The sequence below is a fragment of the Somniosus microcephalus genome, chromosome 4, assembly GCF_052327205.1.
Source record: "Somniosus microcephalus isolate GS21.2 chromosome 4, FLI_Smic_1.0, whole genome shotgun sequence".
Classification (NCBI taxonomy): Eukaryota; Metazoa; Chordata; class Chondrichthyes; order Squaliformes; family Somniosidae; genus Somniosus; species Somniosus microcephalus.
The window spans coordinates 292,401,241-292,977,956 of NC_140990.1; the positions used below are offsets into that span (position 1 = coordinate 292,401,241).

General features: G+C 47.3%; 2 protein-coding genes and 1 pseudogene across 3 annotated transcripts; 2 read left to right on the forward strand and 1 right to left on the reverse strand.

Annotated features, from left to right (window-relative positions):
• Positions 1 to 26,099: 26,099 nt before the first annotated feature.
• Positions 26,100 to 435,338, reverse strand: LOC147120546 (histamine N-methyltransferase-like). 2 transcript variants are annotated; one of them, XM_085986646.1, is made up of 6 exons: positions 435,172 to 435,338; positions 395,207 to 395,262; positions 44,068 to 44,175; positions 36,187 to 36,317; positions 33,784 to 33,877; positions 26,100 to 26,440 (listed from the first exon to the last, which is right to left on the reverse strand). In XM_085986646.1, exons 1-6 carry the CDS (start codon positions 435,306 to 435,308, stop codon positions 26,100 to 26,102), a joined length of 867 nt encoding a protein of 288 aa, XP_085842772.1. In that variant the 5' UTR covers positions 435,309 to 435,338. The 2 variants fall into 2 exon arrangements, with proteins under 2 accessions (XP_085842772.1, XP_085842771.1); XM_085986645.1 differs by lacking the exons at positions 36,187 to 36,317; positions 44,068 to 44,175 and adding exons at positions 360,844 to 360,974; positions 384,489 to 384,596 and having other exon boundaries at positions 435,172 to 435,318.
• hnmt (histamine N-methyltransferase) lies at positions 124,272 to 142,060 on the forward strand. The gene is made up of 6 exons (XM_085983861.1): positions 124,272 to 124,438; positions 127,269 to 127,324; positions 131,143 to 131,250; positions 132,935 to 133,065; positions 135,223 to 135,320; positions 141,724 to 142,060. The coding sequence occupies exons 1-6, from the start codon at positions 124,302 to 124,304 to the stop codon at positions 142,058 to 142,060; spliced, it is 867 nt and encodes a 288-aa protein (XP_085839987.1). The 5' UTR covers positions 124,272 to 124,301.
• Positions 236,286 to 270,870, forward strand: LOC147120548 (histamine N-methyltransferase-like; annotated as a pseudogene).
• Positions 435,339 to 576,716: the final 141,378 nt, after the last annotated feature.

Sequence of the window (576,716 nt, forward strand, 5' to 3'; positions counted from 1 at the left end):
GAAAATTAAAAGCAATTGTGATTTAACACAAACATCTAGGGCTAGAAATTCGGTTGAGTAGCGCTTGTTGTTTGGGCACTACTGGTGCTGAATTGGGACTAAAATGATATCCAAGCAGCGTGTGTGCACTTCTGGTGCGGGCTGCGCCGGACGCTATCTTGGTAACAGTGGTAGGGTGGCCATTAGGAGTGTGCGCTGGAATTTTGGTAAGTAGGCAGATCGTGACGTCAATCAGCGTGCATCGCTGATTTGATGCCAGCGTTGCCATTTTCATCGTCACCACTGGAGCTAACACTTCTCTTACACGTGTTCAGCAGCAGGAAGGACCCCCGACCAGTGTTATTTAAAGGGATCATCACCAACGTTCAGGAGGCTTGTAAGAAAGGTACAGCAATAATCATGGGCGATTTTAATCTTCATATTGATTGGACAAATCAAATTGGCCAAGGTAGCCTCAAGGAAGAGTTCATAGAATGTATCCGGGATGGTTTCCTAGAACAATATTTTGTGGAACCAACCAGGGAGCAGGCTATCTTAGATCTGGTACTGTGTAATGAGACAGGATTAATAAATTATCTCATAGTAAAGGATCCTCGAGGAAAGAGTGATCATAACATGGTTGAATTTCAAATTCAATTGGAGGGTGAGAAATTTGAATCTCAAACCAGTATCCTGATCTTAAATAAAGGCAATTCCAAAGGTATGAAGGCAGAGTTGGCTAAAGTGGACTGGGAAACTAGATTAAAGGGTAAGACGGTTGATAAGCAATGGCAGACATTTAAGGAGATATTTCATAATCCTCAACAAAAATATATTTCAGTGAGAAGGAAAGACTTTAAGAGAAGGGAGAACCATCCATGGTTAAGAAAGGAAGTAAAGGATGGTACCAAATTGAAAACAAAGGCATACAATGTTGACAAGATTAGTGGGAGGCCAGTGGATTGGAAATTTTTTAAAAAACAGCAAAGGACAACTAAAAAAACAATAAAGAGAGAGAAGATGGATTATGAGAGTAAACTAGCAAGAAATATGAAAACAGATAGTAAGAGCTTCTATAGGTATATAAAAACGAAGAGAGTAGCTAAAGTAAACATTGGTCCATTAGAAGATGAAACTGGGGAGTTAATAATGGGGAACAAGGAAATGATTGAGACTTTGAATAAATATTTTGTATCAATCTTCATGGTAGAAGACACTAAAACCATTCCAATAATACATAATCAAGGGGCTGTAGGGAGGGGGGAACTTAAAACAATCACTATCACTAAAGAAAAAGTACTCGGTAAAATAATGGGACTAAAGGTGGACAAGCCCCCTGGACCTGATGGTCTGCATCCTAGGGTTTTAAAAGAAGTGGCTGCAGAGATAGTGGATGCATTGGTTGCAATCTAACAAAATTCCTTGGATTCTGGAGAGGTCCTAGCGGATTGTAAAACCGCAAATGTAATGCCCCTATTTAAGAGGGGAGGGAGAGAGAAAGCAGGAAACTATAGACCAGTTAGCCTAACATCTGTCATTGGGAAAATGCTGGAGTCCATTATTAAGGAAGCAGTAGCAGGACATTTAGAAAATTATAATACAGTCAAGCAGAGTCAGCATGGTTTTATGAAAGGGAAATCATGTTTAACAAATTTGCTGGAGTTCTTTGAGGATGTAACGAGCAGGGTGGATAAAGGGGAACCAGTGGATGTGGTGTAGTTGGATTTCCAGAAGGCACTCGATAAGGTGCCACATAAAAGGTTCTTGCACAAGGTAAGAGCTCACGGGGTTGGGGGTAATATATTAGCATGGATAGAGGATTGGCTAACTAACAGAAAACAGAATTGGGATAAATGGGTCATTTTCCGGTTGCAAACGATAACTAGTGGGGTGCCACAGGGATCAGTGCTGGGGCCTCAACTATTTACAATCTACATTAATGACTTGGCTGAAAGGACTGAGTGCAATGTAGCCAAATTTGCAGATGATACAAAGATAGGTGGAAAAGCAAGTTGTGAAGTGGACACAAAGAATCTGCAAAGGGATATAGACAGGCTAAGTGGGGTGGACAAACATTTGGCAGATGGAGTATAATGTGGGAAAGTGTGAGGTTATCCACTTTGGTAAGAAAAATAAAAAAGCAAATTATTATTTAAATGGAGAGAGATTACAAAATGCTGCAGTACAGAGGGACCTGGGGATCCTTGTGCATGAAACACAAAAAGTTAGCATGCAGGTACAGCAAGTAAACAGGAAGGCAAATGGAATGTTGGCCTTTATTGCAAGGGGGTTGGAGTATAAGAACATAAGAACATAAGAAATAGGAGCAGGAGTAGACCAATCGGCCCCTCGAGCCTGCTCCACCATTCAATAAGATCATGGCTGATCTGATCCTAACCGCCAATCTACTATCACAGAACCATCTCCTGAATCTAACAGAATTAGACACACAAAATGGGAGGAGGATCAGGCTACACGGCCCCTGGGCCCGCTCCGCTACCCACAGGGCCATGTCCGATCCAAACCTAGACTCATGTCCAAATTCCTGCCCGCTCCCCGTAACCCTTAATTCCCTTTACTTCTAGGAAACTGTCTATTTCTGTTTTAAATTTATGTAATGATGTAGCTTCTACAGCTTTTTGGGGCAACATATCCCATGGACCTACCACCCTCTGAGTGAAGTAGTTCCTCCTCATCTCAGTTTTGAAAGAGCAGCCCCTTATTCTAAGACTATGCCCCCTAGTTCTAGTTTCAACCATCATCGGGAACACCCTCCCCGCATCCACCCGATCCAACGCCTTCACAATCTTATATGTTTCAATAAGATCGCCTCTCATTCTTCTGAACTCCAATGAGTAGAGTCCCAAACTACTCAACCTCTCCTCATATGTCCATCCCCTCATCCCCGGGATTAACCGAGTGAACCTTCTTTGTACTGACTCGAGAGCAAGTATGTCTTTTCTTAAGTATGGACATCAAAACTGTATGCAGTATTCCAGGTGCGGTCTCACCAATACCTTGTACAACTGAAGCAATACCTCCCTATTTTTATATTCTATCCCCCTAGCAATGAAAGCCAACATTCCATTGGCCTTCTTAATCACTTGCTGCACCTGCATACTAACCTTTTGAGTTTCGTGCACCAGGACACCCAGATCCCTTTGTACTTCAGTACTTTCCAGTTTCTTGCCATTAAGATAATAACTTGCTCTATGATTTTTCCTGCCAAAGTGCATAACCTCACACTTTCCAGTATTGTATTCCATCTGCCAAATCTCTGCCCACTTACTTAGCCTGTCTATGTCCCCTTGCAGGTTTTTTATGTCCTGCTCACTCACTACTTTCCCTCTCATCTTAGTCTCATCTGCAAACTTTGATATGTTACACTCGGTCCCCTCCTCCAAATCGTTAATATAGATTGTAAAGAGTTGGGGACCCAGCACTGACCCCTGCGGAACACCACTAGTTACTGATTGCCAGTCTGAGAATGAACCATTTATCCCAACTCTCTGCCTTCTGTTAGATAGCCAATCCTCTATCCATGCCAGAATATTACCCCCAATTAGGGTTGCAAAGGGGTGGAAAGTTTCCGGTAAATTTCTGGAAATTTTCCACGGGAAGTTTAGCTTGGGAATTTTGCCCAAAAAAGCACATGCTAGCATAATATTTTTTTTTTGTATTTCTTTCTTTTTTTTCCACAGGTCCTCTCTTAAAATTACTAACAGAGATGGAATCTTAATTATTAAGGAATTTCTCAATCAATATATGTTTATCTTCTTACTTGGCTTGTTTTAATAATTACAAGTTTTGTGTGTGACTGTGAACAAATGTGTCCTGATTGGTTGGATGAGTGGATGAGCGATTAGCTCCCTCTATTTTTAATATTTGCATATCGAATTGTGATTGGCCTGCAGGCATCTGTAAGACTGCTATAGTTTTTTTAAGATCCAGGTTAGGGGTCCTGAGGGAAGTCACTTTGTTTTCTGCTGATGTTGTGATGATGCAGTAAGTAAATCCGACTTTATAACAAATAAACCAGTTACTTGTTGAACTCTGTTGTCCTTCAATTTAAAATATACAAAATAATACACTATTGGTGATGTAGCATCGTGTGTGTACAGGTCATGCTTCCATCACATGGAGCATCAGCAAAAATGTACTCACCCTGTTGCAATCGTGCTGATCGACTGCAGTTCGACACAGAGATGAATGCCCTTCATTTCTCTGCATAGAACAATGCCACGTTTACCATCGGATGTGTGGAAGCATTTTACCCCAGGCATTAAAGATGGAAAGACTGTGCACATGTGCAAACACTGTAGAAAGCCATATGTAAAGAATGCCACAAAGATGCAGCAGCATTTATCCAAATGCAACAACTTCACTCAAAGCTCACAGCAGTCAGCCCAGAGTTCCTCTGCTTCCATTCAAGAAGATGATGGTTCTCATTCAGCATCAGGCTCCTTATCATCAGCAACTCCTGGCCCACTTGGAAGGTTCTTTGATACAATGGATAACCATAGCCAGAAGAATGCAGATGAGTGCCTTGCTCGAGCTGTATATGCAACAGGCTCACCCCTCATGCTCACAGCCAATGTGTACTGGAAGAGATTTTTCAATGTTATTCGCCCTGCATACTGTCCTCCCACCAGACATGCTTTGTCCACTTATTTGCTGGAGGCTGAGTATAACAGAGTCCAAGGAAAGCTCAAAGAAACGATAGCGATGGCAGACTGTGGTGCAGTTATCTCAGATGGGTGGTCAAATGTACGAGGGGAGGGCATCATAAACTACATCGTCTCCACTCCTCTCCCAGTGTTCTTCAAGAGCACAGACACGAAGGACAACAGACACACAGGCACATACATTGCTGATGAGCTGAAAGCGGTTATCAACGATCTTGGATCACAAAAGGTCTTTGCAGTAGTTACTGACAATGCTGCGAATATGAAGGCTGCTTGGGTTCAAGTGGAGGAGGCCTACCCTCATATTACGTCTATTGGGTGCGCAGCTCATGGGCTTAACCTGCTCCTCAAGGACATCATGGGTTTGAGAACCATGGAAGCACTGTACAAGAGAGCCAAGCAAGTTGTTAAGTATGTCAGGGGAAAACAGGTAGTTGCAGCAACCTACAACTCCAAGCAAATGACAAAGAACAAGAACACCACACTGAAGCTGCCCAACAACACTAGATGGGGTGGTGTTGTCATAATGTACAACAGCCTTCTGGAGGGTAAGGAGTCGCTGCAAGAAATGGCAATATCCCAGTCTGGGGATATGGAAACCACCATCAAGAAAATACTGCTGGATGATGTGTTTTGGGAGAGAGTGGTTAGCAGCCTTAAACTACTCTCACCAGTAGCATCTGCAATTGCTCAGATTGAAGGAGATGACGCTGTCTTGTCAGATGTTCTCAGGCTTTTTACTGATTTAAAAGAACAAATCAGCATTGCCCTACCCACATCCCTGCTGCTCAAAGCAGAGGAGAAGGCAATTGTTCAATTCATACAGATGCGTCAAGAATTTTGTGTCAAGCCGATTCATGCTGCAGCATACATGCTGGACCCAAAGCATGTTGGGAGACCAATACTTTCCGGAGAACAGATCAACAGCGCTTACAGTGTGATTTCTACCCTCTCACACCATCTCAATCTGGATGTGGGCAAAGTTCTGGGAAGTCTGGCAAAGTTCTGTACCAAGCAAGGTCTTTGGAATGGGGATGGGATATGGGAATCATGCAAGCATATCAGTGCACATACCTGGTGGAAGGGACTTTGTGCATCTGAGGCCCTGTCACCTATTGCATCGGTGATACTCCAAATCCCACCTTCAACAGCGGCCTCTGAACGAAACTGGTCACTTTTTGGGAATACGCATACAAAGGTGCGCAACAGGCTGACTAACAAGAGAGTGGAGAAACTGGTGGCTATCCGGGCGAACCTACAACTTATTGAGCCAGATACAGAAGTGTCCACCACACAGCTAGACACAGAGGAGGAAATGGACATGTCAGAGCCAGAGTCAGAGAATCAGGAGGAGCAATGAGGAGTAGAAGACTCAGAAGACTCATGAGTAGAAGACTCAAAGGGACAAAATAAGGACAAATTACAGGCTAAATAAGCTGACGCTCTTTTTATTTTATTTTAGATGGGTCTTTTTTGTGGGGGTTCAATAAAGTTCAAAATTATAACCTAAATAAAGTTTTGAAAGCCTGTTTTTATTTGTAGGGACCAGTAAGTCTATTTTGACGACAAAGATAATATAAGGGTCACAGACAAAAACCATCAGTGTGCAAAAAAACTCAAAATTCCCATAAATTCCCGAAAATTCCCATGGAAAGTTTCCTCTTTTAAAAATTTCCAGAATTTTGCAACCCTACCCCCAATCCCGTGATTTTTTATCTTAAGCAATAATCTTTTGTGTGGCGCCTTGTCAAATGCCTTTTGGAAGTCTAAATACACTACGTCCACTGGTTCCCCTTTATCCACCCTATATGTTACTTCCTCAAAGAACTCCAGCAAATTTGTCAAACATGACTTCCCCTTCATAAAACCATGCTGACTTTGTCCTATTAAATTATGATTATCCAAATGTCCTGTTACTGTCTCCTTAATAATGGACTCCAAAATTTTACCTACCACAGATGTTAGGCTAACCGGTCTATAGTTTCCAGCCTTCAGTCTACTGCCCTTTTTAAATAAGGGTGTTACATTAGCAGTTTTCCAGTCAGCCGGGACCTTTGCTGAGTCCAGGGATTTTTGGAAAATTATTACTAATGCATCCACAATCCCTACCGCCACTTCCCTCAAGACCCTAGGATGTAAGCCATCAGGTCCAGGTGATTTATCCGCCTTGAGTCCCATTATTTTACCGAGTACCACTTCCTTAGTGATTTTGATCATGTTTAGCTCCTCCCCCCCTATAGCCCCCTGTTTGTCCAGTGTTGGGAAATTCTTAGTGTCCTCTACTCTAAAGACTGATACAAAATATTCATTGAGTGTTTTTGCCATCTCCATATTTCCCACCATTAATTTCCCGGTCTCATCCTCTAAGGGACCAACATTTACTTTAGCCACCCTTTTTCTTTTTATATAGCTTTAAAAACTCTTACTATCTGTTTTTATATTTTTTGCTAATTTACTTTCATAATCTATCTTCCCTTTCTTAATCAATCTTTTTGTTATTTTTTGCTGTTTTTAAAGTTTTCCCAATCCTCTATCCTCCCACTAGATTTGGCTACCTTATATGCCCTTGTTTTTAGTCGAATACTATCCTTAATTTCTTTACTTAGCCACAGATGGCTGTCTTTTCTTTTACACCCTTTTCTTCTCAGTGGAATATATTTTTTTGGAAGTTGTAAAATAACTCCTTAAATGTACACCACTGATCATGTATTGTCTTACCCTTTAATCTATTTTCCCAATCCACTCTACTCAATTCCGCTCTCATACCTTCATAGTCTCCTTTATTCAAACTTAGCACGCTTGTTTGAGATCCAACCTTCTCACCCTCTAATTGAATATGGAATTCAACCATGTTATGGTCACTCATTCCAAGGGGATCCTTTACTAGGCCATTTTTAATTAATCCTGTCTCGTTACACAGGACCAGATCTAAGGTTGCTTGCCCCCTGGTCGGTTCAGTTACATACTGCTCAAGAAACCCATCCCTAATACACTCAATGAACTCATCCTCAAGGCAGCCCTGCCCAATTTGATTTGTCCAATTAATATGATAGTTAAAATCCCCCATAATTATAGATGTTCCCTTATTACAAACTGTTTCATTATCCTGATCTTTTGACCCAATATCATTTCTCTGTATTACAGTGATGCCTTCCTTTATTAACATAGCCACCCCACCTCCCCTTCCTTCCTGCCTGTCCTTCCTGATCGTTAAATAACCTGGTATGTTTAATTCCCAGGCATTGTCACCCTGCAGCCATGTTTCTGTAATGGCCACAAGATCATACCCATATGTAGTTATTTGTGCCATTAACTCATCTATTTTGTTACGAATGCTACGTGCATTCAGATAGAGAACTTTCAAATATGTTTTGTGACACTTAGTTCCTGCTTTTGCCCTTTTTATTACTTTACCTTTTACTCCATACCTTCTGCCCCTTCATGACAAGCTCTGGTTTTTAATTTCCCCACTGCTACCTAAGTCTATGACCTTCTCTGTTGTCATTTTTATTATTTGCTCACTAGGAACCTCCCCCCCACTAGTTAGTTTAAAGCCCTCTCTAAAGCCCTAGTTATATGATCCGCCAGGACTCTAGTTCCAGCACTGGCCAAGTGAAGCCCGTCCCAACGGAACAGCTCCCTACTGCCCCAGTACTGGTGCCAGTGTCCCAGGAAGCAAAACCCATTTCTCCCACACCAGTCTTTGAGCCACGCATTTAACTCTCTAATTTTATTTGTCCTAGCCAAATTCGCTTGTGGCTCAGGTAATAATCCAGAGATTATTACCCTTGAGGTTCTGTTTTTTAATTTGACCCCTAGCTGCTCATACTCCTTTAACAGAACCGGCTTCCTAGTCCTATCTACATCGTTTGTACCAACATGGACCACGACAACTGGATCCACCCCCTCCCACTGCAAGTTTCTTTCCAGCCCAGAGGAGATGTCCTTAACCCTGGCACCGGGTAGGCAACACAGCCTTCGGGACTCTCGCTCTCGGCTGCAGAGAACTCTATCTATCCCCCTAATAATACTATCCCCTACCACTACAACATTTCTATTTGCTCCCCCCTCTTGAATGGCCCCCCATTCCACGGTGTTGTGGCCAGGTTGCTCATCCTCCCTGCAGTCCCTGCTCCTGTCCCCACAGGGAGTAAGAACCTCGAACCTGTTGGACAAGAGCAAGGGCTGTGGCTCCTCCAACTCTACCTCCTGGATCCCCGTACCTGCCTCACTCGTAGTCACACCGTCCTGTCCCTGGCCATGGGCTACATCTGAATTAATTAACTTCATAGGTGTGACCACCTCCTGATACACAGAGTCCAGGTACTTCTCCCCCTCCCTGATGTGTCGCAGTGTCTGAAGCTCAGACTCCAGCTCATCAACACAGAGCTGGAGTTCCTGTAGCAGCAGACACTTGTCACTGACGTAATCACCGTGAGCCTCAATGGGGTTCACCGGCTCCCACATCTCGCAACAGTAACACATCACCTGCTCCATTCTATGTAATTAATTAAATTTTTTATTGTTAGTTATGGACACCCTCTGCCCGATTTTAGATACTAGTATCCCCTTTAATTAATTGGATTTAAATTAAATCAATCCCTCTAGTTAAACCAGTTAAATGGTTTACCAACAGTCACTCTGCACCAGAAAGGCCTTATTAACTACAACCCACAGAGTTAAAGTTTGAAAAGAGCACCTAACACCCCACTTACCTAACTCACACTTACCCAAACTCACAGCACTCTTTGATGACTCACACTCAGTGCTTGCTCACACTAGGACTAGTCTTTTTATACTGTTTGTTTGTTTACAGCCAAATGAGTCACCCCTGCTGATTGGTTAGAAAACTGTTTTCCACTGCCTGCTGTGCCAATTTACTCCTACTGCAGTGTAACCTTGTTTTACTCTTCTTAAACCAACAGAATCCCAAATATTTAACTTTTACCCTTTACTTAAACTGCTTAAGTAATCTTATCAAGAATGATTTAAAGAGAAATAACAATTTAAGAACTCTCACACTTACCCAAACTCACAGCACTCTTTGATGACTCGCACTCAGTGCTTGCTCGCACTAGGACTGGTCTTTTTATACTGTTTGTTTGTTTGCAGCCAAATGAGTCACCCCTGCTGATTGGTTAGAAAACTGGTTTCCACTGCCTGCTGTGCCAATTTACTCCTACTGCAGTGTAACCTTGTTTTACTCTTCTTAAACCAACAGAATCCCAAATATTTAACTTTTCCCCTTTACTTAAACTGCTTAAGTAACCTTATCAAGAATGATTTAAAGAGAAATAACAATTAAAGAACTCTCACACTTACCCAAACTCACAGCACTCTTTGATGACTCGCATGGAAGTTCTGCTACAAATCTACAGGGTATTAGTGAGACCACACCTTGAGTACTACGTACAGTTTTGGTTTCCTTATTTAAGGAGGGATATACTTGCATTGGAGGCAGTTCAGAGAAGGTTCTCGAGGTTGATTCCTGAGATGAAGGGGTTATCTTATGAAGAAAGGTTGAGCAGGTTGGGCCTATACTCATTGGAGTTTAGAAGAATGAGAGGTGATTTTATTGAAACAAGTAAGATACTGAGGGGGCTCGACAAGGTAGATGCAGAGAAGGCGCTTCCCCTCATGGTGGAATCTAGAACTCGGGGCATAGTTTCAGAATAACGGGTCACCCATTTAAAACTGAGATGAGGAGGAATTTCTTCTCTCAGAGGGTCATAAATCTGTGGAATTCTCTGCCACAGAGAGCTGTGCAGGCTGGGTCATTGAATATATTCAAGGTGGAGATAGACAGATTTTTGAACAATAAGGTTGTGATGGGTTATGGGGAGCGGGCAGGGAAATGGAGCTGAGCCCAAGATCAGATCAGCCATGATCTCATTAAATGGCGGATCAGGCTCGAGGAGCCATATGGCCTACTCCTGCTCCTATTTCTTATGTTCTTATGTAACATGCTTTTGGATTTCTACTGGCTCTGTGTATGTTTGTGGAAGTATCTGCAGCTTGTTGAGCAAGGAGAAGTACTGCAAAAGGAGAAGGCCTTGTTTCTGACGTCAGACCATTTGTTCCCAGTCATGGGTGCCCTAGTTGCCATCCGCCTTGGCCTGCAGCATGACAGGGAGATGGAGCAGAGGCAGCAAAGAAGAGCACAAGCTGCTCGCAGAGGGAGGAGGAGGGGGAGAAGGGCTCTCAGCAGGAGGTCTTACCCACCTAGGGTCTTCCAAGAGCAATTCTCTTACCTCAACCTGAGCCAGGAGCATTGTCTGAGGCATTTGCGCTTCATGAAGGAGGTGCACAGAACTCTGCCACATTTTGCAACCAGACCTGCAGCCTCACTCCAGGGCAATGACAGCGCTGCCAATGGCTGTGAAGGTTACCGTGGCCCTGAATTTCTTTGCGTCGGGATCCTGTCAGGCTGGAGGATGTGACATCTGTAACATCTCACAGTTCGCCATCCACTGCTGCATAAGAGAGGTGACAGACGCTCTTTATGCCAGAAAAGGGGACTTCATTGTCTTCTTGCTGACCAGAGAGAAGCAGGCAAAGTGTGCCAGTGTTGCCGGCTTTGCCGATTTCCTCATGTTGCTGGGCGCCAATGCCTGTATGCACGTGGCTTTGCGGGTGCCGCTTCTAAATGCTGAGATGTACCGCAACTGCAAAGATTTCCACTTGCTGAATGCTGGTGTGCGACCATGCTCAGCACATCATGATGGTGAATGCCCGGTATCCAGGCAGCAGTCATGATGCTTTTATTCTGCGCCAGTCCACTTCCTTCAGTTTTTGAGCCATCAAGACAAAACAGAGGGTGGCTTCTGGATGAAACGGGCTATCCCTTGACCACCTAGCTCATGACTCCAATCTGCAACCCAACCACACATGGCCAGCATGTGTACAACAAGAACCATGCTGCCACATGAAAGATCATAGTGCAGATCATTGGGGTGCTGAAGCAACGGTTCCTCTGCCTGGACCACTCTGGATGAGCCTTCTAATACTCACAGAAGCATGTGTCCCTATTCATGCTGGTCTGCTGTATCCTCCACAACCTGGCCATCATGAGGGATGGCCACCAGGGATATGGCCACCAGTTCAGGAGCAGGAGGAGGAGGAAGAGGAGGACGTGGAAGAGGAGGAAGTGGAAGGAAGGAGGCAACCCAGACAGTCTCTTCCAGAGCTTAGGGCCTTGGCAGCTGAAGGCACTGCCACCAATGGTGGTGCGATTAAAATGCCAGAATTGGAAGAGCGCAGATGTCTCAGAGGGTTATAGGGCTGGAGGAGATTACAAAAATAGCGAAGGATTAGAATTTTAACATCGAGGCATAGCTTAACCGGGAGCCAAAGTAGGTCAGCGAGCACAGGGGTGAACGGGACTTGGTGCGGGTTAGGAGACAGGCAGCAGAGTTTTTGATGACCTCAAGTTTATGGAGGGTAGAATGTGGGAGGCCAGCCAGGAGTGCGTTGCAATAGTCAAGTCTAGAGGTAAAAAGGCATGAGTTTCAGCAGCGGATGAGCTGAGGCAGGGTGGAGTCTGGCGATGTTACAGAGATGGAAATAGGTGGTCTTAGTGATGGCGCGTTTGAACTCACATCTCTGGATCATTATTCCAGGCCTCTGGATCACTAGTCCAGTAAAATGACCACTATGATACCATACCTGTAACTGAGCAGAGAGAACTATTAACAATATCAGCTAACATGGGAGCCAGGAAAGGAAGTTGGGTGGTCAGAAGTTTCGTGGGAATAGCATTGAGGGAGAAGGAGGTGGGTCTCATGGACAAGATGAGCTCGGAGAGGGCATGAAGGGATATAGCCAAGAAACTAGGAAAAGATACAAGTTCAGGGCTAGGGAAGGTGGATACCTTAGAGGAAGTTTGGCCCAGTGGGCAAGGGGAAGGGAGGGAAGTGGCAGAGGTAGCTGACCGGATGGTCTCAATCTTAGTGACAAAGCAGCCCATGAGCTCCTCGCACTTGTTGTTGGAGGTGAGGGTGGTGGAGGCAGGGGGAGGGGTTTAAAAAGATGGTTTGCAGTAGAGAAATGAAGCCAAGGGTTATCATTGCACTCCAGGATAATTCTGGAATAGTGAGCAGTTTTGGCAGACGAGCAGGACACATAAGTGTTTTATGTGGTCCAGCCAGATCTGATGGTGAATGGCTAAACCAGTTGCCAGCCATATACATTTAAGTCTGCGTCCCTTGGACTTAAGGGAGTGGAGATGAGGGCCGTGCCAGGGGAATGGCTAGGCTGAGAGAAAGTAATAGTTGTTACCTGGGCTAGAGCGCTTCAGCTATGAAGAGAGACTGGACAGGCTGGGGTTGTTTTCCTTAGAGCAGAGAAGGCTGAGGGGGGACCTGATTGAGGTGTACAAAATTATGAGGGGCATAGATAGTGTAATGTATCTACCTTTAAGGGAGAGAACTACTTTTTACAGCTCCTGCATACTGTAGTACCGGCAGTGACCACACCTGTATATAAACCCTGAGTAGTGATCTGTACAGTTAGTTCTAGAGTAACCCTCATTCAGTAAACACCTGTTGAATCGTTCCCTGCAGTCTCTTGTCTGATTATTGAAGGACACAACATTAAGATACACGGATCTAACAGTGGCGACGAGCAAGTTCAAACCTACCTGCAACTCTGCATCTCCTCCCAGGGATTCGCTCCTGGAGAACAGTGGAAGAAGGTCGAGTCCAGAAGCACGGGCGTCGACCATGGGCAACCGCCCAGTCATCCAGCGGAGATTTGAGCATCGCAGGGGAGGCTGTCGAGAGCCAGGCTTGGCTTTCCAGTCACGGTGGTCCAGCAAAACGGGCTGGCAACAGGTACTGCGCAGACCCTTCCCGGACAGCGACGGGCTAGAGTCCGACCGAGCGGCACAGAAAAAGGCCGAGCAGCGTTGACGGGGGAGAGAGAGAGGGCAGAGCGCACAGGGCGCAGCTGGTGTTCAGGACCGAGCGGCTTCAACGGGGGAGAGAGGCGAGAGAGAGCAGAGCGCAGCTGGTGTTCAAGGGCCAAGCAGCGTCAACGGGGGAGAGAGGCGTGCAGGAAAACACGAGGCGCTGCCATTGCCACGAGGACTGCAGAGAGCGGCGTTGGCAGTAGCACAGGAGCAGCACACAAAACCCACAGGGCATCGCCATTTGCCACGAGGACCGCCAAGAGCGGCGTTGGCAGCAGCACGGGAGATGCCATTTTAAGCCGCAGCGGGGAAGAAAGGAAAGCGCGGGAGACGCCATTTTAAGCCAGTCTAACCACACCCAAAAATGCCGAAGAGTGGCAGTATCACAGTGTTCGACAATGAAGTCGAAGATTGGACGACATATGTCGAACGCATAGAAATATACTGCAAGGCGAATGAAGTGCCAGATGACAAGAAAGCGCTGGTATTGTTGAATTCAATGGGTGCAAAAACGTATGGCTTACTACGAAACCTAGTAACCCCAGAGAAGCCAGTAGAAAAGGATTTTGAAAACATAGTGTCAATCCTACAGGACCACTTAAACCCCACACCGCTGCTGATAGCAGAAAGATTTAAGTTTCACAAAAGGAACCAGCATAAAGATGAAAGTAATGCTGAGTATTTAACGGAACTGCGCAAGCTATCGAAACACTGCCAGTTTGGAACGGGACTAGCAGATACTTTAAGGGACAAGTTTGTGTGTGGGCTTCAAAGTGAAGGAACCCAGAAACGGCTTCTATCAGAAAAGGATCTTACGCTGGACAAGGCTTTCAGCATTGCAGTATCACACGAAGCAGCAGCACGGGGCGCTGCAGAGATACAACAGAGACTGCAAGAATATGGCACAAATGAAATGTCATACGGAACAGTGAAGTGCTATCGCTGCAGCAGAACACACGACCATAATGATTGTTGGTTCAAGGACAAAGTGTGCAGACAGGGTGGAAAAGTAGGACACATAGCAAGAGTCTGCAGGTCGGGAAAGAAAACCAGCAGCAAGAAATCTCCACAGGAGAAGTACAAGAAGGTACAAGAAGGTAAATAAGGTGACGGAGAGTAGTTCAAACGAACAGAAGAGTGATACAGACTCCGGAAGCAAGGAGGTGGGTTGTCTGAAACTACATAATGTGATCAAAATGGAGGAAGCACCAGCAGTGGATCCTGTCGAAATATTTCATTCGACTATAATTGAATGCTTGCCAGTAACTAACGCTGGTATAGAGAAGGAGACCCGAAATGACCCAACACTGTCTCGGGTATATGATTTGACGGTGAAGGGATGGCCAGCACATGGCGACTCACTGTTGCCAGCATTCTCATCCAGAAGAGAACAGCTGTCAGTATGCCAGGGGATGTTGATGTGTGGATCCCGAGTGGTAATTCCACCCAAGTTAAGGGAGAGAGTGCTCAATAAGCTTCACGAAGGTCATCTGGGAGGGGTGAAAATGAAAAGCCTTGCTAGGGCTTATGTGTGGTGGCCGGGCATCGATCAGCAAATCGAGGACCTGACAAAGAGCTGCTCAGGATGCCAGAAGGTCCAAAATGCACCACCATATGCCCCTCTACACCCATGGGAGTGGCCCTCCTCTCCATGGCAACGGGTGCATATTGATTTTGCTGGTCCATTCATGGACTCAATGTTTTTAGTAGCCGTGGATGCGCACTCGAAATGGCCTGAGGTCATCAAAATGTCCTCCACCACCACGCAGAAAACTATTGCAGTCCTACGGACCATTTTTGCCAGGAATGGCTTGCCAGAACAGATTTGCTCCGACAACGGACCACAGTTTGTGTCCGAAGAGTTCCGGAGGTTCTTGAAAAAGAATGGGGTAAGGCATTACACATCCGCCCCGTATCATCCAGCCACAAATGGATTGGCTGAGAGGTTCGTACAAACCTTTAAGAAGGCAATAAAGGCTATGTACAATGACAACATTCCGCTGCAGCACAAGGTGGACAATTTCCTGTTCGCCTACCGGAATGCGACACATGCAGTCACCAACCAGGCCCCAACCACGGTGTTCTTTAACCGAAGGTTAAGATCTCGCCTGGATTTGCTCAGACCAAACATACGAAGAGATGTTGAGAGTAAGCAATTCCAGCACATCCATGAGAAGCCAACAAGGAGCTTCAATGTAGGGCAACCAGTCTTGGCCCGCGACTACCGAACAGAAAAATGGCAGCCAGGAATGATATGCACACGGCAGGGCCCACTAATGTACACAGTGGACGTTGGGGAGAGCATCGTGAGACACCATGTTGACCAGATCCTAGAGTCACAGGAACAAGTCAACCCCATGCCTCGCCCATACGTACCTGGTGATGAACCCGATGTACAGGTCGCATCTACCCCAGAAACAGTAGCATCGGAAGCTGATGATCCAACCGACGACAGGGGGCCAGAATCGCCTCCGCACCAAGAGCAAGACACTCGGGAAAGGCGCTATCCAGAAAGGATCAGGAAGCCTCCCCAAAGACTGAATTTATAAATAGACTATTTTCAGCTAATGTTGCATGTTAAAAGTGTTAATTGTAATTAGTTTGATATTTAATTGTTAAATGAGTGTTATGGTACTGTTAATCTAAAAGGGGAGGAATTGTAATGTATGTACCTTTAAGGGAGAGAACTACTTTTTACAGCTCCTGTATACTGTAGTACCGGCAGTGACCACACCTGTATATAAACCCTGAGTAGTGATCTGTACAGTTAGTTCTAGAGTAACCCTCATTCAGTTAACACCTGTTGAATCGTTCCCTGCAGTCTGTTGTCTGATTATTGAAGGACACAACATTAAGATACACGGCAGTGCGGAGTGCAGGCAGCGAAAGAGTGCTTATCTAGAGTTTGGTAAGTGTGAGAGTCCGGGCAAGTGGGGAGTGAGGGGCTGTTTTTGTCTTTCTTTTTTAAAACCTTTATAAGTTGGTAAGTTCTTTTAAATAGAGGTGTGATCTTCACGTAGAATAGGGGCAGAGGGTCTTCTTAAATAATATTAATAAATTTAATTAATTACATAGAATGGGAGAGCAGGTGATGTGTTACTACTGCAAAATGTGGGAGCTGGTGGACACCATTGATGCTCACAGTGATTACATTTGCGGTAAGTGTTTGCTGCTAGAGGAACTCCGGCTCCGTGTTGATGAGCTTGAGACCAAGCTTCAGACACTGCAACACATCAGGGAGGGGGAGAGTTACCTGGACTCTGTGTTTCAGGAGGTAGTCACACCAATTAGATTAATTAATTCAGATGTAGTCCGTGGTCAGGGACAGGATGGTGTGACTAAATGTGAGGCAGGTACGGGGATCCAGGAGGTAGTGTTGGAGGAGCCGCAGCCCTTGCTCTTGTCCAACAGGTTTGAGGCTCTTACTCCCTGTGAGGATGGGAACGGGGACTGCAGGGAGGATGAGCAACCTGGCCACAGCACCGTGGAGTGGGGGGCCATTCAAGTGGGGGGAGTTAAAAGAAATGTTGTAGTGGTGGGGGATTGTATCGTTAGGGGGATAGATAGGGTTCTTTGCAGCCGAGAGCGAGAGTCCCGAAGGCTGTGTTGCCTGCCCGGTGCCAGGGTTAAGGACATCTCCTCTGGGCTGGAGAGAAACTTGGAGTGGGAGGGGGAGGATCCAGTTGTCGTGGTCCATGTTGGTACCAACGACATAGATAGGACAAGGAAAGAGGTTCTGCTGAGGGAGTTTGAGCAGCTAGGGGCCAAATTAAAAGCAGAACCACAAGGGTAATAATCTCTGGATTACTACCTGAGCCACGTGCAAATTTGGCTAAGGTAAATAAAATTAGAGAGTTAAATGCGTGGCTCAAAGACTGGTGTGGAAGAAATGGGTTTTGCTTCTTGGGACACTGGCATCAGTACTGGGACAGGAGGGAGCTGTTCTGTTGGGACGGACTTCACTTGGCCAGTGCTGGGCCTAGAATCCTGGCGAATCGAATAACTAGGGCTGTAGAGAGGGCTTTAAGCTAATTAGGGGGGGGGAGGTTTTAAGAGAGCGAAAAATAAAAATGACAGCGGAAAAGGCAATAGAGCAAGGTAGCAGTGGAGGAATTAAAAACCAGAGCATGTCAGGAAGGGACAGAATGTATAATGATAAAGGTAAAGTAGTAAAAGGGGTAAAAGCAGGAATAAATTGTCAGAAAACATATTTGAAAGTTCTTTCTCTGAATGCGCGCAGCATTCATAACAAAATAGACGAGTTGACGGTTCAAATAACTACACATGCTTATGATCTGGTGGCCATTACGGAAACATGGCTGCAAGATGATCATGACTGGGAACTAAACATACAAGGGTATTTGACAATTAGGAAGGACAGACAGGAAGGAAAGGGAGGTGGGGTTGCTATGTTAATCAAGGGTGGAATCACTGCAATAGTCAGAAATGATATTGGGTCAAAGGATCAGGATAGTGAAACAGTTTGGGTGGAGATAAGGAATAATAAGGGGAAAAAGTCACTGGTGGGCGTAGTCTATAGGCCTCCTAACAGTTGCAACTCTGTTGGTCGGAGTATAAATCAGGAAATAGTTGGGGCTTGTAATAAGGGAACAGCTATAATCATGGGGGATTTTAACTTTCATATTGACTGGACTAATCAAGTTGGGCATGGCAGCCTTGAGGAGGAGTTCGTAGAGTGTATTGGGGACGTGCTCCTTGAGCAGTATGTAACTGAACCAACCAGGGGGCAGGCAATCTTAGATCTGGTCCTGTGTAATGAGACAGGATTAATAAAAAATGTCCTAGTAAAGAGTGACCATAATATGGTTGAATTCCAAATTCAGTTTGAGGGTGAGAGAGTTGGATCTCAAACCAACGTACTGAGCTTAAATAAAGGAGACTATGAAGGTATGAGGGTTGAATTGACTAAAGTGGACTGGGAAAACAGATTAAAGTGTAAGACGGTACAAGAGCAGTGGTCTACATTCAAGGAGATATTTCACATCTTTCAGGAAAAATATATTCCACTGAGGAAAAAGGGGAGTAAAAGAAAAGACAGCCATCCGTGGCTAAGTAAAGAAATTAAGGATAGTATTTGACTAAAAACAGGGGCATATAAGGTAGCCAAATCTAGTGGGAGGATAGAGGATTGGGAAAACTTTAAAAGACAGCAAAAAATAACAAAAAGATTGATTAAGAAAGGGAAGATAGATTATGAAAGTAAATTAGCAAAAAATATAAAAACAGATAGTAAGAGTTTTTATAGTTATATAAAAAGAAAAAGGGTGGCTAAAGTAAATGTTGGTCCCTTAGAGGATGAGACCGGGAAATTAATGGTGGGAAATATGGAGAAGGCAAAAACACTGAATGAATATTTTGTATCAGTCTTTACAGTAGAAGACACTAAGAATATTCCAACACTGGACAAACAGGGGGCTATAGGGGGGGAGGAGCTAAACACGATCAAAATCACGAAGGAAGTGGTACTCGGTAAAATAATGGGACTTAAGGCGGATAAATCCCCCGGACCTGATGGCTTACATCCTAGGGTCTTGAGGGAAGTGGCGGTAGGGATTGTGGATGCATTGGTAATAATTTTCCAAAACTCCCTGGACTCAGCAAAGGTCCCGGCAGACTGGAAAACTGCTAATGTAACGCCCTTATTTAAAAAGGGCAGTAGACAGAAGGCTGGAAACTATAGACTGGTTAGCCTAACATCTGTGGTAGGTAAAATATTGGAGTCCATTATTAAAGAAACAGTAACAGAGTATTTGGATAAACATAATTTAATAGGACAGAGTCAGCATGGTTTTATGAAGGGGAAGTCTTGTTTGACAAATTTGCTCGAATTCTTTGAGGACGTAACATACAGGGTGGATAAAGGGGAACGAGTGGATGTAGTGTATTTGGACTTCCAAAAGGCATTTGACAAGGCGCCACACAAAAGATTACTGATCAAGATAAAAAATCACGGGATTGGGGGTAATATACTGGCACGGGTGGAAGATTGGCTATGTAACAGAAAACAAAGAGTTGGGATAAATGGTTCATTCTCGGGCTGGCAATCAGTAACTTGTGGTGTTCTGCAAGGGTCTGTGCTGGGACCCCAACTCTTTACAATCTATATTAACGATTTGGAGGAGGGGACCGAGTGTAACATATCAAAGTTTGCAGATGATACTAAGATGGGAGGGAAAGTAGTGAATGAGGAGGACATAAAAAACCTGCAAGGGGACATAGACAGGCTAAGTAAGTGGGCAGAGATTTTGCAGATGGAATACAATACTGGAAAGTGTGAGGTTATGCGCTTTGGCAGGAAAAATCGTAGAGCAAGTTATTATCTTAATGGCAAGAAACTGGAAAGTACTGAAGTACAAAGGGATCTGGGGGTCCTGGTGCACAAAACTCAAAAGGTTAGTATGCAGGTGCAGCAAGTGATTAAGAAGGCCAATGGAATGTTGGCTTTCATTGCTAGGGGGATAGAATATATAAATAGGGAGGTATTGCTTCAGTTGTACAAGGTATTGGTGAGACCGCACCTGGAATACTGCGTACAGTTTTGGTGTCCATACTTAAGAAAGGACATACTTGCTCTCGAGTCAGTACAAAGAAGGTTCACTCGGTTAATCCCGGGGATGAGGGAATGGACATATGAGGAGAGGTTGAGTAGATTGGGACTCTACTCATTGGAGTTCAGAAGAATGAGAGGCGATCTTATTGAAACATATAAGATTGTGAAGGGGTTGGATCGGGTGGATGCGGGGAAGATGTTCCCGATGATGGGTGAAACTAGAACTAGGGGGCATAGTCTTAGAATAAGGGGCTGCTCTTTCAAAACTGAGATGAGGAGGAACTATTTCACTCAGAGGGTGGTAGGTCCATGGAATATGCTGCCCCAAAAAGCTGTAGAAGCTACATCATTACATAAATTTAAAACAGAAATAGACAGTTTCCTAGAAGTAAAGGTAATTAAGGGTTATGGGGAGCGGGCAGGAATTTGGACATGAGCCTAGGTTCGGATCGGTCATGGCCCTGTGGGTAGCGGAGCGGGCCCGGGGCCGTGTAGCCTGATCCTGCTCCTATTTCGTGTGTCTAATTGTGTTAGATTCAGGAGATGGTTCTGTGATAGTGGATTGGCGGTTTGGATCAGATCAGCCATGATCTTATTGAATGGCGGAGCAGGCTCGAGGGGCCGATTAGCCTACTCCTGCTCCTATTTCTTATGCTGTTATATTAATGATTTGGAGGAAGGGACCGAGTGCAACATATCCAAGTTTGCCGACGATACAAATATGGGAGGGAAAGCAGTGAGTGAGGAGGACATAAAAAACCTGCAAAAGGACATAGACAGGCTAAGTGGGTGGGCAGAGATTTGGCAGATGGAATATAATATAGGAAAATGTGAGGTTACGCACTTTGGCAGAAAAAATCAAAGAGCAAGTTATTATCTAAATGGAGAGAAACTGCAAAGTGCTACAGTACAAAGGGATCTGGGGGTCCTGGTGCATGAAACACAAAAGGTTAGTATGCAGGTGCAGCAGGTGATCAGGAAGGCCAATGGAATCTTGGCTTTTATTGCAAGGGTGATGGAGTATAAAAACAGGGAAGTCTTGCTGCAGTTATACAGGGTATTGGTGAGGCCACACCTGGAATACTGCGTGCAGTTTTGTTTTCCATATTTAAGAAAAGATATACTTGCTCTCGAGGAAGCTCAGAGAAGGTTCACTCGGTTGATTCTGGAGATGAGGGGGTTGACTTATGAGGAAAGGTTGAGTAGTCTGGGCCTCTACTCATTGGAGTTCAGAAGAATGAGAGGCGATCTTATCGAAACATATAAGATTGTGAGGGGGATTGATCGGGTGGATGCGGTGAGGATGTTTCCACTGATGGTTGAGACTAGAACTAGGGGGCATAATCTTAGAATAAGGGGCTGCCCTTTCAAAACTGAGATGAGGAGAAACTTCTTCACTCAGAGGGTAGTAAATCTATGGAATTTGCTACCCCAGAGAGCTGTGGAAGCTGCAACATTAAATAGATTTAAAACGGAGATAGACAGTTTCCTAGCAGATAAGGGAATTAGGGGTTACGGGGAGAGGGCAGGGAAGTGGACGTGAGTCTAGGTTTGGATCAGCCATGATCCTATTGAATGGTGGAGCAGGCCCGAGGGGCCGTATGGCCTACTCCTGCTCCTACTTCTTATGTTCTTATGGGAGCCATGCTGCCACCAGGAACATCATTGAGCAGACCATCTGCCTACTGAAATAAAGGGCTCGATTTTCATTGGGCTGTGGAGTCGGGATTGGAGGCATGTGGGGATTTAAAATCCCAAAATCAGTGGTCCCGCCCCCATCCCACCCCCAACCCGCCTCCATGCCAGTTTGAAAGGAGCCAGGTACCCGCCCCACACTGGGACCCGCCTCCCTGAGGCGGGAAGGGGATTAGTGCCAATTAACTTCCTGTTAACAGGTAGTTAACAGGCAGTTTTTAGCCTAATCCCTATTTTTATTTTTGAAATGTGGGATGAAGGGCTTGGCGGGTTCGAGATGTCTGGTGATCAGGTGAGTGATGGGTGCATGAGTGCATGAATGCAGAGGTAAGTGCGTTTGGTCTGTGTAAAGTGTTTAAAGAAATTCTACTACCCTTTACTTACCTTTACAGCCTTCCTTCCTTCAGGTCTCGGGAGTCCCTCATCTCACCAGCACAGAAAGCAGAATGGCCGCCAGCCATCAAAATCTGCAGCCTCTGCTTTCTGTTCCGGGGAGATCTCTAAATCATCCTGAGAGGAAGGAATTAACCTGGAGTACAGATTGTCAGTGTTTGACAGCTTCAAACAGCTGTGAAACGCTGATATTTCATCTGTCAAAAGGTCTTGACAGATGAAATATCAATCTGTGACATCACCTGTTGCCGGGTGGCCCTTAATTGGCCTGCTGAGCCTGCTGGGCGGGCTCAGCAAGGTCCCTCAAGTCAAAATCATGTGGGTTGGCTAGAGCTCGATGGAGGTGGGACTACAACCCCAAAAGTTGTAGTCCCGCCTCCTACCTGACTTCTCAATGAAAATCCAGCCCAATGGTTCCGCTGCCTTGACCACACGGGAGGAGCGCTTCAGTACTCGCCAAAGCAGGTGTCCCATTTCGTGGTGGTCTGCTGCATGCTCCACAACTTGGGCCCAACCCTTGCCATTAGGGATTGCCGGACCACCTCAGGAGGAGGACGAGGGAGTGGAGGAGGGAGAGGAACTGGTGGGAGGTAGGAGGTAGCCAGACAATTGGCCTTCCGGACAGGCTGTCCGTGACCGCTTGTCAGACTCTGATTCGCATGAATGCAAACCCAGATCCCTTTTGCTCACCACATCTCCATCATACAATCCCTGTTGCAGGCCACATCACAACATTCTCCTGGGCGCAAAACTGAAATGAGAGACACCACACAACATTCCAAACACAATTAATACATTTATCTATACACATATTACATCAACACTATTAACTAATCACCCTTGTGCAATCCCTTAGTGCATGTCGTTCGTGTGCCTTTTCCTCCTCTCATGCTCCTAAGCAGTGCACCCCCAGTGGCTACAGCACGGCTGGTTGAAGGCTGCTGAGTTTCCCCATGCGTGAGACTTCAGATGGCCTTGCAGGATGACCTCGACCAGCTCTGCACCTAGAAGGCCCGGCTGCAGACTGCACCACCTTGGCATGTGTGGTAGCAGTCTGGGCTGGCTGGATGACAGGCAGCGACAAGGGCAATGGCGGAGTGGCAGTGGTGGGAGCAGGAATGCTCTCATCCCGAGAGACGACAGCAGGTTCCTGCTCCACAGACCCACTGCCACTCCCCAGGGGCAGCACCCTGGGAGTAGGAATGAACATACCTTTGTTGTCCCCAAGGGGGTCAACGTCGCTGGTGGCCACAGTGCCCATGACCTGGCGCCCAATGATCTGCAGCACGTGACTCTCCAACTGGCTCAACTGTTCAATGTGGGCTTGGCCCCCGCCTATTTGCTCCTGCTCCCTCTGGTTGTGAGCCACTTTGGCTTGCAAGAGAAAGGAAAGTGTGTGAGTGAGTGTGATGCAATGTGTTTGGGTGATCTGCCCGCCATAGTTGAATAGCTGACATTGTGTGCAAGGTGTGAGGTGTGAGTGTGAGTGTTGCTAGGTAGAGATTGTTGGTGGGTGAGTGCTGGGGGTGTGGTGCTTTGAGCAGTGTGTGAAGCTTGTGGTACAGATGGTGGTATGTAGCATTTGTTGAAGCCTTCACTCACCCTGACCACCTGTATGAGGTCGTTAAACTACTTCTTGCTTTGGGCGTGGGCCCTGGGGACCACAGTGCTGCCCATGACGTGGTTGGCTATCTCCCTGCACATAGTGAGGCAGAGTTGTGGAGAGGGCCTCCTGCTATTTGGCGGGTACCCTTTGTCCACTGCGAAAACCAATGCTTCAAAAGCTTCCACTGAGAGCCATCTCAGGTCTGCCATGGTTCTTACGGATGTCTTCTAACTAGTGTTTGGTTTGCTTTTGGGGCAGCTGCACAGCCAACAATCCTGAGAATGAGGTGCTGCAGCATCAATTAACCTCCCTTTTAAGCAGTGGAAAAGCCTGTGGCAATCATGTCCAGAAATTAGACTGCCCCCGATATTGGTCCAGTTTTTCAGTGTCACGCCAATAAGCTTGAGTTTTTAGGCTAGAATCATGACTGCAATCATTTTAATGAGGAGCGAGCACGAATTTTGGATGCATTCTAGACAATTTTCAGGTGGCGTTACTTAACCATTTTTAGTCTAAACATTGCCCATTCTTGGCTATAACGAATTTCTAGGCCAATATTTACAAAGGCAATCTTCCCCAACTATACCAAGTGAACTGCAACACCTGTCTTGATTATTAGATTATTAAAAAATCACTAAACACATTAATATAAAAAGAAAATAATATTAAATTAGATGCAATTACCCATCAGATACTCTTTGGTATTTTGCTGATGTGACTTCAGCCAGCTCTATAAGGAAGAGAGAGTAATCATTTATTTCGGTACTTTTAGGAAAATAATTTATTTCCAGCACCAGAAGAGCACCAATAAACCTTGTATATAGCAGTGGGGCTACTTGGAAATGGTGACATACAAGTTACAGGATGAATGAAGTATTTTGCAAATCAGTGAGGTGCCAATACAAAAGATTTACACTAATAGGGGTATTTGAGCTGGAATGAACACAAGCAGGAGACAGTCTTTTATAACCTCTCCTAACAAACCCACAAAGGTTCTGTATCCACTCCTTTTCTTCCTCTGTGACGTGCCTTGAGACATTTATCCACATTAAAGACATGCTATATAAATGGAAGTGTTTGATATTTTTTAAACAATAAATACAAATTCGAATTGAAGACTAGGTCACTATGGAGCAAATTGTGATGTGTGCCTCAAAAGAATTACAATTACAAAAGCTTATTTCTTGCACTTTTATTGACAGTAATAAAACATTTTGATTACTGACCATATTTGAGATTCAGCAATGTTACTACAGCTCTTGTTAACATCAGAGGATGTGTTATTACTGAAACACATACTGTTACAATCACGTATTAACAAACTTTTACTGCAGATATCATCATGCTTTGCCAAAAGCTGGTGTTTGCCACATAGATCAAGAGTTCAAAGCATTTTTATAGACATGGGCCTAGACAAGACAACCAACATATAGTTACATACGTTTATCCTGAAGCCATGGTAATATGTTTGCCAAGACTTTTATAGAGTTAAATGACACAAAGTCATCCTGCTAGCCAGTAAAAATATTCCCTATCTGGCTATTAAACCTCAAGCAAGAGCACAAAGATAGGCCAGAATAATGTTCCTACTGATTCCTGGAAATGTTTCAAAACTATCTGGAGTTTGGTGACCTCTGCTAGTTTACAATAAAACCAGTATTTATCAAATAAGATTAAATGATACAAAGTAATTCTGTGAGCCAGCAAAAGTATTCTCTACCTACATATAGAACCTTATGCAAAGTGCACAAAGCTAGTCCGTGGTATTATATATTTCAGTTCTTCATCCTTGTATCAGAAATATCGCCGAGTAAATTAGCCTTTATCTTAGAATGCAACTGGTAATAGGTGTAAAGATGTCAGAGGTAAAAAGAGAGCAAATAAACTCATTCTGCCACAACAAAAACGCTGCTGCCAATTCTTAGATGAACCAAAATGAGCTTTCCACAAGGTGATTGTGGCATAGACACCAGGGAAAATGGAGTAACTAGTGGTTAAGTATAAGATTCATCAAAATGATTCAGTTGCAAGAAGATATTTTAAAAGCTCCAGCACGTGATCCATGAATTTTATATTTTTAATCTGACGAGGAATTATTCTATAAATTAGAGAGCAGTTTAGTGGATTAATTCAAAACATTGGTGCAAGCACAATCTAATAATTACTTGATCTTAACATCAACAAGTCTTGAGAAGGATTTGTAGCTATTAAGAAAATAATAAGTGAAGTTAGCTGGATAATGGCTGCTTGACAGAAATCAAATCAATAGTCAACCACCATTGCTTGCAAATTATTGTTGAAAATAATTTTCCCATTTTCCTCTCTTGAGCACCGAGGCTGGCGTAGGTACTGAAGAACTTCAGCCTTCAGATCCACAGGGGCAGTTTTCCCGAAATGGATTATATGTGTGAGGATATCCAATAGGAGCTCCCCATTTTCATTTCCTTCGATGAAACACTCTGTGATATCCAGGTCAGAGGAAAACTCATAGATCTGATAATTCAATCTCATTTCATCAAGTGTTTTGCAGACATCAGGGAAAAGAGAACTGCTAATAAAACGGGATCCAAATATTTGCCAAAGTGAATGACATCCACTGCCATCTGTTGGTAGTAATATTTGAAATATATTTGTAAATATTTATTTGATTCAAATGCTGATAGTGCCAAAATTAGTTATAAGTAGGATTCCTCTGTAAATTATTTCTTTATATCTTGATAGTATTTATGAATTATTTCTGCTCTCTGCAAATGATAATACCCTGCTGTAACATATGTACGCTATGCTACCCAAAGAGACTTTTTGCATATATACCTTTAATGGTGAGCAGACATTAGGAAAGGATTTGGCAATTGGTGTATCGATTAAATGGCCCGTAATTTGTGGTCAGCGGTGAAGCAAAGGCATTCATCGCTGTCCCCGAAGTAAGCTTCACACAAACACTTTGCGATCTCTCTGGCGAGAATTTTGGGTTTTCCAACGCATAATTTAAATCAACATAAGTTCATGGGGATTCCCAGCGAAAGAGCTGCTGTAATGTCAACAAGCTGTCTAAGCAGCAATCAAAATGCATAATTCTCACAGACAGTGAAACAGGAAGTGGGTCAGCTGCTTTGATTCTAGGGGGAGAAATTCACTATCGCCCCATTTGAGGCGTTAATTTTTAAAAGTTTGAAAAGTTAGCGCCAGGCGCTAACGATTTCAAACTTTTGAAAAATTCGGCGTTAGTGCTCCAAGAAGGAAGTGGAGCGCTAAATCAAGCACTCCGCTTCCTTCTTGACAGCAGGCGGGGCTGAGACTTCAGCAGCGTTGCACACTGGGCCATGCAGCGCTGTCATATTTAAAGTCTCCTTCCCTCCCTTAAAGGGAAGGGTCATCGCTGGAGGCTCTGCAATATAAAAGGTACCTACCTGGACCACCAAGCCAGCCGCGATCCCACGCGATCAGCCCGGCACTCAAGCAGAGGTGCAAAGGCACCCAATTTCGCTTCCTAATTTTGTAAAAGTGTTGAGAGAGCAAAACAAATATTGGGGCTCTCACATGGCAAAAGGCAAAACTGAAATAAACATAGAAATATAGAATATAGGAGCAGGAGTAGGCCATTCGGCCCCTCGAGCCTACTCCGCCATTCAATGAGATCATGGCTGATCATCCAAACTCAGTACCCTGTCCCTGCCTTCTCCCCATATCCCTTGATCCCCTTAGCCTTAAGAAATATATCTAACTCCTTCTTGAATATATTTAATGAATTGGCCTCAACTGCCTTCTGTGGTAGAGAATTCCACAGGTTCACCACTCTCTGGGTGAAGAAATTCCTCCTCATCTCTGTCCTAAATGGCTTACCCCTTATCATTTGACTGTGACCCCAGGTTCTGGACTCCCATCGGGAACATCCTTCCGGCATCTAGTCTGTCTAGTCCTGTTAGAATTTTATAAGTTTCAATGAGATCCCCTCTCATTCTTCTAAATTCCAGCGAGTGTAAGCCCAATCGAGCCAATCTCCCCTCATATGTCATTCCTGCCATCCCAGGTATCAGTCTGGTGAATCTTCGCTGCACTCCCTCCATGGCAAGAACATCCTTCATCAGATAAGCCAACCGAAACTGCACACAATTCTCAAGGTGTGGTCTCACCAAGGCCCTATACAACTGCAGCAAGACATCCTTGTTCCTGTACTCGAACCCTCTCGCTACGAAGGCCAACATACATTTGCCTTCTTAACCGCCTGCTGCACCTGCATGCTTACCTTCAGCATCTGGTGCACAAGGACACCCAGGTGTCATTGCATTTCCCTTCTCCCAATCTATTGCCGTTCAGATAATAATCTGCCTTCCTGTTTTTGCCATCAAAGTGGATAACCTCGCATTTATCCACATTATACTGCATCTGCCATGCATCTGCCCAATTACCCAACCTGTCCAAATCATACTGGAGTTTCTCGGCATCCTCCTCACAGCACACACGCCCACCCAGCTTTGTGTCGTCTGCAAACTTGGAGATATTACATCTAGTTCCCTCGTCTATATCATTAATATATATTGTGAATAGCTGGGGTCCTAGGACCGATCCCTGCGGTACCCCACTAGTCACTGCCTGCCAATTGGAAAAAGACCCATTTATTCCAACTCTTTGCTTCCTGTCTGCCAACGAGTTCTCTATCCAAGTCAGTATCTTGCCCCCAATCCCATGTGCCTTAATTTTACATGCTAATCTCTTATGCGGGACCTTAACGAAAGTCTTCTGAAAGTCCAAATACACCACATCCACTGGTTCTCCCTTATCTATTCTACCAGTTACATCCTCAAAAAATTCCAGTAGATTAGTCAAGCACGATTTACCTTTTGTAAATCCATGTTGACTTTGTCCGATCCTGTCACTGTTTTCCAAGTGCTCTGCTATTACGTCTTTTATAATGGACTCTAACATTTTCCCCACTACCGGTGTCAGGCTTACTGGTCTATAATTCCCCGTTTTCTTTCTACCACCTTTTTTGAATGGTGGGATAACATTAGCTACCCTCCAATCCATGGGAACTGTTCCAGAGTCTATAGAATTTGGAAGATGACCAGCAATGCATTTACTATTTCTAGTGCCACTTCCTTAAGTACCCTAGGATGTAGATTATCAGGCCCTGGGGATTTATCGGCCTTGAATCCTGTCAATTTCCCTAACACCATTTCCCTGCAAATACTGATTTCATTCAGTTCCTCCCTCTCATTAGACCCTATGTCCCCTAACATGTCTGGGAGGTTATTTGTGTCCTCCTTTGTGAAGATGAACAAACTTTTTAAAAAATAATAATTTTAAAGTTTCTTAAAAATGTTAATCTTTATAAAATGAATAAATTTGACACTTCACAAAATTAAAATTAGTTTTCCAGGGCCATAACATTTGTTTGGCAGTCAATATGCTTTTAAAACCCCAGTTACACCTAATCCAAAGGGTCTTACTGTTAATGGGATATTTAACAGCAGTATTACCGCGGAAGAGCCAAGTTTTTGTCAGTTTCCATGATTTTGTAGGAGTCTCTGCACTCCTAACAAAGAATCTATAACTTACTGGAAGTTAACAAACTGAATTTATTGTCTAAGAACTTTACAAAACAAGAAACTACAGGAGAAGCTCAAAACAGGTCTTTTCTCTTTCAATCCACACGAGGACTGGCTGGTCCCACCCTGTACCTCTGACGTCATGACGTTTCCCGCCGAAGGGGACGTCATGTGACCCACGTGATGATGTCATCGCATCAGATCGCGATGTTGTCGACCTAGCTCTGTTTAACCAGAGCCAACTTGAAAGGTAATAACATTGGTTACAGGCAATTAATGCTAGAGGTAATAACATTGGTTACAGACAATTATGTAAGTCACTTAGTGGTTTTGCCACATACGCCCCCTCAGAATTGTCTTTAATGAAAAGAGTCAATCGCTGAGGAGGTCGGACAAGTCTGTTGGACCGACTCCGAAATTCCCGGAAGCACCGATCGCCATCGCGGCAGCGGGGGAAGTACTGGGACCGGTGTGCATGACTCGCGGCAGTCTATTCGATGGTCTGGTAACGAAAGTGCACGGCGAGCGGCAGCAGCGGGCCTTCGGGCTGAAACGAGCGTGGTAGTAGCAGAAACCGGTCGTCGGAGGCGCCTTTGTCGGAGCCGGGGCCGGGCTCTTCGTGGCGGGGCATTGCGCGAGGGCGCAGTATTGTTGCCGGACCGCGTAACTCTTATCCGCCTCTTCGGCGAGCGCGACGCAGTCTGCGGTTTCTGCTCGGGCAAGGGACGCCTGTACTTGCTCAGGAAGTTGAGTAAGGAACAGTTCGCAAAACAGAAAGCACTGGGGCTCGGACCCCAGGAGAGTCAGCATATGACTCATCATTTCCGAGGGTTTGGAGTCTCCTAACCCTGGTAGAGTCAGTAAACGGCGAGCGCGCTCCGCTTTGGTGAGACCAAATACCTGCAGCAATCATGTCTTGATGGCGACATACTTGTCAGCAGTCGGAGGACTCTCCAGCAGGCTGATGATTCTCGACGCCGTCGAGCTCTCGAGGGCGGAGACCACGTGGAGATATCTGGTCTGATCCTGAACGATGTTGCGGAGCTCAAATTGCGTCTCGGCTTGCACAAACCAAGAGGCTGCCTGTTGTTCCCAGAATTGGGGGAGCTTCAAGGCCACTGCGTTGGCCTCCATCACTGGTCTGTGTTCGGCGTTCACCGCGAAAAACGATCGCAAGGAATCGGGGTCACCAATGTAGGAGTCTCTGCACTCCTAACAAAGAATCTATAACTTACTGGAAGTTAACAAACTGAATTTATTGTCTAAGAACTTTACAAAACAAGAAACTACAGGAGAAGCTCAAAACAGGTCTTTTCCCTTTCAATCCACACGAGGACTGGCTGGTCCCGCCCTCTACCTCTGACGTCATGACGTCATGACGTTTCCCGCCGAAGGGGACGTCACGTGACCCACGTGATGACGTCATCGCGTCAGATCGCGATGTTGTCGATCTAGCTCTGTTTAACCAGAGACAACTTGAAAGGTAATAACATTGGTTACAGACAATTAATGCTAGAGGTAATAACATTGGTTACAGACAATTATGTAAGTCACTTAGTGGTTTTGTCACAATTTGACAGATTACACAGATTGCTGGCTTGGGGTGCGGTGTGGGGAGGTACACAGTGCAGCCAGTGTTGGTGCAGTGACTGACAGACTGCAACTTCAGGATTTCCACTGGCAGTTCACCATCATCAGGACAGCAAATTCCGGGCCTATATCGTTCATTTTGATTTGCTGAGTTAAAAAGAAATGCACTGTTTCTCAGTTTCTCCAATTTCAAATAATAGAGAACCTTTGAAAGTTGCAGCACAGAAAAAAGGTCTTTCAACCCGTCAGGTGTTTCTCCCCGCAACTAATTCCATTCCGGCTCATTCCCTTTACACTTTAACATCCTCCTTTTTCAAGCATTTAATTCCCTTTTGGAAGTATTTATTGACTCTACTTCAACCATGCTTTGTAGCAGAGAATTTCACATTCTGTATGAAGCAATTTTTTCTAACCTTTAATTTTTTGTGATTATCTTAAATATGTGTCCTTTTTTGGTGTTGGACGCTTGCAAGGCCTCGAATGGTAAAGGAAGGTCTTTGAGAAGACAGAAAATGCTGCAAATACTCAGCAGGTCAGGCAACAACCATGGAGAGAGGGACAGAGTTCATGGCTCAGGTTGAGATGCTGCTTGACCAGCTGAGTATTTCCAGGGTTTTATGCTGTCATTTCAGATTTACAGCATCCGCTCGCAGAGGGAAGAGGAAGACATAGAAGAGGAAGAAGCCAAAGAGGAGGAAGCATGCTACCCAGACAGCCCCTTTCTGGCAGGATATCCGGGATGGAATGATTCACCTGCGGTACCAGTGACCTTAAATCCAATTCCACTTTTCACATTGTCCCACACCTTACCTTCCCTCTGTTACTGACCATCAAAGCATTCTCTTGGTCACAATGCTGAAATAAAAGCCACCACAAAGCAAACTTTCCAATCCAACATTATACATCTATCCATGAAATAGGACATCAAGAAATCAACTCATCACCCTTATGCATTCTCTTAGTGAATGTCTTGTGTGTATATTTGCCTATCCTACTGATGTCACGCAGTGCTACCCCAGTGGCTGCAACATGACTGGTGGAAGGCTGCTGACTTTCAGTGGGGGGGCGCTGCAAATGGCTTTGCAGGTCGACCCTGAGCTGGTGGCTGGGAGTCTCAAATCGAGTGATGGTGTTTCTTCTTCATCTTCACTCTCCTCTCCCTCTTCGTGATCAACCATTGGCTGGGCAGGCTGCATTTCTTGGGTGTGTGAAATGAGGAAGGCACAAGGGTGGAGTTGTGGTGAGGGGAGGGCGGGAAAGCAAGTGGTGCATGCCAGAAGGAGGATAATGTATGAGGATTCCAGCATCTTGTATACTTTCTGCTCCACCGCTGGCCAAGGGCTCAGCCATGACCCTGCCAAGAATGGCCTGCACTGTCTCCTCCAAGGGAATGAGGTGAAGCTAGGAATGGGAGATGTGCCTCGTGACTGGTGCAGATTGTTGGTAGGTGAGGGATTGGGGGTGGGGGTTGTGCATTGAGCAGTGTGTGAGGCTAGTGGTGCCATTGGTAGGAGACGGATTTTGAAGATGCACTAACTGACCTTGACAAGTGGTCTGAGGTCATGAAGCTTCTTTGGGCATTGGAACCAGGTGGCGGGGGCGACACTGCTGGCAGTGACAGCCTCAATGATGTAGTCCCACACCCTTATTTCTGGTGGGCATCCTGGCCCCTGTGGGTAGAGGACCTGTCTTGCAGTGTTGACTCCCTGCACCAGCTGGAATGTGGCATGCAAGACCCTGGGTGCCCCTTCCGTCACTTGCTGAGCCTTTTGTGTTAGTGCTGAAGCAGTTTTCACATTTTGAGGTTCGGAAAGGAATTCAGCTTTAAGAGCTGCATAATCACATTTAGTACATGTTTTTGACGTCAAAAATGCAGTAAGGGCTGAAAACTGAATTTTTCACTGCATTATATTTTGAATTAGTTCTGATTGCAGTGCCCCTTTAATTGAGAGCCATTTTAATTGCCCACAATCCTTTGCGAGCTCCACAGCCTCTCTCCCAGAGGCTCTGCGAAGCTCGAACGCCGCTTCGGGACAGGAACGTCACCTTGGAGGTCTCCACCAATGCCACCAGGAGGGCGTTGCATGGAAGGTTAGCACTGCGCCACCAATCCCCTGCCCCCGAGATGAATTTATTCTCGTTAGCGTTGCCGCCATTTTCAGCAGCCGTTAACTCCAGTTGCCGGTGACACTAGCAACTTTCGTGGCAAACACTAATTTCTAGACAAAGGTATTCTGACTGTGCTGTGGCAGTTCTTGTGGAGAGGAATGACCTGTTCCTCCACTCGAATGGTCAAAGGTGCTCTAACAAGCTGGGGAACATGCGTGGCAAGAGGTGGCAGGTCATTAAAAGGGACTTTCATGTAACCTTTGCTCCTGCCCCTCATACTCAATTAGTCACGTAATGTTACACTGACAGGACCATCTACAAGTGCAGCTCCTTTAGACTCAAGACCACTTACCATTATAATATATAATAGCTACATCAATGACCAGAGACTTGAGGGCCAATCTCTAGGAGGTTTCAGTGATCATAGCTGCTCACTTACAACTCTCAGCATTGACAGCTATCGTCTCTTTTCTATTATCTAGTCAATTCATTAAGTACTTTGCAATTTTTTACTTTGTTCCAGGAGCTGCTCCTATAATCTAACCTTTATTGTTTGTACACGCACCAGACTGTATGGTACTAAACATCAGGAGGAAGATGAAAATCGAAGATAAAAAATGTGATTATTTTTTCCCCGTAAAATTTCAGTTTGTACATCCTTAGTGCTAGCATATCAGAAACACTGGACAATCACCTACCTGAAACTGTTGTAATTAGAAGTTTGCCATTGGTTTCCAGAAGGCTGTGGAAGCACTTGATGGAATCATGCACACTTTCTACATAATACAACATCTAGACAAGAAAACACATTGAGAAATGCAAATATTCTCATATAAACTACATCCTTTTCTCAAAATTGAATTTAGTTTTGTGAATAAAGATGAATGACAGAAATTGTGGATTTTTTTTTACTGTGATATATACCTCTCAGTGTCTGAAGACACTGCCTTGAAATTCTGTTTGGGGCCAAGGTAGAATCCTGGCAGACTTCTGATCAAAGGGCCAGAAGATGGGGCAGAACCTACTTCTGCCAGGATTGCACTCTGTTTTTGCTGGTTTGCCATTTTCCAGTTATGGGGAAATGTGGATGAATTTGCTGCTGCCCCCCCTCCCCAACCCAACTATATCTGGGTGAGTTTGCCATATACTGGGAATTCCATCCAGTACACCCTTACCTGTCAACAACGTGAAACCTGTTGAGAATGTGCCAGAATAGAAAAAGGCTGGCAAAATAGCAGGTAACAAGCACTTAACAAGCAGTTAATTATCTTAAATGCCTCCCCCGCCGCTTGGTGTCGGGGCTGTTCTGAAAACGCAGACCCCACAGTTTGGAAACTCACATAGAGGTGGGTTCGTGGCAGATTCGCAACCCGCCATCAATCGTTCCAAATTTAACAGCTGACCCGCCTCCGAACCCGCCCTCTGAGCACCAGCAAAATTGCGGCCTTAGTGTGGGAAGGGAGAGATCCAGAACACATGCGCATTGTTCTCATCACAGTTACTTTGGCTTTGGATGAAAGGGGCCCTTCCGCCCATTTCAGATCATCCTTTCATGTTACCAACCATATTACAACATTCCATTACAAAAGAAGTCCTGTATCCTGCCATTAAATCACTTTTTCCTGCTCCACTCATTCCCTGATCTGAACTATGGTCAAATGGGAATGCTGTAGTGCATTCCTGCAACATGGAAGGAAAATGCCTCTTATAGCGCTCCTGTGAAGCACCTATAGCGTTAAAGGTGCTGTGTAAATACAAGTTGTTGTTGTTGTTGTTGCTGCTGAGTGGTCGCCAACACAACATGGCGATGCTCGGGGTATTGTCTGAAGTCTACAAACAGGCTAACCACACAGCCATTTGATTCCAGAGGTTTCAAGGGCAGGCAGACCAAAAATGGGGAATAATTTGCCTGAAAAAAGAGAGAAAGAATATTACTTCTAAAAATGTCTCTGGTACATGCAACCACCAATATTTTGGCACTAAGTGGCACAGTTAGACATTTGGGGGGAGAAATTCGGTATCGCCCCATTTGGGGAGTAATTATCGGCCGGGCGCAAAGATTAGCGCCTGACGCTAATTATCGCCTCTGACTGCAAACTTGGCTTTTATCGCCCCTGGAGGTGATTGGAGCGCTAAATCAGGCGCTTCACATCTGCCTTAAGGCGCAAAGGGCAAGGAGCGAGGCGCTAACTCACAGCGCTGGCGAAGCTCATGTGATGTCAGTCAGCAATGGAACACAGACACACTGGCACCGGCCAATTCTTAAAGGGGAGTTCTGATAAATGGTCATCGACCTGAAACGTTAACTCTGTTTCTCTCTTCACAGATGCTGCTTGACCTGCTGAGTTTCTCCAGCATTTTCTGTTTTTATCCTAAAGGGGAGGGTTTATCTTGGTCTCCATCTACATCCTGTTCATTGCAGCCTTGAGTCTCGGCCTGGAGAGACCTGTACATCAAATCTGCTAGAAAGAACAATGGAGAGACCCAGGGAAAGTGCTCAGAGTGCAGCCCCCACAGTCTCTTCTAAATAGATACAAGGAAGGGCAAATCAAAATGAACCTGCAAAGTGCTGCTCAGTATGCAAAACTCCTTCACACAGTGTAGTATCTCTCCAGAAGTCTCTCTCTCTCTCTCTCAGAATGCATGGTGCAAAAATGTCACCAACAAAAAAGGCAGGAAGCGGTCGCCTTTAAATAGCACTCCCCCAGTCCCATCCCGACTGCAGAACGCTCCCCTCAACCTGTCGTTGCTAGCGGCAGGTGTTAAGGCAGGGGGCGCCACTCAATTTCCAGTCCGGGGCGCTACCGGGGCGTTGCGCACTCGACTGACGTCACGATCTGCCGGCGCAGGAGATCGTGGCGATAGTGTTTAGCGCCGCCGCAAAATGTCCGGTCAATTTCGCGAGAGGAGCAGATCTCGCCGCGCCCGGGTGCTAGTTGGTTTGCGCCCCACTTAGCGCCCTCTTAAGGTGCTAACGGGTGGCGCTACCAACTGAATTTTTCCCCCTTGATGTCTAGAGCTGGTTACACATCCAGCCCAGACTGATGGGTTGAATGTCTCCCCTGTCTGCTGGTTGTAGGGTTATCTTTAGCTGCAGTTACCTCAACCATGTGAATGAAATCAAACTTTTTGCTTTCATTTCTTTCCTTGCCTCGCTTTTCATATTCTTCTGAGCTCATCTGGTTCCAAGTGAAGGAGATGTTAAGATCCTGACTCTTTTCTTTCACAAGTGCTGGAACACAGGTAGAATTAGAGGGAATTAAATAAAGTGAATGTAAACACTACTTTTGTTGCTATTTCATCAGATCCAGTTTCTAGGTGTTCACATATAGACACATTTCTTTACCTTCAGAATTTAAGTGAGGACATTGGTACGTTAGGTTTAGCTGAGAAAAAATAGCAGATATTTAAGGACTGAAGCAATTTGTTCACACCTCAACGTATCACACTTAGGCCTAGATTTTCAGTTGCTTGCGCCAGCAGTTAGCGCCTTAAGAGAAGTGATTTCCGGGCGCTATGCGTGTAGCGCCCGGGCGCAGCGCAGTTTGCGCCCCGCCCCAAATTAAGTTGCCCGTTAGCGCCGGCGCAAAGTTTAGCGCCCGCCCGGATGCGCGCGCAGAAAATGACGTCACATCCTCGTGCAACGCCCTTTGGCCGCCCCGATTGCAAACTTCAGTCGGACCGCCCCATTGTGCGGCGGGCGGCCGGAGCGTTTGGAAAAAGGAACGCAACACAACCAGCGCGGGCCCCGGGGGGCGCTAATTAAAGGGAACGTCCTCTCCAGTATAAAGGCCATCCTTTTTTCAGAAAACAGTCTTGTGCAACGCATTTCTGGAGACACAACAAGGAGGATAGCTAACTGGTTTCAAGCAGCAAGAGCCAGGTATTTTTGGACTCAGGCAACAGCGCTGCAAGTGGCCATTTGGAAATTAGAGTGTTTGCCAGGATTTGATGGGGGTTGCATGGGGTGCCAACGCGGAGCTGCAGCTCCATGTCCGTAGGGCTCGCAGACGCATTGTGAGAGGGGCAGCCCTGGCTAGAGGCAGAGGGGGCTACAGGCGTCGGCCACGTAGGCCTTACCCAGTCAGGCTATACCGCCAGCAGCGCTCCTACCTAAACATGAGTGCCGCGCGATGTGTTAAAAGGCTCCGATTCCGAAAGGGGGTGATTGCAGAGATCTGCCACCTGCTTCGCCGAGATCTGCGGCCAAAGCTCAGGTGCAGGACGTCTCTGTCGGTGGAAGTGAAGGTGACAGTGGCATTGAACTTCTATGCCACCGGCTCCTTCCAATACGCTGCTGGGGACATAGCAAACATCTCCCAGTACGGCGCGCATCGCTGCATCCGCCAGGTGACTGAAGCACTGTTCAGAAGGAGAAGCCAATTCATCTCCTTCCCCATGGCCCTGGAGAGCCAGCATCAGCGCGCATTGGGATTTTCCAGACTCGGGGAATTCCCCTTGGTGCAGGGCGCCATTGACTGTACGCATGTGGCTTTGCGGGCCCCTCTGGAGCATGGCGAGCAGTATCGCAACAGGAAGGGCTACCATTCTCTGAATGTGCAGCTGGTCTGTGACCACAAGCAGCGCATCATGGCAGTCAATGCCAGCTTCCCAGGCAGCAGCCACGATGCCTTTATCCTGTGGCAGAGTACTGTGCATGACATGTTCCAGGCACAGCCTCCCCCAAGAGGATGGCTACTCGGGGACAAAGGCTATCCTTTGTGCACCTGGCTCATGACCCCGCTCCGCGCGCCCAGGACCGCTGCTGAAGAGGCCTACAACGAGAGCCATCAAACCACCCGCAACATCATCGAGCTAACTATTGGGGTCCTCAAGCAGCGGTTCCGCTGCCTTGATCGCTCCGGAGGAGCTCTCCAGTATTCGCCGGACCGGGTCTCCCAATTTGTGGTGGTTTGCTGCATGCTACACAACCTGGCTATCCGCAGGACTCAGGCACTGCCACCTGACGTTGGACCAGCACCTCAGGAGGAGGAGCAGGAGGAGCATGAGGAGGAGGAGGAGGAGGAGGAGTACGTTCCCAGGAGGGAGCGACCAGGGCCAAGGGCCGCACGACGCCACCTTATTACACGGTACTTCTAAGCCCCCTGTCAGGGAATGGCCAGGGGCCATGAGGGAAGATGAATGCAGCCGCTCCGCAAGCCCTCAGCCGGCGAAGCCAACAAACACTAAGAAGAACAACCATGGAGACTGCATGAATAAAGATAATTTTTTATTACACAAAAATGAAAAGCCCTTCCCACATGAATCCCCAAAAACAATAAACGGGCCCCACAAAAAGCCCAACAAACGACTCACTCCCACAAACTGGGGAGGAGCCACTCCACCTTTATTGAAACCGGGCCTCAACGTCGGCCTAACGCAAAAAAAAAGCCCTCCAAAAGCACAACCATGGGCAAAATAAAGATGGCCACCGCCATATTAAAGGAAAGCTGGCCACACCCTCTACTGAGTGGCCCGCGAGGGCGAGACCTTGGCCAGCATTTTGCCTCCCCTGCCCTGCCTGCTGCTCCTTCGCAAGCTCTGCCCAGTGGCTGCTGCGAGGCTGGGGGAAGGCGCCTGAGGCTCAGATGCCCTTCCGCCAGATGCCGCTGGGGGGCGGCCTACACGGCGTTTGGGCCTCGAGGGGCCGTCTCCTGAGTGACGCACCTGAGCCTGGCCACCATCAGCTGCAGCCGCTTGCCCTTGACGCCCCAGAGGGGGAATGGCGGCGACGGATGGCGCAATGTGGGCCAGCTGGCGTCTGGGATGCGCTGGCTGGTGCTGTGGCGCGGTGGCACTCGGCCGGGCCCGCACTGCAGGATCCGCAGCAATCAGCCGACGGCCGGCTTGCTGGGATGGTCCAGCGCGGCGCCTGCCCTGGCGATGCCTGCCTGAGACAGCGCGTGTGGCAGCAGTGAGTGGCCCTGTGGTCCTGGTGTGCGCGCGCATCACATCCGCCAGGGTCTTGACGGCATCAGTTAGCATGCGGCCAGTCGCGGCAGTTGCTGCCCCGAACTCGCGCACACTGGTCGCCAGCGACTCGATGGCCTCAGGCATGCGCCCCACCACGCTCATGAGCTCCGTGTGGCGCCGGTCCGAGTCGTCGGCCATCTGATCGAGCTTCCGCACCTCCTCCGAAGTGAAGGTGTCCGGACTGGAGTCACGACTCTCCCGCTGGGGAGGAGGGGGCCGAACTAGGGGACCCTTGCCGCGTTGGTGACGGCGAGTGTGCCGAGCAGCAGCACTCCCCTCTGATCCTTCCCCCCTTTGGGGGGAAGGCCGCGGGCCACGCGCACGGCTGCTGGGTGGCTGGACGCCACTGGTCCCAGAAGCTGCATTGCCCTGCGACAGTTCCTCCAGGCACTCGTCCAGTGAGGAGGTGTCGAGCATTTCCTCCTCTCCTGCGGGACGTGACTGTTCCCCCGAAGGTCCGGCTTGCTCCTCCTCCTCCTCCTGGTTGGAGGTGCTGTCACTGGCAGCCTCAGGGTCCTGGTCGTCACCAGCTGAAAGCAGGAATGCACAAGAGTAGCTTCAGAGTGAGGAGACGGCGTCAGCGAGGGAGTTAGGACTGGTGGGATTCAGCGCATTGGTGGGACAGTGGCAAAGGAGGTAGCTCGGATGGGCCAGTGCGACGCGAGAGGGCCAAAAGGCGAGGTCCTTACCATTGCCGGGCAGTGGAGGGTCGGATACACCGCACGCTGTGGGGACAATCACACGGGCTCCCATGAGCACACACACGCGCTCCTCCAGCCGAGTGAGCTTCTGCAGCTTGGCGCGGCCACCCCTGGCACGGGCCTGGCGATTAAACGCTACTTTAGCCTGCAAGAGAAAGGACGGGCTGTAAGTGCGCAGTGAAGCCCTGATGTAGTGTGCACTGCCTCCCATGGTGGAATAGCTTGGACAGAGTGAAGCCCTGATGTACTGTCCACTGCCTCCCATGGTGGAATAGCTGGGCCAAAGTGTAGAGTGCCGAATGGCCATTTGATGCTCATGACTGTCCCAATGCTGCTGGCTGAGGGCTGGCCAAAAGGACTTTCAGGTCCCTTTGCCCATCATGTCAGGTGTACATGCAAGAATGAGGAGGAGACTGGAAAGGCTACTCACCCTCACAATCCTGGTCAGATCGTTGTATTTCTTACGGCATTGTGTGTGGGTCCTGGGGGCCTCGCCGGTGAACGTCACCCTCTGGGCGATCTGCTTCCAGGCTTTGGTGTAGTCGTGGTGGGTTGGATTCCTCCCACTCTCTGGAAACAAGATCTTGCGCCTCACCTCCAGAGCTGTGACCATTATGTCCAGATCACCCTCTGAGAAGCGCAGGGCACGCTGACGGGCCTTCTCTGGCGTTGCCATGACTCCCTGGGGCTGAGCAGTAGTGTTGAGGCCTCTTTGCAAGGCTGCAGTGTGCAGGGCGTGGCAGCAGACCAATTCGTCCCTTCCCCCTTTAAGAGCTGGTCGGCACCACGGGGTCTGCTGTCAGTGCAAAAATGACCGCACCCGTGCTGCGCCCCGCCTGGGCGCTATCCCTCTGGACCGCCGGCTTAGCGCCTAAAGAGAGTAGTGGAACGCCTCTTTTAGCGCTCCACCAACCTCTTAGGGCGAAGCCACTGAATTCCCGGCAACGGGGCGCTACTTTGGGGCGGGCGCTAACTTCGGGCGGGCGCTAAGGTTAGCGCCCCAAAACTGCCTATACTGAAAATCTAGCCCTTAATATTGAAAATTATTAATTGTTTTGACAAATTGTACACAACAATCAGAAAATCTAGTAGAAAGTGCTGGAATACCTCACTAATTACATAAATAGATTTAAAATAAACAGATACATTGAGCCAGGCAGGCAATTGAGTGCACAAGGTCCCCACCAGATTTTCCTCGCTAGTTGACCATTTTTCAGGTGACAACCAGGTGGCTGGCATTTGAATCGCCGCCCCCCTGACCCCCCCACAACCCCCCCACCCCCATTATTTTAGGCAACTAGTCTCACTCCCCTGCTATTTTTCGATAGCTCTACAATTTGTTTCCTTTTCAAGTATTTATCCAATTCCATTTTGAAAATTACTATTGAATCTGTTTCCACCACCCTTTCAGGCAGTGCATTCCAGATCATAACAACTCGCAGCTTAAAAAAAAATCTGTTACCAAATGGATGTGTGGGAAGCCTGTTCATAGGGGCATCAGACACTGCCCGAGTATCTGCCAGGAAATGTTAGAAACTACTCGGGCATGAATCTCCCTTGCAGTTTTCCTTCTCACCTCCAGTAACATGATAGAATTCTTCACTAAGATGGAGAGTGAAATAGTTGACTCAGAGACTAGGGTCCTGAATTTAAATGAAGGAAACTACGATGGTATGAGGCACGAGTTGGCTAGGATGGATTGGGGAACGTTACTTAAAGGGTTGGCGGTGGATAGACAATGGCAAACATTTAAAAATCGCATGGATGAACTACAGAATTTGTTCATCCCTGTTTGGTATAAAAATAAAACAAAAAAGGTGACTCAACCCTGCCTAACAAGGGAAATTAGGGATAGCATAAGATCCAAGGAGAGGATATATAATTTGGCCAGAAAAAGCAGCAAACCTGAGGATTGGGAGCAGTTTAGGATTCAGCAAAGGAGGACAAAGGGATTAATTAAGGGGGGGGAAATAGATTGTGAGAGTAAGCTTGCAGGGAACATAAAAACTGACTGTAAAAGCTTCTATAGACATGTGAAGAGAAAAAGATTGGTGAAGTCAAACGTAGGTCCCTTGCAGTCAGAATCAGAGGAATTTATAATGGGGAACAAAGAAATGGCGGACCAATTAAATACATGCTTTGGTTCTGTCTTCACAAAGGAGGACACAAATAACCACCCAGAGATGTCGGGGAACATAGGGTCTAATGAGAGGGAGGAATTGAATGAAATCAGTATTTGTAGGGAAATGGTGTTAGGGAAATTGACGGGATTGAAGGCCGATAACTCCCCAGGGACAGATAATCTACATCCTAGGGTGCTTAAGTAAGTGGCCCTAGAAATAGTAGATGCATTGATGGTCATCTTCTAAAATTCTATAGACTCTGGAACAGTTCCCATGGATTGGAGGATAGCTAATGTAACCCCACTATTTAAAAAGGCTGGTAGAGAAAAAATGGTGAATTATAGACCGGTAAGCCTGACATTGGTAGTGGGGAAAATGCTAGAGTCCATTATAAAAGATGTAATAGCAGAGCACTTGGAAAATAGTGACAGGATTGGACAAAGTCAACATGGATTTACAAAAGGTAAATCATGCTGACTAATCTACTCGAATTTTTTGAGCATGTAACTGGTAGAATAGATAAGGGAGAACCAGTGGATGTGGTGTATTTGGACTTTAAGAAGGCTTTCGAAAAGGTCCCGCATAAGAAATTAGCATGTAATGTTAAAGCACATGGGATTGGGGGTAAGGTACAATCTTGGATAGAGAACTGGTTGGCAGACAGGAAGCAAAGAGTTGGAATAAACGGGTCTTTTTCCAAGTGGCAGGCAGTGACTAGTGGGGTACCACAGGGATCTGTGCTAGGACCCCAGCTATTCACAATATATATTAATGATCTAGACAAGGGAACTAGATGTAATATATCCAAGTTTGCAGACGAAACAAAGCTGGGTGGGCGTGTGTGCTGTGAGGAGGATGCAGAGAAACTCCAGTACGATTTGGACAAGTTGGGTGATTGGGCAGATGCATGGCAAATGCAGTATAATGTGAATAAATGCGAGCTTATCCACTTTGGTGGCAAAAACAGGAAGACAGATTATTATCTGAACGGCAATAGATTGGGAAAAGGAGAAGTGCAATGGGACCTGGGTGTCCTTGTGCACAAGTCGCTGAAGGTAAGCATGCAGGTGCAGCAAGTGGTTAAGAAGGCAAATGGTATGTCTTGCTGCAGTTGTACAGGGCCTTGGTGAGACCACACCTTGAGTATTGTGTGCCGTTTTGGTCACCTTACCTGAGGAAGGATATTCTTGCCATGGAGAGAGTGCAGCGAAGATTAACCAGACTGATACGTGTGATGGCAGGAATGACGTATGAGGAGAGATTGGGTTGATTAGGCTTATATTCGTGAGCGTTTAGATGAATGAAAGGGGATCTCATTGAAACTTACAAAATTCTAACAGGACTAGACAGACTAGATGCAGGAAGGATGTTCCCGATGGCAGGGGAGTCCAGAACCAGGGGTCACAGTCTAAGGTTAAGGGGTAAGCCATTTAGGACTGAGATGAGGAGGAATTTCTTCACTCAGAGATTGCTGAACCTGTAGAATTCTCTGCCACACAGGGCAGTTGAGGCCAGTTCATTAAATATATTCAAGAAGGAGTTGGGTATTTTTCTTGAGTCTAAAGGGATCAAGCGATATGGGGAGAAAGCAGGGACAGGGTACTGAATTTGGATGTTCAGCCATGATCTCATTAAATCGCGGAGCGGGCTCGAGGGGCCGAATGGCCTACTCCTGCTCCTATCTGCTATGTTAAGACACTGCAGCAATGTTCCCTATAAGCTGTACAGCCGGCTTGCTGGCTTTTCAATTCAAGCACCGCGCATGCGCACTGAGGGAACATTGCACTGCAGCCTTCATATTTGACCATGTTCAGATCAGAAACAGGGATTGAACTTATTTTGATCCTTTATTTTCAGTTCAGAGTGTTAATGATCTTCACACAGCAACATTGTGCTCCTCCCATCTGTTTCTATTTCCGTTTTTTTGCAATTGGTTATACAAAGTCTCAATCTGATGGAGCACAAAATTCATCCAACAAAAACAATATTATACTAAAGTTCATGAACTTTTCTGACCATGGATGACAATATAATCATAGAAGATAATAATTCGTCAATGAGAAAGTTATCTTTGCAGTAAAATGGTTATCAGCATCTTTACATAGGTTAGTACCAGCTCCTGGTTCCATGCTGTTTTCAGCTGGAAACGCTTGGTGCATGTAAATATTTAAGTTTGCAAACATACCTTTATAGCTGGAGATTTGCTCAGGATTAGGCTCCACCACCTCATTATGAATTGAAAGGCCTGGATGTTTGGACTGAATTTTGCCAAGTATTTCAAAGTCTATTTTACCTGAATGGAAAAACAAAACACTTCTGAATGCTTCTTTCCATGAATTCCTTACAGTACATCTTCAATAGGAATAAGTGAGATGCATTCAAACTGCTAGGGGTTCACTTGTTCTTTTAAATCATGTATCTTTCATTGTAATTTTCCTTTACCTTTCAAATCAATTTTCACTGAACTGCAAGCACTGCTATTTTTGCAAAAGCAATACTACCTAATTGTATTTTCATTGAATTTTGCTATTGTTTAATATAAGGAAATAAAATGAATGCATTGAAATCAGACAACACACTGTAGAGTTTGCTAAAGTAGCACTTCAATTTATTGAAAATGGACATCAAACAATAAAAGGATGTTATTCTGAACAGTTTGCTCCTTCTCCAATTTGCAGTGAGGTTCTTGGACATGGGAACTGATGGGCAGATTTGCTACATTCCTTTCCCAAAGTCAAACATAATTTTGTCTTTATTCTTTGAATTTGCCATTGTTTATTTGCAGTCTACTCTCTTCCAGGAAAATGTTGTGCAACAATTTCTAAAACCTTATCCAAATTTAATTTGTCTTCTGGAATTATTCTAATCGAACCGGAGTTAATGAACAAGTTGTTGCTGATGACAGACAGTTCACCTGCTGTCCATATTAGAAAGTAGTCAGCAGTGAGTTTGGTCATTTACATCCCACATTTAATTATCCATTTGGACATAACACCATGGGGGAGGAATTCGGTTGGTTGCACCACCTATTAGCGCCTAAAGATGCCGAGAAGTGGGGCGCTAACCAACTAGCGCCTGGGCGCAGCGATCCTTGCGCCTCCTCCCATATTGAGCGGACATTTAGCGCTGGCGCAAAATTTTAGCGCCCGCTCACGGGCGCAGGCAGATCATGACGTAATTTCAGTGTGCAACACCTTTTGGGCGCCCCAGACCGGAAATTCAGTGGCGCCCCCATCCGTTCCGCCTGGCGCTAATAAGGGCAGCCTACCTGGAGCGTTCCCCAGCCGCTCTCGGGCTGGGGGTCGCTATTTAAAGGGGACTGCTGTGGTTTAAAAACGGCAGTCATTTCTGGAGCACAACTTCTTCCAGAGTTACAGAGAGTTGCTGAGCTGCACACTGAGAGCCCTTTCACCACTGAGCCAGTGCTGGCAGCAGAACTTCAGCCTTCTGACCATCTCCTTGCTGTTGGTGAGCTTTTCAAACGGGGAAACTTTCTGTGCGCACTTATTATGGGGGCTGCATTGGAGGCGAACGTCCTGCTGCTGAATCATCTGGAAAGGGCACAGAGACGCAGGGAGAGAGGGGCAGGCATGGCCAGATGGAGGAGGGACAACAGATGTCGCCACAGGAGACCGTACACTGCCAGGGTTTTCTGACAGCAGTTCTCATACATGAACATGTCAGAGGTGCAGTGTATCAGAAGGCTGCGCTTTGAAAGGAGGTGGTGACTGAGCTGTGCCACTTGCTTCAGCCAGATCTGCAACCTCAGCTAAGGTGCAGGACATTTCTGTCGGTGGCTGCGAAGATCACTGTTGCCCTTAACTTCTACGCAAGCAGCTCCTTTCAGGGCGCAACTGGGGACATAGCCAACATCTCGCAGTTTGCGGTGCATTGCTGCATCCGTCAAGTAACAGATGCCCTATTTAAAAGGAGGCGGCAGTACATCTCCTTCCCAATGACCCCGGACAAGCAGCGGGAGCGCGCAGAGGGCTTCGCAGCAATAGCGGACTTCCCCATGGTGCAGGGTGCCATTGACTGCACGCACGTGGCTTTGCGGGTGCCTGTAGAGAATGCGGAGGAGTTCCGCAACCACAAGGGGTTCCATTCCTTGAATGTCCAGCTGCTCTGTGACCACCGACAGCTGATCCTCGCAGTGAATGCTCAGTTTCCAGGAAGCAGCCACGACGCCTTCATCCTGCGCCAGACTTCTGTTGCAGACCTTTTCGAGGCCCCGGCTCACCCAGGAGGCTGGCTTCTCGGGGACAAGGGCTATCCTCTGTGCACCTGGCTGATGACCCCGCTCCGTTCGCCCAGCACCCCTGCTGAAGAACGCTACAATGCGAGCCATCAGGCGACGAGGAACATTGTGGAGCACACAATCGGCGTGCTAAAACAGCGGTTCCGCTGTCTGTACCATTCCGGAGGAGCCCTGCAGTACTCGCCTGAGCGAGTCTCCCACTTCGTGGTTGTGTGTTGCATGCTGCATAACCTCGCTATCCTACGTACCCAGCCAATGCCACCAGACATTGAAGCACCAGCAGAGGAGGAGGAGGAGGAGGACGAGGACGAGGACAAGGAGGAGGACGAGGTCCAAGATGGGAGGGAGGCACAAACTGGAAGGTCCGTCCGTCAGAGGCTGATCAGAAGTCGCTTCTAGGCCCCTCTAACGGAATGTGAAGGGCAAAATTCATGTAAATAGCAGACATGGCCATTGTAAATAAAGGAAGTTGTTTATTGTACAAAATGTGCTTCCTTCCAGCAAAAAAAAGCTATGGCAACAAAAAGAAAACATATCACACTGACACATAAGTGGCTCGCACACCCGGGAGATTGTCCAAAACATTACTTCCATCCAAAATAACAACAGAAAATGCTGGAAAAACTCAGCAAGTCAGGCAACATCCGTGGAGAGAAATTTGAGTTGACGTTTCGGGTTTGACCCTTCTTCAAAACTGGAGAGAAAAGGAACTAGATCGAAGGCAGGGCTGCGATCGGACAAAAGAATAAAAGAACCAAAAGAAGTAAAAGAGATTAGAAGCTAGACGAGATGGTAATAGGCTGTGATTAGGTGTAAAGTGTACTGGCAGGGCAAAAGATAGCTGCCAGGTGTGAGAGAGAAACAAAAGGAAAGGGGGGGGGAAAGGAAAGGAGTGGAAAAATATAAGTGAAAATGAAATAGGGGCCGAGGTTATGATCTGAAATTGTTGAACTCGATATTGAGACCGGAAGGCTGCAGACTGCCTAATCGGAAGATGAGGTGCTGTTCCTCGAGTTTACGTTGAGCTTCCGTGGAACAGTACAAGAGGCCAAGGACGGTGAGGTCCGAGTGGGAATGGAGCGGTGAATTGAAATGACAGGCGACCGGAAGCTCGGGGTCACCCTTACGGACTGAACGGAGGTGTTCCGCAAAGCGGTCACCCAATCTGCGTTTGGTCTCCCCAATGTAGAGGAGACCGCATCGTGAGCAGCGAATACAGTATACTAGATTGCGAGAAGTACAAGTAAATCGCTGTTTCACCTGGAAGGGGTGTTTGGGGCCCTGGACAGTGGGGAGGGGGGAGGTATAGGGGCAGGTGTTACATCTCCTCCGCTTGCACGGGAAGGTGCCAGGCGAAGGGGAAGGGCTGTTTGGGGTGATAGAGGAGTGGACTAGGGTGTCTCGGAGAGAGCGGTCCCTGCGGAATGCTGAAAGGGGAGGGGAGGGGAAGATACGTTTGGTGGTGGGATCACTTTGGAGGTAGCGGAAATGCCGGAGGATGATCCGTTGAATGTGGAGGCTGGTGGGGTGAAAGGTGAGGACAAGGGGAACCCTATCGTGGTTCCGGGAGGGAGGGGCAGGGGTGAGGGCAGAGGTGCGGGAGATAGAACTGACACGGTCGAGGGCAGTGTCAACCACGGTAGAGGGGAATCCTCGGTTGCGGAAAAAGGAAGACATGTTTGAAGCACTGGTGTGGAAGGTGGCATCGTCGGAGCAGATACAGCGGAGGCGGAGAAACTGGGAGAATGGAATAGAGTCCTTACAGGAAGCGGGGTGGGAGGAAGTGTAGTCCAGGTAGCTGTGGGAGTCAGTGGGCTTGTAGTAAATATTGGTCGATAACCTATCCCCAGAGATGGAGACGGAGAAGTCGAGGAAGGGAAGGGAAGAGTCAGAGATGGACCATGTGAAGGTGAGGGAAGGGTGGAAATTGGAGGCAAAGTGAATGAAATTGTCAAGTTCGGGGCGAGAGCAGGAAACTGCACCGATACAGTCATCAATGTATCGGAAAAAGAGGTGAGGGAGGGGACCTGAGTAGGACTGGAACAAAGATTGTTCCACATAGCCCACGAAAAGGCAGGCATAGCTAGGACCCATGCGGGTACCCATGGCAACACCTTTGATTTGGAGGAAATGAGTGGAGTTAAAGGAGAAGTTGTTCAATGTGAGAACAAGTTCAGCCAGGCGGAGGAGGGTCGTGGTGGATGGGGACTGGTCGGGCCTCTGTTCAAGGAAGAAGCGGAGTGCCCTCAGGCCATCCGGGTGGGGGATGGAGGTGTAGAGGGATTGTACGTCCATGGTGAAAAGGAAGCGGTTGGGGCCAGGAAACTGGAAACTGTTAAAGTGGCGGAGGGCGTCCGAAGAGTCGCAGATGTAGGTGGGAAGAGACTGGACAAGGGGAGAAAAGATAGAGTCAAGGTAGGAAGAGATAAGTTCCGTAGGGCAAGAACAGGCTGAAACGATGGGTCTACCAGGGCAGTCCTGTTTGTGGATCTTGGGAAGGAGGTAGAAGCGGGCTGTGCGGGGTTGGGGAACTATGAGGTTGGTGGCAGCGGGGGGAAGATCTCCAGAGGAGATGAGGTCAGTGACAGTCTTGGAAACGGTGGTTTGATGTTCGGTAGTGGGGTCATGGTCCAGGTGGAGGTAGGAGCAGGTGTCGGAGAGTTGGCGTTCAGCTTCCGCTAGGTAGAGGTCAGTACGCCAAACAACAACAGCACCACCCTTGTCAGCGGGTTTAATGACAATGTCAGGGTTGGATCTAAGAGAATGGAGTGCTGCAAGTTCAGAGGGAGGTAGGTTGGAGTGAGTGAGGGGAGCAGAGAAATGGAGACGGCCGATGTCACGGCGGCAGTTAGCGATGAAAAGATCTAGAGAGGGTAAGAGGCCAGGGGGAGGGGTCCAGGTAGAATGGGAATTCTGCAAGCGGGAGAAAGGGTCAGTTGTGCGGGGGGAGGACTCCTGGCCAAAGAAGTGGGCACGGAGACGAAGGCGGCGGAAAAAGAGCTCAGCATCGTGCCGAGCTCGAAATTCATTGAGGTGGGGGCGTAAGGGGATGAAGCTCAGGCCTTTGCTGAGGACTGATCGTTCAGGGTCAGAGAGTGGAAGGTCAGAGGGGATAGTGAACACACGGCAGGGGGTGAGATTGGGAGAAGGGGGGTCAGAGGAAAGTGAAGGGGAAGAAGGTTCCGGAGGGGCGTTGGTGTCCAAGAGTTGATGAAGCTTGCGATCCTTGACATCGGAAAGGAAGAAGAAAAGTTTTTTGTTGAAGCGTCGGATGAGTCGAAGGATGAAGTGGAACTGAGGACCCGGACAGCTTTGAGATAGAGTGCGCCGGTGTTGCTGAAGAGAGAAGTCGAGTGTGTTCATGTGGCGCCGCATGGCATTGAGCGTGGATCTCAGGATGCGGCGAGAGCAGTAGTTCGAGGAACGATGAATATCTTGGAGATATTTGTAATCCTGGGTGGATCCGAAGCACGAAGGGTGGAAGTTTAGTTGGAATCCACGTGGAGTAAGTCGGAACCGGAGACAGTTGCTGAGGAAAATGATGTGGCTGTGAAACCGAGTCTTGGCAGATACCTGATCAAACACGAGAAGGGAAACTGAAAGTAATGAAGATGAACAAGGTTGAAGAGCCAAACGGAGATCCCGTCGCAGAGAAGAGCAGAACTTCTTCAAGGTAGGCATTCCTAGAAGAGGTGTGGCAGTGAACCAAACACTAGTACGATAGCAAAATACTGCAGATGTTGGAAATCCGAAATAACAACAGAAAATGCTGGAAAAACTCAGCAAGTCAGGCAACATCCGTGGAGAGAAATTTGAGTTGACGTTTCGGGTTTGACCATTCTTCAAAACTGGAGAGAAAAGGAACTAGATCGAAGGCAGGGCTGCGATCGGACAAAAGAATAAAAGAACCAAAAGAAGTAAAAGAGATTAGAAGCTAGACGAGATGGTAATAGGCTGTGATTAGGTGTAAAGTGTACTGGCAGGGCAAAAGATAGCTGCCAGGTGTGAGAGAGAAACAAAAGGAAAGGGGGGGGGGGAAAGGAAAGGAGTGGAAAAATATAAGTGAAAATGAAATAGGGGCCGAGGTTATGATCTGAAATTGTTGAACTCGATATTGAGACCGGAAGGCTGCAGACTGCCTAATCGGAAGATGAGGTGCTGTTCCTCGAGTTTACGTTGAGCTTCCGTGGAACAGTACAAGAGGCCAAGGACGGTGAGGTCCGAGTGGGAATGGAGCGGTGAATTGAAATGACAGGCGACCGGAAGCTCGGGGTCACCCTTACGGACTGAACGGAGGTGTTCCGCAAAGCGGTCACCCAATCTGCGTTTGGTCTCCCCAATGTAGAGGAGACCGCATCGTGATTACTTCCATCCAGACCTGCATCACTCCACACCACCTGGGTTCTAGACACCAGACTTAGGTACAGGCGGCGATAGAGAAAATCGAGTAGACAAGTGGTTTGGTGCAAGAAAACCAAAATTTTATTAAAAAGGCTGAATAAAACACAATACAACTGAGAATTACTGGTATAGTTACAGGCATAAAACAATTAATACACTTATATCGAAATGGGGAACACACGGCACATTGAGGGAAACAAGTACATTAAAAATCCCCTTATCCTTAATCCCATCCCCTATACCTATCTAGATTAAGCTATGAGGGGCCAGGAATTCATGCTCACCAATTCAAAACCTGTCGCTTTAGATGGTGGGGCTTGAAGTCCGCTCTTGCTGTCCTTTGGGGTATCCCGTCGCCACGTGGTCACAGGGCGCAGCGCTGAAGTTGTTTGTGCAAAGGCACCATCCCTTTTTCTCCATTAACGTCTTCATCGAGTACTTCATCACGATGGGCCTTCTTTTCTTTTGGGCGGTCACAGACGGTATTGCTGTGGTCGGGGATCAGTTGGCGGTCTTTACCGTCTAATGATTTTCCTACCCAAGCTTCGAACACCAGCTTATTCTTCAACTGGGCTATTACTGTACATGTGACAAACGCCAGCTTATAACTAGGTCGTTTGTCTAGATTTTGCTACCCATTCTTCAAATACCAGCATATTCTTAAATTGGGGTTTTACTGTCCATGCATGTAACGCCAACTTGTTCACCAAACATCAGCTTATAACTAGGCGTTTGTTCCCCAACGCGTCTTTCCGCTGCCCTTCTCTGCCTTTATCGGTTTACTGTATTATTCGTCTCGTCTCGTCTCGTCTGCCCGTTTGTGGCCTTTGTGTCCTGTGTGGTTTTGAACTCGGGTCTCGTTCTCCTCCCGCCTTGGACCCTCGGTGTCTTAATAGGCGTCCTTGGTGTTGAGCGGTGCAGGGAGCGAGGAGACAGCCCGCCACGAGGCCAGGGCACGAGAACAAGAGACAGCAGGCCAAAAGCCAAACGATAAGAGGCCAGAGCAAGAGAGAGAGATCACTACCGATAGGCCTACAATTATACCCGATTCTTCATTCCTTATCTGCGTGCCAAATCCGGTCAGTCCTTTGTCTAACTTTTGGTGGGCTTGTTTAAACTGATTACAGCCATTTACTTTAACGACTCCTGAAATGGCTGTCTCTGTGTTTTAATGGTTTCGATGTCCTGGCTGTTGGTTATGTATCAAACTTAATCGGGTTTTCCTGACTTGATGGCTTCTGTGAGCTGTTACCGATTAAATATGCAGAAGCCTGATGGCCTTGATTGCGGCCCATTCTAACCTGATCTGTTTCAAGGTGAATGGAATGCCTATTCTGTGTTTGCACTGTCTGGCCCCACAGAGTCTATTCACAGGTCTATGCATTTTAAGTTTCATTCCAGGCTTGAAAAAAAAGGTGCCTGCCTGTTTGCAGAGCCTTGCTTTTAAAATCCTGTCCTTTTGGTCACGAGGTTACAGAAGCCATTTTGGGTACCCTGTCTTTTTCATAACTTGTCCATACAGGGTCCCTTTATCCATAACTTTGGGGAATGTGGGAATTTTGAGAACCCTACACTCCCCCCTGTTGATACTAAACTTGCTTTAAGTATCATCCTGATAAGGTGAGCAAAATTTCCTACCCTCCACAGTCAATCTTCTCCTGCAATTACCTATCTAAGATACCCACGACACATGCATTTCCCATTCTGTAAAATGTAGTGTACATAAGCATACATAGAATAATTACAGTCATTTACACACATCCAAGCCTGGAGGGGGTCCAACACCCCTGCACCACTTGGTACACATCATCTTTATTACAAACAAAAAAAGGACATAAAAAAACAACAATCTTTAATCAATAATACAAACAGCAAATTCAAACAGGTGTATCTCTCTCCACCTTAACATAATGTTCCTTCCAGGTCCTTTGGTTTCAGAATTCTAGTATTTGACCTGTTCACTTGCATTGAGTGCATACTAGGTACAATACTATCCCCAACTGGCAAACCACGAGAATGTGGGAAGCCAGTCTAATCCACGAAGGGACCTCTATATTATTGAAAATGTCCCACCAGGGTGGAACTACAATGTCCAATATCTTAGCCCCTATCTCTACTGTTTTCTGCTCCAGAGTGTAAAAATGTTTCTGTGAAACTATAACTTCTTTGAGTATTTTTGTAAGATGTTCCGTGAGAGGGGGAATTTCGTAGCTGAAATGTGCTACATACTTCTGTAAGATTGGTAAAATTCACTTTTACAGTGACGTGAACAGTGGAGGGTTCAGGAATGGGGACAATTCATTCCTGGGCCACTTGAACTTCTGCCTCGGGTTTAAAGCAGAAACTGCTGTCACTAACCGGACACCAGCTATGCTGTCCATGCTGGTAGTGGGGCGCGCCTGTGGTGACACAATATGTCCCACCTCCTATATATGCTACCTGCGGGGGAACATGGCCTTGTGCCATTGCCTCCATGGTGCAACTTATAAGTTTCGCACCAGCAGCTCTGAACCCGCACTGTGGTTTTGAATAGGCGTTCAAGTGCTGGGGACATAGGATTATGTGTGCTCCCCGGCTCCGGCACCCTGAGAGGTCAGTACCTGTCATAGTGTGCTCCCACTTTATGACGTAAGGTGGGACCGCTCTGAAACGGATGTGTGCACCCACTTGAATGACTCCAATGTTCTCTACCCTGTATACCGGCATGGGTCGTGCTGTCCCACCCATGACCGGCATCCTAACTATTATACCCATGATCGTATGGTTTGACCGTCCACAATCTACTGGGACTGGGTAGGCCTCAGAAGCTAGCCGGAGTTGGCACGGTCTTAATGCATTCTCAAATGGATGGAGGGCTGAATGGTGCTTGTTGCTGATCCAGGAGGGGACTAAACCCTGTTTTAAATCCTCCAGATTACTGCGGCCCTCGCATAGCAACCACGCCCCATACAGCACGCACACCTCATTCTGCGCAGCCTGATCTGAAGCATTTCTGTCCTCCCTTATGCGGGCATTTACGGTTTTTGCGTGCTTCTCCAGCTCGGCTATAATTTCTTCTAAATGGACTGTCATGGCCTGGTCCTCATGTAACTCTGAGCCCACTACCTTGTTTTCATCCATCAAGATTTTCTTTAACTGTTTTTAAACTGTTTTTCTGGGTCTGCAATTCTATGTCATCTAAACTGTTGATGACAGAGGACCCAGTGTAAAACACAGTAAAAACATCATTCCATGCTCCCCTTCTTTGCCTCCCTGCATTACCCAAAAACTCATAAAATTTTCTGAACATCTCCTTTAATAGGGCCTGGTATAACTGCTCTGTCACTTTCGGGCACCACTCCGGCAAATGTACCTCGGTGAGATTTAAAATCACGGAGGCTACCGCGTAGTGTACCCCCTGGTACAGCACCTGATCCATAGGCACTAGTACCAACCCATTCCCTGGTCCCTTGGTGGTGGCGGGGCACCCTTCACTGTGTGTCCTCGCTGCCTGCGTCGTGGGCAGGGGCTTTCGGGGGCGGGTCACAAGCTCAGTGGCATTGACTGGGATCGGGGAGTATGGGACCACGCACGCCTTCAGGCTGGTATCCCACTTCATCCCCTCCCCGGCGTCTTGCCACTGCCGGTGGAAAATGATGGATATGCCTGTGGGGCAGACCCTCTCTGACCCCCACATACAGACATAAATCCCTTGATCCGGTTCCCACCACTTGTCCTAGCACGCAGTTAATCCCCCGTGAGTCCCTGTAATTGTCCGGTGGGTGTTGTTCCCCAACCGTTCCCACTCGACTGCGGGGTTTCTCATATCTTTGCTCAGCTTTCTGAGCCACCATCACCTATCAAAAGGAATGTGTCCCTTGCATGTTAAACATACACATTTCCCTACGGTGACGCTAACCCTTATGGTGATGACCTATACCCTGGGGCACAGGAGGGAGGCCTCCCCGTACGTGAACCCGGTCTGGCTGGAGTACTGAGACGAATTGGACCCCAGCCACCCTGGCCACCTTCCCTCGTGGACGTAGACGGCAGTCTCCTCCACGTCCCGTTCGCCACTTCCATCGGTTACTATAGGTGCTCTTTCTCCTGAGCACCCATAGATGTGGGATTCCTCCACGTCACCTCGCTTTCCAATGCTCAGTCCTATCAGGGCGAGTAGGATTACGCCCCCCTTCATCCTGAAACTCTTTCTGCAAAAGATACAAGAGCATATAGCCCCAGGAGATTCTCTGGTTGGGTGAAGCATAGTTGGGTCTCGCAACCTCGACTCAAATACACACACTCTTAGCAGATTATCACTGAATTAAAACTACCCATCACCTTACTTAACTTAAGCTAAACACCCAAACTTAATAATACCTAAACTTAAATTACCTAAACTATATACATCTGCTGCCCGTCTCCGGGCGGCCAGCCTAATCCCTGTTTGGGCTGCGGCACACCGCTCCCTTTGGCGTGGCTGCACTGTCCTGCACCTCCGGTCCCTCGCAGCCTGTGGCTGCTGGCTGGGGACCTCTGTCTTTGGACTTACCCCTGACTCGGGAGGCTGCCCCTTTAAAATGGGGAGCCGATGACCATTGTTTCCTTGGCTGGGGCGTCCGTGGGGACCTTCTAGGGTCTTTGGCGGGTGGGGTTTTCTTGGCTGGTGGGCCTTTAACCCGAACCGCCGTCCCCTCCGGTGCGGTCTGTGGGCTTACCACTGCCACTGGCCGGGGATCTTCTCCCTCAGGCTTTACCTCTCCCGAACCTGGGCTCGGGGAGGTAACTCTTCGCAGCCTGTTGCTGCAGGCTGAGAGTCTCTGCCCCCAGGTTCCAAACCAGGGTCCGGGGCGGGGTCTTCGCCTTCGGGTCCCTCCTCCTCTAAACCTGGGTCAGGGGCGGGGTTTCCGCCCTCGGGTCCCTCCTCCTCTAGATCCCAGAAGAGTGGGGGAGTGTCCCAATCGGTGGGCGGGATGGCCCCTCCCCTTAATCAAGCCACAGCACCTGCCTGTGCAGTCTGTGAACTTGTTCCCGCTGCAGGCTGAGAATCTCTATCCTCAGACCTTACCCCAACTGACTGCTTTCTCGTCTCGGCTTTAACAGTTTACCCTGATTAATATGGAACCATTTGGTGCGCCGAGGCATCTTAATAGTGTATACCATGGGGCATGCCTTGTCTACAATGCTGTAGGGCCCCATGTATAGCGGTTCTAAACTTCCTACCTGAGCATAGTTCCTCACCATGACCTGGTCTCCTACCTCCCACTCGTGGTGTTTTCGGGGTTCGAGCAGCAATCGGTTGCTCCGATGCTGCTTTCCCATGTTCCCAGCCGCCTGCCCGTGGACCTGCTTAAGGTGCTCAAAGAGGTTTCAGGCGAACCTGTCCCGGTTTACCTCTCTGAGCTGACCTTCTGTGAGCACCGGGGCTAGTACATGGGTGGGGGTCCACATAACCCTGCCAGTCATCATCTCGTGCGGGGAGTACCCCGTGCTTTTCGACTGGCTGGCCAGGATCCCCATCAGGACCAGCGGTAGGACCTCTGCCCATTTTTGAGGCGAGTCCACCGTCTCCTTCCTTAACCTTTCTTTTAAGGTCCTATTCATTCAATACAATACAATACAATACAAATCGCTTTATTGGCATGATAAGGTACATCTTATGTTGCCAAAGCATCAAAATACATTTATGGTTGAACACATAAACGCGGTTCCATTCATACAGTGTATAAACAGGTATATCCCTGAGTTTATAAATATATTTTCGCCTTGTTTATATATACTCTTGTCTTAGTTTACTGGTTGTCCCTCCGTTCATGGCAAGCTGTAACATAGTGTGCCGCCAGTGTTACACAGCTTCTCTCCTCCCCCAGTAGGAATGGGAGTTTTTGGTTGTCAGTCAGATTTCTGAATTCAGGGCATATTTGGGAGAATTTTTGATAGAAATTCTCTCTGATGCCCTGATATTTTCCACAGGCTGTGAGGAAGTGCATCTCTGTCTCAACTACTCCCTGACTGCAGTGAGAGCATATCCTGTCTTCTCTTGGCAGCCTGGTCTGCCTGTGTCTGCCTTTTTCGATCGCTAGGCTATGTTCGCTAAGTCTGTACCTTGTCAAGGTTCTTCTCAGTTTGTTATCCTTTACCATGGTCAGGTAATCAGCTATGTTGTATTGTCTGTTTAGGGCCAAGTAGCAATTGAGTTTGCTTTGGGTTTTTGTTGTTTCTGCCCAATATGACAGATATTTTTCCTTTTGCTTAGCGACGATTGTGTTGGGTCGAATTCTTTGTGTTACCCTGTCACTGTCCTGGGGCTGGTTATTGTTAGTATTGTTATTAGTTACTTTATTGAGTCCCAGGACTAGTTGACTGAGGGTATTCTTCTTTATGGTCAGCTCTTGGCATTTCAGGGCGTCGTAGTGATAGCATTGGGGGTTGCTCATTTGTAGGTGATTCCAAAATTTGGTGGCTCTTTTTTGGATAGTGATTATTAATGGGTATTGGCCTAGTTCCGCCCTGCATGCGTTGTTTACTGTTTTCCTTTGAGTCCGGAGGATACTTTTACAGAATTCCGCATGTAGGATCTCAATTGGGTGTTTGTCCCATTTTGCAAAATCTTGTTGTGTTAGTGGTCCCCAGACCTCACTGCCATAGAGTGCAATTGGTTCAATTACTGATTTGAAAATTTTGAGCCAAATGCTAATTGGGATTTCTATTTGGATTGATTTTTTGATGGCATAGAAAGCCCTTCTTGCTTTCTCTTTCAGTTCATTCACAGCCAGTTTGAAGTTTCCCGTAGAACTGATTTTTAAGCCCAAGTATGTGTAGTGAGTGGTTTGTTCAATTTTGGTTGTTCCTACTGTGAAATTTATTGTGGGTCCATGTTGTTTGGATCTTTGCTGGAACACAAGGACTTTGGTTTTTTGGGGATTTATTGTCAGGGCCCAAGTCTGGCAGTACGACTCCAGCAGGTCCAGGTTCTGCTGTAGACCCTCCTTAGTTGGTGACAGCAGAACCAGGTCGTCGGCATAGAGGAGGAATTTAACCTTGGATTCATATAGGGTGAGGCCGGGTGCTGTAGATTGTTCAAGTAGTTTTGCCAATCCATTAATGTAAATATTAAAGAGTGTCGGTGAGATTGGCGAGCCCTGCGTCACCCCCCGCCCCTGTGGGAAGTATTTTGTTTGTTTGTCTCCAATTTTAACTGCACATTTATTGTTTGTATACATTGATTTAATTACATCATATGTTTTCCCTCCTACCCCGCTTTCGATAAGTTTCAGGAATAAACCGTCATGCCAGATGGAGTCGAAAGCCTTCTGGAAATCTACAAAGCATGCGTAGATTTTGCTTTTGTTATGGTGAACGTGTTTGTCAATTAGGGTCTGTAGGGTGAAGATATGATCGGATGTTCTATAGTTTGGCAGGAATCCAATTTGGCTTTTACTCAAGACATTGTGCTCTTCAAGGAAGTTTATAAGTCTTTTGTTTATGATGCTACAGAATACCTTCCCCAGGTTACTGTTTACACAGATGCCTCGATAGTTGTTTGGGTCGATTTTGTCCCCACTTTTGTATATTCTCTCCACAATCCCTGATGACTGCAGGTTGTGGGCAACGTGCCACTTCCCCTCGATGCCAAGCAGCATAAGGGTATTCTGCATTACCTGCCCGGTAAAGTGACTCCCTTGGTCGGACTCCACATACTGTGGTAGCCCCCATCGCGAGAACACTTCCCGGACCAGGATCCTGGCTGTACCCAGAGCTGTGGCTGTTTTGCGGGGAAGGCTTCTACCCATTTCGTGAACACATCCACCAGGACTAGACAGTACTTATAGGCTCCCTGGGCGGTGGGTAGGGGCCCGATGTAGTCGACCTGTATCGACTGCCATGGTCCCTCTACCCTCCTGATGTGTCCCATGGGTACCTTCCTTTTATGGGGGTCAGGGTTATTAGCAGCGCACACCAGACAACCGGTGCAGAACTCACGGACATCTTCCCTGAGTCTTGGCCACCATCTCGCCTGTTCCACCCACTGCCAGGTGGTCTCAGGCCCAGCATGACCTGCTCCTGGACTCTCATAGGCCAGTTGAAGGAATTCCCTCCGGTGCTGCTGCGGCACAACCCACTGTTCTCCCCTGAACAGCATGCCTTCTTTTACGGAGAGGGCTGCTGCGCCGTAAGGGCCCTCTACCTTTTTTCCCTCTACCACAGCGTTGAGGACGGCTTTGAGGACGGGGTCTTGGGCTTGGACCGTCTTAAGGTCCATGGCTAAAGCTACCCCTGCACTCCCTTGTGTCCCGTCACTACCTCTGACTGCTGCCATGGGTCTGGACCCATATGGGTCCCAGAAAGTGCCTGTGCGGGCACCCTCCTTAGCCAGCATGTCAGCCTGCTGGTTACCCTGGCTACGGGGTTCTGTGGAGGAATGGGCCTTCACCTTGTGAATGAAGACCTCCCCTTCCTCCCCCACTGCCACTAGGATTTTCTCCAGCAGGGGTTTTACTGTGAGGGGTCTCCCGTCGACGGAGGTGTATCTGCGGCGGGACCAGATGGCCAGGTACTCCGTACACAAATTGCACGTAAACATACTGTCCGAGCAAATTGTGTATGGGGTGGGGAAGATTTCGGGGTGTGTAATGACATACACTACCGCGGACAGTTCAGCCTGCTGGGTGCTCATGGTGTTGGGTGTAATGATATCAGCAAATAGTGATGGTATTTGCCTGTTTGATTATGATGCCTTACCAGCATAGTTGCCTGATTGATTACTTATGCCTGACCAGCAGAGGTCATGTGACAGAGACAAGCAGTTTAGTTTTAATTTCGCTTTTAGATGGATCACCAGCATGGTGTCTCCTGTAATGATGTTTAAAAGAGTTGAACATACTTTAGATTAAAAGACATTAATCAGTTTGGGGCGCCAAGCTCGCCTGGGCGCCGGAATTACCGCTGCACGCGGAGCCACTTGCGCCATCGGGATATTCAGTTTCTGCGCCCCAAATGGAAGCCGGCCGCTAAACGAGGCTTCCCGCGCCCCGCTTGGGGCGCTGAAACTGAATATCGGCGCGCAAAGTGCCGCAGCACCACCCGCTGCGGCACGGCACGCTGCGGTACTGCAGGCCTTCCTCCCACTGTTAAGGGGGAGGTGGCTGCAACAGCGCGATCCCCGCTCGCGAGTGCCGGCAAATGAGCCCGGCACCAAGGAGAAGTGTCGGGCTCTCGGGAAACAGCTGGCAATGCGGGGGCGGTGTGGGAGGCCGGGGACGGAGGTGCGGGCAGGCGGCCGCCGAAAAAGCGGCCGGCCGCACCTCCACCTTAACTCGCTCCACTACCGCCACAGGTTGGCCCCTGTGTACCGGTCGCTATTTGCGGCCGGCGCGGAAGAGGCGGGCGCAACCTAATATGGCATTCGGGGCGGTAGCGGGGCGCTGCGCACACCGATGACGTCATCAGTGGCGGCGCAGCGCTACAGGCTAACGCCGCCATTAGCGCTCCGCTAAATATCGCGGTGGTTGTGGCCAGTGGCGCTAAAGCCTCTGAGTGGCCTCTTTGGGCGCAAACTGGTGGCGCAAGCAACTGAATTTCTAGGCCATTCTCTTTCATAAATGTCTCGTCATTGAACCCACAAAGAAATCAATACACTGGGGAGCTTAATCGCCAGGGCAATGTTTGCCGCTGGGTCATAAACTCCACACTCAATGAGTCGCTCGCCAGCAGATACCGTGCTGGAGCCGTCTACATAGATCTCGCGGCCCGTGGGATGTATCCCGGCCTGTAAACCTATGTTCACTTCCCAAACCCCTTCTATGAAACACCGGTGGGCTGTTCCAGGATATATCAGGTTGGCTGCGAGCTTTGGCTTGCAGAGACCCTTCACTTTAAGATCCATCTGTGAGAGGAGCAGGGTCCAGCGGGCAATGCGGGCACTGCTCACTGTTCCATCCTTGATCCTCCCCTCCAGAAGCATCTGGGTGGGTGTGTGATGGGTGAGGAGGGCGATGGGAGAGGTGCCTGTGAAGATCAGCGATTTTTCACAGCCCAATGTGTGGCCAGGAGGTGCCGCTCACAGTTAAAGTAGCTCCTCTCCAGCTCCGTGAGTATCCTGGATGGATAGATCACCGGCCCTAGCCTGCCGTGCCGCTCTTGGAGCAGCACAGCACTCAGGCTATCCCCGCTGGCTGCTACCTCCAGGAAGAACTCTTTCCCCCCCATCTATGGCCCCTCGAGCTGGTGCGGTCTACAAGTCTTTCTTGAGCCTGACAAATGCCGCCTGGCAACCCTCATCCCAAACCCACTCCACTCCTTTGTGTAGGAGTCAGAGCTGAGGGGCTGCTGTGGCTGCATAGTCTTCAATGAAGTCCCTGCAGTACCCGGTTAGCCCTAAAAATGACCTCACACCCGTAACTGTGTTGGGGACGGGTAACTCCTGTACCGCCTCCCTCCTAGCCTTATCTATGGCCCTTTCCCCAGCGCGTACGGTGAGGCCTAGGAATTTCACCTCCTGCTGGCCGATCTGCACTTTCTTTGGGTTTACTTTAAAACCCTCCTGCCTGAGCAACTCCAGCAGTTCGGCCAGTAGTGGGCCATGCTCCTCTCTCGAATCCGTGAACAGGAGCAGGTCATCCATGTAATGTATGTACCTTTAAGGGGAGAACTACTTTTTACAGCTCCTGTATACTGTAGTACCGGCAGTGACCACACCTGTATATAAACCCTGAGTAGGGATCTGTACAGTTAGTTTTAGAGTAACCCTCATTCAGTAAACACCTGTTGATTGTTCCCTGCAGTCTCTTGTCTAATTATTGAAGGACACAACATCAAGATACACGGATCTAACATTGGCGACGAGAAGATTCAAACCTACCTGCAACTCTGCATCACCTCCCAGGGATTCGCTCCTGGAGAACAGTGAAAGAAGAAGGCCGAGTCCAGAAGCATGGGCGTCGACCACGGGAAACCCCCCAGTCATCCAGCAGAGATTTGAGCATCGCAGGGGAGGCTGTCGAGAGCCAGGCTTGGTTCTCCGGTCACGGTGGTCCAGCGAAACAGGCTGGCAACAGGTACTGCGCAGACCCTTGCCGGACAGCGGCGGCTAGAGCCGACCGACGGCACAGGAAAAGGCTGAGCAGCGTTGACGGGGGAAAGAGAGAGGGTAGAGCGCACAGGGTGCAGCCGGTGTTCAGGGCCGAGCGGTGTCAATGAGAGGGAGCAGAGCGCAGCCGGTGTTCAAGGGCCGAGCAGCGTCAACGGGAGAGAGAGGCGCGCAGGAAAATGCGCAGAGCGCAGCCGGTGTTCAAGGGCCGAGCAGGGTCAACAGGAGAGAGAGGCGCGCAGGAAAACGCGCAGAGAGCAGCCGGTGTTCAAGGGCCGAGCAGCGTCAGCGGGGAAGAAAGGAAAGCGCGGGAGATGCCATTTTAAGCCGCAGCGGGGAAGAAGGGAGAGTGCTGGAGACGCCATTTTGAGCCAGTCTAACCACACCCAGGGATGCTGAAGAGTGGCAGTGTCACAGCGTTCGACAATGAAGTCGAAGATTGGACGACATATGTTGAACACATAGAAGTGTACTGCAAGGCGAATGAAGTGCCAGACGACAGGAAAGCGCTGGTATTGTTGAATTTAATGGGTGCAAAAACGTATGGCTTACTGCGAAACCTAGTAACCCCAGAGAAGCCAGTGGAAAAGGATTTTGAAAAAGACGGAGAGTTAGGAGAGTAACTAAAAGGCTTTTATTAACAAAGAACAGAGCATGCCTCTCATGGTTGACTGGTTTCCAAGAAGGCAGGGGGCTGCAGAGCAGTCACCTTTATACCTGGGCGTGTGGGTGGAGCCAGGGGCGGAGCCAGCTGAGGCATGCATAGATACAACAGTGTGCAACAACAACAACAACGGTGAGCAACAATAACAGTGGTTTACCACAATTGTTGAATTCAATGGATGCAAAAACGTATGGCTTACTACGAAACCTAGTAACCCCAGAGAAGCCAGTAGAAAAGGATTTTGAAAACATAGTGTCAATCCTACAGGACCACTTAAACCCCACACCACTGCTGATAGCAGAAAGATTTAAGTTTCACAAGAGGAACCAGCATAAAGATGAAAGTAATGCTGAGTATTTAATGGAACTGCGCAAGCTATCGAAACACTGCCAGTTTGGAACGGGACTAGCAGATACTTTAAGGGACAAGTTTGTGTGTGGGCTTCAAAGTGAAGGAACCCAGAAACGGCTTCTATCAGAAAAGGATCTTACACTGGACAAGGATTTCAGCATGGCAGTATCACACGAAGCAGCAGCACGGGGCGCGGCACAGATACAACGGAGATCGCAAGAATATGGCACAAATGAAATGTCATATGGAACAGTGAAGTGCTATCGCTGTGGCAGAACAACACACGACCATAAGGATTGCTGGTTCAAGGACAAAGTGTGCAGACAGTGTGGAAAAGTAGGACACATAGCAAGAGTCTGCAGGTCGGGAAAGAAAACCAGCAGCAAGAAATCTCCACAGGAGAAGTACAAGAAGGTACATAAGGTGACGGAGATTAGTTCAGACGAACAGAAGAGTGATACAGACTCCGGAAGCAAGGAGCTGGGTTGTCTGAAACTACATAATGTAATCAAAACGGAGGATCACCAAACTATCTGGGTCATGCTCAAGATAGCCGGAGTCCAAGTGAAAATGGAATTGGACACAGGATCAGCCCTAACAGTCATAAACCGAAGGGACTACAAGCGGCTATTCTCACACATACACTTGAGAGATACAGAGATTGTTTTGAAGATGTACACGGGGCAAAAAGTCTACCCCAAAGGAAAAATAAGGGTGAACGTTATATAAAACGGCAAGGAAACACCAAAAATGGACCTATATGTATTGCCAGATGGAGGACCACCACTACTAGGACGTGAGTGGATCCGAAAGATACAGCTAGATTGGCATTCCATACAAGCACTGACTGTAGATGCCAAAAAGGATGACGATGTCACATCTGGATGACTGTCAAAAATGTTAACTGACGCAAAAGAAATGTTCCAGGAGGGACTCCGAACACTAAAAGGCATAACAGCAATGATCAAAATAGAGGAAAATGCAAGCCCAAAGTTTTTTAAGGCCAGACAGGTACCTTATGCGATCCGCCCAGCCGTCGAAGCAGAGCTGGAAGTTTAGAACGTTCAGGAGTACTGTCCAAAGTGGACTGGAGCGAGTGGGCTACACCCATCATTCCTGTAATGAAGAGGTCGTTGAGTAATATGCCTGGGGAACCAAAGAAGGTTCGCATGTGTGGGGACTTTAAGGTGACAGTGAACCCAGTCCTTCACAGTGTACAATATCCACTTCCGCGGATTGAAGATATTTTTGCCTCGCTATCTGGAGGGAAACGCTTCACTAAGATTGATCTGGCCCAGGCGTACCTGCAAATGGAGGTAGAAGAAGACTCGAAACAGTACCTCACGATCAACACTCATAAAGGTCTCTACCAATACAACCGGCTGGTGTTCGGGGTAGCATCAGCTCCGGCTATTTGGCAAAGGGCAATGCAACAAGTCCTGCAAGGGATTCCAGGGACCCAGTGTTATTTGGACGACATCCTGGTCACGGGCGAAAATGACAGTGATCACCTCGCCAACCTGGAACAGGTGCTCACTAGATTGAAGGAATATGGGCTCCGAGCTAATCGCCACAAATGCGAGTTTTTCCAGAAGCAGATCTCGTATTGTGGCCACGTTATTGATAAAGAGGGGTTACATAAGTCCCCTGAAAAGATTGAGGCAGTAGTCAAGGCTCCAGCACCGGAAAATGTGTCACAACTGAGGTCGTTCCTTGGGCTGGTGAACTACTACCATAAGTTCTTGCCGAATTTGTCTACAGTACTACACCCACTGAACACCCTACTGCAAACGGGGGTACCATGGAAGTGGAATGACGAATGTAAATGAGCTTTCCAGAAGTGCAAAGAATGGGTCAACATCAAAAGAGGTGTTGGCTCATTTCAACCCAGCACTAACAATTCGGTTGGCGTGTGATGCATCACCGTATGGCATTGGAGCGGTGCTGTCGCACAAATTCCCGGACAGCTCCGAGAGGCCAGTAGCCTTTGCGTCTCGGTCACTAACCTCAGCCGAGCGTAACTACGCCCAGATTGACAGGGAGGCCCTCAGCCTAGTGTGGGGAGTGAAAAAGTCCAACCACTATCTGCACGGGCAGTAGTTCACCTTGCTGACTGACCACCAACCACTTGTCTCCATCTTTAATCCAAAGAAGGGCGTTCCGGTGATGACTGCACAACGGCTACAAAGATGGTCCCTTTTTCTAGGAGCGCACCAATATGAAATCGAGTATAAGGGCACGAAACAGCATGGAAACGCTGATGGGCTATCACGCCTGCCACTGCCTACTGCGGAGGAAGCACCAGCAGTGGACCCTATCGAAATATTTCATTCAACTATAATTGAACGCTTGCCAGTAAATAACGCTGGTATAGAGAAGGAGGCCCGAAATGACCCGACGCTGTCTCGGGTATATGATTTGATGGTGAAGGGATGGCCAGCACATGGCGACTCACTGTTGCCAGCATTCTCATCCAGAAGAGAACAGCTGTCAGTATGCCAGGGGACCTTGATGTGTGGATCCCGAGTGGTAATTCCACGCAAGTTGAGGGATAGAGTGCTCAATGAGCTTCATGAGGGTCATCTGGGAGGGGTAAAAATGAAAAGCCTTGCTAGGGCTTATGTGTGGTGGCCGGGGATTGATCAGCAAATCGAGGACCTGACCAAGAGCTACTCAGGATGCCAGAGAGTCCAAAATGCACCACCACAGGCCCCTCTACACCCATGGGAGTGGCCCTCATCTCCATGGCAATGGGTGCATATTGATTTTGCTGGTCCATTCATGGACTCAATGTTTTTAATAGCCGTGGATGCTCACTCGAAATGGCCTGAGGTCATCAAAATGTCCTCCACCGCCATGGAGAAAACTATTGCAGTCCTACGGACCATTTTTGCCAGGAATGGCTTGCCAGAACAGATTTGCTCTGACAACGGACCACAGTTTGTGTCCGAAGAGTTCCGGAGGTTCTTGAAAAAGAATGGGGTAAGGCATTACACATCCGCCCCGTATCATCCAGCCACAAATGGATTGGCTGAGAGGTTCGTACAAACCTTTAAGAAGGCAATAAAGGCTATGTACAATGACAACATACCGCTGCAGCACAAGGTGGACAATTTCCTGTTCACCTACCGGAATGCGACACATGCAGTCACCAACCAGGCCCCAGCCATGATGTTCTTTAACCGAAGGTTAAGATCTCGCCTGGATTTGCTCAGACCAAACGTACGAAGAGATGTTGAGAGTAAGCAATTCCAGCACATCCATGAGAAGCCAACAAGGAGCTTCAATGTAGGGCAACCAGTCTTGGCCCGCGACTACCGAACAGAAAAATGGCAGCCAGGAACGATATGCACACGGCAGGGCCCACTTATGTACACAGTGGACGTTGGGGAGAGCATCGTGAGACGCCATGCTGACCAGATCCTAGAGTCACAGAAACAAGTCAACCCCATGCCTCGCCCATTCGTACCTGGTGATGAACCCGACGTACAGGTCGCATCTACCCCAGAAACAGTAGCATCGGAAGCTGATGAACCAACCGACGACAGGGGGCCAGAATCGCCTCCGCACCAAGAGCAAGACACTCGGGAAATGCGCTATCCAGAAAGGATCAGGAAGCCTCCCCAAAGACTGAATTTATAAATAGACTATTTTCAGCTAATGTTGCATGTTAAAAGTGTTAATTGTAATTAGTTTGATATTTAATTGTTAAATGAGTGTTATGGTACTGTTAATCTAAAAGGGGAGGAATTGTAATGTATGTACCTTTAAGGGGGGAACTACTTTGTACAGCTCATGTATACTGCAGTACCGGCAGTGACCACACCTGTATATAATGCTGAGTAGTAATCTGTACAGTTCAGTTGCAGTCTGAGCCACGTTGAGTAAACATCGTTTGTACCGTTCTCCGCAGTCTGTGTCTGATTATACACGGACGTAACACTATAGATTAGTGATAATGGGGGTTTTCAATTATCCTAATATAGTCTAGGACAGTAATAGTGTAAAGGGCAAAGAGGGGGAAGAATTTGTGAAGTGTGTTCAGGAGAACTTTCTTCATCAGTATGTTTCCAGCCCATCGAGAAAGGAGGCATTACTGGAGCTGGTTCTGGGGAATGAGGTGGGTCATGTAGGGTTCTCAAAATTCCCACATTCCCCAAAGTTCTGGATAAAGGGACCCTGTATGGACAAGTTATGAAAAAGACAGGGTACTCAAAATGGCTTCTGCAACCTCGTGACCAAAAGGACAGGATTTTAAAAGCAAAGCTCTGCAAACAGGCAGGCACCTTTTTTTTCAAGCCTGGAACGAAACTTAAAATGCATAGACCTGTGAATAGACTCTGTGGGGCCAGACAGTGCAAACACAGAATATGCACTCCATTCGCCTTGAAACAGATCAGGTTAGAATGGGCCGCAATCAAGGCCATCAGGTTTCTGCATATTTAATTGGTAACAGCTCACAGTAGCTATCAAGTCAGGAAAACCCGATTAAGTCTCATACATAACCAACAGCCAAAACATCGAAACCATTAAAGCACAGAGATAGCCATTTCAGCAGTCGTTAAAGTAAATGGCTGTATTCAATTTAAACGAGCCCGCCAAAAGTTAGACAAAGGACTGACCTGATTTGGCACGCAGATAAGGAATGAAGAATCGGGTATAATTGTAGGCCTATCGGTAGTGATCTCTCTCTCTTGCTCTGGCCTCTTATCGTTTGGCTTTTGGCCTGCTGCCTCTTGTTCTCATGCCCTGGCCTCATGGCGGGCTCTCTTCTCGCTCCCCGCGCCGCTCAACACCAAGGACACCCATTACTACACTGAGGGCCCAACGCAGGAGGAGAATGAGACCCGAGTTCGAAACCACACAGGACACACAGGCCACAAACGGGCAGACCAGACAAGACGAGACGAAGAATATGGTAAACCGATAAAGGCAGAGAAGGGCAGTGGAAAGATGCATTGGGGAACAAACGCCTAGTTATAAGCTGATGTTTGGTAAACAAGTTGGCATTACATGCATGGACAGTAAAACCCTGATTTAAGAATATGCTGGTATTTGAAGAATGGGTAGCAAAATCTAGACAAATGGCCTAGTTATAAGCTGGCGTTTGTCACATGGACAGTAATAGCCCAGTTGAAGAATAAGCTGATGTTCGAAGCTTGGGTAGGAAAATCATTAGACGGTAAAGACCGCCAACCGACCCCCCGACCACAGCAATACCGTCAGCGACCGCCCAAAGGAGAAGAAGGCCCATCGCGACGAAGTACTCAACGAAGACATTAACGGAGAAAAAGGGAGGGTGCCTTTGTACAAACAACTTCAGCACCGCGCCCTGTGACCACGTGGCGATGGGATACCCCAAAAGGACAGGAAGAGCGGACCTCAAACCCCACCATCTAAAGCGACAGGTTTTGAATTGGTGAGCATGAATTCCTGGCCCCTCATAGCTTAATCTAGTTAGGTATAGGGGATGGGATTAAGGATAAGGGGATTTTTAATGTACTTGTTTCCCTCGATGTGCCATGCATTCCCCATTCCCATATAAGTGTATTAACTGTTTTATGCCTGTAACTATACCAGTAATTCTCAGTTGTATTGTGTTTTATTCAGCCTTTTTAATAAAATTTTGGTTTTCTTGCACCAAACCACTTGTCTACTCGATTTTCTGTATCGCCGCCTGTACCTAAGTCTGGTGTCTAGAACCCAGGGGGTGTGGAGTGATTCGAGCTGCTCAGGGACAGTCAGGGGCAGAGCTGACTGGGCACACACGCCGAAAACCCCCTACAGAAATGGCGACCGTGGCAGGACTCCGGCAACAGGGGTGCGATACAGTAGACAATGGTTCAGATGAGCAAACCATGATGGAGGAAAGGATTTCTGATTATATGTTTAGCAAGGTGAATATCACAAAGAAGTGGATCACCAATCTGTTAAGGGCTGGGCGTCCGGTAGATGCCACAGCTAAGTGGACAGAAGGGAGGGAGCACAAGGAATCCCTAGAGAAGGCAGTCCTGCTGATGTGCTTTAAAAAGCAGGTCCAGCTTTTGGACAGGCTCGTTGCAGCACAGGCAGCCGAGTTAAAGGAGTCAGCCCTGGAGATCCAGGACAAGGCTGTAGCAGGGGAGAAGTTAATGGTAGCATTGCAGGCCCTGAATCAGGAAAGGGTACATTTAATGGGAGAACATAAGGCCAAGTTGGAATACCTACAGTGCCAAGTCACCGAAGCCAAAGGTAACGAGTTGAGGTTGCGGGAAAAGAACGCCCGCCTGGCAAGGCAAGTTAGGGAACAGGAGGAGAAAGTAAAAGAGGTAAAGGCAGCTTACAAGCTAGTGAGCGAACAGGGGTTTGAAGATGCAGATCATGGCCCCTGCAAGGAACAGATAGAAAATCTGAGCCTGGCCTGAGGAAGGCAAAAAGCATGGTGTGCCTCATAAGCCCGAAGGCAGGCCAGGCGGATTTTATAGGGAACGAGGGGAGAATGGTTCAAACATCATTGGTAGTGCCTAGGGACGACTCGGTTGAGGAACAGGAGGTCTCATGACTGCCCCCCGTAGTGCCAGGTTTTAGCGAGGTCTGGCAGCAAGGGGGGGCGGAGTCAGGGGTGGGAGCGGAGGTGGAACAGCCCCTGCCAGAGAGGCTGGAGCCGGGACCGATGTGCCCAGCCCGGCATCGGGGGTTCGGCCCACCCGTCAATGGCGACGATGAGGGACCCCTCCAAAACCAGTTCATATTACCCTATAGCACCCAACAGCTTAGGGCTATGGTGAGCCATATCCCAAAGCTCTCCGAAAAGGGAGACCCCTCGATCCACTTCAGGGAAGTAGAGCAGGCAGCCAGCGTCAATGACTGCGATGGCGCTGAGCAGGCCAAAATGCTACTATTTTTCCTGGAGAGTAGTCTCCTCCAATCCCGCTCTGACGAGTGTAAGAAGGGGCAGTGCGGGTATGAGGAGCTCAGGGATGAGGTTCTGGAGGCCATGGGGATGAATGAGGGAAGTCCTTTCTCCCGTGTGGAGAAGACCGTCCAGCTCACAGGGGAAACCCCGCAGGCTTTCGCGGACAGGTTATGGCCGGTTTAAAGGAGCGCCTGTCCTGGGGCACCTAATCGGGGGTTCCTGAACCAGGGTCAGCTGGCCCATTGGCTCCATTGCCTGGTGGCAAACAGCTTGCCACAGGTCCGAGCCAAGGCAGAATTCTGGTTTGACCCCAAGAATCCCCAGACCACCGAACTTACGGTGATCAGACAGTTGACCCTAGCCTATAAGAACGGTAGGGGAGCCGATGCACACGCACCTAAGGGGAAGGTGCATGAGGTAAAACCCGGGCAGGGTAGGAAGGAGTGGCATCAGGAAGGGAATAACCCTTCTAGCACTAAGATGAATTGCTACGGGTGTGGGAAGGAAGGCCACTGGAGGAAGGAGTGCAAAAACCCTTGGAAGAATAACAAGGGAAAGAATTCCACGGCCCCAGCCCAAAAGGCAAAGGCAGGAATCCCTCACGCCACGGTCGAGTCATTTTTGGACACCATGAGGTCCTTACTGACTGGCCACGGGAAAGTAGCAGCCGCTACCGGTGCTCTGACCCCATCAGCCCCATCCAACCCACAGCCATGACTAGAGCCAGCGCAGCCTGTAAACCTGTGTTCCCTTCGATACGATGAATGGAAGAGACCCCTCGTGGAGATGGAGGTGGAAAAGGTGAAGGGGACCTATCTGTTGGACATGGGGGCATCATACACCGTGGTCCATTCAGATAGCCCCACCACCTCGCCTCTATCTAACGGGGTCCCATACAGTCTGTCGGGGTTCACAGGCAAAGAACAGGCCGGCTCGTTTTCCATCCCGCTCACCATTCGTTTAGGACCACTCCGCTCCAAGTGGACCTGTGTCCTGATGAGATGGGAAGTGAAGGGTGGAAGAGGGGTCCTGGGAGCCGACTTTATTGTAGACTACGGGATCCTGGTAGATTTAAGGAATCATTGCCTATGGGGGGCAAGTACAGGAAAGGATGGCGAGGTAGTAGTCATCCCAGGTAAAGAAGGGAAGGGGACCCTGTGCACCATGAAGCCCAAAGAGGGTTATAACCTCGAGCTCATGGTCAGTAACACCCCGAAAGATTTCCAGGCATTTGTGCACGCCTACCTAGCCACATTTGCCACGCACAAACACGACTGCGGGAGGGTCAACAGGTTTGAGGTCAGCGTAGACGGGGACCCCATGGCCCGACCACAGAAACAGTATAACTTCCCCAGGGAAGCGGAGCCAGACATGGAAGCAGCCATGTCCTCCTTAGTGCAGCAGGGAGTCTTGAGACCGATAGCCACCTATGTAAACCCTCCACTGTGGCCGGTTAGAAAGCCGGACAATTCCTGGAGAGCCACGGTGGACTATCGGGTGCACAATAGCAACAGCCCAGCCTGTGCACCCACGGTAGCAGCAGTTGCCGACCTGATAGGAAGTATCCCAGCATCCACGACCATGTTCACGGTGCTGGATATTTCCAACGGGTTTTGGTCCATCCCTTTAAGGAGGGAGGATCAGTACAAGTTTGCCTTTACGTTTAAAGGGCAACAGTACACGTGGAACTGTTTGCCTCAGGGCTTCCACAACAGCCCCAGCATCTTCCATCAGTGCATGGCGAACAGCTTAAAGGGTTTCAGTCAGCCCAGACAGTTAGTACAGTATGTGGATTGTTGGATCCGTGTATCTTGATGTTGTGTCCTTCAATAATTAGACAAGAGACTGCAGGGAACAATCAACAGGTGTTTACTGAATGAGGGTTACTCTAAAACTAACTGTACATTTCCTTTTCGATACAAGTGTTAGTTACCGGTAGGTATTCAACTATAGTCGAATGGAATATTTCGACAGGATCCACTCACTCCAGTCTACCTTGGACAGCACACCTGAACGTTCCAGACTCTCCAGCTCTGCTTCGACGGCTGGGCGGATCGCATAAGGTACCGGTCTGGCCTTAAAAAATTTTGGCCTTGCGTTTTCTTCAATTTTAATCGTCGCTGTCATGCCTTTTAGTGTTCCGAGTCCTTGCTGGAACACTTCTTTCGCGTCAGTTAGGATCTTTGACAGTCGCCCAGGTGCGATGTCGTCATCCTTTTTTCAGCCACAGTCAGTGCCTGTATGGAATGCCAATCCAGTTGTATTTTCTGGATCCATTCACGTCCCAGTAATGGTGGTCCTCCATCTTGCAATACATACAGGTCTAGTTTTGGTGTTTCCTTACCGTTATATATAATGGTCACCCTTATTTTTCCTTTGGGGTAGACTTTTTGCCCCGTGTACATCTTCAAAATAATTTTTGTGTCTCTCAAGGGTATGTGTGAGAATAGCCGCTCGTAGTCCCGTCGGTTTATGACTGTTAGGGCTGATCCTGTGTCCAATTCCATCTTGTGGAACTAGTGGGCAAATATAGTAAGTTCATGCCGTTGGAGTCATTTCAAAGCTGAGTCTATCAGCGAGTACTGCAACAGTGCACCCTCTGGAGGAGCAGAGTATCTCTGACGGCAACTTCTGGATTTCCACGTTTTGCTGTCAGATCTACCCCATAATAATGGTGAGCGCTGATAGCCGCACCTTTATTTTTACAGCAAGATCTGGGCCATCATCCCTTTCCAGGGCTGTAACAGCATCTTTGATCAATACTGCCACACCCCATACTTTCTGTCCTGTCCTATTTCTCCTGATTACATTGTAGCCAGGAATATTAAGCTCCCATTCCTCCCCTCGTTTGAACCAGGTCTCTGTTATTGCCACTATATCATAATCCCATGTGGAAATTTGTGCCTGCGGCTCACCAACCTTATTTGCCACGCTCCGTGCATTTACGCACATGCACTTCAAACTCACCTTAGTCTGCTTTGTATTTCCCCCCTGCCTGATCCCTCCTATTTCTGAACTATTCTTTATTCTAATGCCGTGTCTCTCCCAGTCCACTGTGCACATTGTTTCTCCACTCTGATGCTTCATCCTGGTGCCCCTCCCCCTATTAGTATGTTTTAATGAAAGAAAGAGCCTGCCCTCAGGATGGACCAAAGTGCTTTGCATGCAATGAATTATGTCTGAAGTGCAGCCACTGCTGTCATGTAAGCAAACACAGCAACCATTATGTACACTACAAAATCCCAAAGAACAGCAAGGAGATGAATAACCAATTAATCAGAGAGTGTTGCCCCAGACACTGGGAAAACCCTCTGCTCTTTTTCAAAAAGTGCCATTTGGTTTTTAACATTCACCTGAACAGACAGAAAGGGCCATTGTTTAAAGTCTCATCTGACAAAGCAGCACTCCCTCAGCATCATACCGGAATGTTAGCGTATATTTTGTGCCCAAGCCCTGAAGTGAGACTTCAACCCACAACCTTTTAACTCGGAGTATGAGTGTTGCCAATATGTAAATAACATCTATGGCAACTGCAAAGTATTTTTAAGTAACTAAATATAAGCTCCTACCAGTGAAGTAACAGTGTTTGTGACTGGGTCATCTTTGCAGATTCAACGATCAGCCTTAACAATGGGGATAAACCCTAATCCTGATATTATACCTGGCTACTACAGCTGGCAGATTCTCATTGATGAATTTCTGCACGGTCTGGAGCTTGGTGGAGTGTTTGAGGAAGATATTGAAAGTCTACAAATAATAGTTGAAGTCTAAGTCAAAGTTAGTTGGAAGGGCTGTTGTTTAATGTCTTATCTTAAGGACAGCCCCTTTGACATTGCCACAATCCATCAGTTCTGCGCTATCATGTCAGTTTAGGCCATGTGCTGAAGCTCTTGGTATGAAACTTGAACCCACAATCTTCTGATCCAGAGGCAAACGTGCTATCAAATATGCACAGTTGATGCTGATGATTAAAAACAACAGCTTTAGTAAAATAGCTAACATTGACCGATGAGTGGATTTACCTCAGCTATTGAGATAGGTAAAAAGTGGAAAAGGCTAAATACAAAATATAAATGGCTCCTGGATTTAGACTCAAAATTTAGTTTTTATTACTTTATTACAAGAGGATTTGAGTATAAGAGTAAAGATGTCTTACTGCAATTATATAGGGCCCTGGTGAGACCACACCTGGAGTATTGTGTACAGTTTTGGACTCCTTACCTAAGGAAGGATATACTTGCCATAGAGGCAGTGCAACGAAGGTTCACCAGACTGATACCTGGGATGGGGAGATTGTCCTATGAGGAGAGATTGAGTAGACTAGGCCTATATTCAATCAAGTTTAAAAGAATGAGAGGTGATCTCATTGAAACCTACAAAATTCTTACAGAGCTTGACAGGGTAGATGCAGGGAGGATGTTTCCCCTGGCTGGGGAGTCTAGAACCAGGGGTTGCAGTCTCAGAATAAGGGGTTGGCCATTTAGGACTGAGATGAGGAGAAATTTCTTCACTCAGATGATGGTGAATCTTTGGAATTCTCTACCCCAGAGGGCTGTGGGGGCTCAGTCATTGAGTATATTCAAGACAGAGATCGATAGATTTTTGAATATTAAGGGACACAAGGGATATGGGGATAGTGCAGAAAAGTAGAGTTGAGGTAGAAGATCAGCTAATTCTCATTTCTATTACCTTAGGTGTGTATATCCTGGCAAAAGACTCTGGAATTACAGTGAGGGATACTTGTTTATGCATACTTAACATGCTGGTCTGGAATGCCTCTATCTGGAGATGTTAGCAGTGCTAAAATAATTAAGAGATGAATTTGTGCTAATTTCAGTGCAATATTGTGCCATTTTCAGTATTTGTGAGAATCCCCCTCATATTATTTTTGAATAAATCTCTCTTTTTCAACTGATGCAAAATTGCCTGGCAAACTCAATCGTCATAACAGAAAAACTGATGGCGGTAACATAAAGATTTAAAGAAAGAAAGAAAGACTTGCATTTATATAGGGCCTTTCATGACCACTGGATGTCTCAAAGCGCTTTAGAACATAAGTACATAAGAAACAGGAACAGGAGTCGGCCAGTCGGCCCCTCGAGCCTGCTCCGCCATTCAATAAGATCATGGCTGATCCAATCTTGTCCTCAACACCACTTTCCCGCTCTCTCCCCATACCCCTTGACTCCCCTGTAGCTCAAATGTCTGTCAATCTCCGCCTTGAATATATTCAAAGACTCCGCCTCCACAGCTCTCTGGGGCAGAGAATTCCAAAGATTCACGACCCTCTGAGAGACGAAATTCCTCCTCATCTCCGAATTAAATGGGTGACCCTTTATTCTGAAACTATGCCCCCTAGTTCTAGATACCCCCACTGGGGGAAACATCCTCTCAGCATCCACCCTGTCAATCCCCCTCAGAATCTTATATGTTTCAATAAGATCACCTCTTATTCTTCTAAACTCCAATGAGTATAGGCCCAATCTGCTCAACCTTTCTTCATATGTCAACCCTTTCATCCCAGGAATCAATCTAGTGAACCTTCTCTGCACTGCCTCCAATGCAAATATATCCTTCCTTAAATATGGAGACCAAAACTGTACGCAGTACTCCAGGTGTGGTTTCACCAACGCCCTGTAAAGTTGCATCAAAACTTCCCTACTTTTGTACTCCATACCCCTTGCAATAAAGGACAACATTCCATTAGCCTTCCTAATTACTTGCTGTACCTGCATGCTAACTTTTTGTGTTTCATGTACTAGGACCCCCAGATCCCTTTGTACCGCAGCATTTTGTAGTCTCACTCCAATTAAATAATAATTTGCTTTTTCATTCTTCCTTCCAAAGTGAATAACTTCACATTTTCCCACATTATACTCAATCTGCCAAATTTTTGCCCACCCACTTAACCTATTTATACCCTTTTGCAGATTCTTTGGGCTCAAATTTCATCGGGCCGTTGAGGCAGGATTGGAGGTGTGTGGGGGGTTAAAATCATGAAATCAGGGGGCACGAACCCATCCTGCCCCCAACCCGCCTCCATGCCCGTTTCACAGGAGGCGGGTATCCGACCTGTGCTGGGAGCCGCCTCCCCGAGGCGGGAATGGGATTAGTGCCAATTAACTGCCTGTTAACAGGTAGTTAACAGGCAGTTTTTAGCCTAATCCCTATTTTTATCCCTGAAGTGTGGGCTTCCCGACGGCTCCAAACCACGCCAAGTTAGCGAAGTGGACCGTCGGGCTGAAGGGCTTGGCGGGTTCGAGATGTCCGGTGTTCAGGTGAGTAATGGGTGCGTGAGTGCAGAGGTAAGTGTGTTTGGTGTGTGTAAAGTGTTTAAATAAGTTTTACTTACCTTTACTTAATAATGCAGCCTTCCTTCCTTCAGGTCTCGGGAGTCCCTCATCTCATCGGCACAGAAAGCAGAATGGCCGCGAGCTGTCAAAATCTGCAGCCTCTGCTTTCTGTTATGGAGAGATCTCTAAATCAGCCTGAGAGGAAGGAATTAACTTAGAGTACAGATTGTCAGTGTTTGACAGCTTCAATGAGCTGTCAAACATTGATATTTCATCTGTCAAAAGCTCCTGACAGATGAAATATCAATCTGTGACGTCACCTGTTGCCGGGTGGCCCTTAATTGGCCTGCTGAGCCCACTGGATGGGCTCAACAAAGTCAATCAGGGGAAAATCGAGTGGGTTGGCCTCAACTCGATGTAGGCGGGGCTGCAACCCAAGAAGTGGGAGTCCCGCCTCCTACACGCCTCCAGTATCAAAATCCAGCCCTTTGAGTCCTCCTCAAAACTTGCTAACCCACCTATCTTTGTATCATCAGCAAATTTGGCTACAGTACTCTCGGTCCCTTCATCCAAGTCATTAATATAGATTGTAAATAGTTGAGGCCCCAGCACTGATCCCTGTGGCACCCCACTGATTGCCAACCAGAAAATGACCCATTTATTCCGACTTTCTGTTTTCTGTGAGTTAGCCAATCCCCTACCCATGCAAATATATTACCACCAACCCCGTGCGCTCTTATCTTGTGCAGTAACCTTTTATGTGGCACCTTATCGAATGCCTTCTGGAAACCCAAATACACTTCATCTACTGGTTCCCCTTTATCCACCCTATTTGTTACATCAATTTTCCTTTCATAAAACCATGCTGACTCTGTTTGATTGTCTTATGATTTTCTAAATGTCCTGCTATCACCTCCTTAATAATGGATTCCAGCATTTTCCCAATGACAGATGTTAGGCTAACTGACCTATAGATTCCTGCTTTCTGTCTCCCTCCTTTCTTAAATAGTGGCGTTACATTTGCGGTTTTCCAATCTGCTGGGACCTCTCCAGAATCCAGGGAATTTTGGTAGATTACAACCAACGCATCCACTATCTCTGCAGCCACTACTTTTAAGACTCTAGGATACAGACCATCAGGTCCAGGGGACTTGACGGCCTTTAGCCCCATTAGTTTGCCTAGTTCTTTTTCTCTAGTGATAGAGATTGTTTTAAGTTCCTCCCTCCCTATAGCCCCTTGATTATCTATTATTATTGGGATGTTTTTAGTGTCTCCTATCGTGAAGACCAATCCAAAATAATTGTTTAGAGTCTCTGCCATTTCTCTATTTCCCATTATTAATTCCCCAGTCTCATCCTCTAAGGGACCAACACTTACTTTAGCTACTCTCTTCCTTTTTATATACCTGTAGAAGCTCTTACTCTCTGTTTTTATATTATCTGCTAGTTTACTCTCATACTCTATGTTCTCCCTCTTTATCATTTTTTTAGTCATCCTTTGCTGGTTTCTAATAACTTCCCAATCCTCTGGCCTACCACTAATCTTCGCAGCATTGTATGCCTTTTCTTTCAATTTGATACATCCTTAACTTCCTTAGTTAGCCACAGATGGTGCATCCTTCTTGTAGAGCCATTCTTTCTCACTGAAATATACCTTTGCTGAGATTTATGAAATATCTCCTTAAATGTCTGCCACTGCTGATCTACCATCTTACCCTTTAATATATTTTCCCAGTCCACTTTAGCCAACACTGTCCTCATACCCTTGTAGTTGCCTTTATTTAAGTTTAGGACACTAGTTTCAAACCCAAGTTTCTCACTCTCAAACTGAATTTGAAATTCTACCATGCTATGATCACTGTTTCCTAAGGGATCCTTTACTATGAGATCATTAATTAATTCTGTCTCATTACACATTACCAGATCTAAAATAGTCGGCTCCTTGGTTGGTTCCTCAACGTATTGCTCTAAGAAACCATCCCGAATACACTCTGTGAACTCGTCCTCAAGGCTACCCTTGGCAATTTGATTTGTCCAATCTATATGATGATTAAAATCACCCATGATTATTGCTGTACCTTTCTTACAAGCCCCCATTATTTCTTGATTTATACTCTGCCACTGTTAGGGGGCCTATATACTACCACCACCAGTGACTTCTTACCCTTACTATTTCTTATCTCCACCCAAACTGTTTCTACATCTTGAGCTTCTGAGCTAATATCATTCCTCACCATTGCAGTGATCTCATCCTTTATTAACAGCTACCCCACCTTCTTTTCCTTTCTGCCTACCCTTCCGAAATGTCAAATACCCCTGAATATTCAGTTTCCAGTCTTGGTCACCTTGCAACCACATCTCTGTAATGGCTATCAGATAAGAACATAAGAACATAAGAAATAGGAGCAGGAATAGGCCACTTGGCCCCTCGAGCCTGCTCCGCCATTCAATAAGATCATGGCTGATCTTGGGCTCAAAGCCACTTCCCAGCCCGCTCCCCATAACCCTTCACTCCCTTATCTTGCAAAAATCTGTCTATCTCCACTTTAAACGTATTTAATGACCCAGCCTCCACAGCTCTCTGGGGCAGAGAATTCCACAAATTTATGACCCTCTGAGAGAAAAAGTTCCTCCTCATCTCAGTTCTAAAATGGTGACCCTTTATTCTAAAACTGTGCCCCCAAGTTCTAGATTTCCCCATGAGGGGAAACATCTTCTCTGCATCTACCCTGTCGAGCCCCCTCAGTACCTTATATGTTTCGATAAGATCACCTCTCATTCTTCTAAATTTCAATGAGTGTAGGCCCAGCCTGCTCAACCTTTCCTCATAAGTCAAACCCCTCATCTCTGGAATTAACCTAGTGAATCATCTCTGAACTGCCTCCATTGCAAGTATATCCTTCCTTAAATAAGGAGACCAAAACTGCACGCAGTACTCAAGGTGTGGTCTCACCAATACCTTGTACAGGTGTAGCAGGACTTCCCTGCTTTTATACTCCAACACCCTTGAAATAAAGGCCAACATTCCATTTGCCTTTTTATTACTTGCTGTACCTGCATGCTAACTTTTTGTGTTCCATGCTCAAGGGCCCCCAGGTCCCTCTGAACTGTAGCATTTTGTAATCTCTCTCCATTTAAATAATAGTTTGCTTTTTTATTTTTCCTGCCAAAGTGGATAAACTCGCACTTTCCCACATTATACTCCATCTGCCAAATGTTTGCCCACTCACCTAGCCTGTCTATATCCCTTTGCAGATTCTTTGAGTCCTCTGCACAACTTGCTTTCCCACCCATCTTTGTATTATCCACAAACTTGGCTACATTACACTCGATCCCTTCATCCAAGTCATTAATGTAGATTGTAAATAGTTGGGGCCCCAGCACCGATCCTTGTGGCACCCCACTAGTTACCGTTTGACAACCAGAAAATTACCCATTTATCCCGACTCTCTGCTTTCTGTTAGTTAGCCAATTTTCTATCCATGCTAATATATTACCCCCAACTCCGTGAGCTCTTATCTTATGCAGTAACCTTTTATGTGGCACCTTATCGAATGCCTTCTGGAAATCCAAATATACCACATCCACTGGCTCATCCTTGTCCACCCTGCTTGTTATATCCTCAAAGAACTCCAGCAAATTTGTTAAACATGATTTCCCTTTCCTAAAACCATGCTGACTCTGTTTGACTGCAGTATGTTTTTCTAAATGCCCTGCTACTGCTTCCTTAATGAAGGACTCCAGCATTTTCCCAACGACAAATGTTAGGCTAACTGGTCTATAGTTTCCTGCTTTCTGTCTCCCTCCTTTCTTAAATAGGGGTGTTACATTAGCAGTTTTCCAATCCACTGGGACCTCTCCAGAGTCCAGGGAATTTTGGTATATTGCAACCAATGCATCCACTATCTCTGCAGCCACTTCTTTTAAGACCCTGGGATGCAGGCCATCTGGTCCAGGGGACTTGTCGTCTTTTCATCCCATTATTTTACTGAGTACTATTTCCTTAATGATAGTGATTGTCTTTAGTTCCCCACTCCCTGTGGCCCCTTTATTATCCATTATTGGGATGTTGTTAGTGTCTTCTACGTGAAGACAGATGCAAAATATTTTTTCAGAGTCTCTGCCATTTCCCCGTTCCCCATTATTAATTCCCCAATCTCATCCTCTAAGGGACCAATGTTTACTTTAGCTACCCTCTTCCTTTTTATATACGTGTAGAAGCTCTTACTATCTGTTTTAATGATCATTCCCATTTATTTATATTTGTACCGTCATCTCATCTATCTTGTTACGAATGCTGCGTGCATTCAGATAAAGAGCCTTTAATTTTATCTCTCAATTTTTCCTTGCTCTGACTCTATTTTCTGGTGCACTCTTATGCTTGTACGCTCTGCCCCTTCCTGATACATTCTGGTTATCGTTACCCCTGTCATTGCCCTGCACTATTGCCTTCTCCTTGCCTTCCTAAATACCCCTTCACCTGAACTCTATCTTCTATTTCCAACTTAGATTTTCTCCCTTCTGATTCTACCCTCAGATTCCCATCCCCCTGCCAAGCTAGTTCAAACCCTCCCCAACAGCACTAGCAAAACCCCCCGTGAGGATATTGGTCCCGTTCCCATTGAGGTGCCGCCCGACTGACTTGTAGAGGTCCCACCTCCCCTAGCAACAGTTCCAATTCCTCAGGAATCTAAAGCCCTCCCTCCTACATCATCTCTCCAGCTATGCATTCAACTGCTCTATCTTCCTATTTCTGTACTCACTAGCACGTGGCACTGATAGTAATCTGAAGATTACTACCTTTGAGGTCCTGCTTTTTAACCTCTTTCCTAGCTCCCTAAACTCTGCCTGCAGGACCTCATCACTCTTTCTGCCTGTGTCATTTGTACCGATATGGACCATGACCTCTGGCTGTACACTCTCCCCCCTCAGAATGTCCTGCAGCCGTTCAGTGACATCCTTGACCCTGGAACCAGGGAGGCAACATAACATCCTGGAGTAATGTCTGCGGCCGCAGAAACATCTGTCTGCTCCCCTAACTATTGAATCCCCTACCACTATTGCTCTCCCTCTCCTCTTCACCACCCCCCCAACCCTACCCCTGTGCAGCTGAACCATCCATGGTGCTGTGGACTTGGCTCTGGCTGCACTCTCCAGAGGAACCATCGTTCTCACCAGTACTCAGCACTGAATACTGGTGGTGAGCAAGATGTGCTCAGGGGACTCCTGCGCTACATGCCTGGTCCTCCTCTTCTGTCTGGTGGTCACCCATTCTCTCTCCGTCTGCACATTCTTAAGCTGCGGGGTGACTGACGTAATAAATCTCACTATGCACTTGGTTCAAGTATAAAGCAAGGCTTTAATCAGCTTGTTTCAAAACATGGAAGTCTAGTTGTACTTCACTAGTTCCTGTCTTACAAAATGTCCCTGGGCAAGCTGGGCCACGCCCGAGTATTTATACTCCTTGGACGGCGCCACCAGCTGGCCATCCAGTGTTATGTCATGAGTCGTTTCTTCATGATGATGAGATTTGTAACAGTGACCACCTCCCGAAACATGCTATCCATGTAACTCTCAGCCTCGCGGGTGCACAGCAGTGACTACAGCCACCGCTCAAGCTACGTACCCGGTGCTCGAGCTGCTGTAGCTGATGACACTTCCCGCACATGTGGTCGTCCAGACCACGGGAGGTGTTCAGGACTTCCCACATGGCACAGGATGTGCATTCCACGGGTGTGAGCTGCCCTGCCATACCTCTACTTACAGGCTATTTACTAACCTAGCTGGAATAAAATTAAAACTTTAAGAAAGCCAAGTATAAACACTTACCAGCTACTCACCAATCAGCTCCCTCCCCTTGTGCTGACATCACTTTTTGACTTCTGACATCACTCTTTCAAAATTCTGCCGGTGCTGAGTTGGTACCGCCACCGCCTCGCTACTCCTCCTAGGTCCGCTCTGCCGCCGCCGCTGCTGTGGGGCCTACCTGTGCCTCGGGCTCCCTTTATACACCACTGCCGCCTTGCTGCTCCTCCTAGGTCCGCTCTGCCACCGCCGCTTTACAGCCAATTAATTACTTTTGAAGTGGAGTCACTGTTGTAATGTGGGAAATGCGGCAGCCAATTTGTGCACAACAAGGTAAAGCAATGTGATAATAACCAGATAATCTGTTTTTGTTATGTTGGTTGAGGGATATGTAAGGAGATAAAGAGGGAGATTCGAAGAGGAATGATCAACAATTAAAAATGGAAGATGGTTGGTTTTATCTTATTGGTAGTGTAAGATCTTAATGATCTCTGAGTTCTTGGACAAGACACCAATAGGCAGCAGCCAGTATGTTTGAGCAATAGATCAAGATTTATTAAACTTAATTAATACTTAATAATAGGCGATAGTTTAACGAGTAGCTTGCAGCCCTTAGTCTCTGGAACCTCTCGGACACAGATGACGTTGTCTTCAGTCTGTTCCTTTGTTCTCGCAGTACATCTGTGAAAAGTTGTTCTTTGCGTATCGAGATTTTAACCCTTTTCTTATCAACAGTTTGTATGGCCAGTGTCCATATATGGTCTTTAACAAAACCATCTTTTTTTAATTGGTTCTAATGGTCAAAATACCATTGTCATTCAGGTTAAGGCTAGTAACCTGGCCACTCCTTTTCCAGTACATTTCCACTAACTCTGCTCCGCTGTCGTGTTATCTTGTTTATAGCTTTTCACCCCATTGGAATTTACCATATCTCTTTCATTTCATAGCCTCCCTGGTACAAGGCCTTTATACCAAGGGCCCATATCATCCTGCTGTTTCACTAGTCTTGAGGTATCCAGACTATCTCATTTTAATCTACCAGATAAATACCTTAACTTCCATGATCTCTCTCATTTTATGTTCTTATACTAATTATCCTTTAAATATTGTTGCAATTAGTTTTGTTAAGCGAATTCTAAGTTCTATTCAGCATTACAATATTTTTTTAGCAATTTAATCTTCACTCGCAGTCTGTGGCTGTTTGTTATCAAAACTTAGTCAAAGCTGAGTTTGACTGTCCCCGCAACTGCATTCTGAACAAGTCTCAGCTTTTTAGTTACCCAGGAGTAATTATGGGTAATATTATTTGGTCAATGGCTACACTTGAAGATATATGATTCTCGCCTACTAAATATCTTTAAATTCAGCCTTTCGTACAAGTCCCCACCTCGAGGATGAAATGTTTTAAACATTGATTCCTCGACTACTTCAATCTATTCTCTGGCAAGCGTTGCTGCAAATTGGAGTCCTCTAATTGAGGGGAACGGAGCGCTTCTCAAATGAGTTTTTATCCCTCTTTTCATTATAGGCCCGGGTGCTAACTGTGACACTCACAGGGGCCGACTGCCTGAGGGACACCCAGGGTCTCCTCAACCATCATGTCAGCCGTGCTGATATGTCTTGCCTTCTAGGGCGTCCCAGTCTATCATTTCTCCTCTGCCCTCTGCTCCTATTGCTGCATCATACGATCTGGCAGTAACGGCCCTGATCTGACCCCTTACTTAAATTCAATTCACTGTTCTGGTGTTCCAATTCTGCCCCGCCTGGGGTATCCTCTGTTTCTTCTATCTTTCCTGATGTTACCCCGCCTGGGGTCTCCTCTACGTTGCTTCGGATCTTCTCCTTCGGTGTGCTCAATTAATTTGTTAGTGCTGGTTAGTCATAGGCATGAGTATACAATTGGCTTATGTATCAAAGTCTTACTACATAGTGTTTACATATATCAAATACACTATCATTACAAGTTGGAGAACTACCAGAGCGTGTGAAATAATACAAACCTAAGGGTGTGCTGATGTATTAAGCCCAACATCCCACCAGTGTGAATCGTCCCTTATGCTGTCAATTTCAATATCTATTCTCGAGTTGCCTTGCTCCAAAACATAAAAGTGCTGTAGGGAGGAGTTCAGTTGCATCACGAGCTCACTGAAGCCCTTAGACAACAGGGGAATGTATTACCTGAATTGTGCCACATAATTGTACAGTTCATACTTAAGTATCTCATTTACTGTCGGTTTCACTTGAGCATGGGTTTTGATATGAGTAAAATGAGAGGGGATCTCATTGAAACTTATAAAATTCTAACAGGACTAGACAGACTAGATGCAGAAAGGATGTTCCCAATGGTCAGGGAGTCCAGAACCAGGGGTCACAGTCTAAAGATAAGGGGTAAGCCATTTAGGACAGATGAGAAGGAATTTCTTCACCCAGAGAGTGGTGAACCTGTGGAATTCTCTACCAAAGAAGGCAGTAGAGGCCAATTCATTAAATATATTCAAGAAGGAGTTGGATATATTTCTTAAGGCTAAAGGGATCAAGGGATATGGAGAGAAGGCAGGAACAGGGTACTGAATTTGGATTATCAGCCATGATCTCATTAAATGGCGGAGCAGGCTCGAGGGGCCAAATGGCATACTCCTGCTCCTATCTTCTATGTTTCTATGTTAGACCCGTAAAGCATGGTAGTTGCTGGATTTGTACTGGTTTTTCCCACGCTCTGTTAGCTACAAAACACAATTATTACAGTTACAAGTTATAATTCAGTCTCACAATCATTTCAAGTGACATTACAGTTTAACATCTAATCAACAAATCATGGACTTAAAAGATTCTCCAGATCTCTCTTTTACTCGTATCCATCTTGTGGATAATTCTTGTGGATAATTCTTACTAAACATGATTTCTCCTTGGCCCTCAATTGTCCCAATCCAAATTCCATGTAACTCTCCGTTTCAACTTCAATTTCAATCCCTCTAACAGGTACCAGCGTGTTTAACTTTATTCTGATTGTTTCATTAATTAGATACAGGAAACTTTGTTATATCCGGCACCGACGGGACCGAGCTGTTGCCGATCAATCAAAACTGCCGGACAAACCAGCATTAATGTTGAAGCATATGGAGATTTGCAGCTCCGTATCTGGCAACAAACACTGTTGCTTCGCAACAGCTTCTAAACAGTCGGCCGTACCTTAGAAGCGTCTCTGTAGCTTAGCAACAGCTTCAGAGAGACTTTGCAGAGCCCGACTGTTGAAAACAAAGCCACGAGAAGAAAAAAAACCTAACAAAACGGCTCCTGATTTCTGCCGGTAGATCGAGGTTTCCGGACATACAACCTCCGGATAAACCAAAGTTTCCTGTAGTTTCTCGATGGAGTATGAGTCAATGCTTTAAAAGTTGTCTCACTCTCCTGAGCCACATTAACTATTTCATGTCTTGCTGTTGTCAAGTAACTGAGCATGTCTGAGACATGTTCTTCAGTGCAAATTCAACATACATTCCCAGATGGTAATTGCTTCATATGTTACAAATCACATTTGCACACTCATATCTCCATATTATGCCACACGTGCCATCCGATACAAGCTTTCTCGGGCTTTCAGGTGATCTTATCAAAAGATTGTCTGGAGGTCTTTGTTCATCTTCCACCGCATGGTCTCAATGTCTTGGGTAGTGGCCAGGCTATCAAATTCAGTTTTCTTAAAATGTTCATTATAGGCAGGGACATAAATGTCTCCAAGAGAAAGCTATCAATTTACTATTCTTAACTACGCTTTCCTGACTTTCACAATAAAGTTTAGAAAATTCCCAATTGGTGGTGTAATTCTCCTGTTTCTATCTCACACCCTTAATCACTTCCTCTCTCCATTTTACACACCCCATTAATTACTATTCATATCTCATTCATGAGCCCTGGAGGAACTTTACTGTCCAGTACAATATTAAAGATAGAAAACATAGATCAAACATTCTCACTTGGTCAAGTTATAAACACTTTTTTATTTATCATTATTTTAGAGGATCTTTTATTTTCCTAAAAGTAACCCAATATATATTCAGCTTTCCAAATCTCTGTTTTTTTGCTTCCTTTGCTGAGTTTTTAGATTGGTTAGCCTGCAAATTGGATCTTTTTCCTTCTCTATCTCTCCCTTAACCACCTGGCTATGTTTCTCTCTTAACTTGCTGTGTTTTTTCTGATTCACACGTTCCAGAATAAAGTTCATCACTTCTTCTTGAGAAGGTGGTGGTGAGCCGCCTTCTAGAGCCGTTGCTGTCCGTGTGGTGAAGGTACTCCCATAGTGCTGTTAGGGAGGGAGTTCCAGGATTTTGACCCAGCTACGATGAAGAAATGCCGATATACTTCCAAGTCAGGATGGTGTGTGACTTGGAGGGGAAGGTGTTCCCATGCGCCTGCTGCCCTTGTCCATCTAGGTAGAAGAGGTCGCGGGTTTGGGAGGTGCTGCCGAAGAAGCCTAGGCGAGTTGCTGCAGTATATCTTGTAGGTGGTACACACTGCAGCCACGGTACGCCGGTGGTGGAGGGAGTGAATATTTAAGGTGGTGGATGGGGTGGCAATCAAGCGGGCTGCTTTGTCCTGGATGGTGTCGAGCTTTTTGAGTGTTGTTGGAGCTGCACTCATCCAGGCAAGTGGAGAGTATTCCATCACACTCCTTACTTGTGCCTTGTAGATGATGGAAAGGCTTTGGGGAGTCAGGAGGTGAGACACTCGCCGCAGAATAACTAGCCTCTGACCTGCTCTTGTTGCCACAGTATTTATGTGGCTGGTCCAGTTAAGTTTCTGGTCAATGGTGACCCCCCAGGATGTTGATGGTGAGGGATTCGGAAGTGGTAATGCCATTGAATGTCAAGGGGCGGTGATTATACTCTTGCTTGTTGGAGATAATCATGGCCTGGCACTTCTGTGGCGCAAATGTTACCTGCCACTTATTAGCCCAAGCCTGAATGTCGTCCATGTCTTGTTGCATGCGGGCATGGACTACTTCATTATCTGAGGAGTTGTGAATGACACTGAACACTATGCAGTCATCAGCGAACATCCCCATTTCTGACCTTATGTTGGAGGGAAGGTCATTGATGAAGCAGCTGAAGATAGTTGGGCCCAGGACACTGCCCTGAGGAATTCCTGCAGTGATGATTGACCTCCAACCACCACAACCATCCTCCTTTGCACTAGGTATGACTCCAGCCAATGGAGCGTTTTCCCCCGATTCCCATTGACTTCAGTTTAACTAGGGCTCCTTGCTGCCACACTCGGTCAAATGCTGCCTTGATGTCAAGGGCAGTTACTCTCACATCACCTCTGGAATTCAGCTCCTTTGTCCATGTTTGGACCAAGGCTGTAATGAGGTCAGGGGCCGAGTAGTCTTGGCGGAAACCAAACTGGGCATCAGTGAGCAGGTTATTGCTGAGTAAGTGCCGCTAAAATGTATGATTCTGTGAGTATGATATTGTCAGGCTGTTGCTTGACTAGTCTGTGGGACAGCTCTCCCAATTTTGGCACAATTCCCCAGATGTTAGTGAGGAGGTCTTTGCAGGGTCGACTGGGCTGGGTGTGCCATTGTTGTGTCCATAGCCGGTGCCAAGTTTGATGCCATGTGGTCCGTCCGGTTTTGTTCTTATTATTGTTTCTTGTAGCGGTTTGTTACAACTGAGTGGCTTGCTTGACCACTTCATAGGGCAGTTAAGAGTCAACCATATTACTGTGGTTCTAGAGTCACATATAAGCCAGACCAGGTCAGGACGGCAGATTTCCTTCCCTAAAGGACATTAGTGAACCAGATGGGTTTTTACAACAAATCCGATAGTTTCATGATTACCATTACTGATACTAGCTTTTTATTCCAGATTTATTTAATTAACTGAATTTAAATTCCCCTGCTGCCATGGTGGGATTTGAACTCACGTCTCTGGATCATTAATCCAGGCTTCCGGATTACTAGCCCAGTAACATTACCACTATGCTACCGTTCCCTACGCTTGGGCACTACGGATGCCAAATTGGGACCAAATTTCCGTCTGAGCAGCGTGCGCGCACTTCTGGTGCGGGGCCGCGCTGGATGCCATCTTGGTGAGTGTGGTAGAGTGGCCATTGGAATCGTGCGCTAGAAGTCAGGAAAGTAGGCAGACATTACATCAATCAGTATGCAACGCTGATTTGATGGCAGTGCTGCCATTTTCGTCGACATCGCTGGAGCTAACACCTTCTTTCAACCTTGCACAGCTGACCATACATTCAGCAGCTGAAAGGACCCCTCACCAGTGCTATTTAAAGGGATCATCACCAACTTTCAAGCAACTTGCTTTTTAATTTCTATTGGCTCTGTGTAAGTTTGTGGAAGTGTTTGGAGCTTTCTAGAGTTATTTGCAGTTGGTGAGGTGACAGGGAGTGGTGCTGCAAGTGGAGAAGGCCTTGCTTCTGACTCCAAAGTTTCTGCTCAGACCACTTGCTCCCAGTCATGGGTACTCTAGTTGTCATCCCCCTTGGTCTGCAGCATGGCAAGGAGATAGAGCAGAGGCAGCAAAGAAGAGGACAAGCTGCTTGCAGAGGGAGGAGGAGAAGGTTGAGAAGGGGTCTCAGCAGGAGGCCTTCCCCTCCTAGGGTCTTCCAAGAGGAATTCTCTTACCTCAACCTGAGCCAGGAGCAGTGTGTGAGGCATCTTTACTTTCCAAAGGAGCTGCTCACAGAACTCTGCCATCTCTTGCAACCAGACCTGCAGCCTCACATCAAGGCAAGGACAGCGCTGCCTGTGGCTGTGAAGGTTTCCGTGGCCCTGAATTTCTTTGTGTTGGGATCCTTCCAGGCTGGAGCAGGTCACATTTCTAACATCTCCCAGTTCGCCATCCGCTGCTGCATAAGAGAGGTAACAGATGCTCTTTATGCCAGGAGAGGAGACTTCATTGTTTTTTGTGCACCTGGCTTTGTCAGGATAGCCGACTCCCCCATGGTGCAGGGCGCAATCGACAGCACGCACGTGGCCTCGTGGGGACCGTATCTAAATGCTGAGATATACCGCAACCACAAAGGTTACCACTTGCTGCATGTGCAGGTGGTGTGCGACCATGCTCAGCACATCATGATGGTGAATGCCCAATATCCTGGCTGCAGTCATGATACTTTTATTCTGTGACAGTCCACTATTCCCCCAGTCCTTGAGCCACCCAGGCAAACCAGAGGATGGCTACTGAGCAACAAGGGCTATCCCTTGACCACCTGGCTCTTGACTCCGCTCTGCAACCCAAACACACGTGGCCAGCATGCGTACAACGAGAGCTATGCCACCACACAAAACATCATAGAGCAGACCATTGGCATTCTTAAACATCGCTTCTGTTGCCTGTACTGCTCTGGAAGAGCCCTACAGTACTCACCGCAGCATGTGTCCCGATTCATCATGGTCTGCTATATTTTCCACAACGTGGCCATCATAAGGCCGTAGCCCTTGCACCAGGGATATGACCACCAGCTCAGAAGGAGGAAGACGAGTAGCAGGAAGAGGAGGTGGAGGATGAGGAGGAGGTGGAAGAAGAGAAAGTGGAAGAGGATGAGGAGAAAGCGGAAAGAAGGAAGAAACTCCGACAGCCACTTTGCGGCCGGGATATCTGGGATCAAATCATCTGCCTGTGGTACAAGTGAACGCAACCCAAATTCCCCATTCAGCATTAGTCCCACACCTTACCTTCCCTCTGTTACTGACCATCACAGTGTCCTCTTAGCCACAATGCTGAAATAAAAGCCACCACAAAGCAAACATTCCAATCAAAGTTTATCCATCGATCCATTCAACATTACATCAAAAAAATCAACGAATTACACTTGTGCATTCCCTTAAGAACTGTCTTGTGTGTGCCTTTGCCTATCCTAGTTCTCCTACGCAGTGCGTCCCCAGTGTCTGTAGCATGGCTGGTGAAAGGCTGCTGATTTTCAGTAGGGGAGACTGCATATGGCCTTGTAGGATGACCTCAAGGAGCTCTGGGCCTAGTAGGCTGCGGTTCATTTCTGTGAAACAATGGTCACAAAATTCGTCTACTTATCACCTGTTGTTTTGGAGCTACAAGTGCCGTTTTGGATCCAAAATGGCATCCGTGGCATGCACGCACAATTCTGGTAGGAATCACGCTGGACGCCATCTTGATGAGGGTGTTAGCACGTGCAGTGAGTGTGTGCCGGAAGTATGCAAGTATAGGCAGATAATGATGTCTTTCAGCATGTAACGCTGATTTGACTCCAGCACTGCCATTTTGGAATTCAACGCTCCAGCTAACAGTCTCTCTTAAACACACACAGCTGAACACGTGTTCAGCAGCAGGAAAGACCCCTCACCAGCGCTATTTAAAGGAATCATCAACTACTTACAGGTTAGTTGCTGATTGATTTCTACTGGCTGTTGCTCAGTTGTAGAAGTATTTGGTGGTTTGTACAGTTACTTAAAGTTGCTAAAGTCTACACGGAGTGGTGTGGCAGGTGCTGAAGGTTTTTGTTCTGACTTCAAAGATTCTGCACAAACCACTTACTGCCAGGCATGGGTGCAGTGGTAGACAGTCCCCTTGGAATACAGCATGACAGGGGGAATGAGCAGAAGCGACATAGAGCAGGACAAGCTGATGGGAGAGGGAGGAGAAGGGCTCTCAGCAGGAGGCCATATCCGCCCAGAGTGTTTAGGGAGCAATAGTCCTACCTGAAGCTCAGCGAAGAACAATGTGTGTGACGTCTGTGCTTCAGTAAGGATGTCCTCACTGAAGTCTGCCACTTGCTGCAGTCACAACTGCACCCTCAGAGCAGGGCAAGGACCGCATTGCCAGTAGCTGTCAAGGTGAGCGTGGCCATCAACTTTCATGCGTCGGGTTCCTTCCCGGCTGGAGCAGGAGATATTTGCAACATCTCCCAGTTTTCCAACCGCTGTTGCAAAAGGGAGGTCATTGAGGCTCTGTATTCCAAGAGAGCTGAATACATTTCATTCTCTCTTGCCAGAGAGCAGCAGGCAGAGCGAGCAAGCGGCTTCGCTTGTGATCAAAGTGAGCATTAGAGAGAGTGCAGAGGAGATTCACCAGGATGTTACCTGGAGTGTTTCAGCTATGAAGAGAGACTGGACAGGCTGGGGTTGTTTTCCTTAGAGCAGAGAAGGCTGAGGGGGGACCTCATTGAGGTGTACAAAATTATGAGGGGCATAGATAGGGTAGATAGAAAGGAACTTTTCCCCTTAGTTGAGGGGTCAATAACCAGGGGGCGTAGTTTCAAGATAAGGGGCAGGAGATTTAGAGGGGATTTGAGGAAAAACTTTTTCACCCGGAGGGTGGTTGGAATCTGGAACTCACTGCCTGAAAGGGTGGTAGAGGCAGGAACCCTCACAATATTCAAGAAGCATTTAGATGAGCACTTGAAACGTCATAACATACAAGGCTACGGACCAAGTGCTGGAAAATGGGATTAGAATAGACAGGGCTTGATGGCCGGCGCGGACACAATTGGCCGAAGGGCCTCTTTCTGTGCTGTGTAACTCTATGGGCAGGATTTTCATTGGGCCGTGGAAGGGGGATTGGAGGCGTGCAAAAACTGGCAGCCGGGCCCAACCCCGCCTCCAGCCCGCCTCCAAGCAATTTTCATTAATTCATGTCTAATGGTCCTGTGTCCGTCTCGCCTCCAGGAGGCGGGATAGGCCGTTAAGGCCCTTAACAACCACAAAATTGCCTCTATAATGCCATTTTGAAATGCCTTTGCGATTTTAACCCTTTTCCCACATGAAACACGCCTGTTCTGAAACACGACGGGAGCACAAATGGATTGCTGACTATCAGCTGCAGCTCAACCATTAAATAGGAGATTTGATCAGCCATCATTTGCAGGTGGCAGGACTTTGTTGTCTCAGGTCTGGGGGAACTTTTAGAAGGCATAACCACAGCTGTGGACGTCTGGAACCTAACACCCATCTCCAGTGTGACCTCCTGGGAAACCCCTCTCGCCACCTTCACTGAGCGCTTCCTCAACTGAGGCATATACCAGAAGCATGGGAGCCATTATTTCCTTCCCTTCTGGACATTAGATGATGATGAAGACCAGCCGCGGCACCAGCAGAACCAGGAACAACAGCAGCACCAACAGCAGCAGCAACAACAGGAGCGCCAAGCTGCTGCTCACCCACCTGAAGCTGCACAGGCCAGAAGGGGCCAGCGCATGGAAGCCCGTCGGTGCAGGAGATACCCCCCAAACAGGGTCTACAGACACAGGGTCAGCTACCTCAACATGTCTGAGTAGCAGTCTCAAAGGCGGCTCCGACTTTCGCGAGAGATAGTGGGTGACATCTGCGCAATGCTGCAACAAGACCTGCAGCCCAGAGGACTGTGGTAAACCACTTTTATCGTTCACTATCGTTACACTATGGTTATCACTGTTTATATCGTTACACTATGGTTATCACTGTTTACACTGTTGTGTTACTACACAAGGTCACCTCTTGTCACGCTGTTATACCTGGGCTGACCACAGCTGACTCCGCCCATGGCTCCGCCTGCTTGCCCAGGTATAAAGGTGGTCGACTGGCTGGTATTCCTCCTTGTTGGACCCGATCGCCCACGAGGGTGGGCTCTGTTATTTAGCCAATAAAAACCTATAGTTACTATCTTAACTCGTCGCTTTTCATTGGATGAATTGATAGGTATATCAATTTTATTGGCTAAATTTTGAAATGAGTGGATCGGAGCAGCAAAACGACCAGCCAAACGGCCAGCTACAACAGCCACAGCAGCTGGCCTGGCTGCGAGCCCTCCGACCGCCATACCTGGATCTAAACCCACAGGCAGCGAACTCAGCCCTCGACTTCAAACACTGGCTGAGCTGTTTCGAATCCTACCTGGGAGAATCCGGCGTGCCTCCGGGATCCAAACTAAGAGTTCTGACCGCCCAAGTGAGCCCTAAAGTATTTGCATTCATCCAGGACCTTACTACATACGAGGACGCCCTCAACCTGCTGAAAGAGCAGTACCGGAGCCCGGTAAACTCTATGTATGCCAGACATCTCCTAAGATCCCGCTCGCAACAGCCAGGAGAGTCTGTAGATGAATTTTTACGGGCGCTACAAACACTCGGCAGGGACTGTGACTTTAAAGCTGTAACGGCTGCAGAAAATACTGAAGGGAATATCCGCGATGCCTTCGTGAAAGGCCTTCGGTCCGACTACTCACGGCAAAGACTGCTCGAATCAAAGGACCTCGACCTGAATACAACTGCAGCCCTCGCTCGCTCTCTGGAAGTGGCCCATCGGGACCTCGAGGCGTACTCCAGGTACTGTGCTGCGCGACCCTGGGACTCCGGCCCGACCCCGGCCGCAATACCCCTCGCACCGCCGCCTCTGGGACCTACCTCAGTGTCGGCGTCCCAGAACTGATCGGGACCGCCACCCCCGGTACCGGCTGCGACATCGGAGCCCCGCGATCGGGCCGCCGGCTGCTTCTTCTGTGGCCAGGCGAAACACCCGAGGACGCGCTGTCCTGCAAGAAACGCGACTTGCTCTGATTGCCACAAGAAAAGCCACTTCGCGAAGGCCTGCAGGGGGAGAGCCACAGACGCCAGCAGTGCGTCATGCGAGTTGTGGGGGCGGCCATCTTTCATCAAGGCCACAGATGCCAGTATCCCCTTGATGTCAGTGCCAAATGGGATGTGGAGGAAGAGATTGCTGAAGCTGAGTGCTGGTGAGGAAAGGCAATGAGGATCAGATTGAGGGTGATGGGAAATTCATACTCGCTTTTCCAGTGCGCAGAAGGTCATGAAATCTCTTCCTGCACTGAATCCAGGTTCTGCAGGTTACTGATAATGTGTTGACCTCCTCTGCCACCTGGACCCACACAGCCTTGGTCTGCTGGGGAGGCTTCTTCCTCCCTGTGGTAAACCACTGTATTGTATATTGCCACCTCTGGGTGGCGCTGTGTATGGAGGCATGCCTCAGCTGACTCCACCCACCACTGTGTGGGTTTCGTTCAGACTTGTTCAGTCACTCACGAAGAAGCATGGTCTCTTCTTAGCTAATAAAAGCCTTATTCATCTCTTCTTTCGACTCGTCATCTCTTCTTCGACTCATCACCTTTTATGAAGTAATTGATAAGCGTATCAATTTTATTAGCTAAAAGTTAAATGGCGACACCTGAGGAGCAACAACAGCAACGGATACAGCAGACATTGCTGAGAGCCCTCAGACCACCACGCCTGGACCTCGACCCTCAAGAGGTGGGTGCATCAGCCAAGTTTGAACACTGGCTGAGCTGCTTTGAATCCTTCCTCGCAATCTCACAGGTTACAGAGGAGGATCACAAACTGAAAATTTTGACCGCCCAGTGAGCCATCAAGTATATATGCTAATCCGGGACTCTAATACGTACGTGGCGGCCCTCGAGCTACTAAAAGGGCAATATACGCGCCCAGTGAACACAATTTACGCCCGACACCTCTTGGGATCCCGCAGGCAGCAACCGGGAGAATCGGTAGGGGCATTTGCACGGGCGCTACTGGCACTCTGCAGAGACTGCGATTGTAAAGCGGTAACGGCTGTGGAGCACGCGCAGGGACTCGCCTGTGATGCCTTCGTCAGGGGCCTCCAGTCAGACCACACCCGGCAGAGACTGCTAGAAAGCAAGGAACCCGACCTGAAGACGGCCATTGCCCTTGCGCTCTCGTTAGAGGAGGCCCACCGAAACCTCGAGGCATACCCCCGTAACGGCGCCGAGACATGGCAATCGAAACCGTGGGACACGGGACCGCCGCCCCCGGCACCAACCGCTGCAGCGACCCAACCGAGACAGCAGCCTCCGGTAAGAACTGCTTCGATGCCCAGTAACCAGGCCCAAAAATGCTATTTCTGTGGCCAGTTAAAACATCCCAGAGCGCACTGCCCAGCTAAGACAGCTACCTGCTCGGGCTGCGGGAAGAAAGGCCATTACGCTAACGCCTGCAAGGGGAAGCCAGCCAGCAGCGCAGCGTGCGGGCCGTGGGAGCAGCCATCTTATCCGCCATTTTGTGTACCCCCGGCCGCATGGCATCCGCCGCCATCGTATCCAACGCACTCAACCGCCATTTCGTCACCGGAACCGACCACCGTCTCGGCGGATGACTATAGTGACTCACTAAGCCACATACTGGCCTCCGTGACGCTGGATCAAGCCCTCCCTCACCATCTATCCAGCTCCATGATGGATATCGCGGTAAACGGCCGCGCCACCAGTTGCCTGATCGACAGCGGGAGCACAGAGAGTTTCGTCCACCCCGACACGGTACGTAGCCACTCCCTCACGATTCTGCCAACGCACCATCGCATTTCTATGGCGTCCAAGTCCCAGTCAATGGACATCAGCGGCTACTGTGTGGTGACCCTGTCAGTAGGGGGCACTGAATATAAAAAATTTAAACTGCTAGTCCTGCCCCGTCTTTGCGCTGCCGTCCTGCTAGGGTTGGATTTTCAGTGCCACCTTAAGAGTGTCACACTAGCATACGGTGGACCCCTCCCCCCACTCACAGTCTGCAACCAACAACTTTTAAATCGCCCGCTGCAAACCACCTGCAGCCTTTCCACATTAAAAGTCCCCCCCCCTCCCCTGTTCGCTAACCTCACCCGCGACTGTAAACCCATCGCTACCAAAAGCAGGCGGTACAGTGCCGGGGACAGAGCTTTTATCAGCTCTGAGGTGGAGCGGCTATTGAAGGAGGGCATTATCGAAGGTAGCACTAGCCCCTGGCGAGCCCAGGTTGTAGTCGTTAAAACCACTGCAAAACGCCGCATGGTAATCGACTACAGCCAAACCATAAACCGGTACACCCAGCTGGACGCGTACCCCCTCCCTCGCATATCTGATATGGTCAATCAGATTGCGCAATACAAAGTATTCTCCACCATCGACCTTAAGTCAGCGTACCACCAGCTGCCCATCCGCCATGAGGACCGCCAGTATACTGCCTTCGAGGCAAACGGCCGCCTCTACCACTTCCTTAGGGTCCCCTTCGGCGTCACCAATGGGGTTTCGGTCTTCCAAAGGGAGATGGACCGAATGGTTGACCAGAACGCGCTGCGGGCAACCTTCCCCTATTTGGATAACGTCACCATCTGCGGCCACGACCAGCAGGACCACGACGTTAATCTAGCAAATTTCCTCCGTACGGCCCAACGGCTGAACCTAACGTACAATAAGGAAAAATGTATGTTTCACACCAAGCGCCTGGCCATCCTCGGCTGCGTGGTGGAGAACGGAGTCATCGGGCCCGACCCCGACAGAATGCGCCCCCTAATGGAGCTACCCCTTCCCCACTGCCAAAAAGCACTGAAGAGATGCCTGGGGTTTTTCTCCTACTACGCCCAGTGGGTGCCCCTCTATGCAGACAAAGCCAGGCCCCTCATCAAAGCCACCTCCTTCCCCCTGACACCAGAGGCGTGTGCAGCCTTCACTCTTATCAAGAACGATATCGCGAAGGCCGCAATGCACGCGGTGGATGAGTCCATCCCCTTCCAAGTGGAGAGCGATGCCTCCGACTTCGCCCTAGCCGCGACCCTTAACCAGGCGGGCAGACCCGTGGCCTTTTTCTCAAGGACCCTCCAGGGCCCCGAGACGAGACACTCCTCCGTCGAAAAGGAGGCCCAGGCTATTGTAGAAGCGGTGCGTCACTGGAGGCATTACCTGGCCGGGAAACGATTTACCCTGCTCACTGACCAGCGTTCAGTAGCTTTTATGTTTAATAATAAGCAGAGGGGTAAAATCAAGAACGACAAGATCTTGAGGTGGAGAATCGAACTCTCCACCTACAATTATGATATCTTGTATCGGCCAGGGAAACTCAATGAGCCCCCAGATGCCCTATCACGTGGTACATGCGCCAACGCGCAGAGTGATAGGCTGCAGTCCCTCCACAATGACCTCTGCCACCCGGGGGTCACCAGGTTTTTCCATTTTATCAAATCCCGTAACCTGCCCTACTCCATCGAGGAGGTCAGGACCATGACCAAGAGCTGCCAAATCTGCGCCGAGTGCAAACCGCACTTCTATAGGCCGGACAGAGCAAGCCTGATCAAGGCCACCCGCCCCTTCGAACGCCTGAGCGTCGATTTTAAAGGGCCCCTCCCCTCCGCTGACCGCAATGTGTACTTCCTCAACATAGTTGATGAGTACTCCCGTTTCCCCTTTGCCATCCCTTGCCCAGACATGACCAGTACCACGGTCATCAAGTGTCTGAATGACATCTTCGCTCTGTTCGGGTTCCCCAGCTATATACATAGCGACAGGGGCTCATCGTTCATGAGCGACGAACTTCGGCAGTACCTGCTAACAAGAGGTATCGCCACGAGCAGGACCACCAGTTACAACCCCCGGGGGAACGGCCAGGTGGAAAGGGAGAACGCGACGGTTTGGAAGGCAGTCCTCTTAGCACTAAAATCTAAGGGCCTTCCGACCTCCCGCTGGCAGGAGGTCCTCCCTGCAGCGCTCCACTCCATTCGGTCACTGCTTTGTACTGCCACTAATGCGACCCCTCATGAGAAAATGTTCGTTTTCCCCCGGAAGTCTACATCGGGAACCTCGCTACCGGCATGGTTGACTTCTCCTGGGCCCGTCCTACTGCGGAGGCACGTGAGGACGCATAAAACGGACCCCCTGGTCGAGCGGGTGCACCTCCTACACGCCAACCCCCGGTATGCCTGGGTGACATACCCAGACGGGCGGGAGGACACGGTCTCCATACGAGATCTCGCACCCTCGGGTACCCCTGAATTACCACCGTTATCCCCCTTACCACCGTTATCCCCCTTACCACTGTTATCCCCCACCACCCCTCCCAACCCAACCCCTGCAGACGGCATGCCAAAGCCCCAGGAATCTTCGCCAACCACCCAGACACCAGACCCGACGTCGGATGCTGCAACACCACCGCCGCCACCACGACGATCAGGACGTCAGACAAGGCCTCCTGATAGACTTAACTTGTAGTACCCTTCACCCCGCCGGACTTCACATTAAACAAGGGGTGAATGTGGTAAACCACTGTATTGTATATTGCCACCTCTGGGTGGCGCTGTGTATGGAGGCATGCCTCAGCTGACTCCACCCACCACTGTGTGGGTTTCGTTCAGACTTGTTCAGTCACTCACGAAGAAGCATGGTCTCTTCTTAGCTAATAAAAGCCTTATTCATCTCTTCTTTCGACTCGTCATCTCTTCTTCGACTCATCACCTTTTATGAAGTAATTGATAAGCGTATCACTCCCTGAAGCAAGGAAGAGCACCTCTTTATGAGCTCTTGCTCCCTCAACTAAAGCCTGCAGGGCAACATCGTCAAACCTGGGAGCAGACCTAGGTCTTTCGCTGGCCATTCTGCCTCCAGGTCCCTCTAGCATGAAAGGACAAAAGGTTGGCAGTCTGCAAAAGAAGCAAGGCTTGTTGCAGAACTTAAATGCAGCAGCAATGATGATGTCATCGGAGGCAACTTTCAGACTGGAAAAACTCATTTGCCATGGGTTCCCACACGTTGAGGCTGAGCGCTACGTGGATAGCATGTTTCAAGAGGTGGTCAGCGTGCAGCTTAAGGGTGTGCAGGCAGAAAGGGAATGGGTGACCCCCAGAAAGAAAAGAAGGATCAGGCAGGTAGTGCAGGAGTTCCATGAGTGCATCTCACCCTAATACTGGTAAGGGCGATGGTTCCTTGTAATATTGATGAGCAAGTGAGCTGCAGGCACAAATAGCCACATGGGAATATGATGTCAAGACGATAATGGAGACGTGGCTCAAAAAAAGGAAGGATTAGGTACTAAATATTCCTGGATATAAGGAAAGATAGGGAAGGAAAGAAAGGAAGTGGGGTGGCAGTATTAATTAAGGAGAATATTACAGTGCTGGAGAGAGAGGACGTCCTGGAGGAGTCAAGGACAGAATCTATTTGGTTAGCTTTAAGAAACAATAGAGGTGCCATTACAATACTAGGTGTATTCTATAGGCCACCAACTAGTGGAAAGGATATAGAGGAGTAAATTTGCAGTGAAATTACAGAGAGGTGCAAGAACTATAGAGTAGTAATAATGGGGGATTTCAATTATCCTAATATAGACTAGGACAATAATAGTGTAAAGGGCAGAGAGGGGGAAGAATTTGTGAAGTGTGTTCAGGAGAACTTTCTTGATCAGTATGTTACCGGCCCATCGAGGAAGGAGGCATTGCTGGATCTGGTTCTGGGGAATGAGGTGGGTCAGGTGGATCGAGTTTCAGTAGGGAACATTTAGGGAACAGTGATCATAGTTTCATAAGGTTTAGGTTAGCTATGGAAAAGGAAAAAGAGCAATCTAGATTCAAAATACTTAACTGGAGGAGGGCCAATTTCAGTGAGTTGAAAATGGAGCTGGCCTGGGTAAACTGGAATCAAAGATTGGCAAGCAAAACTATAATCGAACAATGGGCTGCCTTTAAAGAGGAGGTGGTTTGGGTACAGTCGAGGTACATTCCCATGAGGGGGAAAAACAGGACAACCAAAGCCAAAGCTCCCGGGATGATGAAAGAGATAGAGAGTAAGATAAAGCAGAAGAAAAGGGGTGCACAACATATGCCAGTTTGAGAATTCAAGTGAGAACCAGGCTGAGTATAGAAAGTTCAGAGTGGAAGTGAAAAAGGAAATAAGAGGGGCAAAGAGGGAGTATGAGAATAGATTGGCAGCTAATATAAAAATAAATCCAAAAGTCTTCTATAGCAAACGGGTTGTAAGAGGACGGGTGGGGCCAGTTAGGGAACGAAAAGGAGACCTACACATGGAGGCAGAGGATATGGCTGAGGTACTAAATGAGTACTTAGCATCTGTCTTTACAAATGCCTTATTGAAAGAGGCGGTTATTGAGATATTGGATGGGATAAAAATTGATAAAGAGGAGGTACTAGAAAGGCTGGTCGTACTTAAAGTAGATAAGTCACCAGGACCAGATGGGATGCATCCTCGGATGCTGAGGGAAGTAAAGGTGGAAATTGTGGAGGTACTGACCATAATCTTCCATTCCTCCTTGGATACGGGGGTGGTGCCAGAAAACTGGAGAATTGCATACGTTACACCTTTGTTCAAAAAAGGGCCTATGGATAAACCCTGCAACTGCAGGCCAGTTAGCTTAACCTCCATGGTAGGGAAGCTTTTAGAAATGATAATCCAGGACAAAATTAACAGTCACTTGGACAAGTGTGGATTAATTAAGGGGAGCCAGCATGGATTTGTTAAAGACAAATCGTGTTTAACCAACTTGTCTGATTTCTTTGATGAGGTAACAGAGAAGGTTGATGAGGGCAATATGTTTGATGTGGTGTACATGGACTTCCAAAAGGCTTTTGATAAAGTGCCACAAAATAGGCTTGCCAGCAAAGTTGAAGCCCATGGAATATAAAGGACAGTGGCAGCATGGATACGAAATTGGCTAAGTGACAAGAAACAGAGGGGGTGATTTTCATTCAGAAGGCTGGAAGGAGACGGGACTACAACTTTCGGGGTTGTAGTCCCGCCTCCATCGAGATGCGGCCAATCCATGCGATTTTAACTTGATTCAACTTGTTGAGCCCACCCAGCGGGCTCAGCAGGCCAATTAAGGGCCACCCGGCAACAGGTGATGTCACAGACTGAAATTTCATTTGTCAAGACGTGTTGACAGATGAAATATCAGCGTTTCACAGCTGTTTGAAGCTGTCAAACACTGACAGTCTTACTTCTAACATGAGTCCTTCTACGCAGACTCAGTTAGAAATCTCAGCGGCACTGAATGCTGCAGGCTGTCACTTTTGACAGATCGCAGCCATTCTGCTTTCTGTGCTGGCTGAATGATGGACTCCTGAAACCTAGAGGAAGGAAGGCTGTAAAGGTAAGTACAGGTAATTTAAACTTCTTTACACACTTTAGACACACCAAACACACTTACCTTTGCACTCATGCACCCATCACTCACCTGAACACTGACATCTCGACCCCTCCAAGCCCTTCAACCCGACGGCTCGTCTCCTCTAACTTGGCGTGGTTTGGAGCCGTTGGTAATCCCACACGACAACCTTCAAAATAGGGATTAGGCTAAAAACTGCCTGTTAACTACCTGTTAACAGGCAGTTAATTGGCACTAATCCCTTCCCGCCTCGGGTCAGCGGGTCCCAGTATGGGGCGGGTACCCGCCTCCTTTGAAACGTACATGGAGGCGGGTTTTGGGCAGGATGATGTCGGGACCCCCGAATTCGGGAATTTAACCCCCCGCACGCCTCCAATCCTGACTCCACGGCACACTGAAAATCGACCCCAGAGAGTAGCGCTGAACGGTTGTTTTGGACAGGAGGAAGGCATATAGTGGTGTTCCCCAGTGATCGGTACTAGGACCATTGCTTTTCTTGATATATATTAATGATTTGGACTTAGGGGTACAGGGTACTATTACAAAATTTGCAGATGACACAAAACTTGGAAGTATAGTGAACAGTGAGGAGGATTGGGATAGGCTTCAAGAGGACACAGACAGGCTGCAGGAATGGGCGGACATATGGCAAATGAAGTTTAACTCAGAAAAGTGCGAAGTGATACATTTTGGAAGAATGAGGGGAGGATACAATTCTAAATGGGGTACAGGAACAGAGACCTGAGGGTATATGTGCACAAATCGTTGAAGGTAGCAGGACAGGTTAAGAAAGTGGTTAAAAAAGCATACAGGATCCTGGGCTTCATAAATAGAGGCATGGGATAAAAATTGGGTTGGTTATTGCCTCCCGTTAGCACCTCCGAGGGCGCTAATGGGGCACCAGCAACTTATTGCCCAAGTGAGGAGATTTTAGCGCCACTCAGAAAATTCACTTGCCGTTTTGCGGTGGGGCTAAACACCACCGCCACGATCTCCTGCGCCCGGAGATTGTGACGTCATCCAAGCGTGCAACGCCCGTGTAGCGCCCCGGACCGGAAGTTGATTATCGCCCCCTGCCTTAGCACCTGCCGCTAGGAACGACAGGTAGAGGGAGACGTTTTGAAGTCAGCATGGAGCTGGGAGAGCGCTATTTAAAGTCGTGCTTCCTGCTTTTTCTTGTCGGCAAAACTTTTGGCATACGCAGGTTGAGAGGGAGAGAAACGTCTGGAGATATATAATGCTGTCCTAAGGAGTTTTGGTCCTGAGCAACACTTTTCAGGTTCCTATTATTCTGAGCTTCATATTTACCAGATTTTGAAAGTTAAATGGGGGCTGTACTAACTCGGGGCGTCGTCCTCCATCTTCACCTTCGGAGGCAGCAGAGGCGCAGAAGAGTGGTAAAAGTGGCCAGAGGGAGGAGGGCTAACAGGCCGCTGCACAGGAGACCTTACCTTCCCAGGGTATTCCAGGAGCAATTCTCTTACATTCATTTGTCTGAGGAGCAGTGTATCAGAAGGCTGCGCTTTAGCAAGGAGGTGGTCACTGCGCTCTGCCACCTCCTGCAACAGATCTGCAGCCTCAGCTCAGGACCAGGACGTCTCTGTCGGTGGCAGTGAAGGTGATGGTGGCTCTGAATTTCTATGGCAGTAGCTCCGTCCAGGCTTCAACTGTGGACATAATGAATATTTCCCAGTTTGCTGTCCATTGCTGCATCCGGGAGATCACAAAAGCTCTGTACAAAAGAAGAAGGGAGTACATCTCTTTCCCCATGACCTGGGACAAAGAGCATGAACGCTAATGTGGTTTCGCTAGGACAGCGGGCATCCCCATGGTTCAGGGCACCATTGACTGCATGCACATGGCATTGCGGGCACCTCATGAAAATGCAGAGGTGTTCCAAAACCGCAAGGGCTTCTGTTAAGTCCGTGAATGATTGAGACACGGACCAGCAGGAGTGAAAACAAACAAGTCTTTACTGGTGGAAGTCAATAGTGAAAACTAACAAACAGAGGCTCTCTAGCGCCTTTTATACAGGGGTGGTCACTGCCGGTACATTTTTATTACCTCTGGCCACTTTGAATGTGCATCCACCGCAATTAAAAACATCGAGTCCATGAAGGGACCAGCAAAATCAATGTGCATGGAGATGAGGTCCACTCCCATGGATGCAGAGGAGCTTGTGGTGGGGCGTTTTGGACCTTCTGGCATCCTGCACAGCTCTTGGTCATCTCTTTGATTTCTCTATCGATTCCCGGCCACCACACAAACGCTCTGGCTAAGTTCTTCATTTTTACCCCACCCAGATGACCCTCATGAAGCTCATTGAGCACTCTATCCTTCAATTTGGGTGGAATTACTACTCTGGATCCACACATCAAGGTTCCTCTGCACACTGACAGCTGTTCTCTTCTCGGCGAGAATGCTGGCAGCAGTGGTTCACCATGTGCTGGCCATCCCTTCACCGTTAAATCATAGACCCAGGAGAGTGTCGGGTCATTTCGTGTTTCCTTTTCTATGTTTGCATTCGTCACAGGGAGACATTCGACTATGGTCGAGTGGAATAACTCCATTGGATCCACTGCAAGGTCTTCTTCTTCCACCGTCGGCAACGGTAGGCGTGACAATCCATCAGCATTTCCATGCTGTTTAGTTCCTTTGTACTCGATGTCATATTGGTGTGCCCCTAGGAAAAGGGACCATCTCTGCAGCCGTTGTGCCGTCATTATCAGTACGCCCTTCTGAGGGTTGAAAATGGAGACAAGAGGTTGATGATCGGTTAGTGGAGTAAATTTTTGACCGTGCAGATAGTGATTGAACTTCTTCACCCCCCACACTAGGCTGAGGGCCTCTCTGTCAATCTGGGCATAGTTACGCTCGGCTGAAGTTAACGAGCGTGACGCAAAAGCTATCGGACTCTCTAAACCATCAAGGAATTTATGTGACAGTACCGCCCCAATGCCGTAGGGAGACGCATCACACGCCAGCCTGATTGGCAGTGCTGGGTTGTAGTGAGCCAGTACTTCCCTTGAAGTGATTAAGTCCTTACTCTTCTGAAAAGCACGCTTACAATCATCGTTCCATTTCCATGCTACCCTCGTTCGTAGCAGGGCGTTCAGTGGGTGCAGAATTGTCGACAAATTCGGCAAAAGCTTATGATAGTAATTCACCAACCCGAGGAATGACCTCAGTTGCGACACATTTTCAGGCGCTGGGGCCTTAACAACCGCTTCAATTTTGTCAGGGGACTTATGTAACCCCTCTTCATCAATCACGTGGCCACAATACGATATCTGTTTCTTAAAAAATTCGCACTTGGGGCGGTTGTCTCGCAGCCCATGTTCCCGTAATCTAGTGAGCACCTGTTCTAGGTTGTTAAGGTGTTCACTGTCATCTTCACCTGTCACAAGGATGTCATCCAAGTAACACTGAGTCCCCGGAATCCCTTGCAGGACTTGTTCCATCGCTCTTTGCCATATCGCCGGAGCCGATGCTACTCCGAATACCAATCGATGATACTGGTAAAGACCTTTGTGAGTGTTTATCGTGAGATACTTCCTAGAGGACTCTTCAACCTCCATCTGCAAATATGCTTGTGCTAGGTCAATTTTTGTAAAACGCTTCCCTCCAGACAGTGAGGCGAAGATGTCTTCTATCCTTGGAAGAGGATATTGTACTGTGTGAAGGACAGGGTTCACCGTCATCTTGAAATCCGCACAGATGCGAATCTTCCTTGGCTCTCCGGACTTATTGCTTAACGTTTCCTTCATGACAGGAATGATGGGTGTCGCCCACTCGCTCCAGTCGACCTTAGACAACACGACTGCCTTCTCCAGATTCTCCAGCTCTGCCTCGACGGCTGGGCGAATTGCATATGGTACCGGTCTTGCTTTGAAAAACTTGGGAACTGCATTCTCTTCTATTTTTATCGAGGCGGTTACGCCTTTAAGCGTGCCCAGTTCTTGTTGAAATACCTCTTTGGTGTTAGCTAAGATTGTTGACAATCATCCAGGAGTGACGTCTTCATCTTTTTTACCGTCCACCGTCATTGCATGAATGGAATGCCAATCTAAGTTTATCTTCCTGATCCATTCCCGTCCCAATAATGGTGGTTCACCATTTGGCAGTATGTAGAGATACAACTTCCGTATTTTCTTGCCATTGTATTCGACAGGCACCCTTATTTTTCCTCTGGGGTATACTTTTTGCCCCGTATACGTCGTCAAGACGATGGATGTCTCTCTCAAGGGTATGTGTGAAAATAGCCGCTCGTATTCTCGTCGATTCATGACGGTTAGCGCTGATCCTGTATCCAATTCCATTTTAACTTGGGACACTGCTATCGTGAGGGTGACCCAAATGGTTCTGTGATCCTCTTTTGTGATTACATTGTGAAGTTTGAGACAGCTTAGTCTCCTGTTCTCGGATTCACTATCGCTCATCTGGTCTTCGGAACTACTGTCCGTCATCTTTTGTACTTTCTTGTACGGTTCCTTAGTAGCCTTTTTGTTGTCGCTGGTCTTCTTCCCAGACCTGCAAACTCGTGCAATGTGTCCAATCTTCCCGCATTGTCTGCATATTTTGTCTTTGGACCAGCAGTCCTTCTGGTCATGGTTAGTTCTGCCGCAGCGATAACATTTTGCAAATCCCCATGTCATTTCGTGGGTGCCGTATTCCTGTGGTTTTTGTTGAATTTCTGCAGCTCCCCTGGCTGCTGCTTCATACGATACTGCCACGCTGAAAGCCTTATCTAGCATCAGCTCTTTTTCTGAGAGTAACTTCTTCTGTGTTCCTTCACTCAGGAGTCCACAGACAAATTTGTCCCATAGGGTATCTGCCAGTCCTGCTCCGAACTGGCAGTGCTTTGATAGCTTGCGTAGTTCCGTAAGATACTCAGCATTGCTCTCATCTTTGTGCTGAGTTCTCCTGTGGAATTTAAATCTTTCTGCTATCAACATCGGTGCAGGGTTTATGTGTTCCTGTAGGACAGCAACAATTTCGTTAAAACTCTTCGCCTTCGATTTGGCTGGAGTAATCAGGTCCCGCAATAGGCCATACGTTCTAGCGCCCATTAAGTTTAGCAATATCGATGCCTTTTTCCCCTCCGCTATTTCGTTTGCCTCGAAATATACCTCGAATCTTTCCACATACGTGGTCCAGTCCTCTAATCTCTAATGTATTATCAAAAGCAGTGATACAGCCAGTCTTCAGCATCTTGCAAATCTAAAATGGCGTCTCCCGCGCTTGGCCTTCTTCCCCGATTTAACAAAATGGCGCCTCCCGCGCTTTGCCTTCTTCCCCGCTGTTGTTAGCGCTGCTTTCCATGGTTTCTTGCGCGTTAAATATTGATTCTTTTTCTTTTATTATTTTCCCGTCGTGGAGCGGACCCTCTGGGACACTTCCCTCCCTCTTCTTAGGTCCGAACGCTGCCCGGCTTCGAAGCACCGGCCATGCCCTGTGTGCTCCACCCTCTCTCTCTCTCTTTGCCTCCTGACTCACTGCCCGGCCCCGTTGAAAAGCCACCCAATCGAGCTTCAGCCCGCCGCAGCCCAGGAAGGATCAGAGCACTACCTGCCACCAGCCCGACTAGCTGGGAAACCACAGACTGGTGAAGCGAACCTGGCTCTTGACAGTCTCTCCTGCAAGTTTTCAAACCGATGATTGACGGTCGACGCCCGTTTCTCGAGTTTCTTTGGACTCAATTTTTTTTTTTCTTTCTTCTGGCTCCGACCTTCAACAACGTCGTCTGAGGTGCTGCCAAGTTGCAGGTAAGTTTGTTTCTTATTCGTCGCCAGTGTTAAGTCCGTGAATGATTGAGACACGGACCAGCAGGAGTGAAAACAAACAAGTCTTTACTGGTGGAAGTCAATAGTGAAAACAACAAACAGAGGCTCTCTAGCGCCTTTTATACAGGGGTGGTCACTGCCGGTACTGCAGCTAGAGACCAGTTATTCTCTTAAAGGTACATACACAACAGCTTCAACTCTCTCAACGTCCAGTTGGTTTGCGACCACAGACTGCGCATCCTCGCCGTCAATGCCCGCTATCCTGGCAGCAGCCACAATGCTTTCATCCTGTGCCAGACTGGTGTCCCAGACCTGTTCCAACCACTGCATCAACCTCGTGGCTGGCTCCTCGGGGACAAGGGTTATCCATTCTGCACCTGGCTGATGACACCGCTCCGTAAACCCAACACTCCTGCTGAGCTCGCATACAATGAGAACATAGCGCCACAAGGAACCTCATTGAACAGATGATTGGCGTGCTGAAGCAATGGTTCCAGTGTCTTGACCACCCTGGAGGAGCCCTGCAGAACTCTCCCGAGCGAGTCTCGATTTTCATTGTTGTGTGCTGCATGATTCACAACCTCGCAATTATGAGGACACAGCCATTGCCACCAGGGATTGGTGGACCACCTCAGGAGGAGGAAGAGGGAGAGGAGGAGAAGGAGGCAGAGGAGCAGGATGAAGAGGAGGATCAGCAGCACCAACATGGGAGGGAGGCGCACAATCTTGTCTCTGCAAGGGCCATCTGTGAATCTTCATAAGACACCGCTTCTGACGAATGAAGATATGGGATGAAGAAGCACATCATCACAAGCAGCCCGCAGCCCCTATTAATGGGCAAAGCTCCAATGAGACAAATGAGCAAAGTTGTAAAGTTCCAATAAAAATGTTTATTTATATGACAAACTGTGTCTTCTTTATTCAGGAGAAACAATTACAAACAAACACAACAATTCATAAATTAACAAAACTCGTTGTTACCACATCGAGATAAGCATCAACACAGTAAATAAATATATTAAGATGATCATCAAACTTTCCCACAAACTTTCCCCCTATTTATTGCATAATTTATACTTTCGACCTTCGATGGTGATCTCCATCCCCTGCGCACTTCCCCCCTTCCCACCCTACTGCTCCTCCGTAATGGGGCTCCAGTGGCTGCGGCAAGGTTGGCGGAAGGCTTCTGAATGCTGGATCCAGAGACTGCAGATGGCCTTGAAGGACGCCCTCAACCAGCTCTGGTCCTGGAGGGCCTGGCTGCAGACTGCATTAACTCTGCATGGGCGGCAGCAGTCTGGGCTGGCTGTGTTACAGGCTGTGGCAAGTGCAATGGCGAAGTGGCAGTGGTGGGAGCAGGAATGCTGTCATCCTGAGAGAGAACAGCAGCTTCCTGCTCGACTAACACACTGCCACTCTCCCAGGGCAATAGTTCAGCATCCGGAGCAATCTGCTCGAGCACAGATTGCTGGCCTGCTGTGGCATCGTGAGATACACGGTGTTATGTTCATAAATAAATAGACGTTTTCATTATGAACAGCTAGCTTGAGCTAGTCATTTATTCAGCCATGTGGACTAGTGTACAGGCATCCATCTTGACTACTGCCTTGTGGGAAGCCCACTACTAAACATACAGCTCCACCTAGTGTACCATTCTAGAATGACATGTTACTGAACATTACATCCCCCTTCCTTAGAGGTTAAACAAAATCAATATCAATCAATATAAATCAATCATAACGACATAAACATCTTCACAACAGTCAACACATTTTCAAAGCTTTACTTTATGAACTCTAAGCTTTTCATTCTTTTATTATAGTTATCTTTGTACTCAAAGATTAAGTCTATCAGGCTTTTTTGCTTCACGTGTGGATCTTCTCAGCACAGGTAAGTCTGATGTGTTTTCATGAGAGCCTGTATGTGTGTTTGTGTTAGATTGTTCCGGTGGTGAGTGACAAGATTCAGTTGCGGCATTGTCATCGATTTGCTCTTGGATAGTTTCTTGTGTTTTCAGGAGTGAATGGCGGTTCCTCCTGAGAATCTGTCCTTCCTCAGTTCTAACAGTGTATGACCTTGGTCCTACTTCGTCAAGAACTGCAGCTTTCCTGTTCCATGCATCTGGATCCTCAATCCTGAAAACATCATCGTTTGTCAATGGTTTCAGAGTTTTGGATGACTTGTCATGGTGTGATTTCTGTTTCAGCTTTAACAGTTGAAGTCTCTGTCTCAGTTCCTTACTCTGCTTTTCTTCTGCACAGCAGGGTAGCGTGGTGCGCAACTTGCGACCCATTAGGAGTTCAGCAGGTGAAGAACCAGAGTCTAAAGTGGAGGCTCGGTAGCTCAGCAGGGCGAGATAAGGATCAGACTTGTTTTCTGTTGCTTTCTTCAGTAGCTGTTTGAGAACTTGAACACCTTTCTCTGCCTTACCATTCAACTGAGAATACAGAGGACTGGATGTGATGTGTTGAAAGTCATAATGTGCTGCAAACTGTTGCCACTCCTTACAGTTGAAGCACAGACCATTGTCGCTAACGGCAATCCTGGGAATTCCATGTCTGGCGAAGATGGATTTAACATGCATTATGACACTGCTTGCTGATGTGCTTGAGAGCAGCGCCATCTCAGGATAGTTAGAATAGTAGTCAATCACTAATAGATAGTCTTTACCATTCAAATGAAAGAGGTCCATACCAACCTTTTGCCATGGTGCTGTTGGTAAGTCAGCTACTATCATTGGTTCCTTTGCTTGTTTGTTTTGGTGTTTCTGACATGTCTCACATATGCCTATCATGTTCTCAATGTCCTTATTTATGCCAGGCCAATAAACAGTGTCTCTTGCTCTCCTTTTGCATTTTTCAATTCCGAGGTGTCCCTCATGAATCCTTTTGAGCATGTCTCGAAGTAGAGCCTGTGGAATGACTATTCTGTTCTGTTTTAGTAATAGTCCACTTGCGGCACTCAACTCTGACCTTATGTGATAGTACTTTGGACAGGAACCTTTTGGCCAACCATGATGAATGTTCTCTATTACTGTTTGTAACACTGTATCTTTTACTGTTTCTTCTGCTATTTGCTTTGATTTTGTGTCTGACATGGGCAGTGCAGCAGTGACCATACTCACATGAACATCCACGTCTTCCTCAGTAGAGCTCACATGACTCATTGTGGGTGCTCGGGATAGTGCATCTGCTAACACTATGTGTTTGCGTGGTGTGTAGATCAGTTCAAAGTCATATCTTTGAAGCTTCATCATGAGTCGTTGAATCCTTGGAGACATCTCATTCAGATTTTTTTTTATGATGGCAACCAGTGGGCAGTGGTCTGTCTCAACTGTGAAGGTGGGAAGTCCATATATGTAGCCATGGAACTTTTCTAGTCTAACTACCAAGCCTAGACATTCCTTTTCAATCTGGGCGTATCGACACTCAGAGTCTGTCATAGACCTGGAGGCATAGGCAACAGGCTTCCAATCTTCACCCTCTGCTTGTAGCAAGACCGCGCCTAGGCCATCGTTTGATGCATCCATTGACACTTTGATTCTCTTTGTTGGGTCAAAGAAGGTGAGTACAGGTGTGGTTGTCAGCACTGTTTTGAGGTTCATCCACTCTTGTTCATGTCTTTCTGTCCATGCGAACTCATTTGTTTTATGTAGCAGGTCTCGCAGACAGGCTGTCCTGGCTGACAAGTTAGGAATGAACTTTCCAATGAAGTTTATCATCCCCATGATGCGTAGCACTCCTTTTTTGTCAGTGGGTCTGGGTATTTTGAGTATGGCGTTTACTTTTTCCATATCTGGCTCTATTCCTTTACCAGATAGGTTATCTCCTAGGAAAGTGACTTCCTGGACGCCAAACTGACACTTGGCTTTGTTGAGCATCAGTCCATTCCGGCATATGCTCTGTAGCACTTTAGTCAGTCTCTCATTGTGTTCTTTCAGTGTGGAGCCCCAGATGATGTCATCAACATAGACCCGAACTCCTTCCAGACCTTCAATTGTGTGTTCCATCGTTCTATGAAAGATTTCAGATGCAGATATTATCCCGAAAGGCATTCTGAGGAAACAATACCTGCCAAATGGTGTGTTGAAGGTACAGTATTTGGTGCTCTCTTCATCCAGTTTTAGTTGCCAAAATCCTTGTGAGGCATCGAGCTTTGTGAAGTATCTGGCACCTGACACTTCACTGGTGATTTCTTCTCGCTTGGGAATCTGGTAGTGTTCACATTTTATGTTTGCATTTAAGTCCTTTGGATCCATGCATACTCTTAGATCATTGTTCTTTTTCTTTACACATACCATGGAGTTAACCCAGTCTGTTGGCTCTTCGACTTTCCTGATGACTCCTAGTGTGGTCATTCTGTCCAGTTCTTTCTTGTGCCCGTCACACAGGGGTGCTGGAACTCTCCGTGGAGCATGTACCACTGGCTGAGCATCCTCCTTTAGCTGGATCTTGTAAGTGAATGGTGGAACTCCAAATCCTTTGAACACATCCTGGAAATTACTCACTACAGAATCCACCAAGTCATCTGGTCTGCTTATGGCACAGTTTATACGGTAGACTCTCTTGACCAGTTCTAAGTCCTCATAAGCTTTGTCACCTAGTGGTGAATCAAGTCCTTCAGCCACAACAGAAAACATGAGATGATGCACTTTGTCTTTGACTGCCACTTTAAGTCTGCATACACCTAAGCTATCTATTTTCTGTCCATTATAGTTCTTCAGTAGTACTGACTTTTTCTGTATTTTGGGCTTTTCTTTCATATTGTTAATGTCACTCATACTGATTAAGTTTGCTTTTGCCCCAGTGTCTAGTTTCAATGTAACTAATGCTCCATTTACCTGCAGTTGCATTATCCATTTGTCCTCTTTTACTGCATTAACTTTATGTTCAGCATTGTCCATTCCTGAGGGCTGCACATTTTCTGTATCCTTTTCTATATTGTCACATGACACCATTCCTACAAAAAATGTCTCACTTAAATCAGTGTCCTCAATCACATTGACTTGTTGCCCTTTCTTTGTTTTTACTTTTGAAAAGCATTGTTTGGCAAAGTGATTGTTTCCATGACATTTTTTGCACATATTTCCAAACGCAGGGCATTATCTTGACTGGTGCTGGTAACCACAGCATTTACAATTAAAAGTTCCATCCTCTGATTGCTTTGCATTTCTGTTCTGCCCATGTTTCTTCCCTTTGTAGGACACAGCACCGACAGCAGCACAGTCACTCATTACAATTGCATCATTATTAATTTCACTGAAAGTCTTCGTGTGCTTCTGAGCTAGCTCACTGGCATGGCATATTTTCACAGCATCCTCCAATGTTAGTTCGGTTTCTCTCAACAAACGTTCCCTGACTTTTTTATCATGAATACCAAACACAATCTGCTCGTGAATCATGGATGATTTCATTTCAGAGAAATTACATGTCTGTGCTTTCAGTTTCAGATCGGTCACAAAGCTATCAAAAGTCTCATTTTGCTGCTGTGTCCGTGAATGGAACACGTACCTCTCATAGGTCTCATTATTTTGGAGAGAACTATGAGTATCAAACTTCTTTAGCACATCGTCCATTTTTTCTCTGTCCTCCTCTTGATCAAATACAAAAGTATTAAATACCTCTATCACCTGCGGGCCTGTAATCATGAGCAGTAATGCTATTTTCCTTGCATCTGGCATCGTACCGAACCCGATGGCAGCAATGTAGAGTTCGAATTGTTGTTTGAAAGTCCACCAATTGCAGTCGACATTTCCCGTGAGTTTCAAACCCTCCGGTGGCTTCAAATTCTCCCTGTCGCATTTCACAATATTCAGCAGATATTACCAATCCTGGTACCATGTTATGTTCATAAATAAATAGATGTTTTCATTATGAAAAGCTAGCTTGAGCTAGTCATTTATTCAGCCATGTGGACTAGTGTACAGGCATCCATCTTGACTACTGCCTTGTGGGAAGCCCACTACTAAACATACTGCTCCACCTAATGTACCATTCTAGAATGACATGTTCCTGATCATTACACACGGTGGACTGTTTGTGACCCAGCGAGGATGACATCAATCTGAGACTGCATCAGAGCAGTCTGACATTGGATGGCACCAGCCAATGACTCAATTGTAGCACTAAGCCATTGCGTTGCATCGTCATGTGCTGCAATAGATCCTGCCACCTCATCCATTACCTGAGGATGGATGTTCTTGCCATGGAGGGAGTGCAGCGAAGATTTACCAGACTGATACCTGGGATGGCAGGAATGACGTGAGATCACATGGGTTTGGGTGGATGGAGAGTGATAGAAGATTTGAGGTTTGGATCAGATCAGCCATGATCTTATTGAATGGTGGAGCAGGCTCGAGGGGCTGATTGGCCTACTCCTGCTCTTATTTCTTATGTTCTTATGTTCTTATGAGAGATTGGGTTGATTGGGCTTATATTCGCTGGAGTTTAGAAGAATGAGAGGGGATCTCATTGAAACTTATAACATTCTAACAGCGTCGACGGGAATTTCAGCGGCAGCAGCGGGGCTATAAAAGTCCCAGAGACCAGGTAAGGCCTCAGTGCGTCGGCGGGAATTTCAGCGGCAGCAGCGGGGCTATAAAAGTCCCAGAGACCAGGTAAGGCCTCACAGCGTCGGCGGGAATTTCAGCGGCAGCAGCGGGGCTATAAAAGTCCCAGAGACCAGGTAAGGCCTCACAGCGTCGGCGGGAATTTCAGCGGCAGCAGCGGGGCTATAAAAGTCCCAGAGACCAGGTAAGGCCTCAGTGCGTCGGCGGGAATTTCAGCGGCAGCAGCGGGGCTATAAAAGTCCCAGAGACCAGGTAAGGCCTCAGTGTGTCGGCGGGTGTTTCAGCGGCAGCAGCGGGGCTATAAAAGTCCCAGAGCCCAGGTAAGGTTTACCAGTCTCCAGTCTGGGAACTCGGAGGGAAGGAGAGAGGTAAAAAGTAATCCAAGTGTGATGTCACCAGAAAGCGGGTAAGTGATTGGTTGGTGAGTATTTCTCCCTTTTGAAGCTTAAATCTCTTTGGTTTATAGTTTCTAAGGTGTGATATTCACCATCTAGAATCGGGGCAGAGGGTATTTAAGAATAATATTAATAAATTTAATTAATTACATAGAATGGGAGATCAGGTGATGTGTTGCTGCTGCAATATGTGGGAGCTGGTGGACACCATTGATGCTCACGGTGATCACATTTGCAGTAAGTGTTGGCTGCTCGAGGAATTCCGGCTCCATGTTGAAGAGCTGGAGTCCGAGCTTCAAACACTGAGACACATCAGGGAGGGGGAGAGTAACCTGGACTCTGTGTATCACGAGGTATTCACACCAATTAGATTAATTAATTCAGATGTAGCCCGTGGCCAGGGTCAGGATGATGTGACTAGAAGTGAGGCAGGTACTGGGATCCAGGAGGTAGTGTTGGAGGAGCCGCAGCCCTTGCACTTGTCCAATAGGTTTGAGGCTCTTACTCCCTGTGAGGTTGGGAACAGGGACTGCAGGGAGGATGAGCAACCTGGCCACAGCGCCGTGGAGCAGGGGGCCATTCAATTGGGGGGAGTTAAAAGAAATGTTGTAGTGGTAGGGGATAGTATCGTTAGGGGGATAGATAGAGTTCTTTGCAGTCGAGAGCGAGAGTTTCGAAGGCTGTGTTGCCTGCCCGGTGCCAGGGTTAAGGACATCTCCTCTGGACTGGAGAGAAACTTGGAGTGGGAGGGGGAGGATCCAGTTGTCGTGGTCCATGTTGGTACCAACGACATAGATAGGACAAGGAAGGAGGTTCTGCTGAGGGAGATTGAGCAGCTAGGGGCCAAATTAAAAAGCAGAACCACAAGGGTAATAATCTCTGGATTATTACCTGAGCCACGAGCGAATTTGGCTAGGACAAATAAAATTAGAGAGTTAAATGCGTGGCTCAAAGACTGGTGTGGGAGGAATGGGTTTTGCTTCCTGGGACACTGGCACCAGTACTGGGGCAGGAGGGAGCTGTTCCATTGGGACGGGCTTCACTTGGCCAGTGCTGGCACTAGAGTCCTGGCGGATCATATAACTAGGGCTGTAGAGAGGGCTTTAAACTAACTAGTGGGGGGGAGGTTCCTAGAGAGCAAATAATAAAAATGACAACAGAGAAGGTCATAGACTTAGGTAGCAGTGGGGAAATTAAAAACCAGAGCGTGTCAGGAAGGGGCAGATGGTATGGAGTAAAAGGTAAAGTAATTAAAAGGGCAAAAGCAGGAACTAAGTGTCACAAAACATCTTTGAAAGTTCTCTATCTGAATGCACGTAGCATTCGTAACAAAATAGACGAGTTAATGGCACAAATAACTACATATGGGTATGATCTTGTGGCCATTACAGAAACATGGCTACAGGGTGACAATGCCTGGGAATTAAACATACCAGGTTATTTAACGATCAGGAAGGACAGGCAGGAAGGAGGGGAGGTGGGGTGGCTATGTTAATAAAGGAAGGAATCACTGTAATACAGAGAAATGATATTGGGTCAAAAGATCAGGATAATGAAACAGTTTGGGTGGAGGTAAGGAATAATAAGGGGAAAAAAACACTAGTGGGCCTCCGAACAGTTGCAACTCTGTTGGACGGAGTATCAATCAGGAAATAGTTGAGGCTTGTAATAAGGGAACATCTATAATTATGGGGGATTTTAACTATCATATTAATTGGACAAATCAAATTGGGCAGGGCTGTCTTGAGGATGAGTTCATTGAGTGTATTAGGGATGGGTTTCTTGAGCAGTATGTAACTGAACCGACCAGGGGGCAAGCAACATTAGACCTGGTCCTGTGTAACGAGACAGGATTAATTAAAAATGTCCTAGTAAAGGATCCCCTTGGAATGAGTGACCATAACATGGTTGAATTCCATATTCAATTAGAGGGTGAGAAGGTTGGATCTCAAACAAGTGTGCTAAGCTTGAATAAAGGAGACTATGAAGGTATGAGAGCGGAATTGAGTAGAGTGGATTGGGAAAATAGATTAAAGGATAAGACGATACATGATCAGTGGTGTACATTTAAGGAGTTATTTTACAACTTCCAAAAAAGATATATTCCACTGAGAAGAAAAGGGTGTAAAAGAAAAGACAGCCATCTGTGGCTAAGTAAAGAAATTAAGGATAGTATTCGACTAAAAACAAGGGCATATAAGGTAGCCAAATCTAGTCGGAGGATAGAGGATTTGGAAAACTTTAAAAGACAGCAAAAAATAACAAAAAGATTGATTAAGAAAGGGAAGATAGATTATGAAAGTAAATTATCAAAAAATATAAAAACAGATAGTAAGAGTTTTTATAGTTATATAAAAAATAAAAAGGGTGGCTAAAGTAAATGTTGGTCCCTTAGAGGATGAGACCGGGAAATTAATGGTGGGAAATATGGAGATGGCAGAAACAATGAATGAATATTTTATATCAGTCTTTACAGTAGAAGACACTAAGAATATCCCAACACTGGAAAAACAGGGGGCTAAAGGGGGGGAGGAGCTAAACACGATCAAAATCACTAAGGAAGTGGTACTTGGTAAAATAATGGGACTCAAGGCGGATAAATCACCTGGACCTGATGACTTACATCCTAGGGTCTTGAGGGAAGTGGCGGTAGGGATTGTGGATGCATTGGTAATAATTTTCCAAAACTCCCTGGACTCGGCAAAGGTCCCGGCAGACTGGAAAACTGCTAATGTAACACCCTTATTTAAAAAGGGCAGTAGACAGAAGGCTGGAAACTATAGACCGGTTAGCCTAACATCTGTGGTAGGTAAAATTTTGGAGTCCATTATTAAGGAGGCAGTAACAGGACATTTGGATAATCATAATTTAATAGGACAAAGTCAGCATGGTTTTATGAAGGGGAAGTCATGTTTGACAAATTTGCTGGAGTTCTTTGAGGAAGTAACATATAGGGTGGATAAAGGGGAACCAGTGGACGTAATGTATTTAGACTTCCAAAAGGCATTTGACAAGGTGCCACACAGAAGATTATTGCTTAAGATAAAAAAATCACGGGATGGGGGTAATATTCTGGCATGGATAGAGGATTGGCTATCTAACAGAAGGCAGAGAGTTGGGATAAATGGTTCATTCTCAGACTGGCAATCAGTAACTAGTGGTGTTCCGCAGGGGTCAGTGCTGGGTCCCCAACTCTTTACAATCTATATTAATGATTTGGAGGAGGGGACCGAGTGTAACATATCAAAGTTTGCAGATGATACTAAGATGGGGGGGGAAAGCAGTGAGTGAGGAGGACATAAAAAACCTGCAAGGGGACATAGACAGGCTAAGTAAGTGGGCAGAGATTTGGCAGATGGAATACAGTACTGGAAAGTGTGAGGTTATGCACTTTGGCAGGAAAAATCGTAGAGCAAGTTATTATCTTAATGGCAAGTAACTGGAAAGTACTGAAGTACAAAGGGATCTGGGGGTCCTGGTGCACGAAACTCAAAAGGTTAGTATGCAGGTGCAGCAAGTGATTAAGAAGGCCAATGGAATGTTGGCTTTCATTGCTAGGGGGATAGAATATAAAAATAGGGAGGTATTGCTTCAGTTGTACAAGGTATTGGTGAGACTGCGCCTGGAATACTGCGTACAGTTTTGGTGTCCATACTTAAGAAAGGACATACTTGCTCTCGAGTCAGTACAAAGAAGGTTCACTCGGTTAATCCCGGGGATGAGGGGATGGACATATGAGGAGAGGTTGAGTAGATTGGGACACTACTCATTGGAGTTCAGAAGAATGAGAGGCGATCTTATTGAAACATATAAGATTGTGAAGGGGTTGGATCGGGTGGATGCGGGGAGGATGTTCCCGATGATGGGTGAAACTAGAACTAGGGGGCATAGTCTTAGAATAAGGGGCTGCTCTTTCAAAACTGAGATGAGGAGGAACTACTTCACTCAGAGGGTGGTAGGTCCATGGAATATGCTGCCCCAAAAAGCTGTAGAAGCTACATCATTACATAAATTTAAAACAGAAATAGACAGTTTCCTAGAAGTAAAGGGAATTAAGGGTTATGGGGAGCGGGCAGGAATTTGGACATGAGTCTAGGTTCGGATCGGTCATGGCCCTGTGGGTAGCAGAGCGGGCCCAGGGGCCATGTAGCCTGATCCTGCTCCTATTTCGTGTGTCTAATTCTGTTAGATTCAGGAGATGGTTCTGTGATAGTGGATTGGCGGTTAGGATCAGATCAGCCATGATCTTATTGAATGGCGGAGCAGGCTTGAGGGGCCGATTGGCCTACTCCTGCTCCTATTTCTTATGTTTCTTATGTTCTTATGACTAGACAGACTAGATGAAGGAAGGATGTTCCCGATGGCCGCGGAGTCCAGAACCAGGGGTCACAGTCTAAGGATAAGGGGTAAGCCATTTAGGACAGAGATGAGGAGGAATTTCTTCACCCAGAGAGTGGTGAACCTGTGGAATTCTCTACCACAGAAGGCAGTTGAGGCCAATTCATTAAATATATTCAAGAAGGAGTTAGATATATTTCTTAAGGCTAAAGGGATCAAAGGATATGGGGAGAAGGCAGGGACAGGGTACTGAATTTGGATGATCAGCCATGATCTCATTGAATGGCGGAGCAGGCTCGAGGGGCCGAGTGGTCTACTCCAGCTCCTATCTTCTGTGTTTCTATTACAGGCGGCATTGGCTCTGGTTCCCCACGGTCTCCCTACAATTCAACCTTCCTCTGCAACGAGGACAGCTGTGCTAGCAGCGGACTCCTCCACGCTCTTAGCCTGTGCATCCATGCTGTCAGGCACCTTTACCATTGCACCCATGAGCTCTGTATGCATACTCGCAGCCTGAGTATTCATGGCCGCAAAATTGAGGTCCTCATCCGAGTCTTGTGCAGCAGAACTCGTGTGCCTACTCACCCTCCGTGAGCTGGCCCCAAGCTTCCCTTCCCCCATGGTGATGCTGCAGCCCACTGGGTCCTGGAGCTTCAGCCACATCAGATGCAAACCCCCCTGCTCCACTCCAGGGAACGCGTAGCCCCCATGTCGGAAGTGTCACCCTCGGGAGAAGCAGGCAGTGAGGCTCCGGCTTCCTCTTCCTCCTCCTCCTCCTCTAGCGTGTCGCTGCCACTGGCAGGCTGAGGGATAGGCTGGTCAGCTGGTGGTTCACTATCTGAAAGCAGGAAGGTACAAGAGTGGCTTTAATGTGAGGGCAGGGGGGCAGGAAGGGAGCAAGGACTGGAGACAGTTAGTTAGATGGAAAGTGGGAAAGGCTGGTGTTGTGAGGGGGGAAGTGGTATGAGAGAGGAGAAAAAGCTGATGAACATACCGTTGCTGTCCCCAAGGGGGTCGACCTCTTCAACGGCCACAGCGCCTACTACCTGGCTCGCAATGAGTCTGTGGACTCTCTCCTCCAATTCTGTGAGGGGCTATAGCTCCGCCTGTCCTCCTCCCGTCCACTGGGTCTCTTGGCAGTTATGTGACAGCTTGGCCTGCAAGAAAAAGGACAGCGTGTGAGTGAGTGTGCAGCCATGTGTTTGGCAGATCTGCCTACCATAGTTGAATAGCCATTAATGTGTGCAAGGTGTGGGATGTGCATGTGAGTTTTATGAGAGGGCCCTAGTTGTTGGATGAGTGTTGGGCATTTGGGTATTTACACCGTCTGTGCACAGAGTGAGGTTGAGATGGTGGGATGTAGAGGTATAGAAAAGCAGGTACTCACTCTGACCACCTGAGTAAGGCTATTGAACTTTTTACGACACTGTGTATGTGTCCTTTGCACCAGGCTCCGCGATGAAGCATGCTGTGCTACCTCCCTGCAGACTCTTCTAAACTCGCGGGGCCTCCTGCCACTCTCTGGAAAGAGCACTGCCCGTCGCCGTTCAAGTGCGCCAAACAATGCCACCAATGCTTGGTCGCTAAAGCGCTGAGCTCTCTCCCTGGGTCTCTGAGTATCCATCGCAATTGTTTGAGCAATATCAATGAGTAGGTGTTTGCAGGCCGAGGTCAGATGCTGCAATGAGCAGGGTGTGGCTGTGCAGCAAGATGGCCCCTCCCCTTTAAGAACTGGATGGCGCCAGTCTGTCTGAGTTCCAGGGTAATTGACATCGCCTGAGCTTCAGTAGCGTTCTCAGGTAGCGCCTCACTCCCCAACGTTAGCGCCTTAAGAGAGGTGTGTAGTGCTTGATTTAGCGCTCAAATCACCTCCAGGGGTGATGGAGACTAATTTTGTGGTCGGCAGCAATAATTAACACCGGGCGCTAAACATTGCGCCCGGCCGATATTAGCGCCCCAAAATGGGCGATACCCAATTTTTCCCCCATAGGGTACAAAAGCAAAGAGTTATGATGAACCTTTATAAAACACTGCTTCTGCCACAACTGGAGTACTGTGTCCAATTTTGGGCACCGCACTTTAGGGAGGATGTGAAGGCTTTAGACAGGGTGCAGAAAAGATTTATAAGAACGGTTCCAGGTATGAGGGACTTCAATTACGTGGATGGACTGGAGAAACTGGTGTTGTTCTCCTTAGAGCAGAGAAGGTTGAGAGGAGATTTGATAGAGGTGTTCAAAATCATGAGGTGTCTAGACAGAGTAGATAGAGAGAAACTGTTCCATTGGTGGAAGGGTCGAGAACCAGAGGTCACAGATTTAAGGTGATTGACAGAAGGCCCAAAGTTGACATGAAGAAAAACTTTTTTATGCAGCGAGTGGTTAGGATCTGGAATGCACTGCCTGAAAGGGTGGTGGAGGCAGATTTAATTGTGGCTTACAAAAGGGAATTAGATAAGTACCTGAAAGAAAAAAAATTGCAGGGCTACGGAGAAAGGGCGGGGGAATCGGACTAGCTGATGTGCTCTTCCAGAGAGCTGGCACGGGCTCGACGGGCCGAATTGTCTCCTCATGTGCTGTAACCATTCTATGATTCTATTCTATGATTCTTCCAATTTTTGAATGGGCTGCTCCTCAATTTTTGGTTGCCCTTCAGTCCCACGCTCCAGATCCTTGGGCACCCGGTGCAGAGGGAAAAGGGTAGATCGGAGGACCTCCTTGTTGGACTGCTCCTGGGCCTGGCCAAAGTAAAAGCAGTTATCGAGATGTCAACACGGACTGATGTAGCAGGGATCCAGCAACTGCTTGGACTTGCTCCATAGCTGAGTATGTTTCTCCTGCATCTGCTAGACATAACAAAACTGCTGAAAGATATGACGTAGAAGGACGCAGAGTGGTTCTGGGAGAATCTCAAGGATTTGTTGCTATAGCAACTTAAAGTAGCAGCCACCAGCACACCAGTTCTTAGATATTATAATCTCAAGGAAGATGTCACTCTACAATGTGATGCATCTCAATCTGGACTTGGAGCAACAATGATGCAGAATGGACACCCACTCGCGTATGCATATTGACGTCACCCGAGATGATGGGCAGAATTTTCAGTGGGCCGTGGAGTCGGGATTGGAGGCATGGGGGGGTGGGGGGGTTAAAATCCCGAAATCAGGGGTCCCGACCCCATCCCGCACCAAACCCGCCTCCATGCCAGTTTCAAAGGAGGCGGGCACCCGCCCCGCACTCGGACCCGCCTACCCGAGGCGGGAAGGGATTAGTGCCAATTAACTGCCTGTTGACAGGTACAGGAAACTTTGGTATATCCGGAATACTCGATCTAACGGCAAAAATCAGGAGCCGTTTTCTATAAGTTTTTTTAGTTCTCGTTCTTTTTCTTTCCCAGTCAGGCACTGCAACGTCTGTAGCTATAGCAACAGCTTCAGCTAGAGATGCTTGCAGCTGCAGCCGACTCTTTAGAAGCTGTTGCTAAGCAACAGTGTTTGTTGTCAGATATGGAGATAAAAACCTCCGTATGCTTCAACATTAACTTTGTATGTCCGGCAGTTTTGATAGATCGGCAACACGCCGGTCCCGTCGGTGCCGGATATCACAAAGTTTCCTGTAGTTAACAGGCAGTTTTTAGCAAAATCCCTATTTTAAAGCTTGAAGTGTGGGATTCCTGATGGCTCCAAACCACGCCAAGTTAAAGGAGTCGGGCCGTCGGGTTGAAGGACTTGGAGGGGTCGAGATGTCGGTGTTCAGGTGAGTGATGGGTGCATGAGTGCAGAAGTAAGTGTGTTTGGTGTGTCTAAAGTGTGTAAAGAAGTTTAAATTACCTGTGCTTACCTTTACAGCCTTCCTTCCTCTAGGATTCAGCAGTCCATCATCGCACCGGCACAGAAAGCAGAATGGCTGCGATCTGTCAAAAGTGACAGCCTGCCGCTTTCTGTGCTGGTGAGATTTCTAACTGAGTCTGTGGAGAAGGACTCAGGTTAGAAGTAAGACTGTCAGTGTTTGACAGCTTCAAACAGCTGTCAAAACGTCTTGACAGATGAAATTTCAGTCTGTGATGTCACCTGTTGCTGGGTAGCCCTTAATTGGCCTGCTGAGCCCGCTGGGCAGGCTCAACAAGGTCAATCAAGTTAAAATCGTGTGGATTGGCTGCATCTCGATGGAGGCGGGACTATTCCTTCCCGACTTCTGAATGAAAATCCAGCCCGATATATGCACAGATCGAGAAAGAACTTGGAGCGATCGTGTTCTACTGTGATAAATTTGAAGCCTACATCTACGGCTAGAATGTGGTAACGATTGAAATGGATCCCCGTCCGTTAGAATCAATGGTTCTCAAGCCACTAAACAACACACCTAAGAGACTTCAAAGAATGCTGTTAAGACTTAAAAAATACTGTCAGAAAGTATCTAATAAGGGGAGAAGATAATCCTCACAGATACCCTGAGCAGAGCATACCTGCAAGAAGATCACGCCTATGATTTTACACATGAGCTGGAAGAAATTGATCACCGTGATTCACTTCCGGTTGAAGAGTCATGTTGGCAACAACTTAATCATGATGCAGTAGATGACCCAGTTCTGAAGCAACTGCGTGTTATTAGTCGGCAAGGCTGGCCTGGGATCAAATCAAAGGTACCTGAATGCCTCCACCCCTATTTTGACTTTCAAAACAAACTAACTCTCCAAGGGGAATTGATATTCAAGGGGCAGCAGCTCGTGGTACCAGCTGTATTGTGGAAAGAGATGATATCAGTAGCTCATTCAACACACGTCGGTATAAATTTCAGAGCTCCTCTATGTCTGTTTTTTTAACTCTGAATAGTTAGATAGTATGGGGGAAAAATTTGGTATTGCCCATTTTGGGGCGCTAATATCGGCCGGGCGCAAAGTTTAGCGCCCGGCACTAATTATCGCCTCCACCTGCAAAATTCGCCTTTATCCCCCCCTGGAGGTGATGTCAGCGCTAAATCAGGCGCTACACGTCTCTCTAAAGGCGCAAACATCAGGAAGCGAGGCACTACCTCAGAACGCTACTGAAGCTCAGGTGATGCCAATTACCGTGGAAGCCAGACAGACTGGCACCGTCCAGTTCTTAAAGGGGAGGGGCCATCTTGCTGGCCAGCCACACCCTGCTCATTGCAGCCTTGAATCTCAGCCTGGAGAGACCTCAAAAGCAATTGTGTTGGGAGCACTAATGGATAGGCACACGGAAAGAGCTCGGCACTTCAGAACCTCAAAAGTGGTGCTGAGGGCCAAAACTCCTTAGGACATCATTAAAACCAAAAATGTTGCCGACAAGAAAAGGCAGGTTTCTCCCGCCTTTAAATAGCGCTCCCCCAGCCCCTTCCCGACTTGAAAACGTTACCCTCTACCTGTCGTTCCTAGCGGCAGGCGCTAAGGCAAGGGGCGCGACTCAATATCCGATCTGGGGCGCTACCGAGGCATTGCACGCTTGACGTCACGATCTGCGGGCACAGGAGAGCGTGGCGGTAGTGTTTAGTGCCTCCGCAAAACGACTGGTCAATTTCGCGAGCGGTGCTAAAATCGCCACGCTCGGGCGCTAAGTTCCTTGAGGCGCTAACAGGAGGCACTAACCAACCAAATTTGTACCCCTATATCTTATACTTTTTTGAGGGGAAGATGTGACATGGGGAGCACATTTGCTGCATGTGAGTGCTGTTTGAGTAGGTGATGATGTGTCAGGTGATTGCTTTGTTTCTGTCTCTCTCTCTCACTCCTCTGGGTGTGGTCCGGTAAAGCAGCAGACTTCTGCAGCTCCCTTAACTACTGTAAGTTACCTTGATATTTTATATGCTTTATAAAATGTCGATACTCTTTATAACAATGCATGGCTACGCCTATTATTTAAAGATATATCGACAAAATTTCTTCCAAAAAATTGTGGGAACATTCAATGGTCCGGAACCTCTTGGATCACACTTGTTTAACTCCACCAGCTGTTCACTAAAATAATGCAGAAGAATGTACGATATTCCTTGCAAAGAAAAAGGACATTCAGTATATAGAATGATATGTTACATGATATTTGCACATTTAATGCGAATGCTGTTATCTAATTAAGCCCCGGTTTCACGATGTTTGGCTCCTCATGCTTTGGTGTTGGGAGAAATGTTTGATTAGGAAAAGGAATAAACCATCTTGCAAATGAGCCATTCCGCTCTGATAGACAGTTTTGGTTTCCTCAGGGGTTTTCCATTCGCAGTAGATTTCACACAGTAAGTATTGAACTCACCTAAGGGTTACTACACAACGTGAGATTGACTTCTGTGATCTTATATTGAAAGGATTTATTAAGCAGAACTTTTGATTGGAGCTTTCTAGAAACAAAATTGTTAGTAGTCATTCCTGTTTTTATTGAAAGTTCTACTGCAAATGTTAGTAGGTTCAAAGGTTTAGTTTTAATTAGGTTTTACTGAGCTTTCACAAGCCAGCATGCTGCTGGTTGGTACATACATTAAGATGGTTAAGGCTGCTTGTTAACAGGAGGCTAAAGTTGAGGAAGATCATTGAGTGGGGCATGCAGGTCGGAGTTAATGTGTGCTCGCTGCAGACGGTATTGGAGATTTTCCAAGTTTTACAATTAGAGTCCAGTCAGAGCAATAATTGTTCAAGGCATGATCCATATCCTGATTTCTACAGATAACAAAATTCAAAGTGAACTGAACTGTTACCCTTTCTTAACTGCAGGAAACCAGAGATGGAGACATCTATGAAATCCCTCAGCTCAGACGTCAGTTATTATTTGAAGACTTTTAACCTCTTCTTAGACCGCTCCAATCAACAACAGTGCATACAAAAATTCATTGATGAGAATCTGTCAGACAAAATAGCCAGGTACGGCATGTTTAGAGCCCTGTTGAAAATTGAAGAATCTGAAAAGACTATGGGCTAGATAGTCATTAGGTTAGCGCTTCCCGTTAACGCCTCCGGGGGGCAATAACGGGACGCTAATGACTTACCACCCAGGCGTGGCGATAGTACCACCGCCCGTGAAATTCAACTGGCTGTTTTTGGCGGTGGTAACCCCTACTGCCATGATCTCCTGCGCCCGGAGATCCTGATGGCATCCTGCTGCGCAGCACCCCGGTAGTGTCCTGGACCCGAAATTTGATTCTGCCCCCTGCAGCATCGCCGGGCGATAACACCGACAGCTGCAGGAGGCAATGTTCGGGAGACTGGGCACTTCGGAAGCGGTAATTAAAGGTAAGGCCGCTGGTCTGCGGAAAAAATTTGTTTCCATCCCTTAAGTTGCTGTTTGAAAATGTTTAACTGCCGTGAGTGCTTGTACTTAATCCTCGCAGATCCCGGCTGGCGTCGGCGAAGACGGACACCGTTGAAATGCAGAGCCTGCAGCAATGATGCCCTTTCCCTTTAAGGGAAGGAAGGAGTCTCGGATCCCGGCAGTGCTGTACGGGATTTAGCGCTCCACTTCCTCCCTGGAGCGCTAACACCCAATTTAGAGAAAGCTGAGAATCATTAGCACCTGGCGCTAAATTTTCCAGCTTTCAAAATTCAGCGCCCCAAAAGGGGCGATACCTGATGTCTCCCCCTATGACTTATGTAAGCTTTTACTTAATTGATAGAAACCTATGCTACTTTTAATTTTGTTTTACTTATAAATGAGAGAACCATTACCAATGTCATCTAACATGGAGCAAGGAAGGGAAGTTAAATGGTGAGCAGTTTGGTGGGAATAGGGACGAGGAAGCAGGAGGTGGGTCTCATGGACAAGATAAGCTTGGAGCGGGCATGAGGGGAGATAAGAGAGAAACTAGAGAAAGCTCAGGGCTGGGGGGGAAACTTAGAGGAAGTTCGGCCCAGTGGGCAAGGGGAAGGGAGGAAAGAGGCAGAGGCAGCTGAATGGATGGTCTCAATCTTAGTGACAAAGAAGTCCATGAGCTCCTCGCACTTGTTGTTGGAGGTGAGGGTGGAGGAGGCAGGGGAGAGGGCTTTAAGAAGATGGTTTGCAGTAGTGGTTTATTCATTTGGACCACCAATGTGCTGCTTTTACTATTTTTTGCTGTGTTGGCTGTTTGAGCTGAAATTAATCTTTCTAAAAATGATCTGGCTGAGTCGGTGCTGGAATTTTGACCAGGGTCTTCTGACAAACATCACAATGACATTTTGGGTTTGGTGATTGGTGTGCCATTGTGGCTAGAAGAGGAGGAGGAGCAGACAAAAGTCCAGAAACCTGCAGCTCTGAAGAGAAAGGGCAGAAGGAGTGATATTCGCAGAAGGCCTTAGCCCACTAGAGTGTCTAAGCCAAATTGTTACCTAAAAATTGGACAAAGCAAGTTTGTCATTGAATAGAAATTCTATATTTACTGTAGCTTCATTTGCCTATTTTCATTTATGTCATAGAGATTTTTCATCTCTGTCATAGGCCAGAATTTTCCCGTTGCCAAGCGTGCAGGTTTGGGGGGTGGGTCGGCAGTAAAAATCCCAGAAATTTCGAGTGCGTCGGGAAACCCTGACATCCCGTCGCCTCTTCTGCTGGTGTTAGTTGAGTGGAGACTGGAGGACCACCTCCGGTTCTCTGCCTCTCCTGCATGTTCTGGGCTCTTTTCTCCTGCAAGGACGGAAAGAAGAGAAGTTTGAGTGAGAGTGATTGAATGAGTGTAAAGAATGGATGAGTTACATCTGTAGAGGTTGACTATGAGGGAATGGGGTGGCAATGCCAAATGTCCTTCTGTGGTGTTACTATGATTGCATTAGGATGAGGGTAAGTGTCTGTGGTGATTAGTCAGATGGGGATGTGAGTATGTGCATAGAGAAAGGGATGGCTAGACGTGCAAGGTATGTTGGTGTGAGGAATGATGTGCAGGAGTAGGCTTGGTAAGGCAGAGTGATGGGGATGTGGTGATAGGCACATCAGGATGAAGGGAAGTGTGGCTTTACACCTTTCCTGACCTCACGAGATCATTGAATCGTTTCCTGCACCGTATCCAGGTTCCCCTCACCACATCCCTGCTGCTGACCTCCTCAGCTATATCCAGCCAGGCTCTTTTGGTCTCTTGTGGAGGTCTCCTTCGCCTATCAGCAGGGAACAGGACCTCCCTGTGTGCTCCGACTGCCTCCACTAGAGTATGCAGGGATGAGTCTGAAAAGCGTGGTGCAGCCCTCTGCCTTTGGCAATCCATCCTTGCTACTTTATAACAGTAGTCAGGCCTTTGTTTGTCAGGTTCCACTCTCCTCTAGAAACCTTCAAATGAGTTGAGTGCAAGGCTGCTTTAAATATTGGCACTTGCAATGTGTCATCGATGATGTCATCAGACCATACCATTTAATTGGACCGGGAAACACGCACGACTGCTTTAAGTGGGGCCATTAAGTTAAAGTCGCCCTGAAGAACGCGCTGAGCAGAACATCGCGTTTCCTGACCCATTACGTGGCCCGCACGCACCCGGCCCAGCTCCACGGTAATAATTCCGGCCTTGGTGTCCGTGACAGGAAAATAAAAAAGGAAATAATTTCTTCTTCATTATTAGGTAAAATAGTTCAGATGCTTTGGTAACATTTGCTTTGCAGATATACAAATTAAATGCTCGGCTTTTGCATTTAAAAAATAAGACATACATAGCTGTGGGTTAGTAAAGCAATTTGTTACTAATGTTATTGTAGGTTGGTTTATGTTGTTTCAAAATAAAACTTTTTTACTTTGCAGCATTGGGGAAAAAGGAAGCTCCAGTCTTAATGTCCTGGGAGTAGGAAGTGGTTCAGGTAGGTCCTGCAGTGTCCATTGTTCTATATCTAATGGCTAAGTATTGTATTCATGATAGATGTATTTTATCATCCTACACTGCGGATTTAATCAAATACACTTTTACTGCTACAAACTGAGAAATGGGATCAAGTATTGAATGTTGAAGGATCCTTTATATTTTATCCTGTAGCAAACACAAGAATAATGCACACTGGATTTCCAATGTCTCGTATTGTTAAAGGGGGATGAGCAGATAGCTACAAACGTAAATATGATTAGTTCTAGCATAGGATAAAGATTGTACTGGAAAAACTAGCACTGCTACCTATTGACTCCAGGCTCATAGCTAAATTTGGGGTTTTGTCTCTCTAATTACTAATTTGCATCTCATTTGCTAAAATATCCTGCAAATAAAGCCAAGACTTGTTATAAAATGTTAAAAGTTATCCATAGGTTTTATAAAGTTCTTAATGAATTGTATATATACATGGCAAAAAGAAGAAACTCAATTTTGAGCTATAAGCAGAAAATTTTGAAATTTTGCTATTATGCTTCGACTTTTGCACTTATGCAAAGCGTCTTTCAATGTGTAGTGGCAGAAAACTGACTCTCAGCATACTAAAGCCAAACCTGCTCTAGGAGGTAGATTCATATCACTTGGGCTTTGCACTGGAAGAAGTGTAACTGCAGTCTGGTGCAGAGCCATCTCTGGAGGTCCATGGAAGTGCCTACAATTTTTTCAAACATTACATTTGCACAGTCCTTCCTTGAGGACTGTTCTGTAAAGTAATGGCTGGAAGATACAAAGGGCCAGAATTTGCGATCCGAGGCTTCCCGCGGGCGGATACCTCCAATCATCAAATTTTCTAAGCATTTAACTGGTGGCCTGGGAGATACGGAGGCTTGCGATCCTGGGCCTCTCCTGGTAGAAGAGCGTAGAGGCGCACATATCCCAATGGCGCTTGCGCCCCAGCGATGTTAGCGCTCCAAAGGGGGCGCGACCCAATTTTGCCCCCTGTATGTTTTAACGGGGCTTAAAATAAACTTACCTTATTGGAGAGGGCTTTACACCTGCTTTTACCGGCGAAAGAATTCCACGGCCTTTCAGCAGGCGGAAGTTGGGCAAATAGCGCAAGTCTCCACCCGCAGAGGCCCTTTTCCTGGGGATGCGGAGGATCTGTCAAGAAGATTCTTGACAGATTGCAAGTGCCGGGTATTAGCGCAAGTGTTTCGCATGCCTAAACCTGGCACTTGCGCGTACCCTCCGATCATCAAATTTTTGTGTGTTGTACAGGAACTTGAGTGATAAAATATCAATCTGTCTTCTCCTAAATGTTTTAAATGAATTCAAATACTTATGAGACTGAGTGTAAAAGAAAAGGCATAGGGCAGGATTTTCATTGTGCCGTGGAGTCGGGATTGGAGGCATGTGGGGGTGTTAAAATCCCGAAATCAGGGGTCCCGACCCCTTCCCACACCCAAACCCGCCTACATGCCAGTTTCAAAGGAGGCGTGTACCTGCCCCACACTGGGACCTGCCTACCCGAGGCGGGAAGGGATTAGTGCCAATTAACTGCCTGTTAACAGGTAGTTAACAGGGAGTTTTTAGCCTAATCCCTATTTTTGATGTGGAAGTGAGGGATTCCTGATGGCTCCAAACCACGTCAAGTTAGAGGAGGCGGGCCGTCGGGTTGAAGGACTTGGGGGACGGTCGAGATGTCGGTGTTCAGGTGAGTGACGTGTGCATGAGTGCAAAGGTAAGTGTGTTTGGTGTGTCTAAAGTGATTAAATAAGTTTTACATACCTTTTCTTACCTTTTCAGCCTTCCTTCCTTTAGGTTCCGGGTGTCCCTCATCTCACCGGCACAGAAAGCAGAATGGCTGCGAACTGTCAAAAGTGACAGCCTGCAGCTTTCTGTGCAGGAGAGATTTCTAACTGAGTCTGTGGAGAAGGACTCAGGTTAAAAGTAAGACTGTCAGTATTTGACAGCTTCAAACAGCTGCAAAACACTGATCTTTCATCTGTCAAAAGCGCTTGACAGATGAAATTTCAGTTTGTGACATTACCTGTTGCCAGGTGGCCCTTACTTGGCCTGCTGAGCCCGCCCAGTGGGCTCAACAAGGTCAATCAAGTTGAAATCGCGTGGATTGGCCGCATCTCGATGGAGGTGGGACTACAACCCCGAAAGTTGTAGTCCCGCCTCCAACCCAACTCCTGAGTTAAATTCCTGCCCCATGGGGTCGATTTTCAGTGTGCTGTGGAGGCGGGATTGGAGGCGTGTAGCAGGTTAAATTCCCGAATTCGGGGGTCCCGACACCATCCCGCCCAAAACCTGCCTGCATGTAAGTTTCAAAGGAGGCGGGTACCCGCCCCGCGCTGGGACCCGCCGACCTGAGGCGGGAAGGGATTATTGCCAATTAACTGCCTGTTAACAGGTAGTTAACAGGCAGTTTTTAGCCTAATCTCTATTTTGAAGGTTGTCGTGTGGGATTCCCGACGGCTCTAAACCACGCCAAGTTAGAGGAGTCAGGCCGTCGGGTTGAAGGACTTGGAGGGGTCGAGATGTCAGTGTTCAGGTGAGTGATGGGTGCATGAGTGCAAAGGTAAGTGTGTTTGGTGTGTCTAAAGTGTGTAAAGAAGTTTAAATTACCTGTACTTACCTTTACAGCCTTCCCTCCTCTAGGTTTCGGGAGTCCATCATTCAGCCGGCACAGAAAGCAGAATGGCTGCGATCTGTCAAAAGTGACAGCCTGCAGCTTTCAGTGCCAGTGAGATTTCTAACTGAGTCTGCGTAGAAGGACTCAGGTTAGAAGTAAGACTGTCAGTGTTTGACAGCTTCAAACAGGTGTGAAACACTGATATTTCATCTGTCAACACGTCTTGACAGATGAAATTTCAGTCTGTGACGTCACCTGTTGCCTGGTGGCCCTTAATTGGCCTGCTGAGCCCGCTGGGTGGGCTCAACAAGGTCAATCAAGTTAAAATCGCGTGGATTGGCCGCATCTCGATGGAGGCGGGACTACAACCCGAAAGTTGTAGTCCCGCCTCCTTCCTGACTTCTGAATGAAAATCCAGCCCTATGTTTTTAATTAGTTGGCTACTTAATTGTTGCATACAGAGCTGTGCAGACTCTATGGTGTTATGTCTAAATGGATAATTTAAATGTGGGATGTAAATGATCAAACTCTCTGCTGAATGCTTTCTAATATGGACAGCAGGTGAACTGTATGTCATCAGCAACAACTTGTTCATTGACTCTGGTTCGATTAGAATAATTCCAGAAGACAAATTAAATTTGGATAAGGTTTTAGAAATTGTTTCACCACATTTTCCTGGACGAGAGTAGACTGCAAATAAACAATGGCAAATTCAACGAATAAAGACAAAATTATGCAAATCTGCCCATCAGTTCCCATGTCCAAGAACCTCACTGCAAATTGGAGAAGGAGCAAACTGTCCAGAATAAAATCCTTTTATTGTTTGATGTCCATTTTCCATAATTTGAAGTGCTACTTTAGCAAACTCTACAGTGTGTTGTCTGATTTCAATGTATTCATTTTATTTCCTTATATTAAACAAATAATAGACTTGTGAACTAATAGCAAAATTCAATGAAAATACAATTAGGTAGTATTGCTTTTGCAAAACTAGCAGTGCTTGCAATTCAGTGAACATTGATTTGAAAGGTAAAGGAAAATTACAATGAGAGGTACATGACTTAAAAGAACAAGTTAACCCCTAGCAGTTTGAATGCATCTCACTTATTCCAATTGAAGATGTACTGTAATGAATTCATGGAAAGAAGCATTCAGAAGTGTTTTGTTTTTCCATTCAGGTAAAATAGACTTTGAAATACTTGGCAAAATTCAGTCCAAACATCCAGGCCTTTCAATTCATAATGAGGTGGTGGAGCCTACTCCTGAGCAAATCTCCAGCTACAAAGGTATGTTTGCAAACTTAAATATTTATATGCACCATGTGTTTCCAGCTGAAAACAGCTATTTTATTTGAGGTGTTAAATCATCTTTGGAACAACTGGTCTGTTTCAGGTAGTGACCGTGTGTGTGTGAGACATCACTGTCCTTTTGATTGATCATTGAACCAATAGTTGGTACTAACCTATGTAAAGATGCTGATAACCATTTTACTACAAAGATAAATTTCTCGTTTATGAATTATTATCTTCTATGATTATGTTGTCATCCATGGTCAAAAAAGTTCATGATCTTTAGTATAATATTGGTTTTTTTTGGATGAATTTTGTGCTCCATCAGGGTGAGACTTTGTATAACCAATTGCAAAGAAATGGAAATAGAAACAGATGGGAGGAGCACAGCGTTGCTGCGTGAAGAGCATTAACACTCTGAACTGAAAATAAAGGATCAAAATAAGTTCAATCCCTGTTTCTGATCTGAACATGGTCAAATATGAAGGCTGCAGTGCAATGTTCCCTCAGTGCGCATGCGCGATGCTTGAATTGAAAAGCCAGCAAGCCGGCTGCGCAGCTTACAGGGAACATTGCTGCAGTGTCTTCCCAGAGGTGAGAAGGAAAACTGCAAGGGAGTCATGCCCGAGTAGTTTCCAACATTTCCTGGCAGATACTCAGGCAGTGCCTGATGCCCCTATGAACAGGCTTCCCACACATTCATTTGGTAGCAGATTTTTCTTTAAGCTGCGAGTTGTTATGATCTGGAATGCTCTGCCTGAAAGGGTGGTGGAAGCAGATTCAATAGTAATTTTCAAAATGGAATTGGATAAATATTTGAAAAGGAAACAAATTGTAGGGCTATGGAAAAAAAGCAGGGGAGTGAGACTAGTTGCCTAAAATAATGGGGGGCGGTGGGGGGGGGGGAGGCAGGGGGCAAATGCCAGCCGCCTGGTTGTCACCTGAAAAATGGTCAACTGGCCGAGGAAAATCTGGTGGGGACATTGTGCACTCAATTGCCTGCCTGGCTCAATTTTTCTGTTTATTTTAAATCTATTTGCAGGAAACTTTGTGCTATCCGGCACCGACGGGACTGAGCTGTTGCCGTTCCCTCAAAACTGCCGGACACTCCAGCTCTAATGTTGAAGCATACGGAGGTTTTCATCTCCGTATCTGACAGCAAACACTGTTGCTTAGCAACAGCTTCTAAACAGTCGGCTGCAGCTGCAATCATCTCTAGCTGAAGCTGTTGCTATAGCTACAGACCTTGCAGTGCCTGACTGGGGAAAAAAAAGCAACGAAAAGAAACGAAAAGAAAAAAAACGGCTCCTGATTTTTGCCGGTGGCTCGAGCTTGCTGGACATTTAGCCTCTGGATAACACAAAGTTTCCTGTATGTAATTAGTGAGGTATTCCAGCACTTTCTACTAGATTTTCTGATTGTTGTGTACAATTTGACAAAACAATTAATAATTTTCAAAATTAAGTGTGATACGTTGAGGTGTGAACAAATTGCTTCAGCCCTTAAATATCTGCTATTTTTTCTCGGCTAAATCTAACTTACCAATGTTCTCACTTAAATTCAGAAGGTAAAGAAATATGTCTATATGTGAACGCCTAGAAACTGGATCTGATGAAATAGCAACAAAAGTAGTGTTTACATTCACTTTATTTAATTCCCTCTAATTCTACCTGTGTTCCAGCACTTGTGAAAGAAAAGAGTCAGGATCTTAACATCTCCTTCGCTTGGAACCAGATGAGCTCAGAAGAATATGAAAAGCGAAGCAAGGAAAGAAATGAAAGCAAAAAGTTTGATTTAATTCACATGGTTGAGGTAACTGCAGCTTAAGATAACCTTACAACCAGCAGACAGGGGAGACATTCAATCCATCAGTCTGGGCTGGATGTGTAACCAGCTCTAGACATCAAGGGCAGGATTTTCATTGGGCCGTGGAGGCGGGATTGGAGGCATGTGGGGGGTTAAAATCTCGAAATCGGGGGTCGCGAAGCCATCCCGCCCCCAACCCGCCTCCATGCCAGTTTCAAAGGAGGCGGCTACCCGACCTGTGCTGGGACCCGCCTCCCCGAGGCGGGAAGGGGATTAGTGCCAATGAACTGCCTGTTAACAGGCAGCTTTTAGCCTAATCCCTATTATTCCTGAAGTATGGGATTCCCGATGGATCAAAACCACGCCAAGTTAGCGAGGCGGGCCGTCGGGCTGAAGGACTTGAAGGGTTCGAGATGTCCGGTGTTCAGGTGAGTGATGGGTGCATGAGTGAAGAGGTAAGTGTGTTTGGTGTGTGTAAAGTGTTTAAAGAAGTTTAATTACCTTTACTTACCTTTACAGCCTTCCTTCCTTCAGGTCTCGAGAGTCCCTCATCTCACCGGCACAGAAAGCAGAATGGCCGTGAGCTGTCAAAAGTTGCAGCATTCAGCTCTGTTCTGGAGAGATCTCTAAATCCGCCTGAGAGGAAGGAATTAACTTAGTGTACAGATTGTCAGTGTTTGACAGCTTCAAAAAGCTGTCAAGCGCTGATATTTCATCTGTCAAAAGCTCTTGACAGATGAAATGTCAATCTGTGACGTCACCTCTTGCCGGGTGGCCCTTAATTGGATGCTGAGCCCGCTGGGCGGGCTCAACAAGGTCAATCAAGTGAAAATCGCGTGGGTTGGCCACAACTCGATGGAGGCGGGACTACAACCCCGAAAGTTGCAGTCCCTCCTCCAACATGCCTCCAGAATCAAAATCCAGCCCCAAATGTCTAACTGTCCCACTTAGTGCCAAAATATTGGTGGTTGCATGTACCAGAGATATTTTTAGAAGTAATATTCTTTCTCTCTTTTTTCAGGCAAATTATTCCCCATCTTTGGTCTGCCTGCCCTTGAAACCTCTGGTATCAAATGGTTGTGTGGGTAGCCTGTTTGTAGACTTCAGACAATACCCCAAGCATCTGCCATGTTGTGTTGGTGACCACTCAGCAGCAACAACAACAACAACTTGTATTTATACAGCGCCTTTGACGCTATAGGCACTTCACAGGAGCGGTATAAGAGGCATTTTCCTTCCATGTTGCTGGAATGCACTACAGCATTCCCATTTGACCATAGTTCAGATCAGGCAATGAGTGGAGCAGGAAAAAGTGATTAATGGCAGGATACAGGATTTCTTTTATAATGGAATGTTGTAATATGGTTGGTAACATGAAAGGATGATCTGAAATGGGCGGAAGGGCCCCTTTCATCCAAAGCTATCTTGTGCTGTTCTGTGAAATATCTGTGATGAGAACAATGCGCATGTGTTCTGGATCTCTCCCTTCCCACACTAAGGCCGCAATTTTGATGGTGCTCAGAGGGCGGGTTCGGAGGCGGGTCAGCTGTTAAATTTGGAACGATTGATGGCGGGTTGCGAATCCGCCACGAACCCACCTCTATGTGAATTTCCAAACTGTGGGGTCTGCGTTTTCAGAACAGCCCCGACACCAAGCGGCAGGGGAGGCATTTAAGATAATTAACTGCTTGTTAAATGCTTGTTACCTGCTATTTTGCCAGCCTTTTTCTATTCTGGCACATTCTCAACAGGTTTCACGTCGTTGACAGATCAAGTCAGGTAAGGGTGTACTGGATGGAATTCCCAGTATATGGCAAACTCACCCAGATATAGTTGGGTTGGGGAGAGTGGCAGCTGCAAATTCATCCACATTTCCCCATAACTGGAAAATGGCAAACCAGCAAAAACAGAGTGCAATCCTGGCAGAAGTAGGTTCTGCCCCATCTTCTGGCCCTTTGATCAGAAGTCTGCCAGGATTCTACCTTGGCCCCAAACAGAATTTCAAGGCAGTGTCTTCAGACACTATGAGGTATATATTGCAGAGAAAAAAATCCTCAATTTCTGTCATTCATCTTTATTCACAAAACTAATGTCAATTTTGAGAAAAGGATGTAGTTTATATGCGAAATATTTGTATTTCTCACAATGTATTTTCTTTTCTAGATGTTGTATTATGTAGAAAGTGTGCATGATTCCATCAAGTACTTCCACAGCCTTCTGGAAACCAATGGCAAGCTTCTAATCATAATATTTTCAGGTAGGTGATTGTCCAGTGTTTCTGATGTGCTAGCACTAAGGATGCCTGTAAAAATTGAAATTTTACAGGGATAAAATAATCACATTTTTTATCTTCGATTTTCATCTTCCTCCTGATGTTTAGTTCCGTACAGCCTAGTATGTGTACAAACAATAAAGATTATGACTATAGGAGCATTGATGCGCCTCAATGACTTCAAGACTCAAAGTTAACTGAATAAAACAAGGCTTTTATTAGCAAAGAAAAGATGCCTGTGGCTTCACCTAGCATGCTGCTGTTCTGCTGCAAGACAAGCCTGGGCTTGTCTTAAGTAGGGCCAGGTATGGGCGGAGCCGACACACAAAGGGGGCGGTGCACTATACACAATACAAGGTAAAACACCGGAGCAGGCAATACAATATATGTAGTTAACTACAGAGTCTGATGAATGACATATTTCATCACAAGCAGCTCCTGGAAAAAAGTAAAATAATGAAAAGTACATAATGAATTGACTAGATAATAGAAAAGAGAGGATAGCTGTCAATGCTGAGAGTTGTAAGTGAGCAGCTCTGGTCACTGAAATCTCCTAGAGATTGGCCCTCATGCCTCTGGTCATTGATGTATATCTATTATATATTAAAACTAGCTGGAGTGCCCGGCAGTGCCGAGGGTTTTTTGAAGGCATGTTGTTATGAAAAAAGTAGAAATAATTTTTATATATATAAATGAGTTTGTCTGTCTGTCTGTCTGTGTGGGAAGGAGAGAGAGAGAGAGAGGGAAAGAGTGAGAGAGAGAGAGGGAAGAGGAGAGAGAGAGGGAAGCGGAGAGAGAGAGGGAAGGAGAGAGAGAGGGAAGGAGAGAGAGAGAGAGGGAAGGAGAGAGAGAGGGAAGGAGAGAGAGAGGGAAGGAGAGAGAGAGAGAGGGAAGGAGAGAGAGAGGGAAGGAGAGAGAGAGAGGGAAGGAGAGAGAGACAGAGAGAGAGAGGGAAGGAGAGAGAGAGGGAAGGAGACAGAGAGAGAGAGGGAAGGAGAGAGAGACAGAGAGGGAAGGAGAGAGAGAGAGAGAGAGGGAAGGAGAGAGTGAGGGAAGGAGATAGAGAAGAGAGGAAAGACACCCCAGAGAAGGGGCTGGACTCAGAGCCCGGCAGGTGAAGAAGGGCGGCCGCCATTTTGTGAGGTCAGCGGGAAGTTTGAATTGCGGCGGCCGAAGGAAGGAAGAAGGCGAGCTCTCCCTCCCTCTCCCACCCCTTCACTCTTTCCCTCCCTCACCCTCTCTCTCCCTCCCCCTCTCTCTCCCTGCCGCTCTCTCTCTCCCCTCTCTCTCTCCCCCTCTCTCTCCCTGCCCCTCTCTCTCCCTGCCCCTCTCTCTCTCCCTCCCTCACCCTCTCTCTCTCCCTCCCCCTCTCTCTCCCTGCCGCTCTCTCTCTCCCCTCTCTCTCTCCCCCTCTCTCTCCCTGCCCCTCTCTCTCCCTGCCCCTCACTCTCTCCCTCCCTCACCCTCTCTCTCTTCCTCCCCCTCTCTCTCCCTGCCGCTCTCTCTCTCCCCTCTCTCTCTCCCTCTCTCTCTCCCTGCCCCTCTCTCTCCCTACCCCTCTCTCTCTCCCTCCCTCCCCGCTCTCTCCCCCTCCCTCCCCGCTCTCTCTCTCTCCCCCTCTCTCCCCGCTCTCTCTACCTCCCTCTCTCTCCCTCCCTCCCCTCTCCCTCTCTCTCCCTCTCCCCCTCTCCGACTCACCTCGGTACCAGAACGGAGTATATCTGACACCGGGAGGCCGGGTGCCCATCGCTCAGAAGCGAGCCAGGGGTTCCTCATGTTTAATCAGGCAGGCCTTTGGACCCGGTTGGCCGGACGGCAGTGGAAGGCCTTTCGCTCCGGACTCCCGTGTCCGATTTAGGTCGGGGATGGCTCGTTGGAAAGCCCCGGTTTTCCCGGTCCCGCCCTAATGGCAAGAGAGAGAGGGGGAAGGAGAGAGAGAGAGAGAGGGAAGAGGAGAGAGAGAGAGAGAGGGAAGAGGAGAGAGAGAGAGAGAGAGAGGGGGGTGAAGGAGAGAGAGAGGGAGAGAGGGGGGGAAGGACTTAGAGGCAGGCCATGGTGACCGTGCGTGACCTAGCGCTTCAGGCCCGGCCAGGCTCTTGGGCTGCGACTCACCTCAGCTGAGCTCCCGCTTCGGGAGAGAGAGAGAGAGAGAGAGGGGGGGAAGGAGAGAGAGAGCGAGGGGGGGAAGGAGAGAGAGAGAGAGAGAGAGAAATTCCTGAATCAATACTAATGAATCAACAATTTCCTCACCTCCATTACCATTTTTTTAGCTTCAGGCCCGGCTGGTCTTTAATGGCCGCCACTCACCTCAGCTCAGCTCCTGCTCAGCAGTTTGAAGGATTAGGCCCCGCCCACAAACGCCATGAAACGCCCCCCCAATTGGTCAACCATCACGTCACTCAACGCTAATGAGCGGTAGGATTGGCCAACCGCTAATGAGCGGATTTTGTCCGTTTTTTGAACGTTTTTTGTATACTGTCCGAACAATTTTTGTCTGACCAAAAAGTAAATATGCCTATGAGACTCCCCTAATCATAAGCTTTCTTTTGATATAAAATATGTGTAGTTACGCTCTATAACTTTTGAGTGATGCCCCGGACAGACAGACAGACAGACAGACAGACACCATGATCCTTTTATATATATAGATGGTAAGTGGTCTTGAGTCTAAAGGAGCTGCACTTGTAGATGGTCCTGTCAGCGTAACATTACGTGACTAATTGAGTATGAGGGGCAGGAGCAAAGGTTACATGAAAGTCCCTTTTAATGACCTGCTACCTCTTGCCACGCATGTTCCCTAGCTTGTTAGAGCACCTTTGACCATTCGAGTGGAGGAACAGGTCATTCCTCTCCACAAGAACTGCCACAGCACAGTCAGAATACCTTTGTCTAGAAATTAGTGTTTGCCACGAAAGTTGCTGGTGTTGCCGGCAACTGGAGTTAACGGCTGTTGAAAATGGCGGCAATGCTAAGGAGAATAAATTTGTCTCGGGGGCAGGGGATTGGTGGCGCAGTGCTAACCTTCCATGCAACACCCTCCTGGTGGCATTGGTGGAGACCTCCAAGGTGACGTTCCTGTCTCGAAGCGGCATTTGAGCTTCGCACAGCCTCTGGGTGCGAGGCTGTGGAGCTCGCAAAGGATTGTGGGCAATTAAAAGGGCTCTGAATTAAAGGGGCACTGTACTCAGAACTAATACAAAATATAATGCAGTGAAAAATTCAGTTTTCAGCCCTTACTGCATTTTTGACATCAAAAACATGTACTAAATGTGATTATACAGCTCTTAAATCTGAATTCCCTTCCGAACCTCAAAATGTGAAAACTGCTTCAGCACTAACACAAAAGGCTCAGCAAGCCATGGAAGGGGCACCCAGGATCTTGAATGCCGCACTCCAGCTGGTGCAGGGAGTCAACACTACACGACAGGTCCTCTACCCACAGGGGCCAGGATGCCCACCAGAAATAAGGGTGTGGGATTACATCATTGAGGTTGTCACTGCCAGCAGTGTCGCCCCCGCCACCTGGTTCCAATGCCCAAAGAAGCTTCATGACCTCATACCACTTGTCAAGGTCAGTTAGTGCATCTTCAAAATCCGTCTCCTACCAACGGCACCACAAGCCTCACACACCGCTCAATGCATGACCCCCACCCCCAATCCCTCACCTACCAACAATCTGCACCAGTCACGAGGCACATCTCCCATTCCTAGCCTCACCTCATCCCCTTGGAGGAGACAGTGCAGGCCATTCTTGGCAGGGTCATGGCTGAGCCCTTGGCCAGCGGTGGAGCAGAAAGTGTATATGATGCTGGAATCCTCATACACTATCCTCCTTCTGGCATGCACCACTTGCTTTCCCGCCCTCCCCTCACCACAATTCCACCCTTGTGCCTTCCTCATTACACACACCCAAGAAATGCAGCCTGCCCAGCCAATGGTTGACCACAAAGAGGGAGAGGAAAGTGAAGATAAAGAAGAAACACCATCACTCGATTTGACACCCCCAGCCACCAGCTCCCAGCTCAGGATCGACCTGCAAGGCCATTTGCAGCGCCCCCCACTGAAAGTCAGCAGCCTTCCACCAGCCATGTTGCAGCCACTGGGGTAGCACTGCGTGACATCAGTAGGATAGGCAAATGCACACAAAAGACATTCACTAAGAGAATGCATAAGGGTGATGAGTTGATTTCTTGATGTCCTGTTTCATGGATAGATGTATAATGTTGGATTGGAAAGTTTGCTTTGTGGTGGCTTTTATTTCAGCATTGTGACCAAGAGAATGCTTTGATGGTCAGTAACAGAGGGAAGGTAAGGTGTGGGACAATGTGAAAAGTGGAATTGGATTTGTGGTCACTGGTACCGCAGTTGGATCATTCCATCCCGGATATCCTGCCAGAAAGGGGCTGTCTGGGTAGCATGCTTCCTCCTCTTTGGCTTCTTCCTCTTCTATGTCTTCCTCTTCCCTCTGCGAGCGGATGCTGTAAATCTGAAATAACAGCATAAAATCCTGGAAATACTCAGCTGGTCAACCAGCATCTCAACCTGAGCCGTGAACTCTGTCTCTCTCTCCACGGATGTTGCCTGACCTGCTGAGTATTTGCAGCATTTTCTGTCTTCTCAGAGACCTTCCTTTACCATTCGAGGCCTTGCAAATGTCCAACAGCACAAAAGGGCACATATTTAAGATAATCACAAAAAATTAAAGGTTAGAAAAAATTGCTTCATACAGAATGTGAAATTCACTGCTACAAAACATGGTTGAAGTAGAGTCAATAAATTCTTTCCAAAAGGGAATTAAATGCTTGAAAAAGGAGGATGTTAAAGTGTAAAGGGAATGAGCCGGAATGGAATTAGATGCGGGGAGAAACACCTAATGGGTTGAATGACCTTTTTTCTGTGCTGCAACTTTCAAAGATTCTCTAATATTTGAAATTGGAGAAACTGAGAAACAGTGCATTTCTTTTTAACTCAGCAAATCAAAATGAACGATATAGGCCCGGAATTTGCTGTCCTGATGACGGTGAACTGCCAGCGTTTGCTGTCATTTTGCTCTTGAAACCAAAATCAACTTCAGGATTTAGCGCATGTGCAACCTAACATGGAAATCCTGAAGTTGCAGTCTGTCAGTCACTGCTCCGACACTGGCTGCACTGTGCACCTCCCCCCACCCCACCCCAAGCCGGCAATCAGTGTAATCTGTCAAATCATGAAATCTGACAAGAACTTGGCTCTTCCGCGGTAAATCTGTTGTTAAATACCCCATTAAAAGTTAGACCCCTTGGATTAGGTGTAATTGGGGTTTTAAAAGCTTATTGACTGCCAAACAAATATTATGGCCCTGAAAAACTAATTTTAGCTTTGTGAAGTGTCAAATTTATCCATTTTATAAAAATTAACATTTTTAAGAAACTTAAAAATTATTATTTAAAAAAAAGTTTGTTCATCTTTATTTCAGTTTTGCCTTTTGCCATGTGAGAGCCCCAATTTTTGTTTGGCTCTCTCAACACTTTTACAAAGTTAGCGAGCGAAATTGGGTGCCTTTGCACCTCTGAGTGCCGGGCTGATTGCATGGGATCGCAGCTGGCTTGGTGGTCCAGGTAAGTACTTTTTAAATTGCAGAGCCTCCAGCATGACCCTTCCCTTTAAGGGAGGGAAGGAGACTTTGAACACGACAGCGCTACATGGCCCAGTGTGCAACGCTGCTGAAGTCTCCGCCCCGCCTGCTGTCCAGAAGGAAGTGGAGTGCTTGATTTAGCGCTCCACTTCCTTCTTGGAGCACTAACGGCGAATTTTTCAAAAGTTTTAAATCAGGCGCTAACGTTTCAAACTTTTAAAAATTAGCGCCTCAAATGGGGCGATAGTGAATTTCTCCCCCTAGAATCAGAGCAGCTGACCCACTTCCTGTTTCACTGTCTGTGAGAATTATGCATTTTGATTGCCGCTTAGACAGCTTGTTGACATTACAGCAGCTCTTTCGCTGGGAATCCCCATTAACTTACGTTGATTTAAATTATGCATTGGTAAACCCAAAATTCTCGCCACAGAGATCGCAAAGTGTTTGTGTGAAGCTTACTTCGGGGCCAGTGACGAACACCTTTGTTTCACCGCTGATCACAAATTACGGGCCATTTAATCGATACACCAATTGCCAAATCCTTTCCTAATGTCTGCTAACCATTAAAAGTATATATGCAAAAAGTCTCTTTGGGTAGCATAGCGTACATATGTTACAGCAGGGCATTTTCATTTGCAGAGAGCAGAAATAATTCATAAATACTATCAAGATATAAAGAAATAATTTACAGAGGAATCCTACTTATAACTATTTTTGGCACTATCAGCATTTGAATCAAATAAATATTTACAAATATATTTCAAATATTACTACCAAGCAGTGGATGTCATTCACTTTGGAAAACATTTGGATCCTGTTTTACTGACCGTTATCTTTTCCTTGATGTCTGCAAAATACTTGATGAAATGAGAATGAATTATCAGATCTATGAGTTTTCCTCTGACCTGGATATCACAGAGTGTTTCATCGAAGGAAATGAAAATGGGGAGCTCCTGTTGGATATCCTCACACATATAATCCATTTCAGGAAAACTGCCCCTTCGGATCTGAAGGCTGAAGTTCTGCAATACCTACGCCAGCCTCAGTGCTCAAGAGAGGAAAATGGGAAAATTCTTTTCAACAATAATTTGCAAGCAGTGGTGGTTGACTATTGATTTGATTTCTGTCAATCAGCCATTATCCAGCTAACTTCACTTATTATTTTCTTAATGGCTACAAATCCTTCTCAAGACTTGTTGATGTTAAGATCAAGTAATTATTAGATTGTGCTTGCATCAATGTTTTGAATTAATCCATTAAGCTGCTCTCTAATTTATAGAATAATTCCTCATCAGATTAAAAATATAAAATTCATGGATTACGTGCTGGAGCTTTTAAAATATCTTCTTGCAACTGAATCATTTTGATGAATCTTATACTTAACCACTAGTTACTCCATTTTCCCTGGTGTCTATGCCACAATCACCTTGTGGAAAGCTCATTTTGGTTCATCTAAGAATTGGCAGCAGGGTTTCTGTTGTGGCAGAATGAGTTTATTTGCTCTCTTTTTACCTCTGACATCTTTATACCTATTACCAGTTGCATTCTAAGATAAAGGCTAATTTACTCAGCGATATTTCTGATAGAAGGATGAAGAACTGAAATATATAATACCACGGACTAGCTTTGTGCACTTTGCATAAGGTTCTATATGTAGGTAGAGAATACTTTGCTGGCTAGCAGAATTACTTTGTATCATTTAATCTTATTTGATAAATACTGGTTTTATTGTCTGAGCATGCCCATGTAAAATAACAGAGGTCACCAAACTCCAGATAGTTTTGAAACATTTCCAGGAATCAGTAGGAACATTATTCTGGCCTATCTTTGTGCTCTTGTTTGAGGTTTAATAGCCAGATCGGGAATATTTTTACTGGCTAGCAGGATGACTTTGTGTCATTTAACTCTATAAAAGTCTTGGCAAACATATTACCATGGCTACAGGATAAACGTTTCAGAAGAATAGTGGAAGTTTATCTATATATATAAAGGAGTTGATCTGTCTGTCCTTCTGTCTGTCCTTCTGTCTGTCCTGTCTGTCCTCGGGTGTGCATCTGTCCGGCTATGCGCTCGAAAGTTATACGGCGTACCTACGCGCGCGTTACCTTCGAAGAAAGCTTACGCTTCCGGGACGCTCGTAAGCATATTTACTTTTCGGTCGGCCGAAAATTGTTTGCGCCTTATGCAAAAAACCTTCAAAATTAAACTCATTATCTGCTAGCATTGATTGACTGACGTCAAGGTTCGACCAATCCTGTGCCGTCACGATTGACCAATCCTACAGTACGGTCCCCTGATGGTTGGCCAATCGGTGTGTGTGTGTGTGGGCGGGACTAATCGTTTTCATCTCGGGGATGTGGCAGCCATTGTTTCACTGCCATGACTTCAGCTTCCAGCTCAAACTACTTTGAAAGTTAGTATCTCTTATAAAACGTTTTTGGTAAATCTTATGTTATTTTTAAAAGTACTTTCACTTTCATCTTTCAAGGTATTAAAAGGTAGAAATGTTGCCCGGCAGCAGATTCACAAAGGGACACAGACAGGGCCCAAAAGCCTGGGACTCGATTTAAAATGTTGCCCGGCAGCAGATTCACAGAGAGGCCCCAAAGCCTGGCACTCGATTTAAACCGCCCGGCCCAAAACAGCCCTGGCAAAGCCGGGCTTCCCCCCAGCTAGTATAACTATATATTGGTTGTCTTGTCTAGGCGTGCCCATGACTATAAAAATGCTTTGAACTCTTGATCTATGTGGCAAACACCAGCTTTTTGGCAAAGCATGATGATATCTGCAGTAAACGTTTGTTAATACGTGATTGTAACAGTATGTGTTTCAGTAATAACACATCCTCCGATGTTAACAAGAGCTGTTGTAACATTGCTGAATCTCAAATATGGTCAATAATCACAATGTTTTATTAATCAATAAAAGTGCAAGAAATAAGCATTTGTAATTGTAATTCTTTTGAGGCACACATCACAATTTGCTCCATAGTGACCTAGTCTTCAATTCGAATTTGTATTTATTGTTTAAAAAGTATCAAACACTTCATTTCTATAGCATGTCTTTAATGTGGATAAATGTCTCAAGGCACTTCACAGAGGAAGAAAAGGAGTGGATACAGAACCTTTGTGGGTTTGTTAGGAGAGGTTTCAAAAGACTGTCTCCTGCTTGTGTTCATTCCAACTCAAATACCCCTATTAGTGTAAATCTTTTGTATTGGCACCTCACTGATTTGCAAAATACTTCATTCATCCTGTAACTTGTATGTCACCATTTCCAAGTAGCCCCACTGCTCTATACAAGGTTTATCTGTGCTCTTCTGGTGCTGGAAATAAATTATTTTCCTAAAAGTACTGAAATAAATGATTATTCTCTCTTCCTTAAAGAGCTGGCTGAAGTTACATCAGCAAAATACCAAAGAGTATCTGATGGGTAACTGCATCTAATTTAATATTATTTCCTTTTTATATGAATGCGTTTAGTGATTAGTGATTTTTTAATAATCTAATAATCAAGACAGATGTTGCAGTTCACTTGGTATAGTTGGGGAAGATTGCCTTTGTAAATATTAGGCTAGAAATTCATTATAGCCAAGAAATGGGCAATGTTTAGACTAAAAATGGTTAAGTAACACCACCTGAAAATTGTCTAGAATGCATCCAAAATTCATGGTCGCTCCTCATTAAAATGATTGCAGTCATGATTCTAGCCTAAAAACGCATGCTCATTGGCATGACACTGAAAAGCTGGACCAATATCGGGGGCAGTCTAATTCCTAGACATGATTGCCACAGGGTTTTTCCACTGCTTAAAAGGGAGGTTAATTGATGCTGCAGCACCTCATTCTCAGGATTGTTGGCTGTGCAGCTGCCCCAATAGCAAACCAAACACTAGTTAGAAGACATCTGTAAGAACCATGGCAGACCTGAGATGGAGGGAGAGAGCCCGTAGGTTCTCGGTTGAAGCTTTTGAGGCATTGGTTTTCGCGGTGGACAGAAGGCAGATGGTCCTGTACCCTTCAAATAGCAGGAGGCCCTCTCCACAACTCTGCCTCACTATGCGGAGGGAGATAGCCAACCATGTCATGGGCAGCACTGTGGTCCCCAGGGCCCACACCCAATGCAAGAAGTAGTTTAACAACCTCATACGGATGGTCAGGGTGAGTGAAGGCTTCAACAAATGCTACATACCACCAACTGTACCACATGCTTCACACACTGCTCAAAGCACCACACCCCCAGCACTCACCCACCAACAATCTCTACCGAGCAACACTCACACCCACACCTCGCACACAATGACAGCTATTCAACTTTAGCAGGGACATCACACAAACACATTGCACTGTGAAGGAATAAGCCATATTTCAGAAAAAGCAGACCTTATTAAACCCACACTGTGGGAAGATATTCTCCGTTCGAGAATGGAGAAAAAGAATTGTCAGGTGATTCATGTAAATGGGCATACCACTGGAACAGTACACTCAAAAGGAAACAGCCTTGCAGACGAACAAGCGAAACGTTCAGTCTGCATCTGGAACGCGCTGCCTGAAAGGGCGGTGGAAACAGATTCAATAGTAACTTTCAAAAGGGGGACTTGGATAAATACTTGATGAAAAAATTGCAGGGCTATGGGGAAAGAGCGGGGGAGTGGGACTAACTGGATTGCTCTTCGAAAGAGCCGGCGCAGACTCGATGGGCCGAATGGCCTCCTTCAGCGCTGTATCGTTCTATTACTACTATTCTATGACACCCCCTCGAGAGGGGCCTGCCAATGTTAGTGTAATCACTAGGGCAGAACGGGCAGCTAATCAGGATGAGGAACTGATTCAGCTATTAGACCTGACAAAAGAGAATCCACCAGGATATCCACCAAAGTACTTTTACTCGGAAACCTCTATTGTACGAGTTAAGTTGCCCAAAGGAAACCGAGAGGTACCCCCGAGACACAAACGAGAACTGCTTCTAAAAAAAAAAGCTCACGAGGGCTAAGTCAAGCACATTGTGGTGCCAGAACAACATTCTGCAAATTGACCCCCTTATATTGGTGGCCAGGCATGCTTAAAGCCTGTAAAACATACGTGGCAAATTGTGAGCCATGCTATTTAACCAATAAGTCATCACTAATTAGTCCACTACCATTGGCTCCTGTGAAAGCTGATGAGCCAATGGGAAAATTCTTTATTGATTTTATCTGACCACTTCCCCCATCTTTGGGATATAGACATGTTCTCGTTTGTGTAGATGGATGCACTTCCTTCTTGCTGGCCGGTCCCCACAAAAACTTTCGGAAAATGCACTTGCCAGGGCTATTTCGGATATAATTACTGTAGCTGGTGCACCCAAAATCTTACACTCCAATAAAGGCGGAGCCTTTGTATCTAGGGTCTTCAAAGACTACTGCGAACAAAGGGGGGTTGGGTTAGAGCACAGCATGCCACGTCATCCGCAATCAGCGGGGCTGGTGGAACGTAAAAAACAGGAAGTAATAAAGCTATTGGACAAGCTGTTGAGAATCAGGGGGAATAAGTGGACCACCATCATTCCGGAGGTGCAGCTATCACTCAATAATGTGCCCACATCTGCATCAGGGACAGTGTCCCCATAAACTCCATATTTTCTGATGTATGGGGTTGCGATGCATATACCGCTTACCCATAGTTCTTTTATTGCCTCTACACACTCTGAGTCCTTGACCCGACAGTGACAGTTAGATTAAAAAAAAGAAGTAACAGAGGAGATTCATCGAATTGATCAGAGGATAAGGGAAGCAAATAGGCAGAAAAAATTGACAAATAAAGCATGGGAACCCATAGTAGGAGATTGGGTACAGGAAAAGAAGTTCAAGCAGAAACCTGGTTTAAGACTGAAGTGGAAAAAACCTGTTCAAATACATTTTGTTATTAACGAAAGAACAGTTCAAATACATATTAACCAGCCGAATGACAAGCATATTCTTAAAACTGTCTCCATAGACAATCTCAAAAGATGTCCTGCGGGATACCGAAATGCAGGAACAATACAAGGTGCACTGTCTTTCAAGACCCAGCTTGGAGCGCGACACAGGAAATGGATGCGATCGAATTACTGACGACGGTCAGTCAGACAGTGTCACCTGCTCTTCCACACATTGCTTGGCAACGCATCAGGAATTGGATTTGCGAAAAGCCACAACCGAAACAAGGAAAGATCAACGAGTTACTTCAGCGAAGGGGGAAGACATCACAGATAAAGAAGGAATCAACTGAGTGCCTGGCAAGGCCTTTACGACAATACGCATCTGTACACATGCCGGATCGAAGGAACAACATGTCAAGCTTCAACTAGTTTCAACTGACGTCTCCTTGACTCGTCCGAATAACTCACCTCTACGGAACGTACATCTGCCGATTGGACATTCTAAGCATATGGGCCTAGAAATTCGGTGGGGTTAGCGCCCAATTAGAGACGTTAGAGGGTCTTGCGCCGGAATTATAGCTGGTAACGAAATTGTGTTGGGCCCTACCATCGGCGTTAGCCGGTAGCGCTGCGCCGGCACCGATGACGTCATCGGTGTGCGCAGCGTCCCGGTTGCCGTGGTAACCCGGCCCCATGCCCAAATTCAGTTGCGGCCGCCTCGCCCGTGGCAGCCGCAACCAATGATTGTTGAAAGGGATGTTACACACCTTTGCGCCAGCGCATAAAGGTGGAGCGGCGGCCGGCCGCTTTCCCAGCGGCCGCCTGCCCGCACCTCCCTCCCCGGACTCCTCCACCACCCCCCCGCGGCACTGATGTGTGTGGCCCGCGAGCCCGGCTCTTCCCCGAGGTGCCGGGCTCATTTGTCGGGCGAATCGACCGGCCAGCGGTCGGCTGCAGGCAGCTCCTCCTTAACAGAAGGAGGAGGCCTGCAGTACCCCAGCCTGCCGCACCGCCTCGGGTGCCACAGCGGGGGATTAGCGCCTCAAAGCTGCACTGAACGCCCATAGTGAGGCGCAAAAACCCTCCATTAGCGCCCGCCGCCGTCTGGGCCCGGGGCAACCGAATTTTCGTCGGGCGCAGCGGCATTAACGCCGGCGCAAAATTTCGGGCGCTAAAGCCCTGGCGGACCCACAACCGAATTTCTAGGCCATGTTGTTTTGCTCATTGCATGACTATGTACTTATCATCCTTTTAAATTGTGTTCAATTTAAAATAAGACAAAATATTGTCCTAGGATGACTTAAAAGGAATTTTCATGTAGCACATGATTGTGCATCTCGTGAAATTAAGCTATTGTAACCTTATTAGTATAATTGACCAAACTCTGCCCTGATGTTATGAGCTCATCCTTTGGTCAAGAAGGGGGTGTGAAGGAATAAGCCATAATTCAGAAAAATACACCATCATATGAACAGAATTCTGATTTTATTAATACATGAGGGCAGCACGGTGGCATAGTGGTTAGCACTGTTGCCTCACAGCGCCAGGGACCTGGGTTCGAATCCGGCCTCGGGCGACTGTCTGTGTGGAGTTTGCACATTCTCCCCGTGTTTGCGTGGGTTTCCTCCGGGTGCTCCGGTTTCCTCCCACAGTCCAAAGATGTGCGGGTTAGGTTGATTGGCTATGATAAATTGACCCTTAGTGTTAGAGGGATTAAATACGTGGGGTTACGGGGATAGCGTGGGATATGTGTTGGTGTAGGGGTTACGGGGATCGGGTGGGATATGTGTCGGTGCAGGCTCGATGGGCCGAAATGGCCTCTATCTGCACTGTGGGGTTTCTGTGATTCTGTGATTCTGTGATGATATACTGGGTTTAAAAATCTAGGCCTAGAAATTCACTGGCCTTAGTGCCGCTTTTGAGGCGCTAGAGGGCCTAGCGCCGAAGTTATGGCCAGTTTAGAAATTGACAGGGGCCCTAAATCGGCGTTAGGCCGGTAGCGCTGCGCCGGCACCGATGACGTCATCGGTGTGCGCAGCGTCCCGGTTGCCATGGTAACCCGCCCGAACTCGGAAATTGAGTTGCGGCCACCTCGCCCGTGGCAGCCGCAAGCAACGTTCTGGCAGAGGTGCCTTACAGAACTTTGCGCCGGCGCATTAAAGGCCCCGCGGCGGCCGGCCGCTTTCCCGCCGGCCGCCTGGCCGCAGCTCCCTCCCCGGACTTCCCCCCCCCCGGAACAGAAGCAAGCCCGGCACTTGTCCGAGGTGCCGGGCTCATTTTTAAAAAGATTATCGCGGGCCGCGGCCGGGTGCAGGCAGCTCCTCCTTAACGGAAGGAGGAGGCCTGCACTTCCCGAGCCTGCCGCACCGCAGCGGGTGCCGCAGCACCGGAATAGCACCGCAATGTGGCGCGTGGCGCCAGTTTTGAGGCGCTGAGACCCCTCAGTAGCGCCGGCAGCCGTTTGGGCGCGGCGCTACAGAATTTTTGGCGCGCGCAGGGGGACTTAGCGCCGGCACTAACTTCCGGCGCTAAAGCCCTCGCTGCGCCAAAACCGAATTTCTAGGCCACAAGCTTTTGAAATGGGTATTGGTTGTAAATACTAAAACAATGGCCCTATTGAAATAGCAGTTTGGCGCTTCCAGAAGGTCTGGAGTTTGGGAGAAACACAATGGAATGACCCAAGTAAAGTGTTAAAAACTAACAATTCAAACAGGAACACAGAATATTAAAAAACCATGTGCCTTTGTAAAAGTAACATCAAATGAAACAGGAAACACGATTATAATATAACCAACTAAGATGGCTAGGAAAACAAACACCCTAGTTGAAGTGTCTTTAATTTACATGTTGTAAATATGATATCAACAGAACACTTTGAAGATATGACTTCAATAGATGCACCAAGCAATGACATGGTGTTTGTATTGAACATGGAACACCATGGAGACAGGAGTCTGTGGTTGTAACCAGTTAAGGTGGTTTAAGAATGGCATCAAATAAATACTACTATCATATTGTGTTTTATGATGTTTTTGAAACACCTAAACAACAGACAAAAGTCTGCAAGCTAACAGTTAAATTGGCAGTAAGTATAGAGAAAAGTCAACAGGAAGATGACTAGAGATAATTAGCTTACATCAGCAGAAAACTTCAAAGGATAAACCACTAAAAAAGGTATAAAAATAGAGCTTTTCAGATAGACAGTCAGAAGTTGCTGGAAAGGGGCAAAGCGATTCTCTAAACTTCAGAGGCACGCTCAGTAAGTTTTTAACTCTGAGTCTCGGGAATCAAAGTAATGCATAGGCTGCTCCGGGTCCTGCTATTCGGCCATGGTTGCCACCACCTTATTGGGCACCATTCATTAGGCCTCCCAATTGTGCAGGTGTGCACCTTATCATTAAGGAATTTAGTGGATTTGGAGTATTTGTTTGATTATCCCACTGGATATTCTGTATCCCCTGGTTCTGGGGATCAACATCAATTGTGCCATGAGTTCTAATGGCTCCATCAGCATCAAAGCCTTCTATTTCAAAAATTATCACTTGGTTTTGTGGAGGTACAGGGATTGGATTATTTCCCCTAATAAAGCAATCGTTTGAATTTCCTAATAAAAAGACTTGGCCAATTCCGAAAGGGTTTGCCATTTTGTCAGGATCTAACCTTGGTTAGGGTTGAATATGAACTTTATAAGAAATTTCTAGATCTCAATGATATATTGAGGGAGTTCTGATTTAAGTTCTACAAGGCCTGATCAGGGACTTGTCGTCTCTAGAGACTTAAATCTGGGTCTTAGTAACTCTGTCAGTAAAACACTCCTGCTATACTTAACAATCTACAAGATGGATATAGACATAAATATAAGTATAGGTTCTGGATCAACTTGTTAACAAACACATTGGGCGCCAACTGAAGGGATTATTACTACTCCTAGCCCCTTTAGGGCTACCCCAGATCAGGCGTATCCCCCAGACGTTCACTTTCAACTAACGTTTGAGGTACCTGAATCCTAAAGATGCTTAATTGGGTCTAAAGGTCTGAACTATCTCTCCCTAAAGGAAAGGAACAACCTGAAGATGTTACCACCCCCCAGATAGCACTTTTAATAAGTTTAGCTAGACTGTAACATTCCAGATATTATGAGGGTCCGGAAAACTCCCACAGAATTCTGCAACTCCTCACCAAAGAGCGTACAGAGATTGAGTTCACGAGTTTGATACAGAAGTACTATGTGAGACAATTCTAAAAATATATAGATTTATTAAAGAACCAACATGCAGTTACAGTAAGTGTTTCAATCGCAACATTAACAGTTCCAAATACAAAAAACTTACAATTATATTATCAGAGATCCTTATTCTCAAATCTTAACTTCGCTAGTTTTACAGTTCTTAGTTTATTCCAGAATATCCACCAAAATCAAATACAATACCTTGATCCCCGAGATACCAAGAGTTGAAGACTTGCAGAGCTAGCTCTGAAGCCAAGAATCGCTTTGCCCTTTTACAGCAAATCTATCATCCCATTTGAAAGTTCAATTTTTATACACTTTTGCAGTGGTATTTCCTTTGAAGTTTTCTGTTAGTGTAAGCTAATTATCTCTTGTCATTTTTCTGCTGACCCCTGCTATTTTTACAGTTAGATCAGCTGGTAGCATTAAGAATCGTGTCTCTACCTTTAGGTGTTTGAAACTTATCATAAAAATGGTGTGACAGCAGATGTTTCTATTTGATGTCATTTTTACCAAAGTCTTCTATTTGTGTCTTTTTATGATGTGTAAATTAAAAACACCTCAACTGGGTGCACCATTGTCTTTTTAGTTACCTCAGCTGGTTGTAACACAGACTCGTGTCTCCTGCATTTCATTTGATGTCATTTTCATGAAGGCATATGTTTCTTAATTTTCTGTGATTCTTTCCGAAGTGTAATTTAAAACACCTTAACAGGGATGCACCATTGTGTTCTTTCCAAAGCTTCAGACTTCAGGAACCTTTAACCTCCTGTTTCAACAAAGCTATTGATTCAGTGCCAACAACTTATCTTATCTCAATAGCCTGTATGCTGTTTACAGCATCGCCATTGTTGAGGCTTCCAGATTTTCAAGCCCAGTTTGTCATGTTACAGAGGCCAAGATTCTTTCATAGAATGGTGTATTTTTCTGAATATGGCTTATTCCTTCACAGAGTAAGATGTCCTTCCTCTGCACAAGAACTTCAACAGCAGTGTCAGAAAACCTGTGCCTTCAGCAGCACACGATTTCCTCATCAAACATCGCCCGACTAAATTTCCACTGGCTTACTGTTGGCACACAAAAGTTGGTTCACAGAGATAATGTAGAATTTGATCAAAAATCTTAATTAGGTCGCACTCGGGATATCTTGTGCAGTTTTGGAACATTCCGTTTTAAGAAGCGTATAATTTCAATGGAAAAGTTACAGCATAGATCCGTTTGGTTGCAGAAAAATGACTAGAGATAATTAGCTTACATCAGCATAAAACAAGGGTTATAGTTAAGAAGAAAGACTTCAGAAGTTGGAAGCTTTTTTCACTGGAGCCATACCTAAGCCTTAATGGCCAGTTTTCCAGTAATTATATTAATCATTTTTCATCCTGTCAATTAATTGAAAGAAAAATTGCCATTTGTATGTTTGTAATTCTATTGCTTCATGAGAGTGTTTGAGCCAAATAATACATTCAAATAATTACCAACCTACTAAAACCTTTTGGTTTCAGTTCCCAGTTATGGAAGGTGGAATTTGTCAAGTCCATTTCATCTGAAAAAAGTATTTTCATTGGGTCTGTTTGTCACGAGTGTATTAATTATAATTGCTTAAATACAATTTTGTTTAATTTTGTGGAAATACTGACTTAGTAATTCTCCAATTTATCAGCACTTACAATAAAGGAACTGATAGGAATTAGCATAGCTGCACTGCAACAAGGTTTCGATTTGTTTTCTTTACAATTGAAGCAACAGTAATGATGGACTCTTGCTCGTTCACTAGTTATAGCACTGAGACTTCCCAAACACTTGACTCTTTGTAACCATTAGAGAGAGAGAGCTTGCTTTCTTCCCAATCTCGACTAAATTCAAATCTAGGCCCGAGAGGTAAAAGGAGAACATGTTGACCAACTGTTTCACCCAGTCTCTTGCAGATATTTTTTGTCAGCTTGGCCCAATGGTAGCATTCTTGTCAGAGTTAAAGTTGTCGATTCAAACCCCCATGCCAGGAACTTCAGCACATAATCTAGGCTGGCGCAAGGCTGCAGTACTGAGTGAGTGGTGCATTGTTGGAGATGATGGGGAGAAATAGGTCCCCGTCATGCCTGATTTCTGGGCGACTAGTAAGAGTTGGGGAGGGGCAATTATCTGGGCATCATCTCCCGTGCCCAACCTTCACTGGAAATTGGTTGCCAGCGACTCCGAGTGCCCAGGTCGCTCGCCTAAAACAAGCGTTGGCCCCTTGAATATGCTAATCAGGTGCCTAACATCTGTTTTAAGGACCACAATGCCAAATTCAGTAAAAACTGGGTTGAGCATGTGCTGCGCATCTTCCGCTTAATGTTTCCGGGTCTACAGTGGCCTAACCAACGGTCCCTAAAAAGACTGCTGGAGGCTGCAGGAATCAGGAGGAGTAAGAGTGCCCCATATGGGTATTGCGTTCAATTCTGAGCACCGCACCTCAGGACAGATATATTGCCCTTCGAAGGGGCAGATTCACCAGAATGATACCAGGGCTTTAAGGGTTAAACTATGAGGACCAGTTGCATAAACTTGGGTTGTATTTCCTTGAGTTTAGAAGATTGAAGGGAGATCTAATTGAGGTCTTTAAAATTATAAAAGTAGAAACAGAGAAGCTATTTCCTCTGGTGGGGGAAGACAGAACAACGGGGCACAATCTTGAAATTAGAGTTAGGCCATTTAGGAGTGAAATCAGCACTTTTTCACACAAAGCATAGAGGAAATGCAGAATTCTCTCCTCCAAAAGGCTGTGGAAGCTGGGTCAAGTGAAATTTTCACGGTTGAGAGCGATAGGTTTTTATTAGATAAGGATATCAAGGGTTATGGATCAAAAGTGGGTGATCAGCCATGACCTAATTTAATGGCAGAACAGGTTTGAGGGGATTAATGGCTTACTCCTGTTCCTATGCTCCTCCTGGCTCCAAGGCAATACTGCGCTTGCCCCTCCCTAAGACTTACCTACAGGCCAGCTCCACGTTGGAGCCAGGTCACAACCGCGAGCTGAATCAGGACACCCGATCTGTGTCCACAGCTCACCAAATGTAAGTAGATGAGACCCGAGTACCTTTGTCTTCAGGTGTGTGTTGCAGGCATGCCACCCACTTCTTAATTTCTTGGCCAATCTTTGAAAGTTGATGCTGTACCAGTAGAGAATCTAACAATGTTCAATAATGCTAACTGTCGGTGTTTTCATGCTGATAGTGAGCCTTTTCGGGGCACGGTTAGTTCATTAGTGTTTGCTGACACAAATCAGCACAACTAGGCCCACTTCTGCCCCTTCCTTCAGCTCTTCCTGAGTCCAGTGGCTAATTCCCCTGAGAATCACCAGTCCTCCTCATAACGTGTTCCCACGGCCTGAATTGTCACCATTTGGAAACTGTAAGCAGGAACACCGATGAGAATCCAGCATATAGAGGTAACAATCGGAACCAGTAATGCTGGAAGTGCGCTGAAACAATGATACTTGCCCAGTGACAACCAGACCCAAGTAAGAGTGGGTAGGCGAGAGAATGCATTGCAAGGGTAAGTAACAAAATGTGTGGCAAGGGGGGAAATGGATAGCAAGTGGAGGGGAAATGGAGTTAGTGAAGGGGATGGCAGTGAAAGAGGGAGTGAATGGCAGTGAAGGAGAAGGGAAGGGGGAGCTGGATGGTCATGAATGGGTGAGAGAAGGTAGCAGAAAATGGGAGTCGTGTTTTGGGAAGGAAGAAAAGGGAAGCTGGAAGTCTCGTTTGGGGTGTAGAAGGAAGGAAAGTGCTAACATTGAGAGCAGGTGAGGAGGGAGAGAGCCAACATTACTGGGGGAGGTGGTGTGCAAAGAATGCCAGCAGAAACTCTGGGGAGGAGAGGGAGATTACTGGCTTGAATGGTGGAGAATGGAAGAAGAATATCAGCTTAACGAGGATAGAGTGAGAGAACTGCCAGGTTGAATTGAAGGTGAGCGTGAAAAGTACCAGCATGAGATGGGATGATTGGAGAACAGAATATCACTGTGAAAAGTTGAAGAACTGTGTCTCTGTGAACTGGGTGTTGTAAGTATATACAGACCCTTAATTCTTAAATTTGGTATATATTAAAATGCTTTGCCAGGCCAAAAGGTTTTTCGAAGTGAAATAAAGTTGGTGAATGTAACAGACTGTCTTTCACTGATAAATGGACATGGAATATATCTTGATGTGCTTTACTAAAAGGCAGAAAACATTTGTTGAGCAAATATGCTTTCAAAAGAAACTGTTGAATCTGCAAGCTGCTTTGTGATGGAGATATTTCAAGAGCTGTGTTTCAGATAGCAGATACTGGACAGAAGAAATGGTTGTGACTGTATGGGGTAGTCATAGACAACAGAGATAAGCAAAGCCCCTTAGATTTGCAGACTTCGAGCAGGATTTTCATTGAGCCATGAAGGTGGGATTGGAGGCATGTGGGGGGTTAAAATCGCAAAAACTGGCGTGCGTGACCCCCCCCGCCCCCGCACTTGGTTCCCGACTCCGAGCAATTGTAACTCAGTCGTGTCTGATGGTCCCGACTCCGTCCCACATCCAACAGGCGGGACTGGTCGTTAAGGCCCTTAACAAGCACTAAATGGCCTCTATAATCCTATTTTAAAAGGCCCTTGCGATTTTAACCTTTTTCCCATGTGAAACACGTCTGGTGGGAAACACCATGGTGAAACCTGGCAGGAGCACTATTGGATTGCTGACTATCAACTGCAGGTCAACCATTAAAGAGGAGATTTGATCAGCCATGATTTGCAGGTGGCAGGACTTAGTGGTCTCAGGTCTGGGGCAACTTTTACAAGGCTTAACCACACCTGTGGAAGGTTGGAGCCTGACACCCATCTCCAGTGTGACCTCCTGAGAAACCCCCTCTCGCCATTTTCAGTGCTACCTCAACTGAGGCAAATACCAGAAGCATGGGAGCCATTTATTTCCTTCCCATCTGGGCATTCACCAGCAGAACCAGGAACAACAGCAGCACCAACAACAGCAGCAGGAGCGCCAGGCTGCTGCTCACCCACCTGAAGCTGCACAGGCCAGAAGGGGCCAGCGCCTGGAAGCCTGTTGGCGCAGGAGATAGCCCCCAAACAGGGTCTACAGAAACAGGGTCAGCTACCTCAACATGTCTGAGCAGCAGTGCCAAAGGCGGCTCCGACTTTCACGAGAGGTAGTGACTGACATCTGCGCAATGCTACAGCAAGACCTGCTGCCCAGAGGACCAGGGGGACAAGCATTACCAGTGGCCGTCAAAGTCACCACCGCACTCAACTTTTTTGCCTGAGGCTCATTCCAGGGATCAGCAGCAGACATCAGCGGCATCTCCCAGGCGGCCACATATACTTGCATCTCGCAGGTAACCGATGCCCTCTTTGCCCTCATGCACAATCACATCCATTTCACCGAGGATCGAGCAAGCATCACAGCGCGAACGGTTGGATTAGCTCATCTGGCAGGCTTCCCAAGGGTGCAGGGCATGTGGCCCTTAAGGCACCCCATCGCAATCCAGGTATTTTTGCCAACCACAAGGGCTTCCACTCCCTCTGGTGTGTGACCACAAGAAAGAAATTTTGCATGTTTGTGCCAAGTGGCCTGGCAGTTGCCATGACTCCTTCATACTGTGCCAGTCTAGTGTGCCTCCGCTATTCAGTCCGCCAGACCAACTTAATGGATGGCTACTTGGAGACAAGGGCTATCCCCTGAGGATGTGGCTAATGACGCCATTGAGGAGACCATCCAACGAAGCTGAGGAGAGCTACAACTCCAGCCACATGTCCATCAGAGGCATAATCGAGCAAACCATCGGTTTGCTGAAGATGCGCTTCAGATGCCTGGATAGATCAGGTGGAGCCCTGCAGTACTCAGCAGCCAGGGTCTCCAGTATCATCATGGTTTGCTGTGCACTTCACAACACGGCACAGCATCGTGGCTTGCAGATTCCTGAGGGCCAAGTGGCTCATCACATATCCTCCTCAGATGAGAAGGAGGAGGAGGAGGAGGAGGAGGAGGAGTGCGAAAACGAACATCCTGCAGAGGCCCATCAACCAGCGGCAGCATTAGGCGAGAACATTGCTGCCCAGGATGCAAGGAATGCACTCATCCTGGCCAGATTTGCTTAGCCTAGTCAATCAAACACTTTTGCCTCGAGCTTCTTACCAGAGCATTGACAATGGCCAAGAACCAGAGGATCCCAAGCACTCTGACCACCATACTGACAGTTGCAAGTATTCCTAAGCCCTCAATGTGGAAGTCCCAATAGCGAAATGACAGACATGACAACTGCAACATTTGCCATCAGAATTTGTATGGGCAGTAACAAAGTGATGGCATTTTTACAGTAAACACAAAATTGCACCCAAGTGACTACCCTTGTGACTACTTGTGCAGAATTTTCCTCTTACGCATGCTCCTACATGGTGCCTCCCCTGTGGCTTCAGCAGATGTGGAGGCCCCTTGCTCATTTTGCTGCTGCTCCTGTCTCGACACCTTTGGTGGGCGTCCTCTGGGGTTGCGAGCCTGTGAGGGCTCGTCAACAGTCTGCTGCTCCTGCGGCTGTGCAGGGGTTGAGACGCCTATCTCACTTGGGTGAGGACTCTGGTGGGGCTCTGACCGAGGGCTCTGCAGTGGCATGGAAGTGTGAGCGCTTGGAGAGGAGCCCCCACTTCCTTGAGGTCCCCCTCAGTGCCTGCAAGTGGCTGGAGAGCACCTTGCTGCACATCAGGGGGGCTATGGGGACCCGTATCTGCAATGGCAGTCCTACTCAGAAGGAATTCCATGAAGGTCTGGTTTCTCTGTTCAATAGATGCCCATCGCTCCTCAAGGGATGTCATTCTATTCTGACCATGTTTTCCATACCCCGGCGACTAAGCTCCTCCATGGCCATAGCCATCCTCTCCTCTACGGTAGCCATCCTTTCCACAGAGGTAGCCATCCTTTCCGTGGTGATGCATTCATGCGCCAATGACTCCACAAAGGCTCTGGTCATGTTCGCTATGGACTCCTCCATTCGCTCCACACTCGCAGCGACACTAGAGACAAAACCTGCCAGAGACTCCTGCACCTGTGCCTGGAGTTCCATCACCGCTGATCTCATGGATGGACCCAGAGCAGAGGGTCGACATGCTGCTGAGCTGAGTTGGCAGAGTCCTGCGCCCTCTGACTAGGACTCTCCACTGCTGTCCCTGTCTCCACAATCTGCTGATGCTCACTTGTGAGCTGTGATACACCAGGTGACAACACCACTCTATGTCCCGAAGGTCCCACCGAGTTGTGAGTGTCTGCGCTGGTGCTGGGTGTGCAGATTTCTGGTGACACTGTGCCCTCAGAGGTTGCAGCTTCCTCTGAGGAGCCTGGCTGCTCAGCCTCTTCTTCCTGGCTAGGGGGGATGGATGCTTGTGATGGTCCTATGGGGGAGTAAAGGAAAGAGACAGAGATGTGATGCCAAGGCTACATGCACATTGCTTTTTGCAGATGCTCATAAGTCCATCTGTTAGAGCTTCACAATCATTATCAGCGACTCATGCAATGTCAAAGAGAGAGATGGGAAACTTTTCTGTCACCAGCTTGCTGTGTTGCACCCGTCTGTCCGTCCCCCACGTGCGCATCATCCACCATTCACACTATTTCCAGTACCGCCTCCTCCCAGGGGGTCAGGTGGGCTATTGAGGCTGTCCCTCCTCCTGTCCTCTCTCGCTCTCTTTTGTGGTGAGCTCTCTTTTCCTGCAATGAGGGAGACAAGTGGAGGTTGAGTGAGAATGAAGGAGTGGGTGTAGAGATTCCATAGCATAGATACTTAGAAGGAGACAAAGATGGAGTGAGGTTGCAAGACCAAGGGCCCTCCCTGTGTGTTGTCAGTTGTGTTCAAAACATCACAGTGATAGGGAGTGTGAGGGCTGCATGGTCGAATAGTTATGTGAATGTGAGCATAGAGAGAGAGGGAATGGGTAAGGGTGCATGGATGTCAGTGTCAAGTGGGATGTGGAGGAAGAGATTGCTGAAGCTGAGTGCTGGTGAGGACAGGCAATGGGGATCAGACTGAGGGTGATGGGAAATTCATACTCAATTTTCCAGTGCGCTGAGGGTCATGAAATCTTTTCCGGCACTGAATCCAGGTTCTTCGTGTGACTCCCAAGGAGTTGACCTCCTCAGCCACCTGCAACCACACTGCCTTAGTCTGCTTGGGAGGCCTCTTCCTCCCTGAGGAAGGGAAGAGCACCTCCCTGTTGGCCCTAGCCCCATCCACCAATGCCTGCAGGGCCACCTCGTCGAATCGAGGAGCTGATCTGGGCCTCCTGCTTGTCATCCTTCCTGCAGGTCTCTCACACCAAATGGAGAAAGCTTGGCAGCCTGCAGAAGAAGCAAAGCTTGCTGTAGACCTTAAATGCAGCAGCAATGAAGACATCATCGGAGGCGACTTTCAGTCAGGAAAAACCCATTTGCCAAGGGTTCCCACATGTTGGAAATCAATTGGACAATTAAGTTATAATTGCATCAATCTCCCACATCCATTTAGATTCGAGTGGATAACACAAAATGTGGATAACACGACACCATCCCACACCTGAGTTAAAATTCTGCCCTTCGTGTCTATAACAAACTGGTCATGGGGTTGTGGAATGACTTTTGGTAGCTAAAGGGAGGAGTCAAACCTTGGGAGTTCTGAAATACAGGATGCAACGTAACACGTGAAATGTGACCGAGTGATTTACTGCCACTTCTGTAAACTTTTACGAGTGAATGAACAATTTGGGCTTTGATAAAGGCAGCTAATGGGTAACTACGCAAGATGTGTAGGTGTGAAAATTTGACAGCTCAAACAACTCAGGTCGAACATTAAATGATCACCTCTTACAATCTCTGAATGATTGATTTACTGAGAAAGGCAAGGAAAACTGTACAAAAGACAGTGACTAAAAGATATCAGCACTGCAGTTGGAAGGAGGGGCCTGGCCGATCATCTCATCTTGAAGAGCTGCTGCAGTCGAAAGGAAGTGGCCTACAATCAATGGATACTGAACTGATCATCTGCGAGTGGTTGTACGCATGATTTCTTGTAACATAATTGGTGTACTGTTCAAATAGTGGTTGGGGTTTTGAATCTGTCGTAGGAACAATAAAAGGTTAAAGGCAGAACCTGTGTGTCTGGTATAATTTCTCATAAATCTCGTTAATGACTCAGATGAAGGGACTGAGTGCAATGATTCCAAATTTGCTGATGATACAAAGACAGGTGGGGAAGCAAGCTGTGAGGGGGACACAAAGAGCCTGCAAAGGAATTTAAATGGGTGGGCAATAAGGTGGCAGATGAAACATAGAAACATAGCAGATAGGAGCAGGAGTAGGCCATTTGGCCCCTCGAGCCTGTTCCGCCATTTAATGAGATCATGGCTGATCATCCAAATTCAGTACCCTGTCCCTGCTTTCTCCCCATATCCCTTGATCCCTTTAGCCTTAAGAAATATATCTAACTCCTTCTTGAATATATTTAATAAGTTGGCCTCAACTGCCTTCTATGGTAGAGAATTACACCACTCTCTGGGTGAAGAAATTCCTCCTCATTTCAGTCCTAAATGGCTTAAACCTTATCCTTAGACTATGACCCCTGGTTCTGGACTCCCCCGCCATCGGGAACATCCTTCCTGCATCAAGTCTGTCTAGTCCTGTTAGAATTTTATAAGTTTCAAGGAGATCCCCTCTCATTCTTCTAATCGACCCAATCTCTCTTCATATGTCATTCCTGCCATCCCAGTTATCAGTCTGGTGAATCTTCGCTGCACTCCCTCCATGGCAAGAACATCCTTCCTCAGATAAGGCGACCAAAACTGCACACAATACTCAAGGTGTAGTCTCACCAAGGCCCTGTACAACTGCAGCAAGACATCCTTGCTCCTGTACTCAAATCCTGTCGCTATGAAGGCCAACATACCATTTGCCTTCTTAACCGCCTGCTGCAGCTGCATGCTTACCTTCAGCGACTGGTGCACAAGGACACCCAGGTCTCATTGCACTTCCCCTTTTCCCAATCTATTGCCGTTCAGATAATAATCTGTCTTCCTGTTTTTGCCACCAAAGTGGATAACTTGGCATTTATCCACATTATACTGCATCTGCCATGCATCTGCCAATCCCCCAACCTGTCCAAATCATACTGGAGTTTCTCTGCATCCTCCTCACAGCACACATGCCCACCCAGCTTTGTGTCATCTGCAAACCTGGAGATATTACATCTAGGAGGAGAAATTCAGTTGTTAGTGCCACCCATTAGCGCCTTAAGAGGGCGATAAGTGGGGCGCTAACCAACTAGCACCCGGGCGCGGCGATACCTGCGCCTCTTGCGAAATTGAGCAGACATTTAGCGGCGGCGCTAAACCATACCACCCACTCTCCTGCGCTCGCAGATCTTGACGTCATTCGAGAGTGCAACGCCCTTGGGGCGCCCCGGACCAGAAATTCAGTGGTGCCCCCCTCCTTTCTGCCTGTCGCTACTAACGACAGATTGACTGGAATGCTTCCCAGTCGCTGTGGGGCTGGGGGGTGGGTGGGGGGGTGCTATTTAAAGGGGGCTCTTCCTGGCTTCTGTGTGGTAACCATTTTTGGACCACTCGTTCTGAGAGAGAGAGAGAGATTTGCAGAGAGACAAAGGGAGAAAGAGCGACTTCTGCATTGAGTCAACGCTGTCTGAGGTAGTTTTGGCTTCTGACCATAACTTTGTAGCTGCTTTGCTTTTTCACCGGCATAACTTTGAGTGGCCACATACTATGGGGGCTGCAATGGATGGGAACGTCGGGCTTCTCCATCACATTGAGAGGGCACAGAGACGCAGAGAGAGAGTGGCAATCATGGCCAGACGGAGGAGGGCCAACAGGCGTCGGCACACAAGACCTTACCCTCCCAGGGTTTTTTGCCAACAGTTCTCATACATCAATATGTCTGAGGAGCAGTGTTTGCGAAGGCTGCGATTCAGCAAGGAGGTGGTCACTGAGCTCTGCCACCTGCTTCAGCCAGATCTGCAGCCTCAACTGAGGAGCAGGACGTCTCTGTCGGTGGCAGTGAAGATAACAGTGGCTCTCAACTTTTATGCCACCGGCTCCTTTCAATCTGCTACTGGGGACATTGCCAATATCTCCCAGTTCGCGGTGCATTGCTGCATCCGTCAAGTCACAAATGCCCTCTTTAAAAGGAGACGAGAGTACATCTCTTTCCCCATGACCCCGGACAAGCAGCAAGAACACGCAGCGGACTTTGCAAGGATAGTGGGCTTCCCCATGGTGCAGGGTGCCATTGAGTGCACCCATGTGGCTTTGCGGGTGCCGCAAGAGAATGCCGAGGATTTCTGCAACCGAAAGGGCTTCCATTCCTTGAACGTCCAGTTGGTCTGTGACCACAGACAACTGATACTCGCTGTCAATGCCCACTTTCCAGGCAGCAGCCACGATGCCTTCATCCTGCGCCAGACTTCTGTGGCAGACCTTTTCGAGGCCCCGCTTCACCCAGGAGGCTGGCTTCTCGGGGACAAGGGCTATCCTCTGTGCACCTGGCTGATGACCCCAATCCATTCGCCCAGCACCCCTGCTGAAGAACGATACAACGAGAGCCATCAAGCTACCAGGAACATTGTTGAGCACACAATCGGCGTGCTCAAGCAACGGCTCCGCTGTCTGAACCACTCTGGAGGAGCCCTGCCGTACTCGCCTGAACGAGTCTCCCACTTCGTTGTTGTGTGCTGCATGCTGCATAACCTGGCAATCCTCAGGACCCAGCCAATGCCACCAGACATTGGAGCACCAGCAGAGGAAGAGGAGGAGGAGGAGGAGGAGGAGGAGCAGCAGCACCAAGACGGGAGGGAGGCACAAAGTGCAAGGGCCGCCCGTCAAAGGCTTATAGCAAGTCGCTTCTAGGCCCCCTCTGAGGAAATGGCTTCTGCCATTCAAAGAACCTGAATGGAACCATGTCGCAACCCCTAAGCCGGTCAAGGCAACAATGAGTGCAAAGAGCAAACATGCACATTTTGAATAAAGACACTTCTTTATTTAACAAACTGTGTATCCTTCCCGCATGACAAAGTAATAGAAAGAAACACAAAAAAAAAACAGTCAATCACATAACTGGCTCTCACAACCTGGAGACAATGTCCAAAACAGTAACAAAATTATGACCACGATCCTCGGCCTTCAATAAAACAATGTACAACATTTTGCCACACCTTCTAATTTTTGCCCTTCGAGGGTGATCTGCTTCCCTTGCAAAATTGCCCCCTTCCCACCCTGCAGCTCCTCCGTAATGGGACCCCAGTGGCTGCAGCAAGGCTGGGGGAAGGCTGCTGAGTGTCAGAAACTGAGACTGCAGATGCCCTTGAGGGACGGCCTGGACCAGCTCTGGGCCTGGAGGGCCTGGCTGCTGACTACTCCAACTCTACATGGGCAGCAGCAGTCTGTCCTACAGGTGGTGGCAACTGCAATGGAGAAGTGACAGTGCTGGCAGCAGGAATGCTGTCATCCTGAGAGAGGACAGCAACTCCCTGATCGACCGACACACTGGCACTCCCACGGGGCAGCACTTCAGCATGCAGAGCAATCTGCTTGAGCACAGATTGCTGGCCTGCTGCGGTGCAGTGAGGGCCCCAGGGAAACCTGCCCGATCCAGCGAGGGTGGCAGCAGTTAGTGCTCGCGTGGCCTCAATCTGCGTCTGCATGAAACCAGCCACTGACTGCATTGTAGCACTTAGCATTTGCGTGGCAGCCGCCTGTGCTGCACCAAAGTCCTGGACGCTCCTTGCCAGTGACTCAATGGATTTGGGCATTCTTGCCACTGCAGCCATGAGCTCAGTGTGCCTTTGCTCCACCTGGGCGCTCATTTCAGCGAGGACCCGCTCCTCGTCTGCGTTCAGTGCAGCAGGACTCGAGGCCAAACTCTCCATCCGGGGAGAAGGCCCCCGAGCTTCCCTAACCCCCTTGTGTTGCTGCAGCCCGCTGGATCCTGGAGCTTCACCCTCATCAGACCATTCCCCCCCCCGCTCCCCTCCAGGGAAGTCGTGTCCCCAGTATGGGCATGGTCTGCCTCGGCAGAGGGTTGTGCTGATGGTCCAGCTTCCTCTTCCTCCTCGCCTTCAGCTTCACTCCCAATGGCAGCTTGAGGGCCCATCTCCTCACCTGGTGAATCAGCATCTGAAAGCAGGGAGTCACAAGAGTGGCTTTAGCATGAGGACAGGGTGGCAGCGAGGGGGCATGAGTGCAGCGATGTACTGATTTGGATCGAAAGTGTCAAAGGATGCTGTTGTGAGGAACAAGTGGAAGGAGAGAGGTCAAAAAGGTGATGACCTTACCATTGCTGTCCTTAACGGGGTTGGTGTCTCCAGCGGCGACGGGGCCAAGCATCCGGCTTGCCACAATCTGGTGGACTCGCTGCTCCAGATCGGTCAGGGCTTGAAGGTGAGGCTGGCCTCCCCTGGTCCATTGCTGCTGTCTCCTATTATGTGCCAGCTTGCCCTGCAAGAAAAAGGACGGGGTCTGAGTAAAGATGCAGCCATGATCTTGGCTGAAATGCCTCCCATGGTCAAATAGCCCTTACTGTATGCAGCCATGATCTTGGCTGAAATGCATCCCATGGTCGAATAGCCCTTACTGTATGCAGCTATGATCTTGGCTGAAATGCCTCCCATGGTAGAATAGCCCTTACTGTATGCAGCCATGCTCTGCTGAAATGCCTCCCATGGTCGAGTAGCCCTTACTGTATGCAAAGTGTTGAATGTGCGTGTGAGTTTCCTGAAAGGCCCATAGGTTTTGGATGAGTGCTGTGCATTGGGGCTTTCAAGACCCTTTGGCCATAAAGTGAGGTCGAGATGGAGGGATGAAGAGGTTTCTGAAAAAGGCACTCACCCTGACGACCCGAGTGAGGTCGATGAACTTCTTCCTGCATTGCACAGGGGTCCTAGGCACCATGCTGCTGGAGGTCACTCTGTGAGCCACCTCCCTCCAAGCTTTTCGGTACTTGCTGGGCAGAGGCCTCCTGCCACTCTCCGGGTACAGGAGAGATCGCCTGCGCTCCACCGCGTCAACCACAGCCTCCAAGGCCCCCTCGCTGAAGCGCTGCGCTCGCTCCCTGGCCCTCTCCATGGTCCTTGGCTTCAGGATTTGGCAACAGGTCTGTCCAGGCCAAGATTCAGGGCTCCGATGCGCAGGGTGCAGCTGCAATTCAAGATCGACCCTCCCCTTTAAGAGCTGACCGGCGCCAGCGTGTCTGTGTGCAATCGCTAACTGGCCGCACCTGCGCTGTGCCCGCCCTCTGAGTTAGCGCCTCGCTCCTCGGGCTTAGCACCTTAAGAGAGTTGCGCAGCGCCTGATTTAGCGCTGCAATCACCTCCAGGGGCGAAAGAGACCAATTTAGCAGTAGGCGGCGATAATTTGCGCTGGGCGCTAAACTTTGCGCCCGGCCGATAATTGCGCCCCAAATGGGGTGATACCGAATTTCTCACACCTAGTTCCCTCGTCTAGGTCATTAATATATATATTGTGAATAGCTGGGGTCCTAGCACCGATCCCTGCTGTACCCCACTAGCCACTGCCTGCCATTCGGAAAAAGACCCGTTTATTCGGATGGAGTATAATGTGAGGAAATGTGAAGTTGTTCACTTTGGTAGGAAGAATAGAACAACAAAATATTTTTTAAATGGTGAGAAAGTATTAAATGGTGGTATTCAGAGAGATTTAGGTGTCCTCGTACAGGAAACACAGGGGCCTAGAAACTCAGTATAGCCACTTTTGGGGCGGTAAAGTCGGGCGGCCGCTAAAGTTTGCGCCCGGCGCAAAGTCGCGCCCCCTTCGCCGATATTCAGTCGCATCGCCCCAAGAGGTTGCTGCTGCGCTAAAACAGGCGATGCACGACTATCTTTAGGCGCTAAGCCGGCGGTGCTGAGCGATACCCCCGAGGCCGGGCGCAGCGCAGGTGCGGCGAGTTCTTGATTGACGGCAGACACTCTGGCGCCGGTCATCTCTTAAAGGGGGAGGGTGGATTTGTTTGCCTGCCACGCCCTGCAGACTGCAGCCCTCAACCTAGGCCTGACCACTTCAGCTTCACCTGTACAACGCCCAGGACTATGGAGAAGGCCAGGGAGAGAGCGCAGCGCTTCAGCGACGGAGACCTGAGGGTGCTGGTTGGCGGAGTGGAGCGCAGGCGCCATGTTTTGTTCCCAGAAGGTGGCAAGAGGCCGCTGCCCAGCGCCTACCGGAAAACCTGGAGGGAGGTGTCCAACAGGGTGTCTTCCAACAGCATGGTTGCCAGGACTCCTGTGCAATGCCGGAAGAAGTTCAACGACCTCACTCGGGTTGTCAGGGTGAGTACCCTTTCCAGTGTCCTCCTCATCCTTGCATGTGCACCTCACATTATGGGCAAAGGGACCTGAAAGCCCTAATGGCCAGCCCTCATCCAGCAGCTATGGGACTGGCATGAAAATCAATTGCACATTCAGCACTTTACACACTGTCCAAGCTATTCGACCATGGGAGGCATTGCAGACAAGATCAGGGCTACACACTGTCCAAGCTATTCGATCATGGGAGGCAGTGCAGACAAGATCAGGGCTACACACTGTACTTAGAGGCCGTCCTTTCTCTTGCAGGCCAAGGTTGCGCACAACTGGCGCAACCGAACTGACACCGGCGGAGGCCGTCCTGACCTCAAAGAGCTCTCCGACCTCGACCAGCGTGTGGAGCGCATTATGGGAGGCCGGCTGATTGGCCCCATCGCCAGCGGAGATGCCGACCCTGTTCTGGGCACCAATGGTAAGGGCATCACCTTTTGGACCTCTCTCGTTCCACTTGCGCATCAGATCAGCATCCTTTGCCACTGTCCGACCAATGCGATGAATGGCACCACTCATGCCTCCCTCGCTGCTGCCCTGTCCTCACTCTAAAGCTACTCTTGTGCCTTCCTGCTTTCAGATGGTGAATCGCCAGGTGAGGAGGCGGGCCCTCAAGCTGCCACTGTCAGCCCTTCGGAAGACGAGGAGGAGGAAGAGGAAGCCGGCCCATCAGTGCCACCCTCAGCCGCGCCAGCCCATGGCGATGTAGGGGACACGTCTTCCCTGGAGGGGAGCTGGGGGAAAGGGTCGGAGGAGAGTGAAGCTCCGGGGCCCAGCGGCCTGCAGCAACGTGGGAGGGGTGGGGAAGCTCGGCGGACTTCTCCCCAGAGGGTGAGTGCGGCCTCCAGTCCTGTGACGGTGAGCGCAGAGGAGGTGCGCCTCCTAGAGGAAATGGCCGTCCAGGCTGAGCGCAGGCACACTGAGCTCATGGCTGCAGTGGCAAGGATGCCTGACTCCATAGAGTCACTGGCAAGCAGTGTGCAGGAATTCGGGGCAGCACAGGCCAGGAGTCTGCAACAATTCAGTGCAGCACAGGCCAGGAGTCTGGAACTATTCAGTGCAGCACAGGCCAGGAGTCTGCAGGACATCGCGGCAGCACAGGCCAGGAGTCTGCAGGACTTCGCGGCAGCACAGTCGGCTTCTAGCCAAGTGCTCAGTCGTGCCATCCATTCACTGGCTGGTGTCATGCGGACACAGACCAGGGCCACACGGGCACTAACTGCTGCCACCCTCGCTGGATCAGCCAGGCATCGCCAGGGCACTCGCCGCGCAGCAGCAGCCCAGCAGTCTGTCCTTCAGCTGTTTGCTGCACATGCTGCAGTGCTGGCCCGTGCGAGTGCCAATGTGTCAGGTGACCAGCGAGCACCTGCGATCTGCCAGGTTGCCACCATTCCCGCAGCCGACACTGCCACTCCGCCATTGCAGCTGCCACGAGCTGCTGGACAGACTGCTGCCGCCCAGCCAGAGTTGGAGCAGTCAGCAGCCGGACACTCCAAGGCCAGAGCTGGTGCAGGCCGACCCCCAAGGGCATCTGCCGTCTCGCCATCTGCCCCTCAGCAGCCTTCCCCCAGCCTTGCTGCAGCCACTGGGCTCCCATTGAGGAGGAGCAGCAGGGCGGGCAGGGGCCAGGCAAGGATGCGCAAGGCATCGCCCTCGCAGGGCAAAAAGTAGAGGTATGCACAAATGCCTGGTGCTTGTTGTAAGGCCGACACTGGTGCAGTTGTTTTTGTGTAAGGCCGAGACTGGTGTCTTTCTTTATTTTTGTAAGGCCGAGACTGGTGTCTTTCTTTCTTTTTGTAAGGCCGAGACTGGTAGTTTTGTGTTTTTGGAGGGGGCTTCTCCACATGAGCATGTAATGTGGGAAGGGCAGAGGTTTTCAATAAATTATTGTTGTTAAATTGCAGTGTGCATGGTCTTTTGGTTAAGTCCTGGTTGCCCTGCTCGGCTGAGGGCTTGTGGAGCGGCTACATTCATTTGCTGACATTGGCACAAGCCAGTCCCTGAGAGGGGGCCTAGAACCGACGTTCAATAAGCCGGCGACGGGCGGCCCTTGCACTTTCTGCCTCCCTCCTGTGCTGGTCCTCCTCCTCCTCCTCCTCCTCCTCCTCCTCAGGTGGTCCTCCAATCTGTGGTGGCAGTGGCTGAGTCCTGCGGATAGCCAGGTTGTGCAGCATGCAGCAAACGACCACGAAATGGGAGACTCGCTCCGGCGAATACTGTAGGGCTCCACCGGAACGATCCAGACAGCGGAACCGTTGCTTCAGGACGCCGATTGTTTGTTCGATGATGTTCCTGGTCGCTTGATGGCTCTCGTTGTATCCCTCTTCAGCAGGGGTGCTGGGCGCACGGAGCGGGGTCATCAGCCAGGTACACAAAGGATAGCCTTTGTCCCCGATAAGCCATCCGCATGGGTGAGGCTGGGCCTGGAACATGTCTGCCACAGAAGTCTGTCGCAGGATGAAGGCATCGTGGCTGCTGCCTGGAAAGCGGGCATTGACAGCTAGGATGAGCTGCCCGTGGTCACACACCAGCTGGACATTCAGCGAATGGTAGCCCTTCCAGTTGCGGTAATCCTCGGCATTCTCCAGAGGTGCCCGCAAAGCCACATGCGTGCAGTCAATGGTGCCCTGCACCATGGGGAAGCCCGCGAATGCTGCAAAGCCCATTGCACGCTGTTGCTGCTTGGCAAGGGCCATGGAGAAGGCGATGAACTGACGTCTCCTTTTGAAAAGGGCATTGGTCACCTGGCGGATGCAGCAATGCACGGCGAACTGGGAGATGTTGGCAATGTCCCCAGTAGCGGATTGGAAGGAGCCGGTGGCATTGAAGTTGAGAGCCACCGTCACCTGCACTGCCACCGACAGAGACGTCCTGCTCCTCAGCTGTGGCTGCAGATCACCGCCAAGCAGCTGGCAGATCTCTGTGACCACGTCCCTTCTGAATCGCAGCCTCCGAACACACTGCTCCTCAGACATGTTGAGATAGGAGAACTGCTGGCGGTATACCCTGGGTGGGTATGGCCTCCTTTGCCGACGCCTGTTGCCCCCTCTCCATCTAGCCAGGGCTGCCACTCTCTCACGGCGTCTGTGAGCCCTTTGGATGTAATTGAGAAAGCCTGCGTTGACACCCATTGCAGCCCCCATAATATGCTGGCAAACAATGAGATGTCAATGAAGGCAAAGACTAGTGGAAATCTGTGGCCTGAAGCCAGAAGTACCTGTCCGAGTGTTGGGCCAAAGCAGAAAGCTATCTACCTTGGTCTCGCTCCAAAGATCCGTTTCGCAAGAGGGAGTGCTGCGAAATGGCAGCCTTTTATATTGCAGGAGGAGTGCCCTTTAATTTGCGCCCCCCGCGCCCCGCATCGGCTGAGCACCGTTCCACTTAACAGTCGCTAGGGGCGCCAGGCGCACAATGGGGCGTTGCCACTGAAGTTCTGGTTGGGGGCGCACAAAGGGCGTTGCACGAGGAAATGACGTCATGATCTGCGCGCGCAGCTGAGCGCGCGCAAAGACTTTGCGCCGCTGCTAAATCTCTAGTGAAGTTGGGGCGAGGCGCAGTTCTCGCTGCGCCCGGGCGCTACCCGCCTAGCGCCCGACATCTACTCCTCCTAAGGTGCTAACGGCTGGCGCAACCAACTGAATTTCTAGGCCAGGAAGTTTGCATGCAGGTACAGCAAGCAATTAGGAAGGCAAATGGCATGTTGACCTTTACAAGGAGGTTGGAGTACAGGAGTAAGAGTAAGACTGAGATGAGGAGGAATTTCTTTACTCCGAGGGTTGTGAATCTTTGGAATTCTCTACCCCAAAGGGCTGTGGATGCTGAGTAATTAAGTATATTCAAGGCTGAGATAGATAGATTTTTGGACTCTAGGGGAATCAAAGGATATGGGGATCGGGCGGGAAAGTGGAGTTGAGGTTGAAGATTAGCCATGATCTTATTGAATGGCTCGAGGGGCCATATGGCCCACTCCTGCTCCTAATTGTTATGTTCTTATGTAACTGTAAGCATTTAATGAAGTGATAAGTTACCACTCAAATCTTACTGCTTCTTCTTACTTAATGACATTCTAAAGCACAAATGTCTGATTTGTTTCTGTTGTCTGCAAGAATAAGTTTCTGAACTGAAATAAAAAACAGAAAGTACTGGAAATGGACAGTGGGTTGATCAGTATAGGAAAGAGAAAGTTATTCATCCATTTTACCAGCTAGCCCACAATAGCTGCCAGAAAATGTTTCTTCTCATCCAATACTGGATGTCGGGCAAGCATCATGACAAGTCAGTGGCAGTGGAGGGGTGCGTGAGAGGTGGTGGTGAGGTGGAGCAGGGTGTTGTCAGGCTTCATGTGGAATGAGAAAGCAATGTAACTGGCATTCCAAGGATGATGCCAGAAATGTAAGGGTATACCTATTAGGAAAGGATGAACAGGCTGGGTCTCTTTTCTCTTGAAAAGAGAAGGCTGAGGAGTGACCGAATAGAGGTCTTTAAAATTATGAAAGGTTTTGATAGAGTAGATACAGAGAGAGTGTTTCCACTTGCGGGGAAGAGCAAAGACAGAGGCCATTAATATAAGATAGTCACCAAGAAATCAAATAGGGAATTCAGAAGAAACTTCTTTACCCAGGGAGTGGTGAGAATGTGGAACTCACTACCACAGGGAGTGATTGAAGCAAAAAGTATAGTTGCATTTAAGGGGAGGCTGGACAAGCATATGAGGGAGAAGGGGAAAGAGGGTTATGCTGATAGAGTTAGATGAGGAAAGATGGGAGGAGACTCGAATGGAGCATAAACAGTGGCATGGACTGGTTGGGCCGAATGACTTGTTTCTGTGCCATATATCTTATGTAATCCCATGAGCAGCACCTTGGGATGTTTTTCTATGTTAAAGATTCAGGTTCAGCTTGCCTGAATTCAAAGCAAGGTCATCTGTGAGTCATTCCATTCCCAATCCCAAACCTATTGCAGGAATTAAGCATATAATCCAAATTAACACTCTTGTGTAGTAGGGTGAATGCTGCATTGTCAGAGGAACCATCTTTTTCATGAGACATTAAACCATATGCTTATTCCAATTGTTCAGGTGGAGGTTAAAGATCTCATGGCACTATTGAAAGAAGAGCAGGAAGTTCTCCTTGAGTCCTCGATGATATTCCTCCCTTAACTAACACCAGCAAAAATTTGATTAACTGGTAATTTATCTCATTGGTGTTTGTGGGAGCTTGCTGTGTTTTTTTAAATTCGTTTATGGGATGTGGGCGTCGCTGGCAAGGCCAGCATTTATTGCCCATCCCTAATTGCCCTTGAGAAGGTGGTGGTGAACCACCTTCTTGAACCGTTGCAGTCCATGTGGTGAAGGTACTCCCACAGTGCTGTTAGGGAGGGAGTTCCAGGGTTTTGACCCAGCAACGATAAAGGTGTTCAAAATGGCTGCCACATTTGCATACATTGCAAATCACTGTATTTCAAAGTTGTTTAATATAATCTTTCTGACATTCTAAGAGATGTGATAAGGCTATATAAATGCAAGTCTTTTTTATTTTTAATTTAAAATATATTTCTTGAATGGGGCTGATTCAGGCCAGCTCTGCAGAGCAGGATAATGATTAATATATGCACAAGGCAAGTACCAATGCTTTTTGTTATTAGATATCCTATTACTGATTTAATTTTAATAGAATATGCTTTACTAGCCTTTCCTCCACACCCGCTATCTAGACCATTTCATATCTGTGCATTGGCAGATTGAATAGTTGAGAAGTTTATGTGATATGTGTCTGTTCTTCTCATTATTTAAAGTTCAGGCAATTCGGTTTCCTAGTGCTTTTCTCCACTATAGAAAAAGTTTTCTCACAGGGCATATCATTTCAGATAATATGCCCTTTCCCCAAAGCTGAGAATCTAGTATTCTAAAGGCTGCAGTTGTGAACAAGTGTGTGTATATGTGTGTGAGGAGAGGAAGGGGAAAATAACTGATAATGTTCTGTTTGTAATCAGTTTTCTTTGAATATATTGATGCGTGCTTAGACACAGTAGGTTATCTTCCCTTATCCTGTTGAATCTACCTGTCTACAAATCAAAATCGCCACTCCACTGTACACCCTGTCCTAAGCACGCACAGCTGAACATAAGTTCAGCTACACGATGGACCCCCCACCAGTGCTGTTTAAAGGGTTGTTCTGGACCGATGGACATTTTTACATGCAGTAGCACCCTCTGGTGGTGGTTATTGTGTTAGCAGTGTGTTTGTATGAAGCAGAGGTCATTTGACCTTTGTTCCTTTCTTCCTGTGAGAGGTCATTTGACCTTTGTACCTTTCTTCCTGTGTAACACAGGAAGTAGAATTCCAGGAAGAACCTGGCAGTAATGGAGGATTCCATAAGGGTTTCACAATCCAATGTAATCTGATTTCATATGTTAGGCCAAGCGCAATATCTGTGAGTATCTTTGTTTCTTAGCATAATAGCAACGTTGTCAGAGTAGTATTTTGATAACACTATGTTTGTAAAACGTTAATGTTTGATAGTTACAGAAGTGAGTCCAAATGTTAGTTAGTTATACAATTAATCTATTCTACTGTTGTAAATATGTTATATCTTATATAATATCGAATGTATAGTACTGTAGCGGTTCGTGTAGATTGTACGTGACGTGACGTCAGTGCGCTAGGGCGCGTCTTAAAGGGGCAATGGCCCCAACAGGTAAGTTAAAAGGGCAACGGCCCCAAAAGGTAAGTTAAACATACAGTAAGGTAAGTTAAAGGGAATTATGTGTCTCAATGTAAGGGACAACCAGTGGTACCGCCACATAGGCCCCCCCAGAATTCGCTTTAATGAAAGTCCAAGGATGAGATGGTCTGACGAGCTGGTGGTCACGGCGGTCGTGCTGTCTCGACTTGGTAGGCGAGGTATGAAGATGCTGCTCGTGAGCGGATCCTTACGCGCGTCGTGGCGAATAAAACGTATCCGTCAGGCGAAGGACCGTGGAGACGTGCGAAACAGCAGGCCTTGTCAGAGTGACGGGCAGGTTGGGCGGACGCGGGCGATGTCTCCGTTGATGTTGAAACAAGTCCTTGTTCCGCCAAAATCTGCAGGAACGCCGAAGGGCGATCCAGGAGGTCTTGGCTGGTGAGGTCGGTGAACTCGCCGACAGGTGAGCGAAACCTTCGGGAGGCTGGAACGCATGGAACGGTGCATGCCATAGTGCTACGACGATAACACAACGGAGGGTGAAGAGTTGCTGCGTTGATCAGTGATCGGTGAGGCCAGCAACTTTCATGTGGCTGACCGCAGCCGCAGGATGCCCGTTGGACCCATCCTCGATGTGTGCAGCTTCAGTAGACATTTGCGTTTGGTAAATGGAAAACTGGATAAAGGGCAGCAACGGTCCAGGTTGTTGTTGCTTTCGGGCGGGGTAAACTCTGCCTGGAGGGCGTCAACACTTGTAACAGTCGTAGATTTAGGAGAAAACAGCCGGGAGGGCGGCACGCTTTTGTTCACGCCGAATCGTGTAGTAGGTAACACAACCAGCAGGCTGAAGGGCTGGTGCATCGTCGACGGAGAAGGGGTCGTCGTTTCGCATGAGGGATGGGTCGTCATGGTTCACGAGGGATGGGTCCTCGTGCGCGAGGAGTGCGTCCTCGTGTTTCGCAGGGGTGAGTCCTCGTGGTATCCCCGCAGGGCGCGCTCCGATCTTGTGGGCCCGAACATGCTGTACCCTGCGCTTGGAGAGATGTATACTTGCTGTTGCTTTGGACGTAGAGGCGGACGATCCGTGTGGCGGTAGAAGAGTCGAATACGGAGACCGTGAGCATGTGCGTGGTCTGTGCCGCATCGATGTTCTTGGCGAACAGGGCTTCTTCCTTCATAAAGCACGAGGGAGACCGCGACAGCAGAATGGCTGATGCTTCCATAGTGTGCTTCGTTTGTGAAAGGCATTCACAAACCCACCAATTGTAGCGCTGGTGGACGACGGTTGCCGTTGGTCGTGCTCTACTTCTGTGAAATTGTTCGTGAAAAACGGGCTCACCTCCAAGCTGCGCTTCCGTTGCGAAGACGTTCGCAAAGATGGGGTCGCTTTTGGTGGAATCGGTGTTAGGCGGTTGCTATTCCGTGGTTGTTCGTCAGTTGTGCGTTGGTCGTCTTGTGGGAAGACGAGGGTCAGGCTGCACGTTGCTACCGTGAAAATCGTTCACGGATACGGGTTCGCCAATTGTAGCGTAGGAATTGATGAGCTCCCGTACTCATGTCGTAGGGTCACCAATGTAGCGGTGTAGCGGTTCGTGTAGATCGCCACTAAATAAGAGAGTTTGACTTCGATGAACTATAATAAGTTGATTATTTACAGGAACAGGCTAATTACAGCAGGTAAGATAGCAGGTAAGATGGCTGACTGTAGGAGCACCGTGGTGTAGGTCTTGTCCCAGCGGGGACTCCATGAGGACTGAGTTCGCAGTCCTGTGGGGAGCGTGATGACGTCATCGCGTTTGTGTTGTGACATCATCAAGTTGCTCGCGTTTCCCGCGCTTAGGGCGTCACGTGATGCGCGTCATTGCGTCGCTGGCCGGGCTGTGCCGGTGCTTGCCGCGGGAGCGGAAGATCGCGTCGCTCCCGTTGGCTGGCCGTTGAGGCCGAAGACGCTAGGCCGGGCTGTGCCAGTGCTTGCCGCGGGAGCGGAAGATCGCGTTGCTCCCGTCGGCTGGCCATTGAGGCCAAAGACGCTAGGCCGGGCTGTGCCGGCGCACGCTCATCACGTTGTACGTGACGTGACGTCAGCGCGCTAGGGCACGTCTTAAAGGGGCAATGGCCCCAACAGGTAAGTTAAAAGGGCAACGGCCCTAACAGGTAAGTTAAACATACAGTAAGGTAAGTTAAAGGGAATTATGTGTCTCAATGTAAGGGACAACCAGTGGTACCGCCACAGTACTCAGTTTATGTACAAAACATACTTTATCTTTGTTTACAGTTTCACAAAATTGTTCAAGTAAAGGCTTGAAACAGCAAACGGCTTCACGAAGAATTATTTTGAATAAGTGTTTAACTTGCTGGATAACTAGATAGGAGCACGTCTAGTGCAGCCAGTACAGTGAAAAGATATCAGTGAAAAGATATCAGTGAAAAGATATCAGTGAAAAGATAGCAATACAGCTAGCTGTGAAGAGTGGAGCAGGAGGAACCCAGTGTAAGACTTAACCTCGTAGAGCACATCTACCTCACATCAACATGTCAGAAGATAATAACGAAAATGCTTTGCAGCGAGGAGAAGACCTTAAACAGGCAGACGAAACTGTAGAAGGTGACAATCGGTCTATAAACTCCGGTTACGGCAGATCGCAAGCTGGTTCACGGTCACCAGGTGGTTCTAGAATAAGCGTGACTATCGCCAGAGCACAGGCTAAGCTAGTGGCAGCTCAAGCCAGAGCTGCACATGTGAACAGTGAAATAGAAATAAAAGTAAGACAGGCCCGTCTCCAAGCTGAACACCAAGCAGAACAGGCCCGATTCCAAGCAGAACAGGCCCGATTCCAAGCAGAACAGACCCGACTCCAAGCGGAACAGGCCCGTCACCAAGTGGAACGCCAGGCTGAACAGGCCCGTCTCCAAGCCACATTAGACGCTCTGCAGCAACAAAAAGAGATAGATGCTGCATTAGCCGAGACACAAGTATTCGAGGCAATTTTGGAGGGAGCTGATCCCGAGACAGCTTACAAACCTTTAATTCCCGTTCCGTGGCAGAGTCCACGACAGCGCACCATAGATTACGTGAGCGACCATGCCAACATACAGTTTACAGGAGAAAGCGATGGAGGCCCGCACATCTCTACAGACGCAAGCACTTCGTATAACATGCCACAAGTTGCCAACCAAGATCAAAGCAGACGGCGTGCCTCAAGCTGCAGAGTCTCCCCCAGCAGAACGGAAGACACGGTGCAGAGGAATAGGACGCCGAATAGAGAAAGTCAGAGGCAAATCCCCTCTCGGTTCCTTGAGACCCCCAACAGAGCCCCTAGCCAAGGCAACCCTGGCACAGGTCCCAGCACCTACAACCTCGCAAAATACCTTGCACGCACCCAGCTGGTGACTTCGGGGTTAATTAAGTTTGATGACAGGCCGGAGAATTATCGGGCTTGGAAGTCCTGCTTCCACGATGCCATATCTGGCTTAGACCTGTCGGCAGGAGAAGAGCTCGGCCTCCTTATCAAATGGCTCGGCCCAGAGTCCGCCGGACAGGCCTGCAGGATAAAAGCGGCCAATGTGGGGCAGCTGCCAGAGGGGTTGAAGAAGGCTTGGGCGAGGCTGGAAGAAAGCTACGGCTCACCCGAAGCCATTGAAAGGGCTCTCTTTGACAGGTTGGAGAACTTTCCGAGGTTGACGAGTAAGGAACCCCAGAAGCTCCGCGACCTTGGAGATCTGCTGTCGGAACTCGAAGCCGCAAAGCAGGACGGCTACCTACCCGGTCTATCGTACTTAGACACTTCCAGAGGGGTAAGTCCCATCATTGAGAAGCTTCCATTTAACCTGCAGGAGAAGTGGATAACGTTTGGATCAAAGTTCAAGCTAAAGCACAACGTGGCGTTCCCACCATTCTCTGCGTTCGTTAAATTCATCCGTAAAGAAGCCAAAGCCAGGAATGACCCCAGCTTCAACTTCTTCTCCTCCCACCCAGCACTTGCCAGAAGAGACAAGTTCGACAGACATGGAAAGACACCAATATCTGTCCATAAAATGCAAGTGTCCTCAACTAAGCACACAAAGATTCAGAAGAAACCTGAGGATATGAGCAAACAATGCCCTATCCACAACAAGCCCCATCCTTTAAAGAAGTGCAGAGGCTTCAGGGAGATGTCCCTGGAAGATCGGAAACAATATCTTAAAGAGGACTCTATATGTTTCAAGTGCTGCTCTTCCACGAGCCATCTCGCCAAGAACTGCAAGGCAGATGCAAAATGCACAGAATGTGAAAGTGATCGGCACATTTCAGCACTACACCCAGGCCCAGCTCCTTGGAAGTCAGAGACGCCTCCTCCCGCTTCAGAGCACGGCGGGGAGAGAGAGGGAGCTGCCGGTCCGGAGATTACATCCAGGTGCACCGAGGTGTGTGGAGAAGGAGTGAGTGCAAGAGCATGCTCCAAGATATGCCTCGTTAATGTGTACCCTGCAGGATGTCGCCAGGAAGCTGAAAAGATGTATGCCATACTAGATGAACAAAGCAATCATTCTCTAGCAAGATCCGAGTTCTTCAACATCTTCAAAGTCAAAGGAAGTCCGTCGCCTTACACGCTGAAGACGTGTGCTGGACTTTCAGAGACAGCTGGCAGGAGGGCCTGCGGTTACGTTGTTGAGTCAGCTGACGGGAAGATTAGTCTCCCCCTTCCTACATTCATCGAATGTAATCAAGTCCCCGACAACCGTTCTGAGATTCCCACTCCAAATGCAGCTCGTCATCACCGTCATCTGAGACGCATTGCAGACGAGATCCCACCTCTTGATCCAGATGCAAACATACTTCTGTTGTTGGGAAGAGACATCCTGAGGGTACATAAGATAAGGGAACAGATCAACGGTCCACATGACGCCCCTTTCACCCAAAGGCTAGACCTCGGCTGGGTCGTTGTTGGAGACGTGTGCCTCAAGGGCGCTCACAAGCCATCTCAGGTGAGCACACTCAAGACTTCCATCTTGGAGAATGGTCGTCCAAGCTACCTTACCCCGTGCAGTAGTCAGATCCGAGTGACAGAGAAGTTCAGTCATACGGCTCAGCCTCAGAAAACCCCGGTGCTGATCTCCACAGACAGCACACAGATGATGCTCACTGGAGAGAACCCGGGTCAGTCAGTCTTCTGTCGCACTGCCAACGATCACAAACTTGCTCCATCGATCGACGATATGAGGTTCAGATTATGGACAATGAGGTCTCTCGTGACAGCTCTAACAGCTGGGTTGCACCCTAACCCTTCCGGAACCCCAGACGACGGCTGCTGAACAACAGGGGGTGTTGTGTATGTACCTTTAAGGGAATAACTGGTCTCAGACTGCAGTACCGGCAGTGACCACCCCTGTATAAAAGGCCCTAGCAGGCTTCTGTAGTTTCAGTTTCCAGGTTGTCTCCATTCAGTAAAGACTTGTTATAATCAACTCCTGCAGTCCGTGTCTCAATTATACACGGACATAATACTGGCGACGAGTAAGAAACGAACTTACCTGCAACTCGGCAGCACCTCAGACGACGTTATTGAAGGTCGAAGCCAGAAGAAAGAAAAAAAATAATAATCCAAAGGAACTCGAGAAACGGGCGTCGACCATGGGCAACCGCCCTCCAAATCATCGAATTGAAAAGTTGCAGGAGAGACTGTCGAGAGCCAGGCTTGGTTCTCCAGTCTGTGGTTTCCCAGCTAATCGGGCTGGTGGCAGGTAGTGCAATGATCCTTCCTGGGCTGCGGCGGGCTAGAGCTCGATCGGGTGGCTCTGCAACGGGGCCGGGCAGCGAGTCGGGAAGCAAAGAGAGAGAGAGAGGGTGGAGCACACAGGGCGCGGCCGGTGATTCGAAGCCGGGCAGCGTTCGGACCTATGAAGAGGGAGGGAAGTGTTCCAGAGGATCCGCTCCACGACGGGAACGGTTCTTCAATTAACGGAGCAAATATTGAAGCGCGATAGAAAAATAAAAATACCGTGGAGAGCGGCGTTGGCAGCAGCGATCGGGGAGGCGCGAAGACCATAGGGCGTCACCATTACAGGATAGTAAAATAAATATAATTGCCAGCAACAGCGTTGGCAGCTGCGGCAGCGGCGGGAAAGCGTGGGAGGCGCCATCTTAACTCGGCGGGGAAGAAGGAAAAGCGCGGGAGGCGCCATTTTGATCCATCGGGGACGAAGGAAAAGCGTGGGAGGCGCCATCTTAGATTTTCAAGATGCCAAAGACTGGCGATATCACTGCCTTCGATAATGCAAGAGAAGACTGGACCACGTATGTGGAAAGAGTCGAGGTATATTGCGAGGCAAACGAAATAGCTGATGAGAAAAAGGCATCGGTATTGCTAAATTTAATGGGCGCAAGACTGTACGGCCTATTGTGGGACCTGATTGCTCCAGCCAAACCGAAGGCGAAGAGTTTTAATGAAATTGTTGCTATCCTACAGGAAAACCTAAATCCTACACCGCTGCTGATAGCAGAAAAATTTTAATTCCACAGGAGAAATCAGCAATGCTGATTACCTTACGGAACTACGCATGCTATCAAAGCACTGCCAGTTCGGAGCAGGACTGGCAGATACCTTACGGGACAAATTTGTCTGTGGACTCCTGAGTGAAGGAACCCAGAAGAGGTTACTCTCAGAGAAAGAGCTGATGCTAGATAAGACTTTCAGCGTGGCAGTATCGTACGAAGCAGCAGCAAGGGGAGCTGCGGAAATACAACGAAAGCCACAGGAATACAGCACCCACGAAATGACACGGGGATTTGCAAAATGTTATCGCTGCGGCAGAACAAACCATGACCAGAAGGACTGCTGGTCCAAGGACAAAATATGCAGGCAATGAGGAAAGATGGGACACATTGCATGAGTTTGCAGGTCTGGGAAGAAGACCAATGACAACAAAAAGGCTACTAAGGAACCGTACAGGAAAGTACAAAAGATGACGGACAGTAGTTCCGAAGACCAGATGAGCGATAGTGAATCCGGGAACAAGAGGCTAAGCTGCCTCAAACTTCACAACATAATCGCAAAAGAGGATCACTGAACCATTTGGGTCACCATCACGATAGCAGGGTCCCAAGTCAAAATGGAATTGGATACAGGATCAGCTCTAACCGTCATGAATCGACGAGACTACGATCGGCTATTCTCACACATACACTTGAGAGAGACATCCATTGTCTTGAGGACGTATACGGGGCAAAAAGTATACCCCAGAGGAAAAATAAGGGTGCCTGTCGAATACAACGGCAAGAAAATACGGAAATTGTATCTCTACATTCTGCAAGATGGTGGACCACCGTTATTGGGACGTGAATGGATCAGAAAGATAAGTTTAGACTGGCACTCCATTCAGGCACTGACGGTGGCTGGTAAAAAGGATGATGACGTCACTCCTGGACGATTGTCAACAACCTTAGCTGACGCCAAAGAGGTATTTCAACAAGAACTGGGCACTCTTAAAGGCGTAACCGCCTCGATAAAAATAGAGGAGAATGCAATTCCCAAGTTTTTCAAAGCAAGACCGGTACCATATGCAATTCGCCCAGCCGTCGAGGCAGAGCTGGAGAATCTGGAGAATGCAGGCGTGTTATCTAAGGTAGACTGGAGCGAGTGGGCGACACCCACCGTTCCTGTCATGAAGAAAACGTTAAACAATAAGTCTGAGGAGCCAAGGAAGGTTCGCATCTGTGGGGACTTCAAGGTGACAGTGAACCCAGTCCTTCACACAGTACAATATCCTCTTCCAAGGATAGAAGATATCTTCACCTCACTATGTGGAGGGAAGCGTTTTACAAAAATTGACCTAGCTCAAGCATATTTGCAGATAGAGGTTGAAGAATTCTCTTGGAAGTATCTCACGATAAACACTCACAAAGGTCTTTACCAGTATAATCAACTGGTATTCGGAGTAGCATCAGCTCCGGCGATATGGCAAAGAGCGATGGAACAAGTCCTGCAAGGGATTCCGGGGACTCAGTGTTACTTGGACGACATCCTAGTGACAGGTGAAGATGACAGTGAACACCTTGCCAACCTAGAGCAGGTGCTCACTAGACTACGTGAACATGGGCTACGAGCCAATCGCCCCAAGTGCGAGTTTTTTATGAAACGGATATCGTATTGTGGCCACGTGATTGATGAAGAGGGGTTGCATAAGTCCCCTGACAAAATTGAAGCGGTAGTTAAGGCTCCAGCGCCTGAAAATGTGTCACAACTGAGGTCATTCCTCGGATTGGTGAATTACTACCATAATTTTTGCCGAATTTGTCCACAATTCTGCATCCACTGAACGCACTACTACGAACGGGAGTAGCATGTAAATGGAGCGATAAATGTAAGCGGCCCTTTCAGAAGAGTAAGGACCTAATCACTTCAAGAGAAGTATTGGCTCACTACAACCCATCACTACCGATAAGATTGGCGTGTGATGCGTCTCCCTACGGCATTGGGGCGGTACTGTCACATAAATTCCTTGATGTTTCAGAGAGGCCGATAGCTTTTGCGTCACGCTCGTTAACTTCAGCCGAGCGTAACTACGCCGAGATTGACAGAGAGGCCCTCAGCCTGGTGTGGGGGGGTGAAGAATTTCAATCACTACCTGCACGGTCAGAAATTTACTCTACTAACTGATCATCAACCTCTCGTCTCCATTTTCAACCCTCAGAAGGGCGTACCAATAATGACGGCACAACGGCTACAGAGGTGGTCCCTTTTCCTAGGGGCACACCAATATGACATCGAGTACAAAGGAACTAAACAGCATGGGAATGCTGATGGATTGTCGCGCCTACCGTTGCCGAAGGTGGAAGAAGAACTGGCAGTGGATCCAGTGGAGTTATTCCACTCGACTATAGTCGAATGTCTCCCTGTGACGAATGCAAACATAGAAAAGGAAACACAAAATGACCCGACACTCTCCTGGGTCTATGATTTAACGGTGAAGGGATGGCCTGCACATGGCGAACCACTGCTGCCAGCATTCTCGCCGAGAAGAGAACAGCTGTCAGTGTGTAGAGGAACCTTGATGTGTGGATCCAGAGTAGTAATTCCACCCAAATTGAAGGATAGAGTGCTCAATGAGCTTCATGAGGGTCATCTGGGAGGGGTAAAAATGAAGAACTTAGCCAGAGCGTTTGTGTGGTGGCCGGGAATCGATAGAGAAATCGAAGAGATGACCAAGAGCTGTACAGGATGCCAGAAGGTCCAAAACGCCCCACCACAAGCCCCTCTACATCCATGGGAGTGGCCCTCATCTCCATGGCAAAGGGTGCACATTGATTTTGCTGGTCCCTTTATGGACTCGATGTTTTTAATTGCGGTGGATGCACATTCAAAGTGGCCAGAGGTAATAAAAATGTCCTCAACTACCACAGAAAAAACTATCACAGTCTTACGAACCATATTCGCCAGGAATGGGCTGCCTGAACAGATTTGCTCTGACAATGGACCACAGTTTGTGTCTGAAGAGTTCCGGAGGTTCTTAAAGAACAATGGTGTTAAGCATTATACATCCGCCCCATATCATCCAGCCACTAATGGATTGGCCGAGAGGTTTGTTCAAACATTCAAGAAGGCTATCAAGGCAATGTGTAATGAAGATATACCCCTACAACACAAGGTGGATAACTTCTTGTTTGCCTACCGGAATGCGACACATGCGGTTACCAACCAAACTCCAGCCATGATGTTCTTCAATCGAAGACTACGATGCCGCTTGGATTTGGTTAAGCCAAACGTCAGAAGAGATGTGGAGAACAGGCAGTTTCTGAATATGAATGAAAGGCCGACCAGGAGTTTTAAGATAGGTCAACCAGTTTTGGCCTGGGACTATTGCACAGAGAAATGGCAGCCAGGAACGATCTGTACACGGCAAGGATCTCTAATGTATACCGTGGACGTTGGAGAGAGCATTGTAAGATGCCATGCTGACCAGATTCTAGAGTCACTGGAAAACGTCAACTCCACACCACGATCTGATACACCTGGCGATGAAACCGAAGTACCAATTGCATCTACCGCAGAATCGGTGATATTGGAAGCAGACGAACCAAACAACGACATTGATCCCGACTCAACCTTGCCAGAAGAACCTGATATCCCAAAGAGGCGTTATCCAGACAGAATCAGGAAGCCTCCTCAAAGACTGAACTTATAATTGCTTAACTTCAACCAATGTATCTAGCAACCGTAATTGTAATTGTAATTAGTTATTATTTAGTTGTTAAATGAATGTTATGTACTCTTTATCTAAAAGGGGAGGAATTGTTGTGTATGTACCTTTAAGGGAATAACTGGTCTCAGACTGCAGTACCGGCAGTGACCACCCCTGTATGAAAGGCCCTAGCAGGCTTCTGTAGTTTCAGTTTCCAGGTTGTCTCCATTCAGTAAAGACTTGTTATAATCAACTCCTGCAGTCTGTGTCTCAATTATACACGGACATAATAGGGGGTATGCCTATAATCGTCTTAACTCACTCCGTCGCACACTAGAGAAGAAGCCAGAGATGAAAGCACACTTCCTAGAATTTGTCAAGAAAATGCTTTTCAACGATCATGCAGAGATAGCTCCTCCACTCCAGGAAGGCCAAGAGTGTTGGTACCTCCCTTCCTTCGGAGCCTATCACCCCAAAAAGCCGGATCAGATCCGCGTGGTGTCTGACTCCAGTGCACCATATCAGGGAGTCTCTCTCAACGACGTACTCCTCACAGGGCCCGATCTTAACAACAGCCTCTTGGGCATGCTCATGAGATTCAGGAAAGAGCCCGTCGCCATCACTGCCGATATCCAGCACATGTTTCATTGCTTCGTGTTGAGAGAAGACCACAGAGACTTCCTCCGCTTCCTGTGGTATCGGGACAATGACCCCAATAGAGACATTGTGGACTACAGAATACGTGTCCATGTCTTTGGGAATAGCCCATCCCCTGCTGTCCCCATATACGGACTAAGGAGGGCTGCCAAGGAAGAAGACGACGACTTTGGCAGTGATGTGAGAGGGTACATCGAACGAGAGTTCTATGTCGATGACACACTGAAGTCATTCCCGACCGAAGCAGAGGCCATCAGTACCCTTGGACGAGCCCAGGAACTACTTGCACTATCCAAACTCAGGCTGCATAAATGCCGCTGAAAGGTATGATTCTGTGAGTATGATATTGTCAGGCTGTTGTTTGACTAGTCTGTGGGACAGCTCTCCCAATTTTGGCACAAGTCCCCAGATGTTAGTGAGGAGGGCTTTGCAGGGTCGACTGGGCTGGGTGTGCCACTGCCTTGTCCGTAGCCGGTGCCAAGTTCAATGCCATGTGTTCTGTCCAGCTTTATTCTTATTATTGTTTCTTGTAGCGGTTTGTTACAACTGAGTGGCTTGCTAGGCCATTTCATAGGGCAGTTAAGAGTCAACCATATTGCTGTGGGTCTACAGTCACATATAGGCCCGACCAGGTAAGGACGGCAGATTTCCTCCTCTAAAGGACATTAGTGAACCAGATGGGTTTTTACGACAATCCGATAGTTTCATGATTACCATTACTGATACTGTAGTGTATGTACCTTTAAGAGAGAACTACTTTTACAGCTCCTGTATACTGTAGTACTGGCACTGACCACACCTGTATATAAGCCTTGAGCATGCCTCTGTACTGTTAGTCTTTAGACTACCCTCCTCCAGTAAACACCTGTTGATTGTTAATTTACAATCTAGTTATTGTAAAACATCATACTTTAAGAATCACGGATTCAACAGTGGCGACGAGGTCGATTGGAATCTACCAGCAACTCTGCATTTCCTTTCAAGGATTCGCTCCGGGAGGACGGTGGAAGAAAGTCGAGGCCAGAAGCAAAAACCTGCTCACTGATGCCCAGTTTGGGTTCCGCCAAGACTACTCGGCCCCTGACCTCATTACAGCCTTGGTTCAAACATGGACAATGGAGCTGAATTCCAGAGGTGAAGTGAAAGTGACTGCCCTTGACATCAAGGCAGCATTTGACTGAGTGTGGCACCAAGGGGCCCTAGTAAAACTGAAGCCAATGGGAATCAGGGGGAAAACTCTCAACTGGCTGGAGTCATACCTAACACAAAGGAAGATGGTTGTGTTGGTTGGAGGTCAATCATCACAGCACCAGGACATTGTTGCAGGAGTTCCTCAGGGCAGTGTCCTGGGTCCAACCATCATCAGCTGCTTCATCAATGACCTTCCCTGCAACATAAGGTCAGAAATGGCAATGTTTGCTGATGACTGCACAGTATTCAGTGCCATTCACAACTCCTCAGATAATGAAGCCGTCCATGCGCACATGCAACAAGACCTGGATGGCATTCAGGCTTGGGCTGATAAGTGTAGGATTCTCAAAATTCCCACATTTCCCAAGTTATTAATTAAGGGACCCTGAAGGGCAAGTTATTCAACAAGGGACCTTGAAGGACAAGTTATTAAATAAGGGAACCCTGAAGGACAATGGCTTTTGGACTTTATGGCAAAGACTGCAAAGTTAAAGCAGGGCCCTGCGCAGCATGTCATGTTCAAAACTCAAACTTGACATGCCCGGGCCTGTGGGAGACAGCTTTTGATTTGTGATTTCAAACCAGGCAGCTGAAGGAGGTAGAACACGCATTCTTCCCTTTAAAACAAATCAACTCAGGAAGAGGCTTAATCTTGCACAAACTTAAAACCCTTCAAGACTATGCATATATAATCGCCTACAGTTCAAACTAGCTACCAAGCCAGGAAGACAATGATTTACATTATGCATAAACAAACACCAGGACATTAAAAACCATTTAACAACGGGACAACCGCCCAAAAACCAGTTAAGGTGAACGACTATAATCACCTTAACGAGCCCGCCAAAAATCACACAAAGAACTAGCCCTGATTTGGCACGCAGATAACAAACTCAAAAACAGTATAATTGTAGGCCCACCGGCAACCAAGGACAAGCAGGCACACGCTCGGAACCAAGGATACTCGAAACTCAAAGAAGCAGAGGGACACTCGCAGAAATCTTCAGGCCACAGGGGCATCCAACCGGAAGGCTCACGGAACATCACGGCGAGGAGGGACAGTGGGGCAGGCTCGACCAAAGGTGACTAGGCTGCAACCGCAGCCTTACACAGAGACCGACCATGAGCACCGCAGTAACAAAGGGCCGATGGACATTTTTACATGCAGTAGCACCCTCTGGTGGTGGTTATTGTGTTAGCAGTGTGTTTGTATGAAGCAGAGGTCATTTGACCTTTGTTCCTTTCTTCCTGTGAGAGGTCATTTGACCTTTGTACCTTTCTTCCTGTGAGAGGTCATTTGACCTTTGTACCTTTCTTCCTGTGTAACACAGGAAGTAGAATTCCAGGAAGAACCTGGCAGTAATGGAGGATTCCATAAGGGTTTCACAATCCAATGTAATCTGATTTCATATGTTAGGCCAAGCGCAATATCTGTGAGTATCTTTGTTTCTTAGCATAATAGCAACGTAGTCAGAGTAGTATTTTGATAACACTATGTTTATAAAAGGTTAATATTTGATAGTTACAGAAGTGAGTCCAAATCACAGAATCACAGAAACCCCACAGTGCAGATAGAGGCCATTTTGGCCCATCGAGCCTGCACCGACACATATCCCACCCGATCCCCGTAACCCCTGCACCAACACATATCCCACCCTATCCCTGTAACCCCACGTATTTAATCCCCCTAACACTAAGGGTCAATTTATCATAGCCAATCAACCTAACCTGCACATCTTTGGACTGTGGGAGGAAACCGGAGCACCCGGAGGAAACCCACGCAAACACGGGGAGAATGTGCAAACTCCACACAGACAGTCACCCAAGGCCGGACTCGAACCCGGGTCCCTGGCGCTGTGAGGCAACAGTGCTAACCACTATGCCACCATTTTATTTTAATTGATCAGCCATTGATAGGAGACTACAGAACTCGTGCTCGGCCTTGATAAAGGTGGCTGCAGCTTTACGAGGTCTGGTGTTGTGTTTGGATTGTTTTGGCCTGCCGAAATCCTACTTTTATTATACTTATTATACGATTTTAATTTTTAATTTTTAAAATTTTAGTTTTAAGTTTTTAACTTTTGATCTTGTGTAAGCACTTTGTTTTCCAGATTAATAGTTAATAAGTAGCATTGATTGATCACCAAGAATCAAGATGAGGACTTTATTACTGCTTCTGAGCGTTATCCTGCTCGCGGGCGGGGCGTTCAATCGACTGAAGAAATGTGCCGAAGAGATATTCTCCAGTGCAAAGACAAGAATCTTAAAGCTTTCGGATCCTGGAACGTGACTAAATGGGACTTCTGTAATGGACTATTAAAAAAGGAAATCATCAGAAGAAGAAATTGAATTACTAAGTATAGAGGGTGAAGCGAGTGAGATGTTAAAGGAGCAAGTTGAGAAGGAATTAATGGAGGAGGAGTATAATAGACTCAATAAAGTAGAGATGGACCAGTAGGATGAAGCCCAGAATCACTGGGTATCTTAGATGGTTATCATGGAATGATAAAAGGGGGGAATGAGAATATAGAATGCAAAAATAAGGTAACAACTCGCTCCGCATGGCCAAGGACCCTGCCAATCTAAAATGGAGGATCCTGTTAGCCTAAAATGGTGGTGCAATGTCGACATCGCTGAGTCACTTGCATATTGTAAGAGATGATCATGTTAACTCGGGAAGCTGTGAAGGCAGCAGGAAGAAGTAAAATAAAAGAAGCTAAACTGATCTGTGGCTAATATGGCTGGCCCCAACAATGTCACACCTTGCTGGTAGAAACAGTGTAGGGCGGAGTGCAGGTTAGTTATACAATTAATCTATTCTACTGTTGTAAATATGTTATATCTTATGTAATATCAAATGTATAGTACTCAGTTTATGTACAAAACATACTTTATCTTTGTTTACAGTTTCACAAAATTGCTCAAGTAAAGACTTCAAACAGCAAACGGCTTCACGAAGAATTATTTTGAATAAGTGTTTAACTTGCTGGATAACTAGATAGGAGCACGTCTAGTGCGGCCGGTACAAGGGTAATATACCTATCAATTCATCCAATGAAAAGCGACGAGTTAAGAAAGTAACTATAGGTTCTTATTGGCTAAATAACAGAGCCCACCCTCGTGGGTGATCGGATCCAACAAGGAGGAATACCAGCCAGTCGACCACCTTTATACCTGGGCAGGTAGGTGGAGCCATGGGCGGAGTCAGCAGTGGTCAGCCCAGGTATAACAGCGCGACAGGAGGCGACCTCGTGTAGTGATACAACAGTGTAAACAGTGATAACCATAGTGTAACGATATAACAGTGATAACCATAGTGTAACGATAGTGAACGATAAAAGTGGTTTACCACATTCACCCCTTGTTTAGATTTGAGTCCGGCGGGGTGAAGTGTACTACCAGTTCGGGTATGTCAGTCTGTCCGGAGGCCTCATAAGTCTTTCTGATCGGCGCAGCAGCGGCGGCGGTGTTGCAGTATCCGGTGTTAATGCTGGTGTCTGCGTGGTCGACGAAGGCTCGTGGGGTTCCGGCATGCCGTCTACCTGGGCTGGATTTGGGGGGGTGGTGGGGGGTAACGGTGGTGTCTCAGGGGTGCCCGAGGGTGCAAGGTCTCGTAAGGAGACTGTGTCCTCCCGCCCGTCTGGGTATGCCACATAGGCGTACTGGGGGTTGGCGTGCAGGAGGTCCACCCTCTCGACCAGGGGGTCCGTTTTATGGGCCCTCACATGCTTTCGCAGCAAGACGGGCCCCGGAGAAGTCAGCCAAGTTGGCAGCGTGGTTCCCGTAGTCGACTTCCTGGGGAAAACAAACATTCGTTCATGGGGGGTGGCGTTAATGGCAGTGCAAAGCAGTGACCGGATGGAATGCAGCGCCGCCGGGAGGACTTCCTGCCAGCGAGAGGTTGGGAGGCCCTTAGACTTTAAGGCTAAGAGAACGGCCTTCCAGACAGTCGCGTTTTCTCTTTCCACCTGGCCGTTCCCTCGGGGGTTGTAGCTGGTGGTCCTGCTTGCAGCGATACCTCTCGCTAATAGGAACTGGCGAAGTTCCTCGCTCATGAAGGAGGAGCCCCGGTCGCTATGTATATAGTTCGGGAACCCGAACAAGGCGAAGAGGTCATTCAGGCATTTGATGACCGTGGTGCTGGTCATGTCTGGGCAGGGGAAGGCAAAGGGGAAATGGGAGTACTCATCAATAATGTTGAGGAAGTACACAATGTGGTCAGAGGACGGGAGGGGCCCCTTAAAATCGATGCTCAAGCGCTCGAAGGGGCGGGTGGCCTTGATCAGGCTTGCTCTGTCCGGCCTAAAGAAATGCGGTTTGCATTCGGCACAGGTTTGGCAGTTCCTGGTCATGGTCCTGACCTCCTCGATGGAGTGTGATGAAATATTCCATTCATCACTGCCTGTGACTGTGGTCGGTTTCAGGTTTCTCCTCACCATTGTATTGTATATCAACCGCCGGAAAACCCGCCACCGCCGCGTGCGCGCCGTGGGAGCGGCCATCTTGGACGCCATCTTGCCCGACCTCGTGGGGTCCGCCATCTTATGAGCAGACAGCGTGGACGCCATCTTGTCTCGATCAGGGCCCTACAGTGGCATCGGTCACAGTGGACCAGACCAGGCCGCACCCGCTATCCAAATCAATGGTGGACATCGAGGTAAACGGGTGCAGGGTTAAATGTTTAATTGACAGTGGAAGCACGGAGAGTTTTATCCACCCTGAACTGGCACAACAACTCTCCCTAAAGGTGGTCCCTACTCAGGGTACCATCTCTATGGCTGATAAAACCCAAACATTGACCATTCTGGGTTACTGCACGGTACAATTGTCCGTTAACGGAACTGTTTCTGATAATTTATAAAGTATTAATCATGAAGAATCTATGTGCGAGCGTGATCTTGGGCCTGGATTTCCAGTGCAACCACCAAAGCATCACGCTCAAGTACGGTGGGTCCCAGCCGCCCCTCACAGTGTGCGGTCTGGCTACCCTGAAGGTAAAGCCGCCTTCGCTATTCGCGAACCTTACCCCTAACTGCCGGCCAATAGCGACCAAAAGCAGGAGGTACAGCTGGGAGGACAGGCGGTTTATCGCAACTGAGGTAGACAGGCTCCTGAAAGAGCGCATTATTGAACGCAGCAACAGCCCGTGGCGTGCCCAAGTGGTAGTGGTAAGGGGTAGCGAGAAGAAACGGATGGTGATCGACTATAGCCAAACGATCAACAGGTACACCCAACTAGACGCCTACCCGCTACCCCGCATATCAGAAATGGTGAACCAAATCGCCCAATACCGGGTGTTCTCCACCATCGACCTTAAGTCAGCGTACCACCAGCTCCCTATCAGGCCAGAGGACCGCCCGTACACCGCCTTCGAGGCAAACGGACGCCTCTACCAATTCCTCAGAGTCCCCTTTGGGGTGACGAATGGGGTCTCGGTCTTCCAGAGGGAGATGGACCGCATGGTCGATGACCACCACTTGCAGGCAACCTTCCCCTACCTCGACAACGTCACCATCTGTGGTCACAACCAGCAGGATCACGACTCGAACCTCGAGAGGTTCCTGGAAACCGCACAAAAACTCAACCTCACCTACAACGAGGACAAGTGCGTTTTCAACACCACGCGCCTCTGCATACTAGGCCGCGTGGTGGAGAATGGGGAAATCGGACCAGACCCCGACCGATTGCGCCCCCTACGGGAGCTGGCCCTGCCCAACACTCCCAAAGCCCTGAAAAGGTGCCTGGGGTTATTTTCTTATTATTCCCAATGGGTCCCCAACTACTCCGACAAAGCCCGCCCCCTCTTGAAAGCATCCTCTTTTCTGCTCTCTGCTGAGGCCCACGCCGCCTTCAAAAGCATTAAGCAGGATATTGAGCGGGCCACGCTACAGGCAGTGGACGAGAACACTCCATTTCAAGTGGAAAGTGATGCGTCTGACTTCGCCTTGGCGGCCACCCTCAACCAGGCGGGGCGGCCTGTAGCTTTCTTCTCGAGGACCCTCCAAGGGCCCGAGATCAGACACTCCTCCGTGGAAAAGGAGGCCCAAGCCATCATGGAGGCAGTGCACCACTGGCGCCACTACCTAGCTGGCAAACGCTTCACCCTACTTACCGACCAGCGGTCGGTAGCGTTTATGTTCAATAATAAACAGAGGGGGAAGATTAAAAATGATAAGATTCTTAGGTGGCGGATCGAGCTCTCCACCTTCGAGTATGACATCATTTACCGGCCAGGGGCCCTTAACGAATCCCCTGACGCCCTCTCATGAGGGATGTGTGCCAGCGCCACCGGGGATCGGCTACAGACCCTCCACAACGACCTCTGCCACCCAGGGGTCACGCGGCTGTTCCACTTCATAAAGTCCTGTAACTTACCCTACTCGATTGAGGAAGTTCGGTCTCTGACCAGGAACTGCCGCACTTGCGCTGAGTGCAAGCCTCGGTTCTACCGCCCAGATAGAGCCCACTTAATCAAAGCTACACGGCCCTTCGAGTGGCTCAGCTTAGATTTCAAGGGCCCCCTCCCGTCCGTCGACCGCAATGTTTACTTCCTGAACATTGTGGATGAATACTCCCGGTTCCCATTCGCCTTCCCCTGCCCAGACATGACCAGCGCCACGGTCATTAAATGCCTCAACAGCCTGTTCTGCCTGTTCGGTATGCCGAGCTACATCCATACGGATAGGGTGGCGTCCTTCATGAGTGAAGAGCTACGCCAGTACATGCTGTCCAGGGGGATCGCCACGAGCCGTACCACCAGCCACAACCCCCGGGGTAACGGCCAAGTGGAGCGAGAGAACGGGACAGTATGGAAAGCAGTCACTCTAGCTCTAAGGACCAAGGGCCTCCCTATCTCCCGCTGGCAGGAAGTCCTCTCGGATGTGCTCCATTCGATACGGTCGCTATTGTGTACTGCCACTAATGCCACGCCTCATGAACGAATGTTTGTCTTTCCCCGGAAATCCACCTCAGGCGTATCCATGCCGTCATGGCTCTCCACCCCAGGTCCGGTATTCGTGCGAAAGCATGTGAGGGGCCACAAGACGGACCCTCTCGTGGAGCCAGTGTACCTACTCCACGCCAACCCCCAATACGCATATGTCCGGCACGCCGACGGAAGGGAGGACACCGTGTCCATAAAAGACGTCGCCCCAGCCGGTAATGACAACAACCACGGCGATAGCAGCGACAACGATCGCAGCAACCCTTACCCACCCACTACTCTTTCATCACCCCCGGAAGAACATCGACCAACGGCACCCCCACCAACTACCCCTTCAACAACCCTGGCGGCACCCCCGGCAGAGACCCAGGAGGCCCCCGGGGACACCCAGCCGACACCCGCGACACCACATCAGCCACGTCGGTCGCAGAGGACTACCAAACCCCCGGACAGACTAAATCTATAGAAGGGGTGAATGTGATGAAATATTCCATTCATCACTGCCTGTGACTGTGGTCGGTTTCAGGTTTCTCCTCACCATTGTATTGTATATCACTGCCTGTGACTGTGGTTGGTTTCAGGTTTCTCCTCACCATTGTATTGTATATTGGAATGTATGGAATGCATTGTGTGTAGGGCTCCGCCCATACCTGGCCCCTATGTAAGCAAGCAGTCTGGCCTCATATCCACTACTGCAGATCTCCAGATGGAAGATACCTCTCTCCACTGCGTGTTATCTTCTAAGTTAATAAAAGCCTTGTTTTGCTTCGCTAACATCGAGTCTCGGAATTATTGAGGCACGTCATGGAGTAGGGCAGGTTGCGGGCCTTAATGAAGTGGTAAAGTCTGGTGACCCCGGGGTGGCAGAGGTCGTTGTGGAGGGTCTGCAGTCTATCAGTTTGCACGTTGGCGCATGTACTTCGTGATAGAGCATCTGGGGGTTCGTTCAGTTTACCAGGCCGGTACAAGATATCATAATCATAGGTGGAGAGCTCGATTCTCCACCTCAAGATCTTGTCGTTCTTGATTTTGCCCCTCAGTTTGTTATTAAACATAAAAGCGACCGAACGCTGGTCGGTGAGGAGGGTAAATCGTTTGCCTGCCAGGTAATGCCTCCAGCGTCGTACAGCCTCCACGATCGCCTGGGCCTCCTTCTCGACCGAAGAGTGTCGGATCTCAGGGCCCTGGAGGGTCCTTGAGAAGAAGGCCACTGGTCTCCCCTCCTGGTTGAGGGTTGCGGCTAGGGCGAAGTCGGATGCATCGCTCTCCACTTGGAAAGGGATAGACTCATCCACCGCGTGCATAGTGGCCTTAGCGATGTCTCCCTTAATGAGGGAGAAGGCTGCGCACGCTTCTGCCGTCAGGGGGAAGGAGGTGGACTTCATGAGGGGTCTGGCTTTGTCCGCATAATTTGGCACCCATTGGGCATAGTAGGCGAAGAGCCCCAGGGTTCTCTTCAGCGCCTTTGGACAGTGGGGGAGGGGAAGCTCCATGAGGGGGCGCATTCTTTCGGGGTCGGGGCCGATGACTCCGTTCTCTACTACGCAGCCGAGGATGGCAAGACGCGAGGTGTTAAACACACATTTCTCCTTATTGTAGGTGAGGTTCAGCCGTTGGGCCGTACGGAGGAATCTTTCCAGGTTAACATCGTGGTCCTGCCGGTCGCGGCCGCAGATGGTGATGTTATCTAGATAGGGGAACGTGGCGTGCAGCCCGTTCTGGTCAACCATCCGGTCCATCTCCCTTTGGAAGACCGAAACCCCGTTAGTGACGCCGAAGGGAACCCTAAGGAAGTGGTAGAGGCGGCCATTCGCCTCGAAGGCTGTATACTGGTGGTCCTCAGGGCGGATAGGGAGTTGGTGATAGGCCGACTTAAGGCCGATGGTGGAGAATACCCGGTACTGTGCAATCTGATTGACCATATCAGATATGCGGGGGAGGGGGTATGCGTCCAGCTGGGTGTACCGGTTTATGGTTTGGCTGTAGTCGATGACTAGGCAGTTTTTATCGCCGGTCTTAACGACTACGACCTGGGCACGCCAGGGGCTGTTGCTCCTCTCGATGATGCCCTCCTTCAGGAGACGCTGCACCTCAGAGCTAATAAAAGCTCTGTCCCCGGCGCTGTACCGCCTGCTCTTGGTGGCGACGGGTTTACAGTCGTGGGTGAGGTTAGCGAACAGGGAGGGGGGCGGGACCTTGAGGGTGGATAGGCCGCAGGTGGTATGCGGTGGGCGGTTTAAAGGCTGCTGGTTGTCGACTGTGAGTGGGGGGAGGGGTCCACCGTATGCCAAAGTGACACTTTGCAGGTGGGATTGGAAGTCCAACCCTAGTAGGACGGCAGCGCAGAGCTGGGGCAGGACGAGGAGTTTAAAATCTTTATACTCCGTGCCCCTAACCGACAGGGTCACAACACAGTAGCTGCTGATGTCTGTAGAATGGGACCTCGACGCCATCGAGATCCGGTTGCGCGTTGGCCGGACAGTAAGGGAGTAGTGGCTCACCGTGTCTGGATGTATGAAACTCTCCGTGCTTCCGCTGTCGAACAGGCAGGTCGTGGCGTGGCCGTTTACTTTGATGTCCATCGTGGACTTGGACAGGTGATGCGGGTGAGCTTGGTCCAGTGTGACGGAGGCTAGTGTATGGTTGAGCGAGCTGCTGTAGTCTGCGGGTGAGGCGGTGGTCGGGTCTGGCGACAAGGTGGCGGTCGAGTGTGGTGGACAAAATGGCGGCGCCCACGAGGTTGAATAAAATGGCGGAGAAGATGGCCGCCCCCACAACTCACATGAGGCACTGCTGGCGTCGGTGGCCTTGATCAAAGATGGCCGCCCCCACGACTCACACGAGGGGGTACTGGCATCTGTGGCCTTGATGAAAGATGGCCGCCCCCACAACTCGCATGAGGCACTGCTTGCGTCTGTGGCTCTCCCCCTGCAGGCCTTCGCGAAGTGGCCTTTCTTATGGCAGTCGGAGCAGGTCGCGTTTCTTGCAGGGCAGCGCGCCCTCGGGTGTTTCGCCTGGCCACAGAAAAAGCAGCCGGCGGCCCGATCGCGGGGCTCCGATGTCGCAGCCGGTACCGGGGGTGGCGGTCCCGATCGGGTCCTGGACGCCGACGCTGAGGTAGGTCCCAGAGGCGGCGGTGCGAGGGGTATTGCGGTCAGGGTCGGGCCCGAGTCCCAGGGTCGCGCCGTACAGTACCTGGAATACGCCTCGAGGTCCCGATGGGCCACTTCTAGAGAGCGAGCGAGGGCTGCAGCTGTGTTCAGGTCGAGGTCCTTTGATTCCAGCAGTCTTTGCCGTGAGTAGTCGGACCGAAGGCCTTTCACGAAGGCATCGCGGATATTCTCTTCAGTATTTTCTGCAGCCGTTACCGCTTTAAAGTCACAGTCCCTGCCGAGTGTTTGTAGCGCCCGTAAAAATTCATCTACAGACTCTCCTGGCTGTTGCGGGCGGGATCCTAGGAGATGTCTGGCATACATAGAATTTACCGGGCTCCGGTACTGCTCTTTCAGCAGGTTGATGGCGGCCTCGTATGTAGTAAGGTCCTGTATGATTGCGAATACTTTAGGGCTCACTTGGGCGGTCAGAACACTTAGTTTGGATCTCTGTGGCACGCCGGATTCTCCCAGGTAGGATTCAAAACAGCTCAGCCAGTGTTTGAAGTCGAGGGCTGAGTTTGCTGCCTGTGGGTTTAGATCCAGGTACGGCGGTCGGAGGGCTCGCAGCCAGGCCGGCTGCTGTGGCTGTTGTAGCTGGGCGTCTGGCTGGTCTGACCGGTCGTTAGACATTTTTAAAATTTAGCCAATAAAATTGATATACCTATCAATTCATCCAATGAAAAGTGACGAGTTAAGAAAGTAACTATAGGTTTTTATTGGCTAAATAACAGAGCCCACCCTCGTGGGTGATCGGATCCAACAAGGAGGAATACCAGCCAGTCGACCACCTTTATACCTGGGCAGGTAGGTGGAGCCATGGGCGGAGTCAGCAGTGGTCAGCCCAGGTATAACAGCGCGACAGGAGGCGACCTCGTGTAGTGATACAACAGTGTAAACAGTGATAACCATAGTGTAACGATATAACAGTGATAACCATAGTGTAACGATAGTGAACGATAAAAGTGGTTTACCACAAAGGGTCACAATGCAACTTTGAGATGTGTTGCTTTCTGCTTTTGTACTGGTTCCTGTACAGGTTATTTGAGCAGTGTCTTGGTGTAAGACATTTAAAAAGTTGAGAAAGAGTGTAGGAGTGCTACTGGACATTGGGAAGGCATTGGCTCTTAAAGGAAGACTGACTACATCACTTGTTCTCAGTCATAGGGGCTCTACTTGCAGTTCCCCTCATGCTGAGCATGACAGGGAGATGGAGCAGAGGCAGCAAAGACAAACTGCTCACAGAGGGAGGAGGAGGAGGTCTCTCACCAGCAGATCTTACCCACCTACGGTGCTCAGGGAATACTTCTCCTACCGGCAGCTAAGCCAGGAGCAGTATATTCTGAGGCTCTGCTTCACCAAGGAGGTGGTCACAGAACTCTGTCACCTCTTGGAACCCCTCAAGGCAGGGTGACAACAGCTCTGCCAGTGGCCTTCAAGGTCACCGTGGCCCTCAAGTTTTTTGCCGGCGGATCCTTCCAGGCTGGAGCAGGCGACATAGCTAACATCTCCCAGTTCGCCATCCATTGCTGCATCCAGGAGGTCACAGGGGCATTGTACTCCAGGAGAAGGGACTTCATTGCCTTCTCTCTGAACAGAGAGAAATAGGAGGAGTGCACATGTGGCTTTGCCAAGACATCGGGCATCCCCATGGTGCAGGGCGCCTTCGACAGCACACACTTGACATTGCGGGCACCGTGTATCTATCCTGAGATGTATCGTAACTGCAAAGGCTGCCACTCTCTTATTGTGCAGTTGGTGTGCGACCACACCCAGCATATCATGAGGGTGAATGCCGGGTATCCTGGCAGCAGTCATGATGGCTTCATCCTGCGCCAGTCCGCTGTGCCAGCAATCTTCCAGCCACCACATCGAACCCAAGGCTGGCTGCTCAGAGACAACGGATATCCGCTCTACACTTGGCTGATGACTCCCCTTCGGAACCCCACCACATGTGGCCAGCAGTCATATAATGACAGCCACACTGCCACGAGGAACCTCATCGAGCGAACCATTGGGGTTCTGAAGCAACGATTGCGCTGCCTTGACCGCTTAGGAGAAACTCTCCAGTACTCACTGGAGCAGGTGTCCCAATTCGTGATGGTCTACTGCATGCTTCACAACTTGGCCATCATGAGGGCACAGCTCTTGCCACAATAGGCTAAGAAAGATTAGGTATGAGCATACTGTCATCATCAATGGTTTCAGCCTTGCCTTGTGGCACAGCTTCTGTGATGGCCCCTTCAATTATCGCCAGCACAGTCTGCTCCAAGGGGGGTAGGTTGTGCAGACATGCTTGCCATTGCCCATTTGTTACTGCTCTCTCCGATTGTGAGTGACCTTGGCCAGCAAAAGAAAGGGAAGTGTATCGGTGAGTGTGGTGCAATGAGTTTGGCTGATGTGGCTGTCATGGTTTAATAGCTGGCATTGTGTGCAGGGTGTGAGATGTGGGTGTGAGGCTTGCAGCAGTGGTAAGTATGTGAGGGTGAGGTGAACTTTGATTGTGAGGTATGAGTTGTGATTGCTAGAGATTGTTGGTAGGTGAGGGATGGGGGTATGGTGCATTGAGCAGTGTGTGAGACTAGTGGTGCAGTTGGTGGGATATGGCATTTGAAGATGCAATCACTTACCTTGACTACTCGAGTGAGTTCATTTAACATCTTCCGGCACTGGATACAGGTGGTGGACACTGATGGCAACACTGGTGGCACTGACGGTTTCTGCTATTTATCCCACTACCTTCTTACAGTGTGCCTGGAAAGCCTCTTGCCCACCCCTGTTATTCATAAATAAATAGATGTTTCATTATGAACAGCTAGCTTGAGCTAGTCATTTATTCAGCCATGTGGACTAGTGTACAGGCATCCATCTTGACTACCGCGTTGTAGGTAGCCCACCACTAAGCATACAGCTCCACCTAGTGTACCATTCTAGAATGACATGTTACTGATCATTACATCCTCCTTCCTTAGAGGTTAAACAAAATCAATATCAATCAATATCAATCAATCATAATGACATAAACATCTTCACAACAGTCAACACATTTTCAAAGCTTTACTTTATGAACTCTAAGCTTTTCACTCTTTTATTATAGTTTTCTTTGTACTCAAAGATTAAGTCTATCAGGCTTTTTTACTTCACGTGTGGATCTTCTCAGCACAGGTAAGTCTGATGTGTTTGCGTGAGAGCCTGTATGTGTGTTTGTGTAAGATTGTTCTGGTGGTGAGTGACAAGATTCAGTTGCGGCATTGTCATCGATTTGCTCTTGAATAGTTTCTTGTGTTTTCAGGAGGGAACGGCGGTTCCTCCTGAGAATCTGTCCTTCCTCAGTTCTAAAAGTGTACGACCTTGGTCCTACTTCCTCAAGAACTGTAGCTTTCCTGTTCCATGCGTTTGGATCCTCAATCCTGACAACATCATCCCTTGTCAATGGTTTCATAGTTTTGGATGACTTGTCATAGTGTGATTGCTGTTTCAGCTTTAACAGTTGAAGTCTCTGTCTCAGTTCCTTACTCTGCTTTTCTTTCGCACAGCAGGGTAGCATGGTGAGCAACTTGCGACCCATTAGGAGTTCAGCAGGTGAAGAACCACAGTCTAAAGGGGAGGCTCGGTAGCTCAGCAGGGCGAGACAACTTGCTTCCTGTTGCTTTCTTCAGTAGCTGTTTGAGAACTTGAACACCTTTCCCTGCCTTACCATTTGACTGAGCATACAGCGGACTGGATGTGATGTGCTGAAAGTCATAATGTGCGGCAAACTGTTGCCACTCCTTACAGTTGAAGCACGGACCAATGTCACTAACGGCAATCCTGGGAATCCCATGTCTGGCGAAGATGGATTTAACATGCATTATGACACTGCTTGCTGATGTGCTTGAGAGCAGCGCCATCTCAGGATAGTCAGAATAGTAGTCAATCGCTAATAGATAGTCTTTACCATTCAAATGAAAAAGGTCCATACTAACCTTTTGCCATGGTGCTGTTGGTAAGTCAGCTACTATCATTGGTTCCTTTGCTTGTTTGTTTTGGTGTTTCTGACATGTCTCACATTTGCCTATCATGTTATCAATGTCCTTATTTATGCCAGGCCAATAAAGAGTGTCTCTTGCTCTCCTTTTGCATTTTTCAATTCTGAGGTGTCCCTCATGAATCCTTTTGAGCATGTCTCGACGTAGAGCCTGTGGAATGACTATTCTGTTCTGTCTTAGTAATAGTCCACTTGCGACACTCAACTCTGACCTGATGTGATAGTACTTTGGACAGGAACCTTTTGGCCAACCATGATGAATGTTCTCTATTACTGTTTGTAACACTGTATCTTTTACTGTTTCTTCTGCTATTTGCTTTGATTTTGTGTCTGACACGGGCAGCGCAGCAGTGACCATACTCACATGAACATCCACGTCTTCCTCAGTAGAGCTCACATGACTCATTGCGGGTGCTCGGGATAGTGCATCTGCTAACACTATGTGTTTGCCTGGTGTGTAGATCAGTTCAAAGTCATATCTTTGCAGCTTCATCATGAGTCGTTGAATCCTTGGAGACATCTCATTCAGGTTTTTTTTTTACGATGGCAACCAGTGGGCAGTGGTCTGTCTCAACTGTGAAGGTGGGAAGTCCATATATGTAGCCTTGGAACTTTTCTAGTCCAACTACCAAGCCCAGACATTCCTTTTCAATCTGGGCGTATCGACACTCAGAATCAGTCATAGACCTGGAGGCATAGGCAACAGGCTTCCAATCTTCACCCTCTGCTTGTAGCAAGACCGCGCCTAGGCCATCTTTTGATGCATCCGTTGACACTTTGATTCTCTTTGTTGGGTCAAAGAAGGTGAGTACAGGTGTGGTTGTCAGCACTGTTTTGAGGTTCATCCACTCTTGTTCCTGTCTTTCTGTCCATGCGAACTCATTTGTTTTATGTAACAGGTCTCGCAGACAGACTGTCTTGGCTGACAAGTTAGAAACGAACTTTCCAATGAAGTTTATCATCCCCATGATGCGTAGCACTCCTTTTTTGTCAGTGGGTCAGGGCATGTTGAGTATGGCGTTTACTTTTTCCATATCTGGCTCTATTCCTTTACCAGATAGATTATCTCCTAGGAAAGTAACTTCCTGGATGCCAAACTGACACTTGGCTTTGTTGAGCTTCAGTCCATTCTGGCGTATGCTCTGTAGCACTTTAGTCAGTCTCTCATTGTGTTCTTTCAGTGTGGAGCCCCAGATGATGTCATCAACATAGACCCGAACTCCTTCCAGACCTTCAATTATGTGTTCCATCGCTCTATGAAAGATTTCAGATGCAGATATTATCCCAAAAGGCATTCTAAGGAAACAATACCTGCCAAATGGTGTGTTGAAGGTACAGTATTTGGTGCTCTCTTCATCCAGTTTTAGTTGCCAAAATCCTTGTGAGGCATCGAGCTTTGTGAAGTATCTGGCACCTGACATTTCACTGGTGATTTCTTCTCGCTTGGGAATCTGGTAGTGTTCACATTTTATGTTTGCATTTAAGTCCTTTGGATCCATGCATACTCTTAGATCATTGTTCTTTTTCTTTACACATACCATGGAGTTAACCCAGTCTGTTGGCTCTTCGACTTTCCTGATGACTCCTAGTGTGGTCATTCTGTCCAGTCCTTTCTTGAGCCGGTCACGCAGGGGTGCTGGAACTCTCTGTGGAGCATGTACCACTAGCTGAGCATCCTCCTTTAGCTGGATCTTGTAAGTGAATGGTAGAACTCCAAATCCTTTGAACACACCCTGGGAATTACTCACTACAGAATCCACTGAGTCATCTGGTCTGCTTATGGCACAGTTTATACGGTAGACTCTCTTGACCAGTTCTAAGTCCTCACAAGCTTTGTCACCTAGTAGTGAATCAAGTCCTTCAACCACAACAGAAAACATGAGATGATGCACTTTGTCTTTGACTGTCACTTTAAGTCTGCATAAACCTAAGCTATCTATTTTCTGTCCATTATAGTTCTTCAGTAGTACTGACTTTTTCTGTATTTTGGGCTTTTCTTTCATATTTTTAATGTGACTCATACTGATTAAGTTTGCTTTTGCCCCAGTGTCTAGTTTCAATGTAACTAATGCTCCATTTACCTGCAGTGGCATTATCCATTTGTCCTCTTTTACTGCATTAACTTCACGTTCAGCATTGTCCATTCCTGAGGGCTGCATATTTTCTGTATCCTTTTCAATATTGTCATATGACACCATTCCTACAAAAAATGTCTCACTTAAATCAGTGTCCTCAATCACATTGACTTGTTGCCCTTTCTTTGTTTTTACTTTTGAAAAGCATTGTTTGGCAAAGTGATTCTTTCCATTACATTTTGCGTACATTTTCCCAAACACAGGGCATTATCTTGACTGGTGCTGGTAACCACAGCGTTTATAATTAAAAATTCCATCCTCCGATTGCTTTGCATTTCTGTTCTACCCACTTTTCTTCCCCTTGTAGAACACAGCACCGACAGCAGCACAGTCACTCATTACAGTCGTATCATTACTAATTTCACTGAAAGTCTTTGCGTGCTGTTGAGCTAGCTCACTGGCATGGCATATTTTCACAGCATTCTCCAATGTTAGTTCGGTTTCTCTCAACAGACGTTCCCTGACCTTTTTATCATGAATACCAAACACAATCTGGTCATGAATCATGGATGATTTCAGTTCAGAGAAATTACATGTCTATGCTTTCAGTTTCAGATTGGTCACAAAGCTATCAAAAGTCTCATTTTGCTGCTTCTTTTTGGGAGAACAATGTGTACCAAACTTCTTTAGCACATCGTCCATTTTTTCTCTGTCCTCCTCTTGATCAAATACAAATGTATTAAATACCTCTATCGCCTGTGGGCCTGCAACCGTGAGCATTAACGCTATTTTCCTTGCATCTGGCATCGTACCGAACCCGATGGCAGCAATATAGAGTTCGAATTGTTGTTTGAAAGTCCGCCAATTGCAGTCGACATTCCCCGTGAGTTTCAAACACTCCAGTGGCTTCAAATTCTCCATGTCGCGTTTCACAATATTCAGCAGATATTACCAATCCTGGTACCATGTTATGTTCATAAATAAATAGACGTTTTCATAATGAACAGCTACCTTGAGCTAGTCATTTATTCAGCCATGTGGACTAGTGTACAGGCATCCATCTTGACTACCGCCTTGTGGGTAGTGTTGAGTCTGTGTGTCCCAGTTATGCTTATTATAAATCACTGGACACAGACAACAAGAATAACTTTAACAGGTCTTTACTATTCGGAGGCCAGGGCTGAACTGCCCAGCAAATCACTACACAACGTTTATATACCGGTGTGGTCACCACCGGTATTACAGTATACAGCAGCCAAGAGAAAGTAGTACATCTCTTAAGGTAGTTCTCTTAAGGTGGAACAGGTTACATACACCACAATCCTCCCTTTTTAGCTTAACAGTGTATATCCCCATTTAACATAACATAATAACATATATATATATATACAACTTCATGCAAAACAGTTCAAAGATTCAGTCTCTGAGGAGGCCTCCTGATCCGAGTTGGATAACGCCTTTCAGGGGTCTCTGATTCTCATTGCTGGGGTGACTCATCTAGTTGATCTCTTATGGATTGGGCATCATCATCAGGTACATTCACTTCTGAGGTAGATGCTTCAGGTTCACTAACTTCTTCCACGGTTGTCTCTGCCGTAACCATGGGTTCGACCCTTGTTCTCGATTCTACCAGTTGGTCAGCATGACGTCGTATTACATTTTCACCAATATCTACCGTGTACATCAGGGGTCCTTGTCTGGCCCGAATTGTTCCAGATTGCCATTTCTCATTTTTATAGTCCCGGGCTAACACTGGTTGTCCTATTTCGAAACTCCGAGTGGTCTTGTTATTTATATGCTGGAACTGTTTGTTTTCGACTTCCCTCCGCACATTTGGTTTTAACAAGTCCAACCTGGACCGCAACCTCCTGTTATAGAACATCATGGCAGGACTTTGGTTTGTCACTGCATGAGTGGCGTTTTGATATGCCAGTAGGAAATTGTCCACCTTGTGTTGTAGTGGAATCTGATCTTCGCTCATGGCCTTTATTGCTTTTTTGAATGTTTGTACAAATCTCTCGGCCAACCCGTTTGTAGCCGGATGATATGCGGCAGAGGTATAATGTTTCACCCCATTCTTCTTCATGAATTTCTGGAATTCTTCTGACACGAACTGCGGTCCGTTGTCTGAACATATTTGTTCTGGCAATCCATTTCTTGCAAATATCGTTCTTAGCACCGCGATCGTCTTTTCCGAGGTAGTGGTAGTCATCTTAATCACTTCTGGCCATTTAGAATGTGCGTCCACCGCAATTAAAAACATGGAGTCCATGAATGGACCAGCAAAGTCAATATGTACACGTTGCCATGGGGTTGAAGGCCATTCCCATGGATGCAGCGGTGCAATCGGAGGTGCATTTTGAACTTTTTGGCACCCTGAGCAGCTTTTCGTCAGATCCTCTATCTGTTGGTCGATACCCGGCCACCACACATAAGCCCTAGCAAGGCTTTTCATCTTGACTCCCCCCAGATGACCTTCATGCAGTTCCTTTAGAACTCTCTCTCTTAACTTAGGAGGAATAATCACCCTTGTTCCATACATCAATGTTCCTTGACAGACGGACAGCTGTTCTCGTCTTGCTGAGAATGCCGGTAACAGTGGATCACCATGAGCTGGCCATCCCTTCACTGTCAATTCGTAGACCCGGGACATTGTCGGGTCGTTCCTGGTTTCTCTTTCAATACTTGCATTGGTGACTGGATGATGGTCGAGTGAAATAACTCAACAGGGTCAACCGTCGGTGCCTCCTCCGCTGTAGGTAGTGGCAGGCGCGACAGCCCATCAGCATTACCATGCTGCTTTGTACCTTTGAATTCAATCTGATATTGATGTGCCCCTAGGAAAAGGGACCATCTCTGGAGCCTCTGTGCTGTCATCACCGAAACACCCTTCTTAGGGTTAAAAATGGATACCAACGGCTGGTGGTCTGTCAGTAGCGTAAACTTTTGGCCCTGCAGGTAATGATTAAACTTCTTTACTCCCCACACAAGGCTGAGAGCCTCCCTATCTATCTGAGCATAGTTGCGCTCAGCGGAGGTCAATGATCTGGATGCGAACGCGACTGGCCTCTCCAAGCCATTTGGCAACTTGTGTGAGAGTACTGCCCCAATACCATATGGAGAAGCATCACAAGCCAAATGAATAGGCAGCGTTGGGTTGAAGTGAGCCAACACTTCCTCTGAGGTGATCAATGCCTTGCTTTTGCGAAAGGCCCTCTTACAGTCCTCACTCCACTTCCATGGTACTCCCTTCTGCAAAAGAGCGTTCAGCGGGTGCAGCACCGTGGATAAATTTGGCAGAAACTTATGGTAATAGTTAATCAACCCTAGGAACGACCTCAACTGGGATACATTATCCAGAGCGGGAGCCTTCACAACAGCTTCGATCTTGTCAGGAGACTTATGAAGCCCCTCCTGGTCAATGACATGACCACAGTACGAGATCCGCTTCTGAAAGAACTCACATTTCTGGCGATTAACTCGAAGTCCATATTCTTTCAATCTGGTGAGCACCAGTTCCAAATTTGCAAGGTGTTCCTCATCATCATCACCTGTAATCAGAATATCGTCCAGGTAACATTGTGTGCCTGGAATTCCCTGTAATACCTGCTCCATGGCCCTCTGTCAAATTGCTGGAGCCGATGCCACTCCAAAAACCAATCTATTATACCGATACAAGCCTCTATGCGTGTTGATCGTGAGATACTGGCGTGACTCTTCCTCAACTTCCATCTGTAAGTACGCCTGCGCCAGGTCTATCTTGGTGAAGTGTTTCCCGCCAGACAACGAAGCGAAGATATCCTCAATCCGCGGAAGCGGATATTGCACCGTGTGAAGCACCGGATTAACAGTGATCTTGAAATCTCCACAGATGCGAACCTTCCCCGGTTCCCCCGGCTTGTTGCTCGATGAACGCTTCATGACGGGAACAATGGGCGTGGCCCACTCACTCCAGTCCACCTTAGACAGTACTCCTGAACGTTCTAGCCCTTCCAGCTCAGCTTCCACAGCAGGTCGTATCGCATAAGGTACCGGTCTGGCTTTGAAAAATTTCGGGTTTGCATGTTCTTCAACCTTGATGTTTGCCGTAATTCCTCTCAGTGTTCGCAGTTCCTGTTGGAACACCTCTTTAGCATCGTCCAATATTCTGGACAATTGTTTAGGTTTGACATCTTTTTTACCGGAATCTACCGTTAGTGCTTTTAAGGAATGCCAGTCCATATTTATTCTCCTGATCCACTCCCGTCCCAGTAGTGGTGGACCTCCCTCAGGTAGCACATATAAGTCCATTCCTCGGCTTTCTTTGCCCTTGTGGACCACCTTTACCTTTATCTTTCCGATGGGGTATATTCTTTGCCCCGTGTATGTTTGCAATACAATCTCCGTATCCCGTAGGGGAATATGTGGGAATAACCTTTTGTAATCTTGCTTATTCATGACCGTCAATACCGATCCAGTGTCCAATTCCATCTTCACTTGGACTCCTGCTATCTGAAGTGTGACCCAGATAGTTTGGAGGTCTGCTTCATTACCCACATTGTGTACTCTTAGACAACCCAGTTCCTTACTGCTGGAGTCTGAATCTGACTTCTGTTCATCCGAACTGTTCTCTGTCACCTTGTGTACCTTTCTGCACTTTTCCTGCGGTGACTTTTTGTTGCTGGTCTTCTTTCCTGACCGGCATACTTTAGCTATGTGACCAAGCCTGCCACATTTTCTGCATTCCTGATTTTTGAACCAGCACTGGTTCTGATCGTGCGTTGTCTTTCCACAACGATAACACTTTACTGCACCCAAGGCCATTTGATTGGTGCTGAGTTCCGATGACCTTAGCTGCATTTCCGCAGTGCCTCTCGCTGCGGCTTCGTGCGATGCTGCAATAGTGACAGCTTTATCAAGCGTAAGATCATTCTCCTCTAGCAGTCGCTTTTGTGTTCCTTCTTTTAACAATCCACACACAAATTTATCTCTCAGCGCATCTGCTAGTCCTGTTCCAAACTGACAGTACTTTGATAGCTTACGCAGTTCAATTAAGAATTCAGCGTTGCTTTCTTCTTTCAGCTGCGTTCTTCTGTAAAATTTAAATCGTTCCGCTATCAGCAGCGGCGTGGGGTTTAAATGATTTTTCAGGACAGTAACAATATTCGCGAAAGTCTGATCCGTCGGTTTATCTGGTGATACAAGGTGCTTCAATAGCCCGTACGTCTTCGCACCCATTGAGTTTAATAAGGTTAGTGCTTTCTTATCATCTGGTACCTCATTTGCTTTACAATAAACTTCCATGCGTTCTACATACGTGGCCCAATCTTCGACATCGCTATCAAAAGCATTGATGTTACCATGTTTAGGCATCCTTGCAAGTTTCTTTAAATTTTCTTTTTCCCAAAATGGCGGCTTCCCGCGCTTGTCTTCTTCCTCCGCCTACTAAAATGGCGGCTTCCCGCGCTTGGCGGTTTTTCCCGCGCTCGTCTTCTTCCCCCGCCGACTACAATGGCGGCTTCCCGTGTTTGCCTTCTTCCCCTGCTGGCTGCAATGGCGATTGCCGTGCTGCTGCCGTTCTCGCCTCCCCAGCGGTTCTCAATTCCCCGACACTGCTTTTTGCTCCCCCGCGGTTCCCGTGGGCATTCACGCTTCCCCTGCTGTTGCGCCTCTCAGCCCCGCTTGCAGGCCGGTCCTTTACACCGGCTGCGGTTGAGTTCTCCGCGGTTCTCGTGGCCTTAACGCTGCCCCAGTCGCTGCGCCTCTCGGCCCCGATTGCAGCCCGGCCCTTTTCACCGGCCGCGGTCAAGTTCTCCGCCCTTTTTCCTCCGTTTTCCCTCCCCTACGCCACAGCCAACGCGGCCGACTTTCTGCTCATGTTGCTGACCGGCTTACCCACCACCGTGGTAGAAGGGATGATCACTGCCTGTCGCTGATGGAGGGCTTCGTGGTCAGAATTTTTCTTTTTAACCCGGGTTCTCGATGCCTCCCATGCGATGTGGTGCTCAGCAGGATGATGAGGGCAGATGCCTCTTCTCGACGCCCGTTTTGAGGATGAAGCTGCCTTGGATGTAAAACTGCCGCAGGGTAAGATCGGACTCGTCGCCACTGTTGAGTCTGTGTGTCCCAGTTATGCTTATTATAAATCACTGGACACAGACAACAGGAATAACTTTAACAGGTCTTTACTATTCGGAGGTCAGGGCTGAACTGCCCAGCAAATCACTACACAACGTTTATATACCGGTGTGGTCACCACCGGTATTACAGTATACAGCAGCCAAGAGAAAGTAGTACATCTCTTAAGGTAGTTCTCTTAAGGTGGAACAGGTTTCATACACCACAGGTAGCCCACCACTAAACATACAGCTCCACCTAGTGTACCATTCTAGAATGACATGTTACTACTGATCATTACAACCCCCACCCCCCGCACCCCCCCCCTGCTGTGTGTACAGGACCTGTCTCCTAGAGTACACCCTGTGCACCAAGACCTCCAATGCTGCATCAGAGAACTGAGATACACGCTCTCTTCCCTGTTGAGACATATTTTTGCTCTAGCTCCACCAAGAATGACTAACTCCACCAACAATGACTATCTCCACCAACAATGAGGTCCTTCTGATTCAGAGCACCTCCCCTTTAAGAAGTGCAGAACAGCCTGCGACTCTGCAGGCAACCTTTAAATGGAGAGCAGACTGCACAGGATACTGGGCCCCTTGTTGCCCGCTGACCAAACCAGTAATGCATTTAACGCTGAGCTCAGTGCATTAATCATTATAATTAGCAGGCAGCACAATTTTTTACAATCAGCAATGTCCTATGCTACCATTTTTTTAATGACCCTTTTACCTTTGCCACGCCACCTCTATTGCACAATGATGCTCAGCTCATCATATCTGTGAAATGCCCACGATATATTCCTATAACACTGTTAGAAACTGTCAGATATTCAAAGAAGCTGCATGGATGTGTTTGATTGTTACAGTATAGTGTTTGCTTACATAAGTGCTATAATCCAATAGGCTGGGGTCTAATAATATGGAAAATATCTGTGGTATTTAGCTGCAAGCCAACAATCAGTCAAACACCCTTTGGTGTCTCAGAGAAAAAAAACCTCAATAAATACAGTATTACAAAATGTTATGTTTAATTTGCTGAAATCTAATCCAGAAATCTAAAAGAACATCAGTTTCTATAAAAGCAATTCTCAGTTTTTCTAAAAATACCATAAATAATTAAGATGTTATTTCCTCAGACATCCTTTAGCATGGATGGGATCAGATGCAATAGCAAGAAATCTGAAAAATAGAGTGGGGGTTGAATTGGACAGGACCCAAAAACGGGCATGAAGATCGTGATGCACTATTAGCCCGCGCCCATTGAGTCCGATGCAGGCTGCATGCCAACCTTGAGCTGCCTGCTCATTTAAATGATTTTAGTGTGCATCCAGTGCTAACCACACTGTTGAGTGGGGCCAATATTGTGACAGGCTAGCACCAGTTAAAGCTAGCCTGCATTACTTAAAGCCAGCCTGCACCTTTTAATGAGCGGTGTATTGTGGCTGGAACAGGTGCTGGAAGTCGTGGAGGAAGACATTCTGACCAGGGAAACACTGAATAATTATGCAACATGGAAGAGAGCATGCACCAAGTTTCTCGGACGCTGCACTGGAGGTCTTGGTAGAGGAGGTGGCGAGGTGGAGAGATGTGCTCTATCCACAGGGGCCAGGAGGCTCTCCAGGCAAACTTTGCGATGGCAGTGGGACCAGAGAGCCATGGCGGTCAATGCCAGGAGTCAAGCCCTAAGGACTGGGATGCAGTGCCGCAAAAAGTTCAGTGACCTCACACGAGTGTCAAGGTCAGTGAATTCATCTTCAAATGCCATATCCCACCAACTGCACCACTAGCCTCACACACTGTTCAATGCACCACGCCCACATGACTCACCTGTCAACAATCTCTATCAATCATGACTCATACCGAACATTCATAGCTTTACCTCACCCTCACACACTTAGCACTGCTGCAAGCCTCACACCCACATCTCACAGCTAGCACACACTGCAAGCTGTTCAACCATGACAGCCACATCAACCAAACAAATTGCATCACACTCACTGACACACTTCCCTCTCTTTTGCAGAGCAAGGTGGCGCACAACCAGATGCTACAGGGGCAACCTGTAGGGAGACAGACACACCTGCATTCCTAACCCCCATGGAGGAGATTATTGGAATGGCAATTGCTGAGTCCATGGCCAGCGGTAGGGCTGAATTAATTGAAGGTGACCGTATCCTCACACCTAATCCTCCTTCTCACATCCCACTTCATCCTCATCCCACTTCCTCCTTATCCCACAATCTCTTCTGATTTACAAGCTACAGATGGTGTAAGCATGCACCTCTTACTTTCCTCCCCGCATCACAACCCTACACTTGTGCCTTTCTCCTTTCAGATACCCAAGAACTGCCAACTGGCCAGGCAGTGGCGGAAGAGCAACAGGTGGAACAGGAAGCAGGTAGTGATGATGAAGAAACACCGTCACTCGATTTCACACTCCCAGGCACTAGCTCAGATACTGACACTGCACATAAATTAGAGGATAGCTTAGAGGTGGGATCTACATGTAGTGAGACACTGGGCTCAAGTGGCCTGCATCAGGGCAGGGGCAAGGGTAGTGCAGGTGCCACCTCGCCCAAGGGCAAGGTTGGACACAAGATCTGCTGCAGAGGGCCCAGATGAGCATATTGATGGGGCGGGCTACAAAAGAAGGCTGATGGGTATGCAAAATGAAATGCTTGGTGCATTGGCAGGCCTGCCAGAAAGCCTGCATGCAATGTCAAGAAGCGTGGAGGATTCCGGCACCAACTTGGCACAAGGTTTTGCACAGAGCTTGGAGCCCATCCTTTCCAGTGTGGAAGTGGTGGCCAACTCCATTAGCACACTTGTGGACCCACCCATTGTTATGTTCATTAATAAATAGACATTCTTATTATGAACACAGCTAGCTTTTGCTAGACACTTTTATTGAGCACATGTGGACTAGGTACAGTATCTGTAGAGGCTTCCATCTTGACTGCTGCCTTGTGGGTAGCCAATGCCTCATGGGTAATGTAGTCTTAATATATATACAGCTGGGTAGTGTAGTCTTATACATACAGCTATATACAGCTCTACGCAGCTCTATGGCTCCACCTAGTGTCCACTATAGAATGACATGTTATTGATCACTACATCCCCCTTTCTTTGAGGTTTAACAAAATCAATATGAATCAACTTTCAAGAAAACAATAAAGATAATATCAGTAACACTTTTGTTAGTGCTCTATAAACATAAACATAAACATTTTCAAAACAGTCAACACATTTTCAAAGCTTTACATTGTACTCAAAGATTAAGTCCTTCAGGCTTTTTTACTTCACGTGTGGATCTTCTCAACACGGGTAAGTCTGATGTGTCTTCATGAGATTGTTCTGGCGGTGAATGACAAGATGCAGTTGCGGCATTGTCATCAATCTGCTCTTGTATAGATCGAGGTCTCCTTGCGATCTTTGCTTGGAGAGGGTTTCAGTGTTTCCTTCACTCTTCATGCCATAACTCTCAATGTAGTCAATGCACTCTCGAAAAACTGGATCCCATCATACAGCATAGTCCTCTCAGCAGCCTCGGCTAATGGAACACCAAAGATTGGCCTGAGGGAAGAAGGAGTATCCACCGGAACTGCTTCCTGCTCTGGTGCAGGCTTCTTCTTTTTCTTTTTCTCTTTCCACTGCTTAACAACATCTGCTGTGGTTATATCTTTGGACTTTTTCTCCTTGTGTTTTTTCTCTTTGTGCTTAAAGTCTTTTTCTTTCTTCTTGGAGAAACTAGGCTTTTTGAAGACATGGATACCCTTTGGCCTTTTCATCCTTGATGGGCTCTCTGCTTCATCACCTGAGTCATCTGGTCTGCTTATGGCACAGTTTATACGGTAGACACTCTTGACAAGTTCTAAGTCTTCACAAGCTTTGTGACCTAGTATCGAATCAAGTCTTTCAGCCACAACAGAAAACATGAGATGATGCACTTTGTCTTTGACTGTCACTTTAAGTCTGCATACACCTAAGCTATCTATTTTCTGTCGATTATAGTTCTTCAGTAGTACTGACTTTTTCTGTATTTTGGGCTTTTCTTTCATATTGTTAATGTCACTCATACTGATTAAGTTTGCTTTTGCCCCAGTGTCTAGTTTCAAGGTAACTAATGCTCCATTTACCTGCAGTGGGATCATCCATTTGTCCACTTTTACTGCATTGACTTTATGTTCAGCATTGTCCATTTCTGAGGCTGCACATTTTCTGTATCTTTTTTGATATCGTCACATGACACCATTCCGACAAAAAATGTCTCACTTAAATCAGTGTCCTCAATTACATTAACTCGTTGCCCTTTCTTAGTTTGTACTTTTGAAAAGCATTGTTTGGCAAAGTGATTCTTTCCATTACATTTTGTGCACATTTTTCCAAACGCTGGGCATTGTCTTAACTGGTGTTTGTAACCACAGCGTTTACAATTAAAAATTTCATCCTCCGGTTGCTTTTCATTTCTGTTCTGCCCACGTTTCTTCCCCTTGTAGGACACAGCACCGACAGCAGCATTATCACTCATTACAATCGCATCATTATTGATTTCACTGAAAGTCTTCGTGTGCTTTCGAGCTAGCTCGCTGGCTTGGCATATTTTCACCGCATTTTCCAAATTTAGTTCAGTTTCTCTCAACAGACGTTCCCTGACTTTTTTATCACGAATACCAAACACAATCTGGTCACGAATCATGGATGCTTTGAGCTCAGAGAAATTACATGTCTGTGCTTTCAGTTTCAGATCAGTTATAAAGCTATCAAAAGTCTCATTTTGTTGCTGTGTCCGAGAACGGAAGATGTATCTTTCATACGTCTCATTCTTTTTGGGAGAGCAATGTGCATCAAATTTTTTTAGCACATCTTCTAATTTTTCTCTGTTCTCCGCTGGATTAAATACAAATGTATTAACTACCTCTATCGCCTGTGGGCCTGCAACCGTAAGCAGCAACGCTATCTTCCTTGCGTCTGGCTTCGTACCGAATCCGATGGCTGTAATGTAGAGTTCGAATTGTTGTTTAAAAATCCGCCAATTGTAGTCGACATTTCCCTCGAGATTCAAACGCTCTGGTGGCTTCATATTCTCCATGTCGCTTTTCACAATTTTCAGCAGATCTTCACCACCCTGGTACCATGTTATGTTCATTAATAAATAGACATTCTTATTATGAACACAGCTAGCTTTTGCTAGACACTTTTATTGAGCACATGTGGACTAGGTACAGTATCTGTAGAGGCTTCTATTTTGACTGCTGCTTTGTGGGTAGCCTAGTGCCTCATGGGTAATGTAGTCTTACTATATATACAGCTGGGTAGTGTAGTCTTATACATACAGCTATATACAGCTCTACGCAGCTCTACGGCTCCACCTAGTGTCCACTATAGAATGACATGTTATTGATCACTACACCCATGATGCAACGTCTGATGGTCAATGTCTCAGCTTCCATTGCAGCACAAGCAGAAGCCACGCAACACCTGGGTGCTGCAGTGGAAGCTCAGACTTCTGTCATGCAAGGTCAGCTTGCTGCCATGCAAGCTCACATGGCTGCCATCATGGCTGTGGATACCAGTGTTCAAAGGGGCTTGCAGGGTGTCACAACAGATTACTAGGAATGCTGCGGCACCACCCCAGTGGAGTGGCAGTGGCTCCTTGGAGCACGAACCTGGATAGCAGCATTCATCCTCCCACCCCTGCCATCCTCCAGTGTCATTGCTGTTGCCTGTCAGCCAGCCAGCCCAGACTACTGCAGCCCATGCCGAGATGGTGCAGTCTGATGACAGGCCTTCTAGGCCCAGAGGCGCCCAAGAATGTCCTCCAAGGGCTTCTGCAATCTCCCCCACTGAAAGTCAGCAGACTTCCACCAGCCATGCTGCAGTCACTGGGGTAGCACTGTGTAAGAGCACCAGGACAGACAAAGGCACTGTGGAGATAGGCACTAAGGGAATGCACAAGGGTGATTAGTTGATGTTTGTATGCAATACAGCATGCTTTGATTTAAAAATTTGGTTTGGAATTTTTATTTTGAGTTGGCTTTTATTTTTGTATTGTGGCCAAGTGGATGCTATGAAGGCCTGGGGGATTGGGGAATTGAGGTTGTCTTTGCTGGTATCGCAGTCAGATGAGTCATTCACGGAGAGCCTGGCCAGAAAGGGGTTTTCTAGGTTGCCTCCTCCCTTCTTTTTCTTCCTCCTTCTCTTCCGTCTCCTCCTGCTCCTCAGCTGCTCACTGTATAGCTGGTGGCAAGGGCTGTGCCCTCATTATGCAGCATGCAGCAGATCACCACGAATCTTGACACCCGCTCTGCCGAGTACTGCAGGGCTCCTCCAGAGCGGTCCAGGCAGTGGAAGCATTGTTTCAGCACACCAATGGTCTGCTCTATGATATTTTGTGTGGCGGCATGGCTTTCATTGTATGCGTGCTGCCCACTTGTGTGTGGATTGCACACCGGCGTCATGAACCATGTCGCCAACGGATAGCCCTTGTCGCCCAGTAGCCACCCTTTGGTCTCTCATGGTGGCTCCAATGCTGATTGTACAGTGAACTGCCACTGAATGAAGGCATCATGACTGCTGCCAGGATACCACGTATTGACCTGTGTGATTTGCTGCGTATGGTCACACACCAGCTGGACGTTGAGGGAGTGGAATCCATTTCGGTTGCGATACACCTCAGAGTTGACATGCGACGCCCACAAAGTGATGTGCGTACTGTCAATGGCACACTGCACCATGGGTATGCCTGCAATCATAGAGTCATAGATTCATAGAGTTATATAGCACAGAAAGATGCCCTTCGGCCTATCGTGTCCGCGCCGGCCATCAAGCCCTGTCTATTCTAATCCCATTTTCCAGCACTTGGTCCGTAGCCTTGTATGCTATGGCATTTTCAAGTGCTCATCTAAATGTTTCTTGAATGTTGTGAGGGTTCCTGCCTCTACCACCCTTTCAGGCAGTGAGTTCCAGCTTCCAACCACCCTCTGGGTGAAAATGTTTTCCTCAAATCCCCTCTAAACCTCCTGCCCCTTATCGTGAAACTATGCCTCCTGGTTATTGATCCCTCAACTAAGGGGAAAAGTTCCTTTCTATCTACCCTATCTATGCCCCTCATAATTTTGTACATCTCAATCAGGTCCCCCCTCAGCCTTCTCTGCTCTAAGGAAAACAACCCCAGCCTGTCCAGTCTCTCTTCATAGCTGAAACACTCCAGGTAACATCCTGGTGAATCTCCTCTGCACCCTCTCTAATGCTCACATTGATCACAAGCGAAGCCGCTTGCTCGCTCTGCCTGCTGCTCTCTGGCAAGAGAGAATGAAATGTATTCAGCTCTCTTGGAATACAGAGCCTCAATGACCTCCCTTTTGCAACAGCGGTTGGAAAACTGGGAGATGTTGCAAATATCTCCTGCTCCAGCCTGGAAGGAACCCGACGCATGAAAGTTGATGGCCACGCTCACCTTGACAGCTGCTGGCAATGCGGTCCTTGCCCTGCTCTGAGGGTGCAGTTGTGACTGCAGCAGGTGGCAGACTTCAGTGAGGACATCCTTACTGAAGCACAGACGTCACACACATTGTTCTTCGCTGAGCTTCAGGTAGGACTATTGCTCCCTTAACACTCTGGGTGGATATGGCCTCCTGCTGATAGCCCTTCTCCTCCCTCTCCCATCAGCTTGCCCTGCTCTATGTCGCTTCTGCTCATTCCCCCTGTCATGCTGTATTCCAAGGGGACTGCCTACCACTGCACCCATGCCTGGCAGTAAGTGGTTTGCGGAGAATCTTTGAAGTCAGGACAAAGACCTTCAGCACCTGCCACACCACTCCCTGTAGACTTTAGCAACTTTAAGTAACTGTACAAACCACCAAATATTTATACAAACTCAGCAACAGCCAGTAGAAATCAATCAGCAACTAACCTGTAAGTAATTGATGATCCCTTTAAATAGCGCTGGTGGGGGGTCCTTCCTGCTGCTGAACACGTGTTCAGCTGTGTGTGTTTAAGAGAGGCTGTTAGCTGGAGCGTTAAGCTCCAAAATGGCAGTGCTGGAGTCAAATCAGTGTTACATGCTGAAAGACATCATTATCTGCCTATACTTGCATACTTCTGGTGCACGCTCACTGCACGTGCTAACACCCTCATCAAGATGGCGTCCGGCGCGACTCCCACCAAAAATGTGCGCGCATGCCACGGATGCCATTTTGGATCCAAAACAGCACTTGTAGCTCCAAAACAACAGTAGACAAATTTTGTGACCATTGTTTCACAGAACAGAACCACAGCCTACTAGGCCCAGAGCTCCTTGAGGTCATTCTACAAGGCCATATGTGTTATATCTGTGTATCTTAATGTTGTGTCCTTCAATAATCAGACAACAGACTGCAGGGAACGATTCAACAGGTGTTTACTGAATGAGGGTTACTCTAGAACTAACTGTACAGATCACTACTCAGGGTTTATATACAGGTGTGGTCACTGCTGGTACTACAGTGTACAGGAGCTGTAAAAAGTAGTTCTCTCCTGTAGTGTGTGTGCTTTAAGTCAGAACTACTTTTTACAGCTCCTGTATACTGTAGTACCGGCAGTAACCACACCGGTATATAAGCTGTGCGCATGCCTCTGTACCCCAGTCTAGAGATTGCCCTCCTCCAGTAAAGACCTGTTATTTGTTTATGTACAGCATCCGTGTAATTATTTATCCACTGAACCATGGATCTAACAGTGGCGACGAGTGTTGATGCGAATCTACCTGCAACATTAAACAAAAAAAAAATAAAACAATAGTCGAGTCCAGGAACACGGGTGTCGACCGCGAGCAACCGCCCAGCAGTCAGGCAGAGATCCAACTTCACTGGGGAGGCTGTGGAGAGCCGGGCTTGGTTCCCCAGCCACAACGAGCAGTAAGAGACCGACGACAGGTCCAGAGCAGACCCTTCCCGAGCAGCGGCGGCTGGAGCCGACCGACGGCAGAGAGAAAGAGCCGGGCAGCGTCGACGGGGTAAGAAAAAGGGTGAAGAGAGCAGGGCGCAGCCGGGGGTTGATCACCGAGCGGCGTCGAGGAAAAATACTCCAAAACCGGAGAGAGAGAGGGTAAGAAACATTCGGGTTCTAGACTGAGCGGCGTCGACAAATATCAAGAGAAGAACGCGCAGAGCACAGCCAGGGATCACGGGCTGATCAGGGTCCGCGGGGCGAAGCAAGGGGAGACGCCATTGAGCCACGGAGAAGAAGGAAGAGCGTGGGAGACGCCATTTTGCGAAGCTGCAGCGGAGAAGACGGGCGAGCGCGGGAAGGAAGGAAAGCGCGGGAGATGCCATTTTGTGCCAGCGGAGAAGAAGGGGAAGCACGGGAGGCGCCATTGGTGATAGTTAACGCACAACCAAGGATGCCGAAGAGTGGCAGTATCTCTACGTTCGACAATGAAGTCAAAGATTGGGCGACATATGTGGAACGTATTGAGGTGTACTGCAGGGCGAATGAAGTGCCAGATGCTAATAAAGCACTGGTTCTGTTAAATTCCATGGGTGCAAAAACTTATGGGTTACTATGAAATCTAATAACCTCAGAGAAGCCGGTAAACAAGAATTTTGAAAGCATAGTAGAAATCCTACAGGGCCACTTAAACCCCACACCGCTGCTGATAGCAGAACGATTTAAGTTCCATAAAAGGAACCAACACAAAGACGAAAGCAATGCTGAGTACCTAACGGAACTGCGCAAGCTATCGAAATACTGCCAGTTTGGAGCGGGACTAGCAGACACGTTAAGGGACAAGTTTGTGTGTGGGCTACAAAGTGAAGGAACCCAGAAACGGCTTCTATCAGAAAAGGACATAATGCTGGACAAAGCTTTCAGTATGGCAGTATCACACGAAGCAGCCGCAAGGGGCGCTGCAGAGATACAACGGAGACCGCAAGAATATGGCACCAACGAAATGACCTATGGAACAGGGAAGTGCTATCGCTGCGGCAGAACAACACATGACCAGAAAGATTGTTGGTTCAAGGACCAAGTGTGCAGACAGTGTGGGAAAGCAGGACACATAGCAAGAGTCTGCAGGTCTGGGAAGAAAACCAACAGTAAGAAATCTCCACAGGAGAAGTACAAAAAGGTACACCAGGTGATGGACAGTGGTTCAGACGAACAGAAAAGTGACACAGACTCCAGAAGCATGGAGCTGGGTTGTCTGAAACTACATAATGTAACCGAAATGGAGGATCACCAGACTATCTGGGTTACACTCAAGATAGACGGAGTCCAAGTGGAAATGGAATCGGACACAGGGTCAGCTCTAACAGTCATAAATCAAAGAGACTACAAGCGGCTATTTTCACACATACCCTTGAAAGCTACAGAGATTGTCTTGAAGACGTATACGGGGCAAAAAGTCTACCCCAAAGGAAAAATAAGGGTGAAAGTGACATATAAAGGTCAGGAAATACCTAAAATGGATATATATGTATTGCCAAATGGAGGACCACCACTGCTAGGACGTGAATGGATCCGGAAGATACATTTAGATTGGCATTCCATACAGGCACTGAAGGTGGAGGCCAAAAAGGATGACGACGTCACACCTGGACGACTGTCAAAAATGCTAACTGACGCAAAAGAAGTGTTCCAGGAGGGACTAGGAACACTAAAAGGAATAACAGCAACAAGTAAAATAGAGGATAATGCAAGCCCAAAGTTTCTGAAGGCCAGACCAGTGCCTTATGCGATCAGACCAGCGGTTGAAGCAGAGCTGGAAGGGTTGGAACATTCAGGAGTACTGTCCAAAGTGGACTGGAGTGAATGCGCTACACCCATCGTTCCTGTAATGACGAGGTCGTTGAGTAATACGCCTGGGGAAGCAAAGAAGGTCCGCATCTGTGGGGATTTTAAGGTGACAGTTAACCCAGTCCTTCACACGGTGCAATATCCGCTTCCACGAATTGAGGATATTTTCGCCTCACTATCTGGTGGTAAACGCTTCACAAAAATTGATCTAGCCCAGACGTACTTGCAAATGGAGGTAGAAGAAGCTTCAAAACATTACCTTACAATCAACACCCATAAAGGTCTCTATCAATACAACCGGCTGGTGTTTGGAGTAGCCTCGGCTCCGGCTATCTGGCAAAGGGCGATGGATCAGGTGCTGCAAGGGATTCCAGGGACCCAGTGTTATTTGGACGACATCTTGGTCATGGGCGAAAATGACGGTGATCACCTCGCTAACTTGGAGAAGGTGCTCGCCAGATTAAAGGAATATGGGCTACGAGCTAATCGCCACAAGTGCGAGTTTTTCCAGAAACAGATCTCGTATTGCGGCCACGTCATCGATGAAGAGGGGTTACATAAGTCCCCTGACAAGATAGAGGCAGCAGTCAAGGCTCCAGCACTGGAAAATGTGTCACAACTGAGGTCGTTCCTCGGGCTGGTAAACTATTACCACAAGTTCTTACCTAATTTGTCTACGGTATTACACCCGCTGAACACCTTACTGCAAACAGGGGTACCATGGAAGTGGGATGACGAACGTAGACGAGCTTTCCAGAAGTGTAAAGAATTGATCACATCAAAAGAGGTGTTGGCCCATTTCAACCCAGCACTACCAATTCGGTTGGCATGTGATGCATCACCCTACGACATTGGAGCGGTGCTGTCGCTCAAATTCCCGGACGGTTTGGAGAGGCCAGTAGCCTTTGCGTCTCGGTCACTAACCTCAACCGAGCGCAACTACGCCCAGATTGACAGGGAGGCCCACAGCCTAGTATGGGGAGTAAAAAAAATGCACCACCACATGCCCCTTTACCCCCATGGGAGTGGCCCTCCTCTCCATGGCAACGGGTGCACATTGATTTCGCTGGTCCATTCATGGACTCAATGTTCTTAATAGCAGTGGATGCTCATTCAAAGTGGCTTGAGGTGATAAAGATGTCTTCAACCACTACAGAGAAAACGATTACAGTCCTACGGACCATATTTGCCAGAAACGGGTTGCCAGAGCAGATCTGCTCTGATAATGGACCACAGTTTGTGTCCGATGAGTTCCAAAAATTCATGAAAAGGAATGGGGTGAGGCATTACACATCTGCCCCGTATCATCCAGCCACCAATGGATTGGCTGAGAGGCTCGTACAAACCTTTAAGAAGGCGATAAAGGCCATGTGCGACGAGGAAATTCCACTACAGCATAAGATGGACAATTTCTTATTAGCCTACCGAAACGCGACACATGCAGTTACCAACCAGACCCTGGCCATGATGCTCTTTAACCGAAGGTTGAGATCTCGTCTGGACTTGTTCAGACCAAATGTGCGAAGAAATGTTGAGGACAAACAATTCCAGCACATCAACGAGAAGCCGACAAGGAGCTTCAATGTATGGCAACCAGTCTTGGCCCGGGACTATCGAACAGAGAAGTGGCAACCCGGAACAATATGTACAAGGCAGGGGCCATTAATGTACACAGTGGATGTCGGGGAGAACATTGTGAGACGCCACGTCGATCAGATCTTAGCATCACAGGAATGCGTCAACCCCATGTCTCGAGTACCTGGGGATGAACCCGACATACTTCAGACCCAGTAGCAGTGGAACCTGATGAACTACCCGATGAAAGGGGGTCAGAATCGCCTCTGCACCAAGAACAAGAACCTCCGGAAAGGCGCTATCCCGAAAGGGTCAGGAAGCCGCCCCAAAGACTGAATCTATAAATGGACTTTTGTTATTGAATGTACATGTAAAAATGTAATTGTTATTTGAATATTAAGGGGGTATTATTAATCTGAAAAGGGAGGAATTGTAGTGTATGTGCTTTAAGTCAGAACTATTTTTTACAGCTCCTGTATACTGTAGTACCGGCAGTAACCACACCGGTATATAAGCTGTGCGCATGCCTCTTTACCCCAGTCTAAAGATTGCCCTCCTCCAGTAAAGACCTGTTATTTGTTTATGTACAGCATCCGTGTAATTATTTATCCACTGAACCACGGATCTAACATCTCCCTTAAGGTATATTATACATTACATACATTACAATTCCTCCCGTTTTAGATTAACAGTACCATAATAATAATTTAACAATTAACATTTTTAATATACAATGTTATATGAAAATAGTCCATTCATATATTCAGCCTCTGGGGAGGCTTCCTGATTCTATCTGGATAACGCCTTTCCCGAGTGTCTCACTCTTGGTGCGGAGGCGATTCTAGCATCCTGTCGTCAGTTGATTCATCAGCTTCCAATGCTATTGTTTCTGAGGTAGATGCGACCTGTACGTCGGGTTCCTCACCAGGTACGTATGGCCGAGACATGGGGTTGACTCATTCCTGTGACTCTAGGATCTGGTCAGCATGGCGTCTCACAATGTTCTCCCCAACATCCACTGTGTACATTAGTGGCCCCTGCCGTGTGCATATCGTTCCTGGTTGCCATTTCTCTGTTCGGTAGTCGCGGGCCAAGACTGGTTGCCCAACATTGAAGCTCCTTGTCGGCTTCTCATTGATGTGCTGGAATTGCTTACTCTCAACATCTCTTCGTACATTTGGCCTGAGCAAATCCAGACGAGATCTCAACCTTCGGTTAAAGAACATCATGGCCGGGGCCTGGTTGGTGACTGCATGTGTTGCATTTCTGTAGGCTAACAGGAAATTGTCCACCTTATGCCACAGTGGAATGTCGTCATCACACATGGCCTTTACTGCTTTTTTAAAGGTTTGTACAAACCTCTCAGCCAATCCATTTGTGGCTGGATGATACGGGGCGGATGTGTAATGCCTTACCCCATTCCTTTTCATAAATCTTCGAAACACTTCGGACACAAACTGTGGTCCGTTATCAGAGCAAATCTGCTCTGGCAAGCCGTTGCTTGCAAAAATGGTCCATAGGACTGCAATAGTTTTCTCCGTGGTGGTGGAGGACATTTTGATCACCTCAGGCCATTTTGAGTGCGCATCGACGGCTATTAAAAACATTGAGTCCATGAATGGACCAGCAAAATCAATATGCACCTGTTGCCATGGAGATGAGGGCCACTCCCATGGGTGTAGAGGGGCATGTGGTGGTGCATTTTGGACCTTCTGGCATCCTCAGCAGCTCTTTGTCAGGTCCTCGATTTGCTGGTCGATCCCCGGCCACCACACATAAGCCCTAGCAAGACATTTAATTTTCACCCCTCCCAGATGAACTTTGTGAAGCTCATTGAGCACTCTCTCCCTTAACTTGGGTGGAATTACCACTCGGGATCCACACATCAAGGTACCCTGGCATACTGACAGCTGTTCTCTTCTGGATGAGAATGCTGGCAACAGTGAGTCACCATGTGCTGGCCACCCCTTCACCGTCAAATCATATACCCGAGACAGTGTCGGTTCATTTCGGGTCTCCTTCTCTATACCAGCGTTAGTTACTGGCAAGCATTCAATTATAGTCGAAAGAAATATTTCGACAGGATCCACTGCTGGTGCTTCCTCCGCAGTAGGCAGTGGCAGACGTGATAGCCCATCAGCGTTTCCATGCTGTTTCGTGCCCTTATACTCAATTTCATATTGGTGCGCCCCTAGAAAAAGGGACCATCTTTGTAGCCGTTGCGCAGTCATCACCGGAACGCCCTTCTTTGGATTAAAGATGGAGACAAGTGGTTGGTGGTCAGTCAGCAAGGTGAACTTCTGCCCGTGCAGATAGTGGTTGAACTTTTTCACTCGCCACACTAGGCTGAGGTCCTCCCTGTCAATCTGGGCGTAGTTACGCTCAGCTGAGGTTAGTGACCGAGACGCAAAGGCTACTGGCCTCTCCGAGCCGTCCGGGAATTTGTGCGACAGCACCGCTCCAATGCCATAGGGTGATGCATCACATGCCAACCGAATTGTTAGTGCTGGGTTGAAATGAGCCAACACCTCTTTTGATGTGATCAATGCTTTGCTCTGCTGGAAAGCTCGTTTACATTCGTCACTCCACTTCCATGGTACCCCCGTTTGCAGTAGGGTGTTCAGTGGGTGTAGTACGGTAGACAAATTCGGCAAGAACTTATGGTAGTAGTTCACCAGCCCGAGGAACGACCTCAGTTGTGACACATTTTCCGGTGCTGGAGCCTTGACTACTGCCTTAATCTTTTCAGGGGAGTTATGCAACCCCTCTTCATCAATAACGTGGCCACAATACGAGATCTGCTTCTGGAAAAACTCGCATTTGTGGCGATTAGCTCGGAGCCCATATTCCTTCAATCTAGTGAGCACCTGCTCCAGGTTGGCGAGGTGATCACTGTCATTTTCGCCCGTGACCAGGATGTCGTCCAAATAACACTGGGTCCCTGGAATCCCTTGCAGGACTTGTTCCATTGCCCTTTGCCAAATAGCCGGAGCTGATGCTACCCCGAACACCAGCCGGTTGTATTGGTAGAGACCTTTATGAGTGTTGATCGTGAGGTACTGTTTCGAGGCTTCTTCTACTTCCATTTGCAGGTACGCCTGGGCCAGATCAATCTTAATGAAGCGTTTCCCTCCAGATAGCGAGGCGAAAATATCTTCAATCCGCGGAAGCGGATATTGTACAGTGTGAAGAACTGGGCTCACTGTCACCTTAAAGTCCCCACAGATGTGAATCTTCTTTGGTTCCCCAGGCGTATTACTCAACGACCTCTTCATTACAGGAACGATGGGTGTAGCCCACTCGCTCCAGCCCACTTTGGACAGTACTCCTGAACATTCCAACTCTTCCAGCTCTGCTTCGACGGCTGGGCGGATCGCATAAGGTACCGGTCTGGCCTTAAAAAACTTTGGGCTTGCATTTTCCTCTATTTTGATCGTCGCTGTTATGTCTTTTAGTGTTCCGAGTCCCTGCTGGAACACTTCTTGTGCATCAGTTAGCATTTTTGACAGTCGTCCAGGTGTGATGTCGTCATCTTTTTGGCATCTACAGTCAGTGCTTGTATGGAATGCCAATCTAGCTGTATCTTCCGGATCCATTCACGTCCTAGTAGTGGTGGTCCTCCATCTGGCAATACATATAGGTCCATTATTGGTGTTTCCTTGCCGTTATATATAACGTTCACCCTTATTTTTCCTTTGGGGTAGACATTTTGCCCCGTGTACGTCTTCAAGACAATCTTTGTATCTCTCAAGTGTATATGTGAGAATAGCCGCTTGTAGTCCCTTCGGTTTATGACTGTTAGGGCTGATCCTGTGTCCAATTCCATTTTCACTTGGACTCCGGCTATCTTGAGCATGACCCAGATAGTTTGGTGATCCTCCGTTTTGATCAAATTATGTAGTTTCAGACAACCCAGCTCCTTGCTTCCGGAGTCTGTATCACTCTTCTGTTCGTCTGAACTGCTCTCCGTCACCTTATGTACCTTCTTGTACTTCTCCTGTGGAGATTTCTTGCTGCTGGTTTTCTTTCCCGACCTGCAGACTCTTGCTATGTGTCCTACTTTTCCACACTGTCTGCACACTTTGTCCTTGAACCAGCAATCATTATGGTCGTGTGTTGTTCTGCCGCAGCGATAGCACTTCACTGTTCCGTATGACATTTCATTTGTGCCATATTCTTGCGGTCTCTGTTGTATCTCTGCAGCGCCCCATGCGGCTGCTTCGTGTGATACTGCAATGCTGAAAGCCTTGTCCAGCGTAAGATCCTTTTCTGATAGAAGCCGTTTCTGGGTTCCTTCACTTTGAAGCCCACACACAAACTTGTCCCTTAAAGTATCTGCTAGTCCCGTTCCAAACTGGCAGTTTTTCGATAGCTTGCGCAGTTCCGTTAAATACTCAGCATTACTTTCATCTTTATGCTGGTTCCTTTTATGAAGCTTAAATCTTTCTGCTATCAGCAGCGGTGTGGGGTTTAAGTGGTCCTGTAGGATTGACAGTATGTTTTCAAAATCCTTTTTTACTGGCTTCTCTGTGGTTACTAGGTTTCGTAGTAAGCCATACATTTTTGCACCCATTGAATTCAACAATACCAGCGCTTTCTTGTCATCTGGCACTTCATTCGCCTTGCAGTATGCTTCTATGCGTTCAACATATGTCGTCCAATCTTCGACTTCATTGTCGAACGCTGTGATACTGCCACTCTTCGGCATTTTTGGGTGTGGTTAGACTGGCTTAAAATGGCGTCTCCCGCGCTTTCCTTTCTTCCCCGCTGCGGCTTAAAATGGCGTCTCCCGCGCTGCTGCCAACGCCGCTCTCAGCGGTCCTCGTGGCAAATGGCGACACCCTGTGGGTTTCGCGCGCTGCTCCTGCGCTACTGCCAACGCCACTCTCTGCAGTCCTCGTGGCAATGGCAGCGCCTCGCATTTTCCTGCGCGCCTCTCTCCCCCATTGACAGTGCTCGGCCCTTGAACACCGGCTGCGCTCTGCTCTCTCTCGTCTCTCTCCCCCGTTGACGCCGCTCAGTCCTGAACACCGGCTGTGCCCTGTGCGCTCTGCCCTCTCTCTCTCCCCTGTCGACGCTGCTTGGCCTTTTTCTGTGCTGCTCGGTCGGGCTCTAGCCTGCCGCTGTCCGGGATGGGTCTGCACAGTACCTGTTGCCAGCCCGTTTCGCTGGACCACCGTGACTGGAAAGCCAAGCCTGGCTCTCGACAGCCTCCCCTGCGATGCTCAAATCTCCGCTGGATGACTGGGCGGTTGCCCGTGGTCGACGCCCATGCTTCTGGACTCGACCTTCTTCCACTGTTCTCCAGGAGCGAATCCCTGGGAGGTGATGCAGAGTTGCAGGTTGGTTCGAATCTGCCTCGTCGCCAATGTTATATCCGTGTATCTTAATGTTGTGTCCTTCAATAATCAGACAACAGACTGCAGGGAACGATTCAACAGGTGTTTACTGAATGAGGGTTACTCTAGAACTAACTGTACAGATCACTATTCAGGGTTTATATACAGGTGTGGTCACTGCCGGTACTACAGTATACAGGAGCTGTAAAAAGTAGTTCTCTCCCTTAAGGTATATATACATTACATACATTACAATTTGCAGTCTCCCCTACTGAAAATCAGCAGCTTTTCACCAGCCATGCCACAGACACTGGGGACGCACTGCGTAGGAGAACTAGGATAGGCAAAGGCACACACAAGACAGTCCTTAAGGGAACGCACAAGGGTAATTCGTTGATTTTTTTGATGTAATATTGAATGAATCGATGGATAAATTTTGATTGGAATGTTTGCTTTGTGGTGGCTTTTATTTCAGCATTGTGGTCAAAAGGACGCTGTGATGGTCAGTAACAGAGGGAAGCGAAGGTGTGGGACTAATGCTGAATGGGAAATTTGGGTTGCGTTCACTCGTATCACAGGCAGATGATTTGATCCCAGATATCCCGGTTGCAAACGGGCTGTCTGTGTTGCCTCCTTCCTTCTGCTTTCTCCTCTTCCACTTCCTCTTCTTCCACCTCCTCCTCTTCCTGCTACTCGTCTTCCACTTTCTGAGCTGGTGGTCATATCCCTAGTGCAAGGGCTAAGGCCTTATGATGGCCACAGCCACATTGTGGAAAATATAGCAGACCATGATGAATTGGGACACATGCTGCGGTGAGTACTTTAGGGCTCTTCCAGAGCAGTACAGGCAGCGGAAGCGCTGATTAAGAATGCCAATGGTCTGCTCTATGATGTTTCATGTGGCAGCATAGCTCTCATTGTACGCATGCTGGCCACGTGTGTTTGGGTTGCAGAGCGGATTCAAGAGCCAGGTGGTCAAGGGATAGCCCTTGCTGCTCAGTAGCCACCCTCTGGTTTGCCTTGGTGGTTCAAGGACTGAGGGAACAGTAGACTGGCACAGAATAAAAGCATCATGACTGCAACCAGGATTTTGGGCATTCACCATCATGATGTGCTGAGCATGGTCGCACACCAACTGCACATTCAGCAAGTGGTAACCTTTGTGGTTGCAGTACATCTCAGCATTTAGATGCGGTCCACGCAAGGCCACGTGCATGCTGTCAATGGTGCCCTGCGCCATGGGGAAGTCGGCTAGCCTGACAAAGCCAAGAGCACATTTCGTCTGCTTCTCTCTGGCCAGAGAGAAAACAATCAAGTCCCCTCTCCTAGCATAAAGAGCATCTGTTACCTCTCTTATGCAGCAGTGGATGACGAACTGGGAGATGTTAGAAATGTGACCTGCTCCAGCCTGGAAGGATCCCAACACAAAGAAATTCAGGGCCACGGTAACCTTCACAGCCACAGGCAGTGCTGTCCTTGCCTTGATGTAAGGTTGCAGGTCTGGTTGCAAGAGATGGCAGAGTTCTGTGAGCAGCTCCTTTGGAAAGTAAAGATGCCTCACACACTGCTCCTGGCTCAGGTTGAGGTAAGAGAATTCGTCTCGGAAGACCCTAGGAGGGGAAGGCCTCCTGCTGAGACCCCTTCTCAACCTTCTCCTCCTCCCTCTGCAAGCAGCTTGTCCTCTTCTTTGCTGCCTCTGCTCTATCTCCTTGCCATGCTGCAGACCAAGGGGGATGACAACTAGAGCACCCATGACTGGGAACAAGTGGTCTGAGTAGAAACTTTGGAGTCAGAAGCAAGGCCTTCTCCACTTGCAGCACCACTCCCTGTCACCTCACCAACTGCAAATAACTCTAGAAAGCTCCAAACACTTCCACAAACTTACACAGAGCCAATAGAAATGAAAAAGCAAGTTACCTGAAAGTTGGTGATGATCCCTTTAAATAGCACTGGTGAGGGGTCCTTTCAGCTGCTGAATGTTTGGTCAGCTGTGCAAGGTTGAGAGAAGGTGTTAGCTCCAGCGATGTCGACAAAAATGGAAGCACTGGCGTCAAGTCAGCGTTGCATACTGATTGATGTAATGTCTGCCTACTTTCCTGACTTCTAGCGCACGTTTCCAATGGCTGCTCTACAGCCCTCATCAATATTGTTGTCCGGCGTGGCCCCGCACCAGAAGTGCGCGCACGCTGCTCAGATGGAAATTTGGTCCCAATTTGGCACACGTAGCGCCAAAATGTAGGGAACGGTAGCATAGTGGTGATGTTAGTGGGCTAGTAATCCGGAGGCCTGGATTAATGATCCAGAGACATGAGTTCAAATCCCACCACGGCAGCTGGGGAATTTAAATTCAGTTAATTAAATAAATCTGGAATAAAAAGCTAGTATCAGCAATGGTAATCATGAAACTATCGGATTGTCGTAAAACCCATCTGGTTCACTAATGTCCTTTAGGGAAGGAAATCTGCCGTCCTTACCTGGTCTGGCCTATATGTGACTCCAGACCCACGGTAATATGGTTGACTCTTAACTGCCTTATGAAATGGCCTAGCAAGCCACTCAGTTGTAACAAACCGCTATAAGAAACAATAATAAGAATAAAACTGGACAGAACACATGGCATCGAACTTGGCACCGGCTACGGACAAGACAATGGCACACCCAGCCCAGTCGACCCTGCAAAGCCCTCCTCACTAGCATCTGGGGACTTGTGCCAAAATTGGGAGAGCTGTCCCACAGACTAGTCAAACAACAGCCTGACAATATCATACTCACAGAATCATACCTTTCAGCGGCATTTACTCAGCAAAAACCTGCTCATTGATGCCCAGTTTGGGTTCCGCCAAGACTACTCGGCCCCCGACCTCATTACAGCCTTGGTCCAAACATGGACAATGGAGCTGAATTCCAGAGGTGAAGTGAGAGTGACTGCCCTTGACATCAAGGCAGCATTTGACCGAGTCTGGCAACAAGCAGCCCGAGTAAAACTGAAGCCAATGGAAATCAGGGGGACAACTCTCCACTGGCTGGAGTCATACCTAACACAAAGGAAGATGGTTGTGGTGGTTGGAGGTCAATCATCACAGCACCAGGACATTGTTGCAGGAGTTCCTCAGGGCAGTGTCCTGGGTCCAACCATCTTCAGCTGCTTCATCAATGACCTTCCCTGCAACATAAGGTCAGAAATGGCAATGTTTGCTGATGACTGCACAGTATTCAGTGCCATTCACAACTCCTCAGATAATGAAGCCGTCCATGCGCACATGCAACAAGACCTGGATGGCATTCAGGCTTGGGCTGATAAGTGTAGGATTCTCAAAATTCCCACATTTCCCAAGTTATTAATTAAGGGACCCTGAAGGGCAAGTTATTCAACAAGGGACCCTGAAGGACAAGTTATTAAATAAGGGAACCCTGAAGGACAATGGCTTTTGGACTTTATGGCAAAGACTGCAAGGTTAAAGCAGGGCCCTGCGCAGCATGTCATGTTCAAAACTCAAACTTGACATGCCCGGGCCTGTGGGAGACAGCTTTTGATTTGTGATTTCAAACCAGGCAGCTGAAGGAGGCAGAACACGCATTCTTCCCTTTAAAACAAATCAACTCAGGAAGAGGCTTAATCTTGCACAAATTTAAAACCCTTCAAGACTATGCATATATAATCACCTACAGTTCAAACTAGCTACCAAGCCAGGAAGACACCGATTTACATTATGCATAAACAAACACCAAGACATTAAAAACCATTTAACAACAGGACAACCGCACAAAAACCAGTTAAGATGAACGACTATAACCACCTTAATGAGCCCGCCAAAAATCAGACAAAGAACTAACCCTGATTTGGCGCGCAGATAACAAACTCAAAAACAGTATAATTGTAGGCCCACTGGTAACCAAGGACAAGCAGGCACACGCTCGGAACCAAGGATACTCGAAACTCAAAGAAGCAGAGGGACACTCACAGAAACCTTCAGGCCACAGGGGCATCCAACCGGAAGGCTCACGGAACATCACGGCGAGGAGGCACGGTGGGGCAGGCTCGACCGAAGATGACTAGGCTGCAACCGCAGCCTTACACAGAGACCAACCACGAGCACTGCAGTAACAAAGGGCCGGGTAAACCATACCTTCAGATCATTACCACTGCACAGGTAATTGTAAAGTCCACGCCTCAATAATACACGGACTTCGGGAGAACAATAATAACAGGTATTTGCTGAACAGAGGGCAACTTAAGACTGAAATACAGAAGCCTGCTATGGCTTTATATACAGGGGTGGTCACTGCCGGTACTGCAGTATAGAATCAGTTCTTCTCTTAAAGGTACATACAAAACAATTCCTCCCCTTTTAGATAAACAGTACATAACATTCATTTAACAACTAAATAATAACTAATTACAATTATCTCGGTACTATATACATCAACTGAAATAATCATTTATAAGTTCAGTCTTTGAGGAGGTTTCCTAATCCTGACTGGATAGCGCCTTTCTCGAGTATCCTGTTCTTGCGGTGGAGTCGATTCTGGCTCATTGTCATTGGTTGGTTCGTCAGCTTCCAATACCACTGCTTCTGAGGTAGACGCAATCTGTACTTCGGGCTCATTACCAGGTGCATATGCTCGTGGTATGGGTTTGGCTTGTTCCTGTGACTCTAGAATCTGGTCAGCATGGCATCTCACGATGCTCTCTCCAACGTCCACTGTGTACATTAGTGGTCCCTGCTGTGTGCATATCGTTCCTGGCTGCCATTTTTCTGTTCGGTAGTCGCGGGCCAAGACTGGTTGTCCTATCTTGAAGCTCCTGGTTGGCTTCTCGTTGATGTGCTGGAATTGCTTATCCTCAACATCTCGTCTTATGTTTGGTTTGAGCAAATCCAGGCGACATCTTAGCCTTCGGTTGAAGAACATTATGGCTGGAGCTTGGTTGGTGACTGCATGTGTCGCATTCCGGTAAGCAAACAAGAAATTATCTACCTTGTGTTGTAGTGGTATGTCGTCGTTATACATTGCCTTTATTGCCTTTTTAAAGGTCTGAACAAACCTTTCAGCCAATCCATTTGTGGCTGGATGATATGGGGCAGATGTGTAATGTTTCACCCCATTATTCCTCAGAAACCTCCGGAAATCCTCGGACACAAACTGTGGCCCATTGTCGGAGCAAATCTGTTCTGGCAAGCCATTCCTGGCGAAGATGGTCCGTAGGACTGCAATAGTTTTCTCCGTGGTGGTGGAGGACATTTTGATGACCTTTGGCCATTTCGAATGGGCGTCCACGGCGATTAGAAACATTGAGTCCATAAATGGACCAGCAAAATCAATGTGTACCCGTTGCCATGGAGATGAGGGCCACTCCCATGGGTGTAGTGGGGCCTGTGGTGGTGCATTTTGGACTTTCTGGCATCCTGAGCAGCTCTTGGTCAGGTCCTCGATTTGTTTATCAATTCCCGGCCACCACACATAAGCCCTGGCTAGGCTTTTCATTTTTACCCCTCCCAGATGACGTTCATGAAGCTCATTGAGCACTCTGTCTCTCAACTTGGGTGGAATTACCACTCGGGATTCACACATCAAGGTCCCCCGGCACACTGACAGCTGTTCTCTCCTTGGCGAGAATGCTGGCAACAGTGAGTCGCCATGTGCTGGCCATCCCTTCACTGTCAAATCATAGACCCGAGAGAGTGTCGAGTCATTTCGGGTTTCCTTCTCTATACTTGAGTTTGTAACAGGCAGACATTCGACTATGGTCGCATGGAATATCTCAACAGGGTCCACTGCAGGTGCTTCCTCTACCGTAGGCAACGGTAGGCGCGACAGCCCATCAGCGTTTCCATGCTGCTTCATACCCTTGTATTCTATGTCGTACTGATGTGCCCCTAGAAAATGTGACCATCTTTGCAGCTGTTGCGCCGTCATCACCGGAACGCCCTTCTTTGGGTTAAAAATGAAGACCAGGGGCTGATGATCAGTCAGTAGGGTGAATTTCTGCCCGTGCAGATAGGGTTTGAACTTCTTCACCCCCCACACCAGGCTGAGGGCTTCCCTGTCAATCTGGGCGTAATTACGCTCGGCTGAGGTTAACGAGCGCGACGCAAAGTCTATTGGCCTCTCTGAACTGTCAAGGAATTTGTGTGACAGCACCGTTCCGATGCCGTAGGGAGACACATCACATGCCAACCGAATCGGTAGTGTTGGGTTGTAGTGGGCCAATACTTCTTTTGAAGTGATTAGGCATTTACATTTCTGAAAGGCACGCTTACACTCATCACTCCATTTCCATGTTACTCCAGTTTGCAGCAGGGCTTTCAGTGGGTGCAGAATTGTCGATAAATTCGGCAAGAAATTATGGTTGTAGTTCACCAGCCTGAGAAACGACCTCAGTTGCGACACATTTTCCGGTGCTGGAGCCTTCACTACAGCCTCAATCTTGTCTGGCGACTTATGCAACCCTTCCTCATCAATCATGTGGCCACAATATGAGATTTGTCTCCTGAAGAACTCGCATTTGGGGCGGTTGGCTCGTAGCCCATATTCCTGCAATCTAGTGAGCACCTGCTCCAGGTTGGCAAGGTGTTCACTGTCATTTTCGCCCGTCACCAGGATGTCATCCAAATAACACTGGGTCCCTGGGATCCCTTGCAGGACTTGTTCCATTGCCCTCTGCCAAATAGCCGGGGCTGATGCTACCCCGAATACCAGTCGATTATACTGGTAAAGGCCTTTGTGAGTGTTTATCGTGAGGTATTTCCTAGATGCTTCTTCCACCTCCATTTGTAGATACGCTTGGGCCAGATGAATCTTCGTAAAGCATTTCCCTCCAGATAGTGAGGCGAAAATATCTTCTATCCGTGGAAGTGGATATTGTACTGTGTGCAGGACTGGGTTCACAGTTACCTTGCATCCCCACAGATGCGAACCTTCTTCGGCTCCCCAGGCGTGCTGCTCAATGAGTTCTTCATTACAGGAACGATGGGTGTGGCCCACTCGCTCCAATCCACCTTGGACAGCACACCCGAATGCTCCGGACTCTCCAGTTCTGCTTCGACGGCTGGGTGGATCGCGTACGGCACCGGTCTGGCCTTAAAAAATTTTGGGTTTATCGTTGCCTTTACTCCTTTTAGAGTCCCAAGTTGGAACACCTCTTTTGCGTCAGTTAGAATTTGTGACAGATGTCCAGGTGCAACGTCATCATCCTTTTTGTCAGTCACAGTTAGCGCCTGAATGGAATGCCAATCCAATTGTCTTTTTTGGATCCATTCACGTCCCAATAATGGTGGTCCTCCATCTGGTAGTATATATAGATACAGTTTCTGTGTTTCCTTGCCGTTGTATTCAACTGGCACCCTTATTTTTCCTCTGGGGTAGACTTTTTTGCCCCGTGTATGTCTTCAATACAATGGACGTGTCCTTCAAGGGTATGTGTGGGAATAGCCGCTCATAGTCTCGTCGATTCATGACAGTTAGGGCTGATCCTGTGTCCAATTCCATCTTTACTGGGGACCCTGCTATCATGAGGGTGACCCAAATGGTTCGGTGATCTTCCTTTGTGATCACGTTGTGTAACTTTAGACAACTTAGTCTCCTGCTCCCGGAGTCCTTATCACTCTCCTGATCTTCCGAACTACTGTCTGTCAATTTCTTTACTTTCTTGTACTTTTCCTTAGTAGTTCTTGTAGTGTTGGTTTTCTTTCCTGACCTGCAGACTCTTGCTATTTGTCCCATTTTCCCACATTGCCTGCATACTTTGTCCTTAAACCAGCAGTCCTTCTGATCATGGGTTGTTCTGCCGCAGCGATAGCACTTTTCTGCTCCATACACCATTTCATTAGCGCTGTATTCTTGTGGTTTCTGTTGTATTTCCGCAGCTCCCCGTGCTGCTGCTTCGTAGGATACTGCCACGCTAAGCCTGTTCTAGCGTCAGGTCCTTTTCCGAAAGTAGTCGTTTCTGGGTTCATTCACTCTGGAGCCCGCAGACAACCTTATCCCATAAGGTGTCTGCCAGTCCTGCTCCGAACTGGCAGTACTTCGATAACTTGCGTAGTTCCGTAAGATAGTCAGCATTGCTCTCATCTTTGTGCTGGTTTCTTTTATGGAACTTGAATCTTTCTGCTATCAGCAGCGGTGTAGGGTTTAGGTGTTCCTGTAAGATATTAACAATCTCTTCAAAACTTTTCTCCATTGGTTTAGCTGGGGTAATTAAATTCCGCAATAGTCCGTACGTTCTCGCGCCCATCAAATTTAATAATACTGACGCCTTCTTTCCATCGGCCGCCTCATTTGCCTCGCAGTACACTTCAATTCTTTCCACATACGTGGTCCAGTCTTCTACCTCGTTGTCGAAAGCAGTGATACTGCCACTCTTCGGCATCTTGAGTGATTTAAAATGGCGCCACCCGCTCTTTTTCTTCTTCCCCAATGGAATAAAATGGCGCCTCCCACGCTTTTCCTTCTTCCCCTTGCTGCCACGCTGCTCCTAGCGTTCTACAGGGTAATGGCAGCAACCCGCGGCTTCGGCACGTATTACTTTTCCTTCCCCTCGTTCTATCCTCTCCACGCTGCTCGGTTCTTGAGCACCGACCGCGCCCTGTGCGCTCCACCCTCTCTCTCTCTCTTCCTCGTGACGACGCTGCACGGCCCCTTTGCAGAGCCGCTCGATCGAGCCCGAGCCCGCCGCAGTCCGGAAGGGTCAGCGCACTACCTGCTATCAGCACGACTTGCTGGAACACCTCGACTGGGAAGCCAGGCCCAGCTCTCCACAGCCTCCCCTGCAGCTCTCCGATGGATCCCTGGGCGGTTGCCCGCGGTCGACGCCCGCCGTTCTGACTTCGACCTCCAAGAAGCTTCTCTTCAGGGAAAAGATCCCCATGAGGTGATGCAGTACTGCAGGTGAGTTTGAACCTGCCCGCCACCAGTGTAGTGTCTGGGTATCAATAATACTCGGACTGCAGGAGAACAATTAAACAGGTATTTACTGAACAGAGGGGAACTCAAGACTGACGTACAGAAGCCTGCTATGGCTTTATATACAGGGGTGGTCACTGCCGGTACTGCAGTATAGAATCAGTTCTTCTCTTAAAGGTAAATACACAACACCACCCTTGGACAAATGCTGCCTCGATGTCAAGGCCATTCATTCTCACTTCACCTCTGGAATTCAGTTTTTTTTTCCATGTTTGGGCCAAGGTTGTAACGAGGTCTGGAGCAGAGTGGTCCTGGCAGAACCCAAACTGAGCATCGGTGAGCCGGTTATTGGTGAGTATGTGCCGCTTGCTAACACTGTTGATGACCCCTTCCATCACTTTGCTGATGATTGAGAGTAGACTGATGAGGTGGTAATTGGCCGGATTGGATTTGTCCTGCCTTTTGTGGACAGGACATACCTGGGCAGTTTTCCACATTGTCAGATAGATGCCAGTGTTGTAGCTGTACTGGAACAGCTTGGCTAGAGGTGCGGCTAGTTCTGGAGCACAAGTCTTCAGCACGACAGCTGGGATGTTGTTGGGGCCCATAGCCTTTGGCTTTATCCAGTGTGCTCAGCCGCTGCTTGATATCATGTGGAGTGAATCGAATTGGCTGAAGACTGGCTTCTGTGATGGTGGGGACTGTTAAGCAACGTCCTTTCTCCTCTGGTTCACAACCACACGTTTCGAGTAAGCACGAGACTTCGTAATGGAGTATACAGAACAGACTTTATTGATACACAGTAAAGGTGATTAGTCTTAACTGCATACAGAGAGTGGATATTCGGTTTCTGTATCTTTCGAGTACCCTCTGACAAACTGTTGAAAACCATGCTCCTTTATACACTCCAGCTGGAGGAATCACTGTTCAATGGGTTTGGTGTGCATCCTTTTGGTGGCCAGGAAAATGATGGAAAGGTACGCATATTTTAAGTTGAATTTCACTGTTCAACGTGAAGCTATTGAGGATTTCCTGGTACCTGCTCTGCAGATAGTGAAGGCTCAAACTTGCATTTGTCAGTTTCTCAAAACCATGAGTAACTGATGACAATCCTGCTTACGGGGATATAAGCATCTCTTGGAGTTAAGAAGGTGCTTACATGCCTGGCGATGGAAGACTGGAACTGAGTGAACCTTCTGGAGCAGGTCTGCCATATTCCAGGTACTGTTGATGGACTGGAATGGTACCAGCTCAATGATGTCATCTCAACTCCTTCATGTATAATCATTGAATATGTTTTATCCTAAGTAACTGATGCACTCACTGTTAATTTATGAATGGTTTTTCACCCACATTTAAAACAAAATGCAAATAAAATGTATTTCATTGAAAATTGCATTTAACAAATGGTTGATTCTAAATGTGTGTTTCAGTTGATATTTCAAATTAAAAACTACTTCTAATTTTTGTGAGTTGTACAGGAACTTGAGTGATAAAATATCAATCTGTCGTCTCCTAAATGTTTGAAATGAATTCAAACACTGTATGAGACTGAGTGCAAAAGAAAAGGCATAGCTCTGTAGTCAACAATTAATTAGCCAACTAATTAAGAACATGGTCTTATGTCCAAATGGATAATTAAATGTGGGATGTAAATGACCAAACTCACTGCTGACTGTTTTCTAATATGGACAGCAGGTGAACTGTATGTCATCAGCAACAACTTGTTCATTGACTCTGGTTCGATTAGAATAATTCCAGAAGACAAATTAAATTTGGATAAGGTTTTAGAAATTGTTACACAACATTTTCCTGGAAGAGAGTAGACTGCAAATAAACAATGGCAAATTCAAAGAATAATGACAAAATTATGTTTGACTTTGGGAAAGGAATGTAGCAAATCTGCCCATCAGTTCCCATGTCCAAGAACCTCACTGCAAATTGGAGAAGGAGCAAACTGTTCAGAACAAAATCCTTTTATTGTTTGATGTCCATTTTCCATAATTTGAAGTGCTACTTTAGCAAACTCTACAGTGTGTTGTCTGATTTCAATGTATTCATTTTATTTCCTTATATTAAACAAATAATAGACTTGTGAACTAATAGCAAAATTCAATGAAAATACAATTAGGTAGTATTGCTTTTGCAAAAATAGCAGTGCTTGCAGTTCAGTGAACATTGATTTGAAAGGTAAAGGAAAATTACAATGAGAGGTACATGATTTAAAAGAACAAGTGAACCCCTAGCAGTTTGAATGCATCTCACTTATTCCTATTGAAGATGTACTGTAATGAATTCATGGAAAGAAGCATTCAGAAGTGTTTTGTTTTCCATTCAGGTAAAGTAGGCTTTGACATACTTGGCAAAATTCAGTCCAAACATCCAGGCCTTTCAATTCATAATGAGGTGGTGGAGCCGAATCCTGAGCAAATCTCCAGCTACAAAGGTATGTTTGCAAACTTAAATACGTACTTCCAGGTGAAAACGACAGTTTTATTTGAGGTGTTAAATCATCTTTGGAACAACTGGTCTGTTTCAGGTAGTGAACGTGTGTGTGTGTGAGACATCACTGTCCTTTTGATTGATCATTGAACCAACAGTTGGTACTAACCATTTTGCTGATAACCATTTTACTGCAAAAATAAATTAGATAGTATTGCTTTTGCAAAAAGTAGAAACAGATGGGGGCAGCACAATGTTACTGAGTGAAGAGCATTAAGACTCTGAACTGAAAATGAAGGATCAAAATGATCATGCCTGGTTTTTGTAATGAAAAGCCGGCTGCGCGGGATCCCTGGCACACTCTGTGCAGCTTAAAGGGACCATTGCTGCAGTGTCTTCCTGGAGGTACAAAGGAAAGCTACAAGGGAGAGTCATGCCCGAGTAGTTTCCAACATTTCCTGGCAGATACTTGGGGGCAGTGTCTGATGTCCCCATGAGCAGGAATCCCTGCACATCCATTTGGTAACATTTTTTTACGCAGTGAGTTGTTATGAACTGGAATGCACTGCCTGAAAGGGTGGTGGAAGCAGATCCAATTGTAACTTTTAGAAGGAAATTGGATAAATACTTGAAAAGGAAACAATTTGCAGAGCAATGGAGAAATAGCAGGGGAGTGAGACTAATTGGTTGGCTCTTTCAAGGAACCGACACAGGCACGGTGGGCCGAATGGCCTCCTTTGTCTGTGCTGTATAATTCTATGATTCTCGGTGTCAAGGGAAAGCAGATTAAAGATTGGTAATAATTTAGCAGAAAAAAAAGTAGTTTGAAATAATATTACTTAATTGCTATGAACTACCAATTTTTTGGCCGATTGAGTGACACAGTCTGTTGGACACAGTTCTGGGACTTGGTTCAGATCCAACCGGTAACTAATGGGATGAAAGTCTCCTCTGTTCGTTGGCTGTAAGGGTTCTGTGTGAAATGTAATTGGGGACTCCTCTGAGATCGGGTGCATTTTGTTGGGGAAAAATACAGGGAGCTTTATTCTGCCTCTAACTATGCTTATGTGACCAGGACCTAACGAGGGGGTGGTAGATACTGACAGTGAGTGCCTAAAATAATGGGGGGGTTTTTCAACTGCCAGCGGCCTGGTTTTCACCTGAAAAACGGTCAACTGGCCGAGGAAATTCTGGTGGGGACCTTGTGCACTCAATTGCCTGCCTGATTCAATTTTTCTGTTTATTTTAAATCTATTTATGTAATTAGTGAGGGATTCCAGCACTTTCTACTAGATTTTCTGATTGTTGTGTACAATTTGACAAAACAATTAAAGATTTTCAATATTAAGTATGATGCATTGAGGTTTGAACAAATTGCTTCAGCCCTTAAATATCTATTTTGCCTCAGCTAAACCTAACGTACCAATGTCCTCACTTAAATTCAGAAGTTAATGAAATGTGTCTATATGTGAACGCCTAGAAACTGGATCTGATGAAATAGCAACAAAAGTAGTGTTTACATTCACTTTATTTAATTCCCTCTAATTCTACCTGTGTTCCAGCACTTGTGAAAGCAAAGATTCAGGATCTTAACATCTCCTTCACTTGAAACCAGATGAGCTCAGAAGAATATGAAAAGCGAGGCAAGGAAAGAAATGAAAGCAAAAAGTTTGATTTCATTCACATGGTCCAGGTAACTGCAGCTAAAGATAACCCTACAACCACTAGACAGGGGAGGCATTCAACCCATCAGTCTGGGCTAGATGGGAACCCAGTTCTAGACATCAACTTCCTAACTGCCAATTAATGCCCAAAATATTGGTGGCTGCATGTACCAGAGACATTTTTAGAAGTAATATTCTTTCCCACTTTTTTTTTTAATTCCCCACCTTTGATCTGCCTGCCCTTGACAACACTGGCACCAAGTGAGCATGTGCCACCTTGTGTTGGAGACCACTCGAGCATGACTCTCTCTTGTAATTTTCCTTCCATGTTGCAGGAATGCACTACAGCCTTGCCATTTGACTGTACAAAATGGGGTTCCCCAGGAGTCAGTACTAGGACCACTGCTTTTCTTGATATATATTAATGACTTAGACTTGGGTGTACAGGGCACAATTTCAAAATTTGTAGATGACAAAACAATTTGAAGTATAGTGAACAGTGAGGAGGAGATAGACTTCAAGAGCACATAGACAGGCTGGTGGAATGGGCGGAGATGAGGTCGATTAAATTTAACGCAGTAAAGTGTGAAGTGATACATTTTGGTAGGAAGAATGAGGAGCGGCAAGATAAACTAAATTGTACAATTCTAAAGGAGGTACATGAAAGAGAGACCTGGGGGTGTATGTGCACAAATCATTAAAGGTGGCAAGGCAGGTGCAGAAAGTGGCTAATAAAGCATAAGGGATCCTGGGCTTCATAAATAGAGGTATCGGGCAGGATTTTCATTGGGCCGTGGAGGCGGGATTGGAGGCGTGTGGGGAGTTAAAATCCCGAAATCAGGGGGCACGAACCCATCCTGTCTCCAACCCGCGTCCATGCCTGTTTCAAAGGAGGCGGGTACCCGACCTGCACTGGGACCCGCCTCCGAGGCGGGAAGGGGATTAGTGCCAATTAACTGCCTGTTAACAGGTAGTTAAAAGGCAGTTTTTAGCCTAATCCCTATTTTCATTGGTGAAATGTGGGATTCCCGACGGCTCCAAACCACACCAATTTAGCGAGGCAGGCCGTCGGGATGAAGGGCTTAGAGGGGTTGAGATGTCCGGTGTTCAGGTGAGTGTTGGGTGCACGAGTGCAGAGGTAAGTGTGTTTGGTGTGTGTAAAGTGTTTAAATAAGTTTTACTTACATGTGCTTAACTTTACAGCCTTCCTTCCTTCAGGTCTCGGGAATCCCTCATCTCACCGGCACAGAAAGCAGAATGGCTGCAAACTGTCAAAAGTTCCAGCATTCAGCTTTCTGTTCTGGGGAGATCTCTTAAACATCCTGAGAGGAAGGAATTAATCTGGAGTATAGATTTTCAGTGTTTGACAGCTTCAAACAGCTGTCAAACACTGATATTTCATCTGTCAAAAGGTCTTGACAGATGAAATATCAATCTGTGACATCACCTGTTTGCGGGTGGCCCTTAATTGGCCTGTTGAGAATGCTGGGTGGGCTCAACAAGGTCAATCAAGTCAAAATCGCGTGGGTTGGCTAGAACTCGAATGGAGGCGGGAATACAACTCTGAAAGTTATAGTCCCGCCTCCTACCCACCTCCTCAATGAAAATCCAGCCCATAGACTACAAAAGCAAGAAAGTTTTGATGAACATTTATAAATCACTGGTTCGGCCTCAACTAGAGTATTGTGTCCACTTCTGGGCACCGCACTTTAGAAAGGATGTGAAGGCCTTAGAGAGGGTGCAGAAAAGATTTACAAGAATGGTTCCAGGGATGAGGGACTTCAGTTACGTGGAGAGACTAGAGAAGCTGGGGTTGTTCTCCTTAGAGCAGAGAAGGTTGAGAGGAGATTTGATAGAGGTGTTCAAAATCATGAGGGGAGTAGATAGAGGGAAACTGGCGGAAGGGTCATGAACCAGAGGACACTGATTCAAGGTGATTGGCAAAAAAAACAAAGGCAACATGAGGAAAAACTTTTTTACACAGCAAGTGGTTAGGATCTGGAATACACTGCTTGAAAGGGTAGTGGAGGCAGATTCAATCATGACTTTCAAAAGGGAATTGGATAAATACCTGAAGGAAAAAGAAATTGCAGGGCTACGAAGAAAGGGCGGGGAGTGGGACTAGCTTAAGTGCTCTTACAGAGAGCCAGCACAGGCTTGACAGGCCGAATGGCCTCCTTCTGTGCTGTAACCAGTCTATGAATCTACAGCTCAGATCAGGAATTGAGTGGAGCAGGAAAAAGTGATTATTGGCAGGATACAGAACTTATTTTATAATGGGGAGCTAGAATAGGATTGGTAACCTGAAAGGATGATCTGAAATGGGCTGAAGGGCCCCTTTCATTCAAAGCTATCTTGTGCTGTTCTGTGATGTAACTGTGATGAGAACAATGCTCATGTGTTCTGGATCTCCTCCCTTCCCACACTAAGCTTTGCCAAATACCTTCTGATGAAAGTGGTACCTTTTAAAATATCACCTGCCAGTCCAGTTTAACTCTTGTATCCAAAGCATTAACAATGCCATATCTCAGTACCTGAGTTTTAGGAGAAAAGGAACTTGAAATTAATATAATAACCTCCTTGTATGTGGAACTGATGGCTCTTTCAAAGAGCTGGCACAGGCATGATGGGCCCAATGGCCTCCTTCTGTGCTGTATGATTCATGATTCTAGGTGTCAAGGGAAGACAGATTAAAGATGGGGAATAATTTAGCAGAAGAAAAAGAACGTTTGAATTAATTGCCATGAAGCATCAATTTTGGGGCGACTGAGTGGCACATTCTGTTAGACACACTTCTGGGACTTGGGGTCAGATCAACCCTGGACTAATGGGATGAGTCTTCTGTTTGTTGGCTATAAGGGTTTTGTGTGAAATGTATTTAGGGAGTCCCTTCAGAGTCCGGAGGCATTTTGTTGGGGCAAAATAAAGAGAGCCAAGAAGGCCCTCGGTATATGCTGAGTTTGCTGATATCAGCTAGAATAATACTATGGTCATTACAATTGGCCTAGCAGCCTTGGGCTATGGAGGGAAGGAAGAAATCAGTCAGGATTTCTGTTCCTGGTAACAATACAGTGACTCCTACTAGAAATTGCCTGTTTGTGGAAGATGGGTGAGGACAGAATCAGGTTTGGCTGTGATGGCATATGCTCAGTCAAATAACCTGTTGGCAGTCACTATTTATGCTCACACATTAATTATAGCTGTTTAGTTGAGGTAATTGTCAATTCCCATGAATCTACCCCAGCATAAATCAGTACTTTTAGAAGATGGGGGAGAAATTGGGAGGAAAATACATTACACTGTGTTACTAAATGTTTCATAAAATGAAATGGTCTTCTGTTGTAAACCAATTTCTTAAATTATATGTGCATTCTGTGGTTCCAGAAACTTGTGAGACAGCAAATAAAATAAGACTGATTTCATTGGACAGCATTTTCTATTAGTGTTGTTTCTTTCAGATTGTTCTCTTGTAATTCAATTTTTTAATTATGGGATGCATTTTTCGTACTTACACCAAGAGATTTCAAGCAGTCCTGAGGTGGAGAATGGAGGAAAATGGGATGGGGAGACCTTCCACCAAACCTCTGCCCCTAAAAACAGCTGCAGTTATTTTCCTCAGCCCCCAATGAGGCGAGTCTGCAGTGCACACTGCTGTCCCAACCCACCATCCGTAAAAGACAGTGGGAGGACAGGGCTTGCTGGAACATCCCATTTCACTCCTTAAATACCTGCTAAGAACACTGGGAGAGACTTTGGGGGAAAAGTTCAGTATCGCCCCCGTTTGGGGCATCATTATCGGCCGTGCGCAAAGTTTAGCGCCTGCCGCTAATTATCGCCTCCGACGGCAAACTTGGCTTTTATCGCCCCGCAGGTGATTGGAGCACTAAATCAGGCACTTCACACCTGTCTTAAGGCGCAAAGGCCGAGGAGCGAGGCGCTACCTCAGCACTGGCGAAGCAAGGAAGGGCAAATCAAAATGAACCTGCAAAGTGCTGCTCAGTACCCAAAACTCCTTCACACAGCATTGAATCTCTCCAGAAGTCTCTCTCTCTCTCTCTCAGAATGCGTGATGCAAAATTGTCACCAACAAAAAAAGGCAGGAAGCGGTTGCCTTTAAATAGCACTTCCCCCAGTCCCTTTCTGACTGCAAAACGCTCCCCTCAACCTGTCATTGCTAGCAGCAGGCGGTAAGGCAGGGGGTGCCACTCAATATCCAGTCCGGGGCGCTACCGGGGCATTGTGCACTCGACTGACGTTACGATCTGCTGGCGCAGGAGATCATGGCGGTAGTGTTTAGCGCCGCCGCAAAATGTCTCGTTAATTTTGCGAGCGGCGCAAACATTGCCACGCCTGGGCGCTAGTTGCTTTGTGCCCCATTAGTGCCCTCCTTAAGGCGCTAACGGGAGGCAAAATCAACGGAATATTTCCCCCTTTCAATTTGGCGCAAACAGGTGCAATATTGGTAATGCGCCCTTGGCACCCACCCAACGCAATTGCCTGAGATTGTTCTTAGCAATTCTGCCCAATGTGCCCTTTTATAAAGGATTCAGCGGGGCTCACGCCAGCTCTCTGATTTCCACAAAAGAAGGAAAATCCACAGAACTTATGAAGCCCAGAATAATCCCTCCCAACATTCTCTGTCTCCATTAGGATGGGTGCTATTGAAGCACCCTTACTGGAGTGGCGCATCTGCCCTGCATATTCAAATGGCACCATCACTATAATTTGGGATGGGGACTGGGCCTTTTCACTCGGGCGGACTTGGGGTGTGTAACGTCCGTGTGTAATTGAGACACGGACTGCAGGAGTTGGTTATAACAGGTGTTTACTGAATGGAGACAAAACTGGAACTACTATACAAAGTTACTACACAGGCTTATATACCGGGGTGGTCACTACTGGTACTGCAGTATACAGGGGCTGCAGAATATAGTTCCTTCTTCAAAGTACATACACTACAATTCCTCCCCTTTTAGCTAAACAGTACATAACATTCGATTAATAATTAAATAACATTTACAATTACAGTTGCTATAGACATTAGCTGAAGTTAAGCAATTATAAATTCAGTCTTTGAGGAGGCTTCCTGATTCTGTCCGGATAACGCCTCTTTGGGGTATAGAAACATAGAAGATAGGAGCAGGAGTAGGCCATTCGGCCCTGCTCCACCATTCAACGAGATCATGGCTGATCATCCAAACCCTAGCACCCGGTCCCTACACCGACAGCCATCCCACCCAAGCCCTATCCCTGTAACCCCACGTATTTAATCCCCCCTAACACTAAGGGCCAATTTTTATCATGGCCAATCAACCTAACCCGCACATCTTTGGACTGTGGGAGGAAACCGGAGCACCCGGAGGAAACCCACGCAAACACGGGGAGAACGTGCAAACTCACCCGCGGCCGGATTTGAACCCGGGTCCCTGGCGCTGTGAGGCAACAGTGCTAACCACTATGCCACAGTGCTGCCCCTCAGGTTCTTCTGGCAAAGTTGATTTGGGATCAACATTGTTGTTTGGTTCCTCTGCTTCCAATATCACCGATTCTGAGGTAGATGCAATTGGTACTTCGGTTTCATCACCAGGTGTATCGGATCATGGTATGGATTTGACGTTTTCCAGTGACTCTAGAATCTGGTCAGCATGGCGTCTTACAATGCTCTCTCCAACGTCCACGGTATACATTAGAGATCCTTGCCGTGTGCAGATCGTTCCTGGCTGCCATTTCTCTGTGCGGTAGTCCCGGGCCAAAACTGGTTGACCTATCTTGAAACTCCTGGTTGGCCTTTCATTCATATTCTGAAACTGCCTGTTCTCCACATCTCTTCTGATGTTTGGCTTAACCAAATCCAAGCGGCATCCTAGTCTTTGATTGAAGAACATCATGGCTGGAGTTTGGTTGGTAACCGCATGTGTCGCATTCCGGTAGGCAAACAAGAAGTTATCCACCTTGTGTTGTAGTGGTATGTCTTCATTACACATTGCCTTGATAGCCTTCACAGAATCACAGAATCACAGAAACCCCACAGTGCAGATAGAGGCCATTTCGGCCCATCGAGCCTGCACCGACACATATCCCACCCGATCCCCGTAACCCCACGTATTTAATCCCCCTAACACTAAGGGTCAATTTATCATAGCCAATCAACCTAACCCGCACATCTTTGGACTGTGGGAGGAAACCGGAGCACCCGGAGGAAACCCACGCAAACACGGGGAGAATGTGCAAACTCCACACAGACAGTTACCCGAGGCTGGATTCGAACCCGGGTCCCTGGCGCTGTGAGGCAACAGTGCTAACCACTATGCCACCGTGCTGCCCTTCTTGAATGTTTGAACGAACCTCTCAACCAATCCATTGGTGGCTGGATGATATGGGGCGGATGTGTAATGCTTAACACCATTGTTCTTTAAGAACCTCCGGAACTCTTCAGACACAAACTGTGGTCCATTGTCAGAGCAAATCTGTTCAGGCAGCCCATTTCTGGCGAATATGGTTCGTAAGACTGTGATAGTTTTTTCTGTGGTGGTTGAGGACATTTTTATTACCTCTGGCCACTTTGAATGTGCATCCACCACAATTAAAAACATCGAGTCCATAAATGGACCAGCAAAATCAATGTGTACCCTTTGCCATGGAGATAAGGGCCACTCCCATGGATGTAGAGGGGCTTGTGGTGGGGCGTTTTGGACCTTCTGGCATCCTGTACAGCTCTTGGTCATCTCTTCGATTTCTCTATCGATTCCCGGCCACCACACAAACGCTCTGGCTAAGTTCTTCATTTTTACCCCTCCCAGATGACCCTCATGAAGCTCATTGAGCACTCTATCCTTCAATTTGGGTGGAATTACTACTCTGGATCCACACATCAAGGTTCCTCGGCACACTGACAGCTGTTCTTTTCTTGGCGAGAATGCTGGCAGCAGTGGTTCGCCATGTGCTGGCCATCCCTTCACCGTTAAATCATAGACCCCGGAGAGTGTTGGGTCATTTCGTGTTTCCTTTTCTATGTTTGCATTCGTCACAGGTAGACATTCGACTATGGTCGAGTGGAATATCTCCACAGGATCCACTGCAGGTGCTTCTTCCACCGTCGGCAACGGTAGGCACGACAATCCATCAGCATTCCCATGCTGTTTAGTTCCTTTCTACTCGATGTCATATTGGTGTGCCCCTAGGAAAAGGGACCACCTCTGTAGCCGTTGTGCTGTCATTATCGGGACGCCCTTCTTAGGGTTGAAAATGGAGACAAGAGGTTGATGATCAGTTAGTAGAGTAAATTTCTGTCCGTGCAGGTAGTGATTGAACTTCTTCACCCCCCACACCAGGCTGAGGGCCTCTCTGTCAATCTGGGCGTAGTTATGCTCAGCTGCAGTTAACGAGCGTGACGCAAAAGCTATCAAGGGATTTATGTGACAGTACCGCACCAACGCCGTAGGGAGACGCATCACACGCCAGTCTTATCGGTAGTGATGGGTTGTAGTGAGCCAATACTTCTCTTGAAGTGATCAGGCCTTTACACTTCTGAAAGGCCCGCTTACATTCATCGCTCCATTTCCATGCTACTCCAGTTTGTAACAGGGCATTCAGTGGGTGCAGAATTGTGGACAAATTCGGCAAAAACTTATGGTAGTAATTCACCAATCCGAGGAATGACCTCAGTTGCGACACATTTTCAGGCGCTGTAGCCTTAACTACCGCTTCAATTTTGTCAGGGGACTTATGTAACCCCTCTTCATCAATCACGTGGCCACAATACGATATTTGTTTCTTAAAAAACTCGCACTTGGGGCGATTGGCTCGTAGCCCATGTTCTCTTAGTCTAGTGAGCACCTGCTCTAGGTTGGCAAGGTGTTCACTGTCATTTTCACCTGTCACAAGGATGTCGTCCAAGTAACACTGAGTCCCCGGAATCCCTTGCAGGACTTGTTCCATCGCTCTTTGCCATATAGCCGGAGCTGATGCAACTCCGAATACCAGTCGATTATACTGGAAAAGACCTTTGTGAGTGTTTATCGTGAGATATTTCCTAGAGGATTCTTCAACCTCCATCTGCAAATATGCTTGCGCTAGGTCAATTTTTGTAAAACGTTTCCCTCCAGATAGTGAGGCGAAAATATCTTCTATCCTCGGAAGAGGATACTGTACTGTGTGAAGGACTGGATTCACAGTCACCTTGAAGTCCCCACAGATGCGAACCTTCCTTGGCTCCTCAGACTTATTGTTTAACGTTTTCTTCATGACAGGAATGATGGGTGTCGCCCACTCGCTCCAGTCTACCTTAGTTAGCATGCCTGCATTCTCCAGCTCTGCTCGACAGCTGGGCGAATTGCATACGGTACCGGTCTTGCTTTGAAAAACTTGGGAATTGCATTCTCTTCTATTTTTATCGAGGCGGTTACGCCTTTAAGAGTTCCCAGTTCTTGTTGAAATACCTCTTTAGCGTTAGCCAAGATTGTTGACAATCGTCCAGGTGTGACGTTGTCATCCTTTTTACCAGCCACCGTCAGTGCCTGAATGGAGTGCCAGTCTAAACTTATCTTTCTGATCCATTCACGTCCCAATAACGGTGGTCCACCATCTTGCAGTATGTACAGATACAATTTCTGTATTTCCTTGCCGTTGTATTCGACAGCCACCCTTATTTTCCCTCTGGGGTATACTTTCTGCCCCGTATATGTCTTCAAGACAATGGATGTGTCTTTCAAGGGTATGTGTGAGAATAGCCGCTCGTAGTCTCGTCGATTCATGACGGTCAGGGCTGATCCTGTATCCAATTCCATTTTGACTTGGGACCCTGCTATCGTGAGGGTGACCCAAATGGTTCGGTGATCCTCTTTTGTGATTACGTTGTGTAGTTTGAGACAGCTTAGTCTCTTGTTCCCAGATTAAATATCACTCTTCTGGTCTTCGGAACTACTGTCCGTCATCTTTTGTACTTTCCTGTACTTTTCCTTAGTAGTCTTTTTGTTGTCGTTAGTCTTCTTCCCGGACCTGCAAACTCGTGCAATGTGTCCCATCTTTCCGCATTGCCTGCATGTTTTGTCTTGGACCAGCAGTCCTTCTGGTCATGGGTTGTTCTGCCGCAGCGATAACATTTTTCAAATCCCCGTGTCATTTCATGGGTGCCGTATTCCTGTGGCTTTTGCTGTATTTCCGCAGCTCCCCTTGCTGCTGCTTCATACGATACTGCCACGCTGAAAGCCTTATCTAGCGTCAGCTCTTTCTCTGAGAGTAACCTCTTCTGGGTTTCTTCACTCAGGAGTCCACAGACAAATTTGTCCCGTAGGGTATCTGCCAGTCCTGCTCTGAACTGGCAGTGCTTTGATAGCTTGCGTAGTTCCGTAAGGTAATCAGCATTGCTCTCATCTTTATGCTGATTTCTCTTGTGGAATTTAAATCTTTCTGCTATCAGCAGCGGTGTAGGATTTAGGTGTTCCTGTAGGATATCAACAATTTCGTTAAAACTCTTCGCCATCGGTTTGACTGGAGTGATCAGGTTCCGCAATAGGCCGTACGTTCTTGCGCCCATTAAGTTTAGTAGTACCGATGCCTTTTTCTCATCGGCTACTTCATTTGCCTTGCAATATACTTCGACTCTTTCCACATACGTGGTCCAGTCTTCTATTGCATTATCGAAGGCAGTGATATTGCCAGTCTTCGGCATCTTGGAGATCTAAGATGGCGCCTCCCGCGCTTTGCCTTCTTCCCCGCTGGATTAAGATGGCGCCTCCCGCACTTTCTGTCTTTTCCACTGCTGCTAGCGCTGTTGCTGGCGTTTTTATGCCTTGATGGTGACGCCCTATGGTCTTCGCGCACTTCCCCCCCGCGCTGCTGCCAACGCCGCTCTCCGCGGTCCCCGTGGCAAACTGCAGCTCCTCGCGGCTTTCTGCGCTTCTAATTTCTTTTATTTTAATTACTGTTCCCGTCGTCAGAGCAGACCCTATGGGACACTTTCCTCCCTCTTCTCGGGTCTGTACGCTGCCCGGCTTCGTAGCACCGGCCGCGCCCTGTGTGCTCCACCCTCTCTCTCTCTCTCTCTCCTCTTCCCGACAACGCTGCTCGGCCCCGTTGAAAAGCCACCCGATCGAGCTCTAGCCTGCCGCAGCCCAGGAAGGATCAGTGTACTACCTGCCACCAGCCCGATTAGCTGGAACACCATAGACTGGATAACCAAGCCCAGCTCTCGACAGCCTCTCCTGCAAATCTTCGAATTCGACGAATCAGAGGGCGGTTGCCCATGGTCGACGCTCGTTTCTCCTGTTTGTTTTTTTTTCTTTTTGGATTTCTTCCTTCTGGCCTCGACTTCTAACAACTTCGCTTCAGGGATGGATCCCCGTGAGGTGGTGCAGAACTGTAGGTAAGTTCGGATCTGTTCGTCGCCAGTGTAGCGTCCGTGTGTAATTGAGACACGGACTGCAGGAGTTGGTTATAACAGCTGTTTACTGAATGGAGACAAAACTGGAACTACTATACAAAGTTACTATACAGGCTTATATACCGGGGGGGTCACTACTGGTACTGCAGTATACAGGGGCTGCAGAATATAGTTCCTTCTTCAAAGTACATACACTACAGGGTGTGCTCCATTACTCTTGCACCTGAGTAGCATCCCTACAGGAAATTAGGGGCCAGAACATTTAGTAGCAGCATGAAGTCCAATTTCATAGAACAGAGTAGCTAAAACAGTGGCCCCTCATTGTCCCAGCAATTCCCACCCTGACAGAAGACTGGAATATCAGAGCATTGCTACGCTGCTCCAGTGACAGAAAGAAGGCCTGAAAGGAACCACTGGAGAAGAAAGCTATGACATTTTCAGTTCTTTCGAAAGCTTTGGAGCGGGTGTCGTAGGCAGTTGATTCCTTCTGGGAGCGCTTAAGATCTGGGCCTTTCCCAGAGTGGAATTCACCAGCTCTCTGGTGCGGCCTTATGAGGGTGTACTGGGTGGAATTCCCAGGGTATGCAAAACTCACCCAAGTGTATTTGTGGGGGTTGCGGGAGGCGGGGGAAGCAGCAAATTTTTCCACACCTCCCCATGACAGGAATAAGAAAAACCAGAAAAAAAGAGTGCAAACCTGGCAGAGGTAGGTTCTGCTCCATCTTCTGACCCTCCAATCAGAAGTCTGCCAGGATTCCACCTTGGCCCCAAACAGAATTTCAAGGCAGAGAGTGGCTTGATAGCACAACTACTGACCGAGCTGGCCGAGTCCTGAAGGACATAGCTGCCAGTCTGGGCCTTTGACAGGAGGTGAGAGAACCAACATGAGGGAAAAACCTACTTGACCTCGTCCTCACCAATCTACCTGTCGCAGATGCATCTCTCCATGACAGTAATGGTAGCAGTGACCACCACACAGTCATTATGGAGACGAAGTCCCGTCTTCACACTGAGGACACCCTCCATCGTGTTGTGTGGCACTACCACCGTGCTGAATGGGATAGATTCAGAACAGATTTAACAGCTCAAAATTGGGCATCCAGGAGGTTCTGTGGGCCATCAGCAGCAGCAGAATTTTATTCCACCACAATCTGTAACCTCATGGCCTGGCATATCCCTCACTCTACCATTACCATCAAGCCAGGGGACCAACCCTGGTTCAATAAGGAGTGTAGAAGAACCTGCCAGGAGCAGCACCAGGTGTACCTAAAAATGAGGTGCCAACCTGGGGAAGCTGCAACACAGGACTACATACATGCTGAACAGTGGAAGCAGCATGCCATAGACAGAGCTAATCGATCCCACAATCAACGGATCAGATCAAAGCTATGCAGTCCTGCCACATCCAGTCGTGAATGGTGGTGGACCATTAAACAACTAACGGGAGGAGGAGGAGGCTCCAAGAATATCGCCATCCTCAATGATGGTGGAGCCCAGCATGTCAGTGCAAAAGACAAGGCTGAAGCATTTGCAACCACCTTCAGCCAGAAGTGCTGAGTGGATGATCCATATCGGCCTATTCCTGAGGTTCCCACCATCACAGAAGCCAGTCTTCAGCCAATTCGATTCACTCCATGTGATATCAAGAAACGGCTGAGCACACTGGATACAGCAAAGGCTATGTGCCCTGACAACATTTCGGCTATCATGCTGAAGACTTATGCCCCAGAACTAGCCGCGATTCTAGCCAAGCTGTTCCAGTACAGCTACAACACTGGCATCTATCCGATAATGTGGAAAACTGCCCAGGTATGTCCTGTTCACAAAAAGCAGGACAAGTCCAATCCGACCAATTAATACCCCATCAGTCTACTCTCAATCATCAGCAAAGTGATGGAAGGTGTCATCGACAGTGCTATCAAGCGGCATTTACTCACCAATAACCTGCTCACTGATGCCCAGTTTGGGTTCCGCCAAGACCACTCAGCTCCTGACCTCAATACAGCCTTGGTCCAAACATGGACAAAGGAACTGAATTCCAGAGGTGAGGTGAGAGTGACTGCCCTTGACATCAAGGTAGCATTTGATCGAGTCTGGCAACAAGGAGCCCTAGTAAAACTAAAGTCAATGGGAATCAGGGGGAAAACTCTCCACTGGCTGGAGTCATACCTAGCACAAAGGAAGATGGTTGTGATGGTTGGAGTTCAATCATCACAGCCCCAGGACATCGCTGCAGGAGTTCCTCAGGGCAGTGTCCAAGGCCCAACCATCTTCAGCTGCTTCATCAATGACCTTCCCTCCAACATAAGGTCAGAAGTGGGGATGTTTACTGATGACTGCACAGTGTTCTGTGCCATTCGCAACTCCTCAGGTAATGAAGCAGTACATGCCCGCATGCAACAAGACCTGGACAACGTTCAGGCTTGGGCTGATAAGGGGCAGATAACATTCGCGCCACACAAGTGCCAGGCAATGACCATCTCCAAAAAGCGAGAGTCTAACCACCGCCCCTTGACATTCAACAACATTAACATCGCCGAGCCCCCCACCATCAACATCCTGGGGGTCACCCTTGACCAGAAACTTAACTGAACCAGCCACATAAATACTGTGGCAACAAGAGCAGGTCAGAGGCTAGGTATTCTGCAGCGAGTGTCTCACCTCCTGACTCCCCAAAGCCTTTCCACCATTTACAAGGCACAAGTAATGTGTGTGATGGAATACTCTCCACTTGCCTGGATGAGTGCAGCTCCAACAACACTCAAGAAGCTCGACACCATCCAGGACAAAGCAGCCCGCTTGGTTGGCACTCCATCTACCACCTTAAACATACACTTCCTCCACCACCAGCGTACTGTGGCTGTAGTGTGTACCATCTACAAGATGCACTGCAGCAACTTGCCAAGGCTTCTTTGGCAGCACCTTCCAAACCCACGACCTCTTCCACCTAGAAGGACAAGGGCATCAGGTGCATCGGAACACCACCAGCTCCAAGTCCCCTTCCAAATCACACACCATCCTGACTTAGAAGTACATCACCAATCCTTTATCGTCACTGGTCAAAATCCTGGAACTTTCTACCTAACAGCACTGTGGGAGTAGCTTCACCACACGGACTGCAGCAGTTCAAGAAAGCGGCTCACCACCACCTTCTCAAGAGCAATTAGGGATGGGCAATAAATACTGGCCTTGCCAGCGACATCGCATAAAACAAATTACATTTTTTTTAAATCGACAATTTCTGTCATTCGTAATTATTCACAAAACTAATATCAATTTTGAGAAAAGGATGTAGCTTATATGAGAATATATTTGTATTTCTCTCAATGTTTCTACTTGTCTAGATGTTGTATTATGTAGAAAGTTTGCATGATTCCATTAAGTACTTCCACAGCCTTCTGGAAACCAATGGCAAGCTTCTAATTCTAAATTGTTCAAGTAGGTGATTGTCCAATGTTTCTGATATGCTATCACTAAGGATGCCTGTAGAAACTGAAATTCTACAGGGAAAAAATAAATCAAATTTCTTATCTTTGCTATTCATCTTTCTCCTGATGTTTAGTTCCATACAGTCTGCTATGTGCACAAACAATAAAGATTATGACTATAGGAGCAGCTCATGGAACAAAGTAAAAGATTGCAAAGTACATAATGAATTTACTAGATAATAGTAAATGGAGGATAGTTGTCAATGCCGAGAGTTGTGAGTGAGCAGCTATGATCACTGAAATCTCCTAGAGATTGGCCCTCAAACCTCTGGTCATTGATATATCTATTATATATTAAAAATGGTAAGTGGTCTCGAGTCTAAAGGTACTGCACTTGTAGATGGTGCTGTGAGCAGAACATTCGTGACTAATTGAGTGTGAGGGGCAGCACCAAAGGTTACATGAAAGGCCCTTTTATATGATCTGCCACTCCTTGCCATGCACGTTCCCCAGCTTGCAACAGCATCCTCTGGCCATCCGAGTGGAGTAAGATTTTATAGATATGTGAAGAGAAAAAGATTGGTGAAGTCAAGCGTAGGTCCCTTGCAGTCAGAATCAGGGGAATTTATAATGGGGAACAAAGAAATGGTTGACCAATTAAATATATATTTTGGTTCTGTCTTCACAAAGGAGGACACAAATAACCTCCCAGAGATGTCGGGGAACATAGGGTCTGATGAAAGGGAGGAACTGAAAGAAATCAGTATTTGTAGGGAAATGGTGTTAGGGAAATTGATGGGATTGAAGGCCGATAAATCCCCAGGGCCTGATAATCTACATCCTAGGGTACTTAATGAAGTGGCCCTAGAAATAGTAGATGCATTGTTGGTCATCTTCCAACATTCGATGGAATCTGGAACAGTACCCATGGATTGGAGGGTAGCTAATGTTACCCCACTATTCAAAAAAGGTGGTAGAGAGAAAACGGGGAATTACAGACTGGTAAGCCTGACATCGGTAGTGGGGAAAATGCTAGAGTCCATTATAAAAGATGTAATAGCAGAGCACTTGGAAAACAGTGACAGGATCGGACAAAGTCAACATGGATTTACAAAAGGTAAATCCTGCTTGACTAATCTACTGGAATTTTTTGAGGATGTAACTGGTAAAATAGATAAGGGAGAACCAGTGGATGTGGTGTATTTGGACTTTCAGAAGGCTTTCGATAAGAGATTAGCGTGTAAAGTTAAGGCTCGTGGGATTGGGGGCAAGGTATTGACTTGGATAGAGAACTAGTTGGCAGAGAGAAAGCAAAGAGTTGGAATAAACAGGTCTTTTTCCGAGTGGCAGGCAGTGACTAGTGGGGTATCGCAGGGATCGGTCCTTGGACCCCAGCTATTCATAATATATATTAATGATCTAGACAAGGGAACTAGATGTAATATCTCCAAATTTGCAGACAACACAAAGCTGGGTGGGCTTGTGTGCTGTGAGGAGGATGCAGAGAAACTCCAGGATGATTTGGACAGGTTGGGTGATTGGGCAGAAGCATGGCAGATGCAATATAACGTGGATAAATGTGAGGTTATCCACTTTGGTGGCAAAAACAGGAAGGCAGATTATTATCTGAATGGCAATAGATTGGGAGAAGGGGAAGTGCAATGAGACCTGGGTGTCCTTGTGCACCAGTCGCTGAAGGTAAGCATGCAGGTGCAGCAGGCGGTTAAAAAGGCACTGGTATGTTGGACTTCGTAGCAAGAGGGTTTGAGTACAGGAACAAGGATGTCTTGCTGCAGTTGTACAGGGCCTTGGTTAGACCACTTCTTGAGTATTGTGTGCAGTTTTGGTCGCCTTATCTGAGGAAGGATGTTCTTGCCATGGAAGGAGTTCAGCAAAGATTCACCAGGCTGATACCTGGGATGGCAGGAATGACGTATGAGGCAAGATTGGGTCGATTGGGCTTGTACTCGCTGGAGTTTAGAAGAATGAGAGGGGATCTCATTGAAACTTATAAAATTCTGACAGGACTGGACAGACAAGATGCAGGAAGGATGTTCCCGATGGTCGGGGAGTCCAGAACCAGGGGTCACTGTCTAAGGATAAGGGGTAAACCATTTAGGACAGAAATGAGGAGGAATTTCTTCACCCAGAGAGTGGTGATCCTGTGGAATTCTCTACCACAGAAGGCAGTAGAGGCTAATTCATTAAATATATTCAAGAAGGAGTTGGATATATTTCTTAAGGCTAAATGGATCAAGGGGTATGGGGAGAAAGCAGGGACAGGGTACTGAATTTGGATGATCAGCCATGATCGCATTGAATGGCGGAGCAGTCTCGAGGGGCCGAATGGCCTACTCCTGCTCCTATCTTCTATGTTTCTATGTTTCTAAGATGTCCTTCCCCTCCACAAGAACTTCCACAGCAGTGTCAGAACACCTGTGCCTTCAGCAGCACACAATTTCCTCATCCAACATTGCCCAACTGACTTTCCACTGGTTTAATGTCGCCACACAAAAGTCGGTTCACAGAGATAATGTAGAACTTCAACAAAAATCTTAATTAGGTCGTACTCGGGATATCTTGTGCAGTTTTGGAACGCTCTGTTTTAGGAAGCGTATAATTTCAATGGAAAAGATACAGCATAGATTCGTAAGGGTGCTGGAAGTGATGAGGGGTTACAGTTAAGAAGAAAGGCTTCAGAAGTTAGAAGCTTTTTTCACTGGAGCTGAGAACAGGTGACCCGATAGAATAAATAGTGATAGAATGTTTTTGTGAGTCAGTGAGATGGTAACAAGAGTCAGAGGGAGATAGAAGAGCAAATATGTAAGCAAATTTCTGAGATGTGCAAAAATAGGGCAGTAATAGTAGGGGATTTCAACTTCCCTAATATTAACTTGGAAAAAATTAGTGTGAAAGGTATAGAGGGAGCAGAATTCTTAAAATGCATTCAGGGGAACATTTTTAGCCAGTACAAAGTGTTGAATCCGTGAATGTTAATGTATGGTATTCTTCAATAAATCGACAGAGACTGCAGAGGAACAATTAACAGGTGTTTGCTGGATGCAGGTTACTCAAAAACTAAAGTACAGATCCCTACTCAGGGTTTATATACCAGTGTGGTCACTGCCGGTACTACAGTATACAGGAGCTGTAAAAAGTAGTTCTCCCCTTAAAGGTACATACACTACAATTCCTCCCCTTTTAGATTAACAGTACCATAACATTCATTTAACAATTAACACTTTTAACATGCAACATTAACGGCAAATTTATAAATTCAGTCTTTGGGGCGGCTTCCTGATCCTTTCTGGATAGCGCCTTTCCTGAGTGTCTTGCTCTTGGTGCGGAGGCGATTCTGGCCCCCTGTCGTCGGTTGGTTCATCAGCTTCCAATGCTACTGTTTCTGGGGTAGATGCTACCGGTATGTCGGGTTCATCACCAGGTACGCGAGACCTGGGGTGGACTCTTTCCTGTGACTCTAGGATCTGGTCGACCTGGCGTCTCACAATGTTCTCCCCAACATCCACTGTGTACATTAGTGGCCCCTGCCGTGTGCATATCGTTCCTGGTTGCCATTTCTCTGTTCGGTAGTCGTGAGTCAAGACTGGTTGCCCTACATTGAAGCTCCTGTCGGCTTCTCATTGATGTGCTGGAATTGCTTATTCTCAACATCTCTTCGTACATTTGGTTTGAGCAAGTCCAGACGAGATCTCAACCTTCGGTTAAAGAACATCATGGCTGGGGTCTGGTTGGTGACTGTATGTGTCGCATTTCTGTAGGCTAACAGGAAATTGTCCAACTTATGCTGCAGTGCAATGTCGTCATCGCACATGGCCCTTACTGCTTTTTCAAAGGTTTGTACAAACCTCTCAGCCAATCCATTGGTGGCTGGATGATACGGAGCGGAGGTGTAATGTCTTCCCCATTCCTTTTCATAAATCTTCGAAACTCTTCGGACACAAACTGTGGTCCGTTATCAGAGCAAATCTGCTCTGGCAAGCCGTTCCTGGCAAAGATTGTCCATAGGACTGCAATAGTTTTCTTCGTGGTGGTGGAGGACATTTTGATCACTTCAGGCCATTTCGAGTGCGCATCCACAGCTATTAAAAACATTGAGTCCATGAATGGATCAGCAAAATCAATATGCACCCGTTGCCATGGAGATGAGGGCCACTCACATGGGTGTAGAGGGGCATGTGGTGGTGCATTTTGGACCTTCTGGCATCCTGAGCAGCTCTTTGTCAGGTCCTCGGTTTGCTGATCGATCCCCGGCCACCACACATAACCCTAGCAAGGCTTTTCATTTTCACCCCTCCCAGATGGCCTTCGTGAAGCTCATTGAGCACTCTCTCCCTTAACTTGGGTGGAATTACCACTCGGGATCCACACATCAAGGTCCCCTGGCATACTGACAGCTGCTCTCTTCTGGATGAGAATGCTGGCAACAGTGAGTCGCCATGTGCTGGCCATCCCTTCACCGTCAAATCATATACCCGAGACAGTGTCGGGTCATTTCGGGTCTCCTTCTCTATACCAGCGTTAGTTACTGGCAAGCATTCAATTATAGTTGAATGAAATATTTCGACAGGATCCACTGCTGGTACTTCCTCCGCAGTAGGTAGTGGCAGGCGTGATAGCCCATCAGCGTTTCCATGCTGTTTCGTACCCTTATACTCGATATCATATTGGTGCGCCCCTAGAAAAAGGGACCATCTTTGTAGCCGTTGCGCAGTCATCACCGGAACGCCCTTCCTTGGGTTAAAGATGGAGACAAGTGGTTGGTGGTCAGTCAGCAAGGTGAACTTCTGCCCGCGCAGATAGTGGTTGAACTTTTTCACTCCCCACACTAGGCTGAGGGCCTCCCTGTCAGTCTGGGCGTAGTTACGCTCGGCTGAGTTTAGTGACGGAGACGCAAAGGCTACTGGCCTCTCCGAGCCGTCCGGGAATTTGTGCGACAGCACCGCTCCAATGCCATAGGGTGATGCATCACACGCCAGCCGAATTGGTAGTGCCGGGTTGAAATGAGCCAACACCTCTTTTGATGTAATCAATTCTTTGCACTTCTGGAAAGCTCGTTTACATTCGTCATTCCACTTCCATGGTACCCCCGTTTGCAGTGGGGTGTTCAGTGGGTGTAGAACTGTAGACAAATTCGGCAACAACTTATGGTAGTAGTTCACCAACCCGAGGAACGACCTCAGTTGTGACACATTTTCTGGTGCTGGAGCCTTGACTACTGCCTCAATCTTTTCAGGGGACTTATGTAACCCCTCTTCATCAATAACGTGGCCACAATACGAGATCTGCTTCTGGAAAAACTCGCATTTGTGGCGATTAGCTCGGAGCCCATAATCCTTCAATCTAGTGAGCACCTGCTCCAAGTTGGCGAGGTGATCACTGTCATTTTCGCCCGTGACCAGGATGTCGTCCAAATAACACTGGGTCCCTGGAATCCCTTGCAGGACTTGATCCATTGCCCTTTGTCTAATAGCCGGAGCTGATGCTACCCCGAACACCAGCTGGTTGTATTGGTAGAGACCTTTATGAGTGTTGATCATGAAGTACTGTTTCGAGGCTTCTTCTACCTCCATTTGCAGGTACGCCTGGGCCAGATCAATCTTAGTGAAGCATTTCCCTCCAGATAGCGAGGCGAAAATATCTTCAATCTGCGGAAGCGGATATTGTACAGTGTGAAGGACTGGGTTCACTGTCACCTTAAAGTCCCCACAGATGCGAACCTTCTTTGGTTCCCCAGGCATATTACTCAACGACCTCTTCATTACAGGAACGATGGGTGTAGCCCACTCACTCCAGTCCACTTTGGATAGCACTCCTGAACGTTCCAAACCTTCCAGCTCTGCTTCGACGGCTGGGCGGATCTCATAAGGTACCGGTCTGGCCTTAAAAAACTTTGGGCTTGCATTTTCCTCTATTTTGATCATTGCTCTTATGCCTTTTAGTGTTCGGAGTCCCTCCTGGAACACTTCTTGTGCGTCAGTTAGCATTTTTGACAGTCGTCCCGGTGTGACGTCGTCATCCTTTTTGGCATCTACAGTCAGTGCTTGTATGGAATGCCAATCTAGCTGTATCTTCCGGATCCATTCACGCCCTAGTAGTGGCGGTCCTCCATCTGGCAATACATATATGTCCATTTTTGGTGTTTCCTTGCCGTTGTATATCACGTTCACCCTTATTTTTCCTTTGGGGTAGACTTTTTGCCCCGTGTACGTCTTCAAGACAATCTCTGTAGCTCTCAAGGGTATATGTGAGAATAGCCGCTTGTAGTCCCTTTGGTTTATGACTGTTAAGGCTGATCCTGTGTCCAATTCCATTTTCACTTGGACTCCATCTATCTTGAGCGTGACCCAGATAGTTTGGTGATCCTCCATTTTGATTACATGATGTAGTTTCAAACAACCCAGCTCCTTGCTTCCAGAGTCTGTATCACTTTTCTGTTCGTCTGAACTACTCCGTCACCTTATGTACCTTTTTGTACTTCTCCTGTGGAGATTTCTTGCTGCTGGTTTTCTTTCCCGACCTGCAGACTCTTGCTCTGTGTCCTACTTTTCCACACTGTCTGCACACTTGGTCCTTGAACCAACAGTCTTGTGATCGTGTGTTGTTTTGCCGCAGCGATAACACTTCACTGCTCCATACGACATTTCATTTGTGCCATATTCTTGTGATCTCCGTTGTATCTCTGCAGCGCCCCGTGCGGCTGCTTCATGTGATACTACCATGCTGAAAGCCTTGTCCAGCGTAAGATCCTTTTCTGATAGAAGCCATTTCTTGGTTCCTTCACTTTGAAGCCCACACACAAACCTGTCCCTTAAAGTATCTGCTAGTCCCGTTCCAAACTGGCAGTGTTTCGATAGTTTGCGCAGTTCCATTAAGTACTCAGCATTACTTTCGTCTTTATGCTGGTTCCTTTTGTGAAACTTAAATCTTTCGGCTATCAGCAGTGGTGTGGGGTTTAAGTGGTCCTGTAGGATTGCCACTATGCTTTCAAAATCCTTTTCCACTGGCTTCTCTGAGGTTATTAGGTTTCGCAGTAAGCCGTATGTTTTTGCACCCATGGAATTCAGCAATACTAGTGTTTTCCTGGCATCTGGCACTTCATTCGCCTTGCAGTACAATTCTACACGTTCTATATATGTTGCCCAATCTTCGACTTCATTGTCGAACGCTGTGACACTGCCACTCTTCTGCATCCTTGGGTGTGGTTAGACTGGCTAAAAATGGCATCTCCCGCGCTCTCCCTTCTTCTCCGCCGGCTCAAAATGGCGTCTCCCGCGCTTCTTTCCTCCCCCGCGGACGCTGCTCAGCCCTTGAAACCCCGGCCGCGCTCTGCGCGTTTTCCCTTCTCTCGTTGACGCCGCTCGGTCTTCAACCCCGGCTGAGCCCTGTGCGCTTCACCCTCTCTCTTACCCCGTCGACGCTGCTCGGCCTTTTTGTGTGCCGTCGATCAGCTCCAGCCGCTGCCGTCTGGGAAGGGTCTGCGCCGTACCTGCTGCCAGCCTGCTGTACTGGATCGTATCGACTGGGGAACGAAGCCCAGCTCTCCACAGCCTCCTCTGCGATGTTCAAGTCCTCTCCGGATGGTCGACGCCCGCACTGGTGGAATCGGCCTTCTTTTACAGAATCGCAGGTAGGTTCGAATCAACTCGTCGCCACTGTTGAATCTGTGAATGTCTTCAATAAATCGACAGAGACTGCAGAGGAACAATTAACAGGTGTTTACTGGATGCAGGTTACTCAAAAACTAAAGTACAGATCCCTACTCAGGGTTTATATACCGGTGTGGTCACTGCCGGTACTACAGTATACAGGAGCTGTAAAAAGTAGTTCTCCCCTTAAAGGTACATACACTACACAAAGCAAGCCGAACAAGAAAGGAGACAGTTCTGAATCTAGTTTTAGGGAATGAAGCTGGGCAAGTGGAAAGCGTATCAGTGGGAGAGCATATTGGTGGTAGTGATCATAATTCAGTTAGATTTAGCATAGTTATGGAAAAGGACAAGGATAGACCAGGAATAAAAGTTCTCAATTGGGGAAAAGCTAATTTTAGTAAACTGAGATGTGATTTAGCCAAAGTGGACTGAAGATAGAAACTTGAAGGTAAATCAATGTCCGAGCAATGGGAGGCATTCCAGGAGGAGATAGTGAGGGTTCAGAGCAAGTATATTCCCTTAAAGGAAAAGGGTGGGACTAACAAATCTAGAGCTCCCTGGATGTCAAGGGACATACAGGGAAGGATAAAGAAAAAAAGGGAAGCTTATGACAGATACCAAGGGCTCAATACTGCAGAAACCCGAGGAGTATAGAAAGTGCAGGGGTGAAATTAAAAAGAAAATTAGGAAAGCAAAGAGAAGGCATGAAAAAATATTGGTAATTAAAATCAAGGAAAACCCAAAGATGTTTTATAAATACATTAAGAGCAAGAGGATAACTAAAGTAAGAGTAGGGCCTATTAGGGACCATAAAGGTAACCAATATGTGGAGGCGGAAGACATGGGTATGGCTCTTAATGAATACTTTGCGTCTGTTTTCACAAAAGGGAGGGACAACGCAGAAATTGCAATCAGGGAGGAGGAGTGTGAAATATTAGATGAAATAAACATAGGGAAAGAGGAAGTATTAAGGGGTTTTGCATCTTTGAAAGTGGATAAATCCCCAGGCCCGGATTAAATGTATCCCAGACTGTTAAGAGAGGAAATATCAAAGGCTCTGACCATCATTTTCCAATCCTCTCTGGCTACAGGTGTGGTACTTGAGGACTGCTAAAGTGGTACCATTGTTTAATGAGGGAGAAAGGGATAGAACAGGTAATTACAGGCCAGTCAGCCTAACCTCGGTAGTGGGAAAATTATTGGAAAAAATTCTGAGGGACAGGTTAAATCTTCATTTAGAAAGACACGGAATAATCAGGGTTAGTCAGCATGGATTTGTTAAGGGAAGGTTGTGTCTGACTAACTTGATTGAATTTTTTGAGGAGATGTAAGAAGTTTCCTTTTGGGACATCAGAGGTTTAAGATTCTGACCCAAGGATTATAAGTGAGTAATTGACACAAACGCGGATTCCAAATTAATTCAACTTTATTGAGACGTCAGAGACAAAGGGCTCAAATTTCATCGGGCCGTTGAGGCGGGATTGGAGGCGTGTGGGAGGTTAAAATTGTGAAATCGGGGGGCACGAACCCATCCCACCCCCAACCCGCCTCCATGCCCAATTCCCAGGAGGCAGGTACCCGACCTGTGCTGGGAGCCGCCTCCCTGAGGCGGGAAGGGGATTAGTGCCAATTAACTGCCTGTTAACAGGTAGTTAACAGGCAGTTTTTAGCATAATGTCTATTTTTAGCCCTGAAGTGTGGGCTTCCCGATGGCTCCAAACCACGCTAAGTTAGCGAGGCAGACCGTCGGGCTGAAGGGCTTGGAGGGTTTGAGATGTCTGGTGTTCAGGTGAGTGATGGGTGCATGATTGCAGAGGTAATTGTGTAAAGTGTTTAAAGAAGTTTTACTTACCTTTACTTAATAATGCAGCCTTCCTTCCTTCAGGTCTCGGGAGTCCCTCATCTCACCGGCACAGAAAGCAGAATGGCTGCGAGCTGTCAAAATCTGCAGCCTCTGCTTTCTGTTCTGGAGAGATCTCTAAATCAGCCTGAGAGGAAGGAATTAACTTAGAGTACAGATTATCAGTGTTTGACAGCTTCAAAGAGCTGTCAAACGCTGATATTTCATCTGTCAAAAGCTCTTGACAGATGAAATGTCAATCTGTGACGTCATCTGTTGCCGGGTGTCCCTTAATTGGCCTGCTGAGCCCGCTGGGCAGGCTCAACAAGGTCAATCAAGGAAAAATTGAGTGGGTTGGCGACAACTCGATGGAGGCGGGACTACAACCACAAAAGTGGGAGTCACGCCTCCTACACGCCTCCATTGATAAAATCCAGGCCATAGGGTACAATATAATGTCAAAACTAAACTTCTTGCAATACAATACCCGTCACCACTAACGTTACAGATATGATATACATACGATCACTCATGGATGGTCAGTTCATGTTGATTGGAGGTTCTTTGGGCCGACCAACCAAGTCACACCCCTCTTCTGACTGCAGCCCTATCCTCATAGGCAAAATGACTGGCTAGACCACCTCTTCTGCAACAACTCTTGGACACCAATACCCCTCCGGAACCTTCTTCCCCTGCACTTTCCTCTGACCCCATCCCTTCTTCCAATCTCACCCCCTGCCGTGTTTTCACTATCCCCTCTGACCTTCCCCTCTCTGACCCCGAATGATCAGTCCTCAGCAAAGGCCTGAGCTTCATTCCCTTACGCCCTCATCTCAAAGAATTTCGAGCTCTTTTTCCCCTCGCCTTCATCTCCATGCCCACTTCATTGGCCGGGAGTCTTCCCCCGCATAGCTGACCCTTTCTCCCATTTTCAGAATTCTCGTTCTACCTAGACCACTCCCTCTGGCTTCTTAACCTCTCTAGACCTTTTCATTGCAAACTGCCGGTGTGACATCGGCCGTCTCAATTTCTCTGCTTCCCTCTCTCACTCCAACCTACCTCCCTCTGAACTTGCAGCACTCCATTCTCTCAGATTCAAACCCAACATTGTCATTAAACCAGCCGACAAGGGTGGTGCTGTTGTTGTTTGGCGAACCAACCTCTACCTAGCGGAGGCTGAATGCCAACTCTCTGACACCTCCGCCTACCTCCCCCTGGACCATGACCCAACTACCGAACATCAAGCCACCATTTCCAAGATTGTCACTGACCTCATCTCCTCTGGAGATCTTCCCTCCACGGCCACAACCTCAAATTTTGCCAAGCCCGCACAGCCCGCTTCTACCTCCTTCCCAAAATCCACAAACATGACTGCCCTGGTAGACCCATCGTTTCAGCCTGTTCTTGCCCCACGGAACTTATCTCTTCCTGTCACAACTCTATCTTTTCTCCCCTTGTCCAGTCTATTCCCACCTACATCCGCGACTCTTCTGACACCCTCCGCCACTTTAACAGTTTCCAGTTTCCTGACCCCAAACGCCTCCTCTTCAACATGAACGTAAAATCCCTCTACACCTCCATCCCCCACCAGGATGGCCTGAGGGCGCTCCGCTTCTTCCTTGAACAGAGGCCCAACCAGTCCCCATCCACCACCACCCTCCTCTGCCTGGCTGAACTTGTTCTCACATTGAACAACTTCTCCTTTGACTCCACTCATTTCCTCCAAATTAAAGTTGTTGCTATGGGTACCCGCATGGGTCCTAGCTATGCCTGCCTTTTCGTGGGATATGTGGAGCACTCTTTGTTCCAGTCCTACTCTGGTCCCCTCCCTCACCTCTTTTTCCGGTACACTGATGACTGTATTGGTGCCATTTCCTGCTCTCGCCCTGAACTAGACAATTTCATTCACTTTGCCTCCAATTTCCACCCTTCCCTCACCTTCACATGGTCCATGTCCGACTCTTCCCTTCCCTTCCTCGATTTCTCCATCTCCATCTCTGGTGAAAGGTTACTGACCAACATTCACTAGAAACATAGAAGATAGGAGTAGGAGTAGGCCATTCGGCCCCTCGAGCCTGCTCCGCCATTCAGTGAGATCATGGCTGATCATCCAAATTCAGTACCCTGTTCCTGCCTTCTCTCCATATCCCTTGATCCCTTTAGCCTTAAGAAATATATACAACTCCTTCTTGAATATATTTAATGAATTGCCCTCTACTGCCTTCTTTGGTAGAGAATTCCACAGGTTCACCACTCTCTGGGTGAAGAAATTCCTCCTCATCTCTCTCCTAAATGGCTTACCCCTTATCCTTAGACTGTGACCCCTGGTTCTGGACTCCCCAACCATCGGGAAAATCCTTCCAGCATCTAGTCTGTCTAGTCCTGTTAGAATTTTATAAGTTTCGATGAGATCCCCTCTCATTCTTCTAAACTCCAGCGAGTACAAGCCCAATCGACCCAATCTCTCCTCATACGTCATTCCTGCCATCCCAGGTATCAGCCTGGTGAATCTTCGCTGAACTCCTTCCATGGCAAGATCATCCTTCCTCAGATAAGGCGACCAAAACTGCACACAATACTCAAGATGTGGTCTCACCAAGGCCCTGTACAACTGCAGCAAGACATCCTTGTTCCTGTACTGAAACCCTCTCGCTATGAAGGCCAACATACCATTTGCCTTCTTAACCGCCTGCTGCACCTGCATGCTTACTTTCAGCGACTGGTGCACAAGGACGCCCAGGTCTCGTTGCACTTCCCCTTCCCCCAATCTATTGCCATTCAGATAATAATCTGCCTTCCTGTTTTTGACACCAAAGTGGATAACCTAGCATTTATCCACGTTATATTGCATCTGCCTTGCTTCTGCCCAATCACCCAACCTGTCCAAATCATTCTGGAGTTTCTCGGCATCCTCCTCACAGCACACACACACACCCAGCTTTGTGTCATTGTAGGATTCGCAAAATTGGACTTTATATTAATAAGGGTCAAATGGCAGAAGAGGTCATGATTTTAAAGACTGTTTTAAAAGAAGCCCAGAAAAAGGGGCATATAAAATGGTCGCCATACCATGTGACCAGCTTATTTGGGACACTTTAAAATGGTTCCTGCGCAACCTCAGACAGATTTGTGCATTCAACCCACAGTAAGTTCTGGAAGCCGTTCCTGAGAGAACGAAACCAGACCCACAGGTATGCATATGGATTAGATGCAGATCCAGTCAAGATCAGCCTGGAGACAGAGGCCATCAAAATGTTGCCCCAGGCAAAAGGGGACAATTTCATATTCATGAGAACAGCACCCAGGACTAGATAACGAGATCAGCAGGCCATTAAAAACAATGAAGGTAATTCCAGACCAGAGATGGGCCTGTTACCAGCCGTTTAAGACATTTTAAAATATAATGACTACCCCACTGTGCTCACAGCCCACCAAAAATAAAACAAAGACAAACCTGATTTTGGGCGGGAAGTGAAGCCTCTGGAAGAAAGGTATATCTGGAAGACTTTTTCGGCAGTTGGGGCAAGCTCTCAGGACAGGCAGGCCAGAGCGAGTTGGAACGCAGGCAGTTGCAATCCTGCAGCTTGAGCTCAGACACGCAGCTTTGAATCCGGACACCCAGAAGAAGGAGCAGTCAATCGCAGGAGGAAGAAGAAAGCCAACATCGAGAAGGCCATCTCGAAACCGGCGTTCCGCCCCGGGGAAGCACATCGGGAGATCATCGACCATCCCCGGGCCGTTGCCGGAACGAGAGGCCATCGACCCAACTTGGGAGAAGAAACAAAAAAATAAAGGTCCCAAGTGAAGAAACCTACCAGCCACCCCGGCTCAGGAGAAGAGAGAAAAGGAACCTGAAGAAGCGATGGGAGCCAGCCCAAGGCTCCTCTAACCAGGGTCGAGCCAACGATCCTCGACCCCGCCGACATCCAGGCCCGCCGGTATCCAGCCGTCCCCGACCCCCACCTCAGGAGAGAGGTGTGGTGCAGCTCGCAGGGGCTCCACGATCCACGTGGAGACGAAAAGCCTGAAAGGACCAAACACAGACTCAATTTCAAAACCTTGCACTTCCTAGTGGGATTGGTGAGTATGTTTCTGGCCCTTCACAATCTGATCTAGATAGGTTTAATAAGGGGGTGGATTTGAGGGTACAATTAACATGAGTTGTTGTCCCTCGATGTTCCGTGTGTTTCCTTATTTCATGATAATCTTTGTAGAGTATAAGATGCCTGTATTTGCTTTAGTTAGTACTGTGTCGTTATGATTTGTTTGTGTTTTTCCCTCCCATGTACTCCCTTATCTGCTTGCATTTGATTTGATATTTTTCCTTATGCAATAAAATTTCATTTTGTTTCATCAAACTTGGTCTACAAGAGTTTTCTCTACATTGTAGTTCCTGCGCCTAAGTCCAGAGTATAGAATCTAAGGGGCGAGTGGGTCGAACCACTCAAGGTTTTACTGTGCAAGAGAGAGAGGCCTCTAGAGAGAGAAACCTCAGGGAAACCTCTCGAGGAAAACCCCCTACATCGTCTGCAAACTTGGAGATATTACATCTAGTTCCCTCGTCCAGATCATTAATATATATTGTGAATAGCTGGGGTCCAAGGACCGATCCCTGCGATACCCCACTAGTCGCTGCCTGCCACTCGGAAAAAGAGCCGTTTATTCCAACTCTTTGCTTTCTATCTGCCAACCAGTTCTCTATTCAAATCAATACCTTGCCCCCAATCCCATGTGCCTTTCTTTACACGCTAATCTCTTATGCGAGACCTTATCGAAAGCCTTTAAAAAATCCAGATAGAAGCCCACTGACTCCCACAGCTACCTGGACTACACTTCCTCCCACCCCGCCTCCTGTAAGGACTCTATTCCATTCTCCCAGTTTCTCCATATCCACGCATCTGCTCCGACGATGCCACCTTCCACACTAGTGCTTCCGACATGTCTTCCCTTTTCCTCAACCGAGGATTCCCCTCTACCGAGGTTGACACGGCCCTCGGCCATGTCCATTCTATCTCCCACACTTCTGCCCCTCACCCCTGCCCCTCCCTCCTGGAACCACAATAGGGTTTCCCTTGTCCTCACCTTTCACCCCACCAGCTTTCACATTCAACGGATCATCCTCCGCCATTTCTGCCACCTCCAACGTGATCCCACCAGCAAACGCATCTTCCCCTCCCCTCCCCTTTCAGCATTCCATAGGGACCGCTCCCTCCAAGACACCCTAATCCACTCCTCTATCACCCCTTCCCCTTCACCCGTCACCTTCCCGTGCAAGCGCAGGAGATGCAACACCTGCACTTATACCTCCCCCCCTTCCCACTGTCCAGGGCCCCAAACACCCCTTCCACGTGAAACAGCGATTTACTTGTACTTCTTGCAATCTAGTATACTGTATTCGCTGCTCACGCTGTGGTCTCCTCTACATTGGGGAGACCAAACGCAGATTGGGTGACTGCTTTGCGGAACACCTCCATTCAGTCCGTAAGGGTGACCCCGAGCTTCCGGTCACCTGCCATTTCAATTCACTGCTCCATTCCCACTCGGACCTCACCGTCTGCAGCCTCTTGCATTGTTCCACGGAAGCTCAGCATAAGCTCGAGGAACAGCACCTCCTCTTCCGATTAGGCACTTTACAGCCTTCCGGACTCAATATCGAGTTCAACAATTTCAGATTATAACCTCGGCCCCCATCATATTTTTATATATTTTTTATCCACACTTTTGGTTTGTGCCTTTTCCTTCTTTTTTTTCTCTCCCACATGGCAGCTGCCTTTCCTTCCGCCAGCACATTTCACACTTCATCTAGAGCCATCCTTCGTTTCTTTACCTGTCCTATTACCATCTTGTCTCCCCTTGAATATCTCTTAATTTCTCTTCAGCTCTCACAGACCTTCCCTTTAGTTCTTTCATCCCCTCCCCCATTTCCGAGCCCCCAAACTGCTTTTTTAATCTGTTTCATTTCCTGCTTTTTTCTCAGTTCTGAATAAGGGTCTTTGACCTGAAACGTTAACTCTGTTTCTCTCTCCACGGATGTTGCCTGACCTGCTGAGTTTTTCCAGCATTTTCTGTTGTTATTTAGGTAGATAAGGTGGTTAAGAAGGCATATGGGATACTTGCCTTTATTAGCCAAGGCATAGAATATAAGAGCAGGGAAGTTATGCTTGAACTGTATAAATTACTAGTTAGGCTGCAGCAAAAATACTGCGTGCAGTTCTGGTCACCACATTACAGGAAGGATGTAATTGCACTGGAGAGGGTGCAGAGGAGATTTACGAGGATGTTACCTGGGCTGGGGAATTTTAGCTATGAGGAAAGATTGGATAGGCTGGGTTTGTTTTCTTTGGAACAGAGGAGGCTGAGGGGAGACCTATTTGAGTTGTATAAAATTATGAGGGGCCCAGATAGAATGGATAGGAAGGACCTATTTCCCTCAGCAGGTAACCAGGTTGCAAAGATAAAGTAATTGGTAGGAGATTGAGGGGATTTGAGGAGAAATGTTTTCACCCAGATGGTGGTGGGGGTCTGGAATGCACTGCCTGAAAGGGTGGTAGAGGCAGAAACCCTCATCACACTTAAAAAGTACTTGGATATGCACTTGAAGTGCTGTAACCTACGAGGATACGGACCAAGTGCTGGAAAGTGGGATTCGGCTGGATAGCTTTTTGTCGGCCGGCACAGCCAAGCTGGGCCGAATGGCCTCCTTCTGCGCTGTAAATTTCTATGATTCTAAGAAGGCACATATTTAGGATAATTACAAAAAATTAAAGGTTAGAAAAAAATGCTTTATACACAATGCGGAATTCTCTGCTACAAAACATGGTTGAAGCAGAGTCAATAAATACTTTTAAAATGGAATTAAATGCTTGAAAAAGGAGAATGTTAAAGGGTAAAAGGAATGAGCAGGAATGGTGTTAGATGTGGGGAGAAACACCTGATGGGTTGAATGATTTTTTTTCTGGGCTGCAACTTTCTATGATTCTCTAATATTTGAGATTGGAGAAACTGAGAAACAGTGTGTTCCTTTTTAACTCAGCAAATCAAAATTAATGATATAGGCCCGGAATTTGCAGTCCTGATGACAGCGAACTTTTAACAATTAGCACCCCAAACAGGGTGATAGTGAATTTCTCCCCCTTAGAATCAAAGCAGCTGACCCACTTCCTGGTTTGCTGTCTGAGAATTATGCATTTTGATTGCTGCTTAGACAGCTTGTTGACATCACAGCAACTCGTTTGCTGGGAATCCCCATAAACTTATGTTGATTTAGCTGGGTGGGAATGTAAGTTGTGAGGAGGATGCAAGGAACCTTCAAGGGGATATGGATAAGCTAAGTGAGTGGGCAAGAACATATCAAATGGAGTATCATGTTGAGAAATGTGAAGTTATCCACTTTGGCAGGAAAAATAGAAAAGCCGAGTATTTTTTGAATTGCTGAGAGATTGGGAAATGTTGGTGTTCTGAGGGACCTGGGTGTCACTGAAAGTTAACATGCATGTACAGCAAGCAATTAGGAAAGCAAATGGTATGTTGGCATTTAATATAAGAGGATTTGAGTATAAGAGTAAAGACATCTTACTGCAATTACATAGGGCCTTGGTGAGACCACACCTGGAGTATTGTGTACAGTTTTGGTCTCTTTACCTAAGGAAGGAAATACTTGCCATAGAGGGATTGCAACAAAGGTTCACCAGACTGGTTCCTGGGGATGGAGGGATTGTCCTATGAGGAGAGATTGCATAGACTAGGCTTATATTCTCTAGGATTTAGATGAATGAGAGGTGATCTCATTGAAACATACAAAATTCTTATAGGGCTTGACACGGTAGATGCAGGGGGATGTTTCTCCTGGCTGGGGAGTCGAGAACCAGGGGTCACAGTCTCAGAATAAGGGATTGGCCATTTAGGACTGAGATGAGAAGAAATTTCTTCACTCAGAGGGTGGTGAATCTTTGGCATTCTCTACCCCAGAGGGCTGTGGAGGCTCAATCGCTGAGTATATTCAAGAGAGATAGATAGATTTTTGAATATTAAGGGATTCAAGGGATAGTGCAGATGAGGTAGAAGATCAGCCATGATCTTATTGAATAGCAAAGCCTGCTCCTGCTCCTGCTCCTATTTCTTATGTTCTTAAATTATACATTGTGTAATCCACCACCACCTAGACCGAAGGGTGTGTTGATGTGGGGGGTGGAGGACACAAGCACAGTCACAAGATTGGTAAATGAAAAACAGCAGTTAGCTGTGTTTTATTTTTAGAAAACAGGGAAAAAAGGTTCACGTCTGGTAAAATCCAAAAACATATGATGTTCAACAAGAAAAATGAAGAACAAAAACTATCACCCGCCCCGGGTGGTTAGGAAGGCAGTCCTTAAATCAATTTTCTCCAAAAACAATAAGCCAGGGTTACTTTACCACTGGATCTTTTTCAGCCGGTCCAGGGATCATATCAGACTCTCAGAACTAAACAATATTCCACTCTGGTTCAATAGTAGACCTCTCTGTGGCAGCTGCAAACTGGTTTTCAACAGCAGTCTTGGCTTTCTCCTCAAGCACTGGCCCTGAAGGGATGCACTAGTTTGCCTTTTAAGCTCCTGAGCTAATAGGTAGATTTGCCTCAGGTGTGTTGGAGGTGGGTGTGGCCTTCGCCTGAATTGGAGTGAGAGGGGGACTTTGTCTCCATCTGGTGGCCACATCCACCACAAACCGCCCCCATAGCTCACAGTTGGAAAACCAGAAATTCTCGCCACAGAGATCACAAAATGTTTGTGTGATGTTTACTTCAGGGCTAGCGACGATCACCTTTGCTTCACCACTGGCCGCAAATTACAGGTCATTTAATCGATACACCAATTGTCAAATTCTTTCCTAATGACTGCTAACCATTAAAGGTATATATGCAAAAAATCTCTTTGGGTAGCATAGCATATATATGTTACAGCCGGGTATTATCATTTGCAGAGAGCGGAAATAATTCATAAATACTTTCAAGATATAAAGAAATAATTTACAGAGGAATCCTACTTATAACTAATTTTGGCACTATCAGCATTTGAATCAAATAAATGTTTACAAATATATTTCAAATATTACTATTAACAGATGGCAGTGGATGGCATTCACTTTGGAAAACATTTGGATCCTGCTTTACTAGCAGTTATCTTTTCCTTGCTGTCCGCAAAACACTCGATGAAATGAGATTGAATTATCAGATCTATGAGTTTTCCTCTGACCTGGATATCACAGAGTGTTTCATCGAAGGAAATGAAAATGGGGAGCTCCTGTTGGATATCCTCACACAAATAATCCATTTCAGGAAAACAGCCCCTGCGGATCTGAAGGCTGAAGTTCTTCAGTACCTATGCCAGCCTCGGTGCTCAAGAGAGGAAAATGGGAAAATTATTTTCAACATTGATGTGTAAGCAATTGTGGTTGACTATTGATTTGATTTCTGTCAAGCAGCCATTATCCAGCTAACTTCACTTGTAATTTTCTTAATAGCTACAAATCCTTCTCAAGACTTGTTGATGTTAAGAACAAGTAATTATTAGATTGTGCTTGCACCAATGTTTTGAATGAATTCACTAAGCTGCTCTCTAATTTATAGAATAATTCCTCATATGATTAAAAATATAAAATCCATGGATTAAGTGCTGGAGCTTTTAAAATATCTTCTTGTAACTGAATTATTTTGATGAATCTTACACTTGACCATTCGTTACTCCATTTTCCCTGGTGTCTATGCCACAATCACCTTGTGGAAAGCTCATTTTGGTTCATCTAAGAATTGGCAGCAGCGTTTCTGTTGCGACAGAATGAGTTTATTTGCTCTCTTTTTACCTCTGACATCTTTACACCTATTACCAGTTGCATTCTAAGATAAAGGCTAATTTACTCAGCGATATTTCTGCTGCAAGGTTCAAGAACTGAAATATACTTTACTACGGACTAGCTTTGTGCACTTTGCACTAAATGTAGGTAGAGAATATTTTTGCTGGCTAGCAGAATTACTTTATCATTTAATTCTACTTGATAAATACTGGATTTATTGTCTGAGCATGTCCATGTAAAGTAACAGAGATCACAAACTCCAGATAGATTAGAAACATTTCCAGGAATCAGTAAGAACATTATTGCGGCCTATCTTTGTGCTCTTGCTTGAGGTTTAATAGTCAGATAGCGAATATTTATGCTGGCTAGCAGGATGACTGTCTCATTTAACTCTAAAAGTCTTGGCAAACATGTTACCATGCTTACAGGATAAATATTTCAGAAAAGTAGTAGCAGTTTATTAACTATATATATTGGTTGTCTTGTCTAGGCATGCCCATGTCTATAAAAATGCTTTGAACTCTTGATCTATGTGGCAAACACCAGCTTTTTGGCAAAGCATGATGATATCTGCAGTAAACATTTGTTAATACAGGTAGACTATCCTTTATCCGAAAACCTCGGGACCAGCCGTGTTTCGGTTTTTGGAAAATTTCGGATTTCAGAAGGTATTTTATAAGACTGGGAAATTTGTTGGGGGTGGGGGTCGGCGGGGGGTCGGGGTTGGCGGGGGTTCGGGGGTGGGGGTTGGCGGGGGTGGGGGTCGGCGGGGGGGTCGGGGTCAGCGGGGGTCGGGGTCAGCGGGGGGGTCGGGGGTGGGGGTCGGCAGGGGTCGGGGTCGTGCGCACGACTTACGCTGAACGAAAAAACTTTCGGTTTTCAGAGGATTTCGGTATTCGGAAGTGCGGATAAAGGATACACTATCCCTTATCCGAAAGGGTGGGGGTCGGGGGGGGAGAAAAGAATATCGGACAGGCCGCTGCAGCTATCAGACGGGCCACTGTATTGTTGGGTTCACTCTCCCGGTATACCTCCTTCACACTGCCCAGCTCGGCCTGCAATCTCCTACCCAGGAGGGAACTCAGTGACCCTCTGCCCTGCTCAGCGTAAGTCATGCGCCACTCTGGCCATGTCGTGCGCACGACTTACGCTGAACGAAAAAACTTTCGGTTTTTAGAGGGTTTCGGTTTTCGGAAGTTCGGATAAAGGATAGTCTACCTGTATGTGATTGTAACAGTATGTGTTTCAGTAATAACACATCCTCCGATGTTAACAAGAGCTGTAGTAACATTGCTGAATCTCAAATATGGTCAATAATCACAATGTTTTATTATTGTCAATAAAAGTGCAAGAAATAAGCCTTTGTAATTGTAATTCTTTTGAGGCACACATCACAATTTGCTCCATAGTGACCTAATCTTCAATTCAAATTTGTATTTATTGTTTAAAAATATCAAACACTTCCATTTATATAGCATGTCTTTAATGTGGATAAATGTCTCAAGGCACTTCACAGAGGAAGAAAAGGAGTGGATACAGAACCTTTGTGGGTTTGTTAGGAGAGGTTTCAAAAGATTGTCTCCTGCTTGTGTTCATTCCAGCTCAAATACCCCTATTAGTGTAAACCTTTTGTATTGGCACCTCACTGATTTGCAAAATACTTCATTCATCCTGTAACATGTATGTCACCATTTCCAAGTAGCACCACTGCTCTATACAAGGTTTATCGGTGCTCTTCTGGTGCTGGAAATAAATTATTTCATAAAAGTACCGAAATAAATGATTACTCTCTCTTCCTTATAGAGGTGGCTGATGTCACATCAGCAAAATACCAAAGAGTATCTGATGGATAGCTGCATCTAATTGAATATTATTTTATTTATATGTTAATGTGTTTAAATATTCTTTACTAATCAAGTCAGGTGTAGCAGTTCACTTGGTATAGTTGGAGAAGAGTTCCTCTGTAAATACATTCTGGATAAATCAATTTAGGATTTTTTTACCTGCAGACCGCAATAAAAATCTTCACCACCTCCCCCCCCCACAACGCCCACCGCCCCCAACGCCCACCGCCCCCATCCCCCCCAGCCACCACGCCTCCCACCCCCAACGCCCACCCTCTTTTTTGGGGGATTTCTTTCTTTTATTATTGAAGTTTCTGGTTTTTGCCTCATTCTTATTTTGTTTTCTGCTCTTCAGTTAAATTCCCATCTTACGGACTCCCACCAGCACCAGATATTTTGGGCACGTTCTTGCTGGAAATGTAATGGCGTGTTAACAACACGCACCATTATTAATGTGCTAATCGGTCAACAAATTCAGGGGATTAAGAGGTACGCCATGAGTTGTGAATCTCCAGAACTTGCTGGTTGATTTACGCCGCTCCATCGTTTGCTTCGCACAAACGGCATTGCGGCCCTGTGCCTCCCCGATGTTTTTAATAAATTGCTGGATTTGCACATTAATTGCCCATTAAATTCGCCAAAGAAAGTTAAGTCTGGTAATTAATAGTGTAAACACACTTTTAATAACGTGATGAATTGTTAATCCAGGCCAATAGCCCAGATATTTCAACATTTTAAATTACAATTTTTTCTTACTTTTCCTTTCTATCTCCTTTTTGTTCTCATTCTCTTAATCCAATCTTTCTTTCCCTCTCTGTAATTGATTTGACTCTAATTCACCCCATTTCCTTCTGCATTATTCCTCTGTTTCTTTCTCAATCCTTAAATCTCATTGGTTAAGGAGATACACCGTTGGTCCCGCCATTCACTAAGCTCTCTGATGTCCTGTTGCCCTCGCCATGCCGTTATCAGCTCGCACTTCCAGCAACTTACTACGCAACAAATTTTTGAGCTGATGGGTGCAGTAAAAAGCCTAAGTAATGGCGAGTGCCTTGAGATGCTCCACTCCAGCAAGATCCGGCCCACTGTTTTCCAGCTGCAACAGGAAAAATAACCTTGTCGTTGGGAATCTGCCAATGCTATTCTTAAGGTGGCCACTAGGAGTATACAATAGCAATCTGTCCGTATATTCTTAGGGGGGAGAAATTGGGCAACTTAGCACCTCCTGTTAGCGCCTCCGGGGGATGCTAACGGGGCACTACCAGCTTTGCGACTGGGCGCGGTGATAGTACTGACACCCGTGCAATTGAAGTGGAGGTTTGTGGTGGCGGTAACCACTAGTGCCACGCTCTCCTGCAGCTGGAGATCGTGACATCATCTGGGTGTGCAGCGCGCCAGCTCTGAAATTCACTCTCGCTCCCTGCCTGAGCTCCTGCCGTTAGCAATAACTGGTAGAGGAGGCGGAATGCAGTCGGATGAGCGCTGGGGGAGCGCTATATAAAGGCATCAACTTCCGATTTTTTTTGTCGGCAATGAATACTACCTTGTCGATTTGACAAAAGCAAATAGGGGGGGTTTGAGTGATTTGAGCATTCTCAACTTGAAGGAGCATTCTGGCTGAGAAAAATTTATCACTATCATTTGGGTTACATTTGATAGTGCAACATTTCCATCAATCTCACTGAGGAACAGTGTCTTAGAAGGCCTTGCTTCACCAAGGACATGGTCACAGAGCTCTGCCTCCTCCTTAGGCCAGACCTCGAGCCTCACATCAGGAGCACCACCTCTCTCTCAGTGGCAATCAAGGTCACCATTGCCCTCAATTTCTATGCTAGCGGATCCTCCCAGTGTGCAACTGTAGGGGGTGGCGTGTGCCCAGTCAGCTCTGCCCCTGACTGTCTCTGAGCGGTTCGAATCGCTCTCACACCCCTGGGTTCTAGACACCAGACTTAGGTACAGGCGGCGATACAGAAAATAGAGTAGACAAGTGGTTTGGTGCAAGAAAACCGTAATTTTATTAAAAGGCACAATAAAACACAATACTGAGAATTACTGGAATAATTACAGGCATATAAAGTTACACTTATTTGGGAATGGGGAACACACGACACATCGAGGGAAACAAACACGTTAAAATCCCCTTACCATTATCCCACCCCCAATACCTAACTAGATTAAGCTACGAGGGGCCAGGAATTCATGCTCACCAATGGGGTTTTTTTACGGTTCGAAACCTGTCGATTAAACCGATTGTGGTTTTCGGGTTCGCTCTTGTTGTCTTTTGGGGCCTGCCGTCGTCACGTGGTCACAGGGCGCGGCGATGGAGTTGTCTGTGCGAAGTACCCTCCTTTTCCTTCGTTAGAGTAAAGTCTTTTGTTGGGTATTTCACCTTGCAGGAATGGTTGTTCTTCTGGTGGTGGTTTGGTCGCCGACGGTTTTGTTGCAGTTGGGGCTCGGTTGGCGGTTTATACTGACACTTTGCAGGTTGGTGAAATTCTCTTTTACAGTGAGGTGAACAGTGGAGGGTTCAGGAATGAGGACAATTCGTTCCTGGGCCACTTGAACTTCTGCCTTAAAGCAGAAACTGCTGTCACTTACCAGACACCAGATATGCTGTCCATGCTGGTAGTGGGGCGCACCTGTGGTGACACAATATGTCCCAACTCCTATATATGTTACCTGTGGGGGAACATGGTCTTGTGCCATTACCTCCATGGTACAGTTTATAGGTTTTGCGCCAGCAGCTTTAAACCCGCACTATAGTTTCGAATAGGCATTCAAATGCTGGGGACACAGTATTATGTGTGCTCCCCGGCTCCAGCACCCCAAGAGGTCAGTACCTGTCATAGCATGCTCCCACTTTATGACATAAGGTGGGACCGCTGTGAAACGGATGTGTGCACCCCCTTGAATGACTCCAAAGTTCTCTACGCTGTATACCGGTGCGGGTCGGGCTGTCCCACCCATGGCCGGCATCCTCACTACTATCCCCATGATAGTGTGGTTTGAACGTCCACAATCTACTGGGACTGGGTAGGCCTCAGAAGCTAGCCGGAGTTGACACGGGCTTAATGCATTCTCAAATGGATGGAGGGCTGCGAGGTGTTTGTTGCTGATCCAGGAGGGGACTAAATCCTGTTTTAAATCCTCCAGATTACTGCGGCCCTCGCCCAGCAACCATGCCCCGTATAGTACGCACACCTCGTCCTGTGCAGCCTGGTCAGAAGCATTTCTGTCCTCTCTTATGAGGGCATTTACAGTCTTTGTGTGCTTCTCCAGCTCAGCTACTATTTCTTTTTAATGGACCGTCATGGCCTGGTCCTCAGGTAACTCTGAGCCTACTACCTTATTTTCATCCATCAAGATTTTCCTCAATTGTGTTTTTAGACCATTTATCTGTGTCTGCAATTCTATGTCATCCAGGCTGTTGATGACAGACTGTGTTAAACGCTGTAAAAACATCATTCCAGGCTCCCCTTCTTTGTCTCCCCGCATTACCAAAATACTCATGGCGTGTGGTGTACAGTTCGGTTTTGTCTACGTTGGCAAAATCGAACTCGTAGAATTTCCTAAACATGTCTTTCAACAGAGCCTGGTACAGCTGCTCTGTCTCTTTGGGGCACCACTCAGGTAAGTGTACCTCGGTGAGGTTTAGGATCACGGAAGCTACCGCGTAGTGCACCCCCTGGTATAGCACCTGTTCTGTCGGCACTAGTACCAGCCCATTCCCTGGTCCCTTGGTGGTGGCAGGGCACCCCTCTCTGTGTGTCCTTGCTGCCTGAGTCATGGGCAGGGGCTTCCGGGCGTGTGCCACTAGCTCAGTGGCTTTAACTGGGGCTGGGTAACATGGGACTATGCAGGTGTGTAGGTGGGAATCCCATTCCACCCCCTTCCCCTTATCCTGCCATGACACGGAGAAGATGATGGATATGCCTGTGGGGCAGGTCTTTTGTGACCCCCACATGCAGACATAAATTCCCTGTTCCGATTCCCACCACTTATCCCAGCATACGCTAATCCCTCCTTGGGTCCCTGTGGCCGTCCGGTGGGTGTCGTTCTCCATTCGTTCCCAGTCAGCTGTATGGTCACCCATGTCTGTGCTCAGCTTCCTGAGCCACCACCACCTTCCCAGGGGAATCTGTCCTCCACAAGTCAGGCACACGCGTTTCCCCTCAGTGACCCCAACCCGTAAGGCCATAACCTGTACGCTGGAGCAGGGGAGGGAGGCCTCCCCGTAGGTGAACCCGGTCTGGCTGGAGTAGCAGGTGGATTTGGATCCCAACCACCCGGGCCATCTTCCCTCATGGGAATAGATGGCGGGCTCCTCCGTGCCTTGTTCGCTGCTCCCAGCACCCATAGATGTGTGAGTCCTCCACGTCACCTCGCTTTCCAATGCTCATCCCTATCAGGGTGAGTAGGAGTACGCCCCCCTTCATCCTGAAATCCTTTCCTGCAAAGAGACACAAGAGCATATATCCAGGGCCCCACGAGATTCTCTGGCTTAGGTGAAGCATTGTCGAGTCTTGTGACCTCGACTTAATACAAACACTCTTAACAATACTACTACTATTTAAACTACACATCAACTCGTTTAAACTTAAACTAAACACCCAAACTTATATAACAGAAGCTATGTACATCCGCCGCCTGTCTCTGGGTGGCCAGGCTAATCCCTGTTTGGGCTGCGGCACACAGCATCCTTCGGTGTGGCCGCACTCTCCTGTACTTTCAGTCCCTCGCAGCCTGTGGCTACTGGCTGGGGACCTCTGTCCTTAGATTTTCACCTGACTCGGGAGGCTGTCCCTTTAAAATGGGGAGCTGGTGACCACGGTTTCCTTGGCTGGGGCGTCCGTGGGGACCTTCTGAGGACTTTGGCGGGTGGGGTTTTTTTTTGTTGGTCGTTCTTTAACCCGAGCCATTGCCCCCTCCGGTGCAGCCTGTGGGCTTACCACTACCGCTGGCTGGGGATCTTCATCCTCAGGCTTTACCTCTCCTGAACCTGGGCTAGGGGCAGGTAACTCTTCGCAGCCTGGTGCTGCAGGCTGGGGGTCCATGCCCTCTGGTCCCAAATCTGGGTCCGGGACGAGGTCTTCGCCCTCGGGTCCCTCCTCCTCTAAACCTGGGTTAGGGGCGGGGTCTTTGCCCTCGGGTCCCTCCTCATCTATATCCCAGAAGAGTGGGGGAGTGTCCCAAGCGGTGGGCGGGATGGCCCCGCCCCTTAAGCAAGCCACAGCGCCTGCCTGTGCAGTCTGTGAACTTGCTCCCGCTGCAGGCTGAGGATTTCTATCCTCAGACCTTGCCCCAACTGGCTGTTTTCTCTTCTCGGGCTTAAACAGTTTACACTGATTAATATGGAACCATTTGGTGCGCCGAGGCATCTTAATGGCGTATACCATGGGGCTGGCCTTGTCTACAATGCTGTAGGGCCCCATGTATAATGGTTCCAGACTTCCTATCCGAGCAAAATTCCTCACCATGACCTGATCCCTTATTTCCCACTCGTGGTGTTTTGGGGATTCTAACAGCAATCGGTTACTCCGATGCTGCTTTCCCATGTTCCCAGCCATCTGCTCATGGACCTGTTTAAGGTGCTCGAAGAGGTTTCGGGCGAACCTGTCCCGGTTTACCTCCCTGAGCTGACCTTCTGTGAGCACCGGGGCTAGTACATGGGTGGGGGTCCGCATAACCCTGCCAGTCATCAGCTCGTGTGGGGAGTACCCCGTGCTTTTTGACTGGCTGGCCCAGATCCCCATCAGGACCAATGGTAGGACCTCGGCCCATTTTCTAGGTGAGTCCACCGTCTCTTTCCTCAGCCTTTCCTTCAAGGCCCTGTTCATTCTCTCCACAATCCCTGAGGACTGTGGGTTGTGTGCAAAGTGCCACTTCCCCTCGATGCCGAGCAGCATAAGGGTATTCTGCATTACCTACCCGGTAAAGTGACTCCCTTGGTCGGACGCCACATACTGTGGTAGCCCCCATAGCGAGAACACCTCCCGGACCAGGATCCTGGCTGTAGCCAGAGCTGTGGCTGTTCTGCAGGGGAAGGCTTCTACCCATTTCGTGAACACATCTACCAGGACTAGGCAGTACTTATAGCCTCCCTGGGCGGTGGGCAGGGGCCCGATGTAGTCGACCTGTATCGACTGCCATGGTCCCTCTACCCCCCTGATGTGTCCCGCAGGTAACTTCCTTTTGTGGGGGTCAGGGTTGTTAGCAGCACACACCAGACAGCCGGTGCAGAACTCGCGGACATCTTCCCTGAGTCCTGGCAACCATCCCGCCTGTTCCACCCACTGCCAGGTGGTCTCAGGCCCGGGATGCCCCGCTCCTGGACCCTCATGGGCCAATTGAAGGAATTCCCTCCGGTACTGCTGTGGCATCACCCATTGTTCTCCCCTAAACAGCATGCCTTCTTCACAGACAGGGCTGCTGTGCCGTAAGGGCCCTCTAACCTTTTCCCCTCCGTCACTGCACTGAGGACTGCCTTGAGGATGGGGTGTTGAGTTTGGACTGTCTTGAGGTCCGGGGCTAAAGCTACCCCTGCACTCCCTTGTGTCCCATCCTTACCCCTGACTGCTGCTATGGGTCTGGACTCTGGACCCATATGGGTCCCAGAAAGTGCCTGTGCGGGCACCCTCCTTAGCTAGCATGTCAGCCTGCTGGTTGCCTTGACTACGGGGTTCTGTGGAGGAATGGGCTTTCACCTTATGGATGAAAACCTCCCCTTCCTCCCCCACTGCTGCTAAGATTTTCTCCAGCAGGGGTTTTACTGTGAGGGGTCTCCCGTTGGCGGAGGTGTATCCACGGCGGGACCAGATGGCCAGGTACTCCGTACACGAATTGCACGTGAACATACTGTCCGAGCAAATCGTGTACAGGGTGGGGAAGATTTCGGGGTGAGTAACAACGTACACTACCGCGGACAGTTCAGCCTGCTGGGTGCTCATGGTGCTGGGGAGCTTAATTGCCAGGGCAATGTTTGCCGCTGGGTCATAAACTCCACACCCTGTGAGTCGCTCGCCAGCAGATACCGTGCTGGAGCCATCCACATAGATCTCGCGGACCGTGGGGTGTATCCCGGCCCGTAAACCTATGTGCACTTCCCAAACCCATTGTATGGAACACCGTTGGGTTGTTCCAGGATATACCAGGTTGGCTGCGAGCTTTGACTCGCAGAGAACCTTCACCTTTAGGTCCATCTGTGAGACGAGCAGGCTCCAGCGAGCAATGCGGGCACTGCCCACCGTCCCATCCTCGATCCTCCCATCCAGGAGCATCTGGGTGGGTGTGTGATGGGTGAGGAGGGTGATGGGGGAGGTGCCTGTGAAGATCAGCAATCTTTTCACAGCGCAATGTGTGGCCAAGAGGTGCCTCTCACAATTGGAGTAGCTCTTCTCCTCATCCGTGAGTATCCTGGAGGAGTAGACCACCGGCCTCAGCCTGCCATGCCGCTCTTGGAGCAGCACAGCACTCAGGCTGTCCCCGCTGGCTGCTGCCTCCAGGAAAAACTCTTTTCCCCCATCTATGGCCCCTAGAGCTGGTGCGGTCTGCAGGTCTTTCTTGAGCCTGACAAATGCTGCCTGGCAACCCTCATCCCAAGCCCACTCCACTCCCTTGTGTAGGAGTCAAAGCAGAGGGGCTGCTGTGGCTGCATAGTCCTCAATAAAGTCTCTGCAGTACCCGGTTAGCCCTAGACATGACCTCACACCCGTGACTGTGTTGGGGACTGGTAACTCCTGTACCGCTTCCCTTCTAGCCTTGTCTATGGCCCTTTCCCCAGCGTGTATGGTCAGGCCCAGGAATTTCACCTCCTGCTGGCCGATCTGCACTTTCTTTGGGTTTACTTTAAAACCCTTTTGCCTGAGCAGCTCCAGCAGTTCAGCCAGTAGTGGGCCATGCTCCTCTCTTGAATCAGTGAATAGGAGCAGGTCATCCACATATTGTACCAACTGCCTGGGCTGGCTGAAATCCTTTAAACTGTTTGCCGTGCACTGATGGAAAATGCTGGGGCTGTTGTGGAAGCCCTGAGGCAAACAGTTCCAGGTGTACTGTTGCCCTTTAAAAGTAAAGGCAAACTTGTACTGATCCTCCCTCCTTAAAGGGATGGACCAAAACCCGTTGGAAATATCCAGCACCGTGAAAGTGGTCGCGGATGCTGGGAAACTTCCTATCAGGTCGGCAACTGCTGCTACCGTGGGTGCGCAGGCTGGGATGTTACTGTTGAGCACCCGATAGTCCACCGTGGCCCTCCAGGAGTTGTCCGACTTTCTAACCAGCCACAGTGGAGAGTTTACGTGGTTGGCTATCGGTCTCAGGACCCCCTGCTGTACTAAGGAGGACATGGCTGCTTCCATGTCTGGCTCCGCTTCCCTGGGGAAGTTGTACTGTTTTTGTGGTCGGGCCATGGGGTCCCCGCCTACGCTGACCTCAAACCCGTTGACCCTCCCGCAGTCATGTTTGTGTGTGGCAAATGTGGCTAGGTGGGCCTGCACAAATGCCTGGAACTCCTTTGGGGTATTACTGACCATGAGCTCGAGGTTATAACCCTCTTTAGGCTTCATAAGAACATAAGAACATAAGAAATAGGAGCAGGAGTAGGCCAATCAGACCCTCGAGCCTGCTCCGCCATTCAATAAGATCATGGCTGATCTGATCCTAACCGCCAATCTACTATCACAGAACCATCTCCTGAATCTAACAGAATTAGACACACGAAATAGGAGAAGGATCAGGCTACACGGCCCCTGGGCCCGCTCCGCTACCCACAGGGCCATGACCGATCCGAACCTAGACTCATGTCCAAATTCCTGCCCACTCCCCGTAACCCTTAATTCCCTTTACTTCTAGGAAACTGTCTATTTCTGTTTTAAATTTATGTAATGATGTAGCTTCTACAGCTTTTTGGGGCAGCATATTCCATGGACGTACCACCCTCTGAGTGAAGTAGTTCTTCCTCATCTCAGTTTTGAAAGAGCAGCCCCTTATTCTAAGACTATGCCCCCTAGTTCTAGTTTCACCCATCATCGGGAACATTCTCCCCGCATCCACCCGATCCAACCCCTTCACAATCTTATATGTTTCAATAAGATCGCCTCTCATTCTTCTGAACTCCAATGAGTAGAGTCCCAATCTACTCAACCTCTCCTCATATGTCCATCCCCTCATCCCCGGGATTAACCGAGTGAACCTTCTTTGTACTGACTCGAGAGCAAGTATGTCTTTTCATAAGTATGGACACCAAAACTGTATGCAGTATTCCAGGTGCGGTCTCACCAATACCTTGTACAACTGAAGCAATACCTCCCTATTTTTATATTCTATCCCCCTAGCACTAACCTTTTGAGTTTCGTGCACCAGGACCCCCAGATCCCTTTGTACTTCAGTTTTTTCCAGTTTCTTGCCATTAAGATAAAAACTTGCTCTATGATTTTTCCTGCCAAAGTGCATAACCTCACACTTTCCAGTATTGTATTCCATCTGCCAAATCTCTGCCCACTTACTTAGCCTGTCTATGTCCCCTTGCAGGTTTTTTATGTCCTCCTCACTCACTACTTTCCCCCCCATCTTAGTATCATCTGCAAACTTTGATATGTTACACTCGGTCCCCTCCTCCAAATCGTTAATATAGATTGTAAAGAGTTGGGGACCCAGCACCGACCCCTGCGGAACACCACTAGTTACTGATTGCCAGTCTGAGAATAAGCCATTTATCCCAACTCTCTGCCTTCTGTTAGATAGCCAATCCTCTATCCATGCCAGAATATTACCCCAAATCCCGTGATTTTTTATCTTAAGCAATAATCTTTTGTGTGGCACCTTGTCAAATGCCTTTTGGAAGTCTAAATACACTACGACCACTGGTTCCCCTTTATCCACCCTATATGTTACTTCCTCAAAGAACTCCAGCAAATTTGTCAAACATGACTTCCCCTTCATAAAACCATGCTGACTTTGTCCTATTAAATTATGATTATCCAAATGTCCTCTTACTGTCTCCTTAATAATGGACTCCAAAATTTTACCTACCACAGATGTTAGGCTAACCGGTCTATAGTTTCCAGCCTTCTGTCTACTGCCCTTTTTAAATAAGGGTGTTACATTAGCAGTTTTCCAGTCTGCCGGGACCTTTGCCGAGTGCAGGGAGTTTTGGAAAATTATTACCAATGCATCCACAATCCCTACCGCCACTTCCCTCAAGACCCTAGGATGCAAGCCATCCGGTCCAGGTGATTGATCCGCCTTGAGTCCCATTATTTTACCGAGTACCACTTCCTTAGTGATTTTGATTGTGTTTAGCTCCTCCCCCCCTATAGCCCCCTGTTTGTCCAGTGTTGGGATATTCTTAGTGTCCTCTACTGTAAAGACTGATACAAAATATTCATTCAGTGTTTTTGCCATCTCCATATTTCCCACCATTAATTTCCCGGTCTCATCCTCTAAGGGACCAACATTTACTTTAGCCACCCTTTTTCTTTTTATATAACTATAAAAACTCTTACTATCTGTTTTTATATTTTTTGCTAATTTACTTTCATAATCTATCTTCCCTTTCTTAATTAATCTTTTTGTTATTTTTTTGCTGTCTTTTAAAGTTTTCCCAATCCTCTATCCTCCCACTAGATTTGGCTACCTTATATGCCCTTGTTTTTAGTCGAATACTACCCTTAATTTCTTTACTTAGCCACGGATGGCTGTCTTTTCTTTTACACCCTTTTCTTCTCAGTGGAATATATATTTTTTGGAAGTTGTAAAATAACTCCTTAAACGTACACCGCTGATCATGTATCGTCTTACCCTTTAATCTATTTTCCCAATCCACTCTACTCAATTCCGCTCTCATACCTTCATAGTCTCCTTTATTCAAGTTTAGCACGCTTGTTTGAGATCCAACCTTCTCACCCTCTAATTGAATATGGAATTCAACCATGTTATGGTCACTCATTCCAAGGGGATCCTTTACTAGGACATTTTTAATTAATCCTGTCTCGTTACACAGGACCAGATCTAAGGTTGCTTGCCCCCTGGTCGGTTCAGTTACATACTGCTCAAGAAACCCATCCCTAATACACTCAATGAACTCATCCTCAAGGCAGCCCTGCCCAATTTGATTTGTCCAATTAATATGATAGTTAAAATCCCCCATAATTATAGATGTTCCCTTATTACAAGCCTCAACTATTTCCTGATTGATGCTCCGTCCAACAGAGTTGCAACTGTTCGGAGACCTATAGACTACGCCCACTAGTGTTTTTTTCCCCTTATTATTCCTTATCTCCACCCAAACTATTTCATTATCCTGATCTTTTGACCCAATATAATTTCTCTGTATTACAGTGATTCCTTCCTTTATTAACATAGCCACCCCACCTCCCCTTCCTTCCTGCCTGTCCTTCCTGATCGTTAAATAACCTGCTATGTTTAATTCCCAGGCATTGTCACCCTGCAGCCATGTTTCTGTAATGGCCACAAGATCATACCCATATGTAGTTATTTGTCCCAAGTGAAGCCTGTCCCAACGGAACAGCTCCCTCCTGCCCCAGTACTGGTGCCAGTGTCCCAGGAAGCAAAACCCATTTCTCCCACACCAGTCTTTGAGCCACGCATTTAACTCTCTAATTTTATTTGTCCTAGCCAAATTCGCTCGTGGCTCAGGTAATAATCCAGAGATTATTACCCTTGAGGTTCTGTCTTTTAATTTGACCCCTAGCTGCTCATACTCCTTTAACAGAACTGGCTTCCTAGTCCTATCTATGTCGTTTGTACCAACATGGACCATGACAACTGGATCCACCCCCTCCCACTGCAAGTTTCTTTCCAGCCCAGAGGAGATGTCCTTAACCCTGGCACCAGGTAGGCAACACAGCCTACAGGACTCTCGCTCTCGGCTGCAGAGAACTCTATCTATCCCCCTAATAATACTATCCCCTACCACTACAACATTTCTATTTACTCCCCCCTCTTGAATGGCCCCGCACTCCACGGCGCTGTGGCCAGGTTGCTCATCCTCCCTGCAGTCCCTGCTCCTGTCCCCACAGGGAGTAAGAACCTCGAACCTGTTGGACAAGAGCAAGGGCTGCGGCTCCTCCAACACTACCTCCTGGATCCCCATACCTGCCTCACTCGTAGTCACACCGTCCTGTCCCTGACCATGGGCTACATCTGAATTAATTAACTTCATAGGTGTGACCATCTCCTGAAACACAGAGTCCAGGAACTTCTCCCCCTCCCTGATGTGTCGCAGTGTCTGAAGCTCAGACTCCAGCTCATCAACACGGAGCTGGAGTTCCTGTAGCAGCAGACACTTGTCACAGACGTAATCACCGTGAGCCTCAATGGGGTTCACCGGCTCCCACATCTCGCAACAGTAACACATCACCTGCTCCATTCTATGTAATTACTTAAATTTTTTATTGTTAGTTATGGACACCCTCTACCCGATTATAGATGCTAGTGTCCCCTTTAATTTATTGGATTTAAATTAAATCAATCCCTCTAATTACACCAGTTAAATGATTTACCAACAGTCACTCTCCACCAGAAAGGCCTTATTAACTACAACCCACAGAGTTAAAGTTTGAAAAGAGCACCTAACACCCGACTTACCCGAACTCACACTTACCCAAACTCACAGCACTCTCTGCTGACCTCGCACTCAGTGCTTGCTCGCACTAGCAATGGTCTTTTTATACTGTTTGTTTGTTTACAGCCAAATGAGTCACCCCTGCTGATTGGTTAGAAAACTGGTTTTCACTGCCTGCTGTGCCAATTTACTCCTACTGCAGTGTAACCTTGTTTTACTCTTCTTAAACCAACAGAATCCCAAATACTTAACTTTTCCCCTTTACTTAAACTGCTTAAGTAATCTTATCAAGAATGATTTAAAGAGAAATAACAATTATTTCATGGTGCACAGGGTCCCCTTCCCTTCTTTCCCTGGGATAACTACTACTCCGCCTTCCTTTCCTGTACTTGCCTCCCATAGGCAATGGTTCCTTAAATCCACCAAGATCCCGTGGCCTACAATAAAGTCGGCTCCCAGGATCCCTTTTCCACCCTCCTGTTCCCACTTCATTAGGATACAGGTCCACTTAGAGTGGAGCGTACCTAAACGAATGGCGAGCGGGATGGAAAATGAGCCAGCCTGTTCTCTACCTGTGAATCCCAACAGGCTGTATGGGACCCCGCTAGATAGAGGTGAGGTGGTGGGGTTAGCTGAATGGATCACGGTGCATGATGCCCCCGTGTCCAACAGATAGGTCCCCTTTACCTTTTCTATCTCCATCTCCACGAGGGGTCTCTTCCATACATCATACTGAAGGGAACACAGGCAAACAGGCTGCACTGACTCTAGTCAGGGCTGTGGGTTGGATGGGGCTGATGGGGTCAGAGCACCTGTCGTGGCTGCTACTCTCCCCTGGCCAGTCAATAGGGACCTCATGGCGTCCAAAAATAACAACCGTGGCGGGAGGGATTCCTGTCTCTGCCTTTTGGGCTGGGGCTGTGGAATTCTTTCCCTTGTTATTCTTCCAAGGGTTTTTGCACTCCTTCCTCCAGTGGCCATCCTTCCCACACCCATAACAATTGAGCTTTGTGCTAGAAGGGTTATTCCCTCCATGATGCCACACCTTCCTACCCTGTCCGGGTTTTACCTCATGCACCTTCCCCTTAGGTGGGTGTGCATTGGTTCCCCTACCGTTCTTATAGGCTAGGGTCAACTGTCTGATCACCGTAAGTTTGGTGGTCTGGGGATTCCTAGGGTCGAACCAGACTTCCGCCTTGGCCCGGACCTGTGGCAAGCTGTTTGCCACCAGGCAACGGAGCAAGTGGGCCAGCTGATCCCGGTCCAGGAACGCCTGGTTAGGTGCCCCTGTACAGGCACTCCTATACACCGGCCACAACCTGTCCGCGAAAGCCTGCGGGGTTTCCCCTGCGAGCTGCACTGTCTTCTCCACACGGGAGAAAGGACTTCCCTGATTCATCCCCATGGCCTCAAGAACTACTTCCTTAAGTTCCCCATACTCGCACTGTCCCTTCTTACACTGGTCAGAGAGGGACTGGAGGAGCTTACTCTCCAGGGAAAATAGCAGCATTTTGGCCTGTTCAGCATTATCGCACTCGTTGATGCTGGCTGCCTGCTCCACTTCCCTGAAGTGGACCGAGGGGCCCCCATTCTCTGCGAGCTTCGATATATGGCTTACCATAGCCCTAAGCTGTTGGGTGGCGTAGGGAATTATGAACTGGTTTTGGAGGGGTCCCTCCTCTCCGTTCTCAGCGGGTGGGCCAAACCTTCGCTGCCGGGCCGGGCACATTGGCTCCGGTCCCGGCCTCTTTTGCGGGGTTTTTTCCACCTCAGCTTCTACCTCTAGCTCCACCCGGCCCCTGCTGCCAGACCTCGCTGAAACCTGGTGCTATGAGTGGTGGTCGTGGGACCTCATGCTCCTCAACCGGGTCGTCCCTTGGCACTACCAGTGGTGTTTGAACCGTTCTCCCCAGGTTCCCTGTAAAATCCACCTGGGCTGCCTTCGGGCTTATGAGGCACACCATGCCCTTTGCCTTCCTTAGGGCCAGGCTCAGATTCTCTATCTGTTCCTGGCAGGGGCCATGATCTGCATCTTCAAACCCCTGTTCGCTCGCTAACTTATAGGCTGCCTTTATGTCTTTTACTTTCTCCTCCTGCTCTCTTACTTGTCTCGCTAGGCAGGCATTCTTTTCCCGCAACCTCAGCTCATTGTTCTTGGCCTCGGTGACTTGACACCGAAAGTATTCCTGTTTGTTCCTATGTTTCTCTACTATCTGTAGTCTTTCCTGATTTTGGGTGTTTAATTCCTCCAATAATCGTTCCCCTGCTAGAGCCCTTGCTTGAGACAGTTTGTCTGCCTCCTGCAGCTCTTCTGTTAACATTTTAATGTGCTGATCTAAAAGCTGGATCTGTCGCAGGGCACAGACCAACCAGCTGGCCTTCTCCACTGACTTCTTATGATCCTTGCTCTCAGTCCATTTGGCTGCGGTGTCCATGGGACGCTCAGCGCTCAACAGACTGGTCACCCATTTCTTGGTGATATTCACCTTCTCAAAAACGTAAGAGGAAATCCTCTCTTCCATCTTCATTCTGTCCTCAAAAATAGTGTCTACTGCATTACATCCCTTTTGCCAAGCTCGTGCCACGGTCGCCATTCTGTAAGGGGTGGTGTGTGTGTCAGCTTCACCTCTGACTCCTTTGAGCGGTTCGAATCGCTCCCAATCCCTTGGTTCTAGACCTGGACTTATTTGGGGGTTGTAATGAAATTGCAACAGACAACTGAGTTGGTGAAAAGAACTTGGATTTTATTTGAGACAAGAAAATATACACAACACAATAAATCTTATCACTCTAAAAGGGGAACACTTTGGAATATGCGAGGGAGAATGACAATAGACAAAATTACCTTACCCCTCCCAATCCCACTATCCTAACAAGGTTGAATTCCAGAGGACCAGGAAATGCTCACCAAACGCAGCAATAGTTTGTAGAGTGGGAAAAACTTGCAGATCTTTGGTTTCTTCCAGGTTGGTTTCTTGTTGGTCGCAGTGGCCCAATATTACCTAGTTGTTGGTAATATTGTTGGTTGTTTGTTTTGTGGGGCCCTTGGTTGCTGCGATTCCTTCCGTTCTCCTTCTGTTGTCCCGAGGCTGATGTCTTTCGAATGAGTTGTGCCTTTTTCTGTGTCTGTCCGAACTGTACTGCTGACTTCAATTCTTTGTCCTGAACTGTACTGATCGAACTCATCGAACGAACTGCCTTCTTCTGGAGACAGGTCTTTAGTTTATACTAAAACGAAACCTTCTAATCTTGTTAGATTTTTGGCTGGCTCTTTAAGGGCCACTTGATTGGTCCCATTTAGTTAACTGGTTTCAGGATAGCTTCCTGAGTAGTTGAAGAAGGTGTGAAATGGTTTTGAATGTCTCAAACAGTCTATTAATCTTAGATTTCCTGTAAGGCCTTCAAATTCTGTGCAGGTTCTTTTATGCACGGGTTTTAATGGGCTTTGGGCTTTAGGTGAGGCTGGGGTTTTCATTGATTTATTGATTGAATGCAAATTCCCAGTTAGGTGCTGAGTTTCGTTTATTGTTCCTCCCAGACAGTCTGGCTACTTTCGAATACACAAACTGTTCCTCTGCAGAGGTCAATCCCACATTCCTGTCGCAGCCTTTTTCCTACAAGTCTGAACATGTCTTTTTAAACTAGCCAAATCTTCCTGGGATTTTGATTTAAATCCTTTTTGCCCAATAACTCAGAAACCAGTCCAACAATCTCTTCCTTAAATTAAACTCTTTGAAATCCTTCTGTTTGGCCCAACCACACTGTTGTCCTTTTTACAGATTTCTTCTGTGATGTTCAAAAATCACTTTAAAATGACTTTCCTTGTCATAGAGTCATAGAGTTTTACAGCACAGAAAGAGGCCCTTCGGCCCATCGTGTCTGCGCCGCCCATCCATCCCTGTCCAGTCTAATCCCATTTTCCAGCATTTGGTCCATAGCCTTGTATGCATTGGCATTCCAAGTGCTCATCCAAATGCTTCTTGAATGTTGTGAGGGTTCCTGCCTCTACCACCCTTTTGGGCATTGAGTTCCACATTCCAACCACCCTCCGGGTGAAAAAGTTCCTCCTCAAATCCCCTCTAAATCTCCTGCCCCTTACCCTGAATCTATGCCCCCTTGTTATTGACCCCCCTACTAAGGGGAAAAGTTCCTCTTTGTCTACCCTATCTATGCCCCTCATCATTTTGTATACCTCAATCAGGTCCCCCCTCAGCCTTCTTTGCTCCAAGGAAAACAACCCCAGCCTGTTTAGTCTTTCTTCATAGCTGAGGCACTCCATCCCAGGTAACATCCTGGTGAATCTTCTCTGCACCCTCTCCAAAGCAATCACATCCTTCCTATAGTGAGGCGACCAGAACTGCACACAGTACTCCAGCTGTGGCCTCACCAGCGTTTTGTACAGCTCCATCATAACCTCCCTGCTCTTATATTCTGTGCCTCGGCTAATGAAGGCAAGTATCCCATATGCCTTTTTAACCACCTTATCTACCTGTTCCGCTGCCTTCAGGGATCTATGTACATGTACACCAAGGTCCCTCTGACCCTCTGTACTTCCTAGGGTCCTACCACTCATTGTGTATTCCCTTGCCTTATTTGTCCGTCCAAAATGCATCACCTCGCACTTTTCAGGGTTAAATTCCATTTGCCACTTTTCCGCCCATCTGACCAACCCGTTTATATCGTCCTGTAGCCTGAGGCTTTCCTCCTCGCAATTGACCACCCCACCAATTTTCGTGTCATCTGCGAACTTGCTGATCATACCTTTTACATTCTCATCCAAATCATTTATGTAGATCACAAACAACAAGGGACCCAGCACCGATCCCTAAGGTACCCCACTGGACACAGGCTTCCAGTCACAAAAGCAACCTTCGACCATCACAGGTTTGGCTTGTTCCTGTGACTCTAGAATCTGGTCAGCATGGCGTCTCACGATACTCTCTCCAACGTCCACTGTATACATTAGTGGTCCCTGCTGTGTGAATATCGTGCCTGGCTGCCATTTTTCTGTTCGGTAGTCATGGGCCAAGACTGGTTGCCCTATCTTGAAGCTCCTGGTTGGCTTCTCATTTATGTGCTGGAACTGATTATCCTCAACATCTCGTCTTATGTTTGGTTTGAGCAAATCCAAGCGACATCTTAGTCTCCGGTTGAAAAACAGTACGGCTGGAGTTTGGTTGGTTACTGCATGTGTCGCATTCCGGTAAGCAAACAGGAAGTTATCCACCTTGTGTTGCAGTGGTATGTCGTCATTATACATTGCCTTTATGGCCTTTTTAAAGGTCTGAACAAACCTCTCAGCCAATCCATTTGTGGCTGGATGATATGGGGCAGATGTGTAATGTTTCACCCCATTATTCTTCAGGAACCTCCGGAAATCCTCAGACACAAACTGTGGGCCATTGTCGGAACAGATCTGTTCTGGCAATCCATTCCTGGCGAAGATGGTCCTTAAGACTGCAATAGTTTTCTCCGTGGTGGTGGAGGACATTTTAATGACCTCTGGCCATTTCGAATGGGCGTCCACAGCGATTAGAAACATTGAGTCCATAAATGGACCAGCGAAATCAATGTGTACCCGTTGCCATGGAGATGAGGGCCACTCCCATGGATGTAGCGGGGCCTGTGGTGGAGCGTTTTGGGCCTTCTGGCATCCTGTGCATCTCTTGGTCATATCCTCGATTTCTTTATCGATTCCCGGCCACCACACAAACGCCCTGGCTAGGCTCTTCATTTTTACCCCTCCCAGATGACCCTCGTGAAGCTCATTGAGTACTCTATCTCTCAACTTAGGTGGAATTACCACTCGGGATCCACACATCAAGGTTCCCCGGCACACTGACAGCTGTTCCCTCCTTGGCGAGAATGCTGGCAACAGTGAGTCGCCATATGCTGGCCATCCCTTCACCGTCAAATCATAGACCCGAGAGAGTGTTGGGTCATTTCGGGTTTCCTTCTCAATACTTGCGTTTGGAGCAGGTAAACATTCGACTATGGTCGCATGGAATATCTCCACCGGGTCCACTGCAGGTGCTTCTTCTGCCGTAGGCAACGGTAGGCGTGACAGCCCATCAGCGTTTCCATGTTGTTTCGTACCTTTGTACTCTATGTCATACTGATGTGCCCCTAGAAAAAGTGACCATCTTTGCAGCCGTTGCGCCGTCATCACCGGAACGCCCTTCTTTGGGTTAAAAATTGAGACCAGGGGTTGATGATCAGTCAGTAGGGTGAATTTCTGCCCGTGCAGATAGTGATTGAACTTCTTCACCCCCCACACCAGGCTGAGGGCCTCCCTGTCAATCTGGGCGTAGTTACGCTCGGCTGAGGTTAGCGAGCGCGATGCAGAGGCTATTGGCCTCTCTGAACCGTCACGGAATTTGTGTGACAGCACCGCTCCAATGCCGTAAGGTGACGCATCACATGCCAACCGAAACGGTAGTGTTGGGTTGTAGTGGGCCAATAATTCTTTTGAAGTGATTTGGCATTTACATTCCTGAAAGGCACGCTTACACTCATCACTCCATTTCCATGTTACACCAGTTTGAAGGAGGGCATTCAGTGGGTGCAGAATTGTAGATAAATTCGGCAAGAACTTATGGTAGTTGTTAAGTCTGTGTGTTATAGTGATAATTACTACACAGACTACAAGAGTAAATTCAACAGGTCTTTACTGGTTGGAGGTCGGGACTATATTGAATACAATATTACTACACAGTGCTTATATACCGGTGTGGTCACCACCGGTATTACGTATACAGCAGCCAGAGAAAGTAGTACATCTCTTAAGGTGGAACAGGCTTAAGTTCTCTTAAGGTGGAACAGGTTACATACACCACAATCCTCCCTTTTTAGCTTAACAGTCATATCCCCATTTAACATAACATAATAACATATATACATATATAACTTCAGGTATAACAGTTCAAAGGTTCAGTCTCTCAGGAGGCTTTCTGATGCGGCTTGGATAACGCCTCTCAGTAGTCTCTGATTCTTGTTGTTGAGGTGCCTCCTCTATTTGGTTTCCAATGTATTGGGTGTCATCATCATCAAGTACATTCCCTGCCGAGGTAGATGCTTCAGGTTCATTAACGTCTTCCACAGTTGTCTCTGTCACAACCATGGGTTCGACCCTTGCTCTCGACTCTACCAGTTGATCCGCATGACGCCTTATCACATTATGACCAATATCTACTGTGTACATCAGAGGTCCTTGTCTGTCCCGAATTGTTCCGGACTGCCATTTTTCATTTCCATAGCCCCTTGCCAACACTGGTTGTCCTACGTCGAAAGTTCGAGTGGTCTTGTTGTTAATATGCCGAAACTGTTTGTTTTCCACTTCCCTCCGCACGTTTGGTTTTAACAAGTCCAACTTGGACCGCAACCTCCTGTTATAAAACATCATGGCAGGACTTTGGTTAGTCACTGCATGATCGGCGTTTCGATATGACATCAGGAACTTGTCGACCTTGTGTTGCAGCGGAATCTGATCATCGTTCATGGCCTTAATTGCCTTTTTGAATGTCTGGACAAATCTTTCAGCCAACCCGTTTGTCGCCGGATGATATGGGGCAGAGGTATAATGTTTTACTCCATTCTTCTTTAAGAATTGTCGGAATTCTTCCGATACAAACTGTGGTCCGTTGTCCGAACAGATCTGTTCTGGCAATCCGTTCCTTGCGAATATTGTTCTTAACACCGCAATTGTCTTTTCTGAAGTAGTGGTATTCATCTTGATGACTTCTGGCCATTTGGAATGTGCGTCCACCGCGATTAGGAACATGGAGTCCATGAATGGACCAGCAAAGTCAATGTGTATGCGTTGCCATGGGGCTGAAGGCCATTCCCATGGGTGTAGCGGTGCTATCGAAGGTGCATTTTGCACTTTTTGGCACCCAGCGCAGCTTTTCGTTAACTCCTCAATCTGTTGGTCAATACCCGGCCACCATACATAAGCCCTAGCAAGACTTTTCATTTTAACTCCCCCCAGATGACCTTCATGCAGTTCGTTTAAAACTCTTTCCCTTAACTTGGGAGGAATAATCACTCTTGTCCCGTACATCAAGGTACCATGGCAGACGGACAGCTGGTCTCGCCTTGCCGAAAATGCCGGTAACAGAGGATCACCCCGTGTTGGCCATCCTTTCACTGTCACCTCGTAGACTCTAGACAGTGTTGGGTCGTTCCTGGTTTTTCTTTCAATACTTGCATTGGTGACTGGTAAACACTCGATGATGGTCGAATGAAATAACTCAACAGGGTCAACTTTCGTCGTGTCTTCTTCTTCAGGTAGTGGCAGGCGCGACAGCCCATCAGCATTGCCATGCTGTTTCGTACCTTTGAATTCTATTTGATATTGATGTGCCCCTAGGAAAAGAGACCATCTCTGGAGACGCTGCGCTGTCATCACCGAAACACCCTTCTTAGGGTTAAAAATGGATACCAACGGTTGATGGTCTGTCAGAAGTGTGAATTTTTGGCCCTGCAGGTAATGATTAAACTTCTTCACTCCCCATACAAGGCTAAGAGCCTCCCTATCGATCTGCGCATAGTTGCGCTCAGCGGAGGTCAATGATCTGGATGCAAACGCGACTGGCCTTTCCGTGCCATTTGGCAACTTGTGTGAGAGTACTGCCCCAATACCATATGGAGAAGCATCACAAGCCAACCGAATAGGCAGTGTCGGGTTGAAGTGAGCCAACACTTCCTCTGAGGTGATCAATTCTTTGCTTTTGTGAAATGCCTTCTTACAGTTTTTGCCCCATTCCCATGGTACCCCTTTCTGTAAAAGAGCGTTTAACGGGTGCAGTACCGTGGATAGATTTGGCAGAAATTTATGGTAATAGTTAATTAATCCTAGAAACGACCTCAACTGAGAGACATTCTCCGGAGCGGGAGCCTTTACAACTGCCTCAATCTTGTCAGGAGACTTATGAAGCCCCTCCCGGTCAATGACATGGCCACAGTACGAGATCCGCTTCTGGAAGAACTCACATTTCTGCCGATTTACTCTAAGTCCATACTCTTTCAGTCTGTTGAGCACCAGTTCCAAGTTTGCGAGATGTTGTTCATCACCATCACCTGTGATCAGAATATCGTCCAGGTAACATTGTGTGCCTGTAATTCCCTGTAATACCTGCTCCATGGCCCTCTGCCAAATTGCTGGAGCCGATGCCACTCCAAAAACCAGCCTATTGTACCGGTACAACCCTCGATGCGTGTTGATCGTGAGGTATTGGCGTGACTCTTCCTCAACCTCCATCTGCAAGTACGCCTGCGCCAGGTCTATCTTGGGGAAGTGTTTCCCACCAGACAATGAAGCGAAAATATCCTCAATCCGTGGAAGCGGATACTGCACCATGTGAAGCACCGGATTAACGGTGATTTTGAAATCTCCACAGATGCGAACCTTCCCTGGATCTCCTGGCTTGTTGCTCGCAGGACGTTTCATAACGGGAACAATGGGCGTAGCCCACTCACTCCAATCTACCTTAGACAGTACACCTGAACGTTCTAGCGCTTCCAGTTCCGCTTCAACAGTAGGTCGTATTGCATAGGGTACCGGTCTGGCTTTAAAAAATTTTGGTTGTGCATGTTCATCAATCTTGATGTTTGCCGTAATTCCTCTCAGTGTTCCCAGTCCCTGCTGGAACACCTCTTTAGCATCATCCAATATTCTGGACAATCGTTTAGGTTTGACATCTGTTTCCCCGGAATCTACCGCTAGTGCCTTCAAGGAGTGCCAGTCCATATTCATTTTCCTAATCCACTCCCATCCTAGTAGTGGTGGACCTCCTTCAGGTAGCACATATAAGTCCGTTACTTGGCTTTCTTCGCCCTTGTGGACCACTTCTACCTCTATTTTTCCGATGGGGTACACTCTTTGCCCCGTGTATGTTTTCAATATAATCTCCGTATCCTGTAGGGGAATATGTTGGAATAACCTTCTGTAATCTTTCTTATTCATGACCGTCAATGCCGATCCAGTGTCCAATTCCATTTTTACTTGGACTCCTGCTATCTGAAGAGTGACCCAAATTGTCTGGAGATCTGCATCCTTACCAACGTTGTGTACTCTTAAGCTATCCAGTTCATTACTGCTAGCGTCTGAATCTGACTTCTGTTCGGTCAAACTGTTCTTTGTCACCTTGTGTACCTTTGCGTATTTTCCTTGCGGTGACTTTTTGTTGCTGGTCTTCTTTCCTGACCGGCATACTTTAGCTAGGTGGCCAAGCCTGCCACACGTTCTGCATTCTTGGTTTTTAAACCAACACTGGTTCTGATCGTGCGTTGTCTTTCCACAACGATAACATTTGACAGAACTCAAACCCAATTTGTTTGTACCGAGTTCCGGTGACCGTAGCTGCATTACTGCCGTGCCTCTCGCTGCGGCTTCGTGTGCTGCTGCCATAGTGACCGCCTTCTCAAGCGTCAGCTCATTCTCCTCGAGCAGTCGCTTTTGTGTATCCTGTTTAAATAAACCACACACAAATTTATCTCGTAGTGCCACTGTCAGTCCCGTTCCAAACTGACAATATTTTGCTAGCTTACGTAATTCCATCAAATATTCAGCATTGCTTTCATTCTGCAGCTGCCTTCTGTCATAAAATTTAAATCGTTCCGCTAGCATCAGCGGCGTGGGGTTTAGATGATTTTTCAGGACAGTAACAATCTCATCGAATGTCTTATCCGCCGGTTCATCTGGTGATAACAGGTGTTTCAATTGCCCGTATGTCTTCGCACCCATTAAATTTAATAATGTTAGTGCTTTATCTGCATCAGGAATTTTATTTGCCTTACAATAATTTTGTATGCGTTCTACATACATGGCCAAATCTTCGATGTCACTATCAAAGGTATTAATGTTCCCATGTTTAGGCATCGTTGCAATTTATTGTATTTTTATGTTATCCAAGATGGCGGCTTCCCGCTCTTGTCGTCGTCCTCCGCCCACAAAATGGCGGTTTTCCCACGCTTGGCGGTCTTCAACCATCCCCCGGCGCTGTCTCCGCTTCACCGCGGCTCTCGCGCCTTCAGTTTCCCCAGACGCTGCGCCTTTTAGCCCGAATGTGGCCCTTATCTCCGGTCGCGATCGATGTCCCCGCGCTGCGCCTCTCGCTCGAAAGCGGCCCGGCCCTTATCTCCGGTCGCGATCGATCTCACCGCCCTTATTCCTCCGTCTTCCCAGCCCCGTCTGTACAGCCAACGTGGTTGACTTTCTGTCGCGTCGCTGCCCGGCTTACCCACCACCAAGGTAGAAAGAAGAAAGCTGACAGTCGCTGATGGAGGCTTCGAGGTCAGGATGTCTTCTGCACTCCGGTTTCTCGATGCCTGCCGCTCAACGTGTCTTCCAGTAGGGTGATGAGGGTGGAAACCTCTCTTCGACGTCCTGTCTGTGGACGAAGCCGCCGTGGAAATAACTGCCGCAGGGTAAGAATCGGACTCGTCGCCACTGTTAAGTCTGTGTGTTATAGTGATAATTACTACACAGACTACAAGAGTAAATTCAACAGGTCTTTACTAGTTGGAGGTCGGGACTATATTGAATACAATATTACTACACAGTGCTTATATACCGGTGTGGTCACCACCGGTATTACGTATACAGCAGCCAGAGAAAGTAGTACATCTCTTAAGGTGGAACAGGCTTAAGTTCTCTTAAGGTGGAACAGGTTACATACACCACAGTAGTAGTTCACCAACCCGAGGAACGACCTCAGTTGCGACACATTTTCTGGTGCTGGAGCCTTGACTACAGACTCAATCTTGTCCGGCGACTTATGCAACCCTTCCTCATCAATCATGTGGCCACAATACGAGATTTGTCTCCTGAAGAACTCGCATTTGGGACGGTTGGCTCGTAGCCCATATTCCTGCAATCTCGTGAGCACCTGTTCCAGGTTGGCAAGGTGTTCATTGTCATTTTCGCCCGTAACCAGGATGTCGTCCAAATAACACTGTGTCCCCGGGATCCCTTGCAGGACTTGTTCCATTGCCCTCTGCCACATAGCCGGGGCCGATGCTACCCCAAATACCAGTCGATTGTACTGGTAAAGGCTTTCATGAGTGTTTATCGTGAGGTATTTCCTAGATGCTTCTTCCACCTCCATTTGTAGATAAGCTTGAGCCAGGTCAATCTTTGTAAAACGTTTCCCTCCAGATAGTGAGGCGAAAATATCTTCTATCTATGGAAGCGGATACTGTACTGTGTGCAGGACTGGGTTCACAGTCACCTTGAAGTCCCCACAGATGCGAACCTTCCTTGGCTCCCCAGGCGTGCTGCTCAATGCTTTCTTCATTCCAGGAACGATGGGTGTGGCCCACTCGCTCCAGTCCACCTTAGACAGCACCCCCGAACGCTCCAGACTCTCCAGTTCAGCTTCCACAGCTGGGCGTATCGTGTATGGCACCGGTCTGGCCTTGAAAAATTTTGGGGTTTCGTTATCCTCAATCTTTATGGTTGCCTTTACTCCTTTTAGAGTCCCAAGTCCTTGTTGGAACACCTCTTCCGCGTCAGATAGAATTTGTGACAGACGTCCAGGTGCGACGTCATCATCTTTTTTGTCAGTCACAGTTAGTGCCAGAATGGAATGCCAATCCAATTGTAGTCTTCGGATCCATTCACGTCCCAATAATGGTGGTCCTCCATCTCGTAGTATATACATGTATAGTTTCTGTGTTTCCTTTCCGTTATATTCAACTGGCACCCTTATTTTTCCTCTGGGGTAGACCTTTTGCCCTGTGTATGTCTTGAATACAATGGACATGTCCTTTAAGGGTATGTGTGAGAATAGCCGCTCATAGTCTCGTCGATTCATGACAGTTAGGGCTGATCCTGTGTCCAATTCCATCTTCACTGGGGACCCTGCTATCATGAGGGTGACCCAAATGGTTCGGTGCTCTTCTTTTGCGATCACGTTGTGTAACTTTAAACAACTTAGTTGCCTGCTCCCAGAGTCCTTATCACTCTCCTGATCTTCTGAACTACTATCTGTCAGTTTCTTTACTTTCCTGTACTGTTCCTTAGTAGTTCTTGTCGTGTTGGTCTTCTTTCCCGACCTGCAGACTCTTGCTATATGTCCCATTTTCCCGCATTGCCTGCATATTTTGTCTTTAAACCAGCAGTCCTTCTGCTCATGGGTTGTTCTGCCGCAGCAATAGCACTTTTCGGCTCCATACGCCATTTCGTTAGCGCTGTATTCTTGTGGTTTCTGTTGTATTTCCGCAGCTCCCCGTGCTGCTGCTTCGTAGGATACTGCCACGCTGAAAGCCTGTTCTAGCGTCAGGTCCTTTTTTGAAAGTAGTCGTTTCTGGGTTCCTTCACTCTGGAGCCGCAGACAAACTTATCCCATAAGGTGTCTGCCAGTCCTGCTCCGAACTGGCAGTGCTTCGATAACTTGCGTAGTTCCGTAAGATAGTCAGCATTGCTCTCATCTTTGTGCTGGTTTCTTTTATGGAACTTGAATCTTTCTGCTATCAGCAGTGGTGTAGGGCTTGAATGTTCCTGTAAGATATGAACAATCTCCTCAAAACTTTTCTCCATTGGTTTAGCTGGGGTAATTAAATTCCGCAATAAGCGTACGTACTCGCACCCATCAGATTTAATAATACCGACGCCCTCTTTCCATCAGCCACCTCATTTGCCTTGCAGTACACTTCAATTCTTTCCACATACGTGGTACAGTGTTCTACCTCGTTGTCGAAAGCAGTGATATTGCCACTTTCGGCATCTTGGGCGATTTAAAATGGCACCTCCCGTGCTTTTGCTTCTTCCCCAATGGAATAAAATGGCGCCACCCGCGCTTTTGCTTCTTCCCCAACAGGATAAAATGGCGCCGCCCGCGCTTTTGCTCCTTCCCCTTACTGCCACGCTGCTCCTAGCGTTCTACGGGGTAATGGCGGCGACCCGCAGCTTCGGCACGTCTCGCTTTCCTTCCCCCCCATTTAGTTTCTCTCCGCTGTCCTGTTCTCAAGCACCGACCACGCCCTGTGCGCTCCACCCTCTCTCTCTTGTTTTCTTTTCCCGGCGACGCTGCGCGGCCCGATTTGTAGAGCCGCTCGATCGAGCTTGAGCCCGCCGCAGTCCGGAAGGGTCAGCGCACTACCTGCTACCAGCACGATTCGCTGGAACCACAGTCTCTCCCGCAATTCTCCAAACACCGATGGATTCTTTGGGCGGTTGCCCTCGGTCGACGCCCGTTGCTCAGACTACGACCTTCCAGGACCTTCCTTTCAGGCGAGATCCCCATGAGATGATGCCACACTGCAGGTGAGTTCGAACTTACTCGTCGCCACTGTAAAGTCCGCGCCTCAATAATACACGGACTTCGGGAGAACAATTAACAGGTACTTTACTGAACAAGAGGCAGCTTGAAACTGAAACTACAGAAGCCTGCTAGGGCCTTTTATACAGGGGTGGTCACTGCCAGTACTGCAGTCTAAGACCAGTTATTCCCTTAAAGGTACATACACAACAGTCCCCAGTGCCTCACCCTGTGCAGACCCCTCTAATAAATGTGCCTCTAAAGATCGCGTAGTGCCTGTATCTGAGGTGGTGCCTGCGGGTGAGAGATGCAGTGACGTGGTGCTTTGCTCCTCCTCCTCTTCTCCTTCCTCGCTCTCAGTGGGAGGCTCAGGGACAGGCTGGTCATCTGGTTACTGATTCTCTGAAAGCTTAAAGGCACAAGACTCATGTTAAGGTGAGGGAAGGGGGGCAGGAAGGGAGCAAGGAATGCAGAGCAGGAGCTGGAAATTGGAAAAGGCTTGTGGTGTGAGGGGGAAGTGGGATGAGAGGAGAGGGGCTGAACATACCGTTGTTGCACCCAAGGGGATCGACGTTGCTGACGGCCACGCCGCCCACCACCTGCTGCCCAATGAGCCGCAGCACTCGCTCCTCCAGGTCTGAGAGCTGCTGGAGCTGTGCATCACCCCTGCCTGTTCTCTGCTGATCCCTCCTATTGTGGGCCTTCTTAGCCTGCAAGAGGAACGAATGTGTGTGAGTCAGAGTCCAGCTATGTGTTTAGGAGATATGCCTGCTGTAGTTGAATAGCTGTGACTGTAGGCAAGGCGTGCGATGTGGATGTGAATTTGAGTAGGTGCAGATACTTGGTGGTTGAGTGGTGGGGTTACATAGAAAACATAGAAGACAGTAACAGGAGTAGGCCATTCGGCCCCTCGAGCCTGCTCTGCCATTTAATGAGATCATGGCTGATCATCCAAATTCAGTACCCTGTCCCTGCTTTCTCCCCATATCCCTTGATCCCTTTAGCCTTAAGAAATATATCTAACTCCTTTTTGAATATATTTAATGAATTGGCCTCAACTGCCTTGTGTGGTAGAGAATTCCACAGGTTCACCACTCTCTGGGTGAAGAAATGCCTCCTCATCTCAGTCCTAAATGGCTTACTCCTTATCCTTAGACTGTGGCCCCTGGTTCTGGACTCCCCTGCCATCGGGAACAGACTTCCTGCATCTAGTCTGTCTAGTCCTGTTAGAATTTTATAAGTTTCAATGAGATCCTCTCTCATTCTTCTGAACTCGAGTGAATATAAGCCTAATCGACCCAATCTCTCCTCATACGTCATTCCTGCCATCCCAGGTGGTTTGTGCTATGTGTACAGACTGAGGTTCAGATGCTGGTATGTAGGACCTGTTGAAGCATGTCCTCACCATGACCACCCGAGTGAGGTCGTTGAATTTCTTCCGGCACTGTGTCAGGCTGTGTACGACCACAATACTGGCCGATCCACTTGGGCCATTTCCCTCCACATTGCCCTGAACACCTGGGGCAATGGCCTCCTTCCAGTCTCCGGGAACAGCACTGCCCTCCTTCGCTCCACTCCCACGACCAATGCCTCCAATGCCCTGTCCGTGAAACAACGAGCTCTCTCCCTGGGAGTGGGATCAGCCATCACGATCAGGGGATTGAGTTTCTTGCAGCTCACCTTCACAGCCAGCAGTGCTGATAATGAGGACCTGCCCAATGCTGCAACCTTCCCTTTAAGAGCTGGAAGGGGCCAGTGTGAAGGATCATTCCCGATTGCACAGCACCTGAAATTCATTATCGCTCTGCTGGTAGCACCCCTGTAGTGCCCTGCTTAGGTCATTAATGCTTGATTTAGCGCTTCAGCTCTTTCTAGAGGCATGAAAAGCCAATTTAGGGAAATCTCAGATTCATTCGCACTGGCGCTAATTTTTCACGATTTCAAAATTTACACCCAAATGGGGTGATACTGAATTTCTCCCCCTTAATGTCCCTGTGAGGGAGCAGCTCACTTCCACTCTATCCCTGTTAAAGATAACTTGGTGGAATAGAACCTGGTGGGGATTTGTCTATGATCTATCAATCTGACACACTATTGGATTGCAGCAACCGTCACTATATACCTCTAATACTTTTAGGGGGAGAAATTCATTAGAGCCCCATCTGAGGCACTAAAACTTCGAAAGCTGAAAAATTAGCACCAGGCGTTAATGATGATAGGCTCCCACAAAATTCAGTTGTAGCACTCCAAGAGGGAAGGGGAGCACTAAATCAAGCGCTAAACACTTCTCTTAGGGTGCTAAAGTCGGAGAGCGGGGTGGTACCGGCAGAGTACGAGACAATTTGCAGCACATTCCAGACGGCACTCTTCAATCACAGAGGCTGCTTCCCTCACTTAAAGGGAAGGGACAATACTGCACCAGCAGCTACTTGTCGGCACTGCAGTCTTGCAAGGCGACTGCCAATACAGCCCCAAACACTGTCACGAAGTGGAGGGCTTGGACATCCTGCAACAGTGAAAGAGTGAAAACTTTGTGCAGGCACCAGACTGCTGCAAATAATAACGGTTATTATCTGAAAAGCATTCCCTTTAATTACCGCTCCCGAAACGGCCATCCAACTTCAGAACTCCTCCTCTTGCTGGTGTTGTCAGCGCGAGGCGATAATACAGGGGGCGAAAGTCAATTTCACATCGGGGCATTAACGGGGCAGTGCACTCTTGATGATGTCATGATCTACAAGGCGCTAGAGGCCCACGTGGTAAGAGTTCGTGCCAGTGCTAAACCGGCACTGAAGTTCGTGGGCATCGCTGCATTTGCAGCGCCCAGCCGTTAATCCCTTAGCGCCCCGTTAATGCACCCGACAGGTGCTAACGGGAGGCACAAACAATCCAAATTTTGCGGCCTTAGCCTATAGCGTTTCACCTGTTATGCTAGCTTGCTAGCTTCTGCATCTGATGATTCGCCATTTAGTAAATATTCTGTGTATCTGCCCCTATACTGCCTTTTCAATAATGCTCCTCGGCCTTGAGTCTGTTCCGCCATTCAGTGAGATTATGGCTGATCTGCGACCTAACTCCATATACACGCCCTTGGCCCATACCCCTTAATACCTTTGGTTAACAAAAAGCTATCAATGTCCGATTTAAAATTAACAATTTATCTTGCATCAATTGCTGTTTGTGGAACAGAGTTCCAAACTTCTACCAACCTTTGTGTGTAGAAGTGTTTCCTAATTTCACTCCTGAAAGGTCTGGCTCTAATTTTTAGACTATACCCCCTAGTCCTAGAAACCCCAACCAGCAGAAATAGTTTCTCTCTAACTACCCTATCTGTTCTCCTTACTATCTTGAAAACTTTGATCAGAACACCCCTTCTAAATTCTAGGGAATACAACCCTAATTTGTCAAATCTTAAAGAAACATAGAAACATAGAAGGTAGGAGCAGGAGTAGGCCAGTCGGCCCCTCGAGCCTGCTCTGCCATTTAATGAGATTATGGCTGATCATCCAAATTCAGTACCCTGTCCCTGCTTTCTCCCCATATCCCTTGATCCCTTTAGCCTTAAGAAATATATCTAACTCCTGCTTGAATATATTTAATGAATTGGCCTCAACTGCCATTTGTGGTAGAGAATTCCACAGGTTCACCACTCTCTGGGTGAAGAAATTCCTCCTCATCTCTGTCATAAATGGCTTACCCCTTATGTTTAGACTGTGACCCCTGGTTCTGGACTCCCCCGCCATCGGGAACATCCTTCCTTCATCTAGTCTGTCTAATCCTGTTAGAATTTTATAAGTTTTAATGAGATCCCCTCTCATTCTTCTAAACTCCAGCGAATATAAGCCTAATCGACCCAATCTCTCCCCATACGTCATTCCTGCCATCCCAGGTATCAGTCTGGTGAATCTTCGCTGCACTCCCTCCATGGCAAGAACATCCTTCCTCAGATAAGGTGATCAAAGCTGCACACAATACTCAAGGTGTGGTCTCACCAAGGCCCTGTACAACTACAGCAAGACATCCTTGCTCCTGTACTCGAATCCTCTCACTATGAAGGCCAACATACCATTTGCCTTCTTAACCGCCTGCTGCATCTGTATGCTTACCTTCAGCGACTGGTGCACAAGGACACCCAGGTCTCGTTGCACTTCCCCTTCTCCCAATCTATTGCCGTTCAAATAATAATCTGCCTTCCTGTTTTTGCCACCAAAGTGGGTAACCTCGCATTTATCCACATTATAGTGCATTTGCCATGCATCTGCCCAATCACCCAACCTGTCCAAATCATACTGGAGTTTCTCTGCATCCTCCTCACAGCACATACGCCCACCCAGCTTTGTGTCATCTGCAAACTTGGAGATATTACATCTAGTTCCCTCGTCTAGATCATTAATATATATTGTGAATAGCTGGGGACCTAGCACCGATCCCTGTGGCACCCCACTAGTCACTGCCTGCCACTCGGAAAAAGACCCATTTATTCCAACTCTGTGCTTCCTGTCTGCCAACCAGTTCTCTATCCAAGTCAGTATCTTACCCCCAATCCCATGTGCTTTAACTTTACACACTAATCTCTTATGCGGGACCTTATCGAAAGCCTTCTGAAAGTCCAAATGCACCAGGTCCGGGTATCATTCTGATAAACCTACGCTGCACTCCCTCCAAGGCCAATATATCCTTCCTAAGGTGTGGTGCCCAAAATTGCTCACAGTACTCCAGGTGTGGTCTAACCAGGGTTTTGTACAACTGCAGCATAACTTCTACTCCCTTGTATTCTAGTCCTCTAGATATAAAGGCCAGCATTCCATTAGCCTTTTTGATTACTTTCTGTACCTGTTCATGACGTTTTAATGATCGATGTACCTGAATGTCCAAGTCTCTTTGGACATCCACTGCTTTTAGATTTTCACCATTTAGCAAGTACTGTTAGAAACTAAAGATGCCTAAAAATGTATATGGTATGCGATTAAAACTTGCGAAAAATGCTGTGTTTAAATGATTATGTTCAAATTGCAGACGTAAAGTCTCCTTGGGACAGATAAATGCTTAGAAGTGTTAATGTTGTGGCTTCTTATGGAGGTACAATCTCCCTGTTGCTAAGCGATTATCTGTTGTTATTAAATTGAGACTTGAACTTTGTTTATGTATTTTATGTATAATGCTAAGGTAGGATTGAAGTTGGCTTAACAGTACTGCTTGCGAAGATAATGGAAGGAAGTTTGGGGAAGTTAACGTAAACATTTGCTATGTCCTAAAGGAGGTAACACTCTGAAGCGAACAGGTTTCTAGTTGGGCCTCTTGAGATCAAAGAAGGATACGGACGAAAGAGATAAGACACAAATTCCACAGGAAGGAAACCCTGGGAAAATATAAACAGAGAAATACATGTGGCCAAAATATTTTACAACTTTAGGGCGGGCTTTGACACAAGAATCGAGACAGAGAACTAGACATCCCATTGGATAGTAAGGTTTTTGGGGAACTTCTCTAGGTCAAAAGGTCTTGTCACTATCCAGGTTCAGGCCCACCTCTAAAAGTAGAATAAAGTGACCTTCCAAAAGCTTGTATTCACAGACGGAAGAGAAAGAGAGAGAGAGCTTGTAAGAAGAGAATTGCTCATGTGTGTCAACCGTCTGTCCGATCAGATCGGTATCAGCTTCTTGTAACGGTTGTATGTTTTTTGCAATATAACTAATGTGTTATATTCCGGCTGAAACTCTGATTAAACACAATATACCCCCCATATTGGTTTGCACTCGAACCTGATTATTTAAAGTGACCAGAGATAGCCGTAACTTGGCTATTTTTAACAGTACCCTGTTCTATCTTTTTAGTTCCAAAGTGGATGACCTCACATTTGCTTACATTGAAATCCATTTATCGCTTTGTAATTTTATGCTTTTATCTGCACTGTCTACGATGCCGCTTATCTTTGTTTCATCGGCAAATTTGGATATATGACTTTCTATGCCATCATCTAAGTTGTTAATAGTTGAGGCCCCAACACAGATCCTTGCGGGACACCACTCGTCACATCCTGCCAATTTGAGTATTTACCCGTTATCCCTACTACCGCTCAGCCAATTTCCTAACCAGATAAATAATTTGACCTCAATTCCATGGGATTCTACCTTATATAACAGTCTCTTATGTGGGACTTTATCAAATGCCTTCTGGAAGTCCATATAAATAACATCCATAGACATTCACCTGTCCACTATTTTAGTCACCTCTTCAAAAAACTCAGTCAGGTTTGTCAGGCATGACCTACATTTCATAGAAACATAGAAACAGAAGATGGGAGCAGGAGTAGGCCATTCGGCCCCTCGAGCCTGCTCCGCCATTCAATGCGATCATGGCTGGTCATCCAAGTTCAGTACCCGGTCCCTGCTTTCTCCCCATAAACCTTGATCCCTTTAGCCTTAAGAAATATATCCAACTCCTTCTTGAATATATTTAATGTATTGGCCTCTACTGCCTTCGGTGGTAGAAAATTCCACAGGTTCACCACTCTCTGGGTGAAGAAATTCCTCCTCATTTCTGTCCTAAAAGGCCTACCCCTTATCCTTAGACTGTGACCCCTGGTTCTGGACTCCCCGACCATTGGGAACATCCTCCCTGCATCTAGTCTGTCCAGTCCTGCCAGAATTTTATAAGTTTCAATGAGATCCCCTCTCATTCTTCTAAACTCCAGTGAGTACAAGCCCAATCATCCAAATCTCACATCATACGTCATTCCTGCCATCCCAGGTATCAGTCTGGTGAATCTTCGCTGCACTCCTTCCATGGCAAGAATATCCTTCCTCAGATAAGGCGACCAAAACTGCACACAATACTCAAGATGTGGTCTCACCAAGGCCCTGTACAACTGCAGCAAGACATCCTTGTTCCTGTACTCAAACCCTCTCGCTACGAAGGCCAAAATGCCATTTGCCTTCTTAACCACCTGCTGCACCTGCATGCTTACCTTCAGCGACTGGTGCACAAGGACACCCAGGTCTCATTGCACTTCCCCTTCTCCCAATCTATTGCCATTCAGATAATAATCTGCCTTCCTGTTTTTGCCACCAAAGTGGATAACCTCACATTTATCCACGTTATATTGCATCTGCCATGCTTCTGCCCAATCACCCAACCTGTCCAAATCATCCTGTAGTTTCTCGGCATCCTCCTCACAGCACACACGCCCACCCAGCTTTGTGTCGTCTGCAAATTTGGCGATATTACATCTAGTTCCCTTGTCTAGATCATTAATATATATTGTGAATAGCTGGGGTCAAAGGACCGATCCCTGCGGTACCCCACTAGTCACTGCCTGCCACTCGGAAAAAGACCCGTTTATTCCAACACTTTGCTTTCTATCTGCCAACCAGTTCTCTATCCAAATCAATACCTTGCTCCCAATCCCATGTGCCTTAACTTTACACGCTAATCTCTTATGTGGGACCTTATTGAAAGCCTTCTGAAAGTCCAAATACACCACATCAACTGGTTCTCCCTTATCTATTTTACTAGTTACATCATCAAAAAATTCTAGTAGATTAGTCAAGCATGATTTACCTTTTGTAAATCTATGTTGACTTTGTCCGATCCTGTCACTGTTTTCCAAGTGCTTTGCTATTACATCTTTTATAATGGACTCTAGCATTTTGCCCACTACCGATGTCAGGCTTACCGGTGTGTAAATCTCCGTTTACCATCTACCACCTTTTATGAATAGTGTGGTAACATTAGCTACCCTCCAATCCATGGGTATTGTTCCAGATTCCATCGAATGTTGGAAGATGATCAGCAATGCATCTACTATTTCTAGGGCCACTTCCTTAAGTACCCTAGGATGTAGATTATCAGGCCCTGGGGATTTATCGGCCTTCAAACCCACCAATTTCCCTAACACCATTTCCCTACAAATACAGATTTCTTTCAGTTCCTCCCTTTCATCAGACCCTATGTTCCCTGACATCTCTGGGAGGTTATTTGTGTCCTCCTTTGTGAAGACAGAACCAAAATATGTATTTAATTGGTCTGCCATTTCTTTGTTCCCCATTATAAATTCCCCTGATTCTGACTGCAAAGGACCTACGCTTGACTTCACCAATCTTTTTCTCTTCACATATCTATAAAAGCTTTTATAGTCAGTTTTTATGTTCCCTGAAAGCTTACTCTCATATTCTATTTTCCCTTTCTTAATTAATCCCTTTGACTTCCTTTGTTGAAATCCTAAACTGCTCCCAATCCTCTGGATTACTGCTTTTTTTGGCCAATTTATATTTCACAAATCAATGCGGGCTCTCTCTGATCAACTAAAATTTTTTGAAGTGTTCAGTCACCCTATCGTTAATTATAGACTCTAGCAATTTCCTGACACCAAATGTTAGGCTGACTGGTGTATAATTCCCTGGTTTCCCTTTCTCGCCATTCTTAAAAAGCAGAGTGAAATGCGCAATTTTCCAATCTAAAACGACGTTTCCTGAATCTAGAGAACTTTGCAGATGCCCTAACGATAATCTCCATGTGCTCACCTACTTCCTTTAAAACCCTGGAATAGAAACCATCTGGTCCAGGGGATTTGTCACTCTTTAGTGCCATTATTTTCTTCATTACTGTTATTTTACTTACATTAATTTTATTGAGTCCCTGTCCCTGATTCAATATTAGCTTCTTTGGGATTTCCAGCATGCTATCCTCTTCTTCTACTGTAAATACTGATGCAAAGTAATTATTTGACATGTCCGCCTGAACGGATAATTACTAGTCCTAGCCCCTTTCGGGCTACCCCGGATCAGGCATATTCCCCAGACGTTCACCTTCAACTAAAGTTAGAGGTAACTGAATCCTAAAGACACTTAATTGGGTCTAAAGGTCCAGACTATCTTGCCCTAAAGGAAAGGAACAACCTGAAGATGTTACCGTCCTCCAGATAGCACTATTAATAAGTTTAGCTAGACTGTAACCTTCCGGATATTATGAGGGTCCGGAAAACTCCCCCAAAATTCTGCAACTCCTCACCAAAGAGTGTACAGAGATTGAGTTCGTGAGTTTGATACAGAAGTACTATGTTAGACAATTCTAAAAATATATAGGTTTATTTAAAGAACCGACATGTAACTTACAGCTGGTGATTCAGTCACAACATTAACAGTTCCAAATACAAAAGCTTACAAATCTTATCATCAGAGATCCTTATTCTCAAATCTTAACTTCGTTACATTTTTACATTTCTTAGTCTATTCCAGGATATCCACCAAAATCAAATATAAGTACCTTGACCTGAGATACAAAGACAGGATCGGACAAAGTCAACATGGATTTACAAAAGGTAAATCGTGCTTGACTAATCTACTGGAATTTTTTGAGGATGTAACTAGTAAAATAGATGAGGGAGAACCAGTGGATGTGGTGTATTTGGACTTTCAGAAGACTTTCGATAAGGTCCCACATAAGAGATTAGCATGTAAAGTTAAGGCACATGGGATTGGGAGCAAGGTATTGACTTGGATAAAGAACTGGTTGGCAGACAGAAAGCAAAGAGTTGGAATAAACAGGTCTTTTTCCAAATGGCAGGCAGTGGCTAGTGGGGTACTGCAGGGATCGGTCCATGGACCCCAGCTATTCACAATATATATTAATGATCTAGACAAGGGAACTAGATGTAATATCTCCAAATTTGCAGATGAAACAAAGCTGGGTGGGCATGTGTGCTGTGAGGAGGATGCCGAGAAACTACAGTATGATTTGGACAGGTTGGGTGATTGGGCAGAAGCATGGCAGATGCAATATAATGTGGATAAATGTGAGGGTATCCACTTTGGTGGCATAAACAAGAAGGCAGATTATTATCTGAATGGCAATAGATTGGGAGAAGGGGCAGTGCAATGAGACCTGGGTGTCCTTGTGCACCAGTCGCTGAAGGTAAGCATGCAGGTGCAGCAGGCGGTTAAGAAGGCAAATGGTATGTTGGCCTTCGTAGCAAGAGGGTTTGCGTATAGGAACAAGGATGTCTTGCTGCAGTTGTACAGGGCCTTGGTGAGACCACATCTTGAGTATTGTGTGCAGTTTTGGTCGCCTTATCTGAGGAAGGATGTTCTTACCATGGAAGGAGTTCAGCGAAGATTCACCAGGCTGATACCTGGGATGGCAGGAATGACGTATGAGGAGAGATTGGGATGATTGGGCTTGTACTCGCTGGAGTTTAGAAGAATGAGAGGGGATCTCATTGAAACTTATAAAATTCTGACAGGACTGGACAGACTAGATGCAGGAAGGATGTTCCCGATGGTTGGGGAATCCAGAACCATTGGTCACAGTCTAAGGATAAGGGGTAGGCCATTTAGGACAGAAATGAGGAGGAATTTCTTCACCCAGAGAGTGGTGAACCTGTGGAATTCTCTACCACCGAAGGCAGTAGAGGCGAATACATTAAATATATTCAAGAAGGAGTTGGGTATATTTCTTAAGGCTAAAGGGATCAAGGGGTACTGGAAGAAAGCAGGGATCGGGTACTGAACTTCGATGACCAGCCATGATCGCATTGAATGGCGTAGCAGACTCGAGGGGCCGAATGGCCTACTCCTGCTCCTATCTTCTATGTTTCTATGACTTGCAGAGCTTGCCTCTGAAGCCTGAGAATCACTTTACCCCTTCAAGCGAATCTGCCTTCCCATTTGAAAATCCAATTTTTATACCCTTTCTCAGTGGTATATTCTTTGAAGTTTTCTGCTGATGTAAGCTAATTATCTCTAGTCATTTTTCTGTTTACTTCTTCTATTCTTACTGTTGATCAGCTTGTAGCATTAAGAATTATGCCTCCTCCTTTAGGTGTTCGAAGCTTATCATAAAAACAATGTGACAGCAGTGGTTCTATTTGATGTCATTTTTATCAAAGTCTCCTGTTTGTATCTTTTGCATTTAGAACACCTCAGCTGGTTGCAACACAGACTTCTTGTCTTCTAAGTGTTCCAAGTTCAACACAAAAACAACGTGATGGCTGGTCCCTCCTGTGTTTCATTTAATGTTATTTTTACAAAGACACATAGGCCTAGAAATTCAGTAAGGCGCTGCCAGCTTTGTGGCCAGTTACCGCCCAAAGAGGGCTTCTGTGCCAATAGAGGAGTTTGCGCTGATATTCAGCGCAGCGGTAATGGTGGCGGTAGCCGTTAGCGCTGCGCCGGCACCGATGACGTCATCGGTGTGCGCAGTGCCCCGCTACCGCCCCGCTACCGGCCCGACCCCCACATTGAGTTGCGGCCGCCTGTTCCGCAGCGGCCGCAAACAGCAATCAGAAAACGGGGCCGTACTGTAGCCTTAGTGGGGCGCTTTAAGGTGGAGGTGCGGCCGGCCGCTTTTTCGGCGGCTGCCTGCCCGCACCTCCTTCCCCGGCCTCCTCCACCCCCCCCCCGCGGCATTGCCGGCTGCTTTCCGTGAACCCGGCACTTCTCCGTGGTGCCGGGCTCATTTGCCGGCACTATCCAGCGGCGATCTCCCCGTTGCAGGCACCTCCCCCTTAAGAGAAGGAGGAGGTCTGCAGTACCGCAGCCTGCCGCTCCGCAGCGGAAGGCGCAGCGGCGCCTAGAGCGCTGAAATTCAGTTTCAGCACCCCAAGCGGGGGCGGGCACACCCTGGTTCCGACTTGGGGCGCAAAAACTGAATATCTGACGGTCGCAACTGGCTCCGCGCTCAGCGCTAACTTTTGGGCGCACGCCAGCTGGCGGGCCCAAAGTGAATTTCTAGGCCATATTTCTTTAATTTTATGTGATCCTTTCTCGAAGTGTTGGTTTAAAACAATTTAACTGGGTGTATCATTGTCTTTTTTCCAATGCTGCAGACTTAGAGGAACCTTCAACCTGCTGCTTCAATAGGGCTATTGTTTCAGCGTCAACAAGTTATCTTACCTCAAATGCCTGTATGTTGTTTCCAGCTCTTGATTGTTAAGGCTTCCAGACTTCCAGACCCAGTATGTCATGTTTTAATAAAGTCAAAATTCTGTTCATATGATGGTGTATTTTTCTGAATATGGCTATTCCTTCACACACCATTTACCCATTATCATTGGCAATATCACCACTTTCAGTATTTAAGATACCAACATTGCTCCTGACCACCCTCTTTTTCCTAATGTAACTGTAAAAATTCTTCATATTGATTTTGATATACCTTGCAAGTTTCTTTTCATATTCTCTTACGATCTGTTTTGTGACCCTATAATGTTCTTTGTATCTTTCCGATTCGCCAGGATCTGTGCTATTTTTTGTATTTTTGTATGCACTTTCATTTAGTTTTATGCTGTCCCTCACCTCTTCAGTTGTCCATGGCTGTTTTTTTTTGGCAAGTAGTGTGCTTGCCCCTCAGGGCTATAAACTGGTTCTGTATTACATTAAGTTATTTTTTAAACATCTCCCATTGGTCTTCTGTCGTTTTACCCATTAACAGATTTGCCCAGTTTACTGTGGACAGTCTCTGCCTCATCCCATTGAACTCGGCCTTAACTAAATCTAGAATCTTACTAGCTGTTTCATGTTTCTCTCTTTCAAACATTATGTTGAACTCGAACATGTTATGATCGCTATTGCATAAATGTTCAGGCACAGTTAGGCTGTGAACTAAATCTGGCTCATTACTCATTATTAAATCTAATATGACATGCCCCCTTGTTGCCTCTAGGTCATATTGTTGTAGAAAACTATCCCAGACAGACTCAATAAATTCACTACATTTCTGACAGGTGCCAGTCTGCTTTTCCCAATCTATATGAAAGTTAAAATCCCCCATTAAAACCACACTGCCTTTACTACTCGCTTGTATAATCTCTGCATTTATATAATCTAGCACTTCAGAGCTGCTACCAAGGGGCCTATATACAGTGTGGGAGAAATTAATGGGACTGAAAGCTGATTAATCCCCAAGGCCTGATAATCTGCATCCCGGAGTACTAAAAGAGGTAGCTATGGAAATAATGGATGCATTAGTTGTCATCTTCCAAAATTCTATATATTATGGAACAGCTCCTGCAGATTGGAGGGTGGCAAATGTAATTCCACTATTTAAAAAAGGAGGGAGAGAGAAAACCGGGAACTAGAGACTGGTTAGCCTAACATCATTAGTAGGGAAAATGCTAGAGTCTATTATGAAGGATGTGATAACAGGACACTTAGAAAATATCAACGGGATTAGACAAAGTCAACATGGATTTATGAAAGGGAAGTAATGTTTGACAAACCTACTGGAGTTTTTTGAGGATGTAACTGATAGAATAGGTAAGGGAGAACCAGTGGATGTGGTGTATTTGGACTTTCAGAAGGCCTTTGATAAAGTCCCACATAAGAGGTTAGTGTGCAAAATTAAAGCGCATGGGATTGGGGGTAATATACTGGCATGGATTGAAAATTGGTTAACAGACAGGAAACAGAGAGTAGGAATAAATGGGTCTTTTTCGGGTGGCAGGTGGTGACTAGTGGGGTACCGCAGGGATCAATGCTTGGGCCCCAGTTATTTGCAATATATATCAATGATTTGAATGAGGGAACCAAATGTAATATTCCCAAGTTTGCTGATGACATGAAACTAGGTGGGATTGTGAGTTGTGAGGAGGATGCAAAGAGGCTTCAAGGCGATTTAGACAAGTTGAGTGTGTGGATAAATACATGGCAGATGCAGTATAACGTGGATAAATGTGAAGTTATCCACTTTGGTAGAAAAAAACAGAAAGGCAGAGAATTATTTAAATGGGAATAGATTGGAAAATGTTGATGTACAGAGGGACCTGGGTGTCCTTGTACACCAGTCACTGAAAGCAAACATGCAGGTACAGCAAGCAGTTAGGAAGGCAAATGGTATGTTGGCCTTCATTGCAAGAGGATTTGAGTTCAGGAGCAAGGATGTCTTATTGCAGTTATACAGGGCCTTGGTGAGACCACACCTGGAGTACTGTGTACAATTTTGGTCTCCTTACCTAAGGAAGGTTATACTTGCCATAGAGGGAGTGCAACGAAGGTTCACGAGATTGATTCCTGGGATGGCAGGACTGTCATATTGAGATTGAGTAAACTAGGCCTGTATTCTCTTGAATTCAGAAGAATGAGAGGGGATCTCATTGAAGCATACAACATTATTACAGAGTTTGATAGAGTGGATGCTGGTGAGAATGTTTCCCTTGGCTGGGGAGTCTAGAACCAGGGGCCAGAGCCTCAGGATAAAGGGTAGGCCATTTAGGACTGAGATGAGAAGAAATTTCTTCACACAGAGGGTGGTGAATCTTTGGAATTCTCTACCCCAGAGGGCTATGGAGGCTCAGTCATTCGGTATAGTCAAAACAGATGTCGATAGATTTCTGACTAGTAAGGGCATCAAGGGATATGGCGATAGGGCCAGTTAATGGAATTGAGGCAGAAGATCAGCCATGATCTCATTGAATGGTGGAGCAGACTCGAAGGGCTGAATGGCCTACTCCTGCTCCTATTTCTTATGTTCTTATGTTCTTAAGGTAAGTGTGATGTGATACTCTGTTTTGATGTTCGGACAAGATCACTGAAGCGTTTGCGGCACTGGAGCCAGGTGCGTCTACTCAGCGACCTTGCGCTGACCTCCTCAGCTATAAGAACATAATAAGAACATAAGAAATAGGAGCAGGAGTAGACCATTTGGCCCATCGATCCTGCTCCGCCATTCAATAAGATCATGACTGATCTGATCTTGGCCTCAACTCCACTATCCTGCAGCTCCCCATAACCCTTGACTCCCCTATAGTTGAAAAATCAGTCTATCTCCACCTTAAATATATTCAATGACCCAGCCTCCACAGCTCTCTGGGGTAGAGAAATCCAAAGATTCATGACCCTCTGAGAGAAGAAATTCCTCCTCATCTCCATTTTAAATGGGCGACCCCTTATTCTGAAACTATGCCCCTAGTTCCAGATTCCCCCACAAGTGGCAACATCCTCTCTGCATCTACTCGGTCAAGCCCCCTCAGATTGTGAGTTGTGAGGAAGATGCAAAGAGGCAGCGGAGGTTCACCAGACTGATTCCTGGGATGGCAGGACTGTCGTATGAGGAGAGATTAGGCCTGTATTCACTAGAGTTTAGAAGAATGAGAGGGGATCTGATTGAAACGTATAAAATTCTGACAGGGCTAGACAGACTGGATGCAGGGAGGATGTTTCCCCTGGCTGGGAGGTCTAGAACGAGGGGTCACATTCTCAGGATACGGGGTAGGACATTTTGGACTGAGATGAGGAGAAATTTCTTCACTCAGAGGGTGGTGAATATTAAATCCGTGAATCTTAAGGTATGGTGTTCTTCAATAAATAGACGGAGACTGCAGATCAACAATCAACAGGTGTTTACTGGATGAGGGTAGTCTAAAAACTAACAGTACAGATGCATGCTCAGGGCTTATATACAGGTGTGGTCACTGCCGGTACTACAGTATACAGGAGCTGTAAAAGTAGTTCTCTCTTAAAGGTACATACACTACAATTCCTCCCCTTTTAGATTAACAGTACCATAACATTCAAATAACAGTTAACACTTTTAACATGCACATTAACTGAAATAGTCCATTCATGGATTCAGTCTTTGGGGCGGCTTCCTGATCCTTTCTGGATAGCGCCTTTCCTGAGTGTCTTCCTCTTGGTGCGGAGGCGATTCTGGCCCCTTGTCGTCGGTTGGTTCATCAACTTCCGATGCTATTGTTTCTGGGGTAGATGCTACCTGTAAGTCGGGTTCATCACCAGGTATGCGAGATATGGGGTTGACTCGTTCCTGTGACGCTAGGATCTGGTCGACATGGCGTCTCACAATGTTCTCCCCGACATCCACTGTGTACATTAGTGGCCCCTGCCGTGTGCATATCGTTCCGGGTTGCCATTTCTCTGTTCGGTAGTCGCGGGCCAAGACTGGTTGCCCTACATTGAAGCTCCTTGTCGGCTTCTCATTGATGTGCTGGAATTGCTTATTCTCACCATCTCTTCGTACATTTGGTCTGAGCAAATCCAGACGAGATCTCAACCTTTGGTTAAAGAACATCATGGCCGGGGTCTGGTTGGTAACTGCATGTGTCGCATTTCTGTAGGCTAACAGGAAATTGTCCACCTTATGCTGCAGTGGAATGTCGTCATTGCACATGGCCCTTACTGCCTTTTTAAAGGTTTGTACGAACCTCTCAGCCAATCCATTTGTGGCTGGATGATACGGGACAGATGTGTAATGCCTTACCCAATTCCTTTTCATAAATTTCCGAAACTCTTCGGACACAAACTGTGGTCCGTTATCAGAGCAAATCTGCTCTGGCAAGCCGTTCCTGGCAAATATGGTCCGTAGGACTGCAATCGTTTTCTCCGTAGTGGTGGAGGACATTTTGATCACCTCAGGCCATTTCGATGTGTGCATCCACTGCGATTAAGAACATTGAGTCCATGAATGGACCAGCAAAATCAATATGCACCCGTTGCCATGGAGAGGAGGGCCACTCCCATGGGTGTAGAGGGGCATGTGGTGGTGCATTTTGGACCTTCTGGCATCCTGAGCAGCTCTTTGTTAGGTCCTCAATTTGTTGATCGATTCCCGGCCACCACACGTAATCCCTAGCAAGGCTTTTCATTTTCACCCCTCCCAGATGGCCTTCATGAAGCTCATTGAGCACTCTCTCCCTTAACTTGGGTGGAATTACCACTCGGAATCCACACATCACTGTCCCCTGGCATACAGACAGCTGTTCTCTTCTGGATGAGAATGCTGGCAACAGTGAGTCGCCATGTGTTGGCCATCCCTTCACCGTCAAATCATATACCCGAGACAGTGTCGGATCATTTCGGGTCTCCTTCTCTATATCCGCGTTAGTTACTGGCAAGCGTTCAATTATCGACGAATAAAATACTTTGACAGGGTCCACTGCTGGTGCTTCCTCCGCAGTAGGCAGTGGCAGGCGTGATAGCCCATCAGCGTTGCCATGCTGTTTCGTGCCCTTATACTCTATTTCATATTGGTTCGCCCCTAGAAAAAGGGACCATCTTTGTAGCCATTGCGCAGTCATCACCGGAACGCCCTTCTTTGGATTAAAGATGGAGACAAGTGGTTGGTGGTCAGTCAGCAAGGTGAACTTCTGCCTGTGCCGATAGTGGTTGAACTTTTTTACTCCCCCACTTGGCTGAGGGCCTCCCTGTCAATCTGGGCGTAGTTGCGCTCGGCTGAGGTTAGTGACCGAGACGCAAAGGCTACTGGCCTCTCCAACCCGTCTGGGAATTTGTGCGACAGCACCGCTCCAATACCATAGGGTGATGCACCACACGCCAACCGAATTGGTAGTGCTGGGTTGAAATGGGCAAACACCTCTTTTGATGCGATCAATTCTTTGCACTTCTGGAAAGCTCGTTTACATTCGTCATTCCACTTCCATGGTACCCCCGTCTGCAGTAGGGTGTTCAGTGGGTGTAATACTGTAGACAAATTTGGTAAGAACTTATGGTAGTAGTTCACCAGCCCAAGGAACGACCTCAGTTGTGACACATTTTCCAGTGCTGGAGCCTTGACTACTGCCTCAATCTTCTCAGGGGACTTATGTAACCCCTCTTCATCAATAACGTGGCCACAATACGAGATCTGCTTCTGGAAAAACTCGCATTTGTGGCGATTAGCTTGTAGCCCATATTCCTTCAATCTAGTGAGCACCTGCTCCAGGTTGGCGAGGTGATCACTGTCATTTTTGCCCGTGACCAGGATGTCGTCCAAATAACACTGGGTCCCTGGAATCCCTTGCAGGACTTGATCCATTGCCCTTTGCCAAATAGCCGGAGCCGAAGCTACCCCGAACACCAGCCGATTGTATTGGTAGAGACCTTTTTGAGTGTTGATCGTGAGGTATTGTTTCGAGGCTTCTTCTACCTCCATTTGCAGGTACGCCTGGGCCAGATCAATCTTAGTGAAGCGTTTTCCTCCAGATAGCGAGGCAAAAATATCTTCAATCCGCGGAAGCGGATATTGTACCGTGTGAAGGACTGGGTTCACTGTCACCTTAAAGTCCCCACAGATGCGAACCTTCTTTGGTTCCCCAGGCGTATTACTCAACGACCTCTTCATTACAGGAACGATGGGTGTAGCCCACTCGCTCCAGTCCACTTTGGACAGTACTCCTGAATGTTCCAAACCTTCCAGCTCTGCTTCGACGGCTGGGCGGATCGCATAAGGCACCGGTCTGGCCTTAAAAAACTTTGGGCTTGCATTTTCCTCTATTTTAATCGTCGCTGTTGTGCCTTTTAGTGTTCCGAGTCCCTTCTGGAACACTTCTTGTGCGTCAGTTAGCATTTTTGACAGTCGTCCAGGTGTGGCGTCATCATCCTTTTTGGCCTCTACCGTCAGTGCCTGTATGGAATGCCAATCTAATTGTATCTTCCAGATCCATTCATGTCCTAGTAGTGGTGTTACTCCATCTGGCAATACATATAGGTCCATGTAGTGTATGTAACCGTTCCACCTTTAAGAGAACTATTTTAAGGGTTGCACTACTTTATCTTGGCTGCTGTATACTGTAATACCGGTGGTGACCACACCAGTATATAAGTGCTGTGTAATGATTTATTGGGCAGTTCCGCCCTGACCTTCGACTAGTACAGACCTGTTAAATTTTACTCTTGTGGTCTGTGTAGTAATTCTCAATATAACACACAGACTTAACAGTGGCGACGAGTACGATCTTACCCTGCTGCAGAGATACATCCAAGGCAGTTTAACGGGCGTCGAGAGGAGGCATCCGCCCTCATCATTCTGCTGAGAGAAGACTCGGGTCTGCAGAGCAAAGAAAGAATTCTGACACGAAGCCTTCCATCAGCAACAGGCAGTGATCATCCCTTCTATCACGGTGGTGGGTAAGCCGATCAGCGACGAGCAGCAATTCGGCCACGTTGGCTGTGAAATAGGGGAGGGAAGATTGGAGGATATAAGGGCGGAGAACTCGACCACGGCCGGGGAAAAGAGCCGGACAGAAGTCGGGGCCAGAGGCGCTGAGACTGGGGCAGCGTAAGGCACGGAAGCCGCGGTGAATGCAAACGCAGCCGGTGTGAGAGACCGGGCTGCAAGCGGGCTAGGAGACGCAACAGCGTCGAGAGCAAGCTCGACCGCGACCGGTGAAAAAGGCCGGGCAGCTACCGAGGCCGCGAGGCGCAGCGACCGGGACAGCGAAAGGCGCGGGAGAAAACTTTTTAAAAAACCGCGGAGAACTCAGCCGCAGCCGGGGGGGGAAAGGACCGGACTGCAAGAGGGGCTGGGAGGCACGATTCGAGAACCGCTGGGGAGGGCGAACACAGCAATACGGCAATCGCCATTACAGCCAGTGGGGGAGAAAGGCAAACGCAGGAAGCCGCCATTTTCGTGGGCGGGGAAGAAGACAAGTGCGGGAAACCGCCATTTTGAAAAAAAAAGTTAAAGAAAAATTTCTTTTTGTTTCTCAAGAAGATTGCGAGGATGCCTAAGCGTGGTAACATCAACGATTTCGATCCCGATGTTGAAGATTGGGCCACGTATGTAGAACGCATAGAGATATATTGTAAGGCAAATAAAATATCAAATGAAGATAAAGCACTAACCTTACTAAACTCAATGGGTGCAAAGACATACGGGCTATTGAAGCATCTTCTATCACCAGCTAAACCGGCGGATCAGACTTTCGCTAATATTGTTGCTGTCCTGAAGGATCATTTGAACCCCACACCGCTGATGTTAGCGGAACGATTTAAATTTTATGCGAGAACGCAACTGAAAGAGGAAAGCAACGCGGAGTACTTAATTGAACTGCGTAAGCTAGCGAAATACTGTCAGTTTCGGGAAAGTCTGACAGAGGCACTGAGAGACAAATTCGTGTGCGGCTTGTCGAAAGAAGGAACACAAAAGCGGCTGCTTGAAGAGAATGATCTTACACTTGATAAGGCTGTCTCTATTTCAGCATCGCACAAAGCCGCAGCGAGAGGCACTGCGGAAATGCAGCTGAAGGCAGCGGTACTCAGCGTAGATCAAATGGCTTTGGGTACAACAAAATGTTATCGTGGTGGGAAGACAAAACACGATCAGAACCAATGCTGGTTTAAAAACCAGGAATGTAGAAAATGTGGCAAGCTTGGTCACATAGCTAAAGTATGCCGGTCAGGAAAGAAGACCAGCAACAAAAAGTCACCGCAGGAAAAGTGCAGAAAGGTACATAAGGTGGCTGAGAAGAGTTCGGATGAACAGAATTCGGATTCAGACTCCAACAGCAAGGAACTGGGTAGTCTAAGAATTCACAATGTGAGTAAGGAAGCTGACCGACAAACTATCTGGGTCACACTGCAGATAGCAGGAGTCCATGTGAAGATGGAATTGGACACCGGATCGGCATTGACGGTCATGAATAAGCAAGATTACAAAAGGTTATTCACACATATTCCCCTACGGGATACGGAGATAGTATTGCAGACATACACGGGGCAAAAAGTATACCCCATCGGAAAGATAAAAGTCAAGGTGATACACAAGGGCAAAGAACACCAAGGAATGGACATATATGTACTACCTGAGGGAGGTCCACCACTTCTGGGACGGGAGTGGATCAGGAAAATAAATATGGACTGGCACTCCCTAAAAGCAATAACGGTAGATTCCGGAAAGAAAGATGTCAAACCTGAACGATTGTCCAGAATATTGGATGAGGCTAAAGTGGTGTTCCAACAGGGACTGGGAACACTGAGAGGAATTAAGGCAAAAATCAAGATTGCAGAACATGCAAACCCAAAATTTTTCAAAGCCAGACCGGTACCTTATGCGATACGACCTGCTGTGGAAGCTGAACTGGAAGGGCTTGAACGTTCAGGAGTACTGTCTAAGGTGGACTGGAGTGAGTGGGCCACGCCCATTGTTCCCGTCATGAAGCGTTCATCGAGTAACAAGCCAGGGGAACCGGGGAAGGTCCGCATCTGTGGAGACTTCAAGATCACAGTTAATCCGGTGCTTCACACGGTGCAATATCCGCTTCCGCGGATTGAGGATATCTTTGCTTCATTGTCTGGCGGGAAACACTTCACCAAGATAGACCTGGCGCAAGCGTACTTACAGATGGAAGTTGAGGAAGAGTCGCGCCAGTATCTCACAATCAACACGCACAGAGGCTTGTATCGATATAATAGACTGGTTTTTGGAGTGGCTTCGGCTCCAGCAATTTGGCAGAGGGCCATGGAGCAGGTATTACAGGGAATTCCAAGCACTCAATGTTACTTGGACGATATCCTGATTACAGGAGAGGACGATGAGGAACACCTCGCAAATTTGAAACTGGTGCTCACCAGGTTGAAGGAATATGGCCTTCGAGTTAATCGCCAGAAATGTGAGTTCTTTCAGAAACGGATCTCGTACTGTGGTCATGTCATTGACCAGGAGGGGCTGCACAAGTCACCTGACAAGATCGAAGCTGTTGTGAAGGCTCCCGCTCCGGAAAATGTATCCCAGTTGAGGTCGTTCCTAGGGTTGATTAACTATTACCATAAGTTTCTGCCAAATCTATCCACGGTGCTGCACCCGCTGAATGCTCTGTTGCAGAAAGAAGTACCATGGAAGTGGAGCGAGGACTGTAAGAAGGCCTTTCGCAAAAGCAAGGCATTGATCACCTCAGAGGAAGTGTTGGCTCACTTCAACCCAACGCTACCTATTCGTCTAGCTTGTGATGCTTACCCTTATGGTATTGGAGCAGTACTCTCACACAAGTTGCCAAATGGCTCGGAAAGGCCAGTCGCATTTGCATCCAGATCATTGACCTCCGCTGAGCGCAACTATGCTCAGATAGATAGGGAGGCTCTCAGCCTTGTGTGGGGAGTAAAGAAGTTCAATCATTACCTGCAGGGCAAGAAGTTTACACTGCTGACAGACCACCAGCCATTGGTATCCATATTCAACCCTAAAAAGGGCGTTTCCATTATGACAGCGCAAAGGCTACAGAGGTGGTCCCTTTTCCTAGGGGCACACCAATATGACATAGAATACAAAGGATCAAAACAGCATGGGAATGCTGACGGTTTATCGCGCCTACCGTTGCCAACGGTAGAAGAGGCGCCTACAGTGGACCCAGTGGAGATGTTCCATTCAACCATAGTGGAATGTCTACCAGTAACAAATTCTACCATTGAAAAGGAAACGAGAAATGACTCGACTCTCTCACGAGTCTACGATCTAACGGTGAAGGGATGTCCAGCACATGGCGAGCCACTGTTGCCAGCATTCTCGCAAAGAAGAGAACAGCTGTCAGTGTGCCGAGGAACCTTGATGTGTGGATCCAGAGTGGTGATTCCACCCAAACTTCAGCATAAAGTGCTAAAGGAGCTTCACGAGGGACATCTGGGTGGAGTGAAAATGAAGAACCTAGCCAGAGCGTTTGTGTGGTGGCCAGGTATCGATGGAGACATCGAAGAAATGACCAAGAGCTGTCTAGGATGCCAGAAGGTCCAAAACGCCCCACCACAAGCCCCTCTACATCCATGGGAGTGGCCCTCATCTCCATGGCAAAGGGTACATATCGACTTTGCTGGTCCATTTATGGACTCAATGTTCTTAATCGCGGTGGATGCACACTCCAAGTGGCCGGAGGTAATAAAGATGTCCTCCACCACCACGAAAAAAACCATCACAGTATTAAGGACCATATTTGCCAGGAATGGGCTGCCGGAACAGATCTGTTCTGATAATGGACCGCAATTTGTGTCCGAAGAATTCAGGAAGTTCTTAAAAAACAATGGGGTTAAACACTACACGTCCGCCCCATACCATCCCGCCACCAATGGATTAGCTGAAAGGTTTGTCCAGACCTTCAAGAAGGCCATAAAGGCCATGGGTAATGAAGACATAAGTCTACAACATAAGGTAGATAACTTCTTGTTGGCGTACAGGAATGCAACACATGCGGTCACAAACCAAACTCCCGCCATGATGTTTTTCAATAGAAGACTAAGATGCCGGCTGGATTTGATCAAGCCAAACATCAGAAGGGGCGTAGAGAACCGGTAATTTCAAGGCATGAATGAAAGGCCAACTAGAACCTTCCAGATAGGTCAACAAGTTTTGGCCCGGGACTACCGTACCGAGAAATGGCAGCCTGGAACTATTTGCACACGACTAGGACCGCTGATGTATACCGTGGACATTGGTGAAAGCATAATAAGGCGCCATGTTGACCAGATCATAGAGTCATCCGAAAAGGGCCAACCTACTCCACAACTCTATACGCCTAATGATGAAGCAGAGATACCCATAGTATCTACCTCCGATCCGGTAATACTGGAATCAGATGAACCCGACACTGGCATTCAAGCCGAATCGACCTTGCCAAAAGAACCTACTACACCACCGAAAACTACTACACCACCGAGGCGTTATCCGGACCGAGTCAGGAAGCCTCCAGAGAGACTGAATCTGTGAACTGTGTTTACATGAAGTTGTGTATATATGTTATGATGTTATGTTTAATGAGGAATATATACTGTTAAGCTAAAAAGGGAGGATTGTAGTGTATGTAACCGTTCCACCTTTAAGAGAACTATTTTAAGGGTTGCACTACTTTATCTTGGCTGCTGTATACTGTAATACCGGTGGTGACCACACCAGTATATAAGTGCTGTGTAATGATTTATTGGGCAGTTCCGCCCTGACCTTCGACTAGTAAAGACCTGTTAAATTTTACTCTTGTGGTCTGTGTAGTAATTCTCAATATAACACACAGACTTAACAGTCCATTTTTGGTATTTCCTGGCCGTTGTATATCACGTTCACCCTTATTTTTCCTTTGGGGTAGACTTTTTGCCCCGTGTACGTCTTTAAGACAATCTCTGTAGCTCTCAAGGGTATATGTGAGAATAGTCGCTTGTAGTCCATTCGGTTTATGACTGTTAGGGCTGATCCTGTGTCCAATTCCATTTTCACTTGGACTCCATCTATCTTGAGCGTGACCCAGATAGTCTGGTGATCCTCCATTTTGATTACATTATGTAGTTTCAGACAACCCAGCTCCTTGCTTTCGGAGTCTGTATCACTTTTCTGTTCGTCTGAACTACTCTCCGTCACCTTATGTACCTTTTTGTACTTCTCTTGTGGAGATTTCTTGCTGCTGGCTTTCTTCCCCGACCTGCAGACTCTTGCTATGTGTCCTGCTTTTCCACACTGTCTGCACACTTGGTCCTTGAACCAACAACCCTTCTGGTCGTGTGTTGTTCTGCCACAGCGATAACACTTCCCTGCTCCATATGACATTTCATTGGTGCCATATTTTTGCGGTTTCCGTTGTATCTCTGCAGTGCCCCGTGCGGCTGCTTCATGTGATACTACCATGCTGAAAGCCTTGTCCAGCGTAAGATCCTTTTCTGATAGAAGCCGTTTCTGGGTTCCTTCACTTTGAAGCCCACACACAAACTTGTCCCTTAACGTATCTGCTAGTCCCATTCCAAACTGGCAGTGTTTCGATAGCTTGTGCAGTTCTGTTAAATACTCAGCATTACTTTCGTCTTTATGCTGGTTCCTTTTGTGAAACTTAAGTCGTTCTGCTATCAGCAGCGGTGTGGGGTTTAAGTGGTCCTGTAGGATTTCCACTATGTTTTCGAAATCCTTATCCACTGGCTTCTCTGGGGTTATTAGGTTTCGCAGTAAGCCATACGTTTTTGCACCCATGGAATTCAACAAAACCAGTCCTTTCCTGGCATCTGGCACTTCATTCACCTTGCAGTACACCTCAATGCGTTCCACATATGTCGCCCAATCTTCGACTTCATTGTCGAATGCTGTGACACTGCCACTCTTCGGCATCCCTGGGTGTGGTTAGACTGGCTAAAATGGCATCTCCCGTGCTCTCCCTTCTTCTCTGCTGGTTCAAAATGGTGTCTCCCGCGCTTCCCTTTCTTCCCGCGCTCGCCCTTCTTCTCCGCTGCGGCTTCAAAAATGGCATCTCCCGCGCTCTCCCTTCTTCTCCGCGGCTCAAATGGCATCTCCCGCGCTTCCTTTCTTCCCCTGCGAACGCTGCTCAGCCCTTGAGCCCTGGTTTGCACTCTCTGCATTTTCCTGTGCGCCTCTCTCGTTGCCGCCGCTCAGTCCTGAACCCCGGCTGTGCTTTACCCTCTCTCTCTTTGTTTTCCGTCGACACCGCTCAGTCTTCCACCCCCAGCTGCGCCCTGTGCGCTTTACCCTCTCTCTTACCCCGTTGACGCTGCTCGGCCTTTTCTGTGCCGTCGGTCGGCTCCAGCCGCCGCTGTCCGGGAAGGGTCTGCGCTGTACCTGTTGCCAGCCTGTTGCTGGATCGTCGTGGCTGGAGAACCAAGCCCAGCTCTCAACAGCCTCCCCTGCGATGCTCACTCTCTGCCGGATGACTGGGCGGTTGCTCGTGGTCGACGCCCGTGCTTCTGGCCTCGACTTTCTTCCACTGTCCTCCAGGAGCGAATCCTTGGGAGGAAATGCAGAGTTGCAGGTAGGTTCGGATCGACCTCGTCGCCACTATTAAATCCGTGAATCTTAAGGTATGGTGTTCTTCAATAAATAGACGGAGACTGCAGATCAACAATCAACAGGTATTTACTGGATGAGGGTAGTCTATAAACTAACAGTACAGATGCCTGCTCAGGGCTTATATACAGGTGTGGTCACTGCCGGTACTACAGTATACAGGAGCTGTAAAAGTAGTTCTCTCTTAAAGGTACATACACTACAGTGAACTTGTGGAATTCTCTACCACAGACGGCTGTGGAGGCCAAGTCACTGAATATATTTAAGAAGGAGATAGATAGATTTCTAGATGCAAATGGCATCAAGGGGTACGGGGAGAGAGTGGGAATCTGGTATTGAGATAGAGGATCAGCCATGATCATATTGAATGGCGGAGCAGGCTCGAAGGGCCGAATGGCCGACTCCTGCTCCTATTTTGCTATGTTTCTATGTGCAACTCCCACTACAGTCTTAGATCCTTTCCTATTTTTAATTCAACCGATAAGTTCTCCACTGGCTGGTTACCTCTCTTTAAATCCTCTCTTATCATAGAAGTGATTTCATCCCCAATCACTAAGGCTACTCCTCCCCCTTTGTCATTTTCCCTTTCTTTCCTGTAGACCTTAAAACCTGGTATATGTAGTTCCCAGCCCTGGCTGTCTTGCAGCTATGTCTCAGTAATGGCTACCATGTCATACCCACCAATTTGAATTTGTGCCTGCAGTTCAATCAATTTATTCATTACACTCTGCGTGTTTGTATAAAGAACGTTTATTTGGGCCATACACCCTAGCCTGACTTCAGCTCTAATGTTTTACTCATATGTTTCTTATTTCTCTCTCCTTGTTTAATCACTTTACATCTTTTAGTTTTCCCTTTAACAGTAGTGCCTAAAGCACAATTTCTGACTGTTACTCTACTCTTTGCCCTTTTGTTTGTTTTTGAACTACTGGTTGTACTATTTGTACTGCAATTTCCCCGAGCCCTCACCCCACAATTTTTTTTAAATTCATTCATGGGATGTGGGCGTCACTGGCAAGGCCAGCATTTATTGCCCATTCCTAATTGCCCTTGAGAAGGTGGTGGTGAGCCGTCTTCTTGAACTGCCGCAGTCCGTGAGGTAAAGGTACGCCCACAGTGCTGTTAGGGAGGGAGTTCCAGGATTTTGACCCAGCGACAGTGAAGGAACAGCAATATACTTCCAAGTCAGGATGGTGTGTAACTTGGAGAGGAGCATGCAGGTGTTGGTGTTCCCATGTGCCTGCTGCCCTTGTTCTTCTAGGTGTTAGAAGTCATGGGTTTGGGAGGTACTTTCGAAGAAGCCTTGGCGAGTTGCTGTAGGGCATCTTGTAGATGGTATACACTGCAGCCACGGTATGCCGGCGGTGGAGGGAGTGAATGTTTAAGGTTGTGGATGAGGTGCCAATCAAGCGGGCTGCTTTGTCCTGGATGGTGTCGAGCTTCTTGAGTGTTGTTAAGCTGCACTCATCCAGGCATGCGGAGAATATTCCATCACACTCCTGACTTGTGCCTTGTAGGTGGCAGAAAGGCTTTGGGGAGTCACGAGGTGAGACACTCGCCGCAGAATACCCAGCCTCTGACCTGCTCTTGCTGCCACAGTATTTATGTGGCTTGTCCAGTTATTTTTCTGGTGAATGGTGACCCCCCAGGGTGTTGATGGTGGCAGATTCGGCAATGGTCACACCTATGAATGTCAAGGGGCAGTGGTTAGACTCTCTCTTGTTGGAGATAGTCATTGCCTGGCACTTGTGTGGCATGAATGTTACTTGCCACTTACCAGCCCAAGCCTGAATGTCCTCCAAGTCTTGCTGCATGCGGGCATGGACTGCTTCATTATCTGAGGAGTTGTGAATACAACTGAACACTGTGCTGTCATCAGCGAACTTCCTCACTTCTGACCTTACGATGGAGGGAAGGTCATTGATGAAGCAGCTGAAGTTGGTTGGGCCTAGGACACTGCCCTGAGGAACTCCTGCAGTGATGTCCTGGAGCTGAGATGATTGACTTCCAACTACCACTACCATCTTCCTTTGTGCAAGATATGGCTTTAGCCAGTGGTGATTTTCCCCCTATTCCCATTGACTTCAATTTTACTCGGGCTCCTTAATGCCACACTCGATCAAATGCTGCCTTGATGTCACGGGTAGTCACTCACACCTCACCTCTGGAATTCAGCTCTTTTGTCCATGTTTCGACCGAGGCTGCAATGAGGTCTGGAGCCAAGTGGTCCTGGCAGAACCCGAACTGAGCATCGCTGAGCAGGTTATTGGTGAGTAAGTGCCGCTTAATAACATTGTCGACGACACCTTCCATCACTTTCTGGTGATTGAGAGTAGGCTGATGGGGCAGTAATTGGCCGGACTGGATTTCTCCTTTTTTTGTGGACAGGACATACCTGGGCAGTTTTCCACATTGTCGGGTAGATGCCAGTGTTATAACTGTGCTGGAACAGTTTGGCTAGAGACGCAGCTTGTTCTGGAGCACAAGTCTTCAGCACGATAGCCGGGATGTTGTCGGGGCCCATAGCCTTTGCTATATTCAATGCGCTCAGCCGTTTCTTGATATCATGTGTAGTGATGGTCTGTGATGGTGGAGACCTCAGGAGGAGGCCGATATGGATCATCCACTCGGCACTTCTGGCTGAAAATGGTTGCAAACGCTTCAGCCTTGTCTTTTGCACTCGCGTGCTGGGCTCCGCCTCCATTGAGGATGAGGATATTCATGGAGCCTTCTCCTCCCGTTAGCTGTTTAATGGTCCACCACCATTCATGACTGGATGGGGCAGGACTGAAGAGCTTTTATCTGATCCATTGATTGTGGGATCGCTTAGCTCTGTCTATAGCATGTTGCTTCCACTGTCTAGCATGCATGTAGTCCTGTGTTGCAGCTTCCCCAGGTTGGCACCTCATTTTTAGGTATGCCTGGTGCTGCTCCTGGCATGCTCTTCTGCATTCCTCATTGAATCAGGGTTGGTCCCCTGGCTTGATGGTAATGGTAGAGTGAGGGATATGCCGGGCCATGAGATTACAGATTGTGGTGGAATACAAATCTGCTGCTAATGGCCCACAGCACCTCGTGGATGCCCAGTTTTGAGCTGCTAGATCTGTTCTGAATCTATCCCATTTAGCATAGTGGTAGTGCCACACACGATGAAGGGTGCTCGCAGTTTGAAAATGGGACTTTGTCTCCACAAGGACTGTGCATCTTGTACAGGTAGATTGGTGAGGATGAGGTCAAGTATGTTTTTCTTTCGTGTTGGTTGTCTCACCAGCTGTCGCTGGCCCAGTCTGGTAGTTATATCCTTCAGGACTCGACCAACTCGGTCAGTAGTGGTGCTACCGGGCCACTCTTGGTGATGAACATTGGAGTCCCCCACCCAGAGTACATTCGGTGTCCTTGCTACTCTCAGTGCTTCCTCCAAGTGGTGGTCAACATGGAGGAGTACTGATTTATCAGCTGAGGGAGGGTGGTAGGTGGTAATCAGCAGGAGGTTTCCTTGCCGATGCTTGACCTGAAACCATGAGACTTCATGGGGTCCCGAGTCAATGTTGAGGACTCCCAGGGCCACTCCTTCCTGACTGTATACCACTGTGCCGCCACCTCTGGGACAGGACATACCCAGGGATGGTGATGGAGGAGTCTGGGACATTGGCTGAAAGGTATGATTCTGTGAGTATGACTAGGTCAGGCTGTTGCTTGACTAGTCTGTGGGACAGCTCTCCCAATTTTGACACAAGTCCCCAGATGTTAATTAGGAGGACTTTGCAGGGTCGACTGGGCTGGGTGTGCCATTGTCATGTCCAAAGCCGGTGCCGAGTGGTCCGTCCGGTTTTATTCTTATTATTGTTATTTAATGGCCCAGAAGTTCGGGTCTCCACGGGTGAGTACGCATGGGGTACTCACCCGTAAGCCCAATGGAAGTGCCGGTTTCGTGCATGCACTGCGCATGCGTGGGAAACCGGCACTTCCGTTTCCCTGAAAGAAGGGGTTAAGAGGTGGAACGCGTGCGCAGGAGAGGCTGCGCGTGTGCACAGGAGAGGCAGTGTGTGCGCATCGAACTCACGTTTTTTTTGCAGGTTTTCCTGGGAGGGTAAGTCTCCAGAAGTTAGACATGTAAAAAGCAATCGCAAGGCCGGCTTTTTATAAGGTAAGTGGTGAATTAATTAAAATTTAAACATTTTTTCCACAGGTTTATTATTTTTAAATACTTTAAAGAAAGGTAAGTTTATTTTAGCCCCGTTAGAAAATAAAATTATTTTTTTCAAAATTTAAATGATTTTTTAAAATAGTTATTTCATGTAATTTATAGTTTATTTTAAAAATGTGATGTTTTTAAAAAATTTATTTGAAGATTTAGTGATGTTTTGGGGCTTATAGTATTTATAGGTTTGACAGGTCTTCCTGTCAAACTTATGAATGAAGCATTCCCTGCTACCATTGGCTCTCCTTGGCCCATGCGATCCCAGGGGACGCATCGAACGCAAGCACTGCGCGCCGGCAGTTGGAGGAGGCCCAGGATTACAATTCCACGGGGGCCCACAGCTCAACGGCCGGTGCGGTAGGTAAGTGCAGGTCGGGGGCTTGCACCCGCGGGAAGCCCCCGACCCGAATTTCTGGGCCATTGTTTTTCATAGCAGTTTGTTACAACTGAGTGGCTTGCTGGGCCATTTCAGAGGGCAGTTAAGAGTCAACTACATTGCTGTGGGTCTGGAGTCATATATAGGTCAGAACGGCAGATTTCCTTCCCTAAAGGACATTAATGAACCAGATGAGTTTTTACAACAATCTGATAGTTTCATGGCCACCATTACTGATACTAGCTTTTTATTCCAGATTTATTAATTAACTGAATTTAAATTCCCCAGCTGCTATGGAGGGCTTTGAACTCACATCTCTAGATCATTAATCCAGGCCTCTAGATTACTCATCCAGTAACATAACCACTATGCTACTGTTCCCATAGCTTCAGATTCCAAATCCTCTCTAGCACAAAGACTGCCTACTTCCACCTCCTTCACCTCCAGACTCAACTATTCCAATGCTCTCCTGGCCAGCATCCCATCCTCCAATCTCCATAAACTTCAGACCATCCCAAACACTGGATCTAAAACTAAATCGCACTGGTGACCCTTCACCTTTATGCTTACTGACCTACATTAGCTTCCAGTCCCCAAATATCTCCAATTTAATATTCTCATCAACATGTTCAAGTCCCATCATGGCCTCATCCCTTCCTATCTCTGTAACCTCATTCAGCTCTACAGCCCTCTGAGAACTTTGCGTTCCTCCAATACTAGCCTCTTGTGCATCGCTGTCCCCATCACCTCACCGTGGCCTTCAGCCATCTAGGCTCTAAGCTCCTGAAATCCCTCTGTGTCAGCTAATGGCTCAGTTGATAGAAACCTTGCCACTGAGTCATGGAGGATTGTGGGTTCATAATCCCACTCCAGAGACGTGAGTACAAAAATCTAGACTGACACTCCATTGCAGTACTGAGGAAGTGCTGCACTGTCAGAGGTGCTGACTTTCAGATGAGACATTAAACCAAGGCACTGTCTACTTACTCAGCTGGTCGTAAAAGATCCCATGGCACTATTTCGATAGAAGAGCAGGGGAGTTATCCCCAGTGTCCTGGCCAATATTCATCCCTCAATCAGCATCACTAAAAAACAGATTATCTGGTCATTATTATGTTGTTGTCTGTGGGAGTTTGCTGTGTGCAGATTGGCTGCCATGTTTCCTACACTACAACAGTGACTACACTTCAAAAAGCACTTAATTGGCTGTAAAGCACTTTGGGACTTCCAGTGTTCCTGAAAAGTGCTATAAAAGGCAAGTCTTTCTTTCTCTCTTGAAAAGATCTCCGCCTCTAACTCCTCCTTTAAAACCTTCCATAAAACCTACTTCTTTCACTAAGTTTTTAGTCACTTCTCGTAATGTCTCCTTATTTGGCTCAGTGTCAATTTTTGTCTGATTACACATCTGTGAAGCTCCTTGAGATGTTTTTCTGTTAAGGTTTCAAGTTGTTGTAAAGCAGGCATTGTGTGTCAGCTTGCCTCAATTCAAGGAAAGTCATCTGTGAGTCAGCAGGTTGAGAGTTTAAAAACCATTCCAGGAATTAAGCATAGAATCTAAGTGAACACTCTTGTGTAGTAGGGTGAATGCTGCATTGTCAGAGGAAACATCTTTCTCATGATACATTAAACCATCTCCTTATTCCAGTTGTTCAGGTGGAGGTTAAAGATCTCATGGCACTATTCAAAGAAGAGCAGGAAGTTCTCCTCGAGTCCTCGATGGCATCCCTCCCTTAACTAACACCAGCAAAAATTGGATTAACTGGTAATTTATCTCATTGTTGTTTCTGGGAGCTTGCTGTGTGCAAAATGGCTGCTGCATTTGCCTACAATGGAACAGTCACTGCATTTCAAAGTTGTTTATTATAATCTTTCTGACAGTCTAAGAGATGTGATAAGGCGCTATATAAATGCAACTTAAATTTTTTTTTAATTTAAAATCTATTTCTTGAATGGAGCTTCTTCAGGCCAACTCTGCAGAGCAGGATAACAAATAATATATGCACAAACTAAGTGCTAATGCTTTTTGTTATTAGATATCCTATTACTGATCATATCTGTGCATTGGCAGATTACATAGTTGAGATGTTTATGTGATATGTGTCCATTCTTCTCATTATTTCAGGTTCAGGCACGTTGGTTTCCTAGTGTTAGATAATGCCCAACCACTTGCTCTTCTCCAGTATAGAAAATGTATTCGCACAGGGCATATAATTTCAGATAATATGTCCTTTCCCCAAAGCTGAGAATCTAGTATTCTAAAGACTGCAGTTGTGAGGAAGTGTGTGTATATGTGTGTGAGGAGAGGACGGGGAAAATGACTGAAAATGTTCTGTTTGTACTCAGTGTTCTTTGAACGTATTGAAGCGTACTTACACACAGCAGGTTACTGTTGGCATATGGAACTTGGGTAATTCAGCTTCTGAAAGGTGTTCATGTTTAGTTCGTTCAATATAGGGGGAAAAAGGTGGTAGGGATCATTAGAGAGAGAGAGAGAGAGATTTCACTTAGCAACAGGCAGTCTTCGCAACCAACTGGCCTTGGATATATCCGAAATAGAATGTTTAGATTAGAAATAAGAATGACTAAAGACTAGAAGGGTTATGCTTAAGACAGCAAGGCCATGGCATTTTATGTGCATCTAACGTTGTTAATGTCTGATGAAGAAAATGTAGAATTGTGTCTCTGGATTATGCAGTTGCCAGAGACTACCATATTAGGTAATGCCAGTTCCAGTTAGATATGAAAACAGTGTATAAATATAAGTTTTTTCCTTTGATCAAGCAGCACGAGAAGGAACTCTTGCCTAAGTCTGCGTGCTATATCTGTAACTATACTTCGCTTGTAAATTGCTTTTTGTGCTGAAGTTAAAGAATAAAATGATTATAAGTATAAGACTGAATTTGTTACTACTCAGGTGAACATAACAACATAAGAAATAAGAGCAGGAGTAGGCCATATGGTCCCTCGAGCCTGCTCCGCCCTTCAATAAGATCATGGTTGCTCATCGACCTCAACTCCACTTTCCCGCCCAATCTCCTTATCCCTTGATTTCCCTAGAGTCCAAAAATCAATCTATCTCAGCCTTGAATATATTCAAAGACTCAGCATTCACAGCCCTCTGGGGAAGATAATTCCAAAGATTCACAACCCTCTGAGTGAAGAAATTCCTCCTCATCTCAGTCTTAAATGGCCTACCCCTTATCCTGAGACTATGCCCCCTAGTTCTAGACACTCCAGCCAGGGGAAACAACCTCTCAGCATCTACCCTGTCAATCCCCTTCAGAATCTTATATGTTTCAATGAGATCACCTCTCATTCTTCTAAACTCCAGAGAGTATAGGCCCATTCTACACAATCTCTCCTCATAGGACAGCCCTCTCATCCCAGGAATCAATCTAGTGAACCTTCGGTGCACCGCCTCCAAGGCAAGTATATCCTTCCTTAGATAAGGAGGCCAACAGAAGGTTGTTTTAAAACAGTTATCTTCCTTTATCCTGTTGAATGTATCTATTTACAATTCAAAATCTACAGTGAGGAGGCTGTATATTTCCATGCAACTTTCAACAACTAATTTTCTTAATGATTCACTATCTTTTGTTTGCATTCATTGATTCTTTGGTCTTCAGATTCTGAACAAACACTTTGGCCCAGAAATTCGGGTTGGGGGCTTCCCGCGGGCGCAAGCCCCCGACCTGCACTTACCTTGCGCGCCGGCCGTTGAGCTGTGGGCCCGCGTGGAATTCCGATCCGGGGCCTGGTCCAGCTGCCGGCGCGCAGTGCTTGCGTATCCCAGGGGTGCAGTTAGTTCGATGCGTCCCCTGGGATCACGTGGGCCATGGGCAGCCAATCGGAGCAGGGAATGCTCCATTCATAAGTCTGACAGGAAGTGCTGTCAAACTTAGAAATACTACGGGCCCTTTCTTCTTATAAAACATCACTAAATCTTCAAATAATTTTTTTTTTAAATCACATTTTTAAATAAACTATAAATTAAATGAAATAACTATTTTAAACAATAATTTAAATTTTTGAAAAAAATAGTTTTATTTTTTAATGGGGCTAAAAATAAACTTACCTTGCTTTAAAGTATTTAAAAATAATAAACCTGTGGAAAAAATGTTTTAATTTTAATTAATTCACCACTTACTTTGTAAAAAGCAGGCCTTACGCCTGCTTTTTACATTTCTAAATTCTGCAGGTTTACGTTCCCGGGAAAACCTGTAAAAAAGACCGAAGTTCGATGCGCACGCGCTGCCTCTACTGCGGACACGTTCGACCTCTGCACCCCTTCGTTCAGAGGAATGGACGTGCCGGTTTCCCACGCATGCGCAGTGCATGCAGGAAACCGGCACTTCCATTGGGCCTACGGGTGAGTTCCCCGTGCGTACTCACCCGTGGAGACCCGAATTTCTGGGCCATTGTGCAATCACCAATCTCATGTCCTATGCTGCTACTTTTTTAATGCAATTTATACCTTTACCATGTCACCTCTATTGCACAACAATGTAGCTCAGCATATCTGTGAAGTGCCCACAATATACAGTAATGCCAACTCTCGCGAATTTATCGCGAGACATGCGATTTTTAATGAAACTGTAATCCAATTCGCGATCTCGCAATGGAACAGCGAAATCTCACGTTTTTTTATCTCGGGGAATGACACAATAAGGCTGGGCAGGAGTTGAACAGTATGCCAGTACTCTGATTGGTCAGTGCACGCCAGCGCCGCACAGCATTGGCCACATAGATTGGAATGTTTCCGGGATTGGATCCTTCGGTAATGGTTGTTCACCATCACCACCTATAAATACTTTTCTACGGGGCGGAGAGGTTAGTTAAGAGGAGATTGCAGTTCTCTGTTCCATGTGATTTAACCGCTGATGGTTGGCAGGACAGTTCAGTGACTGGGCTGGCAATCCGAGCACAGACTCATGATATCTCCAAGGGGACAGTGGTTAATACTGCCTAATAGCTGTAGCTAGATTCCTGCATCAGCGCATTCTTCAAGAACCCTATGGAGTGCGATGATTTATCCGCAGCCTGCAACGCCCAGTAGTTCCGAAGAGATTTCCAAGTAGGGGAGACAATTGTTTAAAATTGCATTAAATCTGAAGTGGATTCGATAGCTGTGGGGGGAGATTCTTTGTTCATTTTTAAGCCAGTGTTAATAAGCAAGTGATTTCCCCTTCCCACCACCACCCCCCACCCCATGACATTCATTTAATGTCGGAACTGTCACTGCTTCCTGAGCTTAGAGTCAGCCGATTTCCATCCCTTCTATCATTTCTCCAATCACAAGAGACAAATCCACCAATCCACAAATCTCAAAGGTGGGGGTGGAAGTGGCGGGTGAGAGGGGGTTTGCCAATTGTCCAATGATCAATGTCAGGTTCTCCTGAGTCCTCACCGAGCTTTATCTCCAACCAGCTTTACACCCTCACTCTTGAGCAAACTGTAAATCTGCAGCCATCTGAGAAGGAACTCCATTCCTAGCCAACAAAAGGTGTTCCATTCCTGTGCCGCGTGCCCCCAGCGCTCTCTTCGCATGCACCCTGACTTGTGGCTCGCGTTGCTGGGGACGTGGTCAGACGCAGAGTGGAGGTGAATGGCTCACGGGCCGCCCTTTCTCTTCTCCCCCACCCCCACCTTCTCCACCCCCACCCCACCCCCCACGAGCTCTCCCTTGGCCTGCCTGAGCTTGCTAATAAAGCCAGTAATGACGTTTATAAACCACTGTCAATCTATATTGGTGTATGTTTGAAAAAAAATAGCAGCTCATGATTCCTTACCCAACCTCATGATTTTTAAGAGTTTTTCTCATGATTTATAAAATGGTGGATTTGCATTTTTGAATATATTCCTTATAGACACTGTTTGAAACTGTCAGATATTCATAGATGCTGTATAGATGTGTTTGATCGTTACACTATATATAAATAGTGTGTGCTTACATAAGTGCTATAATCCAGCAGTGTCAGTGATTTTCTCCGATATTGATTCCCCGTTACACACAGTTCTTGGATGTCAGGATTTATAAGAACAAAATACACATGGCACAGGGTTTTGGCTCAACCTTTGATTCGTTCATTTATTGAACACACACACAATTACCTCCCCAGTATAAATCCCTACGATTTATATCAGGCTAACAACCCCAAAATACAAACCCCTACGCAAGAGTCATTTGCATCGACACAATATGACACAGTTAAACCCATCTGCAATTTGACTGTTACATATAAAGTTACCCAGACTCAATCACAAAACCCTTATTGTGATCTGACTGCAACTTACAAACTTACTCAGACTCAATCACAAAAGCCCCCTCTATGATTTGACTCAAACATACAATCACCACTCCTGATTGGCTGTCTCCTGGAGTTGATTGTCGGCCCGAATCTTTCTGCTTGCTGTTCTTGCGTTAGCTCCCCACACTGGCTTTCTTCGAAGTGCCTTACTTTAAACCAAAAACCAACTTGCAATATCTTGAAACACATTTCCTGCCCCCCTCCTGTGTACACGATGGCCATATCAAAATGTGTGAATGTCTCTAGCAGAGAACTCTTGATGGCTAATTGTCCCTCGTATTGTCCACTGATTACTTGGGCACCGACTGTCTGTATTGAGGTCCTTTCTGACAATGCAACCTTTCCAAGGTGACTGCATATGCTGATTGTTGGTTTCTGTTAGCATTTGTATTCAAATGGTTCAGCACCCGGCCCATTGTCTAGGCCTGCACTGATACCAGCTCTTCTGGAGCCATGGTCCAAGATGAACAATGTAACACCTTAAGGTAAATGAATATGCGTAAATGTTCCTTTTCAGAAGCTTTTGTATTTTAGATTGTCTGTGAAAATTGATAGCCAGACTCTTGATGGTTCGCAGCTTCGGCTGCAATGTTTGAATTAACCCTTTATTGCCGAGCCCTTTTTGCGAGCTGTGCAGTTCTGGGTTTTTATATTTCATAGTCCAATTTTTACCATTGGGGGGAGGAACGGATCCTACATCTCCCCCCTTTAGTAGCTCTTGCATTAGAGATATTACTCCCGTCCATTCTTCTGCCATGGAGAGTGCATTGTCGGTCCCAACCAAATCTCATATTCCTTTTTTTTACACATTCTATACATTTGATTCTATAATCCCAAATCCCCTTTATACAGTCTTTCCTGTTTTTCCCTTTTTACCCTTCGTTTTGTTTTACGCGATAACCCGAACAGATACAATACCATAATTAAATGCACAATTATCAATACATGTGAGGCAATTCGGATCCAGGGAGGAATTTCAATATTAAACCCAATGTCCCACCAAGGTGGGGTGGTCATTTCCCTGATCTCCTCTCGCATTTCTCTGTTTGCCTGCTGGAGAGTGTAGTAATGTTTTTGGGAAAGCTCCACATTCTTTACCAGTTTTGTCAAATGCTCAGGGAATGGCAGGATATAATACCCAAAATGTGATATATAATCTTGGAGGTTTGGTAAAATACCGCTCACTGTGAGATTTACTGAAGTGTGATCTGAACCTCTATCAGGGGTTTAAAACAAACGGTCGAGTCATAAATTGGACACCAGGTATCATTGGTTACCCTATACTGAGTCGTACTGGTGGTGACACAGTATGTTCTGTTCCCCTCATAAGCAACCTGGGGCGGGACATGTCTCTGAGCCATCACCTCCATGGTACAGTTGATCGGTTGTGCGTTTTCCGATTCAAAACCACATACCGGTCAGTCAAACACATTCAGGTGATGTGGGAAAGTCATCGCAAGAATCCTCCTCAATTGCCTTCTCCCAGTAGCCGAACAGCTCATCCCAGAGTCACAATGCGCATTCCGCCCACTAAGGGGCACAATGGACATGATCTTCACCGCACGTCAATTACAAGAGAAATGCAGGGAACAGCACCAACCGCTGTACATGGCCTTCTTTGATCTTTCACATCATTCACACCTTTGACTGCTGTGATTATCTCTCTGCCTAGGTGCGATAAATGGCAGTTGGAAAGATTACCTGTAAACATCTGACATTATTCTCTGACTATATAAGCTGTGTCTTTGTGCATTTCTCCACTTCACCTGATGAAGGAGGAGCGCTCCGAAAGCTTGTGATTTCAAATAAAGCTGTTGGACTATAACCTGGTGTTGTGTGATATCTTACATTCTTTGATCTCACAAAGGCCTTCAACACTCTCAACCGTGAGAGATTATGGAGTGTCCTCCTCAAATTCGGCTGCCCTCAAAAGTTTGTCATCATCCTCCGCCTGCTTCACGACGACATGCAAGCCGTGATCCTGACCAACGGCTCCACCACAGAACCAATTCACATACGAGCCGGGGTCAATCAAGGCTGTGTCATCGCACCAACGCTCTTCTCAATTTTCCTTGCTGCAATGCTCCATCTCACCCTCAGTAAGCTCCCCACTGGAGTGGAGCTCATTTACAGAACAAACGGGAAACTGTTCAACCTCCGTCGCCTCCAGTCCAGATCCAAGGTCGTCCCATCCTCTGTCGTTGAATTACAGTATGCAGACGATGCTTGCGTCTGCGCTCACTCGGAGGTCGAACTCCAAACCATCGTCAACACCTTCACCGAAGCGTACGAGAGCATGCGCCTTACACTAAACATCCGTAAGACAAAGGTCCTCTACCAACCTGCCCCTGCCACACAGTACTGCCCCCCAATTATCAAAATCTACGACAAGGCCTTGGACAACGTGGACCACTTTCCATACCTCGGGAGCCTACTGTCAACAAGGGCAGACGTCGACGACGAAGCCCAACACCGCCTTCAGTGTGCCAGTGTAGCCTTCGGTCACCTGAGGAAGAGAGTGTTTGAAGACCAGGACCTCAAACCCGGCACTAAGCTCATGGTCTGCAGAACAGCAGTGATACCTGCCCTGCTGTATGCCTCAGAGACATGAACCATGTACAGCAGGCGCCTCAAAGCACTGGAGAGGTACCACCAACGCTGCCTCCGCACAATCCTGCAAATCCATTGGCAGGATAGGCGCACCAACATCAGTGTTCTCGCTCAGGCCAACATCCCCAGCATCGAAGCTTTGACCACGCTCAATCAGATCCGATGGACGTTTCACATTGTCCGCATGCCTGATATGAGACTCCCAAAACAAGCGCGCTATTCGGAGCTCCGGCATGGCAAGAGAGCCCCAGGTGGGTAGAGGAAACACTTCAAGGACACCCTCAAAGCCTCCTTGAAAAAGTGTAACATCCCCATCAACACCTGGGAATCCCTGGCCCAAGACCGCACAAAGTGGAGGAGAAGCATCCGGGAAGGTGCTGAACACCTCGAGTTTCTTCGCCGGGAGCAAGCGGAAGCCAAGCGCAGGCAGCGCAAGGAGCGCACGTCAATCCAAGCACCCCACCCACCCGCCCCTTCAACCACCGTCTGCCCCACCTGTGACAGAGACTGTAGGTCCCGCATTGGACTCATCAGTCACCTGCGAACTCATTTTTAAGTCATCCTGGGTTCCGAGGGACTGCCTAAGAAGAAGGATGTGAGCACAACATTACATGTGCACCCCTTTCCTGACATCCCTTCAGATCTGTGCCAGTCATGGAGATCCCCCACTTAACTACATACGGAGGTGCCCCATGATGCCACACATATACCCCTTGTTCCTCCTCCCAGCACTTGTCCCAACATAATTTCACACCCCCTTTGTCCCCACAATCGATCTGTACGAGTTGTTCCCCAATCTTTCCCAATCTGTGGGTTCATTACTCTTTGCCTTGTCTGTTTTCTGTAGCTACCACCACCATCCCACGGAGATACTTCCCCAGCATTCTAAGCATACTTGCCTTCCCTCGTTCACCAGTACACTTTTGGTGGTGGTATTTAATTTGGGGCAGGGCACTGATGCTTCAACGAATTCATAACCAGTGTAATTGGAATATTTCGTGGAATTTGACCCCAACCAACCCAGCGATTTTCCCTCATGGAAGCATGTAGCTATCCCGTCAGTGCCCGTGCTCTACCTCTCTGTTTTACGATGGGCCCAGCTCCTCCCATACACTCATAAGTAAATGACATCTCGATGTCGCCTCGCTCCATCTGTCCTGATCTGATCAGGATTACGAACAGGCCCAGCCGCAGAGTGCATTCCAGCCTGCGTCTTCCATTTGACTCGCCTCTGCAAATAAAAGAAAAGAAAAATAGCACTGCTCTGTTAGAGGTCTTCCCTCCACAGGCCAAACTTAAGTTATATACACATTATACATGCTGTGATTGCTGCAATCACCGCGTCCCTTTTTCCTTACTGTCTGGTTGGGACCTCTTGCGGCTCGGGGTCGGTGTGTGAGGAGGCGTCCAAGGCACCCTAGGTCGGGGTGTTCAACTGCTCCTTCTCACCGCTCCACTCTCTGGGTTTTTGTCATCATCTCACAACATGGGAGGAAAACTTACATTGGTCAAATTCATGATTGTTCCCTGGGCTCTGGTTCGTTTTATTCCCCTCTTTCCGGGGTCATAGAGTTTAGATTGACTGATGTGGAACCACTTTGTCCGTTTTGGCAGCTGCACTACGTAAACTATAGGGCTTGCCTTGTCCACTATACAGTACGGCCCCATGTACAGTGGCTCGAAAGCCCCTACCCGGGCATAATTTCTCACCATAACCTGGTCCCCTACCTTCCACTCCTGTACTTTCTGTGGCTCTAACAGCATTCTATTCTTCTGGTGCTGTCTTCTCATGTTATTTACGGCTTCGCATTGTACTTTCCTCAAGGACTCATACAGGTCCTTTACGAACCTGTCCTGGTTGACCTCCCTCGTTTGAGCTTCGGTCAGGACCGGTACCAACACATGAGTCGTGGTCCTCATCGCCCTACTGGTCATCAGCTCATACGGAGAGTGTCCTGTGCTTTTGGAGAGGCTGGCCCTGATATTCATGAGAACTAGAGGCAGGACCTCGTCCCATTTCTTTGGGTACCTCCCTATCTCCTTCCTAAGCCTTTCCTTTAAGGTCCGGTTCATCCTTTCCACTATTCCTGATGATTGGGGGTTGTGGGCCACATGCTTTTTTCCCTGTATCCCTAAAAGTTTCGGGGTGGTCTGCATGACTTGTCCTGTGAAATGGCTCCCCTGATCTGATTTCACTACCTGGGGCAATCCCCATCAGGAGAACACATCCCTTACTGGGATCTTAGCCGTGTTTAATGCTGTGGCTGTTCGACAAGGGAACGTCCCAATCCACTTAAAGAAAACATCCACCAACACCAGACAATACTTGTTGCTTGCTTTTGTGGTGGTCAGGGGCCCAATGAAGTTTATTTGTCTAGAATGCCATGGCCCCTCTACCCTACTAACGTGTCCCAGCGGTGCCTTTCTATGGTGGGGGTGTGGATTATTCGCAGAGCACACTAGGCACTCCCTGTTATATTCCTTCACCTCTTCCCTGAGATGAGGCCACCAACCCACCTCCTCCACTTTCTTCCAGGTAGTTTCCGGCCTCCTGGATGTTCAGCTCCCAGACCCCCGTGAGCTAGCTGCATAAATTCCTCCCAGTACTGTGTGGGCACGATCCACCTTTCCCCTTTAAACACCATCCCTCTTTGACCACTATATCTGCTGCTCCAAAAGGACCCTCAATTCTACCCTTTTCTTAATCACGGTTTTTAAAACCGCATCTTGTGCTTGAACCTGGGTTAGGTCTGGGGGCAACTTCACCTCTTGTGGGCCCTCCATATCCCTTATGGCCGCGATCTGTTCAGATCGGTACGGGTCCCAAAGTATTCCCTCCCTGGCCCCCTTTTTTGCCAATTCGCCGGCCTTCTGGTTACCTTTCCATTTAGGCTCGGTTTTTGAGTGTGCCTTTACTTTCTGAGTGTAATACTCCCCTTTATTGCCCGTAACGCCCAGGATCGTGTTCAGCAGTGGGGCGATTATTAACGGTTTCCCATCGGCGGACTTGAATCCTCGTCTAGCCCATATTGCCAGATATTCAGTGCATGAATTGCACGTGAACATCGAGTCTGAGCATATTGTATAGGGGGTTGGGAATTCCTCGGGATGCGTGACCACATAAGCTACAGCCGCCAGCTCAGCCTGCTGTGCGCTCAGTGTGCTGGGGAGTTTGATGGCTTTCTCTATTCCAGCCCCTGGGTCATAAATCCCACACCCTGTTCTACGCTCTCCATTTGTCACCGAGCTGGACCCATCCACATATATATCTCTTCCTGTCGGATGTTGCCCGGCCTGGAATCCCATGTCTACATCCCGTACCCCTTCTACCATGCACACGTGATTCGTCCCTGGATAAATCATGTTCAAGGCCAGCTTAGGTTTCGCCAATCTTTTCACCCTCAGATTCATCTGGGAGAGTAGCAATGTCCAGCGAGCAATATGATTGCTACTCACTGTCCCATCTTTTATTCTCTCGTCCAATAGCATCTGTGTCGGGGTATGACATGTCAGTAAGGTTATTAAAGATGACCCCGTAAATAATTGGAAACGTTTGGCAGCCCAATATCTCGGCAAAAGATGTCTTTCGCAGTTCGAGTAACCCCTCTCTACATCTGTCAGGACTCGGGAGGCATAAGCCACTGGCCTCAAATTGTTATGCCGTTCTTGGAGCAACACTGCACTCGAACTATCCCCAGTAGCTGCTGCCTCCAGATAAACAACGTTGTTCCCGTTTATTGCTCCGAGTGCGGGTGCAATTTGTAAATTTTCCTTTAGGCGAGTAAATGCCTCCTTACAACTCTCATCCCAATCCCATCCTACTCCTTTCCTAAGGAGCCTAAGCAAAGGGGCTGCCGCGGCTGCACAGCCTTCAATAAAATCCCTGCAATACCCTGTCATACCAAGAAAAGATCTCACCCCAGTTACACTCTTTGGAGCGGGTAGTTCCTGTACTGCCCTCCTCTTTGCCTCATCTATAGCCCTTTCCCCTGCCCTAATCATCAATCCTAAGAATTTCACCTCCTCCTGTCCTATTTGGGCTTTCTTGGGGTTTGCCTTAAACCCTGCCTTCCCCAACAGCTTTAGTAGCTCGTCCAGTAGTGGCCCGTGGTCCTCTGCACTTTCTGAGAATAATAATAGGTCATCCACGTACTTGATCAACTGGCTAGGCTGGCTGAAATTCTTTACAGCATTAGCCATTACACTGATGGAAAATCACTGAGGGACTGTTATGAAACCCTTGCGGGAGGCACATCCATGTATACTATTGCCCTTTGAATGTAAAGGCAAATTTATACTGATTGTCCCGCCTTACTGGGATAGACCAGAACCCGTTAGCTATGTCCAATACAGTGAACATTGTTGCCTCCGCAGGGATATTCCCTATTAGATCGGCTACTGCTGCTACCGTGGGCGCGCATGCTGGAATACCTTTATTAAGAACCCGGTAGTCTACTGTGGCTCTCCATGAGTGATCGGGCTTCTTAACTGGCCATAGGGGTGAATTTACGTGGGTCGCTATCGGTCTCAGTACCTCTTGTTCCACGAGGGAGCTCAGTGCAGTTTCCATGTCCTTCTCTGCCTCCCGGGGAAAACTATACTGTTTCTGAGGTCACGACATTGGGCCCCCATGTACCTTCACCTCTACCCCCGTTACCCTACCACAGTTATGTCAGTGAGTGGCGAACACTGCGAGATTATTTTTCACATACCCCTGATACCTTTCCGGGGTGCTATGGACCAATTGTTCCAAGTCATAGCTTCCCTTCGGTTTCATAGTACAGGCGCTACCTTGCACTTTCTCCACCTTGGTAATAACTAGAACTTCCTCAGGTTTATCTGAACCAACCGCCCCCCATAGACAGTGGTTTCTCATATATCCACAATCACATAGTGGACCAGCATAAAATCAGCTCCGAGGACCCCCGCGCTGGGCTGATCCAATTGCATCAGTACGCATTCCCACTTAGTGACAAGGGGTCCTAACCCTATAGACAAAGGTTTCGATACCGCCCCAGTCTGCTCGTTCCCTGTGAAACCCACTAACTTAAACGGGACCCTGCTCGACCATGGAGAAGTGGTCGGGTTTGGTGAGTGAACTACCGTACTGGAAGCTCCGTTGTCCACTAGATACTTTCCCCGAACGGCCTCTACCTTGATCTCTACAGAAGGTCTGCCCCACTCATCGTAGGTAAGTGGGCACAGGTACTCAGGCTGGGCATGTTCTAGTCATGGTGGAAGTGGGGCACGCTGGGCTTTTCACTGCATACGGCAGCGTCCAGCTTTCCCTGGTCTTTGCCCATAACCTGCCATAACACGGTCACTAGAAGTTCCATCGGGTCTACTACCCTTTCCTTCTCCGCCTCTACTACCCACGGTTTTGACTCTGAGGGACCCCCGTATCCTGGATTTTCCCTTTTTGGGAACTTGCATTTCCGGTTCCAGTGTTCCATTCTCCCACAGTTAAAGCATGCCTGGGATCTGTCCACCTTACCCCCCTCCTGCTTCCATCCTTTTCTACCATCCACGCTTCCCTTCAGCTCATGCAAGTTTCCCTTTTGTTTATTCTCCTCCCCTCAGTCGGATTTAAAAGACAGAGTCAGTTTCCTTAACACGCCTGGCTCTGTATTATTAACATCCTCGGAGTCGAACCATGATTCCGCCCTAGTCTTGATCCGTGGCAGGCTGTTAGCCACTAGGGTCCTCAACCAATGATTCCTGGGAGCCCCTAACAGTATTCGAAAGTAGCCAGACTGTCTGGGAGGAACAGTAAACGAAACTCAGCCCCTATCTGGGAATTTGCATTCAATCAATAAATCAATGAAAACCCCAGCCTCACCTAAAGCCCAAAGCCCATTAAAGCCCATGCATAAAAGAACCTGCACAGAATTTGAAGGCCTTGTAGGAAATATAAGATTAAAAGACTGTGAGACATTGAAAACCACTGCACACCTTCTTCAACTACTCAGGAAGCTATCCCGAAACCAGTTAACTAAATGGGACCAATCAAGTGGCCCTTAACGAGCCAGCCAAAAATCTAACAAGATTAGCAGGTTTCGTTTAGTATAAGCTAAAGACCTGTCTCCACAAAAAATCAGTTCGTTCGATGGGTTCGATCAGTTCGATCAGTACAGAGACAGTCGTTCAGAGAATTGAAACAGCAGTCAGACAAAAGGGGACAATTTCATATTCATGAGAACAGCACCCAAGACTAGATAACGAGATCAGCAGGACATTAAAAACAATGGAGGTTATTCCAGACCAGAGATGGGCCTTTACCGGCCATCGAAAACATTTTAAAATATAATAACTACCCCGCTGTGCTCCCAGCCCGCCAAAAGTTAAACAAAGACTAACCTGATTTTGGGCGGGAGACGGAAGCTTCTGGAGGAAAGGTATATCTGGAAGACTTTTCGGCAGTTGGGGAGAGAAGCTTGAATCCGGACACTCAGAAGAAGAAGCAGGCACTCGGAGGAGGAAGAAGAAAGCCAACATCAAGAAGGCCGTCTCGAAGCCGGCGTCCCACCCCGGGGAAACACATCGGGAGATCATTGACCATCCCCGGGCCGTTGCCGGAACGAGAGGCCATCGACCCAACTCGGGAGAAGAAACAAAAAAATAAAAACCCCAAGAGAAGAAACCTTCCAGCCACCCCGGTTGGAAGGAGAAGAAATAAAAACAAACTGAAGAAGCGATGGGAGCCAGCCCAAGGCTCCTCTGACCAGGGTCGAGCCGACGATCCTCGACCCCGCTGACATCCACGCCCACTGGTGTCCAGCTGCCCCGACCCCCACCTCAGGAGAGAGGTGTGACGCAGCTCGCAGGGGTTCCACGATCCACAAGGAGATGGAGCGCCAGAAGGGATCGAAACACAGACTCGATTTCAAAACCTTGCACTTCCTAGTGGGATTGGTGAGCATGTTTCTGGCCCTTCACAATCAGATCTAGATAGGTTTAATAAGGGGGTGGATTTAATGGTACAATTAACATGAGTTGCTGTCCCTCGATGTTCCGTGTGTTTCCTTATTTCATGATGATCTTTGTAGAGTATAAGATGCCTGTATTTGCCTTAGTTAGTACTGTGTCGTTATGATGTGTTTGTGTTTTTCCCTCCCATGTACTCTCTTATCTGCTTGCATTTGATTTGATATTTTTCCTTATGCAATAAAATTTCATTTTGTTTCATCAAACTTGGTCTACAAGAGTTTTCTCTACGTTGTAGTTCCTGCGCCTAAGGCCAGAGTATAGAATCTAAGGGGCGAGTGGGTCGAACCACTCAAGGTTTTACTGTGCAAGAGAGAGAGGCCTCTAGAGAGAGAAACCTCAGGGACATCTCTCTCAGGAAAACCCCTTACAACAGTAAAAGGCACAGCTCATTCGAAAGACATCAGCCTCGGGAGAACGGAAGGAATCGCAGCAACCAAGGGCCCCACGAAACAAACAACCAACAATATTACCAACAACTAGGTAATATTGGGCCACCGTGACAAACAAGAAACCAACCTGGAAGAAACCGAAGATCTGCAAGTTTTTCCCACTCTACAAACTATTCCTGCGTTTGGTGAGCATTTCCTTGTCCTCTGGAATTCAACCTAGTTAGTGTAGTGGGATTGGGAGGGGTAAGGTAATTTTGTCTATTGTCATTCTCCCTCGCATATTCCGAAGTGCTCCCCCTTTTAGAGTGATAAGATTTATTGTGTTGTGTATATTTTCTTGTCTCAAATAAAATCCAAGTTCTTTTCACCAACTCAGTTGTCTGTTGCAATTTCATTACAACCCCCAAATAAGTCCAGGTCTAGAACCAAGGGAGTGGGAGCGATTCGAACTGCTCAAAGGAGTCAGAGGTGAAGCTGACACACACATCACCCCCTACACTGGGGACATCAGCAATATCTCCCAGTTCGCGGTCCATTGCTGTATCCGGGAGGTCACAAATGCCTTCTATAAAAGGAGATGTCAGTACATCTCTTTCCCGATGACCCGGGCCAAACAGCATGAATGCACATTGGGCTTTGCGAGGATAGCGGGCTACCCCATGGTGCAGGGCGCCTTTGACTGCATGCATGTGGCATTGCGAGCACCGCATGAGAATGCAGAGGTTTTCTGAAACCACAAGGGGTTCCACTCCTTAAATGTTCAGTTGGTGTGTGACCACAGACAGCTGATACTTGCTGTCAATGCCTGCTATCCTGGCAGCAGCCATGATGCTTTCATCCTGCGCCAGACTCGTGTGCCAGAGCTTTTCCAGGCAGCGTATCAGCCAAGTGGTTGCCTCGGGGACAAGGGGTATCCACTCTGCACCTGGCTGATGACACCGCTCCATAACCCCAACACCCCTGCTGAGCTGCGGTACAATGAGAGCCATATTGCCACCAGGAACATCATTGAGCAGACGATCAGCGTCCTCAAACAACGGTTCTGCGGTCTGGACCATGCAAGAGGAGCCCTGCAGTACTCTCCTGAGCGAGTCTCTCTCTTCATAGTTGTTTGCTGCATTCTTCATAACCTTGCAATCTTCAGGACCCAGCCAATGGCACCAAGCATTGGTGCACCACCGGAGGAGGAGGAGGAGGAAGAGGAGGAGGATGATCAGCCGCAGCACCAAGGCGGGAGGGAGGCCCACAATGTTGAAACTGCAAGAGCTGCCCATCAACGGCTGATAACAAGCCGATTCTAGGCCCCTACTCAGAATATGGCTTCTGGCATGGAGAACAACATGATGGAAAGCAACCCGCAACCCCTATAGCCGGCCAAGGCATCAATGATTCCAAAGGCCAAACATATACATTTTGAAAACAACAATTTTTTTATTTTACAATCTCTGTGTGTGTCATTTATTCATGACAAACTAATAGAAACAAACACAACAAATCATAAATTAACATAAATGGTTCTCACAACCTGGAGATAATGTCGAAAACAGTAAACAAAAGTTATCAGACGTACCTCGCCCTTTAATAAAGACAATCCCAACATTTCTGGAGACCGCCTACTTTTTGCCCTTCCAGGGTGATCTCCATCCCTTGCATATTTCCACCCTTCCCACCCTACTGCTCCTCAGTAATGGGGCCCCAGTGGCTGCAGCAAGGCTGGTGGAAGGCTGCTGAATGTCAGATGCTGAGACTACAGATGCCCTTGAAGGATGCCGTTGACCATCTCTGGGCCTGGAGGCCCCGGCTGCAGACTGCTCCAACTCTGGGCGGCAGCAGTCTGGGCTGGCTGTGTTGCAGGCGGTGGCAAGTGCAATGGGGAAGTGCCAGTGGTGGGAGCAGGAATGCTGTCATCCTGAGAGAGGACAGCACCTCCCTGCTCGATCGACACACTGGCACTCCCACAGGGCAGCACCTCAGCATTTGGAGCAATCTGCTCGAGCACAGATTGCTGGCCTGCTGCGGCACTGTGAGAGCCCCGGGTAATGTGGCCGAACCAGCGACGATGGCAGCAGTCAGTGCATGGTTTCTCTCAATCTGAGACTGCATGAGAGCAGTCTGAGATTGGATCACGGCAGCCAGTGACTCAATTGCAGCACTAAGCAGTTGTGTTGTGTCTGCCTGTGCTGCAGCGGAGTGCTTCACACTCCTTGCCAGTCCATCAATGCTTTCGGGCACCCTTCCCATTGCACCGGTGAGCTGAGTGTACGTGTCCACCACCTGGGTGTTCATTTCAGCGATGAGCCGCTCCTCCTCTGCGTCCAGTGCAGCAGGACTCGCTGGCCTGCTCTCCCTCCGGAGCGAAGACCCCCGAGCTTCCCTACCCACATTGTGTTGCTGCAGCCCGCTGGGTCCCGGAGCTTCACCCTCATCAGACCCTTCCCCCTGCTCCCCTCCAGGGAAGACGTATTCCCAGTGTGGGCATGGGCTCCCTCGGGAGACACTGGCGCTTAGGCTCCGGCTTCCTCTTCCTCCTCGCCTGCAGCTTTGCTCCCACTGGCTGCTTGAGGGCCCATCTCCTCAGCTGGCGAATCACCATCTGAAAGCAGTGACGTACAAGAATGGCTTTAGCGTCAGGACAGGGGGGCAGTAAGGGAGCAAGGACTGGAGCGATTTAGTAAGTTGCATTGAAAGTGTAAAAGGCTGGTGTTGTGAGGGACAAGTGGAATGAGAGAGGACAGAAAGCTGATGACCTTACCATTGCTGTCCCGAACGGGGTCAACCTCTCCAGCGACGACGGGACCAATCATCTGGATGCGCGCCTCCAGGTCGCTGAGGGGTTGCGGCTGAGGCGGCCCTCCACTCGTCCGTTGCTACTGTCTCCTGTTGTGAGATAGCTTGGCCTGCAAGAAAAAGGATGGCGTGTGAGTAAATATCCAGCCATGGGCTTGCTTGATGTGCCTTCCATAGTTGAATAGCCCTTCATGTATGCAAGGTGTGGAATTATGAGATGGCCATGGGTCTTGGATGAGTGTTGGGCATTGGGGTTTTAACACCATCTGGCCATAGAGTGAGGTTGAGGTGGAGGGATGTAGAGGTACTGAAAAACAGCCACTCACCCTGATGACCCGAGTGAGGTCATTGAACTTTTTCCGGCATTGCGTATGGGTCCTGGTCACCATGCTCCTGGAGGAGACGTGATGAGCCACCTCCCTCCACACTCTTCTGTAGCTGCGTGGCAATGGCCTCCTGCCACTCTCTGGGTACAGTATTGTTCTTTGGCGCTCCACTGCGCCAACCAGAGCCACCAAGGCCCGGTTGCTGAAGCACTGAGCTCATTCCCTGGCCCTCTCCATAGTCCTTTCCAGCAGAATTGATGTACAGGCCTGTCCAGGCCGAGATTCAAGGCTGCAATGAGCAGGGTGTGGATGGAGAGCAAGATCGACTCTCCGCTTTAAGAATTGGCCAGCGCCAGTGAGTCTGTGTTCCATTGCTAACTGACATCACCTGAGCTTCACCAGTGCTCTGAGGTAGCGCCTCGCTCCTCGGCATTAGCGCCTTAAGAGAGGTGTGTAGCGCCTGATTTAGTGCTCCAATCACCTCCAGGGGTGATAGAAGCCAAGTTTGCAGTCGGAGGCGACAGTTTGCACCAAATTTCTCCCCCATAGACTCATACAGCCCAGAAGGAGGCCATTCAGCCCATCTTTTCCATGCCAGATCTTTGAAAGAGCCATCAGATCCACACTTAAGGGTGTTATTATATTAATTTTCTCCTAAAACTCAGGTACAGCTGACTGAGATATGGTATTGTCAATGCTTTGGATACAAGAGTCAAACTGGACAAGCAGGTGACACTTTAAAAGGCACCACTTTCATCAGAGGGCATTTGGCAAACCTTAGTGTGGGAAGGGAGGAGATCCAGAACACATGAGTATTGTTCTCATCACAGCTACATCACAGAACAGCACAAGATAGCTTTGGATGAAAGGAGCCCTTCAGCCTATTCAGATCATCCTTTCAGGTTACCAACAGCTTCCCATTAGAAAAGAAGTCCTGATTCCTGGCATTAATCACGTTTTCCTGCTCCAGTCAATTCCTGATCTGAACTATGGTCAAATGAGAAGGCTGTAGTGCATTCCTGCAACATGGAAGGAAAATTACAAGAGAGAGTCATGCCCAAGTGGTCTTCAAAAAAAGGTAGCAGATGCTTGGGTTATTGTCTGAAGTCTACAAACAAGCTACCCACACATCCGTTTGGTAGCAGAGAGGTCAAGGGCAGGCAAATCAAAGATGGGGAATGTTGGATCTGTGGTTCAGTGGATAAATAATTACACGGATGCTGTACATAAACAAATAACAGGTCTTTACTGGAGGAGGGCAATCTCTAGACTGGAGTACAGAGGCATGCGCACAGCTTATATACCGGTGTGGTTACTGCCGGTACTACAGTATACAGGAGCTGTAAAAAGTAGTTCTGACTTAAAGCACATACACTACAATTCCTCCCTTTTTAGATTAATAATACCTCCTCAATATTCAAATAACAATTACATTTTTACATGTACATTCAATAACAAAAGTCCATTTATAGATTCAGTCTTTGGGGCGGCTTCCTGACCCTTTCGGGATAGCGCCTTTCCGGAGGTTCTTGTTCTTGGTGCAGAGGCGATTCTGACCCCCTTTCATCGGGTAGTTCATCGGGTTCCACTGCTACTGGGTCTGAAGTAGATACTACCGGTATGTCGGGTTCATCCCCAGGTACTCGAGACATGGGGTTGACGCATTCCTGTGATGCTAAGACCTGATCGACGTGGCGTCTCACAATGTTCTCCCCGACATCCACTGCGTACATTAATGGCCCCTGCCTTGTACATATTGTTCCGGGTTGCCACTTCTCTGTTCGATAGTCCCGGGCCAAGACTGGTTGCCCTACATTGAAGCTCCTTGTCGGCTTCTCGTTGATGTGCTGGAATTGTTTGTCCTCAACATTTCTTCGCACATTTGGTCTGAGCAAGTCCAGACGAGATTTCAACCTTCGGTTAAAGAACATCATGGCCGGGGTCTGGTTGGTAACTGCATGTGTTGCGTTTCGGTCGGCTAATAAGAAATTGTCCATCTTATGCTGTAGTGGAATTTCCTCGTCGCACATGGCCTTTATCGCCTTCTTAAAGGTTTGTACGAACCTCTCAGCCAATCCATTGGTGGCTGGATGATACGGGGCGGATGTGTAATGCCTTACCCCATTCCTTTTCATGAATTTTTGGAACTCATCGGACACAAACTGTGGTCCATTATCAGAGCAGATCTGCTCTGGCAACCCGTTTCTTGCAAATATGGTCCGTAGGACTGCAATCGTTCTCTCTGTAGTGGTTGAAGACATCTTTATCACCTCAGGCCACTTTGAATGAGCATCCACTGCTATTAAGAACATTGAGTCCATGAATGGACCAGCGAAATCAATGTGCACCCGTTGCCATGGAGAGGAGGGCCACTCCCATGGGTGTAGAGGGGCATGTGGTGGTGCATGTGGTGTATGTGCCTTTAAGAGCCCCCTGTGTACTGTAATGCCGGTAATGGCCACTCGGGCTATATAAGCCTGTATATTGTCTTGTATCTGTTAGTTCACCTCCAGACTTTGTTCAGTAAACACCTGTGAAACCTACTCCTGCCTTCCGTGTCTCTATTAACACATGGATACAACAGTGGCGACGAAGTGGAAACGGACTTACCTGCAATTCGGCAGCACCTCAAGAAGATCGATTCCTCAGACGAAAGTCAAAGAAAAGCAAGAAAAAAAAAAGAAAAAAAAAAGACTGTGGTTTCACCAGCTAGCCGAGCTGGTGGCAGGTACTGCAATAATCCTTCCTGGGCGGCGAGCTGGGGCTCCATCGGCTGGCTCTGCAGCGGGGCCGAGCATCAAAGGCGGAGGCAAACACAGACAGAGGGGGGGAGCACTCGGGAGACGGCCGGCGCTGCAAAGCAGGTCGGCGTTCGGACAAGCAGTGGGAGGGAAAAGTCCCAGAGAGTCCGGCGGGAACGAGTCTCCACCTGTAAATAAAAACCGCGGAAAACAGCGTTGTCAGCAGCAGCAGTGGCAGGAAAGCGCGGGAGGCGCCATTTTTTTTCCAAGATGCCTAAGGCTGGCAATATTAATGCTTTCGATAACGATATAGAGAATTGGACCACATATGTGGAAAGAGTGGAGATATATTGCACAGCGAATGAAATAAAAGATGATAAAAAGGCATCGGTACTTCTAAATCTAATGGGTGCAAGGACATACGGGCTGTTACGAAACTTAATCACTCCAGCCAAACCGATGGACAAGAATTTTAAGGAGATTGTTGATACCCTACACTGCCAATTCGGGACAGGAGTGGCAGATTCTCTACGAGACAAATTCGTCTGCGGTCTCCTAAGTGAAGGAACACAAAAAAAGCTACTTTCTGAGAAAGATTTGACACTGGACAAGGCTTTCAGTGTGGCTGTATCATACGAAGCAGCAGCAAGAGCAGCTGCAAAGATACAGCAAAAGCCACAGGACTTCAGCACCCATGAAATGACATGGGGTTTCGAGAGATGTTATCACTGCGGCAGATCCACCCATGACCAGAGGGACTGCTGGTTCAAGGACAAAGCATGCAGGCAATGCGGTGAGATGGGACACATTACACGTGTATGCCAATCTGGAAACAAAAAATCCACTGACAGAAAAAAAATCAATAAAGAAAAGTACAGAAAGGTACAAATGATGACGGACAGTAGCTCTGAAGACCAGAAGAGCGATAGCGACTCCAGACACAAGAGACTAAGCTCTCTCAAATTACATAATGTAATTGCCAAAGAAGATTACCAGACCATTTGGGTTACCCTCATGATAGCGGGGTCCCCAGTTAAAACGGAGCTAGATACAGGATCAGCTCTGACCGTCATAAGTAGACGGGATTACGAGCGGCTATTTCCGCATATACTTTTGAAAGACACATCCATTATCTTGAAAACATATACGGGGCAGAAAGTATACCCCAAAGGGAAAATAAAGGTGCCTGTTGTACACAGCGGCAAGGAAATACAGAAGTTGTATTTATACGTTCTGCAAGATGGTGGTCCACCGCTGTTGGTACGTGAATGGATCAGGAAGATACGTTTGGACTGGCACTCCATTCAGGCACTGACGGTGACCAGTAAGAAAAAAAATGATGATGACATCATACCTGAATGATTAAAAGACATCTTGGCCAACGCCAAAGAAGTGTTCCAACAGGAACTAGGAACCTTGAAAGGCGTCACCGCCTCAATAAAGGTGGAAGATGCGGCAATTCCCAAGTTTTTTAAGGCAAGGCCGGTGCCATACGCAATTCGTCCAGCAGTTGAGGCAGAGCTGGAGAATTTGGAAAAGACAGGCGTGTTATCCAAGATAGATTGGAGCGAGTGGGCAACACCCATCGTCCCGGTCATGAAGAAAACGTTAAATAATGATAAATCTGAAGAACAGAGAAAAATTCGCATTTGTGGGGACTTCAAGGTGACTGTAAACCCAGTCATTCACACGGTACAGTATCCTCTTCCGAGGATAGAAGATATTTTTGCCTCACTATCCGGAGGGAAACGTTTCACAAAAATTGACTTGGCACAGGCATATCTACAGATGGAGGTTGAGGAGGCCTCTAAAAAGTATCTCACAATAAACACACACAAAGGCCTGTACCAGTACAATCGACTGGTTTTCAGAATAGCATCAGCTCCAGCTATCTGGCAAAGAGCTATGGAACAAGTCCTGCAAGGGATTCCTGGGACTCAATGCTACCTAGACGACATCCTTGTAACAGGAGAAAACGACAACGAACACCTTGCCTATTTGGAGAAGGTACTCGCTAGGCTGAGAGAACGGGGCCTACGAGCAAACTGCCCCAAGTGCGAATTTTTCCAGAAACAATTATCATATTGTGGCCACATAATTAATGAAGAAGGGTTGCATAAGTCCCCTGAGAAAATTGAAGCGGTCATAAAAGCACAAGCAACTGAAAATGTCTCACAATTAAGGTCGTTCCTGGGATTGATAAATTACTACCATAAATTTTTACCGAACTTGTCAACTGTTCTGCACCCTCTTAAGGAACTGCTACAAACGGGAGTAATTTGGGAATGGAGCGAGGACTGTAAACATGCCTTCCATAAATGTAAAGGCTTGATCACGTCCAAGGAAGTTTTGGCTCATTACAACCCATCACTGCCAATCAGACTGGCGTGCGATGCATCCCCTTACGACGTAGGAGCGGTATTATCACATAGATTCCCTGATGGCTCAGAACGGCCGATAGCTTTTGCGTCACGCTCATTGAACTCAGCTGAGCGTAACTATGCCCAGATCGACAGGGAAGCACTCAGCCTGGTATGGGGAGTGAAGAAATTCAACCATTACCTACACGGACAAAAATTTACCTTGTTGACTGACCATCAACCCCTCGCCTCCATATTCAGCCCTAAAAAGGGTGTTCCCATTATGACAGCACAAAGGCTACAGAGGTGGTTCCTTTTCCTAGGGGCACACCAATATGACATAGAATACAAAGGATCAAAACAGCATGGGAATGCTGACGGTTTATCGCGCCTACCGTTGCCAACGGTAGAAAAGGCACCTACAGTAGACCCAGTGGAGATGTTCCATTCAACCATAGTGGAATGTCTACCAGTAACAAATTCTGCCATTGAAAAGGAAACGAGAAATGACCCGACTCTCTCACAAGTCTACGATTTAATGGTGAAGGGATGGCCAGCACATGGCGAACCACTGTTGCCAGCATTCTCGCAAAGAAAAGAACAGCGGTCAGTGTGCCGAGGAACCTTGATGTGTGGATCCAGAGTGGTGATTCCACCCAAACTCCAGGATAAAGTGCTAAAGGAGCTTCACGAGGGGCATCTGGGTGGAGTGAAAAAAAAAGAACCTAGCCAGAGCGTTTGTGTGGTGGCCAGGTATCGATGGAGACATTGAAGAAATGACCAAGAGCTGCCTAGGATGCCACAAGGTCCAAAACGCCCCACCACAAGCCCCTCTACATCCATGGGAGTGGCCCTCGTCTCCATGGCAAAGGGTACACATCGACTTTGCTGGTCCATTTATGGACTCAATGTTCTTAATCGCAGTTGATGCACACTCCAAGTGGCCGGAGGTAATAAAGATGTCCTCCACCACCACGGAAAAAACCATCACAGTATTAAGGACCATATTTGCCAGGAATGGGCTGCCTGAACAGATCTGTTCTGATAATGGACCGCAATTTGTGTCCGAAGAATTCAGGAAGTTCTTAAAAAACAATGGGGTTAAACACTACACATCCGCCCCATACCATCCCACCACCAATGGATTGGCTGAAAGGTTTGTCCAGACCTTCAAGAAGGCCATAAAGGCCATGGGTAATGAAGACATAAAACTTCAGCATAAGGTAGATAACTTCTTGTTTGCATACAGGAATGCAACACATGTGGTTACAAACCAAACTTCCGCCATGATGTTCTTCAATAGAAGCCTAAGATGCCGGCTGGATTTGATCAAGCCAAATATCAGAAGGGACGTGGAGAACCGGCAATTTCAAGGCATGAATGAAAGGCCAACTAGAACCTTCCAGATAGGTCAACAAGTTTTGGCCCGGGACTACAGTACCGAGAAATGGCAGCCTGGAACTATTTGCACACGACTAGGACCGCTGATGTATACCGTGGACATTGGAGAAAGCATAATAAGGCGCCATGCTGACCAGATCATAGAGTCATCTGAAAAGGGACAACCTACACCACAACTCTATACACCTAATGATGAAGTAGAGATACCCATAGTATCTACCTCCGATCCGGTGATACTGGAACCAGATGAACCCGACACTGGCATTCAAGCCGAATCAGCCTTGCCAAAAGAACCTACTACACCACCAGAAACTACGCCACCACCGAGGCATTATCCGGACCGAGTCGGGAAGCCTCCAGAAAGACTGACTTATAATTGATTAACTGCAGCAATGTGTAGATTATTGTTCTTGTAACATGTTAATTAATGATTACTTAAAATATTATGTACTGGTTGTCTAAAAGGGGAGGAATTGTGGTGTATGTGCCTTTAAGAGCCCCCTGTCTACTGTAATGCCGGTAATGGCCACTCGGGCTATATAAGCCTGTACATTGTCTTGTATCTGTTAGTTCACCTCCAGACTTTGTTCAGTAAATACCTGTGAAACCTACTCCTGCCTTCCGTGTCTCTATTAACACACAGATACAACATTGCATTTTGGACCTTCTGGCATCCTAAGCAGCTCTTAGTTAGGTCTTCGATTTGTTGATCGATTCCCGGCCACCACACATAAGCCCTAGCTAGGCTTTTCATTTTCACTCCACCCAGATGTCCTTCATGTAGCTCATTTAGCACTCTCTCCCTTAACTTGGGTGGAATCACCACTCTGGATCCACACATCACTGTCCCCTGGCATACTGACAGCTGTTCTCTTCTGGATGAGAATGCTGGCAACAGTGAGTCGCCATGTGTTGGCCATCCCCTCACCGTCAATTCATATACCCGTGACAGCGTCGGATCATTGCGGGTCTCCTTCTCTATATCCGCGTTTGTTACTGGCAATCGTTCAATTATCAATGAATAAAATATCTCGATAGGGTCCACTGCTGGTGCTTCCTCCTCAGTAGGCAGTGGCAGGCGCGATAGCCCATCAGCGTTCCCATGCTGTCTCATGCCTTTATATTCTATTTCATATTGATTCGCCCCTAGAAACAGGGACCATCTTTGTAACCGCTGTGCAGTCATTACTGGCACGCCCTTCTTAGGATTAAAGATGGAGGCAAGTGGTTGGTGGTCAGTCAGCAAGGTGAACTTCTGTCCATGCAGATAGTGGTTGAATTTTTTTACTCCCCATACTAGGCTGAGGGCCTCCCTGTCAATCTGGGCGTAGTTGCGCTCGGCTGAGGTTAGTGACCGAGACGCAAAGGCTACTGGCCTCTCCAAACCGTCCGGGAATTTGTGCGACAGCACCGCTCGAATGCCGTAGGGTGATGTATCACATGCCAAACGAATTGGTAGTGCTGGGTTGAAATGGGCCAACACCTCTTTTGATGTGATCAATTCTTTACACTTCTGGAAAGCTCGTCTACGTTCATCATCCCACTTCCATGGTACCCCTGTTTGCAGTAGGGTGTTCAGCGGGTGTAATACCATAGACAAATTTGGTAAGAACTTGTGGTAATAGTTTACCAGCCCGAGGAACGACCTCAGTTGTGACACATTTTCCGGCGCTGGAGCCTTGACTACTGCCTCTGTCTTGTCAGGGGACTTATGTAACCCCTCTTTATCGATGACGTGGCCGCAATACGAGATCTGTTTCTGGAAAAACTCGCACTTGTATCGATTAGCTCGTAGCCCATAATCCTTTAATCTGGCGAGCACCATCTCCAAGTTAGCGAGGTGATCACCGTCATTTTCGCCCGTGACCAAGATGTCGTCCAAATAACACTGGGTCCCTGGAATTCCTTGCAGGACCTGATCCATCGCCCTTTGCCAGATAGCCGGAGCTGAGGCTACTCCAAACACCAGCTGGTTGTATTGATAGAGACCTTTATGGGTGTTGATCGTAAGGTAATGTCTCAAAGCTTCTTCTACCTTCATTTGTAAGTACGCCTGGGCTAGATCAATTTTTGTGAAGCGTTTACCACCAGATAGCGAAGTGAAAATATCCTCAATTCGTGGAAGCGGATATTGCACCGTGTGAAGGACTGGGTTTACTGTCACCTTAAAATCCCCACAGATGCGGACCTTCTTTGGTTCCCCAGGCATATTACTCAACGACCTCTTCATTACAGGAACGATGGGTGTAGCCCACTCGCTCCAGTCCACTTTGAACAGTACTCCTGAACGTTCCAGCCCTTCCAGCTCTGCTTCAACCGCTGGTCTGATCGCATAAGGCACTGGTCTGGCCTTCAGAAACTTTGGGCTTGCATTATCCTCTATTTTAATTGTTGCTGTTATTCCTTTTAGTGTTCCTAGTCCCTCCTGGAACACTTCTTTTGCGTCAGTTAGCATTTTTGACAGTCGTCCAGGTGTGACGTCGTCATCCTTTTTGGCCTCCACCTTCAGTGCCTGTATGGAATGCCAATCTAAATGTATCTTCCAGATCCATTCACGTCCTAGCAGTGGTGGTCCTCCATTTGGCAATACATATATATCCATTTTAGGTATTTCCTGACCTTTATATGTCACTTTCACCCTTATTTTTCCTTTGGGGTAGACTTTTTGCCCCGTATACGTCTTCAAGACAATCTCTGTAGCTTTCAAGGGTATGTGTGAAAATAGCCGCTTGTAGTCTCTTTGATTTATGACTGTTAGAGCTGACCCTGTGTCCAATTCCATTTCCACTTGGACTCCGTCTATCTTGAGTGTAACCCAGATAATCTGGTGATCCTCCATTTCGGTTATATTATGTAGTTTCAGACAACCCAGCTCCTTGCTTCCGGAGTCTGTGTCACTTTTCTGTTTGTCTGAACCACTGTCCATCACCTGGTGTACCTTTTTGTACTTCTCCTGTGGAGATTTCTTACTGTTGGTTTTCTTCCCAGACCTGCAGACTCTTGCTATGTGTCCTGCTTTCCCACACTGTCTGCACGCTTGGTCCTTGAACCAACAATCTTTCTGGTCATGTGTTGTTCTGCCGCAGCGATAGCACTTCCCTGTTCCATAGGTCATTTCGTTGGTGCCATATTCTTGCGGTCTCCGTTGTATCTCTGCAGCGCCCCTTGCGGCTGCTTCATGTGATACTGCCATACTGAAAGCTTTGTCCAGCGTAAGGTCCTTTTCTGATAGAAGCCATTTCTGGGTTCCTTCACTTTGTAGCCCACACACAAACTTGTCCCTTAACGTGTCTGCTAGTCCCGCTCCAAACTGGCAGTATTTCGATAGCTTGCGCAGTTCCATTAGGTACTCAGCATTGCTTTAGTCTTTGTGTTGGTTCCTTTTATGGAACTTAAATCGTTCTGCTATCAGCAGCGGTGTGGGGCTTAAGTGGTCCTGTAGGATTTCTACTATGCTTCCAAAATCCTTGTTTCCCAGCTTCTCTGGGGTTATTAGATTTCGCAGTAACCCATAAGTTTTTGCACCCATGGAATTTAACAGAACCAGTGCTTTATTAGCATCTGGCACTTCATTCCCCCTGCAGTACACCTCAATACGTTCCACATATGTCGCCCAATCTTTGACTTCATTGTCGAACGTAGAGATACTGCCACTCTTTGGCATCCTTGGTTGTGCGTTAACTATCACCAATGGCGCCTCCCGCGCTCTTCCTTCTTCTCTGCGGCTCAATGGCACCTCCCGCGCTCTCCCTGCTTCTCCGCGGCTCAATGGCGTCTCCACTTGCTTTGCCCCATGGACCCTGATCAGCCCGTGATCCCTGGCTGTGCTCTGCGCGTTCTTCTCTTGATATTTGTCGACGCCGCTCAGTCTCGAACCCGGCTGTTTCTTACCCTCTCTCTCTCCAGTTTTGCAGTATTTTTCCTTGATGCCGCTCGGTGATCAACCCCCGGCTGCGCCCTGCTCTCTTCACCCTTTTTCTTACCCCGTCGACGCTGCCCGGCTCTCTCTCTCTGCCGTCGGTCGGCTGCAGCCGCCGCTGCTCGGGAAGGGTCTGCTCTGGACCTGTCGTCCGTCTCTTACTGCTCGTTGTGGCTGGGGAACCAAGCCCAGTTCTCCACAGCCTCCCCAATGAAGTTGGATCTCTGCCTGACTGCTGGGCGGTTGCTCGCGGTCAACGCCCGTGTTCCTGGACTCGACTATTTTTAATTATTTTTTTGTTTAATGTTGCAGCTAGATTCGCATCAACACTCGTCGCCACTGTTGGATCTGTGGTTCAGTGGATAAATAATTACACGGATGCTGTACATAAACAAATAACAGGTCTTTACTGGAGGAGGGCAATCTCTAGACTGGAGTACAGAGGCATGCGCACGGCTTATATACCTGTGTGGTTACTGCCGGTACTACAGTATACAGGAGCTGTAAAAAGTAGTTCTGACTTAAAGCACATACACTACAGGGAATAATTTACCTGAAGAAAAAAAGTCGTAAAGAATATTACTTCTAAAAATGTTCCTGGTACATGCAACCACCAATATTTTGGCACTGAAAGAAAGACTTGCATTTCTATAGCGCCTTTCACGACCAGCGGACGTCTCAACGCGCTTTACAGCCAATTAAGTACTTTTGAAGTGGAGTCACTGTTGTAATGTGGGAAACACAGCAGCCAATTTGCGCACAGCAAGGTCCCACAAACAGCAATGTGATAATGACCAGATAATCTGTTTCTGTGATGTTGATTGAGGGATAAATATTGGCCAGGACACTGGGGGTAACTCTGCTGCTCTTTTTCGAAATAGTGCCATGGGATCTTTTATGCCCACAGTTAGGAAGTTGATGTCTAGAACTGGCTTCCCATCCAGCCCAAACTGATGGGTAGAATGCCTCCCCTGTCTACTGGTTGTAGGGTTATCTTTAGCTGCATTTACCTGGATCATGTGAATGAAATCAAACTTTTTGCTTTCATTTCTTTCCTTGCCTCGCTTTTCATATTCTTCTGAGCTCATCTGGTTCCAAGTGAAGGAGATGTTAAGATCCTGACTCTTTTCTTTCACAAGTGCTGGAACACAGGTAGAATTAGAGGGAATTCAATAAAGTGAATGTAAACACTACTTTTGTTGCTATTTCATCAGATCTAGTTTCTAGACGTTCACATATAGACACATTTCATTACCTTCTGAATTTAAGTGAGAACATTGGTACGTTAGGTTTAGCCGAGGAAAAATAGCAGATATTTAAGCACTGAAGCAATTTGTTCACACCTCAAAGCATCGCACTTAATATTGAAAATCTTTAATTGTTTTGGCAAATGGTACACAACAATCAGAAAATCTAGTAGAAAGTGCTGGAATCCCTCACTAATTACATAAATAGATTTAAAATAAACAGAAAAATTGAATCAGGCAGGCAATTGAGTGCACAAGGTCCCCACCAGATTTTCCTTGGCCAGTTGACCGTTTTTCAGGTGAAAACCAGGCCGTTGGCAGTTGAAACCCCCCCATTATTTTAGCCACTCACTCTCAGTATCTACCACCCCCTCGTTATGAATAGCTGTACTACAAACCAGGATACATGTAACAAAATTAGAGGCAGAATAAAACTCCGTATATTTTTCCCCCACAATGTGCTTCTGGCATCAGTAGAGACTCCTCAAATACATTTCATACAGAATCCTTATAGCCAACAAACAGAGAAGGCTTTCATCGCATTAGACCCGGATGGATCTGAACCGAAGTCCCAGAAGTGTGTCCAACAGACTGTGTCACTCAGTCACCCAAAAAATCAGTGCTTCATAGTAATTTTAAAGTTGTATAATTTCCAACTACTTTTTTTTCTTCTGTTAAATTTATCCCCATCTTTAATCCGCCTTTCCTTGATATGTAGAATCAAAAAATCATGCAGCACAGGAGGAGGTCATTCGGCCCACTGTGCCTGTGCTGGCTCCTTGAAAAAGCCATCCAAAGAGTTTCACTCCCCTGCTGTGTCTCCATAGCCCTACATTTTTTTCCTTTTCAAGTATTTGTCCAAATCCCTTTTGAAAGTTATTATTGAATCTGCTTTCATCAACCTTTCAGGCAGTGCATTCCAGATCATAACAACTCACTGCATTAAAAATAATCTCTATTACCAAATGGATGTGTGGGGAGCCTGTTCCTAGGGACATCAGACACTGCCCCTGAATATCTGCCAGGGTATGTTGGAAACTCTTGGGCATGACTCTCCCTTGCAATTTTCCTTCTCTTCTCTGGGAAGACACCGCCGCCTTCTGATTTAACCATGTTTCAAATCAGAAAAAAACGATTGAACTTACTTTGATCCTTCATTTTCAGTTCAGAGTGTTAATGCTCTTCACTCAGCAACATTGTGCTCCCCCCATCTGTTTCATAGAAACATAGAAACATAGAAGATAGGAGCAGGTGTAGGCCATTTGGCCCCTCGAGCCTGTTCCGCCATTTAATGAGATCATGGCTGATCATCCAAATTCAGTACCCTGTCCCTGCTTTCTCCCCATATCCCTTGATCCCTTTAACCTTAAGAAATATATCTATCTCCTTCTTGAATATATTTAATGAATTGGCCTCAACTGTCTTGTGTGGTAGAGAATTCCACAGGTTCACCACTCTCTGGGTGAAGAAATTCCTCCTCATCCCAGTCCTAAATGGCTTACCCCTTATCCTTAGACTGTGACCCCTGGTTCTGGACTCCCCCGCCATCAGGAACATCCTTCCTGCATCTAGTCTGTCTAGTCCTGTTAGAGTTTTATAAGTTTCAATGAGATCCCCTCTCATTCTTCTAAACGCTAGTGAATATAAGCCTAATCGACCCAATCTCTCCTCATACGTCATTCCTGCCATCCCAGGTATCAGTCTGGTGAATCTTCACTGCACTCTCTCCATGGCAAGAACATCCTTTCTCAGGTAAGGTGACCAAAACTGCACACAATACTCAAGCTGTGGTCTCACCAAGGCCCTGTACAACTGCAGCAAGACATCCTTGCTCCTGTACTCGAATCCTGTCGCTATGAAGGCCAACATACCATTTGCCTTTTTAACCGCCTGCTGCACCTGCATGCTTACCTTCAGCGACTGGTGCACAAGGACACCCAGGTCTCGTTGCACTTCCGCTTTTCCCAATCGATTACCATTCAGATAATAATCTGTCTTCCTGTTTGACATAAATCAGTCATTCATAAAAGAAAGACTTATGAAATAATACTGAGCGGCCTATGGGTGGCGCTGTCCAGGGAGAGTATAAATACTCGGGCATGGGCCCAGCTTGCGCAGGACAGTCTTAACAGGAACTAGTGAAGGACACAACTAGACCTCCATGTTGTAAAACAGTTGATTAAAGCTTTGCTTAAAGCTTAGATCAAGTGCCTAGAAGTTTTCTTACATCACTGTTTTTGCCACCGAAGTGGATAACCTCCACATTACTCCATTTGCCATGCATCTGCCCAATCACCCAACCTGTCTAAATCATACTGGAGTTTCTCTGCATCCTCCTCACAACACACATGCTCACGCAGCTTTGTGTCATCTGCAAACTTGGAGATATTACATCTAGTTCCCTCGTCTAGATCATTAATATATATTGTCAATAGTTGGGGTCCTAGCACCGATCCCTGTGGTACCCCACTAGTCACTAACTGCCACTCGGAAAAAGACCCGTTTATTCCAACTCTTTGCTTCCTGTCTGCCAACCAGTTCTCTACCCCCAATCCTGTGTGCTTTAACTTTGCACGCTAATCTCTTATGCGGGACCTTATCGAAAGCCTTCTGAAAGTCCAAATACACCACATCCACTGGTTCTCCCTTATGTATTCGACCAGTTGCATCCTCAAAAAATTCCAGTAGATTAGTCAAGCATGACTTACCTTTTGTAAATCCATGTTGACGTTGTCCGATCCTGTCACTGTTTTCCAAGTGCTCTGCTATTACATCTTTTACAATGGACTCTAGCATTTTCCCCACTACTGACGTCAGACTTATCGGTCTTTAATTCCCCATTTTCTCTCTACCGCCCTTTTTAAATAGTGGGGTTACATTAGCTATCCTCCAATCCATGGGAACTGTTCCAGAGTCTAGAATTTTGGAAGATGACCAGCAATGCGTCTACTATTTCTAGGGCCACTTCCTTAAGTACCCTAGGATGTAGATTATCAGGCACTGGGGATTTATTGGCCTTCAATCCCATCAATTTCCCTAACACCATTTCCCTACAAATACTGATTTCATTCAATTCCTCCCTCTCATTAGACCCTATGTTCCCCGACATCTCTGGAGGTTATTTGTGTCCTTCTTTGTGAAGACAGAACCAAAGTAGGTATTTAATTGATCTGCCATTTCTTTGTTCCCCATTATAAATTCCGCTGATTCTGACTGCAAGGGACCTATGCTTGACTTTACCAATCTTTTTCTCTTCACATATCTATAGAATCTTTTACAGTCAGTTTTTATTTTCCCTGAAAGCTTACTCTCATACTCTATTTTCCCCCTCTTAATTACTCATTTTGTCCTCCTTTGCTGAATCCTAAACTGCTCCCAATCCTCAAGTTTTCTGCTTTTTCTGGCCAAATTATATGTCCTCTCCTTGGATCTTATGCTATCCCTAATTTCCCTTGTTAGCCACGGTTGAGTCACCTTTTTTGTTTTATTTTTATGCCAAACTGGGATGAACAAATTCTGTAGTTCATCCATGCCATCTTTAAATGTTTGCCATTGCCTATCCACCATCAACCCTTTAAGTAACATTCCCCAATCCATCCCAGCCAACTCGTGCCTCCTACCATTGTAGTTTCCTTTATTTAAATTCAGGACCCTAATCTATGAGTCAACTACTTCACTCTCCATTTTAATGAAGAATTCTATCATATTATGATCACTCCTCCCCAAGGGGCCTTGCACAACAAGATTGCTAATTAATCCTTTCTCATTACATAATACCCAATCTAAGATGGCCTGACCTCTCGTTGGTTCCTCGACATATTGATCCAGGAAGCCATCCCGTATACACTCTACTAATTCCTCCTCCAGTATTGTTACTAATTTGGTTATCCCAACCTATATGTAGATTAAAGTCACCCATGATAACTGCTGTGCCCTTATTGCACACATCTCTAATTTCCCATTTAATGCCATCCCCAACCTCAGCATTACTGTTTGGAGGTCTGTATACAACTCCCGCTAAAATGTTCTGCCCCTTACTCTGCCCATACAGATTCCACATCATCAGAGCTTATGGCCCAGTAATTCCTCTCCCAATGCGTGAGTACGGACGGGGTACTCACGCGTGTGCCCGGAGGAATTGCCGGTTTTCAGCATGCACAGCGCATGCGGGGAAAACCGGCATTTCCTCTCCTCTGACCCAAGGGGTTAAGACGCTGAACGTATGTGCGCAGGAGTCTGCGCGTGCGACTTGGATTTCCTTTATTTTTAAGAGAGTTGCGCATGTGTAAAGGCCTCCGGTTTTTACGCATTGAAAAACCACACGTAAATACTTAGTTTTACAGGTAAGTGGTCTATTAATACAATTTATACATTTTTTTCCCACAGGTTTATTATTTTAAAAGAATTTACAGTAAGGTAAGTTTAGTTATAGCCCCAATTTTTTATATAATAATTTTTTTCAAATTTTAAAATTATTGTTTAAAATAGTTTTTTACAGTTATTTATGGTTCATTTAAGTAGCTCAATGTTTTTTTTTAATTTTCTTTCACGTTTAAGTAGTGTTTTGGGGCCAGGAGTTTTCATGAGTTTGACAGCTCTTACTGTCAAACTCATGAATGAACTTTTGCAACCTCCCATTGGTTGCCCTGTGCTCACGTGATCCCAGCCGGCTCATCGCACTAAGTACGCCGCTGGGTCATGCACGCAGGACCTCAAGCGGGCCAGTGAGAGGAAATGCAATGCGGGCCACGATTCAAATGTCAGTGCGCCGGGTAAGTGCACATCGGAGGGCTTGCACGCGCGGCAAGCTCCCGATCCTAATTTCAGGACCAATATCCTTCCTTACTATTGTGTTAATCTCCTCTTTAATGAGCAATACTACCCCACCTGATTTTCCTTTTTTCCTGTCCTTCCTGAATATTGAATACCCCTGGATGTTGAATTCTCAGACTTGGTCATCCTGGATCCACCCAGGATTACAAAAATAGTAACTGTCTCTGGTTCCAAGTTATTCCACGTGGATTCAAATTGAACTTCCACCCTTCATGTTTTGGATCCACCCAGGATTACAAAAATAAGGATCGCAAGCTTCATCAACTCTTGGCACCAATGCTCCTCCGGAACCGTCTTCCCCGTCACTTTCCTCTGATCCCATCCCTTCTTCCAATCTCACCCCCTGCCGCATTTTCACTATCCCCTCTGACCTTCCCCTCTCTTGACCCCGAACGATCAGTTCTCAGCAAAGGCCTGAGCTTCATCCCCTTATGCCCCCATCTCAATGAATTTTGAGCTCGGCACGATGCTGAGCTCTTTTTCCGCTGCCTTCATCTCCGTGCCCACTTCATTGCCCAGGAGTCTTCCCCCGCACAGCTGACCCTTTCTCCCGCTTTCAGAATTCTCATTCTACCTGGACCCCTCCCTCTGGCCTCTTACCCTCTCTAGATCTTTTCATTGCTAACTGCCGATGTGACATCGGCCGTCTCAATTTCTCTGCTCCCCTCTCTCACTCCAACCTAACTCCCTCTGAACTTGCAGCACTCCATTCTCTCCGATCCAACCCTAACATTAACATTAAACCTGCTGATAAGGGTGGTGCTGTTGTTGTTTGGCGAACTGACCTCTACCTTGCGGAAGCTGAACGCCAACTCTCCAACACCTCCTCCTACCTCCACCTGGACCATGACCTCATGACCGAACATCAAGCCACTGTTTCCAAGACTGTCACTGACCTCATCTTCTCTGGAGATCTTCCCTCCATGGCCACCAACCTCATAGTCCTCCAACCCCGCACAGCCCGCTTCTACCTCCTTCCCAAGGTCCACAAACAGGACTGCCCTGGTAGACCCATCGTTTCAGCCTGTTATTGCCCCACGGAACTTATCTCTTCCTATCTCGACTCTATCTTTTCTCCCCTTGTCCAGTCTCTTCCCACCTACATTCGCGACACTTCTGATGCCCTCCGTCACTTTAACAGTTTTCAGTTTCCTGGCCCAAACCGTCTCCTTTTCACTATGGACATACAATCCCTCTACACCTCTATCCCCCACCAGGATGGCCTGAGGTCACTCCGTTTCTTCCTTGAACAGAGGCCCAACCAGTCCCCTTCCACCACCACACTCCTCTGCCTGGCTGAACTTGTTCTCACATTGAACAACTTCTCCTTTGACTCCACTCACTTCCTCCAAATTAAAGGTGTTGCTATGGGAACCTGCATGGGCCTTAGCTATGCCTGCCTGTTCATGGGATATGTGGAACATTCTTTGTTCCAGTCCTACTCAGGTCCCCTCCCTCACCTCTTTTTCTGGTACATCGATGACTGTATCGGTGCCGTTTCCTGCTCTCACCCTGAATTGATAAGTTCATTCACTTTACTTCCAATTTCCACCCTTCCCTCACCTCCACATGGTCCACCTCCGACTCTTCCCTTCCCTTCCTTGACTTTTCCATCTCCATTTCTGGCGATCGGCTTTCAACAAATATCCACGACAAGCCCACTGACTCCCACAGCTACCTGGACTACATTTCCTCCCACCCCGCTTCCTGTGAGGACTCTATTCCATTCTCCCAGTTTCTCCGTCTCCGCCGCGTCTGTTCTGACGATGCCGCCTTCCATACCAGTGCTTCCGACAAGTCTTCCTTTTTACCCAACTGAGGATACCCCTCTACTGTGGTTGACACGGCCCTTGACCATGTCCGTTCCATTTCCCGCACTTCTGCTCTCACCCGTTCCCCTCCCTCCCAGAACCACGATAGGGTTCCCCTTGTCCTCACCTTTCACCCCACCAGCCTCCCCATTCAACGGATCATCCTCCGCCATTTCCGCCACCTCCAACGTGATCCCACCACCAAACACATTTTCCCCTCACCTCCCCTTTCAGCATTCCGAAGGGACCGCTCCCTCCGCGACACCCTGGTCCACTCCTCAGTCACGCCTTACAGCCCTTCTCCTTTGCCTGGCACCTTCCCATGCAAGCACAGGAGAAGCAACACACGCCCTTTTACCTCCTCCCTTCCCACTATCCAGGGCCCCAAACACCCCTTCCAGGTGAAACAGTGATTTACTTGTACATCTTGCAATTCAATATACTGTATTCGCTACTCACGATGTGGTCTCCTCTACATTGGGGAGACCAAACGCAGATTGGGCGACTGCTTTGCGGAACACTTCCGTTCAGTCCGTAAGGGTGACCCTGAGCTTCTGGTCGCCTGTCACTTTAATTCTCCGCTTCACTCTCACTCTGATCTCTCTGTCCTCGGCCTATTACATTGTTCCAATGAAGCTCAACGTAAGCTCGAGGAACAGCACCTCATCTTTCGATTAGGCACTTTACAGCCTTCCAGGCTCAACATAGAGATCAACAATTTCAGACAATAACCCCTGCCCCCATTTTTCATGCTGTATTATTTTGCCATTCCCATTTGCAACATTTTATCTTTCCTGCCTCTTACATAAGCACTGCCTGTTCTTTCAATTCCTTCCTCCCCTCCTAACCCACCCCCCACCCCCCGCCATCTCTGCACCTGCTTAATATCTGTTACATCTCCAGCATTGCGGTGCAGGAGCTGCGATTGGATACATACTGGACCATTCGCGATGCTGAGGATGTCGTGGATATCACGTTTAAGCAGTTGGTCACACCGCAGGCAAAAGTTGGACAGGCAGAAAGGGAAGGGGTGAACGACAGACAGAGTAATAGGGGCAGGCAGGTAGTGCAGGAGTCCCCTGTGGACATCCCCCTCTCAAACAGATATATCACTTTGAATACTGTTGAGGGGATGGCTTATCAGAGGAAGGCAGCAGCAGCCAACTTCCTGGCACCAGGGGTGGCTCTGCTGCACAGGACGGGAGGAAAAAGAGGGGGAGAGCTATAGTAGTAGGGGATTCTATTGTAAGGGGAATAGATAGGTGTCTCTGCGGCCGCAAACGAGACTCCAGGATGGTGTGTTGCCTCCCTGGTGCAAGGGTCAAGGATGTCTCAGAGCGGCTGCAGAACATTTTGGAAGGGGAGGGTGACCAGCCAGTTGTCGTAGTGCATATAGGTACCAACGATATAGGTAAAAAACGGGATGAGGTCCTAAAAGCTGAATATGGGGAGTTAGGAAGTAAATTAAAAAATAGGACCTCAAAGGTAGTAATCTCAGGATTGCTACCAGTGCCACGTGCTAGTCAGAGTAGAAATAGAAGGATATTTCAGATGAATACGTGGCTAGAGGAATGGTGCAAGGGGGAGGGATTCAAATTCCTGGGATATTGGGACCAGTTCTGGGAGAGATGGGAGCAGTACAAACCGGACGGTTTGTACCTGGGCAGGGCCGGGACCGATGTCCAAGGGGAAGTGTTTGCTAGTGCTCTGGGGGAGGGTTTAAACTAAAATGGCAGGGGGTTGGGAACCTGAGCAGGGAGACAGAGAAAAGGGAAACAAGGATAAAAGCAAAAGATAGGAAGGAGAAAAACAAAAGTGGCAGCCAGAGAAATCAACGGTTTAAATCAAACTTGGCCACAGTAAATAATAATTCTAATAGGTCTAAGAGCATTAAAAAAACAAGCCTGAAGGCTTTGGCCTAGAAATTCGGTGGCAGCCCAAACGGGGCATCAAGCTCGCCTGGGCGCCGGAATTACTGCTGCGAACGGAGCCGTTGCGCCCGCCGGAAATTCAGTTTGAGTGCCCCAAGAGGGACACGGGGCGCTGCTTGAGGCGCCCCGCGTCCCTCTTGGTCGCTGAAACTGAATATCACAGCGCAACGTGCCGCAGTGCCACACACTGCGGCATGGCGCACTGCGGTGCTGCAGGCCTTCCTCCACTTCTTAAGGGGGAGGGGCCTGCACCAGCGTGATGACCGATCGCGAGTGCCGGCAAAAGAGCCCGGCACAGAGGAGAAGTGTCGGGCTCTCGGGACACAGCCGGCACTGCCTGGGGGAGGATCAGGAGGCCGGGGATGGAGGTGCTGGCAGGCGGCCACTGAAAAAAATGGCCGCCCCGCACCTCCACCTTAATTTGCACCACTACCGCCACAGGTAGGCCCCGTGAACCGGGCGCGATTTGCGACCGGCGTAACCGGGGTGAGCGCGACTAAATATCGCGATCGGGGCGGTAGCGGGGCGCTGCACACACCGATGACATCATCGGTGCCGGCGCAGTGCTACAGGCTAAAGCTGCCATTAGCGCCCCGCTAAATATCGCGGGAGGCATGGCCAGTGGCACTAAAGCCACTGAGTGCCCTCTTTAGGCGCTAACTGGTGGCGCAGCCCACCGAATTTCTAGGCCTTTGTGTCTTAATGCGAGGAGCATTCGTAATAAGGTGGATGAATTAGCTGCACAAATAGAGGTAAACGAATATGATTTGATTGGAAACATGGCTCCAGTGTGGCCAAGGCTGGGAAATCAAAATCCAGGGGTATTTAATATTCAGGAAAGATAAGCAAAAAGGAAAGGGAGGTGGGGTAGCATTGCTGGTTAAAGAAGGGATTAACACAAATGTAAGGAAGGAAATTAGCTCTGATGATGTGGAATCTGTATGGGTAGAACTGAGAAAAACCAAGGGGCAGAAAACATTAGTGGGAGTGGTATATAGACCTCCAAACAGTAATGCGGAGGTTGGCGATGGCATTAAAAGGGAAATTAGAGAAGTGTGCAATAAGGGCACAGCAGTCATCATGGGTGACTTTAATCTACATATAGATTGGGCTAACCAAATTAGTAACAATACTGTGGAGGAGGAATTCCTGGAGTGTTTACGGGATGATTTCCTGGACCACTATGTCGAGGAACCAACCAGAGATCAGGCCATCTTAGATTGGGTATTATGTAATGAGAAAGGTTTAATTAGCAATCTTTTTGTACGAGGCCCCTTGGGTCGGAGCGATCATGATATGATAGAATTCTTCATTAAGATGGAGAATGAAATAGTTGACTCAGAGACTAGGGTCCTGAATTTAAATAAAGGAAACTACGATGGTATGAGGCGCGAGTTGGGTAGGATTGATTGGGGAATGTCACTCAAAGGCTTGACGGTGGATAGGCAATGGCAAACATTCAAAGACCGCATGGATGAACTGCAGAATTTGTTCATCCCAGTTTGGCATAAAAATAAAACAAAAAAGGTGACTCAACCATGGCTAACAAGGGAAATTAGGGATAGCACAAGATCCAAGGAGAGGTCATATAAATTGGCCAGAAAAAGCAGTAAACCTGAGGACTGGGAGCAGTTTAGGATTCAACAAAGGAGGACAAAGGGTTTAATTAAGAAGGAGAAAATAGAATATGAGAGTAAGCTTTCAGGGAACATAAAAACTGACTGTAAAAGCTTTTATAGATATGTGAAGAGAAAAAGATTGGTGAAGTCAAGCGTAGGTCCCTTGCAGTCAGAATCAGGGGAATTTATAATGGGGAACAAAGAAATGGCAGACCAATTAAATACATATTTTGGTTCTGTCTTCAAAAAGGAGGACACAAATAACCTCCCAAAGATGTCGGGGAACATAGGGTCTGATGAAAGGGAGGAACTGAAAGAAATCGATAGCAAAATACTGCAGATGTAGGAAATCCGAAATAACAACAGAAAATGCTGGAAAAACTCAGCAGGTCAGGCAACATCCGTGGAGAGAAATTTGAGTTGACGTTTCGGGTTGGACCCTTCTTCAAAACTGAAAAGAAAAGAAACTAGATCGGAGGCAGGGCTGCGATCGGACAAAAGAATAAAAGAAACAAAAGAAGTAAAAGAGATTAGAAGCTAGACGAGATAGTAATAGGCTGGGATTAGGTGTAAAGTGTACTGGCAGGGCAAAAGATAGCTGCCAGGTGTGAGAGAGAAACAAAAGGAAAGGGGGGGGGGGAAAGGAGTGGAACAATTACAAGAGAAAATGAAATGGGGGCCGAGCTTATGATCTGAAATTGTTGAACTCGATATTGAGTCCGGAAGGCTGCAGACTGCCGAATCGGAAGATGAGGTTCATCCGACGCTTCAACAAAAAACTTTTCTTCTTCCTTTCCGATGTCAAGGATCGCAAGCTTCATCAACTCTTGGACACCAACGCCCCTCCGGAACCTTCTTCCCCTTCACTTTCCTCTGACCCCCCCTTCTCCCAATCCCACCCCCTGCCACGTTTTCACTATCCCCTCTGACCTTCCACTCTCTGACCCTGAACGATCAGTCCTCAGCAAAGGCCTGAGCTTCATCCCCTTACGCCCCCACCTCAATGAATTTCGAGCTCGGCACGATGTTGAGCTCTTTTTCCGCCGCCTTCGTCTCCGTGCCCACTTCACTGGCCAGGAGTCTTCCCCCCGCACAACTGACCCTTTCTCCCGCTTGCAGAATTCCCGTTCTACCTGGACCCCTCCCCCTGGCCTCTTACCCTCTCTAGGTCTTTTCATCGCTAACTGCCGCCGTGACATCGGCCATCTCCATTTCTCTGCTCCCCTCACCCACTCCAACCTACCTCCCTCTGAACTTGCAGCACTCCATTCTCTTAGATCCAACCCTGACATTGTCATTAAACCCGCTGACAAGGGTGGTGCTGTTGTTGTTTGGCGTACTGACCTCTACCTAGCGGAAGCTGAACGCCAACTCTCCGACACCTCCTCCTACCTCCACCTGGACCATGACCCCACTACCGAACATCAAACCACCGTTTCCAAGACTGTCACCGACCTCATCTCCTCTGGAGATCTTCCCCCTGCTGCCACCAACCTCATAGTTCCCCAACCCCGCACAGCCCGCTTCTACCTCCTTCCCAAGATCCACAAACAGGACTGCCCTGGTAGACCCATCGTTTCAGCCTGTTCTTGCCCTACAGAGCTTATCTCTTCCTATCTTGACTCTATCTTTTCTCCCCTTGTCCAGTCTCTTCCCACCTACATCTGCGACTCTTCGGACGCCCTCCGCCACTTTAACAGTTTCCAGTTTCCTGGCCCCAACCGCTTCCTTTTCACCATGGACGTACAATCCCTCTACACCTCCATCCCCCACCCAGATGGCCTGAGGGCGCTCCGCTTCTTCCTTGAACAGAGGCCCGACCAGTCCCCATCCACCACGACCCTCCTCCGCCTGGCTGAACTTGTTCTCACATTGAACAACTTCTCCTTTAACTCCACTCATTTCCTCCAAATCAAAGGTGTTGCCATGGGTACCCGCATGGGTCCTAGCTATGCCTGCCTTTTCGTGGGCTATGTGGAACAATCTTTGTTCCAGTCCTACTCGGGTCCCCTCCCTCACCTCTTTTTCCGATACATTGATGACTGTATCGGTGCCGTTTCCTGCTCTCGCCCCGAACTTGACAATTTCATTCACTTTGCCTCCAATTTCCACCCTTCCCTCACCTTCACATGGTCCATCTCGGACTCTTCCCTTCCCTTCCTCGACTTCTCCGTCTCCATCTCTGGGGATAGGTTATCGACCAATATTTACTACAAGCCCACTGACTCCCACAGCTACCTGGACTACACTTCCTCCCACCCGCTTCCTGTAAGGACTCTATTCCATTCTCCCAGTTTCTCCGCCTCCGCCGTATCTGCTCCGACGACGCAACCTTCCACACCAGTGCTTCAGACATGTCTTCCTTTTTCCGCAACCGAGGATTCCCCTCTACTGTGGTTGACACTGCCCTCGACCGTGTCAGTTCTATCTCCCGCACTTCTGCCCTCACCCCTGCCCCTCCCTCCCGGAACCACGATAGGGTTCCCCTTGTCCTCACCTTTCACCCCACCAGCCTCCACATTCAACGGATCATCCTCCGGCATTTCCGCTACCTCCAAAGTGATCCCACCACCAAACGTATCTTCCCCTCCCCTCCCCTTTCAGCATTCCGCAGGGACCGCTCCCTCCGAGACACCCTAGTCCACTCCTCTATCACCCCAAACAGCCCTTCCTCTTCGCCTGGCACCTTCCCGTGCAAGCAGAGGAGATGTAACACCTGCCCCTATACCTCCCCCCTTCCCACTGTCCAGGGCCCCAAACACCCCTTCCAGGTGAAACAGCGATTTACTTGTACTTCTCACAATCTAGTATACTGTATTCGCTGCTCACGATGCGGTCTCCTCTACATTGGGGAGACCAAACGCAGATTGGGTGACCGCTTTGCGGAACACCTCCGTTCAGTCCGTAAGGGTGACCCCGAGCTTCCGGTCGCCTGTCATTTTAATTCACCGCTCCATTCCCACTCGGACCTCACCGTCCTTGGCCTCTTGTATTGTTCCACGGAAGCTCAACGTAAACTCGAGGAACAGCACCTCATCTTCCGATTAGGCAGTCTGCAGCCTTCCGGACTCAATATCGAGTTCAACAATTTCAGATCATAAGCTCGGCCCCCATTTCATTTTCTCTTGTAATTGTTCCACTCCTTTCCCCCCCCGCCTTTCCTTTTGTTTCTCTCTCACACCTGGCAGCTATCTTTTGCCCTGCCAGTACACTTTACACCTAATCCCAGCCTATTACTATCTCGTCTAGCTTCTAATCTCTTTTACTTCTTTTGTTTCTTTTATTCTTTTGTCCGATCGTAGCCCTGCCTCCGATCTAGTTTCTTTTCTTTCCAGTTTTGAAGAAGGGTCCAACCCGAAACATCAACTCAAATTTCTCTCCACGGATGTTGCCTGACCTGCTGAGTTTTTCCAGCATTTTCTGTTGTTATAACTGAAAGAAATCAGTATTTCTAAGGTAATGGTGTTAGGGAAATTGATGGGATTGAAGGCCGATAAATCCCCAGGGCCTGATAATCTACATCCTAGGGTACTTAAGGAAGTGGCCCTAGTAATAGTAGATGCATTGCTGATCATCTTCCAACATTCGATGGAATCTGGAACTGTACCCATGGATTGGAGGGTAGCTAATGGTACCCCACTATTCAAAAAAGTTGGTAGAGAGAAAACGGGGAATTACAGACCGGTAAGTCTGACATTGGTAGTGGGGAAAATGCTAGAGTCCATTATGAAAGATGTAATAGCAGAGCACTTGGAAAACAGTGACAGGATCGGACAAAGTCAACATGGATTTACAAATGGTAAATTGTGCTTGACTAATCTACTGGAATTTTTTGAGGATGTAACTGGTAAAATAGATAAGGGAGAACCAGTGGATGTGGTGTATTTGGACTTTCAGAAGGCTTTCGATAAGGTCCCGCATAAGAGATTAGCGTGTAAAGTTAAGGCACATGGGATTGGGGGCAAGGTCATAGAGTCATAGAGTTTTACAGCACAGAAAGAGGCCCTTCGGCCCATCGTGTCTGCGCCGCGATGTTGTTGTGTCTGTGTATAATAAGACACAGACTGCAGGAGAACGGTACAACAGGTGTTTACTCAACGTGGCTCACACGGGAACTGATCTGTACAGATTACTACTCAGTGCTATATACAGGTGTGGTCACTGCCGGTACTGCAGTATACATGAGCTGTAAAAGATAGTTCCCCCCTTAAAGGTATATACATTACAATTCCTCCCCTTTTAGATTAACAGTTCCATAACACTCATTTAACAATTAAATATCAAACTAAGTACAATTAACACTTTTAACATGCAACATTAGCTGAAAATAGTCTATTTATATATTCAGTCTTTGGGGAGGCTTCCTGATCCTTTCTGGATAGCGCCTTTCCCGAGTGTCTTGCGCTTGGTGCGGAGGCGATTCTGGCCACCTGTCGCCGGTTGGTTCATCAGCTTCCGATGCTACTGTTTCTGGGGTAGATGCGACCTGTACGTTGTGTTCATCACCAGGTACGTATGGGCGAGGCATGGGGTTGACTTGTTCCTGTGACTCTAGGATCTGGTCAGCATGGCGTCTCACGATGCTCTCCCCAACGTCCACTGTGTACATTAGTGGGCCCTGCCGTGTGCATATCGTTCCTGGCTGCCATTTTTCTGTTCGGTAGTCGCGGACCAAGACTGGTTGCCCTACATTGAAGATCCTTGTTGGCTTCTCATGGATGTGCTGGAATTGCTTACTCTCAACATCTCTTCGTACGTTTGGTCTGAGCAAATCCAGGCGAGATCTTAACCTTCGGTTAAAGAACATCATGGCTGGGGCCTGGTTGGTGACTGCATGTGTCGCATTCCGGTAGGCGAACAGGAAATTGTCCAGCTTGTGCTGCAGCGGAATGTTGTCATTGTACATAGCCTTTATTGCCTTCTTAAAGGTTTGTACGAACCTCTCAGCCAATCCATTTGTGGCTGGACGATACGGGGCGGATGTGTAATGCCTTACCCCATTCTTTTTCAAGAACCTCCGGAAATCTTCGGACACAAACTGTGGTCCGTTGTCGGAGCAAATCTGTTCTGGCAAGCCATTCCTGGCAAAAATGGTCCGTAGGACAGCAATAGTTTTCTCCGTGGCGGTGGAGGACATTTTGATGACCTCAGGCCATTTCAAGTGCGCATCCACGGCTATTAAAAACATTGAGTCCATGAATGGACCAGCAAAATCAATATGCACCCGTTGCCATGGAGATGAGGGCCACTCCCATGGGTGTAGAGGGGCCTGTGGTGGTGCATTTTGGACTTTCTGGCATCCTGAGCAGCTCTTGGTCAGGTCCTCAATTTGTTTGTCGATTCCCGGCCACCACACATAAGCCCTGGCTAGGCTTTTCATTTTTACCCCTCCCAGATGACCCTCATGAAGCTCATTGAGCACTCTATCCCTTAACTTGGGTGGAATTACCACTCGGGATCCACACATCAAGGTCCCCCGACAGACTGACAGCTGTTCTCTCCTTGTCGAGAATGCTGGCAACAGTGAGTTGCCATGTGCTGGCCATCGCTTCACCGTCAAATCATATACCCGAGACAGTGTCGGGTCATTTCGGGTTTCCTTTTCGATACAAGCGTTAGTTACCAGTAGGTATTCAACTATAGTCGAATGGAATATTTTGACAGGATCCACTGCTGGTTCTTCCTTCGCAGTAGGCAGTGGCAGGCGTGATAGCCCATCAGCATTTCCATGCTGTTTCGTGCCCTTATATTCAATCTCATAGTAGTGCGCCCCTAGAAAAAGTGACCATCTTTGTAGTCGTTGCGCAGTCATCACCGGAACGCCCTTCTTCGGATTAAAAATGGAGACAAGAGGCTGGTGATCAGTCAGCAATGTGAATTTCTGTCCGTGCAGATAGTGATTGAACTTTTTCACTCCCCACACTAGGCTGAGGGCCTCCCTGTCAACCTGGGCGTAGTTACGCTCGGCTGAGGTTAGTGATCGTGACGCAAAGGCCGTCCAAGAATTTGTGCGACAGCACCACTCCAATGCCATAGGGTGACGCATCACATGCCAACCGAATTGGTAATGCTGGGTTGTAATGGGCCAATACCTCTTTTGATGTGATTAGTGTTTTGCTCTTCTGGAAAGCTCATCTACATTCGTCACTCCACTTCCATGGCACCCCAGTTTGCAGTAGGGAGTTCAGTGGGTGTAGTATTGTAGACAAATTTGGCAAGAACTTATGGTAATAGTTTACCAGCCCGAGGAACGACCTCAGTTGTGACACATTTTCCGGTGCTGTAGCCTTGACTACTGCCTCAATCTTCTCTGGGGACTTATGTAACCCCTCTTTATCGATAACATGGCCACAATACGAGATCTGTTTTCTAAAAAACTCGCACTTGTTTAGCTCGGAGCCCATATTCCTGCAATCTAGTGAGCACCTGCTCCAGGTTGGCAAGGTGATCACTGTCATTTTCGCCCGTGACCAGGATGTCGTCTAAATAACACTGGGTCCCTGGGATCCCTTGCAGGACTTGTTCCATTGCCTTCTGCCAAATAGCCGGAGCTGAAGCTACCCCGAATACCAGCCGGTTGTATTGGTAGAGACCTTTATGGGTGTTGATTGTGAGGTATTTTTTTGATGCTTCTTCTACCTCCATTTGCAGATACGCCTGGGCCAGATCAATCTTAGTGAAGCATTTCCCTCCAGATAGCGAGGCGAAAATATCTTCAATCCGCGGAAGTGGATATTGTACGGTGTGAAGGACCGGGTTCACTGTTACCTTAAAGTCCCCACAGATGCGAACCTTCCTTGGATCCCCAGGCGTGCTGCTCAACGACTTCTTCATCACAGGGACGATGGGTGTAGCCCACTCGCTCCAGTCTACCTTGGACAGTACACCTGAACGTTCCAGACTCTCCAGCTCTGCTTCGACGGCTGGGCGGATCGCATAAGGTGCCGGTCTGGCCGTAAAAAATTTTGGGCTTGCGTTTTCTTCAATTTTAATCGTCGCTGTCATGCCTTTTAGTGTTCCGAGTCCTTGCTGGAACACTTCTTTCGCATCAGTTAAGATCTTTGACAGTTGCCCAGGTGTGACGTCATCATCCTTTTTGTCAGCCACAGTCAGTGCCTGTATGGAATGCCAATCCAGTTGTATTTTCCAGATCCATTCACATCCCAGTAATGGTGGTCCTCCATCTTGCAATACATACATGTCTAGTTTTGGTGTTTCCTTACCGTTATATATAACGGCCACCCTTATTTTTCCTTTGGGGTAGACTTTTTGCCCTGTGTACGTCTTCAAAATAATTTTTGTGTCTCTCAAGGGTAAGTTTGAGAATAGCCGCTCATAGTCCCATCGGTTTATGACTGTTAGGGCTGATCCTGTGTCCAATTCCATCTTTACCTGGACTCCTGCTATCTTGAGAGTGACCCAAATGGTTCGGTGATCCTCCGTTGTGATCATGTTATGTAGTTTCAGACAACTCAGTTCCCTGCTTTCGGAGTCGTTATCACTCTTTTGTTCATCTGAACTATTCTCCGTCATCTTATGTCTTATGTACCTTCTTGTACTTTTCTTTGGTAGGTTTCTTATTGCTGGTTTTCTTTCCCGACCTGCAGACTCGTGCTATGTGTCATACTTTTCCACACTGTCTGCACACTTTGTCTTTGAACCAGCAATCATTCTGGTCGTGTGTTGTTCTGCCGCAGCGATAGCACTTCACTGTTCTATATGACATTTCGTTTGTGCCATATTCTTGTGGTCTCTGTTGTATCTCTGCAGCACCCCGTGCTGCTGCTTCATGTGATACCGCAATGTTGAAAGCCTTTTCCAGCGTAAGGTCCTTTTCAGATAAAAGCCGTTTCTGGGTTCCTTCACTTTGAAGCCCACACACAAACTTGTCCCTTAAGGTATCTGCCAGTCCCGCTCCAAACTGGCAGTGTTTTGATAGTTTGCGCAGTTCTGTTAAATAATCAGCATTGCTTTCATCCTTATGCTGGTTCCGTTTATGAAACTTGAATCTTTCTGCTATCAGCAGCGGTGTAGGGTTTAAATGTTCCTGTAGTATCGTTACTATGTCTTCAAAACTCTTTTCCATTGGCTTTGTTGGGGTTACTAGATTTCGTAATAAACCATACGTCTTTGCACCCATTAAATTTAACAATACCGACGCTTTCTTGTCATGTGACACCTCATTTGCCTTGCAGTATAGCTCTATTCATTCGACATATGTAGTCCAATCTTCGACTTCATTGTCAAATGCGGTGATACTGCCACTCTTCGGCATTTTGGGTGTGGTTTAAAATGGCGTCTCGCAATTACTTAAAATGGCGTATCCCGCGCTTTCCTTCCTCCCCCGCTGCTGCCAACGCCGCTCCCGGTGGTTCTCGTGGCAATGGCGGCACCCTGTAGGTTTCATGCACTTCTCCTGCGCTGCTGCCAAAGCCGCTCTCGGCGGTCCTCGTGGCAATGGCGGCGCCTCGCGGGTTTCTGCGCGTCTCTCTCTCCCTCTCTTCGACGCTGCTTGGCCCCTGAACACCGGCTACGCCCTGTGCGCTCTGCCCTCTCTCTCTCTCCCCCGTCGATGCTGCTCGGCCCTTTGCTGTGCCGCTCAGTCGGGCTCTAGCCCACCGCTGTCCGGGAAGGGTTTGCACACTACCTGTTGCCAGCCCGTTTCGCTGGACCACCTCGACTGGAAAGCCATGCCTGGCTCTCGACAGCCTCCCCCAAAATTCTCAAGTCTCTGCTGGATGACTGGGCAGTTGCCCGTGGTCGACGCCTGAGTCTCTGGCCTTGACCTCCAATCCACTGATCTCCAGGAACGAATCCCCGGGAGGTGATGCAGAGTTGCAGGTAGGTTCGAACTTGCCTTGTCGCCAATGTTGTGTCTGTGTATAATAAGACACAGACTGCAGGAGAATGGTACAACAGGTGTTTACTCAATGTGGCTCACACGGGAACTGATCTGTACAGATTACTACTCAGTGCTATATACAGGTGTGGTCACTGCCGGTACTGCAGTATACATGAGCTGTAAAAGATAGTTCCCCCCTTAAAGGTATATACATTACAGTATTGACTTGGATAGAGAACTGGTTGGCAGACAGAAAGCAAAGAGTTGGAATAAACGGGTCTTTTTCCGAGTGGCAGGCAGTGACTAGTGGGGTACCGCAGGGGTCGATCCTTGGACCCCAGCTATTCACAATATATATTAATGATCTAGACAAGGGAACTAGATGTAATATCTCCAAGCTTGCAGATGACACAAAGCTGGGTGGGCGTGTGTGCTGTGAGGAGGATGCCGAGAAACTCCAGGATGATTTGGACAGGTTGGGTGATTGGGCAGAAGCATGGCAGATGCAATATAACGTGGATAAATGCTAGTTTATCCACTTTGGTAGCAAAAACAGGAAGGCAGATTATTATCTGAATGGCAATAGATTGGGAGAAGGGGAGGTGCAACAAGACCTGGGTGTCCTTGTGCACCAGTCACTGAAGGTAAGCATGCAGGTGCAGCAGGCGGTTAAGAAGGCAAATGGTATGTTGGCCTTCGTAGCGAAAGGGTTTGAGTACAGGAACAAGGATGTCTTGCTGCAGTTGTACAGGGCCTTGGTGAGACCACATCTTGAGTGTTGTGTGCAGTTTTGGTCGCCTTATCTGAGGAAGGATGTTCTTGCCATGGAAGGAGTTCAGTGAAGATTCACCAGGCTGATACCTGGGATGTCAGGAATGACGTATGAGGAGAGATTGGGTTGATTAGGCTTATACTCGCTGGAGTTTAGAAGAATGAGAGGGGATCTCATTGAAACTTATAAAATTCTGACAGGACTGGACAGACTAGATGCTGGAAGGATGTTCCCGATGGTCGGGGGAGTCCAGAACCAGGGGTCACAGTCTAAGGATAAGGGGTAAGCCATTTAGGACAGAAATGAGGAATTTCTTCACCCAGAGAGTGGTGAACCTGTGGAATTCTCTACCACAGAAGGCAGTAGAGGCCAATTCATTAAATATATTCAAGATGGATTTGGATATATTTCTTAAGGCCAAAGGGATCAAGGGGTATGGGGAGAAAGCTTAATTTGGATGATCAGCCATGATCACATTGAATGGCGGAGCAGGCTGGACGGGCCGAATGGCCTACTCCTGCTCCTATCTTCTATGTTTCTATGTTTTCGAGTTCTGATGAAGGGTCCCAGACCTGAAACGTTAACTCTGTTTCTCTCTCCACGGATGCTGCCTGGCCTGCTGAGTATTTCCAGCATTTTCTGTTGTTATTTCAGATTTCCAGCATCTGCAGTATTTTGCTATTGTTTTTGGTCATCCTAGAGCCATGTCTCCGTAATCCCAATTATATCATATCCGTTTACATCTATTTGCGCAGCTAATTCATCCACCGTATTATGAATGCATTTCTATTTTCATTCCTTTGCAATTGATTTTACACAGTCTCACCCCAATGGAGCATAAAATTCGTCAAAAAAAACCAAATAAAGATCATGAACTTTTTTGAGCATGGATGACAATATAATCATAGAAGATAATAATTAATAAATGAGAATTTTTTTTGCATTAAAATGGTTATCAGCATCTTTACATAGGTTATTACCAACTACTGGTTCCATGATCAATAAAAAGGACTAATATTAACTGTGATAAAATTAGTGTGAAAGGTTTAGAGGGAGCAGAATTATTAAAGTGCATTCAGGAGAACTTTTTTAGCCAGTACGTAGCAAGCCCAACAAGAGAGGGGGGCGGTTCTGGACCTAGTTTTAGGAAACAAAGCTGGGCAGGTGGAAACGGTATCAGTGGGAGAGCATATTGGTGGTAGTGATCATAATTCAGTTTGATTTAGTGTTGTTATGGAAAAGGACAAGGATAGACCAGGAATAAAAGTTCTCAATTGGGGAAAAGCTAATTTTACTAAGCTGAGATGTAATTTAGCCAAAGTGGACTGGAGACAGAAACTTGAAGGTAAATCATTGTCAGAGCAGTGGGAGACATTCAAGGAGGAGATCGTGAGGGTTCAGAGCAAGTATGTTCCCTTGAAGAACAAGGGTGGGACTAACAAATCTAGAGCTCCCTGGATGTGAAGAGGCATACAGAGTAGGATAAAGAAAAAAAGGGAAGTTTATGACAGATATTGAGAGCTCAATACTGCAGAAATCCTGGAGGAGGGGTGAAATTAAAAAGGAAATTAGGAAAGCAAAGAGAAGGAATGAAAAAATATTGGCAAGTAAAATCAAGGAAAACCCAAAGATGTTTTATAAATACATTAAGAGCAAGAGGATAACTAAAGTAAGAGTAGGGCCTATTAGGGACCATAAAGGTAACCTGTGTGTGGAAGCGGAAGACATGGATATGGCTCTTAATGAATACTTTGCGTCTGTTTTCACAAAAGAGAGGGACGATGCAGAAATTGCAATCAGGGAGGAGGAGTGTGAAATATTAGATGAAATAAACATAGTGAAAGAGGAAGTATTAAGGGGTTTAGCATCTTTGAAAGCGGATAAATCCCCAGGCCCGGATGAAATATATCCCAGACTGTTAAGAAAAGTAAGAGAGGAAATAGCAGAGGCTCTGACCATCATTTTCCAATCCTCTCTGGCTACAGGTGTGGTGGCGGAGGACTGAGGGACTGCTAATGTGGTACCATTGTTTAAAAAGGGAGAAAGTGATAGACTGAGTAATTACAGGCCAGTGAGCCTAACCTCAGTGGTGGGAAAATTATTGGAAAAAAATTCTGAGGGACAGAATAAATCTTCATTTAGAAAGACACGGATTAATCAGGAAAAGTCAGCATGGATTTGTTAAGGGAAGGTCGTGTCTGACTAACTTGATAGAATTTTTGAGGAGGTAACAAGGAGGTTCGATGAGGGTAGTGCATTTGATGTAGTCTATATGGATTTTAGCAAGGCTTTTTATAAGGTCCCACATAGCAGACTGATCTTGAAAGTAAAAGCCCATGGGATCCAAGGCAAAGTGGCAAGTTGGATCCAAAATTGGCTCAGAGGCAGGAAACAAACGGTAATGGCTGAAGGGTGTTTTTGTGACTAGAAGGCTGTTTCCAGTGGGGCTCCACAGTGCTCAGTACTGGGTCCTTTGCTTTTTGTGGTATATATCAATGGTTTGGACTTGAATGTAGGAAGTATGATTAAGAAGTTTGTAGATGATACAAAAATTGGCCGTGTGGTTGATAATGAAGAAAAAGCTGCAGAATGCAGGAAGATATCAATGGACTGGTCAGGTGGGCAGAACAGTGGGAAATGGAAGTCAATCCAGAGAAGTGTGATGTAATGCATTTGGGGAGGGCTAATAAGGCAAGGGAATACACAATAAATGGTAGGACACTGAGAAATGCAGAGGATCAGAGGGACCTTGGAGTGCATGTCCACAGATCCCTGAAGGTAGCAGGACAGGTGGATAAGATGGTTAAGAAGGCATACGGGATACTTTCCTTTATTAGCCAGGGCATAGAATATAAGAGCAGGGAGGTTATGCTTGAACTGTATTAAACGCTAGTTAGGCCGCAGCTAGAGTACCGCATACAGTTCTGGTCACCACACTACAGGAAGGATGTGATTGCACTGGAAAGGGTGCAGAGGAGATTTATGAGGATGTTACCTTGGCTGGGGAATTTTAGCTATCAGGAAAGATTGGATAGGCTGGGGTTGTTTTCGTTGGAACAGAGGAGGCTGAGGGGAGACCTAATTGAGGTGTATAAAATTATGAGAGGCCTAGATAGAGTGGATAGCAAGGACCTATTTCCCTCAGCAGAGGGGTCGATAACCAGGGGGCACAGATTTCAAGTAATTGGTAGGAGGTTTAGAGGGGATTTGAGGAGAAATTTCTTCACCCAGAGGGTGCTGGGGGTTTGGAACTCACTGCCTGAAAGGGTGGTAGAGGCAGAGACCCTCACCACATTCAAAAAGTACTTGGATATGCACTTGAGGTGCCGTAACCTACAAGGCTACAGACCAATTGCTGGAAAGTGGGATTAAGGTGGATAGCTCTTTGTCGGCCGGCACAGACAAAATGGATCGAATGACCTCCTTCTGTGCTGTAAATTTCTATGATTCCATGACTCTATGACAGTGATGTCTCACACACACACGGTCACTACCTGAAACAGACCAGTTGTTCCAAAGATGATTTAACACCTCAAATAAAACTGTCGTTTTCATCTGGAAACATGTGGTGCATATAAATATTTAAGTTTGTAAACATACCTTTGTAGCTGGAGATTTGCTCAGGATTCGGCTCCACCACCTCATTATGAATTGAAAGGCCTGGATGTTTGGACTGAATTTTGTCAAGTATGTCAAAGTCTATTTTACCTGAATGGAAAACAAAATACTTCTGAAAGCTTCTTTCCATGAATTCATTACAGTACATCTTGAATAGGAATAAGTGAGATGCATTCAAACTGCTAGGGGTTCACTTGTTCTTTGAAATCATGTACCTTTCATTGTAATTTTCCTTTACCTTTCAAATCAATTTTCACTGAACTGCAAGCAATGCTATTTTTGCAAAAGCAATACTACCTAATTGTATTTTCATTGAATTTTGCTATTAGTTCACAACTCTATTATTTGTTTAATATAAGGAAATAAAATGAATACATTGAAATCAGACAACACACTGTAGAGTTTGCTAAAGTAGCACTTCAAATTATGGAAAATGGACATCAAACAATAAAAGGATTTTGTTCTGAACAGTTTGCACCTTCTCAAATTTGCAGCGAGGTTCTTGGACATGGGAACTGATGGGCAGATATGCCACATTCCTTACATAATTTGTCCTCTGGAATTATTCTAATCAAACCGGAGTTAATGAACAAGTTGTTGCTGATGACATACAGTTCACCTGCTGTCCATATTGGAAAGCATTCAGCAGTGAGTTTGATCATTTACATCCCACATTTAATTATCCATTTGGACATAACACCATGTTCTTAATTAGTTGGCTAATTAATTGTTTACTGCAGAGCTGTGCAGACTCTCTGCCTTGTCTTTTACACTGAGTCTCATGCAGTGTTTGAATTCATTTCAAATATTTAGGAGAAGAGAGATTGATATTTTATCACACAAGTTTCTGTATAACACACAAAAATTAAAAGCAGTTTTTAATTTGAAATATCAACTGAAACACATATTTAGAAACAACCATTTGTTTCATACAATTTTCAAGGAAATACTTTTTTATTTGCATTTTGTTTTAAATGTGAGTTAAAGACATTCATAAATTAACAGTGCATCAGTTACTTAGGATAAAATGTATTCAATGGTTATACATGAAGGAGTTGAGATGACATCATTGAGCTGGTACCATTCCAGTCCATCAACAGTACCTGGAATATGGCAGACCTGCTGCAGAGGGTTCACTCAGTTCCTGTCTTCCATCGCCAGGCATGTAAGCACCTTCTTAACTCCAAGAGATGCTTATATCCCCGCAAGTAGGATCGTCATCAGTTACTCGTGGTTTAGAGAAACTGACAAGTGCAAGTTTGAGCCCTCACTATCTGCAGAGCAGGTACCAGGAAATCCTCAATAGCTTCACGTTGAATAGTGGAACTCAACTTAAATGTGCGTACCTCTCCATCGTTTTCCTGGCCACCACAAGGATGCTCAGCAAACCCATTGAACAGTGATTCCTCCAGCTGCAGATGCAGATTTTCTACAGTAATTACTTGCCACTGCAACCCAATCGTGGTCAGCACCGAACCAGAATATATGGTCAGGAATTCCCTCACAGGTGCTGCCGCTCTGCTGCTGTAACTTCGCTGCACATGTGCAAACTGTGTTTCTGCCGCACTTCCTGCAAAGTTACAACGGGAGACCAGAAGCAGCACCAAGGAAGTTGCTGGCCTATGACTTTGTTATAAAATGACAAAACAGACCAAAATTCCCTTTTCCTTTTGTCAACATGCTTCTGAAAATATATGTTCAAACTGCTAGGAGTTCACTTGTTCTTTGAAATCATGTACCTTTCATTGTAATTTTCCTTTACCTTTCAAATCAATGTTCACTGAATTGCAAGCAATGCTATTTTTGCAAAAGCAATACTATGTAGCGGTTCGTGTAGATCGCCACTAAATAACAGAGTTTGACTTCGACGAACTATAAATACGTTGTTTATTTACAGGAACAGGCTAATTACAGCAGGTAAGATAGCAGGTAAGATGGCTGACTGTAGGAGCACCCTGGTGCAGGTCTGGTCCCAGCGGGGACTCCACGAGGACTGAGTTCGCAGTCCTGTGGGGAGCGTGATGACGCCATCACGTTTGTGTTGTGATGTCATCACGGTGTTCGCGTTTCCCGTGCTTAGGGCATCACGTGATGCGCGTCGTTGCGTCGCTGGCCGTTGAGGCCGAGGTCGCGAGGCCAGGCTGTGCCGGTGCTTGCCGCGGGAGCGGAAGATCACGTCGCTCCCGTCGGCTGGCCGTTGAGGCCGAAGACGCTAGGCCGGGCTGTGCCGGCGCACGCACATCACGTTGTACGTGACGTGACGTCAGCGCGCTAGGGCACGTCTTAAAGGGGCAATGGCCCCAACAGGTAAGTTAAAAGGGCAACGGCCCCAAAAGGTAAGTTAAACATACAGTAAGGGAAGTTAAAGGGAATTATGTGTCTCAATGTAAGGGACAACCAGTGGTACAGCCACACAGGCCCCCCCAGAATTTGCTTTAACGAAAGCCCAAGGATGAGATGGTCTGACGAGCTGGTGGTCACGGCGGTCGTGCTGTCTCGACTTGGTAGGCGAGGTATGAAGATGCTGCTTGTGAGCGGATCCTTACGCGCGTCGTGGCGAATAAAACGTATCCGTCAGGCGAAGGACCGTGGAGACGTGCGAAACAGCAGGCCTTGTCAGAGTGACAGGCAGGTTGGGCGGATGTGGGCGATGTCTCCGTTGATGTTGAAACAAGTCCTTGTTCTGACGAACTCTGCAGGAACGCCAATGGGTGATCCAGGAGGACTTGACTGGTGAGGTCGGTGAACTCGCCGACAGATGAGCGAAACCTTCGGGAGGCTGGAACGCACGGAATGGTGCGTGCCATAGTGCTACGACGATAACACAACGGAGGGTGAAGAGTTGCTGCGTTGATCAGTGATCGGTGAGGCTAGCAACTTTCACGTGGCTGATCGCGGCCGGAGGAAGCCCGTTGGACCCGTCCTCGATGTGTGCAGCTTCAGTAGACGTTTGCATTTGCTAAAGGGAAAACTGGAGAAAGGGCGGCAACGGTCCAGGTTGTTGTTGCTTTCAGGAGGGGTAACTCTGCCTGGAGGGCGTCAACACTTGTAACAGTTGTAGATTTAGGAGAAAACAGCCGGGAGGGCGGCACACTTTTTGTTCATGCCGAATCGTGTAGTAGGTAACACAACCAGCAGGCTGAAGGGCTGGTACGTCGTCGGCGGGGAAGGAGTCGTCGGTGTTCACGAGGGATGTGTCCTCGTGCGCGAGGAGTGTGTCCTCGTGTTTTGCGGGGGTGAGTCCTCGTGGTATCCCCGCGGGGCGCGCTCCGATCTTGTGGGCCCGAACATGCTGTGCCCCGCGCTTGGAGAGATGTACACTTTGGACGTAGAGGCGGACGATCCGTGTGGCGGTAGAAGATTCGAATATGGAGACCGTGAGCACGTGCGTGGTCTGTGCCGCATCGATGTTCTCGGCGAACAGGGCTTCTACCTGCATAAGGCATGAGGGAGACCGTGGCTCCCTGGATTGCGGTAGCGACAGCAGAACGGCTGATGCTTCCATAGCGTGCTTCGTTTGTGAAAGACGTTCACAAACCCACCAATTGTAGCGCAGGTGGATGACGGTTGCCGTTGGTCGTGCTCTACCTCTGTGAAATCATTCGTGAAAAACGGGCTCACCTCCAAGCTGCGCTTCCATTGCGAAGACGTTCGCAAAGACGGGGTCGCTTGTGGTGGAATCGGTGTTAGGCGGTTGCTGTTCCATGGTTGTTCATCGGTTGTGCGTTGGTCGTCTTGTGGGAAGACGAGGGTCAGGCTGCGCGTTGCTACCGTGAAAATCATTCACGGATACGGGTTCACCAATTGTAGCGTTGGAATTGATGAGCTCCCGTACTCACGTCGTAGGGTCACCAATGTAGCGGTTCGTGTAGATCGCCACTAAATAAGAGAGTTTGACTTCGACGAACTATAAATAAGTTGTTTATTTACAGGAACAGGCTAATTACAGCAGGTAAGATAGCAGGTAAGATGGCTGACTGTAGGAGAACCGTGGTGTAGGTCTGGTCCCAGCGGGGACTCCACGAGGACTGAGTTCGCAGTCCTGTGGGGAGCGTGATGACGTCATCGCGTTTGTGTTGTGATGTCATCACGGTGTTCGCGTTTCCCACGCTTAGGGCGTCACGTGATGCGCGTCGTTGCGTCACTGGCCGTTGAGGCCAAGGTCGCGAGGCCGGGTTGTGCCGGTGCTTGCCGCGGGAGCGGAAGATCGCGTCACTCCCGTCGGCTGGCTGTTGAGGCCGAAGACGCTAGGCTGGGCTGTGCCGGCGCACGCACATCACGTTGTACGTGATGTGACGTCAGCGCGCTAGGGCACGTCTTAAAGGGACAATGGCCCCTACAGGTAAGTTAAAAGGGCAACGGCCCCAAAAGGTAAGTTAAACATACAGTAAGGTAAGTTAAAGGGAATTATGTGTCTCAATGTAAGGGACAACCAGTGGTACCGCCACAACTACCTAATTGTATTTTCATTGAATTTTGCTATTAGTTCACAAGTCTATTATTTGTTTTAATATAAGGAAATAAAATGAATACATTGAAATCAGGCAACACACTGTAGAGTTTGCTAAAGTAGCACTTCAAATTATGGAAAATGGGCATCAAACAATAAAAGGATTTTGTTCTGAACAGTTTGCTCCTTCTCCAATTTGCAGTGAGGTTCTTGGACATGGGAACTGATGAGTAGATTTGCTACATTCCTTTCCTGAAGTAAAACATAATGGCCCAGAAATTCGGGTCGGAGGCTTCCCGCGGGTGCAAGCCTCCGAACTGCACTTAGCTTGCGCGCCCGCCGTTGTACTGTGGGCCCGCGTGGGATTCCGATCCTGGGCCTCCTCCAACTGCTGGCGTGCAGTGCTTGCATATCCCAGGGGCGCAGTTAGTTCGAAGCATCCCCTGGGATCACGTGGGCCATGGAGAGCCAATGGTAGCAGGGAAATGCCCATTCATAAAATTGACAGGAAGTGCTGTCAAAACTATAAATTCTCTAAGCCCCAAAACATAACTAAAACTTCAAATAAATTAAAAAAACATCACATTTTTAAAATAACTATAAATTACATAAATTAACTATTTTAAACAATAATTTAAATTTTTGAAAAAATTAATTACATTTTCTAACGGTGCTAAAAATAAACTTAACTTTCTTTAAATTATTTAAAAATAATAAACCTGTGGAAAAAATGTTTAAATTTTAATTAATTCACCACTTACCTTGTTAAAAGCAGGCCATGCGCCTGCTTTTTAAAAGTGTAACTGCTGGAGACTTACCCTCTCAGAGAAACCTGGAAAAAAACGTAAGTTCCAGGCGCACACGCTGCCTCTCCGGCGTACATGTTCGACCTCTGAACCCCTTCCTTTAAGGGAATGGAAGTTCCAGTTTCCCGCGCATGCGCAGTGCATGCACGAAACCGGCACTTTCGTTGGGCCTATGGGTGAGTACCCAGCGAGTACTCACCCGTGGAGACCCGAATTTCTGGACCATTTTTGTCATTATTCTTTGAATTTGCCATTGTTTATTTGCAGTCTACTCTCTTCCAGGAAAATGTTGTGAAGCAATTTCTAAAACCTTATCCAAATTTAATTTGTCTTCTGGAATTATTCTAATCGAACCGGAGTCAATGAATAAGTTGTTGCTGATGACATACACTTCACCTGCTGTCCATATTAGAAAGCATTCAGCAGTGAGTTTAATCATTTACGTCCCACATTTAATTATCCATTTGGACATAACACCATAAAAAAGAAAGACTTGCATTGATATAGCCCCTTTCACGACCACCGGACATCTCAAAGCGCTTTTTTTGAAGTGGAGTCATTGTTGTAATGTGGGAAACACAGCAGTCAATTTGTGCACAGCAAGCCCCCACAAACAGCAATGTGATAATGACCAGATAATCTGTTTTTGTTATGTTTGTTGAGGGATAAATATTGGCCAGGACACCGGGAATAACTCCCCTGCTCCTCATGCCATGGGATCTTTTACGTCCACCTGAGAGCGTAGACGGCCTTGGTTGAACATCTCACCCAAAAGATGGCACCTCTGACAGTGCAGCACGCCCTCAGCCCTGCACTGGAGTGTCAGCCTAACTTTATGTGCTCAAGTCCTTGGAGTGGGACTATGAACCAACAACCTTCTGACCCAGAGGCAAGTGTGTCTTTTACACTCAGTCTCATGCAGTGTTTGAATGCATTTCAAACATTTAGGAGCAGACAGATTGATATTTTATCACACAGGTTTCTCTATAACATAAAAATTAGTTGTTTTGAAGCCTTGGCGAGTTACTGCAGTGCATCTTATAATTCTAAGGTTAACTGAAGATTGATTTCTACTGCCTCTGTGTAACTTTGTGGAAGTGTTTGGAGCTTTCTAGAGTTGATTAAAGTTGGTTAGGTGACAGGGAGTGGTGTGCTAGTGGAGAAAGCCTTGGTTCTGACTTCAAGGTTTCCCATGGTGCAGGGCGCCATCGACTGCATGCAAGTGGCTTTGCGGGCACCGCATCTAAATGCTGAGATGTACCACAACAGCAAAGGTTTCTACTCGCTAAATGTGCAGTTGGTGTGCGACCATGCTCAGCACATCATGATGGTGAATGCCCGGTATCCTGGCAGCAGTCATGATGCTTTTATTGTGCGTCAGTCCGCTGTTTCCTTAGTCTGTGAGCTGCCACACCAAGCCAGAGGCTGGCTGCTGGGCATCAAGGATTATCCCTTAAGCTCCTGGCTCAAGACTCCGATCCGCAACCCAACCACACATGGCCAGCATGCATAGTGTGAGGGCATGCTACCACACAAAACATCATAGAGGAGACCACTGGGGTGCTGAAGCAACCGTTCCGCTGCCTGGACCGCTCTGGAGGAGCCCTGCAGTACTCACCAGAGCGCGTCTTAAGATTCATCATGGTCTGCTGCTTGCTCTACAACCTCGCCATCATGAGGACTTGGCCTTTGCCACCAGACATACGGCGGCCAGCTGATGTGGAGGAGGAGGAGGAAGGGGAGGAAGAGAAAGCGAAAGAGGAGGAAGTAACCTAGACAGCCCCTTTTTGCACGGGCTGTCCATGATCAACTCATCCAAATGCAATTCCAGTGAACACAACCCCAATTCCAAATTCAGCAATAGTCCAACACCTTACCTTCCCTCTGATACAAACCATCACAGCGTCGTCTTGGCCACAATGCTGAAATGAAGCTCACCACAAAACAAACATTCCAATTCAACTTTATATATCAATCCATCCAACATTTCATAAAAAAGTCACCTAATCACCCTTGTGCATTCTCTTAGTGCCTGTCTTCCATGTGCCTTTGCCTGTCCTAGTGCTCCTACGAAGTGCTAGCCCACTAGTGATTGCACCATGGCTGATTGAAGGCTGCTGACTTTCCGTGGGGGAGATTGCAGATGGCCTTGCAGGATGACCTCAAGCAGCTTTGGGCCTAAAAGGCCCGGCTATAGACTGCACCACCTCAGCATGGGCGGGCTGGCTCACAGGCAACGGGCACTGGTGGAGTGACAGTGATGGGAGCACGAATGCTGTCATCCTTAGAGAGGGCAGCAAGTTCGTGCTCCACAGTGCCACTGCCACTTTGCTGGGGCAGCACCTCAGCAATTCTAGTAATCTATTGGCGGACAGATTGCTGGACAGCTGTGACACCCTCCAAGCCCCTTTCCACACTGGAAAATGCAGCCACTATGGCAGCAGTCTGAGCTTGCGTGGCAGCAAGCTGAGCCTGCATGAGAGCAGTCTGAGCTTGCGTGGCAGCAAGCTGAGCCTGCATGAGAGCAGTCTGAGCTTGCGTGGCAGCAAGCTGAGCCTGCATGAGAGCAGTCTGAGCTTGCGTGGCAGCAAGCTGAGCCTGCATGAGAGCAGTCTGAGCTTGCGTGGCAGCAAGCTGAGCCTGCATGAGAGCAGTCTGAGCTTGCGTGGCAGCAAGCTGAGCCTGCATGAGAGCAGTCTGCGCTTTCATGGCAGCAAGCTGAGCCTGCATGAGAGCAGTCTGAGCTTGCATTACAGAAGTTTGAGCTTCCATTGCAGCACTCAGACATTGGGTGGCTTCTGCTTGTGCTGCAATGGAAGCTGAGAATTCGGCCATCAGACGCTGCATCATGGTTTGGTCGACAAGTGCAGTAATGGAGTTGGCCATCAAGTCCATGCTGGAAATCATGGGCTCCAAGCTCCGCGCAAAGCCTGTGCAACGTTGGTCCCGGACTCTTCCATACTCCTTGGCATTGCACTTAGGCTTTCAGGCAGGCCTGCCAATGCATCAAGCATTTCAGTGTGCATACCCATCAGCCTTCTTCTGTAGGCCACCCCATCCAAGTCCTCATCTGGGTCCTATGCAACAGAACTCATGTGCAACCTGGCACCAGCGCTACCCTTTCCCCCTGCCCTGGCTACAGGCCACTCATGCCCAGAGTCTCATCATGTGCAGATCCCGCATCTAACCTATCCTCTAGAGTACGGGGAGTGTCAGTATCTGAGCTGGTGGCTGGGAGTGTGAAATTGAGTGACGCTGTGTCACCATGATCACTGTCTTCCTGCCCCTCTTCCACTGCCTCAACAGATGGCAGTTCTTGGGTGTCTGAATGGAGAAAGACATATGGGTAAGGTTGTGATGAAGGAAGGGGGGGGGGGGAAAGCAAGAGCTGCATGCGTACACCATCTGCAGCTTGTAAGCCAGAAGGGATAGTGGGATGAGGGGGAAGTGGGATGTGAGAAGGTGGATTAGGTATGAGGATACCGTACTCACAGGTTACTTCAGTCCCATCGCTGGCCATGGCCTCAGCGATTGTGTTCCCAAGAATGGCCAGCACGATCTGCTCCAGGGGTGTGAGCTTATGCAGGTGCGCCTGTGCCCCTTTGGGTAGCCCCTGCTGGCTCCGATTGTGAGCCACCTTGATCTGCAAGAGAAGGGGGAAGTGTGTCAGTAAGTGTGGGGCAATATGCTTAGGTGATGTGTCTATCATGGTTGAATAGCTGGCAGTTTGTGCAAGCTGTGAGACGTGTGTGTGAGTCTTGCAGCAGTGGTAAGTGTGTGAGGGTGAGGTGAAGCTATGAATGTGAGATACGAGTCATGTTTGTTAGAGATTGTTGGTAGGTGATTGATGGGGGTGTGATGCATTGAGCAGTGTGTGAGGCTAAAGGTGCAGATGGTGGGATATGCCATTTGAAGATTAATTCACTTAACTTGACCACTCATGTGACATCATTTAACATCTTCCTGCACTGCAGCCAGGTCCTTGGGGCGACACTGCTGACATTGACAGCTATGGCGATCTGCTCCCATTGGAGTTTTCAATTTTGCTGGGAGGGCTTCCTGGCCCCCTGTGCAAATAGGACCTCTCTCCTCCTTTCCACCTTCTGCACCAAGGCCTCCAGTGCTGCATCAGTGAACCTTGGTGCATGCTCTCTCCCCTGTTGTGACATTTGTACTGTCTCCCCCAGACAGCTGCATGAGCTGCTGCAGGCAGAATGCACTTCCACTTTAAGAGAAGCAGACTACCTTTAAGAAATGGCGTCTATCTTGCATTAGTGCTAGCCTCTCACGATCTTGGGCTCAATGCTGGGCATTCAGCCACTCAGAAGTGTATTCAGCGCTGGGCTGAATGCTACAAACAATGGGCCGGATATTCCGATCCCTACGAGTGGGTACGCACTGGGTACCCACCCGTAGGGACATTGGAAATGCCGGTTTCAGGCATGTACTGCGCATGCGCTGGAAACCGGCATTTCCGACCTGTCAAGAAAGCTCTTGACAGATCCTCCGGCTGCCCGGGAGAAGGGCCTCTGCGGGCGGAGAGTTCCGCTTTTTGGAGATCCTCCGCCTGCAGAAAACCCTTACAATTCTTACGCCTGAGTAGAAAAAAGTTTTTTAAAAATGTTTCCACTGATTTACCATTTAAAAATACTGTAAAGAAAGGTAAGTGTATTTTTAGCCCTGTTAAAATCTTTAATTATTTTTTTCAAAAATTTAAATTTTTGTTTAAAATAGTTAATTTATGTAATTTCAAGTCATTTTAAAAATGTGATTTTTAAAAATTTATTTGAAGTTTTATTATATTTTGGGGGTGATCTCTTCATATATTTGACAGATCTTCCTGTCAAATGTATGAAGGGAGATTCCCTTCTCTGATTGGCTCCCCATGGCCCACGTGATCCCAGGGACGCTGCGAACTGCCTGCGCCTCTGGGATACGTGGGCCCTGTGCGCTTGGAGTTTGGAGAGGCCCTGTATTGGAACACTGTGCCTCCCGAGAGCCCTCCGGCCTTGGCGCAGATTTTTCCAGATCGCAGCCCTCCGCCTGCGGGAGGACTGAATCGGAATATCTGGGCCAATATAATTAGCAGGCAGCACGAAGGTTGTGTGCTGCCTGCAGTCCTTTTAATAGGCACGGGGCGATTGCGCATTGCGATCCCCGCACCTGTTTTTGGGGGCAATTCAATTTTTAGCCCAACGTATTTCCAATTGTAGTTTTCTACTCATTAACAATACGAGACATTGGAAATCCAGTGTGCATTAATCTTGTATTTGCTACAGGATAAAATATAGAGGATCTTTCAACTTTCAATACTTGATCCCATTTCTCAGTTTGTAATAGTAAGTGTATTTGATTAAATCCGCAGTGTAGGATAATAAAATACATCTATCATGAATACAACACTTAGTCATTAGATACAGAACAGTGGACACTGCAAGACCTACCTGAACCATTTCCTACTCCTAGGACATTAAGACTGGAGCTTCCTTTTTTCCCAATGCTGCAAAGTTAAAAAAAAAGTATTTTTAAGTGATATGAACCAACCTACAATGACATTTGTAACAAATTGCTTTACTAACCCACAGCTATGTATGTCTTATTTTTAATATACAAAAGCCTAGCAGTTAATTTGTATATCTGCAAAGCAAATGTTATCAAAGCATTTGAACTATTTTACCTAATAATGAAGAAATTGTTTCCCTTTCTTATTTTCCTGTCACAAACACTATGAAATCTCTGTATGTAATTAATGGAAATAGGTTAATGAAGCTAGAGTAAATGTAGAATTTCTATTCAATGAAAAACTTGCTTTGTCCAATTTTGAGTAACAGTTTGGCTCAGACACTCTAGTGGGCTAAGGCCTTCTGTGAGCTTCCCTCCTTCTGCCCTTCCTCTCCAGAGCTGCAGGTTTCTGGACTTTTGTCTGCACCTCCTTCTCTTCTCGCCACAATGCCATACTAATCACCAAACCCAAAATGTCATTGTGATGTTTGCCAGAAGCCCCTGGTCAAAATTCCAGCAACGACTCAGCCAGATAATGTTTTGGAAAGATTAATTTCAGCCCAAACTGCCAACACAGCAAAAATAGTAAAAGCAGCAGGCTGGCGGTCAAAATGAATAAACCAGTGATTTACTTGAGAGCAGATGATGGTCCTTTAAAATAACACTGGAAATGGCGTCCTCCCAACTATTCCCACCCACCAATTGTGAGTCTATTGTAGAACTGACGAATAGCATGCTAAAGTTGTTGAAAATGGTCTTAGACAAGTACAGGACCCTCATTTGCATATATTAAATAGGCACCCACTGATTTCAGGCAGGTGCTTTGGACACCTATGAGGCGGCTCGACCCAAAATGGTGCCAAGCGCACTTCAGCGCAGAATGGACGGGTGAGACCGCATCCAGATGTTCAGGGTTAAACAGGTTAAACCCACTGAAAATCGCCCCTTTGTGTTTAAGACCAATGATTCAAACACTGAGCAGGGTTTAATGGACACAACAATGATAAATGTATAACTTATTAATTTGGTTGTTAACTGAGTTCTTGTAAAAACACCATGGAAATCATACTGATTACTTAGACTATATTTTAAATATTAAAGTGCATTTTAGCCCTAACTACAAGATAAGTGATAGTTTAAACTGCCCACTGCCTATCATCCGACCATGCCTGCTCTTTGTTTACCTCAGTGAGCATTGGGTCTTTTTAGTCATGGCTCAGTTGGTAGCACTCTCGCCTCTGAGTCAAAAGGTTGTGGGTTCAGATTTTTTGACTATGAACATCTGCCATCACAGCCAAACCTGCTTCCATCCTCACCCATCTTATACAAAGAGGCAATTTCCAGTAGGAGTCATTGGCCTAGAAATTCAGTATAGCCACGTTTGGGGCGCTACAGCCGGGCGGCCGCTAAAGTTTGCGCCCAGCGCAACTTCGCGCCACCTTCGCCGATATTCAGTGGCATCGCCCCAAGAGGTTGCAGCTGCGCTAAAACAGGCGATGCACGACTATCATTAGGCGCTAAGCCGGCGGCCCGGGGCGAAACCCCCGAGGGCGGGCGCAGCGCAGGTGCGGCGAGTTGCTGATTGACGGCAGACACTCTGGCGCCGGTGAGCTCTTAAAGGGGGAGGGTGTATTTGTGTTTTTTGAAAGGCCGAGACTGCTCGATTTGTGTTTTTTGTGGGGGCTTCTCTCCATTAGTTTGTTATGTGGGAAGGGCACAGAGGTATCAAAGTAATAAATGTTCTTAAATCGCACTGTCCATGCTTTCTTTTGGAAGTCCTGGTTGCCCTGCTCGGCTGAGGGCTTGTGGAGCGGCTACATTCATCTTGTGCCATTAAGCCATTCCCTGAGAGGGGGCCTAGAACCGACGTTCAATAAGCCGCCGACGGGCGGCCCTTGCACTTTCTGCCTCCCTCCTGTGCTGGTCCTCTTCCTCCTCCTCCTCCTCCTCCTCCTCTGGTGGTCCTCCAATGTCTGGTGGCAGTGGCTGAGTCCTGCGGATAGCCAGGTTGTGCAGCATGCAGCACACGACCACGAAATGGGAGACTCGCTCAGGCGAGTACTGTAGGGCTCCTCCGGAACGATCCAGACAGCAGAACCGTTGCTTCAGGACGCCGATTGTTTGCTCAATGATGGTCCTGGTTGCTTGATGGCTGTCATTGTATCCCTCTTCAGCAGGGGTGCTGGGCGCACGGAGCGGGGTCATCAGCCAGGTGCACAAAGGACAGCCTTTGTCCCCGAGAAGCCATCCTCGTGGGTGAGGCTGGGCTGGAACATGTCTGCCACAGAAGTCTGGTGCAGGATGAAGGCATCGTGGCTGCTGCCTGGAAAGTGGGCATTGACAGCTAGGATGATCTGCCTGTGGTCACACACCAACTGCACGTTGAGCAAATGGTAGCCCTTCCGGTTGCGGTAATCCTCGGCATGCTCTAGAGGTGCCCGCAAAGCCACATGCATGCAGTCAATGGCGCCCTGCACCATGGGGAAGCCCGCTAATGCTGCAAAGCCCATTGCACGCTGTTGCTGCTTGACAAGGGCCATGGAGAAGGAGATGAACTGACGTCTCCTTCTGAAAAGGGCATTGGTCACCTGGCGGATGCAGCAATGTACGGCAAACTGGGAGATGTTGGAAATGTCCCCAGCAGCGGATTGGAAGGAGCCGGTGGCATAGAAGTTGAGAGACACCGTCACCTTCACTGCCACCGACAGAGACGTCCTGTTCCTCAGCTGTGGCTGCAGATCTCCGCGAAGCAGGTGGCAGATCTCAGTGACCACCGCCCTTCGGAATCGCAGCCTCTGAACACACTGCTCGTCAGACATGTTCAGATATGAGAACTGCTGGTGGTATACCCTGGGTGGGTAAGGCCTCCTTAGCCGACACCTGTTGCCCCTTCTCCCTCTGGCCATGACTGCCACTCTCTCACGGCGTCTCTGAGCCCTTTGAATGCAATGGAGAAGGTCAACGTTTGCACCCATTGCAGCCCCCATTATATGTTTCCAATCAATGCTATGGCTCTGAAGTTAAAGACAAGTGCAAAGCTGTGGCCTGAAGCCACAAGTACCTGTGCGAGTGTTGAGCCAAACCAGAAAGCTCTCTACCTTTGTCTCTTTGCAAAGATCCGTCTCTCACAAAGAAGGAGTGTTGCAAAATGGCTGCCATTTCTACTGCAGGAGGAGTGCCCTTTAATTAGTGCCCCCCGCACCCCGCAGCGACTGGGAACCGTTCCCCTCTACCAGTCGCTAGGGGCGCCAGGCGCGCAATAGGCCGGCGCCACTGAATTTCCGGTTTGGGGCGCACAAAGGGCGTTGCATGATGAAATGACGTCAGGATCTGCGCGTGCAGCTGAGCGCGCGCAAAGGCTTTGCGCCGCCGCTAAATCTTTACTGAAGTTGGGGAGAGGCGCAGATCGCGCAGCGCCCGGCCGCTAGCCACCTAGCGCCCCACATCTCCTCCTCCTATGGCGCTAGCGGCTGGCGCAAACAACTGAATTTCTAGGCCATTGTATTGTTACCAGGAACAGAAATCCTGACTGATTTCTTCCTTCCCTCCATACTGTTAAGGCCAACTGTAATGACCCTAGTATTGTCAGCTGTGGCTCAGTTGGTAGCACACTCGCCTCTGAGTCAGAAATTTGTGGTTTCCAAGTCCCACTCCAGAGATTTGAGCGCAAGCATTGCTGTTTGTGGGAGCTTGCTGTGGGCAAATTTGCTGCTGCATTTCCTACATTACAACAGTGGTTACACTTCAATATTCTTCATTGGCTGTAATGTGCTTTGGGACATCCTGAGGTTGTGAAAGGTGCTATATAAATGCAAGACTTTCCTTTGACTTCCAAATTCCTGGACTTCTCTGGACATCAAGACTATACTTCTGCACTGCACTACACCACAAGACTCGGCTGCTGTGTCACTTAAAATTTAAAGTAACTTTGTCTAGTTTACAACCCATCCCCCACTGCTGCTGTTACCTGCTGAGCCTGTGACTGTCCTACTGGTCCTACTGATTTTTCAGCTTCAGCTACAGTCTGGTTCCTGGCTAGGGATCTACTCTCCTGGACCAAAGTACATTTCTCTGCCACTTCTGGATTTTATGGTGACATAAAAATTTGGCAGTTTTTCTGCCCTGCAACCAATTCTGTACACCTTCTAGATCTTCATTCCCACGGAAATACCTCCTGCAGTCTGTCCTACGATATTCTACCCTTCAAATAGCTTCTGGACTCACTCCCCTGCCACACCTGTCAGTTCGTCGATGCTCCATGCTAACTCCACCCTACTTATGTCAACTTTATTCCACCACAGGACCTCTGACTTTAACTCAGAACGCTCTCCTATTTTCTCCTCTCTATTCCCTATTTATTACCAGGATATATGTTTCCTAATCTTACTAAATAACCAGGCCTATGCAACTTGAGTTTTCCCTGTGTCCATTCGCGCGTGCTTTTTTGCTGCTGCTCCGGACCCGAGCCCATTACTTCTATTTCCAATTTTTTCTCCATTTTTTTGGCTGCTTTTCTCCTTATTGCTCCAGTCATCATGCCTCCTTTCATTGCTCCCCTCTCGGGTACTCTGCCCTCCAAAATCTCTACCCCCAACCCTTCTGCACTCCTCGACCTTCCTATTCTCCTGCTGCTGTCCCATGCTTGACTCTCTCTTAGATAAGCCTACAGCTTCCCTCTGTGCCTCTCTTGGCATCCTTTGAAGGGCCCATCGAGGCACTCGTCACTGCCTCTTTACGAGCAGCAATCCCAACTGCCCCATCCTACTCTCTCGACGACCTTCGCACACAGCCCGCCCGCAGGGGGATAATCTTTCATACCTCCTTCCCTTCCCGATCAACCCACCCACTGCTGACCCTGCGCACTCTGCCACTGAATCAACTATCACTGCCTCTCTCTGCATCTCTCTCCAGAATAGCCTTTCACTCGTGAACAAGTCCCTCTTGCACATCCTTGACTTATTGTGGATGATTGCATCGACATTATGGCTGTAGGGGGTTTCTCTTGCTCGTTCTGGTCTCCTACCAGGCTTCGTGCAATAATTACCCTTGAGTGGTTCGACCCACTCTTCCCTACGGTTCTAGACCTTGGACTTAGGTGCAGGGAACTGTAGTGCAGAGAAAAACTCAATAGACCAGGTTGAATAGCACGAAATGGATGCTTTTATTATTAAACAGTTTGCAGCATTATAAAATACATGTCATAAGCACAGATTAAAGTAACTACAAGCATGCACATATCTATAAACTTAACTCTATGGAAATGGGAAACACACGGCACATATCGTAAAAGGGGAAACACATTACGATTACCCTTAACCCCCTCCCCTAGACCTAAACTAAGTTTCGACTTGAGGAACTCGGGGTCATGCTCACCACTTTCAGATTCGCGAAAAGGGGGTTCGCAGCCTTTTTGGCACAGCTTTCCGTCGTCACGTGGATTTGGAAACTTCTGGCGCAGCTTGTTTTCCTCTTGGTTCTCCCGCGATGAGGTTGCCGATACAGCCTTGGTGAGCGCTCGCCACGGATGAATCCGTTACCGACGTGACTTTAAGAACTGGATGCACATGGGTGAATCCATTACCGGTGTGATGTTGAGACGCTGGAGTGCCGGGCCCTGAGTGTCCTCTTATACAGTCATAATGATTGTCCTTCTGAGGGTGTCTTCTTCTTCGGCCTGGGTCGTCGATGATCTCCCGACAAAAGTACCCGGGCCACCCTCGTCGTCTTCCCGTCGTGGCTGAGCCTTGCCTGGCCGAACACCGACCACGTTCCGAAACCGAAGTGCTGCCTTAACCGAAGAGTCGTAGAAGTTCCGAAGCGAAGCGTGAAGTGAAGCGTATCGCCTAACCGTTGAAGAAATGCAAACCGAAGTCCAGCCCGAAGCGAAGCGTGAAGTGAAGCGTATCGCCTAACTGTTGAAGAAATGCAAACCGAAGTCCAGCCCGAAGCGAAGCGTAGTTTTTGATGGACTTTTCAATCCACAGTTATACCCTTTTGGGACAGTCTTATCTCCCGCCAAATCATAGTCCAGTCTTTGTAATATTTTTGACGGGCAGAAATCTCTGCAGGGGCGCTTTGTCTTTGTAACGGGAGTTGGTGATAGCTTAACTGGCCTTCCTGGGCCGATAATGTCTTTGCTTTGTCACCGTAACTCGGTTCGTATATTGATCGGTCTGGAGATTGCCCTTGATGGCTGTTAAACGGTTTTCCTTTGTACAGTAAATGGGTTTAAGTGTTCATTCAATTGTCCGCCCATTTCTTGATGGGCCTCATCCTGTTAACCAAAACTGTCCTGTACTTAGAATCTAATTAATATGTATGCTCAGTTCCATGAGTTTCGGTTTCCCGATACTGGCTTTCGCGGGCTTACTGTCCTCAATCCACAAGCCTGTCTGGCTTGCAGTAACAGAAATCAAATGGTCCCAGAAACTGATCACGAGGTCCGGCGGCCATTTTGTATGCCCTTTTATCAAAGGTTTTTCTGTACAAGCTTCTTTTGGTCAATAAACTGTCTTATTAACCCTATTTTCTTGCGTGATTAATTACTGAAAATTTCGAATCTTACAGGCCTTGACAGAAACCTGGCTGAGGGATGATGTCACCTTCCCCCTAAGTGAAGCCTCTTCACTTGGCTATACCTTCCACCACTTACCCTGCCCAAACCGCCGTTATGGCAGTGTGGCTCTTATCAGCAAATCCCACCTTGGCCTATCTCCCTACTCCTCTGAAAGCTTCTCTTCCTTTGAGCATCTCACCTTCTTCCACCTCTCTCGCCTCTCATTTGAAATCCTCGTTCTCTACTGCCCACCCAAGTACCATGAGAATTTTCTGACCGAGATGTCTTCACTGCTTATCTCCCTCAGCCTCTGCACCGAGCGACTTCTCATCCTCGCTGATTTCAACCTCCATCTCAACTCATCATGCTCTCTCTCCTCTGTGTTCACTGCCCTCCTATCCTCTCCTAATCTCTCCCTCCATATTCATGGCCACCCTCTGTAATGATAGCAGCAAATACTGATGGTATTTGCTTGTTTGATTATGATGCCTTACCAGCATATTTGCCTGTTTGATTATTTATGCCTGACCAGCAGAGGTCATGTGAGACAAGCAGTTTAGTTTTAGTTTTGTTTTGTATGGATCTCTAAGATGGTGTCTCCTGTAATGCTGTTAACTTAGATGAACAAACTTTAGATTAAAAGACATTCTCTTTCATCAATGTGTCGTCATTGAACCCACATAGAAAACAATACATGGTGTCAGACGAAGTGATTGAAAGAGATGAAGAGGAAAAATCTGAAGTTAAATCAGCTCTCCACATATTAGCAAGCCAAAAGAGAACATCGTTACTTACCATTGGAGAATAGCTAACGAAGTGAAAAAATGGTAGGATTACACCCACCGGCGAAGCTTCAGTTGACAGGTAATGTCGCTGAAAATTGGAGGAGGTTCAAACAACGTTTGGAGTTGTATTTAGCGGCAATCGGAGCTGACGAGAAAAGTGATAAAATGAAAGCGTCAGTGTTCTTACATGTCGTGGGTGATGAAGCGCTAGAGGTGTATAATAACTTCACATTCGCTGCTGATGGAGACAAAATGAAGTTGGATAAAATAATGGAACAGTTTGAGGCCTACTGCATAACTAAACATAACGTGACATTTGAGAGGCACAGATTTTTCACATGTGTACAGAAAACATAGAAATATAGAAGATAGGAGCAGGAGTAGGCCATTCGGCCCTTCGAGCCTGCTCCGCCATTTAACGAGATCATGGCTGATCATCCAAACCCTAGCACCTGGTCCCTACACCAACAGCCATCCCACCCAAGCCCTATCCCCGTAACCCCGTAACCCCATGTATTTAATCCCCCCTAACACTAAGGGCCAATTTTTATCATGGCCAATCAACCTAACCCACACATCTTTGGACTGTTGGACCCTACAACTACGATATCTTATACCGGCCCGGGAAACTTAATGAGCCCCCAGACGCCCTATCCCATGGGACATGTGCCAACGCACAAATCGATAGGCTATGGACCCTCCACAATGATCTCTGCCACCCGGGGGTCATCAGGTTCTTCCATTTTATTAAAGCTCGCAACCTGCCTTACTCCATCGAGGAGGTCAGGACCATGACCAGGAACTGCCAGGTCTGGGAGAGACTATTGATCAGTATGTGACTGAACTGAGAAACCGAAGCAAAACATGTGAATTTGGGGGACTGACAGACTCGCTGATAAAAGACAGACTGGTGTGTTGTATTCCAGATAATGGTCTAAGGGAAAGACTGCTAAGAGAGCAAAATCTAGACCTGGGAAAAGCCATAGCACTGTGTAGGGCTACAGAGACTGTGAAGTCGCAGGCAAAGGAGCTGTTCAGTGACAGTAGCTGCAACGTGGATGCAGTGAGAAAGAACGGACACAAACCGTTTAACAAAAAGAACGCCAATGTGAAAAAAGAGGCGTGGCCAGCGAACAAGAATAAAAGGGGCAATCGAAAGTCATGTAGTCGATGCGGTACACAGCATCCACCAAGAAAGTGTCCAGCATATGGTAAAACATGCAATAGTTGCAACAAAAACAACCATTATGCCCGTTGCTGTAAGAACCAAGCGCAACAAAGCAAGGTCCATGCAGTAGATGAAAGTGGGATAGAGGAGTTCTATGTGGATGTTGTGTCTGAAAACAAAAAAGAAAAAAGAGACTGGATGTTGACACTAAAAGTGAATGACATACATATTCCATTTAAATTGGATACTGGAGCACAAGTTAATGTGATATCAGAGACTGATTTTAAGAAAATTAGACCCAGAACAAAGATACATGGAATAAAAGTGAAAGTGACAGGATACTCAGGTACTAATATACCAGTGAAAGGAAGATGCATTGTCAAAGTGACACACAAAGACAGAGAGCACACGCTAGCATTAATTGTGGTGCCAAAGGATGTACAAGCCATACTAGGTTTAATAGCCTGTGAGAGACTGAACCTGGTAAAGAGAGTCCTCGTTGTGGAAAGTGAAGGAGAGACAGTCTATGATGAACTCATGAAAGAGTACAATGACCTATTTCAGGGTCTAGGCTGCCTTCGAGGAGAACACACGATCAGAGTAGATAAAAGTATGCCAATGGTCATACATCCATGCAGAAAAGTTCCGTTTGCTCTTCAAAAGCAACTGAAGGCAGAGTTGGACAGGATGGAAAGCCTGAACGTGATTCAGAAGATAGATGAGCCAACTAAGTGGGTGAGTTCCCTTGTCGTTGTGGACAAAAAGAATGGAAAGCTCAGAATTTGCCTGGATCCAAGAGATCTAAACAGAGCAATAAAGAGAGAGCACTTCAAGCTTCCTACACGTGAGGAAATCATGTCACAGTTTGCAAATGCAAAGTGTTTCAGCAAGTTAGATGCATCATCAGGATTTTGGCAGGTGAAACTGGACGAGGCAAGTTCAAGACTGTGCACGTTCAACAGTCCATTTGGCAGATACAGATTCCTAAGGTTACCATTTGGCATTGCCTCAGCTCCTGAAGTGTATCACAAAACTATCCATATGATCTATGAGCACCTGGAGGGAGTTGATACATCAATGGATGACATCATAGTATAGGGAACCACGAGAACTGAGCATGACGAGAGACTGAAAAAAGTGCTGGAAGCAACAAGGAAAACAAACCTGAAGCTGAATAGAGAGAAATGCCAGCTCGGGGTGACAGAACTGACATTCGTGGGAGATATCCTTAGCAGTGAGGGCATCAGACCAGATCCCAGAAAGGTGTCCGCTTAGAATACAAAGAATGATGATCAGGCTGCAACGCTATACACTGAATGTTGCGTACACACCGGGTAAGCTGATGTATACAGCAGACACGTTGTCCAGAGCTGTTGACCCAAGAGAGCCCGCAAACACCAAAATGGATGAAAAAGTGAACGCCTACGTGGACATGATCACAAGTGCACTGCCCATAGCAGATGCAAAAATTAAGCTCACAAAGACTGAGACAAACAAAGATGAAACACTGAGACGACTGAGGAAAAGCATCTTGGATGGATGGCCCAACATGAAGCAAGACTGCTCACCTGACATGGCAGAGTACTGGAACTGCAGGGCGGAAATATCACTGGTCGAAGACATCATCTACAAAGGAAGTAAAATAGTTATCCCAAACAGTCTGGGAAAAGAGATGCTAAAAAGGATCCATGGAGGACATCTGGGAATCGAAAAGTGTAAGAAAAGAGCACGAGAGGTGATGTACTGGCCACGAATCAACCAAGATGTGACAAATGAGGTGTCAAACTGCACAATATGCCTGAAATATTGAGCAAGCAATCTGTTAGAACCACTAAAGCCACACCCAGCGCCAGACAGACCTTACCAGAAGGTAGGCACTGACCTATTCGTATGTCAAGGGAAGGACTATCTTGTAGTCACAGACTATTACTCCCTGTATCCAGAGGTTTGTAGACTGTACACCACCACTGCAGATGCTGTGATAACATGTATGAAAGCCATATTCTCCAGACATGGCGTGACAAGCGAGGTCTTCACAGACAACGGACCCCAGTTTTACAATGCAAGTTTCCGACACTTTGCCAAAGTGTGGGACTTTGTCCACACAACATCAAGTCCTCACTTTCCACAGTCCAATGGACTAGTGGAAAAATTGGTCCAGACAGTGAAAAGACTGATGTACAAGGCAAAAGACAGTGGAACTGACTTCTACCAGAGCATGCTTGTATACCGCACAATGCCGCTCGAGTGTGGTATGTCACCAGCCCAACTCCTTATGGGACATCTGGTAAGGTCAAACCTACCCATCCCGGAGAACCTCCTGAAAACAAAAGAGGGGGAGAAAGTGAGGAAGTTCAAAGAACAACAGAAAGAAAAGCAAAAGTACTACTATGACAGAGGAACACAAAACCTACCTGAACTCCACACTGGTGACCAAGTAAGGTTCAAAGACAAAACAAACATATGGACTCAGAAGGGAACTGTCCTGAGTGAAGTTCAACCAAGATCATACGCCATTCAGACAGATGAGGGTGCTGTTCTGCGAAGAAATCGTCGGGATCTTCTCATGAGACCAGCCACAGCAGGTCAAAAGAATGATACTGTTGAACAACCTGATCACACAGCAGGTCAAAAGACTGATACTGTTGAACAACCTGATCACACAGCTGAGAAATCATCATCTGAGGCAACAACTCAGATTCAAGGACAATCAATCAGAAAATCCTCAAAACACTTGAAGCCTCCTGAGAGACTCATTGAGCAAGTTTAAGGACTATTGTTATAGAAGGAAGTAATGTTATCTTATTCTTTCTTCAAGTTTTAGTGTATTTACATATTTCATGTGAACACACAAAACAAGGTTAAAAAACCTTGATAATGATAATGATAATGTAAGTTCATTAAGGTTACAGTTAAAATGCAGAGTAATACAAAGAAAACATGTTGTTAGATAAAAGTAAAATACTTTTGTTTTAAGAAAGGGAGATGTAATGATATCAGCAAATAGTGATGGTATTTGCCTGTTTGATTATGATGCCTTACCAGCATATTTGCCTGTTTGATTATTTATGCCTGACCAGCAGAGGGCATGTGAGACAAGCAGTTTAGTTTTAGTTTCATTTTGTATGGATCTCTAAGATGGTGTCTCCTGTAATGCTGTTAACTTAGATGAACAAACTTTAGATTAAAAGACATTCTCTTTCATCAATGTGTCATCACTGAACCCACATAGAAAACAATACACCCTCTTGACCTTGTCATCTCACGTGGCCTCCTTACACCCATCGTGTCAATCACAGATAAGTCCATTTCTGATCACTTCGTTGTATCACTCTCCACCCACATACCCTTTCCCTCTCCCAACCCTACTTCCTTCTGTGTCCACCCCTGAAAAATCTCTCTCCCAATTCACTTACAACTGCACTTTCAAAATCCCAACCGTCTAGCCTTTGGCCCTCCATTCACCACTCCATTTTTGCGGCTACCGATCTGCTCAACCACACCCTCACCTCCAACTTTGATGCCCTAGTCCCCATTAAAACTATTACTCTCTCTCACCCTGGTCGTTCCCCCTGGTACGGCCCTCATCTGCGCTCCCTTAAGTCCAAGGGACACAGACTTGAACGTATATGGCAGACAACTTGTTTAGCCATTCATCGCCAGATCTGGCTGGACCATATAAAGTACTATCAGGCCCTGCTCTTCTCTGCCAAAAGTGCTCACTATTCCAGGATCATGCTGAAATGCAAAGATAATCCCCAGCTTCTTTTCTGTACTGCAAACCATCTTCTTAAAGCCCTCTCCCCTGCCTCCTCCACCTACACCTCCAACAACAAGTGCGAGGAGCTTATGGACTTCTTTGTTACTAAGATTGAGACCATCCATTCAGCTGCCTCTGCCGGTTCCATCCCTTCCCCTAGCCCACCGGGCCAAACTTCCTTTAAGCCTTAGCCCTGAACTCATGTTCTTTTCTAGTTTCTCTGCTATCTCCCCTCTTGCCCTCTCTGGGCTCATCTTGTCCATGAGACCTACCTCGTGCTCCCTTGACCCTAAAACCACTAAACTACTGACCACCCAACTTCCCTTCCTGGCTCCCATGTTAGCTGATATTGCTAATGGTTCTCTCTCTTCAGTTACTGTCCCCCCACTTCTTCAAATCTGGCATCACCAGCGCTCTCCTCAAAAAACAACCCTTGACCCCTCCATCCTTGCAAACTATCGCCCCATCGCAACCTCCCATTCCTCTCCAAAGTCCTTTAACCTGCTGTTGCCTCTCAAATCCATGCTCATCTTTCCCAGAACTCCATGTTTGAAGCCCTACAATCAGGTTTCCATCCCTGTCACAGTACCGAAACACCTTTCATCAAAGTCACAAATTACATCCTATGCGACTGTGACAGTCATAAACTATCCCTCCTCATCCTTCTCGACCTGTCTGCAGCCTTTGACATGGTTGACCACACCATCCTCCTCCAACGCCTCCCCACCATCATCCAGCTGGGTGGGACTGCATCCGCTTGGTTCAATTCTTATCTTTCCAGTCGTAGCCAGAGAATCACCTGCAAGGGCTTCTCTTGCCATTCCCACACCATTACCTCTGGCGTCCCCCAAGGAACTATCCTTGGCCCCCTCCTATTTCTCATCTACATGCTGCCCCTTGCCGACATTATCTGAAAACATAACACCAGCTTCCACATGTACGCTGATGACAGTCCTTCTCTGTTAAGAGAGGCAAGGGAGGAAATATCAGAGGCTCTGACCATCATTTTCCAATTCTCTCTGGCTACAGGTGTGTGGCGGAGGACTGGAGGGCTGCTAACGTTCTACCCTTGTTTTAAAAGGGAGAAAGGGATAGACCGAGTAATTACAAGCCAGTCAGCCTAACCTCGGTAGTGGGGAAATTATTGGAAAACATTCTGAGGAACAGTATTAATCGTCATTTAGAAAGGCACAAATTAATCAAGGACAATCAGCATGGATTTTTTAAGGGAAGGTAGTGTCTGACTAATTTGATTAAATTTTTTGAGGAAGTAACAAGGAAGGTTGATGAGGATTGCACGTTTGATGTAGTCTACATGGGTTTTAGCAAGGCTTTTGACAAGGTTCCCACATGGCAGACTGGTCAGAAAAGTAAAAACCCACGGGATCCAAGGAAAAGTGGCAAGTTGGATCCAAAATTGGCTCAGTGGCAGGAAACAAAGGGTAATAGGCGACAAATGTTTTCATGACTGGAAGACTGTTTCCAGTGGGTTTCTGCAGGGCTCAGTACTAGGTCCCTTGCTTTTTGTGGTATATATTAATGATTTAGAAGTGCTGTAACCTATAAGGTTACGGATCAAGAGCTGGAAAGTTGGATTTGGCTGGATAGCTCTTTTTCGTCCAGCACAAAAACAATGGGCCAATTGCCCTTCTGTGCCATAAATTTCTATGATTCTATGACACCCAGCTCTACCTCAGCACCACTTCTCTCAACCCTTCACCATCTCTAAATTGTCAGACTGGTTGTCCGACATCCAGTACTCAAGAGCAGAGATTTCCTCCAACTAGATATTGGGAAGACCGAAGCTATTGCCTTCGGTCCCCGCCACAAACTCCGTTCCCTAACCACCAACTCCATCCCTCTCCCTGTCTGAGGCTGAACCAGATTGTATGTAACGTTGGTGTCATATTTGACCCTGAGATGAGCTTCCGACCATATATCATGCCATCACTAAGATTGTCTATTTCCACCTCTGCAACACTGCCTGACTCCGTTCCTGCCTCAGCTCATCTGCTGCTGAAACCCTCATCCATGCCTTTGATACCTCTAGAGTTGTCTATTGCAACACACACCTGTCCTGGCTGGCCTCCCGTCTTCCGCCCTCCATAAACTTAAGGTCATCCAAAACTATGCTGCCATTGTCTTAACTTGCAACAAGTCCCGTTCACTGATCACCCCTGTGCGCACTGGCTTACATTCATTCTCGGTTAAGCAACGCCTTAATTTTAAAATTCTCATCCTTGTTTTCAAATCCCTACATGGCCTTGCCCCTCCCATCTCTGTAACCTCCTCCAGCCCTACAAACCTCCGCGATATCTGCGCTGCTCCAATTTTGGCCTCTTGCACATCCCCGATTTTAATCGCTCCACCATTGGCAGTCATGCCTTCAGCTGCCAAGGACCTGAGCTCTAGAATTCCCTGCCTAAACCTCTCCACCTCTCTTTCCTCCTTTAAGACGCTCCTTAAAACCTATCTCTCTGCCCTGATATCTCCTTATGTGGCTCGGTGTTAAATTATTTTGATAACGCTCCTGTGAAGCACCTTTGGACGTTTTACAATGTTAAAGGCGCTATATAAATGCAAGTTCTTGTTCTTTTCACAGTACTGAAGGAGTGCTGCACTGTTTGGGGTACTGATGTTAAACTGAGGCCCTGTTTGCCTTCTCAGGAGGACGTAAAAAATCTCACTGCACTATTAAAAAAAGAGCAGGGGACTTCACTCAGTGTTCTGGCCAATATTTAGCCCTCAACAAACATCACCAAAAACATATCAGTGTAGAAATTGGTATGCATTGCGCCTGTTTTTCTGGTATAAATCAAGGATTAAGCATACCAATTTAGCAATGGAACTGCCTGCACCCAAATGCGCAGGTGTTGATCCCACCGTTAAATTCGTAGGACTTACTTTTTTGGGCATCCCAATCAGACATCTATTGGGGCCGCACACCTATTGAAGGAACCCTTCGGGCCGGCCCTGTTCAGAATTCTTCAGCAGCCCATGTCATGGTCAATGAAAGGTAACTTGTAAAAAAAATCTATGAAGAAACATCACCCTGTGTAGCCAGGAGGGCCAGGACAGTTATGCATCCAATTTCTTCTGTTCACAATTTTATATTCGCTGTATTTTCTGTGCTGGAGTCAAAGGCCCAGCATTTTTTCTGTTGTGTTCTGGGCATATCAATGAAGGAAATTCAGGAACACACCTGCCAACCCAGAAAACTAGCAGACACTGACCAACAGTGTCATAACAGCTGGCACAGTGCCCAAAAACCTGGCAACTCAACAGTGACGCTAATAACAAGTCAATGACATGCAAAACAAATAATTACACAAGATTTGTAACTTAAGTTGTAGATTTACTCATTATTGTTAGGAGGGGGAAAAGTACTTAAAAGCTTTGAGAGTGAACTGCCAATGTTGAAGGCAGAAGCTGGTACATTTCTAAGGGGAACAGAGAGTGTTCTTAGAGATTTTACATTTAAATTGAAATATCCTGGTTAATTTTATGCCATTTTAGACTTCCCAATTGATTGATTTTTAAAATTAAAGAAAAGGAAAAACAAAATGAAAATGGGATTTTCAGCAGCCAATAAGACCCTCAGTTCCCCAAGCGTTGCTTCAATAGTCACTCTCCCACATTGAACTTCCCACTGCTATTCACCTCAGAATTTCACTAAGGGAAAGCACTGGAGCAGGAGTGAAAAATGACTTGGAATTTACAGGCATAGACTGTGATACATCTGGGAAACAAGAATAGCAAAAGGAAATATGTCTTAAATGGTAACAATGGACTAGAGAAGCAGAGGGACCATTTTCTGCATAGGTACAGGTAAATAATGTTAAACTCATACAAGACTTTAATTAGGCCACAGCGGAATTATTGCATTAAGTTTTGCGTATTTCATTATAAGAATGATGTAAAAGTCTCACTACAATTAAGGGAGAGCTTTCAAACATCTCTCTGTAAGCTGAGAATGTGCAGTTTTCAGAATTGCCCAGCATGCATTCTGTGCAACAACAGGGGTCGAGAAGGTACTAAGGTCGGACGCCACTCCTGCCAACAAACCGGAAGCGTTCTGCGCATGCGCACTTCCGGCTCATTATGGGAGCGGGCTCGTTAAAAAAAAATTAAAAGCCGGGAAGGGAGCAAGCTTGTGAGAAAAAGCGGGGAAGGGAGCGGGATCATTAGAAAAAGCCAGGAAGGGAGCGAGGTCGAGAAAAAACCACGAAGGGAGCGAGGTCGAGAAAAAGCCGGAAAGGGAGCGAGCTCGAGAAAATGCCGGGAAGTGAGCGAGCTCGTTCGAAAAAGCCGGGAAGGGAGCGAGCTCGAGAAAAAGGGGGAAGGGAGCGAGCTCGTTGGAAAAAGCCGGGAAGGGAGCGAGCTCGAGAAAAAGACAGGAAGGGAGCGAGCTCAAGAAAAAGCCGGAAAGGGAGCAAGCTCGTTAGAAAAAGCCGGGAAGGGAGCGAGCTCGAGAAAAAGCCGGAAAGGGAGTGAGCTCGAGAAAAAGACAGGAAGGGAGCGAGCTCGAGAAAAAGCCGGGAAGGGAGTGAGCTCGAGAAAAAGACAGGAAGGGAGCGAGCTCGAGAACAAGCCGGGAAGGGAGCGAGCTCAAGAAAAAGACAGGTAGGGAGCGAGCTCGTTAGAAAAAGCCAGGAAGGGAGCGAGCTCGAGAAAAAGCCAGAAAGGGAGCGAGCTCGAGAAAAAGCCGGAAAGAGAGCGAGCTCGAGAAAAAGCCAGGAAGGGAGCGAGCTCGAGAAAAAGCCGGAAAGGGAGCGAGCTCGAGAAAAAGCCGGGAAGGGAGTGAGCTCGTTGGAAAAAGCCGGGAAGGGAGCGAGCTCAAGAAAAAGCCGGGAAGGGACCGAGCTCGAGAAAAAGCCGGGAAGGGAGCGAGCTTGTTAGAAAAAGCCAGGAAGGGAGCGAGCTCGAGAAAAAGATGGGAACGGAGCGAGCTCGTTAGAAAAAGTTGGAAAGGGAGTGAGCTCGTTGGAAAAAGCCGGGAAGGGAGCGAGCTCGTTAGAAAAAGCCGGTAAGGGAGCGAGCTCAATAAAAAGCCAGGAAGGGAGCGAGCTCGTTGGAAAAAGCCGTGAAGTTAGCGAGCTCGAGAAAAAGCCGGGAAGGGAGCGAGCTCGAGAAAAAGCCGGGAAGGGAGCGAGCTCGAGAAAAAGCCGGGAAAGGAGCGAGCTCGAGAAAAAGCCGGAAAGGGAGCGAGCTCGTTGGAAAAAGCCGAGAAGGGAGCGAGCTCGAGAAAAAGCCGGGAAGGGAGCGAGCTCGAGAAAAAGCCGGGAAGGGAGCGAGCTCATTAGAAAAAGCCGGGAAGGGAGCGAGCTCGTTGGAAAAAGCCGGGAAGGGAGCGAGCTCGTTAGAAAAAGCTGGGAAGGGAGCGAGCTCGTTGGAAAAAGCCGGGAAGGGAGCGAGCTCGTTGGAGAAAGCCGGAAAGGGAGCGAGCTCGTTGGAAAAAGCCGGGAAGGGAGCGAGCTTGAGAAAAAGCCGGGAAGGGAGCGAGCTCGTTGGAAAAAGCCGGGAAGGGAGCGAGCTCGAGAAAAAGCCGGGAAGGGAGCTAGCTCGTTGGAAAAAGCCGAGAAGGGAGCAAGCTCGTTGGAAAAAGCCGGAAAGGAATCGAGCTCGAGAAAAAGCCGGGAAAGGAGCGAGCTCATTAGAAAAAGCCGGAAAGGGAGCGAGCTCGTTGGAAAAAGCCGGGAAGGGAGTGAGCTCGTTGGAAAAAGTCGGGAAGGGAGCGAGCTCATTAGAAAAAGCCGGGAAGGGAGCGAGCTCGAGAAAGAGCCGGGAAGGGAGCGAGCTCATTAGAAAAAGCCGGGAAGGGAGCGAGCTCGTTGGAAAAAGCCGGGAAGGGAGCGAGCTCGTTAGAAAAAGCTGGGAAGGGAGCGAGCTCGTTGGAAAAAGCCGGGAAGGGAGCGAGCTCGTTGGAGAAAGCCGGAAAGGGAGCGAGCTCAAGAAAAAGCGGGGAAGGGAGCGAGCTCGAGAAAAAGCGGGGAAGGGAGCGAGCTCGTTAGAAAAAGCCAGGAAGGGAGCGAGCTCGTTGGAAAAAGCCGGGAAGGGAGCGAGCTCTTTAGAAAAAGCTGGGAAGGGAGCGAGCTTTTTGGAAAAAGCCGGGAAGGGAGCGAGCTCGTTGGAAAAAGCCGGAAAGGGAGCGAGCTCGTTGGAAAAAGCTGGGAAGGGAGCGAGGTCGTTGGAAAAAGCCGGAAAGGGAGCGAGCTCGAGAAAAAGCCGGGAAGGGTGCGAGCTCGAGAAAAAGCTGGGAAGGGAGCGAGCTCGAGAAAAAGCCGGGAATGTAGCGAGCTCGAGAAAAAGCCGGAAAGGGAGCGAGATCGTTAGAAAAAGCCGGGAAGGGAGCGAGCTCGTTGGAAAAAGCCGGGAAGGGAGCGAGCTCGAGAAAAAGCCGGGAAGGGAGCGAGCTCGAGAAAAAGCCGGGAAGGGAGCGAGCTCGAGAAAGAGCCGGAAAGGGAGCGAGCTTGTTGGAAAAAGCCGTGAAGGGAGTGAGCTTGAGAAAAAGCCGGGAAGGGAGCGAACTCGTTAGAAAAAGCTGGGAAGGGAGTGAGCTCGTTGGAAAAAGCCGGGAAGGGAGCGAGCTCGTTGGAAAAAGCCAGGAAGGGAGCGAGCTCGAGAAAGAGCCGGGAAGGGAGCGAGCTCGTTAGAAAAAGCCGGGAAGGGAGCGAGCTCGTTGGAAAAAGCTGGGAAGGAAGCGAGCTCGTTGGAAAAAGCCGGAAAGGGAGCAAGCTCGAGAAAAAGCCGGGAAGGGGGCGAGCTCGAGAAAAAGCCGGAAAGGGAGCGAGCTCGAGAAAAAGCCGGGAAGGGAGCGAGCTCGAGAAAAAGCCGGGAATGGAGCGAGCTCGTTAGAAAAAGCCGGGAAGGGAGCGAGCTGATTGGAAAAAGCCGGGAAGGGAGCGAGCTCGTTAGAAAAAGCCGGGAAGGGAGCGAGCTCGAGAAAAAGCCGGAAAGGGAGCGAGCTCGTTGGAAAAAGCCGGGAAGGGAGCGAGCTCGAGAAAAAGCCGGGAAGGGAGCGAGCTCGAGAAAAAGCCGGGAAGGGAGCGAGCTCGTTGGAAAAAGCCGGGAAGGGAGTGAGCTCGAGAAAAAGCCAGGAAGGGAGCGAGCTCGAGAAAAAGCCGGGAAGGGAGCGAGCTCGAGAAAAAGCCGGGAAGGGAGCGAGCTCGTTGGAAAAAGCCGGGAAGGGAGCGAGCTCGTTAGAAAAAGCCGGGAAGGGAGCGAGCTCATTGGAAAAAGCCGGGAAAGGAGCGAGCTCGAGAAAAAGCCGGAAAGGGAGCGAGCTCATTGGAAAAAGCCAGGAAGTGAGCGAGCTCGAGAAAAAGCCGGGAAGGGAGCGAGCTCGAGAAAAAGCCGGGAAGGGAGCGAGCTCGTTGGAAAAAGCCGGGAAGGGAGTGAGCTCGTTGGAAAAAGCCGGGAAGGGAGCGAGCTCGTTAGAAAAAGCCGGGAAGGGAGTGAGCTCGTTAGAAAAAGCCGGGAAGGGAGCGAGCTCGTTGGAAAAAGCCGGGAAGGGAGCAAGCTCGAGAAAAAGCCGGGAAGGGAGCGAGCTCGAGAAAATGCCGGAAAGGGAGCGAGCTCGAGAAAAAGCCGGAAAGGGAGCGAGCTTGTTGGAAAAAGCCGGGAAGGGAGCGAGCTCGAGAAAGAGCCGGGAAGGGAGCGAGCTCGTCAGAAAAAGCCGGGAAGGGAGCGAGCTCGAGAAAAAGCCGGGAAGGGAGCGCGCTCGTTGGAAAAAGCTGGGAAGGGAGCGAGCTCGTTGGAAAAAGCCGGAAAGGGAGCGAGCTCGAGAAAAAGCCGGGAAGGGGGTGAGCTCGAGAAAAAGCCGGGAAGGGAGCGAGCTCGAGAAAAAGCTGGGAAGGGAGCGAGCTCGTTAGAAAAAGCCGGGAAGGGAGCGAGCTCGAGAAAAAGCCGGGAAGGGAGCGAGCTCGAGAAAAAGCCGGGAAGGGAGCGAGCTCGAGAAAAAGCCGGGAAGGGAGCGAGCTCGTTAGAATAAGCCGGGAAGGGAGCGAGCTCATTGGAAAAAGCCGGGAAGGGAGCGAGCTAGTTAGAAAAAGCCGGGAAGGGAGCGAGCTCGAGAAAAAGCCGGAAAGGGAGCGAGCTCGTTGGAAAAAGCCGGGAAGTGAGCGAGCTCGAGAAAAAGCCGGGAAGGGAGCGAGCTCGAGAAAAAGCCGGGAAGGGAGCGAGCTCGTTGGAAAAAGCCGGGAAGGCAGCGAGCTCGAGAAAAAGCCGGGAAGGGAGCGAGCTCGAGAAAAAGCCGGGAAGGCAGCGAGCTCGAGAAAAAGCCGGGAAGGGAGCGAGCTCGAGAAAAAGCCGGGAAGGGAGCGAGCTCGAGAAAAAGCCGGGAAGGGAGCGAGCTCGTTAGAAAAAGCCGGGAAGGGAGCGAGCTCGTTGGTAAAAGCCGGGAAGGGAGCGAGCTCTTTAGAAAAAGCTGGGAAGGGAGCGAGCTTTTTGGAAAAAGCCGGGAAGGGAGCGAGCTCGTTGGAAAAAGCCGGAAAGGGAGCAAGCTCTTTGGAAAAAGCCGGGAAGGGAGCGAGCACGAGAAAAAGCCGGGAAGGGAGCGAGCTCGTTGGAAAAAGCTGGGAAGGGAGCGAGCTCGTTGGAAAAAGCCGGAAAGGGAGCGAGCTCGAGAAAAAGCTGGGAAGGGTGCGAGCTCGAGAAAAAGCTGGGAAGGGAACGAGCTCGAGAAAAATCCGGGAATGTAGCGAGCTCGAGATAAAGCTGGAAAGGGAGCGAGCTCGTTGGAAAAAGCCGGGAAGGGAGCGAGCTAGTTAGAAAAAGCCGGGAAGGGAGCGAGCTCGTTGGAAAAAGCCGGGAAGGGAGCGAGCTCGAGAAAAAGCCGGGAAGGGAGCGAGCTCGAGAAAAAGCCGGAAAGGGAGCGAGCTTGTTGGAAAAAGCCGGGAAGGGAGTGAGCTTGAGAAAAAGCCGGGAAGGGAGCGAGCTCGTTAGAAAAAGCTGGGAAGGGAGTGAGCTCGTTGGAAAAAGCCGGGAAGGGAGCGAGCTCGTTGGAAAAAGCCAGGAAGGGAGCGAGCTCGAGAAAGAGCCGGGAAGGGAGCGAGCTCGTTAGAAAAAGCCGGGAAGGGAGCGAGCTCGTTGGAAAAAGCTGGGAAGGAAGCGAGCTCGTTGGAAAAAGCCGGAAAGGGAGCAAGCTCGAGAAAAAGCCGGGAAGGGGGCGAGCTCGAGAATAAGCCGGGAAGGGAGCGAGCTCGAGAAAAATCCGGGAAGGGAGCGAGCTCGAGAAAAAGCCGGGAAGGGAGCGAGCTCGTTAGAAAAAGCCGGGAAGGGAGCGAGCTCATTGGAAAAAGCCGGGAAGGGAGCGAGCTCGTTAGAAACAGCCGGGAAGGGAGCGAGCTCGAGAAAAAGCCGGAAAGGGAGTGAGCTCGTTGGAAAAAGCCGGGAAGTGAGCGAGCTCGAGAAAAAGCCGGGAAGGGAGCGAGCTTGAGAAAAAGCCGGGAAGGGAGCGAGATCGTTGGAAAAAGCCGGGAAGGGAATGAGCTCGAGAAAAAGCCAGGAAGGGAGCGAGCTCGAGAAAAAGCCGGGAAGGGAGCGAGCTCGAGAAAAAGCCGGGAAGGGAGCGAGTTCGTTGGAAAAAGCCGGGAAGGGAGCAAGCTCGTTAGAAAAAGCTGGGAAGGGAGCGAGCTCATTGGAAAAAGCCGGGAAAGGAGCGAGCTCGAGAAAAAGCCGGAAAGGGAGCGAGCTCGTTGGAAAAAGCCGGGAACGGAGCAAGCTCGAGAAAAAGCCGGGAAGGGAGCGAGCTCGAGAAAATGCCGGAAAGGGAGCGAGCTCGAGAAAAAGCCGGAAAGGGAGCGAGCTTGTTGGAAAAAGCAGGGAAGGGAGTGAGCTTGAGAAAAAGCCAGGAAGGGAGCGAGTTCATTAGAAAAAGCCGGGAAGGGAGCGAGCTCGTTGGCAAAAGCCGGGAAGGGAGCGAGCTCGAGAAAAAGCCGGGAAGGGAGCTAGCTCGTTGGAAAAAGCCGAGAAGGGAGCGAGCTCATTAGAAAAAGCCGGAAAGGGAGCGAGCTCGAGAAAAAGCCGGAAAGGGAGCGAGCTCGTTGGAAAAAGTCGGGAAGGGAGCGAGCTCGTTGGAAAAAGCCGGGAAGGGAGCGAGCTCGAGAAAGAGCCGGGAAGGGAGCGAGCTCGTCAGAAAAAGCCGGAAAGGGAGCGAGCTCGAGAAAAAGCCGGGAAGGGAGTGCGCTCGTTGGAAAAAGCTGGGAAGGGAGCGAGCTCGTTGGAAAAAGCCAGAAAGGGAGCGAGCTCGAGAAAAAGCCGGGAAGGGGGTGAGCTCGAGAAAAAGCCGGGAAGGGAGCGAGCTCGAGAAAAAGCTGGGAAGGGAGCGAGCTCGTTAGAAAAAGCCGGGAAGGGAGCGAGCTCGAGAAAAAGCCGGGAAGGGAGCGAGCTCGAGAAAAAGCCGGGAAGGGAGCGAGCTCGAGAAAAAGCCGGGAAGGGAGCGAGCTCGTTAGAATAAGCCGGGAAGGGAGCGAGCTCATTGGAAAAAGCCGGGAAGGGAGCGAGCTCGTTAGAAAAAGCCGGGAAGGGAGCGAGCTCGAGAAAAAGCCGGAAAGGGAGCGAGCTCGTTGGAAAAAGCCGGGAAGTGAGCGAGCTCGAGAAAAAGCCGGGAAGGGAGCGAGCTCGAGAAAAAGCCGGGAAGGGAGCGAGCTCGTTGGAAAAAGCCGGGAAGGCAGCGAGCTCGAGAAAAAGCCGGGAAGGGAGCGAGCTCGAGAAAAAGCCGGGAAGGCAGCGAGCTCGAGAAAAAGCCGGGAAGGGAGCGAGCTCGAGAAAAAGCCGGGAAGGGAGCGAGCTCGAGAAAAAGCCGGGAAGGGAGCGAGCTCGTTAGAAAAAGCCGGGAAGGGAGCGAGCTCGTTGGTAAAAGCCGGGAAGGGAGCGAGCTCTTTAGAAAAAGCTGGGAAGGGAGCGAGCTTTTTGGAAAAAGCCGGGAAGGGAGCGAGCTCGTTGGAAAAAGCCGGAAAGGGAGCAAGCTCTTTGGAAAAAGCCGGGAAGGGAGCGAGCACGAGAAAAAGCCGGGAAGGGAGCGAGCTCGTTGGAAAAAGCTGGGAAGGGAGCGAGCTCGTTGGAAAAAGCCGGAAAGGGAGCGAGCTCGAGAAAAAGCTGGGAAGGGTGCGAGCTCGAGAAAAAGCTGGGAAGGGAACGAGCTCGAGAAAAATCCGGGAATGTAGCGAGCTCGAGATAAAGCTGGAAAGGGAGCGAGCTCGTTGGAAAAAGCCGGGAAGGGAGCGAGCTAGTTAGAAAAAGCCGGGAAGGGAGCGAGCTCGTTGGAAAAAGCCGGGAAGGGAGCGAGCTCGAGAAAAAGCCGGGAAGGGAGCGAGCTCGAGAAAAAGCCGGAAAGGGAGCGAGCTTGTTGGAAAAAGCCGGGAAGGGAGTGAGCTTGAGAAAAAGCCGGGAAGGGAGCGAGCTCGTTAGAAAAAGCTGGGAAGGGAGTGAGCTCGTTGGAAAAAGCCGGGAAGGGAGCGAGCTCGTTGGAAAAAGCCAGGAAGGGAGCGAGCTCGAGAAAGAGCCGGGAAGGGAGCGAGCTCGTTAGAAAAAGCCGGGAAGGGAGCGAGCTCGTTGGAAAAAGCTGGGAAGGAAGCGAGCTCGTTGGAAAAAGCCGGAAAGGGAGCAAGCTCGAGAAAAAGCCGGGAAGGGGGCGAGCTCGAGAATAAGCCGGGAAGGGAGCGAGCTCGAGAAAAATCCGGGAAGGGAGCGAGCTCGAGAAAAAGCCGGGAAGGGAGCGAGCTCGTTAGAAAAAGCCGGGAAGGGAGCGAGCTCATTGGAAAAAGCCGGGAAGGGAGCGAGCTCGTTAGAAACAGCCGGGAAGGGAGCGAGCTCGAGAAAAAGCCGGAAAGGGAGTGAGCTCGTTGGAAAAAGCCGGGAAGTGAGCGAGCTCGAGAAAAAGCCGGGAAGGGAGCGAGCTCGAGAAAAAGCCGGGAAGGGAGCGAGATCGTTGGAAAAAGCCGGGAAGGGAATGAGCTCGAGAAAAAGCCAGGAAGGGAGCGAGCTCGAGAAAAAGCCGGGAAGGGAGCGAGCTCGAGAAAAAGCCGGGAAGGGAGCGAGTTCGTTGGAAAAAGCCGGGAAGGGAGCAAGCTCGTTAGAAAAAGCTGGGAAGGGAGCGAGCTCATTGGAAAAAGCCGGGAAAGGAGCGAGCTCGAGAAAAAGCCGGAAAGGGAGCGAGCTCGTTGGAAAAAGCCGGGAACGGAGCAAGCTCGAGAAAAAGCCGGGAAGGGAGCGAGCTCGAGAAAATGCCGGAAAGGGAGCGAGCTCGAGAAAAAGCCGGAAAGGGAGCGAGCTTGTTGGAAAAAGCAGGGAAGGGAGTGAGCTTGAGAAAAAGCCAGGAAGGGAGCGAGTTCATTAGAAAAAGCCGGGAAGGGAGCGAGCTCGTTGGCAAAAGCCGGGAAGGGAGCGAGCTCGAGAAAAAGCCGGGAAGGGAGCTAGCTCGTTGGAAAAAGCCGAGAAGGGAGCGAGCTCATTAGAAAAAGCCGGAAAGGGAGCGAGCTCGAGAAAAAGCCGGAAAGGGAGCGAGCTCGTTGGAAAAAGTCGGGAAGGGAGCGAGCTCGTTGGAAAAAGCCGGGAAGGGAGCGAGCTCGAGAAAGAGCCGGGAAGGGAGCGAGCTCGTCAGAAAAAGCCGGAAAGGGAGCGAGCTCGAGAAAAAGCCGGGAAGGGAGTGCGCTCGTTGGAAAAAGCTGGGAAGGGAGCGAGCTCGTTGGAAAAAGCCAGAAAGGGAGCGAGCTCGAGAAAAAGCCGGGAAGGGGGTGAGCTCGAGAAAAAGCCGGGAAGGGAGCGAGCTCGAGAAAAAGCTGGGAAGGGAGCGAGCTCGTTAGAAAAAGCCGGGAAGGGAGCGAGCTCGAGAAAAAGCCGGGAAGGGAGCGAGCTCGAGAAAAAGCCGGGAAGGGAGCGAGCTCGAGAAAAAGCCGGGAAGGGAGCGAGCTCGTTAGAATAAGCCGGGAAGGGAGCGAGCTCATTGGAAAAAGCCGGGAAGGGAGCGAGCTCGTTAGAAAAAGCCGGGAAGGGAGCGAGCTCGAGAAAAAGCCGGAAAGGGAGCGAGCTCGTTGGAAAAAGCCGGGAAGTGAGCGAGCTCGAGAAAAAGCCGGGAAGGGAGCGAGCTCGAGAAAAAGCCGGGAAGGGAGCGAGCTCGTTGGAAAAAGCCGGGAAGGGAGCGAGCTCGAGAAAAAGCCGGGAAGGGAGCGAGCTCGAGAAAAAGCCGGGAAGGGAGCGAGCTCGTTAGAAAAAGCCGGGAAGGGAGCGAGCTCGTTGGAAAAAGCCGGGAAGGGAGCGAGCTCTTTAGAAAAAGCTGGGAAGGGAGCGAGCTTTTTGGAAAAAGCCGGGAAGGGAGCGAGCTCGTTGGAAAAAGCCGGAAAGGGAGCGAGCTCGTTGGAAAAAGCCGGGAAGGGAGCGAGCTCGAGAAAAAGCCGGGAAGGGAGCGAGCTCGTTGGAAAAAGCTGGGAAGGGAGCGAGCTCGTTGGAAAAAGCCGGAAAGGGAGCGAGCTCGAGAAAAAGCCGGGAAGGGTGCGAGCTCGAGAAAAAGCTGGGAAGGGAACGAGCTCGAGAAAAATCCGGGAATGTAGCGAGCTCGAGAAAAAGCTGGAAAGGGAGCGAGCTCGTTGGAAAAAGCCGGGAAGGGAGCGAGCTCGTTAGAAAAAGCCGGGAAGGGAGCGAGCTCGTTGCAAAAAGCCGGGAAGGGAGCGAGCTCGAGAAAAAGCCGGGAAGGGAGCGAGCTCGAGAAAAAGCCGGAAAGGGAGCGAGCTTGTTGGAAAAAGTCGGGAAGGGAGTGAGCTTGAGAAAAAGCTGGGAAGGGAGCGAGCTCGTTAGAAAAAGCTGGGAAGGGAGTGAGCTCGTTGGAAAAAGCCGGGAAGGGAGCGAGCTCGTTGGAAAAAGCCAGGAAGGGAGCGAGCTCGAGAAAGAGCCGGGAAGGGAGCGAGCTCGTTAGAAAAAGCCGGGAAGGGAGCGAGCTCGTTGGAAAAAGCTGGGAAGGAAGCGAGCTCGTTGGAAAAAGCCGGAAAGGGAGCAAGCTCGAGAAAAAGCCGGGAAGGGGGCGAGCTCGAGAAAAAGCCGGGAAGGGAGCGAGCTCGAGAAAAATCCGGGAAGGGAGCGAGCTCGAGAAAAAGCCGGGAAGGGAGCGAGCTCGTTAGAAAAAGCCGGGAAGGGAGCGAGCTCATTGGAAAAAGCCAGGAAGGGAGCGAGCTCGTTAGAAAAAGCCGGGAAGGGAGCGAGCTCGAGAAAAAGCCGGAAAGGGAGTGAGCTCGTTGGAAAAAGCCGGGAAGTGAGCGAGCTCGAGAAAAAGCCGGGAAGGGAGCGAGCTCGAGAAAAAGCCGGGAAGGGAGCGAGATCGTTGGAAAAAGCCGGGAAGGGAATGAGCTCGAGAAAAAGCCAGGAAGGGAGCGAGCTCGAGAAAAAGCCGGGAAGGGAGCGAGCTCGAGAAAAAGCCGGGAAGGAAGCGAGTTCGTTGGAAAAAGCCGGGAAGGGAGCGAGCTCGTTAGAAAAAGCCGGGAAGGGAGCGAGCTCATTGGAAAAAGCCGGGAAAGGAGCGAGCTCGGGAAAAAGCCGGAAAGGGAGCGAGGTCGTTGGAAAAAGCCAGGAAGTTAGCGAGCTCGAGAAAAAGCCGGGAAGGGAGCGAGCTCGTTGGAAAAAGCCGGGAAGGGAGTGAGCTCGTTGGAAAAAGCCGGGAAGGGAGCGAGCTCGTTAGAAAAAGTCGGGAAGGGAGTGAGCTCGTTAGAAAAAGCCGGGAAGGGAGCGAGCTCGTTGGAAAAAGCCGGGAAGGGAGCAAGCTCGAGAAAAAGCCGGGAAGGGAGCGAGCTCGAGAAAATGCCGGAAAGGGAGCGAGCTCGAGAAAAAGCCGAAAAGGGAGCGAGCTTGTTGGAAAAAGCCGGGAAGGGAGTGAGCTTGAGAAAAAGCCAGGAAGGGAGCGAGTTCATTAGAAAAAGCCGGGAAGGGAGCGAGCTCGTTGGCAAAAGCCGGGAAGGGAGCGAGCTCGAGAAAAAGCCGGGAAGGGAGCTAGCTCGTTGGAAAAAGCCGAGAAGGGAGCGAGCTCATTAGAAAAAGCCGGAAAGGGAGCGAGCTAGAGAAAAAGCCGGAAAGGGAGCGAGCTCGTTGGAAAAAGTCGGGAAGGGAGCGAGCTCGTTGGAAAAAGCCGGGAAGGGAGCGAGCTCGAGAAAGAGCTGGGAAGGGAGCGAGCTCGTTAGAAAAAGCCGGGAAGGGAGCGAGCTCGAGAAAAAGCCGGGAAGGGAGTGCGCTCGTTGGAAAAAGCTGGGAAGGGAGCGAGCTCGTTGGAAAAAGCCGGAAAGGGAGCGAGCTGGAGAAAAAGCCGGGAAGGGGGTGAGCTCGAGAAAAAGCCGGGAAGGGAGCGAGCTCGAGAAAAAGCTGGGAAGGGAGCGAGCTCGTTAGAAAAAGCCGGGAAGGGAGCGAGCTCGAGAAAAAGCCGGGAAGGGAGCGAGCTCGAGAAAAAGCCGGGATGGGAGCGAGCTCGAGAAAAAGCCGGGAAGGGAGCGAGCTCGTTAGAATAAGCCGGGAAGGGAGCGAGCTCATTGGAAAAAGCCGGGAAGGGAGCGAGCTCGTTAGAAAAAGCCGGGAAAGGAGCGAGCTCGAGAAAAAGCCGGAAAGGGAGCGAGCTCGTTGGAGAAAGCCGGGAAGTGAGCGAGCTGGAGAAAAAGCCGGGAAGGGAGCGAGCTCGAGAAAAAGCCGGGAAGGGAGCGAGCTCGTTGGAAAAAGCCGGGAAGGGAGTGAGATCGAGAAAAAGCCGGGAAGGGAGCGAGCTCGAGAAAAAGCCGGAAAGGGAGCGAGCTCGTTGGAAAAAGCCGGGAAGGGAGCGAGCTCGAGAAAAAGCTGGGAAGGGAGCGAGCTCGAGAAAAAGCCGGGAAGGGAGCGAGCTCGTTAGAAAAAGCCGGGAAGGGAGCGAGCTCGTTGGAAAAAGCCGGGAAGGGAGCGAGCTCTTTAGAAAAAGCTGGGAAGGGAGCGAGCTTTTTGGAAAAAGCCGGGAAGGGAGCCAGCTCGTTGGAAAAAGCCGGAAAGGGAGCGAGCTCGTTGGAAAAAGCCGGGAAGGGAGCGAGCTCGAGAAAAAGCCGGGAAGGGAGCGAGCTCGTTGGAAAAAGCTGGGAAGGGAGCGAGCTCGTTGGAAAAAGCCGGAAAGGGAGCGAGCTCGAGAAAAAGCCGGGGAGGGTGCGAGCTCGAGAAAAAGCTGGGAAGGGAACGAGCTCGAGAAAAATCCGGGAATGTAGCGAGCTCGAGAAAAAGCTGGAAAGGGAGCGAGCTCGTTGGAAAAAGCCGGGAAGGGAGCGAGCTCGTTAGAAAAAGCCGGGAAGGGAGCGAGCTCGTTGGAAAAAGCCGGGAAGGGAGCGAGCTCGAGAAAAAGCCGGGAAGGGAGCGAGCTCGAGAAAAAGCCGGAAAGGGAGCGAGCTTGTTGGAAAAAGCCGGGAAGGGAGTGAGCTTGAGAAAAAGCCGGGAAGGGAGCGAGCTCGTTAGAAAAAGCTGGGAAGGGAGTGAGCTCGTTGGAAAAAGCCGGGAAGGGAGCGAGCTCGTTGGAAAAAGCCAGGAAGGGAGCGAGCTCGAGAAAGAGCCGGGAAGGGAGCGAGCTCGTTAGAAAAAGCCGGGAAGGGAGCGAGCTCGTTGGAAAAAGCTGGGAAGGAAGCGATCTCGTTGGAAAAAGCCGGAACGGGAGCAAGCTCGAGAAAAAGCCGGGAAGGGAGCGAGCTCGTTGGAAAAAGCCGGGAAGGGAGCGAGCTCGAGAAAAAACCGGGAAGGGAGCGAGCTCGAGAAAAAGCCGGGAAGGGAGCGAGCTCGTTAGAAAAAGCCGGGAAGGGAGCGAGCTCGTTGGAAAAAGCCGGGAAGGGAGCGAGCTCTTTAGAAAAAGCTGGGAAGGGAGCGAGCTTTTTGGAAAAAGCCGGGAAGGGAGCCAGCTCGTTGGAAAAAGCCGGAAAGGGAGCGAGCTCGTTGGAAAAAGCCGGGAAGGGAGCGAGCTCGAGAAAAAGCCGGGAAGGGAGCGAGCTCGTTGGAAAAAGCTGGGAAGGGAGCGAGCTCGTTGGAAAAAGCCGGAAAGGGAGCGAGCTCGAGAAAAAGCCGGGGAGGGTGCGAGCTCGAGAAAAAGCTGGGAAGGGAACGAGCTCGAGAAAAATCCGGGAATGTAGCGAGCTCGAGAAAAAGCTGGAAAGGGAGCGAGCTCGTTGGAAAAAGCCGGGAAGGGAGCGAGCTCGTTAGAAAAAGCCGGGAAGGGAGCGAGCTCGTTGGAAAAAGCCGGGAAGGGAGCGAGCTCGAGAAAAAGCCGGGAAGGGAGTGAGCTTGAGAAAAAGCCGGGAAGGGAGCGAGCTCGTTAGAAAAAGCTGGGAAGGGAGTGAGCTCGTTGGAAAAAGCCGGGAAGGGAGCGAGCTCGTTGGAAAAAGCCAGGAAGGGAGTGAGCTCGAGAAAAAGCCGGGAAGGGAGCGAGCTCGAGAAAAAGCCGGAAAGGGAGCGAGCTCATTGGAAAAAGCCGGGAAGGGAGCGAGCTCGAGAAAGAGCCGGGAAGGGAGCGAGCTCGTTAGAAAAAGCCGGGAAGGGAGCGAGCTCGAGAAAAAGCCGGGAAGGGAGTGCGCTCGTTGGAAAAAGCCGGAAAGGGAGCGAGCTTGAGAAAAAGCCGGGAAGGGGGTGAGCTCGAGAAAAAGCCGGGAAGGGAGCGAGCTCGAGAAAAAGCTGGGAAGGGAGCGAGCTCGTTAGAAAAAGCCGGGAAGGGAGCGAGCTCGAGAAAAAGCCGGGAAGGGAGCGAGCTCGAGAAAAAGCCGGGATGGGAGCGAGCTCGAGAAAAAGCCGGGAAGGGAGCGAGCTCGTTAGAATAAGCCGGGAAGGGAGCGAGCTCATTGGAAAAAGCCGGGAAGGGAGCGAGCTCGTTAGAAAAAGCCGGGAAGGGAGCGAGCTCGAGAAAAAGCCGGAAAGGGAGCGAGCTCGTTGGAGAAAGCCGGGAAGTGAGCGAGCTCGAGAAAAAGCCGGGAAGGGAGCGAGCTCGAGAAAAAGCCGGAAAGGGAGCGAGCTCGTTGGAAAAAGCCGGGAAGGGAGTGAGCTCGAGAAAAAGCCGGGAAGGGAGCGAGCTCGAGAAAAAGCCGGAAAGGGAGCGAGCTCGTTGGAAAAAGCCGGGAAGGGAGCGAGCTCGAGAAAAAGCCGGGAAGGGAGCGAGCTCGAGAAAAAGCCGGGAAGGGAGCGAGCTCGTTAGAAAAAGCCGGGAAGGGAGCGAGCTCGTTGGAAAAAGCCGGGAAGGGAGCGACCTCTTTAGAAAAAGCTGGGAAGGGAGCGAGCTTTTTGGAAAAAGCCGGGAAGGGAGCCAGCTTGTTGGAAAAAGCCGGAAAGGGAGCGAGCTCATTGGAAAAAGCCGGGAAGGGAGCGAGCTCGAGAAAAAGCCGGGAAGGGAACGAGCTCATTGGAAAAAGCTGGGAAGGGAGCGAGCTCGTTGGAAAAAGCCGGAAAGGGAGCGAGCTCGAGAAAAAGCCGGGGAGGGTGCGAGCTCGAGAAAAAGCTGGGAAGGGAACGAGCTCGAGAAAAATCCGGGAATGTAGCGAGCTCGAGAAAAAGCTGGAAAGGGAGCGAGCTCGTTAGAAAAAGCCGGGAAGGGAGCGAGCTCGTTGGAAAAAGCCGGGAAGGGAGCGAGCTCTTTAGAAAAAGCTGGGAAGGGAGCGAGCTTTTTGGAAAAAGCCGGGAAGGGAGCCAGCTCGTTGGAAAAAGCCGGAAAGGGAGCGAGCTCGTTGGAAAAAGCCGGGAAGGGAGCGAGCTCGAGAAAAAGCCGGGAAGGGAGCGAGCTCATTGGAAAAAGCTGGGAAGGGAGCGAGCTCGTTGGAAAAAGCCGGAAAGGGAGCGAGCTCGAGAAAAAGCCGGGGAGGGTGCGAGCTCGAGAAAAAGCTGGGAAGGGAACGAGCTCGAGAAAAATCGGGGAATGTAGCGAGCTCGAGAAAAAGCTGGAAAGGGAGCGAGCTCGTTGGAAAAAGCCGGGAAGGGAGCGAGCTCGTTAGAAAAAGCCGGGAAGGGAGCGAGCTCGTTGGAAAAAGCCGGGAAGGGAGCGAGCTCGAGAAAAAGCCGGGAAGGGAGTGAGCTTGAGAAAAAGCCGGGAAGGGAGCGAGCTCGTTAGAAAAAGCTGGGAAGGGAGTGAGCTCGTTGGAAAAAGCCGGGAAGGGAGCGAGCTCGTTGGAAAAAGCCAGGAAGGGAGCGAGCTCGAGAAAGAGCCGGGAAGGGAGCGAGCTCGTTAGAAAAAGCCGGGAAGGGAGCGAGCTCGTTGGAAAAAGCTGGGAAGGAAGCGATCTCGTTGGAAAAAGCCGGAACGGGAGCAAGCTCGAGAAAAAGCCGGGAAGGGGGCGAGCTCGAGAAAAATCCGGGAAGGGAGCGAGCTCGAGAAAAAGCCGGGAAGGGAGCGAGCTCGTTAGAAAAAGCCGGGAAGGGAGCTAGCTCATTGGAAAAAGCCGGGAAGGGAGCGAGCTCGTTAGAAAAAGCCGGGAAGGGAGTGAGCTCGAGAAAAAGCCGGAAAGGGAGTGAGCTCGTTGGAAAAAGCCGGGAAGTGAGCGAGCTCGAGAAAAAGCCGGGAAGGGAGCGAGCTCGAGAAAAAGCCGGGAAGGGAGCGAGATCGTTGGAAAAAGCCGGGAAGCGAATGAGCTCGAGAAAAAGCCAGGAAGGGAGCGAGCTCGAGAAAAAGCCGGGAAGGGAGCGAGCTCGAGAAAAAGCCGGGAAGGGAGCGAGTTCGTTGGAAAAAGCCGGGAAGGGAGCGAGTTCGTTAGAAAAAGCCGGGAAGGGAGCGAGCTCATTGGAAAAAGCCGGGAAAGGAGCGAGCTCGAGAAAAAGCCGGAAAGGGAGCGAGCTCGTTGGAAAAAGCCAGGAAGTGAGCGAGCTCGAGAAAAAGCCGGGAAGGGAGCGAGCTCGAGAAAAAGCCGGGAAGGGAGCGAGCTCGTTGGAAAAAGCCGGGAAGGGAGTGAGCTCGTTGGAAAATGCCGGGAAGGGAGCGAGCTCGTTAGAAAAAGTCGGGAAGGGAGCGAGCTCGTTAGAAAAAGCCGGGAAGGGAGCGAGCTCGTTGGAAAAAGCCGGGAAGGGAGCGAGCTCGAGAAAAAGCCGGGAAGGGAGCGAGCTCGAGAAAAAGCCGGGAAGGGAGCGAGCTCGAGAAAAAGCCGGAAAGGGAGCGAGCTTGTTGGAAAAAGCCGGGAAGGGAGTGAGCTTGAGAAAAAGCCAGGAAGGGAGCGAGTTCATTAGAAAAAGCCGGGAAGGGAGCGAGCTCGTTGGCAAAAGCCGGGAAGGGAGTGAGCTCGTTGGAAAAAGCCGGGAAGGGAGCGAGCTCGTTGGAAAAAGCCAGGAAGGGAGCGAGCTCATTGGAAAAAGCCGGGAAGGGAGCGAGCTCGAGAAAAAGCCAGAAAGGGAGCGAGCTCGAGAAAGAGCCGGGAAGGGAGCGAGCTCGTTGGAAAAAGCTGGGAAGGAAGCGAGCTCGTTGGAAAAAGCCGGAAAGGGAGCGAGCTTGAGAAAAAGCCGGGAAGGGGGTGAGCTCGAGAAAAAGCCGGGAAGGGAGCGAGCTCGAGAAAAAGCTGGGAAGGGAGCGAGCTCGTTAGAAAAAGCCGGGAAGGGAGCGAGCTCGAGAAAAAGCCGGGAAGGGAGCGAGCTCGAGAAAAAGCCGGGATGGGAGCGAGCTCGAGAAAAAGCCGGGAAGGGAGCGAGCTCGTTAGAATAAGCCGGGAAGGGAGCGAGCTCATTGGAAAAAGCCGGGAAGGGAGCGAGCTCGTTAGAAAAAGCCGGGAAGGGAGCGAGCTCGAGAAAAAGCCGGAAAGGGAGCGAGCTCGTTGGAGAAAGCCGGGAAGTGAGCGAGCTCGAGAAAAAGCCGGGAAGGGAGCGAGCTCGAGAAAAAGCCGGAAAGGGAGCGAGCTCGTTGGAAAAAGCCGGGAAGGGAGTGAGCTCGAGAAAAAGCCGGGAAGGGAGCGAGCTCGAGAAAAAGCCGGAAAGGGAGCGAGCTCGTTGGAAAAAGCCGGGAAGGGAGCGAGCTCGAGAAAAAGCCGGGAAGGGAGCGAGCTCGAGAAAAAGCCGGGAAGGGAGCGAGCTCGTTAGAAAAAGCCGGGAAGGGAGCGAGCTCGTTGGAAAAAGCCGGGAAGGGAGCGACCTCTTTAGAAAAAGCTGGGAAGGGAGCGAGCTTTTTGGAAAAAGCCGGGAAGGGAGCCAGCTTGTTGGAAAAAGCCGGAAAGGGAGCGAGCTCATTGGAAAAAGCCGGGAAGGGAGCGAGCTCGAGAAAAAGCCGGGAAGGGAACGAGCTCATTGGAAAAAGCTGGGAAGGGAGCGAGCTCGTTGGAAAAAGCCGGAAAGGGAGCGAGCTCGAGAAAAAGCCGGGGAGGGTGCGAGCTCGAGAAAAAGCTGGGAAGGGAACGAGCTCGAGAAAAATCCGGGAATGTAGCGAGCTCGAGAAAAAGCTGGAAAGGGAGCGAGCTCGTTAGAAAAAGCCGGGAAGGGAGCGAGCTCGTTGGAAAAAGCCGGGAAGGGAGCGAGCTCTTTAGAAAAAGCTGGGAAGGGAGCGAGCTTTTTGGAAAAAGCCGGGAAGGGAGCCAGCTCGTTGGAAAAAGCCGGAAAGGGAGCGAGCTCGTTGGAAAAAGCCGGGAAGGGAGCGAGCTCGAGAAAAAGCCGGGAAGGGAGCGAGCTCATTGGAAAAAGCTGGGAAGGGAGCGAGCTCGTTGGAAAAAGCCGGAAAGGGAGCGAGCTCGAGAAAAAGCCGGGGAGGGTGCGAGCTCGAGAAAAAGCTGGGAAGGGAACGAGCTCGAGAAAAATCGGGGAATGTAGCGAGCTCGAGAAAAAGCTGGAAAGGGAGCGAGCTCGTTGGAAAAAGCCGGGAAGGGAGCGAGCTCGTTAGAAAAAGCCGGGAAGGGAGCGAGCTCGTTGGAAAAAGCCGGGAAGGGAGCGAGCTCGAGAAAAAGCCGGGAAGGGAGTGAGCTTGAGAAAAAGCCGGGAAGGGAGCGAGCTCGTTAGAAAAAGCTGGGAAGGGAGTGAGCTCGTTGGAAAAAGCCGGGAAGGGAGCGAGCTCGTTGGAAAAAGCCAGGAAGGGAGCGAGCTCGAGAAAGAGCCGGGAAGGGAGCGAGCTCGTTAGAAAAAGCCGGGAAGGGAGCGAGCTCGTTGGAAAAAGCTGGGAAGGAAGCGATCTCGTTGGAAAAAGCCGGAACGGGAGCAAGCTCGAGAAAAAGCCGGGAAGGGGGCGAGCTCGAGAAAAATCCGGGAAGGGAGCGAGCTCGAGAAAAAGCCGGGAAGGGAGCGAGCTCGTTAGAAAAAGCCGGGAAGGGAGCTAGCTCATTGGAAAAAGCCGGGAAGGGAGCGAGCTCGTTAGAAAAAGCCGGGAAGGGAGTGAGCTCGAGAAAAAGCCGGAAAGGGAGTGAGCTCGTTGGAAAAAGCCGGGAAGTGAGCGAGCTCGAGAAAAAGCCGGGAAGGGAGCGAGCTCGAGAAAAAGCCGGGAAGGGAGCGAGATCGTTGGAAAAAGCCGGGAAGCGAATGAGCTCGAGAAAAAGCCAGGAAGGGAGCGAGCTCGAGAAAAAGCCGGGAAGGGAGCGAGCTCGAGAAAAAGCCGGGAAGGGAGCGAGTTCGTTGGAAAAAGCCGGGAAGGGAGCGAGTTCGTTAGAAAAAGCCGGGAAGGGAGCGAGCTCATTGGAAAAAGCCGGGAAAGGAGCGAGCTCGAGAAAAAGCCGGAAAGGGAGCGAGCTCGTTGGAAAAAGCCAGGAAGTGAGCGAGCTCGAGAAAAAGCCGGGAAGGGAGCGAGCTCGAGAAAAAGCCGGGAAGGGAGCGAGCTCGTTGGAAAAAGCCGGGAAGGGAGTGAGCTCGTTGGAAAATGCCGGGAAGGGAGCGAGCTCGTTAGAAAAAGTCGGGAAGGGAGCGAGCTCGTTAGAAAAAGCCGGGAAGGGAGCGAGCTCGTTGGAAAAAGCCGGGAAGGGAGCGAGCTCGAGAAAAAGCCGGGAAGGGAGCGAGCTCGAGAAAAAGCCGGGAAGGGAGCGAGCTCGAGAAAAAGCCGGAAAGGGAGCGAGCTTGTTGGAAAAAGCCGGGAAGGGAGTGAGCTTGAGAAAAAGCCAGGAAGGGAGCGAGTTCATTAGAAAAAGCCGGGAAGGGAGCGAGCTCGTTGGCAAAAGCCGGGAAGGGAGTGAGCTCGTTGGAAAAAGCCGGGAAGGGAGCGAGCTCGTTGGAAAAAGCCAGGAAGGGAGCGAGCTCATTGGAAAAAGCCGGGAAGGGAGCGAGCTCGAGAAAAAGCCAGAAAGGGAGCGAGCTCGAGAAAGAGCCGGGAAGGGAGCGAGCTCGTTGGAAAAAGCTGGGAAGGAAGCGAGCTCGTTGGAAAAAGCCGGGAAGGGAGCGAGCTCGCTGGAAAAAGCTGGGAAGGAAGCGAGGTCGTTGGAAAAAGCCGGAAAGGGAGCAAGCTCGAGAAAAAGCCGGGAAGGGGGCGAGCTCGAGAAAAAGCCGGGAAGGGAGCGAGCTCGAGAAAAAGCCGGGAAGGGAGCGAGCTCGTTAGAAAAAGCCGGGAAGGGAGCGAGCTCATTGGAAAAAGCCGGGAAGGGAGCGAGCTCGAGAAAAAGCCGGAAAGGGAGCGAGCTCGTTGGAAAAAGCCGGGAAGTGAGCGAGCTCGAGAAAAAGCCGGGAAGGGAGCGACCTCGAGAAAAAGCCGGGAAGGGAGCGAGCTCGTTAGAAAAAGCCGGGAAGGGAGCGAGCTCGTTGGAAAAAGCCGGGAAATGAGCGAGCTCTTTAGAAAAAGCTGGGAAGGGAGAGAGCTCGTTGGAAAAAGCCCGGAAGGGAGCGAGCTCGTTGTAAAAAGCCGGAAAGGGAGCGAGCTCTTTGGAAAAAGCCGGGAAGGGAGCGAGCTCGAGAAAAAGCCGGGAAGGGAGCGAGCTCGTTGGAAAAAGCTGGGAAGGGAGCGAGCTCGTTGGAAAAAGCCGGAAAGGGAGCGAGCTCGAGAAAAAGCCGGGAAGGGAGCGAGCTCGAGAAAAAGCTGGGAAGGGAGCGAGCTCGAGAAAAAGCCGGGAAGGGAGCGAGCTCGAGAAAAAGCCGGGAAGGGAGCGAGCTCGTTTGAAAAAGCCGGGAAGGGAGCGAGCTCGTTGGAAAAAGCCGGGAAGTGAGCGAGCTCGAGAAAAAGCCGGGAAGGGAGCGAGCTCGAGAAAAAGCCGGGAAGGGAGCGAGCTCGAGAAAAAGCCAGAAAGGGAGCAAGCTCGAGAAAAAGCCGGGAAGGGAGCGAGCTCGTTAGAAAAAGCCGGGAACGGAGCGAGCTCGTTGGAAAAAGCCGGGAAGGGAGCGAGCTCGTTAGAAAAAGCTGGGAGGGAGCGAGCTCATTGGAAAAAGCCGGGAAGGGAGCGAGCTCGAGAAAAAGCCGGGAAGGGAGTGAGCTCGTTGGAAAAAGCTGGGAAGGGAGCAAGCTCGAGAGAAAGCCAGAAAGGGAGCGAGCTTGTTGGAAAAAGCCGGGAAGGGAGCGAGCTCGTTGGAAAAAGCTGGGTTGGGAGCGAGCTCGAGAAAAAGCCGGGAAGGGAGCGAGCTCGTTGGAAAAAGCCGGGAAGGGAGCGAGCTCGTTGGAATAAGCCGGAAAGGGAGCGAGCTCGAGAAAAAGCCGGTAAGGGAGCGAGCTCGTTAGAAAAAGCCGGAAAGGGAGCGAGATTGAGAAAAAGCCGGAAAGGGAGCGAGCTCGTTGGAAAAAGCCGGGAAGGGAGCGAGCTCATTGGAAAAAGCCGGGAAGGGAGCGAGCGCGAGAAAAAGCCAGGAAGGGAGCGAGCTCGTGAAAATGCCGGGAAGGGAGTGAGCTCGTTAGAAAAAGCCGGAAAGGGAGCGAGCTCGAGAAAAAGCCTGAAAGGGAGCGAGCTCGTTGGAAAAAGCCGGGAAGGGAGCGAGCTCGTTGGAAAAAGCCGGGAAGGGAGCGAGCTCGAGAAAAAGCCGGGAAGGGAGCGAGCTCGTTGGAAAAAGCCGGGAAGGGAGCGAGCTCATTAGAAAAAGCCGGGAAGGGAGCGAGCTCGAGAAAAAGCCGGGAAGGGAGCGAGCTCGTTAGAAAAAGCCGGGAAGGGAGCGAGCTCGTTGGAAAAAGCCGGGAAGGGAGCGAGCTCGTTGGAAAAAGCCGGGAAGGGAGCGAGCTCGAGATAAAGCTGGGAAGAGAGCAAGCTCATTAGAAAAAGCCGGGAAGGGAGCAAGCTCGTTAGAAAAAGCCGGGAAGGGAGCGAGCTTGTTAGAAAAAGCCGGGAAGTGAGCGAGCTCATTAGAAAAAGCCGGGAAGGGAGCGAGCTCGTTAGAAAAAGCCGGGAAGGGAGCGAGCTCAGTATAACAGGCGGGAAGGGAGCGAGCTCGTTAGCATGTTTGTTTTTAGAAAAGCAGAAACATCATGCTTCCAGTTGTTGGAGTGCGCAGTGCGCTTCCGCACAGCTTCCGGTCATTGGTTGCAGTCACTCCGATTATGGTATTACCGCTGTCCTTTCCAAACATGGCCTATATAATCAGAGGGGGAAGGACAGGGGGAGGGAAATCCCACGTTGGGAATTTCCTCAGTCGCGGCCTCTTTGACACTGAAAAAACCAGCATACAGGTTTGCTCAGCAGCAGAAGTAGGGCCCACATGGACTCCCAATCAAACTGCCCATTTGTTATAATTCGGTTCCACAGGAAAAACCTCCCTGGCTGGTGAGCAACTTTCCAGTACCAGTTTTCCCACTTCCCTCCTTTGGCATTCTTGGTGCCTGCCACATCTATGTAAATGAGATAACCTCCCCTTGACCCCAATACACAAAAGAGGGGTCCGGAGTAGATGTCATTGAAACCTGCTCTGCTGCCGCTGGTAAGTTTGAAGAAATGACGAGTGCCCTGAAAATTGATTCATTAATTACAAATAGCGGTCATTTACTGCAATGGGTTTCTGCCAACATTTATAAAATAAATAGAAAGAATGGTTATTTAATGGAACTATATTGATAATGTTTTTGTTCAATTAAATAAAAAGTGGTAATTTGATGCAGTGTGCATGTGCAAATTTATTAATTAAATTAAAGGAAGAAATGAAATATGGGTGCTTCAAAATTTATATTAATTTCCTCCGCATTTATTCTTCCTTCAGAAGTTTAATAGCAGTAAAATGTTAAATGCTCATAAAATATTAGCTAGCTAACAGCTATACTTGGTGGTGCTATACTTTTTTTTATTCATTCACGGGGTGTGGGCATGACTGGCAAGGCCAGCATTTATTAGCCATCCCTAATTGCCCTTGAGAAGGTGGTGGTGAGCTGTCTTCTTGAACCGCTGCAGTCCGTGTGGTGAAGCTACTCCACAGTGTTGTTAGGGAGGGAGTTCCAGGATTTTGCCCCAACGACGATGAAGGAATGGCAATATATTTCCAAGTCAGGATGGTGTGTAACTTGGAGGTGATGGTGTTTCCACATGCCTGCTGCCCTTGTCCTTCAAGGTGGTAGAGGTCGTCGGTTTGGGAGGTGCTGTCGAAGAAGCCTTGGTGAGTTGCTGCAATGCATCTTGTAGATGGTACACATTGCAGACATGGTGCGCTGGTGGTGGAGGGAGTGAATGTTTAAGGTGGTGGATGGGGTGCCAATCAAGCAGGCTGCTATCTTTTGGTTGGTGTCGAGCTTCTTGAGTGTTGTTGGAGCTGCACTCATCCAGGCAAGTGGAGAGTATTCCATCACACTCCTTACTTGTGCCTTGTAGATGGTGGAAAGGCTTTGGGGAGTTAGGAGCAGAGTCACTCGCCACAGAATACCTAGCCTCTGACCTGCTCTTATAGCTACAGTATTTATGTGGCTTGTCCAGTTAAGTTTCTGGTCAGTGGTGACCTCGAGGATGTTGGTGGTGGGGGATTCGGCAATGGTAATCCCGTTGAATGTCAAGGGGCGGTGGTTAGACTCTGTCATGTTGGAGATGGTCATTGCCTGGAACTTGTGTGTCACGAATCTAACTTGCCACTTATCAGCCCAAGCCAGAATAGGTCTTGCTGCATGCAGTCATGGACTGCTTTATCGTCTGAGGAGTTGTAAATGGAACTAAACACTGTGATCATCAGCAAAAATCCCCACTTCTGACCTTATGATGGAGGGAAGGTCATTGATGAAGCAGCAGATGATGATTGGGGCTAGGACACTGCTCTGAGGAACTCCTGCAGCGATGTCCTGGGGCTGAGATGATTGGCCTCCAGCAACCACAACCATCTTCCTTTGTGCTAGGTATGACTCCAGCCAGTGGAGAGTTACCCCCCACCCCATGATTCCCATTGACTACAATTTTACTAGGGCTCCTTGATGCCACACATGGTCAAATGCTGCTTTGATGTTGAGGGCAATCATTCTCCTCTCAACTCTGGAAATCAGCTCTTTCGTCCATGTTTGGACCAAGGCTGTAATGTGGTCAGGAGCCGAGTGGTCCTGGTGGAACCCAAACTGAGCATCATTGAACAGATTATTGGTGAGTAAGTGCCGCTTGATAGCACTGTCGATGACACTTTCCATCACTTTGCTGATGATTGAGAACAGACTGATGGGGCGGGAATTGGCCGGGTTGGATTTGTCCTGCTTTTTGCAGAAATCTTTTAACTCAGAACAAGTGTGTTTCCAACTATCGCAAGCCGATGTGTAAATAACAACAGGAAAACATTTATAAATAACTAAACATAGATTTCTACCAATTAAGTAAGAGCTTACGTAGCCCATAGTCTTTTCAGATTCTTCAGTTTTGAACAGGACTCTAAACATGCCTTACCTGGCTACTATGTCTGACAGATTCTCATCAATGAATTTTTGTATGCACAGATGTTCAGTGGAGCAGCCTAAGAAGAGGTTAAAAGTCTTCAAATAATAACTGAAGACTGAGCTGAGGGATTTCATAGATGACTCCATCTCTGCTTTCCTGCAGTTAAGAAAGGGTAAAAGTTCAGTTCACTCTGAATTTTGTTATTTGTAGAAAGCAGAATGTGGACTTTATCTTGAACAAATATTGCTCAGGCTGGACTTTAATCGTAAAACTTTGAAACACGCCAGTACCATCCGCAGCGAGCACACATTAACTCCCACCTGCCTGCCCTGCTCAATTATATTCCTCAACCTTAGCCTCCTGTTAACCAGCAGCCTTAACCGTCTTAATATATGTACCTCCCAGCACCAGGCTAGCTTGTGAAACCTCAGTAAAACCTAATTAAAACAAAACCTTTGAACCTACTAACATTTGCAGTAAAACTCTGAATAAAAACAGGAATGATTACTAACAATTTAGTTTCTAGAAAGCTCCAATTAAAAGTTCTACTTAATAAATCTTTTCAATATAAGATCACAGAAGTCAATCTCATGTTGTGTAGTAACCCTTAGGTGAGTTCAATACTTACTGTGTGAAATCTACTGCGAATGGAAAACTCCTGAGGAAACCAAAACTGTCTGTCAGAGCGGAATGGCTCATATTTGCAAGATCGTTTATTCCTTTTCCTAATCAAACATTTCTCCCAACACCAAAACATGAGCAGCCAAACATCGTGAAACAGGGGCTTAATTAGATAACAGCATGAGCATTAAACGTGCAAATATCATGCTGTAGCGGTACCACCGGGTGTCCCTTACTTACCGTACATAATTCCCTTTAACATAACGATGTAGCTGGTGCGGGGCTTTCCTCCTTTGGGAGCGCGGGCGAACGCGATGACGCGGGTTAACGCGATGACGTCATGTCACACATCACGTGACCGTCCCAAGCGCGGGCAAACGCGATGACGTCATCACGCAAGTCACGTGACCACCCAAGCGCGGGAAGAACGCGATGACGTCATCGCGCAACCCACGGGACTGCCTACTCAGTCCTCATGGCGTCTCCGTCTGGTGAAGACCTATATTATGGCTCTCCTGTACCGAGCTCAGCAACCTGTTTGAATTCCTCTGTTCCTGCATTAGAAACCTTTTTGATTGTTCTCCTGGAGTCGAACTCGATTATTAAGTAGGAATTCGCCCAATACCTACATAGGTGAACCCGAATAGCTAAAATGTAACATATAATTCTTTATACTGAATGTCCTTTTTTTTTTGCAAGGTATGGTACATTCCGCTGCATTATTTTAGTGGACAGCAGGTGGAGTGCGATCCATTGAATGTCTCCACATTTTTTGGAAGAAATATAGGACGGTCCTGTGCATTATTTTAGTGAACAGGTAGTGGAACTAAACAAGTCTTCCAGCTTGAGAACTACTGCAATCCTGTGGGACAGAGCAAATCAATGGATCGACTGTTGTTGGATCTCCACCAAGATATCAGCCCAAATATTAAGTAAAGTAACCTGAAATACTCTTAATACATAAGTCAACTCAGATTTGGAAATATCAGGTTATTATTCACTAAAAAATGAAAACAAACATGATTACTCTGGCATTTGCAAGTATGAAATATCTTCAAAAATATTTGCTTTCAACCAGCTACCGTTTTTGAGATAAATCAGGACCATTTAAACGGACATTATCTTCAATGTTAAACGTCTTGAAATCCAGAAATTCCAGAATGTAACAAATAAGTATATAAAGCTAACTACCATAAGTCATTTTATATGTGATCAGAACAGCCTGAAAATGTTACACATTTAGGGTAACTTGTTTCCATTATGAAGTACATTGAGAAGAACAGGTCATACCGAAGCACTGAGCAAAGAGTAAAATCCTTACAATGAGGGAGAGAGGGAGGCCAAACTTCATACACACCACCTAGTGACTGGTTATAATGGCCCAGAAATTCAGGGTCCCCACGCGTGAGTATGCACTGGGTACTCACGCGTAGGCCCAACGAAAGTGCCGGTTTTGTGCATGCACTGCGCATGCGTGGGAAACCGGAACTTCCGTTCCCTTGAAAGAAGGGGTTGACAGGTGGAACGTGTGCGCCAGAGAGGCAGCGCGTGTGCATCGAACTTACGATTTTTTTGCAGGGTTCTCCGGGAGGGTAAGTCTCCAGCAGTTACACATTTAAAAAGCAGGCGCAAGGCCTGCTTTTAACAAGGTAAGTGGTGAATTAATTAAAATTAAAACATTTTTTCCACAGGTTTATTATTTTAAAATACTTTAAAGAAAGGTAAGTTTATTTTTAGACCCGTTAGAAAATGTAATTAATTTTTTCAAAAATGTAAATTATTGTTTAAAATAGTTATTTCATGTAATTTATAGTTAATTTAAAATGTGATTAAAAAAAAAATTATTTGAAGTTTTAGTGATGTTTTGGGGCTTATAGTATTTATAGGTTTGCCAGCTCTTCCTGTCAAATTTATGAATGAAGCATTCCCTGCTACCATTGGCTCTCCATGGCCCACGTGATCCCAGGGGACGCTTCGAACTAACTACGCCCCTGGGATACACAAGCACTGTGCACTGGCAGTTGGAGGAGGCCCAGGATCGGAATACCACGTGGTCCCACAGCTCAACGGCCGTCGCGCAAGGTAAGTGCAGGTCGGAGGCTTGCACCCGCGGGAAGCCCCCGACCCAAATTTCTGGGCCATTGTCACACTGGCAGATAGCTTGCTGCCTTTCAGCTCAGAAAGGTGCCTGGGAAGGGGAGTCTCCAGTAAGAGGAAAGCGGGAAAATATCAATTAACATTAGAAAATATAATATATTCAGGAAGGTTCAGTGGTCAGGCCAGGTTTATACTGAAACAACATTTGTATTATCATTGAAGGTTGTGGGTTCAAGTCTCACGCCAGGGACTTGAGCACAAAATCTAGGCTGACACTCCAGTGCAGTATAGAGGGAATGCTGCGTTATCGGAGGTGCCGTCTTTTGGATGAGACGTTAAACCATTTACCCTCAGCTGAACGTAAAATATCCCATGGCAGTATTCGAAGAAGAGCAGGGAAATTCATCTCGGTGTCCTGGTCAATATTTATCCTTCGACCAACAGCTAAAACCAGATTATCTGATCATTATCACATTGCTGTTTGTGGGACCTTGTTGTGCGCAAATTGGCTGCCACACTTCCTGCATTAAAACAATGACAACACTTCAAAAGTACCTCATTGGCTGTAAAGCACTTTGGGACATCCTGCTATACAAATGCAAGTCTTTCTTTTTTCTTTATGATACAAGAAAGAAAGACAAAGTCACAGAAGAACCTTAGTTGATTGGCTAAAGTAAGATAGTGAATTACAAAAAAGGAAAGCAGTACAGAACATCCTGTAGGTAACAGGGACAGCTGTAAAGAAAGTCACCCAAAGAGAAATTGAGGACTTTTTTCAAATTTGTTCACAGGATGTGGGTGAACCTGGCAAGACTAAGCATTGCCCACCCTAACTTGCCCTGAGAAGGTGGTGGTGAGCCTTCTTCTTAAACCACTGCAGTCCTTGTGATGACGGTGCTCTCATGCTGGTGGTTGTGCAGGATGCATTTTAACCTGGAGCAGTGCGTGGGTTTAGGTGTGGGTGTGGGGAGGGGGGCTGGTTAAAGCGGGTGAAATTGCATCCGTGTCCGGAAGCCAGCTCCAACGTGCTGGTTCCCGGGATTAACTTGGGTATGCTCGGCTGGTTGTGCATAACCCCCTCTGGAGAGGCGGGTTAACAATTTAAATATGTTAACCGCTCAATTGTAGCGATATTTCACCTACATTCAAATTCAACGGCACATCCGTTGCTTTCCTGGGCTTCCTGAAATTCACCATTGAAACCAAGGCGAGAACACAACAGTAATTCATGGGGCTCATTAAAAGTCAGGCAAATACTCCAATAAATACTCAGTGCTCACAACTGCTTTCTTACCTACCACTGGGACAGGATTTGTTCATAGTACATGTGGTGAGCTGTTATTTTCTGCACTTTGGAGGTATTGAGACTCCGATCAGGATGGGTGACGCCTTGGCTGCCTTAGATTGGACCTTGGATGAGGAACAAGGTGACCATCAGCAGCAACAACAGATGGCTGTGCAGAGACCTACATGTGTTGATCAAAGAGGGGAGTGGCAGAGATGTTGAGCTCACGGGAAGCACTACCCACATAACAGAGTGTACAGGCAGAGGCTCAGCTTCCTTGACCTCTCAGAAAAGCAGTGCTTTGAGAGGCTGAGTTTGTCACATCAGGTGTTGGCAGACATCTGCAGCCTCCTAGAAGAAGACCTGCTCCCTGCTAGACCTGGTTGCCATGCATTACCAGTTGCTGTGAAAGTGACCATTGCCCTCAACTTCTTTACCTCTGGGTCCTTTCAGGGCGCTACCAGAGACACATCCAGGATCCCCCAGTCTTCTGCTCACAAATGCATAAGGCAGGGCACTGATGTGTTGTTTGCCAGGTCCGACAATTATGTCAACTTCGCCTGTGATGACGCTAGTCAGAATGAGCAGCCGCTCAGGTTTGCACCTCTAGCTGACTTCTCACTGGTGCAGGGCATCATTGACTGCACACATGTGGCAATCCACGCATCCCTGGATCAACCAGGAGTATTCATAAACCGCAAGGGTTTCCACTCCATCAGTGTGTAGCTGGTGTGCAACCACAAGAAAAGGTTTCTACAGGTGTGCACTAGATTCCCGGGGAGCTGGCATGATGCTTTCATCCTGTGGCAGTCCAAGCTCCCAGACCTCTTTGGACATGCAAGTAGGCTTCAGGGGTTGCTGCTAGGAGACAATGGATACCCCCTTCAAAATTGGTTGATGACACCCATGAGAAACCCAAGCAATGAAGCTCAAGAACAGTACAACAAAAACCATATGACAGCCAGATGTGTTATTGAGCAAGCGATCGGTATGCTCAAGATGTGCTTCAGGTGCCTGGACAGATCTGGAAGCACTCTTCAGTACTTACCAGGCAGGGTATCCAGAATGATTGTGGTTTTGCACAACACTGCACAACAGTGAAGGTTGGCGCTGTATGAGGAACAAGGCACTGATCATACATCGTCTGTGGACGAATCCAAGGAGGAGGGTGAAGAGAAGAAAGATGGCAACCCCAACACACCACCAGCCACTCACATTCCTGCCCAGATGCCAGGGATTCACTAATACCCGTAAGGTTCAGTTAGTTGTCACCACTGGACCCATGTAACAACCACATCCCACCACCACTCTCATCATCCTCCATGACCATCCCCATCCACCAATCCCACTGAAGCAAACCAACTAAACACATCCTACCATTGGTCCCTGTCAATTCATGTCTTCCCATTCATCAGCAAGAAACTGAGAAGGCAATTTGCCACTTAGCAACCAAGAATAGGCAACACGGGAAAGTGGTGCAAAGTAATAAATGCTATATGATTCTGTTAAAGAACGGAAATGTAACAACTTTTTCTCAAACACCTATGTGCATATGCTTGTACAACTTCAAAGCTTTACTCTTCTTTTTCCTACCGCTCCTACGTGGTGCAACCCCTGTGGCTTCAGCTGTGTTAGAGGCAGGCCGCTTAGATCCTGCTCTGACTGCTGAGATCCACTTGGCTGACGACCTCTGGGTCTTGGAGCCCATGAGGGCCCCACCAAAGATTGCTCTACCTGCACCTGTGCAGCGGCAGACTAGGCCATCGGGACATGAGGCAGCATGTTGGGTACTGACTGAGGGTGGGGGGTGGTGACAATGGGTGAGAAATGGGAGCACTTTGAGTGTAGTCCCCACTTCCATGTCTCCTTTTGCCATAATACCTCACATGCACCAGTTGCACTTCACTGCTATCAGAGAGCAGCTTAGTGCCGATAAGTGATGCGCTGTAAGGCCAAGGCTAAGGTGTCTGTTATCCTATGTAAGGCGCCAGACATGTTGACATCCAGAGTCTGCACCGCTGTGGTCAAGGCATGCATGGACTCATTTTGTTGCCACGATTGATGTTCCACAGTGTTGGCCACTCTATGGAAAATGATATCCTCGCAATGCCCTGTGACATCAACCCACTAATGCTTGATGTGGACTCTTCCATTCTCCTTGTAATTGTGGACAGTGTGCGTGGGAGGCCTGCCAGTACAGTGCATATTTTCTGCTGCTCCTCAATGATTATCCTTTTTATTGATGGCCCCTGTGGTACAGCATCTATGTCCAGCTGAGCAGAGCTTGGAGAGTGCTGCGCCCTCCGATCCAGCACTGCTCCCTTCCTCGTTGGGTTGGAAACTGATCAAGAATGCTTTCTTTTACACATTTCAGGAATTCCTCCCCCTCTTTACCCTTTACACTGTTTTTTCCCAGTCTGTATTTGGATAATTGAAGTCCCTCCTTATCATTACTCTATAATGGTTTCTACAGCTTTCTGAAATTTGTCTGCAAATTTTCTCCTCCATTTCTATCCCACTATTTGGTGGCCTACAGTACACACCCAGCAGGGGATATGGGGAGAAGGCGGGGACAGGGTACTGAATTTGGATGATCAGCCATGATCTCATTAAATGGCGGAACAGGCTCGAGGGGCCGAATGGTCTACTCCTGCTCCTATATTCTATGTATCTAAGCAGCATAATGACTCCACTTCTGCTCCTTAACTCTAGCCAAATAGATTCTATCTTTGAACCCTCAAACACATTGGCCCAGATTTTGCGGTCATCGGTGAAGGAACGGCGCCCGCCATTCACCTCGCTGACATCTGCCTATAAAGTTTTGACCAGCTTCAGAGCACAGGCTTCTCTAATCCAGTGTCTGTTCAAGTGCGGCGCACTCTACAGGGCATTTGTGGCATCAGTGAGCAGAACAAGAAACAGCGAGGCTCTTCAACCAATCAGATCAAAGAATCCTCACTGAGACATGCAGAGTCCAAACCAGAATTTCTAAAGCAGGAAATATAAATTAGATTTAACAACAACAAGAACAAATGGTATTTATATAGCACCGTTAATGTAGTAAAACATCCCAAGGCACTTCATAGGAGTATTATAAGACAAAAATGTGACACCGAGCCACATAAGAAGAAATTAGGGCAGATGACCAAAAGCTTGATCAAAGAGGTAGTTTTTAAGGAGCATCTTAAAGGAGGAAAGAGAGGTAGCGAGGCAGAGAGGTTTAGGGAGGGAATTCCAGAGCTTAGGGTCTAGGCAGCTGAAGGCACGGCCACCGATGGTTGAGTGATTATAATCAGGGATGCTCAAGAGGGCAGAATTTGAGGAGCGCAGATATCTCAGGGGGGTTCTGGGGCTGAAGGAGATTACAGAGATAGGGAGGGGCGAGGCCATGGAGTGATTTGTAAACACGGATGAGAATTTTGAAATCAAGGCGTTGCCAATGTAGGTCAGCGAGCTCAGGGGTGATGGCTGAACGAGACTTGGTGCAAGTTAGGACACGGGCAGCCGAGTTTTGGATCATCTCAAGCTTACGTAGGGTAGAATGTGGGAGGCCAGCCAGGAGTGCATTGGAATAGTCAAGTTTAGAGGTAACAAAGGCATGGATGAGGGTTTCAGCAGCGGATGAGCTGAGGCAAGGCCGGAGATGGGCAATGTTACAGAGGTGGAAGTAAACGGTCTTAGTTATGCCGCAGATATGTGGTCGAAAGCTCATTTCAGCGTCAAATATGACATCAAGGTTACGAACAGTCTGGTTCAGCCTCAGGGAGAGGGATGGAGTCAGTGACTAGGGAACGGAGTTTGTGACGGGGATCAAAGACAATGGCTTCGGTCTTCCCAATATTTAATTGGAGAAAATTTCTGCTCAACCAGCACTGGATGTCGGACGAGCAGTCTGACAATTTAGAGACCGTGGAGGGGTCAAGAGAAGTGGTGGTGAGGTAGAGCTGGGTGTCGTCAGCGTACACGTGGAAACTGATGCCATGTTTTGGAATGATGTCATCAAGGAGCAGCATATAGATGAGAAATAGGAAGGTGCCAAGGATAGATCCTTGGGGGACACCAGAGGTAATGATGCAGGAATGGGAAGAGAAGCCATTGCAGGTGATTTTCTGGCTACGATTAGATAGATAAGAATGGAACCAGGCGAGTGCAGTCCCACCCAGCTGGACAATGGTGGTGAGGATTTGGAGGAGGATGGAGTGGTCAACCGTGTCAAAGGCTGCAGACAGGTCGAGAAGGACGAGGAGGGATAATTTACCTTTGTCACTGTCACAAAGGATGTAATTTGTGACTTTGATGAGAGCCGTTTTGGTACTGTGGTGGGGCAAAAACCTGATTGGAGGGATTCAAACATGTAATTCCGGGAAAGATGGGTTTGGATTTGGGAGGCGACAACACACTCAAGGGCTTTGGAGAGGAAAGGGAGGTTGGAAGTGGGGCGATAGTTTGCAAGTGGGGTCAATGGTTGTTTTTTGGCGGAGGTGATGATAGCAGATTTGAAGGATAGGGGGACAGTACCTGAGGAGAGCGAACTGTTAACAATGTCAGCTAACATGGGAGCCAGAAAAAGAAGTGTGATGGTCAGCAGTTTAATGGGAATAGGGTCGAGGGAGCAGGATGTGGGTCTCATGGACAAGATGAGCATGGAGAGGTCAAGAGGGGAGATCGGAGAGAAACTGGAGAAATATGTGAGTTCAGGGCTAGGGCAGGGGGGGAACCTTAGAGGATGTTTGGCCCGGTGGGCTAGGGGAAGGAAGGGAAGTGGCAGGGGCAGCTGATCGGATTTTCACAATCTTAGAGACAAAGAAGTCTATGAGCTCCTCGCACTTGTTGTTGGAGTTGGTTGTGGAGGAGACAGGGGAGAGGGGTTTAAGAAGATGGTTAACAGTAGAGAATACCGAAGGTTACCTTTGCATTCCAGAATGATCCTGGAATAGTGAGCAGTTTTGGCAGAGAAGAGCAGGACCCGATAATGCTTTATGTAGTTCAGCCAGATCTGGCAGTGAATGGCTAAACCAGTTGTCCGCCATATCCGTTCAAGTATGCATCCCTTGGACTTGAGGGAGCAAAAATGAGGGCTGTACCAGGGGGAATTGCCAGGATGAGAGAGAGTAATTGTGTTAATAAGGACTAGGGCATCAAAGGTGGTTGTGAGGGTGTGGTTGAGCAGATCGGTAGCTGCAGAAATGTCGTGGTGAATGGAAGACCAAAGGCTAGACAGTTGGGATTTTGTAAATGCAGTTGTAAGAGAGTTGGGAAGAGTGTATTTTACAGGGGCGGACACAGAAGGAAGTAGGGTTGGGTGGGGGAAGGGGGATATGGGTGGACAGTGATGCAAGGATGTGGTCAGAGATGGCCTTTTCTGCGATTGGCATGGTGGGAATAGCGAGGCCACGAGAGATGGCAAGATCAAGGGGGTGGTCGTAAATTTGGGTTCGGGAGTTCACATGGAGGGAGAGATTAAGGGAGGATAGGAGGGTAGTGAGAGAGAGTATGCTGAATTAAGATGGAGGTTGAAATCACCAAGGATGAGAAGGCGCTCAGTGCAGAGGCTGAGGGAGGAAAGCAGTGAAGATATCTCGGTGATAACATTTTTATGGTACTTGGGTGGGCGGTAGAGAACAAGAATTTTAAACGAGAGGTGAGAGGGGTGGAAAAAGGTGAGAGGCTCAAAGGAGGAGAAAGTGCCAGAGGAATAGGGGGACAGACCAAGGTGTGATTTGGTGATGAGAGCCACGCCGCCACCACTGCGGTCTGAGCGGGGCAAGTGGTGGAAGGTATAGCCAGGCAGGGAGGCTTCATTTAAGGGTAGGGTATCATCAGCCCTCAGCCAAGTTTCTGACAGGGCCATGATGTCGATGCAATCATCCATGATAAGCTCATGGATGGCAAGGGCCTTGTTCGCAAGTGAATGGACATTCTGCAGGGAGATGCGAAGAGGGTCGGTGATGGCTGATCCACTGCCAGCATCCACAGGGTCAGCTCTTGGAGGGGTGAGTTGGATGGGGAGGAGATTGGTAAGATTAGCCCCCTGCGGGTGCGCTGTTGGGGGAAGGTCAGTGAGAGAGTAGAATGGGACAGTTGGGGTTGCTGCCCATGAGGAGGCAGCGACCAGTGCCTCGATGGGCCCTTCAGAGGATGCCAAGAGAGACACAGAAGGAAGCTGTAGGCTTATCTAAGAGGGAGTCGAGCCTCGGACGGCGGCAGGAGAGTAGGAAGGTCGAAGAGTAATGAAGGATTGGGGTAGGGATTTGGGAGGGCAGAGTATCCAAGAGAGGAGCGATGAAAGTCAGCATGACGACAGGAGAGAGCGGTCAGGGAGAGATAAAGAAAAAAGTAAAAGGGAGAGAAAGAAGTGGAAATAGAAATGAACGGCTCGGATCTGGAGCGGCAGCCAAAATGCGCACGCAAATGGACACAGGGAAAAACTCAAGTTACATAGGCCTGGTTGTAGGGGGGCATCTTTTAACTGGTTTATGGTAATTTACCTGGCCAGCAGCCTTTGCCTACGCACTGACCAATTCAAACCTTTTACCTGGTTTACGTAATTCACCTGGTCAGGCAGCCTTTTGCTGCTACACTGTAAACCAATTTAAACAGCGGTTATAGAGCGTACCTACACATATGTTATATCAAAAGAAAGCTCATCATTAGGGAACTCTTGTAGGCATATTTACTTTTTGGTCGGACAAAAATTGTGCCGACGGTATCCAAAATACTTTCAAATTTCCGCTCATTATCCGCTCATTAGCATCGAGTGGGGGCGGGTTCATTGTGTGTGCGGGCGGGCCATCCTAGAGTTGAGTGATGCGATGATTGACCAATCTTACACTTCAGTGACCTGACGGTAGACCAATCGGTGCGTGTGTAGGCGGGCCTTATCATTCTGAACTGAGGTGAGTGTCAGCCATCTTGATTCGTAAGTTTATTTTTTTTCCCCACATTCTGCGTGTTTCTATTCAAATCTAGATTTCCAGCAAAAAAAAAGTTGCTTTTAAAACACAAATTGTTTTTAAAAAAAGTTAATTAATTTGTAAATCTTTTCTCTAACCTCTATAATTTTCCTAGCTTTCACCGTTTTTGCAGGCCTGGAAGCCTGGGCCTCTGTTGCCCAGCCACGCCCGAGCTAGGCATCGCCCCTCCCTCTGGGCCTGCCCCGTGATCGCTGCCATCTTTGTAAAGGCTGGCGGCGCGGGACTGGGCCGAGCGTAGCCATCGCCGCCATTTTGGTAAAGGCTGGCGGGGCGGGAGGGAGCCTAGTGGGAGGTGAGTTGCGGTCACCGCGGGGCTAGGGCTCAGCTGATCGGGCGCTCATCAGGGGTCGGCCCGCAACACATCGACCGGAGGAGTGGCGGCTCTCTCTCTCCATCCCCACCGCGGCTCGGGCGGGGGGCCGGGGCTCGGGAGGGCGGGGCTCGGGAGGGCGGGGCTCGGGAGGCCGGTGCTCGGGAGAGCGGGAAGGGTTACCCCGACAACGGGGCCCGGCCCTCTCTCACAGCCTCAAGCTGGCTCACGCCCGTTCCCGGGGCTTGGCTCCAGCGCAGGCCCAGCCGCAATTGGCGATCATGAAGCCGGGGCTCGGGAGGGCGTGGGGCAGGGCTCGGGAGGGCGGGGGGCAGGGCTTGGGAGGGCGGGGGGCGGGGCTCGGGCTGACCGGGGCGCTGTGCTCGGCTGGGCCATGTCAGTGTGTGGGGCGGCACGGAGCTCTGCGGAGCCATCGCCGGCAGAGGGGAGAGGGTCTGCTGGCTCCCCCCCTCCCTTTCTCCCCCTCCCTTTCTCCCCTCCCCCTCCACCCCCCCACCCCCCCTCCACCCCACCTCCCCCTCCACCCCCCCATCCCCTCCACCCAACCTCCCCCTCCCCCTCCCCCTCCACCCCCCTCCCCCTCCACCCCTTCCCCTCCCCATCCCCCCCCTCCCCCTCCCCTCCCCCCTCCCCTTCCCCCTCCCCCTCCCCCTACCCCCTCCCCCTCTCCCCCTACCCCCTTCCCCTCTCCCCCTCCCCCTATCCCCCTTCCCCTACCCCCCTTCCCCCCACCCCCTTCCCCCCAGTCGCTCTCTCTCTTCCCCCCAGTTGCTCTCTCTCTTCCCCCCAGTCGCTCTCTCTCTTCCCCCCAGTCGCTCTCTCTCTTCCCCCCAGTCGCTCTCTCTCTTCCCCCAGTCGATCTCTCTCTTCCCCCCAGTTGCTCTCTCTCTTCCCCCCAGTCGCTCTCTCTCTTCCCCCCAGTCTCTCTCTCTCTTCCCCCCAGTTGCTCTCTCTCTTCCACCCAGTCGCTCTCTCTTCTCCCCAGTCGCTCTCTCTCTCTCTTCCAACAACAACATGCCCTCAAAAAACCCTCGGCACCACCGGGCACTTCAGCTAGTTGTGAATAACTGGGGTCCTAGCACCGATCCTTGCGGTACCAAACTAGTCACTGCCTACCACTCGGGAAAAGACCCGTTGATTCCAACTCTTTGCTTCCTGTCTGCCAACCAGTTCTCTATTCAAGTCAGTACCTTACCCCCAATCCCATGTGCTTTAACTTTGCACGCTAATCTCTTATGCGGGACCTTATCGAAAGCCTTCTGAAAGTCCAAATACACCACATCCACTGGTTCTCCCTTATCTAATCTACCAGTGAAGAAGAAGAAGAAAAGGAAGAAGAACAAGAACAAGAAGAAGAACAAGAAGAAGAAGAGGAGGTGGCTCCATGAATATCCCCATCCTCAATGACGGTGGAGCCCAGCATGTGAGTGCAAAAGGCAAGGCTGAAGCATTTGCAACCATCTTCAGCCAGAAGTGCCTAGTGGATGATCCCGGCTATCGTGCTGAAGACTTGTGCTCCAGAACTAGCCGCGCATCCAGCCAAGCTGTTCCAGTATAGCTACAACACTGGCATCTATCCAACAATGTGGAAAACTGCCCAGGTATGTCCTGTCCACAAAAAGCAGGACAAATCCAATCTGGCCAATCACCGTCTACTCTAAATCATCAGCAAAGTGATGGAAGGTGGCATCAACAGTGCTATCAAGCGGCATTTACTCACCAATAACCTGCTCACCAATGCGCAGCCTGGGTTCCGCCAAGACCACTCGGCTCCCGACCTCATTACAGCCTTGGTCCAAACATGGACAAAGGAGCTGAATTCCAGAGGTGAGGTAAGAGCGACTGCCCTTGACATCAAGGCAGCATTTAACTGAGTGTGGCATCAAGGAGCCCTAGTAAAACTGAAGTCAATGTGAATCAGGGGGATAACTCTCCATTGGCTGGAGATATACTAGCACAAAGGAAGATGGTTGTGATGGTTGAAGGTCAATCATCACAGCCCAGGACATCGCTGCAGGAATTTCTCAGGGCAGTGTCCTAGGCTCAACCATCTTCAGCTGCTTTATCAATGACCTTCCCTTCAACATAAGTTCAGAAATGGGGATGTTCGCTGATGATTGCACAGTGTTCAGTGCCATTCACAACTCCTCAGATAATGAAGCAGTCCATGCCCGCATGCAACAAGACCTGGACGATGTTCAGGCTTGGGCTGATAAGTGGCAGATAACATTCATGTCACACACGTGCCAGGCAATGACAAGCTCCAACAAGCGAGAGTCTAACCAGCGCCCCTTGAAATTCAACGGCATTACCATTGCCGAATCCCCCACCATCAACATCCTGGGGGTCACCATTGACCAGAAACTTAACTAGACCAGCCACATAAATACTTTGGCAACAAGAGCAGGTCAGAGGCTGGGCATTCTATGGCGGGTGTCTCACCTTCCGACTCCCCAAAGCCTTTCCACCATCTACAAGGCACAAGTGATGAGTGTGATGGAATACTCTCCACTTGCCTGGATGAGTGCAGCTCCAACAACACTCAAGAAGTTCAACACAATCCAGGACAAAGCATCTGTTTGATTGGCACCCCATCCACCACTTTAAACATTCACTCCCTCCACCACCAGCGTACCGTGGCTGCAATGTGTGCTATCTACAAGATGTACTGCAGCAACTCACCAAGGCTTCTTTGGCAGCACCTCCCAAACCCGTGACCTCTTCCTTCTAGAAGGACAAGGGTAGCAGGCGCATGGGAACACCACCACCTCCAAGTTCCCCTCCAAGTCACACACCATCCTGACTTAGAAGTATATCGCCGATCTTCCATCGTCGCTGGGTCAAAATCCTGGAACTCCCTCCCTAACAGCACTGTGGGAGTACATTCACCACACGGGCTGCAGCAGTTCAAGAAGGCGGCTCACCACCACCTTCTCAAGGGCAATTAGGGATGGGCAATAAATGCCGGCCTTGCCAGCGATGCCCACATCCCATAAACAAATTTTAAAAAACAACAGCTTCCAGCGACACTATTTAAAGGGATCATCACCAATCACTCGGACCGGACAGTTTTTTTTGAAGTTTGAGTGGCTGTTGTGCTACTTTCTGCTACTGGAAGAGTTTTCTTTATTCATTTCAAGGTTCTTTGGTATCAGGGAGTATTGTGGCAAATACCAAACTACATAATTATTTAAGAACATAAGAACATAGGAGCAGGAGTAGGCCATTTGGCCCTTTGAGCCTGCTCCGCCATTCAATAATATCATGGCTGATCTTCTACCTCATCTCCACTTTCCTGCACTATCCCCATATCCCTTGATTCCCTTAATATTCAAAAATCTATCAATCTCTGTCTTGAATATACTCAATGACTGAGCCTCCACAGCCCTCCGGGGTAGAGAATTCCAAAGATTCACCACCCTCTGAGTGAAGACATTTCTCCTCATCTCAGTTCTAAATGGTTGACCCCTTATTCTGAGACTGTGACCCCTGGTTCTAGACTCCACAGCCAGGGGAAACATTCTCCCTGCATCTACCCTGCCAAGTCCTGTAAGAATTTTGTATGTTTGAGATCACCTCTCATTCTTCTAAACTCTAGAGAATATAGGCCTAGTCTACTGAATCTGTCCTCATTGGACAATCCCCCCATCCCAGGCTGGTGAACCTTTGTTGTACCCCCTCTATGGCAAGTATATCCTTCCTTAGGTAAGGAAACCAAAACTGTACACAATACTCCAGGTGTGGCCTCACCAGGGCCATATATAATTGCAGTAAGATGTCTTTACTCTTATACTCAGATCCTCTTATAATAAAGGCCAACATACCATCTGCATTCCTAATAGCTTGCTGTACCTGCATGTTAACTTTCAGCGATTTGTGTACAAGGACACCCAAGTCCCTCTGAACACCAACATTTCCCAGTCTCTCACCATTTAAAAAATACTGTGCTTTTCTGTTTTTCCTACTAAAGTGGATAACTTCACATTTCTCCATGTTATATTCCATTTGCCATGTTCTTGCCCACTCACTTAGCCTGTCTATATCCCCTTGAAGCCTCCTTGCATCATCCTCACAACTTATATTCCCACCCACCTTTATATCATCAGCAAACCTGGATATATTACATTTGGTCCCCTCATCCAAATTATTGATGTAGATTATGAATAGCTGAGGTCCAAGCACTGATACTTGCAGTACCCCACTAGATACAGCCTGCCAACCCGAAAAAGTCCCGTTTATTCCTACTCTCTGTTTTCTGTCCATTAACTAATCCTCAATCCATGTTAGTATATTACCCCCAATCCCATGAGCCCTAATTTTGTTTAATAACCTCTTGTGTGGCACCTTATCAAATGCCTTCTGTAAATCCAAATACACCACATCCACTGATTCCCCCTTATCTATTCTGCACAATTATTTCTGAAAAGCTTCAGCCTACAATACTTGCTAAAAGTCATGGGGGCCGTACTGTCAGTGGACCTCGCCCTCCAGGATCTACGGCAGAGGGAGCCCAAGCAGTGAGAGAATCAGCCTCCTGGATCGGCAGTCCATAACTGGCTCATCAGACACTGATTTGCATGAATGAAACCCGAAACCCCATAGCTCACCACATCCCCATCATACAATCCCTGTCTTACGCCCTATCACAGAATCCTTCGCCAAAGGTGAAATGAGAGAGACCACAAAATATTCCAAACAGAATTAATAACTTTACCTATAAAAATATCATACATATCACATGAATTCTAATGACCCTTGTGCCTGCCATAGTTGAATAGCTGTCATTGTGGGCAAGGTATGAGATGTGGGTGTGATTGTTGCTAGGTAGAGATTGTTGGTGGGTGAGTGCTGGAGATGTGATGCATTTAGCTGTGTGTGAAGCTTGTGATACAGATGGTGGTATGTCACATTTGTTGAAGCCTTCACTCACCCTGACCACCCGTGTAAGGTCATTAAACTTCTTCCTGCACTGGGTGTGGGTGCTGGGGATCACAGTGCTGCCATGATGTGCTGTGTCACCTCCCTCCAAGTAGTCTTGCTGACTTGTGGCGAGGGCCTCCTGCCAGTTGTCGGGTACTGGACCACCCGCCTTGTCTCCACTGCTAAAACCAATGCTGCCAAAGCTTCATTGGAAAACCTCTGGGCTCTCTCCCTGGGCGGCGATCTGCCATCAGGATTTATAATTAAGTGCTAATTCTCCTTGTCCTTCTTCTTATGGTTGTTGAAGCAGCAGCACCCTAACAATGCTGAGAATGAGGTGCTGCAACATCAATGAACGTCCCCTTTATCAGTGAACAAAGCCTGTGACAATCATTACTTGTGTTTAAACTGCCCCGATATTGGCCCATCTGAGCTTGGGTTTTTAGATGAGAATCATGACTGCAATCATTTTTATTGAGGAGTGTGGACGAATTTTGCGTGCAGCCTAGATGATTTTCAGGTGGCTCTACTTAACCATTTTTAATCTAAACACTACCGATTTCTTGGCTATAACAAATTACTAGCCCAGTATTTTTTAAATAGTGAGAAACGATTAAATGTTGGTGTTCAGAGAGATTTAGGTGTCCTCGTACAGGAAACACAGAAAGTTAGCATGCAGATATAGCAAGCAATTAGGAAGACAATTGGCATGTTGGCCTTTATTGCAAGGGGGTTGGAGTACAAGTGTAAGGAAGTCTTACAATTGTACAGGGCTCTGGTGAGACCACACCTGGAGCACATGTGAACAATTTTGGTCTCCTTATCTGTGGGAAGGAGATACTTGCCTGAGAGGCGGTGCAACGAAGATTCACTAGATTGATTCCTGGGATGAGAGGGTTGTCCTATGAGGAGAGATTGAGTAGATTGGGTCAATACTCTTTGGAGTTTAGAAGAATGAGGTGATCTCATTGAAACATACAAGATACTGAGGGGTGTTGACAGGTTAGATGCTGAGACGTTGCTTCCCCTGGCTGGAGAGTCTAGAACTAGTGGGCATAGACTCAGGATAAGTGGTCAGCCATTTAAGATTTGTTGTGGTCTGCTGCATGCTGCATATCCTCGCCATCATGAGGGCACTGCCCTTGCACGAGCTATACAGCAAGCAGCTGAGGAGCAGAAGGAGGAGCTGGAGTAGGAGCAAGAGGAAGAGGAAGGGAGGAGTCAACCTAGACAGCCCCTTTCTGGCAGGGCTATTCATGAATGATTCATTCAGCTTCAATACCAGTAAACGCAACCTCAATTCCCCATTCACCAATAGTTCCACACTTTACCTTCCCTTTGTTACTGACCATCATAGTGTCCACTTGGCCACAATGCAAAATAAAAGCCAACACAAAATAAACATCCAAACCAAATTTTTAAATCAAAGCATTCCATATTGCATACAAATGCCAACTGATCGCCTTTGTGCATTCCCTTAGTGCCTGTCTTCCGTGTGCCTTTGCCTGTACTAGTGCTCCTATGCAGTGCTACCCCAGTGGCTGCAACATGGCTGGTGCAGATGGCCTTGGAGGACGACCTCGAGCACCTCTGGACCGAGAAGGCCCGGCTTCGGACTGCACCAGCTCGCCATGGGCGGCAGCCATCTGGGCTGGCTCGCTGGCTGGTTGACAGGCAACAGCAAGGGCACTATCGGAGTGGCAGTGGTGGGAGGACGAATGCTGCAGAGAGTAGGGAAAATGGGTAGGTACTCAAACTGGCAGGATGTGAATACTGGTGTCCCATAGGGGTCTGTGTTGGGGCCTCAACTATTTACATTGTTTATTAACAACTTAGATGATGGCTTAGAAAGTCATATATCCAAGTTTGCCGATGGCATAAAGATAGGCGACATTGAAGGCGGTGTAGATGAAAGCATAAAATTACGAAGAGATATTGATAGGTTAAGTGAATGGGCAAAACTGTGGCAAATTGATTTCAATGTAAGCAAATGTGAGGTCATCCACTTTGGACCTAAAAAGGATCAAACAGGGTACTTTCTAAATGGTGAAAAGCTAAAAACAGTGGAGGTTCAAAGGGACTTGGCGGGTCCAGGTACATCGATCATTAAAATGTCATGAACAGATACAGAAAATAATCAAAAAGGCTAATGGAATGCTGGCCTTTATATCTAAAGGACTAGAATACAAGGGGGTAGAAGTTATGTTGCAGCTATACAAAGCCCTGGTTAGACCACACCTGGAGCACTGGGAGCAGTTCTGGGCACCACACCTTAGGAAGGATATATTGGCCTTGGAGACAGTGCAGCGTAGGTTCACTAGAATGATACCCGGACTTCAAGGGTTATGTTCCGAGGAGGGATTACACAAATTAGGGTTGTATTCCCTAGAATTTAGAAGGTTAAGGGGTGATCTGATCGAAGTTTTCAAGATATTAAGGGGAACAGATAGGGTAGATAGAGAGAAACTATTTCCGCTGGTTGAGGATTCTAGGACTAGGGGGCATAGTCTAAAAATTAGAGCCAGACCTTCCAGGAGTGAAATTCGGAAACACTTCTACACACAAAGGGTGGTAGAAGTTTGGAACTCTCTTCCACAAATGGCAATTGATGCTCGATCAATTGTTAATTTTAAATCTGAGATTAATAGCTTTTTGTTAACCAAAGGTATTAAGGGATACGGGCCAAAGGCGATATTGAGTTAGGTCGAAGATCAGCCATGATCTCATTGAATGATGAAACAGGCTCGAGGGGCTGAATGGCCTACTCCTCTTCCTATGTTCCTATGTCATCCTGAGAGAGGTCAGCAGGTTCATGATCCACATAGCCACCACCACAACTCTGGGGTGCCTTCTCAGCAATCCTAGTAATCTGTTGGAGGACAGATTTCTGGACTGCTGTGGCACCCTGCAAGCCCTTTTGAACACTGGTATCCACAGCCGTGATGGCAGCAAGCTGAGCTTGCATGACAGAAGTCTGAGCTATCACTGCGGCACCCAGACGATGGATAGCTTCTGCTTGTGCTGCAATAGAAGCTGAGACATCGACCATCAGACGCTGCATCATGGTTGGCTCCACAAGTGTGCTAATGGAGTTGGTGAGGATGGGCTCCAAGTTCTGCCCAAAGTCCTGTGCCAAGTTGGTGCCGGATTCCTCCATGCTCCTGGACATTGCATGCCTAACAATGCACCAAGCATTTCATTGTGCATAACCATCAACCATCTTCTGTGGGCTGCCTCATTGAAGTGCTCAACTAAGTCGTCTGGAGCAGAACTTGTATGCAACTTTGCCCTCCGGCGAGCTGGCACCTGCACAACCTTGCCCCCTGCCCTCACTGCAAGCCAATTGTGCCCGTGTCTCACCACGAGCAGACCCCATCTCTAAGCTATCCTCTAAATTATGCGCAGTGTCGGTGATGTAAGAAAAAGGAGACTTACCATCAAGTAACTTTAAAGTAAGCTTTAAGTAACTTATAAACACACTATATACACAAGAGAGGTCTTTACCATGCCTCTGGTAGAAGCCTCTTACAATACTGAACAGACCAGTATTTATACCAGTCCAACAGGAAGTGACATATGACAGGAAGTGAGGTATGTACACAGTTCATAGTTCATAGTTCATAGTTCACAGGAAGTGATGACATAACTTCCCGGAAGTTATCATTTTTATCACATTCTTCCCTCCTGCAGGATTAGGAGGCTGTGGTCTACCTTTTGGTCCGCAGCCGCCGAACAAGGAAGAGTTGCACCCGTTTGGATTCCCGTCGTAGAGGGTCGCTGGTCCGCTTACATGCGGTTGGCCATTGGTCAGAGTCTGTGTGGCCTGGATTGCCCTGTGAAGGGTCGGGGAGATCATGGCTTCGAGTACGAGCCCCAATAGGTTCAAAGTCGGACTGCCTCTGTTCAGAGGGAGGTGCAGAGCTGGTCTGTGGCGGATCAGTACTTTCATGCGCGGTACTGGGAGGGTCGCAACCTTGAGCACGGGGTTCTACCGGCACCAAGCTAGTTGGTGTCCGATCAGGATCCTGGAGAGGGGTACCCGATAGGTCCCAAGAGTTTCCTGGTGAAATGCCATCACCCGATGTCCCACTAGGTCCTGGTGGGCAGGGAGCCAGATCCCGTAATGATACGGTAGATTCTCGGCCGTCGGAATATCGTATGTTTGCATAGGTGGGGTTGGCATCGGTTAGTTCGACCTCGTCTACAAGAGGGTCATTTTTAGACGTCCGAACGTATCTTCGGAGTAATACAGGTCCAGGAGTAGTTAGCCATGATGGGAGTGATGTCCCATGAGATGAGCGACGCTGGAATCCAAAGAACCGCTCATGAGGTGTAGTATTTGTGGCTGTAGAAAGCAGGGACCGTATAGAGTGCAATGCATCCGGAAGCACTGTTTCCCATTGCTGGTCTGGTAGGCCCCGAGATCTTAAAGCGAGACGTACGGAATTCCAGATGATACCGTTATACCTCTCTACCTGCCCATTTCCGATGGGATGGTATGGTGTTGTTTTGCTTGTAGCAATTCCCCGTTCTGAGAGGTAGTCCTTGAGTTCCCTTGACATAAAGGATGGACCCCGATCTGAGTGAATATAAGCCGGCATGCCACAGAGAGAAAATACCTGCTCAAGGCAGCAGATTACTGTGGACGCCAGCATATTGGAGCAGGGGAAGGCAAATGGAAAACGTGAATATTCGTCGAACATGGTGAGCAAATATGTGTTCCGAGTTGAAGAGGGCACTGGGCCCTTAAAATCGATGCTAAGTCGTTGCATCGGTTGGGTTGCATGTATGAGTATACCATCTGAGGGGCGGAAGAACTGAGGTTTTAATTCCACACAAAGCCGGCATTCTGAGCATATTTTCTTTACATCTCCAGTGGAAAAAGGGAGATTCCGTGATCGTACGAAATGTAGCATGCGCGTAACGCCAGGATGACACAAACCATTGTGGACATCCATGAGAGTGGAGGATGACATAGTGGAGCAGAATGCCCGTGTGAGGGTGTCCGGGGCCACATTCTCCTTGCCAGGCCGATAGAGAATGGTATAACCAAAAGAGGCCAGTTCCATCCTCCAAAGTTGTATTTTATTATTCTTAATTTTGGTTCGTTTTCGATTATCGAGCATGAAGGCGACTGATCGTTGGTCCGTGATCAATGTAAAGTGCTGGTGAGCTAGAAAATGGTTCCACTTCCGTACTGCCTCTATGATGGCTGTGGCTTCTTTCTCAACCGGAGGATAATGTAGCTCGGCACCTTGTAAGGTCCTGGACATAAATGCTACAGGACGACCTTCCTGATTCAGAGTAGCCGAGATCGCCACCTCCGAGGCATCACATTCAACCACGAAAGGGAGATTCTCATCAATGGAGTGAAGAGCCGCTTTCTCCAACTGTTTTTTGAGAAGGTTAAAGGCTGCAACAGCCGCTGTTCCCAGTGGAAATGATCTAGCATGCAGCAAGGGTTGGATTTTGTCCGAAAAATGAGGAATCCATTTAGCGTAGTATGCAAACAGACCGAGAGCCCGACGTAAAGAAGCCGGATTCTTAGGTGACGGGAGCTCTTGGAGCGGGCGAAGTCTTTCTGGGTCTGGCTTAATGATACCATTGCCTACGCAGTAGCCAAGGATGTTGATGGTCGGTTGCGACTCAACAGATTTGGATTCATTCAGGGTCAAATTACGGCGATGGAGGGCATCCCGAAATTTTTGGAGGTTGGAGTCGTGTTCCTGTTGATCGTGACCTGCAATGGTAATGTTATCAAGATAGGGAAAAGTGTCCCTTAGGTTTTCCTGCTTAACCAGGCCATCCATTGCCCGTTGAAAGACAGCCACTCCATTAGTAACCCCGAATGGGAGGCGACGAAATTGGTACAGCCGTCCATTAGCCTCAAAGGCTGTGTACTGCTTATCTGAGACCTTCAAGGGTAACTGATGATAGGCACTTTTTAAATCATAAGTTGAGAACACTTTGTATTCGGCCAGTTTATTAACCATATCATCAATGCGTGGCAATGGGTAGGCGTCCAAGTCGGTATATTGATTGATGGTTTGCGAATAATCGATGCATAGTCGCTGTTTGTGAGGTTTTAGAGGGTTCTTGACAATGACGATTTGAGCCCGCCAGGGCGACGAACATGGTTCAATGATATCCTCTGCTAGAAGTCGAGAGATTTCAGCCGCAATAAAAGATTGTCTTCCTGATTAAAACGCCGCGATTTCGTTATTATCGGTTGGCATTGAGGCGGAATACTGGCAAATAATGAGGGTTCATCAAGTGAAGCTGCTGATAATGCACAAAATGGTAATTTAGACGATATATTAGAAATAGTAAGTCCGGGTTTGGATCCACCAAACTCAATGGTGAGTTTCTTATGCTGTTTTTGGAAGTCCAGCCCTAAGAGGAGATCACTACATAAGTCCTTGAGCACCGAAAGTCAGGTGGAGGGATACATACGACCATGAAGTGTCATATCAACAACACAAAAGCCGGAGATTCTGGTATTAAGTGATGACTGAGCCATCGCAATTGCCTGGTCCGATGGGAAGACATGTAGTTTCAATTTCGCAACAATCTGTTCCTTAATGAAACTATCAGTACTTCCTGAGTCAATTAAGGCATCTAAGGTATGCCCTTTAATTGAAATTTTTGTGGCTGCATGAGACAGGTTCTGTGGGCAAGCAGCTGTAATTGGTGTCGTTGCACAGAGAGTGGCTAAAACTCTCGGTGTGCTTCTTCGGGAGAGAGCTCGAGAGGAAGCTTGATAGGTCCTAGCTGGAGCATCTTGATAGGCCCTAATTGGGGCAGTTCGGTAGGCCTTAGCTGGATTGGCCCTCATAGAGGCCCTTGATAGGCAAACTTTAGCAAAGTGTCCTTTTTTCCCGCAATAACTGCAGATTGCATTGCGAGCAGGGCAGGTTTTCCTAGGGTGAAAAGCATCTCCACAAAAGAAGCATTCCTTCCTAGATTGCCAAGAGGCTGCTAAAGTGGGGTCGTCCTCCTCTTCTTCATCAGAATTATCAGAATTAGATTCCCCCATGATAGGGTTCACCTGAGACCGCTTGAATTGTCTGGTTGCAGCTACAGCAGCAGATCGAGATCTGGGCAGCTGATAGAGGTCTGCATTTCTCTTTGCCAAATCCAGTGAACAAGCTAGGTCAAAAGCTTTTTGTAGCTCAAGTGTTTTCCTTTCTAGTAGACGCTGGCGTATAAATGGAGAGGCAATCCCGCAGATGAAAGCATCACGAATCATTTCTTGGCGGTACAGCTCAGCTGAGGCTGCCTGAAAGTTACAATCTACGCTGAGCCTGCGAAGTTCTTGCAGGAATTCGTCAATTGATTCCCCTGGCCCTTGTCGGGCTGTGGCCAGTAGATGTCTAGCATAGACCTCATTTGGGGTCTTCGCATACAGTTTCTTAAGTGCCCGAATCACCTCTTCGTAATTATCCCAGTCATCAACATATTCGAACACTTTTGGGGTCACATAATTGACAAGTATCTTCAATTTAGCAGGAGCATCCGCTTTACATTCATCCAGAAAATTCTCAAAAGTACGATACCAATGCTTCCATACCCTGCCAGCTGCTGGTGTATTCGGGTCCAAGTCCAGACGAATAGGTCTAAGGATTTTCTCCATGATGGGTGGTTCCCTGGATCCTTAACTTCCGAGTTTGTCTGAAGGTCTAGTATTTGTCAGTGTAAATATTAAGTTACTTAAATTGATGTAAGAAAAAGGAGACTTACCATCAAGTAACTTTAAAGTAAGCTTTAAGTAACTTATAAACACACTATATACACAAGAGAGGTCTTTACCATGCCTCTGGTAGAAGCCTCTTACAATACTGAACAGACCAGTATTTATACCAGTCCAACAGGAAGTGACATATGACAGGAAGTGAGGTATGTACACAGTTCAAAGTTCATAGTTCATAGTTCACAGGAAGTGATGACATAACTTCCCGGAAGTTATCATTTTTATCACAGTCGGTATCTGAGCTAGTGACTGTGAGTGTGAAATCGAGTGACAGTGTTTCTTTATCATCACTGTCTTCTTTCTTTTCCACCACTGCCTGGTCAGTTGGCAGTTTTGGGGTATCTGAAAGGAGAAAGAAACAAGGTTAGAGTTGCGGTGCAGGGAGGGTGGGAAATTAAGAGATACATGCTTACACCATCTGTAGCTTGAAAATCAGAAGAGATTGTGGGATGAGCGGGAAATGGGAATGTGAGAAGAAGGATTAGGTATGAGGATACCTTCATCTTCAATTAATTCAGCCTCGCCACTGGCCACGGCCTCAGCAATGACTGCTTCAAAGATGGCGAGCACTGTCTCCTCCATGGAGGTAAGGACATGTAGCCATATCTGACCCCGGCTGGTTAGCTCCTGCTGTCTATGGTTGTGCACCAGCTTGTCCTGCAAGAGAGAGGGAAGTGTGTCAGTGAGTGTAGTGCAATCTATTTGGGTGATGTGGCTGGCATGGTTGAATAGCTGGCAGTGTGTGCAAGCTATGAGATGTGTGTGTGAAGCTTGCAGCAGTGCTAAGTGTGTGGGGGTGAAGTGAAGCTATAAATGTTAGATACAAGTCCTGATTGATAGATATTGTTGATAGGTGAGTGATGGGAGTGTGATGCATTGAGCAGTTGCTGAAACTAGTGATGCAGTTGGTGGGATATTGCATTTGAAGATACATTCACTGACCTTGACCATTCCTGTGAGGTCATTGAACTTTTTGCGGCACTGCATCCAGGTCCTGGGGACTTGACTCCTGACATTGACCGCCATGACTAACTAGTCCCACTGCCTTCTGAGAGATTGTCTGGAGGGCCACCACTCCACCTCCTACATCAAAGCCTCCAGTGCAGCGTTGGATAATCTTGGAGCCCATTCTCTGCCATGTTGTGCTATTAGTCAGTCTTTCTCCATGTCAGAATGAATTCCACAATGACTTCCAGTGCTTGCTCTAGCCACAATGCACCTCCCCTTTAAGAGGTGCAGGCTGGCTTTAATTAGTGCAGGCTAGCTTTAAGTGGCGCACAATTTTGGGCCCCTGCTGAGGCATCCAGTCACTCAACAGTACGCTTAGTGTTGGCTGCATGCTGCAATCATGTTAATTAGCAGGCAGCATGAAGTTGGCATGCTGCCTGCATCGGAAGAAATGGGCACGGTTTAATCCCGCATCATGATCCCTGCGCACGTTTTCAGGCCCTGTCCAATTTAGCCTCCTATGTTTCTTGTTTGAATATAATGTGCAACCACGAGAGGGAGCTACACCATTACTGTGTAAGCTGCATGCTACTCAACACTTCACCACACCATGAGGGGTCTGGACAGAGTAGGTAGAGAGAAACTGTTCCCATTGGCAGAAGGTTCGAGAACCAGAGGACACAGATTTAAGGTGGTTGGCAAAATAACCAAAGGCGACATGAGGAAAAACATTTTTATGCAGCGAGTGTTTAGGATCTGGAATTCACTGCCTGAAAGGGTGGTGGAGGCAGACTCAATCATGGCTTTCAAAAGGGAATTAGATAAGCACCTGAAAGAAAAACATTTGCAGGGCTACAGGGAAAGGGCGGGGGAGTGAGACTAGCTGAAGTGCTCTTGCAGAGAGCCGGCACGGGCTCGAAGGGCCGAATGGCCTCCTTCTGTGCTGTAACCATTCTATGATTCTATGATTTAATGATTCTTTAATAATCAAGCCAGGTGTAGGAGTTCACTTGGTATAGTTGGGGAAGATTTTCTCTGTAAATATATTCTGGATAAATCAATTTAAGATTTTGTTACATGCAGAGCACAGACAAAATCCTAACCCCCCATCCCCTGCCCCCTTTTTGGGGGGAATTCTTTCCCTCTTATTATTTAAGTTTCTATTTTTGCCTCATTCTTATTTTGTCTTCTACTCGTTAGATAAACTCCCATCTTACTGGCTTCCACCATCCCACCATATTGGGCTGGTTCTTTCTGGAAAAATAATGGCGTGTTGTAGGGGGGTGGTGGTGGGGTTGGCGCGTGCGCCCAGTCAGTTATGCCCCTGACTGTTTGTGAGCAGTTCGAATCTCTCCCACGCCCCTGGGTTCTAGACACCGGACTTAGGTACAGGCGGCGATACAGAAAAGACTCGAGTAGACAGGTGGTTTGGATGTAAGCAAAACCAAGATTTTATTGAAATGGAAAATTAACACAATCTTATGAAAAGTTACTAGTATAAAATTATTACAGGCAAATACAAAATAACTATACTTATACAGGGAATGGGGAACACATGGCAACTCGAGGGAAAACAACTATCTTAACAATCCCCTTATCCTTATCCCACCCCTTATACCTAACTAGATTAAGCTATGAGGGGCCAGAATTCATGCTCACCAATCCAAAGATAAAAGCCAACTGTTAACGATTGCGAGTTTTGAAGTCTGGTTTCTGGTCCTTCTAGGTACCCCGTCGCCACGTGGTCTTCAGGGGCGCGGTGCTGGGTCTGCTACTGCGACACACCTTCTCCCCTCCGCTGCCGTCATCGTCTCGTCACGATGGGTTCTCCTCTTCTTCTCCCTCGGGCGGTCGTCGGCGGTAACATTATATTTCTCGGACAGTCACCAGTCATTACCGTTTAGATTTTACTAGCCATGCATCAAATGCCTGTATATTCATTGTGGCGCAGACACCCGTGCCATTGCACTGCTCAACAAGGTGTTTGTCCTCACCGTCCTCAAGGACTTTCTTCCCCAAGCGTCAGCCCACAGCTAGGCGCCCGGCTTACTTATCGATATGTTTTCTTCGCTGCCCTGCTCTGCCCTTATCGAGTTATTATCGTCTTCTTCGTCTCCACTCGACTCGTCTCGTTGGACTACTATACGAGTCCTGGGCTACCTGCTCAACTTTGTCTCGCCCCTTTCTGCGGCCTGGGCATCCTGGATGGCTATGGACTTGGGTCTCGTTCCCCTTCCTAGCAGTTGGTATGGTATCCTTAGCTGCTGAAAATCTGCTCCAGGGAGAGAACGCTCCACGAGGCCAGGGCACAAGTACTAGCGGCAGCCCAAGAGGCCGGAGCCACGAGAGCAGAGAGAGCAGAGTCAAGGGCAAGAGCAAGAGACAAGAGAGAGATTGCTACCCGGGGCCTTCAGTTATACTCTTCACGATAACCCTTATCTGCGCACCAAATCAGGTTAGTTCTTTTGTTCAAATCTTGGCGGGCTAGTTTAAATAATGGTAGCAATCTAAACTAACTGTTTTTAGATGGCCGGTAATCGCACCTACTGGCCCGATTTCTGAGTTGTTTTGTTATTAATACATCTTAATCGGCCTGACCAGCCTTAATGGCTTCCCTAAGCTGCTTCCGATTATTTATGCAAACAACTTGATGGCCTTAAGTATAGGCCTAACTGGTTTTGATCCATCTCCGATTTGACTTAATGCATATTCAAAGTCCTGCTGCTTTTCAAAATACAAAAGTCTCTCTTCATAGAAACTGCAGCTTTGGTTTCGATTTCCCAAAAGCTGCTTGTGCCACAGAGTCCAAGCTTTTTAAAAAAATCTTGCAGGCTTTTGGCCACAAGGTGCGGACGCCATCTTTGGGTACCCTTTTTAAAATGTCCATCCATGCAGGGTCTCTTTTATTAATCATAACCTTTGGGGAAATGTAGAAATTTTGCGAATCCTACAGTGTTAACACCAAGCACCGTTATTAATGTGCAATCAGCCAGCAAATTCAGGGAGTTGCGAATCTCCAGAACTTGCTGGTTGATTTTCTCCCATCCACCATCTGCTTTCCACAAACAGCATTGTGCCCCTGTGCCTCCCTGTTATTTTTAAGAATTTGCTGGATTTGCACGTTAATTGCCCATTAAACGCGCCGCAGAAAGTTAAGTCTGATAATTAATAGCGCAAGTACCATTTTAACAACATGATCATTGTTAATCTATGCCAATCAACCTCTCTGGCCCAGGTATTCCTTCAGGAAGTGAATTGTTCTTAGAGATATTTAAAATTTTAAATTATATTTTTTTCTTACTTTTCCTTTCTGTCTCCTTTTTTCTCTCTCTCTTAATCCAAACTTTCTTTCCCTCTCTGTATCTGAGTTAACTCTAATTCACCCCATTTCCTTCTCCATTATTCCTCTGTTTCTTTCTCAATCCTTAAATCTCATTGGTTAAGGAGATACACCGTTGGTCCCGCCGTTCACTAAACTCTCTGATGTCCTGTTGCCCTCGCCATGCCATTATCAGCTCGCACTTCCAGCAACTTACTACGCAAAAATTTTCGAGCTGATGGGTGCGGGAAAAAGTCTAACTAATGGCGAGCGCCTTGAGGTGCCCCACTCCAACAAGATCCGGCCCACTGTTTCCCAGCTGCAACAGGAAAAATAACCTTGTCGTTTGGAATCTGCCAATGCTATTGTTAAGGTGGCCACTAGGAGTATACAATAGCAATCTGTCCATATATTCTTAACCTCCCTGTGAGGGAGAAGCTAGCTTCCACTCTATCCCTGTTCAAGATTACTTGGCGGAATAGAGCCTGGTGGGGATTTGTCTATGAGCTACCAATCTGGCACACTATTAGGTTGCAGCAGCCATCACTATGTACCTCTAATACTTTTCGTCCGTAGCCTTTCACCTGTTATGCTAGCTTCTGCATCGGGTGATCCATCATTTAACAAATATGCTGTGTATCTGCCCCTATACTGCCTTTTCAATAATGCTTCTCACCCATCCTTGTCAAAATTTTTGTTTCACAATTATTTCCCACTGTTCTTACTGTGAGTCTTGTGTAAAGCTGTTGCCTTAACTAATTTCAGACTTTGCCATCAATTTTACTTTCCAAACAAACTTACACTGTCATCTATTAATTTTACCTTTTGGAAAAAGATAGTTCTACTTAATTGACATATTGCTTGACCAGGTCAGTTTTTCAAACTCAAAGCTTAACTAATAGAAGTAGTCAACGTTCTCTGTAAAATAAAAACAGAAAATACTGGAAATACTCAGCAGGTCAGGCAACATCTGTGTAGAGAGAAATGTTTCAAGTCGATGGCCTTTCGTCAGATACTGCCTGACCTGCTGAGTATTTCCAGCACTTTCTGTTTTGATTTCAGACTTCCAGCATCTGCAGTATTTTGCTTTTGTTTCAATGTTCTATATTTCCCAACTTAAATTTCATAATTTTTCCCCAATCTGTACGTAATATAATATGTGAGTGAACTAGATTATCTACTCACAACAGTTTACTGGTAGTTTCCTGCCTATCCTTGTTCTTTACTCTAACTTATAAATTTCTTTGTAATAAGCAGGGAAAACAAATGTTTTCTTCAGTAACGGTGCATAGGTGCATCCGCTCATTGCTAATATTGGTGTGGTATTCTAAAAACTGATGACATCAATCAATTGCAATATAAATCATCACTTAGTACTGCTGCTGTTTTTCAGACCAATGTCTTCACTACACATATTTCCCATTAACCATAATCTATTTGTAATTGAAATGCATGATAATTTTTTGTCTTTTATTACTATCATGACTACATGGCTTACTGAACCTTGTCTGCGTAACAAAAAATCCTTGCAGAGAACTATCCTATTAAAACTGACAGAACATTTGTCATTCTGATAATAAAGCTCACTGCGGCCTATGGAATGTGGTAAATAACTTAATATTTATTGTCTGCTCATTCAGAATGGCTGAAGTTAATGCAAAAAAATTGCCCTGTTACACAACTTTAACCTGTATCCCTTTATCTCAACTCAGTTTTTATATCTTTTGCAATTTGTGACATCAAAATAAATCTATTTAAAATTTGAAGATGATGCACTTTGATGTGCAAAAGCTTCTTGCATTTTTTTGAAATTTGACAGTGGTTTATCATTAACTAACACTTGTATTTAACCATATACAAACACATTCATATATTTTTGCCATACGTAGGAGTACATTTTAAATCTTAAGGAATAAAATATAACTTTATTCAGGCTCTAAATATTATTGCCTTGTTACAGTAAACGTACTTTATTATTTCTATCCTTTATGAAACAGTTATGGAGAAGCATTGTGTTACTGTATTGGATCTATAGTGATAGATGATCATTAAGAGGACCTCTAAGCCATGTAGGATATAAAATTAGTTTCATTACCATGCAGTTGAATAGTAATATCAGAAACTATAGTTAAAAGTTTCAAAATACTGCCAATGCTGGAAATGTGAAGTGCAAACAGAAAATACTGAAAACAATCAGCAGGTCAGGCAGCATTCGGGGGGAATTTTGTCAGCCCTGGGGAGGCGGGGCTACCGGGAAAATGGCAGAAACCGGGAGCGGTTACCGAACCCACTCCCAACCCGCCTCCGTGCCATCTTCCCGGGTCGTGCAGGGACCCATCTCCTCGAGGTGGGAAGGGGATTACAGCCACTTAACTGCCTGCTAACAGGTAGTTAACAGGCAGTTAAGAGGCTTATCCCCATTTTACCCCTGCAAGTGCAGGCTTCCCGATGGCTGCGAACCTCACCAGGGTCAGTGAGGCGAGCAATGGGTCTGCAGGGGTGAGAGGGGTCGAAAAGTGCGCTGATGGGTACAAGTGTGGAGAGGTAAGTATGAGAGATGAGTGCAAAGTGTTAGAAAAAGTTTACTTACCTTTGCTTCTTCCTGCAGGCTTCAACTCTTGGGGATCCAGAGGTTCCTCATCTCAACGGCAGAGATGACAGAATGGCTGCTGCATTCTCCGATGCAACAGCCATCTGCTTTCTGCTGAAGAAAGAGGTTTGGTGAGTTTTCAGTACAAGGGCTCACCCTAAAAAAGAGATTGTCAGTGTTTGACTGCTTCTCAAAGCTGTCAAACACTGACAATTCATTTCTCAAAATTTTTGACAAATGAAATGTCATACGCTGATGTCCTCGGTCACCAGCTTTCCCTTAATTAGCTGGTTAAGCCCGCTGGGCGGGCTTAACAAGGTCAATCAAAGGAAAGTAGCGTGGGTTGGCCAGACGTTGTTGGGGGGCAGGACTGAAACCCGACATCCAGCAGTCCCGCCCCCAACGCGCCCCCATTGAGAAAATCCAGGCCCCTTGTGTTCATAAGACCTGAAACGTTAACCATAGCTTCCTCTCTCTGTTGATGTTGCGTGATCTGTCAAGTGTTGCCAGCATTTTCTAGTTTTAGTTAAAATCCCATTCTGATATCCTTCAGATCTTGCTATCTCAGTTGACTGAGTTTTGTTAGTTCCTGGCCAAATCACTTCAAGTGCATTTTAAAGGATCAAGGTTACATCTTAGCATGGAAAAATATGACTCATCCTGTTTGAATGAGACCATCTGGTGTCTGATCTCAGAAGGATTGATTACAATGGATTGAGAAATCCACAGCTAATATTGTTCCATATTCCTGGGTAGGAGAGTACCTGTGAGGAAAACAGCCTGCAAAGGGGGAAAATTAGAATTCAATCCAAAATCGAAAAACACATTGTAAAGAAACTGCCCTATGCTAACTCTGCAACTGACAAATGTTTCTACTTTCTCCAACCAGTGTTAGCATCTAGCACTCCAACATCAGATATAACACATCCAGCATTATACTTTAATTGCAACTTTCAAAGTCTATCTATTCTCTTATACTATTTCTAAACTTAGCTATCCATACTGGCTTTAGTGCAAGCTAGTCCCATTTTATCCATTATGAATTTATTCTGATCAAACTTATTTCACAGCAGACTTTAGAAGCTGTTAAAGAAAAGTGTCTATCAGTCTAGGCTTGAATTAAACCTGGAAGCTATAAGTAAACATCTGATGATCTAACCTACTGCATTTTTTATATAAAAATTGTTCTTATTTGCTGAAGGAACACCATTTTAACCATAGAGACATAGGGGGAAATTTTCCCAGCCCTGCGGAGGCGGGACTGACGGGCAAATGGCAGAAACTGGGAGCGGGTACCGACCCCGCTCCCAACCCGGTTCCGTGCCATCTTCCCAGGAGGTGAGTCCCCGAGTCGCGCAGGGATCCGTCTCCTCGAGGCGGGAATGGGATTAGAGCCAATTAATTTCCTGTTAACAAGTACTTTTGAGGCTTTTCCCCATTTTACGCCTGCAATTGTGGGCTTCCCGACGGCTGCGAACCTCGCCAGGATCAGTGAGGCAAGCAGTGGGTCTGCAGGGGTGAGTGGGGTCGAAATGTCAGCTGTAGAGGTGAGTGATGGGTGCAAGTGTGGACAGGTAAGTATGAGAGGTGAGTGTAAAGTGTTGGAAAAGGTTTCCTTACCTTTGCTTCTTTCTGCAGGCTTCAACCTTTGAGGATCCGGAGGTACCTCATCTCAATGGCAGAGATGACAGAATGGCTGCTGCATTCTCAGATGCAGCAGCCATCTGAGGAGAGAGGTCTTGGTGAGCCTGTGTGCAAGGGCTCACCTTAGAACAGTGTTTGACAACTTCTCAAGGGAAAATAGCGTTGGTTGGTCAGACGTTGCTGGGGGCAGGACTGAAACTCAGAAACCAGAAGACCCGCGTCCAGCACGTCTCCATTGAGAAAATCAAGCCCCTAGAGTGATTATGGCACAGAAGGAGGCCATTCGGCCCAACGAGTCCATGCTGGCTCTCTGTAGAGCAATCCAGTCAGTTAAAAACCATTAAAAAAATTCATTCAAAGAGTTCCTGCTGAATCATCCACCTTCACAACAAGCAATTATCTACCAGAAGAAGATGATTAAGGAATCCGATTGTATAGCACCACAAACAATCACAGTTAAGTATAAGATAAGTTGTAAATTAGATCCCCAATTTCCTATAAAGATTTCTGAAGACAATCTCAGGTGACAAAATGGGCAGAAAATTAGATGGAGTAGGTTATACACAATAAATAAACCAAGATTTATAGGAAAAGAGTTGGATGTATTGTATGAGGAGGTGATACTCAGAACAGCAACAATATTAGGGATCAACAACAACAACAACTTGTATTTATATAGCACTTTTAACATAGTAAAATGTCCCACGGCGAACACAGGAGCATTATAAAATAAAATTTGATACCGAGCCACGTAATGAGATATTAGGGCAGATGACCAAACGCTTGGTAAAAGAGGTAGGTTTTAAGAAAATATTCACTTAATTCTAAGTGTAGAGATAAGGCATTTGGGGACAATTACTTGGTGGATATATTTATCATAGAAGAATATATTTGTAGAATGCTCAATCATTTTCAGGAACACCGACATCTCGATCCCTCCAAGTCCTTCAACCCGACGGCCTGACTCCTCTAACCTGGTGTGGTTTGGAGCCGTTGGGAATCTCTCACGACACCCTTCAAAATAGGGATTAGGCTTAAAACTGCCTGTTAACTACCTGTTAACAGGCAGTTCATTGGCACGAATCCCTTCCCGCCTCAGGTCGGCGGGTCCCAGTGCGGGGCGGGTACCCACCTCCTTTGAAACTTACATGGAGGCGGGTTTTGGGTGGGATGGTGTCGGGACCCCCGAATTCGGGATTTTAGCCCTCCACACGCCTAAAAGCTCACCTCACGGCACACTGAAAATCAACCCCAATGTGTTTCACTGTAAGGATGTGGAAGTTGTAAAATGAGGCAAAATGACTTCATTGTTTTTTTTCTCTATGCAGATACAATAGGATTTTCTGGTGTCAGCCAGTGGCTCAGTGGGTAGCACTCTCTAGGTGGGAGGGGCTAGGAGTGAGCCAGGTGTTGCTGGTTGCCTGATTGCAGCTGGGAGTTGGAGAGAGTTTTGTAAAAAGTTGGTGGTGGGTTTTGTTTTCAGGTTTAAGGGCCTTTTTGGCCCGCCAAAAACAGCCAGATGGCTGCTGAGGGGCCCGGAGTGCCGGGCCCCTCAGAGGACAATGTTCCCGAGAGGAATTTAATTAGGGAAGAAACTGTGGTGGGAAAGGGAAAAAAAAGGCCCAAAAATTTGAGCCGGGACCCCAGGAGGTTTGGTAAAGAAAACACGGTGGTGGTGCAATGTGAGGATAAGAAGATTCGAGCTTGGGATATTATCCAGGCAGTTCATGAGGACTGTGGTGAGGGAAGCTGCTTTGCCTGCCAACCAAAGCCGAATGTGGGATTCGAGGTTACGGTCAGTGGCCGTGAGGAGGTGGAAAGACTGTTACTCAGTCTGAAAGTTGGTGAGAAATTCTTGGAGGTGATTCTGCTATATTCAGAGGAGGTGGTGGTTTTATTTTTAAACTTGCCAGTTTACATTGAGGACGAAGTGCTAAGCAAAATGTTGGAGTCGTGGGACATTAAAATATGTTCTGCAATAAAGAGGAGGTACTGTCCATGAACACGGGTAGCAGACGGAACCCAGTATATAAATGTGTGGTTCCCAGAGGGGGTGAGGTCATTGCCGTACAGTATGAAGTGCGAGACACTGGAAGGAGTGCAGTACTTTCGTGTGCTGCATGATAACCAAGTAAAGGTGTGCTATTATTGTCTTGGACATGATCATCTCATAAGAAACTGTCCAGACCTGTATTGTTACAATTGCGGTGAGTCGGGACACATCACTCGGAGCTGCAAGGTGGAGAGCTGTGGGTTGTGTCACAAAGGCCCCAGCCGCTGTGAGTGTGTGGCAGAAGGGAGCGATATGAGTGATGAGGAGATGGGAGAAGGAGCAGGAGATGAGAGTGGAACGGCTGGAGGAGCGGTGCAGTCAGAGGTCACAGCCGGTAGAATGAAGGAGAAAGGAGCACAGGAAGAGGCAGAGGATGGCGGAGTGGAGAACGGGGTGGAGATGGCGGAAAACACGCCGAGTGCTGTGGAGGGGAACAAAGACAGCAGCGGGCAGTGAGGGTCGAATGCAGACTCGAGCCTTAGTGCGGTTCGGCTCCCCCTGGGGAGTCTGGTGTCTGCGGGAGTGGGGTGTGTGGTGGATGTGGGTGCTCCGGGGAGAGGCGGGGAGTCAGATATCTTGGTGAGTGGGAGGGGGCAGGACGGGGAGAGGGTGCAAGAGGCAGGAGCCTTAAAGGGACAGCAGGATGGGATCGGCGAGATAGAGACATCAGAAGGGAACAATTTAGGTGCGCCATTGTCCCATGGAGAGAGGGAACAGGGTGCAAGGGTCAGAGGTGGAGATGTGGTCGAAGAGAGCGGCACAGTGGGAGAAACTGCGACAGCAGGAAGACTCTTTATGGGAGATGAAGTATCTGACGGGGAGCAGGATTATGTATCTGACGGGGAGCAGGCACAGGGGGTTGCAGAAGAGCTTGAGTGTGAGGAATTAGAGGGGGACAGAGACATGGAAGTCGGGGGTGGGGTGGCATCATGTGGAAAGGGAAAGGTTAGTGAGGGGCAGAAGGAGGGAGAAAGGGCAGCTCCTGGGCCCAAACTTAATGCAAGGAAGAAGCTGAAACAACAGGGAGGGTTCAAACAGGAGGTGAAAAAGAGCCGGAGGCTGCAGGAAAAAGCAACAGCTGCCCAAAAGGTTGAGAAGGAGCATGAGAGGAGGGAAGAGCCAGAGATTAAATGATGGGGAGATTATCAGGCATACTTCCCTTCTTTGGAGCCATGATTATATTGGTCTCGATTAATGTGAACGGACTGAAAGGGTGAGAAGAAATTGCAGCAGTTGTTGCAGGGTTTTAAAGGTTCGGACTTATGTCTGCAAGAAACCTTTTGGGATGAGGATATCCCAGAAAGAGTTCAGAAGGTTTGGAAGGGAGAGGTGTTTGCAAGTTGTGCAAACAATAACCGTAGAGGGGTGGCTGTTTTGGTGAGTCTGTCCATAAAAGAGAACGTTGCCTTGGTGGACAAGGACACTGAGGGGAGATTTTTACGGCTAAGGGTAAAAATGGAGGGATTTAATTGTGAACTCTTTAATATCTATGCACCGAATGACCATTGCAAGCGTTGCGAGTTTTTTCGGGACTTATTCACTGAAGCGGCAGAGGTGGAAAATCCTTGTATAGTGGGGGATTTTAATGTATTTTTATCTTGGATGGACATTTCAGTCCAGATGACCTTTAAGGATGATAACTCCAGAGGGATGATTGTAAAAATGATGGCAAATTTAAATTTGAGAGACTTATGGAGGGACCGGAACCCCATAAAAAGGGAGTTCTCCAGAGCAGGTTGGGTGGGTGATGTTTTAAAACAGAGCCGAATAGATTTTGTGTTAATGCGGGAAGGGTTAAGTTCAGAGGTGATGGAGATTTATTATAAAAAAGTATTTTTTAGTGATCACTCGGCTTTGGTTCTTAGAATTAGGATCAGCAGAGTTACGATCGGTTCAGGGGTGTGATTTTAAACAATCAATACCTGAAAGAAATTGTTTATAAAGAAGGGATTATATAAATATAATAAAGAATGCTCGGGAGGAACCTTTGTTCTTGAAAGAAAGAAGAGTTTGGTGGGACAATTTCAAATATGAGGTAAAAGTTTTTTCGGTACGTTATGGGAAAAAGAGGGCGGCAGCTAACCGGCATCGAGAAGAGAATATAAACACAAGGATTACGGATGTCTGTAAAGCAGTTGACGGAGGGGATAAGGGAGCTGAGACTAAGTTCCGGGTGCTAAAGGAAGGGTGGGAATTATTGCAAGCTGAAAAATGCAAGGGGGCCATTCTCCATGCAAAGGCTAGAGATGCATTGGAGGGCGAAAGATGCACTAGATATTTTCTAGAGCAAGAGAAGCTGTGACAGAGATTATCGTTAATTGAAGAGTTGAAGGTATGGGGAGAAGATCATTCATGAAAGTGGGGAGATTTTAGAGGCGGCTAGCAGCTTTTATCAAGAGTTATATACAAAAGAAGACATTTCCAATTTGGCGATGGAGAAGGTTACTGCTTTTATTGAAGAGGGTTTAAAGGAGGATGAGAGAAGCATGTGTGACAAAGAAGTAGGATTAGCGGAAATAAAAGTAGCAATAAGTGGAATGAAGGGGGGGAAAAGCCCAGGGTCCGATGGACTAAGTGCAGAATTTTATAAAGAATGTTTTGAGATTTCAAGTCCATTGCTCTTAGAAGTTTTTAAGGAAATTAAAATTGAGGGAAGCCTGGCTCCATCTATGAGGAGAGGTATCATAAGCTTAGCTTATATAAAAATAAAGGGGATAGACGGGATCTGAAGAATTGGAGGCCCATCACATTATTAAATGTGGATTATAAGATCTTGGCGAGGGTTATGGCAAATCGTTTGAAGGAGGTGTTACTGGAGATAGTTTGGCCCTCTCAGTCCTATGGAGTCATAGGCCGGGACATCGCAGACTCTGTGGTCTCAATCCGAGATGCGATAGAGCTCATGGAAGAGAGTGGGAGGGAGGCTTATGTATTAAAGATAGATCAAGAGAAAGCCTTTGATAGGGCCTCGCATGAGTTTTTATTGAAAGTTTTGGAAGCATTTGGTTTCAAGGAAAATTTCATTCAGTGGATAAGGATTTCAAACATATTTAGCTGTGTTAAATGTAATGGTTTTTATCCAAGTATTTTCTGATACAGAGATCAGTGAGGCAGGGTTGTCCCCTGTCCCCATTGTTGTACACATTGGTAGCAGAACCATTAGGTTACATGATGTGAAAGAAACAAGGTGTAGTTGGGATTGTGGTCCCCAGTTCTGGGCTGGTGTCGGTGATACACCAATATGCAGATGACACAACCTTAACATTGAGAAATGGGGAGTCAGTGAGGAAAGCTATGGATGTAGTGGAGGAATATTGTAGAACTTCAGGAGCCAGAGTGAATTATAGTAAGTCCCAATGCCTGGTTGCAGGGAGGGGTAGGGGAAATGGTTGGGGGAATGTCCCTTTAAGGTGGTGGAGGTTTTGGAAGTTCTTGGGGTGCATATGGGGTGCAAGAAAGACAGGGATGAAGTGGATCGATTAAATTGGGAACCAAAGGTTATGAAAATTAAAAAGATTTTGGGAAGATGGGAAAGAAGGTGGATGAAAGTGCAAGGAAGAGCGACAGTGGTGTCTGCTCTCCTGCTATCTAAGCTATGGTACTTATTGACGGTGGAGGATATTCCTGAGTGGGCGGAAAAGTCCATCCGAGAGGCTTGTGTGAGGTTTTTATGGGAAGGGAAACCAGCCTTGGTGGCTTACAATACCATCATTGGATGGAGAAATCAGGGAGGACTCAATTTCCCAGATATTGATTTGAAGAAGAAATCCTTTAGAATCAAATAGTTGAAGAGATTTCTTCAGAAGTCAAATACAAGTTTTTGGAAGAGTTGTTTTGAGCATTTTTTAAAATGAAGTGGGATACGAGGGCTGGGGATATTGTATATGGAATACAGTAATATGTTTTTGAAATCGATTAAACTTCTCCCTAGGTTTTATAAGGGGGCTGTAGAGACTTGGGCCCAATTTTTAAAGAGTGTGCAGTTTATGCTCAAGGGGGCTGAGGAATTTTTAGAACAGCCCTTATTTTTGAACAGGTGGGTTAACATCGAAGGAGAGGTTTTATTTAATCAAGCTTTTATAAAAGCTGGGATTATATCTGTGAAAGATGTATTATACGAGGTAATTCCAGGTTGGTTGCCGGAAGCGATAGTGAGGGACATGGTGTGGGAGGAGGATCAGGCGGTAGAGGGAAAAGCAATAGGAATCATTTATGAGAAGATTGTGAGGGCAATGCCACAGGATTGGATGGAAGAAATAAATGCGGAAATCTCCAAAGGAAGTAAAATGCGTCCTGCTTTTCCAAGCTTTGTGCTGGAGAAAGGGGGAGAGTTGGTCCAATTTGACAACTGTAATGCTCGAGATTTCTATGAGGTATTTAGAGAATGGAGATTCAAGACACCTGCTGGTCAGGAGTTTTGGCAGAGTATATACCCACAGCTGGACTGCAACAGGATTTGAAAGGGAGTGTGGGCGAGTTATAAATGCCCAGAATGGATTGAACTGGATTTCAAATTGGCTCATAACCGGATTTTTACCATGGCGGTCTTGTGCAAGATTGGACGAGTGGAGGTGGCAACTTGCCCAATGTGTGGGACACAGGATGAGACTCTGTCCCATTTACTGGTGTTATGTCTGCAGTTAAATGACTTTAAGTACTATGTTCGACAGTTGTGTGAAGCTTTTTTGCTGGGTGGGGACCGAAGAGCCAGAATGGGAATCCCGTTGGACTCAATTTTGAGATGGGGATTGCAGGAGAGTCTGCCCGAGTCTAGCGGAGCGGCAATTAATTTAATGTTCAGTTTGGCTAGATTCGTGATTGTGCGAAGAAGGAATGCTCTGTTTTTTAAGGGGAGGAGAATCAATCTAAAAGAGTATTTAAATATAAGCTAAAAGATCATTATAAGGCTCTGTGGATGTTTTATTCAGAAAGGAATTTAAGGACAGTATTTTACAACCAATTTTTACAGTACAATCGATTAATATATGTTACAGGAGACAAATTAAACTTCAGGTTTTGATGTTAAAATGTGGTAGCAGAATGGCTGTGTGGAGCGGCAAAATTGATTTGTATCATACAATGAAATGATCACGATGTTGTAAATGTTCTTAATGTTCAATAAAGTAATAAAAAACATTTTTTTAAGTGGGTAACACTCTCGCTCTTTCAGTCAGAAGGTTGTGGGTTCATGTCCCACTCCAGGGACTTGCAGTATAAAAATCTAGGCAGACACTACAGTGCAGTGCTGAGGGAGTGCTGCACTGTCGGAGGTGCTGTCTTTCGGATGAGACATTAAACTTTTTCAAGTGGAAGTAAAAGATCCCATGACACTATTTCAAAGAAGAGCAGGGGAGTTATCCCCGGTGTCCAGACTAATATTTATCCTTCAATCAACATAACAAAGACAGATTATCTGGTCATTATCACATTGCTGTCTAGGGAACTTGCTGTGCGCAAATTGGCTGCCGTGTTTCCTACATTACAACAGTGACTATACTCCAAACGTATTTCATTGGCTGTAAAGCATTTTGAGATGTCCAGTGGTCATGAAAGGCACTATATAAATCCAAGTTTTTCTTTCCATGTCATCTGTGCTTCCAGCAGTATGTGCAGTGTTCACAACTTAAGTTTCAATCACCAGGCAGCTACCAGTTCACCTTCATCACAAACAATGGTTAGGCTAGATTAGAATCCTACAGGTATTAAAATTGCCAATTGAAAAAGGCAGATTGTACAGACACAGGTGTCACAAATAACTGCATGAGCAGGAGAATGTGAGTATGGCTGTTGCTAGGTGAGTCTTCAAAACAAGGGTGTTGATGCAGCACCAGACTAATAACCAGGGAATTGAGCATTTCGACTATGTCCACATCTGAAAGAATTGAGTCTCAGATTTTTTGCATCACCTTGCTCAATCTGATCCTTAGTCATTCATCCTTTGTCCTATAAATCTGCCTACTGGTAGAGATTAAATAGAATTTACCACACATTTGTGCAGGGAGATCTAATGGTGGTCTGGGGGGGTCCCGATTGTAGGGGGTGGGGGGGTCCTTTCTGGGCCTAGAGGAAAATTTCCTGCTCCTCCCAGCCCACAAGCAGTCCTGTAAAGGCACTTGTGGATTCAGCCCTTCTCGCCTACTTTAAGCTGCCGGGTCTCTCGAGGCCTGTGAAACGCGGCCACCTGTGGTTAAAAACAGAGACCTAGAAATTCGAACCTTTAGCACCGTCCGCTACGGCTGGTTTTGAAGATGAAATGGTGGCTGCCTTGCTTCCGGTGCGGAATGCAGAAGCCGCCATATTGGGCAGATCGACTGCACTGCCGATGCTTGCGCTCGCCGGAAGTATTTTAATTACCAGGAACGTGATGTCAATCGGCATGCAGCGCCAAATTGACGCACGCTCAGCGATTTTGGACAAAGCTGCTCCTCTTACCACCCTCTGCAAAGCACACCCGTGCGTGCAGCCATTGACAGCGCGTAGAGCCGGGAGAAAGCAATGGTGAGCTATCAACTTAGTTAGAAACATTCTGTACAATTCACATTTACCGTGCTACTTTTAAATAAGTTACACCCAAATAACTGACTACAATTGTCTTTCAGTTTATTGCAAAAATTCATTAATATGATCCAGATTGAGCTGGCTTTTTTTTCATTGTTGCTTAATTTAATTTTTTTTGATCTTTTCATCAAGATCCAGTTTATATTAATAAAATGCTGATGAACCCACTAAAAAAAGAAATATTAAGATTTATAGAGGGTTTTTTTGTTCTTAAATGTATACATAGGTGCCTATATAATATACATTTCCTATACAACCATAATCCTAAAATAAGCTTGGAAGAACAGTTTGAAATTTCCAAATCTCTTTGGAATGTCTTGTGATTATTCCCCTATTTTAACAAATCTAGCCAATAGCCACTGGTATCTCTTGCTCCCTTGCCACTTTAGCAAAATCTCTCTTCTATATAATAAGAACATAAGAAATAAGAGCTGGAGTAGGCCATTTGGCCATTCAAGCCTCCTCTGGCATTCAACAAGATCATGGCTGATCTTCTACCTCAACTCAACCATCCCATATTATCCCCATATCCCTTGATTCCCTTTGTTCCCAAAAAATTATCGCCCTCTGTCTTGACTATACTCAACGAGTGAGCATCCACAGCTCTCTGGGGTAGAGAATTCCAAAAATTCACAACCCTTTGAGTGAAGAAATTTCTCCTCATCTCAGTCCTAAATGGCCGACCCCTTATTCTGAGACTGTGACCCCGTGTTCTAAACTCCCCAGCCAGGGGAAACATTTTCCCAGCATTAACCCTGTCAAGCCCCTTAAGAATTTTATATGTTTCAATTATGTCACCTCTCATTCTTCTAAACTCTAAGCAATATAATCCTAGTCTACTCAATCTCTTCTTATAGGGCAATCCCTTCATCCCAGCACCCAGTCTTCTTTTTTATTTATTTATGGGTTGTGGGCATCACTGGCAAGGCCAGCATTTATTGCCCACCCCTAATTGCCCTTGAGAAGGTGGTGGTGAGCTGCCTTCTTGAACCGTTGCAGTCCGTGTGGCGAAGGTACTCCCACAATGCTGTTAGGGAGGGAGTTCCAGGATTTTGACCCAGCGACGATGAAGGATCGGCGATATACATCTAAATTAGGATGGTGTGTGACTTGGAGGGGAACTTGGAGGCGATGGTGTTCCCATGCGCCTGCTGCCCTTATCCTTCTAGGTGGAAGAGGTTGCGGGTTTGGGAGGTGCTGCCGAAGAAGCCTTGGTGAGTTCCTGTGGTGCATCTTATAGATGGTACACACTGCAGCCACGGTATGCTGGTGGTGGAGGGAGTGAATGTTTAAGGTGGTGGATGGGGTGCCAATCAAGTGAGCTGTTTTGCCCTGGATGGTGTCGAGCTTCTTGAGTGTTGTTGGAGCTGCGCTCATCCAGGCAAGTGGAGGGTTTTCCATCACATTCCTGATTTGTACCTTTTAGATGGTGGAAAGGCTTTGGGGAGTCAGGAGGTGAGATACTTGCCAAAGAATACCTAGCCTCTGACCTGCTCTTGTTGTCATAGTATTTATGTGGCTGGTCCAGTTAAGTTTCTGGTCAATGGTGACCCCCAGGATGTTGATAGTGGGGGATTCGGCAATGGTAATGCCATTGAATGTCAAGGGGCGGTGGTTAGACTCTCGCTTGTTGGAGATAGTTATTGCCTGGTGAATCTTTGCTGCACTCCCTCTAAGGCAAGGAGACCAGAACAGTACTCCAGATGTGGCCTCACCAATGCCCTCTATAATTGTCGTAAGACTTCTTTACTCTTATACTCTAATCCCTTTGTAACAAAAGCTAACATACCACTTGCTTTCCTAATTTGCTTGCTGTACCTGCTTGTTACCTTTTTGCGATTCATGTACAAGGACACCCAGGTCTCCCTGAGTGCAAACATTTCCCAGTCTCTCACCATTCAAAAAATATTCTGCTATTTTGTTTTCCTACCAAAGTGGATAACTTCACACTTCCCCACATTGTATTCCATTTGCCATGTTTTTGCACACTCAATCAACCTGTCTATATCTCTCTGCAGCCTCCTTGTGTCCACCTCACAGCTTACTTTCCCACCTAACTTTGTATCATCAGCAAACTTGGATACATTACACACAGACCCTTCATCTAAGTCATTAATATAGATTGTAAATAGCTGAGGCCCAAGCAATGATCCTTGCGGTACCCCGCTAGTTACAGCCTGCCAACCTGAAAAAGTCCCATTTATTCCTACTCTCTGTCTTCTGTCCATTAACCTATCCTCAATCCATGCTAATATATTACCCCCAATCCCATGAGTCTTAATTTTGTATAATCACCTCTTGTGTGGCACCTTATCGAATGCTTTTTGAAAATCCAAATACACTTAGCAGGTTCCTCTAATGAGGCCATATGGGTAGAACTTAAAAACAAAAAGGGGGCAAGCACTTTGCTGGGAGTGTACTATAGGCCCCCAAACAGTCAGGGGGAGATAGAGGAACAGATATTTAGGCAAATCTCAGTGAAGTGCAGAAATAATAGGGTAATAATAGTAGGGGATTTCAACTTCCCCAATATTAACTGGGATAGTCAGAGTGTGAAAGGCTTAGAGGGTGCGGAATTCTTAAAGTGCATCCAGGAGAGCTTTTTGAGCCAGCATGTAGAAAGTCCTACAAGAGAGGGGGCGGTACTGGACCTAATTCTAGGGAATGTAGCCGGGCAAGTGGTAGAAGTGTCAGTCGGAGAGCATTTTGGTGACAGTGGCCATAATTTGGTGAGATTTAAGGTAGTCATGGAAAAGGACAAAGATGGACCAGAAATAAAGGTTCTAAATTGGGGGAAGGCTGATTTTAATATGATAAGGCAGGATCTGGCCAAAATGGACTGGGATCAGCTACTTGTAGGAAAATCCACATCAGAGCAATGGGAGTCTTTCAGAAAGGAAATAGAGAGAGTACAACACCAACATGTTCCCGTAAAGGTCAAGGGTGGGACCAACAAGCCCAGGGAACCCTGGATGTCAAGGGATATACAAGAATGGATTCGGAAAAAAAGGGAGGCTTTTGGCAGATAAAAAGAACTAAAAACAGTTGGAAGCCTTAGAGGAGTATAGAAAGTGCAGGGGGTACTTAAAAAAGAAATTAGGAGAGCGAAGAGGGGGCATGAAAAAACACTGGTAGGCAAAATAAAGGAAAATCCCAAGGTGTTTTAGAAGTATATTAAGGGCAAGAGGATAACCAGGGAAAAAGTAGGGCCCATTAGGGACCAAAGTGGCAATCTGTTTGTAGAGCCGGAAGATGTAGGTGAGGTTTTAAATGAATATTTTGCATCTGTGTTCACTATGGAGAAGGGTGATGTAGGCATAGAAATCAGGCAGGGGGATTGTGATATACTTGAACAAATTAAAATTGAGAGGGGGGTGGTACTAGCGATTTTAGCAGGCTTCAAAGTGGATAAATCCCCAGGCCCTGAAGGGATGTATCCCAGGCTGCTGTGTGAGGCAAGGGAGGAGATTGCAGAGGCTCTGACACAAATTTTCAGAACCTCTCTGGCCACAGGGGAGGTGCCAGAGGACTGGAGAACAGCTAACACAGTACCATTGTTCAAGAAGTGTAGTAGGGATAAACCAGGAAATTACAGGCCTGTGAGCCTAACATCAGTGGTAGGAAAATTATTGGAAAAAATTCTGAGGGACAGAATTAGTCTCCACTTGGAGAGGCAGGGATTAATCAGGGATAGTCAGCATGGCTTTGTCAGGGGGAGATCATGACTGACCAATTTGATTGAATTTTTCGAGGGGGTGACTAGGTGTGGATGAGGGTAGTGCAGTTGATGTAGTTTACATGGACTTCAGTAAGGCTTTTGACAAAGTCCCACATGGGAGACTGGTCAAGAAGGTAAGAGCCCATGGCATCTGTTACAGGTGTGGTAGTGGACCCAAATGCAGTCAGACAGCCAGGGACCTGAGATGGAGTAAAACTCAAAAGATGCTTTAGTAGAAGGCTCTTCAAATGCAGGACGTACAGCGAATTCTTCAAACAAAAGACCAAAGTAACAATTCAAAGAAACGAAAGCGAGTATACAAAATGCAGGGCAAGGACAAGAAACTAACCTGTGACTTGCAGGCATGAGAACTCAAGACTGAGCGCCTGGGGCTGGAAATAGTCCGCTTAAATAACAGGCCTGATTACTCTGATGAGACAATTACTCTAATGAGACACAGGTGAGGAGAGAGGTACAGAGACATGGCAGCAGTGTACTGAGGCCTCCTAAACCGCCCTCTGGCGGCCAGCAGAAGAACGTGTAGCTGGGACCCTGACAGTACCCCCCCCCCAGGGACGGCACCTGACGTACCCACAGTAGCCTCTGGCTGGCGCCGGTGGAACTGCCGGATAAGCCCAGGATCCTGGATCCTCATGGATCGAGGCAACAGGAGATGGTAGATAACTGGGTTTATCTTCCGGAGTATCTTGAATGGACTTCATTACACCCAAGGTGATTCATTATGCCCAGGTGATTCAATATGCCCAGGTGATTCAATATGCCCAGGAGATTCAATATGCCCAGGTGATTCAATATTCCCAGGAGATTCAATATGCCCAGGTGATTCAATATGCCCAGGTGATTCAATATGCCCAGGAGATTCAATATGCCCAGGTGATTCAATATGCCCAGGAGATTCAATATGCCCAGGTGATTCAATATGCCCAGGTGATTCAATATGCCCAGGTGATTCCATATGCCCAGGTGATTCAATATGCCCAGGTGATTCATTACACCCAGTTGATTCAAAATGCCATGGAGTACGGAATTCTATGACGTAGTCCGATACACTATGATTCCCCTGATGGAGACAGAGCAGTCTATACGCCGCCTCTCGCCCGCTAACTGAATGGTCGAAGACTCGCCTCATCTCCTCGGTGAACATCCGACAGTTGGAGCAGGCAGGGGTTTGTTGCTCCCACATGGCCGTGGCCCAAGCGAGGGCTCTCCCGGTGAGCAGGGAGATGATGTAGGTGACCCTAGAGTGATCGGAGGGGAATCTGGAAGGCTGGAGCTCGAATGCCAGGGAACATTGTATGAGGAAGCCGCGACACTTGCCCGGGTGACCATCGTATCGTTCGGGAGCTGGAAGGTCTGGATCCTTGTCTTGTCGAGGATTAGATGCGGAAGGTTGTGCGGAAACCGACTGCTGGCCGTGCCCGACCGCCTCGGTTAGGGAATGCAGGCTATCATGAATCTCCCGCAGTAGTCGGTCATGCCTCCCGACCGTGGCTCCCAGGCTCATTAGGGCAGAGCGCAGTAGATTAATCTCCTCCCTTGGTTGACTGCTTTCTGCTGGGTCCATGTTGATGGCTCAGTCTTGCTGTTACGGGTGTGGTAGTGGACCGAAATGCAGTACGACAGCCAGGGACCTGAGATGGAGTAAAACTAAAAAGATGCTTTAGTAGAAGGCTCTTCAAATGCAGGACGTACAGAGAATTCTTCAAACAAAAGACCAAAGTAACAATTCAAAGAAACGAAAGCGAGTATACAAAATGCAGGGCAAGGACAAGAAACTAACCTGTGACTTGCAGGCATGATAACTCAAGACTGAGCGCCTGGGGCTGGAAATAGTCCGCTTAAATAACAGGCCTGATTATTCTGATGAGACAATTACTCTAATGAGACACAGGTGAGGAGAGAGGTACAGAGACATGGCAGCAGTGTACTGAGGCCTCCTAAACCGCCCTCTGGCGGCCAGCAGAAGAACGTGTAGCTGGGACCCTGACAGCATCCAGGGCAATTTGGCACATTGGATCCAAAACTGGCTTAGTGGCAGGAGGCAGAGGGTGATGGTCGAAGGTTGTTTTTGTGCCTGGAAGCCTGTGCCCAGTGGTGTACTGCAGGGATCGGTGCTGGATCATTTGCTGTTTGTAGTGTACATTAATGATTTAGATATGAATGTAGGAGGTATGATCAGTAAGTTCGCAGATGACACGAAAATTGGTGGAGTGGTAAATTGCGAGGAGGGAAGCCTCAGGCTACAGGACGATATAGACGGGATGGTTAGATGGGCAGAACAGTGGCAAATGGAATTTAACCCTGAAAAGTGGGAGGTGATGCATTTTGGGAGGACAAACAAGGCAAGGGAATACACAATGAATGGTAGGATCCTAGGAAGGACAGAGGATCAGAGGGCCCTTGGTGTGCATGTACATAGATCCCTGAAGGCAGCAGGACAGGTAGCTAAGCTGGTTTAAAAGGCATATGGGATACTTGCCTTCATTAGCCGAGGCATAGAATATAAGGGCAGGGAGGTTATGATGGAGCTGTACAAAACGTTAGTTAGGCCACAGCTGGAATACTGTGTGCAGTTCTGGTCAACACACTATAGGAGTGATGTGATTGCATTGGAGAAGGTGCAGAGGAAATTCACCAGGGTGTTATCTGGGCTGGAGCACTTCAGCTATGAAGAGAGACTGGACAGGCTGGGGTTGTTTTCCTTAGAGCAGAGAAGGGTGAGGGGGGACCTGATTGAGGTGTACAAAATTATGAGGGGCATAGATAGGGTAGATAGAAAGGAACTTTTCCCCTTAGTAGAAGGGTCAATAACCAGGGGGGGCACAGTTTCAAGGTAAGGGGCAAGAGGTTTAGTGGGGATTTGAGGAAAAACCTTTTCACCGAGAGGGTGGTTGAAATCTGGAACTCACTGCTTGAAAGGGTGGTAGAGGCAGGAACCCTCACAACATTCAAGAAGCATTTAGATGAGCACTTGAAATGCCATAGCATACAAGGCTACGGACCAAGTGCTGGAAAATGGGATTAGAATAGACAGGGCTTGATGGCCGGCGTGGACACGATGGGCTGAAGGGCCTTTTTCTATGCTGTATAACTCTACATCCACTGGTTCCCCCTTATCCATCCTATTAGTTACATCTTCAAAAAACTCTAACAGATTTTTCAAACCCGATATCCCTTTCTTAAAACCATGTTGACTCTGCCTAATCATATTATGATTTTCTAAGTCCGCTGTTACCACATCCCTAATAATAGATTCTAGCATTTTGCCCACTACTGATGTCAGGCTAACTGGCCTATAGTGCCCCGTTTTTTCTTTTCTTCCTTTCTTAAAAACAGGAGTATGTTTGCTACCTTCCAATCCTTGGGGACTTTTCTAGAATCTAGGGAATTCTGGAAGATTAGTACCAGTGCATCCACTATCTCTGCAGCTAGCTCTTTTAAAACCCTAGGATGCAGGTCATCAGGTCCAGAGGATGTGTTGGCACTTAGTCCTATTAATTTCTCCAGCACTATGTCTTTACTTATACTGATTTCTTTCAGTTCCTCATTCTCTCTAGACCCTTGGTTTCCCATTATTTCCGGAATTTTTTTGTGTCTTGTACTGCGAAGACAGATACAACGGGTTGAATTTTCCGATTGGAGGCGGGTTGGCATTGGGAATGTTAAGTCGGCAGGTTCCGGTCCCAGCTCCAGCCGGTCTGCTGACACAATTTTATGTTGATTGGGCTCATTAAGCCCGCTGTGCACTGTGGAAGTACCTTTACCACACAGACTGCAGCAGTTCAAGAAGGCGGCTCACCACCACCTTCTCAAGGGCAATTAGGGATGGGCAATAAATGCTGGCCTTGTCAGCAATGCCCACATCCCATAAACAAATAAAAAAAAACCGGCGTCATCACAAGGTGCGGGTCTGCCGAGCTGCTCTGATGACGAGTTTGCAGCCGATGTATTTAGGGGGACCATGTCCCCATTTGCTCTCACTATTTTTCTGATGCTCCTGAATGCTGGTGGTGTCAAAGATGTCTGCGGAGAGACCAAAGGCTGCTCCCCACTTCAACGATGATTCCCTCCATGTTCTTGTGGAGGGAGTCAGAGGACGTAGGGAAGTATTATTCCCGGGGGCTAGAAAAAGGAAAACTCCACAGTAGACAAACGCAGCTTGGCTGCAAATCGCTAAGGAGGTAACTGCAAGGTGTCTGTTCAGTCGTAGGAAGAGGTTCAATGATCTCCTGCGTTCTGGAAGAGTGAGTATAAAAACAAGTTTACCTTAATTCTGCTGTGCCTGTCATCACATTCCCATCACTCTGCATTGCCAACCCTCCTCCTGCACATCCTAACTCACCCCAACATCCCTTGCACCATCACCCATCCCTCTCTCCCTATGTACAGAATCACTTCCCCATCTAACTATGCACCCGTCACACCCACCCTCAATGTTATGCAATGACAAGAACGAACAACTCCAAAGGAGGAAACTTAGTAATGGGAACTCCATCATAGTCTCCCTCTAAACAGCTATCCTATACATTCATTACACTCATTCCATCACTCTCACTGAAACTCCACTTCTTTCCCTCATCGCAGGAAAAGAGAACCCCCTCCCTACTGTCCAGGAAGAAGAGCAGGCGGACTCCTCAGAAGATGCAGAGGACCCGCCTCTGAACCTGCCGTCTGAGCACCGGCAAAATCGCGGCCAAAGTATTTGTTTAATGTCACTGCCATTTCCTTATTAACCATTGTAATTTCTCCTGTCTCTGCCTCTAATGGGCCCATGTTTACTTTCACTAATCTCTTCCTATTTACATACCTAGGATACCATACGTTTACAGTCTGTTTTTATGTCTCTTGCTAATTTACTCTCATTCCTTTTTCTCTTTCCTTATCAATTTCTTGGTCCTCCCTTACTGAATTCTAAAATTCTCCCACACCTGATGCTTCCCACTCTTTTTTGCAACATTATAAGCCTCTTCCTTTGATTGAATACTATCTTTAACTTCTCTTGTTAGCCACGGTTGGACCACTTTTCCTGTGAGGTGTTTGTGCCTTAAAGGAATGTATATTTGTTGTAAATTATGTATTAATTCTTTAAATGCTAACCATTGCTTGTCTACCGTCATACCTTTTAATGTAGTTTCCCATCCTACCTTAGCCAACTCGCCACTCATACCTATATAGTTTGCTTTGTTTAGATTTAAGACCCTAGTTTTGGATTTAACTAAATCACTTTCAAACTCAATATAAAATTCTATCATATTATGGTCATTCTTCCCTAAAGGCCCCTATACTACAAGGTTATTAATTAACCCTTTCTCATTGCACAATACTAGATCTAAAATAGCCTGGTTCCTAGTTGGTCCCTCAACATACTGATCTAGAAAACTATCTTGTATACATTCTATGAATTCGTCCTCCACACTATAATATATTTAGAAAAGAGGGGCAAAGGGGAGGTGGAGTAGCTGTACTTATTAGGGATAACATAATGGCAGTAGAAAAAATTGACGCAGCTATCAGCAAGGCAAAAATAGAACCCATATGGATAGAGATAAAAGATAATAAAGGATCAATCACACTAATAGGTGTAGTCTACAGACCACCTAAACATGGAAGGGAGGTGGAGGAAGAAATATGCAGACAAATTAGGGAAATGAGTAAAAAACATGGAATAATAATCATGGGGGATTTCAATGACCCCAATATTAATTGGAGAGAAGGGGTAGATAAAGGGGATAAGGGAATGTAGTTCCTACAATATGTACAGGACTCCCTTCTAACCCAATATGTAAAAAGCCCAACAAGGGAGGATTCACTATTGGATCTAGTAATGGGGAATGAACCAGAGCAGATAAGAGATATAAAAGTAGGGGAACATCTAGTGACCATAATATAATAGGCTTTAAGATGATAATTGAGAAGGATATAAGTATGCTGAAAACGAAGTTAATAGATTGGAAAAAAGCTGATTTTCAGGGGCTGAGAATAGAACTTAGGAAAATAAAATGGGCAACAATATTGGCAAACAACGATGTAGAACAACAATGGGAAACATTTAAAAAGCTGTTCAACAGAGTGCAGGAAAAATATATTCCGCTAAAAGGAAAGAACAAACGAAACACTAATGAGACTCCATGGATGAATAAAGCCATAAGGGAACAATTGAAGGTAAGGAAAGAGGCATACATTAAGTACATGGACAGTAGGGGAGTGCATGATAAGGGAGAATATGAAGAGATTCGAAGAGAAGTCAAAAAAACAATCAGGAAGGCAAAGAGGAACTATAAAATTAAATTATCAAGAAACATAAGACAAAATAGTAAAACATTTTACAGGCACATCAATAAAAAAGGAAGGTTGGGATAGGAATAGGGCCATTAAGGGATAGACAGGAGTGAGCTTGCAAGGAACATAAAAACTGACTGTAAAAGCTTTTATAGATATGTGAAGAGAAAAAGATTGGTGAAGTCAAGCGTAGGTCCCTTGCAGTCAGAATCAGGGGAATTTATAATGGGGAACAAAGAAATGGCGGACCAACTAAATACATATTTTGGTTCTGTCTTCACAAAGGAGGACACAAATAACCTCCCAGAGATGCCGGGGAACATAGGGTCTGATGAAAGGGAGGAACTGAAAGAAATCAGTATTTGTAGGGAAATGGTGTTAGGGAAATTGATGGGATTGAAGGCCGATAAATCCCCAGGGCCTGATAATCGACATCCTAGGGTACTTAAGGAAGTGGCCCTAGAAATAGTAGATGCATTGCTGATCATCTTCCAACATTTGATGGAATCTGGAACAGTACCCATGGATTGGAGTTTGCTAATGTTACCCCACTATTCAAAAAAGGTGGTAGAGAGAAAATGGGGAATTACAGATCAGTAAGCCTGACATCGGTAGTGGGGAAAATGCTAGTGTCCATTATAAAAGATGGAATAACAGAGCACTTGGATAACAGTGACAGGATCGGACAAAGTCAACATGGATTCACAAAAGGTAAATCGTGCTTGACTAATCTACTGGAATTTTTTGAGGATGTAATTGGTCAAATAGATAAGGGAGAACCAGTGGATGTGGTGTATCTGGACTTTCAGAAGGTCTTCGATGAGGACCCACATAAGAGATCAGCGTGTAAAGTTAAGGCACATGGGATTGGGGGCAAGGTATTGACTTGGATAGAGAACTGGTTGGCAGACAGAAAGCAAAGAGTTGGAATAAACGGGTCTTTTTCCAAATGGCAGGCAGTGACTAGTGGGGTACTGCAAGGATCGGTCCTTGGGCCCCAGCTATTCACAATATATATAAATGATCTGGACAAGGGAACTAGATGTATCTCCAAATTTGCAGATGATACAAAGCTGGGTGGGTGTGTGTGCTGTGAGGAGGATGTCGAGAAACTCCAGGATGATTTGGACATGTTGGGTGATTGGGCAGAAACATGGCAGATGCAATATAACGTGGATAAATGTGAGGTTATCCACTTTGGTGGCAAAAACAGGAAGGCAGATTATTATCTGAATGGCAATAGATTGGGAGAAGGGGAAGTGCAACGAGACCTGTGTGTCCTTGTACACCAGTCGCTGAAGGTAAGCATGCGAAGATTCACCAGGCTGATGCCTGGGATGGCAGGAATGACGTATGAGGAGAGATTGGGTCGATTGGACTTGTACTCGCTGGAGTTTAGAAGAATGAGAGGTGATCTCATTGAAACTTATAAAATTCTAACAGGACTGGACAGACTAGATGCAGGAAGGATGTTCCCGATGGTCAGGGAGTCCAGAACCAGGGGACACAGTCTAAGGATAAAGGGTAGGCCAATTAGGACAGAAATGAGGAGGAATTTCTTCACCCAGAGAGTGGTGAACCTGTGGAACTCTCTACCACAGAAGGCGGTGGAGGCCAGTTCATTAAATATATTCAAGAAGGAGCTGGATATATTTCTTAAGGCTAAAGGGATCAAGGGGTATGGGGAGAAAGCAGGGACCGCGTACTGAATTTGGATGATCAGCCATGATCGCATTGAATGGCGGAGCAGGCTCGAGGGGCCGAATGGCCTACTCCTGCTCCTATCTTCTATGTTTCTATAATGCCACAGTTAATGATAGCGAGGTGGCAGAAATATTAAATAATTATTTTGCTTCAGTATTTACCATGGAGATAGAACAGGTGAACATGACATTGGATGATGAGATTAGTAATGAGATAAGTGTATTTAAAATGAAAAGAGGTGATAAATTAAATAAACTAATCAAACTCAAAGAGGATAAAACCCCTGGTCCGGATAGATTGTATCCCCGCATTTTAAAAGAATCTAAGGAAGAGATCGCACAGGCATTACCAAAACAGCCCTGGCAAAGCCGGGCTCCCCCCAGCTAGTATTTAATAATTCATTAGATAAAGGTATGGTGCCAGAAGGCTGGCGGATAGCTAATGTAATACCTATATTCAAGAAAGGGGATAGAACATGTCCAGGGAATAACAGACCAGTCAGCTTAACATCGGTGGTAGGAAAAATAATGGAATCCCTACAAAAGGAGAAAATAGAAGAACCTCTAGAAACCAAAAATATAATAAGGAATTGTCAGCATGGATTTCAAAAGGGAAAGTCTTGCTTGAGTAACCTCATTGAATTTTTTGAAGGAGTAACAGAGAGAGTAGACAATGGTAATGCAGTAGATGTAATTTATCTAGATTTTCAAAAGGCCTTTGATAAGGTACCACATAATAGACTGATAAACAAGGTCAGAGAACGCAGAGTCAGGGGACAAGTAGCAGAATGGCTAGCTAGCTGGCTTCAAGACAGAAAGCAGAGAGTAGGGGTAAAAGCTAGCTATTCACAGTGGCAGAAGGTGAGTAGTTGTGTTTCACAAGGATCAGTGCTGGGACCACTGTTGTTCACAATTTATATTGGCCCAGAAATTCGGGTCCCAACGCATGAGTACGCACGGGGTACTCACGCGTAGGCCCAACGAAAGTGCCGGTTTCATGCATGCACTGCGCATGCGCGGGAAACCGGCACTTCCGTTCCCCTGAAAGAAAGGGTTCAGAAGTCGAACGCGTGCGCTGGAGAGGCAGCGCGTGTGCATTGAACTTATGTTTTTTTTTGCAGGTTTCTCCAGGAGGGTAAGTCTCCAGCAGTTACACTTTTAAAAAGCAGGCCCAAGGCCTGCTTTTAACAAGGTAAGTGGTGAATTAATTAAAATTAAAACATTTTTTCCACAGGTTTATTACTTTTAAATACTTTAAAGAAAGGTAAGTTTATTTTTAGCCCCGTTAGAAAATGTGATTAATTTTTTCAAAAATTTAAATTATTGTTTAAAATAGTTATTTCATGTAATTTATAGTTTATTTTAAAAATGTGATTTAAAAAAAAAAATTATTTGAGGTTTTAGTGATGTTTTGCGGCTTATAGTATTTTTGGTTTGACAGCTCTTCCTGTCAAACTTATGAATAAAGCATTCCCTGCTACCATTGGCTCTCCATGGCCCACGTGATCCCAGGGAATGCATCGAACTAACTGCGCCCCTGGGATACACAAGCACTGCATGCTGGCAATTGGAGGAGGCCCAGGATCGGAATCCCACACGGGCCCACAGCTCAACGGCCGGCACGCTAGGTAAGTGCAGGTCGGGGGCTTGCACCCGCGGGAAGCTCCCAACCCGAATTTCTGGGCCATTAATGATTTAGATTTTGGAATCAAAAACACAATTTCTAAATTTGCAGATGATACCAAATGAAGGGGGGTGGGGCGGGATAATCAATACTGAGGAGGACTGCAACAAATTACAGGAGGACATTAATAAACTTGCAAAATGGGCATATAATTGGCAAATAAAGTTCAACACAGATAAATGTGAGGTGTTACATTTTGCTAGGAAGAATAGGGAGGTCACTTATTACTTGGAGGGTACGAGTCTGGATGAAGTAGAGGAACAAAGGGATCTCGGAGTAAAAATACACAAATCACTAAAGGTTGTGACACAGGTTAGCAAGGCCATAAAAAAGCAAACCAAATACTAGAGTTTATTTCTAGAGGGATAGAATTGAAAAGTAGGGAGGTTATGCTAAACCTGTATCGAACTTTGGTTAGACCACACTTAGAGTACTGCGAACAGTTCTGGTCGCCATTTTATAAGAAGGATATAGAGGCACTGGAGAAGGTGCAGAGAAGATTTACAAGAATGATACCAGAAATGTGAGGGTATACATATCAGGAAAAGATGAACAGGCTGGGCCTCTTTCCTCTTGAAAAAAGAAGGCTGAGGGGTGACCTAATAGAGGTCTTTAAAATTACGAAAGGTTTTGATAGAGTGGATACAGAGAGAATGTTTCCACTTGTGGAGAAGAGCATAACTAGAGGCCAACAATATAAGATAGTCACCAAGAAATCCAATAGGGAATTCAGAAGAAACTTCTTTACCCAGAGAGTGGGGAGAATGTGGAACTTGCTACCACAGGGAGTGGTTAAAGCGAAGTGTATAGTTGCATTTAAGGGGCGGTTAGATAAGCATATGAGGGAGAAGGCAATAGAGGGTTATGCTGATAGAGTTAGATGAGGAAAGACGGGAGGAGACTCGAGTGGAGCATAAATGCTGGCATGGACTGGTTGGGCCGAATGGCCTGTTTCTGTGCTGTATATCCTATGTAATCCTATATACACTATTACTGCAAATTTGGTTTGCCCAGTCTATATGTAGATTAAAGTCTCCCATGGTTACTGTATTACCCTTGTTACATGCGCCTCTAATTTCCTGATTTATACTCTGCCCTACATTACAACTATTGTTTTGGGCCTATAAACAACTCCCACCAATGTTTTCTGCCCCTTGCCGTTTCTACTGTCGCTACTTCCTTTATATTGCACTCAGTCCATTAAATTCTCTGTGTTTGGCTTATATTTTGGACATAATCTCAAGATTTCTCATGCAACGGTTTAAGGACATCTATGCCACAGTCGTTCACTTGGAAATTTACCGTTACTAAGGTGACTGCCCGAGAGCGCCGCACCAATCCTTTAGACCTGACCTTAGGCCTCCTGCTGATGTTAGCGCCAGAAAGAGCACATTACACGGGAGCTTCAGTGCTGCGCTCATTTAAATCAGCAAGCAGCACTAAACTACCCATGTACTGTCTAACATTTGGATAATGTTTACCACCACGGCCATCATCTCATCATATGTCAGATAATATCACGGTCCCTGATTATTAGTGATCTCATTGGAAAGCATGTCCAAAATGCTGCCTGCACTCTTTCTGCGGGCAGCCGTTAACCTTGGCCCGCGGTGGCACCGCCCGTTTTCAGGTTTAATCGAATTCCTAGGCCAGAATGACTGTTAAAATGAAGGCAGGCAGCTTTATTATTATAATAATATTTAAATGACCAACCCGCTTCCTGCGAGCAGATTCTCTAACGAGAACTTGCATTTCTTGTATTGCATGTATTCAAAAGTGCTAATTATGTAACCCCCTAACCAAATACTCTGTTTTTGTTCAATATCTAAATTTATGCAACTTTTCAGCATGTCTCTGTTGCTTAACTATATCACTTTCTTGATACAATGATAATTTGCAATTATCAATATATCATAAACTTCTATAGCCTTGGGTCCCTTCTCAATAATGCACTTTATAAATACCTCCATTTATCGGAAGATATCAAAGGGGAATTTGTACATGTGTAAATCAAAGAATGCCTGTTTTTTAACATTCCATGCAGTGGAGCTTATAATAAGATTTCTAAAATTGTAACTGTTATCTTTGGAGATCATTACTGAAGCATGACCCAAGACTATGCACTTCATTGGCGTTAAGCCCCATCCAACATAATTGAGTTCATTTTGTCTCTTACATGGACACTAACATATAATAAAGCTTGGGGTAATTTTGACTTAGTGTGATAGTGTACAACGTGTGAAGTCAATGGAAATTAAAATGGGGTGAGATGTAAAACAGGCTGCCGACTCGCTATCACCCTTTTTACACTATCGCACAATGTCAAAATTACACACACGCCCCCCCCAATCCACCCCACCCCACTCCCTCCGGTGTACTCAATTTGTGATTTTGGACATGCTTGCCAATGAGATCACTAATAATCAGGGACCGTGATATTATCTGACATATGATGAGATGATGGCCGTGGTGGTAAACATTATCCAAATGTTAGACAGTGCATGGGTAGTACTTGGTTCTGGGGTACTGCGTCTAAGAATAGCATAATGGTAAACACAAACCACAGCAGCACTCTCACATTTCAGATTTTCTGTAAGCCAACATGATTGGAAAAAATACTCATGCATTTTCTGGACACTGCAGTGTTTGAATACAATACAGCCGCAGAATCCCTGCCATACTGCTGCTTAATATCAAGGTCCCTGAGTGCAGAGCAGTACATGTATCTCTAGAGATCAGTCTGCACTGTAAACTACATTTTTTAATTAAGGAGATGCTTGCTTCAGAATACATTACAATGAAGCTTTTTGATCTTTACCCTCAGTGGAGGGGGGGCGGGGGAGCTTTCATTGAAATCAAAAGCTTTTGGGGAAAACAATAATGCTTGAGAGGGCAAGATGTTAGTAAATTGTAGTTTATAAGCCAATTAACCTGTTTATTAAAATATTAGTCTCTCTCTCTCTGGAAATATACATATAACAAGTTAGTAAAATTAACACTATGTGGACATATCTCAATTTATATATACCAGATGTAGGTGCCATTTATTCCTATTGCTGGTACTGAGCTAAGGGCTTTGCTGTAAGATTTCTTATGATTTTTAAAAAAATAGTACTTAGTACAAAAAACATATTGGTCAAGATTCCTTTTCATATTTTACTTGGATTAGAAATGCAATGATTTGTTTTCATTTTCTTGAGACTTTTGTCTAACGCACGTTCAACAGTGTACATAAAATACAGAAATCAAGTATTTTTGAATAAGCTGATATCTCCTAAACAAAGAATAAAACTTTACCAATAACAAAGGGGATTGTGTCATTGGAAATAAAATGACACCAAAGAGAAAGAGGACCAGTATTTGCAATTACTGTTAGTTTATAAGTCTTCCTTTTATTCAGATAATCAATAAATATAGTTTCTGGATAATCTCACAACAGAGAGGGAATGTGTTCTATTCAGGTACTGGATGCATCCTCATCACTCATCATGATCAGATCAATGGCTTTTTGACTTCAGCAGGTTTTCAATTTGAAAGCCTAAATTTTCCACTAAGACGAGCTGGTTGAAGTCTCACAATAGTTCCTATGAAGGTTGATTCAAATATCATTTTAGCAAGACCTGACCCAAAGTGCTTGTGAATGCAGTGTCCATTTCAGCTGAAGAATCTGTTTTTCAGGGAACAATATAGAACACAGAAATTGAATCTGCAATCAAATTGCAAACATGTTTAAAAAAGAATCAATGTATTTCATTTCATGAAAGCTAACTATTTCTTGTGACAAACAAACAAGTCTATTTGTCAACAGATCACATTTAGCACTTGTCAGCATGAGTGGAACCTGCAGAGAGGAGACGATCTGCTACATTAATTCGGATTTTTGTTATGCGACGAGCTACCTGCTTTGCCTTACTGCACATGCATGATGAATATCTGCGCTATTGCCCTGGCTATCTCCTCATCGCTCAATGTCCCACTGCTGCACTCAATCACAGATTCTTCCATCAGCTACCTTGTCACTTCAGAGTGGCAAACAGTGGCTCATCAGAACACAATACATCAGAAAATGTATCCTATGTAATGTGATAGCTGGCTACAGAATAGACCATAGTATGGCCTTGAATTGAGGCCATGGAATGAGACCAGTGACTAACTCACTCAGTAGTTCAGACTACAGCAATATTTCACCATAAGAAATCATAGACAGAATTTTATAATCAGCAACATCGATACCAGCATGATGTTTGATGTGATTCATTGTGACAGAGCTGAAAATGTTATTTAATTTCATGATGCAGTCTGCTAGGCTTTGTTACCATTTCAATATTTAACAAGAATCTGTATGAACTTCTTGTAGCCACACAAGTTTATCTGATGATTGTTACTGAGCTCTGGAGAGGAATGTCACTTACAATGATGGTAACTAAATACATCCAATCAAATTAACACAAAAAATAGTACAGATGACTTTAATTATCTTTGCCTCGTTGGAGTCTTTTCCTACCCAAAGTTACCTTATATGAGATCTTGGGCATTGAGAGTTGGTGTATCACGCTTTCACTATGCCATCAACCAGATAGCTCTGTCACTAGAATTGCTGGGAAAAAGCCATTGCAGTGGTGATTTTGTGATAAAGCTGGAAGCAGAAAAATATTTTATTCTAATCTCCCAAGTGATGAATACAAAACAGAGTGACATCAATTTTCACTGCCTTCGCCTGGTATTAACGGGGTGGTAACAGCCTCAAAATGGGGTCGGTATGCTTACTGCCCCAGTGACACCGGCAATGCAGCCGGCTCCATTTTGAAAGGGGCCTACTGCCAGGTGACCAGAGCTTCCGCCTGTTTCAGGTGATAAGCCCTTTACAATTCTCTTTTTACTGATATACTTGTAAAATACTTTACTGTTCTTTTTGATGTTGCTTCCTTATCCCACTCTTATCCTTTTTCTTATTTTCTCATTCTCCTTTAAAAAGAAATTGAGAAATTTACCAGGCTTTGGGGAAAGCGGAGGGGAGTAGGACTAATTGGATAGCAACTTTCAAAGAGCAGTAAAATAATTGCTTCCAGTGCTCCCAGTTTATTTTGCACATTCTGCACATTGTAAAAAATGTGTTCTAACATTTTATTTTGCTTTTTTTAAATTCTAATCTAATGATGACTGGTTGCTAAATTGTTTCTTCCTTCACTTTTAACTGATCTCAGTTGGTTTTATTTTCCCAGCCCACTTGTCTCCACTCCTTTCTAGTTTGTCACTTCCATACGGTAGCATAGTGGTTATGTTAAAGGACTTGTAATCCAGAGGCCTGGACTAATGATCCGGAGACGTGAGCTGGGGAATTTAAATTCAGTTAATTAAATAAATCTGGAATAAAACGCTAGTGCCAGTAATGGTGACCATAAAGCTACTGGATTGTCACAAAATCCCATCTGGTTCACTAATGTCCTTTAGGGAAGGAAATCTACCATCTTTACCCAGTCTGGCCTATATGTGACTCCAGACCCACAGCAATGTGGTTGACTCTTAACTGCCCTCTGTGATTCAAGAAGGCGGCTCACCACCACCTTCTGAAGGGCAATTTGGAATGAGGCAATAAATGCTGGAAGTTTCCTCCTAAACTTGCTTCCTCATCTCCTAAATTCATCCTTCAGGCTTTTCTTCACCTACATCATTGGCTCCCACAGGGACAATGATGACTGGTTGCTCTCCCTCCCATTTCAATTTTCATCCAGTCTATGTGGCACATTCCTTACCCTGGCACTTGCTACTCGAGCAACAAAGCATCCAGGACAACAGAAAATGCTGGAAAAACTCAGCAGGCCAGGCAGCATCCATGGAGAGAGAAACAGAGTTAACGTTTCAAGTCAAAGATCTTTCGTCAGCATCCAGGACAATCTGTCTAGAGTGCAATGTATCAGCCCTCTAACTATTGGATCCCCTATCACTACTGCATTTCTAGCTACACTGCAATTCTCCCCCACCCCCTTGAGCCATCTTTTGTTTGTTGGTGCCCTTCATATTTACTTGCTGACCCTGCCCAGAGTCCTTATTTTCCCCAGAAGAAGGCTCAGTTTCAAATCTGTTTGAGAGGATAAAGTGCCCTGGGCTCTCCTATTCTTACCCTTACTTCCTACCTTTCCCCATCACTTGGACAATCATCCATCTTTCCTCCTCCACTGCCTGCTCCCTGTCTCTCAACTGTGTGACTGCCCTCTCAAACTCTCGCTCCAAAAACTGCCTCTCCCTGATGTGTCGGATTGTCTCCATGTCTTGCTCAAGTGATGAGATTTTGAGCGCAAACAACGTGCGGTGGTGAAACTTCCCCCAGACGTATTTTCCCCAGTCAACACCTGGTGCTCAAAACATCTTGCAGTCATGGCGAATCACTGTCCCTTCCTGTGCTGACATATTAAGATTTTATTAGTTTTTTCTACTTTAAAGAACAATAACAACAACTTGCATTTATATAGCACCATTTGACGATGTGAAACATAGAAACATAGAAGATAGGAGCAGGAGAAGGCCATTCGGCCCTTTGAGCCTGCTCTGCCATTCAATGCAATCATGGCTGATCATCCAAATTCAGTACCCCGTTCCTGCCTTCTCCCCATATCTCTTGATCCCTTTAGCCTTAAGAAATATATCTAACTCCCAGGGTGCTTCACTGGAGCATTATCGACCAAAAAGTGACACCGAGCCACACAAGGAGATATTAGGACAGGTGAGAGGTAGGTTGTAAGGAGCATCTTAAAGGAGGAGAGAGAGGCGGAGAGGTTTAGGGCTGGAATGCCAGAGAATGGGCCTAGGCAGCTGAAGGCACGGCTGCCATAATATGATATAAAGGTTATATTACTTATATGTAATTTCAGACAGTCTAATTAGCACCTCCTTCCCCCTCTGCACCGAATTCCCACTCTCACCAAATTTCCATTTTATAAGTCGTTACTGTCACTTCAATCCCACCTCACTGCTATCTGCTACCACACATTGTGTGTTCTGGATAATTTTCTACCCAGAAAGAGATAGAATTGCTCTCTGCCTCCTGGTGCCTGCAGCAGCATTTCTTTGCTCGCCTCATCAAACGGCCGTGTCCTTTGGCATCACCCTCTTGTTGCTGCCATTCTATCCTGCCAGAGAAGCAGAAAAACACGATCAAAGGATGGGATTTTAAAACCAACAAAGAACAATAACTATCAAAGACAGATTTCAGTAATGAATAATTTTAACGCATTTTTATCAAAAGCTTCGGAAACCTTTAATTTTGAACAGTTTAAAATTATCAGCAACAGCCAAAGCACTCACTTACCTTCTTCTAGAAACTTCGGGGCCAGTATACTGATTCTGCAGCAACTTCATTTTTAATTTTCCTCCTGTTGCTCCCTGCCATTTAATCAACCTCAGGCCTTTAAGGCTCAGTGTGCACCCGATATTCCTTTCAGATGAGAGATCTACATCAATTATACATTTTCATATGCACCTAAGGTCTATCCTCATTATGCTGATGAAAGATCAACAACAACAACAACTTGTATTTCTATAGCACCTTTAACGTAGTGAAATGTCCCAAGGCGCTTCACAGGAGCGTTATAAGACAAAAAATTGACACCGAGCCACATAACTAATTAGGGCAGATGAATAAAAGCTTGGTCAAAGAGGTAGTTTTAAGGAGCATCTTAAAGGAGGAAAGAGAGGCACAGAAGTTTAGGGAGAGAGTTCCAGAGCTTAGGGCCTAGGCAAAATAAGGCATGGCCACTGATGATTGAGCAATTATAATCAGGGATGCTCAAGAGGGCAGAATTTGAGGAGTGCAGATATCTCGGGGGGTGGGGGGGATGGTTTCTGGGGCTGAAGGAGATTACAGAGATAGGGAGGGGCAAGGCAATGATGGGACTTGAAAACAAGGATGAGAATTTTGAAATTGAGGTGTTGCTTAACCAGGAGCCAATATAAATCAGCGAGCACTGGGGTGATGGATGATGGGTGAAAGGGACTTGGTGCGAGTTAGGACACGGGCAGCCGAATTTTGGATGATCTTAAGTTTACGCAGGGTAGAATGTGGGAGGCCAGCCAGGAGTGTGTTGGAATAGTCAAGTCTAGAGGTAACAAAGGCATGGATGAGGGTTTCAGCAGTGGATGGGCTGAGGCAAGAGCAGAGATGGGCGATGTTACGGAGGTGGAAATAGGCGGTCTTAGTTATGCCATGGATATGTGGTTGGAAGCTCATTTCAGGGTCAAATATGACACCAAGGTTGTGAACAGTGTGGTTGCGCCTCAGACAGATGCTCAGGACAGGGATGGAGTCAGTGGGTAGAGAACAGGAGGGATTCAAACATGGAGTTTGAATTTGGAGACCCTGGCACCCCTTGACGTTCAACAGCACCATCGCTGAATCCCCCACCATCAGCATCCTGGGAGCCACCATTGACCAGAAACATAACTGGACTAGCCACATAAGTAGTGTGGCTACAAGAGCAGGTCAGAGGCTGGGTATTTGTGGCGAGTGTCTCACCTCCTGACTCCTCAAAGCCTTTCCACCATCTACAAGGCACAAGTCAGGAGTGTGATGGAATACACTCCATTTGCCTGGATGAGTGCAGCTCCAACAACACTCAAGAAGCTCAACACCATCCAGGACAAAGCAGCCCGTTTGATTGACACCCCATCACCATCTTAAACATTCACTCCCTCCGCCACCAGCGCACTGTGGCTGCAGTGTGTACCATCTACAGTGTGTACCAAGGCTTCTTTGACAGCACCTCCCAAACCCACGATCTCTACCACCTAGAAAGACAAGGGCAGCAAGTGCATGGGAAGACCATCACCTGCCAGTTCCCCTCCAAGTCACACACAATCCTGACTTGGAATTATATCGCCATTCTTTCATCGTCGCTGGGTCAAAATCCTGGAACTCCCTCCCTAACAGCACTGTGGAAGTACCTTCACTACATGGACTGCAGCGGTTCAAGAAGACGGCTCACCGCCACCCTCTCAAGGGCAACTAGGGATGGGCAATAAATGCTGGCCTTGCCAGCGATCCTCACAACCCAGGAACGAATAAAAAAAAACACCATTACTTCCTCGCTGGAGTGGAAATCTTCCAGTGCACAGCACTCACATTGCCTTGAAAATTGCCCACCTATATTGCTTTATATGATTAGGTAGTGACAATATCAACAATCACTCCTATCATTTTGAAAATACGTGAGAGTTGTGTTTTTTGAGTTCTGCTTGATGCACAGTCTTGAATATATATTTGTGTACTCATCAGAGTGTAGGATTACAGTGCTGTAAAATGAATACCTTTCCATTTTCCACACAAATCAAGCATTTCAGATTAGATATGGCATGGATCAGATCGAAAACTCAGCTCTCAAACTGATAATAATCCTGAACCGTCTGTTGAACAGATGACTGCACCAATATAGCATTTCAGTTCTCTAGCCTTCAATGTTCCAAAGTCTTTCTGTTGAATTACTAATATTTATTGTCTAATTTTTTTTATAGGGTGTTGAATTCTCATCAATGGAAATCTCTCAAGGGGGTTTTGTATTGTTTGTCCTGCGGCAGGTCCTGATAGTATGTTTGTCTGCATCTGTGACAGTGATGTAGTATTTTCAGAGGTTTTTGTGTTAGGTTTTCTTTTAACACTTACCTGGGAACTATTACTTTTTAAATTTTTAAATAAATGTGTTTCCAGGTGAAAATCAGGCGACTAATTCAATCTTACAAAAAATGATGTGAAACCTTTTGCTCATTTGCAGCCACTGAGAAATGGATTAAGACTGTCCAAGCTAATAGCACTTAGGATCACCGATACCTTCATGAGTTTATTTAGTCTGAATTTGAAATGAGCATTTAAATGAAGATGGTATTCTGACACATTGTGCTCTTCAATTCCCAAGCCTCCAGGTTTTTCACTTTCCAATTTATTTGCCACAGATTCTAAAACAGTCAATGTCACAGGCCAAAGGTCCTTCAAGTAAAAATTTGACTTGCGTGGTAGTGCAAAATCAGCAATAGCCAATTGGCAGCCTGTTTTACACTCCGCATATTTTCTTTTCTATTTTTACCTTCCAAGCCGAATTTCTACCCACTTGTGTCCAGCAGGTGGCGATCATTCAATTGCCAATACCCACATTTTGCACTTAGCTATCGGTGGACCAAGCTACATATTCCTTCTGGCAATCATGGGTCTGAATTTTAAAATATTTATGTTGTTATTACATATTTCCTTTTTAACAGAGGTGCAAGTAGGTTGTATTTTTAGTCCAAAAGATGAGATAACATAACCATTATTTGTTACATTTCCAGAGGTCTTTCTGGCAAAATGGAAAAGGAGGAGGGGTAGCCCTGATAATAAAGGATGGGATAAAGACAGCAGAGAGAAAGAAACTTAGCTCCGAAAATCAAGAAGTAGAATCAGTTTGGCTGGAGCTAAGAAATAGCAAAGGGCAGGAAACATTTATAGGCCCCCAAACAGTAGTTGTAATGTAGGGCAGAGTATAAATCAGGAAATTAGAGGCGCATGTAACAAGGGTAATACAGTGATCATGGGGGACTTTAATCTACATATAGACTGGGCAAATCAAATTTTCAGCAATAGTGTGGAGGACAAATTCATGGAATGTATGCAAGATAGTTTTCTAGATCAGTATGTTGAGGAACCAACTAAGGAACAGGCTATTTTAGATCTAGTATTGTGCAATGAGAAAGGGTTAATTAATAGCCTTGTAGTAAAGGGGCCCTTGGGGAAGAGTGACCATAATATGACAGAATTTTGTATTGAGTTTGAATGTGATTTAGTTAAACCTGAAACTAGGGTCTTAAATCTAAATAAAACAAAGTAGGTATGAGGGGCGAGTTGGCTAAGGTAGATTGGAAAACTAAATTAAAAGGTATGACAGTAGAGAAGGAATGGATAGCATTTAAAGAATTAGGTGGAAAATTTGGTTGCTTTGCGCCTCCCGTTAGCACCCCGAGGAGGCGCTGATGGGCGGAACCGCTAACGCCTCCCGCGAATTTCAGCGGGAGGTTAGCGGTGGTGGTAACCGGTAGCGCGCCGTGCCTCTGCGCCTCCAGCGATGACATCATCGCCGTACGCAGCGCCCCACTCGCACCCCAGCCACAAACTTGGCTCGCGCCCCCTGACCTACCACCAGACGCTATACCCGACAGGGTCAGGGTGGCGTGTTTGCAGCTGGGGCAGCGCAAATTAAAGGGCCGGTGCCAGGCGGCCATTTTTTTTGGGCCGCCTTCCAGCTCCTGCCCCTTCTTGCCTCCTCCTGAGGGGTGCTGACCGCGATCAGTCAGCCCAGCACTCCTCTTGAGTGCTGGGCTCTTTTGCCGGTGCCCCACTCCCCGGTGGTCCAGCAGGGCCCCAAGCAGCCTGGGCTAGGCCCCTCCCCTTTAATCAGGGGAGGGAGGCCTGCAGTACTGCGGCGCTACGTGCCGATGCACGTGGTTCTGCTGCACATAGCACCGCAATATTGAATGGGAGCACCCCAAGAGGATGCTACCATTCAAATTCAGGCACGGGGGAGCTAACTTTTTTGGGGCGCTAAAAGTAGCGCCCTGGCGAAGTTGGTGGCCCAAAGGGAATGCGAGCCAAGTTTTCCCCCTTAATACATAATTTACCACAAATATACATTCCTTTAAGGCACAAAAACCCCACAGGAAACATGGTCCAACTGCGGCTAACAAGAAAAGTTAACAATAGTATTAGATCAAACGTAAAGGCTTATAATGTTGTCAAAAAGAGCAGTAAGCCTGAGGATTGGGAGGATTTTAGAATTCAGCAAAGGAGGACCACGAAATTGATAAAGAAAGGGAAAATAGAATGAGAGTAAACTAGTGAGAGACATAAAAACAGACTGTAAAAGCTTCTATAGGTATGTAAAAAGGAAAAGAATAGCGAATGTAAATGTGGGTCCCCTACAGGCTGAGACAGGAGAAATTAAAATGTGGAATAAGGAAATGGCAGAGAAATTAAACAAATACAGGAAACTCTCGTTTAAACGGCACCTAAATATCTGGAATTTTCTATTAACCGGCAAAATTCATACTCCGAAAACAACCCCTCAATAACCGGAAATGTTGCCGAGTCCGAGCCTCCCGCGGTGGCCGAGTTAGTCAGTGGGGGTAGTTCTCCAAACTGCCACTATTCGGCTTCTTGGCGCTGTTGGAAGTCCGAACACCTCAATAACAGGAGTCTGACTCTCCCGCGCTGCTGGTAGTCTCTTTAACACAACATTCTGTAGGTGAGTACCCAATTATACTGCACATTTCTTGAATTTTTTATTTTTGTTTGTTAAAAATAGCCTCGATAGATAACCCTTTCCGTCATCTGGAATTTTTAATCAACCGGCACCATCCCGATCCCGTCGGTGCCAGATACCAAAGAGTTTCCTGTACTTTGGGCTGGATTTTACCAGCCCTGAGGAGGCAGGTTTGGAGGCGGGACTGCTGGGAAAGTCAAAAAGAATGGGAGTGGGGACCCGCTCCTAACCCGCCTCCAACCAATTTTCCTGGGAGTTGGAACCCCGATTTGCGCAGGGACTCGATTCCTAGCGGCGGGAAGAAGATTATAGCCACTTGACTGCCTGTTAACAGGTAGTTAGCAGGCAGTTAAGAGGCTTTTTCCAATTTTTAGACTTCTGCTGCGGGCTTCCCGACATCAGGGAACCCCACCAGGGTAAGTGAGGCGTGCTGAGGGTCTGTTCACAGAAACCACAGAAACCCCACAGTGCAGATAGAGGCCATTTCGGCCCATCGAGCCTGCACTGACACATATCCCACCCGATCCCCGTAACCCCTACACCAACACATATCCCACCGTATCCTTGTAACCCCACGTATTTAATCCCCCTAACACTAAGGGTCAATTTATCATAGCCAATCAACCTAACCCGCACATCTTTGGACTGTGGGAGGAAACCGGAGCACCCGGAGAAAACCCACGCAAACACGGGGAGAATGTGCAAACTCCACACAGACAGTCGCCCGAGGCTGGATTTGAACCCGGGTCCCTGGCGCTGTGAGGCAACAGTGCTAACCACTATGCCACCGTGTTGTACTGTTGGTGTACAGATAACAGTTGCAGAAGTGGTGTGAAGGATGCAATGGGACACGGGTGAGTATCAGAAGTAAGGAAATGTTGGGAAAGTCATTTATGTGTTTAGATTTTTCTGTAGGTGACAAGCTTTGAAGTGTTTGTGTGGCCTCACCTCAATGGGAGAATTGATAGATGACTTCTGTACCTTCACCTGCAGCTGCCGTCTGTTTCTTCCTAAGGAGAGAGTCATTGGTGAGCCTTGGTGCAAGGGCTCACCTTTGTACAGTGATTGTCGGTGTTTGACAGCACCTCAATGCTGTCAAACACTGTCAAATCATCTGTCAAAAATTTATGGTTCATGTGCCTTTAAGAAAACCAGCAGATGAAGCGTAATCAACTGACATCATCTGACACCGGCTTTCCCTTAATTGGCCGACAAGCCCTCAGGGTGGGCTTAACAAGGCCAATCAGGGGAAAATAGTGCCTGTGCATCGGACGTCGCCAGGGGTGGGACCGTAGCCCGGAAGGCAGCAGTCCCGCCCCCAACTTGTCTCAGTAAGTAAAATCCAGCCCTTTGTGTGTCTGTCTTCATGGAAGAAGATGCAAAAAACCTCCTGGAAATAGTGGAAAACCAAGAGTCTAGCAAGAATGAGGAACTGAAAGAAATTAATATTAGTAAAAAAATAGTACTGGAGAAATGAATGGGACTGAAAGCCAATAAATCCTTTGGACCTGATGGCCTACATCCTAGGGTTTTGAAAGAGGTGGCTACAGAGATAGTGGATGCATTGGTTGTGATCTTCCAAAATTCCATTGATTCTAGAATGGTTCCTACAGATTGGAAGCTAGCAAATGTAACCCTAATATTTAAGAAAGGAGGGAGAGAGAAAACAGAGAACTACAGACCAGTTAGCCTGACATCAATAGTAGGGAAAATGCTAGAATCTATTATTAAGGATGTGGAAACAGGACACTTAGAAAATAATAATAGGATTGGGCAGAGTCAACATGGATTTATGAAAGGGAAGTCATGTTTGACAAATCTGTTAGAGTTTTTTGAGGTTGTAACTAACCAAATAGATAAGGGGGAACCAGTGGATGTGTTGTATTTAGATTTTCAGAAGGCATTTCATAAGGTGCCACACAAGAGGTTATTAAACAAAATTAGGACTCAAGGGATTGGGGGTAATATACTAGCATGGATTCAGGATTGGTTGATGGACAGAAAACAGAGAGTAGGAATAAACGGGTCATTTTCGGGTTGGCAGGCTGTAACTAGTGGGGCACTGCAAGGATTAGTGCTTGGGCCTCAGCTATTCACAATCTACATCAATGATTTGGATGAGGGGACCAAATGTAGTATATCCAAATTTGCTGACAATACAAAGCTGGGTGGGAATGTAAGTTGTGAGGAGGATGCAAGGAGGCTTTGGGAGGAAAAATAGAAAAGCAGAGTATTTTATAAATGGTGAGAGATTTGGGAAATATTGGTGTTCAGAGGGACCTGGGTGGCCTTGTACATGAATCACTAAAAGTTGACATGCAGGTACAGCAAGCAATTAGCAAAGCAAATGATATGTTGGCCTTTATTACAAGAGGATTTGAGTATACGTGTAAAGATATCTTACTGCCATTATATAGGGCCCTGGTGAGACCACACCTGGAGTATTGTGTACAGTTTTGGTCTCCTTACCTGAAGAAGGATATACTTGCCATAGAGGGAGTGCAACGAAGGTTCACCAGACTGGTTCTGGGATGGGGGGATTGTCCTCTGAGGACAGATTGAGTAGACTAGTCCTATATTCTCTGGAGTTTAGAAGAATGAGAGCTGATCTCATTGAAACATGCAAAATTCTTACAGGGCTTGACAGGGTAGATGTAGGGAGGATGTTTCCACTGGCTGTGGACTCTAGAACCAGGGGTCACAGTCTCAGAATAAAGGGTCAGCCATTTGGGACTGAGATGAGGAGAAATTCCTTCACTCAGAGGGTGGTGAATCTTTGGAATTCTCTACCCCAGAGGGCTGTGGATGCTCAGTCGTTGAGTATATTCAAGACAGAAATCGATAGATTTTTGGATATTAAGGGAATCAAGGGATATGGGGATAGTGCAGGAAAGTGGAGGAGGTAGAAGATCAGCCATAATCTTATTGAATGGCGGAGCAGACTCGAGGGGCTGAATGGCCTACTCCTGTTCCTATTTCTTTTGTTCTTATGTTCTTATGAACTTGGGTCTGTCCTACCAAACGTACCATTTTCATACAAATTTTCTCCCACAAATCACGAAGGCAGACCACAGTGGCTACTGCCTGTTTTTTAAAAGTTCTGAAAAAATTGTGATAGAAGCCCCATGAACATAGATCTTCCTGGCCCACTTATCATTCTTCAGCTGAGGGTGGGCAGGTGACTTGCTCCCAGTTCTCTGCCAATACTGCACAATAACCGGGAGTGAAATTCGTCGACTGGTCGCGCAAAATGAGCGATAGCGAATTGGTAGCCCGTTTTATTTTCTGCCAGATTTCCTTTTCCATTGGAACAGAAATTCAGGCAGAGTGTAAAGTGACCTGCCGATGCGCTATCACCCATTTTGCTCAAGACGAATTTCACCCCTATTAAGCCTGAGAGCAATCTGGCGTGAATCTCCTGCCCAATGTGCCTCCGTTCCTGTGCTGGAAGTGTTTGTGCTTGCAGCATATTCTATGTAGCTCTTATCAAGGGTAGCCAAGTAAAAAAACGAGCTTGCATTTACATAGTGCCTCATCGCATCTCTCAGAAAGATGCCAAAACAAAGCATTTCTCATGCAATGAGTTCCTTTGAAAATGCAGTCAGTATGATATAGGTGCATCATGTTATGAAATACTGACTGTCTGTGGGAGGTCCTGCTCGTGTTCCTGCTAGTTCAGTGGCTGCATTGCAGGACTCTAGGAGTTCTTCACTTACAGATTTTTTGAAAAATGTGGTGATTTTTCTGATTTCACTCTTTGTTTTAAAAAAAGTAATCCACATAAAGATAAGATGAAAATAATATACGTGCCAGTTGAAAAATTGGGCATAATTCAACATTAATAACTGCACGTCAACATTTGTACACACACTTTAGTGTAATTAGCCAAGGAATTTGGCTGCATAGCACCCGTTTTATGGCCGCTGAACAGTCTTCTATGCCTCCAATATGGTGGGCAGGAAGCGCATGCTCATTACAAGCTGGAAGTGCGCCGCCCGCCATATTGGTAAAGGCCAAATAATCGGCGTGCAGTGCCCACACCTGAAACAGGTGTGAGGTCCTTTGCATATGCAAATAAGGGGCCTAATGTCAGTTTAAAGCCCCCTCTGCAAGACTGGTTTGCCCTGAGGCAACCAGCGCTGTGTGTCTGAATTCGTGGAAAATTGCCCTGGTGATTAAATTGATCTGAAGGCGTGGCCAGTTTTGTGAACAGGACCGGTATCCAACACAATATTTTTAAACCAGCGCAAAATATCGTGGAAACTCGATTTGTGCTTGAAATTCCTTGATCTTTTGCGCTGGTTTGGTCGACTTAAACTCTAGGCTGTGCTGTTCTCTATCACATAAGTAGTTGTCCTATAGGATTATTTTTTTCATCTGTTAAGCTTCCTGGGACACTGGCACCAGTACTGGGGCAGGAGGGAGCTGTTCCGTTGGGACGGGCTTCACTTGGCCAGTGCTGGGACTAGAGTCCTGGCGGGTCATATAACTAGGGCTGTAGAGAGGGCTTTAAACTAACTAGTGGGGGGGAGGTTCCTGGAGAGCAAATAATAAAAATGACAACAGACAAGGTCATAGACTTAGGTAGCAGTGGGGAAATTAAAAACCAGAGCATGTCAGGAAGGGGCAGAAGGTATGGAGTAAAAGGTAAAGTAATAAAATGGGCAAAAGCAGGAACTAAGTGTCACAAAACATATTTGAAAGTTCTCTATCTGAATGCACGTAGCATTCGTAACAAAATAGATGAGTTAATGGCACAAATAACTACATATGGGTATGATCTTGTGGCCATTACAGAAACATGGCTGCAGGGTGACAATGCCTGGGAATTAAACATACCAGGATATTTAACGATCAGGAAGGACAGGCAGGAAGGAAGGGGAGGTGGGGTGGCTATGTTAATAAAGGAAGGAATCACTGTAATACAGAGAAATGATATTGGGTCAAAAGATCAGAATAATGAAACAGTTTGGGTGGAGGTAAGGAATAATAAGGGGAAGAAAACACTAGTGGGCATAGTCTATAGGCCTCTGAACAGTTGCAACTCTGTTGGACGGAGTATCAATCAGGAAATAGTTGAGGCTTGTAATAAGAGAACATCTATAATTATGGGGGATTTTAACTATCATATTAATTGGACAAATCAAATTGGGCAGGGCTGCCTTGAGGATGAGTTCATTGAGTGTATTAGGGATGGGTTTCTTGAGCAGTATGTAACTGAACCGACCAGGGGGCAAGCAACCTTAGATCTGGTCCTGTGTAACGAGACAGGATTAATTAAAAATGTCCTAGTAAAGGATCCCCTTGGAATGAGTGACCATAACATGGTTGAATTCCATATTCAATTAGAGGGTGAGAAGGTTGGATCTCAAACAAGTGTGCTAAGCTTGAATAAAGGAGACTATGAAGGTATGAGAGCGGAATTGAGTAGAGTGGATTGGGAAAATAGATTAAAGGGTAAGACGATACATGATCAGTGGCGTACATTTAAGGAGTTATTTTACAACTTCCAAAAAATATATATTCCACTGAGAAGAAAAGGGTGTAAAAGAAAAGACAGCCATCCGTGGCTAAGTAAAGAAATTAAGGATAGTATTCAACTAAAAACAAGGGCATATAAGGTAGCCAAATCTAGTGGGAGGATAGAGGATTGGGAAAACTTTAAAAGACAGCAAAAAATAACAAAAAGATTGATTAAGAAAGGGAAGATAGATTATGAAAGTAAATTAGCAAAAAATATAAAAACAGATAGTAAGAGTTTTTATAGTTAGATAAAAAGAAAAAGGGTGGCTAAAGTAAATGTTGGTCCCTTAGAGGATGAGACCAGGAAATTAATGGTGGGAAATATGGAGATGGCAAAAACACTGAATGAATATTTTGTATCAGTCTTTACAGTAGAGGACACTAAGAATATCCCAACACTGGACAAAGAGGGGCTATGGGGGGGAGGAGCTAAACATGATCAAAATCACTAACGAAGTGGTACTCAGTAAAATAATGGGACTCAAGGCGGATAAATCACCTGGACCTGATGGCTTACATCCTAGGGTCTTGAGGGAAGTGGCGGTAGGGATTGTGGATGCATTGGTAATAATTTTCCAAAACTCCCTGGACTCAGCAAAGGTCCCGGCAGTCTGGAAAACTGCTAATGTAACACTCTTATTTAAAAAGGGCAGTAGACAGAAGGCTGGAAACTATAGACCGGTTAGCCTAACATCTGTGGTCGGTAAAATTTTGGAGTCCATTATTAAGGAGACAGTAACAGGAGATTTGGATAATCATAATTTAATAGGACAAAGTCAGCATGGTTTTATGAAGGGAAAGTCATGTTTGACAAATTTGCTGGAGTTCTTTGAGGAAGTAACATATAGGGTGGATAAAGGGGAACCAGTGGATGTAGTCTATTTTGACTTCCAATAGGCATTTGACAAGGTGCCACACAAAAGATTATTGCTTAAGATAAAAAATCACGGGATTGGGGGTAATATTCTGGCATGGATAGAGGATTGGCTATCTAACAGAAGGCAGAGAGTTGGGATAAATGGTTCATTCTCAGACTGGCCATCAGTAACTAGTGGTGTTCTGTAGGGGTCAGTGCTGGGTCCCCAACTCTTTACAAGCTATATTAACGATTTGGAGGAGGGGACCGAGTGTAACATATCAAAGTTTGCAGATGATACTAAGATGGGAGGGAAAGTAATGAGTGAGGAGGACATAAAAAACCTGCAAGGGGACATAGACAGGCTAAGTAAGTGGGCAGAGATTTGGCAGATGGAATACAATACTGGAAAGTGTGAGGTTATGCACTTTGGCAGGAAAAATCGTAGAGCAAGTTATTATCTTAATGGCAAGAAACTGGAAAGTACTGAAGTACAAAGGGATCTGGGGGTCCTGGTGCACGAAACTCAAAAGGTTAGTATGCAGGTGCAGCAAGTGATTAAGAAGGCCAATGAAATGTTGGCTTTCATTGCTAGGGGGATAGAATATAAAAATAAGGAGGTATTGCTTCAGTTGTACAAGGTATTGGTGAGACTGCACCTGGAATACTGCATACAGTTTTGGTGTCCATACTTAAGAAAAGACATACTTGCTCTCGAGTCAGTACAAAGAAGGTTCACTCGGTTAATCCGGGGGATGAGGGGATGGACATATGAGGAGAGGTTGAGTAGATTGGGACTCTACTCATTGGAGTTCAGAAGAATGAGAGGTGATCTTATTGAAACATATAAGATTGTGAAGGGGTTGGATTGGGTGGATGCGGGGAGGATGTTCCCGATGATGGGTGAAACTAGAACTAGGGGGCATAGTCTTAGAATAAGGGGCTGCTCTTTCAAAACTGAGATGAGGAGGAACTACTTCACTCAGAGGGTGGTAGGTCCATGGAATATGCTGCCCTAAAAAGCTGTAGAAGTTACATCATTACATAAATTTATAACAGAAATAGACAGTTTCCTAGAAGTAAAGGGAATTAAGGGTTACGGGGAGCGGGCAGGAATTTGGACATGAATCTAGGTTCGGATCGGACATGGCCCTGTGGGTAGTGGAGCGGGCCCAGGGGCCGTGTAGCCTGATCCTGCTCCTATTTCGTGTGTCTAATTCTGTTAGATTCAGGAGATGGTTCTGTGATAGTAGATTGGCGGTTAGGATCAGATCAGCCATGATCTTATTGAATGGCGGAGCAGGCTCGAGGGGCCGATTGGCCTACTCCTGCTCCTATTTTTTATGTTCTTATTTTTTTATGTTATCTACTAAATGCTAAAAACTGGCTCGTGTCAGATTTTCTCTTCTTGGATCTGCTCACTTCCTTATCACTCGGTGAAAGCACATAATGAAGTGTAGATCAATAAGCAGTTTCGCATTTTTATTCCTGATGTAATATCCCAAACCACAAGTTAATACAAGACAATCCTCCGTATTGCAGAAAACATGCAAAGTAAACACACTTCACATCCTAAATTGTTTTCCCACCCCCCGTATTGATCACTAGCTGAAATGTTTCCAAAATACTAGTGCATCTCCCATGGCCTTGCTCACAGTCCTTTAAGGATATGCTGCTCATTAAGGAGAAAAGTGTTATACCAAGTAAGGCATTATATATCAATCTGCTATTTAAGGGAAATTTTGTGTATCCTGACCTGTCCTTTTAAAACCGCAAGAACTAGTAACTATGACATCCTGAGATAAACTAGAGATTAATTGGTCTTGCACCATCTAGGGGAAAAAGGTTGTTTTACTAATTTGATTAAATATTTTGAAGAAATGACTAGTTTGGTGGATAAGGGTAACCTGGTAAACATTGTTCACTTGGATTTTCAGATAAGGTACCTCACAGTAGGTTTCTCTACAAGATAGAATCTTGAATAAAAAGCAAAATATTATTTAAAATGGAGAAAGACTACAGAATGTTGCAGTCCAGAGGGATCTGGGTGTCCTCATACATGAAACACAAAAAGTTAGCATGCAGGTACAGCAAATAATTAGGAAGGCAAATGGAATGTTGGCCTTTATTGCAAGGGGGATGGAGTATAAAAGTAGGGAAGTCTTGCTACAACTGTACACGGCATTGGTGAAACCACACCTGGAGTACTGCATACAGTTTTGGTCTCTGTTATATCCGTGTATCTTAATGTTGTGTCCTTCAATAATCAGACAACAGACTGCAGGGAACGATTCAACAGGTGTTTATTGAATGAGGGTTACTCAAGAACTAACTATACAAATCACTACTCAGGGTTTATATACAGGTGTGGTCACTGCCGGTACAACAGTATGCAGGAGCTGTAAAAAGTAGTTCTCTCCCTTAAGGTATATATACATTACATACATTACAATTCCTCCCCTTTTAGATTAACAGTACCATAATACTCATTTAACAATTAACATTTTTAATATACAATGTTAGATGAAAATAGTCCATTCATATATTCAGTCTCTGGGGAGGCTTCCTGATTCTTTCTGGATAACGCCTTTCCCGAGTGTCTCGCTGTTGGTGCGGAGGCGATTCTAGCACCCTGTCGTCAGTTGATACATCAGCTTCCAATGCTATTGTTTCTGAGGTAGATGCGACCTGTACGTCGGGTTCCTCACCAGGTACGTATGGCCGAGACATGGGGTTGACTCGTTCCTGTGACTCTAGGATCTGGTCAGCATGGCGTCTCACAATGTTCTCCCCAACATCCACTGTGTACATTAGTGGCCCCTGCTGTGTGCATACCGTTCCTGGTTGCTATTTCTCTGTTCGGTAGTCACAGGCCAAGACTGGTTGCCCTACATTGAAGCTCCTTGTCGGCTTCTCATTGATGTGCTGGAATAGCTTACTCTCAACATCTCTTCGTACATTTGGTCTGAGCAAATCCAGACGAGATCTCAACCTTCGGTTAAAGAACATCATGGCCGGGGCCTGGTTGGTGACTGCATGTGTCGCATTTCTGTAGGCTAACAGGAAATTGTCCACCTTATGCTGCAGTGGAATGTCGTCATCGCACATGGCCTTTACTGCTTTTTTAAAGGTTTGTATGAACCTCTCAGGCAATCCATTTGTGGCTGGATGATACGGGGCGGATGTGTAATGCCTTACCCCATTCCTTTTCATAAATCTTCGAAACTCTTCAGACACAAACTGTGGTCCGTTATCAGAGCAAATATGCTCTGGCAAGCCGTTCCTGGCAAAAATGGTCTGCAGGACTGCAATAGTTTTCTCCATGGTGGTGGAGGACATTTTGATCACCTCAGGCCATTTCGAGTGCGCATCCACGGCTATTAAAAACATTGAGTCCATGAATGGACCAGCAAAATCAATATGCACCCGTTGCCATGGAGATGAGGGCCACTCACATGGGTGTAGAGGGGCATGTGGTGGTGCATTTTGGACCTTCTGGCATCCTGAGCAGCTCTTTGTCAGGTCCTCGATTTGCTGATCGATCCCCGGCCACCACACATAAGCCCTAGCAAGGCTTTTCATTTTCACCCCTCCCAGATGACCTTCGTGAAGCTCATTGAGCACTCTCTCCCTTAACTTGGGTGGAATTACCACTCGGGATCCACACATCAAAGTCCCCTGGCATACTGACAGCTGTTCTCTTCTGGATGAGAATGCTGGCAACAGTGAGTCACCATGTGCTGGCCATCCCTTCACCGTCAAATCATATACCCGAGACAGTGTCGGGTCATTTCGGGTCTCCTTCTCTATACCAGCGTTAGTTACTGGCAAGCATTCAATTATAGTCGAATGAAATATTTCAACAGGATTCACTGCTGGTGCTTCCTCTGCAGTAGGCAGTGGCAGGCGTGATAGCCCATCAGCGTTTCCATGCTGTTTCATGCCCTTTTACTCGATTTCATATTGGTGCGCCCCTAGAAAAAGGGACCATCTTTGTAGCCGTTACGCAGTCATCACCGGAACGCCCTTCTTTGGATTAAAGATGGAGACAAGTGGTTGGTGGTCAGTCAGCAAGGTGAACTTCTGCCCGTGCAGATAGTGATTGAACTTTTTCACTCCCCACACTAGGCTGAGGGCCTCCCTGTCAATCTGGGCATAGTTACGCTCGGCTGAGTTTAGTGAACGAGACGCAAAGGCTACTGGCCTCTCCGAGCTGCCTGGGAATTTGTGCGACAGCACCGCTCCAATGCCATAGGGTGATGCATCACACGCCAACCGAATTGGTAGTGCTGGGTTGAAATGAGCCAACACCTCTTTTGATGTGATCAATGCTTTGCTCTTCTGGAAAGCTCGTTTACATTCGTCACTCCACTTCCATGGTACCCCCGTTTGCAGTATGGTGTTCAGTGGGTGTAGTACGGGAGACAAATTCGGCAAGAACTTATGGTAGTAGTTCACCAGCCCGAGGAACGACCTCAGTTGTGACACATTTTCCGGTGCTGGAGCCTTGACTACTGCCTCAATCTTTTCAGGGGACTTATGTAACCCCTCTTTATCAATAACGTGGCCACAATACGAGATCTGCTTCTGGAAAAACTCGCATTTGTGGCGATTAGCTCGGAGTCCATATTCCTTCAATCTAGTGAGCACCTGCTCCAGGTTGGCGAGGTGATCACTGTCATTTCCGCCCGCGACCAGGATTCCGTCCAAATAACACTGGGTCCCTGGAATCCCTTGCAGGACTTGTTCCATTACCCTTTGCCAAATAGCCGGAGCTGATGCTACCCCGAACACCAGCCGGTTGTATTGGTAGAGACCTTTATGAGTGTTGATCGTGAGGTACTGTTTTGAGGCTTCTTCTACCTCCATTTGCAGGTACGCCTGAGCCAGATCAATCTTAGTGAAGCGTTTCCCTGCAGATAGCGAGGCGAAAATATCTTCAATCCGCGGAAGTGGATATTGTACAGTGTGAAGGACTGGGTTCACTGTCACCTTAAAGTCTCCACAGATGCGAACCTTCTTTGGTTCCCCAGGCGTATTACTCAACGACCTCTTCATTACAGGAACGATGGGTGTAGCCCACTCACTCCAGTCCACTTTGGACAGTACTCCTGAACGTTCCAAACCTTCCAGCTCTGCTTCGACGGCTGGGCGGATCGCATAAGGTACCGGTCTGGCCTTAAAAAACTTTGGGGTTGCCTTTTACTCTATTTTAATCGTCGCTGTTATGTATTTTAGTGTTCCGAGTCCCTGCTGGAATACTTCTTGTGCGTCAGTTAGCATTTTTGACAGTCGTCCAGGTGTGACATCATCATCTTTTTTGGCATCTACAGTCAGTGCTTGTATGGAATGCCAATTTAGCTGTATCTTCTGGATCCATTCACGTCCTAGTAGTGGTGGTCCTCCATCTGGCAATACATATAGGTCCATTATTGGTGTTTCCTTGCTGTTATATATAACGTTCACCCTTATTTTTCCTTTGGGGTAGTCTTTTTGCCCCGTGTACGTCTTCAAGACAATCTTTGTATCTCTCAAGGGTATATGTGAGATAGCCGCTTGTTGTTCCTTCGGTTTATGACTGTTAGGGCTGATCCTGTGTCCAATTCCATTTTCACTTGGGCTCCTGCTATCTTGAGTGTGACCCAGATAGTTTGGTGATCCTCCATTTTGATCACATTATGTCGTTTCAGACAACACAGCTCCTAGCTTCCGGAGTCTGCATCACTCTTCTGTTCGTCTGAACTACTCTCCGTCACCTTATGTACCTTCTTGTACTTCTCCTGTGGAGATTTCTTGCTGCTGGTTTTCTTTCCCGACCTGCAGACTCTTGCTATGTGTCCTACTTTTCCACACTGTCTGCACACTTTGTCCTTGAACCAGCAATCATTATGGTCGTGTGTTGTTCTGCCGCAGCAATAGCACTTCACTGTTCCGTATGACATTTCATTTGTGCCATATTCTTGCGGTCTCCATTGTATCTCTGCAGTGTCCCATGCTGCTGCTTCGTGTGATACTGCAATGCTGAAAGCCTTGTCCAGCGTAAGATCCTTTTCTGATAGAAGCTGTTTCTGGGTTCCTTCACTTTGAAGCCCACACACAAACTTGTCCCTTAAAGTATCTGCTAGTCCAGTTCCAAACTGGCAGCGTTTCGATAGCTTGCGCAGTTCCGTTAAATACTCAGCATTACTTTCATCTTTATGCTGGTTCCTTTTGTGAAACTTAAATCTTTCTGCTATCAGCAGCGGTGTGGGATTTAATTGGTCCTGTAGGATTGACACTATGTTTTCAAAATCCTTTTTTACTGGCTTCTCTGGGGTTACTAGGTTTCGTAGTAAGCCATACGTTTTTGCACCCATTGAATTCAACAATACCAGCGCTTTCTTGTCATCTGGCACTTCATTCGCCTTGCAGTATACTTCTATGCGTTCGACATATGTCGTCCAATCTTCAACTTCATTGTCGAACGCTGTGATACTGCCACTCTTCGGCATTTTTGGGTGTGGTTAGACTGGCTTAAAATGGCATCTCCCGCGCTTTCCTTTCTTCCCCGCTGCGGCTTAAAATGGCGTCTCCCACGCTGCTGCCAATGCCGCTCTCGGCGGTCCTCGTGGCAAATGGTGACGCCCTGTGGGTTTCGTGCGCTGCTCCTGCGCTGCTGCCAACGCCACTCTCTGCGGTCCTCATGGCAATGGCAGTGCCTCGCATTTTCCTGCGTGCCTCTCTCCCCCGTTGACGCTGCTCAGCCCTTCAACACCGGCTGCGCTCTGCTCTCTCTCATCTCTCTCCCCCATTAACACCGCTCGGTCCTGAACACCGGCTGCGCCCTGTGCGCTCTGCCCTCTCTCTCTCCCCACGTCGATGCTGCTCGGCCTTATTCTGTGCTGCTCGGTCAGGCTCTAGCTCGCCACTGTCCGGGAAGGGTCTGCACCTGTTGCCAGCCCGTTTCGCTGGACCACCGTGACTGGAAAGCCAAGCCTGGCTCTCAACAGCCTCCCCTGCAATGCTCAAATCTCCGCTGGATGACTGGGCGGTTGCCTGTGGTCGACGCCCGTGCTTCTGGACTCGACCTTGTTCCACTGTTCTCCAGGAGCGAATCCCTGGGAGGTGATGCAGAGTTGCAGGTAGGTTCGAATTTGCCTCATCGCCAATGTTATATCCGTGTATCTTAATGTTGTGTCCTTCAATAATCAGACAACAGACTGCAGGGAACGATTCAACAGGTGTTTACTGAATGAGGGTTATTCTAGAACTAACTGTACAGATCACTACTCAGGGTTTATATGCAGGTGTGGTCACTGCCGGTACTGCAGTATACAGGAGCTGTAAAAAGTAGTTCTCTCCCTTAAGGTATATATACATGACATACATTACAGTCTCCTTATTTAAGAAGGATATACTTGCATTGGAGGCAGTTCAGAGAAGGTTCACTCAGTTGATTCCTGAGTTGAAGGGGTTGTCTTATGAGGAAAGGTTGAGCAGGTTGGGCCTATACTCATTGGAATTTAGAAAAATGAGAGGTGATCTTATTGAAACATATAAAATTCTGAGGGGGCTTGACAGGATAGATGCTGAGGGGATGTTTCCCCTCATGGGGGAATCTAGAACTAGGGGGCATAGTTTCAGAATAAGGGGTCGCCCATTTAAAACAGAGTTGAGGAGGAATTTCTTCTCTCAGGGGGTCGTGAACCTTTGGAATTCTCTATCCCCAGAGAGCTGTGGAGGCTGAGTCATTGAACATATTCAAGGCGGAGATAGATAGATTTTTGAAAAACAGGAGAGTCAAGGGTTATGGGGAATGGGCAGGAAAGTGGAGTTGAGACCAAGATCAGATCAGCCATGATCTTATTGAATGGCGGAGCAGGCTCGAGGGGCCAAATGGCCTACTCCTGCTCCTATTTCTTATGTTCTTGTGGAATTGATGGGAAGTTGCTACAATGGATTAAGAATTGGTTGAATTCCTGTAGGCAGAGGGCAATTATTAATGGTTGTATATATATATATATATATAAAACCATAAGAGCAAAAATCAGGCACTTCACAGACATTAGGGGTGAAGCAACAATCGAGGATCAAAATTAGCACAAAGCTAAAGCACAATGGAAACCGAGGACGCAAGTGGCCTTTAACCAAAAGATATATATATATTATGTAGTTTGTTACAGTTACACAGTACTGTAATAGAGAGAATCTATTCAGTACTAACTAAAGAAAGTTCAATCCTCACTTTTGATGAATGATTAGTGAACAATAACTTTGTTCTAACAAATTTAGCTTCTGCCATTACTGTATGATGTACTGTCAAAAATGATGTACTGCAGTAGTCTTAGAGACACTGTATTCTGATAAAAAAGTAAGATGGAACGGTAAGCATTTTAAGGAATCAAAGTTGCTTTGGTAATTTTGAATCCTTGTGTTATGATGTAGGGGTTGAAACTTAAATATATATTTTACTCATCAATATTTTGTCATTCAGTTCTGTGAAAGAATAACTCATGGGCTGATGGGTAAATGACCTTGATAAAAAAGAAAAATATCTATCATAAAATGGAATTGCTAGGATGTTGGGAACTGCTTGAACCACTGCAAAAAATAGTAACTTACAGTGTTAACATAAAGCAGCAGATGAGTACAAATTGAAACATTGGAGCTAAGCAAATGTCTTACTTAATTTTTTTGTTTTTTTATCGTAGTTACACAGTTGCTGAGAAGCTTTTAAAAATATATTTCAAAGTAACATTCCGTCAGAGTAGATAAATCAATAATTGCATTGTATTTCATTATTAAAACACTTCCAGCTTATAGCTTCAAAATTGAATCATTTTTCTTTGGTTCTAAAACCATAAGGGCAAAAATCAGGCACTTCACAGACATTAGGGGTGAAGCAACAATCGAGGATCAAAATTAGCACAAAGCTAAAGCACAATGGAAACCGAGGACGCAAGTGGCCTTTAACCAAAAGATAGAGGCATCAAGCTTAACCACTGAAAATAGAAATGCCATGGAAACAAGAAGAACCAGAGACACGAGGTAGAAACAAGAGCCAGGGACCTGAGAGGCATAAATGGGATCAGTGGTAAGTTCATTTTACCAAACAAGGTGGAGAAAACAAAGGTATGTTTTGAAGATCCTTTAACTGTCATGCATGTTCCATGTGGGTCTTTTGCATGATGCAAACTAATTCATTGCCATCTTGGGTATGTCCTGTCCCACTGGCAGGACAAATCCACCAGAGGTGGGGGCACAGTGGTATACTGTTGGGGGTGTGCAGCCCTGGGAATCCTCAACATTGACTCCGGACCCCATGAAGTCTCCTGGCTTCAGGTTAAACATGAGAAAGGAAACCTCCTGCTGATTACCACCTACAGCCCTCCCTCACCTAATGAATGCATACTCCTTCATGTTGAACAATACTTGGAGGAAGCACTGCGGGTAGCAATGGCACAGTATGTACTCTGGATGAGGGACGTCAATGTCCATTGCCAAGAGTGGCTCGGTAGTACCACCACTGATTCAGCTAGAAAAGTTCTAAAGGACATAGATGCCAGACTGGGCCTGCAGCAGGTGGTGAAAGAACCAACACGAGGGAATAAGCTACTTGACCTCGTCCTCACAAATCTACCTATCTCAGATGCATCTGTCCATGACAGCATTGGTAGAAGTGACCACTGCACAGTACTTGTGGAGAACAAGTCCCATCTTAACATTCTGAACATCCTCTATCGTGACATGTAGGACTACCACCGTGCTAAGTAGGGTAAGTCAAGAACAGATCTAGCAGCTCAAAACTGGGCATCCATGGGGTGCTGTGGGCCATCAGCAGCAGCAGAATTGTGTGCTATTATGATCTGTAGCCTTGTGGCCTAGTATACTTCTCACTCCTCTATCAACTTCAAGCCAAATGAACAACCTTGGTTCAACAATGAATGTGGAAGAGCATGCCAGGAGCAGCACCAGGCATACCTGAAAATGAGGTGCCAACCTGGTAAAGCTACAACACAGGACTACATGCATGCTAAACGGCAGAAGCACCATACTATAGATAGAGCTAAGTGATCCCACAGCCAATGGGTCAAAGCTCTGAAGTCCTGCCACATCCAGTTACGAGTGATGGTAGACAACTAACAGGAGGAGGAGGCTCTGTGAACAACCCCATCCCCAATAATGGTGGAGTCTAGCACATGAGTGCAAAAGACAAGGCTGAAGTGTTCATAATTATCTTCAGCCAGAAGTGCCGGCTGGATGATCCTTCTCCTCAGGTCCCCACCATCACAGATGCTAGTATTCAGTTAAATCAATTCACTCGACTTGATCAAGAAATGGCTGAGTGCACTGGACACAGCAAAGGCTATGGGCCCAGATAATATCCCGGCTGTCGATCTGAAGACCTGTGCTCCAGAGCTAGCCACACCATTAGTTATGCTTTCCAGTACAGCTACAGCACAGGCATCTACCCAGCAATGTGGAAAATTGCCCAGATATGTCATGTTCACAAAAAGCAGGGCAAAGCCAACCAGGCCAATTACCGTGCTATTAGCCTACTCTCAATCATCAGCAAAATGATGGAAGGAGTCATCAACAGTGCTATCAACCGCCACTTGTTTACCAATAACATGCTCACTGATGCGCAGTTTGGGTTTCGCCAGAACCACTCAGCTCAAAATCTCATTATAGCTGTGGTCCAGACATGGACATGAGCTGAATTTCAGAGGTGAAGTTAGGATACTGCCCTTGACATCAAGGCAGCATTTGACCAAGTGTGGCACCAAGGAGCCCTAGTAAAACTGCTGTTAATGGGGATCAGGGTGAAAATGCTCTAGGGGCTAGAGTCATACCTGGCACAAAAGAAGATGGTTGTGATCATTGGAGGCCAATGATTTCAGCTCCAGAATATCACTGCAGGAGTTCCTCCAGGCAGTGTCCTCGGTCCAACTATCTTCAGCTGCTTCACCTTCCTTCCATCATAAAGTTAGAAGTGGGGCCATTCGCTGATGATTTCAGTGTTCAACTCCATTTGCAATTCCTCAGATAATGAAGCAGCCCGTGCTTGCATGCAGCAAGATCTGAATAACATCCAGATTGGGCTGATAAGTGGCAAATAAAATTTGTACCACACAAGTGTCAGGCAATGACCATCTCAAACAAGAAAGAACATAACCACCTCCCCTTCACATTAAATAGCATTACCGTTGCTGAGTCCCCAACCATCAACATGCTGGGGGTCCCCATTGAGTAGAAACTGAACTGGACCAGCCACATAAATGCTGTGGCACTAGAGCTGGTCAGATGCTGGGTATTCTGTAGTGAGTGGCTCATCTCCTGACTCCCAAAAATCTATCATCTACATGGCATAAGTCAGGAGTGTGATAGAATACTCTCCACTTCCCTGGATGAGTGGAGCTCCAACAACACTCAAAAGCTTGACATTATCCAGGACAAAGCAATCCGCTTGATCAGCAGCCCCTGTCTCCACATTCAGCATACCATGGCTGCAGTGTGCACTATCTACAGGATGCACTCCAGTATCTTGTTAAGGTTTCTTCGGCAGCACCTACCAAACCCATAGCCTCCACCACCTAGAAAGACAAGGGCAGCAGGTGCATGGGAACATCATCACCTCCAAGTTCCCCTCCAATCACACATCATCCTGACTTAGATATAAAGGCCGCACTTTCATTGTCGCTGGGTCAAAATCCCGGAACTCCTGGAGCATTTTCATCACACAGACTGCAGTGGTTCAAGAAGAAGGCCCACAACCACCTTCTTAAGGGATGGGCAAGAAATGCTAACCTTACCAGTATTGCCCACATCCCGAGAATGAATTTTTAAATATCACTTCTATGGTCAAAATTCAAATCTATTGCATTTAAAGACTCCAAATTTAACGAATTTAGTTATGTCATGATCACCACTTTAATTAAAATAGTTAAATCCAGTGACATAAAACAAAGTTGAGAATTAACAGGATCCAATAAAATGAGAAACCTGCCAAATCCAATACCAGGAAACCTCTTGAAACCTAAATCCAAAACAAGTGCCGCACAACATCTACAGATGAGAATTGAACTACACCTTGAAAAGTGAGAAAATTACATGGAAAGTAAAGTGATAGAAGCATGCTGTAGAATTCATAAACTCACTCAAACAGTAATGTATAAGGCAAATTAATGAAGTGACCCAATGGGATAGAGTAACCTGATCCTTTGATAGCACATGTTCTGGACTTATGGACTTTTTACATGCAGATAGCACCCTCTGGTGGTGGTTATTGTGTTAGCAGTGTTTGTAGACAGCAGAGGTCAGTTGACCTTTCTTCCTGTTTGACCCCGGAAGCAGTTTCCCAGAAAGAACCTGGCAGTAATGGAGGATCTTCCATGAGGGATTCCATTCTCAATCCAATTGCATCTTATCTCATATGTTAGGCCAGACGCAATATCTTTTCACAAATTTGTTCAAGTAAAGCTTCAAAACAGCAAACGGCTTCACGAGGAATTATTTGAATAAGTGTTTAACTTGCTGGATAACTAGATAGGAGCACGTCTAGCGAGGCCAGTACAGTGAAAAGATAGCAATACGGCTAGCTGTGAAGAGTGGAGCAGCAGGAACTCAGAGTAAGCCTTCACCTTGTACACCACACCTACCTCACATCAATATGTCAGAAGATAATAACGAAAATGCTTTGCAGCGAGGAGAAGACCTTAAACAGGCAGACGAAACTGTAGAATGTGACAATCGGTCTATACGCTCCGGTTACTACAGATCGCAAGCTGGTTCACGGTCATCAGGTGGTTCTAGAGTAAGCGTGGCCATCGCCAAAGCACGGGGTAAGCTAGTAGCAGCTCAAGCCAGAGCTGCACATGCAAACAGAGAAATAGAAATAAAAGTAGAACAGGCCCGTCTCCAAGCTCAACTCCAAGCTGACCAGGCCCGTCGCCAAGCTGAACTCCAAACTGACCAGGCCCATCACCAGGTTGCATACCAGGCCGAACAGGCCCATCTCCAAGCCACATTAGACGCTATGCAGCAACAAAAGGAGATAGATGCTGCATTAGCTGAGACACAAGTATTCGAGGCAATTTTGGAGGGAGCTGATCCCAAGACATCTTACAAACCTTTAATTCCCATTCCGTGGCAGAGTCGACGACAGCGCACCAGAGATTACGTGAGCGACCATGCCAACATACAGTTTACGAGAGAGAGGGATGAAGGCCCGCACATCTCTACAGACGCAAGCACTTCATATAGCATGCCCCAAGTTGCCAACCAAGGTTAAAGTAGACAGCGTGCCTCAAGCCGCAGAGTCTCCCCCAGCAGAACGGAAGACACGGTGCAGAGGAATAGAACGCTGAATAGAGAAAGTCAGCAGCAAACCCCCTTTCGTTTCCTTGAGACCCCCAGCAGAGCCCCTACTCAAGGCAACCCTGGCACAGGTCCCAGCACCTACGACCTTGCCAAATACCTTGCACGCAGCCAGCTGGTGACGACAGGGTTAACCAAGTTCGATGACAGGCCGGAGAATTATCGGGCTTGGAAGTCCTGCTTCCACGATGCCATATCGGGCTTAGACCTGTCGGCAGGAGAAGAGCTCGGCCTCCTTATCAAATGGCTCGGCCCAGAGTCCGCCGGACAGGCATGCAGGATAAAAGTGGTCAATGTGGGACAACCGCCAGCGGGGTTGAAGATGGCTTGGGCGAGGCTGGAAGAAAGCTACGGCTCGCCTGAAGCCATTGAAAGGGCTCTCTTTGACAGGTTGGAGAACTTTCCGAAGTTGACGAATAAGGAACCCCAGAAGCTCCGCGACCTCAGAGATCTGCTGTCGGAATTCGAAGCCGCAAAGCAGGACGGCTACCTACCCGGCCTATCGTACTTAGACACTTCCAGAGGGGTAAGTCCCATCATTGAGAAGCTTCCATTTAACCTGCAGGAGAAGTGGATAACGTTTGGATCAAAGTTCAAGCTAAAGCACAACGTGGCCTTCCCACCATATTCTGCGTTTGCCAAATTCATCCGTAAAGAAACCAAAGCCAGGAACGACCCCAGCTTCAACCTCTTCTCCTCCCACCCAGCACTTGCCAGAAGAGACAAGTTTGACAGACATGGAAAGACACAAATATCTGTCCACAGAATGCAAGTGTCTTCAACTCAGAACACAAAGGTTCAGAACAAACCTGAGGATATGAGCAAACAATGCCCTATCCACAACAAGCCCCATCCATTAAAGAAGTGCAGAGGCTTTAGAGAGATGCCCCTGGAAGATCGGAAACAATGGCCCAGAAATTCGTGTCGGGGGCTTCCCGCGGGTGCAAGCCCCTGACCTACACTTACCTAGCACGCTGACAGTTGAAGCCTGGGCCTGCGTGGATTTCCTGTCTGTGGCCTGGTTCAGCTCCCGGCGCGCTGTGCTTGCGTGACCCAGTGGCGTATTTAGTGCGATGCGTCGGCTGGGATCACGTGAGCACTGGGCAACCAATCGGAGGATGCAAAAGTTCATTCATGAGCTTGACAGTAAGAACTGTCAAACTCATGAAAACTCCGGGCGCCCAAAGCAGTACTTAAAATTGAAATAAAATTAAAAAAAACATCACACTATGTAAATGAACTATAAATAACTTTAAATAACTGTTTTAAACAATAATTTAAATTAAAAAAAAAAAAACATTTATAAAAAATCGGGGCTAAAAATACACTTACCTTACTGTAAAGTCTTTAAAAATAATAAACCTGTGGAAAAAAAATTCTAATTCTAATTATTAGACCACTTACCTTTTAAAATTAAGTCCTTACGTCTGCTTTTTTCAAGTGTAAAAAGTGGAGGCCTTCACGCACGGGCAAACCTGGAAAAAAAAGGAAGTTCAACGCGCAGACTCCTGCGCGCACGCGTTCGACCTCTGAGCCCCTTGGTTCAGAGGATCGGAAATGCCGGTTTCCCACGCATACGTAGTGCATGCAAGATTCCGGCACTTCCATCGGGTCCACGCGTGAGTACTCCGTCCTTACTCACGCGTTGGGACCCGAATTTCTGGGCCAATATCTCAAAGAGAACTCTATGGCCTAGAAATTCAGTATAGCCACGTTTGGGGCGCTACAGCCGGGCGGCCGCTAAAGTTTGCGCCCGGCGCAACTTCGCGCCACCTTCACCGATATTCAGTGGCATTGCCCCAAGAGGTTGCTGCTGCGCTAAAACAGGCGACGCATGACTATCATTAGGCGCTAAGCCGGCGGCCCGGGGCGAAACCCCCGAGGGCGGGCGCAGCGCAGGTGCGGCGAGCTGCTGATTGACGGCAGACACTCTGGCGCCGGTGAGCTCTTAAAGGGGGAGGGTGGATTTGTTTTTTTGAAAGGCCGAGACTGGTGTATTTGTGTTTTTTGAAAGGCCGAGACTGCTCAATTTGTGTTTTTGACGGGGGCTTCTCTCCATTAGTTTGTTATGTGGGAAGGGCACAGAGGTATCAAAGTAATAAATGTTCTTAAATCGCACTGTCCATGCTTTCTTTTGGAAGTCCTGGTTGCCCTGCTCGGCTGAGGGCTTGTGGAGCGGCTACATTCATCTTGTGCCAAGCCATTCCCTGAGAGGGGGCCTAGAACCGACGTTCAATAAGCCGCCGACGGGCGGCCCTTGCACTTTCTGCCTCCCTCCTCTGCTGGTCCTCCTCCTCCTCCTCCTCTGGTGGTCCTCCAATGTCTGGTGGCAGTGGCTGAGTCCTGCGGATAGCCAGGTTGTGCAGCATGCAGCACACGACCACGAAATGGGAGACTCGCTCAGGCGAGTACTGTAGGGCTCCTCCGGAACGATCCAGACAGCAGAACCATTGCTTCAGGACGCCGATTGTTTGCTCAATGAGGTTCCTGGTTGCTTGATGGCTGTCATTGTATCCCTCTTCAGCAGGGGTGCTGGGCGCACGGAGCGGGGTCATCAGCCAGGTGCAGAAAGGATAGCCTTTGTCCCCGAGAAGCCATCCTCGTGGGTGAGGCTGGGCTGGAACATGTCTGCCACAGAAGTCTGGCGCAGGATGAAGGCATCGTGGCTGCTGCCTGGAAAGCGGGCATTGACAGCTAGGATGATCTGCCTGTGGTCACACACCAACTGCACGTTGAGCGAATGGTAGCCCTTCCGGTTGCGGTAATCCTCGGCATGCTCTAGAGGTGCCCGCAAAGCCACATGCGTGCAGTCAATGGCGCCCTGCACCATGGGGAAGCCCGCTAATGCTGCAAAGCCCATTGCACGCTGTTGCTGCTTGACAAGGGCCATGGAGAAGGAGATGAACTGACGTCTCCTTCTGAAAAGGGCATTGGTCACCTGGCGGATGCAGCAATGTACGGCAAACTGGGAGATGTTGGAAATGTCCCCAGCAGCGGATTGGAAGGAGCCGGTGGCATAGAAGTTGAGAGAAACCGTCACCTTCACTGCCACCGACAGAGACGTCCTGCTCCTCAGCTGTGGCTGCAGATCTCCGCGAAGCAGGTGGCAGATCTCAGTGACCACCGCCCTTCGGAATTGCAGCCTCCGAACACACTGCTTGTCAGACATGTTCAGATATGAGAACTGCTGGCGGTATACCCTGGGTGGGTAAAGCCTCCTTAGCCGACGCCTGTTGCCCCTTCTCCCTCTGGCCATGACTGCCACTCTCTCACGGCGTCTCTGAGCCCTTTGAATGCAATGGAGAAGGCCAACGTTTGCACCCATTGCAGCCCCCATTATATGTTTCCAATCAATGCTATGGCTCTGAAGTTAAAGACAAGTGCAAAGCTGTGGCCTGAAGCCACAAGTACCTGTGCGAGTGTTGAGCCAAACCAGAAAGCTCTCTACTTTTGTCTCTCTGCAAAGATCCGTCTCTCACAAAGAAGGAGTGTTGCAAAATGGCTGCCATTTCTACTGCAGGAGGAGTGCCCTTTAATTACCGCCCCCCGCAGTGACTGGGAACCATTCCCCTCTACCAGTCGCTAGGGGCGCCAGGCGCGCAATAGGCCGGCGCCACTGAATTTCCGGTTTGGGGCGCACAAAGGGCATTGCACGATGAAATGACGTCAGGATCTGCGCGCGCAGCTGAGCGCGCGCAAAGGCTTTGCGCCGCCGCTAAATCTTTACTGAAGTTGGGGAGAGGCGCAGATCGCGCAGCACCCGGCCGCTAGCTGCCTAGCGTCCCACATCTCCTCCTCCTAAGGCGCTAGCGGCTGGCGCAAACAACTGAATTTCTAGGCCTATATGTTTCAAGTGCTGCTCTTCCACGAACCATCTCGCCGAGAACTGCAAGGTAGATGCAAAATGCACAGAATGTGAAAGTGATCGGCACATTTCAGCACTCCACCCAGGCCCAGCTCCTTGGAAATCAGAGTCGCCTCCTCCCGCCTCAGAGCACGGCGGGGAGAGAGAGGGAGCTGCCGGTCCGGAGATTACATCCAAGTGCACCGAGGTGTGTGGAGAAGGAGTGAGCGCAAGAGCATGCTCCAAGATATGCCTCGTTAATGTGTACCCTGTAGGACGTCGCCAGGAATCTGAAAAGATGTATGCCATACTGGATGAACAAAGCAATCGTTCTCTAGCAAGATCCGAGTTCTTCAACATCTTCAAGGTCAAAGGAAGTCCGTCGCCTTACACGCTGAAGACGTGTGCTGGACTTTCAGAGACAGCCGGCAGGAGGGCCTGCGGTTATGTTGTTGAGTCAGCCGATGGGAAGATTAGCCTCCCCCTTCCTACCCTCATCGAATGTAATCAAGTCCCCGACAACCGTTCTGAGATTCCTACTCCGAATGCAGCTCATCATCACCGTCATCTGCAATGCATTGCAGACGAGATCCCACCTCTTGATCCAGATGCAGGCATACTTCTGTTGTTGGGAAGGGACATCCTGAGGGTACACAAGATAAGGAAACAGATCAACGGTCCACATGACGCCCCTTTCGCCCAAAGGCTAGACCTCGGCTGGGTTGTTGTTGGAGACGTGTGCCTCAAGGGCGCTCACAAGCCATCTCAGGTGAGCACACTCAAGACTTCCATCTTGGAGAATGGTCGTCCAAGCTACCTTACCCCATGTAGTAGTGAGATCCGAGTGACAGAGAAGTTCAGCCATATGGCTCAGCCTCAGAAAACCCCAGCGCTGATCTCCACAGACAGCACACAGATGATGATCACTGGAGAGAACCCGGGTCAGTCAGTCTTCTGTCGCACCGCCAATGACCACAAACTTGCTCAATCGATCGATGACATGAGATTCCTCCAGATTATGGACAATGAGGTCTCTCGTGACAGCTCTAACAGCTGGGTTGCACCCTTACCCTTCCAGAACCCCAGACGATGGCTGCCGAACAACAGGGAGTATGCCTATAATTGTCTTAACTCACTCCGTCGCACACTAGGGAAGAAGCCAAAGATGAAAGCACACTTCCTAGAATTTGTCAAGAAAATGCTTGTCAACGATCATGCAGAGATAGCTCCTCCACTCCAGGAAGGCCAAGAGTGTTGGTACCTCCCTTCCTTCGGAGCCTATCACCCCAAAAAGCCGGAACAGATCCGCGTGGTGTTTGACTCCAGTGCACCATATCAGGGAGTCTCTCTCAACGACGTACTCCTCACAGGGCTCGATCTCAACAACAGCCTCTTGGGGGTACTCATGAGATTCAGGAAAGAGCCCTTCGCCATCACTGCCGATATCCAGCACATGTTTCATTGCTTTGTGGTGAGAGAAGACCACAGATACTTCCTCCGCTTCCTGTGGTATCGGGACAACGACCCCAATAGAGACATTGTGGACTACAGAATGCGCGTCCATGTCTTCGGGAATAGCCCGTCCCATGCTGTCGCCATATACGGACTGAGGAGGGCTACCAAGGAAGAAGACGACGACTTTGGCAGTGATGTGAGAGGGTTCATCGAACGAGAGTTCTATGTCGACGACGCACTGAAGTCATTTCCGACTGAAGCAGAGGCCATCAGTACCCTCGGACGAGCTCAGGAACTACTTGCACTATCCAACCTCAGGCTACACAAGATAGCCTCTAACAGACCAGCAGTGATGGAGGCATTCCCCCCTGAAGATCATGCTAAGGACGTCAAGGATCTAGACCTCTTCACTGATGACCTCCCCCTACAGTGTAGCCCAGGGTGTCTTGGAACATTGCAACAGACACGTTCACGTTCCAAGTCTTAGATGCCAAGAAACCCTTCACACGTAGAGGAGTGCTCTCTACAGTCAACAGCCTATACGACCCTCTCGGCTTCTTAGCCCCTGTCACCATACAAGGCAGGCTGCTCCTCAGGGAACTCTCCACACTCGGTGAAGAGTGGGATTCACCTCTCCCTGAAGAGATGGAAGCAGAGTGGGACAGATGGAGAGACTCACCCCAAGACTTACAGGAGATCCGAATACCTCACTCCTATATGTCTTTCTCTCCCTTAAATGCCCAATTCAAAGAGCTTTGTGTCTTTGCAGACGCATCCGTTAAGGCCATTGCAAGTGTGGCTTATCTGAAGGTCACCACTCAAGATGGACAAAGCAAAATCGGCTTCGTCTTTGGTAAGGCCAAGTTGGCACCCCAGCCAGACCGCACCATACCCAGATTGGAACTGTGCGCAGCAGTATTAGCAGTTGAGATTGCAGAGTTCATAGAAGAGGCGATTGATCTGAAGTTCGACAGCATCACATATTATATAGACAGCAAAGTGGTGCTAGGATACATCCATAACCAAAGTAGACGGTTCTACGTATACGTGAACAACAGGGTCCAACGTATTCGACAGTCCACATCCTCCGACCAGTGGAGGTACGTCCCTACAGACCTGAACCCAGCTGACCATGGGTCTAGATCTGTAACAGCATGACTTGGCTGTCAGGACCTGCTTTTCTTCAGGATCCGTCCCCACACTTCTCCGAAATCAACGAGTCATTCGACCTCCTCAACCCTGTTTCTGACTCCGAGATATGCCCACAAGTCACAGCGAACGTTACTCAAATCTCTAGGGACCTGATGAGCACCAAACGCTTCGAGCGTTTCTCCAAATGGAACATTCTCATAAAGATGGTAGCATGCCTAACCCACATAGCTCATACCTTCTCCCAGTCTACACAAGAGAGTAGCTGCCATGGGTGGCACATCTGTCGTAAGAGTCCCTCTGAAGAGGAGCTCGAGAGAGCCACAATCCTTGTGATAAAGAGTGTCCAACATGAGTGTTACTCAGAAGAGTTGAAGTGCATAGCAGCAGAACGCAACCTACCCCCTCACAGCAGTCTATGGAAACTGCATCCTATCGTCGACACCGACGGGCTTCTCAGAGTTGGGGGACGCATATCGCAGCCTCAACTAGGAATGAATGCAACCAACCCCATCCTCATTCCAGGTCGTCATCACCTGGCCACTCTGCTTGTGCATCATCATCATGAGGCTGTGAAGCACCAGGGCAGACATTTCACCGAAGGTGCCATCAGAGCAGACGGCCTCTGGTTGGTTGGAGCTAAGAGATGTATCAGCGGCACGCTTTTCAAATGTGTCACCTGCAAGAAACTCCGTGGGAAGACGGAGCACCAACAGATGGCAGATCTGCCAGCCAAGCGGCTACAATTAGCACCACCTTTCACCTACGTAGGCGTAGACATCTTCGGACCATGGGACGTGGTCTCACGCCGCACCAGAGGAGGACACGCCAATAGCAAAAGGTGGGCGGTGATGTTCTCATGTATGTCCACAAGAGCTGTACACATCGAAGTTATAGAAACAATGAGCGCCTCCAGCTTCATAAACGCTCTGAGAAGGTTTTTCTCAATTAGAGGCCCGGCAAAGCAAATACGCTCGGATTGCGGCACAAACTTTGTTGGCGCTTGCAGAGAGCTGAAAATGGATGGATCCAGTTCCAGCTCAGAGAGTGTGGAGAAGTATCTCCAAGAGCAGAAATGTACCTGTGCATTCAACCCACCTCACTCATCCCACATGGGTGGCGCATGGGAGCGTATGATCGGCATTGCCCGCCGTATCCTCGACTGCATGCTTCTCCAAGGTAGATCGTCGTGCCTCACACATGAGGTCTTGACCACACTGATGGCTGAGGTCACCGCCGTGATGAATGCAAGGCCCCTCATTCCCGTATCTTCAGACCCAGAATCGCCCCTCATCCTCACTCCGGCCATGCTTTTGACCCAGAAGACAGGTGTTCCCCCTTGTCCTCCAGGAGAGTTTGGGGAAAGAGAACTCTTCAAGGAAGAATGGAAACAGGTCCAGAGTCTGGCAGACACGTTTTGGGGCAGGTGGCAACGGGAGTACCTCAACGCACTACAGAGCCGACGCAAGTGGCAGGACAAGAGGCCAGATCTTAAAGAAGGAGATGTTGTCTTAATGAGGGACAATCAGGTAAAAAGGAATGAGTGGCCTATGGCTATCAGCGTGAAGTCCCATCCCAGCCAGGACGGGAGAGTGAGTAAGGTGGACTTGAGAGTCATCAAAGAAGGAACAGCAAAGGTCTTCTCTCGGCCCGACTCTGAGGTGGTTCTTCTCTTGTCGCCAGAGGACTCCAGTGACAAGTAGAGTTCGGACTATGTGGAGTCGTTAACGACCCCAGACGGGGAGTGTTCTGGATTTATGGACATTTTACATGCAGATAGCACCCTCTGGTAGTGGTTATTGTGTTAGCAGTGTTTGTATACAGCAGAGGTCAGTTGACCTATCTTCCTGGTTGACCCCAGAAGCAATTTCCCAGAAAGAACCTGGCAGTAATGGAGGATCTTCCATGAGGGATTCCATTCTCAATCCAATTACATCTTATCTCATATGTTAGGCCAGACGCAATATCTTTTCACAAATTTGTTCAAGTAAAGCTTCAAAACAGCAAACGGCTTCACGAGGAATTATTTGAATAAGTGTTTAACTTGCTGGATAACTAGATAGGAGCATGACTAGCGAGGCCAGTACAGCACAAGTCAAGTGATTAAGTCGAAATGGTAACAAAAATCAGGCGAGAATAAGAAAAATAGGGGGTGAAATTGGATTGGGCCCGAAAACGGGCGTGGGGAGCACAAAGCGCGATGTGCCCTCACCCGTTGAAAGTGGCGCAAGCAGCATGCACAATTTGTGCTGCCTGCTCATTATAATGATTGCAGCACTGAGCTCAGCTCTAAACGTGCTGCTGGTTGGCTCAGCACTCAATAAGGGGACCAATAACGGGTGCACTCTACTGGCCAATAACATTTTGCTGAGGCGCTCTGCACTTTGTTGCAGAAGCACCTCATTGTCACTCTGGATGCAGCCATGTCACAACAGGGAAGAGAAAGGGAAAGGCGCTTCTCAGATGCAGCACTGGAGGCCTTGGTCCTGGGGGTACACAGAAGAACACAGGTGTTCTCCCCACAGGGGAGCAGGTTGCCTTCCAGACAGAATACTAGAAGGCAGTGGGAGGAGATAGCGGGAGCCGTCAGTGCCACGTGTTGCCCCCAGGACCTGGATGCAGTGCCGCAGAAGTTTAATGACCTCACATGAGTGGTCATGGTCAGTGAATGAATCTGCAAATGCCATATCCCACCAACTGCACCACTAGCCTCACACACTGCTCAATGCACCATACCCCCATCACTTATCCACCAATGATCTCTACCTATCAACACTCATAGCTTCACCTCACACTCACAGACTTACCACTTCTGCAAGCCTCACATCCACACTTCACAGCTTGCACACACTGCAAGCTATTCAACAATGACAGGCACATTACCCAAACACATTGCACCATACTCACTGACACACTTCCTTTTTTCCTGCAGGCCAAGGTTGCTCCCAACTGCCGTGAGCAGAAGCAGACAGGCGGACGGGAAGCTCATCTTCAAAAGGTTACTGTGCTGGTGAAGACGGCACTGAAGATAATTGAAGGGGCAGTCACTGAGGCTGTGGCCAGCGGCGAGGTTGAAAGCATTGTTGATGATGATGGTATGCTCATACCTAATCCTTCTTCTCACATCCCACTTCCCCCTCATCCCACAATCTCTGCTCACTTACAAGCTGCTGATGGTGTAAGTATGCACATCTTGCTTTCCCCCTCCCCTCATCATAACCCAGCCCCTTGTGCCTTTCTCCTTTTGGATGCCCAAGAACTGCTAGCAGCCCAGCCTGTCCCCGGCCTAGTAGAGGTGGAGAGTGATGGAGAAGAAGAGGCACCATCACTCGATCTGACACTCCCAGGCACCAGCTCAGAAATGGTACTGTGCAAACCTTAAAGGGTAGTATAGAGGCGGGATCTGCACATGATGAGTCACCGGGCACAAGTGAGCTGCGGGGGAAAAGGTTAGTTTGGGTGCCAGCTCCTCTGAGGGCGAGTTTGCACAAGAGTTCTGCTGCACAGGGTTCAGATGATGACTTCGATGGGTCGGCCTTCAGAAGAATGGTGATGGGCATGCTCACAGAAATGCTTGGTGCACTGGCAGGCCTGCCAGAGAGCCTCTTATCAGTGTCAAGGAGCATGGAGTTGTTCGGCTCCAACCTTGCACGAGGCTTTGTGCGGAGCTTGGGGCCCATGATTTCCAGGATGGAAGTGATGGGCAACTCCATCAGAAAACTTGTGAACCCAACCAGGATGCTGGGTGTGATGGGCGATGTCACAGCTTCCATTGCAGCACAGGTCGTCGTCGTACACGTCTTCACACTGTTCCCTTTGGGGAACTGTATGAAGTGGTGGAAGGATTTCTGGCCGCAATTAACGCTCCTTCCGTGACCGTAACCATCTTCGTACCAGCCATTAGGGTGGTTAGTCCTATGGCAGGAGGGTTTTACGGGCTCCCACAACCCATACGAGGGGGGGGCCACCCACACCCACGGACGCAAGTATCCCACTGGATGTCAACCCAGAATTTAGAGCCAGAGCTCCGACTCCACTTGCCGGGACTGTCTGGAGCGGGGTTCGAAACCCTACGCCTTTTGGCCCAGCGGCGGGGATGCTGCCGCTATGCCAAAGGCCCACTCCGCAGCACAGGTGGAAGCTACCCAATGTCTGAGTGCTGCACAGGAAGATCAAACTGCTCTCATGCAGGCTCAGCTTGCTGCCACACAAGCTCAGACCGATGTCATCGTGGCTGGGTTTACATGTATGGAAAGGGACTTGCAGGGTCTCACAACAGTCGAGCAGTCTATGCTCCAACAAATGGCTAGTAATGCTGAGGCGCTGCCCCGGGGGAGTAGCAGTGGCTCCGTGGAGCAAGAACCCGCTGTCCTCTCTCAGGATGACAGCATTCGCTCTCCCACCCCGGCCACTCCGCCAGTGCCCTGGCTCCTGCCTGTCAGCCAGCCAGCCCAGGCTGCTGCCGCCCATGCCGAGGTGGTGCAGTCTACAACCGGGCCTTCCAGGCCCAAAGCTACTCGAGGTCATCCCGCAAGGCCATCTGCAATGTCCCCCACAGAAAGTCAGCGGCCTTCCACCAGACGTGCTGCAGTCACTGGGGAAGCACTGTGTAGGAGCATTAGAATAGGCAAAGGAACACGAAAGACAGACACTCAGGGAATGCACAAGGGTGATTAGTTGACGTTGTTATGTAGTTTCGGATTGATTTGTTTATAAATTATGTTTGGAATGTTTGTTTTGTGGTGGTCCTCATTTCAGCTTTGTGCCTAAGAGGACACACTGATGTTCTGTGACAGGGGGATGGCAAGGTGCGGAATTGGTGAGCAAAAGGTTTCATTAAGGGGAACCGGATTCTGATGAGGTGCTCTCGGACAGCCTGCCCAGAACGGGGATCTGTTGCCTGCCTTCTCCCTTCCTCCTCCTCCTCTTCCTCTTCCTGAGTTGGTCCCAGAACCGTGGTGGCAAGGGCCTTCATGATGGAGAAGTTGTGGAGGATTCAGCAGGCCACCATGAAATGGGACACCCGCTCCAGTGGGTACTGCAGGGCTCCTCACTGAGCAGTCAAGGCAGCGAAACCATTGCTTTTGCACCCCGATAGTCTGTTCGATGAGGTTCCTCATGGCTGCATGGTTCTCATCATATGATTGATGGCCACGAGTGGTGGGGTTGTGGAGGGGAGTCATCAGCCAGTTGCAGAGCGGATAGTCCTTGTCTCTGAGCAACCACCCCCGGGTTCGATGTGTAAGATTCGAAATTTTCAGTAATTAATCACGCAAGAAAATAGGGTTAATGAGACAGTTTATTGACCAAAAGAAGCTTGTACAGAAAAAACCTTTGATAAAAGGGCATACAAAATGGCCGCCGGACCTCGTGATCAGTTTCTGGGACCATTTGATTTCTGTTACTGCAAGCCAGACAGGCTTGTGGATTGAGGACAGTAAGCCCGCGAAAGCCAGTATCGAGAAACCGAAACTCATGGAACTGAGCATACATACTAATTAGATTCTAAGTACAGGACAGTTTTGGGTAACAGGATGAGGCCCATCAAGAAATGGGCGGACATTTGAATGAACACTTAAACCCATTTACTGTACAAAGGAAAACCGTTTAACAGCCATCAAGGGCAATCTCCAGGCTGATCAATATACGAACCGAGTTACGGTGACAAAGAAAAAGACATTATCGGCCCAGGAAGGCCAGTTAAGCTATCACCAGCTCCCGTTACAAAGACAAAGCGCCCCTGCAGAGATTTCTGCCCGCCAAAAATATTACAAAGACTGGACTATGATTTGGCGGGAGATAAGACTGTCCCAAAAAGGTATAACTGTGGATTGAAAGGTCCATCAGGCGCTTCGCTTCAGATTCACGCTTCGGGAACACGATTCAGTAGTTACGATTTGATTCAGGACGTCTCTTCTTTTGAGAACGCTTCGGGACGGACTCTTCGGCCAAACAAGGCTCGGCCACGACGGGAAGACGAAGGAGGGTGGCCCGGGTACCTTTGTCGGGAGATCATCGACGACCCAGGTCGAAGAAGAAGACGCCCTCAGAAGGACATTATGACTGCATAAAGAAAGCTTTTTGGGACCAGCGTCCCGCCCCGAGGAAGACCATCGGGAGATCGACGACCCAGGCCGGAGAAGAAGACACTCAGGGCCTAGCACTCTCGTGCCTCAACATCTCATTCGGTAACGGACCTTCCATGTGCATCCATTTCTACAACATCACATCGGTAGCAGAGTCTCCAAGGTGCATCCAGTTCTTCGGCAGCCTTTCAGTAAAGGTAACACAGGTTTAACGGATTCATCCATGACGAGCGCTCATCAAGGCTGTAACTGCTGCTTCATCGCGTAAGAAAAACAAACTGCGCCAGAAGTTTCCAAATCCACATGACGACGGAAAGCTGTGCCAAAAGGCTGCGAACCCCCTTTTCGCGAATCTGAAAGTGGTGAGCATGATCCCGAGTTCCTCAAGTCGAAACTTAGTTTAGGTCTAGGGGAGGGGGTTAAGGGTAATCGTAATGTGTTTCCCCTTTTACGATGTGCCGTGTGTTTCCCATTTCCATAGAGTTAAGTTTATAGATATGTGTATGCTTGTAGTTACTTTAATCTATGCTTATGACATGTATTTTATAATGCTGCAAACTGTTTAATAATAAAAGCATCCATTTTGTGCTATTCAACCTGGTCTATTGAGTTTTTCTCTGCACTACAGTTCCCTGCACCTAAGTCCAAGGTCTAGAACCGTAGGGAAGAGTGGGTCGAACCACTCAAGGGTAATTATTGCACAAAGCCTGGTAGGAGACCAGAACGAGCAAGAGAAACCCCCTACAGATGTGGTGCCTGGCACACCGGACTAACGCATGATGAAGGCATCATGACTGCTGCCAGGATACTGGGCATTCACCATCATGATGTGCTGGGCATGTTCGCACACCAACTGCACATTAAGTGAGTGGTAGCCTTTGCGGTTGCGGTACATCTCAGGATTGATATGCAGTGCCTGCAAAGCCACTTGTGTGCAGCCAATGGCGCCCTGCACCATGCAGAAGCCTGATATCCTGGAAAAGCCACATGCGTGCTCCTCCTGCTTCTCTCTGCTCAGAGGGAAGAGAATGAAAACCCTTCTCCTGGAGTACAGCGCCTCTGTGACCTACCAGATGCAGCGATGGAGGGCGAATTGGGAGGTGCTAGCTATGTCTCCTGCGCCAGACTGGAAGGATCTGGTGGCGAAAAAAATTCAGGCTCACGGTGACCTTGAGGGCCATTGGCAGCGCTGTCATCACCCTGCTCTGAGGCTGCAGGTCTGGTTCCAGAAGGTGGCAGAGCTCTGTGGCCACCTCCTTGGTGAAGCGGAGCCTCCAAATACACTGCTCCTGGCTTGTGCAGGTAGGAGGAGCTATCGGAAGACCCTAGGTGGGTAAGGCTTCCTGCTGAGAACCCTCCTGCCCCTCCTCTTTCTGCAAGCAGCTTGTTCTCTATTTTGCTGCCTCTGCTCCGTCTCCCAGTCATGTTCCAGCATGAGGGGCTCTGCAAGTAGAGCCTTCATAACTGGGAGCAAGTGGTCTTACCAGAACCCTTGAAATCAAAAGCAAGGCCTTCTCCACTTGCAGCCACTCCCTGTCAGCTCACCAACTTTAAATAATTATAGAAAGCTCCAAACAGTTGCACAAACTTGCACAGAGCCAGTACAAATCAAAAAGCAAGTCAGCTGCCAGTTGTTGATGATCCTTTTAAATAGCGCTGGTGGGAGGGGGGGTTCCTCATGCAGCTGAGCACATGTTCTGCTGTGCCTGATTTGGAGAGGGCATGCAGTCGAGTGGCGATGCCCAAAATAGCAGGTCGATTGTCAAATCAGTGTTGAACGCTGATTAACGTTGCTATCTGACTGATTAGCATTCTTCTGGTGAATGCAAGCAATGGCCGTGCTACCGACCTGCTCAAAATGGCAGCCACTGCGGCCCACACCAGAAGCGGGTGGAAGCGAGGCAGCTGCCTTTTTTTGCCGAAACTGGCCATAACAGCCGGAGCTAAGGTGCCGAATTTCACGGCCACTATTTATTTGACCTAAAGAATTGCCAACTTATGTGAAAATATGAATGTGTATGTACAGATCGAGGATTTGAATGAAGAACAGTCTTGACCGAAAGCCAGTTCTCTGCAATAGAATCTAATGTCATCATTATACCTAACCCAGCAGCATGTGTCCTAACTCTTGAGGGGCATTATATATCAACAGTTGGGTACACTGCCTTCTTCCAAAAGGCAGAGACAATAAAAAACATGCGTCATGCCTACATCTGTGTAATACTCTCTGAGGAGTCGAAGCAACCAGTGTAACCTTCAGTTTTTGAAGCTGGCTATTTTTGACTGCCAGCAATGGGGTCTAATAGAAAACTCCCTAATAAGGAACAATACAACTTTAAGTTTAAGTTAGGAAAATCCTTTGTTGTAAGTAATAAGACATTTAACTGATTACATTTTGAATAAAATTTACAATTAGACAGTGTTATTAATAAAAGATCAACAAAGCTTGGGTACAACTTTGCACTTTGTTTATGGCACATATGATGTCACATAAATTATTTTTCACATTTTAAAATTCATTTTATACCCTCTGGGGAATTCTAAACATGTTTTTTTTCATTGATTGCAATACAAATGAAAATAATAATGACTTCAGCAATAATTTGGTCATGGTGTAATAAAGTGGTGACAAAATAAATGGTCTAAGTTGAAAATTAGTCAAATAGCGCTGTTGAGGCTTGAAGTGCTCAGTTTAAGTATAGCAAATCTGGGTCTCACAAACAATTTATTATAGGAGTATGTTTAATTATTTAGTCATTCATCCCTTATTGGTAAGAAAAACATGGTTGTAGAGGGGGGCCTCAAACGGTCGTGTTTACTTCCAACATCAGATTTCTGATTGGTCCCCTTAAAAGGACAAGACACACCCAAAAGTTTGTCTGGAATGTGTAATTTGATCCTGCCTGCTGTAGACAACCCTGCAATGTGTAATTTGATCCAGTCTTTAGTCGTACAGACTACAGAATGTGGAAGTCTAGTTAGCTTTGTGAAGATCCTCTGTTAATAATATTCTGCACTTGTAATTATAGTTGTCCTTGGCTGTTAAAATAAAAGAGATTTTACTCTAATTAGTGGGTTAGTTAATTCTTTGGGGTTTTATGGGGTTTTTTTCCTTCTGGGAGTGATAAAAATTCTTTAATTCTGTTGGGTTTGTGTGTGCGGTGTACGGGTGTTTTGCTCAGAAGTGCTGTTCCTAAGTTTTCCCTGGAGAACCTTCAGTACAAAGAAGGTTCACTCGGTTAATCCCGGGGATGAGGGGGTGGTCATATGAGGAGCGGTTGAGTAGATTGGGACTCTACTCATTGGAGTTCAGAAGAATGAGAGGCGATCTTATTGAAACATATAAGATTGTGAAGGGGCTTGATCGGGTGGATGCGGTGAGGATGTTCCCAATGATGGGTGAAACTAGAACTAGGGGGCATAATCTTAGAATAAGGGGCTGCTCTTTCAAAACTGAGATGAGGAGAAACTTCTTCACTCAGAGGGTGGTAGGTTTGTGGAATTTGCTGCCCCAGAAAGCTGTGGAAGCTACATCATTAAATATATTTAAAACAGAAATAGATAGTTTCCTAGAAGTAAAGGGAATTAAGGGTTACGGGGAGCGGGCAGGAAATTGGACATGAGTCTAGGTTTGGAATGGTCATGGTCCTGTGGGTAGTGGAGTGGGCCCAGGGGCTGTGTAGCCTGGTCTTGCTCTTACTTCTTGTGTTCTAATTCTGTGTTAGATTTCAGGAGATGGTTTTATTCCTGTTCCTGGCTGGGGTGGAGATCGCCTTTACAGAAGGTAAGTACTGTAGAAAATATAGGGACAGAGTGATCTCCTGGACGAGTTTCGATTGCCTAGATGGGTCGGAGAGGAATTTCCCAGATTTTTCCTCCCAAATTGGCCATTGGGTTTTTTATCTGGTTTTTCGCCTCTCCCGGGAGATCACATGGGTTCGGGTGGATGGAGAGGGGTGGAAGATTTGAGGTTAGGATCAGATCAGCCATGATCTTATTGAATGGTGGAGCAGGCTCGAGGGGCCGATTGGCCTACTCCTGCTCCTATTTCTTATGTTCTTATGTTCTTATGAGTCTGCAGCTCTGGTTCGTTGCAGATTGGACTGCAGGTTCAGGCCGGAAACTTGTGTGTGGGCGCAGCGCAGCACGGCGCGGCCAGAGCGCTGAGTGGGTGTGCTTGTGAACACGTGGTTGGTAATGGCGGCACCCAGGAGCTGTGCGTGAACCCTGTGCTGGGCCAGAGAGCACGAGAGGCAGCAAAGCAAGCAAGGCCCCGAGCCTCGACATCACCAAACCCTGGAGGATTCACACACGGCTCCTGGGTGCCTGCAGAGTGTGTGAGGATCCCGGGTTTTGGTGGTGTCAGGGTTTTAGTGTCCTTCTGCATATGCGCCATTCTAGTGGGGGGGGGCCCGTTGTTTAGGCCCCATCTCCATACGCGCAGAAGACCGTGCAAACAATCACCGGCGTTAGGCAAACGCAAAGGGCTAAAAATTGAGTAGCGCCTCAATGGAGGCGCTAACTTCACTGGGGCGCTAAAAGTAGCGCCCCAGAAAAATTAGCACCCCGTGCCAGAAATTGAGTGGTTGCGCCCCAAGAGGGAAGCAGGATGCTACTGGAAACGTCCAGCCTGCCTCTTGGGCCCCCGGGGATCGGGAGTGCAGGCAAAAGAGCCTGGCACCCAAGAGAAGTGCCGCGCTCTTGGAGCGCAGCCAGCACTCTGCCGGGGTGGGGGGGTTCAGGGGGCCGGGGACGGGAGCACAGGCAGGTGCTGGCAAGCGGCCAGCAACAAAAATGGCCGCCCCGCACCTCGCCTATAAATTGCGCCTCCCTGGCCGCAGGTACGCCCCCCTGACCCTGTCGGACATAGCGTCCGGTGGTAAATCAGGGGATGCTACCGAAGATCGTGGCCTGGCCATGAGCGGGGTGCTGCGCACACCATTGACGTCATCGCCAGCGGCGCAGTGCCGCAGGGCGCTATCGGTTAGCGCCACCACTAACCTCCCGCTGAATTTTGCGGGAGGCGTGGGCAGTGCCGTGCCCGGGCGCTAGTTGGTTTGCGCCCCACTTAGCACCCTCTTAAGGCGCTAATGGGTGCCGCTACCAACTGAATTTTCCCCCCAAAGAGTCTAATGCCTGTTTCAGTAATGAGTAAAGAACGCATATTTTTTTGTCCTGACCCAAAATGGCGAACGGCATACTTTCAGATGGAAATGCGCACATGCTTCCCGCTCACCATATTGGGGCTTTAATAGTCCGAGTAGCGCCCGAAAAACAACAAATTTCTAGGCCAAGAACTTTTATTAATAAGAGCTGAACTCCTTGATAGCCTTTATTGGTAGTTTGGGTCTGGAACATGGGCCGGGATTTCCAAACTGGGGAGGAGGATTTCTGGAAGTCCGGATTTCCCTGAAGGCTTTGGAGTTTAGTCCCCACAGAGTGCGTGTTTTTTGAAACAGGGTCCCCGTCCGGAAGCCAGACTGATTGACAGGCTTGGCTCCCGGTCGGGCAGGGAACGCTGCAGCCGAGAAGCTGGTAGGTTTGTGCTGCTGGAGTACAGATCGCGAGGGGCGGGGGGTTGTTTACAGAGTGGCATTAACGGGTCGGAGACAGATCAGGGACAGAGATGGGGGATCTGTGATTGCGAGAAGGGTCCGATTGCAGAGTGGTTGGTGATATAGTGGGAGCGGGCTGATCGTTGAGGGGTTACAATCGTGGAGGGGTGTCCGATTGTGGGGAGGGAAGCAGGTTAGCTTGGGGGCCAGGGGGACGCACTCCTGCTCCTTTTGACCCACAAGCCATGCTGGAAAGGCACCTGCCTCTTCCACGCAGAAGTCCACGCCTCCCTTTAACTACCAGGTTTCCCGAGGCCCAGGACAAAGGCCAGGGATAAAATCTGAGGCACGCAGCCTCTGTAACATATTTAAATGAGCGACCTGCCTCCTGGGAGCTGGTTGGTCGCTCACACTAACCCTATTCCACCTCCATTAAATCCGGAAGTGGGTGGATTCGAGGCAGGTCGGGTTCAGGTTTGAACTTTTTAAAATTTTTACATTTCAGCGGACCCAAACCCACCCATTTTGGGGGTTAAAATTCCCCTCATGGTTTCCGACATTTAGCATGATCTTATTCGAAAACACACCTACTTGATAGTCATAATGTTCTTACAAAGAGAGCTTCCTATTGCTGCACAATAGGTGTCATAAAGTATATGCACAGTAATCTTAAAAAGAATGTTTGTAACATTAGTCAACATGCTCCTTCTAGTGAACACATCTTAGCTTATTTTGGCATTGTCATTGTTGGACAGAAATATTCATCAGTTGGGTAACAGAATAGACGTGCTGTCTCTTATCATACTTTCAGTTTGCATTAGCTGATACTTTCTTCAACTTATCAGTTAATTTGGAGGTTGGTTGGCCGGAGCAAATGTCACACATTGGCAAACAGGAAAAAAAAGAGAAATAAATCCAGCACCGCAGAATGATCAGATTGGTTTTTCCAAATAAAGTCTGAAAACTGAGATTCAGTAAAGAATGGCATACTAAGGTGACTGCTGATAACCAGGTGATATTGAGCGGTCGACATTTCTGCTTGTTAAATGGATTGCCTCCACATTGCTCTGCTGAACAATAGTCAGATTATCACTTGCATGATTCACTTCAAGGACTGTTCATCAATATAAGTCATATAATTTAACTGGCTTCTGCTTTCGCAGAAGATCTATGTAAAAGTTCAAGATCAAAATCTAAACTGTTGGCTGTGAGTTCAAGCCAAGGAAATTGCATTTAATATCAATAAACTGAAGCCTAAAATATCACAATGTTTCCCTGCTTATAAAATAATATGTGAATGGTTTTACTGCCAAGCCAATAAAAACAAGATTGAAAAAAAAATTTGATTGAAGTAAGTGTGAACCAGCCTGTTGAGTGGTTTGCTTAGTGAGTTCTAGATATCCTGAATGCAGGAAATACAAACTTGGGCAACTCGGTGGTGAGAGAGATAGTTGTGGTTGAAGATCACAAGGGGACAGAGTTTGAGGAATATAGGAAGCATATGAAATCTGTACACAGAACAAATAGTTTGCTTGCTTTATTATCCTTTGATAGAAGGCACATGTGCCTATATTTAAAAAAGGATGACAAATCTGACTAGGGCAACTGCAGGCCTAAATAATAGAATCTGTGCTAAGGGGTAGAACAGAGGAGTACCTATGTAGCAATAACTTAAGGAACAGCCAGATTTAGCAGGACAAAATTGTGGTGCTTTGCATGTGATGGCTGTCCACTAGACACAGACTCCTGGGGGTCAATTTTAACTCAGGTGCGGGGAATTGTCGGGTTCCCCGAATTTAGTGTTTCCCACACAAATCTAAATGGGTCTCTGAGATTGATGCAATTTTAACTCAATTGGCCAATTGATTTCCGACGTGTGGGAACCCTTGGCAATTGAGTATTTCCAGTCAGAAAGTCGCAGAATATGATGTCATCATTGCTGCTGCTTTTAAGGTCCACAGCAAGCCTTGCATCTTCTGCAGGCTTCCAAACTTTACCATTAAGATGGCACGGGAGCCTGCAGGAGCAACGGCCAGCGGGAGGGCAAGAGCTGCCCCAAAATTTGATGAGGCTTCACTCCAGGCATTGCTGGATGGTGCTAGGGCCCACAGGGAGGTCCTGTTCCCTTCTTCAGGGAGGAAGAGACCTCCCAGTCAGACCAAGGCTGTGTGGCTACAGGTGGCTGGGGATGTCAACTCCTTGGGGCTCACACGGTGCACCTGGATGCAGTGCAGGAAAAGATTCCATGACCTTCATCGCACTGGAAAAGTAAGTATGAAGTTTCCATCACCCTCAATCTGATCCCCATTGCCTTTCCTCACCAGCACTCAGCTTTAGCAATCTCTTCCTCCACATCCCACTTGACACTCACATCCATGCACCCTTACCCATTCCCTCTCTCTCTATGCTCACATTCACCTAACTATTCGACCATGCAACCCTCACACTCCCTCTCACTCTGATACTTTGAACATAACTGACAGCACACAGGGAGGGCCCTTGGTCTTGCAACCTCACTCCATCTTTGTCTCCTTCTAAGTATCTATGCTATGCAATCTCTGCACTCACTCCTTCATTCTCACTCAAACTTCCACTTGTCTCCCTCATTGCAGGAAAAGAGAGCTCACAACAGGAGAGTGCGAGCCAGGACAGGAGGAGGGCCACCCTCATTAGCCCAGCTCACCCCCTGGGAGGAAGCCATCCTGGAGATTGTCGGGGCTGACAGAGATGCAGAAGTTGGGGAAGGACAGACAGGTGCATCCCCGCAAGCTGGTGGCAGAATAGTTTTCCATCTCTCTCATTGGCATTGCATGAGTCGCTGATAAAGAGTCTGAAGCTACATCATATGGACTTATGATCATCTGCAAAATGCAATGTGCATATAACCTTGGCATCACATCTCTAACTTTTTCCTTGACTCCCCCACAGGACCATCGAGAGCCCTCGTCCCCAGTGTGCAGGAGGAAGAGCCTGAGATGCCAGACTCCTCAGAGGAATCTGCAACCTCTGAGGGCGCAGCATCAGCAGAAATAAGCGCACACAGCACCAGCGCAGACACTCACACCTTGGTGGGACCTTCGGGACATAGAGTAGAGTTGTCACCTGGTGTATCACAGCTCACAAGTGAGCATTAGCAGATTGTGGAGACAGGGACAGCAGTGGAGAGTCCTAGTCGGAGGGCGCAGGACTCTGCCAGCTCGGCTCAGCTGCATGTCGACCCTCTGCCTCTGGGTCCATCCATAAGATCAGAGGTGATGGAACTCCATGCACAGATGCAGGAGTCTCTGGCAGGTTTTGTCTCCAGGGTCGCTGCGAGTTTGGAGCGAATGGAGGAGTCCATAGCGAACATGAGCAGAGCCTTTGTGGAGTCAGTGGCGCATGAACGCATCAACACGGAAATGATGGCTACCTACGTGGAAATGATTGCTGCCTCCGTGGTAAGGCTGGCTACCATAGAGGAGAGGATGGCTACGGTAGAGGAGAGGAGGGCTACAATAGAGGAGAGGAGGGCTACGACCATGGAGGAGCTTAGTCGCCAGGGTATGGAAAACATGGTGAGTGTTCAGAATAGAATGACATCTCTTGAGGAGCAATGGGCATCTATTGAACAGAGAAACCAGACCTTCATGGAAGTCCTTCTGAGTAGGACTGCCATTGCAGATACGGGTCCCCATGGCCCCCCTGATGTGCAGCAAGGTGCTCTCAAGCCACTTGCAGGCACTGAGGGGGACCTGACCCATGAGAGGGAGGTTGGTGGCAGACCTCAAGGAAGTGGGGGCTCCTCTCCAAGTGCTCACACTTCCATGCCACTGCAGAGCCCTCCGTCAAAGCCCCGCTGGAGTCCACACCCAACTGAGATAGACGTCTCAACTCTTGCACAGCCGCAGGAGCAGCAGACTGCTGACAAGCCCTCACAGGCTCGCCACCCCAGAGGACGCCCGCCAAAGGTGTCAAGACAGGAGCAGCAGGAAAGTGAGCAAGGGGCTTCCACATCTGCTGACGCCACAGGGGAACCACTACATAGGAGCACGCGTAAGAGGAAAATAAAGCACAAATAGTCACAAGGGTAGTCACTTGGGTGAAATGTGTATTTTGTAAAAATGCCAGCAGTTGTTTGTTTTGCATAATAATTCTGATGGCAACTGCTGCAGTTCTGGCGTGTGTCATTTCGCGAATGGGGCTTTCACATTGAGGGCTTAGGATTACTTGCAGTTGTCAGGATGCTGGTCAAATAGCTCGGAATCCGCAGGGTTTGGCCATTGTCGATGCTCAGGTAAGAAGCTACGAGGCAAAAGAGCTTGATTTACTAGGCTAAGCAAATCTGGCCAGGATGAGTGCGTTCCTTGCATCCTGGGCAGCAATGTTCTCGCGTAATGCTGCCGCTGGTTGATGGGACTCTGCAGGATGCTCGTTTTTGCCGTCCTCCTCCTCCTCATCATCATTATCTGAGGAGGGTATTTGAGGTGCCACTTGGTCCTCAGGAATATGCAAGCCACGAAGCTGTGCCATGTTGTGGAGTGCACAGCAAACCACAATGATTCTGGAGACCCTGGCTGCTGAGTACTGTAGGGCTCCACCTGATCTATCCAGGCATCTGAAGCGCATCTTCAGCAAGCCAATGGTTTGGTCGATTATGGATCTGGTGGAAATGTGGCTGGAGTTGTAGCACTCTTCAGCTTCGTTGGCTGGCCTCCTCAGTGGCGTCATTAGCCAAGTCCTCAGGGGATAGCCCTTGTCTCCAAGTAGCCATCCGTGAAGTTAGTCTGGTGGCCTGAATAGCGGAGGCACACTAGACTGGCGCAGTATGAAGGAGTCATGGCAACTGCCAGGGTACTTGGCACAAACATGCAAAATCTCCTTCTTGTGGTCACACACCAGCTGAACGTTAAGGGGTTGGAAGCCCTTGCGGTTGACAAAAATACCTGTATTGCGATGGGGTGCCCTAAGGGCCACATGTGTGCAGTCAATGACGCCCTGCACCCTTGGAAAGTCTGCCAGATTAGCTAATCCAACCGCTCGCGCCGTCACATTTGCACGATCCCTGGTGAAATGGATGTGATTATGCGCGAGGGCAAAGAGGGCATTGGTTACCTGCATGATGCAAGTGTGTGCGGCCGACTGGGAGATGCCGCTGATGTCTGCTGATGATCCCTGGAATGAGCCTGAGGCAAAAAAGTTGAGTGTGGTGGTGACTTTGATGGCCACTGGTAAGGAGTGTCCACCTGGTCCTCTGGGCAGCAGGTCTTGCTGTATCATTGCGCAGATGTCAGTCACTACCTGTCGCAAAAGTCGGAGCCGCCTTTGGCACTGCTGCTCAGTCATGTTGAGGTAGCTGACCCTGTGTCTGTAGACCCTGTTTGGGGGGGTATCTCCTGCGCCGACGGGCTTCCATGCGGTGGCCCCTTATGGCCTGTGCTGCCTCAGGTGAGTGAGCAGCAGCCTGGCGCTCCTGGTGCTGTTGCTGGTGCTGCTGTTGTTCCTGGTTCTGCTGCTGCCGCGCCTGGTGCTGGAGGCCCTCTAATGCCAAGAAGGGAAGGAAAAAAAGGCCTCCCATGCTTCTGCTAGATGCCTCCATTGAGGAAGCGCTGAGTGAGGGTGGCGAGAGGGGTTTCGCAGGAGGTCACACTGGAGAAGTGTGCAAGGCTCCAACCTTCCACAGGTGTGGTTAAGCCTGGTAAAAGTTGTCCCAGGCCTGAGACAACAAAGTCCTGCCACCTGCAAATGATGACCGATCAAATCTCTTTAATGGTTGACCTGCAGTTGAAAGTCACCAATGCAATAGTGCTCCCGCCAGGTTTCACATTCGTGATCCCCACCAGGCGTGTTTTACGTGGGAAAAGGGTTAAACAGGCAAGGGCCTGTTAAAATGGGATTGTAAAGGCCAATTAGTGCTATTTAAGGGCCCTAAAGACCAGTCCCGCCTGTTGCAGGCGGGACTGATTCGGGACCATCAGACATGCCTGGGTTAAAATGGCTAGGTGTTGGGAACCAGGCGGGGGGGGGGTCCTGACCCCCAGGTTTTGTGATTTTAACCCCCCACACGCCTCAAAGCCCGCCTGACGTCTGAGTTAAAATTGAACCCCTGGAATTTCCGCTAAGGGTTTCCCAATCTCTCACTGTAAACTTCGGCAAGAGATCAACAGAAACCATTGGAGAAACAAAAGAAAAGGCCATTTGCATAATTCCTGCAGGGTTTCCACTGATCCCATTGAGGCCTCCAATTGTTCCTTCAACAATTCCAGAGTTTTCGCCTCCACTACTCTGTCTGTAAACCCTTTCCAAGTGGTGATCAGCTTTTGCGTGATGAACTTCCTAACATAAATCCTAAACTTACCTTTTACCAGTTTGAACCTATGTTCCGTCATTATCTTGTGATCTGGTGAATATGAGTATGCAGGTAACAAAAGTACCAGTGTATTACGAAGCACAATTTAAAGTCATATTCCAGATTAAACATTTCCATCCCCTTAACTATCCTAAAAATCTCTATAAGAACTTCAATTGCTATGAAGCAAAAAGATCCACCCCCACCTTCTCGGGGCAACTACAAATCTCTAGTCACTAGATTTCTACCTTGATACAGATACCTGCAGATGCTGTCCTGGCAGCACGAGAAAGACATTTTAAAAATGAAAGCCTGCAATGTGCCATTTAATCTTTCACAACGCACAATGTTACTATTATGCTTGTGTTGTTTGAATTTCTGATGTGTTGTTTTGGTTACTGAGGTGTCATCTTCTCACCAGCCAGTTAAAGGACAGCAAATGTCCACTGAGGGGTTTTGATAAAAGGAAAACTAATTATATTTACAACAAGCATATGAGTGCAAATTGGTGTGTGGTCACACCACAAGAATAAATCTATGTTTATTTTATTCTTACTTACAATATGGTGCATGTACGATAAAAATCAACTTCCAAGCGGTAAGTGACACAAGAGGAAAGTAACTCCAAAAATGTCTTAAATTAGATAAAAATCTGCAAAATCATGTAAATGATTTCTAGTCATAAAACAGACAAGAACTTTAAGCTTAATACAACTAAATTGCACAGATCTTTGCAGTGACTGCTCACACGATTGCAAAAAGAGGCTGAGCACATATTGGCCCAGAAATTGGTGCTGGGGGCTTCCCGCGGGTGCAAGCCCCCGACCTACACTTACATAGTGCGCCGAAAGTTGAAGCCTGGCCCTGCGTGGATTTCCTGTCAGTGGACCGGTTCAGCTCCCGGCGCGCTGTGCTTGCGTGATCCAGCGGCGTAATTAGTTCGATGAGTCGGCTAGGAGCACGTGAGCACTGGGCAACCAATCAGAGGTTGCAAAAGTTCATTCATGAGTTTGATAGTAAGAACTGTCAAACTCATGAAAACTCCGGGTGCCGAAAACATTACTTAAACTTCAAATAAAAGTTAAAAAAAATCTCACTAATTAAATGAACTATTAATAACTGTAAAAAAACTATTTTAAACAATTATTCAAATTTCTGAAAAAAATTTTTTTTTAAGAATTCGGGTCTAAAAATACACTTACCTTACTGTAAAGTCTTTAAAAATAATAAACGTGTGGAAAAAAATTTCTAACTTTAATTATTAGACCACTTACCTTTTAAAACTAAGTCCTTACGTCTGCTTTTTTCATTCGTAAAAAGTTGAGGCCTTCACGCATGGGCAAACCTTTTAAAAAAAAAAGGAATTTCAGCACGCACGCGCAGACTCCTGCGCGCACGCGTTTGACCTCTGAACCCCTTGGTTCAGAGGAAAGGAAATGCCGGTTTTCCGCGCATACGCTGTGCATGCTGAAAACCGGCACTTCCATCGGGCTCACGCGTGAGTACCCCGTCCGTACTCATGCGTTGGGACCCAAATTACTGGGCCATTATCACCTTTGTGCTGGGCTGCTTGTAAGCTTTAAATTGCCACAGACAGATCCTCATGTTCATGCAACGCACTGAAAGAAAACCTACAAATTAACTGGACAGTCTTCCTTGATAGTGCTTAATGGTTTAAAACTCATTGACACTTGTTAAATCAGTACAGAAAACCAGTTTCTCAGCAGGTGAAGGAAGTCCATAACTAAATAAAAAATAGCCATTGAATGATTGAAAACCCACTGAACAAAGCATAAAACCAGACAGCAACATGACAGAACTGTCATAGAAAAGGATAGGCACTAAACACGATCAAGGATCACACAGATCAAAGGGTCATTTAATGTTTTTGAACCTCAGTGGAACTGATCATAATTTAAGTGTCAAGTTAAAACGCGAAAAGGCATACTCAATTAGTTCCAAAATGTGAATGCACCTCATGAGCTATGAGTAATGTAGTTTCCTGAGCATTAACGGGCTGTATCAAATAATGAGAGGTTGTAATAAACCTTTCTAGTTTTCATGGTTAAATTCAAGAATGTTTCTTATTTTACAGGTGCTGAACAAATTTTACTTCCTTAAATCATTCTGTTAAATTGTTAAATTTGTGAAGGGGACACTCAACACTACAAAAATGTGGTTAAGCATTGAAAAGATCAATTAGCTGATAGAATAAAATAACCTAAAGAAAGAATCAATTGTGTTCTCCACAACAGCACCATCTTTTTCCATTATTTATAGAAACCATGGCCTGGAGGTTGCCTTCAGTTTTTTTCAGCGCAATTTATCTGAAATCGACCAAACCAGCGCAAAAGATCGAGGAATTTCAAGCAAAAATTACATTCAGCGCAAGTCGAGTTTCCACGATCTTTTGCGCTAGCTTAAAAAACATCGCGCTGGAAGCTGGTCCCGTCCACAAAACTGGCCATGCCCCTGGATCAAATTAATCACCATTGCGTGTTTCCGCTAATTGTGCCAATTTGAGGGCCTTCGAGGAGGCTCTTAAAATTAAGCTGATGTAGGAATTCGGGTTGACCTCATCAGATATTGAACGAATGCCTACTAAATAATCGAGTTCGACTTCAGGAGAACAATAAATAAGTTCTTTAATGCAGGAAGCAGACGAAATACAGCAGGTAAGTGAGATGGTTGCAGGAGAGCCGTACAGTAGGTCTTTCCCCAGCGGGGACGCCACGAGGGCTGAGTCCGCAGTCCTGTGGAGAGTGTGATGACGTCATCACGCTCGGCTGTGTTTTCCCGCGCTTCGGGTGTCACGTGACCGCGTCAATACGTCGGCGCGTTTACCCGGCACTGAGGCTGGCCGTTGAGGCCGAAGTCGCGAGTGCGGGAGCGGGAGCTGGAGGCCGAGCTGGGCTGGCGCTTGCCGTGGGAGCGAGAGATTGCATCGCTCACGTCGGCTGGCCAATGTGGCTGAAGTCGCGGTAGGCCGGGCTGTGCCGGCGGCCGCCATGGAAGGCCGAGCCGGGCCCGTGGCCGGCGCGCGTGCGTCATGTGATGCGTGACGTCAGCGCATTAGGTCGCCTCTTAAAGGGGCAACGGCCCAACAGGTAAGTTACATACAAACTAGTTAGGTTAAAGTGAATTATGTACATAGTTAGTAAGGGACAACCGGTGGTAGCGCCACATGCGCCCCCCCAGAATTCGCTTTAACGAAAGTCCAAAGATGAGATGGTCTGACGAGCTGGTGGTCTCAGCGGGGGTGCTGTGTCGACTTGGCGGGCGAAGTCTAAAGATGCTGGTCATGAGCGGATCCTTATGCATGTCGTGGTGAATAAAATGTATCCGTCAGGTGAAGGACTGTGGAGACATGCGAAACAGCAGGCCTTGTCAGAGTGACGGGCAGGTTGGGCGGACGCGGGCGATGTCTCCGTTGATGTTGAAACAAGTCCTTGTTCTGACGAATGCTGCAGGAACGCCAAACGAGTGATCCAGAAGGACTTGACAGGCGAGGTCGGTGAACTCGCCGACAGGTGAGCGAAACCTTCGGGAGGCTGGAACGCACAGAACGGTGCGTGCCATTGTGCTACGATGATAACACAACGGAGGGTGAAAAGTTGCTGCGTTGATCACTGACCGGTGAGGACAGCAACTTTCACGTGGCTGATCGTGGCCGTGAGATGCCCGTTGGACCCGTCCTCGATGTTTGCAGCATCAGTAGATGTTTGCGTTTGTTAAGGAGAAAACTGGAGAAAGGGCGGCAACGGTCTGGGTTGATGTTGATTGCGGTAGGGGTAAACTCTGCCCGGAGGGCGGCAACGCTTCTTGTCTCGCCGAAAAGTGTGGTGGGTAACACAACCAGCAGGCTGACGGGCTGGTGCGTTGTCGGCGGGGCATGAGTCTTCGTGTTTCACGAGGGATGGGTCCTCATGGTTCGCAAGGGATGGGTCCTCGTGGTGCGCGAGGAGTGCGTCCTCGTGGTTCGTGAGGAGCGAGTCCTCGTGGGTCGCGGGGGTGAGTCCTCGTGGTATCCCCGCAGGGCGCGCGCCGATCTTGTGGGCCTGAACATGCTGTACCCCGCGCTTGGAGAGATTTATACTTGCTGTTGCGTTGGACGTAGAGGCGGACGACCCGCGTGGCGGTAGAAAAGTCAAATACGGAGACCGTAAGCAAGTGCGTGGTCTGCGATGCATCGATGTTCTCGGCGAACAGGGCTTCTACCTTTACAAAGCACGAGGGCGGTTGTTTCTCCCTGAATTGCGGTAGCGACAGCGGAACGGCTGGTGCTTCCATGGCGTGCTTCTTTTGTGAAAATTGTTCACAAAAATCGGGGTCCGCCTGCGTTTTGTCCGTGAAAAACGGGATCACCTCCAGGCTGCGCTTCCTTTGCGAATACGTTCGCAAAGACGGGGTCGCCAATGTAGGAATTGGTGTTCGTCGGCTGTTCATCGGTCGTCTTCTGTGAAGACGAGGTTCAGGCTGCGCGATGCTTCCGTGAAAATCGTTCACAGATACGGGGTCACCAATTGTAGTGTAGGAATTGATGAGCTCCCATACTCACGTCGTTGGGTCACCAATTGTAGGAATTCGGGTTGACCTCATCAGATATTGAACGAATGCCTACTAAATAATCGAGTTCGACTTCAGGAGAACAATAAATAAGTTCTTTAATGCAGGAAGCAGACAAAATACAGCAGGTATGTGAGATGGTTGCAGGAGAACCGTACAGTAGATCTTTCCCCAGCGGGGACGCCACGGGAACTGAGTCCGCAGTCCTGTGGAGAGCGTGATGATGTCATCACGCTCGGCTGTGTTTTCCCGCGCTTCGGGTGTCACGTGACCGCGTCGATACGTCGGCGCGTTTACCCGGCACTGAGGCTGGCTGTTGAGGCCGAAGTCGTGAGCGCGGGAGCGGGAGCTGGAGGCCGAGCTGGGCCGGCGCTTGCCGCGGGAGCGGGAGATCGCGTCGCTCACATCGGCTGGCCGATGCGGCCGAAGTCGCGGTAGGCCGGGCTGTGCCGGCGGCCGCCATGGAAGGCCGAGCCAGGCCTGTGGCCGGCGTGTGTGCGTCATGTGATGCGTGAGGTCAGCACATTAGGTCGCCTCTTAAAGGGGCAATGGCCCAACAGGTAAGTTAAAGGGGCAACAGCCCAAACAGGTAAGTTACATACAAACTAGTTAGGTTAAAGTGAATTATGTACATAGTTAGTAAGGGACAACCGGTGGTACCGCCACACTGATTTCTTTAGGCGCAAGGACACTAAAAGGCACCTTGTAAAAGCTTTTATATATATATTTTTAATTTACACTAAGAAACTAACTACAGGAAACTTTTGATTTACCGGCACCTAAATAACCGGAAATCTCGGTTAACCGGCAAAATTCAGGAGTAGGTTCAGGTAAGTTTTACTTCATATTGTACTTGCCTTCCTCGAGCTGTTGCTGTGCAAGGGTGTGGCTGCAGCTGTTGCTAAGCTACAGGGACGCTTGGAACTTGTGGCCATTGTTCTGAACCTGTTGCTATGCAACAGAGTTTGTTGCTTTATACGGAGCTCTCATCTCTCCGTATCTTTTACGATAGCTTTCGGTTATCCGGAATTTTTGATGAACCAGCACCACACCGGTCCCGTCGGTGCGGATAAAAAAAAGTTTCCTGTACTGTATACCAATGTAACTAGTAAATGGTTCTGTATAGCTTTTTAAAGTCATTTTCAGCTCTTTAGAATCAGATTACTCACCGGTGGTAGACTGGACACTCTGATTAAAAATGCTTATTCTTTGTGATAAATCCATTTTCAGCTGTATTAATAAAAGTGCACCAGGTTACCACTCTTACATATATTAAGGAATATTTTTTAATGCAAATTTTTTTTTTAAATGACATTCTAAAACGTTGCCCGATTGTGCTGGTTTATGCAAGATTTTACGTCCGCCGATATGCAACTGAGTTTGAGCAGAAACTTGAACCAAAAAAAAGCACTTCTTAAAACTAGCACAATTCTAAGTGCAATTTGCGCCCAGATCACAGATTTCACCCAAAGCAGAAACTCTTGGCCCACATGTTTTGTGTCAGGGCAAATCATTCCTAATTCTCCCACAGAAATTACATCTACTATAATTGACACTAAACACATATTTCATGGACAAATACTATACAATTATAGTTATGTAGTACTACAGGGCATAATTCTTTGAAAAAAGGATTTTAATGTAAAATTTGAAGACATGTGTACAACTAATACTTGATAATCAAGCTGAATATTAAAATTACATGAATATATTTAAAACAAGCATGTTCTTAAAATTTTCTTAAAACTGTAATTGGAGGTGTTGAGAACATCACCACTGGAACTTTTCAGTTAAAATGAATTATCATAGGCAAGTTTAAACTTTTACATCGGTTTTATAAAAGAGATGATTTTTTTAAAATTATGTTCTTTCATGGAAATACTTAGAGCTTCTTAAACCATGCATAGAAGTATATAGAAGTTACATAGCCTCACAACTCTCTGTGTAAAGAAGTTTCTCCTGCCCTTGAACTAAGGGGGTGATTTTGCCAATGGGGACATGATGGAGGCAGGACTGCAGCTTGTCAGGTTTTAGTCCCGCCTCCATCGACATCCGGCCAATCCACGCTATTTTCCCTTGATTGACCTTGTTAAGCCTACCCAGCGGGCTTAGCAGGCCAATTAAGGGAAAGCCAGTTACAGGTGACGTCAGTGAGTGCCGTTTCATCTGTCAAGAGCTTTTGACAGATGAATTGTCATCGTTTGACAGCTCTGTGAAGCTGTCAAACACTGACAATCTGTCTTCTAAGTTGAGTCTTTACTCAAGACTCAATTAGAAAGCCTTCCTGACCAGGAAGCAGAAGGCTGATGCATTTGAGAATGCAGTGGTCATTCTGCTTCCTCTGCCAGTGAGCTGAGGGACTCCTGAGACCTGAAGGGATGAAGCCTGGAGGAAGAAGCAAAGGTAAGTAAAGCTTTTAAAATACTCAACACTCACCTCACACACTTACCTCTGCACACATGCACCCATCACTCCTCTGCACACTGTACATCTCGGCCCCTCTGACCCCTGCAGACCCACGGCTCGCCTCGCTGACCCTGGCGAGGTTCGGAGCCATCGCAAAGCCCACACTTTAGGTGGCAAAATAGGGATTATCCAAAAAACTGCCTGTTAACTACCTGTTAACAGGCAGTTAATTGGCACTAATCACCTTCCTGCCTCGAGGAGATGGGACCCAGCATGGGTCGGGTACCCACCTCCTGGGAAGATGGCATGGAGGTGGGTTGGGGGCGGGATGGGTAACCGCTCCCAGATTCTGCCATTTTCCCGGCAGTCCCGCCTCCATACCCACCTCTCCAGGGCTGGCAAAATCGCCCCCTAAATCTCTTACATTTAATGTTGTATCATTTTTGACCACCTCAAATACTGCTTTTATATACCCTGCCTTATCCATTCATAATTTTAAACACTTCTATTATATTGCCCTGTAATCTGCATTGTTCCAATGAAGAAACACCCCATTTTTCAAGTCTTTCTTCATATTTGTATTTCCTCATATCAGGCAGCAACCTAGTGAATCTGCCATGTACAATCTCTGAAACTTCAATATCCTTCCTATAGTGTGGAGGCCCAATACAGCACACAGTACTCTAACTGAGGTCATATTAAGGTTTTATGTAGGTTCATCATTACCTCTTGACTTTTATGTTCTATACGTCTTATATTAAAAAGTAGAATCCCATTAGTTTTTTTTATAGTCTTAATTTTTACAGTCTGAGGTGATGCCTTTAATGTCCAATCTGTAGAAATAAATTTCACTGCACTGCCACAGAAACTGAACATACTTCTGTTTAGAGCATAATTACTGTTGTTTTTTAAACCTCACACATACTAACATTGAATTCCATCTGCCACTATTAGATAAAGGATGGTGTCAGTGATTGCTTAAAGCATTGGTCTCCACAAATCCAGTTGAAATCTTCCTCAAAGGCAGCTGATAAATTTTACTTATATTGAGGCTTGTTCAAATTGGAATGATTTAAAGGTTGAAGGTTATCAAATAAACCCATTTTGATTGTTACTCTACAATGTTTAATCTGCTGTACAAAGATTATTCTCTGTCGTATCACATCATTGAAAAAGGTAGGAGTTAATGGAATCAGAGTTCAAGGATAATGATTTAATCTAGCGACAAAGAATTAGGAATTTATTTTGGCAAGAGGTTAATGTTGCAGGTGATATACAACTTCACAACACCCATTTTAAGGTTTTATAGAATTAATTTTACAGGGTTAACAGCCTCCTGCAAATCTCTGAAATATCTGGAAAGTAAATTTGCCTTAGTTCATATTCTTTGAACTGGAGATATGATTTTTAGGTATTTCAAGAGCAGTTTTTATGACATACTCCACCCAAACTTTCTGAATAAAGCTTGAGAAAAGACACATTTCTATAAGTTCCTGGGTCTAAGTAACTGCTTTCCTGGATACTACTTGCAAGACATTGGGTACCTGATACATATTAGTATGGTGGAATAAGATTTTTTAATGCGAAAGGACAATTATCTGAGGATGATTATTGCACTAACTAATATCCCCTCCCTACTCACACCAACATTAGATACTGGTGTTAACTGTTTGTCTGCATTCTATGATTATTACTGTATTGTATTGTGTGCTTTACATCAGTGCATGATGATAAAACAAATTATTTAATAAATAATCAATTGCAATAAATGTGTTCAGTTCTTTAATGCAACAGTTAGTTCTGAATCATGATGTTTTATTTTCTTCTTATACTTGGGTCCATGTCTGGCAATCATTTTCGCTATCACTCATGTTTAACTGCCATAAATCAGGTACTGTTACATTTTTAGGATTTATTCGGATATTTCTCTGATGTTCTGCACCTTAGGCCATTCCTATAAGTAAGTCCTTGCTCCCTACAAACCCGAGTGTGAGTTCATATGCATAATATCTGGTAATGCAGCATTGCCCAAAGGTCGAACAGAAACACTTAATACTGGAAAAAGTGATCGCCTAGAATTCAGAAAGTGGAATGATAAATACTTAATCAGGATGGTTTAGATTGTAAACTACAGAAGAGGTTAAGTAAAGCTAATAGTTCAGTGGTAATAAGAGGTAATACAGTAACTCAGACTATTTTTACAAAAACTTTCAACTTGCACTCATCTTAGATGTGAATATAATAAGGGAAAACACTTCACAAACTGTTTATAATAGTAAGCCTGGATTAGCATCTTATACCTAGATATTTGTACTGGCCTACTGAATTCCATTAGCAAAACTGTGGTGTATGTGCCTTTAAGAGCAATTGTGGTGTATGTGCCTTTAAGAGCCCCAGGTGTGAGTAATGCCGGTAATTGCCACTTGGGCTATATAAGCCTGTGTATTGTGTATATCCTTTAGAACCCCCCCCCCCAGACTTGCTTAGTAAATACCTATGAACCAACTCCTGTCTTCAGTGTCTTTATCTACACACGGACACTACAGTGGCGACGAAGTGGAAACGGACTTACCTGCAATTCGGCAGCACCTCAAGGACATCGATTCCTCCAGCGTCCAGAAGACTCAAGGAAGTAATAGAAACTGTGGTTTCACCAGCTGGCCAAGCTGGTGGCAGGTACTGCGCTAATCCTTCCTGGGCGTCAGGCTGGGGCTCTAGCGGCGAGCTCTGCAGCTGAGACAGGCAGCGAAATCGGAGGCAAGCAATAACAGACTGGGAGGGTGCACTCGGGAGACGGCCGGCGCGGCAAGCAGGTCAGCGTTTAGACCTCCGTCGGGAACGAGTCTCCAACAGTGAATAAACGGAAACCACAGTAAAACAGCGTTGTTATCGGTAGCAGCAGCGGGAAAGCGCAGGAAGCGCCATATCGTTGCTACAGAGAGAAAAAAAAAAAGAGCGGGAAGCGCCATATCTTTTTTTTTGAAATGCCTAAGTCTGGCAATATTGATGCTTTTGATAATGAAACAGAGCCTAACTTTGGCAATATTGATGTTTTTGATAACAACATAGAGGATTGGACCACATATGTAGAAAGAGTGGAGGTGTTTTGCACCGCAAATGGAATAGAAGATGAAAAAAAAGCTTCAGTTCTTCTGGATCTAATGGGCGCAGAAACATACAAGCTGTTACGCAACTTAATCACTCCAGCCGAACCGATGGACAAGAATTTTGAAGAGATTGTTGATACCCTACACTGCCAATTCGAGGCAGGACTGGCAGATTCTCTGCAAGACAAATTCATCTGCAATCCCCTAAGTGTAGAAACACAAAAAAAGGTATCTTCTGGAAAAGATTTAACACTGGACAAGGCTTTCAGTGCAATAGGAGCGGCAAAGATACAGCAAAGGCCACAGGACTTCGGCACCCATGAAATGACACGGGGTTTCGAGAGATGTTATCGCTGCGGCAGATCCAACCATGACCAGAGGGATTGCTGGTTCAAAGAAAAAGCATGCAGGCGATGCGGAAAGATGGGACACATTCCACGTGTATGCCGATCTGAAAATAAAAAATCCACTAACGGGAAAAGAATCAATAAGGAAAAGCACAGAAAGGTACAAATGATGACGGACAGTAGCTCCAAAGACCAGAAGAGCGATAGCGACTCCGGGAACAAGAGACTAAGCTCTCTCAAATTACATAATGTAATTGCCAATGAAGATTACCAGACCATTTGGGTTACCCTCATAATAGCAGGGTCCCCAGTTAAAATGGAGCTAGATACAGGATCAGCTCTAACCGTAATAAATCGACGAGATTACGAGAGGCTATTTTCGCATATACCTCTAAAAGACACATCCATTATCTTAAAAACATATACGGGGCAGAAAGTATACCCCAAAGGAAAAATAAAGGTGCCTGTGGTATACAACGGCAAAGAAATACAAAAGTCGTATTTATACATTCTACAAGATGGTGGTCCACCGTTGTTGGGACGTGAATGGATAAGGAAGATACGTTTAGACTGGCACTCCATTCAGGCACTGACGGTGACCAAGAAGGAAAAAAACAATGATGACATCATACCTGAACGATTAAAAGACATCTTGGCCAACGCCAAAGAAGTGTTTCAAGAGAAACTAGGAACCTTGAAAGGCATCACCGCCTCAATAAAAGTGGACGATACAGCAATTCCCAAATTTTTTAAGGCAAGACCGGTGCCATACGCAATACGTCCGGCAGTCGAGGCAGAGCTGGAGAATTTGGAAAAGTCAGGCGTATTATCCAAAATAGATTGGAGCGAATGGGCAACACCCATCGTTCCAGTCATGAAAAAAGCATTGAAAAATAACTCTGAGGAACAGAGAAAAATTCGCATCTGTGGGGACTTTAAGGTGACTGTAAACCCGGTCCTTCACACGGTACAGTATCCTCTTCCGAGGATAGAAGATATTTTCGCCTCACTATCCGGAGGGAAACGTTTCACAAAAATTGACTTGGCACAGGCATATCTACAGATGGAGGTTGAGGAGACCTCTAAAAAGTATCTCACAATAAACACACACAAAGGCCTGTACCAGTACAATCGACTGGTTTTCGGAATAGCATCAGCTCCAGCTATCTGGCAAAGAGCTATGGAGCAAGTCCTGCAAGGGATTCCGGGGACTCAGTGTTACCTAGACGACATCCTTATAACAGGAGAAAACGACAACGAGCACCTTGCCAATTTGGAGCAGGTGCTCACTAGGCTGAAAGAATGGGGCCTACGAGCAAATCGCCCCAAGTGCGAATTTTTCCAAAATCAGATATCATATTGTGGCCACATAATTAATAAGGAAGGGTTGCATAAGTCACCTGAAAAAATTGAAGCAGTTATAAAAGCCCCAGCACCTGAAAATGTTTCACAATTAAGGTCATTCCTGGGATTAATAAATTACTATCATAAATTTTTACCGAACTTATCAACTATTCTACACCCTCTTAATGATCTTCTACAGACAGGAGTGATTTGGAAATGGAACGAAGACTGTAAACGTGCCTTCCATAAATGTAAAGACTTAATCACATCCGAGAAAGTTTTGGCTCATTACAACCCATCACTACCAATCAGACTGGCGTGCGATGCATCCCCTTACGGCATAGGAGCAGTATTATCCCATAAATTCCCTGATGGCTCAGAACGGCCGATAGCTTTTGCGTCACGCTCATTAAACTCAGCTGAGCGTAACTATGCCCAAATAGACAGAGAAGCACTCAGCCTGGTATGGGGAGTGAAGAAATTCAACCATTACCTACACGGACAAAAATTTACCTTGCTGACTGACCATCAACCCCTCATCTCCATATTCAACCCTAAAAAAGGTGTTCCCGTTATGACAGCACAAAGATTACAGAGGTGGTCCCTTTTTCTAGGGGCACACCAATACAACATTGAATACAAAGGGTCAAAACAGCATGGGAATGCTGACGGTTTATCGCGCCTACCATTGCCAACGATAGAAGAGGCACCTACAGTAGACCCAGTGGAGATATTCCACTCTACCATAGTGGAATGTCTACCGGTGACAAATTCTGCCATTGAAAGGGAGACAAGAAATGACCCTACTCTCTCACGGGTCTACGATTTAACAGTGAAGGGATGGCCAGCACATGGCGAGCCACTATTGCCAGCATTCTCGCAAAGAAGAGAACAACTGTCAGTGTGCCGAGGAACCTTGATGTGTGGATCCAGAGTGGTGATTCCACCCAAACTCCAGGATAAAGTACTAAAGGAGCTTCACGAGGGGCATCTGGGTGGAGTGAAAATGAAGAACCTAGCTAGAGCGTTTGTATGGTGGCCAGGTATCGATGGAGACATCGAAGACATGACCAAGAGCTGCCTAGGATGCCAGAAGGTCCAAAATGCTCCGCCACAGGCCCCTCTACATCCATGGGAGTGGCCCTCATCTCCCTGGCAAAGGGTGCACATCGACTTTGCTGGTCCATTTATGGACTCAATGTTCTTAATCGCAGTTGATGCACACTCCAAGTGGCCGGAGGTAATAAAGATGTCCTCCATCACCACGGAAAAAACCATCACAGTATTAAGGACCATATTTGCCAGGAATGGGCTGCCGGAACAGATATGTTCTGATAATGGACCGCAATTTGTGTCCGAAGAATTCAGAAAGTTCTTAAAGAACAATGGGGTAAAGCACTACACGTCCGCCCCATACCATCCCGCCACCAATGGATTGGCTGAAAGGTTTGTCCAGACCTTCAAGAAGGCCATAAAGGCCATGGGTAATGAAGACATAAAACTTCAGCACAAGGTGGATAAGATACAGTGCGATTTGGACAGGTTGGGGGAATGGGCGGATACGTGGCAGATGCACTATAATGTGGATAAATGCGAGGTTATCCACTTTGGGGGTAAAAACAGGAGGGTAGATTATTATCTAAATGGCAATAGATTGGGAGATGGGGAAGTGCAGAGGGACCTGGGTGTTCTTGTGCACCAGTCACTGAAGGAGAGCATGCAGGTGCAACAGGCGATTAAGAAGGCAAATGGTATGTTGGCCTTCATATCAAGGGGGTTCGAGTATAGGAATAGGGATACCTTACTACAGCTGTACAAGGTGCTGGTGAGACCGCATCTGGAGTATTGTGTACAGTTTTGGTCGCCCCATCTGCGGAAGGATGTTCTTGCCATGGAAAGAGTGCAGCGGCGATTCACCAGGCTGATACCTGGAATGGCGGGAATGACCTACGAGGAGAGATTGAATAGTTTGGGCTTGTACTCACTGGAGTTTAGAAGATTGAGAGGGGATCTCATCGAAACATATAAAATTATGGCAGGCCTGGACAGGCTGAATTCAGAGAGAATGTTTCCAATGGCAGGGGAGCACAGAACCAGGGGCCACAGTCTAAAAATAGCGGGCAAATCATTTAAAACAGAGATGAGGAAGAATTTCTTCACTCAAAGAGTGGTGAGCCTGTGGAATTCCCTGCCACAGAGGGCTGTGAAGGCTAATTCAATAAATATTTTCAAGAGAGAATTGGATATATTTCTGAAGGCTAAGGGGATTAAGGGTTACGGAGAAAAGGCGGGGACGGGGTACTGAACTGGTAAGATCAGCTAAGATCTCAGACGAAGATCAGCCATGATCTCATTGAATGGCGGAGCAGGCTCGAAGGGCCGAATGGCCTACTCCTGTTCCTATCTCTATGTTTCTATGTTTCTATAACTTCTTATTTGCATATAGGAATGCAACACACATGGTTACCAACCAAACTCCCGCCATGATGTTCTACAATAGAAACCTAAGATGCCGGCTGGATTTGGTCAAGCCCAACATCCGAAGGGACGTGGAGAACCGGCAGTTTCAGGGCATGAATGAAAGGCCAACTAGGGCCTTCCAGATAGGCCAACCGGTTTTGGCCCGGGACTACCGTACCGAGAAATGGCAGCCTGGAACTATCTGCACACGACTAGGACCACTGATGTATACCGTGGACATCGGAGAAAGCATAATAAGGCGCCATGCTGACCAAATCATCAAGTCATCCGAAAAGGGACAACCTACACCACCACTCTATACATCTAACGATGAAGTAGAGATACCCATATCTACCTCCGATCCGGTGATACTGGAACCCGATGAACCCGACACTGGCATTCAAGCCGAATCAGCCTTGCCAGAAGAACCTACTACACCACCAGAAACTACTACACCCCCGAGGCGTTATCCAGACCGAGTCAGGAAGCCTCCTGAGAGACTAACTTATAATTAATTAATACAGCAATGTATATTATTTTGCATATAACATGTAATTAATAATTACTTAAAAATATGATGTACTGGTTAACTAAAAGGGGAGGAGTTGTGGTGTATGTGCCTTTAAGTGCAATTGTGGTGTATGTGCCTTTAAGAGCCCCAGGTGTGAGTAATGCCGGTAATTGCCACTTGGGCTATATAAGCCTGTGTATTGTGTATATCCTTTAGAACCCCCCCCCCCCAGACTTGCTTAGTAAATACCTATGAACCAACTCCTGTCTTCAGTGTCTTTATCTACACACGGACACTACAAAAACCTCCACAGAGGTTGCTGTAGGTTGACAGAGAACAGAACTGGTGAGCTGAGGGAGAGCACCCCAGATATACCTCTAATTGTGCATTGAGTTGTCATCAACGCCCCTGCCTCAGAGGCGCCCTTAATGTGACAACAAGAGCAGGTCAAAGGCTGAGTATTCTGTGGCGAGTGTCTCACCTCCTGACTCCCCAAAGCCTTTCCACCATCTACAAGGCACAAGTCAGGAGTGTGATGGAATACACTCCACTTGCCTGGATGAGTATATCTCCAACAAGCTCGATATCATCCAAGACAAAGCAGCCCACTTGATTGGCACCCCATCCATCACCTTAAGCATTCACTCCCTCCACCACTGGCGTACCATGGCTGCAGTGTGTACCATCTACAAGATGCACTGCAGCAACTTACCAAGGCTTCTTCGGCAGCACCTCTGAAACCCACGACCACTACCACCTAGAAGGACAAGGGCAGCAGGCACAGGGAACACCACCACCTCCAAGTCACACAACATCCTGACTTAGAAATATATCGCCATTCCTTCATCGTCGCTGGGTCATAATGCTGGAACTTCCTCCCTAACAGCACTGTGGGAGTATCTTCACCACACGGACTGCAGTGGTTCAAGAAGGCAGCTCACCACCACCTTCTCAAGGCCAACTAAGCATGGGCAATAAATGCTGGCCTTGCCAGCGACGCCCACATCCCATGAACGAATAAAAAAAACACACTGCAAGACAGGTCCTCTACCCACAGGTACCAGGAGGCCCTCCAGAAAGAATGATGTGGGACCACATCACCGAGCCCGTCGCTACTACCAGTGTCAACCCCACCACCTTGCTCCAGTGCCCAAAGAAGCTTCATGAACTCAGACCACTGATCAAAGTCATTTTCAAAAGCCATCTCCTACCAACTGCATCACTAGCCTCACACACTTTGCAATGCACAACTCCCCCCCAATCACTCACCTACCAACAATCTGTACCAATCATGAAGCACATCTTCCAATCCTAGCCTCACCTCACCCACTTGGAGGAGAAGGTGCAGGCCATTCTTGGCAGGGTCATGGCTGAGCCCTTGGTCAGGGGTGGGGCTGAAAGGATACAAAATGCTGGTATCCTCATACGTTATCCTCCTCACATACACCTCTTAATTCCCACCCTCCCCACACCACAGCTCCAAGTCTGCAGCCAGGCCTTCTAGACTCGGAGGTGTTCAAGGTCATCCTGCAGGGCATCTGCAGTTGCCCCCACTGAAAGTCAGCAGCCTTCCACCAGCCATAATGCACAAGGGTTATTAGTTGACGTTGTTACATTATATTGCTGAATTGTAGTATAAAGTTGGATTGGAAAGTTTCTTCTGTAGTGGCTTTTATTTCAGCATTGTGGCCAAGAAGAAACTGTGATGGTCAGTAACAGAGGGAAAGTAAGGTGTTGGACTATTGTTGAGTGGCAAATTGGGGTTGCGTTCACTTGTACCGCAGTCGGATGAATTGATCATGGACAGCCCAGTCAGAAAGGGTCTGTCTGGGTCACCTCCTGTCTTGCGCTTCATCCTCCTCCTCTTCTGCTTCCTCCTCCTTCTCCTCCTCTTCCTCCTCCTCAGCTGGTCGCTGTATGTCTGGTGGCAAGGGCTGGGCCCTCATGATAGTGAGGTTGTGGAGCAAGCAGCAGACCATGACAAATCTTGAGACACGCTTTGGTAAACATAGAAACATAGAAGATAGGAGCAGGAGTAGGCCATTCGGCCCCTCGAGCCTGTTCCATCATTCAATGCGATCATGGCTGATCATCCAAATTCAGTACCCTGTCCCTGCTTTCTCCCCATAGCCCTTGATCCCCTTAGCCTTAAGAAATATATCTAACTCCTTCTTGAATATATTTAATGAATTGGCCTCAACTGTCTTCTGTGGTAGAGAATTCCACAGGTTCACCACTCCCTGGGTGAAGAAATTCCTCCTCATCTCTGTCCTAAATGGTTTACCCCTTATCCTTAGACTGTGACCCCTGGTTCTGGACTCCCCTGCCATTGGGAACAGCCTTCCTGTATCTAGTCTGTCTAGTCCTGTTAGAATTTTATAAGTTTCAATGAGATCCCCTCTCATTCTTCTAAACTCTAGTGAATATAAGCCTAATTGACCCAATCTCTCTTCATATGTCATTCCTGCTATCCCAGATATCAGTCTGCTGAATCTTCGCTGCACTCCCTCCATGGCAAGAACATCCTTCCTCAGATAAGGCGACCAAAACTGCACACAATACTCAAGGTGTGGTCTCAGCAAGGCACTGTACAACTGCAGCAAGACATCCTTGCTCCTGTACTTGACTCCTCTCGCTATAAAGGCCAGGATACCATTTGCCTTCTTAACCGCCTGCTGCACCTGCATGCTTACCTTCAGTGACTGGTGCACAAGGCCACCCAGGTTTCGTTGCACGTCCCCTTTTCCCAATCTATTGCCGTTCAGATAATAATCTGCCTTCCTGTTTTTGCCACCAAAGTGGATAACCTCGCATTTATCCACATTATACTGCACCTGCCAAGCATCTGCCCAATCGCCCAACCTGTCCAAATCGTACTGGAGTTTCTCTGCATCCTCCTCACATCACACATGCCCACCCAGCTTTGTGTCGTCTGCAAACTTGGAGATATTACATCTAGTTCCCTCGTCTAGATCATTAATATATATTGTGAATAACTGTGGTCCGAGCACCAATCCCTGCGGTACCCCACTAGTCACTGCCTTCCACTCAGAAAAAGACCGGTTTATTCCAACTCTTTGCTTCCTGTCTGCCAACCAGTTTTCTATCCAATTCAGTACCTTACCCCCAATCCCATGTGCTTTAACTTTGCACGCTAGTCTCTTTTGCGGGACCTTATCGAAAGCCTTCTGAAAGTCCAAATACACCACATCCACTGGTTCTCCCTTATCTATTCTACCAGTTACATCCTCAAAAAATTCCAGTGGATTAGTCAAGCAGGATTTACCTTTTGTTGACTTTGTCCGATCCTGTCACTGTTTTCCAAGTGCTCTGCTATTACATCTTTTATAATGGACGCTAGCATTTTCCCCACTACTGATGTCAAGCTTACCGGTCTATAATTCCCCATTTTTTCTCAACCACCTTTTTTAAATGGTGGGGTTACATTAGCTACCCTCCAATCCATGGGAACTGTTCCAGAGTCTATAGAATTTTGGAATGTAAGGCTCGCAAAATTCTACAAATTCCCCCAAAGCAAGAAAAGAAGAGATATTAGACTGTTTGAATGAATATTGGGCCAAAGGGGACCTAAAATCAAAACCCCAGGAAGATTTGGCTAGTTTTAAAAGGCATGTTCAGGCCTATGGAAAACTGTGACAAAGGGGAGGTAGGATGGGCCCCCGAAACACAGACAGTTTGAGTATTGGATCATCTGGGAATGTTCTGGGCCACCCCAACCTTTCTACATATAGACAATAAAACCTGTTCCCGCCGAAACTCACAGAGTCTCCAAGAACATGAATAAAACAACACATGCCAACAGTCAACAAAAGGAAACATGGCCCCAGCAGGAAAAGACAATCAAACATCAGTTTAAAAACCAATCAGAAAGATTTCCAAAACACTGGACACATTTTAAACTGGTTTCAAGGCAACCCCGAAACCAGTTAAAGGTCAATTAAAGATAGATGGACCATCCCCGAAGCTCGTTAAAGATAGATGGGCCATCCCCGAAGCTCGTTAAAGATTTAAACATATTAAATATAACGAGCCCGCCAAAACTTAACAAAAGAACCAGAGACTTGGCGGTCAGATAAGCCAGGCCTCAAAACAGTATAATTGAGGCCTGCTTGTTCAGTGAAACAGTGGAGATCGCAGTACAGTTTGACAAAGGCAAGTCAGCACATTGAGTTCAGTACAGGAGAGAAAGTACGGTTCAGAAAAAGATATCATCATCACCGTACTTAGTCGGAGAATTGGAGACTTGAAGAAAGAAGAACGAAACAGAAGGAAAAGGAAATCGCGGCAACCAAAGGTTTCAAGAAACCAACAACTACCAATATTACCATCAACCAGGTAATATTGGGCCACCGCGACCAACAAGAAAACCAACCACCGAGAATTCGAAAGTCACAAACTTGTTTCCACTCTACAGGCGAGTCTGACTTACCCCTGGGTAAGATTTGACACAAAAGACCCTAAAACTTTACCTAACCAAAGAAAATTGGGTACTTACCCAATAAATCCAACTACGCAACTAACCGCATCAGCAGACAAACCAAGATGGAAGACCCAATGCAGGTGCAGTCTTCCACCACGTCTGGGGTACGGCAGGCCCCAACCGCCACAACTAGAAAGAACCCCGAAATCGCGAACCTCTACAATCTGTCAAGAAAGTCGTTTGGTGAGCATTTCCTGGTCCGCTGGAATTCAACCTAGTTAGGATAGTGGGGTTGGGAAGGCAAGGGATTTTGTCTATTGTAATTCTCCCTCGCATATTCCAAGTGTTCCCCCTTTTAGAGTATAAGATTTATTGTATTGTATATTTTCCTGTCTCAAAGTAAAAATCTCAATTCTTTTGACCAACCCAGGTGTCTGTTGCACTTTCATTACAACCCCCAAATAAGTCCAATGTCTAGAACCAAGGGAATGGGAGCGATTCAAACCACTCAGAGAGTCAGAGGTGAAGCTGACCACACACACCGCCCCTTACAGGAAGATGACCAGCAATGCATCTACTATTTCTAGGGCCACTTCCTTAAGTACCCTAGGATGTAGATTATCAGGCCCTGGGGATTTATCGGCCTTCAATCCCGTCAATTTCCCTAACACCATTTCCCTACAAATACTGATTTATTTCAGTTCCTCCCTCTCATTAGACCCAATGTTCCCCGACATCTCTGGGAGTTTATTTGTGCCCTCCTTTGTGAAGACAGAACCAAAGTATGTATTTAATTGGTCTGCCATGTCTTTGTTCGCCATTATAAATTCCCCTGATTCTGACTGCAAGGGACCTACGCTTGACTTTACCAATCTTTTTCTCTTCACATATCTATAGAAGCTTTTACAGTCAGTTTTTATGTTCCCTGCAAGCTTACTCTCAGTACTACAGGGCTCCTCCAGAATGGTCCAGGCAGCAGAGGCATTGTTTGAGAATGCCAATGGTCTGCTCTATCAGATTCTGTGTGGCAGCATGGCTCTCATTGTACGCATGCTGGCCACATGTGGTTGGGTTGCGGAGCGGAGTTATGAGCCAGGTGGTCAGCGGATAGCCCTTGTCGCCCAGTAGCCACCTTCTGGTTTGTCTTGATGGCTCAAAGACTGAGAAAACAGCAGACTGGCACAGAATGAAAACATCATGACTGCTGCCAGGATACCGGGCTTCATCATCCTAATATGCTGAGCATGGTTGCACACCAACTGCACATTCAGAGAGTGATAACCTTTGCGGTTGCAGTACATCTCAGCATTTAGATACGGTGCACGCAAATCCACGTGCGTGCAATCGATTGCGCCCTGCACCTTGGGGAAGCCCGCTATCCTGGCAAAGCCACGTGCACACTCCGCCTGCTTCTCTCTGGTCAGAGAGAAGATAATAAATCTCCCTCTCCTAGCATAAAGAGTGTGTGTCACTCACTTATGCAGCATTGGACGGTGAACTGGGAGATGTTACAGATATCGCCTGCTCCAGCCTAGAAGGATCCCTACGTGAAGAAATTCAAGGCCACGGTCCCCTTCACAGTCACTGGCAGCATTGTCCTTGCCTTGATGTGAGGCTGCAGGTCTGGTTGCAAGAGGTGGCAGGATTCTGTGAGCAGCTCCTTCGTAAAGCACAGACGCCTCACACACTGCTCCTTGCTCAGGTTGAGGTAAGAGAATTGCTCTCGGATGACCCTAGTTGGTAAGGCCTCCTGCTGTGAGCCCTTCTCCCCCTCCTCCTCCTGCCTCTATGAGGAGCTTGTCTTCCTCTTTGCTGCCTCTGCTCCATCTCCCTGTCATGCTGCAGGCCAGGGGGGATGACAACTAGAGCGCCCATGACTGGGAGCAAGTGGTCTGACCGGAACTCTTGAAGTCAGAAGCAAGGCCTTCTCCACTTGCACCACCACTCCCTGTCACCTGACCAACTTTAAACAACTCTAGAACGCTCCAAACACTTCCACAAACTTACACAGAGCCAGTAGCAATGAACCAGCAACTCATCTGAGAATGGTTGATAATCCCTTTAAATATTACTGGTAGGGTCCCTTGCAGCTTCTGAATGCATGTTCAGCTGTGTGAGGTTACTCCCAGCGCTTAGAACAAAAATGGCAGCACTGGCGTCAAATCAGCATTGCACGCTGATTGGCGTCACGATCTTCCTACTCTACATACTTCTGGCGCACGCCCCCAGTGCCAACACTAACGCCCTCACCAAGATGCTGCCCAGCGCGGCCCACACCAGAATTGTGCAGCATGGCTCGGACGACATTTTGAATTAAAATGGCAGCCGTAGCGCCCAAACAACGGGTGCTACACAACCGAATTTTTAGCCCATTGAGCTCTGTCAAAATAAAATAAGATACTAATCTGTGTCTGATTGAGGAGAGTGCAATAACAAATTAAGCATTTTAGAATTGTTTTATTTCCTGCCTCCTATAATTCCAACATGATGTCTGAGTTCCAACAGTTTTAGGTAGGAGGCCATTTGAAAATTAATAAATGTTACTCCAAAGATAGAAAAGTGTGACATGATTGAAATTCACCCATGAAATCGAGAGGTCTTGATTAAATCAGGACACTTGAAAGGCATGTTATCACCTGTGCTAAGCAGAATGTACGAGAGTCACTGTCATATTGACTTGAGATCTCCTTGAGTAGGGAACATGAGTCTGACAGGTAATAAGACACGGGTGGAACTAGTGAGATAAGACTGAAGGGAAAGTCACAGGCTGTGGTGACAAAGATGTCTGAAAGTCATGATACAGGTCTGGAACAAGCTTGATAATCTAAGGATGAAACTCATTGGTTAGAGCTGTTGACAAGTGCCAGAACCAAAAATTACAAGCTTGGGACAAAGGGAAAGCTAAGACAGCTCCTTTGGTACTTGTTCAGAAGGTTTCTGCTGTCGCAGTGTGTCTGGAACAAAACAGAGAGCAATAGATTTCAGTTATAATTCAATCCTCGCTTTTGAAACTGAAATGTTTGGATAATCAACTTTGTGAATAATATGCCTAACGCATGCATTTAGTAGCCTGGAGCAATAATTTATTTTTGTAATTTTCAGTTGCTGCTGTTTCTGTGCATTTTTTCAGTAAAAATACTATATCTTAAAGATATCAGAGGAAACTGACTTGGAGGAAATTCTGAGTTGAACTCCATTGAAGCTGAATTAACAGATATAATTAAACCATCAATATTACAAATACTGTAACAGTTCCTCTTTACACATCATAGATTACAACATAAACTTGCTTTTATATATTGCCAAAAGCTTGGTCAAAGAGGTGGGTTTTAAGGAGGATCAAAGGAGAAGAGGGATGTGGAGAAGTGGAAGGATTTAGGGAGGAAATTTGAGATTTGGCAGCCTAAATGGCTGAAAGCATGGCCAGCAATGGTGGGGTGAAGGAAGGGGTGGGTGCATAAGAGGCCAGTTAGAGGAATGGATGGTTCTGGAGGAGTTGTATGGCTGCAGGAGGTTAGAGATAAGGAGGGACAAGGTCATGAAGGGATGTAAACACGAGGATGAGAATTTTGAATTGGAGACCTTTGGTGACTAGGAGCCAATGTAGACCAGCAAACACAGGGATGATGGGTGAACGGGACTTGGTGCGAGATAGAACATGGGCAGCAGGGATTTAGATGAGCTGAAGTTTATCAAGAAAGATGGGAGGATAGCCGGGAAAGTACTGGAATAGTTGGAGGTGACAAAGACATGGATGAGAGTTTCAGGAGGAGATGGACTGAGGCATGGGCAGAGGTGGATGATGTTGAAGAAGTGGAAGTAGGTGGTCTTTGCAATGGAAAAAATATGGGCCTTTAAATTCGGCCATGCAGCTTCCCGGTGTCCTACCACGGTTGTTCTGGTATCATCCACTCCGCCTGCAGCCACCCTAGCTCACGCTGTGACACTGGCCTAGTAAGCCTCTAATATGATGGGCAGGTCGTGCAGGCATATTTCTGGGCAGAGGTGTGCCACCCGTCTTATTGGGAAAAGAAAATTAGTAAAATATTCAAATGAGGAGCCTAATGCTTGTTTGAGGCCCCCACTTCAAGATTGGTTTGCCCTGAGGTAGCCTGCGCCAGCTTCTACTTAACCAACATCTGCCACCATTCAGTAACCAAGGAAATAAAGCACGCTCAATGATCACAAAGCACTTACACACTTTGCTTTTCATCTCAACATTTTACCAACAAATGCACAAAAAGATTAAGGTACATATGCATACACCCTGCGAATATGAATATTGAAATTACATAAGTGTCTATTACTCATTCTTTATTTACTAATCAGAAATGTAATCAGCCACATCTGGATTCCCAATTAGCCACATGTGGCAAATGTCATGGGCAACACTGTTCTAAGTCACCATTGGGTACATTGCAGGTGCAGACATATTTACAGTTCCACACAACAGGTACAAAATACTCCTTCCCTGATACAAATTGGGCTGAAGATTCCTCCCAGTATCCTCTTATTTAAATTGTATGGGGCTGTATTGCAGAAATGCTTCGTGTTATTGTCCTCAGACTGCTCATAAAGAGCTTGTGCTCTGCCTCGGTTGGCTATCTTGTTACTGACCTTGTTTAAAATACTTTAATTAAAAAGAAACTTTAAAAAATGCTTCATCATGCAAAACAAACTTCTTGTAGCTGGAAACTGGTTGTAATGATTTATAACAGGATTCTGGTACAGACTTATTTATGCAGATTTCATCAGTTGTAGATAAAGTGAGCAAACAGCTACCACCTAAGCAATTTGTTATTGCTGTGGAAGAATGCAAGTATTACCTATAAATATGCAAATTTTTTCAACTGCCTTAGTGTGTCATGTCAAGAAATATATGTACCATATTTTTATTGCTGGAAAAGGCATAATTGTAGAAGAAATCAAATTATAATTCTTTACAGAGTTAAAGCTGTTCTGTCCCATGAACACATTTATTCCTTATAGAAGGGTGAGATTCAAATAGTTGACCGAGTAAAGATCACATCTGAGTGCAGTTCATTTTGAAGATTTCCTCTTATACCAGATTGTTATTGTTCTCATGCACTTTTATTTATAAATGCAACTATAATCTTGCAATGCAACTCAACAGTTTGATTCAGTGATTTCGGATGAACTGGAATCATAAGGTTATGGTTATTTAGATTTGACGGTAAAGCAATATGAGAGGAATTTTAATTAGGGTGGTAAAATGCAAATATCTTCATGAAAATGATGGATAGATGCAAATTTAGTGAGTGAGCTCCAGTACTTGATTCATGATCCTTCAAAATGGAAAAACATAGGGCTGGATTTTCAGGGGGGTCAGCGAGCGCGATTGGTGGTAGGTCGGGTGGGAAAATGATTTTTTTCCCCAACAGGTCGGGGCCTCGCTGTGAACCCGCCGCCACACGCCATTCCCCGTTGTCGGGTCTGTCAGCGCTGAGCTGGGGAACCCAATTCAGGTCATTATGACCTTATTTAGAGATGATTAAGAACACATTTGAGCTGACCTTTTGATTTCATATGCTCGCCCATAGAATCCTCGCTGCTTGGGGATCACGTCTGTTAAGCTGAGGCAGGAGGTTACTAGCCATTGAATCAGCTGTTAAGTTGACAGCTTCAAATGTAAAGTGAAAGCTCACACCTTACAGAGATATCTTTCCTCAGCCACAAGCTCTTCCTCACTGCATTTCCACAACAGATTCACCATGATGCAAGTCTTTACACAAGTCTCCATCCAGTCTGACCTCATTACCTCTCTCACCATTGACAGATCGCTTCTGTCATCTCTACTTCATCTGCCATCTATTCCATCAGCATGGGTGCCCTTTATACTGCCTCACCTTGTGTGATGAAATATATGCCTTCATCAGCCCCTGTGTTTTACCTGCTTTGTATTGTGTGTACCGCCCCCTTTTTCCTATTGTGTGTATTGGTTACGCCCCTGTCTTTTGTCATATAAAGGTCTCAAGAGCTGTATGAGTCATTCTATCAGACGAACCCGATGTGGAAAGACCTGCAATGTTCTTAGTGATTAAAAGCTTTCAGTTGAATCCTTTAAACTCCTTGTCTTTGAGTTATTGATGGCACATCACCTTGGTCCTCAGAATCCCACCACGATCAGCCCCAACACCAGCGGCAGCATGCACACCAGCAGCACCAACAACAACACCAAGCTTCTCCATAATCAACTGATGCTGCACAGTGTTGTGTATGTACCTTTAAGAGAATAACTGGTCTCAGACTGCAATACCGGCAGTGACCACCCCTGTATAAAAGGCGCTAGATAGCCTCTGTTGGTTAGTTTCGTTTATGCCTTTCACCAGTAAAGACTTGTTTGTTTCTCTCCTGCTAGTCCGTGTCTCAATCATTCACGGACTTAACACACAGGACACAGGGCATCAGCACCCGAGCACATTGCTGCCCAGGAGGCCAGATTTACTTCACTTGATGCTGCACACCCTGGCTGCCACATGATGTGCCAGGTTGACACCACCCCACACCAACACCATAAAGCATCCCTACAATGCCCAAGCCATTCCTTTCACATATTTATTTCTTAGCCTTGGTATCATCCTAGCAATCTTCACATGCTTCTGGGCATTAAGCCTATTACAACCACAGCAACTACCCAGTGACTGAAACTCGTTGTTAAAAAATCTTGATAAGCATCTGCTTGCCTTTTACATGCAAAACATGTACATCCACCTATTCACATGAATTAATTTAACAATGACTGCTGTTTCCCTGTATAATTTATATTGTGAAGTTTGACTTGTGGCTGAGATGTTTCATGATTTATGTAGATACTGAAAAATGAGACTGAGAAACTGCATAATGCCTCGCATCATCCCTGAATGAAGAAATCTTTCAAATTATTTATTTTTGCTTGATGATTAAGGCAGAAATAATATTGACATTTTGCAAAACATCCTAATGGCCAGATTTGCCAGACTTGACAATAAACCAGAGCACAAATTAAGGCTCTGTCAGTGCAAAAATCAGTAGACAGCTGCGTAACCAATTCTGCACGTGTTATAACTAAGTTAGCTAATCTGGCATGCGCATCATTCTGAATATTTACTGGAAGATTCTGGTGCAAATGTAGTGAGTACGAGCTGCTGCTCAGGTTTCCAGGGTACAAAGTTGGTTTTACAGAGGCTAAAGAGGAGGGAGGCTAGCAATACAAGTGCCTTGGCAATTGTTGCAGGGATGCATATTACATAATCAAGTAAAGTTTGTTGCAATAATAACCAGAGCTGGGAGAAACACCAACAGAAGTTTGAGAATCACAGTAAGAGCCACAGTCACCTGTCAGATGTTAATGTTTAAAGGGCCACTAAGGTAGAGATTCCCTCCATAAAGCCCATTTTTTAAATCACACTCAACAGAAAACCAATACAAATACATTCAGTCATACTCTTTCTTTTAAAAGTGCCAGAATGTGGAGCTTCTCAATGATTTAAGCATACTACACTGACAGGTGGGGTATTGCATGTCTGAAATATTGAGGGGAAATTTAACCCCAAAGAATGGGTGGGTTGGGGGGCAGGGTGGGAAGTAAAAAAAATTTAAGTCTCAAACCTGACCTCAACCCGCCCACATCCGGTTTTAATGGAGTCAGGTTGGGGGCAGGCAACCAATCCACTCTCAGGACACGGGTCAGTCAGTCACAGCTTTTAATAAGGCTGCGTACCTCCATTTTAACAGGATTTTTATTTTTAACCTATGGGGGCTGAGTTTCCAGGGGCTGGGGAATTCTAGGGGCTGGGGAATCCCAGCAGGTAAAAGGAGGCGGGAAGGGTCTGATCTATGAAGTAAGTGCATTTACAACACTGCTTGTGGGCAAGGAGGAGCTGGAGTGTTTCCCCCCGCTCCAACAAGCAAATCTCCTTACCAGACCCCAAGGTCTCCGACTGCCCCCAGCCGATCTCCAACTCCCTCCACCTGATCTCCAACTCCCTCTCCACCCCCCGATCTCCGACTCCCCCCTACTTGTTCTCCCTGCGATCTTCTACTCACCCCACCCCCGTGATCTCCGAGCTCCCCACCCCCTGCGATCTCTTACTCCCCCCACACCCCGCGATCTCTGACTAGCCCAACCGTCGTGATCCCCAACTCCCCCACTCCGTGATCTCCCACCTCTCTGTGATCTCCCACCCCTCCGCGATCACCCACCCCTCATGATCTCTCAGCCCTCCGCGATCCCCCCGCCATGATCACCGACTCCCCCAGCCCCCAACCCATGCGATCTCTTACTCCCCCCATACCCTGCGATCTGTAACTCCCCCACTCCTCCGTGATCCCCCACCTCTCTGCGATCTCCCACCCCTCCTTGATCACCCACCCCTCGTGATCTCTCACCACTCCGCGATCTCTCCTCCATGATCACCGACTCCCCCAGCCCCCAACCCATGCGATCTCTTACACCCTCCATACCCTGCGATCTGTAACTACCCCAACCTCCGTGATCTCCAACTCCCCCACTCCTCCATGAGTTCCCACCCCTCCGCGATCTCCCACCCCTCCGCGATCTACCCCCCACCCCACACTCACCGACTCCCCCACACCCCAACCCACGCTGTAGTGTCCGAGTATAAATAATACATGGACTGCAGGAGAACAATAATAACAGGTATTTACTGAACAGAGGGTAACTTAAGACTGAAATACAGAAGCCTGCTATGGCTTTATATACAGGGGTGGTCACTGCCGGTACTGCAGTATAGAATCAGTTCTTCTCTTAAAGGTACATACACAACAATTCCTCCCCTTTTAGATAAACAGTACATAACATTCATTGAACAACTAAATAATAACTAATTACAATTACAATTTTCTCTGTGCTATATACATCAACTGAAATAATCATTTATAAGTTCAGTCTTTGAGGAGGCTTCCTGATCCTGACTGGATAGCGCCTTTTTCGAGTATCCTGTTCTTGCGGCGGAGTTGATTCTGGCTCATTGTCATTGGTTGGTTCGTCAGCTTCCAATACCACTGCTTCTGAGGTAGACGCAATCTGTACTTCGGGTTGATTACCAGGTGCACCTGCTCGTGGTATGGGTTTAGCTTGTTCCTGTGACTCTAGAATCTGGTCAGCATGGCGTCTCACGATGCTCTCTCCAGTGTCCACTGTGTACATTAGTGGTCCCTACTGTGTGCATATCGTTCCTGGCTGCCATTTTTCTGTTCGGTAGTCGTGGGCCAAGACTGGTTGCCCTATCTTGAAGCTCTTGGTTGGCTTCTCATTTATGTGCTGGAATTGCTTATCCTCAACATCTCGTCTTATGTTTGGTTTGAGCAAATCCAGGCGACATCTTAGCCTTCGGTTGAAGAACATTATGGCTGGAGCTTGGTTGGTGACTGCATGTGTCGCATTCCGGTAAGCAAACAAGAAATTATCCACCTTGTGTTGTAGTGGTATGTCGTCATTATGCATTGCCTTTATTGCCTTTTTAAAGGTCTGAACAAACCTCTCAGCCAATCCATTTGTGGCTGGATGATATGGGGCAGATGTGTAATGCTTCACCCCATTATTCCTCAGAAACCTCCGGAAATCCTCTGACACAAACTGTGGCCCATTGTCGGAGCAAATCTGTTCTGGCAAGCCATTCCTGGCGAAGATGGTCCGTAGGACTGCAATAGTTTTCTCTGTGGTGGTGGAGGACATTTTGATGACCTCTGGCCATTTAGAATGGGCGTCCACAGCGATTAGGAACATTGAGTCCATAAATGGACCAGCAAAATCAATGTGTACCCGTTGCCATGGAGATGAGGGCCACTCCCATGGATGTAGTGGGGCCTGTGGTGGAGCGTTTTGGACCTTCTGGCATCCTGTGCATCTCTTGGTCATATCCTCGATTTCTTTATCGATTCCTGGCCACCACACAAATGCCCTGGCTAGGCTCTTCATTTTTACCCCTCCCAGATGACCCTCATGAAGCTCATTGAGCACTCTATCTCTCAACTTGGGTGGAATTACCACTCGGGATCCACACATCAAGGTCCCCCGGCACACTGACAGCTGTTCTCTCCTTGGCGAGAATGCTGGCAACAGTGAGTCGCCATGTGCTGGCCATCCCTTCACCGTCAAGTCATAGGCCTGAGAGAGTGTCGGGTCATTTTGGGTTTCCTTCTCTATACTTGAGTTTGTAACAGGTAGACATTCGACTATGGTCACATGGAATATCTCAACAGGGTCCACTGCAGGTGCTTCCTCTACCGTAGGCAATGGTAGGCCAGACAGCCCATCAGCGTTTCCATGCTTTTTCGTACCCTTGTACTCTATGTCGTACTGATGTGCCCCTAGAAAAAGTGACCATCTTAGCAGCCGTTGCGCCGTCATCACTGGAACGCCCTTCTTTGGGTTAAAAATTGAGACCAGGGGCTGGTGATCAGTCAGTAGGGTGAATTTCTGCCCGTGCAGGTAGTGATTGAACTTCTTCACCCCCCACACCAGGCTGAGGGCCTCCCTGTCAACCTGGGCGTAGTTACGCTCGGCTGAGATTAACGAGCGCGATGCAAAGGCTATTGGCCTCTCTGAACTGTCAAGGAATTTGTGTGACAGCACCGCTCCAATGCCGTAGGGAGATGCATCACATGCTAACCGAATCGGTAGTGTTGGATTGTAGTGGGCCAATACTTCTTTTGAAGTGATTAGGCATTTACATTTCTGAAAGGCACGCTTACACTCATCACTCCATTTCCATGTTACTCCAGTTTGCAGTAGGGCGTTCAGTGGGTGCAGAATTGTAGATAAATTCGGCAAGAACTTTTGCTAGTAGTTCACCAACCCGAGGAACGACCTCAGTTGCGACACATTTTCCGATGCTGGAGCCTTGACTACAGCCTCAATCTTGTCCGGCGGCTTATGCAACCCTTCCTCATCAATCATGTGGCCACAATACGAGATTTGTCTCCTGAAGAACTCGCATTTGGGGCGGTTGGCTCGTAGCCCATATTCCTGTAATCTAGTGAGCACCTGCTCCAGGTTGGCAAGGTGTTTACTGTCATTTTCGCCCGTAACCAGGATGTCGTCCAAATAACACTGGGTCCCCGGGATCCCTTGCAGGACTTGTTCCATCGCCCTCTGCCAAATAGCCGGGGCTGATGCTACCCCGAATACCAGTCGATTGTACTGGTAAAGGCCTTTCTGAGTGTTTATCGTGAGGTATTTCCTAGATGCTTCTTCCACCTCCATTTGTAGATACGCTTGGGCCAGATCAATCTTTGTAAAGCGTTTCCCTCCAGATAGTGAGGTGAAAATATCTTCTATCCGCGGAAGTGGATATTGTACTGTGTGCAGGACTGGGTTCACAGTCACCTTGAAGTCCCCACAGATGCGGACCTTCTTCGGTTACCCAGGCGTGCTGCTCAATGATTTCTTCATTACAGGAACGATGGGTGTGGCCCACTCGCTCCAGTCC

Bases quoted from the DNA above. Each gene is read 5' to 3' on its own strand.
- hnmt (XM_085983861.1), top strand. From the start codon at position 124,302: ATGGAGACATCTATGAAATCCCTCAGCTCAGACGTCAGTTATTATTTG. The intron at 124,439-127,268 runs GTACGGCATGTT...TTTACTTTGCAG, and splicing joins CTGTCAGACAAAATAGCCAG to CATTGGGGAAAAAGGAAGCT. The intron at 127,325-131,142 runs GTAGGTCCTGCA...TTTTCCATTCAG, and splicing joins GGGAGTAGGAAGTGGTTCAG to GTAAAATAGACTTTGAAATA.
- LOC147120546 (XM_085986646.1), bottom strand. From the start codon at position 435,308: ATGGAGTCATCTATGAAATCCCTCAGCTCAGTCTTCAGTTATTATTTG. The intron at 395,263-435,171 runs GTAAGGCATGTT...TTAACTTTGCAG, and splicing joins CTGTCAGACATAGTAGCCAG to CATTGGGAAAAAAGGAAGCT. The intron at 33,878-36,186 runs GTAACTGCAGCT...TTTCTTGTCTAG, and splicing joins ATTTCATTCACATGGTTGAG to ATGTTGTATTATGTAGAAAG.